General features: G+C 33.7%; 13 protein-coding genes, 1 long non-coding RNA gene and 3 pseudogenes across 16 annotated transcripts; 7 read left to right on the plus strand and 10 right to left on the minus strand.

Moving 5' to 3' along the window:
* Nucleotides 1-4,121: 4,121 nt before the first annotated feature.
* LOC128160708 (uncharacterized) lies at nt 4,122-6,786 on the minus strand. The gene is made up of 3 exons (XM_052824062.1): nt 6,747-6,786; nt 6,200-6,568; nt 4,122-4,279 (listed from the first exon to the last, which is right to left on the minus strand). Exons 1-3 carry the CDS (start codon nt 6,784-6,786, stop codon nt 4,122-4,124), a joined length of 567 nt encoding a protein of 188 aa, XP_052680022.1.
* Nucleotides 6,787-43,490: 36,704 nt separating this feature from the next.
* Nucleotides 43,491-52,054, minus strand: LOC128159410 (uncharacterized). Its single transcript, XM_052822491.1, has 4 exons — nt 52,024-52,054; nt 44,143-44,523; nt 44,016-44,045; nt 43,491-43,573 (listed from the first exon to the last, which is right to left on the minus strand). Exons 1-4 carry the CDS (start codon nt 52,052-52,054, stop codon nt 43,491-43,493), a joined length of 525 nt encoding a protein of 174 aa, XP_052678451.1.
* Nucleotides 52,055-67,337: 15,283 nt separating this feature from the next.
* On the plus strand, nt 67,338-72,015 carry LOC128160709 (uncharacterized; annotated as a pseudogene).
* Nucleotides 72,016-73,827: 1,812 nt separating this feature from the next.
* Nucleotides 73,828-77,331, minus strand: LOC128159405 (uncharacterized). Its single transcript, XM_052822487.1, has 4 exons — nt 77,286-77,331; nt 76,663-77,043; nt 76,456-76,527; nt 73,828-74,054 (listed from the first exon to the last, which is right to left on the minus strand). Exons 1-4 carry the CDS (start codon nt 77,329-77,331, stop codon nt 73,828-73,830), a joined length of 726 nt encoding a protein of 241 aa, XP_052678447.1.
* A 38,392-nt stretch (nt 77,332-115,723) lies between these two features.
* On the plus strand, nt 115,724-116,730 carry LOC128160710 (uncharacterized). Its single transcript, XM_052824063.1, has 2 exons — nt 115,724-115,979; nt 116,237-116,730. The coding sequence occupies exons 1-2, from the start codon at nt 115,724-115,726 to the stop codon at nt 116,728-116,730; spliced, it is 750 nt and encodes a 249-aa protein (XP_052680023.1).
* Nucleotides 116,731-118,020: 1,290 nt separating this feature from the next.
* On the plus strand, nt 118,021-118,536 carry LOC128160711 (E3 ubiquitin-protein ligase XIAP-like). The gene has a single exon (XM_052824064.1). The coding sequence runs from the start codon at nt 118,021-118,023 to the stop codon at nt 118,534-118,536; it is 516 nt and encodes a 171-aa protein (XP_052680024.1).
* A 16,121-nt stretch (nt 118,537-134,657) lies between these two features.
* Nucleotides 134,658-138,103, minus strand: LOC128160712 (uncharacterized). The gene is made up of 3 exons (XM_052824065.1): nt 137,614-138,103; nt 134,823-136,737; nt 134,658-134,688 (listed from the first exon to the last, which is right to left on the minus strand). The coding sequence occupies exons 1-3, from the start codon at nt 138,101-138,103 to the stop codon at nt 134,658-134,660; spliced, it is 2,436 nt and encodes an 811-aa protein (XP_052680025.1).
* Nucleotides 138,104-217,811: 79,708 nt separating this feature from the next.
* On the plus strand, nt 217,812-394,878 carry LOC128159408 (uncharacterized). The gene is made up of 5 exons (XM_052822489.1): nt 217,812-217,905; nt 391,137-391,529; nt 391,809-391,829; nt 391,940-391,984; nt 394,523-394,878. The coding sequence occupies exons 1-5, from the start codon at nt 217,866-217,868 to the stop codon at nt 394,609-394,611; spliced, it is 588 nt and encodes a 195-aa protein (XP_052678449.1). The 5' UTR covers nt 217,812-217,865; the 3' UTR covers nt 394,612-394,878.
* Nucleotides 220,116-225,142, plus strand: LOC128159414 (uncharacterized). Its single transcript, XR_008240141.1, has 3 exons — nt 220,116-220,128; nt 220,424-220,456; nt 224,623-225,142. It is a non-coding gene; the product is annotated as an uncharacterized LOC128159414 (long non-coding RNA).
* Nucleotides 238,079-242,374, minus strand: LOC128159404 (uncharacterized). Its single transcript, XM_052822486.1, has 3 exons — nt 242,335-242,374; nt 241,593-241,964; nt 238,079-240,291 (listed from the first exon to the last, which is right to left on the minus strand). The coding sequence occupies exons 1-3, from the start codon at nt 242,372-242,374 to the stop codon at nt 239,990-239,992; spliced, it is 714 nt and encodes a 237-aa protein (XP_052678446.1). The 3' UTR covers nt 238,079-239,989.
* LOC128159412 (uncharacterized) lies at nt 318,130-351,061 on the minus strand (annotated as a pseudogene).
* On the plus strand, nt 322,735-337,917 carry LOC128159402 (uncharacterized). Of its 3 annotated transcripts, XM_052822485.1 has the most exons (12): nt 325,769-326,100; nt 327,367-327,406; nt 327,646-327,681; nt 328,066-328,171; nt 328,486-328,559; nt 329,349-332,952; nt 333,231-333,357; nt 333,598-333,724; nt 334,453-334,571; nt 335,102-335,297; nt 335,815-335,934; nt 336,368-337,917. In XM_052822485.1, the coding sequence occupies exons 1-12, from the start codon at nt 326,077-326,079 to the stop codon at nt 336,613-336,615; spliced, it is 4,821 nt and encodes a 1,606-aa protein (XP_052678445.1). In that variant the 5' UTR covers nt 325,769-326,076; the 3' UTR covers nt 336,616-337,917. The 3 variants fall into 3 exon arrangements, with proteins under 3 accessions (XP_052678443.1, XP_052678444.1, XP_052678445.1); XM_052822483.1 differs by lacking the exons at nt 325,769-326,100; nt 328,486-328,559 and adding an exon at nt 322,735-323,158; XM_052822484.1 differs by lacking the exons at nt 325,769-326,100; nt 328,486-328,559 and adding an exon at nt 323,541-324,579.
* LOC128159411 (uncharacterized) lies at nt 342,342-342,918 on the plus strand. Its single transcript, XM_052822493.1, has 2 exons — nt 342,342-342,558; nt 342,737-342,918. The coding sequence occupies exons 1-2, from the start codon at nt 342,342-342,344 to the stop codon at nt 342,916-342,918; spliced, it is 399 nt and encodes a 132-aa protein (XP_052678453.1).
* On the minus strand, nt 342,708-347,572 carry LOC128159403 (uncharacterized; annotated as a pseudogene).
* Nucleotides 372,024-376,564, minus strand: LOC128159413 (uncharacterized). Its single transcript, XM_052822494.1, has 4 exons — nt 376,474-376,564; nt 375,882-376,262; nt 374,578-374,646; nt 372,024-372,344 (listed from the first exon to the last, which is right to left on the minus strand). The coding sequence occupies exons 1-4, from the start codon at nt 376,517-376,519 to the stop codon at nt 372,112-372,114; spliced, it is 729 nt and encodes a 242-aa protein (XP_052678454.1). The 5' UTR covers nt 376,520-376,564; the 3' UTR covers nt 372,024-372,111.
* A 9,231-nt stretch (nt 394,879-404,109) lies between the features above and the next one.
* LOC128159406 (uncharacterized) lies at nt 404,110-409,953 on the minus strand. The gene is made up of 4 exons (XM_052822488.1): nt 409,879-409,953; nt 407,865-407,959; nt 407,329-407,694; nt 404,110-404,570 (listed from the first exon to the last, which is right to left on the minus strand). The coding sequence occupies exons 2-4, from the start codon at nt 407,902-407,904 to the stop codon at nt 404,308-404,310; spliced, it is 669 nt and encodes a 222-aa protein (XP_052678448.1). The 5' UTR covers nt 407,905-407,959; nt 409,879-409,953; the 3' UTR covers nt 404,110-404,307.
* Nucleotides 409,954-429,470: 19,517 nt separating this feature from the next.
* LOC128160714 (uncharacterized) lies at nt 429,471-458,652 on the minus strand. Its single transcript, XM_052824066.1, has 4 exons — nt 458,469-458,652; nt 430,237-430,484; nt 429,992-430,021; nt 429,471-429,568 (listed from the first exon to the last, which is right to left on the minus strand). Exons 1-4 carry the CDS (start codon nt 458,650-458,652, stop codon nt 429,542-429,544), a joined length of 489 nt encoding a protein of 162 aa, XP_052680026.1. The 3' UTR covers nt 429,471-429,541.
* Nucleotides 458,653-462,868: the final 4,216 nt, after the last annotated feature.

Genomic DNA, 462,868 nt, shown 5'->3' on the forward strand with positions numbered 1-462,868 from the left:
ATTTTGTGTAGCTTTCCAAGTGCAACAGATATAAATCTAAAACTCTAAAGAGAAAAATAAGCCAATTAACCATTTTATTACAATAAATTGTCAATATATATCAAGTTCTGTTATAATTTGTATTTTTTTAGATTTGGCATTTTTACCCAACAAACTGAACTGTATGGCTGTATAAGTTAGAACTTAAGGCTATAATAACTTTGTAATATTTTCAGCTAGTCCACTATTTTGTTTATAACAGGTGTTGACTTCCGCCTTTTCATCAACAGAACACGTTTGATTTCATATTCAGATATTTTTGCGTTTTGGAGACATTGTTATCGACACTAATAACCATATATATATTTCTGTGACAACATACATTCGTTTTTGTGGTTTTAATAATGGAATCTACTCACACGTGTTCTAAGAACACACTTGATTATTAAATATTAACAAACCGTTCTTAACAATCTTTGCTGTTACAATCGATGAGAAAGAAATCTAATTTAATGAGTTTTGTAACCAGCACCTAAGATAAGATACCTATTAAAACAAAAGATAACTTAAAATCATTTATGTTTTGTTTCTAGCTCTTACTACATTCATTGGTAAACATATATGTTCTAAAGAAACTAAATCGATTTCAAAACTTAATACCATTTAAAAATATAACCTGTTCTAGACAAACCAAAAACAAAATTTGTGTATTTCAATTTTATATAAAGTCGTGCTTATTAAACTATGGATACAAATACATCTTAAATGTTTCGAAATTAATTGCAGTCTACAAATGCATTTTTTCCTGTATTTATACGACTTTGAAATTTTTTTTAGAAAAGCTCACTTTTTAGTTAGTATATATAAATATAAAAGTGGAACCAATTTCATTTTGATTTTAAATTTTATTTTAACCGGAAATTTACGACACTCGAACACTACACAAAACTTGACTAATGAGGAAAATGATATTTTGTATAAATTGTTATAAATTCATGTTAAGTGGTTATAAATATATTTTTGATTTTAATTTATGAAATATATTCTAATTTTTATATAGGAAGACATAAATGGGATCTCAAGCACAATTATGATGATAAAATGAGGTATATTATGGAATGCTAAGATTCAAGTATAAGTCTCAACATCGAAAATGGTTTAAACATATCGTTAATACTGGTAATAAAGTATTTTTTCTTTCTATTCGTAATAAAATTTGCATCAAATAAAAATATGAGAAAACACGTATCTTTTTGTGGTAACACACACTCCTCAGAACGATTAGATACCTAACGGGTCTTTTCCTATTGTTAGAAAAAAATGTAAATTTAAAAAGACATTATTAGGAAGTCCAAAAATTAACATGTTTGATAGAGAATACAACACTGTTATTTTAAAGTGGGAGGGTATGGCGAATTGCGATTGGGAGGGTATGGCGAATTGCGCATGCAATTATTGATAAGACCACCGCGTCAAAACACCCAGTTTTGTAGGTAATATCGTTTTTGTTTTATTTTAATGTGAAATACTCATTTCAGATGCAAGTTCAGTTTTAATGTTTCCAAACCATGGATGACACTTATGACTCTGCCAGAGTAAACATTATTTGGAGTTTGTCACAAAGAATGTGACCTTGATTAAATGACCAAAGATTGATTTAACTTAGTTTTCTTTATTCTTTTTATCATTTAAAATTTTAAGTGCATTTGTTTTATTGATTGGTCGAAAAAAGAACATTGAAAGTTTAGCCGGATCTGCTTCTTTTTACTGCTCTGATTTAAACGCAAATTATAGAATGCCAATTTACACTATACAAATTAAACACTGTTAACAAAATGATATGATCTGCTTTTTTATTGTCAGCAAATCATAGATATATGTAATTAAAAATGTACCATAAGGCTTGACAGATGAACAGTACACGTTAACTAGATCTCGAAACAAAAAATTTAATATGTTCTCTAGACTTAGTTAGCTATAATCAACATCATAATTGAGGTTGAAAATCCAGGAAACCTAATATTAATTCTTGAATACACTGTCGGGATAGCACTGCTGGTCATATTTTTAACGATGAGAAGGTTTAGTTTAAAGTAAATCCACCCTCCTGTGACGTCATACATTTTACATAAACCATGAATTCATTAAAATTCTTGCAAGTAGATTTGTAATTTCTATGTTATCATAGGTGCACATCAAAAACTCAAATCATTGTTTACTTGGAGATATTTAATAAGCGTTTCCCATCCTTATATTCGACATAATTCAATAATGACAAAGGGAAATAACTCTGTTCTACTTTTCTCTAAGTGATATATCTAAATGCTATAATTTTTCTAATGTAAACAATTTTTTCTTTTTTTTGTAATTAATTTTAGTTTTCTGGCATAGTAAGTAATAAAATTTAAATAGACAAACAAGTATCCATCCACTCATATTTAATTTTTAAACAAAAAAGTGTGATTTTCAGATGATAATTTCAGGCCTTTGTTTTTTATTACCTTACATCTTAAATAGTATGGATACATATATATTTTATTTATTTTTTGATGAAATTCAAGTCCAATCAGTTAAAAAAAAGTTAAGTTTTTAACTTTGAACCCATGATTTTATAGGTACGGAGTTACCTTAACACACTTTAATTAGTCTAAATAATCGGCCATCACAATAAAGCTCTCGCAGTTACAGATTCCTCTCCTTCAGCGTGTTCACATTGTAAGCTGCACATATATAACATTTAGGTACCACACTGGCAATAAAATAACCACACCATTCGCGAAAGTCGCACAGACATACCCTTCTTTGTCGACATATCAACTTTTCTTCGTCCACGACCGTGCGTGTTTCCTTGCATTATGTTTAAGCCAAGTTGCATATTCCACCGGTCAAACTCACTATTACCAATTTTACCGAATCTTGGTGCATAGTGAAGAATAACATAAGCCATAGCATGTATTTCTTCTTTTCAATTTCAGCAGTTTTGACAACTATAGTTTCATTTCATGTTTAATCCATTTGATTCAGCTTGGTACCCTTGCATCCAATAGAGGCGCATCCATGGGAAATGTAGTTGCTGTTATTGTTTTGTATTACTTGCGTTACTATGCGTTAATTAAAAGAAAAATAACGAATTCTACTTCTAAATTACAAACAGACGCCCTAGAACATACGATGATTGCATTGTTGTCATAACAACCAAATGTAACATTTCTATATAAAACAGCTTGGTCTAATAGCATCAAATAATTATCTGTACAAATCAATTATCAATCAAAGTTAAAGACTTTTACCTATTTACACCAGCAATATGAATCTTATCTTTTAAAAGATTATATAAGTAAAAAATAACCACATCATGTAAATGTTTAGAAAGGAAACCTTTTGTTTTCGTCCCCTGATAGCTAGGGTTTATTTACCCCGTATTTTATTAATCTATCGTTTAAAAATATACACATGTTTATTTTGATCTGCCGAAACATTTTTAAATTTTCTTTATATATAGCGAATGTGAAAGCCGCAAAACAATCATACTCGCCTCGCCGCTAGGGGCGAACCTTGATGAGGGGCTAAAAAATACCGCACCCTTAATTCTGACGAATCAGCTTAAAGAATGTTGAATGTCATGGCCAACCAGAACAAACAACAAACAAACAAAAACAAAAAACAAAAATGAAAAAAAAACATACAAAAAGCGGACTACAAACTGACTGAGATTAACAAAAAAAAAACCAAAAAAAAACCATGCCTTGAAATACTCGTATTTTGTAGGGGAAGAGAAGGTATTAATATCTTTTTGTAAAAGTAATACCACCAAACCCGTTGTTAATATCTCCACTAGAATTTGTAAACACCGATAGTGTTAAATAAGGGAATTACTCGGACACTTTTTTCATTGAAAAAATATTCGCAAATGACTAATTGATAAAGTTAAAGATCAATTTGCTACAAACTTTAATAAAAATATAAATTTATTACAAAAGGAACGTAGATTATGTGCTAAAATTTAATTTTGAAAACGATCTTATCCAATGAATCTTCAATTCGTTGCAGACCTATACAAAGGTATTTCACGGATAATAACAAATGCAAAGATACACGAAATAAAGGACCCTATAGGAATCATAACTGCTTTTTATGTTTTTTTAAACCTTTGAAATATTATGATCCGAAGGGCCATCTGTTACATTACTTATGAAAGTCCCTCCTGTTATATTACTTTTAGAAGTTCCTTCTGGTACAAACTGTTCCGTGGAGAAAGCTGTTGTGAAGTCAGGGGTAGCAATCGTTGTTTCACGAAGCCCTAACAACAAACAAAAGAACATTGAGATATTATCCATAATATTATTTTTTTTCATTATTAGTATCAAACATAAAATGATTAATTTGTGCTAGTCAATATATATTTATTTAGATAAGGAGTTTATCAAATAATTTTGCATGCACAGGTGCTTAAGAACAGGACCATCCCTCCTCCTCCTCCTCCATCCCCCACCACCAAGTATCTAGACCCCGGTGACTTAACTCAATATTTTCTTTAAATTATCCTTTTATATAAGACAGATGGGATATTGTTTTTTCAAAATGTTTTAAGTAATTGTGTGCAATTACATTAGATTATAAATATGTCATAAAAGGATAATTTAAAGAAAAAAATAAGTAAAGTCCTAGTGTCTAGATACTTGGGGTGGGGGATGGAGGGGGGGGGGGGTCAGTTATGTCCTCAATGCTCCGGGGTTTGCATGTGGATTTAGAATTTATACTAGTCTTACCAAATCACACATTGTTTGATCACGATATTTCAGTCAGTCCTGAAAACATTATTGTGACAGAATTTCCTTGTTTTGGTAGTCTTACTATAGATATTTAGATATAAGTAAGATATAAGTGGAATAACTTTTTTCGTGCATGGGTGTGTTGAAGCTACAATTGTTACTCTATGGTTATGAAATAGTATACACCTTATTTCTGGATATGAGAACATTAGAAAGTGTATTTTCACCCGAGACAATAACTGTAGTTGCTGTCAAGGGGGGACATTTTAATTGCTATTGTTCGAATAGTCAGAAAAGTGTTTTATAATACTGAAGGAAACTTTTTTTCTCTGCAATGTCATCTTAGCTAGCCCTAGAGTTTTCGATCCACTTTGCTCATCATAAACCCTTGGCGGATTTCATTACGAAAACTCGGTGACAAGCTCCGTTTTATGATCTGGCTGCAGCGAGTATCTGATCCAATCGCAGTGCATATAAATATAAACTTTAAAAGAAAACACATGTGTGATATTTGGTAAAAAAAAATTGGCTCTTTTAACAAGTTGAGACACAAGTTGTCGAGTACACTGCCCCACCAACGATGGTCTAACAAGATTGCCTTAAAAACCTATATATTTTACTGGGAATGTACATAGTTCGACAAACTTGTCAAGGCTCGCGTGATAGCATGGGAAGTAAACATGTAAACATGTAGAAGTTGCCTATCCCGTTAGTATATACGTTCCTGCTTATGGTTATTGATTTTAAAGGTTCAATGAGCTGCGTTCTATTAAATTTCTTTGGTCTGCAATATACCTGGTTTTATGGCATGAAAGCTTTCATGTAAATCGGCGAATTGTTCACTCCCGGTACAGGTCCTTACAAAACACTATGAAAAAAACATCCCATGCTTACCCTAGGTTAAAACTTAATTCGTATTTAATAACATCGATAATTATATGTTCCAACATTCGGTTGTCAACATGTTTTCCAGTTGTATTAATATTCCATGGTGTGTATCTAACTCGTTGTTTAATACGATTAAAATGTAAATATGCAAGGGCCGCAACTCATGTTGCTCGCTTGAGAGCGCCACCACTTCACCGAGTTTTCGTAATGAAATCTGCCAAGGGTTTATGAGGAGCAAAGTCGAAGATGCTGCAATGTAGGATTGTTGCTATTTTAGATAGAGTTATTAGACTTTGAATTTTAACGTATCTACTACAATTCATATAACATCAAAGGTTTTCCGAGACTCAAAGCGAGGGAAATTGAACGCTACTGATGAAAAATGTTGATGACTATTCACTTTTGTAAATAGCATGGGAGTTCGTTCACGGAAAACGTCTTATATATGAAAAAAAGTTGGTTTGCCGTAATTTTACAAAGAAAAAATACAGACAGATGTATAATAAAAATCAATATTTATGCGAAATTTGGATTAAAAACTTTAAATAATTTCTTCGTACCTGTGAAGTTTACAGTCTGAGAAGAACTATTAACCAATCCGTTTTTCAAGTCTAGAGCGTAAACAGAGCACTGATACGACCCCAAGTCCTCTGGATATCTGACCACTGTCTTTGGAATCTTCAAATGTAGATACGATGACGTGTTATTGCTAATTGACGCGTTGATTTTTACCCCCGTTGTATTTTCCAACGCTGTGTCTTCCCATGTGACTCCGTTTTTGTTTATGATCACAATTCTTTTGTTTGTTCTAATCAGTTGAATATTCAAAATGCGTTTAAGGGAGGTGCCATCAACGATACACCTGATGTCTATATCTGATTTATCAGTCTTAACAAGGGGTTCAACCTTTATATATATGGAACCAAAAGCTGCAGAAAAAAGAAATTACGTTTCCTTTTTTTTCTTTGTTTGAAATTAAAAAAAATATTAAGTGTTTTCAATTAATGAGACAAGTTTGTTTGCTTTCGGGTTACTTCGATCAAAATATCATTGTATGTTTGCTTAATTTGTTTGTAGAACACAAATGATAATTAAATATTAACACACCTTCCTTAACAAGCAGTATCCATACATAGAGCGAAATCATTGCTATTACAATCGATGAGAAAGGTCTCTTATTTGATTATTATGGTACTCAGCACCTAAAACATGATTCATATTCAAGCAATAAGTAATACAATATCATTTTCATTGTTTGAAGCAAGATCAACATAAGGCTTACTTCATATATATATATATATATATATATATATATATATATATATATATATATATATATATATATATATATATATATATATATATATATATATATATTTGTGAAAATATAATTTATGATGTTATACCGTATATCAGGTTGATTTGGCGTCAAGTTTTTTTTCCGCGATCCAGAACCTTGAACGGTATATAAAATTTACGCAAATCAAATTTTCACTATTTCAAAGTCATAGTGAAAATATAATTCAAAATTGTTCAAACCTGTGAAGTAAGAGGGTAAAAGTATCTAAATTGACAATCTTTATACAGAAAAATTCGGACAATTAAACAATTTACACGATTCCCTTAATGTTAAATAATTACTGATAATTATTTTCAGAGTCATTCTTTATTTCTTTAAGCTTTGCAGCTCATCAGATTTTACAAATTAAACATATTAAAGTACAGAAGTGGGTATTTTACAGGAGACCCTATTACATTGTACATACATAAATATGAAAAATTTACATAAGTAAATGCGAAAAAATAAATAAAAAAGAACAACATCTAACCTTAATTACATATATCGTTTCTTAATTTCATACTATAATAAATGTATTTGCCGAGGTTACACATATCTTTTAAATTTTCGTTATTAAACAATTGCAACAGCTTGAAAATCGATGGTTTCTCATAAAAATACTTTTTAATGTATTTTTGACGGTATTCAATATATACTGGACACACTAAAATAAAATGGAATTCATCTTCAACATAATTTTTTACATGAATAGCAGTTCCTTTGGGCTCTGTGTGTATTATTGTACCTTCCAGTTTCGATAGCTAAACGATGAGAGGACAATCTTAATTTTGATATACAATGTTGAAATTTTACAGGAATTGACTTTCTAAGGTAATATTGAAGATAAAATCCATCCACTAAATATTTATAAAAATGACATTTCTGCGAATTTTCTATTTTACCAAAAATATCTTGTTTAGCCAAGTCTGCGATTCGTTGATTTATGAATTTTAGAGTTAGTGAATCAATTGTTTGTTTATTCCAAACTTCATTGAACCCAATTTCATTTACATCAGAAGCCCAATTTTTATGTCCATGTAATTCGCAGTTAATGTACATTTCTTCGTAACACTTTTGTATAATACAATTATTACTACATAACACATCCTTCCAAAATTTTAAAATTGAACAAAACCTTTCTGTAATAAGAGGTATTCTACCTAACTTTGCATACACAGCAGCATTAAATGAAGACCTTTTCACACCCAGGGTTTGCTTACAAAAATAAAGTTGCAGTTTTTCAACATTGTTACCTTTATGAGAGCCCCAAATTTCTGAAGCATAATTAATTATGCCACCAACATAACAATCAAAAAGCGATAATAATGTTTCATGAGTCATAACAGTCATAGATAAATATATCATGTACCGTTACATATACAAATGTACCAGTAGCTCAGGCATAATTAGACATTAGTTAAGGCAAGAAAAGCGACCGTTTTAATGAGCTTGTCGATGGATTATTAGATAAACTACGAGGCTTCAAGCTCAAGTTCTTTATTCCAAGAGACAAATGTCTCATAGGTTATACATATGAACATATACATATTAAATAAACAGTAAGAAAAACAAAGTGTACATAATCAATTTGGATAATTCACATGAAGAGTTCGTTGCTTGTTTGCATAATATAAATATTAACCTAAATACACATGTCAGTTCTTTAGTATTAGAGGTAGATAATAACTGTATAATTTTATAGACACTTGGCTTTCGGGAGTAGTATTTTTTAATATACTTTTCTCTTAAACTACGAAGTGATGGACAAATAAGTAAAAAACGGAACTCATCTTCAATTACATTTAAGTTGCAAGATTCACATTTTCGACAATCACGTGTTAAATTATCATACCTCCCTGTTTCAATCTTTAAGTCATGTGAGAACAACCGTAAGCGTGTAATTAATTTACGATATTTTACATACCTGTTATATGGCGCTTGTCTTCCGATCCCGCAAATTCTACCTCTAAACTTACTGAACACAGTATTTTTACATACCTGTTTACATCATAAGGAAAGAGAGAACTACATTATAACAACAAAACTTTGTATCAAATGTTTCGTGATTCCAAAATCGTCGCGAAGAAAGCGGAAATTGGATACAAACGGAAAAAACCTGATATACGGTATTGTTATAAATAAAGTCATCATCAAAAATAGATACTATTTACAAATACAGCCTGCCTTATGCACGACCAAAACAAAATCTCTGTATTTTAATTATATTTGAAAAAAAATTATTTCATTATAATTTTTGCAATTAAAGGGGCATGGTCACGATTTTGGTCAAAAATTATTTTTTTTTTTATTTCAATGTTTACAATTCTTCAGTAAGGCATTTTTGATTAAGCAACCACAATTTGAGTGTTACTCGTTGAGTTATAAGCAAGCTACAGAGCTTACAATTCTTTGCTATGTAAACAAAGCTTTTGTTTACATTTTGAATGTTGAAGAAAAAATTCCAGTTTGAGACCTAAAATGAATGAGCTAAACGTTGGGAACTGTATATGTATGCATAAAATGAATAAGAACATAGACAAATCAGCTTGAAAATGATTTTTAGTACCATATTGAATTTATGTAAAAACAGACAGGGCACGCGCTTTGCTTATATGCCAAAGAATTGTGAGCCCCATGCGCGGATCTAGAGGGGGGGTCGGGGGGGTCCCGACCCCCCCTGGAAAATGAAAATTTATTAAATTTACATAGTAAAATTATCGCGAAAATATGCCTCGGACACCCCCTGGCAAACACAATTATCCTTCGGACCCCCCCTGGAAAAATTTTCTGGATCCGCGCATGGTGAGCCCTGTATCTTGCTTATAACTATGAACTGACTCTCTTTTATTTGATCATTACAAATGCATTCCTAAGGCATTATAAAAACAGAAAAATAGAACTTGACCAATATCGTGACTATGACCCTCTAACGTTTTTAAATATGTTATAATTTGTATTCATTTTTTGGTCAAATATTAAGCTTATAAATAAGTCTTACTTTCAAGTTGGATGTCCTCAAATTTAAAAGCTTCCACTTGTGTGTCCGTCTATACGGACATGTGTGTTGGGACTAATTGTATTTTAATATTAACAGTTTATATCAACCGGTAATTTACAACACTCGTGAACCTCACAGAGTTGAGTATGTAAAGTCACGTGGTTAGAAGTCAAGTATCAACCGGGACTTTTACCTAGAGCCTCTGGCTTACCATGCCAGCGCTTTAATCTCTGAGCTTTTGAGATTTTATATATTGACTGACAGTAACACACCTGTTAACCTGGTTACATACTCCCCCTCGTTGTAGAAATTCGTCTCGAATTTACGAGTGGTATTGTAAGAGTAAAGAAAATGTAGTTCAGCATGTTCCTAGGGAGTGACTTTGGGATTTATATGTCGGGCGTCATATGTAATAAAAGTCAAGTCTCAAACCAGAAAAATATTGTATGTATAAAATATTATAGATGTTCATACATGTAGTGGTTAAAATTTTATTTGAAAATTCAGTTTAAATGCAAGCTAGAATACAATGTTGATCAAGAATTTACTTGTGTTAACATGAAACCTTATTGGCAAATGATGAAAGAGAGAGAGAGAGAGAGAGAGAGAGAGAGAGAGAGAGAGAGAATTCCAGACCGTTAATTACCTCGTTCTTTTCAAAATTGTTTTATCTATGTTTCCGACCAACCTTTCCAAAAACATTTGACAAAAAAACAATTTGTTGATAAGTTTCAAAATAACACTAGATTTATTGTCTTTGTTGCTCAAAGGTTCATATTAAGTTTTACATGCAGACACATCTCCATGCTTGCAGATGAAAAATGGCATATGTTCATGTAAATAATGTGTTACATTTTGTTGATAAATAATTTTTCTGCATACATGTACAGTTTGCCTGCATGCCAGGACTATATACATGAACTATCGTGCTCTGTCTTACTCCAGGAGACGTAAAATTTCCTCCACCGGCATTTCGAGCATACTCCAAATAGTACTCAGTGGAGAACGTACTCCAAAACTTTTATAATCTCGGTTTTCAGAGTCGAACTCAGTGGAACACATACTCGGAGCACGGAGTTCGAGTTGGAGTACGAGTATGAAAAACGTTTTATAACCTCGGGGTCTGGTCTCACATGACAGTGTTTTAGGAAAATGATTTCGAACCTTTTGTAAAATAGATCACCATCCATGTAACCGTTGGATGAGATTCCAAATAACTAGTCCTTTGGTGTACCTAAAACATGTTTTTGTAATAAGTGAACTTACTACCCTGTGTGGTAAGTTCCCTTTATCGAAGAAGAATGCACATATGGTGGCAAGCGAGATAACTCTCTCAACTATAATAATCCTGCTTCACCCAATCCTTGCGCACATCCGCATGTCAAAAGTAGCATCTTCCCCTTTTTCATCAAGACACCAAGAAATCATTTTGACGCAAACGTCAAATGGGCCGCAAAAATATAATTGTTGTATAAATCATCACTACAAAGAAAATAACGAGTTGGTTGTACTAATATATATTTTAATGGTAGATTTTAATTTTAATTACTATATTTTCAGCAACTCGTTTTTAACATTTTACTTTTATTCAGAAGAGAGTACGATAATTTTTTCTCCAAAATGGAATTATAAATCTTCTATACACTACAGTTTAAAAAGATAATCATTGTTATTTCAAAAGAATTAAAGAAAATAAATCAGGTTAGCTAAAATTTTCAGGTCAATACAAATTTTCAGTTTTTTCATATTTTTGCGTAAAAAAATGATATGGATGTCATTTCATGAAAATTTTCAACCACAAAGCACATGGGAATATAATAAATTCACACACAAGGTTATTTTCTTTGATGCAGCACATAGAAATTCAAATAAATCATTTATATAAAAGTTCATGTCATTCAGGTCTTTACTATTTCAGGTCTTTAGTATGTCCTGTATCAGAGGCGGATCCAGCAATTTGGAAAAGGGGGGGGGGGGGTTCCATTAAATGAAAATCAATAAGTGCAAAATTCATTATTTGTCAATAAACAAAGACTTTTTGAACGTTTTTCGGGCGTATACAACTGTATTTAATAAACATTTATCTCATCACTATCTATTTCACATCTAATTCAACATCAGAGTGCACTGTATATTATTGAGCGTTTTGCCGTTTTGGTTTAGGTCAGGAAGATTTGCATAATATCTAGCTTTAAGAAACCCAAGTTTCCAGCAATGAGAAAGTGCGTCTATGCTTGATAGAAAAGAGACACTTAGAAACAAAAAACTCAGACTAATAACGACAAACTATTTAAAAAAATGGATATTTTGGTAATTTTTTTTATGTCTTTGATGTTTTAAATTCTGGACTATTTATCGATTTTGATTTCTTAATATCGATTGCCTTCTTAAATAAAGGTCTAAATGATAGGATATGACAAAAGAAAAGGGATAATTCATCTGCTGGAAAAATGGTACGTGTGTAATACAATGGTTAAACCAATTGTCGTCCCAGGGAAGTTGATGTGACCTCTGTAATGGGTGCGCTACATCATCCGGACTAGTACAGATGCGATCAAATGCGATTTAAAAAAGTTTTTAAAAAGTTGTGCATTTTCATAATGGTTTACATAAAAACCCTTTACACGGTATTTTTTAATTTCCGATTCTTGGAAACAAAACAAAAAAGGCTTCCTTTTGTGTTTCATTTGGGTATGGTTTCATTTGGGTATGAAGGTGGCTAGCATTCCAGAAAAATAGCATAATTCGCCTAAGCGGGTCATGACCTTTCTTTGTATTTTTCGTATGACGAAGTAATAATCATCTATTATAATTATTTAACTTTATTAACTAAACAGTACATTTGAAAGCGGCTTTTTAAAGTAAAACGTCGTTTTACTCGATAGCTTGTCATTTCAAAACTGTATGAACTATCATCGATTTAAAAAAAAAAAGAAATAGAGTAGAAAATACATTGTAGATGTTATTATAAATCTGTGATACTGCTTAATTTTATGTATTTTTCTTTAGTGTTCCACATGTTTACTCAGTGTAGTAAACACCAGATGAGGAAGGGGAGTACAATGTACTTTATTTCGATAAAAAATCGATAGAGTTTTTTCATATGCGAACAAAATTATGGGACGTAGTACGAAATTCTTTAGATAAACAATTTTAAAGCATTTATTTGAGATAATTACAGTATTTCTATTATAAATGGGGAAAACTGCGTTTAAATAGGCATTTAAACGTTTTCAAAAACACTCATATGTCCCAGAGAAAGGAGGGGGGGGGGGGGGGGGGTTTCGACCCGCCAATGCGTATACCGATCCCAATACAATGGAAAACTCCGAAATTTTCCGAATAGATTATAGTCTCGATAAAAACACGTCTATGACCAAGCAAAACAAAAAATATGTAATATTTTTAAAAGGCATATTTCTACATGCAATTTTACTTATAATTGATAAAAATGAGCATACTATTAATTCATGAAAAAAAATATCCCGCAGAAACGCAGTTACAATATTTAAATGTGTATCAAATAACGGACCGCCTCCTGGCGGCCCGTAACAAAGGGAACGGCAGTGCCAAGCACCCAGAGACAATTTTTCATAGGATCCGTATATTATAATTTGGTATTGTCTGTTTCATTTAAGCAAATCGTAAGTATGTATTGAAGCAAATTTATATTATTCATTTTAATTTCATCTGGTTTATTTCTTTCTTTAATGTATGAACTTTGTTTACTAATTGATATTAACTCCTCATCTCTGACCTAAATTGTATTTGTTATGAAACATAGTGAGGAGTTATTTTAAAGAGAGGAGTTAATTTTGTTATTAGGAGTGAATTATGCACGTGATTGAAGAGTTATTTTAGAGACGTTATATATAAAGGGAGACTGGCTTAAGTTCAGCGCGGGTGGTATCATCTAGCAGAGTAGTAGGTTAGCAATTCAAAGTCGAATTGCACAAGTTTTGAATGAATTGGATGTATGTAATTGATGTGGTTATAAATATGTTTCTTGGATTATTACCTTTATTAAAATTGTGAGCTCAACGCAAACTTATTCTTTAAAAAGGAGAAAGAAAATGAGGATTTGAAAATGAAATGGCATGCTCGGGAAAAACGTTGAGAAAATAAAAACGCTACAGTATTATGGTGGTTCGCTTAGACGGATTGGGCGTCTAAATCTTACCCCAAAGCATCCGTGGCGTTGGATGTTTGTAACATCCCACATGTTTATGAAGGACGCCATGATACACGGCATCCAATTAGAAGCCAGTCGCATCTCACGGGCGCACCAATAGTTAACATCACACTTTTAATCGTTTTATAAAATATTCAAGTCAAGTTAACATTTTATAATATTATATAATCTGTATCAACGAGTTTATCACTATTACATGTATCAGTCTAGTACTAACTCATTTTTACTGTCTCGTTTAACTTTATCTGGCTTTATTGAATCACATGTCTATTTATAGAACACCCTGATATTCGCATGATTTATAAGTCCACTATAATGCACTTCTAATCCCAAAGGGTCAGCATGTTGAGAGCCGCGAAGTCCTGGACCAGCAAGGCAAAATCGCCTTATATGCGGTCCAGAGCAGGCCCCTCCACCAGCGCCGCCGTTGCTGCCGGGGTCCAACAAGGCCCCCCCCCTTCCCGGTCAAGTACCTACTGTCATCCCTCCCCAGACGGCACCTTTGGACCAAGCCACCAACATCCCAGCTTCTCTAGACCTAGGTACGGATGTATTTCCAACAAATCCCGCACCATTGTGTCATAGCGTCACTGACACCTTAGGCTCTCACTTGCCAGTAAATATCAGGCAAGCTATTTATAGCAATGAATTCATTCACCTACACAAGCTTTTGCCTACCAAAGCTAACGAAGAGCCTCAGCAACAATTGGCGTTAGTTAATGGGGAAATAGTCATTAAGCCGAAACATAAGGAAGCTAAGATCACCAATGTTGAAACTTGGACCAATGCATACCTCATCTTTACCAGTGTATTTCTGGCCAAATTCCCTGACCAAACCCAACAGCTCCTTAAATAAATAAACATTGTCCGTACTGCAGCTTCTAAGTCCTCCAGCAGCAGGTGTTTGGATTACGACATCCGGTTTAGGCTAAAGCGCTCTCGCAACCCGTTACTCCCTTGGGACACTGTAGACGCAGTACTCTGGCTGTTGTATGTGGTCCAGTCCCCACAAACCCAAGCATCCCACTCAGAGGTCTCTTAAATGCTTTGACTACAATTACAAGGGAACTTGCCTAAGACCTTATTGTTCATACCAGCACAGTTGCATTAAGTACAGTAACCCCCATCCAGCTCAATCTTGTAAATATTCGCCCCAGCTATCAAACTCACCCTACCGTTACGAAAAATCCAGACCCAACCCAAAACCACTACTTGCCCCTGTACGTCAGCGAAGGGCACAACACAATTTTCGTCCCAGACCTGTGGGACCTAGCGCCTACACCGGTTAAACCTGGTGTATTGCAAGACATGTTAAAACTATATCCTGATCGTTACATAGCTAGGGAACTTATTCAGGGATTTAATTTTTGCTTTAGCATTCATTACACAGGCATTAGATCCTCAATTATTTAAAAAACATGTTATCTGCCGATTCCCACGCAGACCAGTTACACAAAAAAATATTTTAAGAAGTTCAGTTGGGTCGTATTGCGGGCCCTTTCAAAAATATTCCGATTTCAAACCTTCGCTGCAGTCCAATCGAGGTAGTACCAAAAAAACCAAGGGGGTTGGCGAATGATTTGCAACTTGTCCGCACCACAGGGCCAACGTGTCAATGATTTCATCAACCCTGAACAATTGTCGGTTCAGTACACGTCATTTGACGATACAACTGCAATGATTAGCAAATTAGGCCGTGGTGCCTTGCTGGGCAAAAAAGACATAGCTATGTAGCAACCTCTAATGATACACAATCCACTAATGATATAATGTTGCATTAGTGGTCAGGATGTTGACCACTAATGATATAATTTTATCATTAACGAAGTACCTTACCGTCCGCTAATGATATAATTTCAGATTTATATCATTAGCGGTCGAAAATCGTAACATCTAATGATATGAAAAAAAATGTGAAATAAGTACTACCTTGACCACTAATGATATACATTTGCACACATTTTCAATTGCATTAGAAGATGGATTTGCAACCTTTAATGATATAATATGATATAATTTAAGGTAGTCCATCCATAACTAAGGTAAATATAACATTTTTGATTGATCTATCCTACATCAAATACATATTTTGAAGCTATTATGAGGCTGACGTAAACCAAACTTGGGTGTGTGTATGTAGTCAATTAAATGAATTTTTTACACTTAAAACTTTTTTAAAGAGTTGTCTGCCCTTTAGAAAAATAAAAAAAAATCATTTTCTGAAAATATGTATGGTAAACTGTGAATTATTTTATCATATTCGAAAGCATGGAAAGCTTTTGCAACTTTTTACCAAAAGAAATGTGAGAAAATTACTTGCACTAGAGAAATATTTTTAAAAATGCATTTTTCCCAGAGACTTCAATGTTAACTTCAACACATGATAAATTTATTAAAATTAATTTTGTTTAAAGATTTCAAAGGTGAAACTTTATTATTTAATAAACTCCTTAAAATCACACTAAGATTTTAGTGATTAAACTTGCAATCTATTAGATATGAAATATGATAGTTATGGATGGACTACCTTAATACTGGTTGTAATGCGGCATTTGATTGGATAGAAAATATTAGTTACTCTGGATAACCTGGTTTGCACCTCCCAAGACACGTCACAATGCACCAACGTCAAAAACGTACTAATCCGCTTGACGTTACGTTTGAATTTTGAACAGATTAATATCATTTTTAAAAATAAACGCTCTTAATGTGTACAGTAAGTTACAGAAAATTAAATTATAAGGAGTAAACTCAATGTCTACCCAAGTTATACTCGTATAACCTAGATTTGAGCAATTTACGCTATTTTATAATCGACTTGAGTATACCTAGCTGCACTCTATTCTTACAAAGGCAAAATATCAAGGAAAAAGTGACGACATTTGCACTTGCAAACACAATCTACTTAAGTGATGTCATAGATGGACATGTCATGGACAATGGTGACTAATGTTGAGTCTAATATGTTTGACAACCTCTGTATAATGTTTGATAAGGCATCGGGGGGGGGGGGGGGGCAGTTATCTGATCATATATATAATCATTTATTGTAAAATACATCATTCTGACATTGCCCCTGACATTTTTCCGTTTTACTTGACATAAAATAATCGCATACAGACATAATACGTAAAACTTATGACTTCGTCTGTTTACTTCAAAAAATTCTTCTAGTTGATGAAAAATTAAAAGAAAAGCAATTTTATAAAATTAAAAAATTTATTGTATAACTTCGAAAATTGAGACCAAATGTCGTGAAATTTATACCCGGGGCCGTTTTTCCACAGCTTGAAAAATATATTTCAAACCTCTTATGACAACACGTTGAAATTTGACCTTGTTGAAAATTGACTCCGACTTCAAAATTTTAAACTGTCTTTGAAGAGAATTGTAACTTGCGGTCTTACTGTACATGTATGTACTTTAAAGTTTCAGTTTCAAAACTATAACTCTTTCATACTGTCCGCTATATTTGCCGACTTATGTGATTTGACATTTCAAAGGTTGATTTTTCCGACTTCAATCATTCAATTTTTCATTAGATTGAAAACGTGGTATGTAGCAACCTCTAATGATGCACCGTCCACTAATCATATAATGTTGCATTAGTGGTCAGGATGTTGACCACTAATGATATAATTTTATCCCGGGTCAATTTTTAACCCGGGTCAATATTCTTTGTTACACTGACATGATCACTATTGTTTTAAGTAGTTGTAATTCAACCAACTTTAATTGATATTCTTTGTTGTTCTTATCTATAATTAATAAACCCACATATTCAACTTAACAACAGATTAGTGATTCAGTTGTACTGCAGACCACAATAGCAAAAAGTCTTATCAATTGGACCTTTTTATGTTGACGTAATCCCTCTAAAAGTTTTACAATAATTTTTTAATTTCGTAAAATTGCTTTTCTTCAAATTTTTCCTCTACTAAAAGTATCTAGCACAACTCATGTTTGTTTAATGATGATCAATTTGGATTTTGAAGTAAACAAACGAAGTCATCAGCTGTATGTATTTTGTCTGTATGCGGCTATTTCATCTCAAGTAAAACGGCAAAATGTCAGGGGCAATGTCAGAATGGTGTATATTACAATAACGGACTATATATATGATTAAATAACTTGAACTCCCCCCCCCCCCCCAATTTAACCAATTCTTATGTTGTATCGAATCAATATCAAATCTTTATCCAACATTATACAGAGGTTATCTAACATATTAGACTCATCATTAGTCACCAATGTCCATCTATGACGTCACTTAAGTAAATTTTGTTTGCAAATGTAAATGTCGTAATTTTCCTTAATATTTTGCCTTTGTTAGTATAGAGCGCAGGTATATTATATCATATCATGATATATCATTAAAGGTTGCAAATCAATCCTCTAATGCAATTGAAAATGTGTGCAAATGTATATCATTAGTGGTCAAGGTAGTACTTATTTCACATTTTTTCCCATATCATTAGAGGTTACGATTTTTGACCGCTAATGATATAAATCTGAAATTATATCATTAGCAGACGGTTAGGTACTTCGTTAATGATAAAATTATATCATTAGTGGTCAACATCCTGACCACTAATGCAACATTATATCATTAGTGGACTGTGTATCATTAGAGGTTGCTACATAGCTAATGCATTCCGACTACTTCCAATTTACCCCCGAAGACTTCCCATTATTAGGCTTTCATTTTAAACACAATTTCTACATAGATAAATGTTTGCCTTTCGATTGCTCCATTGCATGTGCAACCTTCGAAAAATTTTCCACATCATTGCATTGGATTATCCAAACTACAGCAAATGTGGATACAATGGTCCACTACCTCGATGGTTTTTTGTTTGCAGGCCCGGCAAATAACAATACCTGCCTCCACGTAATGAATACATTCGATCAAGTATGCCAACAATTGGGGGTACCTATTTCGCACGAGAAGTCCGAGGGCCCTACTACTAGCATTACATTTTTAGGCCTTGGCATCGACACCATCAGCCAGTCAATATTTGTGACCCCTGAGAAAGTGAAAGCCCTCAGGTTTTGTTATCTAGTTCCATTTCTAAACATAAAATCACCCTTAAACAAATGCAGTCGTTAGCGGGGTCTTTAGCTTTCATAACTAAAGCCATTCCAGCAGGCAGGGCTTTTTGCAGGAGAATGTATAGTAGTTTATCTCAGGCAGTTAAACCGTATCATTAAATCAGAGTAACAAAAACTCTAAAGCAAGATATGGAGGTTTGGCTTGAATTTCTAGCAAATTTCAATGGCTCAACCCCATTGTCAGACCCCGTTTGGTCAGATCAAGATACCCTACTTATGGCATCCGATAGCTCAGGCCCCTCGGGTTGTAATGTCATCTTTGGTAGTCATTGGGCCTACATACAGTGGCCCAGCACTGGTCATCAGACATAAGAAGAAAATAACCTACCTCGAGCTCATTCCCGTAGTTTTAGCTATATTCACAAGGGGTCATTCACTTAAATCTAAAAAGCTTATTCCGAACATTGACAACCAAGCAGTGGTCCATATTCTAAATCAAAAGTCATCAAAATCCAAAAGGGTCATGTATCTTCTTAGACCCATGCTGATTAGGATTATGCAATTGAATATTCAGATCAAATGTGTTCATGTACCTGGCTGCACAAATAACATACCCGATGCCATATCTCGTTTCCAGTGGCGCAAATTTAGGCAGTTGGCCCCCCATGCTGACCAATATCCTTGTCCAGTACCCAGGGAGTTTTACAACATCTTAAACCCAAAGTACAGGAACTGCTTCAAAACTCTATCTCCAACAATACCCAAACAACATATGATAAAGGCATCAATTCCTTCCTTCAGTTCCAATCTCAACACAATTTGCCCAAATTGTGCCCCCCCCCCCCCTTGATCATATTATTAAGTATATAGCATTCTTGTCATGTAAGGGCACATCTTACGCAACAGCTAGATCTTACTTAGCAGGAATCAGTTTCAACTTTAAGATTAATAGCTATCATGACCCTTGCTCATTTTTCATTGTAAAGAAATTGCTGTCGGGTTTCCGTCGTATGTCTCTGTCAAGAGACTCTAGATGCCCCATAACCCACTCAATCCTTATTAACATTTTAACATTTTAAACGCTCTGCCGCATGTGTGTGCCAATACATTTTAAGAAAAAATGTTTGCATCAGCCTTCTCTTTAGCTTTTTTTTGCTATATTGCGTGTGGGTAAGATAACACAAGCAAATCGTAGTCAAAACAATGCTCTTACCATCCATAACACTTTGTTCTCAAGTAATTCAATTAAATTAATTCTGGCAAAAACCAAAACTGACCAGAATGGTGCAGGTACAACGTCATAACCCTTTCTGATGACAATCACTTGTTATTCAACAACTTTGAATCTTATTTGAATGCTAGACCAAAATACCCAGGTTAGCTCTTGTGTCACATTGATGGCTCCCCTCTAACTTACTACCAATTCAACCAAGTTCTCAAAAGGGCCTTGGCATTTCTCAACATAGTCACTTCAGTTTTCAAATCCTACTCATTCAGAATTGGTGCTGCAACCCATATATACTTGCAGGGCATCCCAGAGAACATAATCAAATCTAAGGGTAGATGGCGTTTAGACGCATTTAAATCTTATATTCGCCCGCAATCTGTTTACCTGTAAGCATCTAAATCTTACTAAATGTAAGCTAAGCTTGCAGGTTTGCGGACAGTATGGATCGTTGACTCTTCAATCACCTCCAGGGCACAGAAATACTCTAATTCCACTTGTGGGGAAAAATTGGACCTTCAACACATTAATGTCATATGGGCTGGCCGCAGCGGTTTAAAGTGGGAAGACTTGGAGCTTTACTTGAACAATTTATTACATAGGTTTAATGGTAACGCCCCTCACGCACTGGTTATCCACTGTGGGGGGAACAGTATTGACCTACAATCACTTAAAAAATTACAGATCGAAATGAAATCATTACTCCGCAAAATTACATTTATGCCCAATACCTTACTTAAATGGTCGGATATTCTGCCACATCAATCCTGGCGGCATATGATATATAACATTGCTCCTGAAAACGGTAGACAGCGCATTAATTGCTCCCTTGGGTCATTTGTGCGCCGTGTACTACAGGGCGCATTGATTATGCACCCTGATATTAAGTCAGACCAAACAAAACTCTGTTGTGACGGGGTACACCTGTCTAACATAGGCAACTCACTGTCCATAAACTCCATAAAAGCTGCTTTAACTATATTTTTGTCGTCCAACTCCAGAAAATATCCCAATCCTGTCTAGCTTTGTACTTGTCATGGCTCAAACCTCACCATTCGTAGCGTCCTTGATCCCCCCCCCCCCCCCTCCACCCTCACAACCCCCCCCCCCCCCCCCCCCAACTATTGTCCTGCAGTTAGCCCTGTTGTTTGCATCCTTAGTCTTGTATCAACGATTGCAGTTGATCAGGAATTTTTTTACATTGTTGCTAATGTTGTCTTGTGGCAACATTTGCAATCGCTGGTCTCAATGCTTGTACTCAGCGATCCATATGGCAGAATTGCTATACAAACCATCGCTGGTTAACTGCTGTCCTCCTTCCAGGGTTACCAGCAATTTATGGCTCATTGACATTGAATTAAACTGTTGGCTGCCAAATGCCAGTTGAGGATCGGCGCCATCCATTGTTTTGACATTTGCATTGTAATCTCTGAATTGCTTGTATATTTTGTGTAATCTGTTATCAACTGTGTTTAATTAACTGTGCTTAATTTTGTAATAATTATATCATACTTATTAATAATGAAGCCAATGCATGACAGTACAGCCATCTTCTGTGTATTCTATCAAGATAATAATTTTAAGACAAAAACATGGATTTTTTAATGCTTTTTCTTCAAACGTAAAAGGATTACTTATTTTTTCAGTAGTTAGTATTGTATGTATTATAATTTTATGGACAATTCATTGGTTGCTTTTTACTGTTCTCTTCAGATAAAGTTATTTCTTAATCAATTCTGGTTTGCTTTTGGTTCTTTGATTATTTACTTAAAGTACACACCCCCTATATAAGGCCGAGAGCACTATTCATGCTTCACCGCATTCAAGTATTTCATTCACCCGAACACGTTACCTTGGACGAAAAGACGTGTAGAAACACTTTGGGAACAAAAATAATATGACAACCACTTCACTGACGAAACAAGACAGACTGAAATCCAGCCACAGATACTTAAAAAATCCTTGATAAGTGTAGACCGTTTTTCTGTGTATATTATAATATCGCACATGCGCAATCTGCACACTCTGGCAGATCGAGCAATGCCATTGATCGCATGGATTTTAGAAACGGAGCGTTTTTGCAGGAGCGGATGGAAACGATGTAACGTTAATATTTTCTTGGATTGACTATCATTTAGCTACTGTGTTGGATGTACTGCCGCCGGAGTTTTAAAAAAGATGCAGACGTTATGCATTCTGTATGAACGACACACGTATTCAATGTGCATGCGAAGTAAGGCAGCACTATCTGTGCAAAATATTACGGATACCTTGGAAATTCTTTCAAAGAATAAATATATTTTGTATTTTATAGATTGTTGTTTCCTTTATTATTTATTACATTTTACTACATGTACATTGTGCAAATCATGCATTTAGAAGTCCGTGCAACCTGAACGCCTCGATCAGAAAGCAACCGACCGTAACTTTCTCAACCGGTTTATATACCCGAGTGACAGTAGAGGAGCTATATCGAAACTAATATGGCGACCAAATACTTTTATGAATTTAAGCATTGTTTGCATTTCAGTACCGTCACCATCTCTGTAAATTCTCATGGGAAACTGTCCTTGTAAATAACGAAGGTTGGAAGCACTCTTTCACTTGCAGAGATGCATATGTTTGCAGTTATACGAGATTGTGGTTGAGACACTTCGTGTATAGACGTAGCTAATGATGTTTTCAAGCTATAATGATTTTCACAGCCTGTTCCGTCAACCTTGAAAATTTGACGAGTTATATTAGTATATTACCTTTAGTCAAAATAAATTGTAAAAACATTTGAATTATGTACTAAAACAACTTTTATTAAATCATTCATCCGCTCTATCTTGACCCGTGTGAAGGTAGTGGTCTGATATATCTATACTCCTATATTTAAATAATAGACTGGAATATGCAAAAATAAATATTTCACAAAACAGAAAATATATTTTGTTAGTTACGATTTTAATCACAATGATTCACAATATAAACTATGATAAATAATCAATAAAAACTCTTGAACATGTTGCTGGTTCAGCCTTTTGATCAACAGCTTAGCGCATCGATTGTAAACATAACTTTCTGCAAGGGGGTGAAAAGATGACGAATTTCTACAAAATTGATATGTGGTGAAAAACAAAATTTTAAAGATATAAATTTTAGATCCCGGCAAATTTTTTAACACGCAATTGCGAGCTTATTATCTATACTACTATATTAAGATAATAGACTCGAATTTTTGGCCTTTAATACCGAGAAATTGGAAGAATACTGTCTTTTGTTTTATATATTTTAAACATCATTGGTACTTGAAGATGACCAATTTGTTTTTATTTTTTCTCAGTTAAGCTTCGCTAATTAATAATCAACGAAAATTCCTCAAAAAATCCCGAAAGTCACCTGGATTTTTTGGATTTTACAATCTTGCGCTTGCGCAATACATTCACGATAACGGGATCTTTAGTCTATGTTTCCACAATATCACATCTGCATGAATAAACTCAGAAATGCTATTACAAATACGGGTAAATTTTCATTGGACTTTTGCTATATTTTCTGTTCATATATATTCATGATTTTTTATGAGAGAAAGTATAAAATAACAAATACACATTTCAACTAAGTACTTACTTTTGTCTTCGTGATGATAAAAAATAGTTTTTTGATTACATGCAAAAAAGTTACATTATAATTGTTAGGAGAGTGAAGATAGAATATGTTTTATCGTAAAAATGAATAATGTCAAATTCATCACTGACAGATGAATTTGACTGTTATTTTCAAGGCAACTTCATTTACTTTCCGAAAATCGTTCTGGGACAATTCTGCAATTTTCTGCTACATTACGGGTATAAGGGAGGCATTCTAACTGTGGTGAGGGCCTTTCCCGAGACACAGATTATTCAAACTAAGGAAAGTGTAGTGAAATTAATAGCATTATTTTAGGCTTATAGCTTTGTTATATAAAGGTCAATAATAATTAAGGTGTGTCAATGTACCTATTTCGTAAATGTCCGATTTGCAATGTCAACCAGTGCACCCACGGGTCAAAGTCTAGTACAAAATAAAGTATTTAATGTTTTATGCCTGGAAGGTCAAGCAAAAAGCTTTTTATTGAATTTATTATTTGTTTATTTAAGTCAAGTAACTTGCAAATTTGTTAGTGTTATGAGCATCCTGTTCCATACTGTTTACTAGACTTTGACCCGTGCGTGCACGGGTTGACATTGCATATCGGACATTTACGAAATAGGTACATAGACACACCTTATTATTGACATTTACATAACAAAACTATAATTTAAGCCTGCAACAATGCTATTTATTTCACCACACTTTCCTTAGTTTGAATAATCTGTGTGTCGGGAAAGGTCCTCACCACAGTTAGAATGCCTCCCTTACACCCGTAATGTAGTAGAAAATTGCCGAATCGCCCCGGAACGATTTTGGAGAAAGTTCATGAAGTTGCCTTGAAAATAACAGTCAAATTCATCACAACAAACCTTTTTGAGACTGCAAATACCTTTCAACTAAAAATTTTAATCCATAAAATGGAAGAATTCAACACCTTTTCACAAACGTACACGTATTTTCTTTGTAAAACTGGGGTCCGTAGGATATATTCATTTTTACGACATAACATATTCTATCTTCACTCTCCTAACAAATATACTGTAACTTTTTTTTGCATGTAATCAAATATTTTTTGTCATCACGAAGACAAAAGTTAGTACTTAGTTGAAATGTATAATTGATATTTTATACTTTCTCTCATAAGAAATCATTAATATATATGAACAGAATATATAGCAAAAGTCCAATGAAAATTTACCCCTATTTGTACGATAATTTCTAATTTTATTCATGCAGATGTGATATTGTGGAAACATAAACAAAAGATCCCGTTATCGTGAATGTATTGCGCAAGCGCAAGATTGTAAAATCCAAACAATCCAGGTGATTTCCGGGATTTTTAGAGGAATTTTCGTTGATTAATTATTAGCGAAGCTTAACTGAAAAAAAATAGAAACAAATTGGTAATCTTCAAGTACCAATGATGTTTAAAATATATAAAACAAAAGACAGTATTCTTCCGATTTCTCGGTATTAAAGACCAAAAATTCGAGTCTATTATTTTAATATAGTAGTATAGATTGATTAAAACAGCAGTAGTTTTTATAACTTTGGTCTATTTATGATTTATATTACAAAGGAAAACGATGGCCTTACCAACACCCCTGCGAATGTTATTGTCATTTATATTTTAAACCACGTGATTTTATTTGACCCTTTCAGTTTCGCAGTAAAAATCATGCCCCATGTTTATTGTCTATTTCATAGAATCTAGGTACTTGTAGTCAAATATAAAATCTAGAGGTTTATTGATTTTAAACTTTATCTTCATTAATTGTTGGATAAAATGTATTCGAGAAATAAATACAACAATACAAAAAAATAGTTTTTGTCTGCCGTTGCAACAATTAACATGCTTGTAAAGATCCCCCCTAAGGATTAATTATTGATCCGCACCTGACCTACATGTAGTAATAGCATCAATTATAGTGAAACAGACTTTACTAATTTATGCAGAATGTTCCTTGAAAATGGCTCGGTATACTAAGTTTTTATGCAAAAGAGATACCAATTATTTTTCCGCTCGAAAATCACAGGAACTGAACAAATCTCGGTGAAGTCTCGTGAACTTTCATTCGAGCACCTCTGGATTTATTACATACTTAGCAACGATAAAGAGAACATTCCGAACACATTCGCAGGGGTGAACTAAATGAAATTTTTTCCAACAAGTTGAAGTAGACATACATGGCAGTTGCACTATTTTGCCGTCCCATAACTGCCACGGTCAATGGAATCTAATGTTTGCATTGTGATACTTAACGCACTTTTAAAAATAAGTATAAATCACAAACTCTGGAATTAAATTTCTTATTTGTTGCTAATATAGGGATTTGTTAACACTAGTGAATCTAATTTACCGTCTTTGAGAACGGGGATGGGGTGATGATTAACTAAAGATACAGGTCAATTACAAGTACATGTACATCATTTAACTGATTTTTAAAATTTTTATAAATAATCTGTAAGTGTTTCAACATAAACCATATAATTGTCAAATTCAATTCAAATAAATCACTTTATTACAAAAAAAAGTAATATTGACAAACACTAAATTATTATGAATTTAAAATAAGCACTGGGGTGTGTGGTTTTTTTCTCGCACTGATGTTCTAAAAGATCATATTGTGTTTGATAAACATAACTAACGTATCCTTTATGACACGTCATGTTTATTTATAAGCAGGGATGGGTCAATTACAATGGAAAGTAATTAATTAAATTACAATTACTTGCTTAAATTCTTGAATTAAATTACCATTACAATTACAAGAGTGTTCAAATGTATTTAATTAAATTACAATTACTTTGCAGATGTAATTAATTAAATTACATTTTCATCAAAATTTACTAAAACCATGATTTATATACAACACATTAACATTTAAGGAGGTATATATATAATATGAATAAAATTTCCTCATAATCAAGATAATTTCACTGTTTGAGAATTTGCTAACTATTCTGATAATTAGTTGCAATTTTTGGAAAGAAAAAATATAAATTTAGTTTTATTGTTTATTTTAAAACGCAGGTACTGGTAGTCACCATATGGAGGTGTCCCTACACCCTTATATTCAATAAACATTTAAAAGTCATATCCCTTAACCTACACCTACCATGTCAACTAAAATATTTCTTGCATGCAAAACTATTATATGAAAACCTTCTCCTTTGCATTTTTATACACTATTATTTTTCTTTGTAATTACAATGCCAAAGTACAGGTTAATCTCGGGTAGAGGGCAGACTTTAATTGTTATCAAAACACAATTTACACTTGTTGTTTTCTACCTAATTATCAAAATGTTAGCAATAAAGGAACACACCCTGTGGACATGTTAGGCATCAAAAACTTAAACCCAATTGTAGCCATGCATTTTAGCTCTGTGTTTTAGGCTATCAATTACAAAGCATGACTTGATAGTTTATATAATTTCGATAACACTGATTTTGTTTGTAAATTAAACAGTGATTTTTTAAACTAACTCAATGATATCTGACACACTAATTATTCTAATAAGAAGCGAAATTAGTATTTTCTTTTTAAAAGAGATCAAAAGAATCATCATATACATGTACTTAATTAAATTTTGGAAACTTATCATTAAATATTGAATCACTGAAAAAATCCATTTTGAAAAATATTTAGTATCATAATGATATATATAATAACAGTTTAATGCTTTTAAACTACTCTTCGAACTTGACCGAATGTACCATTGTGTGGGGGGAAATGGGCAGTGGACAGCTTATTATTTTTATGTCCATCAGTGTGTAATTGAAAGTACATTAATGTAATTGAAAGTAATTGGAATTACATGCCTTTTTTGAAAGTAATTAATTAAATTACCATTACATGTAATTGAAAATGTGGCCAATTACACATTTCTTCCAATTACATCAAAATTTGTAATTAATTACACTCAATTACCATTACAAATTACCATTACCCCATCCCTGTTTATAAGCACATGCAATTGAAGTCAGTTGAAATATGCTATGCATTGATATTGGTTCAATATATATATATATAAATTGTACTGACTACCATCAATGAAGAGGCAACTTGTTTTTAATGCACATCTTTATTCAATCACTGAAAAGCTAGTACGATGATTTAAGACATGATGTGACGTGACTTGATGTGATTAAAAAGAAATACAAAAACATACAAAAGCTTTGATGCTATGGATAAACAAACAAATCACACTCAGCATATGACAAATATCACTTTAGTTAATACATGTATATCCATGTATTCTTGTAAACAATATTTTCACTTAAATCTGGTAAATCAGCAAATATAACGAAACTCGTACTTCTTGCAAATCACATAATTCAAATGAATGACCATATATGTTATCCTATGGTTGAGTGCACAAACACATTGCATGCAAACAATGATTCCGATATTATCATACAATAGAAACATGCTACGATGATACTTGTATCTTAAATTCATATACACATTCTTGGATATATTACTCGTGCCAACATTCTAACATGTTACTAAAAATACTAATTCACAGTTGAACACTTTTGTTTATACATTTATACCTATCGTTTATACACACATGTCTGCACAAAACAATACACAAGCAGATTTCGTGTTAAACTTACCAACTTAGAAGTTTTTTCTCGTAGAATCATGCATAGTAAACATGGTAAATGGTGTTCAGCACAGGGACTAGAAGAAAATCTAAACAGCTCGTGCACCCGCGAAAAATTCTAATAACAAAGCCAAATCTGGGAATCCGGAATATTCCAAAATTCAAACTCAATCCGGAAAAAATTAGTGTAATTGAAAACTCGGAAATTTTTTTTAAAGAATGTTAAATTGACTATAACATAAATCATTTTTTCTTTTCTGGCAAAGCCAGAAACAAAAGGGAAAAGGCAGTTGCTAACGGTGAAGATTTTGTCATTTTTGGATAAATCAAATCGCTCGTGTTGTCTTTCATGTGTAAATTGCTAAACTACATAAGTTTGCTATGTATGCCTCCACCCAAAAACAACCATCGAAAGGAGTACCTTTATGTATATTCTTATGGAATATTCTTCATTCACTTTGTGATTTTCTAATTTTCAAGCCCCTGAAATTTTATGCATGTGACATTACATTTGGTCTATGAACTGCTGTACATTTTTTCACCTTCATCATTTCCGTGTAAGTGGAAAAGCCCCGTCTGCATAGTATATAATGTAGTTCACAAGCACATTTTTTGGAGCCTACTGAGACTTTTCACTGGAAATCCTTTTAATTCTTGTCTGTATCTCAATGCCGCACCCGGATGTTGTACGTTTAGCAGCATTTGTCACAGAGTTGTAATTCTTTGCCTCTTTGATAGCATTATTTTACTCTGTATTTGAATAATTTTTGCTTTTCTTTATTTTGTTAATATAAATGAACATTATTTGCTTAAAAACCTTGTTTAAAAAATAAAAACAGAATTTTGCCTTTAGTTCTTAGTATTCGCAATTGATAACTCTTTCAGCTAATAAAATTGAGCAAAATTTGTTCATTGAGAGGAGTTTTTCCCAGTTCCATAAAAGGTGAATTATTTGATTCATTCCGGTTGGAGAATAAATGGCAACATGTCTAGATATTGAATGGAGTGATGATCATTTTCGCTTGTAGGTATATAAGAAGTTTTATGGCACGCACAGTTGCCAATTTCGTGTATCAATGCATAAATTTGAAATACTAAGGATTTGTAAGACGTGTGTGTAGTTAAAGGACTTCATTGTACCTCCAATGTTGGCTATTTCTTGAATTTTGAAGGCTAGATTTCTCATGTGGCGACTTCGTGAGTTTACAAAATTGACGTTATTGACGTTTTTATACTATACAGGGTAATTATGCCAGTCCTTAGGTGGCATTTTTGCAACCGTTTAAGCTGCACGCAATGCAAAAAAATCGAATATGCCATATGATAGGCCATTGTTTAAGGCCTTTACAGCCACCATTGTTGTCAATTTATCTCACTTGTCAGTTGAGATAATTACCTTTAAAAATAAGATTACTACAGGAAAAAAAATTTCCATCGAAAAAAAAAAATTCCTATAGAGTATTTGGAATTTTCTACCAGAATATTATATTGCCTGAAGAAGTTTTTCTTCCAAAAGGATTTGAATAATACTCCTTTGGGATTTTAAAAGCAAACAGGAAATCTTAATCTTTCATATGATAACTACCTGTGTGAAACAAATTTCAGGAAATACTTTTCTCCTGTATGATTTTTAGAAAATCCTGTAGCATTTTCAGTATCTTCTGTAGGAAAACTATTTTCCTATTGGGATTATTATTTTCATATATATGGGATTAAGTTTTAGCTCACCTGAGATGAAAGGTCAAGTGAGCTTTTCTGACCACTTTTTGTCTGGCGTCCGTCTGTCAGTCCGTCCGTCTGTCTGTAAACTTATCACATTTTCGAATTCTACTCCAGAACCCCTGAGCCAATTTCAACCCAACTTAGTGCAAAGCATAATTGGGTTAAGGGAATTCAAGTTTGCAAAATGAAGGGCCACACTCTTATTAAAGGGGAGATAATTAGGATTTATTGAGAATTTGCTGATTTTTTTTAAAAATCTTCTTCTCATAAACCATTTGGCCAGAAAAGCTGAAACTCGTGTAGAAGCATCCTCAGATAGTGTGGATTCAAGTTTGTTCAAATCATGGTCCCGGGGGGTAAGGTGGCGCCACTATGGGGGGGGGGGGTTCGAATTTTTACATAGAATATATATAGAATAAATCATAAAAAATCTTCTCAGAAACCAATCAGCCATGAAAACTGAAACTTGAGTGGAAGCATCCCCATGTAATGTAAATTTTAGGTTGTGAAAATCATGACCCCCAGGGGTAGGATGGGGGCACAATGGTGGGTTGACCTTTTACATAGGAATATATAGTGTAAATATTTTAAAATCTTCTCAAAATCATTTGGCCAGGAAAACCGAAACTGATGCGTAAACATCCTCAGATTGTGTAGATTCAAGTTTGTTCAAATCATGGTCCCCGGGGGTACGGTGGGGCCGTAATGTGGGGGTCGAAGTTTTACATAGAGTTAATCTTTAAAATCTTCTCAGAAACTAATCAGCGAGAAAAGCTGAAATTTGTTCGGAAGCATCCTTATATAGTATAGATACAAATGTGTGAAAATCATGACCCTCGGGGGTAGCATAGGGTTGAGCCAAAATGGGGGGGGGGGGGGGTTGAACTTTTACATAGAAATAAATCTTTTAAGATCATCTTCTCGAAAACTAGGAGAGTGTGGATGCATCCTCAGGTAGGGCAGATTCAAGTCTGTTCGAAGCATGAACCACAGGGGTAGGATTGGGTCACAACATGGTGGGGGGGGGGGGGCAAAAATATACAGGGGAACATAGATAGAAATTTTAACAAAATATCTTTTCTAAAAACCACTTGCCTAAAAAGCTGTAACTTTACTGAAAGCAACCCCAGATAATGTAGCTTTAAATTCTTTCAAATAAAACTCTTGAGGATTAGGGTTGGGCCACAGTTGGATTCCAATTTTATAATTGTTTGATGTAGGTTTATATCCCATATATAAACAATTGTTAAGGATCTTTTTGGGAACTGCAATGCTCAACAGGTGATATAGATATAAAATCATCCTATTAGAAAAGGGACTTGATATAAACATAAGAATATCAAGGGTAAAAAAATGGACTTTTATTTATACGGGGTCTACATGTAAACTACATTGTCCAGATAGTTTCCATGACTCTGATAATCTGTGTTTATTATATCTATTGTTGCTCAGGTGAGCGATGTGACCCATTGACCTCTTCTTTAAGGTAAATATATCACCTGTCCGATGCGACACACAAAAAATAAGAGTACATGGCTTTATACTCTATAGAAAATGGTCTATTATTTTATATTTTATATGTAACGATTTCTACGAAACTGCGTCTTATGGGCAGGATTACGATTTTTGTCAAAAATTATTTTTTTTTCGATTTTATTGTTTACAATGCTTCAGTAAGACATATTTAATAAGCAACCTAAATTTGAGGGTCATTTGTTGAGTAATAAGCGAGTTACAGATCTTACAATTCTTTGCCATGTAAACAAAGCTTTTGTTTACATTTTGCACATTGAAGTTGAAATTCCCTAAAATTAATGTGCTAACCGTTTAGAACTGTTTATTTTCGCTTAGAATAAATAAAAGGATAGACAAATTAGCCTATGTAAATAAATCCAAAGCACTAGCCTTGTTTACAGGACAATAAATTGTGAGACCCATCTTGCTTATAACTCAACGACTGACTCCCAAACTTTATCTGTTCATTAAAAATGCATTCCTAAAGCATTGCAAATAATAAAAACAGAAAAAAAATTGACCAAAACCGTGATGATGCCCCATTAAGGTGGTATGGGACACTTCCATGTTGTTCCTTTCCCGTGATTGTCACCAAAAAGCGAATTTTTAAGTTCTGAGTTAGAATCCCGCTGGGGGTTTTACAATTTTTAAACACTCCTAATATTTTTAATAGCGATTTTTTTTAATAAATATTGTAAAATCTAAACCGATGAAGGAATTTTAATTATAATGTACTTTAATTTATATCAATATCGGCAGATGTCCCATACCACTTTATGCAAAAATGCCATCTTGGCACTGACATAATTATCCAGCACTGTGTTTATTGTTCTATTAATTCCCTGAAAATTTAAAATCCCCCTGCTAAAATAGGGTGACATCTCTTTTACCCTTATTTCGCCTCTCCTATCCACTCTTTTCCCTCTCTCTCTCTCTCTCTCTCTCTCTCTCTCTCTCTCTCTCTCTCTCTCTCTCTTGCTTCAAAAATAAATGAACATCATTTAAAATTAATGTATGAATGAAAATTAAAATATTTCAAGAGTGTTGCAAACAATAAAACTTAAGTTTTTACACAATTCAGTTTTTATTTCTTATCAATATTTTTCTTTTTTTGGGGGGGGGGGGGGATTTCAAGTAACAACGCTCAATTATGGTTTTTGTTTGTGTAAACCCAAATATTACAATGTAACTAAACTTGAACATTCTTTTTACAAATGTGGCTTTAATGTTTCTTTCACAAACTTTACTTCAAACATCCTATCAAAAGGATCCAGTTCTCAATAATTTGCATTTTAATTTTTACCGCTCAATCCCCTCCCCTGCATGGTGGGGGGGGGGGGGGGGGGGTTGCACAAAAACTTGTTTACAATTTATCTTTACGTCAATTTATTTAAAATTTAAAACCAAAATGATTGTTCGGCGATTCTCATTTTTTGTTGTTGTAAAAACAGAACATTATAAATGTGCAAAAGCCATTTTTTAATGTCAATGATGAAAAGTAATATAACTAGAGCCGAGCTCGTTGCAAAGCAACGAGTAGGTCTTCGGTCGCAACTTCGTGTCGCGAAAGGATTGTCCATCAGTCTGATTAAAACCACCTCCTTCTTACCTTGTCAGAGCCTGACAGACCCTGTATTGATAAAAGGTAATCTTTACACGACCATTTTTTCTTACCAATTAGAGCTTTAGAAAAGTGATTGGAACTCCTCAAATGGAGACAAACAAATTAATTCATGCCTGTTTTCTGTGTAACCTCTAGACTGAGTATTGAAAAGTTGCACCACTCATTAAACAAATAAAAGTATATAATCGGTAATTAGAAGTATATTTAGATTGTATGCAAATGTGGAGGTCAAGTGGAAATGATCTGTTATTGATTCAGGTCTATCAGACCCTGACGAGTGTAAGGGGAAGGGTTTTAATGAGACTGGATAACAATATGATAATAATAAGTTCAAAAAATCCAAAACGAGACTCAATTTCAAAGTATTATTTTTATACCAGGCAAGTTCTTCGTTTAATTTACTTCACATTTAGGACAAGAAATCAAATTGACGCAAGCGTCAAATGGGCCGCAAAAATATAATTGTTGAATGAATCATTGGTTGTTAACATAAAAACACACCACAAAGAAGGAAATAAGAGTTGGTTGTACTAATCTTTATGGTAAATTTTAATATACTTTCAGCAACTTGTTTTGAAGAGTTTAACATTTTACTATTATCATAAAGAATTGATTTCGTTACTGTAAGCATTTCTAACGGAAATTGTATGATCATTGCCATAGTATGAAGTAATGGAGAACACATTGCATGATTTGTACATTACTCTGATACAAAGTTCAACTCATCATATTTCTCTTAGAGAATATGTATTTCAAACCATTTTGGTTTTTTCGTTGTTGCATTGTATTGAATGAAAACTTAATGCATTAGTTTAACATATGATTTTAAGGGACCTCATAATAAAATAAAAATGGATTAGTTCAAATTCCAGTCAATTCAAATTTTCAGTTCTGTCATATTCTTGCGTAAATAATTGATATAAAATTAAATGTCATTTCATTATATTTTCTACAACATTTTACATGGAAATATAGTAAATACACACGCAAAGTCATTTTATTTGACACGGCACATAGAAATTCAAAAATATCATTTATATAAAATTTAATGACATTCAGGTCTTTAGTATTTCAGGTCTTTAGTATGTCCCGCATACCGATCCTGATGCATTGTTTTGAAAAGAATGAAGAACTCCGAAATTTTCCGAATAGATTATAGTCTCGATAAAAACGCGCCAAATACGACAATCTACTAAGTATGACCTACTTTTCATTTACGAGTAAAACAAAAAATACGTGATATTTTCTAAAAGGCATAAAACATATTTCTACATGCAAATTTACTTTAAATTCATAAAAATAAGCATAGTATTAATTCTATTAAAAAAGAACTATCCCGCAGAAATGCAGTAACAATATTTAAATGTGTATCAAATAACGGACCGCCTTCCGGCGGCCCGTAATAACTTTAAAAAGAACATCATATATGTACATGTATATAATTAATTTAATTATAATAAAAGTGTGTGTGTGGCGGTTGGGGGGGGATGCCACAAAAATCAATTTTCTAAACGTTAACTTAAGGGAAATTTTGGTTGCGAGATAAGGGGCGGGGGCAGCGCTCCCACTGGACCATCTAAAAGGTACTGTTAGCAAGCTCACAAATGATACCCCCGCTAAGAAAAAAAATCATTTTTCACGTATTTCTCTATTAGAAAATAATTGATGCTTCTTTTTCTTATAGTGAGTCAGACAAGACAGGGTATATTTACAGGTCACAAGCAATTTTTATGTCAAACTTTAGCTTTTACTCATTTCCATTAATACAAGATATGACACAGACATGAATTAAGCATTTCTAATATGACTTTGAACTTGCGCAACTGTCCCTGGATCAAGCTCATGACAAATCATCGGTCATAAGGAATCTTTTATTTATATGAAATAGAAACTCCCAATATTTCTCCTTAAACGACTTAGGGACAAATCATTATACACTCTCAGGTCATAAGCAATCTTTGTGTGAAGTAAGAAATTCAAAAGTGGACCGGAAACAAAATTTGCACTATTCCTGCCAGTGACCTTGTCCTTTGTCCTAATGACCTTGGGTTAAGATCATGACGCTTCGTCGGGTAATAAGTAATATTTTTATAAAGTAAGAACTTCCAATGTTTCTCCATCAGAAAGATATAGACCGGACACGAATTTTGCACAGACAGACGGACGGACAGACAAGGTGATTTTTATTTTACCCCTCCCCCCAATTAATTTTCGTGGGGTATAAAAATCCTTTTCGCCCGTTTTGTGCGGCACAAAAACGACCTATATTTTTTATTTATTTCTATCATATCACATATAAATATTCATGTAAATGTATGATTTGTATGCACATTTGAGTTCTTCTCATAATCGTCATCGGAAAGGATAGGAAACCATTGGGTTCCTATGATGTCTTTTCATTGGCATTTGTCAATTTGCATCGCTAAATGATTTCCAAGTGGTAAGGTATCAAAGCTTTTGAGAATTTAGATACTGAATTTCTATAGATCTAAATTTTAGGTTAAGAAAAAGAACACTTTTTATATAGCGAATCAAAATCTAAAATAACTTTATGTACTCGTACACATAAATAAGAAGATGTAGCGAATGCCATAAAGACTTTATTTCTTTTGTTCTTGACTTTTTCAGAGTTAACAAGCTACATTTTGACAAGCCATATTTAAAATAAAATATTCAGCTGAGTTTTAAGTCAATTGATTTGCATTACAACCTCATACTACACAACTTTAATGATTTTTTTTTATCAATGTGCATATAACAGTTAGTATAATCCCCAAGAACACATATCTATTGCAATTAAGTGCATACATTTTTGAGAGGCAAACAAGTCGCTATACAAGTTGCTGTCCTTTAAAAAAGGACTACAATGCGTGGACCATTTGCATGTGTTTCCAACGAAACGTAAAAGCCTTAAGATTATCAGAGATTCCACCGACTCTAGCCCTCAGCTTTTAACCACTAAATTTGTACGTTGTATTACGTATACATGTATGTATAGCCCTGACTTTTTATCTCAGAATTTAAAGGATTCATACTTCTAAAATAATTATGATCTATCTATGAATAAAGTTTGCGTGTATAGTATCAGGCATTCGGTGCATGAATTCGACTATTTGCGCGCACATTACGATTCGCACTACTTTGTTAACTATGCAGTGACAGCTTTGTGTAAATTAAAAATTTCATACTTTGATGCATTTATCTTGAGATTTAAACTTTTATACAGTGACATAATTATTTAATCATACTTAAATGCTTAAAAAATTCAATCTGGAAGTACTCTAGCCTCGCCTACTATAAAAGTAAAGTTAAGTTACATGTGTATTTGGAAAACAACAACACATTGCAAATTATGCTATTTGATGCATGGTGTAATTTCGGCATAACATTAACTTATTTCATAATACTGATAGTTCATATCACATGCCAATCATTTCTTTATAAGGAATACTTTGTTTCTGTACTGTTTACCGACAACTTTACAATTACAGCGCCTTTGAACTTATGTGTGCATATGGCACGGAATCCCGATCCAGATTCAGATAAACGTGTGCTAGCCTAATTCCCTGAGCTACCCATTACGCACAGGAACCAGGCTAGCTCATTCGCAGGCATCCGGTTTAACCTCGCTTATATATTTTCAGGGACCTCAGGGTCCACGCAATTATAGTCTGCAAGTCAATTGAAGTATGGTCTTTAAAAGAAATAACATTCTGTTAACACTTGCAGTACTCTGATTATTTCTATGACGACCGACTTCATTGCATAATGTAGTCGTATATCATTACTTCTAATCCTGAGAACAAATTTTATATAAAACTTTTAACTTATAATATCAGAGACATAAATAACTTATTAAGTTATTTATGTCTCTGATAATAATATTGATATATTTTATTCTGTTCATAACTATAGAAGTTTAGCGTGTCCAACAGGTTAAATATTCTCAGATTACGATAATTATCACACCTTTAATATGACGATGATTGACATCCAATATCTATACTACTATATTAAAATAATAGACTCGAAATTTTGGGCTTTAATACCGAGAAATCAGAAGAGTACTGTCTTATGTTTTATATACTTTAAACCTCATTGGTATTTGATGATTACCAATTTGCTTTTATTTTTTCTCAGTCAAGCTTCGCTGATTAATAATCAACGAAAATTCCTCTAAAAACTCCGGAAATCATCTGGATTTTTTTATTTTACAATCTTGCGCATGTGCATTACATTCACCCTAAACCACGGGAGGCTCTTAAGGTTATGTTTCCACATTATTACATTTGCATGGATAATCTAAAAAACGATAATAAAATACGTGTAAATTTTCACTGAAAATTTGCTATATATTCTATTCATCAAAGAAATACGGGAGATAACGCTAAAATTAGTTTGCTAAAAAAACTAAAGTTTAAAGCTAATCGCAAAACTCTTTCACTTATGTATATCTCGTTTATTCGACCACAGTTGGAATATGCGTCAGTAGTATGGGAGGGTGTCACGCTTTTGATTCTGAGAAACTAGAGAAACTACAATTGCAAGCAGCCCGAATTGTTACTGGGCTAACTATTTTTGCTTCTAGAGAATCTTTGTGTTTTGAAACGGGCTGGGAACTACTTAATGCAAGACGCAAAATTCAAAGGTTAAATATAATGTATAAAATCCATAATAACTTAGTACCTGAATATCTGTTAGACATTGTACCGGATATGCGATGTAATGCATCTGCTTATTATACGAGAAACTCACAAAACTACAATATACCCGTGTGTAGACTGCAAATTTATAAATCATCATTTGTTCCAACTGTGGTCAATGAATGGAAATCCTTACCCAGGATATCAGAGATTCGAGTTCATTATCCTTATTTAAAAACAAAATTTCCAATTCTCTAGCAGTAGCTCCTCCTTATTTCAGTTATGGTAAAAGACGTACTAATATTTTACACACAAGACTCCGTCAAAATTGTGCGCTAAACATAGATCTTTATAGAGGCAATATTCTGAGCTCATGTGCGCTAAAGCGACACGAGATTTTCGGTCGCACGTGGAGCGGATTGAATTAGCGTAGACTGTCCGAATAAACACACGGGTGGGAAAGTGACACACTTGAGGAGTACACATGTTAAGTAGTCACCAAAAATTTATGTCCGCCACATTTTGAAAAAAATAAAGCCCTTGCACTGTGATCACGTAAACGATAAAATCTAAACAAAACTTGTTTAAAAACTCATGTGAACATTCTTAAAATAATCACTGAATCCCTCAATCCGGACAATTCTTTTATCGTGGCAGCCTCTATCGCATGTGTTAATTCGATATTTGATTTTTTACCCTGCCTTGAACGCTTGGAGAGTGTTTTATTTTCTAAATTCTGCTTCCAATTTTGATCTCTCTCTCTCTCTCTTCTCTCTCTCATTTTTGTGCAACCCTATGAAAACGTCAACTACTTTCTACGATATCTGTAAAACCTCTCAGCAGTATTTAGCGGAAATATTCGTGGGTAAATAAAAAAAAATTAAGTTGAAACACATGTCAATCTTACATGTACCGGTCAAAATCTCGAATAAACAAATAGTTTAGATCGTACATAATATCAATAAACATGCACGTGTGATAACGTACATGTAGAACATGAAGCTACCGCAGATCACTTGTCAACTCGCGTAGGATCTCCTTGGCTATGTGCGAGGGGTGATCATCATTTTAAGGTTTAATCTTTGTGGGTTTTCGTTTTTTATCTAAAACATTATTAGTATAATTTTTAGAACTTTTTAGACTTAAAAATTCACCATTGATTTACGTCTGACGATGTTTCTGATTTGGAATAATATCGCTTTTATCAATTTTTAGAACGACTCCTAAATTTATTATTTTCTATATGTTTAATTAAATAAATTGAAATGAACAAACTTTTAGAACATAAAATAAAAACAGTTCTTGTATATACCTCAAACAAGTATATCATGTTATTAGATAACCGCTGAACTCTAGGTAGTGCGGCCGCGACCGATCTCCTCGGCCGCGGATGAAGGATCGGATAACTTACGTAAAGGTAAACCACACATAGAGAGCTCAGAACCTATGAATGTTTAAAATGTTTGCAGTATGGTAACTAAACTTTAATAAATATAAGTTCCCCCCCCCCCCTTAAATCCCACAGTTGATCTATCTGTCTGATACTGCTTCAGTTTGAGAATCGCATTGCTTTTATAAATTAACAGAGTGATTTCTTATTTGAAACACTATCGTTAAATTCAAACTAAGAAGTGTAAGCTTTAATGTGTAGTCAATATTAAAACGATTCTGTGTTGGTGGCTAAATAAAATCACATCTGACAGACGCGACTCTTGTGTATTAGATACCCGCTGACCGCTAAATAGTCCAGCTGCGGGCGAGGGATGAGTTACGTACGTAATGACGCACACAAATAAGAATTGAGGTCAATTTTAAATGCTTGCAGCAAAATGACCCAAATCTATTTCATGGAAGTTATTTTTTTTTTTAAATCCACTTTATGTATATCACTAGATAAGAAAAGGAACGTTTATATTTACTCGTTTTATGTATATCACTAGATAAGAAAAGGAACGTTTATATTTACTCGTTTTTGTTTTTCTTAACGGTTGTCCATTATAAGAACTAAAAAGAGGTGACTCCAAAAAACGGCTGTAAGGAAAACATGTACACGTATACTTTTAAGACACTTTTTCTAATGAATAAAGTATCCCGTATATGCTGGTACACTTCCAGCTGTTAATTTATGTCCGATATACGCGCGTAGACTATTCACTTACTTGCCAAATGAAAACAGGTACATGTTAACAAAACAAGCTTTTTACACTCATATTATGCATTACCGGTACAAACTAATTTTGTAACGACATTGATAACACCATAATAAACAACTTTTCTATCGACAGCTTTAACAAAATATTAACCATTTTTGAGTTATAAAGCGAAGACTTTTAAGGGCTCTAGACCCCTAATGTAAAGGGCCAGCCTTTTCTCAATGTCAAATGAAAGCCCTTGATATTTTGCACATATTTTGTTCTGTATATGTTCAGAGAAAATTTTAAACTAAAGAGCTACGAGACAAAAACACAACCAAAAATCAGCATTTTGAAGCCCAAAATTCATATTAATTTTTTGAAACTTTAAAGGCGGAAAATTGTAAAAATAAAACTCGGAGGACAACGTTCAAAGTATCTATTTTCAAGATTTGTGACTTTGTAACACATGCTATGGGCGGTTTCAGATCCGTTGCGTGCACAGGAATGCCTATATTTTCTTGAAAAAGGGGGATAACTCGGTACCGGAAGTGTTGTTTTCAACAATTTTCCTTAGATATTGAGAAATAGTAACTACCAATAAGCCCTGAAAATGTGAACTTTAAAGGACAACAAACAAGCAAGATATTCAAGTTTTAAAAACGTCTAGAAGAAAAAAAAAAGAATAAAAAGAATTATCAACAGAATCAGTACCTTAAAAACATAAATATCATTAAAAACCATAGTATTGACTAGATATACAACTTACTAGATTTTGAAGTGTTTGTCAAGAAATTGGGAATTTTCTGACTACCCATAGTAAAACATAAAAAAAATATATTGAAAAATCAGGCATACAATGAAATGAGATACACGCAAATACATATAATAGGAAGACATATAAAATAACGGAATAAAGGTAAAGATGAAAGGTTTTTTTTTTTTGCAATATTTCACCAGCAAGTGGAGTGTAGCTTTCTCTTCTAGTAAATAGATCAATATAGTGATAATTCGATCTAAAAGAGACACGCTGATTGGTTAAATCTTTATAGATTTAGGGCAGGCTTAAAAACTTAAAAAATGACTAAAAAATAATACAAACTATTATATAACATCTGACGTCAATCTGGGAGACACAATGATTGTAAACTATAACATGTAATAAAAATAAATACACTCAGCACCATTGAACATAATGGTAACTGTGGAATTGTTTCAACAGTTCATGTTTGAGACTCTAAATTCTTTTTTTTTACAAATGAAAGGGTATTTTTATGTATTTTAATATATTTGTATTTATGAACTTTGTTCCCCACTGTGCACTCTCTACACGAAATCGAGGTTTCGAAAAAAATCAATATACAATATATAAGAAGCTTATTGTTAAGCTTCGGTTTTAACTGGCTGTATGACAAATATATTTGAGAATATATCTAACAACAAGAGGCCCAGGGGCCACATTGCTCACCTGAGCGACAATTGGCTTAACTCTGATCAAATTCGCATAATAGTATCAAAATATATTGACAACTGAGTACAGTAGATCTTGCTCAAAAAAAAAATTGCCGATTTCCATCCACATATTTTTATGGTAAATATCAAGCCCGTTTTGTTGTAACTGTAAGAATATTTTTCGCTATTCCTTTATAACCCCACTCCCCCACTTTATGGCTACACTTTTTACTAGGGAATTATGGTTTGATCAAATTGTAATCTGCACAACCCATGCTTTCACACAAGTTACTGCTTTTTGGACTAAAACGTTTTCCAGAATATTTTTAAAGATTTTTTCTATATGATCCTATGTAAAAATCCACCTCTCCATTGTGTCCCCGTCCAACCCCCAGGGTCCACGATTTTAACAAACTTGAATCTGCACTATCTGAGAATGCTTCCACACAAGTTTAAGCTTTCCTGGCCAAATGGTTTTTAAGAAGAGGATTTTTAAAGATTGTCTCGATATAATCTTATGTAAAAATCTATCTCTCCATTATAGCCCCAACCTTTCCCCAGGGACCATGATTTAAACAAACTTGAACCTACACTATATGAAGATGCTTTCACACAAGTTTTAAGCTTTCCTGGACAAATAGTTTTTAAGAAGAAGATTTTTCAAGAGTTTCTCTATACATCCTTATGTAAAAACCCATCCCTCCATTGTGGCCCCGCCCTACCCCTGGGGACCATGGTTTGAACAAACTTGAATCTACACTACCTAAGGATGCTTTCACACAAGTGTAAGCTTTTCTGGCCAAAACTTTTTTTGAGGAAGAGATTTTTAAAGATTTTCTCTATAATTCTCATGTTAAAATCCATTCCCCCATTGTGGCCTAACTCTAACCCCTGGGACCATGATTTGAACAAACTTGAATCTACACTACCTGAGGATGCTTTCATACAAGTTACAGCTTTTCTGGTATAATAATTTTTTTTAGAAGATTTCGGAAAAATACCAGCAAATTTTCAATAATTCTAAATTATCTCCCCTTTAAAGAGTATTTGAACAAACTTGAATTCCCTTTACCATGTGATGCTTTGTTCCAAGTTTGGTTGAAATCTGCCCAGTGGTTCTGGAAAAGAAAATGCATATGTTGAAAGTTTACAACAACGACAACGCCGCCAACACCAACGCCAATGATGACAGACAATTGGCAGATTTTGATTAAAAAAGCTCACTTGAGCTTTCAGCTCAGGTGAGCTAACAAGAGTCTATGCCGTTTAAACTTTTCGAGATTATTTTACCGCTAAAAAGGACCTGGTCCTTCAAAGAATTTACTTACAGAACCTTTCATATAAAGTGGATTTGTGTTTATTTCAATTTTGATTTATTGACATTGATTACTGTAAAGAAGTTAAAAATGTTTAAATGTGTAGAAAAATGTTTAGAAAACGACAGAGAGATGCTTCACAAAAATTATCAGTAAAACTAACTTGAACTTTCAGTTTAAATCAGCTGAAATGATCAATTTGAAAAAAACATCAATTTGAAAACATAATACTGGTAGGTTTTGAAATTGAAATAAAATTTGGAAAAGGTGATAATAAATATAAGAATTATTATTTCATACATGAATCTAAGAGAATAATGGAAAGAACATGACACAATACACAGTTACACAAACTGCCGATAGCAAAAACGTTTATTCTAAACATTTTTTTTATTCAGCATGTCTGAACTTCAATATGAAATCATTCGTATCAGTGCAATTTTCATAAAGAAGAAAATGGATCCTTTCACAAACATTGCATGACTACGCAAAGCTAAAAAAAGAAATAAAGTTAACTATTAATTGATAATTAGAACCGAGGAAGGGGATGGGGTTAAACATTACTTAGATTGCCATCATGAAACAAGTACCTATACTAAAGCATATGCCAACGGTTTTTAATAAAAATAGATCTTTTAGCTTATCAAAATATACTGAAACTGTTCAAAGTTTCACTGATTACAAATTATAATTCATATATCCATAGAGGCGTTATTGAAAATATTTTCATTTTCATGAACATGCTTCTTTTAGTCACATTATTTGTTTATTTATATAAACATATACAGTCATAAAAGCACGTGCAGTTGAGATTGAGATTTAATGAATTGAATAAAAACCATGTGGAATCTCATTACATGTACGTGTAAAAATAATAATAAAAATTTCAAGATCAAAAATGTATAAACTGAATCTAGCAATGTACTTACATGTACCACATTTTTTTTGTTTTCTTTCAGAAGATCCTTTATAAAGATTCAAGAGAAGGATTTTGTTATACCAAACATTTTACACATGTATTAGCAAATTGAATTACAGACAGATTAGATACAAAATCAATACCTGTAATATTTAGATTTACTATATTTGAAACCCTTTGAATCAAGGGATTTTCGTTTCCAGTGGCAAGCACGGCGCACTCATAGGATCCCTCATCTATTGTTGAATTGACATCGCAAGCCATTACCTTTACATCTAGGTATGACGAGAGGATATTTATAATGGACGCATTTATTTTGCTTCGAGTCTGTAACTCTGTATCTTGCCAAGAAACACCATCATCTGATATTGATACTATATTCGCATCGGACCTCTTCAACTGGATAATATCAATGCTCTCAATAGAGGTCCCATTAACTCTACAACTGATGTCAATGTCAGTTCTTCCATAATCAATCAATGTGTTTTGTACCTGGATCGATATATAGGCTTGCGCTGCAAAAGAAGTTTTGAATATATATATATATATATATATATATATATATATATATATATATATATATATATATATATATATATATATATATATATATATATATATATATATTATCTTGAATAAAATTGGATATTGATCTTTTCTTTTTTTAATTTTGTTTTTCCCATAACTGATCTTTTTAGAATAGAAAAACCTGAACCAGTTTTAAACATTTGAAATGTTATAAGTTTTTATAAATTGTTACATTTGTACTACTCGGGCCTCAAGGAGATATTCGGTTTAAAGGAAATGTAGTATGGAATCTTGATTGTGTCAACCATAACCTCTTGATTTATATCGGGTCCCAAGAAAGGTTAAAAACAAGAGACCAGGCCCTGGGGCCATAAAAGTTAGACGAGCTCATTTTTGATCTCAGTCTCAATTTTACATAGGAATACATAAGGCAAAAGTGAGATTGAGATCAAAAGGTAAACTCGTCTAACTTTATGGCCCCGGGGCCCTGGGCCACATTGCTCACTTGAGCAACAAAAGCTCTAACTGATCAGAAAAAAATGAACTATATTTACAGTATCGATTACAAAATATCAAAACAACTTTGTGAAGTATACAATGTATATCGTTTACAAAGATTTTTCTCCACATATTATTAGATTAAACATAGAAGTTCTTTTGACATTTTAGTTTCAAAGATTTTTAAAGTTTTTTCTCTATTCCAATTTAAAAGTTCATCCTCCGTCCTACCCTGTCCTCATTGTAGCCCTTCTCTTCCCCATCGGATCATGTCTTAAACAAACTTGAATCTACATTACTTGAGGATGTTTAATTTCACGCGAGTAACAGATTTTCCCGCCAAATGGTTTATGACAATAAGATTTTTTTTTTAAAGATTTCTCTCTAAATATATTTCTATGTAAAAATTCTACCCCCATTGTGGCACCATCCTATCCCTAAATCTACGATAAGCAGATAGTCTCTCTTGCTTGTCGGAGATTATCGGACACAACTGAGCGTCTGGTTAAACGAGACTTAGTTAAATATTGCTTGGATCCATACAATTTTGGAGAAATATTTTCATTACAGGCCTAATACATAGTTTGATGGATTTAATTTTTTTTTTTAATTTAAACAACATGATTAATATATATGGTGTTTCCCGGACATCTTGAAATTGCCGGAAAGGCCCGAAAGTTCATATCATAAAAATGTGCGTAATTCAAATATGGATAAAAAAAACTACTTGTCATGCAAAATTATATTTAAATGTTAGATAAAAAATAGAGAGGTTTAGCAGACCAACGGGTACGCGTACTTGTACGTGTAGGTTACAAGTTAGAACTAGAACCAGCTTACATTCCTTTTCTTGTTTAGCAGTTTTAACGTGTACCTGTACATGTAAATGATTTAATGTAATTCTAAATATCCTCTCCTACTAAGCTGAGAATTTTAGTCACAGTCAAAAATTGAGAATTATGCATGTGTTAATTTTATTATACATCATTGTTTACATATGTGTAATTTTGTATTTATCACAGATGAATAAAATAACAGAGCCATTGCATTTTTTGAAGGAAGAGATACGTGTATTAAAACTCCACTAACACATCAAATTCTAATATATCTGTATACGCATTAAAAATTCAGGCTTAAGAAAAATAAACATATTTGTTAAAATAAATTGCCAACAAGGAAACAGAAGCTACACGTTTGACCTTTCAAGTACTTTACAATTTACACGTAAGTTCATTCGGGTACTTATGTGTGGAAATTCGTCATTACACAAACTAATTAACCTAGTGCACATATTTTCTACACTTACACGTACGCGTTGGTTTGCTAACCCTCTATAATTATCAATAAAATCAACTCCCGTCAGAACTTCAATACTTTGATTCACAGGGGCCAAGCCCGTTTTATAATTAATTTCAATGTTACATATTTATGGTTACATTGAACTTAATGTAAAAACGGGCTTGGTATCTGTGCTTGAATATTTGTTTTATCTCATCCGAAATGGAATTCCTCCGTCTTACTTTGATTTACAATTAAAATCATAATATCTAAACTGAAATTAAAAATGAAAGTAGTTGTTTGATTAATATCACAATCTCACTTGCAATGTTTATTTCAATAACATTTTTTAGACATTACCTCACGGTGTTTGAATAAAAAGGGTGAAAGCAAAATAATACTCTGCATGGCACAGGCATTTCTTTATTTATCGGCAAATGTTTTCATAATAAGTATAGATATATTTATTCAAACATCTACAAAATAGAGGGAACAAAACTGTTTCAGGTTTTTATTTATGAAACAGCAATTAGATCTTTTTATCCTTATACAGAGTTGTGTATTTCAAGAGATTGATTTTACAAAGCTATCATCAATAACCCAGGCATCGACATCTTATTAAGTGATAAATAAATTAGATATCTGGATAACCAAGACTTCATTAAAAATAGCACAAACCCACGTACAGACGTATGTTCGTTTGTAATCAATCATTTTAAAAGGGAAAGGGTAACATTATTATATATAGCTTAGAGTTTACTTATCGTGTATACTTTATTACTATGTTATAAGCATTCATATACATCACACCTAGCTGCTTTCGGCCGGTGTAACGTAGAATAATGACACCCGTAGAATAATGACCGGAGGTCATTTCTCGACGTAGAAAAATGACCCCCCGGTCATTATTCTACGCAGAAATATGACCCCGGTCATTATTCTACGTAGAAAAATGACCCTTTTGCCTGAAGAATAAGTGTCCTTTCATAAAAATGAGCACACTCTACATGAAGAAAAGTGAACCCTGTAGAATAATGACCCCCTTAGAATTAAAGTTTTTCAGTATAATTTTTTTTATTACATGTATTTGTGAAATAGTCTTTACAATATTGTAATTTTTACTGCAGTTTACAGAAAATAATTAAAATTATAATTCATATTCAAATAAACTTAAAGTAAAAAGAAGGTGTATATCTAACAAAATACTGACGAATATAGGGGTATGGTTGTCATCGTAACGGGTTACATGTAAATATCTTATTATTTCGAGTGACAACACATTATAATTATTTTGAGATACAAGACACTATAAAACAAAATTCTGTTTATTGGCGATAAAGGAGTAGACTCGATATTGTTCATGAATTACATTTTATACTTACATTGACGATATCCCCCACTACAAACTACTAGGTATGCAAGTGCATCACCAAGAATTAAAAATGAAACCAAAATTTTGAAAAGTTTACTCCATTGTTAGGCATTATAACCATGGTGAAGTTAGCAGCCACTTACAGCAGCCATTCAAGCAGGAAAATCGTCAAAGTACTGAGAGTTCTCGAACAGAAAATTTATTTTACTTTATCATCGGCATTAGAATAAGTTTATGATTAATACATCAATAGTTTGTGGGAACATTGACAACGACGTAAAGCAGTAAAGATCGTGTGATCAAGATCCAGGGAGACATTAACCCCTCGGAATTACCTGGTGGTACCCGTACAGCCCAAATTGGGGACCAAGAAATAATAGCCTTATAGGTTTCCTGCACTGCCCTGTAATTTGTTTGATGTACACTATAGAGAAAAGGGAAATAACGGCCCACCATTCGGCACAATATCGTTGTGAAGAGTTAAAAAAAACCCAAAGTTTCTAGTGAGCTAAATGGACACATTTAGATATGATAGAAACCTCAGACCCTTGTTATTATATTAAGAAACTTCCTCTACTTGACACGTGTGTTTCTAAGATCAAAATCAAGGGGGATATAAACCTTCAAAATGAGCCATTAACCCCTTATCGACGCTTTTAGAAACAATCACTTACTATATTCGATCAGTGTTTATTATCTATCTAAGATTTACTATAGTCAGGTACTCTGTTCAGAATATCAATGCATATTTATTACATGTACATTTTCGTAGAAAGAAACAAACCTAACGTAAAATGTTTTTTAAAGGGAATTAAACACGATTTTATATCAATTTGTTTTATTTTATAGATATGAAATGGTTTATTTGCACATTTTAAATGATTACCCAAAATTTAAATGTTATATTTTAAGTTATAAAAGAAATACACAGGTAAGAATTCATTGTTATGTACACAAAGCTCGAGTCTTATATTTGTTTACAAAAAATGTAAAGTATTGAATTACCATTGTTTTTGGCTTAATATCTCGTATGTAACTTGTTTAATGTGTTTATAAAATATATTATCAATAAAAGAGAGCAATATTTGATTGAAACTTATAACAATAAAACATATATGTAAACAATAAGAAGACTCGAGCTTTGTTTACAAAACAAGGAATACCAAACTCTGTATCTTGCTTATAACTCGTTATCTTACTTTCAAATTTTGATAAAGCATTAAAAATACCCACATTAACCATTCTAAATATTAAAAATGGGGGGGGGGGGGGTCTTTAAATTTTGAGCTCAAATCGTGTCCAAGTCCCTTTAAGGTGTAATATCCCTCCGCTATAAATTTTACCATTTATATATATTTTGTTTATCAAAGTCAATACTAAGAGATTCCAATGAAAGAAAGTTAAAGAGATTAAGCGCTGCTTGATTTCTTCATAATTGACAATGGGTGTAATCATGAAATTAAGAAAATTAGACAAAGTGATTAAAAAACCAAAACATTATAATCGCAGCATAAAATTAAAAACATTAAATGCCTATGAAAATAATATTTAGTTATATGCAATGTCAAATCATCTTACAAAACATAGTGAACCGCTGCTTTTTAGTTCAGAAGAGCACTTCGTTGTTTAGGTTTGTGAAAAAAAATGCTTCAAACAGCAAGAGTTATTTTCTTTATCATGAACTATTTAAGGTTTTACATACAGGTTTTACATACAGTATATAATAAATTACAACAGTGTTTAATTTTTCATAAAAGGTTTTCTATTTTTCTATTTTTAAATTTGGATAAGGTAATAGTAAATTGATCCATATGTTTTAGAATGAAAACAATTCAAACCAAAGCTTTTTGTTATATATAACACATAAAGGGGATCAAATGAATGATCCTCTAGTATAATCTCAATATATATATATATATATATATATATATATATATATATATATATATATATATATATATATATATATATATATATATATATATATATATATATATATATATATATATATATATTTATATATATATATATTATCTTGAATAAAATTGGATATTGATCTTTTCTTTTTTTAATTTTGTTTTTCCCATAACTGATCTTTTTAGAATAGAAAAACCTGAACCAGTTTTAAACATTTGAAATGTTATAAGTTTCAAATAATGATGACAGAATCTAGAGTTTGCAATTGTACTAGTATGTTTTTCCCAATCTCATTCATTTACCTTTGTGAACGATCGATTAAGAGAGAAAAAAGAATTTTCCATCTAAAGATTATCTGGCCTAAACCATCAAACAAGTATTGTTGATGGACTGCACTAGTCTATAAAATTAAGGTATATTTGAAAAAATAACAATGCATTTGAGGATGGGAGAAGGGGCTGTTATAGATATTACCTCATAAAATTTGATCAATATGATTAGTTTAAGGTTCTTGTACTTTTTGGTAAAACATTCCTAACTTGCCCCCCCCCCCCCCACCCCAAAATGTTGGGGTTCAGTTCGTTCCGTTCAAATTTTATCTTTTAATAATTGAAATAAAACAAATGTCGCATTCAAGTATAAAATGGGGCCCAGTACGTACCGCCTCTCTGTTGCCTGTTGCCTTAATAATTATGAGCTATCAGAAACAAAAAGACTAAAAGTTTCGACAGAAGTTATCTCTCTTATCAGAGGGACATTATACCTGAAAAAATCTTTCCCCCCAATATTTTTCGAAAAAAAAAAAAAAAAAAAAAAAATATATATATATATATATATATATATATATATATATATATATATATATATATATATATATATATATATATATATATATATATATATATATATATATATATATATATATTCTCTTTGTTCGACAATTCATTCACCAATGAATATTGCTTATATTATAACAACAATTATTCTTACATGATTGCTGTTCGTTAATTATCACACAATTTAATTCCTCAATGTTTATAAATTTGTTTTTCATTTGTTTTCTTTTTAAATAACGGAATGGCTTTTCAACAGTAGAGCACCTGCAAGGATTTCTAAACACACGTGCAGACCTGGCAATTTGTTGCCGATGCAATTGTAAAATCGCAATATATAAAGTTAAGCAAGCTGCGAATATATTTTGTATATGAAATATCGTCTTTAAATAATAAAGCTATAATATGTTGTTAAGAAATATTCATGGTGAAGAATCAAGTATAGTTCAGCAGATTTCAACACAAGTGCAGCGTTATTTCCCTCCATATGTCGACGAGAGAAGGGACGTAACTGTTAACAATCAATTTGTGGCAATGTAAATGTGTTTGTGTGCGTGTTTGCTACGGATATGAACAACTATATACAGCAATTACTTTACAAGTTCGGTGTTTATAACTTCAAAATCAACTGAACAGAGTGAAAATACCAGTAATTTCAAAGTCAGATGCCTTGTCTGATACTGGGTAACCAATTATTATTCTTGTTTTCAGCGGAGGTCATTTTCACGGGTGTCATTTTTCTTCACGTTGAACATGAAGAAAAATGACTCATTGGTCTTTTTTCTTCGGAAAAATGCAATTATTCTACAGGGAGGGGGGTCATTATTCTACGACGAAAAATGATCCCCGGTCATTATTCTACGGGGGTCATTATTCTTCATCACACCGGCACTCTGTTGTTTTTAAGAGCTCGAAATGAATACAAAATGGCTGCACATGTTATCACAGTGCACAGCTTGATGCCGACTAACGTTTACTTCTCAATGTTTTAACAAATCATTCATGTAACAATATTTACATCTACATGTACCAAGTACTATTCCCTCTATTTCTTACGGAAACTTATATTTAATTCATAGCTCTATAGAAACAGCCAGGTTGAAGTCTACACGCCCCGTTTATTGATTGGTCGAAATCTACAACGGCTGAAACTGACAAGAAAGTGACAGGACCAAACTTGACACGTCCAGTTTATCGATTGGTCGAGACCTACAACTACCTAGAAAAAATCACGGACTGCACGAAATAATCATGACGACGTCAGACTCTCAGTCTCACAGGAGACAATTTGGCTGTTTCTTTTAGGTAACGTACTAACGTACAATAACAGTAATTTAGTGAATTTTACTTACTTTTCATAATCAATTGATAAATTGGCTAAAAAAAGATGTTAATATAAACAATAAAATGCCTTCTTTGATGAATCATTCGGGTAATAAAGGTAGCGATCATTGCAGATAGAAATTACATAACCCGCTAACGCGGGTTATCTATTTTTTCTGCAATGTCGCTACCTTCATATCCCGAGTGAATCACCAAAGAAAGCATTTTATTGTTTAATTAATGACACCAAGATCACAATAACATATCATTGCTTATAATGAGCAAATATCCGAAGAGTATTGCCATGCTATCCCCCCATAAGGATGACGTTCATGTATTGTATCCTCCATCAACGAATTTTGTCATTACTTCAACAAGATGCCCATAAGCCTTTCAGGGTTACATACATAATAAAATATTTACATTTTCTTACAGTGTCTTTTCCTGTGATAACACTACGTATCGATTTTGTAACATAAAACCCATAACTTCAAATGACGTATAATTAAGGTGCCAGCGGGGTTTGCTTATTTATAATTAACACTACTGGCTCTAAAAACCGTTTAATCGTTTATCGTTTAAAAAGTTGTCTCTCCTCCACATATGTTACATTAAAGTTTTAAAATTCAGATAATTTAAAACTATCTATAAATTGTAATTCATAGTTTTAAATTCTCTTAATTTTAAAACTTTAATGTAACATATATGATTTTTAAGATTTCTTAAAATATTTTATGCATATTGATGATTTCTGTTAAGTTCGTGAGAGTTATCTTTCCTGCGGTATTGTCAAAGTTATACAGTATCTTCATATATGGACACAAAATCAACGTCACCGGAGGTAACCAATGAATTTATTCCGCGGTAAAATCTTGGGAGCGTCATTTTAATAGCGTGGGTTCTCACTTCTTTCAGGACGCCGATAGCTAAGCATTGAAAATTTTCAAAGCGATCTATAAACCACCTCCACCTCTCCACCTTCCTTTTTTATGAACATGTTTATAAAAACGAAAAATTCTTGTGTATTTTCTTTTTTCTTTATTAAGCATGGCGCTTTCAGACCACAAGGATTATGTTTTTCATAAATTATCTAATCAATCACATCATTGATTACATCAGTAATGGGAGTTATGGATTATTTTAGTTGTAAAATATTATGGGTAAAGAATTAAATATTCATAATTTTATGATTAATTTTATGAACTTATTACTTATTGTTATATAATCATCTATTGTCATTTTCCTGATTATTTCAAACCAAATGTGGTTAACAATAAAGTCACAAAAGTGGCAGAGTGCAACATACCTATTTGTTATGTGATGTTTTACTGTACAAAGATGAAGGGCTCAGGTGGCTCAATTTCGAGCGGATAGAGGTTAATTATTTCATGAGCGAGAAATAATGCTATATGCAGTAACGGTCTATTTTGAAAAATATCAATTATGGATAAATACTAATATTTATTTGACAATATTGATTAAATGAAATTCATTGAAAAAAAAAACCAACTAGATATTTAGTTACTAAAACATTGATTTTGAAATATATAAAAATAGTTTCCCCTTTTTATTGAATAAGTTGCTATATTTTGTATGATAATTGGATTCCGAGTTTTTAGATAAATACATGCGTGGATCGGAGGATTGGGGGGGGGGGGGGGGGAGGTCAGAGGATAATTTAATTCTTTTTAAACTTACATAGTACAACAATCCAAAATATGTCTAAGCTCCCCCAGAAAACAAGTATCCCTGCCCTTTCCTTGGAAAGAATTCTGACCGCACATGTAATTATATATGAACTTAAAGAAATAGAAGCCTATTTTCTCTCTTGTAAGCAATAGGAAAGAATCAAAACAAATCCAGATTTTGGTCGCAAATAAAGTAAATATTCAATTCATTGTTTAAACATAATAACTTATCAAACATACTAGGTACAGTGGGTTACAGTGGTGTACAGTATTTGTCAGTACCCTGTACAGTGGTGTACAGTGGGGTACAGTGCTTGTCAGTGCCCCGTACAGTTGTGTACAGTGAGGTACAGTGCTGGTCAGCGGGTAGGTACTGTGCTGTCCAGTGGAGTACAGTGGAGTACAGTGGCTCTGTACAGTGGGGTACAGTGGGATACAGTGTGGTACAGTAGCTCTGTACAGTGGGTGTACAGTGGATTTACAGTAGGGTACAGTGGTTATACAGTAGATGTCAGACAATGTCAGTCAATTTTTGGGAATATCAGTGGATTTTGAATTCAGTAGTGCAGGTTACGTGGAGGGGAGGGCTTTGATGTTTACGAGCCCGACAATGAATTATAGTAAAGGTATTTTCAGTAGGGCCCCGAATCACTGAAGAACAAATAATATCTCATTTCCACGGAGTAGGGTGTGGTTTACCAATTGCAGTGACCCTGAAAATTTCATCCCCAAGTTAGGTACCTTTGATGTTTTCGAGCACAATGTTTACAATCATGATGATACATAATGAGCAGAAAAACCCGCATCCAAGCACGTGTTGTCGTGTGCATGTAATCACAAAAGGAACACGATATTGCTCTTAGGGGGTGTATATAATAGGGTCCATTAACAATGAATTGGTTTATTTATAGACTTAGTTAGAGGACAAGGTTTTTCTTTCTTTAACATTTTATTCAATAATTAGCAAACTTAATTTGACAGCAGTGGGTTACTCCTCTTTACCTGAATGCAAGCAATAATTACACCATTAATCCAATGCTTTTTATAAATACACGCATAATATATTACGTGTTGTTGCAGAGCAAATCAAGACACACATATATTTTACTCTAGCTTAATATATATAACCACTGTATGCTACATCTCAGTCAGAAACAGAAAGTAAAAACACCACGCTATAGAACAATACAAATAGAAAAACGGGGACATATGCTTATTATCATGCTGGATGTAATAGCGATGTGATAAGGGTAATAGGGTTCAGATATAATCTCCTTGTTAAAGGCTTTAAATGCATGGCATTCACAATAAAATATTTACATTTTCTTACAGTGTCTTTACCTGTGATAACACTACGTATCGATTTTGTAACATAAAACCCATAACTTCAAATGACGTATAATTAAGGCGCCAGCGGGGTTTGCTTATTTATATTTAAGGGCAAGTTGTATCCCATTATCTGAGTAACATCCGTTGTATTTCAATTTAATTCAATGGTTAATTGACATCACCATGTTGGCATACAGTCAAATGAAATCAAATAACTATAACAGAAAGGCTACAGCATGCAAGACAGTTTCATACAATACTTCATAGTCCCTGGAACTGTTTTCTCTGCACAAAACATTTATTCAAGTAGATACATAGACGTTTTGTAGTATTATAATGGATTTTCAATTTCTTTTATGGGATCAATACCACAGTGCAATTTATCATTGAAAATATCACAATAATGAACGAAAATTGTCATTCACAGGACAGTAAAGTACAAAAGGTTTTTAATTTTTGACTTATAATTTACAAGCATAGAATAAACGTTTTTCCTTTGGGATAATTGGTTTACAATATCTACCCGTTTCAATGAATAGTAAATGTGCTCTTATTCTTAATCTTGTAAGCTGGGATCTTTCATGCTCTTTCAAGGGAAACTTTAAGAAATCTTGCAACTTGTACTCGTTAGTATTTAAAATTTTACTGTAAAAATGAAGTTTTCCTGAGTTAGAGGATGAGATTGTGTTCAATTGCTCAAAGATCATATCAACAATTTTTTTTAACTTAAACCTCAAATCCTTATGGGAAATATCTAAAGATGTTAAGTTTAGTTTTTGTTGGAGATTAAAAATCTTGTTTTGCCATGAAGTATAACTCTTTTTTGAAGCGAATGAATTGATCGGAAATAGTAAGTAAAATTAACTAAAGTAACTAATTTGTTTATGTACATCAATACAATATATAAAAGAACTAGCCAACATTTTCGCTCTAAATATAAACAATAAAATGCTTCTTTAATGATTCATGCGAGGTAAATAAAGTAGGTCACTTTGACCTTGATATTAGGATATACAAATATTATGTTTCCTCAATTATATCGCAAAATGTGATCTTGTATTTCTAGCGGAAAAGAATTTGAAGCATATATATAGTATTGGCTTTGGGGTCACGGTATGAATAAATACGTTACCAGAGAATACTTCTATAGAATATAATTACAAATGTAGCATTGGAATTCATCTGAAAAAGTTGTTATATCCTTTTCGTCATATATTTTTACCCCTTCTAGGTCCATAAAATTCGCCAAATGGTTGCACACTTTGAACATTTTATAATTGTACGCTTTCTGAGGATGCTTGCATAGTAATATAAAAAATTAGCATTTTATTTTTAACACTCTCTTTATATATTTCTGTGTTGGTATTTGAACCCGAACGATTTGTAGACAGAAATTTTCACAAAATATTACATCTGCTCTAATTTGAAATATCAAATTAAAAAGACAGACTGAAATCTAAGCACATATTTTTAAAAACCCTCGAATATTGTGGAACATTTCTCTGTGTCGCACTTTTATATATCACTGCACATGTGCAAAAAATACACTCTTTAGAAAACTGTTACGCTACTACACATCTTTTCAACGTTGTTTCCTGCTCTTAGGAACATGATCTATCTTAGGTATGCGATAAAGTACAACTCATAGCATAATGTTATCATTATGTTATGGAGTGCAACTTCCGTGTAAAACGGAAACAAGTAGATGATAATATTTAATATTAAAGCTGAAATGTTTTGTGAGGGGTTTTGTGTTATTACAACTTTTAACATCTTCTTCATTTTCAACTGAATTATTGAATTATAGTTATTCTTGTTTGATACATATCAAACTCGTAGCTCGTTTCTTATTCATTTATTTATTTGATTTGTGTGTGTGTAGGGGGGGGGGGGTGAGTATATTTAGATTTTTAGCACTTCAGTGAATTCTGTTTACAAACTCTTCATTTAAAAAAAAAAAGCTACATGTACGTGAATGCTATTTGAGTCCCCTTTCTTAGCATTGCTTAATCGGTATTACATGGGTTAGCTTATAATACGTTGCACATGCCTACAGTCTTTGTGTGTAAATATGTTTCCCTCATGGTAATGTTAATAACTAATAATTAGATTCTCTCCTTTGATGATTTTATTAAGCAATTTTTTACTCTTGAACTGTTGCTGCAATATCTCTTTGTATTTCAGTGTATATGTTGTGTTAGTATGTATAAAAATACATTTGTTTTTACATTCATTCAATTGATATTGGAAATAATTATTAAGATACATAAACATTGTTTTCTACACCCAGTGCAGTAAAGCTCATGATGTTATTGCTCATATATTAACACGTAATTACTTACACATGATACATATAAAATGTAATGACTCAAATGCACATTGTGCTTAGAACTCTAGCCTCAAACAGTGTTCAGTGGCATTTGTTGTTTTTCATTCAATCTTTTTTATCATCTTCTTTCTACTTTTAAAACCGGCAAGTTAGTGTAGGACATTTTTGAATCACAATATTTTTTCTCAGACGTCTGCGTCAATTTTCACCGCCAATTCAAATGTTTTGACTACAACAGGTGTAATTGACGTAAGCTGTATATGTCCAAACTTGTCAGGTAATGTTCCACGGTCTTACATGTATTTCTGTTGATTTAAATATCCCAAAACTACAACAATTGAAAATTGAAAAAAAGCTTTAATAATATTTAATATCATTTAAGGAGCAGTTAAAAATAAGTGAAAGTAAATGATATATCTACATTTCGACTTTCTTTCTTAATAATTTTCACAGATCGACATGAATTCTGATATTAATATATTTTTACATATTGATGACAAACCTGGCTACGTTGGTCCATTGAACAATTTTGATATTATTATGCTTCAATATTAATGTTTTTTTTATTTCATGATAATGTATTCCCTGTAAACTTAATATTTTAAAAATAATTATTACGACACACTAACATCTCTATTTCTGCACATGATGCAATATTGCATGCGATGTAAAACATGTGGTGTAATTGCTCATTACCTATCACGTCATTACAATGTACCAGCACATGATACTTATATATACGTAAAACAATGTTTTTTTCACACAATGCATACAACGTCATATATGGTGTTCATTTGTCTTTGCTGCATGTCATTCGATCAGTTTCACACTCAATATTTAATAGTTAAATCCAGAAGATTTCATTGAAACTGTTAAGAAACTAATAATGCGCAATCTTTTTGACCTTTTAGGATTTAAGAATATATTCAATACAAGTATACATTTATACTTTTGTGCAAAGTTGATAATTTGTCAAATTTTGCATTTCACTCTATGAGAAAAACAAAATAGAATTTAAAGTCCATGTTTCAAAAGCGCTATTTGCAAAAAAAACTTGACTTACTATCCCTGATAGACAGAGGGTTCATTGAATCAATCCATCGATTTTTATCGAGTTCTCATCTCACACATCATTATAGAATTCTTAACTGGGGATTTTCCAGTAATTGAGGTAAATGTGAGGAGTATTTTTAGTAGTTTAAGGCCTCAAATCTCTCAAACAAGAGATGGCACCATCCCTATTAAACAAACAATACAGTGTATATTTAAACATTCTGAAATAAGGGTAGGCAAAATAAATAATCAGTTTAAAATTTCTAAATTTCTTTGCAAGGTGACTTACAAATTTGAATTGCCCATTTGTATTGTTCGTTAAAATTAGTAAAATTCACTCGAAACCAATAATATGGATTGTATAATAAATATTGGTGTTGAGTGTTCATAGTTTTATTTATATTTTGTAGGATATATTGATACCACTAAAGGTAGGAGATATTCTGATATCTTAATGTGCATTTTCCTGTCTTATATATCTCTCTTTCTCTCTCTCTCTTTCTCTCTCTCTCTCTCTCTCTCTCTCATTTTATTATATTTATTTGTTTTGCAGCTCCTGATTTGTCGACAATAACAGTTCCAAGCTCAACAAACCCAGGTAAGAGGATAACACCAGTGACAACATAGAGATTTGGTCTGAACATTCCGCGCAGTTTATCCAATTAAAGAGTAATTCCCTTTTTCCTTTTCTTTGCATATTCTAGCGGCACGTGAAAATATCATACCCGAAAGATTTTTTGAAAATAAAACTGACAAACAAAAAATGAAAACAATTTCTTGGAGAAGTTAAGGCTAAATGTATTGGACAACACTGAATATAATATCCTAGTTAACAGTTAAAACAACAATATTATTGTAATTGCAGCAACACCTGTATCTACTCCCTCCTCATCCTCAGGTAAAACGGCATATCAAAGTGTAATCTTGCTGCCAGTGTATTTAATAATTTTATTTATATAATACCATACTGTTTAGCGTACAATATAACACCATATCGTACAGTGCACAATATAAAATACCATGCCGCACACATCTAGTTTATCTATCTAAATTACATTTACTCTGCACTGAAGAACGTTCCATGCTTTGCCGAATTGGCTTGTTTAAAAACTTCACAAGTAAATCATGATTACAGCGCGGGTGGAACATTGAACAGCAGGAGTTACCTCACGTTGGCCTCCATGTTGTGGTTCAAACTGCCTTGCAATTGATACCTTCATTATTCAACCAACTTTGACTTGCCAAACTGGGCAATTTGACGCAAATATAGTAGCACAATTCTTTATGACATATATATATAATTATATATATTTATTATGCTGTTCTAATTTGCCCATTTACATTTCTGCCATACATGTTTAACTGTGGTTGCTATAAAAGGAAAATTCACTTCTTTTACTCACAAGATGTCGACCAAAGAAAATAACTCGTAGGGAATGAGAACAATCTATACCATCTGACAACGATATGCTGAAATATAATTAGAACTACAAAAAATAATTAAACTTAATTTTGAGATAAAACATCACAAATCCGATAATTTTATGTAAAAATTATTGAATGGCCGCTGTTAATCGAAAATTAATCAAAATTGAATAAACATTTCTGGAAAGAAAAAGATAAATTGAAAGGGCGAACCAGTCGACTTGGAGGTCTTTTCAGAAACGCGCCATTTTATATAGAGATTTTTTCTTGTAATTACGAGATAATTGACTCAACTGATTCTCTTAATAACGAGAACATTTTTAATCCTTTCTTTTACTTTTATTTCAAAGCATACGGTTTAAACTTAAATTTGTCAATAGAAAGTTGACTTTTTATCAGTTATTTCAAGCAAAACTGTTATCTTCCGATACTTACATAGAATATTTGCAGCAAAAGTTAGATAAATGCTGTGTTACTATTTTACTTGTTATTAGAGGGGTTTAATAGGAATATTGTAACATTTTTACATGTATATGCTTTATTAATAAGTTGTATCATCTTCAAAACATGGTATGAAAATATTGTATTATGAACTTTGCTAAAGCTATTATTTAGAAGACAGTAATAAAGTAGAAGGCACACTATTTTACATATTAGAGATTAAAATAAAAACGTGTGAATTTTAGTCATGCACTTCAACAATTAAAATTAATCACAGAAACCATTGAAAGTTGGACAGGTTAAATTCCGATTTTTTAATTTGTCCACTTATTTTTTATTAAGTACTAATTAGTGCAGTTTTTTTTTAAGGATAAACAGGGAAATATTGTCAAATGTGAATTTTACAGCCTTGCAATAATCTATGTCTAAAAATATTTGTTTTCCGATTACCATCGTTTCTACATCCTTGTATGCCATCTGTGAACAAGTGTCAAACCAGGAAGGAAATACGAATTTGTGTCATTCAATCCTAGAACGGATGTAGACATTTTATGCATATCCAAAATAAAAGCTTTTTTCCCATAATTCTACACATCTGATGAAAAATATGTTAACTGTACTTATAAATTATTTTTTAAAGTTTAAGTAAGAATTAGCGTATGCGATAATATGAAAGCATTGTATAAGTGTTTTAGAATCTAAACAAAATGTTTTTGTAGAAAAATTATATTATAATCTCTTAAAATATATATATGAAAAAATTGTCTTATCTCATGCTATCGAACATCGACGATTATTAATGGATATTGAAAACCTATTATAAACAATATGAAAGGGAAGGGAATATTCTTTTTGTTTTTTTTTAAATACATGCAAAGCTGTGAGTAAATCTACAACAAATTCCGCCAGTCTGTGCAAATTATTGAATATGTATAGTGAACTGAGCATCAACACATAAACAATTTTTTTCTTCTAACATTATAAAGTTTCTTTCTGTATTTGTTACAGGTTGTGAGCTGTCCAGGGGAAGTATACTGCTGATGTTTCTGACTATTCTTGGATGTACAGTGATGCGAAGATTTTGAGTTTATTTTTAAAAGATAAAAAAATGAAACGAGATCCAAAACACATCAAATTTAACCCATTTCATTTTATTTTTCATAGCCTTTAAATTACAAATGCAACTATGATACACCTTTAGTACTTATTGTGGTATATTATAATCCCTTGAGGAATTCATGTATATAAATTTGGTTTTGATTTATAAATCGCTAATTAAAATTTATTTTACATATATATCAAGTTTGTCTAATTCATTCATATGAAAACAGATATTTAGTTTTTAAAGGCATCGATAAGTTGATTTTTTGTGATGAGTGGAATATCTGAATATGTTCTCTGAATATGTTCACCAAATACTGCATTGTCTGTCTGTCGTGAACAAATAAAATCCTCAATTTACTTTGATGTTTTTAAAATAGATATGGTCGTCGTTTTCCTTCTCTAATTGTATCGATTGATCAAAGCTTTGCATTTGGTTTTAAGTTTTCGATTTTATACACAAACAGACACTGGATATCAGATTCATGTTGTAAATTTGTAAGTTTTTGAAGTTTGTTTCCCTTCATATTAATGATCCCAACTAGAATGGGATATATATAAGTAACCCTTTTTCAACTTTTCACCAGTCACGTAGGTCACGTGGTAAAAACCATGAAAACATACATGTTTGTTATTGTGCAATTTATAAACAAATGTGAGTGTAGTCGTAAATAAAAATGAAAACTAGAACAGAGGAAATGCATGGTCAGGGATCATTGTTGCTCTGTAAAAAACTACAAAGGTACATTTACATTTCCAAACTGACCCCTCTAGTCTGTAGTTTTGTTTGGAAAAAATGTGCTGAGTTCTGGATGCCCTAGAAAGAGACAAAGTTAACATCAAAATTTTCATATGACAGCTAGAGTTTAAACTACTTGGAAAGGTTTTACATATATTCTCAAACATACTTTTTCTTGACATTTGAATAGTTTTTTTCTTATTGATAAACACACTGTACCTGTACATTTCCCTACAGCCTCATATCTTCAAAGTGGTAAAACATCGTTAGTAAAATATGCATGACTGAAATCATTTTCCTATAAATACTATACTGATTCGCATTTTGAATCAAGAATTGTCGTTCCACGTCCTATGCTGCAAGAACGACCATTCGATTAATGATATATGTCTTTTATAACAAATTAGAAAGATATAAAGTAAAATATTAATTGAACTACAACAATATGCAACAATCAATTTTAAAAATCTAAATGATATGAAAAAACCATTAGCATTTATACAAAACAGGAAACTATTACATAAGCACATAATTATAGAGTTAAACGTAATATTTATCATGACAATATGATAACATCTTTCATTGTCTTTAATCTTAAATACCACTCAGGAAATGTGCACTATGGAAAAGTGGTCGATTTAAAAATAGTGTAAGCTTTTTGTCTTTTCGAGAACTTGAATGGAAAAATAATATAATGACGCACTTTAGTTCATGAAAACTATATTCATCGTCATGCAAAAATGAAACAGCATCAATAATAAATGTACATAAAACAAACTTTAAGAGGCCGATCAAGCAAAGTTCAGGCAGGGCTTTGCACATGCTATGTCTTGGATTTCATTCAATTTTTTGGTAACACTGCATTTTAACGTGATTGTAATAGATGTGCAAGAAAAAGTTCATAGTATGCCTAACTAGGCAGAAAAATGTCTATATTTGAATTTGAAACATGTTGAGTGCAAAAATGTCACAAGGGTTGTAAAAATGGTTGGACGTTTGAGAATTGTAAAACTTTTTCATTTTATAAAAAACTTTTTAACAAATGTATTACATAGTTAAAACACCCTTTATACTTGAATTTAAACTGCTTTTAAAGTATAAATATATTTCAATCAAAAATATATGGCTTATCAAAGTTGGTGCATATATTAAAAAAATTCTGGTATTTTAATGTAAATTTGAAATTTCAATAAAATCCAATACATTTTCATGAAAGGACAAAATGAGGCATCTTTATAAACCTGAGTAATGAAATTTTGAGAAACAAAAATAAAAGCATCAGTCTTGTAGAAGCAGTTGCACAAAATTACAAAGTTTTAACATTAAAAATCAAGTTTTTCCATGCATAACATGTATAAAGACAGTGAGTGACAAAGTTAATGTCACAAATATTGACTATATTTTTTAAAAAATTATTTAACAGAATTGTTCTTCATGTATATTTTTTCTAGGCAATATGACTTTGTGAAAGTAAATTAAGTATGAATTTTACCAATTCATGAAACTAAGAAACGAATAACAATTTTGGTGTTTTTTTGTTTGTTTTTTTTTCTTTTTTTGGGGGGGGGGGGTAGAATCTTCTTTCAAAACTGTTCTGGATACTCCAATGTTTGGAGCAATTTTGAAACAACAGGGAAGAATCCAAAAATTGAAAATAAAACCATTATTATAAATTGAATTTTGATACTAGTATTATTTCTTAGATATATTGCGATGGTAGGGAATAATCCAGCTTCTCTACAGCAGCAATAAACTCAAACTTTAAAAGCTATTTATTACTTCTGTTATTTTTTTTAATTAAGTTTTGGATATACTTTGTTTTGATTTTTGTTTGTTTTTTTTTTTAAATTAAGTTAGATAAATTTAAAGCATAAAGTATATTTCATAGAACGAGTTTTTAAGGTGTATGGGACATCTGTTGATAATAGGGTGGATTAAAGTACATTATAATTGAAATAATTTCGCCCGTTAGAATTTTTACATTTTACAATATTTCACCAAAAAATTCGTTTCAAAAAGTTTTGGAAAGGCAACAATTTTAAAATCTCCATCGGTATTCGAAATTATGATTTGTAAATTCGTAGTAAACCAGCTAAGCTGTTAGGTGACGATGATAGGAATGGAACTACATTGTATTTATAAACATTACACTTTATTTACTATTTTTTTCATATATAGTACGTCACAACATGGAGATGTCACATACCACCTTAAAGGGAATTGGACACGATTTGACTTAAAATTTTCAAATTGTATTTTCCCATTTTCAATGTTTATACTGATAAATATAGAAGTTTACAATGCTATGTCAAAATTTGAAAGTCAAATATCAAGATATAACCAAGATACAGAGTTTATAGTTCTTTGTTTTGTAAACAAAGCTAGAAAATGTCATTTTTTACAAATGTGTTGTATTGGTGTAAGTTTCAATCAAATTTATCTTTCTTTTGTTGGAAATAATATTCATGAAGATATTGAATTAGTTTAAATTGTTTTTTGCATGTCATTTTGTCTACGAAATGGTAATTCTCTACATTACATTTTTGTAAACAACTATAAGACTTGAGCTTTGTTTACATAACAGCCTATTCTTACCTCTCTATCTCGCTTGTAAGTTGACTTTATCATTCAATATTTTGGTCAATCATTTAAAATGCACCAGTTGACCATTTTATTCATAAAAAATAAAAATAAAATTTTTGAATCGTGTCCAAGTCCCTTTAATTGGGGTTTGATTAAGTGATGGAAAAAGTTTTATTTTAACTTTTTAGATCTAGTATGACTAGAAAAAATAAAAACATAATTATATATTTCTTATAACATTTACTAATAAAGTTTAAGATACGGTGCTAAAACTTTTTAATAATTTTACTGTAAGTTGATTCAGTTCTTGATTTGTTTCAAAATCAGTTTTATCCATCCAATGTCATTATAAGTTCAATTTAATGCAAATTATCATAAACCTATTGTAAGGATGTGTGTACGAATTTTGAAGAACGTAAGGTTATCATACCTGCTCTGTTTATTTGTAAAAACTGTTTGGTATTAATTTTGAAATTTCTGTCTTTTGTATACTGTTCAATGGAGAACGATGCTGTGAAAGCGTGGGCCGGAATTGTTGTTTTGTGACGCCCTAAGGAAACAAAAGAGTGTTAGATGTATATAAAACTGATCTGTAACTATCAGTTTGAACAAAAATGTCACTAAATACGACCGAAAGCATCATTTGTCAAATAAAGCATCACATATTGTAATTGTGGTTGTTTTAGAACTAAAACAAAAGGATACAAAAACAGTTTAGCTCAATTCCTTGTGTTCGAGATGGTATCTTGATATCAGCCTAAAGATATCAAAGGCTAAAGTGCTTTGAAATTATGCAACACCAAATACAATTCTGAATTAAAAAAGGTATCATTATAGTTTGAGCTTTTAAAAGCCAAAAACTGTCTACATAGTTTCCTAGAGTATTTTTAGTACTTAAGGTGGGTCCCTACTCAATTGAAGTCATCAATGATAGTTCAGTATACACTGTATTAAAATATGTATTTATCGTAATTGGAGAATTACAGAAATATTGTATAGACTTTGAGTTAATAATATTGAATCAGCAAGTTTAGAAGTACTATACGCTTCGAAATAATCGTTGCATTCAGTAGTTACTACATGTACATGTACTGTTCACACAGTTTAAAAAAATACTAGTTTTGTTAAATGGGTATACCTTAAAGATTAGACTTTTACTAGTTTTCAAAACGTAACAATTAATTCACTTTAAAACGTTCGAAGAAAAATTGATCCGTGACATATCCTCAAGATCAAGTTGTTTGAGCAAACTGGGGGTATACACGTTCTTAAAATTGTACATGTAGAAAGAAAATAATTATTAAAAACCCTATTTTGTGTAGCTATCCAAGTGCAACAGACATGAATCTAAAAATACAAAGAGAAAATTAAGCCAATTAATTATTTTATTACAATAAATAGTCAATATATTTCAAGTTCTGTTATCATTTGTATATTTTTTTTAATTTGTTATTTTTACCCAATAAAGTGAACTGCATGGCATATCGTGTTTAAGTTAAAACTTTAGTATATAATAACTGTAATATTTTCAGCTAGTCCACTATTTTGTTTATTACAGCTGTTGACTTCCGCCTTATCATCAACAGAACACAACCCAAAGCTGATGTTTGATATCGTATTCAGAAATTTACGCGTTTCGGTGACATTAATATCGACACTAATAAATGTTTCTGTGGCGACATGCATTCGTTCTTGTGGTTTTAATAATGGAATATATTCACACATGTTAAGAACACACTTGATAATTACATACTAACAAACTTTTCTTAACAATCTTTGCTGTTACAATTGATGAGAAAGACATTTGATTTAATGATTTTTGTAACCAGCACCTAAAACAAGGTACTTATTTTAGCAGAAGATAACTTAATATCATTTAGTTTTTGTTTCTAGCTCTTACTATATATATTTATTGGTAAACATAAATATCCTGATAAAACTAAATCCATTTCAAAACCAAATACCATTAAAAAATATAACTTGTTCTAAACAAACCAAAAACGAAATCTTTGTATTTCAATCTTATATAAGGTCGTGCTAATTAAACTATGGATACAAATATCAACAACAATCCGAAAAATCTGGGGTAAACTCAATTGCAACCGAACATGTTCAGTGTTCATGATATCCAGCAATGGTCCAGGTCTCGAATCACAACAAGGGGTCATGCTAGGAACATTGTTTCTAACCATATGAGAGTTAGATGGAAATTAGTCACCAAAAACAGCAAAACAAACGAATGCGTTAATTTCATATGATAAAAACATTATATTGGGCGAACATTTACAAATATGGCTCAGTGTATTTTTGAAGTTTTCAAATGATTTCACATTTTTATATATAGCAAAACTCGAATATAACGAACACGGATATAGCGAATTTACGGCTATAACGAATTATTATTCATGTCCCGGCAAATTTCTTATATAAACCTATAGAAAATTGAGGTATATAACGAACACGGCTATAACGAATTTACGGCTATTACGAAATAATTTTAAACCCCAGCTGGCAAAATTTTAAAGTATTTTATCATTTTTATAACGAATTTTTTCCATTTCAAAATTCATTAAAGAAACATGCAATTTTAAGATGCATCTATAAAATACTCAAATTCAAATAGTATACAGAATTTTTTTTAAAAATTGAAATTAAATGGTTATATTGACATTTTTTGTAAACGATAGTAATACTAATTTTATAACTTACAATAGTTTAAAAAACTGTTAGCCGGAAAAACCCTTAATCATTTTATAACAAATTCGCTATAATATTTTTTACGAATTCGTTATGAACGTATAGCGAATTGCGGCTATAACGAAGTTTTTTCTATGGTCCCCTGAAATTCGTTATAAACGAGTTTTGCTGTAGTTTCTTGTACATTATAAAACATCACATGCAATGGCTATTGAAAACTGGGATAGTTTGATGTTTTATTGGACAAACAATACAGTGTATATTTTACATTGCACATTCCTAAATTACCTTTGTCAAAATAATTAAACAGTTTAAAATTTCAAAATTTCTTTGCGAGGTGACTTACACAAAGCAATGGCCCACGTATAAAGATACCAGTCTAGGTTATTTCTACATTGTTGATATATGTAAATATCAGATTAAGTCAAAAGTTTTATTGGAATTAAATTACCGTAAATTGCTTCAACCATTTTTCTGAGGGTTTTTTTTATCTTTAGCCTCTGCGCAAGTTTTTCAAATCGAGATTGCGAACACCACAGTGGAGTATGGGTCAACAGATGTCAGCATTTCTTGTGTGGTGACGAACGGATCTTCGCTCAGTAGGGTGTTCGCCATCTCCCTTAAAAAGTCCGATACTTCAGTTGTGTCTATAACCACAACTCCAAGCGAAGGCATTTTATGGCAAGACATGTCCATGCAGAACTGTAATGGCGTCACAGCCAATGGATCCTTAAGTGACGTCAGCAAAGCGCACCTTCATCTTTAGATTCCGAGTTCCTCGGTCTTTTACCCTGATGATAAAGGTACTTACCAGTGCACCATGTCAGGGTTAGATCTGATGAATACTTCGGTAACCGAAGATTCGAAATCAGTGTTTCTTAATATTACAGGTAAGATTCCTTGGCTTAGGACTTGGTTATCCTTGAAAAATGTTATATATTGGTAAAAACTCTCTCTATTTATAGATAAAAATATTATTACACTGAATGCCAAAAATGTATAACAAAGAAAGTAGAACCAATCAAAATACTGTGTGATTTATCACTATTAAAAAAATTTCCATTCTATTGTTCGTTAAAACTAGCAAAATTCACTCGAAACCGATAATATGCTTTGATTTAAAAGTGAATTGTATAATAATTGTTGACGTTGTGTGTTTTATTTATTTTTTTTTTTTGTAGGATATATTAATACCACAAAAGGTAGGAGATATTCTGACATCTTAATGTGCATTTTCCTGTCTTACATCTCTTTCTTTCTTTCTTTCTTTCTTTCTTTCTTTCTTTTTATTATATTTATTTGATTTCAGCTCCTGATTTGTCGACAATAACAGTAAATAGTAAGCTCAACAAACCCAAGTAAGGGGATAACATCAGTGACAACATAGTGATTTGGTCTGAACATTCCGTGCAGTTTATTCGATTAACGAGTACTCTCCCTTTTCCATTCCCTTTGCATATTCTAGCGGCACGTGAAAATATCATACCCGAAAGGTTTTTTGAAAATTAAACTGAAAAATAAAAACTAAGACAATTTCTTAGAGAATTTTAGGTTTAAAGTATTGGCTAACACTGAATATGAATAATTCAATGCATTGGCTAACACTGAATATACCATCCTTATTTAACAGTTATAGCAGCGATATTATTATAATTGCAGCAACACCTGTATCTTCTTTGCCTCATCCTCAGTTAAAAAGGCATATGAAAGTGCAATTTTGCTGCCAGTGTACATATATAATACCATACTGTTCAGCGTACAATATCATACCATATCGTACTGTGCACAATTTGAAATAACAAACCGCACACATCTAGTTTATCTATCTAAATTACATTTACCCTGCACTGATGAACGTTCTATGCTTTGCCAAATTGGTTTTTTTAAAAAACTTCCCAAGTAAATCATGATAACAGCGTGGAGCATTGAATAGACAACTCATTTTTAAATTTCAAAAGAAAATTTTCAGGATAGCAATTTTAGCAGGAGTTATCTTCCGTTGGCGTCTATGTTGTAGTTCAAGGTCGCACTACAGTATTAAATTTTACTATATATTCTTACCAAAATTGCACAACTTAACATACTGATTAAAAATTCAAAACGAACTTCTGGAAAAAACCCTCTTGACATCTTTTCAAACAACGCTTCATTTACAATTTTCTAGCAAAATACACACGTTCATCCAGCAAGGCGTGAGACTTTGTTTACCTCGAAGTTACACATGTACTTTAAAATCAAGCCCGGGCCTTTTCACACTACTCCGGAAACAACATGCATCATAAATTCAAATGACCTCGCATTATTACAAAACTGGGATAGCTAGACCTCTTACACATTGTTTTTCATCTCATTAATAATCAGCCCCTGTCTCGTGCGGAAACGCCCCAATTTCAAAGGAAAAATCGGGAATTATTTTGCCTCAGCCATGTTTTGACGTGAACCTTCTGTTAAATACTGTTAGGACACCTGCAAACTGCCTTGATACCTTCATTATTCAACCAATTTTAACTTGCCAAACTGGGCAATTTGACGCAGTTACAGTAGCATTTTTCTTTATGACATACCTTATGCTTCTTTTACCATACATTTTATTATGCTGTTATGATTTGCCCATTTACATTTCTGCCATACTTGTTTAACTATGGTTGTTTACAAAAAAAAAAAGAAAATTCACTGCTTTTACTCACAAGATGGCGGCCAAGGGAAATAACTCGTAGGGAATGAGATCAATCTTTACCATTTCACAACGATGTGCTGAAATATAATTAGATCTACAAAAAATTATTTAACATATTTTTGAAATAAAACATATCATATCTGTTTTATTATATTCAACTTCATTGATAACGCAATTCTACGTTATATTACATTCATCTATAAAATGTACCAAATGACTGTAGTAAAGTAGATTTATAATCTGCAAGTCTTATTTGGCGTATGGTGCGTTATTGATGTTCGGTATTTATATATGTTTGTACATATATGTAGTATTACGTGAATTGTTTTCTTTATTACTGACAGCATAAGTAGTAAAAAGGATTCGTTGATCCATAGTCAAATGTACGAAAGACGAATAAGACCGCATAAAAAATAGTTTGTATCGTAATTATAAAAAAAATCTCGTTATTACGAGTTAATTATCTTGTTATTACGAGGAAAGATCTCGTAATTATGAGTTAATTATCTCGTTATTACGAGAAAGTTATATCGTAATAACGAGAACAAATCTCGTAATAATGCGTTAATCATCGTTATTTCGAGAAAAGATCTCGATATTACGAATTAATAATCTCGTAAAAACTTGAAATTACGAGATAATTAATTCATAATAACGAGATATTTTCTCGTAATAACGAGAAAAGATCTCGTTATTACGAGATCTGTTCTTATTATAAGTAAATATTTTCTCTTTATAACGAGATCTTTTCTAGTAATAACGACATCTTTTCTTGTTATAACGATATAATTAACTTGTTAGAACGAGATCTTTCTCGAAATAACGAGATAATTAACTCGTAATAACGAAGGTTGTACTCGTTACTCGTTTACGAGATCTTTTCTTGTAATTACGAGATAAATAATTCGTAATAACGAGATCTTTTCTCGTTATTACGAGATAAAAATATTTTTCATGTGGCCATATTTCGTCTTTCGTTCGAATGAGTAAGCATTATGCTATTACAAATTCAAATGTTAAATATATTTTTTAAAATAACTTTTAATTCTATTTACTTTAATTTCCAAGCATACGGTTTTAACTTAAATTTGTAAATAGAAAATGGACTGTTTATCAGTTATTTAAAGCAAAACTGTTATCTACCGATGCTTTCATAGAATATTTGCAGCAAAAGTTAGATAGATATTCTATTACTATTTATCAGGTTTTAGAGGGTAACATAGGGATATTGTGTAAAATTTTTACATGGATATGCTTTATTAATAAGTTGTAACATCTTCATAACATGGTATGAAAACATTGTATAATGAACTTTGCTAAAACTTATTCAGAAAACAGTAATAAAGTAGAAGGCACACTATTTTACATATTAGAGATTAAAAATTAAAACGCGTGAATATTGGTCATGCACTTCAACAATTAAATTAATTATAGAAACCATTGAAATTTGGAATGGTTAAATCCCGATTTTTTAATTTGCACACTCATTTTATTAAGTACTAATGAGTGCAGGGTTTTTTTAAAATGATAAACAGGGAAATATATTGTCATTGTACAGCCTAGCAATAATCTATGTCTATGTTGTTTTCAAATTACCATCGTTTCTACGTCCTTGTATGCCATCTGTGAACAAGTGTCAAACCAGGAAACAAATACGAATATGCGTCATTCAATCCCAATACAGATGTAGAAATTTTATATCCAAAATAAAGGCTTTTTTCCCATAATTCTATTCATCTGATGCATAACTGTACTTATAAATTATTTTAAAAATTTAAGTAAAATCTAGTGTATGCGATAATATATACATGTAAGCAATGTATACGTGTTTTAGAATCTAAACAAAATGTTTTCTGAAGAAAAATGAAATTATAATCTCTTAAAATATATATAAATTTTTTTGTCTTATATCATGCTATCGGACATCGACGATTATTGATTGATATAAAAACATATAATAAACAATATGAAGGGGGAGCGGATACTCTTTTTTTTTTAAATACACGCAAAGCTGTGAGTAAATCTACTACACATTTCGTCAGTCTATGCGAATAATTGAATATGTAGAGTGCATTGAGCATCAACACATAAACAAGATTTTTCTTCTAACATTATATATTTGTTACAGGTTGTGAGTTGTCCAGGGGAAGTAAACTGCTGATGTTTCTGATTATTCTTGGATGTACAGTGATGCGACGATTTTGAGTTTAGTTTTAAAAATAAAAAATAAAACGAGATCGAAAGCACATCTAATGAATTTTTTTTATTCCAATTCATATTTTATAGATTTTAAGTAACAAATGCAACTCTTGGAAATTTCGTAAGCAAAACTTTTTATATTATAATTAGTTCTGTAGAACATATATCTTGAGTTTTGATTAAAATATTTTATTTTAAAATTATATCAAACCGTTAATCGGCCTATATATAAAAAAAATCTTTCTTTCCTAACCCGCTTATACGTTACACACGGTGAAATCCCGGATCAAAAGCTTAATCTTTTGAGGTTTATAAATATTGTAATTATCTCATTTATGCAAAAAAAAAAAACCCAAAACAAGAAGTAATGATAACAAAACTTTTTTGAATTACATGCATACTATATTAACTTGAATTAAGCAATAAAACATCAATAACTATTGCTTATTGAATGGCTTTCTAGTTGGATTATAATCTCATAATACTCAAAGAATAATTACTTATATTTATATAATATTCAGCAACTGTACTAATAAGTGCTAGAATGTTAATTATGCAAACTCCACGTGAACCCTACCAAAACGTGATTTGAATTTATTGGACTGTAAGGTTCTATTGTATAGCATTTTGTTTAAAAAACCCAAACATTGCAGTCTATATCGTCCGCTATTCTCTTGCATCCTTCTCTAGCGAGCGAGGATAAAGTGCATTGCTACCGCATGAACTATTTATACTTTTTTGTCACATGACTCGCGTTCTATTCGAACACGTAATAGAAACAGTGCATAACAAAGTTATAATGTTTTTTAAAAGAAACTAAGACATGAATGAGCTTAAATTTTTCAAAATTTATTTTTATCCTTTATAATGGCTATAATTGTGAATTTGGATGTTTTGAGTACTTAGTCAAAATTGAAAGAAAGTCTAAAATTTAAGTTACCAGCGAGCTACAGTGGTTAGAATTCTGTGTTTTGTAAATTAAGCTCGAGTCCTGTTATAGTTTACACATGTATTGGTATAAGTTTCAATCCAATGTTGCTTTTTGCTGTTGATTAAATTATTTTTTAACACATTAAATCAGTTTATCTTGTTTGCCACAACTTATTTTGTCAAAGAAATGGTTATTACTTTACATTACATTGTGATTAAAAAATATAAGACTCGAGTTTTGTTTACATATAAAGGACTTTTTTCTCTGTATATCGCTGGTAACTTGATTTGTAACATTTAGATTTTGGTAAATCATTAAAAAACACACAAGTAAACCCTTTCATAAATAAATATTAAAAATAAAATTATCTTCTCAAATCGCGTCTAGGTCCCCGTAACTGATATTATCTTTTTTAACTTTACTTAAAACAAATTATGTATTTTTAATGCATATGAAAAATTAAAAAAAATATAAGATCTGAAATGTGACGTATAAAACAAATTAAATATCTGATTTATTAGCCTTAAACGGTTAAATCACTTCATACAATCATATTAAGTCTTATTATTAGAATCTTAAGTTACACAGTCACGTAATTGGTCTGACGTATTTTATGATCAAAATTCTTATTTTTTACATGTACTACAGCGAACGGGATTTTTTGAAAACTAAGAAAAAAAACCCATACTTTTTTCATTAAATTTTATTTCAGAAAAAAGTATCATCTGATCTTTATATATTAAAGTAGTAAATTTTCTAATTTTTTTATATATTATATGTATACAGTACAAAAACAAGATATAACGGGGGTATTCTTTGCTAGTGTAAAGATCTTTTCTTTTAATCGAAGACTAATTCAGAAATTGTCCTGTAGTTGCTGTAATATTTCAAACGATGTAAACACCATTCGTATACTTTTTCTCTGTGGTTTTAGCTGTCGATGTAGTTTTTGATACAAAATAATGTAAATGAAGCTCTCGAGCAATAATAAAAGCAAAGATACAGGATATAAAAGTGGTTATTGGAATCATTATTGTTCTGTAAAGAAGAAGGTGTTTCTTCAAAAGTGGTTTGTCTGTATTGACAAATGATTCTGTGCCGTTTTCTTGATATCCTAGATATAAAAGAAAAATTGACAATATTCTAAAATTTCACAGTACATGGCTTAATACTTTGTGATTTATACAAGATGTCTAGCTTGTTTAACTTAGGGAAAAATAGTGTTTATTCGAGGCAAAAAAACAAGAGGCCCAGGGGCCACATCGCTCACCTTAGGAACAAAAGGTATGATAAAATCAGCCTAATTGAGTCATAATAAAAATATCTGGACAATGTAGTTTAATACCTGCAGATCCTGAATAAATAAAAACCCATTTTCCCCCTGGATATTCATATGTTTATTGTCATTAGTCCCTTTTTAACAGGGTGATTTTATAATCATATCACATTTTGAGCACTGCAGTTATCAAAAAGACCCTAAACGATTGTTTATATATATATATGATATAAACCTTCATCAAACTCCGAAGTCCTTGTGAGGCCCAAGAATCGTCAAGGGGCCAAAGTCTAAACATTTTTTTAGAATCAGCAATATGTCAAAATGATTGCATATAAGTGAAAATATATATAATAACATTTCAGCTTTTTTTGAATATTCAAAATGTTTTCCTTTGTAAAATTGAATCCCCAATATGGCTCCACCCTACTCCTACTAAAATTTTGATATTACTCTATTATACTTATCTTATGTAAATGTTTGACCCCCTATTGTGGCCCCACCCCACCCTACCCTCCCGGGTCATGATTTTTACAACTTTGAATCCACACTACATGAAGATGCTTCCACACAAGTTTCAGCTTTTCTGGCTGATTAGTTTCTGAGAGGAAGATTTTTTAAGATTTATTCTAAATATTCCTTTGTTAAGGTTTGACCCCGTTTGCAGCCCCACCCTACACTCGGAGATCATGATTGTCACAACTCTGAATCTATACTACCCGAGGATGCTTCCACACATGTTTCAGATTTCCTGGTTGAGAAGATTGTTAAAGATTTACACTATATATTCTTATGTAAAAATTCGTTATTCGTTTTAACAAACAACTAAACAAAATAGAATTAAATCCCTGATTTTCATTTTAAATTATGCTGATTAAATCTTATAAAGAATTGTATTCCTTTTCACCGCAGCACTGTTAAGGCTTGCTATGAAAATATCAGCGGACTTAAACATTCATAAAACGATGCATCTATTATTACAAAATATTTATGTAAAGTTATCTTATTATGATATAAATGTGATATCGAATGAAACAGTACAGTAAATGCTTCTTTGTATGACACTTCGTGTGGTCCCCTGAATTGATGGTCACGTGATATGTGTTGACAATTACCCCAATTGGAGTCATAAACAAATTTCAATATTTCAATGGTATACCCTTTTTTGAATTTAAATTTTAAATGATAATTAAATTCTACCATTCTGGTAGATTCTGAAAAAGTGCTGCTGCTTTGTATAGAGTTCATCTTTTATTAGAATAAATATCAAAGAAATGGGCTCCGGTTGGAATTGATATGATCTTCGCTTAATATTTTACGTATTTAATAATTCATTCTGTAGATTTCATTGAAGCAGCAGCACTCTTAATAAATTTCACATTCCCTTAATTTAAATTTATGCCCTTGTAAAATGTGGATTTAGGTATGCTTCCCGATGTCAAACACATCGAAATTGTACATTAAACACTCTAAAAAAGAAATAATACTCGCTTTAAAAAATTATTACATGCCAAATCAAAACAAGCATAGTAGATAGTATTTAATGGTATAATAACTGTTTTATGATTATGATGCGTTCATTTATAAAATGCATTTTCTCATGTTAAAAAAATTGATTGATCCGCCTCTCTACACATAATATGCGTAAAAATTTACAATATGACGTCACATCGACAAGTGCACCGCGATCAGTCTGTTGTTTATATTTATCGTTGTTGGACTTATTTGTCTCCAAAGTTGCACGCATAGGTAATTTTTAATGTAGTGTAATGTTTTCGTACCCATAACAAGTGGACATTACTTTATTTATTAGCATGTTTGACGACTTTTGTGTGATGTCATAGTTAACATTTCTCGTACTTTCTGGTCGGTGCAACCACAAAGTAAACCTTAACAGTGCTGCGTCATTTTAACATTCTTTAATATAATGATACTTATTGTACTACTACGTTCTTTATAGTGCGTTTCAAAATTTATAAATATTGTGGATAAAAGTTATGGATAAAAAGTAAAAATAACTGCAAAAGTGCAATGTGATTTCATTGCAAGAAAAAAGTTTGAGTGCCAATATATGCAAAGCATACAAATATTTCACGAAGTTATTCCTTTCTTTAAACAGTCTTTACGCCCATCAATGATGACATTGTCATCGGATCATCAGATCATCAATCAATTTATGAGCAATGATGAAATCACAAAACATCCTAATAATAATGATTTTAAAGAACTAGCAGCTTACCTTTTTGACCTGTTAATTCAGTACTTTTATGGTTTGTTGTGGAATATAGATGTGTACTCGTTTCTAGAAAGCCTTCAATAAGACATAAACAACAACTGAAATGAACATTTATACAATATGAAATTTATCAATGAGTTAAAATGCAATGTTACGCTTGTGAAATCGCAATATAAAAGGTAAACAGTATTATTTTATGGGTTTAGTTACCTGTTATGTTAAGCACTATTTGCTGGGAAAGAGATCGTTTTACTTCACCATTTACAGTTGTTGCGATGAGAATGCATTGATATATTCCCATATCCCCTGGATATCTTACCACTGTTTTTGATATTTCTAAACGTAGATACGATGTCATGATATTGGTAAATGACGCATTGACTGTCACTCCCGTTTTATTTTCTAACGCTTCATCTTGCCAGGCTATTTTGGTTTTGTTAGTTACTGATACAACATTGTTTTCTGATCTCTTCAGCTGAATGACTGAAATCCCCATGAGACTAGTATCATTAACAATACAGCTGACATCTACACCTGATGTACCAAAATCCACCAATGCGGGTTTAACCTCTATTGATATTGAAGCAATTGCTAAAAAGAAAAGGTTTTAAAAATCATTTCAACGATACCTTTTGTAAAAAAAAAAGTGTTTCATACTTTCCTCATGGAGCAAGGATTTTTTTTAAACAGAGATGGGGAAAAGGGAAGATAAATAAGATTAATTAAGTTTTTTTTCTTTTTGCTTTTCCTTCAGTTGTTGGAGACTATACAACCTGTTGATATCCATGCTATATTTAGCAACATTGTTAGATGTATATTATGACAAAACGAACCATTTCTAGCAATCAAATTCCACACCAAAATCCAAACCATGGCCATATCTATCTAATAGTCGTCTTGTGTTTGTTCAATAGAACTTCAGTTTGAGGGTTGGTCGAGCAAAGACACGCCTGCAAGAAAATATATTATTTTTAAGAATTGATTTATGATTTACCTAAAAGTTAAATTATGATAATAAATACAAATAGCTGCCAATACCTTTATCATATTGAACATACCGAATATCGTGCCCTAGAATATTCAGGGAAGTTTTAATAATTTGAACTTGTTAGTAGTTTGTCATCCTCTTAATATCGTATACGCGTAACGTCCTGTTTTCACATTTTACATGCATAAAAAGTATGACTCATAGAAATTTATCATATGTCATGGTTTCCAACGGAAGACCTGATAGTGATTGTTAGGTTTTTTTCTTTTCTTCTTCTTATTACCCCCCCCCCTTTTTTGTCTCGTGAATATCTCAGAGATGTCTGGATATATTTTACTAAATTTTTTAGTGTTGATTGAAAATATAAAGGCTAAGAGGTCTTTTATAAAGTTTTCCTAAATTCACATCCGTTCCTCCGTTTCATGTCCCGCGACGAAAAGCTTGTCACCTCGAGATCTCAAAAACGGTAAAGACTTAAACATCCAAACTTTGTGGGATGATTGACCTGTGTATGTAAATTTGTTAAAACTATTTGATGTTGCTTGTCATAACTTCCGGTCGTCACCGAAAGCCTTCAAAAATAATTATTTTTACGCATTAAATTCCTTTTCCATAAAATGAATAAATAAGTATAAATCTATACATAGGTTATCTATGTAATGTTATAACAACAAAAAAATTATATTTCCGGTGAGATATCTCAATTATCTCAGGTAGCTTTTTTAAAACTAAATTTAAACCCACGAGATCTCAGACACTATAAGTGACCATAGCACGAAACTTTTATGGATGATAGACATTTCATTGAAGATGTGTTTAATTGGTTTTATTTGGTCTTCCATCACTTCTGATCCACACAGGAAGAGTTCAAACAAATCAAGCTGTTTATCGGTTAAACTTTTTTCCTTTGATATTTGTAGTTAGCTCTATGAACAATAATGTAGAAAAGGCAAGTATACAAAACATATTTAATACAATTTACATTGAGCACTTCCGTTTTTCAGTTTCCTGTCCGAGACAAAAAAAAAAACTTTTTCGACGAGATATCAAAAATGGTACCGGCTTGAACAACTAAACTCTGTGGGATGATAGACCTATGTATGTACATGTGTAAACACTATTTTGTTTTATCCGGCGTAACTTCTGGTCGTCACAGGAAGTGCACCCAATTTTGATTTTTTTCGGTTTTTTAGCATGGAAGTAACATTTTAGCTATAGAAATACAAAACGTCATAGTAGAAAAAACCCACAAAAGTTCTACTTCCGGTGAGACATCTCAAATATCTGAGGTAGCCTTCTTTTTAAAAACATACATGTAGTACCCACAAGATCTTAGAAACTGAGAGATCAAGACAAAAACATATGGATAATGTTCGTTTAATAGAACATATGTTTAACGGATTTCATTTGGTAGTACATCACTTCCAGTTCAAACTCAAAGCGTTCAAGCAATAGCAGTTTTTTTTTTGTTTTGTTTTGTTTTTTTGTTTTTTTTACATTTTACTCAATGCGATTAACAGTAACGTACCGTAGGTGAATGTACTAAAATATCTACTTTCAATTTTTTTAATCACCTCCGTTTGTTAACTTCCGGTTCCGAGACAAAAAACCTTTTCTCAACGAGATATTACATGTATAACTAAAAAAAAACTTGAACATCCAAACTTTGAGGAAAGACAAAACAATGTATGAAGATATGTTTACCATGTTATGTTCCGGCATAACTTCCGGTCGTCACAAAAAGTACACAAAAATTGACATTTTGATTTTTTGTTTTGTTTATATCTTGGGAATTCCTGTAGAGTATATATTAAATCCATTTTCTGTTTAAAAGAGAAATGGATTTTTGTGAAGATTAATACAAAAGAAAAGGAAGACCTTTTTGTTGCTATACAAACAAGAGTATAGTTTATTCTATTACCCTTAGCGTGAGACGAAATGTTACATGAGCGTAAAAAATGCGCGGACGGCTCGCCTCAGAATTCACGTCATTTCTATATAAAAGAAAAAAATAATGAATTAAATATTGCATATTTGGGAGGGTAACAGTTGAATGTGTGGGAAGGTAACAGTTGAATGTGTCAATTTCAACTGTTACCCTCCTAAAAGGCACTATTTATATAATGTCGGTCAATACGAAATGTTTCTGATTTGTGAACTTATTATTATTAAACTTTCATTTTACATAGTTCAGATCGCCTAAAAAACGACTATCCTGTTGGTTCTAGTGGAAACTGTTACCCTCTATCCAAATATATTAACCAATCGCTTAACCTTATAAAAAAAAAGAGGCCCAAGCATGGGTCACAAAAAAACCTTTGTTTAACTTTAATCGCTTAACTTTATAAAAAAAAAAGAGGCCCAAGCATGGGTCACATCGCTCACCTGAACAACGTATTCTTATGTTAGCATATCCATTGTTCTTTGCCACTGGAAGCCCATACGGAGGAGTTGCAATCATTACTCTATACTCGCAATTGCTCTGTCTTTATGTGCAATTGACCCATAGACTTTCAGGTAGCGAATTCTCAACAGTTATAATTTGATTTTTAATCATATATATACAGTGAATTTTTCTAATAAAAAAAATATGTGGTGTTTAATATGAATTATCTAAAGTTTAAAATTAATACGAGGTATTCATATTTAGTTTAAATCAATTACAAATGTTATTTATTATCGTATAATAAAAATGTGCCTAAATAAAACGAAAGTGTTGATTTTTATATTTTCATGAACAAAATTCAATGTATAAGGAAAGATAACTCTTCCGAACTATACCATGATTTATGTACCTAACTGTTGGCGTACTATGACGTCATAAAGGTGTGACGTTATATACTTTTCAATGACGTTATAGATTTAAACCACTATACGATACATCATCCGGCTCCGATTTCATAAAAAAAAACTTAAGTCAAATCTCTTTTGACTTTTTTCTCAAATTTGAGAAAAAATAAAATCTCTGCATTTCACAAAAAAATCTTAGCTGAGTCAAGAATTTCCATTGTCACAAGTGGTCCCATATAACTTTCCCTGTTTTTTTTATTTATTCTTAATAAAAACAATCGTCTGCTTATGTTTTCAACAGAGGAAATTCGGACTAATTTAAGAAGAGTCATAAAATGTTAATCAGTCATGAAATGTACACTTTGTTATGCTAAGTATAGATGACATATTTATATGATCCTATATATTATATAGCAAACAAAAGACCACATTAAATACATTATGGTTACCTTAAAATCATTGGAAAGTAGAATCACTGCACAGTTATTTCATTAAACACAAACAAATGAATTAGTTCACTTTGTTTACATTTTTGTCAAGGGAAATAACTCCGCCAAAATTATTATTTTTTAATGAAAAAAATATTTATCAAACCTGCATGAAATATTGCTTATACGCTGATTATTGAGTGGAATAGAACAAAGAAATGAACATTACAGACAATATAATACTGAATTAATGATGTTAATGACATATTCATATTTGAGATTTGACTTAAGTTTGCTATGGGGGTAACTTAAGTTTTTTCTCAAATTGAGTAAAAAACATGACTAAGGTTTTTTTTTTGGTGAAATGCAGAGATTTAAGTGTTCTCAAATTTGAGAAAAAACTCAAATATTTGAGAGAAAAATTCAGACTTAAGTCTGAGATTTGGCTTAAGTTTTATATTGTGAAATCGGAGCCTGATCATGTGTTTTTCTCCAAGTTCCTAAAATTGATGTACAGCGCTATAGCAAAAGTATTCGCGGCTCGATTGGGAAAAGAGCGATAACTATACGAAAAGTTAGAGTTATTCGTTCATTTTTTTACTGAGTTATCTTTAGGTAGGAAGTGACGTTATCTGATAATTACCGTCGTCTGCATCCTGCTTTGTGATTGTAAACATACGGAGTTTAACAATGGATCAAAAATCTGGTGAACTTACCAATGAGTTTAAAAATCTAATCGTATCTTTGAAAATTGAAAATCACAAAACTTGTGAAATTGTTCGGCTGTTGAATATTAGTGAATCTACCGTTCGATCTGTTTGGAATAAGTATACCAAAAGAGGAAGTGTGGAAAGTTGTCACACAGCGATGAAAACTGGACTATGCATGCGGTCAAAAGTAACAGGTACAGGACCTTCAATGACATTAAACTGGATTTTAACGAGGGGAAACATCGTACAGAAACTGTCCATAAATGTACAGTCCATAGATTTCTCAAAGAACAGGGATATAAACAAAAAGTTGTGCGAAAACGTATGGTTGTTCGTGAAGTGAACCGAAAAAAGCAATTATCTTGGTGTTTAGAGAAACGACGATGAACAGTAGACCAACATTGGAACAAAGTAATATTTTCTTACGAAAGCCAAACTGTTATTGGTGAAAATCACAGAGTTTATGTCTGGAGGAAGTCAAACCAAGCGTATCTACCTCAGTGCATGTGTCCCCCTCGTAAGCGTCGAGTTGCAGTTATGGTGTGGGGATGCATAACTTATGATGGTGTTGGGATTTTGTGTCTTGTTGATGGCAACATATCTGCTCTAAAATATATTGATATACTCGACGAACACTTGTGGCCAGTTATAGCGAGGCATTTTTCTGATAAACCTTACCTTTTCCAAGATGACAATGCACCCGTGCACAGAGCCAGGATTACTTGTGAATATAAGGTTAATAACAACATTCCTTCCATCCCATGGCCGGCACAGTCCCCGGACATTAATATAATTGAAAACACTTCATTGAAAATAAAGCGCTCACTCCAAAGCATGGCCAGAGACATAACTACCCAGGATGAACTTTTTAATGTTATACTTGACATTTGGCAAAACATCGCCCCTGAATACGTTCAAAACCTGTACCTATCAATTTCCCATCGGATCCAAGCTGTTTTAAGATCCAAAGGTCATCTCTCGAAATATTGAGAAAAGTAAGTCAGTTTTGCATACCTTTTAAATAGTTTTATATTTTGAAGTGCGTCCTTGTTTACGACCGCCATTTTGAAAAATCGCGAATACCTTTGCTATAGCGCTGTATTTAAAACATATCTTGTATTAACATTTTAAAGGAATAACTGTTATAACATATCATTGATTTTGTTAACAAATCTATGTGAGGATAAAAAAACTACATTACAGTCTGAACGTTTATTTTTGATAAATTAGCTAAATGTCAAGATTTAGGCTAATGCAGGGTATTTGCGAGTGGTAAAATGCAAATATAAGTAATAAACAACGATTATTTAGTGAACATGGCGTTATGAATAGCAACTTCTCTGCTGGCATATTTTCCATGATGGCATGTTCACTAAATAACGTTGTTTATTTCTTAAGTAAATTCTATTTCATAGAATATGCTTTTTATATTTTAAACTTTGAACCCGTTTCATGGGCCCAAGTATTGGTCCGGGGTTGGCTTTAACAATTTAGAATCTACACAATTTAAGGATGTTTGCATAGTCATCTCACAAACTGTAGCAATGTAGTTCCTGAGAATAAGATTTTTAAACATTTCCCCCATATATATCTATGTTAAACTTTGAACCTCTCTTCGTGTCTCAGGATAAAACCAGGGATAACGATTTTTACAATTAAGAATCAACAATAGCCGAGAATGAATTCAAAGTATTATCCCAAACTGTTGCATTGTAGTTCTTGAGAAGATTTTAAATCATTTTTCTATAATGTTAAGCTTTGAGCTCCGCCGGGAGCGCCAGTTTTGATCAGGGGATCACGGTTTTTACAATTTAGAATCTTCATTATATATACAAGTTTTTTTTTCTTTTTTTTTTAAATATTGGCATTTCTGGTGCAGTGGTTCTTTAAAAGAATATTTTAAAACACTTTTCCTATGCATTTCTATATTAAGTTTTGAGCCCCGCCTGGGGCTTAAGTTTTGGTCCGGAAGTCACGATTTTTACAATTTAGAATCTTCACTATACATACAAGCTTTAGTAAAAAATTTTGGCATTTCTGGTGCAGTGGTTCTTAAAAAGGAAAATTTTAAACATCTTTCCTATGTATTTCTATGTTAAACTTTGAGCCCCGTTTGCGGCCTCAGTTTTGGTCCGGGTGTCACGATTTTTACAACTTAAAATCTTCACTTTATATACAAACTTTTGTGTACATTATTGGCATTTCTTGAGCAATGGTTTTTGAGAAGAAGAATTTTAAAAACACACACCAAAAATTTCTGTTTCGCAATTATCTCCGTTTAAAGCAATATGAGCTGTATTTTTCATGTTGAGTTTTTTTTTTACTAAAATGTTCTTTTCTACTAAAATTACAAAAAAATCATGGTTTTTAAATTTCTGTTATTTTTGTGGAAAAGGCCGTTAAGAAGCCTTATTTGGAGCAAAATTGAATTATTTTCGCCCTGTACAAAAATTAATTAGCTATATATTCCTTAGAAGAGAAATATTTCCTTTGACAAAAATTAATGATTTTTCCAAACCTTATTTATCATGCAAGTTTAAGTTATATGCTGACTTATCATACTAGCAGGTTTTTGCAGCAAAATATAATTCTAAAAAAAATACAACTTATATTGCTTTAAAAAGGGTTTAGCACATATTAACGATTTAGAATCCCCTTCCTATAAGAATTCTTTGTACAAAGTTTGGTTAAAATTGGCTCAGTGGTTTTTATATGAATTTAACAATGTGAAAAAATTACAGACGGACAGACAGACAAACGGCCAAAGGACATCGAATGATTAGAAAAGCTCACTAGAACCATCGGTTCAGATTAGCTATAAAACAAAAATATGTGCGCTTATTTTATCGGTTCTAATTTAAAAAAGGCATACTATTGAGTGCGGTAACGATTGCATGTTGTATGGTTATTAATTAATCGCTACAATTCGTTTTATTAGGAATAAAATAATAAATGCTTGCCGATCAAATCAATTTTTATTTGATTTATGACTGCATCAAAAAATAAAATAAAATACTTTTATTAAAAATAAAGATTTGATCGGCAAGTATTTATTTTTTTCTAATAAAACGAAGTGTATCGCTTCAACCCTCTCGGTTAACAATTACATATTTGTATTTGACCTCTACATATCGTTTTGTATGGCATAGTTCGTAGTTTCCACATGTTAAACTAAGTCTTGTAACTTGCATTGATAGTAGAGTGATAAGATTGCCGCGTATATAACTGTTAATTGTGATTTTACGTCTTGATGATGATAGCCACATGACTGTTCAAAATAATTCAAACATGCCAACACGCATTTTCAGAAGTTTCAATTTGACTAAAATGGATACTTAAGTTAAACATTGAAATAGAGTAAACACGGCTAAGATAAAAAGTTTATTCAGGACTATTGTGGTATATTGTTGAATGCATGAATGCAGCACGGAATCCCTGCTGATTATTTCATCAGTCATCGAATTTATTTTGACACATCCAACCTTCCCCTTCATTATTTTGATTTGCCCAACTAGTTTTACTACTACATGTATCGAATATAATATGACAGTTCAGTGTTACTGGCTGTACGGTTTAAGGTATCCGATCCATAATAGCCCAGATTCAATGAATTTGGAGGCAATCAGATATGTGTGGGATTAATACTCAGTATACTTGGACAAAATTTCATGTTTAAGTAGCAGTATGCAAGAGCAGAATGTGTCATTATAAATGACCATTTCCTGTTCTTGAAGAGTTGCCCCCCTTGGCTTGAAATCTATAAAAACAATTTTTAAAAATCTTAAATTCATTTGCATTAGTTTTTGTAATCCTAATGATTAAATGCATCTTTCACAAAAGCATTCATTGATATTCTTGGCAATTGCTTTTTTATTTGAAAAAAAGCGCTTGTCTCCATAGACCTTAATGCAATCTTCACTCATCAATTACTGCTTAATTAATAATATTTTTTGAAAATTTCTCGCAAGTAATCCTTTTCTACTCTTCAATGCTTTGAATTTGAATTCACATCAGGCTATTTACATGATGGATATTCAAGGTTAGAAAATTAAGGTCTTAATATGGATTGGGTACCTTAAGTTTTTTTTATCAGGTTAACACTGCCACCATAAGAATCAACTCTTCTCGTCATGGCTGCCTGATCTTTGACGAATAAGTACTTTGCTTACAGCGAATATTTCAGTTTATCAGTAATGCTCTCATATACTTTCAATTATTTATACCACGTGTTAAAGTATAATTGGACAATAGCGAATAATATTTTTCCAGGTTAAAAGGTTCTCCAAGGGTTTACCTTGAGTGATGTATAATTTGCTTAAATATGAAACAGCCAATAAATAAATCAATTCATAAATCTCACTCATTTAGTTCTTTTTCTTATTAAATCACTATCACCTGTCTCCTCTGTAAACAATGTTTGTCTTTAATGATATAACTTTTATACAAATGTATACTTTACTAGCAAACAAGTACATAAACTTTATACATACAATGTACATTATTCAACATTCGCGAAAAGTGGTAACTCTGCTTTAAAAAAATGTAAAGAAAAAAAAGAATGAACAAAAGAAAACAAAAGTAATATCATAAAAAGACAAATCTAACGTATTCGTCAATGAAAATAACTGTTTTCAAAATTGTTCAGTTTTTTTTTTAATAGCAGCCTATTTTTCATTATACTATATTCTTAAAAGACTGAAATGGTTAGGGATTTTATTTTGCATAAACGATATGAACATATATAGAATTACATATTAAATAATAAAATTTATAACGCTACTTGAACACATGTAACAGTGTTATAAAATTTCTCATACAAAAATCACAACAATCGAAAGTTTTAATGTAAAAGTTCTATTCAAAAGTTGAAATTGAAAAATCTGATGTAGTTTTTAAGGCGTCAAACTAATGCTCGGCAGCCTTCTAGCGATCGTCTGGATTGGCAATCGTCCAAAAATTCATGCTCTGCACCGCCTTTTAAATGCGCATAAGAAATAAGTTCCGTAAAGTATTAAACGTATTACAAGATTTTTATTCCATTTATTCAACTAAAATGTGTACAAAAAACCCAACTTTGCCTCCCTGGTTATTGACAACTCATTGTGTGCCAATCCCTGTTCATATCGAACGCACCTTATTTTTTTCCCCATAATTCTTTGCAACGTGCTTGGCCGACCCTAACAATAGGCGCTAAGATATACCCGGCCGAGCTGTCCAGCGATTAAGACGTGATTAGTGTTAGAAGGGGGTATCGTGGTAGAAGCCTGTGTGGCATGTTTTAGTTTCACAAGTTCAGCATTTGACGCACACACGGATAGCTGACCGTGTGTCATTTTGTTGATGTTGAAAAGATGATGATGCGATGGTGATGTCGATGATGATGGTCATGTCGATGATGATGGTGTAGAAGATGTCGTTCATGGTCGATGACGATGTGATGGTGATGTTGATGACGACGATGATGTTATGGTGATGTCAATGACTATGATTATGATGATGGTCATGTCGATGATGATGAAGTAGATGATTATGGTGATGACGATGATGTCTATTATGATTATGGTATTGTAGGCGATAATGTTGACGATAGTGTCGACGATTATGATGATGATTATGGTGATGATGATGATTGTGGTGACGAAACTACTCTAGGTGTGGTTGTCCGTAGTTGGTCCAGGATTACAGCCCCGGAGATTCGGACACTCTTCTTATATATTTTTGGTCATTTGTAAATTCATCATATTTTTTTTCTAGTTGTGTGAAAGGTGTGTGAGTGTTTGTGTGGTTTAGTGTTTATATTTCTATCTTTTCTTTCTTTCTCTTTTTTTTTTGTTAATAAATTTTGCTAAATTTAAGGTGTCTTGTTGTTGTTTGGAGTAGCCTCCGCTCATCCCGTTACAATTGGTGGCAGCGGTGGGATGAGTTGACTCCTCCAGATACTACAAGTTATCTTTATTAGTGAACAGTTAACAAGGTTTATTTTATTTTCATTTATTGATCTTTTTTGTAGTACATGTAAGAGCAAGTGTAGGTCGTTGTCTCCTTTCCCCTTGGTGATTACATTACGTTAGACAGATTGTTTTGATAAAGGTTAAGAAGTTAGTCCCTTTATGAGATAATTTTGAGGTAAGTTGGTCTGTCAGTCAATACACCATGTCTACTGTCAAGGAGATGCTGAAGCTACTGGAAGTGGGGACCAAGAAGGGGATGAAGGATGAAGACCTTCAACAATTCGTGAAGGACGAACAGGCCAGAATACGGGACGAATGTGAGAAACATAAAGTCGAGAGACAGGAGGAGAGAGAGCGCAACTTAAAACTACAGATGGAGAAAGAGCGCGCCGCAAGAAAAACATGATGAGCGAGAGCACGCCCGATTGATAAAAGAAAAGAGACATCAGCAAAAACTAGAAGAACTGGAACTTGATCACAAACTGCAATTCAAGACATGGCGCGATACGCGGACCAGTTTGCTGAGGCCAGAACAGTTACATCCTCTTCACTTACGCAAAAACCGCTCTTTGACAGACGACAGCAGTCCGATAGACAACCGCCGTACAAAGATTCCGTGCAACAAAACAATCTGGAAATGCAGTGAAGTGTTATGAGTGCGGACGACAAGGACATAAAGCCTTTAACTGCAACTTCCGCAAAAGTCCGAATAACAGGCCGTTTAATTCGAGCGAGAAACAAGAAACAACACTAAAACATACTTACCATAGTGATTTTCAAGGTGGGTCGTACAATAATGAGAACCATGGATATCCAGGACGTGGTAGAGGTCGCCAAGGAGCCGCGAGTGTCGTCGAGAAACATGGAAACTTACCGTGTGTTGGTGATTCGGTTGCTTTCTGTGAAACGGAAATGCCAGTTGTGAAGGGATGTGTTGGCAATAAACTAGTGACTGTGCTTAGAGACACAGTTTGTAGTGGTACCGTTATTCGAAGAGAAATGGTAAACGATGATCAACTAACAGGGACATCTCAACGATGCAAGTTAGCAGACGGTCGTATTATTGATTCAGATGTGGCTCGAATTGATGTCGATACTCCTTACTTTACCGGAAGTGTTGATGCTTGGTGCTTTGATTCGCCTTCGTACGATCTTATTCTTTGTAATATTCGTGGAGTAAGGAAACCACATGAACCAAATCTTGCCTGGATTCATTCCGATGAAAACATCGCAGCTGTTGAAACACGTGCGCAACTGAAAAAGAAACAGTCTCCATACAAACCATTGAAAGTACCGGAAGCAATACGGGATGTATCGCCGGAGGATATCTTACAAGAACAACGAAACGACGAGACACTGAAAAAGTTATGGAGCTTAGCTGAGAGTGGACAGCTTAAACATTTCAGTGATGGCGGATTTTCAAAAATGTGTGAACGGAAGCAAATGTTGTTCAGAGAATTTTGCAGTCCCAAAGTGTCCAATGGAAAACTTTTCCGACAGTTAATCGTTCCCCGGAAATACAGAACTATCGTTATGAAGATAGCACATGAAACGCTGATGGGTGGTCATCGGGATCAAAGAAAACAACCGACAAAGTAGTGTCCAAATTTTACTGGCCAGGAATTCAGTCAGACATTAGACGGTTTTGCAGATCATGTGACGTGTGTCAGCGGACTATTCCAAAAGGAAAAGTACCTGCAGTACCGTTAGGACAAATGCCGCTAATTACAGAAGCGTTTCAACGAGTAGCAGTTGATCTTATAGGCCCTCTCCAACCAGTTACCGACAAAGGGAATCGTTACATTCTGACGCTTGTCGATTACGCAACCCGTTATCCCGAGGCTATTCCACGTCCTGGAATTGAGACAGAGCAAGTAGCGGAGGCACTGGTAGACATCTTTAGTAGGTTAGGAGTTCCGGTCGAGATGCTAACAGATCAAGGATCGCAATTCACATCGGACGTAATGAAAGAAGTGAGCCGTCTGTTGTCATTTAAACGGATTACTACTACTCCGTGTCACCCCATGTGTAATGAACTCGTCGAGAAGTTCAATGGTACGTTGAAACAGATGCTCAAGAGGATGTGTGCTGAGCGACCAAGAGACTGGGATAAGTACATCAACCCATTATTCTTTGCATACCGTGAAGTACCACAGGAGAGCCTTAGTTTTTCGCCGTTTGATCTTCTCTATGGACGTACTGTTCGTGGTCCGATGACAATTCTTAAAGAACTTTGGACAAAGGAAATTCCTGACGAGGACGTTAAGACAACGTGTCAATACGTACTTGACTTACGCACACGATTGGAAGAAAGATGTGACATAGCTCGCCAAAACTTGGAGAAAGCTTCAAAACGTCAGCGCAAGTACTACAACAGGAAAACGCAAGGTCGCCGTATGAAAGAGGGAGACAAAGTACTGGTTCTTCTACCGACAAAGTCAAACAAACTCCTCATGCAATGGAAGGGACCTTACAGTGTAATACAGAAGATAGGACAGATGGACTACAAGATCGATATGGGAGGCAAGCTGAAAACTTTCCACGCAAATCTTCTTAAGAAGTATGTTGAACGAGATACATTGAACTGTGGTGTTTTGTCAACATGTGCAATTTCACTCATAAACTTTAGTGACCTAGATGATGATGAACAACAGGATTCTATTCTGATGCCACCTGTTACTCAAACCGAAACAGCAAAGGACATAAAGTTTGCAGACAGAATAACACCAGATCAGTTGGAAACTGCTAAATCACTGTGTGATTCGTTCTCAGATGTATTTACGGATAAACCTGGAATGATCCACTTAGTGGAGCGTAAGATTGTTGTGACATCGTCTGAACCTGTGCGTGTGAAACCATATCCAATTCCGATCAGTACAGAGAAAACAATTAAAGAAGAAGTTCAGAAAATGCTACAGTTGAATGTGATTGAGCCATCATCTTCCCCTTATTCAGCTCCAGTTGTCATAGCTCGGAAGAAAGATTGAACAAACCAATTTTGCATTGATTATAGACGACTGAACTGTGCTACGGTATTTGATGCGGAACCAATGCCCAGTCCAGAAAGCATATTTTCAAAAATGACCGGAAAAAAGTTTTTGTCAAAGATAGACTTAAGCAAACGATACTGGCAAGTACCGATGGCTGACGAAAGTAAGCCGCTTACAGCCTTTCCCACACCATCCGGACTGTACCAATTCAGGACAATGCCGTTTGGTCTTGTGAACGCGCCGGCAACATTTAGTCGTATGATGAGAAAACTACTTCAAGGTATGAACGGCGTAGAGAACTCTATCGATGATGTCATTGTTTTTACAGATACCTTTGAAGAACATCTACACATACTGAAGACTGTGTTCGAACGACTCAGAGATGCGGGACTTACGGCCAGACCGACGAAATGTTTCATCGGAATTGACAAGATTGACTGTTTGGGACATATGGTGGGCAACCAGTGTCTAGAACCAGAACAGGACAAGAATGATGCAGTCAGAAATGCGCCAATACCACAAACCAAGAAACAGGTTCGTGCCTTCCTAGGCTTGGCAGGATTCTACAGAAAGTTTATTCCGAATTTCTCTGCGATAGCCATTCCACTTTCTGATCTTACGAAGAAGGGCCAACCAAATAAAGTTATTTGGACTGAAAGTCAGCAACGAGCTGCTGATACATTGAAACACATGTTATCAGAAAGGCCAATATTGAAGTTGCCAGAGTTTAATGAAACCTTTATTTTACGCACGGACGCTGCAGATGATGGGATAGGTGCTGTGCTGTTACAGATGGCGGATGACGAGAAACTACCCGTAGCGTACGCCAGTAGGAAACTTCAACCAAGAGAAAAAGCATACGCTGTTATCGAGAAGGAGTGTTTGGCGGTAGTGTGGGGAATACAGAAGTTCCACCAGTACCTTTATGGACGCGAGTTTCTACTTGAAACTGATCACCAACCCCTGACCAACCTCAGCAAAGCAAAGACAGAGAACTCCAGACTGATGCGTTGGGCTTTGCAGCTTCAGCCATACCGCTTTAGGATCATTGCGATCAAAGGAAGCGACAATGTGAGTGCGGATTACCTGAGTAGTCAGTGAGATGTATAGTAGACAGTACAGGTATGTATATAGGTTTTATTGTAAATACGTGAGAATTTTCAAAATTCAGTGATTGTTTATTTGAAATTGCAGGACAATTTTTAAGGGGGGAGGTGTGTGACAATTCCTGTTCATATCGAACGCACCCAATTTTTTTCCCATAATTCTTTGCAACGTGCTTGGCCGACCCTAACAATAGGCGCTAAGATATACCCGGCCGAGCTGTCCAGCGATTAAGACGTGCTTAGTGTTAGAAGGGGGTATCGTGGTAGAAGCCTGTGTGGCATGTTTTAGTTTCACAAGTTCAGCATTTGACGCGCACACGGATAGCTGACCGTGTGTCATATTGTTGATGTTGAGAAGATGATGATGCGATGGTGATGTCGATGATGATGGTCATGTCGATGATGATGGGGTAGATGATGTCGTTCATGGTCGATGACGATGTGATGGTGATGTTGATGACGACGATGATGTTATGGTGATGTCGACGACTACGATGATGATGATGGTCATGTCGATGATGATGAAGTAGATGATTATGGTGATGACGATGATGTCTATTATGATTATGGTGTTGTAGACGATGATGTTGACGATAGTGTCAACGATTATGATGATGATTATGGTGATGCTGATGATTGTGGTGACGAAACTACTCTAGTTGTGGTTGTCCGTAGTTGGTCCAGGATTACAGCCCCGGAGATTCGGACACTCTTCTAATATATTTTTGGTCATTTGTATATTCATCATATTTTTTTTCTAGTTGTGTGAAAAGTGTGTGAGTGTTTGTGTGGTTTAGTGTTTATATTTCTATCTTTTCTTTCTTTCTCTTATTTTTTTTGTTAATAAATTTTGCTAAATTTAAGGTGTCTTGTTGTTTGGAGTAGCCTCCGCTCATCCCGTTACACATTGCATAAGTATAAATTTGCTTAATCAAGAAATGGCGGATAAATACAATCAGGCCTAAGTGTAAAGATTCACTAGATATTATTGAAGTTTATCGCCTACATTTTAATTGGAGACCATGTAAAATTATTTGTTATCGCGCACGGTCTCCAAAATTAATGTAAGCGATAAACGTATCTAGTGATTTGGTTGCAAAATATAAACTCGATAATGCAGTTGGTTGGGTTGAGCAATTTAGATAGCACGTGTTGTGGATTTGTTTGCGAACAACCATACCATAGGAAATCTTGTTTCAAACGGGAATTGAAATAAAAAAATGTATGTTTTATTATTATAATTAGAGACACACTGTTAATGTATTCAAATTATGAACCTGTGAGAATTGTTCCAAGACTGTTTAAAGCAGAAAGAAAATAATTTTTTTTGGATAACTTTGAAATTTCGACGATTTTTGTAACTATGATGAGTTATTGTATTATAAAACACCACTACTTATTTTATAAGAAACCTACTGATTTTTGTTTTTAAAGCAGCACAAAACATAATTCATATAGTACTTTTCTATTCTAAGTCTAACATTATTTGATACGACTATAAGTAGAGAAATTCAAATTATTGATATCATTCTATATGAAAAAAAGGTCAGTTCGACGCCTCTGTGGCCGTTCCGGCCTTTGATTTATTTTAATTTAAAACCACCATGAACTGATACTATGTCCACTCCATGTGATATAGACTAAGTGTTCCAATTAGTAATTGAGGTTGGAATAACCTTATTATTTTTTTTTATTATAATTATAAGACCTTCGAACAATTTTTCGGTAGATAAAAGGGGTTAAAAACATAAGGGTAAATATGGATTAGAAAGTCTTGTTACGAAATTTATGTCTCACATCCCAATACACATTCCCTGTTGCAATAAATATCCACATAAACCATATCAAAAGTGGATTTCTGTTTTATACATCGTATGGTGATAATTCATGTATTCTTTGTTTACAATTACCAAGTCATTGTTGAAAATATGGGCGAGAAATCACCCCGAATTTCCTAGACGGCATTGTCGGTCAATTGTTTCATCCTTTGTGCATCGTAATGCATTGTTGATTTTGTGCTTTCCAGTCACAAATTCCAATGATTGATTTGTTGATTTGATGCCAAAAATAACGAGCTCAGCTGTTTGCACTGGCAGTTGGTTTGATCTGCCACGGCAGATCAGACGATATTATCCACTGCGGGACACAAACCACGCTTCAGTTTGATTCTGCACTTCTGCAGATCTGCCACGGCAGGGCAAGCTCTGCCCCTGACTCAGAATTCTGGGAATGGCAGTGATTAATTCTATTTATCGTTAATCGGATAGGTGATGAAATTGTATTGTTTAATCAATGAATTTATTATGCTAAGGTTTATAGGCAATATATTAGATGGGAGGATTATTATAGGGAATGGACTTCCGCACGGTTTTGCGGGATATAGAAACTTATTCATTAAGGGTTTTGATGCATTAGACTATTTATAATATTTGATTACCATCCCGTCAATTTTGGAAACTCACTGATTCTAATCCCATCAAGTTGGGAATTCATAGATTTTATATATACACTCCCAGAGTCATGGGGCTATCGTTATTTAATAGATTAGAAATATCTTTATTTCATTAAAATCCTGACTGAGTTTTCTTTGGTGCCAAAACACAGATTTGGGAGACCCACAAGTTACCTTTCGCAACATTGGTGTCAGAAGTGGGATATTGTTTTTATTCCCAATATATCTGATTGGACAAAGAAGATAAAATCAAAATAACATATTTTAGTAGTAATGTTTTAAATTTTTGTGTGAAAATGTCCCGGGAGGAAAGTTGGTAGATTCCGGTATAATCCTCAATCCAAGATCAGTAGAGATAATAAAGATGCATCTCAAGAAGGGGGGGGGGTGACTTCAGAATGTTTTGTTCCCCCGATTTTTCATCAGCTCCCCCAATTTTTGAAAATGTAAATGAATTAATGTTAAGAGCTATTGAAACAATGAATAGGGATGTGGTTTGCATGAAACAAGATTTGGTTGAAGAATTATCCCACATGAGGGAAACGTTACGAAGTTTACAAGAGAGAATTGGGATGCTTGAAAACACTGTTAATGTAAATTCTCAGTCAGAGTTTGGGAGACATACAGAACATGTAAATACCAGACATTCGCCATTTGTAGAGACAGGGGAACGTTTCCACTGTGAAAGAGTCCCATACGCCCCAGTTCAAAGGGTCACTAGAGACGAGAATAGTTGTCAAAATATGATGTTCAATCAAAAGCCCACAATATCTCTAAAACCTCAAACATATGATGGGTCTAAATATTTCTCTCAATTCAAAATACTTGTTGATTTACATGGGCCGGATAATTGTACCAAATCCCTTTATCTAGCCAGAAGTCTCACTGGGATTGCTAGAGCAATATTAGGAGAGCTACGTGAAACTCAAATAAGGGACTCTGATTCCCTAGTCAGAGTTCTCAGCATGCGCTATGGGTCAGTAGAAAGATAAGAAATGTTCAGTGCAAAACTGAAAAATAGAGTAATGGGAACCAACCAATCTCTGTCAGAACTATCCCAGAGGGTATTAAAAAGTTAGTCCGTCGAGAATATCCTTCAGATACCCAAACTTGTTGAACATTTTGGCACTTGATCATTTCATAGATGCCCTCCCAGACCCTAACATGCGGTTACGGCTCAGGGAATCCCGGGTGAGAGATACAGGGGAGGCAGAAATTATGGCCATAAGATTGGAAACGTGCAAAATGACCGATGCCCAGAGGCAATGACCTAAAAACGTTATTTCTACTAATGCCCCAAAGGATGAAAATAAAGAAATACTATCTGTCCTAAAAGACATTCAGGGTACCCTAAGTCAAACAAATCAGAATTCCCAAAGTTTTGGTAGACTTTCACAAATGCAGACGCGGGGGTGTTAAGGAAGCATATGGAATCTGAGTTACATGCAATTCCGTGAAATCACAATTCTTATTTATTATGTACATATTTAAATATCTAAGCAACGAAACGTAGACCAAAAACAAATAAGAAATACCGAAGACAATTTTTTTCCAGAAATTAGTTTGTATTACGTAGATTTACACATTGATGACGTCATGACTAAAAGTTGAATGTCGTGTGAATTTGATCGGAAAGCATTGTAAACATATTCAAAATATAACTATTCTAAGAACTCTAATAAAGTATTGTGGTGTGATTTATTGAGAATTGAACATAAGAATACTGGGTGAGATGTTAGTTAAGGTCTTCCGTTTCCAACGGAAGACCTTATAGTTTTCGTACGATTTCTTATTATTATTAAGGTCTTCCGTTTCCAACGGAAGACCTTATGTTTTTCGTTCGGTTTCTTTTTCCCTATTATTATTTTTCTTTTTTTTTTCTTACAAATTTTGTGCACACGATTGCTTAGAAACGACTCGACCGATTTTCATGAAACTTTTAGATATAAAAGATAAGGATCGGAACCTTATAGGTTTTTTAATATATTGATGACGTCACTTCCGTTTTCGAGATATTGACGTTTTAGCGATTTTTAGAGGGGTGGCTTGTTCCTCTAACTTCTCCTAAACTATAAAAGATATTGAGTTCAAACTTTCAGGGATAGTAGACAAAAGAGTGCAGATTTGCAATTTTATTTTCATTTTGATCTTGATTGAAAGGCGCCGAAGCTCGCCTGGACCCGAATATTGAGTTTTTAAAAAATGTCGTATTTTTTCTGGTTTTCTTTGTTTATTTTTTTCTGAAAAATATTTTGTTAAAACATGTAATGTAAAAAAAGTTTATATTTACAGGACCTTTCATTTGATATCAAGAAAAAGGGGCTGGCCCCTCAAATAAGGGGACCAAAGGGCTCTTAAGTCTTTAATCTATAGCCGTTTACTGAGAGATATTTTGTGAAAGGTTATAGAAGCAAATATGTTTATCTCACAGTTATGTATCCAAGCAATTTAATGATTTTATCATGTGTCACGTGATTAAGGGTTTTTAGGGGCCAAAAGTCCAAAATTTTGATCACCCATATCTCAGAAAGGAAAAATATTTTGAAATGCGGTACAGAAGAAAAGTTGTTCAAAATCATGTTCTCAACAAAATGCAACCTTCAAAATGTTGTCAAACGGCCCCTATAAGGAGAAAATGGATCGGCCCCAAAAACATTCTTTCTCATATATCTCCCGAACGGTATCGGGTTTCTAAACACTTGTTGAACAAAACTTGTTTAGAATTATATGACCTTTCATATGTTATCAAGAAAAAGGGGCTGTCCCTTTAAATTAGGGAACCAAAGGACTCTAAATTCTTTAATCTGTACCCCTTTACTGAGAGATATTTTGTGAAAGGTTATAGAAGCAAATATGTTTATCTCACAGTTATGTATCCAAGCAATGTAATGATTTTATTATGTGTTACGTAATTAAGGGTTTTTAGCGGCCTAAAGTCCAAAATTTAAATCACCCATATCTCAGAAAGAGAAATATTTTGAAATGCAATACAAAAAAAAAGTTGCTCAAAATAATGTACTTAACAAATATGCAACCTTCAAAATTTCTTTAAACGGCCCATATAAGGGGATAAGGGATCGGCCCCATAAACCTTCTTTCTCATATATCTCTAGAACGGTAACGAATTTTTACACACTTGTTGACAAAATGTTAAATGACCTTTCATTTGATTCCAAGAAAATTGGGCCGGCCCTTTAAATTAGGGGATCAAAGGGCTCTAAAAATTTATTTATAGCCCTTTTTGAGAGCCATCTTGTGAAAGGTTATTAAAGCTAGATTAGGTATAATACGTTTATATATCCTAACAATATAATGATTTGCTCTTGCGTTACCCAATTAGGGTTTTAAGGGACCAGATGTAAACAAGTTTAATCTTTTCAATCTTAATTGGAAGAAATGCAAGTATTTTAAAAAGCAATGTAATAGAACTTATAAAAAGCGATACATTAAAGCAATAGTACTTCACTTCTTTTTCCATATCATGTTTTGTTGTCGAAAATCAAAGTCGATGATGTCATATTTTCTTCTAAAAATCGGACGGAAGACCTCCTCGTTGCTCTCAACGAGATCGTGTTCAATTTAATGTTCTTAACAATATGCAACCTTCAAAATGTTGTCAAAAATTATTATTTTTTTCCACAAATTTTGTGCACGCGATTTCTCAAAAACTATTCGACCGATTTCAATTATTTTTTCACAGAAGATGGGACTTGATGTAAACTTCATACCTTCCAGAGATTTTTCCTGTCAGCACTTCTGGTACCGATTTATCGGCCATTTTGCACATTTTCACGACCTTTTTTGTGCAGAGCTGATCTCAGAAACTATCAGAGATATGACTATGAAATTTTCAGGATAGGTAGTCTATAGTTTGAAGTTGTGCACTATTATGTTGTTTTACGCCAGTGGCGCCATTTCTTGGAGCTCGCCTGGGCTCGAAAATTGAGTACGAATTTTCATTCAAAATTTTCATACGTTTTCATCTGTATCTTTTTATCAGTTGATATTTTGTTAAAACATATATAACAAAAGTAGTAGATGATTAAACGTTCTTTCCAACAACATCAAGAAAAAGGGGCTGGCCCCTTAAATTAAGGGCCAAGACACTCGTAAACTCTATTACAAATAACTTAAAATCGATCAAAATTTTGTAAGCAATATAGAAGCAAAGTTGTTGATTGTAGCAATATTTATCAGGTAAAATCATTTTCACACCCATTTATGACGTAATTAGGGATTTTGATGCAATATATCTAGAGAAGGAGACATATTTTGATAGGCAATGTAGAAAAGAAAATGTTCGCATTGATGATTCTAATCGATTCCACTTATCAAAACTCTAAAGTCTGTCCCTATTTAGGATCTAGAGGGCTGGCCCCTAAAATATTCAATCATTTGTATCTCAAAAATGAACAACAATTTTAGATGGGTGTAAGAACAAAAAATGTTAGTATTCATGAGACCTTTCGATTGAACTCAAGAAAAAGGGGCTGGCCCCTTAAATTAGGGGCCAAGACACTCGTAAACTATATTACAGATAACTTGAAAACAATCAAGATTTCAAATATCTTTGGTACCTAGCCTTTTTACAAAATTGATACCAGAGAGATTTTAGTCACTGTAAGTGATTGAGACACAAACTTTTATAAATGATAGACAATCGATTGAAGATATATTTAACGGGTTTTCTTTTGTCAACCGTCACTTCCGGTACTCAACAGAAGAGTTCAAACAATTCATTTTTTTCACAAGTTTAACTGATTATCTTTGGTGTTTCATCTTCCATGATTAACAGTGGTGTACACTAAACAAATGTATTAAAAAAACCTAGCTTTTATTTTCATAAACCTCTATTGTTCGTCCGTTTTCTGTCTCGAGACAAAAAACCTAGATTCACCAAGATCGCAGATTTGGCAAAGAATATCGATATTTCATCGTATCATATGAAAACAAAATCGGACGGAAGACCTACTCGTTACTCGTAACGAGATCTAGTTTTATCAATCATTCGCTAAAAGGTATGTAATTTTGCTTTTATTTCTCGGCCAGGCTTTCCTCTGTCGTTGTTTACGATATAAAAATCCGACTAGAACAACACTACCCCTTATATATTGAACTTGAAATTTTATATGTATCGATAATTTGATCAATGCTTAAATTAAAAAGTGCTGCTAGAATCCCATGTTGTGTGTTGTTTTGATGCAATTTGCCGTTTTCCGCGCAAACTTTATAAAAGAAGGTTTTACGAAAACCGGATGAATATCTTAATAAGGAAAAACATACATGTAGGATTCTAGCAGCGGTTTTGATTAAACTGAGGTGTTTTGTCTTCCCTTGGTATGTTTATTTTATTTTGGAAACCGCTGGATAGTGTTGTTCTATCTCATTTTATATTAAGGGATATACGTAAGCTATTTATAGTTGTCACGTGATAATGCAACAATGTGGCAGTAATGTACTATCCGATTTTATTGCACTGACATATATTTTAAAGGATAATACTAAGTTCTTGATCTTATTCAAAATAATTATTTAGTTTCACGATTTTGAATATAACAGTCAAAATAAGACGCTAAATTGCCCCATATGGTTCCTTAACACCCCTGCGGAGAAATCCCAGTTTCAGAAATTGTGACAATTGGAGAGGTTTTCAAAATAGGTATAATGGGGGAAATAATCAGTTCAGAAACCATAATAAGGGAATCCCTCAGCGGAAAAAACCATACGTTTAGTGATGGCTATTACCCTCTAAACAGAGACCAGTCAAACGGTCAAACGTCGAGTTTAAGGGGCGAAAGTCGGCGTCCAATGGGAACAAGCTTCAGAAACAGTCAATAAAGAAAACTAAAGGGGAAGATCCGGAATCAAGAGATAAGAAAACAGAGTTAACAAATGAAAGTATTGAGAAGAGTAAAAATAATCCCATCCCTACACATCCTAAGTCAGATCCCAAGAGCATAATAGTGGGGGATGTAAAACAAGGCAATGAAGGAATTTTTATAATAGGGAAGACTGGGAATGCAAATACCGGGTACAACAATTTTAGTGGATACCGGATCAAGTGTAACAATTATAGGCCCCAAATTATTAAGAGAAGTAGATTTAGAAAATAAATCAGATTTAGTTATAACTGAAAGTAGTCTAGGATTGAAATCAGCTAAGGGATATGACATCCCAGTGGTGGGAGAGTGTACACTCACACTTTTTTTTTTTGGAAATTTAGAATATTTCCACAATGTAGGCATAGAGGAAATTGATAATAGTTATATATTAGGAGTTAACTTTATGTCAAAGTTTCCTTGTAGTATTTCCATGAAGCAAAGATCATTTAGGATAAAGGGAGTAGAGATCCCTTATTTAAGTGACAAATCAGAGAATAAGGAATGTAGCAGAATTGTTTTATCAGACGATCTAGTTGTTCCTCCCAATTGTGAATTTGTAGGACCCGCTAGAGTAGAGAGTCCTAATTTACATAAAGGGCCACCTATTGTTGAACCAGTATAGAAACTTATGGAGAAGAAAAATGTACTTGTGATGAAGTCATTATTTAAGGTGTCAAGGGAGAATATTCCATTACAATTTTTGAATTTTAGTAGTGAGAGTTTCAAACTTTGTAAAGGAAGTGTGGTAGCTACAATTGAAAGAGTTGAAGACGTAGATGACGAAAATGCTGATACAGAAGTAGTGAGGTCGGTGTGTTACAGAGATGAAGGGGATCTCTCGGTTCTACCAGATTATTTAGAACAGATGGTTGACAAGGTTTATGAGAGCATAAGTGTTGAAGAGAAGCAAAAATTAGCAAAAAAAAACTTTTTGAAAGAATATCAATAAAATTGTCCATGTTCATCATCAGATATGGGAAAGACGGAGATAAACATTTCATCAATACGGGTAATTCAAGACCTATTAAACAATCCCCTAGGCGTATTCCCTTAGCCACAATAGCCGAAGTGAGAAGGGAGATAAATGGTATGTTAGAAAGGGAAGTTACTGAGACATCAGACAGTCCATGGAGTTTTTCCATAGTTCTTGTTCAGAAAAAGGATGGAACAATCCGGTTCTGTATAGACTATAGAAAAATGAATGATGTCAATGTTAAGGATAGTTATCCTATACCAAAAATTCATACTACGTTAAATGCGTTGTCTGGAGCTAAATGGTTCTCCACTATAGATTTAAAGAGTTGGTATATATTGGCAGGTAGGGATAAAACCTGATGATAAGCCCAAAACTTTTTTTTTATCCTAAGGGGTGGTCATAGGCAATTTTTGAAATTGACATTCGGCTTGTGTAATACCGGAGTCACTTTTGAGAGCAAAATTGAGACAGTATTATCCAACCTCTCCTGGAAGGTCTGTTTGGTATATTTAGATGACATTATTATTTTGTCCAGAACTTTTGATGAACATTTAGAGAATCTGACACAAGTTTTTGAGAGGTTAAACGGTGCTTCAAAAATGAACCCAACAAAACGTATTCTTTTACAAAGAAAGGTATCCTTTTTAGAAGATACTGTTAGTGAGGAAGAGATAATAGTAGCTATTGACCTTTCAAAAACAGAGGCAATTGAGCACGAGCCAATATATAGAAGTTATACGGAGGTACTCAGTCTTCTAGGTCCTTGCTCGTACTATTGGAACCTTAAAGATAAAGCTACATCATTGTATAACTTGATGGAGAAAAACATTGAATTTGCGTGGAATGAAGATTATAATAAATTCAGGAGAGCCTTGATAAGTACTCCCTTCAGCATACCCCAAGGAGGACAAGTTGTCTACCCTAGATACAGACCAGTCCTTTGAATGTGGATTTCAACTGGATCAAGACTTTGTGTGAGGAAGTATCTGAGTTAGTGAATCCGTTTAATATATATTTTTTAAATTCCCAGGACTGAAATATTCGTTAAGTACTACCAGGAAGTGTCCGTCATCAGGAACAGTTGAGGATGAATCGATCAAGGAGTTGAACTACACTGCAAGTGAAGTGAAACAATGGTTATTTGATATTACGTGTTTATTTTTACATGTGATACTATTTGTATATGTATTGACATTGATGATCTGTTTTAAATGTATTGATATGTAAAAACAAGTATTATTACCTTTTCTTAAGCTAGGTGAGAAATTCACTTGAGATCAGATGGTTGATTTTATTCGAGGTCGAATGCTTTTCACAAGAGGGAGTTGTGTTACGAAATTTATTTCCCAATACACATTCCCTGTTGCAATAAAAGTCCGCATAAACCATATCAAGAAGTGAATTTCTGTTTAATACATAGTACGATGATAATTTACTGTTTTAAGATGTTTTATTATGTATTCTTTGTTTACATTTTCCAAGTCATTGTTGAAAATATCGGCGAGAAATCACCCCGAAATTCCTCGTCGGCATTGTCGGTCAATTGTTTCATCCTATGTACATCGTAATGCATTGTTGATTTTATGTTTTACAGTCACAAATTCAAATGATTGATTTGTTATACGATTGATAATGAAATTTCCTTGTTACAGCTTTTATTTGTGTGATTTAGTTCTCTGTTGTAAACTGATTTGCTCAAATACTGGCGGGTAGTTGCATGTTGACATCATGACGTCACAAATATCGATCCCGATGCCGATAAATAACGAGCTGTTTGCACCGGCAGTTGGTTTGATCTGCCACGGCAGATCAGACGATATTATCCACTGCTGGACACAAGCCACGCTTCAGTTTGAATCTGCACTTCTGCAGATCTGCCACGGCAGGGCAAGCTCTGCCTATGACTCCCAGTTCTGGGAATAGCAGTAATTAATTCTATTTATCGTTAATCGAGATAAGCTGATGAAATTATATTGTTTAATCAATCATTTTTTATGCTTTATAGGCTTATATAGGTTTATAGGCAATATATAATATGGGAGGATTATTATAGGAAAAGAACTACCGCACGGTTTAGCCGGATAAAGAACTTTATTTTTTAGGGTTTTGATGCATAACACTATTTATAATATTTGATTACCATTTCTTCATTGATTTTATACATACACCCCCAGAGGCTTGGGACTATCGTTATTTAATTGATTGGAAATATCTTTATTTTATTAAAATCCTGACTGAGTTTTCTTTTCTACACAGATTTGGGAGACCCACAAGTTTCGTTTTGCAACAGCCTTTTAACACAATTCCTATCAATCGACAATGATTTTAAGTCTTTTAAAATAGCTGTTACAATGCTAGTTTATTGCATCACAAATTTTTCAGTTAGATTCAATATGTTCTAAAAACTCTAAAGCTCACAAGATTTCAATCATCATATAAAACATCTTGCATAACCTTTATTTCTTTTTTCATAAAATGTGGCAATAACAAATAGTGTCCAAACGTAAAATACTAATCAGGAGGAAAGCAAACACGGACCTCTTCAAAAATAAGAGGCAGGATCGGGTGCCATGGAGGAGTGTGCATCCTCTGCTGACCGGTCCGCCATGTAATATAAACGGGAAAACAGAAAAATCTGTAGTCATAATCAGTGATTGATTATGGCCTTGAATAAAAATAGGATTATTTAAATGGTTTGATATCTACTGTTATATTAGAATTAAAACACACTAGAATGTAATGGTATTTGTTGTTTTTTTAATTGGAGAATAAGTAAAAGATTTTATATAACAAGTTAAAGATATACGAGGGTTGTCCCAAAATAATGTAGACAGGACACATAATTTATAATCTGTTCATTGCAATATCATTAGACTTCTATGTTTTCTTCAATTACCCTTTGGCAAACAATGCTGAAAAGTTCAAATTTGTACTTTATTTGTTTCTCGAGAAAATGAATAATTAGTAACAAGTTTTGTCAGGCGGCACAATGTGCGACGTCGAAAATTTCCAGTTTTACGTTGTTGCTAAACCATCCACATCGTTTACGATAACACTTACGTTTTATTTCCGAAAATGTCTTAGAAAACATATTATCTTTGAACATGTACCCTGAGTGCACATTGAACATAAATTTCTAGTTTTTTTTTGTTTTATTAATTTTTCTAAGTACAAACGATCTGTCGGCTCCAAACTTGCCCTGTTTTACTTGTTGTCTAACGTCCGTCTTGCGGAAATGTGTCGTTCAACATTTTGACGTCCATTGATATCGTTCGGAGTTTCTTTTTGCTATTTATTATCACCATACTTGTTCAAATATTTTCTATATTGTTTAACTACTTATTCACAAAACGCATTTCTCATCGATTTTGTTAATTTCATTTACTTCCAAAGCCGCATAGGATTTATTTCATGGTCTTTACAAAGTTGTATCAGTTACTGCTGCGCCGCCTTACACGCTGACATCGTCTTTTTATTACGAGTTAACTTTTCAACTTGTCACAAAACGCACTATAAAATATTTTAAAGTTTTGTTATAGCCAAAACATTTTTTGAGTAAATAATACAATTATTATCAAATATCAATGTATGTTTTATTTGATTTTTTTCATTCAAATGGTACTTTTCCTCGCAATTTTCATTTCATTATGTTGATTTTAACTTTTTGTTTTTGACATTGCGCCGCATGTCGAATTTCTGATCTAACATGCTTTCATTTCACTAATTTAATCTCAAAAAATATTTGATTTTAAAACATTATTTGAATGCAAATTTCTTAAACCCTTTGTGGCACAAATTTCACAACTCTCGTAATTTTTTTTCTAAGAACTATCGCTTTCTTTCAACATACATTCAAGCACAAAACTCTCTACGAAATCAATTTCTGTAAAATATTTTCTCTATTGATAGCATTATATATATATATATATATATATATATATATATATATATATATATATATATATATATATATATATATATATATATATATATCCATGGTTTATTTGATCTCGTAAACATTTGAGAAATGTATTAAAATTCTTAAGATCCACAATGTTCATACCCCTTGGGGAGTAGTAATGTGTTAAAAGAGACCTTTTTACTTTTTATGTTAATCCAACGTCCGAAAAATATTGACTGGCTAGGAATAATATCTAAAGAACATTTCCTCTATTTCAAATAATCGCCTCTGATTTTTTGATTCGTAAATGATGACGTAAATAACTCTTCGCGAATCCAAAATAAGGTGACGTCATAATAGACAGTCAGTCAAGGCAAGTAAACAACGGATGCGCAATGCGACGGTTTGCTATCATAACGGATATAACGATTTGCGAATTACTGTGAAATAATTTAATTCTGTTTGTAACGTGCTTTCTGATTGGCTAAAACAAAATTATATCGTATAAAGAATGTTGCCTATATACAGGCTTTCAATCACAACACGGTTTTTAACAAAAGCAGAACTGAAAGTTTAGTCATTATAATCGTTTGACACCATATCACATATTTTCAACTCGCAGCAACAACGGAAGATCTACTCATGGCTTTTCCACGAGCTCTGCTCTAGTTTTCGTTAACTAATTAATTAATACTTTACTATCAATAAATCTATTTGTGTCTCTAGAGAGTTCAAAAACTGTTGGTTTTTTTTTTGTTTCAAATGATTAATAGTTGCATAACTCTTATGATCGTAAACCTCTTATTTACATTATATTTAATGAATGAACAAGCAATGGAAGATAATTCCTCGATGATGAAACAAGGAAAGATAAATCTATCCTGTTACAACTCCCCTCCCTGAACTCTTTTGAAACGATTTCACATTATCTTAACTTTAATAGACAGCTTCCGTCGTTCTCTTCTTTAAATTTGTGAATTAATCATTTCTTTCATTGAAATTTCCGGACAGAATAAAAATACATTATACATACATTAACACTGAATGACCATTTTGGACACAAACCTGATTTAAAAACCCTATACACTTACTATATGAATGTGTTGGCTCCGCTAATCCTTACACTTACAATCCTTAGACATGAAATCTAAAATTTTAATATATGGCTTTTTTCTTTCTTTATACTAGACTTTGACCCGTTCGTGCACGAATTTATATTGCATATGAGTAGTATAAGCCGTCTCGCTGGGGAGTTCAACCGAGTGCACTTTTTATGCAAATGAGGTGTTGAACTCCCCCAGCGGGGACGGCTGGTAGTCCAGCTTCTGGGGTCTCAAGCTAATAATGCTATAGTGAGCTAATAATGTTAAGCTATAGTAAGCATAATTTTATGGCAGTTTTTATTGAGTAAACTATTTTTCTGGTAAAAACACGTCCGATCTCTATGAAGTCACCGAGAATTATGACGTTATAACGTTATGCGCCTTTCTAGAAAATTCTGAGGATGACGTAACGTCATTGTTCTTAACGTTCTAAATAGCATGCGACGTTATAGAATGTTCTAGACAGTTCTTAACGTTTATTATGTACGTTATTCTCTTATCATTTGAATCAAGTGCATCATGCCGCTCACATCGCTTAAAGAAAATCTTCTACCCCAACAGCGCCGCTTGAAAGAATATCAGTTGAAGCAGAAACGGATTCGACTTTTGAAAAGAAATGAAGAACTTCTCCGACATTTGCGCTTATATAGAAAAAACCTACAGCGACTACGGGAATTAGCTAAAAAAGAAGAGAAGTATTATCAGATCAAGTTGGATCGCGGACAACACTCTAGGAAATTCAAAGTGCAGGAGAATGTATACAATGTGAATTTCAAACCTTTACCCGAGAAAGACCATTCTCCTTTTGTCCAGAATGTATTGGATGACATGTTGAACGAAGTCAAGAGTGAAATGAACTGCCGTCCGAACGACTATTTGCTGTTGAGCATACGACACCCTTCGTTGGACTCAAACATATGGTATGAATTTACCCAAAGAAAGCATCTCGGCGCCCGAGGGATACTAGAAAAAATTAAAGGTGTGCAGCAATCCAAGAGAGATTTCACCAAGACCGACGGAGCTATACAATTTGAATTTTTTCATGTACAGTATCCCGAAGGAAGTGGCGGAAATAAGAAAAAACATCTGCTCGTCAACAAAGAGAATTTCAAAAAGGGTAAAAAATCCATTGTGAGTATTCAAAATACGGATTCTTTGTGTTTACCGCGAGCAATCGTGGTAGCTCGATTTCACAGTAAAAAGCCTCAGGATCCCGTTGCTCTGGAAGTTTGGGAAAAACAATGGAATCGCCTAAGAAGGGGAGACCGCAAATGCCTCGACCAGAAAAAACAGGCTCGAGAGCTCATGGAACTTGCCGGATGTGATCCCGAGTTACCCTGTGGCCCTATAGAATGGAGGAAGTTACAGGAGGTATTGTGCCCTGAATTACGACTAAAGATCTTTCAATTTGAAAATAACATGCGCGCACTGAAATTGAAGCCAATTTACAAGGGTCAGGGAGACGGGAAATGTCTGAACGTATTGCTAGATCGAGGGCATTACGATACCATACTTTCCATGCCCGGAGTCAGCGAACATCCGTATTACTGTGATTATTGTGATGTTGGATACAGCCACATCCACATCGAAGAGCATCGTACCAAGTGCCCTCATCGCTGCTCGTTTTGTTTGGGCGACACTCCCTGTACCCCCGAAGGCATAAGCATCGAATGTTCCGTGTGTCACGGATTTTTTAAGAGTATGGAGTGTTACCAGAGACATTTACAATCTACCAGCTCTAAGACCAACACTTCAGTATGTCATTTGATGGATCGATGCCCGCACTGTCAGACCTGGATGACCAACAAATTATTAGCTAACCACAAGTGCAAAGGACAAAAACAATGTAAGATCTGTAAGAAAATTGTAGAGAGCGATCACCAGTATTACGTGCAAAAGAAGCCCGAGAAGAAAAAGGATGAATTACAGCTGTATATTTATTTCGATTTCGAGTGCACTCAAGAGCACGGAATTCATTCCCCTAACTTGTGTGTGGCTCATCGGGTGAGTCAACATTGTGACCATGTACCTGTGGATGAACCCTGTACGCACTGTCAGAGTTTAGGCCCCCGTCAACAAGTGTTTGAAGGACCTGATACTCTGAAGGAGTTCATAGATTGGCTTTTACAATCTGAAAGCAAAGAGAACAGTTAGTGCACGACGGGGCCATCGTCATTGCACACAATTTTAAGGGATACGATGGACAATTTATCTTGAACTATATCGTTCACAAAGCATGCATCAAACCGTCGGTCATCATGAATGGAAGTAAGATCTTGTCCATGAACATTTGTGACATAAAATTCATTGACTCCTACAACTACTTGCCTTTTGCACTCGCAAAGATGCCCTCTGCATTCGGGTTTCAAGAACTGAAAAAAAGGTATTTCCCACATTTTTTCAACACGGAGCAGAATCAGGATTACGTGGGAGTCTATCCACCCCCCGCTTACTACAACCCAGACGACATGAGCACCACGGGGCGTAATGATTTTTATGCTTGGTACGAACAGCAACGAGGAAATGTGTTTAACTTCGGAGAAGAGTTCCTGGCCTATTGTATCTCGGATGTAGACATTTTAAGGCGGTGCTATGCAAAGTTTAGAGCCACCATACAGTCTCAGATTCACGTTAATCCCTTTCAGGAAGCTCTCACTTTTGCCAGCACTGCCAATTTAGCTTACCGCCGGAGTTTCATGCCAGATCAAACCATTGCCATCATTCCCAATCTGGGTTACCATCCTGCTCGCCAGTATTTACATCAAAGCCTGCCATTGGTTAGCCTGGATGGGTCGTCGATGTTCTATACGACATGCTAAAAACGGAGGTGAGGTTCGACTGGAAAATTACACTGTGGATGGTTACGATGAGAACACGCAGACAGTGTATGAATTCCATGGATGCTATTGGCATGGCTGTCCCACCTGTTATCAAGATCGAGCCACAGATATTCATCCTCACCACCCAGACAGGACTTACGCTACGGTCTACGAACAGACCCTCCGCCGAGAACAAGTGTTAAGGGACAAAGGATATACGGTCGTTAGTATATGGGAACACGAATTTGACAGTCAATTAAAAAACCAAGAGGAGTTACGGAACTTTGTACAAGAATTAGACTTTCAAGACCCCTTGAATCCCAGGGACAGCTTGTATGGAGGCCGCACCAATGCCATATGTTTGTTCTGTACAGAGGGAGATATGCGCTATGTGGATGTTTGTTCTCTGTATCCTTACGTGCTAAAGTACCGACCTTTTTTCTGTGGGACACCCCGAAATCCTAACTGATAATTTCGGAGACTTGAGAGCCTATTTTGGATTGATTAAATGCCGTGTTTTACCCCCATGCGGTCTCTATTATCCCGTCTTGCCTTATCGTTCCGGAAGAAAATTACTATTTCCCCTATGTCGGACATGTGCCGAACAACGACAGAGTCTGGAACCGGACTACTAATGTTTGCATTCTGAATCTGAACGCTGTCTCACGGGAACCTGGGTAAGCACTGAACTCCATAAAGCGATGAACATGGGGTATCGAATTGAGCGCATTTACGAAATCTGGCATTTTCCTCAAACTAGTGACACCTTGTTCAAAGCCTACATAGACACCTTTTTGAAAATAAAACAAGAAGCTTCAGGATTTCACCCCGAATGTGAGAGTGAAGAGGAAAAACGGAGCTACATTCATGACATTTTTGAAAGAGAAGGTATCATGTTAGATCCCTCTCAAATCGAGAAAAACCCCGTCAAAAGAACGATTGCCAAACTGTTTTTGAACTGTCTGTAGGGGTAAATTCGCTCAGAGAATTCAACTACCCAAATCTCGTTATTTGACCGAAGAAGAAGAATTACAACAGTTGTTACAGGACTGCATTCTAGAGGTCAAAGGGATAGAACTCTTGGAAAACTTGGAAAACCTTTTTCAGAGTCTTGTATCAAATAAATTGCATGATTTTCTTGAAATCTTGTCATTCTTGTCATTCTTTAAGATGTATTCCTACGATACACTAGCCCCTTTTCAATTAAAACACGAGTTTAATATGGTAGTAGCAGGCCCTTCCAAGTCGGGGAAAACTGAATTTGTTAAAAAACTAGTTGAAAATACTCATTGGATTAGCCCATACCCCGAGCAAATCGTTTGGTGTTATAGAGAATGGCAACCGGCTTACGAATCTTTACAAGACAGAGTCAAATTTATACGCAATATTCCAGAGGACGATGATAAATTAGTGGCGGATCTCAATACTCGACACCTTTTAATATTTGATGATATGATGGGAGGCAAAGCGATTCAGTCAATAGTTGATTGGTTTACACGGAAAGCTCATCATAGGAATACCAGTGTCATTTACATTACTCAGAATGTATTTAATCGAGCAGCTCAGCATCGCACTATCAGTTTAAATGCTCATTATTTAGTGTTGTTTAAAAATCCCCGAGACAAATCTCAAATTGTGGTGCTGAGTAGACAATTAGACATGCCTCATTTAATGTCTGCCTATCAAGACGCCACTCGCCAACCCCACGGATACCTCATTGTGGATTTAAGCCCTCAGACTTCGGATGAATTACGCTTGAGGAGTCAATTGTTTGAGACTCTGACAGTGTACATGGCTAGAGTATAAATACAAGAGTTTGTCTAACCTCCGATTCAGTTGAAATCATGACTGGAAAGAAGTGGGTATGTACCTTAAGGCGCTTACAACATGAACGGGATCCAGAGAAACGAACAGAAATCATCGAGTTGGGGCGAAAAGCCTTAATGAAATGGTTTTTGGCTGGAGCTAAAAATTTATTGAAAGGAGTCATTCCTATCAATAAGCAGACCCAACGTTTTATCGATAAACATCGAGAGGATTTAAGTGTCATTGCTAATAAAAAAGTCAATGATGATAACAGGATTAAAGCCATTCTGAAAGGGGGTGGGGCTGGATTTATTGGAGGAGTCATTATTCGACATTTATAGAAAAGAGTATAAAAACCCTCACAGACTAAATCTAGATATCATTTTAAACAAAGATGGGTACAAGCCAGAAGAAAAAGAGCAAATTGTGCTGTTGTAAATCTCGACTGAAACCTCATTTGCCTATATTGCAGTTATTATCGACGCCACATTATTCACCAAAGTTGAAGAAAGAGGTGTTAAAGCACTGTTCTAATGACTGTATCTATAAAATTTGTGAAATAGTTTACAACCTCTTAAAAGGCAATGTTCTACTGAACTCCTCTCAGAAGAAAAAACTTGCTCCTCAGAAACAAATCTTGAGGAGCCTGGTTCAACCGCAGTCCATACAGAAACGCAGAAGAACTTTAATACTGAATCAAAAAGGGGGCGTTTTCCCAGTGATTCCCATGCTCCTCAGTTTACTCCTTTGAAATCATGAGTCGCAAGATGGTATTAGTTCCGGAAGCCATGTTACTGGAATTGAAAGGAAAATTACCTAAATCTCCTGAATTTCAAGCCACCATTGGATTAGGACACCAGTAAGATCAGATTCAAGGGAGAGAAGATTTGAACTCTGAAGAAAAAGTGGGTCTCTATGGGCATCAATTACACCGATATCGGAATTATTTACAACAAGCCCGTGATCAGGGTAAGGAAAGGACATTTACACAACCATTACCTAAAACACAGAAAAATAAAGAGGCAGTCGAAGATGTTGAGGTTGCAGCTGCTCCTGTTGCTAATGCTGCAGACCCAGGTTCCTCAGAACTGGAAAAACAAGTGATAAAAAGTGTTAGCAACAAAATGCAAAAGAAAGCAGGACTTCGCTTAGATCATCTCAAGAAAACAAAAGTCTTGAAATGGAATTCCGATGGAGAAATCAGATACCGAGGAAAACTCATACCCCAATCTAATATCGTTGATCTAGTAACTAATACAATGAAAACTAGATCTCGCAAAGGAATCAGTCCTCCTATTGGAACCGACCAATTTCCTCAAGCCTTAAAAGAAACCAATGCTCCAACAGATTACCTACCGAATCCAGACATTATAAAAGCCATGCAGAGACCAGGAAAAATCAGTACCCCTAAGCCCATTCCAGCTGACAAAGAGTCTGATAATAATGATGACGATACGGGGTTTCAGGAACTTTCGACTTTTAGCACACCTCAAGCTTCTCCTTTCCTTCTAACTCCGAAGACAACCAGAAAAAGAGACAATATCCTCCTCGATTGGAATATATTAAAAAAGAAATGAAGAAAAAGAAAAAGGTTTTACAAACCATTTTACAAGAGATTTATTACAATCCTAAGACTGGATATGGAGGATTACAATCTTTATACCGACAAGTGCGTGCAAGGGGACATCCAATATCTGTTGCTGAGATTAGAAAATGGTTGAAAGAGCAAGAGACTTATACTTTTCATAAACCCATTCACCGCAAATTCAAGCGACAACAAACAAGAGTAACAGGTATCGATGAGCAATGGCAATTAGATTTGGCAGATGTATCCCAATTAAAGAAAGAGAACGATGGTTAAACCTTTTACTGTGTGCTATCGATGTACTCTCTAAATATGCTTGGGTGGCGCCTTTAAAGCAGAAAACTGGAAAAGAAATGATTCGCGGATTACAACAGATGAAGGGCGACAACCCGTTCGCATTCAGTCGGACCAAGGGAGGGAATTCACAAACAAGGAATTTCTGCGCGCTTTTAAATTTATTCATTTCTTCACCACTCGCAATGCAGAAACAAAAGCAAGTATCGTTGAGCGTTTTCAACGTACCCTAAAAGCTCGCATGTGGAGATATTTCACTCGTCATAAAACTCGAAGATATCTGGACATTTTACCAGATCTGGTATATGCCTACAATCACTCGTATCATCGCAGTATAAAAAGAGCTCCAGCTGACGTGAATGCCTCCAATGTCCTACAAGTGTGGAAAACTCTGTATCAAAAAAACTCCTCTACACCCTTCTTTTCCCCTAAATTTCACAAAAAAAGTGCGCATCAGTAAAGCAAAGCGAACTTTTGAAAAGGGATATCTACCTAACTGGACCCGGGAATTGTTTACCATATCTCATCGAGTCCAGGGGGCTGTTCCTTAAAGATATAAGGTACAGGACTATCACGGAGAAGAATTAGAAGGAACTTTTTACGAGTCTGAATTAAAAAAAGTCATTAAAGAAGACGACGTCTATGAAGTAGAGGAAATTCTAGACTATAAAAAGCGTCGCATAGGGAAAAAAGTCATTACATATATCAAAGTGCGCTGGAAAGGATATCCCCCTAGCTTTGACTCATGGATTCCCCAAACAGATCTTTTACTCCCCAAATGAGTGATCATTGGAAAATGTTTGGAGAAAAAATTCCTAGAGCTGAAATCGTGTATTTCGCTCAACTTTTGATCTGCTTGACATTAACTATCGCTTGTATCATCATGTTAGCTCTACACGATTCGAATCGAGAATATTAGATGATTTGTCTCAGTTCTACCGTGGGCTATATCATGCCAAGTCCCACTCTTCCACTCAAAAGCAGCACTAAATCAGAAAATGCATGAGTAAAGATGTCACGTGATCGTGAGTTCTTTATTAAAGACGTGCAGCTTGAGGTTTTGACTTATTATCAGATCAATCGATAATCAAGCTACATGGTTAATAGAGAGAGAGGATGAATCCCATACAGTACCGTTGGAAAATCATAGATTCTAAGGGAGCCCCTAGGGAAAACCTTAAAGCAGCATGGCTGTCTAGTAAGCTGGAATGTTTGCGTGCTTTCATGCAAAAACCTCGCATTCCTCAGGGAGAGGAAAAAATCTACTTGTACAAAAGGATTCAGATTCCTGACAGGAAAAAATATTTCCGTATGATCGGTAAAAGAAAATATCAACAATTCCGCGGGAAAGTCAAATGTCAATGGAATGTGTATCACCCATCTAGAGACCAGGAACCAGCATGGACTCTGATTGAGGGAGACTGGACAGATGATTTGGAAAAGTGTTCAAAAGACTTTCGCAACACCATCGGTGAATATTATTTGGAATTTTGTGTACCCTACGAGTATGTGTACATGCGGAGACCCTTTCCAATTCGAGTCAAAAGGAGCAGATCTCACAGTGTATGACAATATTCATTCATGTTTGTTGTTATTGTTCAAATAAAAAATAAGAGTATATAAAAGAGTGTTTTTTATGTATAAGACTCATTTGATTTTAAGACATGGCTCAGAATACAGGGTTTTACATGACGCTACCCAGTGATGTGTCTATGTCTACTTTTCCCGAGAATACTGTGGCTCATTATAAAACATTATTACCCCAAACCATGGACTTCACTGATGGTGAATGGGAAGTAGGTCTCACTGAAATGATGTATCCTAATACACTCCAAAACATAGACCCAAAGGAAGCTCATTTCTATATCTTAATTCCTACTCATCTCGATGTAGAACCCGAAGATCCTGATATATATCGAGCGGGGCGATTTACGATTGAAAAAATAGGTCGAGAGAAACTCATTGAATGTCCCATGCTAGTCGATTGGGACAAAGGCTTTTGGAAAATATCAATAGATAGAAATAGCGAGGGTAATCACTACCGAGTAAAATTCCGAAGGGGTCCTTACCCCGATCCTCAGTCATTAATAGAGGAAATCAACGAAGGACTTAGACGCTGTCTGGAAAAGGCCTGGAAAAGAGTTCCTGATGAGGAGACTGAAGATGTCGGGAACATGAAACTAGAATATCGCCAAACATTTTCCCGTACCGAATTTCAATTAAACGGAAAGGATTTATCCACTTTACTCTTCAGTATAAGTTTACCCCTTACTTTAGCTTATAAGCTGGGGTTTGGAGATGAACTCAAATGGAAGTTTGGTAATAGATATATGAGCCTGTGGATCAATGTCACTCACATGGCAGTTCATACCCCAGATATGCACGAGAACTTAAAACAAATGTATGTGTATTGCGATATCGTCGAACCCCAAGTGGTGGGGTCAAATGTTTTGAAGTTGCTTAGAGTTGTGCCCCGTGAAGGAGAGAAAGTCCGGGAACAGACGAGATGGGAGCCTATTAGAGCTGAATATTTGAAACTGAGTAAAAAACATTTCGATACGATAGACAAACACATCCAGACTCCATTAGGGACTGTCATGCCCTTTTTAAATGGAAAATCTATTCTGAAACTTCATTTCAGAAAAGTGTACTAAAGGAGATGGATATCTACAGTCTCACTTTTACAATCATTGTAGGAGTAAAGACCTGTATCACCTGTTGTTTAGAATGTCTCCATCTATGCATTCAACGCTCTTAGTTTAACTATGAATCAAGATAGAGAGAGCCTCTATATAAAGACCAGTCATCCCTGAAGAAACCTCATTGATCTACACCATGCAGTATCCTTGGGGTATATTGCGTCAACAAGGACACGGGCTAGGGGGTCTACTAAGGTTGGCGGCTCCTGTCATGAAAAATGTCATATCGGGTCTATTAGGCGGAGTATCTGGAGGAGGAGGAACTTCGTCCCCTCCATATTACCCCTCTTCACGCAACTATTATCCTCCGCCTCCTCCCCCTCCTAGCTATGAGTATCACCAGAAAGAAGCTCACTGCCACGCCGACGCAGCCGTCGAACGCACTCTAGACCACAGGAAGGAAAAGGATTTTTTACAAATTTACTGAAATCAACGGCTAAACAAGCATTAACTGCAGCAGCTAAAACTGGGCTCGATGTGTTAGAAAATACAATATCCTTCAAGGATGCGTTAAAAACGCATGGGGGACAAGTCATCAAAAATACAACTTCACCCATATTATCTCAAGGGGGAACAAAGTCCCGCCCCCCTGCCAAACCAAAACTCCTAGCCCGGGGTGGCCCTCGGATCAAGAGACCACTAGAAACAGGTAGTGGTGAAAGACCTCCTAAGAAAAAGAAGAAGAAAGCTAGACCTTTAGATATTTTTGACTGAGAGGGTATATAAGGAGGTGTAGAGGATCATGGCAGATCATTACCATTGGATTCTTTTGATCAGTCACACTTACCAAGATGATGCATAGAGAGTCTTGTGCCTATGGGATGGACAGTTTAGAACTGTTTCAAACCTCACCTACGAATATTACTTTAGAAGATTCGAAATGGATGGAATATTACCCGATATCCAGTACCCTCCAATCGGACACGGCGCCCATTGAATTTGAAATCAAGGGTCAAGGAGATGAATACATTGATCTCTCACAAACTTATCTCCAAATGGTGTGTAAATTCACCAAAGACGACGGGACTAATTTGACGGGAGTCAATAGTACTTCGACTCCCGTTAATAACATCTTACATTCATTGTTTACGGAAATCGATGTGAGTCTCAATAAGAAAATCATAACCCCGGGAACGGACACCTATCCCCACAAAGCCTACTTTGAGAAATTACTATCTTATGAACCCAGAACATTAAGGACTCAGATGAAAGCCTGTAGTTTGTGGGTCAAAGACACCGCTGGACACATGAATGATCTCAAATATGCCGCCGCCACTCAAGCAAAAATACTTTTGATGTCGCAGATAATGAGGTGAACATCGATGCGGCACAGCTAGCCTTGACCTATCCCAATGAGTCCCAGAATGACGGATTGAGAGAACGCCACAAGGCCATAAACGATAGCAAAAAGATTGTGTTGATGGATCGTTTACACATAGATTTGTTTCAACAGGAAAAATTTCTGCCTAATGGGGTTGATGTTCGCCTCCGATTTAATAGAGCGAAACCCCAATTCTACATGATGACAGCCGCCTTGAGTAGTGGTAAAGTTTCTATTCAAAGTATCGTGATGTGGGTGAGAAAAATCAAACCTACCCCTGCCATACAGAATGCCATCAATCAGCGCTTGAATACAGAGACAGTCAAATATCCGCTAAGAAGAGTAGAAGTGAAAACCTTCACCATTGCCACGGGGTCCCAATCAAAAATCACCGATCATCTGTTTCAAGGACAAATGCCTAAACGTGTTCTCATAGGCTTTTTAGAAAATGCCGCTTTCAACGGAGACGCTACTTAAAACCCTTTTGATTTTAAACATGAGAACATTAAGAAATTAGAAATAAGTATCAACGGAGAAACCATGACCACTCGCCTCTTTGAACCGGATTTTGCAAACGATCAGTACCTGAGATCTTACTTGAGTCTGTATCAAGGGCTAGGAAAATTAGGAGGAGACTGGGCCCCTGACATTACCCTGGAAGAGTATAAAAACGGGTACACGCTCTGGTGTGTGGATTTCACAAAAGATCAAGAGGCGCAACTGGAGAAATTTCATCTCATTGAAACGGGAAACTTGAGAATAGAAGTTCAATTTTCCAACAACTTAGCTCACACTGTAAATTGTGTGGTCTATGCCGAATTCGACAATCTGCTGGAAATCAACAAACAGAGAGAAGTCAACATTGATTACTAAAAAAATGGATTCCCGTCAGTTATGAGACGTGTTATCACGAGATTTGGGAAGATCCTTTGTAGGAGTGTACCCCCGAGATTTACTACCGAATCAACTAAGACCTTATGAAAAAGCCATTGTAGTCAATACAGATTCTCAAGATCAACCCGGGACGCATTGGGTGTGCTTATATTGGAACGGAGCTCATGTGGAATATTTCGATTCTTACGGATTACCTCCCCTGCACCATGAAATTAGACAGTTCATTTCTAGACACTCTAGACATTGGACTTACAATCACAATTGTTATCAGGATTATTCTACGGATGTCTGTGGACAATATTGTGTGTATTTTTTACACCAACGCCATCGAGGACACAGACGAGCTCTAGATTGGTTGTTTCCATTCCCAAGAACGTCGAGGTTATCTCCCCTTCAAAGAGATCATTATGTAGCTGAATGGTTTAGAGAGACTTATCGCAAACCTAAAAGAAATCAAGGACAAACTTGCAAATGTTTCTGGCAAAATATGTATTAATTTTTGTTATTGTTGCTGTTGTTCATTCTACATTAAAAATGTTTTAAAAAAAATCTGTCTTGTTTATTTTGTTTTAAAAAAGATATTATGAGAGTTCTTTAATGCATAATACTATTCTAAAATGCACGTGCTTTAATTCTATTTTTCAGAACCTCAGTCAATTGCTAGAATATTCTATTCTAGAAAATGAGGCACGTGCCTCACTTCTATTAAGAATTATCTAGAATCTCAGCCACTCTTACAATATATATATATATATATATATATATATATATATATATATATATATATATATATATATATATATATATATATATATAGCTTGTAACATTCATTTTGTGTCAGTTTTACAACCATTGAATGCTAGAGATATCATGATGACTTCGACCGTAGACAGTGTGATCAATGCTCTAGAGATGGATTCCTGTCCCGATCCTCCGCGGACTGACAATGCAAGAATTGCAGGTGGTTTTTCTGCAGCGGATTCCTTTCCCAATCGTGCGCGGAGTGACAATACAAGAATTGCCGGTACTGCTGGTTTTGCCATGGGTTATCCAACTGTTCTACAGAATAAGGACTCGCCATTCTACTCACTTTTTGATGCGAGACCCATACCCCCGCCACCTACAATGCCACATTTTTGGCAATATCCGGAGTACCGAACCTTTGCCTCTAGGTATGCAACGTTTAAAAACTGGCCAAAATACTTGAAGGGACCCAGCAAAACAGACATGGCGCGAGCAGGATTCATCTACACCCAGTATGGCGATAGAGTGACCTGTTTTTGTTGTGGAATGACATTGAGTGAAAGGGAACCAGTGGACGACGCGTATCGAGAACATCTACGCTGGTCCAAATCTTGTCATTTTGCTCAAATGGTGGGCAGCATGTAAGTGTGAAGAGAAAAAAAACTTTGGTAAATGTAAAACTTGTACATCAAAGGACAGCTCTTATTTGTATTTTATCAACACTGATTGTTAATAACATGCACTAGGATTCTGTGCTTATTGTTAATGTGTTTCATAAAAAAATGTTTATTGTTACAGTGATTATTGTTTAAATAAATAAAATTGTAAACAAAAAATATTTTTCTTGTATTTAAAAAAATAATAATTTATCTAAACAATGATATTATTTCTAAAAAAAAAAATAAATAAGAAAAAGAAAAAAGCTACCTATTAAAAAAAATTATATTATTTTAAAAAATATAGTGTTGAATTGTTTAATTTTTAAAAAAAAATGAATAATTGATCTTATGAATTTATATTATCTTTAAAAAAATAAAATAAATAAGAAAAAATTGTCTATTCAAAAATTATGTCATTTGAAAAAGATAAAGTTTAATTTTTTTTAAAAAGCATATAAAAAAGTTATTGTAAATTTATAAATGAATAATTAATTTTTTTTAAAACAAATACTCTATTTAAAAAATATATGATAAAAGGGTGAACTGGTGTTAAAAGTTGAATGTAATAGAGGCATCTTTTCTGAAGATGTGGGTGGCCCTGAAAAGGGCCGTTGGGTTTATAAGCTGCTTGTCTACAGGTAGAGAAAGGCAGGGCATCTGTTTTCTCCGGGATCCCCCCTTAGCATCTCCAGCAGGCAACTACATCATGCCGTCCTCTGCTGACAGTTCTTGCAGGCTGCTATGGAATGGCGGAACCTCTGCTTACACCGCTCACATTTTGGAAGGATGCTCCCCTCTTGGCTGTAGGCCCAGTCCGGCAAGTCCATGGAACAAACGTGATAGGACGATGCTTCCTGTGGACCAGGGGGTGAAGGGGCCCGATATCTTAACGCTGGGGGTGCCGACGGCTGGGGGCGGCTCTCTACTCTCTCTGGGGGCGCCCTCAGCTGGAGTCGTCGCCTGCGACGAGGGGCTGGCGGTGGCGAGGGTGCTGGCGGTGGCGAGGGAGCTGGTGATGCAATTGGCGCTGGTCTCCTCCTCCGCCGTTGCTTCGCCCTGTCCATATAAATATCATAGGGCTGAACTGCCGCTAATGGTTCTCTGTGAATCTCTGTCCAGTTACCACCCTGAAACATCTCGCCAATTGCAAATATTCTTATCCGTGTTCCGGGAAGAACCGGTAAAACCGTCATGTTGTGTTCGCTCATGATGAAGTGATCAATGCAGACGATCGATTTCAGAGTGTGCGGGAGTATTTAACTCGATCTCTGGAAGGGTTCCATTCCATGGTGGGATGTACTTTAGTTTTACCGCCTGTATATTCAAGATAACAGGGGTAATATACTCCATAAACTACAAGTAAACAAATCCACACGTTAGATACGGTCAAAATATCCATTGTTTTGTTGAATTATCTCCCCTTTCCATGCATTTCATGTAATACACATCCTCAATTGTACACAAAACAACTTGCATCACCCTCACAGTTTGATAATAGATCCTTCGAAAGTGGGTAGGTATCTAAAAGTCACCCTCATTGGCCCGGGGGTGTCGTGGGATAGATAAAAAACTACCTCCCATTTGATATGTTGACATTTGGATCAAAAGAACGCCGAATGTTTACATGTGTCACGTGACTGAATAGAGGCGGGGATTAGATCAGTCAAAAAAGTCGCTTTTGGTCATGTGACTCAGATAAGGAACTGTGACTGGCTCTTTAAAAAAAGTCGCTTTTGTTTTGGCATAGGGCCAACCCCTTTCCTATCGATCTACACAGTTGATATGCTATTATGACGTCATATTTGTTCACTTCTCTGTACGGAGAGAATACACTGTGCTTTTGATATGCCGCTATATAACTGAAGGCTATAAAACAGTGTGTTATTGATGAGCATAAAAAATAAATACAAATTCTATTATCTTACAACAGATTTATTAACCATAGATACAACATTAACTTCAAATAGCATTTGGGTAAGAACAATTACAAAGTACAGAACAGCGTTATGATACATACAACTCAATGTTTTTGTTGTTTCACATAGATCCATAACAGTTTTCTTATTTTCTGTACGGTCCTTGCACGGTCAAGGGCCTCAAACATTCATGGATTTCTTCGGTCCTCGGGAGGTAAATCATATATTTGATTCCGTGTGAAATCAAAAGTCACTCGTTTTCTCCCCGATTTCCTTTCAGAGTTTGCTGTAATTTCATCCAGCCGAATTGAATGGCTGTCACCCGCATTGACTCGATCCATTGATGTAGGCGATGACATTCTATCCACTTCTGTTTTCCTAGAGAGGTGAGCTGTAACTTGGGAAATTCCTGCCGATTTTCCTCATAAGAAATCCCAGTCAATTTAGGTAGAAATTGCTTTTTCACTTCCTCAGACAGGTAATGAATGACCATCAATCTCCCAGGGTTAATGTCGTTCATCTGAGCTAATGCTACAATCACATTCCTATAAAAATCCACACTGGTAATCTCTTTCTGCGTCCGGTCTGAAATTACAGCAATATTACTCTTGTATTTTTCCTCCCAACCCTCGGTCTGTAAAGAAGAGTTAACAAAATCCAAACCGTTGAAAGGTGAGTCTAGATCGGATAAAATCATTCTCAGAACATCGGCCATGATATATTGCTGATGTTGGTCACCGGCTTCTGAATTTTATCGTTCAGAGATAATAAATAACAAAAAACTGACAATGGTTTCTTATTTATATAGGTAAAAAACGTAGATATTCTAGAATATTCTATTTAAGTGCTAGATGGTGAGTCTCATGCCTCAGTTCTAGAATTTTCTAGAAAGTAAAAAATACCTCATAAATTCTCGTGCCTCAGTAAAGAATTTTCTAGAACTGCACGAGCTCCTCAAATCGATTTTAGAATTTTCTCGAACGTTCATTTCCTATAAAAAGTAGATCACCGCTTTCATTCCATCAGTCTTGTTCAGACATTGGATTCGAAATGGCACAGAAACAATTAGATCTCTTAGAGATTACAGACCCTGTCTCGGGCCAGATGAATTACAGTTATCCGACTACCGTCAGAGAATCTGTGATTAATCTACCAGAAACTCAGGATGTGACTGGACTTCTAATGGGAATGTACGAGGAAGAAAAACCAGCTAGTAAAGAAGATATCTCTCTACTTATGCCCACTTTGGACGGAATTCTCAACAATCTGATATCCATCACCAATGAAATGAGTGAAACCAGACAAAATATCACCAAAGATCTAGAGACTCTAAACACAGAAGTAAGTGAAATCAGAATTGAGACCAGGAATAAGACAGCTGATAAAAAAGCAACACCGCCGACCAGGAAAACAAATCCCTGTTATATCTGTAAAGAACTAGGACATTGGGCCCCTGAATGCCCACAAAAGCAGGATCCAGCCAAAAAAGACCAAGATCCACAAACGCAGAATTCAACTAAAAAAAGCAAAGACAAAGATCCGTGCTATATTTGTCATAACCTGGGACACTGGGCTTCCGAATGCCCTGACAAAGAAAATAATCCACCAGGCGGTAACAAGAAAAAAACATCAAACCCCAAGAAACAGAGTCTGAAAAGAGAAAATGCCATCCCAAGCAGTGAACCTCCTAAGAAAAAGGCAAAGCCGGCTCTCCCCAAGAAAAAGTGACTGTAATATGACATTATTTGTGCCATTGAACTGATGCATTGTTATTTCATACTTGTCTTATATGCGTTTCTCAATAAATTAATGTTTACTCTTTACTTTTTTTATGATTTCATACAGCAGGAAGAAAAATTTATGAGAACTCCTAGCCTCATAATTCTCGGTGACTTCATGGAGATCGGACGTGTTTTTACCAGAAGAATAGTTTACTCAATAAAAACTGCCATAAAATTATGCTTACTATAGCTTAACATTATTAGCTCACTATAGCATTATTAGCTTAAGTCCCCAGAAGCTGGACTACCAGCCGTCCCCGCTGGGGGAGTTCAACACCTCATTTGCATAAAAAGTGCACTCGGTTGAACTCCCCAGCGAGACGGCTTATACTACTCATATGATATTAGACATTTACGAAATCGATACATCGACACAGCGTATTTTTGACATTTACATAACCCAGCTTTAAGCCTACGATCAGGCACGTAGCATCCCCCCCCCCCCCCCACTTTTTTTTTTTTAGCAGCAACACAATTTTCTACACTTTATATATAAAAAATTAAGTTATTATGAATCTGGCCGACACGTTTTTGGGACTACGTAAAGAATTGGAATTAAAAAAAGGAAATGAGGCCTAAATTGAAGTTATGATTATACTCCCCCCCTCCCTGACCCTCGGATTAGATTTTTGTAGGCCTTTTTTTCTTATTTGGCTTGGCAAGATATTTTGGATGAGTCTGTCCCTTTTCGAATACGATATTACGTACCTGACAATAATGCTATCAATTTCACTACAGCCTGCTTATAGTTAGAATAATCTAACTGTGTATCGCAACAGACCTTCACCACAGTTAACAGGCATACCCGTTATGTAGCAGAACACTGCAGAATCTCTCCCAAACTATTTGGGAGACAAAATTATGTAGTTACATTGATAATGACAGTCAACTTATTCATAACAAACCATTTTGAGTCCGTAAATATCTTTCATCTCAAAATTTGTTTCATATTATCGAATAATTCAACACTTTTACTCGTTTCTTTACACACCAATTGAAAACTTTCTGATTTTTCTTAGTAAATGCACTGTGTAAGAATTATCTCCCCTATATTCTTTGATGAACAGAATATCATTCGCAACTTCTTGGGCCTTTCCAGCAGGCTCATACAAGATGGAGTCGCTTCCCATTAAAATAAGTATCGGCTAGACAGCCTTATAAGTCGCTTCTGTGTTATATTTTAGGGTATATCATTTACTTTAATGAAGTCTAGCTTACATTTCAACAGATCGTAAAATGTGTTGTGTTTATATCAAGTTTTATAAAAAGGGGGGTTGTCAAGGACGCCTAGGTAATACATTCGTGGTGTTTTTTCGAGCCTGCCGGAAAGGCCCGAGAAGCTGCGATTGACAATATATAGCTTTCCAATGAAAATTAACACGTGTTTGTATTATCGTTTCTAAGTTTATCCACGCAAATGTGATATTGTGGAAACATAAACTGAGAAGCCTTCCGATATTTACCGTGAACCTAATTCGCATGCGCATGATTGTAAAATCCAAAAATTCAGATGATTACCGGATTTTTTTGAGGAACTTTCCTTGATTATTAATTAGCAAAGCTTGATTAAGAAAAAAACAAAACAAATTGGTTTTCTTCAAGTACTAATGATGTTTAAAATATCTATAAGAAAAGACAGTACTCTTCCGATTTATCGATATTAAAGCCCACAAATTCGAGTTTATTTTTTTAATATAGTAGTATATATGCAGTCAGTATTTATTCAGTATCAGCAGAAGTGAAAAAAAACCGATTTTTAAAAAATTTAATGCATAAGCACTATTAATATGAATATTTTGGTCCCGCTCTAGAGTCAGAACCCCGACATGACTATAATTTGGTTGCGGGCTTCCTTGCCTACAAAATTTTGTATTCAGGTTTCCCTGGAGAAGATACTTTTAAACATTATATGCATTCATTTCGGCCCATCTTAGAGTCAAAACCATTCTCCAAGGGACATAAAATTTACAACTGTAGCAGAGGTCTTCCTTGTTAAAATGATAAAGTCAGTTTTTCTTACAGAAGTGTGAAAGTAGAGAAGACGGTTTTTAAACATTATATGTGTTAACACTATATGGCCATATGCCCCCCCCCCCCCCCCCACGGCCTGAACTCCTGACCCAAGGGCCATTAATTTCACAATTTAGGTAGAGGATATCGTGGATATCATAACCATGCATTCAGTTTTTCCACATGTGTGCACGTGGGAGTAAAAAAGAAGATTTTCTTATATTTGAAACATTTTCAAACTATGGCCATATTTGCCTCGTCATAAGGCCTAAACTCTGTCTCAGAGGTCTTGTATTTCAAAAATAAGGTAGAAGATTTCATGGACATCATAACCATGTAATTGGTTTTAGCAAATATATATGAGAGTAGAGAAGACGATTTTCTAAGATTTTAAACCTTTTATTTTGTACCATATGGCCATATTGACCATTCCCTAGAGCCTAAACCCCTGACTAATGGGAGTAGCGAAGAGGATTTTAGAAATTTTGCTTTTCTGCATATTTGACACCGCCTGTGGTGCCCAACTAGTGGTAGAGCCATAAATTTCACGATTTAGATTTCTCTTACTGAAACAAATGTCGGAATCAAGATCATTTATCCCATTGTGTTTACTGGAGCTGAGTAAAAAGCGCTTCCGGTTTATCACTCCTTTTCGATCCTCGTCGATCACGTGGGTTGTGATACTAGTAGAATATAAGCGGCTACAACGGAGGTTGTTAGGCAGTTGCAGTCTGACGCTGAAGATGTTCACTTCGTAATAGGTGAGGACAAACCCTTGGTATTAGAAAAAGTCTTATTTGCCAGAATAAGGCTTTGGAGACTTGATTTTGGTTATTGTATTAGCTTGTGATAACTGTTAGGGTTAATAGAAAACGGCGCGCGCTCCATAATAGAGTGGGGTATTGTAAATATTATTGATTTAAATATTTGATCGAGAAATTTATAGTTTATTTTCATATTTTTTAAATTGCTCGGGCAGAGCAGCCGAATATCTGAACCCAGACACGTAACATTACCATAGAGATGCTTCACGCAAATTGAGACCAAAGCCGTCAAATTTATACTCGGGATCATTTTCAACGGTATGAAAACATTTTTCTTAACTCTGATGACCTTGACATGTTGAAAATTGATCCTGTTGAGAATTGACCCCAACATCAGAGTTTTAATCTGAACTGGAACTTACTCTACATAAAAATGTAAAATCATGCACATCTTTGAAAGTTTCAGTTTAAAAAATTTCATACTTTCCGATACATATGCGGACGTGGCTGACTTCTTTCAGGTTGATATGCCGATTAATCATTTGAATTTGAGACTTAAAATATAATATCCATTAATTATTACAATACTATGTAAATGAAGCTAAGAAGATGACCGTTTGCTTCGGAATGGAACAGGCGAGTCGGGCTAGAATACGTTTTGACATAGAATTGATTTTCATTACCTCGTGTGAAGTTTAAACTTGTCTTTATCTCTGATAAATATATCTAACAAATATATTGGTGTTGTCGTTACTTCTAAGGCAATTCAACATAGCTCTATTCGACAGCCAACCTGACGTTGTATATTTTTCTAATAATTGAAAATATATAACCTCTTTACTGTTTTATTGGGATGGATATATATATATATATATATATATATATATATATATATATATATATATATATATATATATATATATATATATATATATATATATGTATATATATATATATATATATTTATCCAAAGTCTCTTTTTCAATGAATAATAAACAACTTTTAAAACACTGTTTCAAAATATTTCGACCGTGTTACCGGGCTTCATCAGTCGGTGTTTATTGTCTATAGCAACACAACGTAGAACATATACTATGACGTCACAATGTGAATACAGTCTGGCAAGTGACGTCATACAACAACTAAAATCACAAAAAAACAATTTTAGTTTTTACAACAAACAATATATTCAAACAGAAGGAACTGCTATTGGATCCAAACTTGGCAGAAACTATGCGTGTATATATATGGGGGATTGGGTACGTATTCTTTTGGAACAGTGTAACGTACAACCTCTTTTTTATGTTAGATATATCGATGACATATTTGGAATCTGGTCAGGGACAGAAGCCGATCTCCTACATTTCCATAAAATGGCAAATGGTATACACCCAAATATTCAGCTTGATCTACGCTTTTCTAAAACTAGCATAGAGTTCCTAGATGTAAATATTTCTATTGAAAAAGGATTTCTTTCTACCGACCTGTACAGTAAACCCACTGACAAACACATGTACCTAAATAAAAAATCCAGCCATCCTGAATCTACAAAAAAATCTATACCATTTGGACTGGGTATCCGTGCGCGCCGAATCTGCTCAACAGATGAGGGATATTTCAAACAACGGGAGAAAATTAAAACTTATTTACACAAATGTGGATATTCCAACAAGGAGGTCGAGGATCAGCTGGCGAAGGTGGATAAATTCAACCGCTCGGATTTATTGAACTACAGAAAAAATAACAAAAAAGTGTAACCGTGTTCCGTTTGTGTTAAACTATTCCAGAGGACTACCAAATATTCATCAAATATTAAAGAAACGTCAAAAAATTCTCGAAAATTCCGACCGCCTTAAACTTGCGTTTCATAACACACCTATAGTGGCATTCAGGAGAGACAAAAACTTGAAAGACATATTGGTCCATAAGAAACATAATAACCTCTTTTTTAAAAAACAACACTTATGCGAGCCGTGTGGTGTAAAAAAAAATGTGTTATGTGTAAATATATTATTTTTTCTGGCCAATTTCAAGATTCTAAGGGCAAAACGTATCAGGTTAAAAATCATATCGATTGCAAGTCAAGTAATGTTGTTTATGGGGTGTTTTGTAAAAAGTGTAACAAAATTGTATATGTTGGGGAAACGGGGGTGACTTTATATCAAAGACATGTTTTAAATTTGTCACTGATCAGGAGAGAAACTAACGACCCTGTAGCAATGCATTTTTATACTGACGAACATACAGTTGAGGATTATTCTGTAATAGGTATCGAAAAATTGTACAAAGATGAAACTTACAGAAAATTCAGAGAAAATTTGTGGAAGAAAAAATTAAATACTTATATGCCTTTTGGTATCAACAAAAGGGAACATTATTGTCTTTAGACTACATTATTACTAGTTTGTATAGACATTTCCTTTATTTTATGTCCCGTTATCTATACATTTTTCATATATTACTTGTTTATGTACTAATTACGGCTATCAATGTGCTTTCTATAGACTCTCACCTATATTTCATATGTTTTTGGCGCAATATTGTTGTATGACGTCACTTGCCAGACTGTATTCACATTGTGACGTCATAGTATATGTTCTACGTTGTGTTGCTATAGACAATAAACACCGACTGATGAAGACCGGTAACACGGTCGAAATATTTTGAAACAGTGTTTTAAAAGTTTTTTATTATATTTATATATATAATTTAATTCTGGTTGTAACACGCTTTCTGATTGGTTGAAAAATTTGTTTTATATCGTATAAAGAATGCTGCCTACGTCATAGTAAGACAAACGTCAAAAACGTATCAATCCGCCTGACGTTACGATTGAATTTTGTATAATTTGATGTCATTTTATAGATCAAATGACCGTTTTAATCAATAATTGATAGCAAATAAATTAAATTATAAGGAATGAATTCAATATTTATTAGTTTTATACGATATGAAATGGTTTGGAACAGTTTACGCTTTTTTATAAACCGCTTCGCGGTTTATAAAGCGTAAACTGCCCCAAACCATTTTATATCGTATAAAACTAAAAAATATTGAATTCATTCCTTATATATATATATATATATATATATATATATATATATATATATATATATATATATATATATATATATATATATATATATATAACCTAACGTTTTGATCCGGTGTTTATACGTTATCTAGTTTTTATATATTATTTAGTTTGTAGTTTAGTGCTAGTTTCTTCTTTCTTATGTATTTTTTTTATTTTGTTGTCCTGAAGAAGGGACGGGTTGTCCCGAAAATTTGACAATTTTACTTGATTGGTTGAAAAATTTGTTTTATATCGTATAAAGAATGCTGCCTACGTCATAGTAAGACAAACGTCAAAAACGTATCAATCCGCCTGACGTTACGATTGAATTTTGTATAATTTGATGTCATTTTATAGATCAAATGACCGTTTTAATCAATAATTGATAGCAAATAAATTAAATTATAAGGAATGAATTCAATATTTATTAGTTTTATACGATATGAAATGGTTTGGAACAGTTTACGCTTTTTTATAAACCGCTTCGCGGTTTATAAAGCGTAAACTGCCCCAAACCATTTTATATCGTATAAAACTAAAAAATATTGAATTCATTCCTTATATATATATATATATATATATATATATATATATATATATATATATATATATATATATATATATATATATATATATATATATATATATATAACACCTAACGTTTTGATCCGGTGTTTATACATTATCTAGTTTTTATATATTATTTAGTTTGTAGTTTAGTGCTAGTTTCTTCTTTCTTATGTATTTGTATTTGAAGAAGGGACGGGTTGTCCCGAAAATTTGACAATTTTACTTTATTGTTCGTGTCGTTGGTTATTTTTAGTGGTTTTTTATATCTCATCTTATAACCGTGTATCTTTTGATCCGACACTTTAGAAATAAATAAAAGAAAAAAGCAACACTAAATGCAAAACATAAGCGCTTTCATTGTTAAAAGCCTTCAGACGTTTTACAGTCGTTAAAACTATGACGTAATTACGTTACCTAGTGATAACGTCAACAATAATACTATGACGTCATAATGCTTATTGAAGGAAACAATCATAGAATAAAGTTATATTATACAAATATTGACTGGGGTTGAGGGCAACATTGATTATATTAGCCCCCGAGGGACGAAATATTCATATTTTCGTCCCAAGGGGGCTAATATAATCAATGTTGCCCGAGAACACAGTCAACATTTGTTTTGTTATATGAAGAAACAAACCAAAATTTAAGAAAGTAATTGAAAACAGATCGCCGTAATTTTCTCAGCTCAACAAAGAAATCACGAATTCAATTTTGTGCAAAGTTCATTTCCAAAATATTCTCAGCATCAAACGGTCATTGGTGATATTCCGCCGACCGTAAGAATTAAAATACAGATGTTCTACCTGATTTTACTTCACAGTTATTCGCAAATCCTTATATCCGTTATGATAGCAAACCGTCGCATTGCGCGTCCGTTGTTTACTTGCCTTGACTGACTGTCTATTATGACGTCACCTTGTTTTGGAGTCGCGAAGAGTTATTTACGTCATCGTTTACGAATCAACAAATCAGAGGCGATTATTTGAAATAGAGGGAATGATCTCTAGATATTATTCCTAGCCGGTCAATATCAAAAAAATATTGACCGGTCAATATTTTTCGGACGAGCTAATATTACAGTTATTGACTATTTGTCTATATAGAGTTATTTAATGAGAATATACTACTGAATATAACAAAGCGTAATATACTATAGCATTGAATCATGATTTTTTTAAGTATACACTCTCATAACTGCAGCGGTGTGTGCATACGAATTGAGTAACGCGCGTTAGCGCGTTATGAAAATTTGTATGCACACACCGCTGCAGTTATGAGAGTGTATACTTCAAAAAATCATGATTTAATGCTTATATTTACATTTTTTTAACTTTTTGCCTTGTCTGCAAATGTGATTCATACCTTAAATTCCTATATTATCCTAAGGGTAAGTTCATATTAATGGAAGAGCCACAGTAACAGCCACAAGCGTGAACTTTGATTTTCGCTTGTGACGTTGCAGTTTACAGCGTTCAACGTGTGTGACGTCATAATAAAACTCGTCAATTTGACCTTTGACTACTTGTTGCATTTAGAGGCATTTAAACATCACGGAATTTAATGGAAAAACACAGTAGAATGTAAATATAGTCAAACAAAATCAAAGACGATGAAACAGTCTATATCAAACTATTTAACGAAGGTCTTAGTTACTTTATAAAATGTTTTTCTTTTTCCCTTCGTTCAATTGCATCGTCAGTATTAAGTTTATAAAACGGAAAAACTGAAAATTGTCCGTGGCCACAAATATCAAGATGTTCAATAAGTTTAATGTTTCTGTACTCGGGTTGATTGACGTGTTGTTTGTGTATACGAATACGGGTGCGTAAGGTTGTTCCAGTTTCTACTATATAAAATTCGTTGCATCCGCTACACGTAATGTTGTATATAACATTTTTAGAGGCACAAGACATGTTCGCATTAACAATAAAGTCCTTGTCCCCGAACTTGAACGATTTCCTGACTTTAATATATTGGCAAGTTCCACAGCGGAGATCGTTACACTTGCTGACAGAATAAGATTGACGTGAAAAGAAGACTTGCAAAGTATCCTTCGGAGATTCCTTGGTTGTCTTTTACTGTTGGTAAAGTTGTATTTTTTCAGCACTTCGGACATTTTTTCATCAGTTTGTAGAATGTTGTTAAGTTGACGTACGACTGGAATAATATTAATATCATTCGGATTATGCGTAGTTACGAGTGGTAATATCTTTAAATCAGAGGTGTTATTTTCAGGAGGATTAATAAGATTTTCCCTGTTCAGTGCTTAGGCCTTTTTGATACCATCGTCTATGATTCCTACTGGAGAACATTGTTTTATTAGGCTTGCTTTCAATTCATATAAACGTTCGTTTCTTTTTTCGTTGTCGCTAACTATGGTACATACACGCCTTGCTAAGTTGTATGGAATTGCGCGTTTAGTATGGCCCGGATGGCAAGAACTGAAATGAAGGTACTGATGGGTATCTGTTGGTTTGTAATACATGTCGGTGGTTATATACTCCTATTTGAAAAGGTAATTTGAAATCTCCTGATGGACTATCATTTTCCGATGGGATAATAATTTTTAAAGGTAAATATCTAACCTGTCAGGTGAAACACACTAAAAACAAAAGTGGTTATACACTCTCTAGACAATGGTCTATATATCATTTGATATACATGGATTTTTCCGAAACTGCATTTTAAGCGGGTGCAAAAATGCCACCTTGGCACCGGAATAATTATCCTGCCCAGCACAGTGTTAAATATATATATATATATATATATATATATATATATATATATATATATATATATATATGACGCCAGGTACCTGTGCTTAATTTGAAAAAGTCAGAAAAATTCCCTGACAAAATAATAAATGAATGGTTGTAATAATTTTATCCTTTATAAACACACACACACACACACACACACACACACACACACACACACACACACACACATACATATATATATATATATATATATATATATATATATATATATATATATATATATATATATATATATATATATATATAGCATTTACATATTTACACATGCTTTTAATTTTTTTTTACGACTTAACAATAAATTTTTATGAACTTGCCAAATTAACCTTATTGGAGCTTCGTCCAATTATCTGCATATGCAAAGTCATAGTTATTTTTAAATATGCAATTCCATTATTTAACTGTAAATTAGAAACACAGACAACTAACGTAATATATTTTCTCAAAATAAGAAACGTATATTACTCTCTACAGCGAAAATGTTAACAATTCAGAAATGTAGGTTTGCATCTAAATATACAATCGGAGGATGTATGATCTAATCAAATTAATGATATATATGAAAAGGCATGTAAATAATTGAATATGTTAAGATTACCCATGCATACAATTGATAGATAAGCACTTGTTAAAATTAGGCTTTTATCATGGTGATTTTTCATATAAAAACATTTTTAAATTGTTTTCCCATGTTTATAGTTATATAAGAGCTCCCAAGCGTTTTCTTTTTATTCTTTTAAGCTATACTGTTTAAACCTATTTAGTAGTATACAGTTATATATACTTATTATATAATTCCCCTTTATTTACTGTAAACAGTTCTTTTCAAATGGGCTGGATCCTAAAAATCTCATTCTTATGATTGTATCCCTGAAAGTATGAATGAATGTGAAAGGTTTGTTAATGCAGGTGTGAGTGAACATGTCTACCAACAATATGTCTTACAATCATAAATGGTAAATGTTCAGATAATTATTTAATATTCAAGTTTCTCCTGTCTCATATACACATACTATCAATAATATTCTGTAAACTTGTAATACTATATTCTTATTGCCATAGTTGATTTCTTCTTGACTTTGTATGTTTGAAAGTGTAAACATAGGCTATGTCTGTTATCCAATTCAATAATTTGAACATAAAGTTTAATAATAAAAAAAAAAAAACGTTTCAATTAAATTAATAATGTAGGTGCCTGTGATAGGAAGGTCAACCATCTACTCCAACACTGTTGTATGATCTTCTACTACATATTTCTATTCAAAAAATGCGATTTGCCAATTTATTGACGTAAACAATACACCCACCCAGAAATTTTACAATGAACAATATCAAAGTTTTAATTTACTTGGTGAATGTAAAACTCAAATTAAACACTATGACTGTCGCCGGGTGGCGTTGCGGCTCCAAAATAATAACGTCCAATAGGTTTACGTAGCTTTTATTCAGGTGATAATTTACAGATAAATTTCCAATTCTTCAACAGACTTGAGATGAAGGTACAAAAAGGGATCTGAAATATAAATGAAATGATAAATACACAGATAACATTGTTTTACTCATAGTTGCATTTTACTGCACATTACTCTACTCAATACATTTTCCTGTATTTACACTTACATTTTGCACATTTTGCTGTACATAACTTTACTACTTCACTACATATACTTTACTTTACTCAATCACTAGACTCGTACACGTACTTCACTTTCATATACTTGTGAACTACATAAATACATTTATTTTACGGCAACTACTACGCGCCTTACTCTGAAATACATACAACATATGTTTACATCACAACAATACACATACTTTTACTTAATAGTTTCCGTATGAGCAAATACTCATTATCACACATTACTTCGAAATACTTCCAAATTACTCACGGAAAATATAAAGCAAGATTATCTGGCCATTTTAGGAATAAATACGGCATTAAATCCGTTTCATTAAAATAAAAACAAACTTACCCAGAATAGTTGGACTCTGGTCAGAAATACTTATACATTACATGTAGGATGAAATGAGGGAGCTGGTAGAAAACGTCCGCTCTCTCCAATTGCTACGCCCAGACTGAATTCTTAAATGCACGGGATTAGAACCCGCCTAGTAAAACCGTCCGAGTGAACTTTAAACTATGGAAAGCAACTCTAACAATAAATAAGTAACATTATAAACGTAGCACAAAATGTATGGAAAGTAATTATGGACGTAAATTGTGACATACCTCCCCCCTTTAATAAAAAAAAAAATATATATATTTTTTTATACACAACAATTTATGTACATGAACTATGTTTTTACGTATTTTTTTTTTTAAATAAAAAACAAGATAAAACTGTTCATTTCCTCATTTTATTTACACTGAAACACTCACTTCTACTCTTACTCACGTCTGACGACTTAAATAGTCCGCTCCAACATTGTCTTTTCCTCTAATTGCAATAATGCGGAATCGATATGTAGCGCATCAATCTAGAATTCACTAACTTTGTTTTGTTCAGATACATGAGAGGGTAATGATCAGTCTCTAAGATGAACTCTTTTCCATAAAGATATCTATGAAACTTTTGCACTGACCATATGATGCCCAGACATTCCTTCTCGATGGTTGAGTAATGTTCCTCACTTGTCTTGATTTTGCGACTAGCGTAAGCCACTGGGAGTTTGAGATCACCTTCTTCCTGTAGAAGCACTGCTCCGAGTCCTCTATCCGATGCGTCTGTCTGCACTATAAAAACCTTAGAAAGATCTGGCAATTTCAAAATCGGAGATGTGGTAATTGAGGATTTTAAAGTTTGAAAAGCTAGTTCTTGAGCTTCCGTCTACTGAAGTTTGCTTGGTGAGAACTTCCGGGTGAGATCTGTTAAAGGAAGTGCAATTTGAGCAAAATTCGGAATAAATTTTCTATAGAAATTTACCAATCCTAGAAAAGACCGTAACTGTTTTTTCGTTGCAGGATGATTTGCCTCTCGAATAGCTTTGACTTTGTCGGGATGAGGGTGCAGTTTATTGTCTCCCACTATATGTCCTAAACATTCCAGCTTTGGGTACGCCAATGAACACTTTGTTGGCCTTGCTGTGAGATTTGCTGAACGTAGACGCTGTAACACCTCAGAAAGCACAGACATGTGATGATCAAAAGTATCAGTAAAGATCAAAATATCATCGATGAAATTGTCCACATTTGATACATTTTGCAACACATCACGCATGAGACGACAAAAAGTTGCTGGTGCTGTGACCAACCCAAAAGGCATTTTAGTGAACTGGAAAAGACCTAAAGGAGTCTGAAAAGCTCTCAAAGGACGGGCAGAATGAGTCAATGGAACCTGCCAATACCCCTTAGACAAATCTAACCGAGAAAAATACTTATGACCTGATAGTTTAGCAAACATTGCATCGACATCTGGCATTGGTTCAGCGTCAAACACAGTGATACGATTGAGAGCCCTAAAATCAACACAAAAGCGATAAGTGTAGTCTTTCTTGACCACAAGGACTATTGGGGATGAATAGGGACTATCTGAAGGTTCTATGACCCCAAATTCTAGCATCTTGCTCACCTCATCTTTAACAGTGTCCATCATAGCGAACGGGATTTGTCTTGGACTTACTCTTACAGGTCTATCTGTTGTCGACCATATCTCATGTTCGAGTACATGCGTATGCCCTGGTACGTCTGACAAAACATCACTATACCTGTACAGAAGTTCTTTCATTTTCTGCTTTTCCTCTCTACTAAGCTCTGGATTTACATCTACATCAACGTGTGTTTCTCGAGACTGAACTTCCAAGAAATCTGTTTCTTGACTACACTCAACATCTGAGTCATCAATCTGTTCTGAATCTACAACTGACATAACACAATCCACAACTGGTTCACATCTTTCTACATATTTCTTCAACATGTTTGCATGATATGTCTTTACTTTGCCCTTTACTTCTAACTGATAGTCTACTTTACCTAATCTTTTCACTATTTGGTATGGACCTTGCCACTGCATTAGGAGCTTGTTACTATCAGATGGCAAAAGAACCAAAACTTTCTCACCTGGTTTCATATTCCGCACTCTAGCCTTCTTGTCAAAGTACACTTTATGTCTATGTGTTGCTTTCTTCAGATTCTCCTGCGCTAACTCCCATGTTGATTCTAACCGCTCTCGGAGATCTAAAACGTATTGGTATGTAGACTTTACCTGCTGATCTTGGATTTCTTTTGTCCACAATTCTTTCAGAATTGTCATTGGTCCCCGAACAGTACGGCCATACAATAACTCAAAGGGAGCAAACCCGAGGCTTTCTTGGGGAACCTCACGATATGCAAAAAGCACAGTGGGTAAATATTTATCCCAATCTTTAGGTCTATCTATACACATACGCTTCAGCATTTGTTTGAGTGTACCGTTGAAACGTTCCACTAGCCCGTTACACATAGGGTGATATGGCGTAGTGGTCAGCTGTTTCAATGAAATGAGCCTACTAACCTCTTTCATAAGCCCTGAAGTAAACTGACTTCCCATGTCTGTCAAGATTTCCTCTGGTGTGCCTGTATAAGAAAACATTTCGAGAAGAGATTCAGCTACCCGCTCGGTATCTATTCCAGGAAGAGCCTTGGCTTGTGGAAACCTTGTAGCGTAATCTACTAACGTTAAAATAAAGCGATTACCTTTATCAGTAGGAGGATGTAATGGACCCACAATGTCGACTGCAACTCTTTTGAAAGGTACATCTATCAAAGGCATGCTATCTAACGGAACTTTACTCACCTTTCCTTTTGACACTGTCCTTTGACAGGTATCACAAGATTGACAGAACCGTTTGATCTCGGACTGCATACCTGGCCAAAAGAATTCTGACAAAATTCTAGAAATCGTTCTCTGTATTGCTAAGTGCCCTGACATAATTGATTCATGAGCCAACTTCATTACAATATGGCGAAACTTTGCAGGAACAATGAGCTGACAATAGGTTTTACCTCTATCTTTTTCTAATCCTTCATATTCACGGTATAGTAAACCTTTCCTTTCAATCCATTTTACTTTACCATCACGTGATGTTCGACCTTCTCTTGCATACTGACGTGCTGTTTCTAGCGAAGGATCTGCTTGTTGTTCTCGCAGTATGTCCTCAGGACCGATTTCCTCTTTGACGATTTCAGGAACCTTGAGTGGTGGGTATGCTTTCTGTTTGTCTTTTACCTGCTTTCGCGTCTCCACAGTAGACACAGTGTTTGGTTTCCATTCTGGATCTGGATCATGTGGTTTTCTTGCATTATCTACTTCACCTATGATCAAATCAAATACAGGGTTATCCATACACCAAACTTCATATTCACCAGATGCATAAGGAGAATCAATAATAACTTTTGCCACTGGGACCACTATCCTTGTACTATCTGCTAGAATACAAGTTTCTTGTTTACCTGTAAAGTGGTCATCTCTAACAAGACTTTTCCGTACTACAATGTTCCGACAACCAGAATCTCTAAGTAACGTTACTGGTTGACCATCAACGTAACCCGCTGAGAGTGGCATTGGTTTTTTCACAGAGTGACAAGCAGATGTTAAGACAGGTGTTATGTCACTTACTTGAGTATAAATTGATGGACTTTGGGTGTAGATAAGAGCAGCGCAATTCTTTGCAGTAGCTTGACAAGTGGCTTGTTTGTCTTGGTCGTCCTGCGCATATACTGATGCACTAGAATTTCTGTTTCTGAATTTGCATTGTGGTGCTATATGACCGTGTTTATTACTTATTGGAACAAACCTTGACTTCTGTGGTTGTTGAAGGTTTACTTCAGCTGGTTTCTCTGGTATTTTGTTTACTTCAGCTGGTTTCCGAATGACTTTTGATCATAGGTTTATAGCACTTGTATTCCTTGCTTCCCTGAACTGATCGGCCAGTGTACACATCTCATCAGCTGTCTTTGGAACGTTCTGCTTAAGAAAGACTGACAATTCAAAATTACATACATGTAAAATTTGATCACGAAGCATAAGATCAACTAGAGATTCAAAAGTACAATCGATTTTCGACATTTCGATCCAACGAGTTAAATACGAAGACAGTCTAACTGTGAACTGAGAAAATGTTTCCCCAACTTCAGGTCTGCATGAATGAAATTTCCGCTTGAAACCATCTTCAGTCATATCGTACCTACGAAGTAAAGCTGCTTTGAGCTCATCGTAATCACTGACTTTTGCTGTAGACATGAGAGCATAGACATCCAAAGCTCGTCCTTTTAACAGAGCACTTAAATGTGTAGACCACAACGATTTTTCCCAACCCATAGCGGTAGCATATCTCTCAAACCTTCTCAAATAGCTATCGATCTCATCTTTATTCTCTTCGAATGGAGGAATTTTGGGAAGATTGGGCTTAACCATTGCGTCAACAGCCTTACCTCTAGCAGTTCTCTCTGTCATTTCTAACTCGTGTTCCTCTTCTAACTCCTTCATTTTCATTTCGTAGTACAAACGTTCCATCATAAGTTGATGTTCTCTTTCATCTTTTTCCTTTTGACGTATTTCTGCTCTCTCTTCTCTCTGAAATTTCTGTTGATCACTAACATATTTTTTCAACCCATCATCTTTGTAACCTAACCTTTCACCTGCAGCTATTAACTCTTGTACTGAATCCATATTAGACATTTTGTAAGACACAAATACTTTACTAACACATTGGTTTGGACACAAATACTCCAGTACTTCTATGTAATCTACTAACTTTTTATTTCTACCACTTTTTTCAGAAATTGACTTTTCAGAATGGGCGACACAATTGTACTTTGTTTTATTTACTTTAATACAATTACCCTGACCAGTTTCCACACACTTCTGACACCATTTGTCGCCGGGTGGCGTTGCGGCTCCAAAATAATAACGTCCAATAGGTTTACGTAGCTTTTATTCAGGTGATAATTTACAGATAAATTTCCAATTCTTCAACAGACTTGAGATTAAGGTACAAAAAGGGATCTGAAATATAAATGAAATGATAAATACACAGATAACATTATTTTACTCATAGTTGCATTTTACTGCACATTACTCTACTCAATACATTTTCCTGTATTTACACTTACATTTTGCTGTACATAACTTTACTACTTCACTACATATACTTTACTTTACTCAATCACTAGACTCGTACACGTACTTCACTTTCATATACTTGTGTACTACATAAATACATTTATTTTACGGCAACTACTACGCGCCTTACTCTGAAATACATACAACATATGTTTACATCACAACAATACACATACTTTTACTTAATAGTTTCCGTATGAGCAAATACTCATTATCACACATTACTTCAAAATACTTCCAAATTACTCACGGAAAATATAAAGCAAGATTATCTGGCCATTTTAGGAATAAATACGGCATTAAATCCGTTTCATTAAAATAAAAACAAACTTACCCAGAATAGTTGGACTCTGGTCAGAAATACTTATACATTACATGTAGGATGAAATGAGGGAGCTGGTAGAAAACGTCCGCTCTCTCCAATTGCTACGCCCAGACTGAATTCTTAAATGCACGGGATTAGAACCCGCCTAGTAAAACCGTCCGAGTGAACTTTAAACTATGGAAAGCAACTCTAACAATAAATAAGTAACATTATAAACGTAGCACAAAATGTATGGAAAGTAATTATGGACGTAAATTGTGACAATGACGTATTGTAATTTTTTGTTTTAATTTATATTTGTACACTTCTCCAGCGAGTTTATAAAAAGGAGTTTTACTGGATTTAATAGTTTAACGTGTAACCATGTATACAAATATTCTTAAAAGACATATAATTTTTTTTAATTTATAGATATCACACAAAACAGCAATTATACGCGAAAAGTTTATTATAAATAAAATAGTTATTACATATTAAAAGGAATACTATGTAAATTCAAAAAATAATCATTTTTACCCACCCCCTCCCCTGTTGAAACATGTATATCTAAAGAATAAATTTGTAAAAATTGATAATTTTTAATTAAATAAACTCAAGTTATAAATACTGATTCGTTAATTTTTACTTTTTTGCTGTTGAATTTTGAACCGGTTTCATGATCAAAATCCCACGATACGGGTCAATTTTCAACGGATTAGGGTCTTTATTCAACACCCTTGGTTTAATATTCAACGTGGAAAAATGACCCCCGGGTCAACGTTTAACCCGGGTCAAAATTCGTCGTTACACCGGCGTCTGGATTTCAAGAAGATGTTAAAAATGTTAAATTGTTCACGCACAACGCACGACAAGGGACAAAAATAGATAGCAATAATTAGCAAACTAAAAATTGACAATTTTTTTAACTAATCAAAACAATTGTTGTCTTAGATGAAGTATTCTTTTTTAATACTGTGAAGCTTGAGTAAGCAAGATACAAGGTTTGACATTTTCTTAAGCCATGTTTTTGTTTACAGATGTGGTTTATTGATATAACTTTATAACAAGTGAAAAGCTGTCAATGTGACAGCATTCCCGGTTTTCTTTTATGTGAACTGTATACATAATCCATGTCAACCCTGAATTGATAAACACTACCTACCATATCCAGTGAAATTGAGTACCCTATATGCAATAGTTTGCCAAAAAATGTCCCAAGTTCAAAAGCTGGTGTTTTTTCATTAATAATCAGAAATCAAAACCATAGCGATATGCACACCTCTAATATATGTACAATTGATCTGCAATAGAACAACTTATCTTCAAAACTGTAGAAAGAGTTATCCGTACAATGAGGGTACCCTTTTGGCAGCCGCCAGCCGGCCTTTTTCACCATTATAATAACCTGATTTTTCCGCTGGAAAACCATGTCGCTTTCTTCTGTTTATAATAATTAGGTCTTTACACCACAGTGTAAAGGCCTATTGATATTGTTCTGTTTCTTTTTATTAGGTCTTTACACCACAGTGTAAAGGCCTATTGATATTGTTCTGTTTCTTTTTATTCTTATTATTTTTCTTCCGTAAGCGAAGTGAAATTTTTGTTTTGCGACTTATCGAAACACTCTCATTCACGCCGTACTTCTTTCGGAAAATTATGAGGGCATTTGACCCTGCGTCTTGAAAACACCTTGCGTTTCGTTACTATTGACCCGTGCACGTAAAAGTTTGTTATCGCTACTCCTCGGAAGCCTTGCAACTTGCATGTTCGAAACCTTCACGGATGGTGTCGGCCTGAAGGGTAGTTGCAGATCTCCGAAAGACGAAAGGTTTCGCAGTATCCTCTTAGAACGACTGTCTCTCAATTTTTTTTATTTTTACGAAAAACCAAAAAAATTGACACAACTCAAGGTAGAGCCACGAAACCACTTGCGATGGCTTCGACAACAATTTTGGCTGCAGCAAAGGTCAAGGTCAAAGGTCAAGGTCAACTAGGATCGGTAAAGTGTCAAATTGCAGAAGTGTGTGATCTTCAGGCGCTGGCCTATCCCATTAAAGTTGACCTTGACCTTTGATCTTGACCTTTGACCTTGACCTCTGGCAATAAAGAACCATTCGACACGAACTCCAAGATTATATCTTGTGCGACTTGTCCGTAAACCCCCTTTTTCACTTTTTGGGGTAACGGATGACCTTGACCTTCGACGTAAAAACAATTTGTGCCAAAATGCTCGGTTTAGCATGCGTACTCAGATTTTGGCTAAATTGATGATCTCGCGTCTTCTTTATTAGGTCTTTACACCACAGTGTAAAGGCCTATTGATATTGTTCTGTTTCTTTTTATTAGGTCTTTCCACCTTTCAGGTGAAAGACCTCTTGTTTTCTTTATGTTTTTAGGTCTTTCCACCTTTCAGGTGAAAGACCTCTTGTTTTCTTTATGTTTTTAGGTCTTTCCACCTTTCAGGTGAAAGACCTTTTGTTTTTCTTATGTTTTTTATTATTATTTTTCTCCTCTATTTTCCACGGGAAAACTTTTTTATTTCAAGAGAAATTGAAACAAATTTTTCTTTATGTGATTGAACATTAAAAGTTATGATACCAAATGACCCTGTGTCTAATGACCCCAAGAACTTAAAAAGTTATTGCCCTTGTATACGAAAAGCTTGTTATCGCTACTCCTCTGAAACCATAAGAGATAGAGACTTGGAACTTTTACCAATGTCTTCAGTACACTTAGAGGGTTCTTCAATCTACTAATACCGAAAGGATCCGAGACCCCCTTCTATCAGTTATTGCCCCTGAAAGTATTTACATTTCCATAAAATCACTCCCAACTTTTTTATTACTTATCATAGAGATTTCAAACCACTTGGGATGGAAGTGTCTACCTTGGCCGAACAAAATGACATCAAGGTCAAAGGTCAAGGTCATTTGGAAATCTCCTAATTAAAGAGTTTTTAGATCACTTTTGTTTAGGATGGTAGAGAAAAACATTTCATGGATGTAGTAGGACATCTTAAGACATTTCAAAATATAACCCTTTGACCCTTACCATGTAACAATTATAGAGTTATTGCCCCTATTGTACAAATTGCTTGTTATCGCCACTCCTCATTAACCGTTAGAGATAGAGACTTGAAACTTTTACTAATGTATTCAGTATACTTAGACGCTTCTTCAATCTATTCATACCGACAGGGTCCGAAGTCCCTTTCTAGCAGTTATTGCCCCTGAAAGTTTCGAACATTCAATAAAAAACACAAATAACTTTTGAATCAATAATCATAGATACATCGGACCACATGGTATTGAAGCGTCTACCTTGTCAGATGAAAATGACATAAAGGTCAAAGGTCAAGGTCAAGCAATAAAAAATTGCAAGCTTAATCGTTTGACACTTTTAAATGAAGAAACGCAGAAAAAATACTTTATTCTATTGAAGCAATCTTATTTCAAACCTTAAAAAAAATGAGGTGGAAAGACCTCTAATTGTTCGAGAACAATTAGTCTACTAGTTTCTTCTTCTTCTTCTTTTTTTCTATTTAGCTCGGGGTGACTTTTTTATTATTAGAGTTATCCAAACAATGTAAACTTTATGTAATTGCACATTAAAAGTTATGGTACCAATTGACCCTGTGTCAAAGAACTCCCAGAACTTGCAGAGTTATTGCCCTTTGAGAAGGAAATGCTTGTTATCGCTACTCCTCTGAAACCATAAGAGATAGAGATTGGGAACTTTTACCAATGTCTTCATTACACTTAGAGGGTTCTTCAATCTATTCATACCAAAAGGATCTGAGGCCCCCTTATAGCAGTTATTGCCCCTGAAAGTATTGAAACTTCCATAAAATCATTTCCAACTTAACTTTTTTACTATCTATCATAGAGAGTTCGGACCACTTGGAATAGAAGCGTCTACCTTGGCCGAACAAAATGACATAAAGGTCAAAGGTCAACGTCATTTGGAAGTCTGTTGATTGATGAAATTTCATATTATTTGAAATACAGAATTATAGTAAGGGTTTCAATAGCTTGCTGGATTGCGCAATAAGGTATTAAATTGGGTCAGCCAGGTATCACATTAAGGTGCCTCACTACACCTTGAAATAGTTTTTCAAATCAGCAGAAAATTACTTGATTATGATAGAAAGCATGATTGATAAGAAGGATATATGTCAAATAGGCGAAAAAATGTGCAATTTTAGATAAAAAATGATATTTTCAAAAATTTCATTCAGTAAACATTAACAAAAGCCCCAGGTGGATTCGAACTCATGACCTGCCTTTCAGAAGCCTGATACTTTAACCACTGCGCTATAACGATATACATCTGAAGCGATTGATATAAACAGTTTAACAAAACATTTAAATCGCCATCTTGTGACGTAGTGTCTTAAAAAGTATAAGTCTCGGTGTAGTGAAGTACCTTAAGTCCTGTGGTTACTCAAGTGGAACTTGTTTTTACAGTCAACCCATTCATTTTGTACAAAGACAGCTAGCCTCTAGAACACTCTCTTCTATTGTTAGGTTTACTGTTTATATGTTGTGTAAAGAATATTCACTTGGCTCAGTTTTGTTCATAGTAAGTTGAAAAAAATTCAGAAAAGTAATTTAATAAATCTTTACGTTATATACAACATGGAATTCCTTAAGAAATGGCTTGATAATAATCTTTAAAAACCATTTATCAATTAATGGCTTCGTGGTTTTCCCATTTTATAGTACAACATGTATCATAGGTATAATAATGTTTTGTATACCTTATTGAGCAATCTAGCAATTCATTAAAAATAGTAGGTGGAAAGACCTCTAATTGTTCTCGAACAATTAGCCTACTAGTTTCTTCTTCTTCTTCTTCTTCTTCTTTTTTTCTATTTAGCTCGGGGTGACTTTTTTATTATTAGAGTTATCCAAACAATGTAAACTTTACGTAATTGCACATTAAAAGTTATGGTACCAATTGACCCTGTGTCAAAGAACTCCCAGAACTTGCAGAGTTATTGCCCTTTGAGAAGGAAATGCTTGTTATCGCTACTCCTCTGAAACCATAAGAGATAGAGATTGGGAACTTTTACCAATGTCTTCATTACACTTAGAGGGTTCTTCAATCTATTCATACCAAAAGGATCTGAGCCCCCCTTGTAGTAGTTATTGCCCCTGAAAGTATTTAAATTTCCATAAAATCACTTCCAACTTTTTTATTATTTATCATAGAGACTTCGGACCACTTGGGATGGAAGCGTCTACCTTGGCCAAACAAAATGACATAAAGGTCAAAGATCAAGGTCATTTGAGAAGCTGTTAATTAATGAGTTTTTATATCTCTTTTGTTTAGGGTGGTGGAGAAAAACTTTTTTATGGATGTAGTAGGACATCCTAAGCCATTTTAAAATATAGCCCCTTGGCTCATACCTTTGAATAATTACAGGGTTATAGCCCCTTTTGTACGAAATGCTTGTTATCGCTACTCCTCTAAAACCATAAGAGATAGAAATATGGAACTTTTACCATTGTCTTCAGTACACTTAGAGGGTTCTTCAATCTATTCATACCGAAAGGATCTGAGGCCCCCTTATAGCAGTTATTGCCCATGAAAGTATGGAAACTTCCATTAAATCATTTCCAACTTTTTTACTATCTATCATAGAGAGTTCGGACCACTTGGAATAGAAGCGTTTACCTTGGCCGAACAAAATGACATAAAGGTCAAAGGTCAACGTCATTTGGAAGTCTGTTAATTGATGAAATTTCATATTATTTGAAATACAGAAATATAGTAAGGGTTTCAATAGCTTGCTGGATTGCGCAATAAGGTATTAAATTGGGTCAGCCAGGTATCACATTAAGTCCTGTGGTTACTCAAGTGGAACTTGTTTTTACAGTCAACCCATTCATTTTGTACAAAGACAGCTAGCCTCTAGAACACTCTCTTCTATTGTTAGGTTTACTGTTTATATGATTGTGTAAAGAATATTCACTTGGCTCAGTTTTGTTCATAGTATGTGGAAAAAAATTCAGAAAAGTAATTTAATAAATCTTTACGATATATACAACATGGAATTCTTAAAGAAATGGCTTGATAATAATCTTTAAAAACCATTTATCAATTAATGGCTTCGTGGTTTTCCCATTTTATAGTACAACATGTATCATAGGTATAATAATGTTTTGTATACCTTATTGAGCAATCTAGCAATTCATTAAAAATATTAGGTGGAAAGACCTCTAATTGTTCTCGAACAATTAGCCTACTAGTTCTTATTATTTTTCTTCCGTAAGCGAAGTGAAATTTTTGTTTCGCGACTTATCGAAACGCTATCATGCACGTCTTACTGCTTTCGGAAAATGATGAGGGCATTTGACCCTGCGTCTTTAAAACACCACACGTCTCGTAACTATTGACGCGCGCTCGTAAAAGTTTGTTATCGCTACTCCTCTGAAGCCGCGACACTTGCAAGTTGCAAACCTTCGCGGACGATGTCGGTCAGAAGTGTAGTTGCATCTCGCCGAAAGACAGAAGGTTTCGCAGTCTCCTCTTAGAACGACTGCCTCTCAAATTTTTTAATTTTCATGAAAAAAAAAAAAAATGTAACGACTAAAGGTAGAGCCGCGAAACCACTTGCGATGGCTTCCAGGAACTTTTTGGCTGCACCAAAGGTCAAGGTCAAAGGTCAAGGTCATCTGAAAATCTGTGTATTCATGAGTTTTCGTATCTCTTTTGTTTAGGGTGATATAGAGAAATTTGATCAAGGAATTGTAGTAGGACGTCTTAAGACATTTCAAAATGTAGCCCTTCAGCTCCCACCTTGTAATAGTTAGCGAGTTATTGCCCCTTTTGTACGAAACGCTTGTTATCGCTACTCCTCTGAAACCATAACAGGTAGAGACTTGTAACTTTTACCAATGTCTTCAGCACACTTAGAAGTTTCTTCAATCTATGGATCCCAAAAGGGTCCAACGTCCCCTTCTGGCAGTAATTCCCCTTTGAATTTCATTGATTTCACTTTCAAATACAAAATAACCCCCCCCCCCCCTTTTTTATTTTTAGGTTTGACCTTGACCTTTGACCTGACCTTGACCTTTGACCTGACCTTTGTCCTTAAGGACTGATGCGATACAAGTATATCAAACATATACATTTCAGATTCATTTATATGTGTAATTAGCTCTTTAAAAAACACACCCCCCTTTATATTTAGGTTTGACCTTTGACCTTGACCTTTGACCTGACCTTGACCTTGACCTCTTAGAACTCATGAGTAATAAGTGTATGCAACATATATATCGGATTCAGTTTTATGAACAATTTGCCCCCCCCCCCCTTCTTTTATACAAGGATTGAATTCTTTTATGAACATGACCCTCGATGTTTGAACTTGAAATTCAATATTCCTTTTTAAAATAAAACCTAAAAAAGTGTTACAACCGTTTGTCAGAATTTTTTGAAAAGGTGAAACACTGTCTGCCATTTGACTCCAGACCGCGTTTTAGACTACGCCTCCAAAAAAAAATTCCAGCTCCAGTAAAACTCTGTAGAACTCGGCGAAAATTCATGGGACTGTTACTCACACCTGAATCTAATTGCCTGTCAAATTTCAAACGAAATGAACCCTATTGAAGAAAGTTATCTACCTCAGCGGCATCGAACCCTCATCCCGAGAAACGAAATTTCAACGCTTCGATATTTGTATCTAATAAATTCACGCTCAAATTTCACTGAAAATCTGTGTTTACATTTCTATCGGCAACCTGTGACGACTTGTGTTGAAGTGCAACGAAATATAACTCTTCCTTCCCAGACCCCGATTTTAGATGAATTTAATTTACATTTTCTTTCAGTTTGTTTATTTTCCCGACTTGGCTGAAATACATGACTGGCCTTAATTCAGTTCCGATTTTCCGTACTTGTAATCCACGAATGCATGACAGTTAATAGATTTCTAAGCACGTGCATTTCAAACCACAAGGAGAATTCGCATCAGCTGAGTTCCAACAAATGTTCCCACACCTTCAAATACCCGCTGGCGACCAGAGTTTGACCTGGCCTGTTGATTTCTTAGTCAACGCTATCCGGCCACATTGTTTACAAGCGGCACTGATTTTTATTAATAAACTGGTGAACAAATACTGCCCTCCCAACCAATCGCTAAGCCCCTATCTAATCTAAAGGTTCCTCAGCGTTGGGTATCAATTTTAGATGGACAGAAGAACGCTTCATCTCTTCTTTCTATCATCATCCAAATTCACTACACAACTTAACAAACTTTACCTCCGATTAGATAACAAGCGATATAGCGTAGTGGAAACACTCTCGCCTAGGAATCTAAGGGCACTCGGATCGATACCACTGTGCGGAACCCATTTATTTTTTTTTTTCCTTCAAATTTACAGATGTCCCGCAAATGATTTGAACAAAACAAGAGGGCAAATGAATGGTGTAAAGACCTCCTAATTGTTCCATGAACAATTAGTCTACTAGTTATTATATTATTTATAAACACAGTGAGTCAGTTTAACTTGTTTTCCATGATTCATTTTGTAAAAGAAATAATGATTATTTAATACCTCACATACATGTATTTGTAAACAAAAATCTAGCTTTGTTTACATATCCACAAATTCTTGCCTTTGTATCTTTTTTGTAACTTAACTTCTAACGCAAAAATTTTGAACAATTATTGCAAATGTGCAAGTAAACTATTTTATTCATTAATTGTTTTTATAAAAAAGATCTAAATCATGTCAAAGTCCCTTTAAAACAACGATTTGGGTGAGCCATAACAAAGTGTCATCTGTAGACTATGATATACAGCAAGTATTCCTTTTACCTCAATTTCCTTATTTTTTAAAAAAAAGGGGTGGGGCAGGCAACCTCCAACCCCTCTCCAATGCTATGTGTCTTTGAAATGCCCATTCTATCTTTGTTTTTCTTTCTAAGAATTCAGATGAATTCTGCGCATACCTGAACAAGGAATATATATGGAGCAAATGTTCTTCTCTAAAACTTCTTTGTATGTCAAATTGTACAAAAAAGGCGCTGTAAAATGAAGGCAATGAAATTTATGTTTAAAATGTGTATCCGTTTGATAACCTGACTTGTAAATAAAAAAAATATCAACAAAACACCATAACATTGTGCCAAAAGCCAATGAGGACCAGTAAATCTGGAATGTGATGTAAAGTCACTCTATGTAGGACATTAGATCACAGACAAAGCGAGTATTTTCCCGTATGAATCTACCTTTTATGTAACCAGACTATACATTTGAAACAATAAACTCAAAAATACATTTGATTCTAAGACTTAAGCAACCAGATATAAATTTGCAGGAAATATTTAAAAGGGTTATTGCGCCAATTTTTGTAGAACCTTTTTGAAACTGTCTTGGTTTGTCACCTTTTGACAAAATTGAATTTACTTCAAGCCTTTGAGAGATGAGTCTCTATTTTTTTTAAATATCTAGATATCACTAACAACATATTTTTTTTAATCATTTTAATACCATTTACATTCTTAAGCTTTTAAAACCGTGCCAGGGAGACTGAGCTTTTTTTTTTCCTTAAGCATGGAAAACAGAACACATGTATTAGAATGAAAATGCCATTTACATGTATTTAGAAAATGACGAAAAAATATACACAAAACAAGGGGTCATTCATATACATGCTACTATAGTAATAATACATGTGGTGCTTAATGCAATCATGACCCCCTATTTTACACATATATGAAAAAATAAATACCTACACAAAACACTAGAGGGGAACATGACTAGAACAAGTATGCAACACATGTACACAAAATACATAATTATCTTTTTTATACCAAGATCATTAAGCTACTCGTGATAAGATCTCTGTATGCAATTTTGAGTCAAAACGTTATACCTCTAACAGATGTAAACAAAAACAAAAATGTAAAACGCCCTAGTTAAAATATTACGTATCGAGAAGAAGGTTTAATATGATATTTTCTTTGACAATAAAGGCACTTGCATGCAAAATACTTGCGCATAGGACAAACCAGTCACAGGTCACTTCTATACAAATGCTGTTATGAAATAATCAAGAAATATTAACAAATTCGCCATCCAAAAATAGGAATAAAGTCTTCTTGACTTAGCACGACAATGCACATGGTGTCAAAAAGCAATACAGCCACAGGTTACTTCTATAAAAAGCATTTTTTTTTAAACTTAAGAGATATTTTAAAAAAAAGGTCGTCACCCAAAACGGGTACGAAGCATGCATTGTGAAAGAGTAATTGAGACTGAATATGTTACTGTAATATAACCCCCCCCCCCCCCCGGTGTTCCAAAGATTTAGTACCGTGCAACTTCTTTCTGTTCACCAAACTTTTAAACTCCGCCTATATGAAAAAAAATATACAAATCTCGAAATATCACAGAGTCTGCATTTTTTTTTAAAAATTATGAAAAGAAGTAGATTGGTTTTCATAAGTGTATCCAGAACAAACCTGAGTACTTTTTTCGTGTTTGTTTTTTGGTGAATAAAAATCTTATTCTCTTTATATATAATATAAAAAAATTTAAACATTAACATTATATGAACAAAAATACATTATATCCTACCCCCGTAACGTTATGTCAAAAGTTTGGCTTTAATATCTTATGGGATCATGCATAGGAAAAAATCTTATAAATGAAACAAACGAGAATACTAGGTATGAATAATTGAATGATAATACGCCAAAAAATGCATGTTTTTATAATACTTGCATTCCTTAAAAATTTAAATGTAAGGTTTCTTTTGTGTCATATTCTTTTTTTGTCATTTTAACATATTCGTAACAATGTTGTACACTCTTATCCTTTCCAATACTGATGGTTTATAGTCCTTAAAATCAAACCTAGTAAAAGTATCTCTTTTAGAAATCATTTGGAATTCATGGTTTAGAGAGAATCATGCAAAACATATATTTGTATTATATTTAATAAGAAACCAAATTGAATGTAATTTGCATGTCATTGCTATTTCCATAACTTGTTAGCATCATCCCCATCGAAATTTAATCCAGTGCTGTAAATGATATGACTATCAGCATCAATAAATATTCTGAATTTTTTTCCAACGGAGCGTGACTAGATGAACCTACAACTAAACAAATTAGAAGTAAATGGTATGTGTAGTGGGTTACAAATTTGAAAATTTTTATTAATTGTTAAATAAAAATTCAAATAATGGCTAGCTCAATTTGTATTGCTATAAATATATTAACTATAATATATAATGACGTCCTCTTACGAATTTGTTCGGGTAGGCGGCTACAACTCCATACATGATACTTGAAATAATTCATATTTGTTGCATTTTTAGCTCATCTGAGCTGAAAGCTCAGGTGAGCTATTCTGATTACATTTTGTCTATATCGTCCATCTGTCTGTTCGTATGTCTGTCTGTCTGTAAACGTTTCAAATGTTCAACATCTTCTAAAGAATTGTGCCAATTTCAAACAAACTTGGCACAAACCAACCTTAGGCTAAGGGGATTCAAAGTTCTGAAAATTAAGGATCACACCCTTTTGCAAAGGGAGATAATTAGGAATTATTTTCGTTCTTCTCACAAACCATTAGGCCAGGACACCTTAAACGTTTGTGGAAGCATCCTCGGGTAGTGTAGATTCAAAGTTGCGAAAATCATGACCCTCAGGGTGGGGTGGGGCCACATTGGAGGGGGGGGGGCGATATTTTTACATAGGAATATTTAGGGTAAATCTTTAAATATCTTCTTCTCAGAAAGCAATCTAATCCCGAGGGTAAATTCAAGGTTGTTAAAATTATAATTCTCGAAGGTAGGATGGAGCCATTATGGGGGGTTGTGAATTTTTACATAGGAATATATAGAGTAAATCTTTAAAAATCTTCTTCTCAAGAACCATTCGGCCAGGAAAGCTGAAAATTGTGTGAAAGTTCGGTGGGGCCACAATGGGGGTCGACTTTTTACAGATGAATATATAGAGTAAATCTTTAAAAAATCTTCTTCTCAAGAACCATTTGAGCGGGAAAGCTAAAACTTGCTTGGAAGCAGCGTCAAATCATGATCCCGGGGGGGGGGGGGGGGGATGGGATCACAAGGGTGGGGGAGACAAATTTTTACATAGGAATTTATAGAATAATATCTTTTTAAAAAAAACCTTTCCCTATAAAAGCTGTTACTTTAGTGAAAGCAACTTCATATAGTTTAGATTCAAATTTGTTCAAATCACAATCTGTAGGAGTAGTGTGAGCCACATTGGGGATTCAGTTGTACAAAGGAAAACAATTTGATTAATCACAAAAACTGAAATGTTATCATACATGCTTTTACTTATATGCTAGCATTTTTATATATTGCCGAATCTTTAAAATTGTTTAAACTTTGGACCCTGGACGATTATTTGGCCTCACAAGCGGTTCAGAGTATGATGTAGATTTATATCCTTTATATAAATAATTGTTAAGGATCCCTTTTAGAATTGCAATGCTGAATATGATATGACCATAAATTCATCCTGTTAGAAAAGGGACTTGATTATAAATATAAGAATATCCCGGGGGAAACAGATTTTTTGTATAGAATCTACATGTATTATACCTAATTGTCAAGATTATTTGTATTATGACTCCATGAAGCTGATTTTATTATGCCTATTGTTGCTCAGGTGAGTGATGTGGCCCGTGGGCCCCTTGTTTATCTATTTGTAAACTTAAAACACCAGCATTAACGTATCAAGTTAATATGCATTAGATATGTTTAACTCTCATATTTAAACAAAACATCTTGAATTGGTTTACCATAATAAGCTGATCTTAATCGATTTTCTTGGGCAGCCAAGAATAATTCAGGAGTGGACCTTATAGTATATACTTTAATTAAAAAATAAATAACATGCTAAATATTATTTTTTCATGTTCATACATTTTTAGGGTTAGGTTAGACAAAAGGATCAGAAAAGACAACATTTTTTTGAACCAATGTAATTTCCAAATGCCAGTCTGTCTTTAAAATTCATGTCTCAACAAAATAACTAGTCATACTTAAACACAAACGAAAATTATTTAATTTCATATTGCCCTACTTTATACAATGTTTTGTAATTTATACAATTTATTACCTAAAGGTAGTTTTTTATTCAAAACAAAACAATTTTGCCACAATTAAACCAAAATGAAAAAATTATAAAAAAAAATGCGCAGTTTTTAAGTTTTAATCGCATTGTAGCCTACTCTTTTAAACGTCTAGTCACAGGCGCTTGTTTCATACAGGAGATCTATTAACTATACACAATAACACAATAACAAATGTAGGTCAGCGATTCAACCCACAATATCTTTATATTTCGTATATCGCGACAGGAACACATGTAATGCTTACAAAACCCCCCCTCTAGCACCCCTTACTTTCATTCTTACCTCACTCCCTCGAGAACCCTGACAATGACCCTAATAATCCATGGTTTACCACTCAGTAAAAAAGTGCAGCTCTAAACTGCTCAGAACTTCCGGTTTAGAGATCGCGATTTGTTACACACGATCTCAATGGCTCATGATTCTCTCGTACGTTTTCCATTCATTAGAATAAAAAGAAGATAAATACATTTAGCGCTAAATTCGAAATTGGTATATTTCTGACATTTCACACGTGCTGTTTATTTTTTATTTTTTTTAATTTTTTTTGTGCAAAAATAACAACTTTTTATGAGAATTAAAATGAATTCCTAAAGTATAATTCAATTTAAATCAAATTATTATCATTAGTATCAAATAAAAAATGCAGGACTGGAATAAAATATCATGTTTCAAATTCCATCATGTGACATAAGTCATCTCACAGGTTTTCGGTCTTTTTTCTTCCCATTTCAGAAATTTAATATTATTTTTGTGTGAGTATTGTGATATTGGTTAACTAACGTTAGTGTGTTCTCTAATATATGTTGAATGAATTTCGGATTGTCCATCATGCTTATCAGCTCTTGTGCCTGGTTGCTGAACTTTTCCCGAAGAGTTTCGAAGTCAAGATCGAAACCGTCCGAAATATCTTTAATATGGCTCTCCTAACATTCCTAAAGTATAATTCAATTTAAATCAAATTATTATCATTAGTATCAAATAAAAAATGCAGGACTGGAATAAAATATCATGTTTCAGATTTCATCATGTGACATAAGTCATCTCACAGGTTTTCGGTCTGTTTTTCTTCCCATTTCAAAAATTTAATATTATTTTTGTGTGAGTATTGTGATATTGGTTAACTAACGTTAGTGTGTTCTCTAATATATGTTGAATGTATTTCGGATTGTCCATCATGCTTATCAGCTCTTGTGCCTGGTTGCTGAACTTTTTCCGAAGAGTTTCGAAGTCAAGATCGAAACCGTCCGAAATATCTTTAACATGGCTCTCATTTTCATTTGTTTGTTTTCAATTTTTTTGTTCGAATTCTTCTTTAATCGCTGTTTTGATCTCTAGTATATTTTTTTCTTTGATTTATTGAAGCAATGATTTTTTTAACGTCCGTTATAATTTCTTCTTTAATATCTTTTATCATTTCTTCTAAGATCGAAGTTATCATTACTTTCATTTCTGACTTTTTAACAATGTTTTCTCTAATATCGGACAGGCTTTCGTGAATAGATTTCAAGTCGAAAAAATACCGGGCACACCTGAAGAGGCCCCCAATGGGGAATCAATGTCCGAGCTGTCCGCTCTCTTCTGTTTTTTCGGTGCTGTTTTATCTTAAACTAACGCATTTCTAATAAAGTCTGAAACCTTCTGAAGACAATTCCACAAGTTTCTTCTCTGGCGTTTGGAGGAATTTTCTGGTTGTTTTTTCTCTGTTCTTTTATCGGTCTTTTGTTTGTCCGCCATTTGAACGAGTACTCACGAACAGGTAAGCAAAGTTGAATCCAGAAATTACGAAAATCCTCGTAGAACAACAATTGATCACAATAAACAGAGCTAATGAAAGGCAAAGGTTACACCCAATTTGCAAATATAACCAAAACCAGCTTAAACGTCAGAATTAGAACATAATTCAAAAAAATATTGCGGAGCTTCTTCTACCGTGTACTACTCCATTACGTGACCGAAACGTTGCTTCCAACAAATCTCTGTTAGACAAGGATCCGGAATTCTACCTGACATGATGACCTGGATGAAAAATGAAGCCATTTGTAAGAATATTCCTACATCAAGATTTTATGGTGGCATCATTCTTGATTCTTGATGTCAATCCAAGATGATCTCCATATTCTCTACACAAAACAAGGATCACAGATCCATGCCCTTGCTGACAGTGATAATGTCAAATGCATGAAAATGCTAAATTCAGGATGTGTAAGTGAAAGTCTAGCAAATCATGTACAGCAATACCTTTTTAATGGCTTATCAGGATTTCGTTGGCCTTTTGCTAATTTTCCAAACCGACAGGCTGACCCCGCAGAAATATTTGTGTATAGGTGCTCTTACAAAATGTGAATTCTCACCTATATACTGCTGTATGAACGGTTCCTAAAATAATAGAGCTTTTTTAAATATGCATTTTGAAGGTGATCCAATATCTTAAAAAATGATTGCTTTAAGTTAATTAACCTCACTTGTTTTAGCACCACAGCGTTTTAAGTAGTGGCTTTTTACAATCCTATCAACGCCTCCTCACAGTCAATGGGAAGTATGTCATTTGGTAAATGTAGGCTGATGCCTTTACTTGGTATCAGCTGAATGCATAAAAAACTCATCCCAGGCTTACTAATGAACATAATTTCCGAAATGAACCACAAAAGATGAGAAATAAGCTTACTTACGAATGTCTAAATGATGATATGATGAACCTCATGATACAGTTGTCTCCAACTTTACTATCAGCTGTGCAGGAGGAGGCACAAAAGTCTCCTGACAATGGAAACGCGAAAGGATTTAGATTACTTCTTTCATGGCTTTATGTCGCTTGAGAATATATATATTGACAAGATACAGGTGGGTCTCGTTCCTAGTCGTGTAAATAGTGACATTATTGAAAACATATTTTGCCAGCAGAAAGCCCTATATCATGGTGCTAACACCAATCCAAATTACAATGAATGCAGAAAAGGTATTACTAGTATCATTTTAGGACAAACCACCATTTCACAACAATCAAATGCAAGGCTGAAGGAACCAGCAAAATATTTTGCATTAGACGAACTAAACAATAACCAATGACAGCAAAATAAATAAAATCTTACTGATTGCATTGTCTGTAAAAACATTTACTTTTAAACATCTTGTGTTATCAGCAAATGAATATGTTGAAAATCTTATTTCAATTTTAGAAAACACGTATTGCAATTTACCTGAAATATCTTTTTTCCCACCAATAAACCGGAATTCATTCTTCTTCACCAATGGATCCATTGATTCAATTTATTAAAACCCGGATCATGTCTAAATATTCACAAAATACATGTAAATTATTATCATTTTTTTCAGGGTATCATTATTGACAAGTAGATTAAAAAAATGTACAAATGTATGCTTAAAAAAAAAATCTTGTAGAATTATAGTTTAAACATAGCTTTCTTTAAAATATGCAGTTTGATCATTAAACAGTTGATACATGCATTAGCAATTCATTTTTATGCTATTTTGTATTAAGAAAGGAAGCTGATTCTCACCTGACATTCTGCACAGTACCAATCAAAACTGTCTACATTTTCCCACTGATTATCTGTCAGATCTGCACAAACAGGATCATATCATCTATCACATATATCACACGAAATCCAATGTTTACCCTCTAGAACACCTTCTTGCATTGTGGTCATATTATATGGTCTGATTGCTCTGTGCTTTCCTTGGATTAAACAGCAGATTTTTTTTACAATTTTTTTTTGGAAGCTACTTTTCGTGTAGATTTAGATTTTCTTTTCTTTGTCATCTTTTACTTCATTAATGTCTGACTGGTGCTTGGTAACTCCGAGGCCTTCTCCTTCCTTGTTTCTTTGAGTCCTGAGGTTTTTGTTTCCTCCTTACTAATGCACTTATGATTAGCTGCCTTTGAGACCACTTTTTTCGCAATCTTTTTGATTTTTCTTTTCCAAATTTTAAAGGATGGTTTTCCGGAATTCATTGTTAGTTATATTTAGGAATCTTGAGACTAGATCGTGATAGAGTCCTCTTCTGTCGCACCTGTTGATTTGAAATTCTCAAAAATCTTGTCAAAAATAATGCATGATTAGTAATCCTCAAATATCGCTTTCCTTCCAATATAAACCTCAACAAGGTTCTTATATTTCTCAGAGACTGAAAATTTATACACTTCTGAATAATACTTTGTCCAACTCTTGGAACTTGTTTTCAAATGCTCATCGTCAGATGAATGCACCATCTTATATATGTCCATAATGTCATTGTAATTGATTCTCAAACGAAGCCTTCGCAAGAGGGAGATCTACTTATTCACTATACGGTTTTTCAATTTCTTCTTTTTCTTCCTGACTAAATCAGACATTTCATGTTCATTATCAACAAAGCTTATTTTCTCACAACATTGTTGATCATGTTTGGAATCTCCAATCCAATTGTTTCATAGATCTGCAATCTGTAGCATTGTAAATTGTCACTTAAATCAAAAGACACAAAAGTGTGGTAAAATTCATATAAACTGGTCTCGTGTTTTAGCACTGACCTTGGATTAAAGTTTATGAGGCGTAGATTTTTCTTCATGGTTGTCCTCCCTATCTCAACTCCCAATAAACCTTGGCTGAAGATATTGTCCCCATCCACTTCTATCCTTTCTAGGGTGATGCCTTGAGCCTTGTGAATTGTAATTCCAAATGCTAACGATATAGGGATTTGAATTCGTGTAGCAACTCTTGTCCTCTTGAAGTACAATATACTGTGAATGTTTCGGGATTTAACTTTACATTTTACGATAAGCTATCAAAATAAACAGTAACAGTAGTTTTTAGAAAAACCCGTAACTTTTCCTCTAAGTCCATTTACTAACTGATGACTTAAATTCCTCAGTAGTAATACTGGGCAATTTAGTTTCAGGTACAATACCTCTGGCACAGACAGGATATTTAAATATTTCTTATCACCGCTGTCTTTGGCCACAAAATTGGAAGCATCACTTGCAAATCAAATAATTGGGTTGCATTATAAACATTACAATCAAATTTCTTTGGACAAAGGCGAACAGGGTGTGGTCCGGGGGGTAAAGGTCTTTTCATTCTCTGTAGAAGTGACAAGGAACTCTCGCTTACAGTTCCTTTAAATACTTCATTTATGCAGTAAAGAAAGTCCATTTCACTCTGCCTTCTCACCTCATGCAAAAAAATGCAATGTTTGAAAGTATTTCTGGATATGTTAGAATTAAATTGAATTGAAACAATACTCTCCGTTATCACCCTTTAATGGATCAGGCACTGGTGACGATTGGAAAAAATCACCTATTGCTATCACTTGCAGTGAACCAAAATAAGTTTTTTTGTTTCATATTTTTCTAAAAAGGTATAATAAAGTCATATTCAAAAATGTTCATACTTAACGTTTAAATTTAATCGTCAATCAGCACATCAGTGTACAAAATGGCTTGTCACTTTTAAGAACTTTGATCATAAAATAGTTTTTCTGGCGAAAACTGTCCGTCCCCAATACCGCTCGCACTGTGAAGTGTTGTTCCTCCTATGTTTAAGGCTGCAATGCCAGTTGTAGCTGTTAGAGCATATCTGCATATTATGGCCTTTCTTGGCCTTTTCAATAGCAAATACCTGTTTTTCAGACAGCATGCTTGTTAGCATAGAATCAGTTGTCTTTGTTTTGGTTCGTTTTCTTATTTTCAATTACTAAAGAGCTTAAGCCAATGAGATCGCGTGTAACAAACCGCGATCGCCAAACCGGAAGTTCTGAGCAGTTTAGAGCTGCACTTTTTTCTGAGTGGTAAACCATGGATTATTAGGGTCATTGTCAGGGTTTTCGAGGGGGGTGAGGTAAGAATGAAAGTAAGGGGTGCTAGAAATGTGTTTCCGCGGAGCATTGAATGTGTTGCTGTCGCGATATACGGATTATGAATAAAGATATTGAGGGTTGAATCGGTGACCAACATTTTTATCTAAAAAAACATGGAGACATTGTCTTATAGTAAATAGGCCTCCTGTTTGAAAAAAGCGCCTGTGCGTCTAGTCTTAAAAAGTCGAAGATGAATAATTATTGCAGTTTAGAACATATGTGATCATTGATACATAAAATCGGTAATATCTGCTTTAATATCGACCCCCTTTACTTTCTCGGATTTAATCTTCTGTGAATTATAATGTTATTAGGCGAAAAATAAAATAATAAATATACGAGTATTTCAAACGATCAATGTATACTTACCACATTTATTTGTCGTTTCATCAACAAAACCTGCGAATAAATTCAAAAGTTAAAATGAATTATCTTACCAATTGTTTTAGTTTGAAAATTGTCGTTACGCATTAATGCTTTAGCGATAAATGACACAATTGATAGATGGTTTTACAAAAAACAAATGTTCTATGTTTTTCATGTCAAACAAACTTTCCTTTCCATTGTTACGTAATCGTAAACTTTTTTGTACAAAACCAAAATATTGACACAAATTTTAAAGTACTTTGGTGGTTGGCAAGGTCAGATTTGTCCCAAACATCGATCATATATAACTATGCATTGAGAGTCGTTTTTTTGTAACATCAACTGTCAAAACATTTGATTTGGAATCAGAAATTGATTTCAGAGGGTTCTTTTTACATGATTAGAACTTCTCATACTGAAATTTTTAACAACTGAAATATATCTTGAAAAAATTATGTCAAATGTAGAAACCTTACCCGCTATACTCAAAGAGATCTGTTTAGAACTATTATTGTGCTCAGAAAAATCTTTTTTAATGGCACTGAGGTCACAATAATATGTTGCCTCGTCTGTTAGCTCAACATTACAAGCAATAATCTTCAAATGCAGGTATGAAAGGTTGACATTTTCTATGGTGGCATATATCTCGCTTCGGTTCTGTAGAATCTTATCTTGCCAAAAAATACCATATCTTGTAATTGACACAATGCTTTTATTGGATTTCTTCAGTTGAATTCCTTCGGTGCTGCTGAGTGATGTTCCATTGACAATACAATGAATGTCGATGTCTGTGCTTCCATATTTTATAACATCGTCTGTAACTTTGATCGATATCGTGGCAAGGGCTGCAATAGAAAATAATATAATAATATATATATATATATAATTATATATATATATATATAAGAGGCACTAGCAAACCAACAACACTCGTTATCTAAAGTGTCGGATCAAAAGATACACGGTTATAATATGAGATATAAAAAAGCACTAAAAATAACCAACGACACGAACAATAAATAAATTATAGTCAAATTTTCGGGACAACCCATCCTTTCTTCAGGACAACAAAATACAAGAGGCCCATGGGCCACATCGCTCACCCGAGGAACAATAGGAATGATAAAATCAGCTTAATGGAGTCATAATACAAACAATCTGGACAATGTACAATACATGTAGATCCTGTATAAATAAAATCCATTTCCCCCCCTGGATATTCTTAATATGTTTATAATCATTAGTCCCTTTTCTAACAGGATGATTTTATAGTCATAACACATGCTGAGTATTGCAGTCCTCAAAAAGATCCTTTACAGTTGTTTATGTATGGGATATTAAGTTACATCAAACTCTGAACCTTCTTGTGAGGCCGAAGAATTGTCCTGGAGCCAAAGTCTTAACAATTATAAAGAATAATCTGGCTGATTAGTTTCTGAGAAGAAGATTTTTAAATATTTACTATATATATTCCTATGTAAAACTTTAACACCCCCCCCCTTAATGTGACCTCACCCTACCCCCAGGGATCATGTTTTCACAACTTTGAATCTACACTACCTGAGGATACTTTCACACAAGTTTCAGCTTTCCTGGATGATTAGTTTCTGAGAAGAAGATTTTTAAAGATTTACTCTATATATTCCTATGTAAAACTTCGACCCCCCATTGTGCCCCATCCTACCCCCAGGGATCATGATTTTCACAACTTTAAATCTACACTGCCTGAGGATGCTTCCACACAAGTTTCAGCATTCCTGGCTGATTAGTTTCTGAGAAGAAGATTTTTAAAGATTTACTATATATTCCAATGTAAAACTTTGACACCCCCCAATGTGGCCTCACCCTACCCCCAGAGATCATGATTTTCACAACTTTGAATCTACACTGCCTTAGGATCCTTCCACACAAGTTCAGCTTTCCTGGCTGATTAGTTTCTGAGAAGAAGAATTTTAAAGATTTACTCTATATATTCCTATGTAATACTTCGACCCCCCATTGTGCCCCACCCTACCCCCGGGGTCAAGATTTTCACAACTTTGAATCTGCACTACCTGAGGATGCTTCCACATAAGTTTCAGCTTTCCTGGCTGATTAGTTTCTGAGAAGACGATTTTAAAGATATACTCTATACATGTATATTCCTATGTAAAACTTCGACCCCCCCCCCTCCCATTGTGGCATCACTCTACCCCTGGGGGTCATGATTTCCACAACTTTGAATCTACACTACCTGAGGATATTCCACACAAGTTTCACAAGTTTCAGCTTTCCGGGCTGATTAGTTTCTGAGAAGAAGATTTTTAAAGATTTACTCTATATATTCCTTTGTAAAACTTCGACCCCCATTGTGGCCCCACCTTACCCCCGGGGGTAATGATTTTCACCACTTTGAATCTACACTACCTGAAGATGCTTCCACGCAAGTTTCAGCTTTCCTGGCTGATTAGTTTCTGAGAAGAAGATTTTTAAAGATTTACTCTATATATTCTTATGTAAAAGTTCGACCCCCATTGTGGCCCCACCTTACTCCCGGGGGTAATGATTTTCACAACTTTAAATCTATACTGCCTGAGGATGCTTCCACACAAGTTTCAGCATTCCTGGCTGATTAGTTTCTGAAAAGAAGATTTTTAAAGATTTACTCTATATATTCCTATGTAAAACTTCGACCCCCCCCCCCCAATGTGGCCTCACCCTACCCCCAGGGATCATGATTTTCAAAACTTTGAATCTACACTGCCTTAGGATACTTCCACACAAGTTCAGCTTTCCTGGCTGATTAGTTTCTGAGAAGAAGAATTTTAAAGATTTACTCTATATATTCCTATGTAATACTTCGACCCCCCATCGTGCCCCACCCTACCCCCGGGGTCAAGATTTTCACAACTTTGAATCTGCACTACCTGAGGATGCTTCCACATAAGTTTCAGCTTTCCTGGCTGATTAGTTTCTGAGAAGACGATTTTAAAGATATACTCTATACATGTATATTCCTATGTAAAACTTCGACCCCCCCCCCCCCATTGTGGCATCACTCTACCCCTGGGGGTCATAATTTCCACAACTTTGAATCTACACTACCTGAGGATATTCCACACAAGTTTCAGCTTTCCGGGCTGATTAGTTTCTGAGAAGAAGATTTTTAAAGATTTACTCTATATATTCCTTTGTAAAACTTCGACCCCCATTGTGGCCCCACCTTACCCCCGGGGGTAATGATTTTCACCACTTTGAATCTACTCTACCTGAAGATGCTTCCACGCAAGTTTCAGCTTTCCTGGCTGATTAGTTTCTGAGAAGAAGATTTTTAAAGATTTACTCTATATATTCTTATGTAAAAGTTCGACCCCCATTGTGGCCCCACCTTACCCCCAGGGGTAATGATTTTCACAACTTTGAATCTACACTACCTGAAGATGCTTCCACGCAAGTTTCAGCTTTCCTGGCTGATTAGTTTCTGAGAAGAAGATTTTTAAAGATTTACTCTATATATTCCTATGTAAAACTTCGACCCCCCCCCCCCCCCATTGTGGCCCCACCTTTCCCCTGGGGGTCATGATTTTCACAACTTTGAATCTACACTACCTGAGGATGCTTCCACATAAGTTTCAGCTTTCCTGGCTGATTAGTTTCTGAGAAGAAGATTTTTAAAGATTTTCTCTATATATTCCTATGTAAAACTTCGACCCCCATTGTGGCCCCACCCTATCCCCAGGGATCATGCATTTCACAACTTTGAATCTACACTACCTGATGATGCTTCCACACAAGTTTCAGCTTTCCTGGCTGATCAGTTTCTGAGAAGAAGATTTTTAAAGATTTAATCTATATATTCCTATGTAAAACTTTGACCCCCCCCCCATTGTGGCCCCACCCTACCCCCGGGGGTCATGATTTTCACAACTTTGAATCTACACTGCCTTAGGATACTTCCACACAAGTTTCAGCTTTCCTGGCTTTCTGGTTCTTTAGAAGAAGATTTTTGAAAATTTCTCAAAATTGTTCATTAATTTCTAATTATCTCCCCTTGAAAACGAGTGTGGCCCTTAATTTTCACAACTTTGAATCTCCTGTGCCTAAGGATGATTTGTGCCAAGGTTGGTTGAAATTGGCCCAGTAGTTCTTGAGAAGATGTTGAAAATTTGAAAAGTTTACGGACAGACGGACAGACAGACAGACAGACGGACAGACGGACGACAGACAAAATGTGATCAGAATAGCTCACTTGAGCTTTCAGCTCAGGTGAGCTACAAAACTACATAAGAAACAAGAAAAACATCTACAAAACTAGCACTAAAATACAAACTAAATAATATATAAAAACTAGATAATGTATAAACACCGGATCAAAACGTGGCAGCTACATCTTTGTATTTAAGATTTCGAGCCCGAGAAAGAATAATCCCGTCCGATGCAGCGGACGATCTGTGCAGAAGTGCTGAAAGATAACGCGAACGAATTAACTTGCTAATTGGTGGTTGCTGTTAATTAAGTTGTACTAGTAAGATAATTCGTAGTGAAAGTTTGTAAGGACGATTGGCCGTGTAAAAGACCACACAAATAATCATGAATGTAAAAATTAATGGAAACTAAATAAAGAAAATAAAATGGATAGAGAACAATTAAAAATAAAAAAACCGATTAAGGAACGAGCTAATAATTGGAATATTTAACATGATTAATAGTTTGTACATGGACCAAAAGGATGAAGATGGTGATATTGCTACGAAAACAAATCAGTACTTAGTTGATGTTCATTTTGGTGAAGTCCCTTAATTTGTTCATGCCGTCAGGGCGGAATGACTTCAGTCTATGCATCCAAATTTTTTCTTTATTTTTTCTCTCCGCATCTGTCCAGTTAGGGTTGTGATCAATGACCAAAACCATCATGTCCTACCATTTGTGACCATCTAAGTTAAAATGTTCCCCGACGGGTTCTTTAATTTTCTTAGTTTTGATGGTGGAACGATGATTATTGAGGCGCCTGCGGAGGTCTCCTGTTTCCCCTACGTATTGTTTCTGACAAAATTTACAATTGATGAGATATATACAATTGTTAGTACGAAAAGAAGTATTTGCGAAAAGTTTGTAAGTACGGCCAGTAATGGGGCTAGAGAAGTCGTCTGCATCAGGAGGTGGTTGCACAACAGACATCTGGTGTCAGAACAAGTTTTAAAGCCACCATTAGGTAGAGGGTTCTTTAGTTTGGCTCTTACCGCCATGTCCTTAAGGTTTCTAGGGCGCTTGAAAGCTGCCATCGGTTTTTTTATATTGCTATTTTTATCATTGCTGTAAAGGATTGGCAGGTTCTTGTTAAGGATTGCATTTAGGCCCCAAAGGACAGAGTGGTAAGTAGTGTCAAATGGGACCTTGTTGTCTTCGTTTTTGGGTTTATATTTCAAAAAGGATAAACGATCCTCTTTAGCTAAATCATCAATTGCATTCTGTACACAGTGCGAGCTGTAGCCCCTGGCACATAAGTGGGATTTTAGGAGTTGACTTTGCTCAGAGTATAGTTCTTGAGTTGAACAAATACGTCTGACTCTGGTGGCTAGGCCTTTTGGTATGCCTCTAAACGTATGAGGTGGATGGCAGCTAGACGTCATCAAATAGAGGTGGGAATCTGTAGGTTTAGTATGAAGATTAAAATCGAGTTTACCATCGACTAAAGTTGACGTAGTGTCAAGTAACGTATTGTTGAATGAGGAAATTTCAGTCGTAAATTTGATAGTATGATGGAAAGAATTGACAAAAGTAATAAAATCATTGAGGTTGTTTCTGCTGTCAACCCACTTCATTTCGATGTCGTCTAAGAAGCACAACCAACTAAGAGGTTTGAAGGGTGACTGTATTAGTAGGTTGCACTCTAGATTACCCATGAATATATTGGCATAAGATGGTGCCATTTTGGTGCCCATAGCAGTGCCACTGACTTGAAGGTAGTGTTCTCCATTGGACATAAAATTATTGAATTTTAGAACATGCTCTAGTAGCTTGGTGAGAGATTCAGTTGAAGGGATCTGAACCTCTCTAGCGTCCCATACCTCTTTACAGGCTGCAATACCTTCGTCATGCGGAATGTTGGTGTAAAGGGACATCCATCGTCACGAGAATAGTATTATCTGGAAGATTTGAAGACGGTGTTTTGTTAAGATAATCCGTTGTATCTTTAAGATATGACGGTAAATTTTCAACATGTGGACGGAGATGAAGGTCGATGAATTCTGAAATATTTTCAGTGGGATGTCCAATGGCACTTACTATGGGACGTCCTGGCATTCCAGGTTTGTGAATTTTTGGAAGAACATAAAATTGACCGGGCTTACAGTTGATAGGAAGAAGGGTAGAATAAACATTGTAACCAATTTCATTATTTTCAAACATAGTATCTAATGTTTTGGTAATAGTATTTGAGAAGTCATCTGTAGGATCAGTCACTACTGAATTCAAAATCCACTGATATTCCCAAATATTGACTGACATTGTCTGACATCCACTGTACATTGACTGTACCTCACTGTACATTTCACTGACTTCCACTGAACCCCACTGCACCCCACTGTACATTTCTACTGAACAGCACTGTATCCCACTGTACAGTCCTACTGACTTCCACTGTACCCAACTGTACGCCACTGTACAGGGCACTGACCAGCACTGTACCCCACTGTACGGCACTGTTCTATTAATTTGAGAAAAAAAATCAGATTTTTAAATCTTCAGTATATTTTTTTTCTTCGATATTTATCTTTATTATGCTGTATATAGCATTATCATTATGTATACAGATAACTTGACAGAAGAATGCAACAGGTCGTTGAATTTATTTAATACGTTTTCTTTATTAATAAATGTCTATTGTAATTGAATGTTACGATCATAAAATTATGATAATTTCCCTAGCTAAGGTGAAAGTATTGAATTTTACATGTTGAATCTGATTATTAAAAAAAGTATATGTCATTATGTTCATTCTGCCAGTCATTGAAAATAACCCCCCCCCCCCCCCCCCCACCAGCAAGGTTACATAATCATTTCTTATTGATAATATTTGACAAGCCCCCCTTTAAATGATCGGGTTGTTAATTCTCTGTGTCTCATAAGCTGTGTTTTAGCCACTAAAAACAGTCAATTAAACACAGAATCCACAAAATATATCCATGCTTTTTTTTTGCTTTTTTTTTTTGTACACATGTCCAAATATCATGACTGCCCGCTTGACAACACAGGTACATGTACATTTTGAAGATAAAATATTTAAATATACATTGCAAATGTCGGGTTTTAATTTTACAAAATAACACCTACTGCAGAATACATTATAAACATAATCAGTGACATATTTAGCGGTAATTAACTGTATCATTCATTTCAGCAAGAAATAAAAGGAAGGATTTAAATCAAGGAAGGTTGTAACATGTTGTAATACGCGTAGCTGTACAGATTTCTTAATATATAATTTACTTTTAATTGTTAAAGAAAAAGATATATAAAATGCCCTACGCTACACACTTTTTTTGTATAATGAGAGAGAAAGAGAGAGAGAGAGAGAGAGAGAGAGAGAGAGAGAGAGATTACAGGTATATCACTTTCTGACAATATTGTATTGGTGTCATTTGTAAGCGTAGAAAAGTTCACAATAAAATCCATTTTGGAAGTGGCGGTTGTGATGCCGTAAGGGGATTTTAACGTGCTTATACCTTTCTGACTCGGGGCCTCAAGTTTTAGCACTAGAAAATTCATGAGAGAGAGAGAGAGAGAGAGAGAGAGAGAGAAAGAGAGAGAGAGAGAGATTCATTTATCAGAAATAGAACAGAATAATAAGAAATTGATTGTCTATTAATCTGCTTCTTTTACATATCGATTTTTTTTTCTTTAAGTCTTACGTTTATTTTTGCCAACCAACTCCGTGGTTTTAGAAAAATATCTGCAAACTTTAAGTCGAAAAATGAAATGTAATTATATGGATAATATCACCAACCCCCCCCCCCCCTTTTCTTCCCGAATCCACTTGATACCCCTTGCAGTACTGTGTTATGTCGAAACGATTCATGTTAAGCAATCGGTTATAAAAATTATTGCATTTTTTTTTAATTTTGACCTCGATATGTAATCACTATTAAATAGATATAATAAATCCCACTTTTGTGCAAACATTACATGAAACTAGTCCTACATGTAAGTAAATTATAATAATCTTTTAAGACAGATTTTAAATGATTATGATCCCAATGATTTTTTTTAATCAAAAGTGAAAATTCAGATTTTTTGTTTTAGCAGTGTATTTCCCCGACGTTTACATCTATTTATTCCTAGGCCCCAACACATAAACGTTTTCGTGCAACAAGTTCCAATTGAGTGTATAATCAGTAAATACAGCTTTAATAGCTCATAAGTTTTTTTTTAAAAAGAAAATCGTGTATGCATGATTTGGGCTGCATGCTCATTCATCGCCGTGATATTTATTAGCTCATATACATTCAACAAGATTCAAAAATAAATTGCGTGTTTTCAAATACTGAATAATAAAACTATTTTCTCATTTATCCGACCCTTACACAATTCACTTATTACGGAAAGAGAACATAAACACGTTTGCCTATTAATTAAGGTGTCGCTTATAATTGAAGAGATGCTAAAATTAAATTGTGATGCAGCAAAAATATTGCGCGGGGGGGGGGGGGGGGGGGCTCATGTATGCCATCCTGACTTTGGAGGAGAATAGTTACAACATGAGAGAGAGGGAAAGGAGGGAGGGAGGGAAGGAGGGGGTATATTTTTTCTTATTAAAAATTTTACTACATGTATATCATGGCAACATTCTTAGCTGTGCAAGAGAAGATACATGTAGATGTATTACATGTGTTGATAATAAACAGTGTTCAAATTCAAAAGTATTAAATTAAAAGTACCGTAATAGGGTGAAATATTATTTGAACACTGTTCGTTATCACCATATTTCATTTTTAATTTAACACAATACTTATTTTGATATCAGCGACTGGTTGGGGGGAGGGGGGGGCGGGGGGGGGGGGGGGGGTGAGGATCTATAAATGTTTTACATGTTTAATATCCGACTTGATTTAAATGATAAAAAAAACGCATATAAAATGATTAATATAAAGAGTATTTCGTTTATTCATACATGTCATGTTTTTAAAAAATATATTTCAAATGGATTTAATACTCTAAAGACCACAAATACCCTAATAAGGGAATTACATAATATCTTGAACAAGGTGTCAGACTGACAATTTACAAGGCTGAATATTGGGACATTCACACCTTTTGATCTACTAAAAGTATGTATACTATACACAGATACTGACTCGCTGATCTTCCTGTGAGGTAAAACTTCAAAGACATTTTAAAATCCAGACCAGTTGTCTTCTCTCTTTTGAAAAAAAAAGTCAGTATGTTGAGCAATATGGTGGGATTTTTTTATCGTTAAAAAAGTTGTCCCTCCTCTACATACGAGGGTCAATCAAAAAATACGAAGACAATGTGGCTGTCTATCATATATTTTTCATGAAAGTCATACGTAACAGATTAATCTGTGCATCAACACTTATGTTATTGATATGTGAAGTTTTAGTCCATTTGATGAATTGTTATTTTTGTTACCTCTTTTTAAAAACAACACGTTTTGTCACCACGGCGCACGGTAACGTTCAAAACATGACGTCAAGATTAAACACGCACAGTTTATAGATATACCTCATCTTTATATCACGCTTAGTCTCTTGTGCCTTTCTCCTTACAATTTAAAATGGCACTGAACCACTTAACATCTTATTTACACACATTTGTTCGAAAATAGTAATTTAGTTCTTCAAAGATTTTATTTTCTAACTGTGTATCTCTTAGTTTACAGTAAGGATAACCCTGAACGTCGGTTGACGTTACTTATTTTTGGACCAAATATTTAGATATTCTTCTCTCTTTCGGACTGTTTCATATTCCAAATACAATAACCACAACCCCCACAAAATTTTTTTTTTACAGTTAAACACAAACCTGCAAATAATTGTTTACTTATTTTTTGCACCATTGAGCATTTTCACAGCTTGTATCGGCTTTTTCCTGAGTTAAATCCATTTTGTTTGTACTTCTCGTTGCGCCGTGACGTCCGGCGACGTCGATGTTTTCAGTCTATTCTTAAGAGGACTATCTGTCTTTAGTTACTAATATCTATTCGACAAAACAGTATATCCCGTCATTATTTGGAACATAGAATACCATGACTATACTTAATTTGAGGTTTCAATATTATTTGGTTTTAAGCCCAATTTACAGAGATATTACTTTCAACATTATATAGTTTATTGATAACATAACACAAATTTTGACCGTGCGCCATGACATCATTTTTGCAGGATTAGATTCTAAATAATTCTTAGAAATAGAGTAGTTTATTAACTTTTTTTCTTGCAAATTGTTAAAAACTATTGCTTAATTATGTCTACCAAATTTAGTGATGATATGACGTTAAGTAACATAGCTATGACAAAAGTCTTCGTATTTCTTGATTGACCCTCGTATATGTTACATTAAAGTTATAAAATTCAGATAATTTAAAACTATCTATAAATTGTAATTCGTAGTTTTAAATTCTCTTAATTTTAAAACTTTAATGTAACATATATACTAATATTTATTTGACAATATTGATTAAATGAAATCCATTGTAAAAAAAATCAACTAGATATTTAGTTACTAAAACATTGATTTCGAAATATATAAAAATATTTTCCCCTTTTTATTGAATAAGTTGCTATATTTTGTATGATAATTGGATTCCGAGTTTTTAGATAAATACATGCGTGGATCGGAGGATTCGGGGGGGGGGGGGGGGGGTCAGAGGATAATTTTATTCTTTTTTAAACTTACATAGTACAACTATCCAAAATATGTCTAAGCTCCCCCAGAAAACAAGTATCCCTGCCCTTTCCCTGGAAAGATTTCTCACCGCGCATGTAATTATATATGAACTTAAAGAAATAGAAGCCCATTTTCTCTCTTGTAAGCAATAGGAAAGAATCAAAACAAATCCAGATTTTGGTCTCAAATAAAGTAAATATTCAATTCATTGTTTAAACATGATAACTTATAAAAACATACTAGGTACAGTGGGTAACAGTGGTGTACAGTATTTGTCAGTACCCTGCACAGTGGGGTACAGTGCTGGTCAGTGCCTCGTATAGTGGGGTACAGTGAGGTACAGTGCTGGTCAGTGGGTAGGTACTGTGCTGTCCAGTGGAGTACAGTTGCTATGTACAGTGGGGTACAGTGGGATACAGTGTCGTACAGTAGCTCTGTACAGTGGGTGTACAGTGGATTTACAGTAGGGTACAGTGGTTATACAGGAGATGTCAGACAATGTCAGTCAATTTTTGGGAATATCAGTGGATTTTGAATTCAGTAGTGAGTGTTCAGCTTTTGGTAAAAACGTTCATCTGACAATTGTCTGTATGCTTCTGCAAGATATTTGTCTTGATCCATCACAACAATTGTTGACCCTTTATCTGTTTTTTAATGACGATGTCTTCCCGGTTCTTTAGAGTTTGTAACGTTGATCTTTCCTCTTTATTTAGATTATCCGGGTGTCTGTGTTGTTTGGAAAGGAGTTTCTCGATGTCTAACTCGACAGCTTCTATATATGACTCTAAGGCTCCGCATTTGCCAGGGGCTGGTTCCCAGTTGCTCTTAGGTCTATATAGTTTATGGTTTTCAAGGTCTTGTAAAGAAGTTTGGGACTTGTCACCTACATCAGAACTGGAGTCTTTTCTAGAGAAATGTTCTTTCAGTCTACATGTAAGTCTACGGAAAAAAGCCCTAGTGTCCTCTCTTACAGCTCTTTCGTTTACTTCCCGGGGTGTAGGGCAAAGGTTGAGGCCTTTGCAAAGTAGTGATGTTTCGGATTCGGTAAGAGATACACTAGAAACGTTAAGTACAGGACAAACCTTAGCGTTAGAATTATCCCCGTCTGTTGTTGGAACTGTTTTCCGTACAAAGCGTCTACAACGGGGTGCTTGTAAAAAAAGCTACACCTTAAATACAAAGATGTAGCTGCCACGTTTTGATCCGGTGTTTATACATTACCTAGTTTTTATATATTATTTAGTTTGTAGTTGATTGCTAGTTTTGTAGATGTTTTTCTTCTTTCTTATGTAGTTTTTATTTTGTTGTCCTGAAGAAGGGACGGGTTGTCCCGAAAATTTGACAATATTTTATTTATTGTTCGTGTCGTTTGTTATTTTTAGTGCTTTTATATATATATATATATATATATATATATATATATATATATATATATATATATATATATATATATATATATATAATACATTTAAAAACAAGTGACGTTGGAATTTTAACGTCACTTGTTTTTAAATGTATTGTGAAACGAATGAAATGAAGAACAATTGGGTAAAAATTGGGTATTTCCAGAATAAAGTTAAACGATTATATGATTGCATGCGTAACAGATAGTATCAAATTCAAAATATCGTGTAGTACTTCTCCCATCTCTTTACATCTTACTAAATTTCTTACAGTAGTGAAGGAGAAACTTCAATAGTACTGTACAACAATCTACTCCAAAACTGGTGTGAATCAGATGTGGATACTCATAAACTCTTAAGAATTATTAGAAAGTTGTAGGTCACAAAATCCTACTAAAACCGATAGCATCAAAATGTACGATTTTTCAACGCTTTATACAACTATTCCCCATGACAAATTAAGATCTAGGCTTTTTGAAATAATCGACAATTGTTTCTTTAATAAAAATAAAAATGCCTTTCTTGTCATTGGAAATCTAAAAAAATATTTTGTTCTGACTGCACAAACAAGTACTCTGAAGTTGACATTAAAAAGATGCTTAAGTTTCTGATAGACAACATTTGTGTAGGTTTTGGAAATCAAGTCTTCAAGTCCGGTGAACTTGAAGTAAAAGAAACCACTGAGTCTGTGTCATCGATATCTGTTTCATATTTGGATATTTTACTTGAAATGGACATTGATTGTAACATAACATCAAAGCTTTAAGAAAAACGCGATGACTTCAATTTTTCTATAGTCAACTTTCCTTACTTATGTTGCAATATACCTTCATCACCAGGATATGGTGTTTTTGTCTCTCAGTTAATTCGATACATAAGCGCATGCTCTCCGTATGAACAGTTTTTAAGGCGAGGCAAGCTACTGACAAACAAGTTGATAAAACAGGACTATCAACAGTCTCGTTTGAAGTCATCTTTTCGTAAGTTCTATGGTCGATACAACAACCTTGTCAGCAAATACAATCTTCCACATGATCGCATGCTGACTGACGTTTTTCATACTAATTGTTAGACCATATTTGATCACCTAATTACAGCTGCATAGTATTTTAGTGGTGTAAAACAATTTTTTCAGATGATTTTATTTCGCAAGCTGTAAATCCTTAACCGTTCTCTTTCTAAAAAAACTCTAAAAATCAAAACTATATACACAAAGACGGGCTTTTTTAAATAAAAAAAACCTGCTATCATTTTTTTTTACGTATTTTGAAGTTTAAAATGCAAAATGCCTCCGCTAGTACCATACATACATGTACACATTACCGGTACCGTTCTATAAAAAATTATTTCTTGATTTAAAAAAAAAAAACATGGTGACTTAAACGTTTTCAACAATTAATTTTTCCTATGCACAGTTACTTGAAGAACATTGCAATTCGTACTTGCGAATTCGTTTAAAATCGTATAAGTTTGACAAGTTTGTAGAGTCTGCATGAATGTTACATTTTGTAAAATATCACATTTCTACCAAACTCTTACAAATAAAAACAGCCATGAATTTTTATACTGTAAATTTTATAAGGTTTAAATATTTTCACAGATCAATGATTAAAATGCAGAAGCTCTTCTGTCCTAGATAAATAGAATAATTCTTATTTGAAAACAAATCTTGACAAATGAGTAACACCTATCAAAAATGACTATGTACGGATTTATGCATTGTTGCCCCCAAAATCAAATTTTTATAAAAAGCTTTAAAAAAAAGGTGAAAGATGGTTAAACTAATAATTGAAAATAAGGGTGTTAAAGGTTTTCACCACAGTGACGTCATACTGTAGAAATGAAGCCATTAAGATAACCTTAGTTTAATAAATTGATGTTTTTAAGCAAAATATGGGTTTTCCAATGATTTTTCGACTGAGAAACATCGAGCGCAGGCTTTCTCAAGTACTATTTTTCAGTATAATGTGTATAACTATCTAAAGAAAAACATAAATTATGTTAAAATTGTACTTGAGCAGACCTGCGCTCTATACTTCCGAATGCAAAATATAAAGCAAAAATGAGAATACTTCATTTGTTTCCAAATTTCCGGGAATTAGGTCATTAAGGTGACGTCATAGATAAGCAGAGCAAATGAGCAATGATTACTAAAATCAAGATTAAAGTGATAGGCATCTACTAAACAATGATTTATGAAGATTTGATTTTTATACGATACTATTTAAAAATTGGTTGAAATCGGTGGCAGATATTAGACCATACCGCACATCGATCGTCCTTTATTCTTAGAGTTACGTGTAAAAACTTATATATATAGAAGGATTATCCAAGTATTTATTGCTTTCACAAAAACTTGTTTAAAATATAATAACAAAAACTATTCAATTCAACTATTTATCAGCAATTTAGAATATTTCAGTACGAAGGCCACGTTAAACAAAAACTAATTCAATGTTAACGCCTATAGAACATAATTTTAATCGGATGTTTTTAGTTTAGAGAGATTCAAGTAGTCAAATATCCAATTTGTTTTATCTTATACTAACTTCTTTCCTATATATCACTAACAAAACCTTAATATTTTAATGATGTCGTGTAAGATAATTAAGACTCTTAGAGCATGGTGATTGTGTAATTTGCGTTTCTTTAGTTATATTTAAACTAAATATTGTATAATATTGAAAATGTCCAGTGTTTGCAAAAGGCTATATTTGAGGCCAAATCGTATATTAAGTGCGCTATACCTCTCTTAAACTTTTAGTATTTGATTTCTATACGAAATGATAAAAGTTATTACACCCAGCTTATTAAGATAAATATTAAGGTTTACATGTACAAACTTTGATTAGCATCTAGCCTTTTTATTTAAAAAAATAAAACATTCATATCAATATCTTGGTATCACAGCACTATGTATCTCTGAAGATTAGAAAAAGGAACCCAGTTTCTTGCAACACAACATCTGTTTCCGATCTATGAGCGCTGTAGTTAAACATTGAGATCACATAGTATATAGGGCAGCCTGTACGGAAGTCCGTTTGTGACACATTATATTATGATGAACAGCAAAATTAATCCATAAAAGAATCGGATAAGATAAAACCAAGTTTATAAAAAAAAGCAGATATGATATAATTCGTTATTGGGTGATACATGTACGTGCGTGTTTTTTTGTAATAATTAACATCTGATAGTAAACAACAAGCACACACATTACACTCGCTGACTATTAGTGAGTACAGCCTGTTTCTTCGTGATAAACCCGCGGCACTGCAAGATAACTCTTCCAGAAATAGAAGAAAGATTTTCGACGAAAATAACACATTTTCGCTTGTTTCCGTGTGGACCATTAGGATCACATTTAAAATCTGTCTGAGCAAATCTTAATCTAGAAATTTTCAAGTCCCTTGGAGAGCCACTCAAATATTTTAGTTGCCAAATATTCACCCCAAATTCTTTTTCTAATACGATTGGTGAGGGGGTTAAAAATATTATACTAAGTAGTTGCCAAATATTGACCCCCCCCCCCTCTAATTTTAAATTCCGATTAGAGAGAGGGTTCAAAATATTATGGCTCTGAAATATTGAACCCCCCCCCCCTCCCCCCCCCCTCATATTTTTTGATTCCCATTGGAGGGAGGGTCAAAATATTAGGGTTTATTTTTGGATAAAAAGCAATTTAACATAATGATATTAAACAAAATATCAATTAAGCATTTTTAGAGATGCCTAAATAAAAAGTATACATAAGCAAAATACAAACACATCTTCGCAGAAACAAAGCACAGAGCACATTTTATATTAAATTTTGTGCGAAAGAAAACATCAACTTAAAACAGTTTTACACATTTAATCATTAACATTACATGATCCAGAATACTGAACAAAATTTCTAAATTATCATTGATTTTTAGGTTCAGGTTAGATTAAAGTTCTCCTGCGAGCGAGCATAAACATACACCTTATAATTATTTGATGAATGACTCAACATGGACGTTCATGGAAATCATTGAATTCCAATAAAATCGTTTATGCCATCTATGGAATATCATATCAGCATCACAAAATCCTATAAAAAAATTGACTGTCATCAAACAATTTTTAATGTTGAATCACTTGACAAAAAGACGCATGATTTAAAACAAAACATATATATGCGAAAATATATAAATATAATGAATGAGTGCTTTGATAATCGAGCATTAATTCACACTAGGTATGTCATTTTTACTCGGTTGGCTTAGTCGATTAATCGGGGACTTTAGTCGAGCGGTAGTCGAGTACTCGTTCATTTTTCAAATCTAACAATGCTACTGTCACATACATCTTATCTTAAACTAAGACATTTAAAATCCTATGACGATATGTACTAAACGTATTTGTTTCAAAAAATAAATTGAAAAGTATTTTATCTAAATATTCGTTAGCAAATGTCCCTTTTTCTTATGACGCTTGCCCATAATCAAGCTCCATATCATCTAAGGGGACTAAAATGTGACCTGTTTCATATTACGTAATTGTTCGTGCCTTATCAAGAATCAAAGATTAATGATAATGAACACAAACGCCTTGAGATAATTGTTGATATGATGAAATATTTTAGTATATATACAAAACAAATCGTTCTCTTCAAGTACATGTCTGCCTCAGTTATTCAAAAGAAATCAAATAATAGCCGCTTATAAAAAATATACACCAGACACAGTCGTAATAGAGTGTAACTTACAGATCAAACATGCCGAGAAAGGAAGCTGTTATTTTCATTCGTATCCCAAAAACTGCAGTGTAAATAAACAATGAATGTTTTGAATTTTATTCACATTAATACACGAAATCGACCAAGAAAATTTAAGTCGATGATCGGTGTGATCGAACGATAATCGAGTTCTCGTTTACATTCCTAATTCACACTATTTCGTTTCAATGCTAAGAAATAAAAACAAACTGCATAAAGAAGATGGGGGAATAAAATGTCCATTCGGCTTATTCGTGAAATACAATTTTGAATTTATTGTTTTTTCCAATTAAATTTTTTTCAAATATGGTTGTTAATAGTTGACAATAACTAATTGCGTATCTAAAAACCTGATTATTTATGAGCAAAAACTAATTGTTAACATTTGTTTTCTAATAGACGTGATAAAATTGTTTAATACCTCTTAAATTGCCCCCCCCCCTCTCCCCCCCCCCCCCAAAAAAAAAATATTTACATTCCACATATTTGTTAACATGTACAGTGTAAAAAAAAAGCTACATACACTGCAAGTTATTACGCTGTAACACACACACACACACACACACACACACACACACACACACACACACACACACACACACACACACACACAATTCTGAAGGGCTAAAGTGACGAGTTTTATTATGACGTCACAAACGTTGGATGCTGAAAAATGCAACGTCACAAGCGAAAATCAAATCATGCTTGTGGCTCGTCCATTTATATGAACTTTTCTTATGATAAAATAGGATTTTAAAGGTATAAATAACATTTGCACACATGGCAAGAAGTTAAAAGAATTTAATATAAGCTTTGTGAATCATTATTTTCTAAAAGATAAAGTAACATAACTGAAGAGAGAGAGAGAGAGAGAGAGAGAGAGAGAGAGAGAGAGAGAGAGAGAGAGAGAGAAGAGAGAGAGAAGCAGGGAGGGAGGGAGTTCGCGCCTGAGATCTACATGTAGTTATTAGATAACAACTAGAGGCGAACTTGTTGCAAGCAACGAGGAGGTCTTCCGTTTCAGCTTCAAGTCAAGAAAGGATTGTCAATTTATTAGTTTTAATAAAACCCTCCCCTTTCTCCTTACACTTGTTAGGGTCTTACAGATATTGATAGGAGGTCATTTTCACACTTCCTTAACGTCTGACCAATAAGGGCTTTAGAAAATCAATTTGAAATCTTGAAAAGTGGTTTAGCCTATTTTCTATGCATTTATGTAACCCCCAGACTGCAGAGTATTGAAGAGTTAGGTCTCTCGTAAAACAAATAAAGGCATGTATGTGACAAGTTGGGGATAAATTGAGGCAAGAAAAGTATTGACAACTACTTTAAAACACTATTACGCACAGTGTATTGTACTGTACAAAGAGACATTTGTAAGCTATCGGAAAAATGAAAGCGGTTATGAATGTCTTCATGTAAGGCTTATAACTCTCATATTAGACAATATCCAAACAATACTATATTACAACTAGATTGATAATATAGTGAAGAACAACTTTTCCAGCGACATCATTATCGTTGCATGTATTGCTTTTTAGTTATACAGCAAACACTTTCCGGGCACGTAGATCCCTTATTTAAGGGGCCAGTCCATGTCTACTGGTCGCAAATGAAAGCCCTTTAATTTATGCACAACTATTGTTCTATATGCATTTAGAAAATATTTCAAACTAAAAAGTAACGAAGCAAAAACATGAGTAAAAAATAGCAATTTTAAATAAAATATAGATTTCAATTATATAGTTCAAATGGTACAATTGGCAAAAAACTAAAATACAAAAATCAGAGGACAACATTCAAAGTGTCAATTTTAAAGATTTCTAACTTTAGATTATTTGCTACGGACCATTTCGGACCCTTTGTCCAGAAAAGAATGTCCTTAAAAATTGTAAAAAGGGGAATAACTCCAACCCGGACATTACGATTTCTTTTTCTGACTTAAAAACTAAAACTAAATAAATCTGAAAATTTAAATGAAATCGAATGACAAACATAAAAGTTATTAAGGTTTAAAAAACGTCTAGAAGAATAACAATAATGAAGAAAAGCCATTAGAATCAGTACAAGGTCTTCCGTTGGAACGGAAGACCTTTATAGTAAAACAGACCATACTATTTTATGTTATGCTAAATTTCTGTCATAAATTTCATGATATACTACGTTTTGACACATTACAGACACCCATTTTTTTTTAAAGCACGTGGTTGTACACCAAAACCATCGACGATATTTATGATTTAATCAACTAAATCAATGTTTATCTTATTAGCCACGTGAAGACTGGTTGAACAAGAACAACAACTCTGTTCTGGATATTTAGAAAACTGTTAGATGTTGACATGAAAATAATCTTCTAATAGATTTCATGTTTTAACATTTATCAGAGTAAGATATAATATGAAAAACGATCAATACTTACGTATTTCGAAAGTATAATCTAAACACTCATACTTCCGCTCGAAATTTCACACGAAAAGTCTCCTGAACTTTCATTCGAGCAACTCTGTATTATTTAAAAACTTTGCAACGATAAGAAAAACATTCCATACACATTCGCAGGGGTGTTCAGAGATATTTTATTATCTTTCAAATATGAAGAAACCCCACAAACTAACAACAAATTCAACAATATTTTCAATGTTGCTTATGCCATTTGCTGTTAGTCACAGAGAATGTATTAATCATATGTTTTAATCCCTTTGCTCTATCATATCACATTATTCTAACTCATTTAAACCCCCTTTTTTGTTAATATCTAAATACATACATTTTTTTATTTATATATCGATAGCCTCTTTATATAAAAAAAATGCTTATTTTTACGCACTTAAGTATATTTTATTTTAATTGTTTTCTAATGTGTACGTTGACTTTTTTTTTTACACAGAGGTGTTTTTTTCTTTTCATAATTTTTTATGTATGATACTAGCAGGCCTCCATAGAACGGAAATATTTGTACTTTGAACATTGTTAATGGATGATAAAATGAAAGTTTTATATAAAAAGAACCTTGACTAATTAGAGATGGAGAGCTTGAGACTCAAAATGCCATTCATTGATACTGACACATGTACTAATCTTCAGCAATAACGAAAGAAGCCACGTGTGATAGGGAACAATATGGCGGTCAGCCTTTCGTATATCGGTTTTCACATGATCGATTATTTTATGCTATGACTCAACGATTATATATTCATATTACATACCACAGCTGGTCATCAGGAAACATACTAGCAGCATCATATTTCTGACTTCACACAGAACCGAATTTAAGAAGACGTTTGTTAATCCTAAACCTCAACACTTCCTCTAGATGTGCATGTTGATGCAGCAAGCGGTTACTCCTCATAATATAGCATCAGCAATTACTCGCTGTATTTACTCTATCCAGCTCTTATATGTTCTTGCGATGTTGTAATAGTCATGCTGTACTTAATATACTTGTAAGGCTTTCCTGTCAACATACTTTAAAACAAAGACTCGTTTTAACTGTTATTTTGTAATAATGTCGTGCGATTTTATTTTTCATTTTCTGAAAATTTAAATTGATATGTATATAACAGTAACAATATCAGGCTTTTTTATTTCAAAATATTAAAACCATTTACTGCCTGTCTACTTTTTCTTTTTTAGTTCATAACTGTTACATTCGTACCTTTATTAAAGTATACACATCGCTTAACAGATAATGACCCCCCCCCCCCCGAAAAAAAAAATAAAAATAATAAAATTTAAAAAAAATGACTTCTTATAGGATATCTGACTCGTCGCCATATAAGTTACTGCGCTGGTGATCATTTTCTTTAACACTGGTATGAAAATATTCATCAATCCAATTAACAAACTACAACGATTTTTACTTAAATACTACTTAACATTCGTTAAGAAAATTAATCTAAAATTAATAAATAGGAAAGAAACGTCTGGAGATATATTTTCATGCAGAAAATGTTTCCACGAAAAATGATAAGATAATCCATCTTATAAAAAAATACTTATGTTCAACATTTTGTTTTATATTTTTTATGCACGCAAACTTTTAACACGTAGTTGAAGCATACTTTGTAGACCCCTTTTTATACTTCATCTGAAAACTTATATTGCAGAATTTGATCGAATTTCAGCGTAAATTGTGCAAATATATAGCAAAAAATATTTTGGCCAAAGTTTTAGGCAACAATTTTACCTTTTCATCCCTCTTTAAAAAAAATAACTATATCACTGTTCCCCATGTCTAATCACACGTGTTTCAATGACATACTGAGGAAACATATAGAAACATATACAAAAATGTTCTCCCTTCAGTAGTTTCACCGCTTTAATTGAAAATAAGCAGCATCTCGCGCTCTATGAAAAGCCAACTGAAGGTTTGGTTTTTTTTAAAATTATTTAGACCAAGGTGTACAGTTAGAACGAAATTCATTCATATATTTGTGTGGGATGTTACAAACCAACAAGACACGTTTTGAAGTCAGACGGAATGATTGAAAGACTGAACAGAGCTGTGAAAGATCATTAGTATATCTATGTTATGTAATTTTAGCTAGATTAAATTGGCGAACGAGTTGTGTTTGCATATATAATAACATTGTACATGATTAAATTGGAAATGCTTCGTACAGGATGGTTTTAAGATAAGAAATGCGATTTCCAGTGAGAGCTGGGCGGAAAATGATTATCGTATATATCTACATCTTCCGCATATGTACAATGAAAAAAGTTATAGGGGAGCTATCCGGGATATAAACCAAAAGAATTCACAAAGTCTCGTCTCCATCTCGGTGATCTCGCGTCTTTACTGACAAAAATCCAGCTGATGTTGCGAAATTATATTCATATACAGTACAGCAACTACCACAACTCTAGAGCGTTTGATAACTGGACCCCAATAGTTGAAAAAATTCTTCGGATATGATCAAAACGGTTATTTGAACGGTAGATATGGGGGTGGGGGTCATCGCAAAAGGTTGTTTCTTTATGTCTATTACGGTACAATGTAAGTAATAATTGGTAATGGATTATCATCGTTACCAAATATCATCAGTTTTGATTAAAACAAATATGATTATATTCATATAGCTGGAATGTTTACTGGAGGAACTTAATCGCCGAAGTGGGGTGTGACCTAATTTTTGATCAATTGAGAGATTTCATTCATCCTGAAAAGTGTACATAACTCGCATGTCTTACTAATTGTTAATTAAACAATTACTAGCCAAGTGTGTGTGTGTGTGTGTGCGTGCGTGCGTGCGGGCGTGCGTGCGTGCGTGCGTGCGTGCATGTGTGTGTGTGTGGGGGGGGGGGTGGGTGTGGGTGGGGGGGGGTGTGTAAGTGTGTGTGTGTGTGTGTGTTTATGCAATAGATTTTCCAACACATTCCATCGAGCGTATAATATATGTAGTTGTTACAAAACAAATGTCAAAAACTTCATTTGACCTCCTCCTCGTGGATCTATACAATTGGATGCATTCATTTAAGCCATCGGATTAAGATCATAGCCGTTGCCTGAATGGTAAAGGAGGACTACGCGCCACAATATGTCTCATTCAAAGTTTTAACGCTCCTATTAGTGGACGAATCAAAATTACGATTGGCATCATGAAAATAATGCAGAGCACACCGTGTCTGCACATCACAAGCATGTAGGATCGGGGGGGGGGGGGGGGGTCTCCAACTCAGTTAATTTGGAGCAGGCACCATTTTTCTTTACTTTACATATAAAAAGTTGAAAAATCATAGATTCCCCTCTCCTTCCATTTTTTTTTCGGGGCATGTTATAAATAAAACTGAAAATAAGAAATTCTAAGTGAGCTTGCATGAAAGGATTCTGCAACACCTTGCAGCAGCTTGCCCATAACATTTTGCCCTGGCCACGCTTTCAGATTTGTGTGCACGGTTTGCGTCGAGTTTAGACCAGTTCCCCAAAACTGATCATATACTGAGTGCGCAAACACTTTTTCATCTGTAAACACTTGCGTAATTTTCTTTTTCATTTCAGATATTTGTTTCACTTTTTCTATCACAATTTCTTCCATAACCTTAGGCGCGTCCTGATGCCAGGAAGTGGATGGTAGGACGGAGTTTCCGATTTGTTTACATTCCAACGCAGATTTCGCTGCTCGAATCCTCTCCGCCGCCAAAAGGTCTCCCGCTCGAACAGCCTTCGTAAGCTGAAAAGCTTGTTCAGCTGATTCAAAAGATTCGCCAAAGACCATAAGCTCGCATGGGAAGAAATTTGAAAGCACATTTTCTTTACCATCAAAAGCTTCAACTTCATTAGAGTTATCTTCGATGTATTGCGGACATAGATTGGAGCCGGGCTTGTGTCCAGTTTCCTTACAAGCGGAACAACGCGGAATATTCTGGCATAGCCTGAAAGAGTGCCCAGTTTCCCAGCAGTTGGTACAGGTACTAGGTGGTTTTTCGACATTTTGTCCGCGATGGAAGATCTTACATTTTGAGAGCTGCGCAGTAACTGAATCGAGGCAAGGCCTTGTTTTGTTCAAGTGGTTCTATATACAGAAATCTGTTGCCATTTAATACTTTGGTCATTTTATTGGATGTAGGATTTCTAATTTTTTCGTATTTGATATCGCTCTTAGGATGTACTCCTAATTTTTTAAGCATGTCATGTATGGCCGAATCGTCCACAGAGAGTGGAACGCCGCATATAGTTACTTTAAGGACCGGATCTTCTGGATACAATTACAATTACAATCAAGTTACAATTAGGATTTTCTTTCATGATTCTGAGAATTTATTTCTTTTTTATTGCTTGTCAATGTTGTTTAGATGAAGCTGCCCCAAAACACATTTAAAAACAATGTTACGTGCTTGAATATCCTTTCATATTTGCTATGGTTAGAAATAATAAAATTGCTTTTCAGTTAATTTTGCTTATGAAATCCACAAATTTAATTCAAAAATTTGTTTTATCTAAAACTTTCAATGTTATAATTACATGCAATTATTTGATATATGTACATTCTTAAAATAATTGGAATTAATAAAATAATTTAATTTTCAGTGACATACATGTACATGCACTAGATCGAAGACAAGACTAAAATTTCTTCTTAAATCTGCATGTCCCGCGGTCCCTTAATGAATTTATGATCAGCAGCGAAAATTAAAATTAATTTCTTCTACATGTAAAATAGCTTACATGTAAATGTATGCTTCCATTGAATAATTTTGTTTAGTCAGGCAAGCTTTTTGGAAAGCTATTACTTGTATAATATTACTGTTATCATTACAAAAAGTTTTTCATACATCATAGCGTTCGTTATTACATCTTAAAGTAACAAGAAGCGATAAAAAAAATTAAGCTGTAATACCGGTGTTTGCAAGGTTTATATAGGTTTGAAATTGAATGCAGAATGTGTATTTTGTATTAAAATTGATTAATGCATATTATAGATTTGTCCTTGTATTTCCCAGCGACGGTTCCGGTGACTTGATTAGTGGTTTCTCATTAGGTGCCCCGCGTCCAATCCTGGTAATAACGATGTCTTTTTCTCTTTTAAATTATCTGAAAATTAAGAATTTGCATTAATTTACGTTTTAATAGTTGAATAGAAATTAAAGGATTTTTCTTTAAAATATTTTGTAAAACTTTATCTTTAAAAAGAAGAAATGACTTCAAAACATTTTTTTTTTGCATTTTCCTTTCCGTGCGACATATCTTCTGTGTTTTTCAAGGTTTTTAAAACGACGCGAAGCAAATTTTCGAGGGGTGTCAATTTCAACTGTTATCCTCCCAAACAGGCACTATTTATTTTGTTATACTGAATGTCTTAATTTTTAAGAAAATTTTACTGCTTTTAAATAGGAATAACGTGAATTCTACAGGGAACGGTACGCGCATAATTTTCGGGCATGTAACAATTTGTAATGTTACCCGTTGCTAAGTGCGTTGCTAACGCTGAGGGTAATAGAACGGATTATGAACTGCGTCTTAACCAATCAGATTTCAGTATAAAACTTGAAAGTATAACAAAAACATTTAGTACCCTTTGGTATGAGTAATCAAGATCATCTCGCTAATTAATGCCACGAATGGTCCACCATAAACATGACAGAAAAGAAAAACAGAGGGAAAGTCTACTATATAGTAGGGTTTCCGTGGGGTTGATCTGGCTATAAATTTATAGTCTCTCTATAGTCACTCTATAGTCAGCGTACTATTGGAAGAACTGCTATAGAGCCATTATTCCGGGGGGGGGGGGTTGCTATATACCCATTTTTCCCGGAGGAAAGTTGGCTAGAGGGAAAGGGCGCTATATAACACCGGTTTTCTAGAAAGATAAAACCAACGTCCAACTAGGACCTGAGGTTAAGGCCTTGTCACACCAAGCTGCGACCCCACGGCGTGTTCACGACGTTGTAAAATTCAGTAAATCGCCGTAGGATCGCAAGGAAAAAAGAAAAAAAAATGAACAGTTTTATTTAAAAATTTTACAAGTGGAGTCCTCACGACGTCCTTACGGCGACCGATGCGTTCTTACGGAGCTCCCACGGCATGTAACTGCGTTTCCACGGAGTTCTAATTGACGATTAACTGCGCTCTCGCTGAATCTCCGCCGCGCGCTCATGGCGTGCTAGGAGATTTTACCGCGCGTCCACGGCGTGCTCTGCGCGCTGATCATGACTGCGTGCACAAGACGTTCTTTACTTCTTGGTAGGTTAATATTAATTTGTACAATTGTATGGGAAACAAACATTAATTTACAACGAGTAAAAAAATGATTAAAAAATTGTTTTGATTTATATTTATGAAAAGGTACATTGCAATTGAAACATAGTTACTTCTAAACAATTTGTGAAGGACTAGGATTAAACTATTAGTTGTCAGGTCTACAAAAAAGATCTGTTATTACATGTAGTTGTTAGAAAACATAGAAAATATTTGAAAACATCAAAACCAAATGGCATGAATTTCATCTACGTCCATTGATAGGTTGGAATATTAGCAAATACTACTTTTTGAATAGTCATCTGCATCAAGTTTGATAATTATTTCATCGCTTGCTATTGTACAACATCCATTGTTCGAGTTTTCATGGCGTTGATGACAACGCACTAGAAACGCCGTGCGAGCGCGGTATAAACGCAGAAAAAACGTCACGAGAGCGCGATGAACGCAGCGACAGCTCTTTGGGGTCGCTGTGTGAACGCAGCCAAATTGAAAACAACTTGTTCAAACACTGTAGATGCGCAGTGAGAGCGCAGTGAGAGCGCGATAGAGACGCAGTGAGATCCCAAAGGACTCCTTGAGGTCTCCGTGCAAGCGCAATTTACTTATCACTGCGTCTACACTGCGATTAGCTGCATTCCTTGAGTGCGCCGACGGAGCTTTCATGGCGCTGTTGGAGATCTTACGGCGCTGTCACGGCGACCTCAATACGCTTCTACGGCGTGTACTTTGTGCATGTTCACAGTGCGCGCCGTCGCATGGCGTTCTTCAATGTTCAAGGCGATCCCACCGCGAAGGACAAAGATGCCGTTGCGTTCTTACGGCGCTGTTGGAGACTCTACTGCGTTCACCTTGGCGTTTTACATTATTTAAGGACGCAGCGGGATCGCCGTGAGGACGCAGCTCCGGTGTGACAGGGGTTTTACCTGCTTATTTACTATCAAACCTGTGATTGCCGTTACAAAATGAATTGCAATGAAATCGCAAAGGGAAAGTAAAAAAAATTGTACTACTGTTTTGCACGGCATTCGAACAGTCTAACTTAACTCTCAATAAAAGAAATATCAAAATATATATTTGATTGATATAATTTCAAAATTAAAAAACAAAACATAGCGTCACATTTAATGTCCAAACTGTTTACCATATTTTTTACCTGTATATATATTTTTAATCACATCAGGTGTCCATAGATTTATTTTTAGTAAGTTAAACTCACTTAACTGGTTAGGCATTTAAATACCCGTGCTAGTGTAGTCAGTTTGGGCGTAGCAGGCACCTGAGAAGGACATGCTGTCCTGTAATAGAGTTTTTCCAACAAAATATTTACATCTGAGTATTTTCTAACCAGGTTCTTCTCACTTCTAAGAATCCAGTATTCCAGTATTCCAGTATTCAGTATTCAAGGGAGTCAGCCTTCAAAAAAGTGGAACCACCATAAACATTCATCATTCAACTTGGCCCAACTTTATCTGTTATACGTGAGAATGTAAAGGAGCGTAAAACATCCCGAGATGGAAAGGTTACCTGGTTTTCTAGAAATGGGCTACTGTACAGGGAATTTAAAGATGACAAAACATACATTCAGCTGATTGTTCCATCAAAATACAGGAATACCGTTATGAGGCTAGCCCATGAATCAATCATGTCAGGACACTTGGCTACCAGTAAGACTATTAACAGAATCCTAACGGAGTTCTACTGGCCTGGAATGAAATCAGAAATAAAAAGATTCTGCCGTTCGTGTGATACATGTCAGCGGACGCTACCAAAAGGACGAGTATCCAAAGTTCCTCTAGTCAAAATGCCGTTAATAGACGTTCCATTCAAAAGAGTGGCTGTAGATATTGTGGGTCCCTTACATCCACCAACCGACAAAGGTAATAGATATATTTTGACGCTTGTTGATTATGCATCTAGTTACCCAGAAGCAATTGCATTGGCAGGAATCGACACAGAACGCGTTGCCGAAGCCTTGGTTGAGATATTTTCCCGAATAGGTGTCCCCGAAGAAATGCTCACTGATATGGGAAGCCAGTTTACGTCAGCTTTGATGAAGGAAGTAAGCAGGCTTATATCCATGAGACAAATGACCACAATCCCATACCATCCTACATGTAATGGGTTAGTCGAGCGCTTCAATGGAACTCTAAAACAGATGCTGAAAAAAATGTGTATTGACCGGGCTAAAGACTGGGACAAATATTTGCCAGCATTACTATTTGCGTATAGAGATGTTCCACAAGATAGTCTTGGGTTTTCACCATTTGATTTAGTATATGCCAGACCTGTAAGGGGGCCAATGACGATCCTGAAGGAACTCTGGACAAAGGAAATCAAGGATCCTGAAATAAAGACAACTTACCAATATGTTCTTGATTTGCGAGACAGACTGGAGTCTACGTGTGAATTAGCTCATCGAACCCTTGAGGAATCATCAGCACGATACAAGAAAAATTATGACAAGAAGACCAGAAGTCGCAGTTTGAAGGCAGGAGAAAAGGTTCTTATTTTGCTCCCGACAGATAGCAACAAACTGCTTATGCAGTGAAAAGGACCATTTGTAGTTCGCAATAAGCTTAACAGAGTTGATTATGAGATTGACGTAAATGGGAAAAGTAAGACGTTTCACATCAATCTTTTGAAACAATATGTAGAACGTGATCCAGAAGATCCTTTCAGTAGTCACCGCAGAAACTATCGATAATGAGCAACCAATTGAATATTTCAGCTTTCCAAAGAGTGAGTCATATCTCAATGTTGACACTAACACTGATCTCCAGGAGAGTCAACAAGAACGCATCCAAGAAGTTTTACGTGAGTATACAGATGTATTCACTGACATACCCGGTTCAACCAATGTATTGAACCAGGAGGTGAGAACTACAACATATAAACCTGTCAGGATTGCTCCCAGACAACTCCCATATTCAATGGTAGAGACTGTAAAAGATGAAGTTAAAAAGATGTTAGAGTTAAACATTATCGAGCCATCAGAGAGTCCTTATTCGTCTCCTATAGTTCTCGTTGTGAAGAAAGACGGATCGTATCGGTTTTGTGTTGATTTTCGTTCGTTAAACAAAATAACAGTATTCGACGCAGAGCCAATGCCAAACGTAGATGCGATGTTTTCAAAATTGGCGGGACATGCGTATTTCTCACGGCTAGATTTATCAAAAGGTTATTGGCAAGCTCCCTTATCTGTAGAATCTCGACCAAAAACAGCTTTTCAAACACCCCTTGGATTATTTCAGTTTACGAAAATGCCGTTTGGTTTAGTTACAGCACCTGCAACTTTTTGTAGATTAATGCGATTAGTTCTTCAAGATTTATCAAATGTAGAGAACTTCATTGATGACATCTTGATCTACTCCATGACGTTTGAAGATCATGTTGTATCTCTTACAGAAGTTTTGCAGCGACTTAGAGAAGCCAATTTGACAGCCAAACCGAGTAAATGTGTCATAGCTTACAGTAAATTGGAGTGCCTTGGACACATTGTTGGAGAGGAAATGGTGCAACCACATCCTTATGAAGTTCGCGCAGTGCAGGAAGCAAATCGACCAGTTACAAAGAAGCAGTTACGATCATTTCTGGGTTTGGTAAATTTTTACCGGAAATTTATTCCAAACTGTGCTCATATATCACTACCACTAACAGATCTTACTCGGAAATTTTCCCCAAACAAAATACAGTGGACAAAGTCACAAGAAATTTCATTCTAAAACCTGAAGAAAGCATTGACATCATCCCCAATTCTTAAGCTTCCGAATTTGTCAAAAGTATTTATTCTACAAACGGATGCATCAGACCGTGGACTCGGTGCTGTTCTACTTCAAGAAGATTCAGATCAAAAACAGCCTATTTCGTACATCAGTAGGAAGCTGAATAGAGCTGAAGAGAATTATTCGACAATCGAGAGGGAATGTCTTGCAATAGTGTGGGCAATTCAGAAGTTTCACAATTACTTGTATGGTCGTGAATTTATTTTAGAAACGGATCACCAACCATTGGTTTATTTAAGCAATTCCAAACTCCTGAATTCTAGACTTATGCGATGGTCATTAGCGTTACAGCCATACAGATTTCGCATTGTCTCTATCCGAGGAAAAGAGAATGTTAGTGCCGATTTCTTAAGTCGTCTCTGATTCTCAGTGAACATAGAAACCGATGCAAAGAGACTCTTGCGTAGTTGTGTTAATAAATAAAATGTATCAATTGAGTTTGTTCATTTGTTGTTTGTGTATGAAAGTGTTTGTACCTTAAATGGTTTTCTAAAGTACTCCGTACTTCTTTAAGGGGGAAGGATTGTCACATTTAATGTCCAAACTGTTTACCATAGTTTTTACCTGTATATATATTTTTAATCACATCAGGTGTCCATAGATTTATTTTTAGTACGTTAAACTCACTCAACTGGTTAGGCATTTAAATACCCGTGCTAGTGTAGTCAGTTTGGGCGTAGCAGGCACCTGAGAAGGACATGCTGTCCTGTAATAGAGTTTTTCCAACAAAATATTTACATCTGAGTATTTTCTAACCAGGTTCTTCTCACTTCTAAGATTCCAGTATTCCAGTATTGCAGTATTCAAGGGAGTCAGCCTTCAAAAAAATGGAACCACCATAAACATTCATCATTCAACAAGTCACCAACTTTGGCCTGTCTTACACGGATACACGGACGGATGGGTTTGTGAGCCCACCGAGGCCGCCATTACGGACCAGCCAATAAGTGACATACAAAAACTTAAACATAATTCTATGTAAAAAACTGAATTACAAGTATAACCAAATGTATTGAACAGTATTAAAAGTAGTTAATTATTCAACTAGTTATTCTTTCTGACAACCAGCACGGCCAATCTGTGACACATAGTAACATACATGTACCACAGCTCGTGATCAGGAAGTATCCCATTCGTATCATCTTCTTAAATAGAATCGATTTTTGAAAAAAGGAGGCAGTGAATAATGTAACAGATGCGAAATCCATTAAGATCACAACTGATGCGTAGACGAAAGCCCAGAAGGCTCATTCGAGATTCGAGATTCAAAATACAAAATACAAAATTCAAGATTCGAAATTCGAGATTCAATATATAAATGAATCAATCAAAGCAAGGATTTGAAAACCTGCATTCTAGAGGCATCAACTGTTCTATTTTACACAGAATATATAATTAGATTATGACCCGATTTCAGCAATGAATATGAGCATTTCTTGTAGCGTTTAACGTATAAAGTCATATAATATTACTATAAACTAATCAATAAAATTACATCACACCATACGTAATTTATACAAACATTATCAACATATTAAGACTCCTTTTCCTGAGTAAACAACTTATTATGAGTCTAACTTTTGGCATTGTTTTCAATATAGAAGGATGCCTGAAATATAGTTTGTTATAATTCATTCGAAAATATTTTAACCAGAAAGGAATAGACTGGCACATGGATCATATCCAAGTTCAATTTCTCTGTAGTTTCCCAATCCTCCCCCCACCCCGTCAAATTGACAATTACATTGAAATCATACAAATGTGTACTTTGTATGTAAGTTTCAATAAGCGCTGCAATGATATGTGTACTTATTTTACAACTACATAACAGTGTGTATGTGTGTGTGTGTGTGGGGGGGGGGGGGGGTGAGTGGTGCACTTTGGTACCACTATGCAATAGATATACCATATATTTTAACTGTTTTTGTTTTGTGGTGTTGTGTAAATCATATACATGTACAATTGATTGGTTCACGATCCCGGGTTAAACCTCCCGAATCGAAGTCGCGTGAGGTAACCCGGGGTCGTGAATCCCAAACAATGGTAAAATTTACACAACGCCACAAAACAGTTAAACTATGTACGAAATAACTACATGTTAACTTCTGTTTTATCTATTAAATGGTTTCTTTGATGCATTCGTATTTTATATTGACGTCGTTAAGCATTTTTCTTCACGCACAATAAAAATTTCCCATTGTGGGCTCTAATGTCGGTGTCAACAACCTTGCATTATTTTAAGAAAATGCATATGTGCAAAAAATTGTCTCGTGATTGACTCGCTGTAGTTCATTCATTTTGGACAGCTTGTACAAAGTGACAGGATAAAACTTAAAAACCTCTATAAATATTTACTTTTAATGAACATGGCGCCCTAAACCGTCTTCGAGTTTAATAATTTTCAATGTGTATCGACTTAATGAAGAAATTATACTCAGAGTACTAGTATGTGAACTGCCGTACGCGTATTGGTGAGGTAAGATGTAGAACAAAGGATATTTAAACAAGTATTCCTTTTAAAGGAATGATCGGCAATAATAATATATTGATAACTAAAAGCAATCAACAGTTCAGTTTGATGTAAAATAATTTTTAAAGTACTGTATTTTTACAAAATTTAGAATATTTTAAATCTGTACACCATAATTTCATCATTATAACCCGTCAACAAATATAATTTTAAAATAAATTTTGGGAAAGCCATTCGTAAACTCCTTGTCTAGTTTTATATTTTTAACGTAATTATTAAATGTTAATGTATCTTCTTCTTCAGAAAACTGAGTAGGGCTCTTCAAAGAGCATTAACACGTAACGTTATACAGAGAAAGAGTTGTATTAAAATAATTTAATGCGACTGAAAAACAACTTCTATTGAGGTCGCATTATAACGTAACCTACCTTGTTTATAAATCAAGCCGTCTTCCTAGCTACTATTATGCAACATCAATAGATCGAGGTCAGTTCATGGAACATCTTCTTATGATTGAGGTCAGTTCATCGAGGTCAACTGCATTACTGAATGAATATTTCGTCGAAATTCTTACGCGTGAGACAAAATGTGCCTTCTAGAATTAACAGGTCGAACTGTATTTTGTGTATTTTTGCATCTCTTAAGGTAAATGAATTGAAATAAAACTGAGTAAAATGCTATATAAATACTTAACCAAACTTCAAGTTTTTATAAGAGCTGCTTATGCAAGCGGAATGTGTGCGCACGTGGAAGCATTTGCCGGATGCCTCATCAGGACACAACAGTGATCGGCCGAAGCCGATCACAACGAAGCTGATCACAAAAATCCACTACTGAGTATAACGGCATCGCGATATTACGCCACAGGCACTGTTCAAGAACGACTCGTGAATACAAGTATTCGTTAAAACAAAGAAGTAACAAAAATATACTGATAACATTGCCTAGGATCCATTGGTTTGAGCTTTTTAAAATTTTTAGGTACACTGTACACATGTATGTATACTCATACCACCTTGAATTCTGTGTCTGTACATATTTATTTATCCCAATATACATGAAATATCAAAGATATCAAGAATAAAAAAGCTACTAACCTAAGACAACGATTTAATGAGCAAATTGGACCAAAAAAAAAATCGTTTTTTTTTAAACTTAAGAATAACTTAACGAAGACATTGCTTAGTTTGCTTTATGTTACGGTACAAGACATATTTAAGCAGGACTTATGTGGGCTCTAAGATTCCGCCTAAGTCCTACTTATGACCTTACTTAAATCAAATTCTTAGCATGCTTTATGTTACGAGCCCTAGATCACGAATTTTTTTCTGTTTTTTACATTATACTATGATTGAAGGTGATACATTTAACAGGGATTGTTGTCAAATTTGTCTGCAAGGTAAACTTGATGTAGATGTTTAATTCAAATTAATACAGAACGGTCTTGCTGAACACACACCAACAAACGCGTTTTTAAACAAAAATGGTCCCGATCCTAGCTGAATGATAGTTTTTGTTTTCCTTTTTTTATGTTGCAAATGTTTATTAATTTAAAGCATTTTTTAATTGTCAAACAAAATTTGAGTGTAAATTGTACAGAGTTCACAATTCTAGATCTTTCTTAAATATACATATATAGATCGATCGATCATGTCATACCTTTTGTTTAAATACCGACTGTTGAATAGTAATGTTTCAAAAAAATTTTAATGTCAAACACTAGAAACTGTTCATTTCTATATGTAATATTATAACAAACTATCAATAAGAATAAAAACTGCTTGAAAAAGCTTCGTAGTAAATTTGTCCAATGCATACAAAAACATTCTTTGACCAGAGGTCGGTAGGTATAAGAGCGAAGCGGGAACAACTCTGGATCATGATAGAGAATAACAAAACATGACACGGGTCTTAAAGCTGACATAAATTCATAAAAGCATTTGGTCGCCATATTAGTTTCGATCGCTCCTCTACTGCCACTGGGGTATATATACCGGTTGAGAAAGTTACGGACGGTTGCCTTTCGATCGAGGCATTCGCGTTGCACGGACTTCTAAATGCATGAACTACACAGTGTAGTAATAAAGAATAAAGAAAACAACAATCAATGAAATACAAAATATATTTATTCTTTGAAAGGATGTCCAAGGTATCCGTATTATTTTGCACAGACAGTGCTGCCTTACTTCGCATGCACATCGAACACGTGTGTCGTTCATACAGAGTGCATCTTCTTGAAAACCCCGGCGACAATACATCCAACAATGTAGCTAAATGATAGTTAATCCAAGAAAGTAACACCGTTTTCATCCGTTCCTACAAAAACGCCCCATTTCTATCGATGCGATAATTGACATTGCTCGGTCTGCCACAGTGTGTGGTTCGCGCATGTGTGATGTTATAACGGTCTACAATTATTGAGGAATTTTCGAAGTACTTGCGCCTGGAATTTCAGTCTGTCTTGTTTCGTCGTTTATTGGATATATCTTGCCAGTGCAGTGGTTGTCATATTATTTTTGTTCAAAACGCGTTTTTACAAGTCTTTTCGTCCAAGGTAACGTGTTCGGGTGTATGAAATTCCTGAGTGCGGTGAAGCATGAATAGTGCTCTCGTCCTTAAATAGGGGGTGTGTAGCGATGAGCAGAACAATAGAAATCGACAACTAATATGGCGGTAGTCGGAGATAAAAGGGAAATAATGCGTATGTATGAATTCATGTCAGCTTTAAAGGGGCATGGTCACGATTTTGGTCAAAAATTATTTTTCCGATTTTAATATTAACAATGCTTCAAATAGGCATTTTTAATAGGCAACCGAAATGTGAGTGTCATTTGGTGAGTTCTAAGCGAGTTACAGAGCTTGAAATTCTTCGGTATGTAAATAAAGCATTTGTTTTCATTTTGAACGTTGAAGTAAAATAATTCAATTTTAAATCTAAAACGAATGTGTAAAATGTTAAGAACTGTGTATCTTTGCTATATAAAATAAATAAAAAGATAGACAAATATGCCGGAAAAAGATTTTTTTCTGGTATATTGAACATATGTAAACAAAAACAGGGCACGGGCCTGACAAAGAATTGCGAGCCTTGTATCTTGCTAATAACTCTATGAATGACTCTCAATTTTTATTTCATTATTAGAAATGCATATCTAAAGCATTGTAAATATTAAACTTTAAAATAGAATTTGACCAAAATCGTGACCATGCCCCTTTAAAGGGGCATGGTCACGATTTTGGTCAAAAATTATTTTTTTAATCTTAATGTTTATAATGCTTCATCAAGGCATTTTTAATAGGCAACCAAAATTTGAGTGTCATTTGTTGAGTTATAAGCGAGTTACAGAGCTTACTATTCCTCGCTATGTAAACAAAGCTTTTGTTTACATTTTGAATGTTGAGGTGAAAACTCCAGTTTTAGACCTAAAATGAATGTGTTAATCGTTAGGAACTGTTTATTTATGTTTAAAATAAATAAAAATATAGACAAAGCATCTTGTAAAATATTTTTTTCTGGTATATTGAACCTGTGTAAACAAAAACAGGGCACGAGCCTTGTTTACATAACGAAGAATTGTGAGCCCTGTATCTTGCTTAACTCTCATCGACGGGCACCCAAATTTCATTTGATCATTAGAAACGCATTCATAAACCATTTTAGATAATAAAAACAGAAATATAAAATTTGACCAAAATCATGACCATGCCCCTTTAGCATATAATGTGAACTCATTCAAATCAATTTTGGGGCAATAGGTATTTATATCTTGGTTAAAAAATATTTACAAAGTAATCTGATTGTCAATGGATTTTATTCAATAATGTATATACAAACACAAGTTTTTTTATCATTATTCATACAAACAATAAATACATTCTGCGTGCATGTATATATATTTTCATTGCGCTAACTAATGCCAAGGAATAGATGTATTATACAATTCTACATGTTTCTCTCGCCTGGTCTGAGACTTCTAGGTGCATAAGAGGTGACTGCTTTTCCGGACTCTTGTTGCTGACTCAGAACTGCGCCCAATCCATCATCACTCGCATCGGTTTCAACAATAAATGGAGAGCTGAAGTTTGGAAAGCCTAAAACTGGAGTGCTCGTTAAACATGATTTAAACTTGTCAAAAGCATTGTCACAATCTGCATTCCATTTTTGTTTGAACGGAATTTCTTTTGTAACATTTTCTTACCTGTGACCTTTTTCTCTTGTTTAGGTAGAACAGAATGAAGAGGAGCAGCAATCTGACTAAACCCCTTAATAAATTTCCGATAGTACCCGTTTAACTCTAAAAATGAACGAAGATCTTTTTCTGTCTGAGGTGTTTTCCAGATTTTAACAGCAATTTTATCAGGGTTAACTTTGACACCGTCTTCACTGACAACATGACCTAAAAAATTCACCTCTCTGTGAAAAAATGACACTTTGACAGTTTGATTTTTAGATTGTGAGCTCTTAACCTGTCACACAAATTCAAGTCATTCTAAATGTTCATCGAAATACTGAGAAAAAATGAGAATATCATTGAGGTACAAAAGAAGAATTTCAAAATTCTTGTCACCAAACCAAGCTTCCATTAACCTTTGGAAAGTACTAGGACTATTACAAAGGTCAAAGGGCATGCGAACAAACTCATACAAACCCAAAGGACCAACTCTAAAAGCTGTTTTGTGACAGTCACACTCATCCATCTGTACCTGATAGAAACCCTGTGCCAGATCTAAAGTAGAAAACATCTTTGCTCCATGAAGTGCATTCAATACTTCTTCAAACTTTGGGATAGGAAACGCATCTTTTATCGTCTTAAGATTGAGTCGTCGATAGTCAACGCAAAGTCGTAAACTGCCGTCTCTCTTGCGCAGCAGGACAACAACAGCACCGTAGGGACTTGAGCTTGGTCGGATTATGCCTTGCTTCAGGAGTGTCTGGATGTGCGACTTCACTTCCTCGATCTGATTAGGTGGGATGCGTCTATGTGGTAATTTGATAGGGACTTCATCTGATGTAAGAATCTTATGTTTGACAGTATCAGTAAACCCTAAATCATCACTGTTATTGGTGAACATATTGGTGAGTATTTAGAATTGAAATTAGTCTTTCTTTCTCCTCAACATTTATTTTTCTCCAACATCTACTTCTACACCATGAATCTTAATCGCATTCTTTGTACTGACAACTGCTTTGACATCATGATCTTTCCCTTTTTGAATACTTACTCCGGACACATTGATCTCTTGATTCCTTACCTCTATTTCTGCAAGACAGTTCGGCTGGGTAGCAAACTCAACCTCTACATCATAAAGTATACCAAGCCTGGATTTCGGATTCAACCAAACATCTCCATCTCCTATGTTTACGACTCTGACTGGGATCTTGCCGTTCTCTACATTTGCGTAGGTATCAATCAATAGCGTGTTTTAGGAAGAGTGCCATCATTACCGTGTACTGCTTGTAACAAACCACTAAAGTTTCTAGAAATTTCGGGTGTAGTACCTATAACAACTTTTGGAATATTTATAGGCTCTTGACCTGCAACTTTGACAAAACTCAACAACATATTCGACACCGTATTAAACAACTGATCGTTATGTTCAGTGACTGAATAAATATTGCTCAACTTTTTCCTTTAAAATACGGAAGAAAATACTTCCAAGTACTCTGGGAAAATGCAACCTTTTCTGCTTACCGTATTGATCTATGGTATCCTTGACAACCAGTACACCAACATTTGGAACAGAACCATGCACAGTGTCTATCACTACCTCAAAATAACCAATGTATGATATAGGCAAGTGGTTGGCGCCAGACACTTTCATCCATTTTGTTACGTCAATCAATTTGGGTTCAAATTTTAACAGATCTCGAAAGTAAGTTTCGGTTATTGTAGATACCTGTGAACCGGTGTCAATTAGACACGAAATTGGCTTACCTTCAATCTGTACTGTTACAACAGGACATTGTCCTATAGCTCTATCTATGATTCTCCGATCGATTGAGTCTTTCGTCTCTGCTCTCTCGTCCTTTCCTACTAAAGATGGTGCTGTGACCAACCCCTGGAACTGACAGGTGACCTCCTGCCAGCGGAAGAGCCTGGGGTGATCTTCGATGAATGTGACGGTCAGACCGGTTCGAATACCGGTGCCAGATAGTCAGTTGGTAGACCACCTGACTAGAGATTCAGGGGCCCGAGTTCGAATCCCGGTCTGGTCCTTAATTATTTCTCCCATCCCGTTACATTTGGCGCCCATGTTGTGACCTGGGTATTCTCTGGCGGGTGAGAGAGATTGTCTCCAGAACTTTGCCCTACAGGCATTGCCACTCTGGAAGAGTCGAGGACAGACAACTCTTTCCTAGAAGGGGGGCAATGTGGTAGAGTCAAGTAAATGGCATTCCTACTAGCTCTGGCTAGTGGGTTAACCCTATAGCTCGATCGGTAGACTGCTTGACTGGCATGCAAGAGGACCCTGGTTCAAACCCCAACAGAGGCAATAAGTGTCTCTGTTACATTAGAATAACTGTTGTTTAATTCTCTTCTATAAAATGTTTTTGCATTTTTCCAATTTGCAGTTTCTAAAATGTCTATAAGTTGCACACCTCTAGCAAAAGCTGCTGAGGTAGAAGCACTTATTTGCTTGGTTTTTTTTTAAATCTTTTTTTTCTAGATAATATCGTGATGTGTATAACACGCAACAACTTTTGTCAGATAAAGAATTTATTTTTACTTTTTTCATATCATGACCTGATCTAGAAGTTTTTTGAAAACCAGAAATGGTAAACACCACGTATTCATCATGGTCAGACATTATTTTGATATTCAATGATATTAATTTCTGAACCCGTTGTGCTGTAGTCAAAGCTATCAGTGATGCCAATTTTATAGTCTAACTTCTCAAATCTAAATTCTCCAATGGGTAAAGAGATTTTAAATATGTCAAAACCTTACGAACATCCCATGTTGAGGTTTACGTTGGTTTAGATCTATTTTTCAAAAATACTTCTTTCATAAATCGTATCGGCAAAAGATTTTGATTGAAAGAAAAATTTCCACTGACTGAGTTGTTGCAGCGTTGTATTCATTAATAGTGTTGTATGAATAACTATTTTAGGCCAATTCTGATAGATAGATAATTAATTAACTGATTACAAGCTGGTTGGATGGTAATGCTATCCCTTTGATTACACCAAAAATTCCACTTTGCCCAAATAAAGTTGTACTTTTTATTGGTACTTTGTCTCCATGTATTTGAGATGAGCTCAATATATTTCTCTGAATGACCTCTGCTGTTGAGATTTCTCCTGATACCATACAAGCTAATAGAAACATTTGTCTTCTGTTTAGAGGATGTAACTGATTGTATTGAGCTAACCGAAGTAGACTTGGAATTACTGGCAGACGCTTTGTAATTCCTATTAACATGTTTAGTAACACTGGATACCAGGGTTGTGTTGCCCATTTTGGTACAACTATAATTGCCTTGCTCACCTGAACGTCCTCCAACTTCTGTAAAACTCCCCCAATCAAACTTGAAAAGAGGAACAATATAAGGTTTAAAATCTGACCAACTGATAAAAAATGCATCTGAAGTAAAAGCAAAAGGATCATAAAACCAGGAAATATAATTTTCTAATTGTCTATGTTGTCTAGATGCAAAAGGATCCATATCCGGATAAAAAAAATACTCTACATAATTCATCAAATACCTTTTCATTCAATTTCAATTCTGTTGAATCATTAAATGATCTAGACATGTAATCAGCAGTAACTTTATTTTTTCCCGCAATATGAACAGCAGAAATTAGTAAATTTTTATTATCACATCAAAACCAAATAATTTTAGCCTCTTCAAATAATGATAATACATAGCCACCTTGATAATTAATGTATGAGACAGCAGCCTATTGTCTCATCTAATACAAATGTGTATATTTTTTATATTTTGTCATAAACTTTGTAATGCAAATTTGATAGCCATAATTTCTAAAATATTGATATGCAAAACTGATTCTGTTTTTGACCATCTGCCACCAGTGATTTTAACATTTAGGTCTGCACCCCATCCAGCTTTTGAAGCATCTGTTTCCAAATAAATATCTACTTTTGAGCCCCGTATCCATCTCCAATTCCTGGGTGTTATATTTTCTTTCCACCAAACTATTTCGTTAAAATATATAATACTTAACAACATTTGTACATCATAAATGTTAATCTCTTTGGCCAAAACTTGAACTTTATCTATGTCTAAGTATCTATAAAATATAAAGCTCCTAGAATTATGACATGGAAGGAGGAAGTAAATAATCCTATTAATATTGCAACCTCCCTAATAAAGCATACCTTTTTGTTTAAAAGTTAGTTAAAATAAGAAATAATTTTTTCAACTTGTTCATCTGGTAGATATATCTTGAAATTGACAGAGTCTATAATATGACCCAAATAATGTGTTTCTTGAAATGGTATTTAAAGCGATTTTCTCTGTTATCAACAAATCCCAAGTTTTCCAACAAATTAATTAAATATTTTGCATCCCGTTCACATTTAACAAAATTATTAGCCTTAATTAATGAGTCATCAATATAATAAAGTGAAAATATTCCTTGCTGTCGTATAAAAGCAAAAAATAATTTCATCAATTTCGTAAAAATTCTTGGAGCTGATGCCAAACCCAAAATTTGTGCATTCCATTGATAAAGGACTCCTTTCCAAAAAATAAATTCAAATACTATCTGTCATTTTTATAAATGGGTACTGACAAATAAGCATACATGTACTTCATATCAGTACTGACAAAAAATGAGTTTCTTTTTATAGAAGAAAAAACCACATCTAAAGTCTTCATCTTAAAATGGTGATATGTAATAAATTCATTCAATTTCATCAAATTTATCACCGGTCTAAATTTGCTATTTTTCTTTTCCACTGTAAAAATATTAAAAATGAATTGATTTTGCTTCAAACTTGCTTTCACTGATTGCATTTTTTTTCAGGAGATCTATAAACTCTTGATCTATTATATCCGTTTGTTTTTCATAAAATATGATAGGAACAGGGATTTTGTTTTGAAAAAGAATTTCATCAAACTCAATTTTGTAACCTAAAATTGTATAAGAATCCATGAATCTGAAGTCATCTTCTCCCATTCTCATATATTGTTTGCTAAACCCCCAGCAACAAAATTTAAGTTAATCACATGTAATAATTCTGCTATTATCTGCTGTACCCCGTTCTGCCTTGTCCTCGGTTGTAACACGAGCCTCTTGACCGGCTTGACCTGCCGCCTCCTCGAGAGTATGGATTGAACTTGCTTGTCCTTCTTCGGAAGTTCGTTTTGCCCTTGAAGTTTTTTGATTGGATACTGCGAGGAAAACCAGGTGTTAATTGCTTGTTTATTTTTGACACATCAGAAATTTTTTTCATACGTTTTGTAATGTCAGAGGAAAAAAACGTTTTCTTTTCCACTGGAGTTGTTGCAGCACACAATTGATAAAATCTCTTATGTACAGTGGTACCAACGTTATTGTTGACAAACGACACGCACGATTCTGATACACGAACGATCACGCACGATACACGAACGATCACGCACGATACACGGACGATCACTAACTTACTGAATTTTCACGATACACGAACAAAAACGATAAAACACGCAATCGAACGATTCTACACCATTAAACACGCAAAATCAAAATTAATTTTTAAGATTAGAATTAAGAAAACGTATTGCTTTAATTTGTATCGCTTTATGTTTGTGTTTTATTGAAAAGCGGCATGTACAGTAGCTATGCACTGTTTTTTATTTTACGAGTAAACAATTTACACATCCATACAAAAAAATATGATTCATACACAAATTAATTTTTTTGTCTCCATAACGAATAATAACTTAAGTGAAAATGAAATGAAGATAATGCATCAACTATACGAAATTATTTACTTACGAGTTGACTGTTTATGTAATCCAGTTCCCTTACGTACGATTTGATTATGCGGGATAGAGGTAAATTTGTTACCTTGTTCCGATTTTACACATTGAATATTTTCATTATTTACAGTACATAATTGATTCATTTCTATTTATTCTAAATTTTAAAGCGTCTGTAAAAAATTATTTCAAACAAATGTTTACACTATGTACCAGATAGGAATGCGTATCGTATTTTCATTTGAAAGAAAAACGTTGGGGATAATCGTTTAGTTTAAAACGGGGAGGGGGTAAGCTTGACCGCTTTCATTCAATGTGTTGCTCTTGCTAATATGATTAAAATTATGTGTCAAGACACGATGGATGATGATATAGGCTGACTATAACATTATGCAAAACTAACTCGACCGAACAAAGGACTGAATGAGCTGTGGAAATACCTGATAAATGTATTTAACCACGAAAGAGAGAATGAATGTTAACAACTGTCAATATTCTTTTATAAAAAAAATTTTAAAATTCACATTGTTTTACAATAACTACTTGTCGTTGTTTTAAGAATAAATCCCGACATTCCGTAAAAAAAGTTACAAAACGAAAAAACCGCACGATCACGCACGAACACGCACGGTAAAAAACGCAAACTATTTTTCCTGATACACGCACGATCCCGCACGTTACACGAACGATCACCCACGTTACACGAACTATTTAACACGATTGGCTTGTCAACAATAACGTTGTTACCACTGTATAAATGGCCTGAGAATAAAGCGGCGCCTTACATTCAATTCGTACATAGCATTGCACGCAAGAGTAATTGCATCCAAAACACATATCTTGGTTTTTTTCATTTCAAATTCATTTGTCTTGTACATTTCGGCAACTGAAATCATGGGAACTATAGATAAATCGAAAATTCTTTGCGCATCTTGCAATGTTTTGTCTCAAAAAAATTGTTGGACATTAGGAAATAGATTATTCCAGATTTAGAGAAGAAATCTGGAATAATTTCCAAGCAATTAGTCACACGATTAATTGATACTGGCTTTTATTTTGATTTCTTTAAACAAGGTGCACGTGGACTAGTGTCACACGGTATTCCATTTAAACCAGAGTAAAGTCTGGATGCTCAATGAGGGAAAATGTTCATAAGTCCTACTTAAGCACTTCTTAGACTAATGTACCCTGTATTTAAAGTACAAGCAATTAGTCACACGTTTAATTGATACTCACAGTTAATATAAGTATAGTGTTATCATTTAAACAATAAAATGTTTTCCTTGGTATGAAGGTGATGACTTTGTAGGAAAAAATACATAACCCAATGTTTCACGTTTTTTATATTCATATCTTTTTTTTTTTTATACAAAATCATAATTTGATTGCAAAAAGTAAGAAATAAGTAATGGATAAATAACGAGATGGAAGCAATAACCCATTCATATTTCCAACTGTTCTGTAATACAATAGCATCTAGCCCATTCATATATCCAACAGTATCATAACACAATAGCCAACCAAAAACTCCTTTTATTCATGGTCTAGTGAACGTGGGAGACACATACTCATTTCATTTTGAAAACTGCCGTTGTACTGTACAAACATGGATTCTGATGAAGAAATATTTTTAACCCAACGTAAATTCAGATAGGTCCAGAGTTCGGGGGATGACACAGATACCGTTTTAAATGATATTCTTGACTTGGAGGGAGAAAGAAAAATGCAGAATTTTGACATAAAGTTGGACTTTTTTAGTGATATATCAGATGATGATTTCTGAAGAAATCTGATAGGGTTCTTAAGGAGGCCCAGTCGGACAATATTCCTGATATTCTGAAAAGCGATGAAAAGGGGGGTCAACGTTTCGCAGAACCAATTTCAGATGTTGAGCGGTAAAATATCTCTAAATCAAGATTCGCAAGAAAAACAGTCAAAATCTAGATGGGCTGTAAATCTATTCAACTCGTGGCTGGAAAATAGGCAGGATAATTACGGAAACAGGAATGACATTAGAAAAATCCAAGGAGATTTGTTGAAACTCTAAATTACTCATTGGGCGCCTTTATTACTGAAGTTTGCAAGGTAAATCGTCAGGAATATCGTGGCAACACCCTATATGAAATTATCATAGAAATTCAACATTACCTTTGTGAAAATGAAAGGTATGTGACACTGATGGATGATACAGAATTTGAAGGGATGAGAAAAATGTTGGATAAAAAAATGAAAGATTTAGCCTCGTCTTTTATTGGAATTGAAAGAAGACAATCAGAGGTTATAACAGTGGCTGATGAAGATGATATGTGGGGAAAAGGATATACTTGGCACCGATACACCAGACAAACTGAGGGACACTTTTTTTTACACTGATGGACACCACCTTGTTTCTGTTTGGACTTAATTTTTTCTCTGCGTGGAGGGGCCGAACATTATAATCTGCGATATGGAGAAAATTCGCAACTGAAACTGGGCAAAGAGAACGATTCTGGACGGGAATTCCTGGAATATACAGAGGATGTTTCAAAATGTAATTCTGGTGGCTGATCATCATAGTAGGCTGAAAAGAAAGCAAAACTAAGGCATATCAAAACCTGGAGAGACCAGACAGATGTGTTGTTTCAGTGTTCAAGAAATACGTTTCTTTAAGGTAATTTTAATTTTAAATTTGATTTACTTCTCAAGTACATGTTATGCATGTTTTTGTAATACATTGTGGAAAATTTAATGTTACTTTTTTTTTACTTTCACACAGACCAAAGAACGGAAAAACCAACGCTTTGTATTTACGCGCAAGAGCCAAACCGTCAGATGATGAATGGAATTGTGATGTCCGTGTATGAATCAACACCATTTCAAAACTAGTGAAAAATGTGTGCGCGAAAGCTGGTTTAGATGGACACTTCACAAATAATTCTTTAAGGGCAACAGCTGCTACCAGGATGTATTCCGCTGAACTCCCGGAACAGCTTATTTGCGAGAAGACCGGTCATCGCTCAGAGGCAGTCGGAGAATATAAGCGCACAAGTAATATTTAGCAACAAGAAGTGAGTGATGTAGTTCAGGGTTTAAAGAGAAAATCAGAAAGTGCTGAGGAAAGTGATACGTGTGAATCAAAATCTATTAAAATTAAAAAAGGAGATATTTCCGTTGAAATTCCTTTCTTGTGACAGTAGTCTTATTAAATATGTGTGGTGATCAGTAGTTCTAGTAATTTCATGATAATTTTGTGATTGGAAATACATGTTTCAACATTTTGTCTTTTTTATTTGTTTTATGCACTGTTGGATATTTGAATATCCAACTGTAAAACAGTTGGATATTGTAATATCCAACTGTATGACAGTGAGATATTCAGATATACAACAACTACTGATTGAATAGTTAATATATACGTTGACTCAATACAATGGATGACGTCATAGAAGTTTTTTAATATTAAATAAAACACTTTTAATGTACATCAGTGCGTTAGTGTCACATTGTGGATATAATGAAAAATCTGTTTCAAACACGACATGATTATCTTTTATTCTAATTCTCTGTTAATTGTAAACATTTTCTTCTAATTTCCCGAGGGTCGTGGACAAAGCTGAAGAGTATAAGTGTCATTTGTTTTGCTGAAGATTAGTGTCATTCATTTCATTTGTTTGAGAGAGTCGGTTTAAGTTCCGCCGACTGATTCCCGGATGTGATTAAGATGCACTGGACAATGACATTCCGTCATCAAACAATTAAATGAAGTCTATTCACTCTGGACAGTTCAGAGTTACACATATAGTGTGAAAAGTACGAGTGCATATTGTAAGAAAGCGGGGACATTACCATTAATTCTGATATTAATTATATTGGCCACTCTACATTATACAGCGCTTCAACTTTCGAAGCGGAAGTATAAGTGTTCAGATAATATTCTCAAAATACGTAAGTACTGGTCGTTTCTCATATTATATCCTACTTGGATTTATGTTAAAACATGAAAATCTTTTTAAGATGTGTGTTTTAGTTCACCATCCAGCGGTTATTAATATTAAACGATGATATTCAGAATAGAGTTATCGTTTGTGTTCAACCACGTGTTAGGTGGTTGAATTTATAAATATTGGGTTGCTTAATAAAAATCATTGCCATGCTTGATGCTTTTGGTGTGCAATACCATGTTTTTAGAAAAATAATGGATGTCTGTTTTGCATAAAACTTAGAATATCGAGCCATTTTTAAGGAACAATCTGCATAAAATTCTGCATAAAATAGTAAAATTCTGCATAAAGTAGTTTCACTATTGATGCTATTACTAGGTCAGGCGCGGATCAAAATTTAATCCTCAAAGGGAATCTTTATAAGCATGTTAATTGTTGCAACAGCAGAAAAAAATATTTTATGCATTGTGGCATTTCTTTCTAGAACACATTTTATCCACCAATTAATGAAGATAAAGTTTAAAATCAATAAACCTTTAGATTTTATATATGACTACAAGTACCTAGATTCTATGAAATAGACTATAAACACGTGCATGATTTTTACTGGGAAACTGAAAGGATAAAAAGAAATCACGTGGTCTAAAATTTAAAAGACAATAATATTTGCGGAGGTAATCAAGGCAAGACGAAAAATCTTGTTTTCGATGACGAATGTGGTCAGCGCGATGGCCGTTCACTGCTAGAAGAATGGAATCTAGAGGTCGAAAGTTCAAGCCCCGCCCGGGGCGGAGGTAGAGCTCATATATATATATATATATATATATATATATATATATATATATATATATATACATAGGGATTATTCTTTGAGTATTATGAGATGATAATTTTGGTCGGGCCGAGATCAAACCTATCATAGTGTTCAAAGAATGATTCTTTATTACTTATATTTATATAATTATGAGCCATCATAAATTAAATATTTTAATAAAGATAAGCAAACCCGCTGCATGACGCCTCAATTTGGCGTCATTTGAAGTTATGACTGATAATATATTAAAGTACAAAATTGATACGTAGTGTTATCAAAGGCAAAGACTCTGAAAAATGTCTTGCTTTGCTTTGTTTTATTCTTTTTGATATTTTTTGTATACACACCAAAACGCATCTGGTGCATCGGTGTCGGATCGCTCTTAATAATTTCTTAATAAAAAATACTTTTGGTAAACAAATTATAAATGCTGTCTTTACTAGATATGTAATAAGCTGAAACTTGTCTTATTAAACGTTATGGTTTCTGTGCATTTTTCACGCTTAATTATTAATGACGATTTAACATCCGCGGTCGGAATAGTAAATATTGAAAGTAAATTATGAATTATAATTTGTTTACTAAAACAAATTATATTTTTTGTTAATTTAGATTTCATTACCAATGTACAAACAGAATTTTTAGTAACATGTATAATTGCCTGCCTTTGCCAATGACAATTCTAGATTTGTCAAACATTAAGTTGTAATTTTTATTTGTCCCTGTCCTTTAGAAAGCAATTTAGTTGGTATTGAATGTCGTCTTTAGTTACAAACATCAACACAGAGTGTAGAGTGATCTGCATTCTAGAACGCAGTTTACAATTCAGAATGTAGAAAATCAAAGCCCTACTGAAAGAAAAAACAATTCATGTATTCATAAACATCGGGTTCGGATATATCGAAGTTTACTTCATCATTGGTCTGAAATTTTTAGGGTCACGTGCATGTACTATAAGAAAATCACTACTATTGTAATCAAAGTACTGAAAGTACTGAAAAGCGCGAAGTCGGGAAGAAAGTGTTAAAAATATATGGATTGATATGAAAATACATGTTATAATCAGTAGAACCACGAATCTCAAAAACTAGAGATGACAACACTAATTGACAGTGGTAGTGGCCTTCTATGTTTACGAGCCCGATTTTTAAAATCCCTTTTAATGAATGTATATTCAGAAGGTTACTAATTCTCAAAACCTAGAAATGACCACATCACATTTTTAGACGGAGGCTCCGCTACCGGTAGGCTTTCATGTGCCGTCGATAATGAGCTTTGTAGGTTTTAAGGACACCACCTAGCAACAAGATTTTGCAATATTGGTTTAGGTTTCATTTTTTAATATTGTTATTCAAATTCATAATCTATTTGAAATTACAAATATACAACAAATAGAACTACATGTATACTACTTGCAAGAAATAAACATCACTTCTCTCGTTAATTTTGTTTCATGCGTCAAATTCACAATCAATATGAATATGCAAGAGTTTAATGAATATTGATGCTTGGGTTCACAAGCAATGATGTGTAGTCGTATACTGGTTAATTATACTTTTCCCTGCCCGTGACATCAAATAATGAGTCAAGAATCATCTAGTGGTGGACGAAATATTGAACAATTTTGAGATATCGATTCAATGAATAAACATGGCGTGGTCCTTTGTCTCTATCATACATCGCTCTCACATTATATTAAAAGTGCCTGTTTGGAAGGGTAACAATTTAAATCGACACCCCGAGAAAACCATTGTCAACCGACGCGAAGCAAATTTTCGAGGGGTGTCAATTTCAACTGTAACTCTCCCAAACAGGCACTATTTATTTTATTATACTGAATGTCCTAATTTTAGAGAACATTTTACTGCTTTTATATACAAATGACATGGATTCTACGGCGAACCGTACGCGCATGTAACAATTCGTTGTGTTTCCCGTTGCCAAGAGTGTTGCTAACGCTGGGGGTAATAGAATGGATTATCAACTGCCTCTATACCAATCAGATCCCAGTATTTAACATGAAAGTATAATAATATCAACTAGACACGATCTCGTTGCGAGCAACGAGGAGGTCTTCCGTCCGATTTTTAGAAGAAAATATGACATCATCAACTATGATTTTTGACAAAAAAACATGATATGGAAAAAGGAGTGAAGTACTAATGCTTTATTGCATCGCTTTTTATAAGTTCTATTACATTGCTTTTTAAAATACTTGCATTTCTTCCAATGAAGATTGAAAAGATTAAACTTGTTGACATCTGGTCCCAAAAAACCCTAATTTGGTAACGCAAGAGAAAATCATTATACTTTTAGGATATATAAACGTATTATACCTAATCTAGCTTTAATAACCTTTCACAGGATGGCTCTCATTTAAGGGCTATAGATATTTTTTTTAGAGCCCTTTGATCCCCTAATTTAAGGGACCTTTCATTTAATATCAAGAAAAAGGTTTCTTGATATTAAATGAAAGGTCATTTAATTCTGAGCACATTTTGTCAACAAGTGTTTAAAAATTCGTTACCGTTCTGGAGATACATGAGAAAGAAGTTTTAAGGGGCTGATTCTTTATCTCCTTATAGGGACCGTTTACGAAAATTTGAAGGTTGCATATTGTTAAGAAAATCATTTTGAACAATTTTTTTTTGTATTGCATTTCAAAATATTTTTCCTTTCTGAGATATGGGTGATCGAAATTTTGGATTTTTGGCCCCTAAAAACCCATAATTAAGTAACACATGATAGAATCATTACATTGCTTGAATACATAACTGTGAGATAAACATATTTGCTTCTATGACCTTTCACAAAATAAGTCTCAGAAAAGGGCTACAGATTAAAAACTTATAGCCCTTTGGTCCCCTTATTTGAGGGGCCAGCCCCTTTTTTCTTGATATTAAATAACAGGTCATTTAATTCTAAACAAATTTTGTTCAACAAGTGTTTAGAAAACCGATACCGTTCTGGAGATATATGAGAAAGAAGGTTTTAGGGGCCGATCCCTTATCTCCTTATAGGGGCCGTTTAACGAAATTTTGAAGGTTGCATATTGTTTAAAACATTAATTTAAACAACTTTTCTTCTGTATTGCATTACAAAATATTTTTCCTTTCTGAGATATGGGGGACAGAAATTTTGGACTTTCGGCCCCTAAAAACCCTTCATTACGTAACACATAATAAAATCATTACATTGCTTGGATACATAACTGTGAGATAAACATATTTGCTTCTATAACCTTTTACAAAATATGTTACAGTAAAGGGCTACAGATTAAAGACTTTAGAGCCCTTTGGTCCCCTAATTTTAGGGGCCAGCCCCCTTTTCTTGATATTAAATGAAGGGATATTTAATTCTAAACAATTTTTGTTCAACAAGTGTTCAGAAAATCGTTACCGTACTGGAGATATATTAGAAAGAAGGTTTTAGGGGCCGATCCCTTATCTTCTTATAAGGGCCGTTTAACGAAAATTTGAAGGTTGCATATTGTAAAGAACATTAATTTGAACAACTTCTCCTCTGTATTGCATTTCAATATATTTTTCCTTTCTGAGATATGGGTGATCGAAATTTGGGACTTTCGGCCCCTAAAAACCCTTAATTACGTTACAAATGAGAAAATCATTACATTGCTTGGATACATTACTGTAAGATAAACACATTTGCTTTATAATATTTTACAAAATATCTCTCAGTAAAGGGCTATAGATAAAAGACTTTCGATCCCTTTGGTTCCCTAATTTAAGGGGCCAGCCCCTTTTTCTTGATATCAAATAAAAGGTCACTGAATTCTAAACACATTTTGTTCAACAAGTGTTTAGAAATCTGTTACCGTTCTGGAGATATATGAGAAAGAAGGTTTTAGGGGCCGATCACTTATCTCCTTAAAGGGGCCCTTTAACGAAATTTTGAAGGTTGCATATTGTTAAGAACATCATTTTGAACAACTTTTCTTCTATACTGCATTTCAAAATATTTTTACTTTCCGAGATATGGGTGATCGAGATTTTGGACATTCGGCCCCTAAAAACCCTTAATTACGTAACACATGGAAAAATCATTACATTGCTTGGATACATAACTGTAACATGAACATATTTGCTTCTATAACATTTCACAAAATATCGTTCAGTAAAGGGCTACAGATTAAAGACTTTCGAGCCCTTTGGTCCCTTTATTTGAGGGGCCAGCCCCTTTTTCTTGATTTCAAAAGAAAGGTCATGTAAGTAGAAACTATTTTTACATTACATGTCTTAACACAATATTTTTCAGAAAAGAGATAATTAAAAAAAACCACGAAAAATTACGACGGTTTTTCCATCTCAATTTTCGGGTCCAGGCGAGCTTCGGCGCCTTTAAAGCTAGATCAAAATGAAAATAAAATTGCAAATCTACAATCTTTCGTCTACTATTCCTGAAAGTTTGAACTCAATATCTTTTATAGTTTAGGAGAACTTAGAGGAACAAGCCACCCCTCTGAAAATCGTTTAAACGTCAGTTTCTCAAAAACGGAAGTGACGTCATCAATAAAATCAAAAACCTATAAGGTTCAGATCAGTATCTATCAGATCTGAAAGTTTCATGAAAATCGGTCAAGCCGTTTCTGAGAAATCGCGTGCACAAAATTTGTAAGAAAAAAAAAAGAAAAATAATAATAATAACTAGACACGATCTCGTTGCGAGCAACGAGGAGGTCTTCCGTACGATTTTTAGAATATGGAATGACATCGCTCTAGATCTTCGTCAACGTAACATATCTGAAAATTGAGGGGGGATCTAAGAGTTATGGATGAAAGACTATCTACCCCTTTGGGGTCCCTTATTTTAGGGATCAGCTCCTTCTTTCATTTATTTTAGTAAAAAGGTATTTTTGTGTACCGCTAATAAGTGTTTAGAAATTGGTTACCGTTCTTGAGAGAACTGGGAAAAATCGTTTTGAGATCCAGTCCGCAAACTCCTTTTTTGTGCATTGTTAAGCTCATTATTTTGAGCATATTTTGTTCAATAATGTTTTTTAAGAATGTTCCTCCATTTTGAGATAATAAGGATCAAATACAGAGCACCTTCTGTTCAATATTGCGTTTCAGACCTTTCCTCCATTTTGAGATATTGAGGATCAAAGTTTTGGACTTCTGGCCCCTTAAAATCCCTAATTACGTAATATATGAGCAAATGATTGCCATGCATAGGTAAATAAACTTATAATGAACATAATTGCTTCTTTAACGTATTACAAAATATTTCACCGTAAAAAGTAATCTTTAAAAGACTTTAGAGCCCTTTCAGTCCCTTATTTGAAGGGCCAGCCCCTTTTTCTTGATTTCATAAGAATGTTCTTGTCAATTCAAACACATTTTGTTCAACAAGTGTTTAGAAATTCTGTACCGGTCTCGAGATATCTGGAGAAGGTCTTTTTAGGGGCCGACCCTGAAACTCCTTTTAGGGACCGCAAAACAAAGAAATTAAGGTGGCATATTGTTAAGCTTAATATTTTGAGCATCTTCTGTTCAATATTGCTTTTCAGAATTTTCCTCCATTTTGAAATATTGAGGATCATAGTTCTGGACTTCTGGCCCCTTAAAATCCCTAATTATGTAATATAAGAGTAAACGATTGTCTTGTATAGGTAAATAACCTTATACTAAACATAATTGCTTCTATAATGTATCCCAAAATATTTCACCGCAAAAAGATATAATCAAAAGACTTTAGAGCCCTCTCAGCCCCTTATATGAAGGGCCAGCCCCTTTTTCTTAATGTCAAATAAAAGCTCTTGACGTTATAAAGTTTTTTTGTTCTACATGTTTTAGCAAAGTAACATCGAGAAAAGAGATATTGAAAGAAAACCACGAAAAATCACGACGCTTTTTCAACCGTAATTTTCGAGCTCGGGCGAGCTTCAGCGCTTTTGGTCACAAAAAATATATGTACCATATTTCAGATCTACAACCTTTTGTCTACAATACCTAAAAGTTTGAACTCAATATCTCAAATAGTTTAGGAGTTTATCCCCGGACAAGCCGACCCTCTGAAAATCGTTAAATTGTAAATATCTCAAAACCGGAAGTGACGTCATCATTCAAAAAAATTTCCAACAAGGTTCAGATCAATACCTATCAGATCTGAAAGTTTGACGTAAATCGGTTAAGCCGTTTCTGAGAAATCGCGTGCACAAAATCGGTAAGAAAAAAAAGAATAATAACTAGATACGATCTCGTTACGAGTAACGAGTAGGTCTTCCGTTCAATTTTTAAACGATACGATTAAAATATCAATAACATTTCTGAATTCCACCTCAAACACTCCCTTTCAGATAATGTATACGATTGTCAATATCCTTTAAAATGCATAACAAAGTGTTTTGCTTTTTCACATTTTGCATATTAAAGATTTAAGAGTTAAGTCTCCTAAAATCAATAATTACGTCATCAATGGGTGTGGCAATGCGTTTTACAAACTGATATAGTTATGATCAACAACTTTGTTTCTGTAATGCATAATAAAATCTTTATGGTTTTTAAGGTATATGAAAAAGACTTTACGAGTGGCTTGGCCCCTAATTTAAGGGTCCAGCCCCTTTTTCTTGAATTCGGTCGAAAGGTCTCACAAATTCTAACATTTTTTGTTATTACACGTATCTAAAATTGTTGATCATATTTGAGATACAAATGATTGAATATTTAAGGGGCCAGCCCTCTAGATCCTTAATGGGGACAGATATTGGTGTTTTGATTGATAGAATCGATTAGAATTATCAACGCAAGCATTTTCTCTTTTACAAAGCTTAACAAAATATGTCTCCTTCTCTAGATATATTGTCTCAAAGTTTAAGTACTTTGGCCCCTAAAAATCCCCAATTACGTAATGAATGGGCGTGGCAATGATTTTTCCTGATAGATATTGTTACGATCAACAACTTTGCTTCTATAATGCATTACGAAATCTATATCATTTTTAAGTTATCTGTAATAGAGTTAACGAGTGTCTTGGCCCATAATTTAAGGGGCCAGCCCCTTTTTCTTGAATTCAATCGAAAGGTCTTACAAATTCTAACATTTTTTGTTCTTACACGTATCCAAAATTGTTGTTCATTTTTTAGATACAAATGATTGGATATTTTAGGGGCCAGCCTTCTAGATCCCTATTGGGGACAGACATTTGTGTTTTAATTAATGGAATCGATTAGAATCATCAATGCAAACATTTTCTCTTCTACAATGCTTAACAAAATATGTCTCCTTTTCTAAATATATTGCGTCAAATTTTAAGTACTTTGGCCCCTAAAAATCCCTAATTACGTAATAAATGGGCGTGCCAATAATTTTACCTGATAGATATTGTAACGATCAACAACTTTGCTTCTATAATGCATTACAACATCTTTATCGTTTTTAAGTTATCTGTAATAGAGTTTACGAGTTTCTTGGCCCCTAATTAAAGGGGCCAGCCCCTATTTCTTGATTTCTTTGAAAATGTTTTAAGAATACTTACATTTTTTGTTCTTACACCCATCTAAAGTTGTTGATCATTTTTGAGATACAAATGTTTGAATATTTAAGGGGCCAGCCCTCTAGATCCCTAATGGGGACGGAAATTTGTGTTGTGATAAGTGGAATCGATTGAAATCATAAATTCAAACATTTTCTCTTTTACGATGTCTAACAAAATATTTTTACTTTTCTAGTTATATTGCGTCAAAGTTTAAATACTCTGGCCCATAAAAATCCCTAATTACGTAATAAATGGGCGTGGCAATGATTTTTTCTAATAGATATTGGTACGATCAACAACTTTGCTTCTATAATGCATTACAAAATCTTTATCGTTTTTAGGTTATTTATATTAGAGTTTGTAAGTGTTTTGGCCCCTAAATAAAGGGACCAGCCCCTTTTTCTTAAATTTGTTGGAAAGAAATTTTGATTATCTACCACTTTTGTTATATATGTTTTAACAAAATATTAACTGATAAAAAGATACAGATCAAAATGTATGAAGTTTTTGATGCAAAATTCGTATCCAATTTTCGAGCCTAGGCGAGCTCAAAGGAATGGCGCCACTGGCGCAAAAAAAATACGTTCTGCACATCTTCAAACTATGGTCTACCTATCCTGAAAATTTCATATTTATATCTCTTATAGTCTCTGAGTTTATGTCTGCACAAAATGGGTCGTAAAAACTTACAAAATCGGCCGTAAATCGGAACCGGAAGTGACGATTTCAAAATTTCAAAAAACTTCTAGAATTATGACCACTGGCAATCATCTGTGAAAAAATGGTCGAAATCGGCCGAATAGTTTTCGAGATATCGCGTGCACAAATTTTGTGGAAAAAAATAATAATAATAATAATAAGAAACAGTACGAAAACAATAAGGTCTTCCGTTGGAAACGGAAGACCTTAATAATAGGGAAAAAGAAACCTAAGAAAAACAATAAGGTCTTCCGTTGGAAACGGAAGACCTTAATAATAGGGAAAAAGAAACCGAACGAAAACAATAAGGTCTTCCGTTGGAAACGGAAGACCTTAATTATCCCTCACAGAGACGTATGATTTGTCTATTTATCCACCCTCCCCGCATCTATTCTATTTATATGATAAGTCAAAGCTCTGTGAAGCTTGAATATTCCCTGAGGTACTGTTAACCGTGATCATAATATAGCATGTTTTCGTTTAGTTTTATCATAAAGAAATACTACAGAAATTCGTTAAAGGGCATTGGCTAGACAGAAAACGAATAATTGTTTATATTCATAGAAAATTGGGTAATTAAGTCCCGTGATGAACCTGTCTTCGCCAGGTCAGAAATTATGAATTAAATGTTACGGCTGACCACGGTGCGTCAGAACATTGGTATGGACTTGAGCTCATGTATATATAAGGTTCGGATGTTTGAGATTCAGTGTCCGTGCGTATAAAAAGGAGGTTCGGGGAAAGCAGCTCTCCAGTAGTCATCTGGAAGCTGTCTTTTGAATCCTCTTTTTGTACAGGTAAGATCATATTAAGATACGGTTTTAATAAAAGTTAACAAAAATGATTCAGGGGGTTCAAGTAAAAAAAATAAACATAGTATTTTATTTCGAGAGTTTTCGTAATCAATGTTTATTGTTATTTATTATATATTATATTGTAGAGTTTAATCGGACTGTTATATAATTAAAATACTTTGAATAAAAGAAGTAGTCATCTCGAAGCTATCTTTTGCCTCCTTTTTTTGTACAGGGAAAAGGGCTACTCCCCAGGTAGAGGAGGAGATGATTCTTGGTTATATAACGTGGCACAGGCAGCGCCAGGTGTCTGATCAAGGACGCATAAGGTCCCGAGGATCAAATTAACTGAAATATCGTATCGAGCGAAATCATAGTACGATATAGTGGTGGAAATCCGGTTTAACGATAGTTTTACTTCACTTAAATTTTTACGATTACTTTGAATTTGATTTTTTTACTCTAATCAGTAAAGTGTTTTGGCTTGCATATCAAACCTACCATAAGGATAATGAATCAAATGGAGTAAACATCAAGTTTTACTGTTTAGTGCAAAAAAACAACAACCCAACACAGCGGTGTCACTTGAAAGGTGCATAGCCGAGCACTCAGGTCACGTGCGGTGATGCGTGAATAATCCGGCATATCTGGACAGCGTTGTAGATTTCAAAGTCATTTGGGAATTCAGCATGTTTTTTCAAGCTGTCAGATACGAGCGTTGCGCGTGAAATAAGTGTGAAATGTGAAAACTTTGAAAATGTGAAAACGTTTGACAGAATTTTTAAAAGTAAATTACGAGGGTATTACATGTGTTATCACATATATCATTCAACAATGATATTGATCTTTGTACGATTTCGTGGATGATGATACTGCTGAATATCTCTAATATCCAATACCTTAGAGGTCTACAACGTTTTAAACTTAAATTCATTTCAATAGAACCAGTGACTGACCACTGTTAAATGGTTGGTAAACTGGCTGAGAATATTGATGACAATAGAGCATAAATAAAAGTACGCACGAAACTCCACTATTCGGTAATGAGATTATTTTACTGAATTGGAAGAGATTTATGGGCCTGATGAGGTATCTTCTGAGACAAATCGTAGATGAGTATAACATCTCTGAGTGGCACAGAGTCCATCAACGATGCATCAAAATTAGCTGATCTGTGACCATAACACTCAAGGTTAATGTCTCAAAACTCAGGGAAACAATGGAAAGTAATGGCAGATGTATACACGATTTATGATACTACCAATTTGAAAGCTGTTGGCATATCGGAGGTGCATTTCATTTTTAAGCATATTTGAAAGTACGAAAGATCTCTTGCAGATTGCAAAAAACAGGGTACGAGTACAGATTGCTAAGCAATTGCCCTCTACCTTAAATGTAAATTCGTTGTTCTTGGATTAGATGCTCAAAAAAGCTGAACGCATGATTATGATATTCATGAAGCTCTCTATCTAAATTGTGAAATTCAATACTGAATGGGCAGGGCTTAAAGCTGACATGAATTCATAAATACGCATTATTTCCCTTTTATCTCCGAATAACGCCATATTAGTTGTCGATTTCTATTGTTCTGCCCATCGCTACACCCCCTATATAAGGCCGAGAGCCATCGTCATGCTTAACTGCATTCAGGAATTTCATACACCCGAACACATTACCTTGGACGAAAAGACTTTAAAAACGCGTTTTGAACAAAAATATTATGACAACCACTTAACTGGCAAGATATATCCAATAAACGACGAAACAAGACAGACTGAAATCCAGGCGCAGATACTTCAAAAATTCCTCGATTATTGTAGACCGTTTTCTTGTGTATGTTATAACATAGCACATGCGCAAACCACACACTTTGGCAGATCGAGCAATGTCAATTATCGCATGGATTTTATAAACGGGGAGTTTTTGTAGGAACGGATGGAAACGTTGTTACATTCTTGGATTTACTATCATTTAGCTACTGTGTTGGATGTAGTGTCGCCGGGGTTTTCAAGAAGATGCAGACGTTATGCACTCTGTATGAACGACACACGTGTTCGATGTGCATGCGAAGTAAGGCAGCACTGTCTGTGCAAAGTAATACGGATACCTTAGACATCCTTTCAAAGAATAAATATATCTTGTATTTCAATTATTGTTGTTTCCTTTATTCTTTATTACTACATTTTACTACAATGTGTTGTTCATGCATTTAGAAGTCATTGCAACGTGAATGCCTCGATAGGAAAGCAACCGACCGTAACATTCTCAACCGGTATAATTATATACTACTACCCCAGTGGCAGTAGAGGAGCGATCGAAACTAATATGGCGACCAAATGCTTTTATGAATTCATGTCAGCTTTAAGGACCCTTAGGTAGAGGGAATGGGGCCATATAGTTTATTGAACAAAAATATTTGTTTCTTTTTTAAGACATTTGAAATATTGGAGATAAAATAATTGTATTGTTATTATGTTATGTTCATATTGTCCTGTTATTTGATTGTAAAATTTACTGCCACTGGGACAGAAGTTAAGCCTTTTTTATTTGGAAAGACAGAAGAGGGACAAATATGGCCGAATAGTGAAAATGTATCATTCTTACGGTTAATTGCTGTTTGTCGTCCATAATCAGTTTTAACTTTATTTTGAAAACTACAAGGCAAATTGTTACTTTGCAATATTTAATAGAATATATGTTCTACTCTTATTTCCTGTGCATTTTATATTTCAGTTGAAGAAATAAATTGTGTGCATGATGTATGCATTATAAAAAAAAATCCCAAAAGGTATACACTTTTAGGCATCTTAAGGTTGGGTATAGATCATCCCAGACTCTTTCGACTCTTGACCACCCCCCCCCCCCCCATTTCATGAATATTTATTTCGAAAATTCAAATAATAAAAGCGGGTGTAACAGTCATAGTAGTTTCTACGCTAGGTTTAGACTTCAAAATAAAGCTTAAAATGCAAACATGAGACTCTGTGACATATCATTCAAAGGAATATAGATCTGGTGACCGCTAAGGCATGTGGATCTCTTTTTGTTTTTGTAAGTTGTATGTATTGATATGAATCAAAAATAGAACCAAAACCATTTTAACAAAAGCTTTGACTTTGGTTAATTGTGTCAAACACCACTGTGACGTAAGCATAGCTGACCACTCAGTTATGGCTCTTTGAAATCAACAAGATTTGTCTGGCTACGCAATCGGTGCATATTTCGCTTGAAACCGCGTCATTTTTAACTTGTTTTTACGCAAAAAATAGATAGCTACGCCCTACTGAAAGTCCAAGGTCTTGTTAAAATAGTTCTATGTACCTATAATGTCTGTTTACCTGTTTGTATGATTAAGCGTTTTTCTTCAAATAATGATACTTTTAAAGGTTAATATTTAACAAATCATATATAAGAAATATATACAATAAAAATTAACAAGAAGAAGAATTCATAATTTAAATCTGGTAGAAGATATGAGATGAAATATATTTTTTCATATGTTCATTTTTCGTACGACCCTGCTGGAAGTAATATGACTTCAATTATTAACGTAAATAGAAAAATACAAATTTTCAGTTTATTTGACGTTCTATCGATTGGGAAAAAAAAGCTTTGAACAAGCGGGATATTTCATGCAATAATTAGTAATAAATGTATGAAATTTTCCAGTCCAACAAAATCGAAAAATAAGCGACCTTTTGTATCAGTGTCACTTCCCCAATACACTTTACATGACTGTATATATTGGACAACCTTTGTACTACCCCTTATAAAAAAAAAAGACTGCTATAACTGCTTTTATGTACATAAATTTTCAAAGCGGTATAAGGAGAAACTATCATTATGCAACAGTGCAATCTTTAATTGACAGAACTGCAAGCAACTGTAAATATCACCTTAGTAAATGCGTAAACATAAACAAATGATCCTGTCCACGACAGACGGCCTGACATCATTAGTCACGTGGTACGTGGAACGGGTACTCTGATAAGGTGTTTATATTTTTCTCGGGGAAGAAGACACATTCAACAAAGATGTTTTATGCACTAGGAGCACTACTTCTGGCTAATTTAGGTAAAGTTGTTTTATAATCTCTTAGATTATAATTTTGTTTGATTTTATCTGTATGTTGTACCTGGACCAGGAGTATTTGTGATTCTTGCCGTTCTGTTGACCTATTGCGAAGTATCGTTTATTCTATATTGGGGCGAACTTATGAAAATTGCAACAGGTTCCTAAGATGCAAGCACTTTGCTTTATTAGCTTCTTATTTAACAAGTGACAACATCCATTAATAAATTAAAATGTAACTATACACATGACACTGAAAGCCATGGATTGAATATTCCGAACTTAAATTTAAAGCCTGAGTCACACTTAACAAAACTTCTAAGCGTTCACCATGATAAATATTGAAAGATGAAAGATGAATATATGAAAGCCATTGATTGAATATTCCGAACTTAAATTTAAAGCCTGAGTCACACTTAACAAAACTTCTAAGCGTTCACCATGATAAATAGAAAAAATTGAAAATAAGTAATAAAATGATATGGCATCTTCAACATTGTGTAGCTATCTTCTCAACAATAGCACATGTGAACTAAAGCAATACTGATTGAAACTACTAATACTGGTCGAATATATATTCAGCACGTCCTTCTTATCAATAGCTTTTCTTTCCAATTGACATTAAATAGTCTATAGTAATGCAAAATGCAAATTTATATAGAATTGTCCAACGACCATTAGAAAGAAACCAGAGCCGCTGGAATGTTGGTGTCTGAATTGTACTTACGACATATGTCTTTAAGTACTTTAAAAAAAAATCTACTGTTCATTTCATCCCTCGATATTGTTTAAAATATTTGGCAATCACTATTATATATATAGTGCCTGTTTGGGAGGGTAACTTTTGAAATTGACATCCCGAGACAACCATTGTCAACCGACGCGAAGCGTTGGTTGACAATGGTTTTCGAGGGGTGTCAGTTTCAACAGTTACCCTCCCAAACAGGCACTTTTTATTTTATTATACTGAATGTCTTAATTTTAAAGAGAATTTTACTGCTTTTATATAGAAATGAAGTGAATTCTACGACGAACCGTACGCGCATAATTTACGCGCATTTAACAATTCGTTGTGTTACCCGTTGCCAAGTGCGTTGCTAACGCTGAGGGTAATAGAACGGATTACCAACTGCGTCTAAACCAATCAGATTTAAGTATTTAACATGAAAGTATAATAATATAAAAAATCACTATTAAACAGTTAATACAGTGTGTATTTTCACATTCACAAATTACGGTAGTCAAAATAATTAATCAGTTTAAAATTTCTAAAATTATTACGAAATGACTTTAAAATAACGATGCCCTACATACCGGAATAACAGTCTAGTTTATTTTTTCACTATTACATGTAATATCTAAAAATGTCAGAATAAGTCGTAAATAAATTACAAGGAATTGCTTCAACCATTTTTCTAGATTTTTTTATCTTTAGACTCTGCGCAAGTTTTTCAAATCGAAATTGCAAACACCACAGTGGAGTATGGGTCAACAGACATCAGCATTTCATGTGTGGTGACGAACGGATCTTCGCTTAGTACGGTGTTCGCCATCTCCCTCAAAAAGTCTGATTCCTCAGTTGGGTCTATAACCACAACCACCAACGAAGGCATTTCATGCCAAGACACGTCCCTACAGAACCGTAATGGCATCACAGCCAATGGATCCTCAAGTGACGTCAGCAAGGCGCACCTTCATCTTTAAATTCCGAGTTTCTCGGTAGTTTACCCTGATGATGAAGGTACTTACCAGTGCACCATGTCAGGGTTAGATCTGATGAATACTCCGGTAACCGAAAATTCGGAGTCAGTGTTTCTTAATATTACAGGTAAGATTCTTGGCTTAGGACTTCGATTTCCTTGCAATATGTTATATATTGATGAAAACTATCTCTATTTATAGTGTGAACTATTATTACACTGTATGTCAAAAGATGTATAACATAGAAAATTAACGTAACCAATCAAAATTCTGTGTGTTTTATCACTAATAAAAAATCCCCAGTGTATTGATCGTTAAAATTAGTAAAATTCACTCGAAACCAATAATATGGATTATATAATAAATATTGGTGTTGAGTGTTTTTAGTTTTATATATATTTGTAGGATATATTGATACCACTAACGATAGGAGATATTCCGATATCTTAATGGGCCATTTTCATGTCTTACATCTCTCTCTCTCTCTCTCTCTCATTTTATATATATATATATCAACAAACCCAGGTAAGGGGATAACATCAGTGACAACATGGAGATTTGGTCTGAACATTCCGCGCAGTTTATTCGATAAACGAGTACTCTCCCTTTTCTTTGCATATTCTAGCGGCACGTGAAAAAATCATACCCGAAAGATTTTTTGAAAATAAAACTGATAAACAAAATATGAAAAAAAATTTCTTGGAGAAGTTTAGGTTTAATGTGTTGGCTAACACTGAATGTGAATAATTTAATGCATTGGCTTACACTGAATATGATATCCTAGTTAACAGTTAAAGCAGCAATATTATTGTGATTGCAGCAACACCTGTATCTACTCCGTCCTCATCCTCAGGTAAAAAGGCATATAAAAGTGTAATCTTGCGGCCAGTGTACATATATAATACCATACTGTTCAGCGTACAATATAATACCATATCGTACAGTGCACAATATAAAATACCATGCCCCACACATCTAGTTTATCTATCTACATTACATTTACTCTGCACTGAAGAACGTTCCATGCTTTGCCGACTTAAAAACTTCACAAGTAAATCATGATTACAGCTTGGACCATTGAACAGATAACTCATTTATTGGATCTCAAAAGATAATTTTCATGATTGCAATTTTAGCAGAAGTTACCTCCCGTTGGCTTCCATTTTGTGGTTCAAACTGCTTCATTATTCAACCATCTTCAACTTGCCAAACTGGGCAATTTGACGCAGATACATGTAGCGCTATTCTTTATGACACATATATAGGCTTGTAAAAGCTTCCCATACCTTATCTTTATTATGCTGTTCTGATTTGCCCCTTTACATTTCTGCCATACTTGTTTAACTGTGGTTGCTCAAAAAAGGGAAATTCACTGCTTTTACCCACAAGATGGCGGCCAAAGAAAATAACTCATACGGAATGGGAACTATCTAGTATATATTTTACCTTCTGAGAGCGATATGCATAAAAAACTAATTAAACTTGATTTTGAAGTAAAACATATCATATCTATGTGATTATATTTAACTTAATCGATAACGCAAAACTACGCTGTATTACATTTATCTATAAAATCTACCAAATGACTGTAGTAAAGTAGATTTATAATCTGCAGATCTTATTTGGCGTATGGTGCGTTATTGATGTTCGGTATTTAAACATGTCTGTACATGTATGTAGTAATACGTGAATTGTTTTCTTTTTTTACTGACAGCATAATAAGTAAAACGAATTCGTTGATCATTAGTCGAATCAGTATGCAACATGCTATTACGAATTCAAATGTTGAATATAGTTTTTAAAAGAACTAGTAAGGTTTTTTTTTTTACTTTGATTTCTAAGCATACGGTTTCAAGTTAAAAATGCGTTAATAGAAATGTGGCCGTTTATCAGTTATTTCAAGCAAAACTGTTATTTTCCGATGCTTTCATAGAATATTTGCAGCAAAAGTTAGATAGACACTGTTATGGAATCTGGATAGGGCCATGTAGTTCACTATCGCATCATCGCACCATCGACTTTTGAGTAGATAGTGCGATAGTGCGATGACGATGAAGCGATGGTGCGATAGCGCGATGACGATGATGCGATGGCGCGACAATGCGATGACGATGGTGCGATGGCACGATAAAGCGATAGTGCGATGATCCGATGATACGATAGCGATAACGCGATGGTGCGATAGCGATGACACGATGGTGCGATAGCGATGATGATATGCTCTATCGCGTTATAATTAGTTCTTTATCGCGTCATCGTCATCGTATTATCGTAGCATCGCTCTATCGACTTTCCATAAAAAGGATTACATTCCCAGCAGCCATTGCACAACATGGCGTTTGATGACGAAGAGATGCTAGCAAATATTATCAATAGGTAGGACTTAAGATGAAATAAATTTATAACGGTCGAAGTAACATGCAGATGTTTGTATTTGTTGATGTATAAATATAAATCCTGCAAATATATCATCAGAAAAATAACTATTAAGTAATTAACTTGTACATAATTCCCATCTAAATCTAAATCAAAGTATAATACTTTTGCAATATTATCATTCATATTATGTTCACAAGTCATTAAATATTTAATGGGAGGTAACTCTTACAATTACAATGAATATAGAGTACGCACTTTTCCCTTGATAGTCATACCAAAAAGTACTGGTTAAAAATATTAAAGACACACTCTTTATCAATTTATCTAATCAAACAGCTCACTAGTATCCTGAAATAAAATCTTATTTCGTTCAATATATAAAGCATATGTTTTTGTTAATTAATTTGAATGAGAATTATCATCCTCCCGATTGAATCCATGATTCAAATATTTATATCGTTAGCAAAAGGGTAAAGCTAATTTGTAATACCTAATTATTATTAGAGAGTCAAGTTTATCAACCTCTCATATAACATCCGTTCATATATTCACTGCCTGTCGTGTTTTCTCCTTTCAATGGCGCATGAACAAAAAGTCGATGGCGCGATGGTGTGATGACACGATGACGCGATAAAGAACTAACGATGACGCGATAGAGCATCACATCATCGCTATCGCACCATCGCGTTATCGCTATCGTATCATCGCGTCATTGCACTATCGCTTTATCGTGCCATCGCACCATCGTCATCGCATTGTCATGCCATCGCATCATCGTCATAGCTCTATCGCACTATCGCATCATCGTCATCTCACTATCGCACCATCGCACTATCTACTCAAACGGCGATGGTGCGATGATGCGATAGTGAACTTACATGGCCCTATCCGGATTCCATACACTGTAGAACAATTCATCTGGTTTTTAGAGGGTAAAATAGAGATATTGTGAAACATTTTAGGTCACCTGAGTAAACTCAGTTCGTCGTCGTGCGTTGTGTGACGTTCGTCGTGCGATAACAATTTTACACTTATAACTTCCTATTACATGTAGAAACTACAGGGCAAATTGTTACCATTTTTTGTGTGAGGCATCTCTATGGTAAGAGGAATCTAAATTATGAAAATCGTGGCTCTACCCCACTCGGGGCACCACAAGTGGGGCGAAATATGCAAAAAAAAGCCAAATTATAAAAAATCTTCTTCTCTACTCCCACAGATTTCCCATAGGAACAACCTGGTTGCATGGTCATGATTTCCATGAAACCCTCCACCACATTTGTGAAATTCATGGCCCCTTGGTCAGGGGTTCTGGCTCTAGGGTGGGGCCAATATGGCCATATAGTAAAAATGTATTAAATCTTAGAAAATCTTCTTCTCTACTCCCATATATTTTTCAAAACTAAATGCATGATTATGATGTCCATGAAGCCCTCTACCAAAATTGTGAAATTCATGACCCCCTTGTCAGAGGTTCAAGCTCTAGGGTGGGGCCAATATGGCCATATAGTAAAAATGTATGAAATCTTTAAAAATCTTCTCCTTTACTCCCAAACATGTGGGCAAAAACTGCATACATGGTTATAATGTCCACTAACTCCTCTACCTAAACTGTGAAATTCATTCCCCCTGGGTCAAGGGTTCAGAACATGGGGAAAGGGGTGGCAATATGGCAATATAGTGTTAATGCATATAATGTTTTAAAATCTTTTTCTCTATTCTCACACATCTGTATGAAAAACTGACTTCATAATTATGTTTTACTCCAGAATGAAACCCAATTTAATGAATATATGAGACTCATTGACAAGTTCGTGTATGGGTTATATGCTACTCAGGTGACCGTTAAGGCCAATTGACCTCTTGTTACACGTTATGCTTTCTTTATAAGTTGTAACATCCTCAAAACATGGTATGAAAATATTGGATAATAAACTTTGCTAAAACTATTATTTAGAAGACAGTAATAAAGTAGAAGGCACACTATTTTACATATTAGAGATTAAAATAAAAACGTCTGAATTTGAGTCATGCACTTTAACAAATGAATTAAACACAGAAACCATTGAAAGTTGGACAAGTTAAATCCCGATTTTTTAATTTGTCTACTCATTTTATTATTAAGTACTAATTAGTGCAGGGGTTTTTTTTAAGGATAAACGGGGAAATATTGTCAAATGTGCATTGTACAACCTTGCATTAACCTCTATCTAAAAATATTTGTTTTCCAATTACTATCGTTTCTACATCTTGTGAACAAGTGTCAAACCTGGAAGGAAATACGAATTTGTGTCATTCAATCCCAGAACGGATGTAGACATTTTATGCATATCCAAAATAAAAGTTTTTTTCCCCATAATTCTACACATATATGTTAATATATGTTAACTGTACTTATAAATTATTATCGGACATCGACGATGATTTATAAATATCGAAAACATATTATAAACAATATGAAAGGGAAGGGAATATTCCTTTTTTTTTTTTTTTTTGAAATACATGCAAAGCTTTGAGTAAATCTACAACAAATTCCGTCAGTCTATGCGAATTATTGAATATGTATAGTGAACTCAGCATCAACACATAAACAATTTTTTTCTTCTAACATTGTAAAATATTTTTCTGTATTTGTTACAGGTTGTGAGCTGTCCAGGGGAAGTATACTGCTGATATTTCAGACTACTCTTGGATGTACAGTGATGCGAAGATTTTGCGTTTATTTTTAAAAGATAAAAGATGAAATGAGATCCAAAACATATCAAATTTAACCCATTTCATTTTATTTTTCATAGCCTTTAAATAACAAATGCAACTATGATACACCTTTAGTACAGAGTATGTTATATTTTAATCCCTTAAGGAATTCATGTATATAAATTTGGTTTTGACTTATAAATCGATTATTAAAATTTATTTTACATATAAATCAAGTTTGTCTAATTCATATGAAAACAGATATTTAGTTTTTAAAGACATCGATAAGTTGATTTTTTGTGATGAGTGGAATATCTGAATATGTTCTCTGAATATGTTCACCAAATAATGCATTGTCTGTCTGGCGTGAACAAATAAAATCCTCAATTTACTTTGATGTTTTTTAAATAGATATGGTCGTCTTTTTCCTTCTCTAATTGTATCGATTGATCAAAGCTTTGCATTTGGTTTTAGGTTTTCGATTTTATACACAAACAGACACTGGATATCAGATTCATGTTGTAAATTTGTAAGTTTTTGAAGTTTGTTTCCCTTCATATTCATGATCCCAACTAGAATGGGATATATATAAGTAATTACACTTTTTCAACTTTTCACCAGTCACGTAGGTCACGTGGTAAAAACCATGAAAACATACATGTTTGTCATTGTCCAATTTATAAACAAATGTAAGTGTAGTCGTAAATAAAAATGAAAACTAGAACAGAATGGTCAGGGATCATTGTTGCTCTGTAAAAAACTACAAAGGTACATTTACATTTCCAAACTGACCCCTCTAGTCTGTAGTTTTGTTTGGGAAAAATGTGCTGAGTTCTGGGTGCCCTAGAAAGAGACAATGTTAACAATCAAAATGTTCATATAACAGCTAGAGTTTATACTACTTGGAAAGGTTTAACATATACACTCAAACATACTTGTTCTTGACATTTGAATAGAATTTTTTTTTCTTATTGATAAACATAATGTACCTGTACATTTTCCTACAGCGTCATATCTTAAAATTGGTAAAACATCGTTAGTAAAATGTGTATGACTGAAATCATTTTTTACATACTATACTGATTCGCATTTTGAATCAAGAATTCTCGTTCCACGTCCTATGCTGCAAGAACAGCCATTCGATTAATGATATATGTCTTTTATAACAAATTAGAAAGATATAAAATAAAATATTAATTGAACTACAGCAATATGCAACAATCAATTTTGAAAATCTAAATGAAAGGAAAAAACCATTAGCATTTATGCAAAACAGGAAACTATTAAATAAGCACATAATTATAGAGTTAAACGTAATATTTAACATGACAATATGATAACATCTTTCACGTTGTCTTTTACCTTTAATACCATTCAGGAAATATGCTCTATGGAAAAGTGGTCGATTAAGAAATACTTTCTTCAGTTTTCGTCTTTTCGAAAACTTGAATGGAAAAATAATATTATAAAGCACTTTAGTTTATGAAAACTATATTTATCTTCATGCAAAAATGAAACAGCATCAATAAAAAATGTACATGAAACAAACTTTAAGAGGCCGATCAAACAAAGATCAGGCAGGGCTTTGCACATGCTGTGTCTTGGATTTCAATAAATTTTTGTGTAACACTACATTTTAACATGATTGTAATATATGTGAAAGAAAAAGTTCATGGTATACTAACTAAGCAGAAAAATGTCTACATTTGAATTTGAAACATGTTTTGTGCAAAAAGGTCACAGAAGTTGTAAAAATGTTGTGAAGTTTGATAAGTTGTAAAACTACTTAATTCTATAAAAACTTTTTAACAATTATATTACATAGTTTAAACACACTTAATACTTTAATTTAGACTGTTTTTAAGGTATAAAATTTAATATATTTCAAACAAAAATATATGCCTAATCAAAGTTGGTGCATTTATACGACGAACTAAGTTAGTTGAGTCATTTATCCGTGTTGAGTTTTGACAATTTTGATCTGGAGGAAACTCTTAATGTGGAGTATTATGGACGCGCTAAATACAACTTTGTTGATGTTGTTTTTACTCAAGATAGTGGGCGGAGTAAAAAAAAATGTGGGGTATGTACAAATAACCCTCAGTTTTGACTATAGAAAACTCGCCAAGCTATGGTACAAAGTAGATTAAAGTACATTAAAATTGAAATACTTTCACTGGTTAGAATGTTTACATTTTACAATATTTCACCAAAATTTCGTTTCAAAAAGTTTTGGAAAGGCAAAAATTTGTAGTGAACCAGCTACGTTATTAGCACTGGTGTTAAGCCGATATGCGTACCATTTGGTACGTATATCATAAGATGGCGACGACCTCTGCAGGTTTATTTTATAGGTTGCTGCATGTAAAGACCCTGTAGCACTTCAAACACTTTTGTGTTACCCGCTGAAATACGATCTGAATAAATAAAAAGAGTTGTGTAAACTTATGAACCTGCAGAGGTCGTCGCCATCTTATGATATGCGTACCAAATGGTACGCATATCGGCTTAACACCAGTGACTAGGTGACAATGATAGGAAAGCAACTATTTATAAACATTACACTTTATTTACTATTTTTTTTTATAAATAGTACGCCACAACATGGAGATGTCACATACCACCTAATGGGGGTTTAATTAACTAATAGAAAAAGCATGATTTTAACTTTTTAGATCTAGTATGACTAGAAAAAATAAAAGCATATATATTTCTTATAATATTTACTAATAAAGTTTAAGATCTTGGTGCTAAAACTTTTTAATAATTTTACTGTAAATTGATTCTGTTCTTGATATGTTTTAAAATCAGTTTTATCCATCCAATGTCATTATAAGTTCCATTTAATGCAAATTATCATAAACCTATTGCAAGGATGTGTGTACGAAATTAAAAGAACCTAAGGTTATCATACCTGCTCTGTTTATTTGTAAAAACTGTTTGGTATTAATTTTGAAATTTCTGTCTTTTGTATACTGTTCAATGGAGAACGATGCTGTGAAACCGTGGGCCGGAATTGTTGTTTTGTGACGCCCTAACAAAACAAAAGAACGTTAAAGGTATATAAAACTGATCTGTAACTATCAGTTTGAACAAAAATGTCACAAAATACGACCGAAAGCATCATTTGTCAAATAAAGCATCACATATTGTAATTGCGGTTGTTTTAGAACTAAAACAAAAGTATATAAAAACAGTATAGCTGAATTGCTTGTGTTCGAGATGATATCTTGATATCAGCCTAAAGATATCGAAGGCGTATGTGCTTTGAAAATATGCAACACCGAATACAATTCTGAATTTTAAAAAAAAGTATCATTATAGTTTGAGGCCTTTAACAGCCAAAAACAGTCTAAATAGTTTCCTAGAGTGGGTCCCTACTCAATTGAAGTCATCATTAATAGTTCAGTATACACTTAATTAAAATATGTATTGATCGTTACTGGAGAATTACAGAATTATAATACAGACCATGAGTTAATAATATTGCATCAATAGAATATCAATAGAATATCATTATGTAATTCTCAGCGAGTTTAGAAGTACTATTGGTACTGTACGCTTCAAAATAATCGTTGTTCGTGCATTCAGTAGTTATCACATGTACTGTTCACACACTTTTAATAAAAAAAAAAACTAGTTTTGTTACATGAGTATCTCCTAAAGATAAAGACTTTTACTAGTTTTCAAAACATAACAACCAATTCACTTTAAAACGTTGGAAGAAAAATTGATCCGTGACATTTTCCCCCAAGATGAAGTTGTTTGAGCGAAATGGGGGTATACATGTTCTTTAAGATGTACATGTAGAAAGAAATTAAACATGTTAAACTCTATTTTGTGTAGCTTTCCAAGTGCAACAGATATAAGTCTAAAACTCTAAAGAGAAAAATAAGCCAATTAACCATTTTATTTTAATAAATTGTCAATATATATCAAGTTCTGTTATAATTTGTATTTTTTAAAATTTGGTATTTTTACCCAACAAACTGGTTTGGCTGTATAAGTTAGAACTTAAGTCTATAATAACTTTGTAATATTTTCAGCTAGTCCACTATTTTGTTTATAACAGGTGTTGACTTCCGCCTTTTCATCTACAGAACACATGTTTGATTTTATATTCAGACATTTCTGCGTTTTGGTGACATTGTTATCGACACTAATAACCATATATATATTTCTGTGACAACATACATTCGTTCTTGTGGTTTTAATTAGGAATCTACTCACACGTGTTCTAAGAACACACTTGATTATAAAATATTAACAAACCGTTCTTAACAATCTTTGCTGTTACAATTGATGAGAAAGAAATATAATTTAATGAGTTTTGTAACCGGCACCTAAAATAAAATGCCTATTAAAACAAAAGATAACTTAATATCATTTATTTTTTGTTTCTAGCTCTTATTACATTCATTGGTAAACATATATGCTCTGAAGAAACTAAATCAATTTCAAAACTAAATACCATTTAAAAATATAACCTGTTCTAGACAAACCAAAAACAAAATTTGTGTATTTCAATTTTATATAAAATCGTGCTTATTAAACTATGGATACAAATACATGTTAAATGTTTCGAAATTAATAGCAGTCTACAAATGGATTTTTTTCCTGTATTTATTCGACTTTGAACATTTTATTTTAGAACAGCTCACTATTTTGTTAGTATATATAAATATAAAGTGGACCAATTTCATTATGATTTTGAATTTTATTTTAACCGGAAATTTACGACACTCGAACACTACACAAAACTTGACTATCGAGGAAGATGATATTTTGTATAAATTGTTATGAATTCATGTTTAGTGGTTATAAATATATATTTTGATTTTAATTTATAAAAAATATATTTTGTTTTTTATATAGGAAGACATAAATGGGATCTCAAGCACAATTATGATGATAAAAATTCAAATTATACAAATGAGGTATATTATGGAATGCTAAGATTCAAGTATAAGTGTCAACATCGAAAATGGTTTAAACATATTGTTAATACTGGTAATAAAGTATTTTTTCTTTCTATTCCTAATAAAATTTGCATCAAATAAAAATATGAGAAAACACGTATCTTTTTTGTGGTAACACACAATCCTCAGAACGATTAGATACCTAACGGGTCTTTTCTTATTGTTAGAAAAAAATGTAAATTTAAAAAGACATTATTAGGAAGTCCAAAAATTAACATGTTTGATACAGAATACAATACTGCTATTTTAAAGTGGGAGGGTATGGCGAATTGCGCATGCAACTATTGATAAGACCACCGCGTCAAAACACCCAGTTTTGTAGGTAATATCGTTTTTGTTTTATTTTAATGTGTAATACTCATTTCAGATGCAAGTTCAGTTGTATTGTTTCCAAACTATGGATGATACTTATGACTCTGTCAAAGTAAACATTATTGGAGTTTGTCCCAAAGCTTGATTTAACTTAGTTTTCTTTATTCTTTTTATCATTTAAAATGTTCAGTGCATTTGTTTTATTGATTGGTCGAAAAAAAACCATTGACATTTTAACCGGATCAGCTTCTTTCTACTGCTCTGATTTAAACGCAAATTATAGAATACCAATTAACAATATACAAAATAAACACAGTGAACAAAATGATATGGTCTGATTTTTTATTGTCAGCAAGTCATTGAAATATTTAATAAAAAAATGTTCCTTAAGGCTTGAGAGATGCACAATACACGTTAACTAGATTTCGAAACAGAAAATCAAATATTTTCTCTAGACTTTGTTAGCTATAATCAACATTATCATTGAGGTTGGAAATCCAGGAAATATAATATTCATTCTTGAATACACTGTCGAGATAGCACTGCTGTTCATATTCTTAACGATTATAAGGTTTAGTTTAACACACTTTAATTAGTTTGAATAATCAGCCATCACGATAAGGCGTTGTGCAGTTACTGATTCCTCTCCGTTAGCGTGTTCAAGCTGTAAGCTGTAGATTAAAAAAAACATTTATGTACTACACTGGCGATAAAATTACCAACATTCGCCAAAGTCGCACATACATACCCTTCTTTGTCGACATTTCAACTTTTATTCGTCCACGAGCGTGCGTGTCTCCTTGCATTATGTTTAAGCCCAGTTGTATATTCCACCGGTCTTCTTGCTGCACAGTGAAGATTAACATAAGACATATCATGCATTTTTCCTTCTTTTCAATTTCAGCAGTGTTGTTAACTTGTTTCATTTCATGTTTAATCCATTCAGCTTGGTACCTCTGCATCCAAAAAAGGCGCATCCGTTGGAAATATTGTTTCTGTTATTGTTAGCTCACTTGAGCTGAAAGCTCAAGTAAGCTATTCTGATCACTTTTTGTCCGTCGTCCGTCTGTCCGTCCGTCCGTCTGTCCGTCCGTCTGTCCGTCTGTCTGTCCGTCTGTAAACTTTTTACATTTTGAACTTCTTCTCTAAAACCGCTTATCCAATTTCAATCAAATTTGGCACAAAGCATCCTTGTGGGAGGGCGAATATAAATTGCAGAAATAAAAGTCCGATCTGTATTCAAAGCGGAGAAAACCTTGAAACTGTAGAAAAAGGGGGGTGCATTTTTAAAAATCTTCTTCTCAAGAACTACTGATTCCAATTCAACGTAGTTTAGCATAAATTATCCTTATTGGAAGGAAAATGTAAATTGCAAAAATTAAGGTCTAATTCTGTTTCAAATCTGAGTTATTACGAAAATAATTATAAAGGAAAGGCGTGTTTCAATCAGTTTAATAGCTTCGGATTCGGCATCCGGTAAAATGGGTAGACAAGACTTGGCCTGGGCAAAACAAAAGATTGGCAGTTACTAATCTGCCAATCTCATTAAAATTTCAGGATATTTGATGGACAAGTATATTTGTATTTGCTGTAAATATTGCTGCAAAATAATGCGTATTTGGCATTGACGATTGCCGATCTGCCCCGGCTTTTATTTTGCCACGGCCCGGGTTTGCGTACCCATTTTACCAAGACTCGTATTCCATACTTCTAAAACGAGGTTCTTTGTTTAAAGCAGCCATGACATTATACGAAAAAGGGTCGATCTGACTATGATGAATTTGCTTGTTGTGCAACAGTTCGCGAATGAAGGGAAATTTTTGAAACATGCAAAATATATTGGTGCTGATTTTGTGAAGTAAATTGAGGCTAAATATTTCAATGCGTTGACAGTTTTCACACATGACGTTAATTGGTGTTAGTGTAAAGAATTTTGTCCTATTATAAATCAATGCTAATAATGGAATAACCCGACATCCCTTTCCAGTGGACTCTCCCATGCGTATATAAGTGAGAGAAGCTGAGAGTCGGTGTCATTCCTGTTTGAGCAGTGGAAGGAGAAGGTAACAGAAACACTATATTAAACTTCTGGACCCACACAATTAGATCAGTGGCCCGAATAGAGCCGAAGCTGTTCTATTGTGTGGTATTGTATATTAGAGTTGTTTGTAAAACACATTACTGACAGTTTGTCAGGGAAGATAGCAAGTGCCAGGGTTAGGGGCCCGAATAGAGCCGACCTGTCCTTGGAACTTGTCTATCTAATAGTTAAGCAGAAGTTAGGTTTTCCTCCTTCATTGCCAATCATTTGTTATTCTTGATTCAATTTTGATTTACCCAAAGTAGGGCCATTTGATATTAAATATAAATCTATGTAGTGATTGAGAAAAATTGTATGCCTTTTAATTTTGCATTGACAAGCAAAGAAGCGACTGGACTCATTCACACATTACATTATTTGGTGGCAGCGGTGGTCGTTTCTTTGTTTGATTTCTTTTTGGCTTGCCAAATTTATATTGTTTGGCATGGCATCTAACGTAAATGATTTGATTGATGATGAGATATCCTTTCTAGAGGATGAGATACATAGGCTAGAGTTTGAGTTGACAAGAGATAGGCATTCAACACCAGTAGTTGAACGGCATGTTAGTCGTGGGCAATTGGCAGACCATATGCCTCGCCAAAATGTAAGTCGTGGTCAATTGGCAGACCATATGCCTCGCCAAAGTGCGATAACCGGACTAAATGAATACCAAACGGCAATCCAAAGTGAAAGGGCTAACCGTTTGGCAGACCATGGAGGTTTGGCTAGTCATTTGGCAGGCCAGAGAAATATGGCAAACCAAGATGAACACAGATACGAAATGACACGCCAACATCAACATGAGCATACACCAAACATACACAGTCATAGACACGTGGCACGCAATAATGAAAACATGATTACAGACGATATGCAAAGAGACACGACACAAAATGTTGAATTGCCTCATAAAGCCGACCAAAAACGAAATTTTATCAAGCCTGCGACGTTTGATGGTAGTACGAACTGGAGTGATTTCAAGTCACACTTTGAGGTATGTGCAGAGTTGAATTGCTGGTGAATGATTGAAAAAGGAATGTATTTGGCAGTATCTCTTAGGGGAAATGCACAAGGTGTGTTGGGAAACCTGCCATCAAACGACCAGCGTACTTACGATGCACTGTGTACAGCCCTACAGCAAAGGTTTGCACCTACAAACTAGACAGAATTATATAGGGCTCAACTGCGGGAGGGAAAACAGAAGGCTGTAGAGTCTCTTCCAGAGTTAGGGCAGGATGTTCGTAGGCTGACAAATTTGGCATACCCAACCGCAACAGTTGATCTCAAGGAAATACTGGCTAAAGAGCAGTTCATAGATGCCTTGAGAGATTCTGACATGAGGTTGAGAATAAAACAAGCGCGGCCAGTAGATTTGAATGATGCTGTGCGCCATGCGGTTGAGTTACAAGCTTTTCAGAGTGCTGACAAAAAGATGCAGGAAAGTCAGGGATATGTCAGAGCAGCAGAAAAAGACATCAGTGAAGTCAAAGAAAGGTAACAAATACATCTTGGTAGTTGCAGACTATTATACAAAGTGGACAGAAAGCTTTGCAATCCCAAATATGGAATCCATCACAATAGCTAGAGTCATTGTGGAAGAAGTGATCTGTCGAATTGGCACACCAGCAGTTATCCATTCGGACCAAGGTCGACAGTTCGAAAGCAAGTTGTTCTCAGAAATGTGTTCTTTGTTGGGCATCAGAAAGACACATACAACACCATACCACCCCCAAGCGGATGGTATGGTGGAACGTTTCAATCGAACACTAACAACTATGCTTAGCAATTTTGTAAATGAAAACCATACAGATTGGGATGAACATTTACCGTATGTCATGATGGCATATAGGTCAACCATCCATGAAACAACTGGGTTTTTGCCAAATTCATTGATGCTTGGAAGAGAGGTTTGCACTCCCTTGGATATCATGTATGATGTACCTTCCGCTATTAAACCAGTTCCTCAAAATGAATGGGTTTGGCAATTGCAAGACAGACTTGAAAATGCACATAAAACTGTCCGAGCAAATACAGAGCAAGCTATGGTTCGCCAAAAACATTACCATGACAAGAAATTAAACTGGGGACAGTTCAAGGAAAATGATGAGGTGTATGTGTATTTTCCAAGAACGAAGTCAGGTCAGTCGCCCAAGTTTACCAGCTATTGGCGTGGACCATATAGAATCATAAAGAAAATGTCAGATGTTACATACAAAGTGAATTGTGGTCAACGTGAGTCAAATCAAGTCATACATGTTGATAGAATTAGACTGAAACGACCCCAAACGTTAGTTGGTGAAACAGCTGACTGTGTTGAAGAGCAGAAAGAGGAAACATTCCAAGATCAAACATGTAGCGACAATACAAAGGCTCAAATAGAAAATACAAATTACAAAAACGAGAGTGTTGTTGTCAGTGAACAGCAGAAATATGAAACTGAGCAACAATCTTGTAAAGAAAAAGAACTGCCTGCAAGACAGTTTCGTAGTAGAAGACCCCCTGTATGGTTAAAAGATTATGAGACTGATTATTAGATTATATACTATATGCCATACTAAATACTAGTACCTAATGTTCTTTCTTTGTCGTTTTAGATTTAAAGGCATGGCGAAGACAAAGATGACAAAGAGAAGTGGGACGAGGAAATGTCCAATGTGTTCCAGTGTTTTCCATGGTGATGTTGAGTTTTCCACCCATGTGGTAGAGTGTGCAATGAAGGAGCATTCATGTGATTTTTGCGATTTTACGTCCCAGAAAGAGTGTAATGTCAGAAGACAAATGAAGAGAGCGCACACTGGAATGACAGAAAGTCCTATTGCATTGGGCCAGAAGCTGGTTGAAACAGACGAAGTCCCGGAAAAGGCGAAGAACACTGAAAATGCCAATAATATTGTGTCAAGTGAGGACGAATCAGAAGATGAAGAATGGTTGTCACAAGACCCAAGTGATCTACTTTCAACGGAAACTACGTCCAGTAGTACAACTTGTGCCAGTGATGGAAATAAGATTAAAGAAACAGTCAATAAAGAGATATCGGATCTCATGGTGGGCCGTGTTTTCCGCAAGAAAACGACCCCTTCTCTTCCATGGAAACGTACATCAGCAGATGATGTCAGAAAACCCAACGTAGATGATTGTCAAACGAAGAAAGCGAAGATTGACGTTAGTACACAAACAGAGTTTAGAAGAGAAATTTCAGTAAAGACTGTCAGGAAGTAGAGAGAGGGCGAGGTTGACATTAAAGAAACCACGACAGAGCAATTGATCTTGTTTTAAATTTTGAATTGTCATCTTCAACACAGATAGTGTTATGAGCATTGTACTTGTTAACCACTATTAAGCAGTTTTAAAGTTTGCATTTTTTTGTGGATCACATTGAATAAAAAGAAAAGAACAAAAAAAGTTTTAAATGTTTTGTCATTCGGGACGAATGAACCCAGAGGCGTGGGTAATGTAAAGAATTTTGTCCTATTATAAATCAATGCTAATAATGAAATAACCCGACATCCCTTTCCAGTGGACTCTCCCATGCGTATATAAGTGAGAGAAGCTGAGAGTCGGTGTCATTCCTGTTTGAGCAGTGGAAGGAGAAGGTAACAGAAACACTATATTAAACTTCTGGACCCACACAATTAGATCAGTGGCCCGAATAGAGCCGAAGCTGTTCTATTGTGTGGTATTGTATATTAGAGTTGTTTGTAAAACACATTACTGACAGTTTGTCAGGGAAGATAGCAAGTGCCAGGGTTAGGGGCCCGAATAGAGCCGACCTGTCCTTGGAACTTGTCTATCTAATAGTTAAGCAGAAGTTAGGTTTTCCTCCTTCATTGCCAATCATTTGTTATTCTTGATTCACTTTTGATTTACCCAAAGTTGGGACATTTGATATTAAATATAAATCTAATTAGTGATTGAGAAAAATTGTTTGCCTTTTAATTTTGCATTGACAAGCAAAGAAGCGACTGGACTCATTTACACATTACATTAGCTTGTTCTGATTTTCGTTTCGTTTTCATTATTTATGCTTTGTAACCTGGGAACTATCGTCTTTATTTCGTGATTTTTACGTATCAAATCAAACAGAGACTTCGGTAAATCAAACAGTTAACCGTTTACCTGCGCAAATTAAGCAAAATCTGATGTATCAAAAACGTACTGAAATACAATTCATTCTATCGGTAATTCGGCATTATCTTTTGCGTAATGGTAGATTAATGCAATAGGTTTTGTTGAGATGCTTCGCATTTTCTCGAGTTTATTCAGTTTAAATAGAGTTTGATATCGCTGTCGGAAATATGTAGGTATATGTACATGTTTATATATGATTCATTTCGAAAAAATAAATTGTGTTCTTTATTTGTTATAGTGCATGTTTCTTGTGTTTAATTGTTTACAATTTCTATTTACTAACCATATTTGAATGTTAAGCTTCGAATTATAAGCAAGATACAGAGATTTGCTCACAATTCAATGTTTGTACACAGATCTTAAAAACTAAAGATTAAAAAAGTAAAAAAAATTGTCAAAATTTATTAAGAAAATTTTCAAAGTCTGTTCTTCCAGAAACAAACTTTAACAACTTATTGTATTGTAAACTTAACCTTTTTTAGCTCACCTGAGCCAAAGGCTCAAGTGAGCTTTTCTGATCACAATTTCTCCGTTGTCTGTCGTCGTCGTTGTTGTCGTTGTTGTAAACTTTTCACATTTTCATCTTCTTCTCAAGAACCACTAAACAGATTTCAACTAAATTTGGCACAAAGCACCACTAGGTGAAGGGAATTCAAGTTTGTTCAAATGAAGTGCCACGCCCTCTTTAAAGGGGAGATAATTGAGAATTATTGAAAATTTGTTGGTATTTTTTAAAAATCTTCTTCTCAAAAACTATTCGGCCTGAAAGCTTAAACTTGTGTGGAGGCATCATTAGGTAGTGTAGATTCAAGTTTGATCAAATCATGGTCCCCGGGGGTAGGGTGGGGCCACAATAGGGGGTCATGTTGTACATAGGAATATATAGAGAAAATCTTTAAAAATCTTCTTCTCAAAAACTATAGGCCAGGAAAGCTCAAATTTGAGTGGAAGCATCCTCAGATAGTGTAGATTCAAGTTTGTTCAAATCATGGTCCCCGGGGGTAGGGTGGGGCCACAATTAGGGGATCAGGTTTTATATAGGAATATATAGAGGAAATCTTTTAAAAATCTTCTTCTCAAAACTATTTGGCCAAGAAAGCTCAAATTGGCATGTAGCCATCATTAGGAAGTGTAGATTCAAGTTTGTTCAAATCATTGTCCCTGGGGGTAGGGCGGGGTCATAATGGGGGATAAATTTCTATAGATAGAGAAAATCTTTAAAAGTCTTCTTCTCAAAACTATTAGGCCAGGAAAGCCCAAATTTGAGTGGAAGCATCCCCAGATCATATAGATTCAAGTTTGTTTAAATAATAGTCCAGTGGTATGGTGAGGCCACAATGGGGGATGAATTTTTACTTAGGAATATATAGAGAAAATCTTTAAAAATCTTCTTTTTAAAGACTATTTGGCCAGAAAAGGTTTAAAATTGTATAGAGGCATCCTCCGGTAGTGTAAATTCAAGTTTGCAAAATCACAGTCCCTAGTGGTAGGGCGGGACCGTGATGGCGGTTTGAATTTTTACATAGGAATATAAAGAGAAAGTCTTTAAAAGTATTCTGGGAAAGTTTTCGGTTCAAAATTCAGTACTTAGTGTGAAAGCACAGGTTATGCAGATTTAAGTTTGATGAAACCATGATTCCCTAGAGAAAAGTGGGGCCATGAAATGGGGGGGGGGTATATAGGAATAGAGAAAAATCTTCTTACAGGTACAACAACAAAAGGGGCTTGGTATTTACCAAAAAATAAGAGGTGGATAAAAATTTGCAGACTTTCAATTTTTTTTAGCAAGATCTACTGTACTCAGTTGTCAAGATATTTTGATACTGTAATGCTAATTTGATCAGAATGAAGGCAATTGTTGCTCAGGTGAGCGATGTGGCCCCTGGGCCTCTTGTTTTGTATTACTGTTCGTTGCGTTACTATGCGTAAATTAAAAGAAATTAATGAATTATACTTCTTAATTACAAACAAAAACCCTTGAACATGATTGCATTGTTGTCATAACAATCAAATGTAACATTTCTATATAATGCAGTTTGGTCTAATAGCATCAAATAATTTTCTGTCCAAATCAATCTATACTTCTATTTTAAAATAATAGACTCGAATTTTTGGTCTCTAATACCGAAAAATCAGAAGAATACTGTCTTTTGTTTTATATATTCTAAACGTCATTGATACTAGAATATTACCAATTTGTTTTTATTTTTTCTCAGTTAAGCTTCGTTAATTAATAATCAACGAAAATTCCTCATAAAATCACGGAACTCATCTGGATTTTTTTTGGATTTTACAATCTTGCGCTTGCGCAATACATTCACGCTAACGGCATCTTTAGTTTATGTTTCCATAATATCATTTTTGCATGAATAAACTCAGAAAAGGTAATACAAATACGGATTAATTTTCATTGGAAATGTGCTTTATATTCTGTTCATATCTATTAAAGATTTCTTATGAGAGAAAGTATAAAATAACAAATATACATTTCAACTAAGTAGATGTACTTACTTTGTCTTCGTGCTGACAAAAAATATTTGATTACATGCAAAAAAAATCACATTATATTTCTTAGGAGAGTGAAGATAGAATATGTATTATCGTAAAAATGAATGATGTTCTACATGCCCAGTTTTACGATAGAATACGTTCAGTGCATTGTCTCTGTGGGAAAGAAAATACGTGTACGTTGGTGAAAAAGTGTTGAATTCTTCAATTATATGGATTAAAATTTTAAATGAAATGTATTTACAGTCTAAAAAAGGTTTATTATGATTCATTTGAATTTTCAAGGCAACTACATTAATTTTCTCCATATTCGTTCCGGAGCGATTCTGCAATTTTCTGCTACATTACGGGTATATGGAAGGCACTCTCACTGTGGTGAGGGCCTTTCCCGAGACACGGTTAGATTATTCAAACTAAGGAAAGTGTAGTGAAATTAATAGCATTATTGTGGGCTAATAGCTTTGTTATGTAAATGTCAGTAATACGATGTGTTGATGTATCTATTTCGTAAATGTCCGATATGCAATGTCAACCAGTGCACGCACGGGTCGAAGTCTAGTTATCTATAAAAGGTAAAGACTTTTACCTATTTTCACCAGCAATATGAATCTCTTATAAGATTATAAAAGTAAAAATAAATAATCTTTGTATGGGAAAACCAAAACACATCATCAGAATGCTTAGAAAGGAAACCGTTGGTTTCGTTCCCCGATTGACAGCGTTTATTCACCCTGTATCTGTGGTATAAGAATATACACAAGTTTATTTTGATTTTCCTAAACATATTTAAAACGTTCTTTATTCATAGCGATTGTCAAAGCCGCAATACAATCATACTCGCCTCGTCGCTAGGAGCGAACGTTAATAAGGAGCTAAACAATATACTGTACCCTTAATTCTGACCAAACAGATTTAAAAAATGTTGAATGTCATTAGGCCAACCAGAACAAACAAAAACAAACACAAAAAAACCCCCAAAAACAAAAATAAAAAAAACCATACAAAAAGCAGACAACAAACTGACTAAGATTAAATAAAGAAGAAAAAACATGCCTTAAAATACTGGTATTTTTTTAGGGGAAGAGAAGATATATCTTTTTGTAAATGTTATACCACCAAACCCGTTGTTAGTCTTCCCACTAGAGTTCATAAACACCGGTAGTGTTATATAAGGGAATTACTCGGAATACTTTTTTCATTGAAAAAATATTCGCAAATGACTAATTGATAAAATTAAAGATCAATTTGCTACAAACTTTAAAATTTATAAATTTACTACAAAAGGAACGTAGATTCTGTGCTAAAATTGAATTTTGAAAACAATCTTATCCAATGAATCTCCAATTCGTTGCAGACTTATACAAACGTATTTCACGGATGATAACAAATACAAAGATACACGAAAAAAGGACTTTAAAGGAGTCATAACTGCTCTATACGTTTGTAAAATCTTTGAAATATTATGATCCGAAGGGCCATCTGTTACATTACTTATGAAAGTCCCTCCAGATATATTACTTTTAAAAGTTCCTTCTTGTACAAACTGTTCCGTGGAAAAAGCTGTTGTGAAGTCACGGGTATCAATCGTTGTTTCGGGAAGCCCTAACAACAAACAAAAGAACATCGAGATATTATTCATAGTATTATTTTTTTGTCATTATTAGTATCAAACATAAAATGATTAATTTGTGCTAGTCAATATATATTTCTTAGATAAGGAGTTCGTCAAATAATTATGCATGCACATGTGACCCCCCCCCCCTTTACCATCCCCCCACAACCAAGCATCTAGACCCTCGTGACTTAACTCAATACTTTCTTTAAATAAACCTTTTTTTTATAAGACAGAGGGGATGTGATTTTTTTTTCAAAATGTTATATGTAATTATGTGCATTGAATTAAACATTAGATTATAAATATGTCATTAAAGGATAATTTAAAGAAAGAATAAGTAAAGTCCCGGGGTCTAGATACTTGGGGTGGGGGATGGAGGGGTCGGTCATATCCTCAATGCCCCGGGGTTTGCATGTGGATTTAGAATTTATTCTAGTCTTCCCAAATCACGCATTGTTTAATCACGAAATTTTAGTCAGTCATGAAAACATTATTGTGGCAGAAGTTCCTTGTTTTGGTAGTCTTACTATAGATAGTTAGATAAAAGTAAAATATATGTATGATAAGTTTTTTCGTACATGGATATGTTGAAGCTACAATTATTACTCTATGTATATGAAATATTATATACCTAATTACTGGATATGAGAACAATAGCAAGTTAATTTTCACTCGAGACAAGAACTCTAGTTGCCGTCAAGGAGGACATTAACGAATAGTCAGAAAAGTATTTTATTTTATCGAAGGAAACTATATTTCTCTGCGATGTAGGATTGTTTCTGGTTAGTTAGAGTTATTAGACTTTGAATTTTAAAGTATCTACTACAATACCTATAACATTAAAGGTTTTCCGAGACTCAAAACGCTTTTGGTTAATCGTTTTGATGACCATTCACTGTTGCAAAAGGCATGACAATTTTTTACGGCATTACACTTATATATAAAAAAAACAAGTTTACGTGCCCTAATTTTAATATAGAAAGATATGCAGACTGGTGTATAATAAACATCGATATCTTATGCGAAATTTAGATCTAAAATTATTAATAGTGTCTTCGTAATTCTGACTTTTGCAGTCTGAGAATAAATTTTAACCAATCCAATGTTTAAGTTTAGAGTGATCATATACCACTGATACGACCCCATGTCCTATGGATATCTGACAACTGTTTTTGAGATCTTCAAATGTGAATCGGATTTGTTATCATTTCTAATTGTTGCTTTGACATTTCTTATCTTTTAATCTGCTTTTTCCTATTTCTTCATATATGCACGGGTTTGTACTGACCTGTTATATTCACAATCAGAGAGTGATAGTTTACCAATCCACCGAGTGAGTCTAAAGCCAGTAGAGAGCATTGATACGACCCAAAGCTATCTGGATATCTGACTACTGTCTTTAAAATCTCCAAATGTAGATACGATGACATGACATTGGTAATTGACGCATTGACTGTTACCCCAGTTTTATTTTCCAACGCTGCATCTTCCCAGGCGACTCTGTTTTTCGTTACAGTCACAACTGTTGTGTTTGATCTAATCAGTTGAATACTGAGAATGCTAGTTAGGGTGGTACCATCAACCATACACCTGATGTCTATATCTGATTTATCAATCTTCACAACAAGGGGTTCAACCTTTATAGATATGGAACCAAATGCTGCAGAAAAAGACAGTATGTCCCCTTTTTATCTTTGTTTGAAATTACTGTGAAATCATTTAAATTCGTGGATAACTTAAAATTTAAAGGTTCGTGGGGACATAATTTTGTGTATTGTATTACCGCTACAAAGAGATAGATGACTTTATAACCAGAATTTATTAATTCGTAGAGGATGTAAATTCGTGGGTGAGAGGTACCCATGAATTCCACGAAAATTGAGTCTCCATGAAATCGAATGATTCCACAGTAAACAATAATAAGTGTTTTCGATCAATGAGCCAGTTTTCGGGTAACATCGATCAAACTATTACTGTATATTTGCTTCATTTTTTTGTAGAACACAAATGATAAATAAATATTAACACACCTTCCTTAAAAAGCAGTATCCATACATAGAGCGAAATCATTGCTGTTACAATCGATGATAAAGGTCTTATTTGATTTTTATGGTACTCAGCACCTAAAACATGACTCATATTTAAGTAATAAGTGATTCAATATCATTTTCATTCCATATAGTTTCATTGTTTATAGCAATTTCAACTTAAGACTTACTAATTCATATATATATATATATATATATATATATATATATATATATATATATATATATATATATATATATATATATATATATATATATATATATATATATATATAATAAAAAATAACAGAAAGCCGATTCAAAACTCTACCGGTTTCATTATGATCTTCAGGAAACTTCTGAAGATTATAATGAAACCGGTAGAGTTTTGAATCGGCTTTCTGTTATTTTTTATTATTTAATACTTGTGTGGATTAACTTTACTCATTTTGGATTATATATATATATATATATATATATATATATATATATATATATATATATATATATATATATATATATATATATATATATATATATATATATATATATATTAAAATATCACAATACGTTCCTGATCATGGCGCTGTTATTTTGAGAGAAAAAAAATGCATGTATCCACGAACTGTTTGGAGAACCCTTGTATACACCGTATATCAGGATTTTTCCGCGTCATGTTTTTTCCGCGAATCAGAACGGTATATGAAATTTACGCGGATCACTATTTCAAAGTTACATTTTAAATATAATTCACGATTGTTTAAACCTGTGAGGTATGAGGGGAAAATTATTCAGTTGTTGCTCTTTGAAATGAAAAATTCGGACAATGAAATCATTTACACGATTTCCTTAATGTGAAATAATTACCGATAATTATTTTCAGAGACGCAAACAGTCATAAATAAATAGATAGTGTACCGATACATATACCAGTAGCTCAGGTATAATTAGACATCCTCTTACGCAAGGAAAGCAACCGTTTTAATTAGCTTGTCAATGGATTATTAAATAAACAACGAGGCTTACAAATCTATTATCTGGCGCTTGTCCTCCGATCCCGCAATTTGTACCTCTAACTAAACAAAATAAACATACTTTTACTTATCTGTTTACTTTATCAGGCTATTACAAAAACAAAATTCTGTATCAAATTTTTCGCGATTTGAAAATCGTCGCGATCAAAGCGGAAATTGGATACACGCGGAAAAAAACTGATATATATATATATATATATATATATATATATATATATATATATATATATATATATATATATATATATATATATATATATATATATATTCAACAGTCTTCAAATATGTAATAATTTGTAATCATTTTTGGGGTTAAATTTTAAGCTTATAATTCTTACTTTCAAGTTTGATGTCCTCTCGTTTAAACTCTTCCACTTGTGTGTCCGTCTATACTGACATGTTTGCTATAGATCCATAAAATTAGAACTAATTGCGTATTGATATTTACAGTTTATATCAACCGGAAATTTACGATACTTGTTATTAATGTGTATGTAACAAGTGGTGAAAAGTCAAGTCTCAACCAGGAATTTAACCCAGGGTCTCTGGCTTACCGCGCCAGCGCTCTTACTACTGAGCTATTGAGACCAGATATATTGACCGACAGTCACACACCTGTTAATCCGGTTACATACCCCCTCCCTCTTTGTAGAAATTCGTTCTCGAATTTACGAGTGATAAAAGTTGTAAGAGTAAAGGAAATGTTGTGAACACTCCTAGGGAGTGACTGGGGGATTTGTACGTTGGGCGCTTTATGAAACAAAAGTAAAGTCTCAACCGGAAAAATGTTGTTTTGTATAAAATATTATAGATTCATGTTCAAATTGGTTAAAATGTTAATTGAAAATTCAGTTTGAATGCAAGCTGGAATACAATCATGATCAAGATTTTACCTGTGTTAATGTGACACCATAGTGGCAAATGATGTAATGGTTGAATAAAAACACAATCCCATCACCATTGGATATTTCTCAACGTTTACCGTTAATCATAAATAGTAACTCATTTTAGATATATATTTAGAGCATTCGCTTCACAAAAGATAATATGAAAAGAAATCCCTTTTATTATTTCATACAATCATAAAATTCTAAACACTGCTAATATATTTTCCTCAAAACAACTGCAAATTAAAATTAAAACTATTTTTAATGAGCCTTAACATACATGTAATAATTAATAAAAGGCACCAATTTGAAAAAGACCCTGACAAGGGGCTCGTTTCACAATTCATTCTGAGTATTAAGCAATCTTTTAAATAGAAAGTTTTCCTATGTCCATAAAATTATCCGTTTTTCTTTTCAAATTGTATTTCATTTAAAGTATGAATGAACTTTAAAAAAGATAAATCTAGCAAAATTTATATGGCAGCTGCTTATGTCATTTTAAATAAAATATAATTTATGTACATTTAAAGGCCGAACATTTTTCCGGGTGATAATTCTCAGGTGATTGCTTTTTTAATAAAGGTGTGAAAGTCTCCGGGGTTTGCAGTCTACCTGCGGTCTTTAACGCTTCTAACCTCAATATACAATATACAAATTAATGCACAGGAAATTAATAGTCAGAACTGATCTCAGTTTGAATATCTTACTGTTCTAAATGTCTATGTAAAGCATTCCTATACGAAAATGACTTTTTACATCGAGATCTGTGTCGGTCGAAATATTGTTGGTGAACAAAGATGTACAGTATATAAACTATTTTATGATATAATCACTCTTTCACTTCTCACATACTCACTTTTTTTATCCCATAATGTAATACGTGTAGTGATAAAGAGTAGGGTAGTTGTTTGTGATAATTGTGAAACTGAATGCCCAAGCAGTTAAACTAATCATTTAATGAAAAAAGAAGAAAAAAAGCATTTTAAAGAAATACTAAAGTGATGTATTATTGTACACATGTCTCATCTAGATCCGCCAGATGATTAATTAAATCATTCCATGAGACCATGCTTTTTTCAAATTCTTCAGTTTCTGGTTTCTGAATATAAATATATATACTTTTCAATCTTGTATCTTTGATTTAAATAGTGTAAAAGCCCCACAAAATGTATGCGTCTTATTTTGTTTTAAACTTGATAATATATATATTGTTTTGTATATAAGATTACAAAGTTTAGAATTCTACTCTCCCCATTTAGGGGATAAATATCAAATATTACATTAAAAACATCAATTTGAGGTTGCATTTTCTTGCATGTCGAAAAAACATGTTGTATAGTTTCAGCCATATCATTACAAAAAGTACATCAATCAGAGGTAGTAATTCTGAATTTCTTAAGATAATATCTTAACAGGAAGAATTTTATGGAGACCTCTATCTTGTAACAATTTAACAGTTGAATCGTTGGTAGTTCTAAAACATATTTAAAAACATCTTTTCACAGAGATCATTTGGCAAGTATCACAAAGCTCAGCATTCCATTTGTTGGTAGCTGTAGGTACACAACCATTGAAGGTAAACAATCTGTGAATATGCTTTGTTACTTTTTCTTTCAGAAAAAAAGAAAGATAAAATGGCATAAATGTAGTGAGTCTCTCTTCAAAGTAGACTTATCAATAGACATATATGTCAAATTTATTAATAGTGCACATATTACACTATTATATAACATTGGAATAGAAAATGGAATCTTTCAGTAAAGTTTATTCTTGATAATAAGTTTCCATTTTCATTCAAACAATCTCCAATAATTTTCACTCCTTTTATGTACCAAATCTTTGACAATCTCCAATAATTTTCACCACCTTCATATACCAATCGTTGATAAAGTTTTTATATTTGAGTTGTACCACACAGGAATATTGAAAATATTTTCGGTATTAAATGAACTTTATTTTCTTACTATTTCAGAGCAAAGAATCTAAAATGTCTTGCCAAAAACTGATAATTTTTTAACAACCACGCCTGATAGGAAATCATCACCAATGTCAATAAGTTTTTTGCAAAGTCATCACCATTGATAGTGGTTTTAGTTAATTTCTTAATCTATGAAAATTTAAGAGATGCCATAAAGTTAGTAATGTTAACCATTTTAAACTACATATTAGATAATCGAGAGTAACAATTTCTCTATTTACTTTGTCACACTTTCATTTCTAAATAAATTCAAACAGGCTCCTAATAAGAGATCAAATGGCATTTTGTTTTTGATTTGGAAATGAAATCAATAAGTGGTTTAGTTTCGATATAATAATACTTTTTACAACTGTGAGGCGACCAATAGGAGTTAAAATTCTCCTCCAATGTTGAATTGAGAAAACACTTTTGGCAATTGTTTGTTGTAATTAATTAATATATTTTATCTAAATCAAAGGAAATGCATTTCAAAGTATGTTAAAACAAATGGAGCACCAATCAAGTTTCCAAAGTAAATGATTTAAAAATTCATTAAAGTTGTTTGGCACCTATCCATCAGATTTATATTTTAGAGCTGTTTATGTTCAAACCTGAAATGTGTGCAAAAAAGTCTGAAGTATCAAGAGCTGCAAAAAGTGATTTTGGTGAACCACTAAGATAAGTAAAGTATCATCTGCATTCTAAGAAATCTTATTCATTGCCACTGACAATTTTACCTCTAATATTAAAGTTTTGTTTTTAGAGAATAGCTCAGATTTCTGCACATATCAAAAATACGAAAGAAGCTACAGGGTCCTCCTGTTTACACCCTCTTTGGATTTTGAACTGTACTGACATAACGCCACATTGTAAAACACAAGCCTTAAAATCTTTGATGAGAATGTTTATCCAATTTATAATATCATTTCTAAATCCAAAGTATTCTAAAGCTTTGTAAATAAAAGGCAATGAGACAGATTCAAAGGCTTTCTCAAAGTCAATAAGAACTAAAAGACCTGATATATTTTCGTTTTCAGTGAAATTAGACCATACATACTTCTAGTATAAATCTTCCTTTGAGAAAGCCTGATTGTGCATCAGAGTAATATAATCTAGTGTAGACTTCATTCGATAACTAATACATCCTGATATAAACTTCAAGAGAACATTCAGAAGAGTGATGGGTCTCCAGTTTTTCAAATACTTTCTTGGTTTTTCACATTTTGGTAAACATCGAATAATTCCCAATATCTGGGGAATAGAAAGCTCTTTTTCCAAAAAAAAATTAATAATAATAAAATTAATTGCATTTTAGATGCACACTTATAGATCTTTCAGAAGAATTTAAAAAATTCAACCCGAAAACAACCACAACCTGGTGATTTTTATTTTTCATATTTTTTAATAACCACATGAACTTTTTATTTAGAGATTTAAGCTTCTAACGAGCTGGATAACTAAGACATATCTACATTAATATTTTTTCAAGGTTAATCTTTATTAGATCCGAATCAGCACATGTAAATAGTTTTTCAATCTTTGATATGATTTAATATGTTTAGAACTTGACTTTGTTTAGTGTAGTTAATTTTAACAAATAATTGCATAAGAAAACCATGCCATTAATATAATATATAATAAATTAATATTGTATATATCAATAAATTAATGGATTACATATTATATTTATATATAACACATCAATATATAATATATTATTATAATATGTTAATATATTATTAATTAATATATTACATGTAATACTATATTATTGTATATAATGATTTAGAATGCAAATAAGGCATTCAATAAAAAATGTTACGATGACGATGGAGTTGTTTCCCAACTTGTGCACCTAGTTCCGATTGTCTGTATTACCAGTAAATAAAGCCTTAGGAGCTCATAAGTTTTTTAAAAAATGTAAATTTCGGAGCTGCTCCTATTTGTGTGATTTATTAAGTCACGCGAGTCACGCAAATTTAAATATGAATTGTGGAATTTCAATAACTGAATGATTAATTTTCATAAACAATTTCAATTATGTTTAACTAAACTCTGACCCGTGCGTGCACGAGTTGACATTGCACATGATATCCGATTTTTACGAAATAGATACATCGACATACCGTTTTGTTGACTTTACAAAACCATACTTTTAGCCTACAATAATGTTATTAATACACTACACTCTGCTTAATTAGAAAAATCTGTGGCACGGGACAAGCCTTCACCACAGTTAAAATGCTTCCCATATACCCTTAATGCAGCAGAAAATTGCAGAATCACTCCGCAACGATTTTAAAGAAAATTTATGAAGTTGCATTAATAATGACAGTCAAATTGTTCATACATGTAACAAACCATTTTGAGGCTGTTAATACCTTTCATCTAAAAATTAAACTCATATTATTGAAGAATTCAAGACTTTTTCATCAGATTTTTTTTTACTCTCTTCAAATTTACACACCATGTTGACATTCGTAACTCTCGTGATTTTTCATAGTATATGCACTGTGTTAGCGTTATCTCCCGTATTTTCTTTGATAAACAGAATATAAAGCAAATTTCCAATGAAAATGCTCACGTTTTAAGCTCATCTGAACTGAAAGCTCCAGTGAGCTATCCTGATCACATTACAAGGGGAAAATTTTAGGAATTATTGAACATTTTCGAGAAATTTTCAAAAATCTTCTTTTAAGAACATTTGGCCAGAAAAGCTGACAATGGTGTGGAAGCATCATCATGTAGTGTATATTCAAAGTTGTGAAACTCATGACTCCCGGAGGTAGGGTAGGGCCACATATGGGGTTGAATTTTTTTTTTACATAGGAATATATAGAGTAAATCTTTAAAAATCTTCTTCTTAGAAACTAATCAGCCAGGAAAACTGAAACTTATGTGAAAGCATCCTCAGGTAGTGTAGATTCTTAGTCGTGAAAATTATGACTTTTGTGGGTAAGTGGGGCCACAATTGGGGGTTGGAATTTTACATTGGAATATATGAAGTAATCTTTAAACTTATTCTTATTAAGAACCATTTGACAAAAAACGCTGAAACTTTATTTGAAGCATTCTTCAGGTAGTGTAGATTAAAAGTTGTGAACATCATGACCCTTGGGGGAAGGGTGGAGCCACAAAGAGGGGGCAAATTTTACATAGGAGTATATACAGTAAATCTTTAAAAATCTTCTTCTCAAGAACCATTTGGCAGGGAAAGCTGAAACTTAAGTGGAAGCATTCTCAGATAGTGTAGATTTAAAGTTGTGAAAATCATGATCCTTGGGGTGGGGCCACGAAGGGAGGGGGGGGGCAAATTTTATATGTGAATATTTTAAGTTAATCTTCAAAATCTTCTTTTCAGAAACCATTCGGTTAAGAAAGTCGCAACTTTTGTAGAAGCATTCCCAGGTAGTGTATATTTAATGTTGTGAAAATCATGACCCTTGGTAGTAGGGTTGGGCCACAATGGCGAGTTGAATTTTTACATAGGAATATAAAGAGTAAATCTCAAAAACCTATTGGCAAAGAAAACTGAAACTTCTGTGGAAGTATCTTTAGTTAGTTTAGATTATAAGTTGTTAAATCATGACCCTTGAGGATAGGGTGGGGCCACAAAGGGGGGGGGGTCAAGTTTTTACATAGGAATATATAAAGTGAATCTTCAAAACTCGGGAATCTTTTGGCAAGGAAAGGTGAAACTGTATTGGAAGCATCCTTAGATAGTGAAGATTATAAGTTGTGAAATGATGACCCTCGGTGGTAGAATGAGGTTACAATGGGTGGTTGAATTTTTACAAAGGAATTTATAGAGCAAATGTTTAAAATTTTCTTCTCACGAACTATTGAGTCAGGATAGCTGAAACTTCATATTTATTCAAATCATGACCCCTGAGGTTAGGATGGGGTCACAACCGGGAGAGGTGGACAAATTTTTACATAGGAATATAAAGAGAAATTATTTTAAATTGTTTTCTAAAAAGCATTTGCCTAGAAAAGCTTCAGAATATGTACATTCAAATTTGTTCAAATCAAAATCTTTAGGAGTCGGATGGAGCCATTTTGGGAATCCAATTGTACAAAGGAAAATCATTTTAATTATTCACAAAAACAGAAATGTTATCACATATGGTTGAACTTATATGCAGTCATTTTGACATATTGCCGATTCTTTAAAATTGTTAAGACTGTCACTTTCGAACCAGGACGATTCTTGGGTCTCACAAGGGGTTCAGAGTTTGATGTAGGTTTATATCCCATATATAAACAATTGTATTTTTTTTTTACCATTTATTGATTCCTTATAAACAAGAATATAATAACACATCAGAAAATAGCATATGGTGAAAAAAGACTTACAATATATATAAGATTTTTGTCAACTAAAAATGTACACTGTATATGTATACGAGTTAATCAGAAAAAAGGAAAAAAATCAACATGTGTTGAAAAAATATATACAATATATATCAAGTTTTTATGAAATAAAGATGCTACATGTACACCGTAAGTACATTTATACATGAATGTGTTAATCAGACAAAAAAATGAAAAAAATCCTTGCATTGATAATTTACATGTGATGTTTTTGCCCACACATAACAAAGGGTTTCACTACCATCAGTCAAAGTCTGTGTCCATGTTAGAAACCCTTGTATACAACAGAGGGACTGTTCCTCTCGGAGGGTGGGCATGTATAAATATATATATATATATATATATATATATATATATATATATATATATATATATATATATATATATATATATATATATATATATATATATATACATATATACATATAACAATTGTTTAAACTTGACTATAAACATTAAAATAGCGAAGAGGAAATGGATTTTTATTTTTAAAGTATCAACATGTATTCTTCTTACATTGTCCAGATATTTTGTATTGTGATTTCATTAAGCTGATTTTATCATGCCTATTGTTCCTCAGGTGAGCGATGTGGCCCATGAGCCTCTTGTTGTATTATCGTTTCTGAGTTTATCCATGCAAATGTGATATTGTGAAACATATAAACTAAAGAGCCTCCCGTGATTAGAGTAAATGTAATGCACATGCGCAGGATTATAAAATTCCAAAAAATCCAGAAGATTTCCGGATTTTTTTTATATGAATTTTCGTTGATTACTAATTAGCTAAGCTTGACTGAGAATTTTTTATAAAAAAATTAGAAAAATTTAATTGTGTCTCGGGACAGCCCCTCACCTTATTTAGAATGCTTTCCATATAGCATGAAGTTGCAGAATCGCTCCAAAAAGATTTCGGAGAAAATTAATGAAGTTACATTGAAAATAACAGTCACATTATTTAAAACAAACCTTTCTGAGGCTGTAAATACCTTTCATCTAAAAATTTAATTCATACAATTAAAGCAATAAACACTTTTTTACCAACTTTTTTTCTTGCTTTAAATTTACACACCATGTTGACATTCGCAACTCTCCGGATTTTTCATATTAAATGCACTGCGTTAAAATTGTCTCCCGTATTTTCTTTGCAACAGAGACAATCAATCGTTAAACAGGGTCCATAGGACATTTACCATTTTAACGAAAGAACATTCTATCAATTCTCTACTTAGAAATATAATGTAAATTTATTGCAGGGAATCAAATATTTCTTTGCCATCACGAAGATAAAAGTAAGGACTTACTTGATTTATATCTGTTATTTTATAATTTATCTCATAAGAAAACATATAAATATACATGTATATGAATAGAATATTAAGCACATTTCCAATGTTTAATTCCACGTATTTGTATTATTGTTTCTGAGTATATCCATGCAAATGTGATATTGTGGAAACATATAAACTAAAGAGCCTTCCGTGATTTAGCGTGAATGTGATGCGCACGAAATGCGTACCAAATAAATTGGTAATCGTCAAGTTCCAATATGTTTAAAAATATATATATCAAAGGACAGTACTTATCTGATTTATCGGTATTAAAGGCCGAAAATTCCTAGTGTATTATTTTAATAAAGTAATATAGATATCGAATGTTAATCCCCTTTAAAAAAAGTGAGGAAAGATATTAAAGATAATGTTGTTAAATGCTTATAAACAGAATTCCAAAGACCCTGCCAGATCACGCTATGACGATCATGTCAATCAAACTGGGTGCAATTGTATTTATCGATTGCAATGGATTCGATATTGCCTTAGTCGATATTTCTAAAAAATTGTCATATAAAACTCAATCATAAATAAGTTTAAAAATATCTATTGTTTTTTTGTCTTTTTTTTTAAGATTCTGAATTATACCAAACAAATGATTAAGATCATTTAACGTCTCACTTTTTAAAAATAAACCCTATCCATGACCTTCGATAAACAGAAAGTTGAGTACCCATATGCATTAAAGCCACTTAGATAGTTTTAATGTATAATTAAAAAAAAGTTTTGGTCCCTTTCAAGAGTAACAAGAAAGAAAAAAAAGAACAAATTCCGTAATGTTGTCAACGAGTTTTTCAACATTTTTGTTTTCGAACAATTGTTTTTTCTAGGACTGATAGTGACCTTTTTATCAATTCATAATATGTTATTTGTTTTAAAATCAATCAACGCATTCTCGAGCATCAAAGTCCTGATGGAGAGTCCGGATAGCTCATTGATTTATTTAATAAAGCGAGGAATACTTTAATCATTATTTTTCTCAATGATTCGAGCGAAATGCGCAGAATGCGTTTCCTTTTTAATAGCAACAAGAGCGGCACTTTTCTAGGAAAACGCGACAGTCCTGGCAGATGGCATCTGCATATTAGGAAGTCTCCTCATTTCGAAAACCCTGGCGGACATTACGGTACCATCTACGACAATGTTTGCAGGAAAATCATAAGTCTCTGTCTCGCACACAGGTCCTTGGTGAGGGAACCTCTCTGTTATTACAAAATGTGCCAATTATGAAATTTTCCCCACCATTTACAAGCAATCGAGTTCATCAAAGATGATTTTAAATTTTACTCTAATTCTTTATAAAGTAGGAAGCTAAGTCAATCATCAATTTGGCAAGTCGATTAAAATTTAGAATCTCAGCATGCTCAAGCAAAGAAGCAAGTCGGTAAGATATATATATATATATATATATATATATATATATATATATATATATATATATATATATATATATATATATATATATATATTATATATATATAGATATCGAATGCTAATCGATATATATATATGGAGAGAAACATTGTCATGTAAACCACACTGGAGTATGCAATATCAATGAACAGCAGAGTTATTTTTATTTTTCTTAAATTTTTATATTGATTTTTTGGTTCTGTATGTTTTTTCCAAGACTTTGACTTTTGATGAGTTTTTCCTGATCGGCTAATGGTTTGCAATTTCTGATCATCACATTATTCCTTTTGTGGCGGCACAGTATTAGATTGTGTGGAGTTCTCCTGTAAAGGGTCAGTTCAATTTCCTTTTTATAACAAATATAATAAGATTTTTCAAGAAATCTTAGTATCGTACAACAAACCTTCTTGCTCTTAATTGGCTCTTTGGAAGCCCTTCTTGCTTTTTCGGCTTGTTTTAGTTTAGCTTCCCTTAGCCTAATTATGCTCTCTCTCTCTCTCTCTCTCTCTCTCTCTCTCTCTCTCTCTCTCTCTCTCTCTCTTTGTCTTCTCTGTTTATTGTCTGATCAGTTCCTCTCTTTTTCTCTTTTTTGCAGATGAAATAAGATTGGTTGGTTCCTTAGGAGTAGGCTGATTGGCTTCTATATTTAATGGAAATATTCCAGTCTTGCCAAAAACTTGTTTGATGGCATAAGGGGAAAAAGTCTTGTCAACCGCACTTAAAAACATACGAAAGCCGAGAAGGATCATTCGAGATTCGAGATTCGAAATACGAGATTCGAAATACGAGATTCGAGATTCGAAATTCGAGATTAAATATCTAAATTAACCAATCAAATCATGGATCTGAAACCTGTATCCTAGCAACATCAAACTGTTCTAAATAAAGATCATTTGTACATGCTCTTTCCTACAAATAAATGTCTTAATAGCTCTTATATAGTGGTTATAAAATGGTTAAATTAACATTGATGAATTAACCCCACACAGTATAAACAATTAAATTAGAAATAACACTGTTGGCTTTTGCGAATCTAAGTGGTTTTGTTTGCCCTGAGAGAGAGAGAGAGAGAGACAGACAGACAGACAGACAGACAGAGAGTTTTGTAGTGTCAAATATTCAGTTTGATTTAGAATTTGAAATTGATTTGATTTGTTACAAGCATATATAGACAATAATTAAGCCTCTAAAACGAGAAAAGAGAGGAGGTAGCTAGGGTAGGGCAGACCAACTAGCAAGCTTTAATTTTAACGGTGTTAGCGCACCTGTGATTTACATCGACTCTCTCTCTCTCTCTCTCTCTCTCTCTCTCTCTCTCATCACCTAGCATTTCCTTTTCCGTGAGGGGGTTTGGGGTATTTGTGATGTCTTACATTAGCTAGCGAAAATGATAAAAAAAAAACATGAATGGTTCTTTAAATTGTGTGCGGATGTTGTACGCCAATAATCTGTTTTCAGTATATACATTTCAAGAGGGGGGGGGGGGGGGGGGGGGGGGCTATATAGTCCTAATTAAATTGTCAGTTATTCTGTCCCCACTTTGTTTTCTCTTCGTTTTTCAGGGTTTTTTTTTATTTGGCTCGGCAAATTAATATAAAACTTTCTGTGTAGCTCCATAACGATGCACTGTAGATAAATTATGAGTAGTTTTACTTTTGATAAACAGGTACATATCCGTACTTGATTTTTAATTTGACTCTTATAATCGGATTTAATATTCCAATAATTATAGGGTAGGAAAGAGAAGACGGGACTTTTTTGCGCATATCCTACTGTACCATTCATTCAACACAGGTATTAGCACTCATCGAGTTCGACTTGCTTTCCTTTTCTTTCATCCACTGGATTTAAAGCTATTAATTTTTGAAAATATTTTGAATTTATGGCCTGATTATATTTAAATGAGAGCTGCGCTTGTGCATATACTTACCCAAATGGACCAAAATATAACCAAATGAATCTAAAAATTTTGACAAAATTAGTTTTAAACGTACGACTCTTTTTCAATTCTAATCGGGTATGTCCTTTAGAAAAATCTTTATTTTAGCAAATAAAACGGCAATTGTTTCATTTTTTAAGGGGAGGGAGGTGGTGCCGGTAAAGGACATGCATTGCTTATGGCAGTTGTGCTATACTCTCATTTGTTATAATAGGTAATACTACATATTGATATAAAATGTAAGTTTCCAATTACACTGTACATAGCTTCTATCACGCATTTTGACCCGTGCGATAGTTTAAAACAATTTTCAAAGCATTTAATGTAATTCAACCGATCATTTTTGAAATTTTATTTTCTGGATCCCCGCCTGATACGTCCGCCTTCTTGTATATTAGAATTACATGTACGTTGACCATATGTACACATTAACTTAATCGGCTATGTTATGGAACGATAACATTTTTTATCAATGTTTTTGCAGGATATGTAACAAATAACAGCCTATTTGTGGGTTTTTGCACTGATTATTTGAGATAATTTGCCGCCATCTTTTATGCATTCCACACACCACTCACAGTTTCTTTATTTGGTGTTCTGTGTGTATGGCGACAAATTGGTAAATTTGCACCACTCACCCCTTGTAGCTTCATCCTGATTACATTTTATCTGGCTAAGTGTAATTTAGTAGTATATTAAATACACACATTTTTGTTTGCAGTGCTTATTTACATCTTTAGAGATTTACTTACAAAAAAAGTAAACATTTGTATGACTTATATGTAATTATTGTCAATTTTGGTGCGGTGGGGGGTAGGGGGGTAGGAAACTACAGAGAAACTTAACTTGGCTGTGAAACATATGCTTTTATTCTTTCTTGTTGATATATCAATGAATGAATTATAACAAAATATATGTACAACAATTAATTTTGAAATATTCATGCACAATCAAATAAAAGGTTTTACTGTTCTCTGCACAAGAAACCGGCAATGTGAACAAATTGGCACCCTATCATCCCTACCTTTAATTGTAGAGAGTATATAGGTATCCTTCTATATTGAAAACAATTCCAAAAGTAAGACTCATAATAAGTTGTTTACTGAGGAAAAGGGAAAAAAATTGTATTTATTAATAATTCCGTATGATGTGATAATATCTCAATGATTTGTTTATAATCATAGTACTAGTGTATCACTGTATGCATACATAAAAACGATAAGTAATGCTTATATTTATTAGTGAAACAGGACAGATTATTTATATTTAGATTATTTAGATACATGTACTAATCTTCATGCGGGGATCTAGAAAGGAGGGGGTCAGGGGATCTGGACCCCCTCCTCGGGAAAATTGGAGCTTATATTTAATTTACATAGTAAAAATTTTTAAAATTGGCCTAGGACCCCCTACAGAAAAAATTAGCTACGCTTATGAAGTTCTCTACCATAACCGCATTTTTACACAAAAGGGGTGAATAAACCCGGGTTTTAAACTATTACTGGTGGTGAAATACCTTAGGGTTCAAACGCATCAGGTGGAAATGTACCAGGGCAAACAAAATCACTTAGATCCGCGAAGCACACTGCATTATTACTAGTCTACTTACATATTCTGTGTAAAAGTAAATACAAATAATTATTTAGTAAGGTAGGGAGAAGTGAACATAGCATTTATTTGTATATAAGAGCATGTACGTATGATTTTTATTTAGAACAGTTTGATGTCGCTAGGATACATATTTTCAGATCCTTGATTTGATTGGTTAATTTAGATATTGAATCTCGAATTTCGAATCTCGAATCTCGTATTTCGAATCTCGTATTTCGAATCTCGAATCTCGAATGATCCTTCTCGGCTTTCGTAAAAACAGGTGTAAAAATCATCATTTTTTTTATAACTACCATTACTTTTCAAAGACATAAACGGATTCATAGATTCCATAATGTATGTAATTGTATGAAAACATATGCCATTGGTAAATTTATTGATGTTTTCATTTGTATTATTTTTTATTTGACAGAGCACTAACTTTGCCTTTCCAGTAATCAAATCCTTCCTGGCGTAACCAAAGCTCAATGCAAGTTCTATAATTATTTGGCTTTAAGTAGTTGAAAGAGGCAGACATTAAGAGGTTTGGTTAATATAATTATGTGTCGTGTGCGCGGAGGGAGGCCATTAAATTATATCTGTTCCTCTCTTCCCTTTCTGATAAGCATCAATGCCAAGTGACTTTCAAGGTTATCCAGAATCAAAACTGCTGGGCTGCGTTCAAGATCGGAACTGCTACGTAGGGCTTCGTAGTTGAACGGTAAACTAGCGTAGCCGCTACGTAAATATTCGTAGCCTAAATATCTTGTGCTAAGCATCAAATTCAAGATGGCCACCTTAGTTACACTTTGTAATAAACAAGAAATCTATTTATTCAGTAATATTTTGTTCATGCTTTCAGTTAAAATAAATCTTTACAAGTGTATTTCCGCTCGAAATTAATAAATCATGTTAGTGTAATACATGCAAATCGTTAGATAAATATTTTCATCTTCAAATCTGAGATCTAGCGGCTAACCTAGCGGTCCATTCAATGGATATCTACGACCTAGCCGCTAGGCTAGCTGCTCTGATCTTGAACGCATCCCTGGTCTCACATGACAGTCTTTTAGGAAAATGACTTCGAACCAATTATTATATAGATCACCATCAATATAACCATTGGATGAGGTTCCAAATAACCAGTCGTTTAGTGTACCTAAAACATGTATTTGTAATAATATTTTTAAGACAAAAACATGAATTGTTTAATGCTTATTTTTCAAACGTAAAAAAATAAATCATTTCTTCAGGAATTAGACTTGTATTTGTATTATAATTTATGGACAACCGATTGGTTGCTTTTTACTGTTCGCTTCAGTTAAAGTTATTTCTTAGTCAAGTCTGTTTGGTTTTATATTCAGTTCTTTCATTATTTACTTACGCATTGTTTGCATTCAGTAGTCACCATCTCTGCATATTCCTCCTGGGAAACTGTCCTCGTAAATAACGAAGGTTGAAATCACTTTTCCACTTGCAGAGACGCATATGTTTGCAGATATATGACTTGTTGTTGAGATACATCGTTTTTACATGTACCCGGTAACTATGTTTTCCAGCTTTTTTTGGCAAAATCATTTTCTGTATTTTCTGATTTTTAGACGTAGGAAGTCACGTGACCCCCGTCTATTAGTTTACTGTCAGCCGAAGTCTCAAACTGGAAGGCATGCGAAGAACACATGAATTTACTCTACGCGTAAGAAAATAGTGCAGAAACTTTTCATGCATCTCAGTAAATATATATTATAAAAACACGCATTAAAACATTTAAGTCCTCTATGTATAAACCAAATTTTATAAAGAAAATAAACAAATAGCTTTATTGATCAAAATATTCTTGCTCGGGTTCAATAGTTGTAGTGATTTGTGGAATGAGTAACGTAATGAGCTCATTAATCACTAGAATAGGTTAAAGGTTGAATCGAAAGTAAAGTTCCCAAACGCAATGTGCAATTTTGGAAAGTTGTGAATTTTATTTTAACAATCTATCACCTGGAAAATACCGAACTTTCATGCGTGAGCCAAGGTTAACATATGGACGGGTTATACATAACATATTAAATGGATGGTTCATTGGCTTCGAGTCTAGTATCGAAGTCTGTTGTTCATTTCTAAAGGAATTTTGTCCATAGAAAATAAAAACAAGTCTGAATTTGCCTTCTCGTTCATTGACTCTTTAGTTAATTAAACTGAATTTAAATTTTGATCAATGCATTGTAAGCAAAATCTATATAGCTTATACATTTTGGGTGACCAATAGATCAAATACAATCTTATCGATTGAAGAACCAAATTAAATGTTCATGTTCATGTTGTCCGGCTTAGTTGAAAAATATAATCATGTAATCTTTTTTTATGTTATGAGACATAAGTTTACACTTTTTTCCTATAATTTGTAACGGACAAAACCAGTCATATTCATGATTTAAAAGAATTCTTCATCAATATCTTAATGTCTCTCATCAGAAACTCAGCTGATCTTTCACCCATCGGTAAATATCTCGCACCAATATACAATTTATGAGTTCAGAGATAATGCATGGTTGTTATGTTTTAAATTTTTATTTTACCGTGTAGTAGTACATGTAAAAAAAATAGTACTTATCTCAAGTTTAAGAAGATTAAAAACGACAAGTTTTTATCGTAGATTTAAGATTTTATTTACAAATCCTTTATTGTAGCTCTTCGAAAAAATTGAAATTAAATCGCTTTCGAAATTAAGTTCAATTTTACCAAGACACGCATGAAATGTGCGCTTAATAGACGAGAGTGTATTGAAAGGACACTTTCACTGTTATACGTTATTAAATAACTCTTTATTATTTTTTTTCTGCTGGTTACTCGTATCTAAATATGAGTCTGTATATACAAGTAATCTATATCTACATATCTTTATTTGTACTGTTTGCTGTATTGTATACTTCAAACACTCAAAGGTCGTCTTTTTTTCTTCATGTGACGATTCTTTTTTGGAATGTTATTTTTGTGAAATGCTTTTCGCAAGAAAACCCTATTCTTGCATGTATTTCAAAGTTTACATATTATTTTGTGTATATGTTCTGTTTTGACTGTATTATCAATTTCTTTCCGTATTCTTACGATCAATTCAAACCGGTTTTCTTTTTATGTACTTCCACAGCATATCCGATGTATAGAGAGCTCCTGTCACCCAACTTGTCATACCAAAGCTATATTTTTGATACACGTGATTAAGGTAAACTCAACCTATATTGAGATGACAGGGGTTCATTTTCATTCTTACTCTATGAGAAATTTACACTTCTTCTGCATTATTTTTTTGCTCCTCATGTTAGGTAATATTGAAACCAACCCAGGACCAAATAACAATACTTCTTTTACGAAACCTCTTAGTATTGTACACAATAATGTATGTAGCCTCTTACCCAAGTTAGATATTATTACTGCGGAATTATCAATGTATGATATAATTACAATTAGTGAAACCCACCTTGATGATTCTATTAATAACGAAAGTATACAGATAGATGGCTTTCATCCACCTATACGTAATGATAGAATTAGATATGGTGGTGGTGTTGCAATATATATTTCTGACAAATTAAGTTATTACGAACGTACTGATTTATCAATGCAAGGGTTAGAAATTGTTTGGTCAGAAATTCAGACAAATAACAAAAAATTCCTGATAGGTACATTATACAGGCCGCCTTCTTCTTTAGTTAGTTATTGGGATTTACTCGCCCGAAACCTTAACAAAGTTCTTGATCATAATCTCCCAACATTTTTGCTGGGTGATTTTGATACCAATGTTTTTTTCAAATCAAAGTACAAGGTTCAAACAAATACTTCAACAACTCAACTTACACAATTTAATCAATACACCGACAAACTTTACAATCACAGAAGGTACATGTATTGATTTAATAGTTACAAACAACCCAGCCTTAGTTAGAAATACAACTGTATCTCCTCCATTTTGTAGTACACACTCAGTTGTAGGCATTGACTTGCATTTCTGTTCACACAAACAATATGCTTATAGGAGAGAAATTACTGACTACAACAATGCTGATTTTGATAAACTCAATAACGAGTTGAGTAATGTTGATTGGGATGTAGAAGTCTTCAATTCCACAGATATAGATAAAACATACTCAAATTTTACAAACACTTTTAAAACTATTGTAGACAAACATGTACCCAAGAAAATTGTCACAATAAGGCCACGGGATAAAGTATTTATGAATAGCACTATCAGAGTTTAAATGAGGAAGCGCAATCGTATCCACCATAAAGCTGTAAAAACCCAAAATCCTCTACACTGGGAAAGATATAGATACTTGCGTAATAAAGTTATAGATGGAATACGTGCTTCTCGACAGAAATATAATAAAAAAAATTCAGACCAAATTAATAAGTCAATTCCTCCTGGTAAATGGTGGCGAATAGTTAAATCACTTTGTAAATTAAACAACAAACACAAACCATCACCTCCATTGAAAGTCAATGGTCAGACATTATTTCATCCCATAGACAAAGCTAATGCATTTAACAATTTCTTTACAAATATTTCTACCATATCTGTGTCCCAAAACTTAGTACACAATGTACCAGACCCACCTTTACATCACATGAACACACACTATATTACTGACAATGAAGTATTGGATCAATTATAAGCTATCAATATATCTAAGCCATCAGGTCCTGACTCCATAACACCAAGAATTTTAAAACAGGTTGCACATGTTATTTGCAAACCTTTGGCTAAACTATTCAATATGTCACTAAGTAATGGTGTACTTCCCCACATATGGAAAATCGCAATGGTTACTCCTGTTTTTAAAAATAAGGGTACTCCTGATGATGTAAATAACTATAGACCCATATCAGTTACATCTGTTATATGTAAGTTATTAGAAAAAATTATAGTCAAGCATCTCAATAACTTCATTCTTGAAAATAACATTTTGTACAAATATCAATCAGGTTTCCAAAGTGGAGACTCAACCACTAATCAGCTGGTTGAAATCTACAACACTATTGTTTTCAATTTAGACAAAGGCAAAGACATAAGGTTCATATTTTGTGATATATCCAAAGCTTTTGATAGGGTTTGGCATGAGGGTATCATTCTTAAATTAAAACAGTATGGCATTTCAAGTCAAATTATTAACTGGGTAAAAAATTATCTATGGAATAGAAAACAAAAGGTAGTCTTAGATGGTTTTACATCTTCATTGGGTCCTACTAACTCTGGTGTCCCACAAGGATCAGTGTTAGGGCCATTCTTATTCCTATTGTACATTAATGATATTGCCTCTGACTTGTCCAATAATGTTCGACTATTTGCTGATGACACATCACTCTATGTTATTGTTGATCAGGATATTATGGAAGCAGCAGATTCTCTAACAAAGGATCTCGACAAGTTAGATAAATGGTCCAAAAAATGGATGGTTGATTTTAATCCTAAAAAAACTATAAACTTAAACTTTACTCGGAAAAATATTCCTCATCCTACTATTAAATTTGGTAATAATGGTCCTGATATTACAATACAAAATAATCATGTTCATTTAGAACTTAATTTCCAGTCTGATGCAAACTGGAAATTACATATACAAGGCATATATGAAAAGGCTTGTAGTAGATTAAACATGTTGCGTATGCTCAAACACACACTTTGTCGCGATGCATTAATAAAAATATATCTGTCCTTTATCCGACCTGTTTTAGAATATGGCGATGTTATTTGGGACAACTGCAATGACAGGGAATCAGATCTTTTAGAAGATGTTCAAATCACAGCAGCTAGAATTATCACAGGCTTAAGAATCAATTCCTCTAGAACAAAGTTGTATTATGAATTGGGATGGGATATGTTATCAGAAAGAAGAAAAGTGCACAAGTTAATTTTGTTTTATACGATGGTAAACCACATGGTACCTACTTACCTTGAAAATCTTTTAGAACCATGTATTCCACCTATAACCCCATATCCTTTAAGAAATCATGATGAATCTACTTACACTATCCCTCAAGCCAGAACAACATCTTATTTAAAAAGTTTCATACCATCTACAGTTAAGCTATGGAATGATCTTCCACTAGCTATTAGAAGTCTTCCAAAGTTGGCTTGCTTTTCAAATGCTATTAAGAAACATTTTTTTAAGACTCCAACAAAACTTTTTAATTTAGGGAATCGGAGGGAAAACATTATACATTGTCAACTAAGAAATAATGCCAGCAGTTTAAATGCTGACTTATTTTGTGATTTTATTCGAGAAAATTCTGTTTGTGATTATTGTGGTTTTCATACTGAAAATGCAAATCATTTTTTCTTTGAGTGCCCAAAATATAATGATGAAAGAAATTATCTCTTTCATCAAATATCTATGTTAAATCTCCAAAAACCAATTACCTTAGATCTATTACTGTATGGAGATAATGATGTTTCATATGATGAAAATGTTAAATTGTTCAAGCTTGTACATGAATACATTAAAAAATCCAGAAGATTTGTGTAAAGAAAATAATGTAATTAACACATATACTGAAAATGTAAACAAAATTATGCATATACCTATATTTATATATATATGCTGTAACCTTATTGACAAAACTTGATAATTCTGTTCTACTTTTGTTATAACCGGTTTTGTCAATTTTATCTTTTTTTTCCCTCTTTTTTTTCTTTTGTTCACTTTGCTTCACAAAAAAATCATGTATTCTTAATTGTATCATTTAACTCCACAATTCTTGTATTTTATACATATGACTACCTTGTACCTAGTGGAGAAGGCTTAAATAGGCTTTGCCTGCTGCCCAATCCTATTATGTAAATATTATTTTGCATAATAAAATATGTTCAAATCAAATCAAAGGACACAGATCCCTGAAATCACAATGTCCTACAACATTTGTTAATTTTTGATGTTAAAAGCGTTAATTTTGCTTATATTAGAAATTCAAAAAATCAAATAAATCCGAATTAATAGCTAAAATTAACAATTTACTATTATCATACAATAATTTTTCAGTAAAACTTATTACTGCCATTTGAATATTTTTTTTCCTAGACATGAAACCAACTCTCCTTCTTTAGCACTAATTAACTGATCTGGACATTTTCCTTATTTCATTTTTTGCAACCAGTCCTTTAACTGACTTATCTCTGTACATTTATCAGTTAATTTCTTTATTATTCTGTTGCTCTATTTTTAACGACATATATAACAGCCAATCAGGAAAGGTCTACCCCAAAATATGACGCGATTCCTTCGATTATGGTTTTTAATGAAAGAACGACTGTATCGTAATTCGTGTAGATGATACACGAGTTTACACAAAAAAGTAGTAAGTGGCGAACAAATTTATTTTTACCTATTAATTTTATATGAATCGCTGCAAAAAGTCGGTCTAAAAAATCAAAATGGCTATCGTGACGAACTTTTTTATTGTAATAGTACTTGGAATAATCTTATTGTAAAAAGAAATATTTCTAACATCAGGTGACTGTGTTTGTTATCTGTATACAAATATAAACTATGTTCGGTAATTCAGCAGTATGAGAGTTTTCATAAACCTTGTATAACAGATACCTTCCGACTTGTGGATTATGTCTCCCCTTTCAAAGGGGAGACATATTGTTTTTGTCGACTTTCTTAATAGGGTCTTCCGTTTCCAACGAAAGACCCTTTTGTTTTTCTTCGGTTTCTTTTAATTAATAGGGTCTTCCGTCTAAAAACCTGTTTTTCTTCAAATTTTTAAAATTCACTTCCGGTTATGAGTAATTGTCCTTTAATTGAAAATTGGGGGAGGAGGGGGGGGGGGGGGTCTTTTATCCAAAATTGATCTCGGGAACTACACAAGAAAGTCGCATGAAATTTAGCGAAATTGTAGGTTACATTTTATAGTTTTGCTGGCATGAACATTTTGGCAAAATGTGTTTAGTTTGTGGGCTATTTGCCGGTAAAGTTTAAGGTTTTGGGGGGTCTGAAATTTTGTTTCTTTTTGTATAATAACCTTTAAACTAAAAATATTTCGTTAAAACATGTAGAACAAAAGTTGTTAGAATAGCGAGAGCTTTCATTCAAAATTAAGAAAAAAGGGCTGTCCCCTATAATTAGGGGTCTGCAGAAGAGAAGTTGTTTATTTTTTCGGTGTACATTACTGTGAAACATATGAACATGCACAGGGAACAATACCACATATTTGTATAAGGAGGATTATATTCTCGTGTGAATCGTTTACGAGAAAATTCTGACAGCCACACTTCTGTCGACCATGTCGACGGATGTTTATGTTTCCATTGATCAGCCGTTGATAAGCTACGAGTAATAAAGGAGAAAAGATGGACATCAAAGTGTGTGATTTATGTGGATGTTACTGAAGAAGGTGATACGAAAGCCGAGAAGGATCATTCGAGATTCGAGATTCAAAGTACGAGATTCGAAATACGAGATTCAAGATTCGAAATTCGAGATTCAATATCTAAATTAACCAATCAAATCAAGGACCAGGTATACCAGAAGCTAATACATGTACTTTGACGCTGTTCGGATGGGTAATATTCCTTTGTAATTTACGAATTGAAATATTGACTGTTGCACTACAAGAAATAATTCACTCTCTCTCTCAATTTGATTAGTGTCTATACCTAAGAAAAAAATTTTAATATTATATTATGACTTGATATGCAAATTTTTGATTTTGTACTGCCTAAATGTTATGTCATGTATTGGGATATGTCATACTTTTTTCACTGCATGGTCAGTGTATTTTTTCCAGAAATACTATGCATATGTTAATGTAAACAAGCTATTACTAGTAGATGTATGTAAACACAGCTAATTATTTTTTTTAAATTTCAGCTCAAAACGGACTCTTGTTCCCACATGGCACCAAATGGCTTTTACCTGTTGATTCTTGTGGGTCAGCTCTTGAGATTAACCTGTCACCTTTATCCACATGCATATTCCTTGTGTTCTACAGACTTTTTACCGGTAATTCAAATGAAATCGGATAATGCATGAACAATAATGGAACTTAAAGAAAGCATCATGTCATTTTGTGGTTTGTGTTTGATAAGAAATTATGAAAAACAAAATTAAGGCTGTTTAAAGAAATTCATAATTGTTGTAAAAATTTGTTTTACAACAAAAGTATACAATTATGTTTCCTTTATTTTTTATTTTATAAAGATATTTAGTTGTGCTTACATAATTGAAAAATCCCCCCCCCCCATATCCAATTGTCTGCATCAAGATTACATGTAGGATATGTAAATGTACATTTGACTTTGAAATAACATCTGCTATGATGATTACTTTTGAAATGAACAAGAAACAACCTATTTCTACCTCTCTAAGGTATATATGCGTATATATGCATAAATAAGTAGAAAAACATGTCAAATTTGAACATTTTTCATGGAAATCAACTCTCTCTCCAGCTACCTGGGTGTGTTATTTAGGGGCAAACACTTGGTGCGGGTATTACTGTCCAATGACAGCATCTAGTTCTCATAGCTTAAATAAATCTACTGGAAAACAAACCGATTTCAATGAACAAAAACGTGGAGAGGTGACCCACTATACATTAAAAATATCATTTTGTATCCAAACATTTGAACGTTTTTAAAAAATAATACAAGTCCGTAAATTCGAGGCCAAAGTGATACATAGTATTTAAAACAGCCTACTTTGTTGTGTCTGAAATGGCTCAAAATATATTAAAAACTGAATATAGTAAGAAATTGTGCTTTTGCAAACTTGAATTAAAATACATGTATATTTGAATTGATTTAACTGGGAAAAAATAAATTCAAAATTGAATTTTATGACTTATCTTATACCTTACCCCCCCCCCCCCCCCATCTCTTTACTTCAATCAAAAAAGATCTAGTTCTCGAGATTCTAACAATTTTTAACGCTCAATCCCCTCCCCTGCTTGGGTGGGGGGGGGGGGGGGGGGGTCCACAAAAACTTGTTTACAATTTATCTTTATATCTATCTTTTTTTTAAATTTAAAACTTAAATGATTTTTCTTGGATTCTCATTGTTATTAGTAAAAAACAGAACACTATAAATGTGCAAACGACTTTTTTAATGTCAATAACGAAAAGTAAAAACACGAAAATCATTAAAAAGACAGTATTGACTAGAAATACAACTGACTAGTTTTTGAAGTGTTTGTTCATAAATTGTGCATTTTCTGACTCGATATAGTAAAACAAAAAAAAAATAAATAGAGAAAAACAATCATACGTTAAAACGCAAATAAAAAAGACATATAAAATGACGGACGAAAGGGGAAGATGAAAGGTTTTTCCAATTTTTCACCAGCAAGTGAGTGTAGTTTTCTCCTAGTAAACAGATCAATATAATGATCATTCGATCTAAAAGAGACACGCTAATCGGTTAAAACTTTATAGATCTAGAGCAGGCTTAAAAACTTAAAAATGACTTTAAAATAACACAAATTATTACATGACGTCAATCTGGAAGACACAATGATTGTAAACTATAACATGTAATAAAAATAAATATACTCATTATCATTGAACATAATGATAACTATGTAATTGTTTCAACAGTTCATGTTCTAGCCTCTATATTCTTTTTTATAAATTAAAGGGGTTGTATATGTATCTTTATATATTTTATTTATGAACTTGTATTTATGAACTTTGATCCCCCACTGTGCACTCTCTACAAGAAATCGGTTTCGAAAAAATTCAATATACAATATATAAAGAAGCTCATTGTTGAGCTTCGCTTTTAACAGGCTATTTGGCAATTTTATTTGATAATAGATCTAAAAAAGCTGTTTAAATATTTAGAGATTATTTTACTGTTAAAAAGTGGATTTGTGTTTATTTCAACTTTGATTTATTGAAATTAGTTACTGTAAAAAGCTGAAAATGTAACAAGTTAAGAAAACGACAGAGAGACGCCGCACGAAAATTATCAATAAAACTAACTTGAACTTTCAGCTAAAATCAGCTGAAATCATCAATAAAAAAAACTCAATTTGAAAACATAACACTCGTAGGCTTTGAAACTTAAATAAAATTTGGAAAAGGTGATAATAAATATAACAAGAGGCCCATGGGCCACATCGCTCACCTGAGGAACAATAGGTATGATAAAATCAGCTTAATGGAGTCATAATACAAACAATCTGGACAATGTACAATAATACATGTAGATCCTGTATAAATAAAATCCATTTTCCCCCTGGATATTCTCATGTTTATAATCATTAGTCCCGTTTCTAACAGGATGATTTTATAGTCATATCACATGTTGAGTATTGCAGTTCTCAAAAAGATCCTTAACAATTGTTTATATATGGGACATAAAGCTACATCAAACTCTGAACCTTCTTGTGAGGCCGAAGAATTGTCCTGGAGCCAAAGTCTTAACAAGCATAAAGAATCATCTGGCTGATTATATAGTTTCTGAGAAGAAGATTTTTAAAGATTTACTCTATATATTCCTATGTAAAACTTTAACAACCCCCACCAATGTGGCCCCACCCTACCCCCAGGAATCATGATTTTCACAACTTTGAATCTACACTACCTGAGGATACTTCCACACAAGTGTCAGCTTTTCTGGCTGATTAGTTTCTGAGAAGAAGATTTTTAAATATTTACTCTATAAATTCCTATGTAAAACTTCGACCCCCCCATTGTGGCCCCACCCTACCCCCAGGGATCATGATTTTTACAATCTTGAATCTACACTGCCTGAGGATGCTTCCGCACAAGTTTCAGATTTCCTGGCTGATTAGTTTCTGAGAAGAAGATTTTAAAAGATATACTTTATATATTCCTATGTAAAACTTTGACCCCCCCCATGGTGGCCCCACCCTACCCCCCCCCCCCCCCCCACCGCCCCACCCTACCCCCCCCACCCCACCCCGAGATCATGATTTTCACAGCTTTGAATTTACACTACCTGAGGATGCTTTCACACAAGTTTCAGTTTTCCTGGCTGATTAGTTTTTGAGAAGAAGATTTTTTAAGGTTTTACTCTATATATTCCTATGTAAAACTTTGACCCCCCCCCCCCCCTATTGTGGCCCCACCCTACCCCCGGGGGTCATAATTTTCACAACTTCGAATCTACACTACCTAAGGATGCTTCCACACAAGTTTCAGCGTTCCTGGCTTTATGGTTCTTGAGAAGAAAATTTTTGAAAATTTCTCAAAGTTGTTCATTAATTTTTAATTATCTCCCTTTGAAAAGTGTGGCCCTTAATTTTCACAACTTTGAATCCCCTTTGCCTAAAGTTGATTTGTGCCAAGTTTGGTTGAAATTGGCCCAGTAGTTCTTGGGAAGATGTTGAAAATGTGAAAAATTTACGGACAGACAGACAAACAGAGGGACGGACGGACAGACGGACGACAGACAAAATGTGATCAGAATAGCTCACTTGAGCTTTCAGCTCAGGTGAGCTAAAAATAAAAACCTCATATATGAATCTAAGAGAATACTCGAAAGAACACGACATGACAAAATACACAGTTACACAAACTGCCGATTGTTAAAAAGCTTGCTTTCTTTATTCTAAATACTTCAGTATGTCATACTCTGAACTTCAATATGACATCATTCGAATCAGTGCAATTTTAATAAAGAAGAAAATGGATCCTTTCACAAACATTGCATGACTACGTACAGCTGAAAGAAAATTAAAGTTAACTATTAATTGGTAATTAAAACCGAGGAAGGGGGGTTGGGTTAAAAACTACTTAAGAATGCCATCATAAAAGAAGTACCTTTACTAACAGGCACATAGTATCGTTTTTAAAAGAGACCAAAATCTTCAAAATCCTAATCCATAAAGGGGGGGGGGGGGGTAGTGGGGTGGTAGTTTATTCATAACATCAATTTCACTCCTAAATTACAATCAATTGAAATTTAGATTCAATGAATTGATTAAAACCATGTGAAATCTAATTACATTGATGTGTAAAAATAAAAATGATTTCAATATCGAATACGTATAAACTGCATCTAGAAATGAACTTACCACATTTTTCTTGTTTTCTTTCAGAAGATCCTTTATAAAGATTTAAAAGAATGATTTAGTTATAACAAACATTTTACACATGTATTGGAAAATCGAATTCCAAACAGATTTAATATAAGATCAATACCTGTAATATTTAGATTTACTATATTTGAAACCTTTGTAATCAAGGGAATTTCGTTTCCAGTGGCAACTAGGGCGCACTGATAGGATCCCTCATCTATTGTTTGATTGACATCACAAGCCATTATCTTTATCTGTAGGTATGACGGGAGGATATTTTTGATGGACGCATTTATTTTGCTTCGAGTCTTTAACTCTGTATCTTGCCAAAAAATACGGCCATTTGATATTGATACTATGTTCGTATTGTTCCTCTTCAACTGGATAACCTGAATGCTCTCAAAGGAGGTTCCGTTTACTTTACAACTGATGTATATGTCAGTTCTTCCATAATCAATCAGTGTGTTTTGAACCTGGACCGATATATAGGCTTGCGCTGCAAAAGAAGTTTTGAACTTATATAACCGCGCCAACCACTCGGCCATCTAGGCAAGACAAAAATCTTGCTTTTGATGACGAACGGAACCTAGCGCGCTGGCCGCGCACTACACAGTCGTTTGAGATACAGCTGGGCTGCAGTTAAACGACAATTTGAGAGGATCGGAACGATATACATCGCATCTATTAGATATATACAAATATAATTAGCACAAACATTGCAATAGCTCTCAAATTGACACATACCTGCCCATAGTGAATGATAGAATGATATAGATATATATAAAGCACAGGGAAATTCACTTTAATTGGAGCCCCACCTCCGCCCCGACCAAGGCTTGAACTTCACGACCTCTGCAACCCATTCTCCTAGCAGTGAGCGGCCACCGCGCTAACTACTCAGCCATCTAGGCAAGACAAAAATCTTGCTTTCGATGACGAACGGAATATATATAAATCCAGAAATAGTCACAGTGGTCGGATAAAATATAGAAAACTTAAATAAACAAGCATTCTGAGAGTATTGCATAAGCAATACACGTCCACTACCGGTTTGTGGAAATTGTGAAAACAATGCTCTGTTATGCAGAATATCGAATCCGAACTTTAAAAAATTGGAATATAAAAATTTAATTTTCTCGAAAATATGTCAACCCGACGCTACAAAAGTGTAAACTTGATCTGTTGTTTGACATTTTGAAGCTGTTCAGAAAATTTCCTATTATTCCTTAAACGCATAAAGAAAAAAAGTGTGGAAAACTGAAGTGGGACAGACAGGTGGTCGGACAGACGGACGGACGGACTGACGGACGCAGAGGAAAGCTATAGTCCGCTCCGGTGAAAACCGGTAGGGGACTAACAAGCATTCTGAGAGTATTGCATAAGCATCACAACGTCCCCTACTTGTTTGTAGAAAGGACAAGAGCGTACAAGGCCTGAGAAATCCCCCCGTACCCGGGATTTTGAAATGGCATATGAACATATAAAAAAACTTTACGTCTGAAACTGTGCATTAGTACATGTACATGTTTAATATAAAACTGCATTCTTGACAAATAAATAATAATCAATAATACATATACTTGGTACTTATCTCCTTTGTTTAATTGGATGCTTTCTAAGCATTACAGCATGATCTCATATTTGTGCTAGCTCTATTTTTATCCGACATTGTATGTACAAAACATGAATATTACGTAATTGTTGTCATAATTTAAGCATTAGATATTTTTCTCATAATCAATAAAAAAGCAAAACACGTTTTACTTAAAGGCAAATGAATTAAAAATAAAACGCCGTCTATACGATTCGAACACCCTCTTCATGGAGAAGGATGGACTACGAGCCTCTGCCTATGACAGTGAGCTACGTTGACACATTGGAGTACGGGTGAATAAATCTAACTCTTTGACAATAATAAATAAATTAAAACGTTTTTGGTGAAAATCACAAAGAACTATATATGATAAGAGTTAAATTTGGCCCCCATAATTCGCCAATTTTTAAGTGTTTTGGGTACAATAAAATGTTAACTAATTTTTTAGAAGAGTTGATATAAAATATATTTTTCATCTATTTATTTGATTTATTTGCACTCACTGGCAGTATATGACGCCAGAAGTGACGCCATTTCTTTAATTCAATCAAAATCAGCCAAAAATTGACATTTTTCTTATCTATTTACGAATAGGAAATATAGAGCGCATGCTTGAACAAGGAATATTTTTTGTCACTTATTAGTCTTGGCTAGATACATCTCTGATTAAAATATTTTATTTGTTCAACAATGCGCTCTATGTTTTCGGAAGGAAAATCTGCTTGAAAACAAGCTGTTTTACGCTAAAAATGCAAAAATGGCGGGAAAAGGTTGTCTTTACAATGTCGTATTTCTAAATTGTGGGCACTTGAACCAAAATGAATATTATGTAAACACATCACATACATATCTGTACTAAGAAAACAAAGAATGATAGTAAAATGATGAAGTTCTTTTTAGGGGGCCATTTTAGGCCCTTATCATATATAGTCCTTTGACCCATTTATGATTATGGGTCTAGACTCAATATTAATAAATTAATTATATAAATCAAAATAAACTTATTCTTTAAATAAAAGTATTTTTAGGATGGAGTCAGGACCCATTCATACCTAATTTTGCAATCAAGAACAGTGAATGATATAGGATTTAGGCAAAAAACGATGTGCAGCTTAGTTTGAAAATCAATAACTGTCGTATTTATAGAATGAAAGCACAATATTGACTTCCATCGTAAAATTTTTAATGAAAATGATGCATACAAGTCAAAAATTAATTTTCTAACTTGAATTGAAATTATTTCGTCTTCATTGCTCCGAGTGGGGGATATTCAACGCCTTGTACGCCCCTGTTCTTTGTGAAAACAATGCACTGTTATGCAGAATATCATTTCTTACTGTCTCAACAGACCAACCCGATAACGAACCCGATTGTATTAGTACTAAAAACACTGTCGATTAAATTTACAACACAATGCTTGACACTATTTTACAGAACTTATTTGTTTGTTAGAAACTATTAAAGGAATGGTTAAAGTAATGCACAATGTTATTTCTGACAACATACTTTCCCCGTTTATTTGATACACACCGAGCCCGATAACAAACCCAAACATTAAAAAATTGATCTGTAGTTTGACATTTTGAAGTTGTTCAGCAAATTTCATATTATTCCTAAAACGCATAAAGAAAAAAGTGTGGAAAACTGAAGTGGGACAGACAGACAGACAGAAGGACAGACGGACGGACGGACGGACAAACGGGCGCAGAGGAAAGCTATAGTCCCCTCCGGTGAAAACCAGTAGGGGACTAATAAAAACACAAAACCGAGTAAAACATAAGCGCTTTCATTTTCATCTTCAGATGTTTGACAGCTAACCTAGTTCTACAACTAACCTTAGGTGTAAAACATCTGAAAATGAAAATAAAAGCGCTTGTGTTTATTTAAGTAGGAAAAGGTTTCTCTAGAGGATATAACAACAGTTATTACGGCGGCCTGTACACTTCATAACATGTGCATAGAGGTGAGTTTTGAACTGCTGTCAACTTTCAAATATGTAAACTGGGATCATTCTCTTTAAACATTTTCAAAATTATTTTTTTACAGAACAATGAAGCTGACATGGACATCTGTGATTATGTTTATCCTGATGCTCCGGCTACCATGAGCCATCCATTAAAAGAAATGCACTAGCTCAGTATTTCTGGGTTAACAGCCAGTGAAATAAGAGTCATTCTCTGTAAGCATTTAAACACTTGTATAGGAGGTTCGGCACGCATAGTCACCGTTTTTTTCCAATTTTAATATGATGCATATGATCATATACCTTTCACAAAAACACCAACAGTTGGTTGCTAGGCAACTTTGTTACCATGGATACACATATCCATCATTCTTAGCACAAAATGGTCTTGATTTTTTACTGAAGAACGCACTTTTTCAACTTTAATATTTATTTCAATTAGATTAGTTTGTGATAAATCTTCATCAAACTCCCAAAGCATCACATCGTAACTATTGAATAATACATTTAGCAAATCAAAATATACGTTTTATTGTACCAAGGGCTTAAAGGTACTTGGTTAACGACTTTGTAAAAAAAAATAGAAACGAGACATTTTTACGAGTTGATGTATATCAACTCAGTATAGTCACTGCAAAGGGGTTTCCCATCACTGGGTTAAATCACATTTTCGTATTGATGGTCAGACTAATACATCAATTATCAAAATGCAATGATATGAATCATGAAAGAATGACTTCTTTTATCGGAGGTAAAATTTGTTATCATCGTATTTTAATCAACAAAAAATCATGATTTTCTTTTTTGTTAATTGATATCATTCCGCACAAGAATATAGGTTCAAGGAAAATCTTCTGACACATTTCATTTACTAAGGATACATTATTGTTGCCATCAATAAATTGTATAAAACATATCAAGTATGTTTCTTCATAACTGAAAACATTTTAATTGACTGATCAAAATGTCGCTATAATTAAATTTGACGTATGTGCATGTACATGAAACTTCAGTGATATCCGCGCTGTAATCGCTTTTATGCAGATGAGCTCAGCTCAGTGGTGGACGTTTAACGTTTTCCCCATACAAGAGTTGAAATTCAAGATCATGAATGCGTTTCATTACTTACGCTTTATCAAACGTGAAATGATTTTAGTGTGACAACACAAAGAGTTGAAGCACAAGAGTTGAAAATAATCAAGAGCTTGGGGTCCATGTGGTTTGATCTTTGATCTTTGATTTTACCCAGTCTAAAGAATGGTAGTTTATAGTTAATGGTGTGCATTTTAGACATGAGTAGAGTTTTGTCCTTTTTTTTTTTTTTTTTTGCTTTTTGGTGCAATGATTTGAATTTTATATTAGTATATTATATTCATATATCAATGTAGAATAACTTTAAATGCTATATAATAAAAAAAAACAAGACGGAAATCTACAAGCCCCGTTTATCGATTGGTCAAAAACTATGCAGCAACCTAAGAAAAATCACGGACTGCACGGAATATAATCATGAAGAGGATTTTGGTGTTTCTTTTAGCTAACGTACTGATGTACATTAACAGTAATTTTGTGAATTTTACTTACTTTTTACAATCAATTTATCAATTTGTTAAAAAGATGTAAATAAAAACAATAAAATGCGTCTTTGATGATTCATGTGGGTTATGAAGGTAGCGATCATTGCAGAAAAAATTTACATAACCCGCTAACGCGGATAATGTATTGTTTCTGTTATGTCGCCACCTTCATATCCCCCATGAATCGCCAAAGAAAGCATTTTATTGTTTAGATATAACACAGGCAACTGACGTTTTTAAAAAATCTTTTCTTTAAATGAAAAAAAAAGAATTTTTAAAGAGAAAAGTTTAAAACGTCACGTGCATGTGATTTATGAAACCCTTTAAAATCTTGTGTCCATGTTGTTTTGTAAAAATGGTTTGAAATGTAATGTAAAAATGGAACAAGGTTCTGAAAAGAAGTATAAAAATTTAAGGAATGTCAGAAAAAGAGACCATCATTTGATCATATTGACGCTTTGCTTTCATTGAAGTAAATGTGATAAATCACAGGCACATACGTTACACATTTTTTTCATGATAAAAAAATATATAGCAACCCTCTACCTAATAATAAGGTACCGGTATAGAAGGTAACTATATTTTGATTATGAGAAAGATATATAAAACATTAGTTAAATGTGGCCGAATGAATGAACTTAACATTATTTGTGTTAACGACATAACAATACAAACCACCTGTTTAAAGCTGTATGGTCTAATTATTATCCATACAAACCAATTATCTTATTTTTGTTTTGCCACAACTCACATTACCACTCGATGTCAAAGTCGTAATACAATCATCCCCACCTCGACTTCAGGGACGAATTTAAATATGAGGCGAAATAACGCGATACCCTTTTTATGACGTTTGTTTTGGGGTTTTTTTCAGTGAAATATGGCTTAATTGACCGGGAAAACTACCGCAATGTCTGTTATTATACACATACTTAGCATAACCATCGTTTAAAAGCGTACACAAAATTTGATATACAATCGGATCATGCAGCTTTAAAAGAGGTGTTGTACTGTTTTCCTGTTTTTGTATGCGTAATTTGCAGACTAAACAATTAGTAAAACACATATTTATTGCCTTTTTATGTTATGACAACTGTTTTAGTCAGTTTTGGGCAAAAACAAACCAGTTCAATATATGTTTACATTTTGACCCTCAAATGTACAAGATGGCCGAACATCCCTCTATATGATATAAAGATTATCAACAGAAGACAGCAACATTTGATGGAAATTCATACTAACAAAACACATACTAGTATGTAAACAATAACAAGACTCGGGGTTTGTTTACAAAACAAAGAAATAAAAACTCTTTATCGTGCTTCTAACTCAATATTTGACTTTTAAATTTTGGCAAGACATTAAAAATACCCAAATTAACCATTCTGAACATAAAGAAAAATGAAAAATGAAATTTAATATGTTCTGTCGAAGTCAATTTAAAGAATATTTAGATATGCTCCTCTATATACTTTAAAAAATGATCTTTCACGATTCATGATTTTTTTATCTTTGATATGTTGTGGCCTAGTACAATAAGATACCTATATACTTTTAAATTATTTATTATTTATTTCAAGTTCTGCTTCTTGAGAACAGAAAAGGGGCAATAAATGTCTGATTTCTGAAGCATCAACTCGTGTCAGTACTTTCAGTACTTTGATTGGTGATGCCCTGTAAATTCTTGCGGACAGGTTGATGCAAACCGACACCAATCCTGAACTGACTGGGTCTTCTGTTATCAGAAACAATCAAAACACGATTGGGAAGTTACCTCAAAATTGTTGTTACCATGGAAACAAAAGTGTATATTTTTCAACTTTCAAACTTCATAAAACCCTTACTATGGTTCATAAATATGTGTAAATTAAGTCCTTTTGAGAAAAAAAATATGTGAATATTTAAATATGCAATAACTGAACGCTTCTTGTAGGGCATCCGTCTCTGTCTGTCCGTCCATCTGTGAACTTTCCACATTTTAGCTTTTTCTCCAGAACCACTTAGCCAATTCTAACCAAACTTAGCACAAATCATCCAGACGTTTAGAGAGTTCAAATTTGTTAGAATAAGGGAAACACTCTCTTTAGGGTTAAATAAAGGACTAAACATCTGCTATGTTTTTAACATCTGACTTTGACATTAGTTCAAGGTCACTGCACACTTATTACATAAAAAGTTCTGTTTATGAGAAGTATGAGCCAGACAGAGCTAAAAGGAGGGTGTGTATGCTTAAAATGTTTTTAGAATAATATGATATGACCTTTATTAGATGGACAGATGTTTAGATGGATGAATGTAAAGACAAACAGATCACTAAAGGTCACATTCAGAGCACGACCCTTATTTATAATTATTAAAAATTAGGTGCCATTCTTTAAAAATCTTCTCAAAATCATTTAGCCAAAAAAGCTGAAACTTGTGTGGAAACATTCTTAGGTAGAGTAGACTCAAGTTTGTTCAAATTATGATTCCTAGGAGTAGGGTGAGCCCACAATCAGAGGGGGTGAATTTTTACCTAGGAATACAAAGAAAAAATTCAATATGTTCTTCTCGAGAAAAAATAAAGTTTGACGTTTAACATGAGAATATGCGCAGAAAATCTTAAAGATCTTTTTTAAACAAGAATTACTTTACTAACTTGTCAAGATACAGTGATTTAATTTCATATGAGTTATGGCTACAGTTGATGAGGAGAGCCATGAGGCTCTCAGGCCTCTTCTTTGCCTAATTGATTGCTAATGTAATATTTATTATATGGTAAGAAAGATCATAATGCTACATGTACATGTATTCATTTATTGCAAAAACAAACAGTTGACTTCTTCCTTGATGTTAAATTTTCATTCAAATAATATAATGATATAAGGTATCAAAAAATATTATGGTAATTATTACTCATACCGGTTATAAATAGAATTCTAATATAAATTATCATGACATCCTTTGCCATTTTCTTTTTCAATTCTTCAAGTAATTGTTGCAACATTAATAAAATCATACGTCTGTATTTTATTTAATTATAACTTTAATGAATTTAAAATCAAAGGCCTGAAGACCAAAGCGGCGCATCGCGTTGAATGTAGCTTAGCTCCAATAATGGAGCCCTCTCCCGATTTTTTTTTTGGGGAATGGTGCAAGAGTGATTCACTCCCGCAACGATTTCGTCTCAAATCGTATATAAATGACAATAACATTTGCATTTCTTACCTGAACTTAAACATTGTAGATGTCTATGGCATAAATTATTCAAAAAATCAAGTATAGTCCATATATCGGTTATTTTTCGGGTCTTTTATGTCAACAACATAAGTTGAATTTGTCCGCCATGTTGACTGACCTTGACCGGTCTTATTTTTGGACAGCCAATGATAATTCAGGCGCGGATCATGAACAGATTACTGAATATAGAAATTCCCATATTATAAACATAATTAACGCGGTAAATATGAATTATCACTTATATACCATTTTCTTAAATGATGTTTTAGTGATAGAAGGAGGTAAGATCGATTATCTACACTGACATTTACGTTATCAAGCCCATCAAAACTCCAAGCGTAAATCCATAAAATCACGCGAGAACTGTCATGGCTGCTGAAAAAGCTGATGTGTTTTATCTGGTTTTGATTTATATACGGTTAGTTTGTTCAACCTGAATTAACAAGAATAGAATTCCTGGGTCCCCCGCCGGTCAATTATTATACTTACATATATCTCTGCTGTATTCAGATGTTAATAAACTAGCAATATATTCGATGATGGGGCGGAGCGCGATATAACAGTATACAGATGGACAAACAGACGCACGTTTGTACTGAATTACAGACGGAAAGGAGTAAAACAATATGCCCCCTCCAGCTTGTCTTTGTGTGAGCATAAAACATTTGGTATAAATTTTATGAATATCTTAAAATTTGTAGGCATGAAAGCACTTTCAAGGTCAATTTTTGATATAATAATGAAGTAATTATTGTGGTAAAAGTCCCATAACTCCAACAAAAAGTATCGACCAAGGCTGATTTAGGTACTTGACCAAGGTATTCGTAGTATAAACATTTGGTATAAATTTCATGTAAATCCGTCAAAATTTGTAGGCATGAGAGCGCTTACAAGGTCAATTTTTGGATAAAACGGAGTCATTATTGTGGTCAAAGTCCCATAACTCCAACAAAACGTATCGACCAATGCTGATTTTCGCACTTGACCAAAGTATAAGTGGTATAAACATTTGGTATAAATTTAATGAAAATCCGTCAAAATTTGTAGGCATGAGAGCGCTTACAAAAAAGTGTGACGGACGGAAACACGGACGGACGGACGGAAGCCCGGCATTTCTATGTCTCCGCTCCGCGTTGCGGCAGAGGACAAAGACTCATTTTATCTAAAGGATGTCAAATATAACATCGATCTTTTCAGACTGAAGTCAGTCGCATTAAAAAATTAATTTTAATATAATTAATTTTGCACCATTACGGAGATCCTATGGAATTGTAGCCCTCTCCAGTAAACATCAGATATAAAAAAAAATCGGAGAGGGCTACATTATTGCAGCTAAGGGTAGCTAAAAACATCACTACAAGTTGTTATATATCGCCATTCTACATGTACATGGGGAAGGTGGCGCGCTTTTTCTCATTCAGTTGGACATCGTCTTATTCGTTTTATCAAGTGACAAAATACGAAATCTGTTCCTAGCTATAGGAAGACAGCCACTTACTCTCATTTTAATATACAGATTTTATATACGAAATTATTACATTTTTTTTACCAATTAACGTCACCGCTTTTAAATTGAAGAACAAACTGTTGTTATGCAAATTATCTAATCGGTTGACTGGTCCTCTGTCCCTATCGTACATTGCATTGCCAGTCTATCTCATCGCGTATTAATCTTTGTTTTGATCTTTCATTGATGTTGATGTTTTTTTATGTGTAAAGGAGATATCTGTTGTAATGATTTGTTGATATTTTTAAAACGCATACTGAATATATATCAGGAATTTTCAAATTATCTTTATTACAACTTCACAATGTATATTATACAAGTACCAGGTATGATATTATAACTACTAATTTACATGCATTATTTACAAAAATACAATTCCTGCAATTTACCAATGCAGAGAATTTTTAAATATATGTTCATCCAAATAGCAAGTTTGTATTTAAAGTTATGTTTACATTCCTAATGCATACTATTTCACTCCTTTCATTGTTTCATACCAATTAACAGTTTTCAAATTGGCTGAATTAGAATGGGTTATTTTTATAGAAATCAGCAGGAGTTATGCATGAAATACAATTTCTCAGCAGAAAAAAATATAACTTTCATCAAGTTAGCTATAAATTCATTACTTATCCCAAATGTCATAAAATTTGATGCTGATTTCAAAAGTTTATTAATTATAATTATAAATCTTAAGGTATGTGAACTTAAATAGATAATAAAAGTAAATTAAGGTAATTCCTATCATAATACAATGGACCCCACAATACATTTTAATAAACATGATTTTTAAGTGTTTTCCTGGGTAGGCCGGATTCTTTGTCATTTTTTAGTTCTCTTTAAGAAATTTGTAATTCTATTACAACAGGGGAAGTGACCCTGACTCCCGACACCCCTATAGATCAGTGTGTGTAATGGCAAATTATTTAAACTCAATTCTTTTAAGAAATTAAAAGTTAAAAGATCTGTGAATCTGATATTTCCAGTCCTATTCCTATATCCCAATGACAATTACTGGCATAAAGACCAGTTAACACAAGCCAATTTAAAACAATACCTATCAATTCAATACCTACATGCATTTTTATTCGTTGATGCGAGTATGCTTGGAAAAATAATACCCTCAGACAGTATAACAATTAGTTTGGTAACATGTTTCAACGTTCTTAATAGCTAGCAGGAAACTTATAAGAAAGTAACCAAATTCTCTACTCCAAAAATTTAAAAACTACCTCTGACTGTTGATTGTATCCCCTACATGTATGAATGCATTCTACATAAATGTACATGCAACAAACAGTTGAAATACATGTCTTTTAAAAAATGAATACATGTTCATATAAGCATATGTGAAAAGTGTTTGGTTTTAACAATCAATTTTCTAACTTTCAAATAATACATATGTGATTTTGTGTGTATTTTCCAAGCTTTTGTGGTGAGAGAGGGGATATTTTTCATATTATTACCCTTACCAAAGTAAAATTATTGCTGCAACAATGCGGCAATATTGCAGCAACACATTTTTGTTACCAGAAACCAGATTTTGAGACTAGTGAAATGTTGCCGCTAGCTGCAACAACTTCTGGTAACATTGTGGCAATACTGCTGGAGTGTTGCCGCTAGTGGCAATAACTTCTGGCAACAATCTGGCAATACTATTAGAGTTATTTTTGTAAAAAATTATATTAACATGCACCTAGAATATTGCCACTAGCGGCAACAACTTCTGGTAATATTCTGGCTTTACTCAAAATCATACTGCCAGAAATAATTTTCTGGTAACATCTACATGTATTTGATTAATTTAAATCATGAACTTATTAATTTATACATTATATATAATTCTGGCAATACTGCTAGGCATCATATTTGATTTCTACCCTTTCTCACCTAAAAATTTGCCAGAAGTATACAACAAACTTTTCTTTTTTCTCTGATTGAATATTCTTACTGAGCTTGCCAAAGCTTTACCAGAATTTAGACATAAAATTTTACACATACAGCACAAGTCTAAAACTGTCTATTATAACGTTCCCCCTACGTTCAGTCCACGTAGCACTAAGTTCATCGCTCGAGAACCAAACATTTCCCGACAGGGTATCTAGGCATTTAGCAATAAGGGGAAGGGGAAAAACATCCTTCCGGGTGACATTGTTCAGCCGGCGGTAGTCCAGGCACCATCGGACTTGTCCGTGTCCGTCCTTCTTGCGGATGAGGACTGGCGCTGAAGCCCACTCGGACATGGAGGGCTGGATCACTCCAGCGTCAAGCATCTTTTTGAGGTGCGCCTCCTCTTCGCCCGCAAAGAACACAGGAGTACGCCGCATCCTCTCCTTGACAGGCGGTGCATCTGGAGTGTCAATCTCATGCTCAAGGGCAGTGAAGTTTCCGAAATCAAACTCACTCCGGGCAAACACATCTTGGAACTCAGACAGCAGGCTAGCAAGTTGGGACCGCTCCTCATCACTAAGCTCGGAAGAGGATCTCTCAAGTAGGTCCTGCAGATGGGTGGGTACTTCAGGTGGTGTGCCCTCGGTCCCACTCTCAGCTACGCTACCCACCTCCCTCATCAAATAGGGCACCGGCGCGTAAGGCTCCGCCTCTACTGCTTCTCCAATAACACTGCCCTCCTCTAAGGACACATCCATTCCAGACGCATTAACTAAGTAAGCCAGGGAGGCCTCTCCCGCAGTGTGATACGTATGTGGCATTAGTAAGGCATCAGACAAGTCCTAAATCCTTGGAACAACCAGGTAATCTGACAGTCTTCTCTCTAGCCTAAAAGGGCACATGACTACAGAACCTGATGTCCATCCCCAGTAGCATCTGGTCCTTGAGAGGAGCAACATACAATTCAACCTGAAGTGTGCGCTGGCCCACACGAAAATCAAGTGGTCCTGCCACAAAACCCTTAAGTCGCGCTCCGTGTCCTGCCTGCAGCAAGGTAACATGCCTTTTAATAGGGGCTTTTGTTCTAGCTGGTCATAAAACATCTTCCCTAGGACACTAACCTCTGCCCCGGTATCCGCCACGGCCTCTATAGGTAACCCTTGGATCCTCAATGGAATCGAGTAACTGGTCTGTGGGCGTACCTGCCCCACCACCACACACAGGTCCTCTACCTCCCCGGCCGTCTCACTGGACTGGGGCATCCAAACTCGGCAATCTCTTCACTGAAATCCAGCACACGCTCCGGACTCCGGTCTGTTGGAGTTGAGAATCCCCTCCCCGGAACCACAGGTTCATCATCAGAAAACAGATCGAGTGACAGGGACTGCTCAAATCTCACCTTCAGCCCACTACGTACCTTCCCGCTCTTCTTGCAGGAACGGGCCTCAGCTGCTTGCTGGTCACAACTTGACTTCTACGTAGGTTGTTCCTGAACTCTATCATCTACTGGGTGCATTCCTGCCTCCGCACTTCTGTCCGGGGACACATGCGCACGGCTCCCGAAGGCCCATTCTCACTGGAGGATATATTCCTGAACCTAGGTCCTCCGCGGTTCCCCTCTGCTGGATTGGCATCTCGATTGGGTGGGGGTGTCTCTCTGCCCCACCTACCCCTCCATCTGACCTCCGCATATTATCCAAAGGGCACTCCCGGCGGGAGTGTCCCCTTTCTCCGCACCTGTAGAACAGACTTTCCCTGGGACCCCCATCCTTACTCACAGGTGATGGGGGGCTTCAGGCTTTCCTCTGGCCTCCTTCAGGGCCATCTCCAGTTGAGATACCCGTCCCCTCAAGTCCTGCACCTCTTTACTCTCCGAAAAGGCGGGGGTGTCTCTTTTCTCCCTCAGGGCTTCTTCTAGCTTAGAAACACGGCTCGCAATCTCGTTATTAGACTTCCTGTCTGTTTCCATTCCCTCTGACCAAGTGGTCTCCTCCGTCAACTCCCTCACTGTCTTATGCCCATGAGGCTTGCTGCGGCGCGAGTGTTAATAATACTGCATTCTGGCCAATGCCTCCTCAACCGTCTTTGGGCTGCCATCCAGCGCTTGCAGGCCAGCGTCAACATCTTCCGCACCATAGCATAGGTGGGGATGGCCTGGGTGTGAATGTCTGGCAACTGGGGGAAAGCTCGTGTGAATAATGTTAGCACGCGATCCGCCCACTCTCTCAAGGACTCACCACTGTTCTGCGTTGCAGATTGGAAATTCAGTTGGTGGGTGAGATCCGGAGCCGAGGTACCAAAGCGCTTGTCGAACTTCTTGAGGATGTTCTTAATCCGTGGACGGGGACAGACTTCCAGTAGGAGAATACTCGCTGGCTGCGCCCTCCAGGTAAAAGCAGAACTGGTCATGTTGCTTGGCCTTGGTTCATTGCTGGCTGCGCGAGAGCCTCACGAACTTATGTAGGAACGCCTTCCAGCTGGATTTGCAATCATACCGCAGGTCCAAGTACTTTGGCTTGCTACAGGGCGCAGGTGGCCTGTCGTCATGACTACGTAATGTGCGGCGCGAGGTAGTGGTAACAGGGTGGGACAAGGGCTGGGTAGATAATGCGAAGGGTGAGCGATGTTCCCGGGCCAGCAATCTGGGCGGCCCAGCGGGGACCTGGGTTCTCCTGTGATCAGGTGAAGGGTCCCTGGGTGGGGGGCCATGGGGTTGCTGTGGGGCATGGGCATGTATGCTAGGATTACGAAAGTGTACCCCGGTCTCCCTGGGAGAAGACTCGTACATTTGTGGGTGAACCTGAGCTCTACCTCCCCTTTCCTCTCTAAAATAATAAGGCGGGGGCGGCACCACAGGTGCAGGGGCAGGGTAACCAAGGCTGCTAGATTGAAGTACGAACAGGCCTAAGGGGGTGCCATCAGGGCTAACTACAGTTTGATAGCCCGGGAAGGGGTAGAGCGTTGTACGTGCATAGCCTGGGTCTATTTGTGACTGGTGTTATTGCCCTGAGGTGGAAGTCCCCCCACAACCTGTCCCTGGGTCGTAGAGGTCTGCGTTGTAGAGCCCTGCAACTGCAAATCAGTGAGCTGGGCCGAACTTGGAGCCACATAATTGTTCCCCGGGAGTGGATTCATCATGTCTGAGTAGGCCACCTGGTGACTGTCGCGCTGACCCCCCCCCCCCCAAGGGCTGGGCTGCGGTACCTGTGGCCCCAGCAGAAGGAGAGGGGTGGGGCTGCTGACCGAGGGTGGGTAGGGAATCAAAGACCAGGGTCTGGGGTGCCAGTACCTGGCTGGCTGAAGATACCGGCTGAGGCAAAATAACAACAGGATCCCTGGACTCAAGTGTAGCCTTAGCACTATGGCCTGTCGGGGATTTCCCAGGGGCGAGGCCACATGAGAACCGTGTGAGATTGGGTCCCCATATATATCACTGGGTGGGACAAAGTCATAATCCCCCACTGATGTGACCAAAACAGAAAAATAATGCAAAGACAAATGCAAAATACAAAAGTTTGATGCAAAAAGAACGTTGCCTAAACAAACGATGCTACTCTAAGCTCTCAGTACTATCAATCAAGTCACTAAATGGCTATAAGATCAAAAACTTTAACCACATGGTGCCCCCAAAAATGGCGGCTGCACACGTTCATTTTGAAAAAAATTGCCTCAAGAAAAAATCCTGACAGACTACGGGAAAAAAAAAATTCCTGCCAGCGAATAGGAATTCGGGCCTCAAGTTGGGCGCCAATATAGTGTTTTTACACTTATATTACAATTTGCCCCGAACTTACAGATTCATTTGCACTCTTTGTAGCTGTCGTAGAACGTGCTCTTCTATCGTCTTCCGTCAAAAGTGATCAGGTTGCAGCACAGGCTCCCGCCTGTGACGTCACAGCCCGTCATAGTAATCCAGTCGTACTCGGAATGAGTCGACAAACACTGCAACTGTTTTAGATCCATGCGCGGATCCAGAAAATTTTTCCAAGGATTTTTTTAATGTTTACTTGTATGAAAAAATAATCTAAACAACTTTATTTTAACAATTTCAAATTTAGAAAATTATAGTTCAAAAATGTATAACCATATACATTTGTAGGTAATTGCATTTTATAAAATTTACATTTATATGACATAAACAAAAAAAGAATTCATGTTTTTCTCTGAGTTAGTAGAGCATTTTAATTGTAGCTTTAATAATTAAGTTGTTTTTCTTAGAAACTGCTTAAAATATGAAAACAATTGCCAATGTGCTTATATGAAATCCATTTATTTTAGGTCTGCCCTGAGTTACACAGACCTGAAGAAAACCAGGAAAAAAGCTGTTACCTTACTGATTAAATGAATGGTGCAATTGGCAACCAATTAAAGATCGATGACGTAATTTGTTTAAGATTATGGAGAGGAACATATACACAATTGTGCTGAATTCCAATGTGGATATTGTTGTGATATTGAATTCCGATAGCTGTTTTTGCGATTGTTTGTGTGAAATCAGAATGCCCACGAAAAAAGGACATTTGCACCCCTGCGAATGTTATTGTCATTTAAATTCTAGACCACGTGGTTTTATTTGACCCTTTCAGTTTCGCAGTAAAAGTTGTGCCTCGTGTTTATAGTCTATTTTAGAGAATCTAGGTACTTGTAGTCAAATATAAATTCTAGAGGTTTATTGATTTTAAACTTTATCTTCATTAATTGGTGGATAAAATATGTTCTAGAAATAAATTTGACAATACAAAAATAGTTTTTTCTGCTGTTTCGACAATTAACATGCGTGGTAGAGATCCCCCCATAAAAATTAATTTTCAATCCGCGCCTGACCTAGTAATAACATCAATAGTGAAACAGACTATACTATTTTATGCAGAATGTTCCTTGAAAATGGCTCGATATACTAAGTTTTTATGCAAAACATTCACCTATTATTTTAAAAAAAAATGGCATTGCACACCACAAGCATCAAACATGGCTATGATTTTATTAAGCAACCCAATGTTTATATTTTCAACCACTCTACACGTGGTTAACACGAACGATAACTCTCTTCTGAATATCATCGTTTAATTTAAAAAACCGCTAGATGGTGAAATAAGACATACATCTTAAAAGATGTTGATGTTTTAACATAAATCAAAGTAGAATGTGATATGAAAAACGACCAGTACTTACGTATTTTGAGAATATTATCCGAACACTTATACTTCCGCTCGAAATTTCACAGGAACTGAACAAATCTCGGTGAAGTCTCGTGAACTTTCATTTGAGCACCTCTGGATTTATTACATACTTAGCAACGATAAAGAAAACATTCCGAACACATTCGCAGGGGTGATTTGGAATGCCTCGATCAATCGTAATATAGCAAGTGGTCATGCAGGACTTGTGAACTATATGGTTTGAGCTTTGCTTACGGTGAACAGTGAACCATATCCGTCCGTGTGCGTTGTGTATATCAAACTGCAATACGAGGGTTGTCCCAAAATAATGTAGACAGGACACATAATTTATAATCTGTTCACTGCAATTTCATTAGACTTCTATGTTTTCTTCAATGACCCTTTGGCAAACAATGCTGAAAAGTTCAAATCTGTACTTTATTTATTTCTTGAGAAAATGAATAATTAGTAACAACAAGTTTTGTCAGGCGGCGCAATGTGCGACGTTGAAAATTTCAAGTCTTACGTTGTTGCTAAACCCTCCACATCGTTCACGATAACATTTACGTTTTATTTCCGAAAATGTCTGAGAAAAAATATTATCTTTGAACATGTACTCTGCGTGCACATTCAGTTTATACCGAGCGCAGCGAGAGGCGGGCGAAGCCCGCCTCGCGAAGCGAGGATTAATGGTAACACGTATATAACTGTTTCTATTAAGAAAGAGGATTTTCTATTCGTGTCCTCTTTTTTTCAGTGCAAAATGAAAAATGAACGCAATGCAATAACAGAAATGAACATGAATTTTATTCATTTTTGTTGTTGAACACAACAAAAATTCGTGAACCCGCCATCTTTTTCACACAAACGCACATTTTACAGTACCTTTAAACCTTCATATTCCACAATAACAGTCAAAATTATTGGTGACTCCACCAACTTATTTCATCGAATATCTCACTTACAAATAAGCTTGGTGGGTCCACCAATAATAAGATATTGGCGATTCTATTTTTTTTAACAGCATCACATATCTCATTCACACAGGACCCTGGTGGTTCCACCAAAATTCAATTGTGAATTTGTCCGCATACAGTTTTGTATTTCATTCAAAGATTTGGTGAACCCACCAACAAAGCAATGATAGCAACACGTTATCAAACATTTCATTTTTAAAGAAACCTTAATTGGTGATTCCACCTAAATACAAATATGCAATAATCGTTTTGTCTTATACTTTACTGATTTTTGGTGAACTCAGACTTTCATTATCAAAATATTTGGTGGATCCACCAAAATGAAATTATAGAAATATAGAGTACAAAGTTGATGCATTCACCATATGTTTCTAAACATTCATCGATGGCACTAAATAAACAGAAACACCGCAACACATGTCAGTTTATATACAAAACAAGAAAGTTGGTGAAGCCACCAAAAAGATTGACAAAATTCAAAATACCCCTACTTGGTGGATCCACCAGATATCAAGTTATACGAATTATTAAAAAAACAGATTACAAAGTTGGTGGATTCACCAAAGAAACCCCCGGCCGGTAACAATTAGTTTATTGATGCTATTGAATACATAATTGGTGGACCCACCAATATGAATGCTATGCTCAGTTTACATAAAAGATCAGAAAGTTGGTGAATCCACCAGAAAGATCAACATATCATCATAACTCATAATTGCCTTTGGATTTACAATGCCATCAAAAAAAGGGAAAAACGTGTAGAAAGAAATTTCAAAGAATATTGAAATATCATGAAGTATTTTTGAATTACAGTAGTGAAACATCTTATTACTTGCTTTAAACAAAGGGTTTACATGTAACTTTTTCATCATCCATGGTCACGTTTTGTATTGTGTCTGCACACATTTTCTCCTTTTCATTTTTCATGGAGAGTTGACTATTTAGAAAACATTTGACATATTTCCTGCGCATGTGCGAAAAAAATGTCTCTATCTATTCACAGCATTGTTTCTTACTGTTCTTATATAGCTTAGTTTTTTCACAGATGATTTGTAGTAATCAATATGACAACTTATTGACCATTTCCAATCAGTCAAGTGGATTAAACTTCTTTCTTCAAAAATGCCGTTAAAGATATATGGGAAAAGTTTTGGTATTCCTCTTATGCTACGAATTTTGCGGCACTTAAACCATGTTTGTTTACCTCCTTTGGGTTTCCTGTTACATGTAGGAGAGTCATCCATCCTTATGTAGAATGTTTTCACTATCTAATCGTTGTTTGTAATCTTGTAGTGAAGACGACGAGAAAATTTTCTCAATTCACACATACTATTTTGCATCAGGGTGTTAATGTCATAATAAAATTCATAATCATGTTGACGTTAAGAAGTAGCTCAATGGGATCATCGAACGTTTCGGCATCATTTACTCCTCAGTTTTTTAGCCTCGTTGCTGAATCATGCATTGACATCCTCATGTACATAAGAAAATGTGCACTGAAAATACATAGTACATCTTTTTAATTAGATCTATGTTTTCTATATCAAAAGTGATTCTTTACAAATGAATAATTTTGCCAATAAAATAATGAAGTAACTGCTTACACCTTCTGTATTTTAAGTCGTGTTAAAAAATGTCCTTAAGCTATAATTTCAATTTTGCTTGATCAATACATGTAATTATTGTAAAATTAATTTTAAAAAAACTACTATCATTTTTGCAATAGTATAAATGAAAGTGAGGTAGTGGTCACGCTTTGGCGGATCCATGTCGGTGGGAGTTACCATAAAAAATATATACTAGAAATGAAATAATATTGAATTATTTAGCGAGAACTTTTTACGTGGATTAACTAACAAAAATTCATAGAAGATAATGTAGGGCGGGTTCATCAAGTTTCGGGCATATGCATTGGATCGGACAACTTAGGTTCAAAATCTATCCCTAGGGGCCCGTTTCACAAAGCATGATTTTAACTAAGTTACATGTATATTTTGTGAAAAAAAAAATTCTGAAGTCGTTTACTTATCCGTTTCACTTTTCAAGTCTTGTCTTAGGAAATTCCTAAGTTATATCTTCACTTTAAGACAGGTAAATCGATGTCTTATCAAACTTAACATGACGACTGTTTATGTTCTACTGAAATGAATTATACGCAAATTAAAGCACATTAAAGTGGAACAAAAATAACAAATTACACATATCATTAAAACCTTTTTCACTTTACTAGTTCTTCTAAACTAAAACTTTAGAAGTAAAGATATACATAATATATATCGTCAATTAATTTCTCTGGTTTAGATTTTAGATTTTTACATTATGTAGATTATCTGGTCACACCAGAATTTTTAATTTTGGAGTAAGCATATCTGTATGTGTTAACACGGGCTCTTTATAATGGACAACTATAGACAAAAAATAAATTCGATCGTAAAAATTTCAGCAGTGACCAATCTCAGTTGATTTATGCGGTCATATCCATATAATAATTAAAACTAAGAAATATATGTACATGTGGCAAAAAATAAGAAAGATACTTTGAGCAATGCATTAAATTAAAAAGAAATACCGTTTACAAAGAACATACGGGTTTATTACGTAATTTTTATCTGCGCGCTTATACATGTAAATGGAAAATTTGATACAAAATATCAGTACATGTATATGTTTTTAGACATTACACTATTTACACTCAATGTAAGCATTTGTTTCTAGGTGAATAAGGGAATGCATTTTTATATTCACTTATACAGTTTACATTCGTGTCATATTGAAAAGAATTCATACATGATCGGTACTTATTTAGAATTAACAATATGAGATGAAAGTGATTTACAATGTATCTTAATTAAGATAAGTCAACTGTGCTACGCTAAGAAAGTTTTGTGAAACTGCTATGATAAACCTCAGTAAATTCCTAAGTTATAAATTAGGCATACCTTAAGTTCTATCTAATGAATCATCTTTGGAAATCTTTGTGAAACGGGCACCAGTAGTGTGGGGGATTTTTTCTTCTTCTCGAAAACAGTCTTTTATCGGATACATTTAATTTGGGACAGTGATAAAACTCAATAGTGACATTTAAACTAGAAGAGATACGTCCCACTAATCATCCCCTTCCCCTTCTGTATTCAATGCCATAATGCATGTACAGCTGTATGTATGCGATTATGGGTTCATATTTTATACAATAGATATTGCAAAAACGGTAATATTTCCAGCTGCATCATTAAACTGCATATTGAACAGTGGAAAGCCGAAAAAGTTTGTATTTTTTCCCGTCAGATGCAACGAAAAAAAATCTAAGCAACATAAATCAACTGAATGCAATTATAAATGATCAATTTCAATTAAGTTTTTAAGCATTGTCAACTCCTCAGAATATCACACCAGTTGCTACTCATTTCATTTTTAAACCATAAGTCAAGGAAAAGAAATAAGGAAAAATTCTGACACAGTATAACGTACAAAAAAATCTTGATGAACACACAAAGCCCCTTAATGTTTATTATCTAGTTTATCAAATACATGTACTTATCATTTGGTAAACATGGATTTTATTTTACTACTTCCATCCCATAATTTACATGTTAACTGCCTGTAAATTCATTTTACTATTTATAAAAGAAGTTGTTGTTAATTGAATAATTAAGATATTTTGGGTAAATCAATAAAATCAGAATTTCAATTCAACTGCGGTCAATTTGGATACAGATGACTTTAATAATCAGAATACATAGAGACTGTCAAGAATATTTTTTCCTTAACTAATGCAAATCAGCATAAACCTAATTAATATAGTACAAACAGATTCTTTATCAGTTGTTATCAATTTTTCGATGAAAATCAAATCTTGACTAGGACACAATTTTATAATGTAAAAACTTTTACAAATAGCTGATGCATTAATTAAAATTTAGCGTTTAACTTTATACATCAAAATGTCGCAAAGTTTGATTCATAAAAAGCAATTTGAAATGAAATTTCATTGTTTTGTGTACACGTCATATTTATTTTCTGTTATAAAAAAAAATAAGCTTGGGAAACAACGTTTTTATTTACATGAGGTCACACGACCTAAACGATTATAAGAGTAACTTTAGCCATGCTGTTAAATTGGAGATTTTTCGAAGCTATATTTATACCTTATATCCAAACCTTTTTCGTATGTCACAAATTTGCAAAACATGTGAAAATTTTGTAACTTCTTGTATTATTACCAGCAATTTTCTGCGATTAAAAAAATAGGCAGTAGCATTCAAATTTGAATATAATTGTTGCGAAAAAGCGAGTATTTGATTATCGCAAAAATGACCAGATATACATTATTGTCATGATTATCCCCCAGCACAAATTTCAACAAATAACAATCGTTATGAAGTTGGTCGTCTGCATAAATAATATTATTTCTTTTCTAGTCCAGCTAATCTTAATTATTTTAATTTAAGTTTGTGACTTAAGTTAATATTAAGAAGTATCTAAATCAATGTTCAACATCAACATCAACTTGAATTTAGATGAAATAATGAGATAATGCGCAGTGTGTATCTCGGCTGAGCTGGGCAAGGCACTTAAATAACATGAATAAGGATAAGATAAAAGTCCGATATTTGTTTGGATGACAAAAATTAATTTCTCATTTCGACAGATTATTAATTTAGTTAATAGTTATTTTAGGGATTTTTTTTACTTACTTACTTTAAGGACATTGTATACTACATGCTCAGTTCTCTGTTTTGCATCAGAGCTCTGGAAAATTGTAAATTCATGTTGTTCAATTATAAATTTCATTAATACTTCAAGTGACCTTGAATTACTTAACATGTGATCATTATCTGTCATACATTATTGTAGAATATGGGATCCTCAGTGACGTTGAGTTTTATACATAAATGCAGTTTTTTGTATATAAACTTTACATAAATAGCATTTTTCTGTATGACAATACTATTTAAATGATAGAGAAAGAACAGTAGTCTACGTAAATAGAAAGAGCTATGTTCATTTAATCCATACAATGGTTTTGTCTATATCCCAAATACATGTACATGTAAAAACATATAAACAAGACACTTAATTTGTGGGGGACGGGGCATTTTAAAGTTTGATTCGAGATCCATGTTTTATGAATCAAAATATGAAAAACAAATTTTGCAAATCATATTTGCAATTCATTTCTTTCATAGATATAGACAAAGCAATCTACCGTAAAAGACACCAACATCAAAACATGTGTCATAATCTTAGAGGCAAATATATCATTATAAATACCGGTATGCATCACATTAAACTAAATGTGTGCTCTTTTCGAATTTGCGAAAATGTTCTGAATGTTCATGTATCCTGTACTAAACGTTTTTCTTAGTTTATGAAAATCAAATCTTTCTACATATACTTGTGTTTCTTTGACAGACCTTTGAAGACTACGACGAATTTATCTAGCTCGAAGTTCTGTAGCTTCATGTCCCAATATTGATGCAATATTGTGATTTTTTTAAAGGAAGACTATTAACATAATCTTTACTATATAAAAGGATATATTTATAAACGTTTAGTGTATGACAACCTACCCTCGGGTAATGCTTTTGAATGGATCCTTTCTAAGCCAGTAGATTCATTATCAGGCGCTTGAATATTAGTATTGTGTGACATCTGATTCAAACGTAGGATTATGATCACAGCAACTTCCGAGTCCAAGCGTGTAGCCTTTTACGTGGTGTTCGAGAAAATCACGGCACATAACGGAGGAGGCTTTGTAAGAGTCTTCTAAACGAAAAAAAGGAACATTAGAATAATTTGGCAGTGTCTTAACATGGTCAATGCAGACGTATTTGACAAATCGCCGAGAGAAATGCCGAGATTTCCACCAATGTTATTGAGATATTTTTCCTAAAAATGCACTGCATGAAATAGAAATTCCAAATTTAACTATAGAGTTATTTGCCAACAGGCATGAAAGGTTTTCGAAGCCTTCCGATGTTCTGACACAATCGGATTGTTCTCGGCATGACCCGCTATCCAAAAGAGAAACGTCAAAAGTAATCTTCACAATAGTCTGTTCCTTGACCCATTTTTTCAGCGTCCACTTCGTTAGTATAAATGTAGGGAATTCTTAAGATTATGTTGTTATTGGTTCAAAAAAAAGCAAAATATTCGTGACGTGAAATTTGTACTCAAAGTAGTCTATTTAACTTCAACAATTTAAAAACGTACCTTTGACTTAGGATTTTTCTCCTCTTCATCCATTATTTACATGCAGTAATCAAATACGTTGTTTGTATCTTCGAAATGCAAAGCTTGTAAACATCTGAAACAATTCTATATAGCGCGGACCGACCTGTTTATGCTAATACAAAAACGACACAGCATGGCTCCACGGCAACCGTTCTACACTAACTAGGCCGCACCTTAGACCACTCACTAAGTCTAGATTTATTTCCCAATGAACAACAGACGTGTCTTCTTTCGATATGTAACATGCTCTACGATCTATCAAAGTCTCTCTCTCTCTCTCTCTCTCTCTCTCTCTCTCTCTCTCTCTCTCTCTCTCTCTCTCTCTCTCTCTCTCTCTCATTTTATTTAAGTGTTTTGGTAAACGGAAGAGATGTTACTTTATGTCACACACTTTTATATCAGAGAGAGAGAGAGAGAGAGAGAGAGAGAGAGAGAGAGAGAGAGAGAGAGAGACGGACAGGTACATTTACATGTAGGCAAACAAACGGATAAATAGACACTATTTGTATTTTGTAAGCATACAGCCATAAGATAAGTCATGACATTTGACTCCCGGGTTTGTAAAACTTTGCAAGGCTAAAAGGGTTGTTCACATAATATTTCTTATTAATATCAAAAACTAACTCACAATGTTATACGAGGATTGTCCCAAAATTGCGTAGATAAGTAGCGTTATTCACTCAATAATGAAAATAAAAAATGAAAAGTTAAAATCAGAATAAAGAAATCAAAATCGTGACGAAAAGTACTTTCCAAAATTAAATAATAAAGAAATTAAAAAGAGGATAAAACTTGTTCATGCTCATTTTTTTCACCCATAAAAAATTGTTTCATTCCGTAGTAAAATGGCGACGTCAGCGTTTGAGGCGACGCAAAAATATCAACTTTTGTAATGATCTTTAAACAGATCTTAAGGCGATATTATATAAATAGTGCCTGTTTGGGAGGATAACAGTTGAAATTGACACCCCGAGAAAACCAATGTTAACCGACGCGAAGCGGAGGTTGACAATGGTTTTCGAGGGGTGTCAATTTCAACTGTTATCCTCCCAAACAGGCACTATTTATTTTGTTATACTGAATGTCTTAATTTTTAAGGAAATTTTACTGCTTTTATATAGGAATAACATGAATTCTACAGCGAACTGTACGCGCATAATTTTCGCGCATGTAACATTATATAAATAGTGCCTGTTTGGGAGGGTAACAGTTGAAATTGACACCCCGAGAAAACCATTGTCAACCGACGCGAAGCGGAGGTTGACAATGGTTTTCGAGGGGTTTCAATTTCAACTGTTATCCTCCCAAACAGGCACTATTTATTTTGTTATACTGAATGTCTTTTTTTTTAAATTTTTAAGAAAATTTTTCTGCTTTTATATAGGAATAACGTGAATTCTACAGCGAACCGTACGCGCATAATTTTCGCGCATGTAACATTTTTTAATGTTACCCGTTGCCAAGTGCGTTGCTAACGCTGAGGGTAATAGTAAATATTATTAACTGCGTCTTAACCAATCAGATTTCAGTATTTAACATGAAAGTATAACAATTTTTATTGTTATACTTTCATGTTTAATACTGAAATCTGATTGGTTAAGACGCAGTTAATAATATTTACTATTACCCTCAGCGTTAGCAACGCACTTGGCAACGGGTAACATTAAAAAATGTTACATGCGCGAAAATTATGCGCGTACGGTTCGCTGTAGAATTCACGTTATTCCTATATAAAAGCAGTAAAATTTTCTTAAAAATTTTAAAAAAGACATTCAGTATAACAAAATAAATAGTGCCTGTTTGGGAGGATAACAGTTGAAATTGACACCCCTCGAAAACCATTGTCAACCTCCGCTTTGCGTCGGTTGACAATGGTTTTCTCGGGGTGTCAATTTCAACTGTTACCCTCCCAAACAGGCACTATTTATATAATGTTACCCGTTGCTAAGTGCGTTGCTAACGCTGAGGGTAATAGAAAATATTATTAACTGCGTCTTAACCAATCAGATTTCAGTATTTAGCATGAAAGTATAACAAAAAAGATATAAAATTTACATAATTACTTTGAAATGAAATTTGTGATCAAATAGTCAAGCAACAAAGAAAGTCGTCATACGAGTAAGATGACATCATATGCATGGAGAAAAACCTCCAGCGATAGACAAACGTTATACAATAGTAATTGATGCAGGCATGTTTGTAAACGATACATCGTATATATGCATGAGGGGAACATGTTCAAGGAAAATGTTTTCTCTGATGTTGTTAAAAAATAAAACGAAGTATAAACCTAATAATTGTAAGGATGTAATCTCTCTCTCTCTCTCTCTCTCTCTCTCTCTCTCTCTCTCTCTCTCTCTCTCTCTCTCCCTTTAAAAACAATAAATAAGCAAAAGTACGTGCAGTATTCAGTATTGTTGATCCTTGCGGTGATTTAGAGGAACAACGATTCTTCTATATATGGAAGGTCTGTCGGCATACCTATGTCAGATGGTACCGACGATGACCAGGGAATAGGCAGAGGCTTTACGAATTAAACATGGTTTACGGTTGGATGTCTGTCATTCGTTCATAGAGTCAACACAGTCCGTGATTTTATAGAAGAAAACATTTTTATTGATTCCGGAAATATTCACTTATCTCCATTTCATTTATTTTACATACACACAAATGTGAACGTATGAACACTGTAAAATCGTTAATTATATGTAAGTATAAATATTTGTAAATGTATTTTATTTCCCTTAAATCAAGCTACAAAAGAGCAAAAACGTAGGCTAAGAAATCATTTTTTTTTAAGTCTCAATGGTTATCGCGAGAGCGCAAATCATTTTCTACATTGTAACAATTGTATTTCTTAATTGAACAGCAATAATTATTGCAATCTCCTAAATTTGATGAATGATTCAAAACAGAAATAATTTCCGTATCAAAAGGATGTCAAGATACTTGAATTTGAAGACGCCCCTTATTGGCCACTCTTTCTGAATTATAAGGCCTTACTTACTAGACAAATATCTACCTCTATGTTTTTTCTTTTTTTTATTTCACCCCAAAACTTACAGATTTTGATATGTCTATATAATGATCTTACGACATGTAGATGCCTCATTTGAATCTCTCTCTCTCTCTCTCTCTCTCTCTCTCTCTCTCTCTCTCTCTCTCTGGATGATGGTTAACCCTAACCCCAGACCGACCATGCAGACACAGGGAAATCGCTTCTGTCTTCTGCTTGGTTCCCCCCCCCCCTCCGATTTTGATGAGTGCCAATTTTGTAGTGGAGAATTTCATCAGGGAAAGTGCGATTTCTCCATTTCACGGGGAATGCCCCTGCTTGATACATGTTCATGTATCTTCCCACCGAGCGCCGGGTATTGTCATTTCGTCCGAAGGCTCTGTGGATCCGTGCTGCGAGTAAGTCATCGCTTCGAGCACCGGAGCAGACTTGCCGGACCATAGACGCAAAGCCTCTGCGGACAGGCCATTCTTCCCCTTTGGCCGCCGTATCCGTGGCGCCGGCTCGGACAAGACGAGCATCACCATAGAGCCTATGAGTCGGGCGTCAACGGGTACGTTCTGTGTTCGCTTCGGAGGCGGGCTACCGCACCCGGAGCCGGGCCCAAAACAGCACTGTCTTTGTGTTCCCGGTCCGTCCAGACTGAAGCAAACTTCCCCAGAGTCAGTATTAGGGTGAGGGTTAACTTGATTTGCTAATTCTAAAAAACTTTTTTTCAAGGTCAGGTTAAAAAAAATACATTAAGTTATTCGCATTCGCTAAATTCCTTTTCATTCAATTACAATTTATTGTACACGGGATAACAACAACCAATATTTTTATCGTAGTAAAACACATATACATGTATATACACTGATGTATCCACACGTGTAACACCTGCCCGCGCGTGAGGGATGGGGTATCTGGCTTTGGTGTGAATAAATGCAACAAGGGTTTGCAATTTACCCATTTACATGAGGCCATGAAGTCAGATGAAATATATATCCAAAGATTTTTTGTGTGTGGATATTTTGTTTTATTACTTACCGAACTTTATCATGTTTAATTATATTTCATAGAGAGAGAGAGAGAGAGAGAGAGAGAGAGAGAGAGAGAGAGAGAGAGAGAGAGAGAGAGAGAGAGAGAGAGAGAGAGAGGGAGGGGGCTCAACTTCGTTTCTATATGAGGAAGTTCAATGATGCACAGGAAACTATTTTAACGAACGGAAAATACACTAAGCTGGTGAACAAAAATTGGGTTTTCTCCGTAACTTGTCATCTTTATATTGCATGTTGTTCAAAGGGGGTTAATTTGCTACATGTGTCTGTACATGTATATTAATATTTTACAGTGGTATTTACTTTGCTTCCATAGTCTGTACTACATTTATTATCCATTTGTCATTTTTCACATGTTACATGTACATATACATGTAGTTGTTTGTTTGAAAAATTGTTGAAACTCTTAACATCAGCCGGAATCGGACAGTCGTCCGAATATCACCGATCTGAATCAAAATTTTTCTCAGATCTATGATAATTGATGAAGCGCTAATTGGATTTTACTTGGTGAATTAACATTTGGAGGACTACCATTCGATCGAGTGTCAATCGGGTTTTAGTACAACCGGATCGATCGAGTTGTACAGTGGTCCTAATTGGTGGTGGTGCATGTAATTTTATGTCGATAATCGTTCAAAATAAATCCTTCCTGCACTGGGCATTACTAGCAAATGTTAAAGAAATTCCGAACGGTTTATTGGTGCAGATATTTGTACCGGGTATACGATTCACGCCCATTCCGGTCAAGCGATTTCCCTTAACTTCAACTTACATGTACATGTATCGGGACCTAGACTAGCATCGTTTCCAACCACAATTACAGTGCATGGTAGTTTTCAGCGTCGGTGTGCTCTAGGTCGCTAAGTGTAGATGCAAATGTAATTGACGGCATTACAGCGCATGCAACTTTATTTTTATGGAGAAGAGGGATATTTTAGCAGAAACAATGTATTCTGTGCTTTATGTAAAAATGAAATCAAATGACACTGAGATTTCCAGCGACTTCCTGAAATCCTTTTGACATGTATGCCAGATTTAAAAGCAATTGCAAAAAAGTTTCGAAAATAATCCTGATCCTGATAATGAAATTCTTGCACTTGAATTGATTCCCAATGACCTTTATTTTGTAAAGGACAGTATCCACAAACAGAACTATTAAAAAAGTGAATGTTTCCACAGCAGCAAAGAGTACCGAGGATATGATTCACAGCAATTTACAAAAGAGAAGAAAAATTTATGATTAAGAGGCCCCGTCTCCATCATTAACAGGAACGTAGCATCGTTTTTAAAAGTGGGGGGGGGGGGGGGGGGGACAGACTCATCCAAAAAATCTTGACAAGCACCACCCCAAAAAAAAAAACGGAAGGAAAAAAGAAAAAAAGACACCTTTCCATAATCATTTAAATCCCAATCCGTGGATTTTACTGTTCATTTCCTTATTTTCAATTTTATTTTTTACTTGGTCCAAAAATTCTATTTTTTATATGTAAATTTAAGAAAAAATCATTGATGCGACAAAACCGCCCCCCCCCCCCCCGATACTACGTCCCTGCATTAAAACTAGATGATATCCCGCACAAGCTCGAATATTACATGTATCACTTACACATTAATATGATGAAATGCTTTATATCTAAATTTCTTGAATATTTAGTTAATTTTATACATATCGTGTCCAATTTTGTGTTAATAACTTTCTTAAACCTATTCCTTAAAATTAAAATAAAATTAACGCAATTGCAAAATGAAAAGTTATAGGAGAGGATAGGGTTGACAAATCTAAACTCATGATTTATGTAATGTACGTGGCCATAATTCTTTTTATGCAGCTGACTGAAAAAAAATATTTTTTTTATATCAAACCAGTAAGTGGGTATATATTTTGTGCATTGTATCTCAAAATTTTGTGATTTATGTCCCTTTTATTTTTATCATTCACCCAAATAAGAATTTCAAATAAAATACTGTTTTGAAAAAAAAATTTAGGATGGGGGGGTCACCCCCTCCCCCATCATCTTCCCCGTTTTGTGCATAAATAATTTATCCATATGCATAAAGACGTACATGTATCTACACCATTTGTTTATTGTTTACAAATTATGCATAAGGTGGACAATCAATCCGTCGCGCGGTACATATCTTCATAGCGGGGGGGGGGGGGGGTAGATACTGTCCCTGAATCTTTCTACTTTCCCACTTGAACAGTGAGCGCACCCTGAGCGAACGGTTTAGCGCACACTGAACGGAATTTGGTGAACGCTAATTAACGATGAGCTAACGCAGAGCGCAAGCGGAGCGGAAAGTGAGCGGTGAACGCACGATGAGCGATATGTCCATAGGCGTCGGAACCGGGGGGGGGGGGGGCTAGGGGGGGGGGGGCTTAGCCCCCCTCCCCCCACTTTTTTTTTCAAATTTATACCTAAACATAGCATGATAGAGGGTTCAGCCCCCCACTTTTTCTCGCAGGAAAGATTATTGTTCCAAAATTTACCTTGAAAGATTGAGAATTCAGAAGCATACTAGCCCCCCCCCCCCTATCCCCCCCCCCCCCCCCCCCCCCACGGACTAGGATTACAATGATTTTGGGAATTACTTTTTTCTCAATATTTCTGAGGATTAGTCTAGCCCCCCCCCCCCCCCCCCACTTTCAATTTGCTTCCGACGCCAGTGATGTAAACGCTTTGTAAACGCAAGAGAAACGATATATTTGGAGTGCCTCGGAGATTTTCTTTACATTGTATTTCGTCGGTAATAAGGACAAAATTATGGTGTTCCGATGGGGCCACATCGACCTTCGCACTTTCGCCTATATATGGCGAAGATGCGAGAGTGCGAAGCTGCGTAGGCGAAAGTGCGAAGGTGCGATGGCAAGGGAGCGAAAGTGCGAAGATGCGATTGCGAAGCGCAAAGATGCGAAGGCGAGAATGCGAAGTTGCAAAGGCGAAGGAGCGATACTACAATCGCTCTTCGCCTTCGCAACTTCGAACTCTCGCCTTCGCGTCTTCGCACTTTCGCCCTCGCCTTTTTATCATTGTGGAGCTCACTATCGTATAAAGACAATTTTAGCTCTATAAAATGTCATCTGAGGCAAAAGACGAACTTTTTAGAATTTATTTTCAACAACCTCTGCATTTTACTGTGTCTCGCATGCACAAAGACCGTTTCTTTCATTTTGGAGTTCCGAATGAAAATTGACTGAACGATAAGTGAACGCTGAACGAACGGTGAACGCTTTGTGAACGCACAATGAACGAACTATGAGAGCTTAGTGAACGGTGAGCGCGAACGGAGCGGAGCGGAGAGCGCAAGTGAACGCACATTGAGCGCACTTTGAGCGCACAGTGAACACACGAAAAAAATGGGAAAGTAGAACGTTTCAGGGTTTGTAACAAGGACAATTTTTTGATCATATCTAAATTTGCATGTCTGCAAAAGGTGGGTGGAGGTTCCAAGCGCTAGTTTCAGTAAATTTACTCTGTTATTGTATTCAAATTAAATTCATTCTTCCCAATCCACGCATGACTTGTGCTACATACATTGAGTACAAAATCCGTTTTCTAAATTTTAAGAAGATTCCCTGTCTAATATTTACATGTACATGTAGATCTAAGTAAGCTTTTGCAATTTCCATTTTATGAAAAAAAACTTATTTGCGGCAAATTATATCTGATCGAAAATAACATTTATAGATCCAAATAATCATATGGTGTGATAAAACAATACACGCAATTTAAATTTGATATAAACATGATAAGTATTATGACATGTATTCATATATACATGTATTTGCATGTACACACCATTGTCTACATTTACCTGGATAAGAAATGCAAGAAACAAATATAATTTTAAAATATCAGATCATGTGAAGAATTGAAAGTTTATACACTATGCAGAGACCATTCCTATTTTTCTGCTTTGAAAACCCCTATCTATCCCTATACACTGTATATGATTTAGTATACATAAGACAGCTTCGGTTTACTTCTAAGTTTCGTCTTAGGGTGGTCATAAGATATGTCTTAAGACATCCTACATCTAGGACATGTCGTAATATAGATTATAAGATACTTTCATGAACATTGCCACTGCAGCTGGGTTTTTTTTGTTTTTGTTTTTTTGGCTATTGGCAAAATGTCTAAATTAATAAGTATAGATAAATGATCAGCACGTTATACAGTAGTTAACTAGCAGCGAAAGAAACAAAATTATGTGAACTCTCTCTCTCTCTCTCTCTCTCTCTCTCTCTCTCTCTCTCTCTCTCAATATTCAGGCGCGAATTCAGGATTTTTGGTTTTAAAAAGGGAAATACACATGTACATGTATGTGAAAAATGTGCATGAAGATAGAACTAAACATTTGGGGTGGCAACGGTAGGAGAAAGCGTTGTATACTATACTGGTATATTCCTATATTCCCGAGGATGGTTGGGGGGGGGGGGGGGGGGTCTAATTCAATACTACATACTGTTCATGTATGTACTCCTTATATCTCTGCAAGCTCGGATGAATTGGGAGGGGGAGGGGACATACCACTAAAACAACCCTCTATATTATTCTATAAAACTGCATTGTCTTTTGGAGTCCAGACTGCACTTTTTAATGCAGTGCATTCTGTATTATAAACTTATCGCGTACTTGCATATTTCTTATTACATATGAGGTGGGTCAGTCACGTTTTGTCCGCCGTCACATTATGTTCGCCGTTGCCTTTTTTTCTAAAAAAAAAAAATCGTCACGTTATGTCCACCGGTGGACATACGTATACATGTAACTCTGAAAAATACAGTGGCGGCGGACAGAACGCGTTCGTATGTGCGAATTTTTATTAAAAGCATCAGAAACAATTCTGTTTTTTGCGTGGGGAAAAGATTATGCATCCGTTTAATGCATATCTTAAAAATTAATCCAAATGAATGATTTATTCTCAGATTTGATATTTTACTCAAACTGTTGGATTTGATGCGACGGCGAATAAATAAAAAAGAAATAAGTACATCATTCATGTACATAAAGTATCAGAAGTTGTCCTAGGAATTTATAGACAAATATTCAGCAGCACATGGACCTACATGTAAGATGCGTCATACCCGCCTCTCGAAAAGTTCTTATATAGCTTCATAAACATTCTTGTGGGTGCTCAGTCAGTTCATCTCAATCGTATTTTTGTAAGGTACATACTTTTTTTTAATAATTGCTTCTAAGTTTTGACAATTATTCAACTGAAAAGATATATATTTATATTCATTGAGTTATAAGTCACTTTCCAGGAGCATGTTTCATTAGAACATCGCAACGTAATGTAAATTACGTAAAATTCAGCAATATCTGAGAATTTCAGAATAATTCCGTGCTAGAAGCTCAGCAAAGAGGGAGGTCTTTCATTAAATAATTACAAACACCTGTAAGATCACTTTCTTGGTCGGCACAGCGGGAGGCTACATTCTGTTGAATTCGCTAGGTCTTCATACCAGCGGGAGGATAAACATTGCTGACCTTGTGCAGGACAAGAGGAACCGCGTTTTGTGTCTCCTTATCTCAATTCAAAATATCCTCTATATCCTAGCGACCTTATTTTGTGTGTTTACAATTTGAAAAATATTATATGACCTAAATCCACCCTGAAGTTTTTTTCTAAAGTGCTAAGAATACTTAGTATATATTTTGGTTATATACATGCATATGTTTTCTTAGTGGCTTTTTTCAGCAATGTGACATGAGTGTCTCAACAAAAAGCGAAGGAACGCTTAAATATTGCTAACTGATTAATTCAAATAAATACAAAAAAAGTTGATTTAAACAGTACCCTTCAAAATTAAACATGTCTCTTTGTTATGATACTTTGTACTCAAAATAGATGAACAATCCGATTGATATGAAAGAACCCATTCCAGTTACCAGACACTTAATTCATGATAAGCTTTTAAAGCAATTTATGTACGATATGATGACTATGTCCCCCAAACTCTTCATCATCAAACAATAAGTAAATTCAGACACCCCCATCCTCAGTTTTTTTTTCTCTTTGATGCATTCAACTCTTTCTGTTTGATAAGTTTTCATTTGAACCGTAACGAAATGTAATTTAACGAAACGAAAACTATTTTAAAAAATCGGGCCCGCCTGTGAAGCGGAGAAATCGAACTTATCCGATGAATTCTCTGCTTCAAAATCAGCATTCGGTGTCGTAATTGGGGCGGCCAACAGTAGACAGGGGCGGCTTTCCTGAGTCTGTATGTAAGGTCATGATAATTATAGTTAACCCTTCCCCGAGAGAGAGAGAGAGAGAGAGAGAGAGAGAGAGAGAGAGAGAGAGAGAGAGAGAGAGAGAGAGAGAGAGAGAGAGAGAGAGAGAGAGAGAGAGAGAGAGAGAGAGAGAGAGAGAGAGAATTCTCTGCTCTGGGATGTCATAAAATTCCCACATAGACACATGTTAAAGTCAGCAAGATCGGCGAGAGAGATAAAGAAAGGAACAAAAAGTTCATAGATAATTTGCACAGAGAGAGAGAGAGAGAGAGAGAGAGAGAGAGAGAGAGAGAGAGAGAGAGAGAGAGTATTGAATTTTCTGTTTATTCTAGGAGAAGAGTGTTTAGAAAATGTATGACAATTAATTGTTTGTAACGATTTAATTTTAGATTAAGATTAACAAGTTTCCCTTTAAGGTTACATGTAGTTTATCATTATGAATAGAATGCTGTATTATGGACTAGCGTGGTTCATAAAAGTAAGTCGGAAAAACTTGTAAAACAGGAACCAATGATCGCATAATTGAAAAATATTGCGCTTATTTTTAGCACTATTCAACAAATAAATACAGTTAAATGTAGCTAGATATAGTATTCTATTTATTTTGAATTTGAAATGCACGGCACAGTCAACAAATAACGGTTGCATAAAGACTTCCTGCTGTGCCTTCCTCTGAAACATTATACCATCAACCAATAGAAGGCTGGGTGAATGGGTCATTCACAGGACAGTTTACAGTACGAATGATCAACATTCTATAATAGGACATACGGATTAACAACAACGGAATTTTGAATTACCACGAAATAAAATGATTCATCTGTTTGAATAATGACCGTAATATTGGATATTGTGTGTAAAAGAGAAGAAAAGAATTATACATATAGATGCCGATGGTTGGATACATGAAGAAAGAAAAAAAGAAATAAAGACAACAAATGAAGTCGGCCTAGTTATGGTAAGTAATACAGTACATCAACATGAGTACTTGGAATTTTTGTGAATAAGTTACTTAACCGTGTCCACAATTAACTGTAGAAAAAGTGCGAAGTTATGGCGATGGCTAAAGTTATGGAAGTACATAAACATTACAAATGCAACAGCTATATCTGTATCATTGACCTAGCCTTTATAAAAGTACCTTGTAGCTAAGGCACGTAGCATCGGGGGTGAGGGTGGAGTAGGGATAAGGGTGGCAGCACCCCTCCCCCCCCCCTGCTTTTGCGCAGTAAACATTTTTTTAAATCTACATATAAAGAGGAAAATTAAAATGGAGTTGTCTCCCCCTTTTTGGGAGAATGTAAAAAATTAATTGAAAGGAAGTTGATATTATATAGATATGCTATGTTCTGACCTCCCCCCCCCCCCTTCCCACGGATTAGGATTTTTATGATTTTGAAAGTTCCTTTTTTTGCTTGTCAAGATTTTTTGGTTGAGTTTGCCCCCACACACTTTCAATAACGATGATACGTACCTGTAGCTGCTGTCATAAATATTAAGTGTTTTTGATTTTAATTGTTCTAAATGTAAGTCTTCAACACGCGCAAAATAAATACTAGACCTATAGATGACATACTAATGTCTCAAAACCACCTTTCTTCAAAGAGAAAAGAACGAGAAGGTGCAAAGGAAGGTGCACTAGTCTATCCCTTCGCCTGACGTAATAAATGGGTTGGGTTGGATATATATATGATATCAAAAAATATATTCAGCGATATGCTCTCCTTGATAATTTCCTTAAACATAATTGAATGATTTCAGCATCTGAATGTCACTTGCAGGATCCAACACGTTATCAAAGAGGAGATAAAAGTTTCAATGAATATGAAAATTAATTCTAAAAACTAGATTTATGTACAAATTAAATTCACTGACCATATGCAAAGTGGTGAACAATGGAAAAAATATGTAGGGATTTCCATTGAAAAAGAATAGTTAATCACTAGTGTAAGTATATACATAGCTATTTTTTTCTATAGTTTCAGTGCAGTGAAATTTAATTATAATATGCCTAAAAAATATTTTCTCATTTACAAAAATAATCAGGAAAAATGATGGGAAAATACCTAAGGAGACAAGAATGATCAATCAAACTAAATCATTATATTTTAACCACTCTGTTCGCTTAGCCAAAATAACTTACATGTAAGTGAAGTATTGTAATTTGTTCACACGTATAAATGACGACACTTGATCTGCACGCGAATTTAGCTTACTTTTTTCAGAGGTCGATTAACGGTTTTTAGAGATATTACGAGGCCTTTAGAGCAAAAACTTGTCTAGAGATATCGATGGTACTAATCATATCCACAGACCTTGTGAAAGTAAGCTTAAGATTAATGAGTTCAAAAATTAGCTTTAGCTATTAAGCCACGTGAATTGCAACTTTTCAGCACGTAAACAACTATGACTATCATTACTAAAAGAGAAGACCCAGAGACGACAAATTCATTCAAAGACAGCAATAAATAAGTAGGATTTTGCATGAATTGAATCGTGTTGCTATATTAACATGGAGACCCATATTATGATAAAACCTTTGCAGTACAAACATTTTTCTACCCATTTCACGTCCAAAAAAACAAATAACCGTTATAATTCGGAAAATGTGTAAAATTGATCGATGGAATTTTCATTCTCCGTGTGCGCCCAGATTCCCGCCGAATGTACATCTTAAGCGCCCACTTTCTTTAACAGATTTTAAATTAACATAGGCGCAGATATGATTTTGTTCTGTCACCTGATGCACTCAATAGGCCAATATGGTCATGCAGTGTTAATATACACGTAAAATGGTTGAAACTCTTCTTCTTTTTCTCTACTGAAACTGAATGAATTTTAAGAAAGACTATAAAGTCCAAAATTATGAATTCAACAACCACAGGGTAGGGTTTCTTATCGCAGGGTGTGGCTAGAATTCGCGTTATCGGATTTAGGAATTGTTTCTGCAATTTTCGCAACCTTCATATAATCTGTATGAATCATCAAAGTAAGCATACCCTCGTTTCTGTTTGTATAAACATCATTCTTTTAACAAATTGATCAAATGATTGTCAAAAGTAATTAAAAACTATTTAAATTACAATTTAATATACATCAGTAAGATGCATATGTATATATGATTTTTTCGTGCAGTCCGTGATTTTTCCTATGTCACTGTAGGTTTTGACCAATTGATAAGAGGGTTGAGTAGATTTCAGTTATGTGAGTGTCTACATAGCTATATGTTTCATAAAGGATGACTGCACTTGGCGCCGGGTTTTGGCCCCTTTTGGTCGCTTCTGTTGCGTTTATTTCTTAACCTAGTTCCACCTCTGTTAAAATTGTTAAAGAGTCTAGTCAATTTCCAACATGACAGTGATACATTAAGCTTTTTCTATGTTTTTCTCCTTATAACTTTCAAAGAAAAGAGATTTTTTGCTTATATGCCCTTGATCAAACATACGATTGATATTAATATCCATGAGAGGTGGAGCTGACTATCAGAATGGTACTAAAATTAGACTATCATGAATAACAATGCCATGTATAAAATTCATGTGATCACTCTTTCACCATAACCCTATCTATTCTATAAGGTACAAGTATACTATTTAATATGGTTTCAACAATTAGACCACGCCTATGTAAGTACATGAGTCTTTAAAAGGAATTAGACACAATTTTAGATGAAAATTTTATTTTTGATTTGTATACATAAAATAGTTATCTTGTGTATTTTGAACGATTTACCCAGATTTGAATGTTAGAAGTCATGTTACAAGCGAGAGACAGAGGGAAAAAATCGTTGTTATGTAAACAAATGCTTACAAATAATGTGAAGTAAAGAAATTACAATTTCTTTGAAAAAATAACTTGTGGAAACAAGATTAACTCATTCAATTGACTCATAAATAATTTTACCAACACCAAAAAGTAACATTAGATTGAAACATATCATTATAACACATATTTAAACAATAAAAAGGCTCAAGCTTTGTTAACAAAACATTTTTACCTCTGTAACTCGCTTGTAACTTGATATTGGACTTTCAAATTTTGACAAAGTATTAAAAACACCCATACTGATTATTTTAGACATTAAATATGACAAATTATATTTTGAGAAATTTGAGCTTAAATCGTGTCCAAGTCCCTTTTAATCAATGCTTGACAACTTAACGTTCCTGAAAATATTGTCCTAGTAAGCACACAGAATGCTATCTTTCACGTCATGTGATAGAATTTTGTATTAACAAAGCTACTTGAGGTGAGAAATCACGTAATGATTTATATAATATACAACATGCATCAACCCTTGGTTACAACGGGGAAAGCGGAAGTAAGAAGAAGCAGTTTTTTCTCATTTAAACCATGAGCGCATGTTTGTTTATTAATCTCCCTTTGACATAACTTTGATGATGCAAATATAAAACTACTGTTAAACGTAAAACAATAGACAAACATGCGCTGATTTTGTATGAAGTCAGTGTAAAAGTGGGTGTCCTTATTATTGTATGGATATTCAAGAAATCGTGATGACCCCCGCCTATAAAACAAATTCGTACTTGTTAACACATACTTTTATTTAACGCCATTACGTAAAGTTGCAGTTTAGATGTTGACCATTTCTGCAATTGAAAAAAAAATTCTTGTTTTAAAAGTTTCTTTTCTCGCAAATATCGCATGTCCTTAAGTGCAGTCATCCTTTCTGTTAAAATTTGAGGTAATCATACTCGGTGGGTGTAAATATATAGAAAATTAACAATTCCCTACCCCAAAACACTGCATAATATGTTATAAAAAGATTTTTGGACTTAAATGCCAGATATTTTCATAAATATACATATATGGTTGTTTGTATTTCTATTAAAGTGTAAGAATGAATACTGAAAACTTAAGCTATGTTGTCTAAAATTCAATAAACTGAATACAAGATGCAGAGGAAGTACATGTACGCAGAAAAAGAATATCACTGTGGTATAATCTGTATAATTTGATTACAATGTAACATTAGGTAGAGAACTGTGCAGTGATAAGTTGCAATATCTTTTTGTTTGAATAAGTGACATCGCCAAGTAGAATAGCCAGGCGTTAGATGACAAGTTGCCTTGTCAGTTGCAAGGTCTGTTGACGTTAAAATAACCACGAGGCAAACGGAATATTTGTATGTATTGAATGAAAGCTTTTTCGTTTGTCTAAGAGGCACTCGGTAGCTGCCATTATTACGTAATTCTTTCTCGCATTTCATATAAAACTCGGGTGAAGCGGGTACGGACTGAGACGCCTGGTCATGGTCTAATAAAATACAATGTGCTAAGGAAGAGCCGAATTCTGTTCTTAGATATGTTGATACGAGAAGTAATGCAAATTAAGTGAAATATGAAGCATTATACCATTTTTATTTTCAATTAATCCAGTACAATTGCTCTCCAGCCCCTGGATAATTGGAGGGGTTGTTTAGTTGAAATATGTATTTTATAGCCATCTTCATGAAGCAATACCTATGTAAAACTATCTTTCCAGCAAACAAATTAGGAAATATTATTTACAATCATGAGAGACTAGCACTTTTTAAAACATTTATTGATTACATATTGATTATTATTTATTGTCATTATTAATATACGAAACTGAAACTGAGTACCTAGTTTTCTTTATGCAATTTTGTTCGTTTTATCAACATTTTATTGATTATTTCAACGCATGACCTCTACATTGACTTTATGTTATTATATTTTTTTTCATTTTCACTGTACCTGAGCTGACAAAATCAAGTAAAATCATATGTGAAAGTTTATCATATAAAGTTGAAAATTTCTTTTCATTTTCATAATTATCCAGTAAAGTAATTAGTTTTGTACTTTTTTACGGATCGCTGTGTTGGTTTACACATAAAAACCTTGTGGCACCACCTCCATCTAGAAGCCTGAGGAGGAAAGACACACTATGCGTATGTCGATAATTCGAGAACTCTTTAAAACATGACCAGAGAGTAGTATCGGTGATTTTCTAAGGGATAATAATCAACGAATTATTGAAATGATGAGTAGTGACGGGGACTAGTTTATTTACAACACCGACCATCGGTGGAAATCCTCATAAGTTGCACCTAGGAGTTAGTGATTATAATTTTTGCTTTTATCTTTTATAATATAATTCTTTTCTGTCATTGATAATCCCGTTAAAAAGGAAAACGTATTTTGACCCACAGAAAGAGGAGACTCCGACAAATCTATATTTTTATTTGACTGATAAACAAAGTGTTTTTGAGGGATTTTTTTGTGTGTGCATGCACCAGCTATGTAATCTATTTTTGGTTAATAAGTCATGGTAGATCCACAAAGTATGTAAATCTAAAGTGAAAGTGCTTGTTTTTGGTGAGTCCAACAAGGTAAATTCATTCCACTAGTCTGCATCAGCGAAAACTAAAAATATGTTAATGTGATCTTTCTGGTGGATTCACCAACTTTCTTGTCTTGTATAGAAACTAAAATGTTGATCTCTTTTGGTTGCCAAGCCTGCTCTATTTAACACAGCGATTTATTAACAGATTCTAATCTTTTAAAAATTCTTGGTGAGTCCACCAATCTGGAACTCTAGTTACATTTCACATTTCGCACAATTTTATATTGGTGGATCCACCAAGTATTGAAATAGCGACAGCATTTTTCAATTTGGACAAGTTCCTAAAATTTGTTCAGTGTAGTATTTATATATTGACATATTATTGACATTTTAGAAAATTTTACCTCTTTGACTATTGGTGGAATCACCAAACAATGTTTGCAAAATTGCGTATTTTTAGGCATTCGAAAGTTTTTGTTTTTGTCAAATGTTTTATCATTGCTTTGTGGGTGGGTTCACCAATTCTTTGAATGAAATACAAAACTGTATGCAGACAAATTCACAATTGATTTTTGGTGGAACCACCAGGGGCTTGTGCGAATGAGATATTTTATGCTTTTCAAAATAGTAGAATCGCCAATATCTTATTATTGGTGGACCCACCAAGTTTATTTGAAATTGAGATAGTCGATGAATAAAATTGGTGGAATCACCAGGGTCCTGTGTATTTGACATATTTGATGCTGTTTTAAATAACAGAATCGTCATTATCTTATTATTGGTGGACCCACCAAGTTTTTCGTAAGTGAAACAATCGATGAATGAAATTGGTGGAATCACAAATATTATGACTGTCATTGTGGAATATGAAGGTTTAAAGGTACTGTAAAATGTGCTTTTGTGTAAAAAAGATGGTGGGTTCACCAATTTATGTTGTGTTCAACGACCAAAATGAAAAAAATTAATGTTCATTTCTGTTTTTGCATTGTGTTCATTTTTCATTTTGCGCTGAAAAAAAGAGGACACGAATAGAAAATCCTCTTTCTTAATAGAAACAGTTATATATAAGAAAATCAGTGAAAAATGAAAGTTGAATCAGGGGTACTAAGGCCAAAAAAAATTTCTTCCAGCCATGGGCGCCGCCATCTTGGCAGCCATTTTGTTTTTAAAAAGTTAGTTCGATCATTGATTGATCAGTACTTATCGATGTTTGTTGCCCCTAAACTCGATTAAATAAGTTCCTATGTTTCAATAGAAGGTAATTCGAATTAAAAGAAATTAAACCAGATAATTTTCAATAGTGCTTCATTCAAGAAACACGACATGTTCTATGTATGTGTTATCAAATTATCAGATGGAAAATAAAAACATTAAGGTCAAGGAACAGATCTTTTAGATGCCGAATAAAGTATTTAATTTTATTACAGCAGCATTCATATGAATTAAATTGATAAACAATGAAAGAAGAAATAAAAAAAATAGTTCGGAATAACGTTACTCTCTTCGGCTATTTCCGAAGACAAAACTTGAACGTTTTACGTCTGAAATATGACGTCACAATGTAGACTGAGCACGCGACGTTTAGTAAAACTTTGGCTAATGATTTGAGTAGGCAACCAGGCGGATCCTACTGTGTGCGTTTCAAAAAAATTTTATTCTACAAAAATCAAACTGCACTGTGTTAAATCTGCGCTCGGTCCAACGGTCACACCGTTTACATATTAGTAAAGATGATTAAATAAAATTTGCGCTTTTGTTTATACCGAGCGCAGCGAGAGGCGGGCGAAGCCCGCCTCGCGAAGCGAGGATTAATGGTAACACGTATATATAAGAAAATCAGTGAAAAATGAAAGTTGAATCAGGGGTACTAAGGCCAAAAAAAATTTCTTCCAGCCCTGGGCGCCGCCATCTTGGCAGCCATTTTGTTTTTAAAAAGTTAGTTCGATCATTGATTGATCAGTACTTATCGAAGTTTGTTGCCCCTAAACTCGATTAAATAAGTTCCAGTGTTTCAATAGAAGGTAATTCGAATTAAAAGAAATTAAAATGGAAACCAGATAATTTTCAATAGTACTTCAATCAAGAAACACGACATGTTCTATGTATGTGTTATCAAATTATCAGATGGAAAATAAAAACATTAAGGTCAAGGAACTGATTTTTTAGATACCGAATAAAGTATTTAATTTTATTACAGCGGCATTCATATGAATTAAATTGATAAACAATGAAAGAAGAAATAAAAAATAGTTCGGAATAACGTTACTCTCTTCGGCTATTTCCGAAGACAAAACTTGAACGTTTTACGTCTGAAATATGACGTCACAATGTAGACTGAGCACGCGACGTTTAGTTAAACCTTGGCTAATGATTTGAGTAGGCAACCAGGCGCATCCTACTGTGTGCGTTTCAAATAAATTTTCGCTCGCTACGCTCACGAAGCTCACTGGTAGGATTTGTGCCTGTTTCTCATTTATTTTCCAGAAATTGATAAAATCGCCGACTCCTGTGGTTAAATCTGCGCTCGGTCCAACGGTCACACCGTTTACATATTATCTCTAGTTTTGTTGTGTTTTTAAATATTTTCTAAGTACAAACGATCTGTCGGCTCCAAACTTGCCCTGTATTACTTGTGTCTAACGTCCGTCTTACCGAAATGTGTCGTTCAACATTTTGACGTCCATTGATATCGTTCGGGGTTTTTTTTTCACTTATTGTCATCATACTTGTTCAAATATTTTCAATGTTGTTTAACTACTTATTCACAAAACGCATTTCTCATCGATTTTGTTAATATCATTTACTTCCAAAGCCGCTTCGGATTTATTTTATGGTCTTTACAATATTGTATCAGTTATTGCTGCGCCGCCATAAACGTTGACAACGTCATTTTATTACGCAGCACAGTTAAGGCTGTCAATAAACTCCGTTCAGACAAAAAGTACGGGAAATGTGCATTATGACATCACAGTATATTACAAACCTCGAAAGTACTTATTAATCTATTTATTAGTAAAATTAACTTATACTAATCTTTTAATTAAAAACAACAAATGCTATTACTTACAATTTTGATGTCCGTTATATCGTACATACTGAAAAATAAGCGAGATGTCGTTCTCGCTGAACTACAAAATATGACGTCATATGCTTCAAAATGACGCATTGAGTTAAATCATTGAAGGCTATCGTGCAGTTTTATAGCGAAGAAAAATAAATGTCATACATTAACGGAAAAGTATAAATGAATATTTTGTTTAAAATTATTATTAGTAGAATGCTACCTATATAGTCTTATTTTCATTTTGTTAAAAGTATGCATCGTATAAAGAAGCCACTTCGGTTTTGTATAAAATATCGTATATCTAAAATCTGAGTATCTAAATAAATCACTTAATTGCAAGGGCATACACTTACCTGATCCCGACAAACTTTTACATGTGAATTTGAAATATGCTATGTAACTTAAAAACTTCTACGATCCTTGTAAAATCTTACAAATTAATTATTTTTTAATGAAATTAACCCTGTGACCTTCAAAATTATTCAACATATGCATTATAAATTACGGTTTCTACTAACAAATATTCTAATCCTAAAAAGTTCGCACCGTTTTTCAAAATCTACGATATAACATCAAGTTATTTCATAATTCAGTTGTGAATTTTGACATGATTATGCCCTTGCAATATTGAATTTTTTAAATGACCTCAAAACCACAAATACATCTGCTTGTACCATGCAACTGCCATATCACGTGACCACTATGAACATAAAATATTGTACTGTTATATATATATTTTAGAAATATATTGCATTTGAGTGACTGTTATTGATTTTAAAAAGGACATGCCAGTTTAACTAAAGTATACATGTTTTCATCACAAAACTTTGCCCATATTTTTACTGACCGCCTTAACTGTACTGCGTACCAGTTAACTTTTCAACTTGTCACAAAACACGCTATAAAATATTTAAAAGTTTTGTTATAGCCAAAACATTTTCTGAGTAAATAAAAGGATTATTATCAAATATCAGTGTATGTTTTATCTAAAAAAAAATTTCATTCGAAAAGTACTTTTCCGCCCAATTTTCAATTCATGATTTTAACTTTTTGTTTTTGACATTGCGCCGCATGTCGAATTTCTTATCTAACATGCTTTCATTTCACTAATTTTATATCAAACAATATTTAATTTTAAAACATTATTTGAATGCAAATTTCTTGAACCCTTTGTGGCACAAATTTCATCTTCCTTTGTCTTCGATTAACTGAATAACGCCACTTGTCTACGCTATTTTGGGACAACCCTCGTACATGTTTATCTGCAGCAACAAATCGTCACTGATCGGCTGAGTACTTTAAGTCAAGTTTCATCATGATTTGTTCATCATATTTGTGTTTATTGTATTTATAAAACATAAAATGTGTCAAATTTAAAGATTATTAATTTTAACTGGTGTCCTTTAAAAGCATGTTGAAATTCCAGTTTCAGATCTCTAATATTACACATGTATACATTATATTTTAAATTCAACACTTATTTTGTGCATATTATGTTGAATAAAATAATTTTTTCACTTCTTTAATATTGTGTAATAACAAACTGTCTTTTTTCATTTTTGAAAAGACCGAATCTAATGCAAAATGTTTGTCTTGTTGTAACCTTTTTTGCATCTGTTAAATAAATAAAACTGTTATGGCAATTAAAGACTTGATTTTTTTTCATTTTGATTGTAGATTAATATAATATACATGATTGCTTTACTGTATACATTTAACATTTATAAATATTGCATATATTGTACCATTGATGCCAGAGCACAGAAAATGCATTGAACCAATATTTCTGCAATGTCATTTTTCTTATGCAAATGTATTGACAGAAAGGTGTTGCAGCAACATTTTTGCCGTAACACTTTTCTGGCAATATTGCTGCAATCTCAAGTATTGCCAGAAAGCTGTTGTCGCAACAATGTGTTGCAGCAAAACTTTTGCGGCAACATCTTTCTGGCAATATTGCCGCAATCTCATTTGCATACGAAAAACGTTACAGCAGCAACAATGCCGCAATGTTTTGCCAGAATGTTGCTGCAATAATGCCAGAATGTGTTGCCAGAAGGTCAATATTTAGGTTAGGGTAATAGAATAGTTACCAAAATATGTATGGTAATAGCTGTATCTTTGCACATATTTGTTTTTGGCTTACAGCTTTAATTAGTTTGGTTTTCTTGTGTGTATATATTGATTTCTTGTTTGTTTTCATGCAGGGATTGAAAGTACTAAAAGGGGAAACAACTCATATATTTTAGATTGAAAGCAACATTAATAACACATGCATGTAAAATAAGTTCCAGTGGTATTGTAATCAATATAACTGGTATTTTTATTTGTAATTTATGATTTTTCTTAGTAATTCATATGCATAACAAACCTGAAGTGACAAAGATCTATTAAATCCAACTGCACTACATTAACATGATAAGGCATTGGATGGAATTTAATCGATCAAAAAAATTTAAATAATACAGAGGTTCATGTTAGATGTGTAGTGACAATATCTATGGGTCATAACAAAAATAAGTATAAAATCTTCAAGATTTTGGGAAAAAAACCACTTTGTTGACATGCGGTTTCAACACTCCTCTTTTTGAACTCTCGGCACAAAAGAGTTTTAAATTGCAAAGGGAGATAATTCATTTTCCAAAAATGTAAACATTTTTGAACTTATTATTTCACAACAATTAAAAAAGCTTCCCCATCACCTTTTTACAATTTTAGATAGTTGAAGGATTTATGATTTTAATTCTATGCTTGTTAAACGTTGAGCTTGCTGCAATTTTTTTTATATAATACTGCAGTAAAAATGGCTTATTTTGATAAAAAATTAAGTTTGGGTCGAGTTTCCATGGAAACTGGTCAGTATATAGACAATTTAGCATGTGCATTTTAGATAGTTTAATAAGGTCTACATTCTGAATTTTTTTTGGCAAAATCCGTTTCTATGCGTGCCTAAAAAGGTTAAATGCTTACAGAGAATGGCTCTTAAATTTTACAAGAGAAATAAAACAACATGTTTTTTAAGTTTAAAACAATCTTACTTTTTATTACAATGTTATTAAATTGAATGTGCAACACTAAACAAGTACAAATTAATTAACAAGATTTCCATATATCCTTCACTAAAGAACATAAACTGATACCCTGATAATAATCTTAAACTTTGAAATATCAAAATAAGACATTCAGGCTAAGGTGGTATGTGACACTTCCATACTGTGATGTAGTGTTTATCGAAATAAACAATAAGATCAAGTGTAATTTTATAAACAGTGTCTTTCTCGAAATAGAACACTAAGCGTAACGCAGTTGGTTAGAGGATTTGCTTTAAAACTCTAAGTCATAAGTTCGAATCCAGGTGGGGTCATTAAACCTTTTTGCCTTTCCAAAAATTATCAAGACATATTTTTTTTGCTAAATATTGTAAAATTTGAAAATTCTAAACCGTTGAAAGCATTTTTATTTTAATGTACTTTAATCCACATTAATATCGACAAATGTCCCATACCACCTTAAGGACGTTGTTTACTCAGGGTTGGAGTTCTCAAATTCGGATTGCTACATGTATAAAGTTCAATGGCATGAGTAAAATTTGTTTTAAACACTAAAAGTATTCATGAAATGAATTACTATTGACAAACCATTCAATATTTTAAATATATTATGGAATTAGGCTCAAACAAAGTTGGACTTTTAGCAAAACAGAGGAAACTCGGACTAAAATTTTCAGATTTTGTTTTTCACTGAAATATTTTAGGTGGTAATGTAATATTCAAAGTTCAGATTTTATTTGTTAGTCAGCATAATTTTGCATATTTTTTGTTGGTTTTATCTCACTTTTTCGTTTAGATATTCGAATGGCACACACTACAAAAATATTGAAAAATGCTTAAAATGATAAAAGAGATCATATCTCAAAATTTTGATTATTGACCTTATATAACTTTTATGCCTGCTGAGTAAGGTCAATATACATAGTTTAATGCTATAAATGTTTTAGTATTATCATCATTCATTTTTTTTTAAAATTAAATCAAAAAAGGGTAGGAATTTGAAAACTGATAGAGGAAATTCGAACTGGAATATTCATAAATATTGTGAATGAAAACTTGTTGCTTTGTGTCTGTTTAGTGTCACTGCCATTCATAAACTGTATTTCTTTTTTAAAAGAGTTAAGCAATTTGTATTTTTTTCACAATTAAGAAAATTTTAATCATACTGTAAAATTTTTAGGAACTTTAAATTTTTGTAAAATATTCAATGGCCATTATCTCAAAAAGTAGGTCATTGACCTACTTTTTTGAAAGTGAAAAATAGCACTCCCATGATAGGTCTTTAACACACCAAAGATGGTTTTTCATTATCATCACTGGAATTTTTTTTTCATTCTGGGTAAACGTATACCTTAAGGAAATACAAAATAACATCTATCTATCTATCTATCAAACAGAGAAACCAACCTCTCCATTATTTCAAGCTTTCTTTCATTCATTCTTACCTGCTCCACTTGAAACCTTCGCCTATCATCACTCACCTCCGTCAACAACTAAAACTACTTATCTTCTCTCTTCCGCTTGCTCGCTTTCTTCTCTCTCTCACCCCTTGCTTTGACAATTTCACACCACTTCTCTCTATCATCTTTCTCACCACAAACAACATTCACACCATTTCCCACACCTACAGACACTGTCTTTAGAGGGGTTATTTTGGGGTCATCCCCCATAACTTCCGTCATTTCAGAATGGAATTCCACAGACCTCCGCTTTTCACCTGATTTTCTGTTGGCATCTTCAACAGCTCTATACTTTGCGGTTAGCTTGTTAAATTTGGATTGGCATTGGAACCAATCACCAGTAAAGTTGTGGGTCTCCTTTAGTTTAACTGATATTTCTTTCCATAATGCCTTGTGAGTCTTTTTTTAAGCAAATTCTGAATCCATCTCACCTCTCAGACTAATCAAGCCTTTTGTTAGACAATTCGTCCAAGTCTGTTTTGTGTCTAAAATTAGAGTTCTGTGTCTAAAATTAGATTTTTATAGAATCTCTAAATATTAGGTAGGAATAATTAAATAAAATTTGTAGTAAAGATATAGATAGTATATTCTGTAACTCTATAAGGTCCTTATTATGTGAATATGGTCCTGTATAAAATTTTCTCCAGATATTCTAATGTTTAACATTGTGCCCCTTATTTAAGAAGATTATTTTAAAGTCATATTACACATTGCTTACAAGCATTGCAGTAATCAAATAGATCTTAACAACTGTATATTATATATAAACTTATAAAACATTGAAGCCCATGCTGGACCCAAGAATTGTCAAGGGACCCTAGTCTAAACAATTGCGAAACAACAATATGTCAAAATGCTTGCATACAAGTATTCATAATTCCATAATACATGTAACATTTGAGATTTTGAGAATATTCTTTAAAAAAATCCTATGTAAAACTCAAATTACCACCCTAAATTTAAAAAGTAACTTGAATTCCCTTTAGCTATTGATATGTTTTGTACCACGCTTGGTTGAAAGTGGCCACACGGTTCTGTATACGAAGTCAAAATATTACAGACACAGGCACGTAGCATCAGGGGGGGGGCCAGGGGGGGCCTGGCCCCCCACTTTTTCTTGCAGCAACAAATTTTTTAAAATTTACATATAAAGAAATGAATTATAATGGAGTTGGCCCCCCCACTTTTTTGGAAGGTAGTAAAAAATTGATATGAAAATAAGGAAATGAGTAGTCAAATTGGAGTTACCCCCCCCCCCCCCCCCCCCCCCCCCCCCCCACGGATTAGGATTTTGAAGATTTTTTTTTGCTTGTCAAGATTTTTTGGATGGGTCTGGCCCCCCCACTTTCAAAAACGATGCTACGTGCCTGAGACAGACACATGCTAGACAAAAAGTGATCATAAAAGCTCACTTAAGGTCAAGATCTAGTAAATGATTCCAAAGTGTCTTTTTGGTGCTAGAACCATTATGACGTCATAATTGATTTTAAGAATCTTTTTCCCGTACTTTACGGCTTTAAAGGAATAGACCCTTTTAATAATATATGCAGACATGCGCAGAAGAACTTCCGAATGAATAAAGCACCGGAGCTGGAGTGCAGTTCAAGGAAAACATGCCCCCTTTTAATGCTGTTCGTTATGAACCGATATCAAACAATATTCAACTTCCGAAGGTATCGTTCACTTCCGTCTATATATTCATGATCACAAGAAGAAGACCAGGGGATCAAAGTATCCAAAATTTCAAGGGCCTAGATAAGTTCGTGAAACATTTGGACGCTGGTGATGTCCAGGATATATGTTTAGCCCAAGTAAGTTTATATTTTCATACATCAAAAACAATCTCCGAAGCCCTAAAACTTCCATTAACTATATATACACGTATTCTCCACACTGATTTGGCAAGTAACAAAAATATTTTTTTTTAATATCAGACCAAGGTGGAAAAGAATTGCTAATATATATATATATATATATATATATATATATATATATATATATATATATATATATATATATATATATATATATATATATATATATATATATATATATATATATTGCATATAAATATAGTGATTACAAGTAAGTTTTAAAATGCCATCAAAACATAATCCTGTCTTCCGTCATTCCCCCCCCCCCCCCCCCAAAAAAAAAAAAATCAAAGGCCTGAAGGGCCACAATAGCGCCGAGTTAAAGGGTACCTGCAGTGCCGGTCAATTTTTGATATAATGAAGATCTATGTGTAAAATCATCATCTTGAAAATTTTACAGCGATCGCATAAGTAGTTTTCGAGATATTTGGGGAAAACCCGATTTCACACCTGAACGAGTTTTGAATCAAGCCGATTTGGCGCGAGATGAACTGTGACGTCAGGGGGTCAACGCGACTGTATGAGAAACAGGAATATCGTATGAAAACTGTTGTTTTCTTGCATTGTTTTATCGATATATGAACATTTTTTTCTGTTGTTTTATTTCCTTATCAACCCTGGATGACTAAATATACTGTTGTTTGAGTTTAAACTCGTTTTTTATCGAACAAAAATGCCGAATTCGGAAAATTGTTTGCTTCATGAATTTAGTCAAATGTGTAAAATATTTTGCATATAAATGCACAGCATATGTAGCAAAATGGCAATTAATCAAACTTTTGTTTTAAGAAACATATTTTGTTGATATTGTCATTCTTTCGAATGATTTTTCCGTGACATTATTAACTGATTAATAATATTGATAATACATATTTCGTAAAAGGAAACGCAGGGTCTATTCCTCGTATAAGGCATAAAATTACAAATGATTTCGCCCGATGATTCAGGAATAATGATATAGGACTAATAACAATCAAGATAGTAACACGGGATTATAAACGGATCAAGGCGAAAGTCCAAGATGGCCGCATGATTAAGTCTGTCTCGTATTCTTTTAAAAATAAGTTAATTTGAAAAGTAAAAACCTAAATAATTTTTTAAACAAGGGAAAAGCTGTCAATGTGACAGCAATCCGGGTTTTCTTTTTATATGCAAACTGTATACATAATCCATGTCAACCCATATCCAGTGAAATGGAGTACCCCATATGCAATATTTTGCCAAAAAAGACTTAGTTCAAAAGCGGGTTTTTTTTTCATAAATAATCAGAAATAAAAATCCTAAAAATATGCACACCTCTGATACATGTACAATTAATCTGCAAAAGAACAAGTTTTTATCTATAAAACTGTAGGAATAGTTATCCGCAGGCACGTAGCATCAGGGGGGGCCAGGGGGGGCCTGCCCCCCCCCCCCCCACTTTTTCTCGCAGCAACAAATTTTTTAAAATTTACATGTAAAAAATTTATTCATCATGGAATTGTAGGAGTGAGATTGAAGTTATATACTACGCCAGCTCCCCCCCCCCCCCCCCCCCCCCCCCCCCCACGGATTAGGATTTTGAATATTTTGGAAAACTTTACATTTTTTTTTTTTTTTTTTTTTTTTTTTTTTTTGCTTGTCAAGATTTTCTGGTTGAGTCTGGCCCCCCCCCACTTTCAAAAACGATGCTACGTGCCTGATCCGTACAATGAGGTTACCCTATATGCAATATTTTGCTACAAATTACAAATTCATTACAAATTTGCTCACCTAATTCTTAAAAAGTTTTGAATTTTAATTGAAAATTTAAGTTTAAAAATATCTTAGGAGTTTAACATTATTTTTTAGATTTTTTTTCTCTATTAATATGGAAATAAATATTAAAATTATGATTGTGTTTAATTTTGTACATTGTATACTGCTGATAACCACTCTGTCTATTATTATCAATTTCATCTAAAATTTACAAGGGTCCAAATGACACGGGCCGAAAAGATCAGGGGTAGATAAAAGAAAGCACCCATTCACGTTGTTTACAAAGTGAAAGTATTTCCCTAGTTGGTTTAACTTGGTTGTAGATGTACTTATCGCCCGATTAGGAAGTTTTGTTTCTACAAGATCAAACATTTGTGCATTGTCAATTTTCGATATGGATACAAAATAATCTATTTTGTAGGCTGGTTTATTTCATAACCAAATTGAGTATGTAAGCCCAGTTATCGCATGTGTCTCGGTGCTAGTGTATTCATCCGCTGAAACAGAGACATATTGTTTTCAATAAAATGTGAACAATTTCAAAGACGGCAACCATTTCTGCAAACTTGTTTTGTTGACGTACAGTTCTGCTCGAAATTAGAGTATGTCATCTATTTTTCTTCAAACACATAAGAAAACTTTGCACTCATTTGAGTTGTTTGGCTCCTAAAAATGTTAACTTCCGGACGTACGATCCCTAGATGGCTTTCGAGCTTCGCTCGACGCCATAAAAATATTAATTATTTTATTTGTTTACACTGACAGTATTATCCGATTATTCTTAACAAACAGATTGATGGTTCAACAGTGTACATAAAAGCATACTGTTTAGCCTCCATGAAAAAACAGCGTTATCAAGTTTTTTTAGCTCACCTGAGCTGAAAGCTCAAGTGAGCTATTCTGATCACATTTTGTCCGTCGTCCGTCTGTCCGTCCGTCTGTCTGTCCGGGTTTACGAGAGCTACATTGTGGGGATGAATACAAGTTCAAACATACATTGTGGGGAAAATTAGAATTGTGGGGATATCCCCACAAGGCGGAGTGTCTTTAAATGAATTGTGGGGATGATTGTTCTTCAGTGACAAAGACATCCCCAGAGTGAATTGTCCGATGTCCATAGTCAACTTTGTCTTTATTGAAAAATGTCTGTAGTACAAGAGTTCCTTCCCCCTTGACCGTGAAATAGTTGATTTCGGATCTCTTCGGATTTTTTTCGGAGAGCCTCTAGACGTTAGGTATTGTCAATCGGATTACTTTGCCACTTCCGTCGTGTGACGTAATTTTTTGCGCATGCTCATTTTGATGTAACATGGCATGGTGGAAACCGTGAAACGTAGAAGGTGAGTGTGCTGGTAGAAAAGATAAAAAAAACACCTGTATTTCATCTTTGAGTTTATATACATTGATAACCACCTAATTCTTACTAAACTTAGACATTTGTTATTACATATACAGTTTAAAAATAGAAACGGGAAAGTTTCGTAGGACGTTCATGGTTGGATCAGAGGAATCTCGGATTAATTGACGCGTCAAGTTGGTTGTGCTTTTCGATGCCACGAAAGCTTGAAATAATAAGCTAACATACATTTACTACTATTTTCTAATATGCATTAGTATTACTTATTATCGTGAGGGGTCATTTTCGTTGTGTTAGAAGCATGGACCCAGGAGAGACATACAAATTTGTGACGGGTAACTACAATTACCGAACTGCCCCCCCCCCCCCCCCCCCAATATACCGAAATGCCCATTGAAAACACCGAAATGCCCTTTAAATGTTCATTTGTTATTCTTTATGTTTCCGGCAATGAATATGACTATATATGAAATAATTACGTTTTTCACATGTAAACACATTTGAGTGAAGAACAATATATACGGTGAATTGTTCAAGAAAAAATATATAATCAAACCTATTGTTTTGGTTTAGTGTTTTTACAAGAAAATGATTAATAAAAGATAAATTTAACAAAATTTTAAAGGAAAAAAAAATGTATAATAACATTAAAGAAATGGAAGAATTATTGTCCTAGGATTTCATTTGTCCTCTTTAACCATGGGCACTATCTAATATTTCTCATATTTTGGAATGTAATGAGTTACAAAGTTGTATATTAGGTGTCCTGAAATACATCTTTAATGATTGAAAATTGAGAATTTTTTAATGGCATTTCGGTGTTTTCATCGGGCATTTCGGTAAATCGCGGGCATTTTGGTAATTCTATATACCTAGTTGTGACTTCCACAAAATAAAAAAAATTGTATGCATTACTACTTAACATTCGCCAACCACGAAATCAAGTCCTAATATAAACGTCAAACTGTTGTTTTAAAAAAGTCATAATTGGAATCTACAACGTATAGATACAGATGTACAGAAAGCAATATTTTATCATCCCTAAACCTCGAGAATTTAACCCGCGAGAATATGTGATTTTACAGTAGGGTCATAAATACAGCAAATAAGTTCTTTGTCAGTGAATTAAAAATAGGTATGAATTGTTTAATTGATTTTATAATAAGAATTAACAGTTTTAATCAAAAAAAATTTTTTTGCCAAATATTTTAAATTTTTTTTTCAGGGGAAATATGGAAAAGTTTGAGTTTCTGTCTATTTTTGTTTACTTTTTATTGAATTTAGTATTGCGTGTCGCTTGTGTTTTCTTCAAGTTCCCTGTCCTATTTTACACTTCCCTGGTTATTGACATCCTTTTACTGTTTTGTTTTGGAGTTTACGTGTCAATTTTGTACTGCCAAAGGGGTAAGAATTTTAAGATTGGTCCATCTTAAAATGATGTTTTCTTGTCCTTTCCTGACTCGGGGTGAAATTACTGGGTGGTAGGTAGGTGAGAAAATCTTTTTTCCAAAAAAATTTGACTTATTTGATGACGGGATAAAAGAATTAAAAAGAAAAAAATATGTCCTGGAATGTAATAAAAAATTAAATAGGGCCATTTTTGGTTACCGGTAGTCGATTTGGAAAGGGCAACAAAACATTTTTTGTAAGATAACCATATAGGCATACAACTAATATGAAATCTTAGATAAAAGCATATACCGGGTACATGAATATTACAGGATTCCTTTTCTTATTACTGCTAAACTCTAGCTCTGTGACTGATGAAATTCTGAGAGAGAGCTACAGGATACAAGTTTTGTAAAAACCTCGATTTATGGCCACCGTGTTTTAGTCACTTGCTTCAAGTTTTATTTCTTCTATTAAATGATTTCTCACATGTTCTCATTTCATCCCCTGTACATGTAGCATTTGAAATTTTAGCTGTTTGCAGGAGCAATCTTGGTGTAACAACACATCTATAGTTTTGAAGAATATTCAGGCCTAAAATAAAAAAAAAATGGTTTGTTTGCAGTTGCCTATCAACCCACTAAAAATGCGCCCGACTCAAACTTTTTTACAGCCATTATTTGATTGTTTTTGGTTTTTTTTTTAAAGTTTCAAATTTTTAGGATGTTCAAACTTTTTTGTCTATTTTCAAAATTTTTGTTTCTGTCAATAAGTGGCATAAAGTAAGTAGAGCTTTATTTACCTACAATAATCCTATAATCCAATAAATCTCTGATTTGTAATAAGGTTGGCCTCATGTATGAATAAAGTTATTTGATTTATTGAAATTCTATTTTAATCCCATAAACAGGAAGTAATCAATCACATGTGAAAAACATTCAAGATGGAGGACTGTGATTTGCCATGTGCAGTTATTCTATTTCATTCTGATCTTGATTTCTCTCAAGCATGTGCATTTTGCTCTGACATGGATATAGATGTTTTAGAAACTGAAATATATGGTTATAGTTGTTTAGTATTTTTTTTACAAATGGAATTTAGTGCAGTTTTGTTTTTTTGCAACCTCAGTGGTTTTTCTGTTCATAAGTATATTCAGCAGTAAAAAAAAAAAAAAAAAAGGAAATTAGTAGATGTTAAGGTAAGAATTTTATTTTTTGTTTGGTATTTCTTTTGGAAATTAATTTAAATTCAGTATTTCAAATGAGGCATTCAACAGTAATCCTAGATTGACTGCCCAGGCCCACTCTGTTAGTCATTTTATCCTCGTAATGACAGACTGACATGAAACACTTGGCAGACTCTGAATGACACAGATTTTTATAGGGAGAGAAATGGAGGTTTTGCTGTTAATGATATTAGTGACAAGTATCATAATTATGATGATCTTAGGTATTGGTATCATTTTCCTTTTTATCTTCTTTCGAAAGTGGACAAGTTTTTTCAGAAGGTGGAATGATATTATTCAGTAATGAAGAGGTACATATCTTGTATATAATTTAAGATAATTAAGACTTTATTTTGTGCGTGTTAATTGAAAAGTAATCAAATAATTTATTTTTATGTTGATTGTAATTGTTTAACATATGTTTTACTAGAAAAACTTTGATAACTTGTGTATTTATATGCTCAGAAGGCTAGTCGATAAAAAATCCCAACAAAAACAGTCATAATCTGATAATGAAAACAGATTTTAACCCAAAATGAATAGACCCAGAAAGGCAGACAGTTTGGCCCCACAATAAAAGACATTCAATTCCCAAAGTGACAGACAACATAATTGATCTAATAAAAGAATATAAGGCCAAAAAGAGTAGACGCAGAAAGACAGACAGTTTGGCCCCATAATAAAAGACATTAAATTCCCAAAGTGACTGACAACATAGTAGATCTAATATAAGAAATATAAGGCCAAAAAGGGTAGACCCAGAAAGACAGACAGTTTGGCCCCATAGTAAAAGACATTCAATTCCCAAAGTGACAGACAACATAAAAGATCTAATAAAAGGAATAGAAGGCCAAAAAGGGTAGACACAGAAAGACAGACAGTTTGGCCCCATAATAAAAGACATTCAATTCCCAAAGTGACAGACAACATAATAGATCTAATATAAGAAATATAAGGCCAAAAAAGGGTAGACCCAGAAAAACAGACAGTTTGGCCCCACAATAAAGGACATTCAATTCCTAAAGTGACAGACAAAACAAAAAGGAAAACTTAGATTAAATAAAAGGAATGTAAAACAAAATAAAAAAGATCCATAAGGACGGATAGTTGGACCTCCAAATAAAAGATTTAATTCCAATTTGACAGTCATAGTCAACAGTACATAGGAAAACTAAACAACATAAGCCCACATAAGCTGACAGACCAAAAACCCCCACTGTGGCAGACAGAATAAGCCCACAATGGCTTTGACAATAATCCCCATACTGATAGACAAAAAACCCCACTGTATCAGACAGAATAAGCCCACAATGGCTTTGACTATAATCCCCATACTGATAGACAAAAAACCCCACTGTGTCAGACAGAATAAGCCCACAATGGCTTTGACTATAATCCCCATACTGATAGACAAAAAAACCCACTGTGTCAGACAGAATAAGCCCACAATGGCTTTGACAATAATGCCCATGGATAAAATTAATCATTTTAATGTATTAAATAAGAAACATCTGTAACCATTTTAGTGTTATTATTAAGAAAAATGATTTAAATGTAATTTCTTTGTTCTTTTCAAGAATCTGAAGATGCCAGCTCAAACAAGGAAGAGGAAGAAAGGTAAACAGTCTTAGTTAACATGGGTAAACTTGGTTAATTAAAAATTAATAGCAAAGTGTGTTTTTTATTATAATCGTGTATGAAAAAAATTAAATATTAATTTGGCCACCCCCTATGGAGTATTTAGGATGATGCAAATACTTATTTGAGTAGAAATACCTTGCAAACAAATTTTCCCATGGTTTGATGCAACATTTTAGATAGTGTATAATAAATGCATTTTTTAAAATTTATTTTAGAAAGTAGAAAGACTGAAGAAGTTACTTATGTAAAAGGTAAGTGTTGAATATTATAAAATATTGATATGTCCCCATATTCTAGTGCTGTAAGCTATCAGTTAGTCATTTTTCGAGTGACAGAAAGACAAAACAAATTTAACTGAAGGGATTTTAGCAAGACTAAATTTTAAAATACAAAAATCAAGTTTTACTTCCAACTTTTAACATGCATATCCTAAAAATTGTTTTGAATATTATGTTTCTACGCGAGTTCTCTTCTACCTGTTATTCAGCAAAAGCACCACAAAGTATTAGATTTAGTAATGAGAAAACAACCATGTTCTTTATTAGGCAGAAAAATTCAAAGATACTTATTAATGATGTGGTGACCTTTTCTCTTGGATGATCACGATGGCTGAAGTATCTTTATTTATTTAACAGGCCAAATTGTATACTGTTACTGGAAGGGAATATGGTGGCCAGGTGCTGTGCAGAGTGTTTTGAAAAACGATGTGTACCAAATTTCCTTTTGGAAAGAGGAGGAAAGGTAAGGAATAATTTGATTTAAAAGGATATAGATTTTTTTCATTTAAAATGTTTTATATGAAGGTCTGTGATTTATAAAAAGGAATTTATTGTAAGCAAGATACTAGTATATGATTTTAAGTACCAGTAAATCTGATCTATAATTATGTTAAGGTGTACAAAAATTTACTTTGTGTTGAAAATTCACTGCATCAGTAAGACTTTAACAAACTTCATATCTTTGTTAAATAGTTATACTCCTTCATGTACAAAAAAAGTTTTTGCAAATGTGTATACTTAGCACACAATATATGTAATTGTTTTTCACATCTGTAGGATTACATGTAACAGCCACAATCTCCGTAATTTTCAATGTGACACAGACACAGACTTGATTGCTTCAAGTTTAAGTAAATAAGTTTGGTTTAAATTAGTTCCTTTTGTTCAGAATGTTTTTTCATTTAATCTTAAGTCCAAGAAATGGATATTTTTCTAAGATACTTGTTCATCAGTCAAACATAAGTTATTCCTACTTATGAAATAATCACTGATGAATATTTATTTGTTTTTCTTTTATAAGTACTACTATCCCAGAAGAAAAAAATTCCACATCCATATAAAAAATGTTGAATTGTTAACATTAACCAGACTGTTTTTGTTTTCTACTAATGCATGCTATGAGAAGAAGGGCAGGGTTGGACAGTTAAACTTCTAAAATGTGACAGAATTAAATTATTACATCATGTGGTGTATTATAAATGTTCAAGACTATATAACCAAACAATTTTATTTATTTTTTAGGAATCGGGCAACTTAAATTTATGTGTTTTCAAACATGAATCATGTCTTGGCAATGTGTTTCATTAAATTGATAATTCGTACAAATTTGTCCTACCATGTTCCTATAAGATGCAGCGAAACAACTGTCCAATACTCCCAAAGAATGATAGATGAATGAAATTACTAGCGTGAAACAAAGCAATAAGAGTTGTTAATAACAGATAATTTATGATTTACTGGTTCTAAAACTGCAGAAAAATGTTTAACATTAATGAAAGCTCAGGATTCTGCAACCCTTGTATTTTCTTAAAGTATTTTTACTAAACTTTGCAAATGAACAAACTTAATTTTACTAGTTAAAAATACAAGTACTCGCATATTGTAATGCAAGAAATTGAATGCATCATTACTAATTTCAGAAAAAATAAAGAGGCAGGCTGATCTGAAAAATAAATACATGGAAGATGTAGAATATGCTAAATCTTTGAGTAAAAACAAACCGGCACCATCCCATACCTTGAGTTCACAGAGCCCTTCAGCTTGTGAAGAGGTACCTACCACAAGTGATAAGCCGGAACAAGAGAGGACACCACCCCACACCTTGAGTTCACAGAGCCCTTCAGCTTCATGTGAAGAGAAGCCTACCACTAGTGATAAGCCGGAAGAAGAGAGGGTACCACCTCACACCTTGAGTTTACTGAGCGGTCCAGCTTCATGTGAAGAGGTGCATACCACAAATGTTCAGCCGGAACAAGAGAGGTTACCACCCCACACCTTGAGTTTGCAGAACCCTCCAGCTTCATGTGAAGAGAAGCCTACCACAAGTTATAAGCCGGAACAAGAGAGGGTACCACCCAATACCTTGACTTTACAGAGCCCTTCAGCTTCATGTGAAGAGAAGCCTACCACAAGTGATAAGCCAGAACAAGAGAGGGCACCACCCTACACCTTGAGTTTACAGAACCCTCCAGCTTCATGTGAAGAGGTGCCTACCACACGTGATAAGCCGGAACAAGAGAGAACACCTACCCACACCTTTAGTTCACAGAACCCTCCAGCTTCATTCGAAGAGGAGCCTACCACTAGTGATAAGCCAGAACAAGAGAGGGCACCACCCCATACCTTGAGTTCACAGAGCCCTTCAGCTTCATGTGAAGAGAAGCCTATTACAAGTGATAAGCCAGGACAAGAGAGGGCACTATCCCATACCTTGAGTTCACAGAGCCCTTCAGCTTCATTCGAAGAGGAGCCTACCACTAGTGATAAGCCAGAACAAGAGAGGGCACCACCCCATACCTTGAGTTCACAGAGCCCTTCAGCTTCATGTGAAGAGAAGCCTATTACAAGTGATAAGCCAGAACAAGAGAGGGCACCACCCCATACCTTGACTTTACAGAGCAGTCCAGCTTCATGTGAAGAGGTGCCTACCATAAGTTATAAGCCGCAACAAGAGAAAACACCACCTTACACCTTAAGTTTACAGAGCGGTCCAGCTTCATGTGAAGAAGTGCCTTTCACAAGTGTTCAGCTGGAACAAGAGAGGGCACCACCCTACACCTTGAGTTTGCAGAGCAGTCCAGCTTCATGTGAAGAGGTGCCTACCACAAGTGATAAGCCAGAACAAGAGAGGTTACCACCCCATTCCTTGAGTTTACAGAGCGGTCCAGCTTCATGTGTAGAGAAGCCTATCACAAGTGATAAGCCGGGACAAGAGAGGGCACCACCCCATACCTTGAGATCACAGAGTCCTTCAGCTTCATGTGAAGAGGAGCCTACCACTAGTGATAAGCCAGGACAAGAGAGAGCACCACCCCTTACCTTGAGTTTACAGAGCAGTCCAGCTTCACATGAAGAGGTGCCTACCACTAGTGATAAGCCGGAACAAGAGAGGGTACCACCCCATACCTTGAGTTTACAGAGCGGTCCAGCTTCATGTGAAGAGGTGCCTACCACAAATGTTCAGCCAGAACAAGAGAGGTTACCACCCCATACCTTGACTTTACAGAGCGGTCCAGCTTCATGTGAAGAGGTGCCTTCCACAAATGTTCAGCCAGAACAAGAGAGGTTACCACCCCATACCTTGACTTTGCAGAGCGGTCCAGCTTCATGTGAAGAGGTGCCTACCACAAGTGATAGGCCGGAACAAGAGAGGTTACCACCCAACACATTGAGTTTACAGAGTGGTCCAGCTTCATGTGAAGAGGTGCCTACCACAAGTGATAGGCCAGAACAAGAGAGGTTACCACCCCACACCTTGAGTTTGCAGAACCCTCCAGCTTCATGTGAAGAGGAGCCTACCACTAGTGATAAGCCAGAACAAGAGAGGGCACCACCCCTTACCTTGAGTTTACAGAATCCTCTAGCTTTATGTGAAGACAATACCATTACTGGTGAACAGTCCCTTGAGTCTTTATTACCAACTTCATCTACTTTCTCTGCTAGAGATGAAAAGTTACTTAAAGACCTCATGGAATACATTAATTTTAGCAGTGATGAGGATGATGATTGGATTGATGAAATGGATTTGGATTCAGAGTTTATTCCTTCAGAGTCAGAGGAAGAAGAGAGTACTTCTGATGAGGATATATCATCCTCCACCTGTGTTAAAGGTGTTAAGAGAAAGAGTTTTGAAGATGATGTGCTTATTTCATCTACAACAAATAAGGGCATTGACCAGGATCTTGTAGAGAATTCTGACAGTGATGTGTCTGACGAGATCCCTTACCTTCCACCATTAGGTCTATTATGTAACCCACAGTCCACTGAAAGTGATGCATCTTCTTTGGAGTCTGATAGTGACATAGACATTGTTGAGGAGGAAATTATCAGAGATATTACTTATCCCTCAATCTTTATTAGAAAAATCATCACTTCAAAAACAACAAAATCTGGAAAATTCAAAAAATCTGACCGTGTTTATAATACTAGACACTTCTGCCCATTTTGTTACAAGTCAGTATCACATTTAATACAACATTTGAATTCAAAAGCACATAGTAAGGAGCCAGAAGTAGTTAATCTCAAAACCCTAATTGGTAAAGAACGCCAGAGGAATATCTCAATGTTGAGAAATAAAGGTGATCATCTGCAAAATGAAAAAGCAATATCAAAGAAACGAGGGGAGATAGTTCTTGCAAGAAGAATAGGATCGAATGAAAAACTCAACATTTCAAACTATGGCCCATGTCCTTTATGCTTGGAGTGGCTTAAGCTAGATGTTTTATACAGACACCAAAAGAAATGCTGCGGCTTATCAGCTGATTCAGGTCAACCGAGCTCATTTATCTCCAAGGGTAACATCATGGTACAGAGTGCAATGATTGCTGGGAGGCTTAAAGAAACTGCATGTAAAGCACTTGTTAATGAAGTTTTCCCTATTATGCAAGATGATAAAATTGGGCATGAAGCTAAAAATGACAGTCTGATTGTTGCACTTGGGAATCACTGGCATAAACGGAATGTAGGAAACAAATTAATGCGTAAACATTATGTATCAGCAGTAATGAGACTAACAAGTCGTCTCCTGATTGAAATTAGAAAGTTAACTGAATCAGAGCAAAGATTGGAGTTTTACCTGCAACCAAAATATTTTTCAGAGGTAGCACATGCAGCTTTGAAAGTAGCTAAACAGGATGATGACAACGATGACAATTTACAGGCCCCTTCAAATGCCATTAAACTGGGTTATCATTTGAAGAGATTGTGTAACTTGAAACTGGGCTTAGCAATTAGACATGGAAATGATGACCAAAGAAGAGCATCTAAAAACTTTTTGAAGCTTATGGAGTTAGAATGGTGTTCAAAACTTGCTAGAGTCAATCTCGAAGAAAGAAGAAGAAATAAGAAAGTTGAACTTCCTCTACCTTCAGATGTGAAAAAGCTTGCAGATTACTTGAAGGTTGAAATAGAATCATTCGACAAAGGAAACCTCACTTATGAGAATTTCAAAAAGGGGTCGACACTGACTGAGGCAGTACTTATTACCTATAACCGACGGCGTCCAGGGGAAATTCAAGCAATGAGGTATTTTTAAGGCTATTAATCAAATTTATAAATGTACAATTATAATACAATATGGATATACTCCTTGAATTTAGGTGAAAATATTATGTTTTGATAGACATTATCTTCATATCAGTATTTTTAAGCTTCACATGGGAATAGAAGTCCTTGTTACTTTTCTAGAGGTCAGATTGCTGGAAAGGATGTGTAACTGGTTCCCTTGCTTTTCTGGAGGGATATGATATTAATATTTTTTGTAATATTATTAAATTGTGTTGACATAATCATTGATTTTACAGGTTGGTTGATTACCACAACAGGAAGACTGGAATAGATCCTGGTGTTGGAGAAGAAATAGTGAAATCACTGTCAGAATTTGAAAGAAAACTTGTAGAAGAACAAGATGTGATTGAAATAAGGGGAAAGGTTAGCAACTTTTACATGCATATGTAAGCTGTAACTGAATTTTTTTTAGCATTTAAAAGTATATTGTGTATAAAACAATTATTTTGTGTATGTGTTTTTAATTTTTGCTGTTAATTGTACTGTTGTAGCTGTAGACACATACATGTACATTAAGACATCATTCTTTTGGAAGTAAATGCACTTAAAATATGTATCATGCAATCTTGTGCATTTAATTTTGATCTTTTTATTTTCTAACAGTGTGGAAAATGTGTACCAGTGATCATTCCTAAGCATGTACGGGGGATTCTGGCACATCTATGTAATCAACGTGTAAGAGCAGCTGCAGGAATACCAAGCTCAAGTGTCCATATCTTTGCAACAAACAGTGAGTTTTAACAAATTACAGTTGATCTGGCTTTATCTATATATTTTCAATTGATCTGGTATTCTCTTTATATAATTTGTATACTACACAATTACAGACCTGTTTATTCTTATGATTTTCAGTGTATTTTGTACTGATTTTAAGTCCAAAATACATCTCATGGTTTGCTGAAGTGAAAATAAAGAAATCTGTTTTGATTTTAACAGCTAGTTTTCATTATGATCCGTCTCTGTTTGACACTTTCTGATCGCTAAAACAAGAGATAGTTTTCAAACACTTAAGTGATGTCAGGTGGCCAAAATGCAGTGGTTTAAAAAGATGAGAAATGTAGTTGTTCTTTAGTGATATATAAAAAATCGATGTAAATTGTAATCTTTCTTGCAAATGCCAAATCTTGCTGACAAATCTAATAAAAAATACTGAGAGACAGCAATACAGGTAAACAGGTCTGTAATTATCATAACCTCATTTCAACTAGAAACTAAAGGAGTTAAATTTTAGTATTCAAAATATAACTTTGCATTATGAAAAAAATTGTGGCAAAGATGGGGAAAAGAGTTTTGGGGAAAGATGCCTTAAATTTGCTTTCAATCTCTACTGCAGATGACAGTTAATGCTTTTGATTCTGTTATAATTGTCAAAGAAAAAAAAATGGAAACAAAATACTGAAACATTCATTCCTGATTATGCCATCATTGAAATTGATGAAAAATAAATATTGTTTGTAGGGGCAGGTGTTTTTAGGGGATATGATTCTGTACAATTTGTGACACAGAATGCTGATCTTCAATTTCCGGAACGCATAAGAGGAACAAACATGAGACGTCTCATGGCAACTTTATGCCAGGTAAGTTTAGTTTTTATCCTTTTAAACATACAGTGAAATTTAACTTTTGTTTAAACGCCCTACTTAAACCATGTTTTGTGCTAAAGACTGTAAACCCCTTCCCTGCAGTCCCGCATTTTAATGCATATGCCATTTCCTATTTCTAATGCGAAATCACGCATATACTGTTTCCTGCAATCACACATTTTCACGCACTTTAAAAAGTTCATTTAATCTTCACTTTATTGCCAAAGTCCTTTTATTTTATACCTAATAAAATCTAATAAAAGAAGAAAATTTATTTTCTTATTGAAATGTTACGTCATAATATTATTTACACTAAACTTAGAGAAACTTGTACCAGGCTATAAAGTGCTTGTGGGGAAACAGTAACGTCATATTCTATTACGTGACATTAAATGTATGTTGCATAACAATTCAAGTTGTAAAGAGTTAAACTTAAGTCTCAGAATTGTATACCGCTCTGCAATTATAATCAGTTTCTCTCTTGTAAAGGTTTAAATACAGATTTTAAGTATCTTTTTCTTTAGGCCTTGGATGTGACACCACAGCAGCAAAAGTGGATCATCGATCACATGGGCCATACTCTAGATGTGCACAACATTCACTATAGATGTACATCAGATATCATAGAGAGATCAGACATTGCAAAATTATTAATGCTCATGGACAGGAAGCAGGTTGGATATTTCAAAAATAAAAGATTGGAAGAAATTAGCTTGGAAGGTAAGTGCTTAGCAAATGTTTTATATTATTCATAAAACTATAAAAAATTATCCCATACATGTAGTCAAATGAATACCAACTATACATAAAACATATTTCTTATTTCATTATTGCTAACTCTTATTAAATAAGGAATCATTCTTTGAGTATTATGAGGTGATAATTTGGTCGGGGCGTGATCAAATCCAATAAAGCCCGAAGGGCTTTATGTTAGATTTGATCACACCCCGACCGAAATTATCATCTCATAATATTCAAAGAATGATTCCTTATTACTTATATTTATATAATTTTAAGCCATCGTACCATTATACATTTAAATGATAGATTAGCAAACACCGCTGGCGCCTCGATTTGGCGTCATTTGTATTATGGGTTATATAGTACAAAATCGATATGTAGTGTTATCACAGGCGAAGACACTGGAAAATGTAAATATAATAGGATAATGTTCAAAATGATATGACCAAACATTTTTATTTAATAAATGCAATAAAATCATTCTTTTTAATCATAGAATTAATTGAAGAACCAGACGAAACAAATGATGTTGATGAGAATGATGACAGATTCTTGGACAGAGATGAAGTGTTCATCCCAAACCTGTTAGAAGATGAAGAGGAAGAAATTCTAGTCAGTAAGTAATATGAATCCATGGTGAGAAATATTTGGCCAAAAAATTATTTTTTTTTATTAATACAGTAGTTGTTTTTCAAGACTGGTACAAATTTGGAAGAATTTGAAAAAAAAAAATTTATTAGTTGAATGAATTTAGCCAACCATCATATAATTCATCTTAAAAAGCAGCATAAATAATGTGAGATTTCAACAATCTTTGAAAGGGGGACTTTTTTTTTTTTATATGTTTTCAATCTTGTGGGGTGGGGTGGGGGGTAGTATTACTTTAACATTTACAAATTTATTTCACATGTGCTTTATCAGATAACTGTTAATCCCATTGGTCTCACGATTTTCTTGCTGGTAATCACTGTATGCAAATTGTTTTCCATCAATATCTTTTTCTTATACACTGTTCTGTGAAATGGTAATGATTGAAGTATTTCTTACAGAGACAAGCAAGAAGAAAAAGGCCAGTTTTACGAGGAAGAAATGGACAGTAGCAGAAGAAGAAGAAATAAAGAAGAGGTTTGCAGGTTTTCTTGCCCAGGACAAGTGTCCTAGGCAAAAAGACGTTGAGAAAGTGATGGCCCAAAGCAAGAAATATGGGGGTCTACTGCATACAAGACCAAGGGACAACATTAAGAAGAAAGTCAGTTGTATGCTGGTTAAAGCTAGAAAAAATAATAATGATTTGTAATGACATAATTGAATCATTCCGAAAAATGCCTCATATTGCAAGTGAATAGAGTTTTAAGAGCTATTATATACTAATATACTAAGATACTTAAAACTTATTTGTTTTTTTTGTTACCAAAAGTTAAGGTCATTGTATATTCATTTTTCAAGGGTTGTATTAGATTTTTTGTAAAAACGAAAGAAGTCTATCTAGACTTTAATTGACAAAAATAACTGGAAGTTACAATTCAATATTAGCATTAAAAAATCGATAATAAAGTCCCCATTATTTCAAGTACATGTAAAATGCGAAACATAGTTAGTTTGATATGTTTTGTTAAATTAATGATCAATTGTTTTGACCCACCTTTTAGTATGATCACCTACAAGTACAAACTAACTTTCGCTAATATTAGAAATAGAGAAAGTCCACTTTTCCTTTCAATTCAACATGGATGAAAATATAGTGAATATTTTTTTTTCACTTTTTGTTGACCAGTTGACTACTTGATTTTTTACTTTTGCTCACTGATTCCTGAAGTTAGTAGCACTGGTGATGATTATTGCACATCCTGTTCATTACATATTTTTGCTGTGTAGGTTTTGTACATGTACAAAAGCATCATTTCTGAAAGATGGTATTATTAAATGTGAAAGTGATGTTTATCACAAGTTTTAAAATATTTCATCTTAACTTTTTGTCTTGCACTTTCTTTTGTCAGATAATTGAATTTTTTCAATTGTCTATATTTAGAATAATACAACGAAAACTTGGTTTAAGGTAATTCAAGGAAATACCCTTACATAAGGGCTTTAAAAATAGATTTTTTTTTAAGAATTAGGCTGTGGAATAGTTGATAGAAAGCAGTGCAGTATTGCCACATGTACACTTTTTTTCATGTGTTCATGACTTTCCTTTTCATGTGCTCTCTTAAAAAGATGTTACATTATCTGCTGTCACCACTTGAAACATGTTCAATTTATGCTACATTTATTGATGTTTTGGGAAGAAAATTTTGTTTATAGATTAGAACGAGAGTACACAAATATTTTATTCAATAATTGGTTTAAATATTAAAGATGTGAATAATGGTTGAAAAGAGTATTTACTAAAAAAAAACCTGTGGTCTTTGTAGACCTTGATAATGTAACCCTTTAAATATTTTATTTTTTAACCAAAGAACAGTTTTTCTGTAATAATGATTAATGTTCAATGTGCTTTCATCAAAGGCATGAGAAAGTGTTAAGCTCATTGTGTTACATGTATGCTTGCATGCATTATTTGTAGAGATATACATTTAACTATTAAATTATGTGAAAATTATGTATTGTTGTGTGTCAAATATGTGGCTGACATATTCTTTTCATCTAAAGGATAGAGGGACAATAAATAGGAGACTTAACATGGAGTCAATTTCCATTGCTGTTAACTTCTTCATGGACATATAGTAGGATAAATAATACGAAAAAAATCACTGTTTTGCACAAAGTCGAAATATACCAATTTAAAAGAAGAATATAAAAAGGGAGAATTCATAGTGAAGTGTATTGCACTGGTGTTGGATCAGTTTTTTCTACATATTGAAATCAAAGAAAATAACTTGATGGAGTAACACTTAGAACTAGAACTATCAAAGTCTGCAAGCATAGTACTGTTATACTTGAATCATGTGATTCTCACCCACTGTGGTTTGGAGCCAGAATGGTTACCCAAAATCTGAGTAAATAAACAAAATACTGATTTTGAATGAAAACTGTAGATCACAAGGTTACTGAAGTTGCAAAATGAACATCCATTCTTTCCATTGTCAGTACTAAGGGGACTTGGCAACCCCCTTTTTTGCAAAGTTAGACTTGCATGTAATTACCAGGAAGTAGCTTGTTTGTGTTAGTTTAACCCCCTCCCCCCACATTCATTCAATTTGCTTCCGACGCACATGCTATTGATATTTGCTACATTTTAAAGGAAAGTTACGAAATCACATTAGCGTCAAAAGCAAATTAAATGTAAGGGGTGTGGGGAGGGGTGACTGTCGAAGGGAAAAAAATATTCAAACCTGAAAGAAACTTGTCAAGCTAAAGAAAAAAAGATGAAACTATGTCTATTGTACAACAACGAAAATCCTATTGGGGGAGGGGGGGTCGGAACTTCTTTCAGTACAAAATTTTTCTTTCATACACTACCAATTACACTTCCTCGACTTCACTGCAACGTGCCTGTTGAAAGAGGAGTGGGGGGGGGGGGGGCTAAACCTACACCCCAATGTTGGATACCTAAATGATGTCTATTTTGCAAAAACATGGGGGGGTGGCTAAGCCTCCCTTAGCACCCACAGTTCTGACGCCTATGAATCTAATTAACTTGATAGTTTCATTTAAATTCCCCATAGTACAGACACAACGACGGACATTTCATTTGTACCTATGAATGTGGTACCCACTGTGAACAGACAAGAAATTTTCATAATGACTAATTGTACCAACAGAAAAATTAATACCCATACTGATTTTTTGTACCAATCATTCATTCCCCACAAAGTACAGACACCAAAAATCACACAATGTACCTTACGTTGGTACGCCCGTCTGTCCGTCCGTCCGTCTGTCCGTCTGTAAACCTTTTACATTTTGAACTTCTTCTCTAAAACTGCTTATCCAATTTCAACCAAATTTGGCACAAAGCATCCTTATGGGAGGGCGAATATAAATTTCAGAAACAAAAGTCCGATCTGTATTCAAAGCGGAGAAAACTTTGAAACTGTAGAAAAAGGGGGGTGCATTTTTAAAAATCTTCTTCTCAAGAACTACCGAGTTCAATTCAACGTAGTTTAGCATAAATCATCCTTATGGGAAGGAAAATATAAATTGCAAAAATTAAGTGCTAATTCTGTTTCAAATCTGTTTGAGTTATTACGAAAATAATAATAAAGGAAAGGCGTGTCTATTAGTTTAATAGCTTCGGGCTCGGCATACGGTAAAATGGGTAAGCAAGACTTGGCCTGAGCAAAACAAAAGATTGGCAGGTATTAATCTGCCAATCTTATTAAAATTTCGGGATATTTGATGGACCAGTATATTTTGTATTCGCTGTAAATATTGCTGCAAAATAATGCGTATTTGGAATTGACGATTGCCGATCTGCCCCGGCTTTTATTTTGCAACGGACCGGGTTTGCATACCCATTTTACGAAGACTCGTATTCCATACTTCTAAAACGAGGTTCTTTGTTTAAAGTCAGCCATGACATTATACGAAAAAGGGTCGATCTGACTATGATGAATTTGCTTGCTATGCAACAGTTCGCGTATGAAGGGAAATTTTTAAAACATGCAAAATATATTGATGCCGATTTTCTGAAGTAAATTAAGGCGAAATATTTCAATGCGTTGACAGTTTTCACACATGACGTTGGTGTATTTAGCTTGTTCTGATTTTCGTTTCGTTTTCATTATCTATGCTTTGTAACCTGGGAACTATCGTCTGTATTTCGTGATTTTTACGTATCAAATCAAACATAGACTTCGGTAAATCAAACTGTTAACCTGTTAACTGTTTACCTGCGCAAATTAAGCAAAATCTGATGTAGGGGTACTGAAATACAATTCATTCTATCGGTAATTCGGCATTATCTTTTGCGTAATGGTAGATTAATGCAATAGGTTTTGTTGAGATGCTCGGCATTTTCTCGGGTTTATTCAGTTTAAACAGAGTTATGTAGGCATATACACGTATATATATGATTCATTTTGAAAAAATAAATTCTGTTCTTTATTTGTTATAGTGCATGTTTCTTGTGTTTAATTGTTTACAATTTCTATTTACTAACCATATTTGAGTGTTAAGCTTCGAATTATAAGCAAGATACAGAGATTTGCTCACAATTCTATGTTTGTACACAGATCTTAAAAACTATAGATTAAAAAAGTAAAACAATTCTCAATATTTATTACGAAAATTTTCAGTCTGTTCTTCCAGAAACCAACTTATTGAATTGTAAAATTACCCTTTTAACTCACCTGAGGGTGGGGCCACAGTGGGGGGGGGGGGGGGGTCGAAGTTTAACAAGTGAATATATAGAGTAAATCTTTAAAAATCTTCTTCTCAGAAACTAATCGGCCAGGAAAGCTGAAACTTGTGTGGAAGCATCCTCAGGTAGTGTAGATTCAAAGTTGTGAAAATCATGACCCCCGGGGGTAGGTTGGGGCCACAATGGGGGATCAAAGTTTTACATAGGAATATATACAGTAAATCTTTAAAAATCTTCTTCTCAGAAACTAATCAGCCAACAAAGCTGACACTTGTGTGGATGCATTCTCAAGTAGTGTAAATTCAAAGTTGTGAAAATCATGACCCTCGGGGGTAGGGTGGGGCCACAATGGGGGATCGAAGTTTAACATAGGAATATATACAGTAAATCTTTAAAAATCTTTTTCTCAGATACTAATTCGCCGGCAAAGCTGGAACTTGTGTGGAAGCATCCTCAGGTAGTGTAGATTCAAAGTTGTGAAAATAATAACCCCTGGGGGTAGGTTGGGGCCACAATGGGAGGTTGAAGTTTAGCATATGATTATATAGAGTAAATCTTCAAAAATCTTCTTCTCAGAAACCAGCCAGGAAAGCTGAAACTTGTGTGGAAGCATCCTCAGGTAGTGTAGATTCAAATTTGTGAAAATCATGACCCCTGGGGGTAGGTTTGGGCCACAATGGGAGGTCGATGTTTTACATAGGAATAAACAGAGTAAATCTTTAAAAATCTTCTTCTCAGAAACTAATCAGCCAGGAAAGCTGAAACTTGTGTGAAAGCATCCTCAGGTAGTGTAGATTCAAAGTTGTGAAAATAATGATCCCCAGGGGTAGGGTGGGGCCACAATGGGGGGGGGGGGGGGTCAAAGTTTAACAAAGGAATATATAGGGTAAATCTTTAAAAATCTTCTCAGAAACTAATCAGCCAGATGATTCTTTATAATTGACATTTGTTAAGACTTTGGCCCAAGGACAATTCTTTGGCCTTACGAGAAGGTTCAGAGTTGATGTACGTTTATATCTTATATATAAACTATTGTTAGGGATCTTTTTGAGAACTGCAATACTCAACATATGATATGACTATAAAATCATCCTGTTAGAAAAGGGACTAATGATTATAAACATAAGAATATCCAGGGGAAAATGGATTTTATTTATACAGGATCTACATGTATTATTGTACATTGTCAAGATAGTTTGTATTATGACTCCATTGAGCTGATTTTATCATACCTATTATTCCTCAGGTGAGCGATGTGGCCCATGGGCCTCTTGTTGTGCATTAGCCTACTCATGCTGATGGCAAAAACAGAGTGGACTTCGCCTACTGCCAATGCCCCATAGGGTAAATTGTTTTTTTAGTTTATATCTTAAAAAAAGCTAGCATTGTGAAACTTGATACTTCATACATACTTGAGGATTTACTATTTTTGTGAAGTGAATATTGTTCTCTGCATACTGTTTAAAAACATAGTTATTGTGGTTGAATGCATGTTAGATAAATAGCATTTTTTATTTTGATAGTTATGTAGCTCATCAAAATTGCTTGTCCCTGGCACTTCACTTTAAGCCTGTTTTACTTTCTACAGATTAGCTCAAGCATGCAGTCATATTGGCGGTCTGCTTTTTTCTATATCCAATGTGCAATCCTCATAAAAAACTTTGGTGCAAACGAACCAGAGCTGCATATCGTCACTTTGCCAGTGGAATATTCCACGAACAATGAACCAGAAGCCAACGCCTATTAGCACCCTGAACCTGTCAAGGCCGAAGGTAGTGGCGAGCAGTGAAACCGATGTCAATGTAGCTATGTTGTCATCACCATCACATGGTTCAGCAATGGCAAGGTTTGACCCAAGACATTATGATGACAGACACCACAGCCTCACATGGTCACTGGATCAACTAAGGAAGCTTAAAGCTAGTTTTCCCCTTAAAGGTTTATTTGAAAACTTGCTTATTATACATTTAAAAGCAATTTCTCCTTTAAAGAAAACAAATTCATTTGTAAGTGCAATGTCCTCTGAAATGAAACAGATTCTTTAAATTTATTGTTAACTTGTGAATTTCAATCAATATATGCACAAATTTAATTGCTGCCTTTAATTGCTGTCTAGGAATGGCTCATCTCTGGAACATCCCAGACACTGGTGTCCCAAGTGTAGTGGAGAATGAAGTAGAGGTGACTACAGCTGTACACCCACTGCATCTGAAAATGGAAATGATGGTGTTTTCAGATGGGAACTGTAAGTTGAAAGTGTGTTCAATCATATATAACAAAGACCTAAACATAGATTAATTGCATGACCAAATAAAAAAGATAAAGCACTCAAGTGTACAAATGTGACATATATTTTGAGTTTATGATAATCAATAATACATGCACAGTACAAGCATTGCACAGTATATTTTTCTTATTTAAACTACGGAATCTGTATAATATAACAAAAAATATTTCTTGTTGCTTGTATTAAAAATACTTTCAATACAACCCTGTCTTTTTTCCCTTCCAACAATGGTAAGCTATAAACAATACAATAATATAAACAATCTATATTTCAAAAAATGCATTTAATGCAAACAATCATGAATTCTTAAAAAGCTCGACAAGAACATTTTTTGTAACTTGTCGGTGCCACCACCTATGATAGACCAGGAGTTAGAGAGCTATATCGAGAAACACACAAGAGCACACAGACTTAGTGACCTCTGGAAAAAGCTTCATCTCGGAAGGATTACTAGTTCCATATTTGGTGATGTTCTTCAATCAGGAGACAAACCAACATCCCTTATCCAACAGATTTTATATGGATCGAATCTAGACAAGTAATTAAATTTTCCTCACTGTCCAAGTAGCACAATACAACACAATACTGACATTGTTTATTTCAAAAATAGAACAAAAAACTTAGTGAATGTTGATATTAGAAACTAATTTCTATGATTTTAGGTACTCTTAGCTACCTCTGGCAGTCCAGTGGGGAGTTGACCACGAGATGGATGCTAAGGAAGACTACTTACAGATCAGAAGAGCTATTCAAATGGAAACTGATGTACAAAAGTCTGGTCCTACTGTATGTTCAACACATTCTTTTCTAGGGGCTTCCAGTGATGGAAGAGTGATTGATAATGAAAGCACTGGCCTGCTAGAAATTAAATGTCCCTACTCCATCTCAGGACAAAATGTAACATTTTTGGGAATATCAGATATTATGTCAATAAACTCAAAACAGTTTTGTCTCGAAGTTGGTGAATTGGGGCCTACATTGAAAAAATCGCATAAGTACTACTGTAAACGTGGTTATATTGACGAGTTCAAAATTTGACAATTTTTTAGTAAGAGACAATTGGCGAGTTTTAATTTTGACAAATTTTTCAATAAGATTAAGAGTTATCTATCTTTGATTTCTTATAATGCCAGGGTTAGAGTTATCTTTCTTGCGAACTCTTTTACAAGCGTTGGTATTAATAAAATTTAACTTTGATTGAAAAAAAGTCTGTACAGATTTGATGGAATAACATTGTTCTTTGTATTTTGTTTTTATTCATTATACGATATTGCCTGAGGTAATAAAGTAGGTCAAACACGGCATGATAATTACGCACGCAAAGTTATTATAGAATGTTGTGACGATTGAGTGATAATTGCATTTAAAACATGCTTGTTTAGATTTTATGGGCTTTTAAAATGCTAATTACATGTTTTTATAGATATTTACATAAATGAATCATAAATTTTGATCTAGTCCTAACGGGATAATGCCGATAAAAAATTCTGGTATTAATACGCTATATATATGATGTGAAGTTTGGCGAGTGGGAATTTTGACGAGAAAATAAAAATCGCCAACAGTCAAAATTAACACATCGTCAAAATTTCCACGTTTACAGTATGCACAGGTTCAAGGTGAGATGGCCATCATCGGACTCCCCTGGGTGGACTTTGTAGTATGGACAGCGGCAAAGTCAGACAATATTTTCATTAAGAGGATTTACTTCCATGAACAATATGTAACAAATATGCTACCAAAATTAGTAGAATTTTACATGAGGCATATTTATCCACTACTAGTGTTGTGAAAATTACAGAAAGTATATACATTATATGTAATTCAATCCGAAATAACTAAATGTATGATTGTATGTAATGTAAATATATGAGATTGATAAATATGTATAAATTTTTATCACTTACTCAGGAATCTTCTGAAGTTGGCTTTTTTCCATCAACTAGTGGCAAATCCAAATTTGTCAACCAACAACAAACTTGAAATATTTTATTGATGAGAGGCACAATGCTAAGGGGGACCACTCCTTCCATAACGTGGAAATTCTCAACTCGTCCAATGCTCCTCTCTACATGTATGCGAAGCTGTGCTATTTCTTGGGTCCTGTAGACATCGTCAGTAGAAAACTGATTCGCATTACCTGAAATGAATTGAAGTTTCAAAATTACGTTTAATTGAAACAATTCTCTGAACCAAAACTTGAGTCTTGCGTTGTATATACAGTTGTTTCAGTTGGTTAAAGCTATCAAATATTTATTCAAATAAATCAAATATGTTAATAAAATTTAAATATTATTAAGCACATACAATCTTATTTACTGCACCTGGTTAGAATAAAAGAAAACTAGGAAATAAAAATATGTTGTACCATTTATAGTAACTAGGAAGTTATGAACAAGTTCAAACTTCAAACAATAAACATAAACAATTCAAAATATTACCGTACAAATTAATTTGAAATTCAGAGTTCAAATGCCATTTCAAAAACATTAAACAAAAACAATTTTAACTGTTTTTAAACATCATAACTAGAAAGTTCACATCTGACTGAGTCACATGACATACAACTTCAGTGTTTCACCACTACCTTTCAATTCAAGAAAATGAGCAAGTCAACATTTGCACAATGTAGTCTTCTTTTTTAATTAAATATTTCCCCTGCTATACTAATTGGATCTTGATTTGCGGCATCTGCCTCGTCCATGAGGCTTGCACATGGCGTGCCATTTTGTTTAAACCTATTTCGTATTGATGTTTGAAAAAAAAAGGTCAAATCGTACGAAGAATTTTCTTAAATTACGGTTTTTTAATTTTTTTTTAAACAATCGATTATGAAAATCTGAATCGATCATCGACATCGGGAGACATTTAGCGACCGACTTTCGATTGTCGGCGATAATCGGCCCATCACTAGGTGAAGATCATAGAAAATGAGGCAGAACTTATTTGAAATCTTTCTGCAATATCCTGGATGAAAAGTCCTACTTTCAATCTCATTAGAACTGCAAAGAATTGGTCAATGGGGCTAAGATATGAGGAAGACATCACTGGCAGTAGTTTGGCCCTGTCCTCTCCAGTAGGTCATTCTTGAGCATTTAGGTGCAAGGTAGCTGTAATAAATAAAGATGTTTAAATTTCTCACCGACAGATGAGATAAAAAAACCTACATGTAATTCAATTTTAATTATCAAATTTAATTCAACAATTATAAATTTAATACATGTAGAAGCACATTTTTAATAAGTATAGCAGAGTAAAAAATATTAAGTCATTGATCATATGACCAATCGATACTTGTAGTTGGGTACTCAATATTACCAGCATTTGACATTCGATCTACATTAAATTAATACAATCAGTTTAATTGATGTTGCATGCAGATTTTTAAAAATTATTCCTACTTGAACAGCCACAAAAAGATGGCAAATGACGGTAATCCTGTGTAGAACTTTGTCATTCCATCATTGTCTTTGATGCGTTCCACACCCCATTTGTGCCTGCCAAGTTCCTCCCTTAGTCGACTTATCTCTTGTGTCAGCTCCCTGTTTTCGAGGAGGAGGGGGTCATCTTCACACTGCATGCCTATAATTATGTATATTATTTTAGTACTTATATCATTTTACATAAATATTAAATTTTAACCTCACAAAAAATCAATGTCAACTGATAACCATAATTGAGTTTTTAAGGTTATGTCAATTTGTTGTTACAATTGCATAGATTGGTAATGTCTAATTATATAGGCCAGTCTCACCTGAATCACGTGAGATGAATGTTATCATCATCTGTTGTATCTGTTGTGATAGCACATAGATCTTCATTGTTGTCATCTGAAGCCTCTTCTGCTCTGCAGTATGAGCCATGGGCGAGCAGTGAGAATTGAAGACTTGCTGTCTCCCTCTCCTTCAATATCACCTCTTCTTCATGTTTTTTCTAGTTGGGAAATAATTTTTTTAAACATTTTGTTATGTGACTATGATAAAAATATTTTTAATGCATAACACAAAAATTAATTTTAATCATTTCATTTATATATATAAATATAATTACCAGACACTGAGAAAATACTTTTGTGATTTGGATAAATATAATTATATATTCCTGTAATGCTTAATTTTTAATTATCTATAGAATTAGAAAACCATGCATGTATGCTTTGATAGAATTTGGCCATAGGCCCTACATGATTATTAATATGCATGCATGCATATGGAAAAATAGACATACATATAAAACATAGTATAAGCTTTATATTGTATACATACCTTTGTAGATTCACGATCTAATCGCCTCTTTTCTCGTCTTAAATCCTCTTCGGATCTAGTCACTTTGTATTGAAACAATGTAGGGCCGTAGTTGTCATCACTGGGGTCTTCTCTGTGCCACCCGTGTAGAAAGTGATCGGAACAGATCCATGAGTGATCGCCTGGTTCCCACTTATCTCTATTGACGGCTTTGACCCACACCCTTTGTTTTCTCTTGTCTTTGACCATACCACACCGGAAAGCGAAAGAAACTTACCCCCCTTGATCTCGCGTCAGCATTAAAGACATTACGGCACTTGTAAACACAACAAGTTGTCATCATTTCCGTCGAGTTGCTACGTACGCTGTATCCACTCGGAAGCGTATATGCGCATGCGCCATTACTGCGGGACAGATACATTAAAAGGGTTTATTATGTATAAAATTAAACAATTTCTTGACATTCTATGTTAAATCATGGGAAAAGTAATCCCGATACCTTTATCCAATTTGACATCATTTTAAAGAAGAGGTCAAGAGCTTGTTTAATTCCTTTTTTGGGGAGACTGTAGGCCTTCTAGATATATTTTATTAGTCAAAAATGGACAAAACTCCAAAAATTTGTTCCTCAGTTCCTTCATATTTCATTGAAAATGATGGTTTTAAACATGATTTTTCATTGTGCTTACCAAAAATTTTAGCCCCGGTACACCCTATCAAACAGATCTATTGTTATGAAGCATCATTGAAAGAATTTATATCTTAAATTTTATGAACCTGTAGGCACCTTTCATTTTTTAGATCTTGACCATAAGCTTTTAGCTCAGTTGACCTCAAAAACGTACCTGGCAAAGGTGTGGGGTATGAATATTCTGTGAAGCCATCTTGAAATTCCTTTTGTTCATCTATAAATAAAAACATTATAAGCTTTAAAAGTTTGTTGTTTTAAAAATATGTTTTGCATTTCAAACATTTATTTGCACCTCTCTTATTTTTGTTACTTAGAAATTAATTTATTGTTATATCAATATATGTATAAAATACATATTTTTTATTATAGTGTGTGTGTGACCAGTTCTCACCAAGTACCACTTCTGACCAGTGAATTATATTTTTGTATCTAATGAAATGTGTTGAAAAAAGACATAACAATGCACTGGCCAGAAATGGTACTCAGTAAGAACTGGTCGCATGCCAGAATAGTCTAATGCAGTCTACATTAGAATTCAAAATAAAGGACTGTGTGCGGTATGGTCAAATATCTGCCCCCAATTTTAACCAATTTTTAAATAGTATCGTATAAAAACCAAATCTTCATAAATCATTGTTTAGTAGATGCCTATCACTTTAATCTTGATTTTAGTGACCATTGCTCATTCGCTGTTTATCTATGACGTCACCTAAATGACCTAATTCCTGCAAATTTGCAAAAGAATGAAAATATTGTCATTTTTGCTTTATATTTTGCATTCGGAAGTATAGAGCGCAGGTCTGCTCAAGTACGATTTAAACATATGTTTTTCTATATTACTGTTCTTCTCCTAACACTAAAAAATTTTATGAAATCATGTCTTCAGTCGATTATATCACATTAAGAAAACTGTGTTTCTTTATTTCAAAAATTAATCATATTGTTCGTTCACCCCACTTACTTTCTTGAACTTTACAACTATATTGTATATATGTAAATATGTTTGTTCTTCTTATGTACCTCTTGTACCATTACATGGTGTTGAGTGAAAATAAACTGAACTGAACCTTCAGATAATTATACACATTATATTAAAAAATGGTACTTGAGCAAGCCTGCACTCTATGTTTCCCAGTCGAAAAACGATCAGACAACACCCGTATTTTGCTACAAAACATCAATTTATCAAAATAAGGCAAACTTTATGACGTCATTTCTACATTATGACGTCACTGTGGTGTTAACCTTGTACACCCTTATTTTCAGGATGATTTTAACTATCTTCCACACTATTTTTAAAGCTCTTTATAAACTTTAATTTTGGGGATAAAAAATGCATAAAACCGCACATAGTCCTTTCCCTGGTAAAAAAAAACCAGTCTGGGCCAATATCAAGAATCATTTAACAAATTTAAAGAAGTATGCACCGATTGCGTAGTCTTAGCTCGAAAGCCAGACAAATCTTGTTGATTTCAGAGAGCCGTGGTTGAGTGGCCAACAATGAAATAGACAGGCCTATGTCACACTGCTGTTTGACACAACTACCCATAGTCCAAGCTCTTGTTAAAATTGTTCCATATGTTGAGTTACTGGTCGACTGACAAAAAGCTCCCTGGGCATGTTGTGGTTCTTCTTCCCTGAAAATATCATGATAGGTTTGAACATTTTACATTCTTGGAATAAGTTGGTATCTTTAGACTTATTTAACACCTGGTCTACTGGCACTTTACCAGTTACCGGCTATAATTTTATGTTTTCTTTTGTGTTTCCTTATTTCTTGATATATTTGAATAAAACTTGACATACTTTGAATGGTGAACTCCTTATTTATCAATCTGTTAGATTATGTATTGAACAGCATACGTTTTAACATGTTAAAACGTATGCTGTTCAATACATAATTGTGCAATCAGGCGTTCAACTGCCCCATGAATCCTTCAGAATTTAGTGAATTCCTATGGTTAAGAAATTTAATATGTATTGATTTTATATGTCAAATCAAAGAAGGGATATAGGCTAATAACGTATCACAAAGTCGTGAAAGAGGTCATGTTCTATCTGAAACTTATTACGTCACTTTTCCCACAGCTGAAAGTGCAAAGATGTAAATAAGCGGTAAACAATGATCGTGAAAGCTCATGTTTAAAACATATATCAGGAAAGTTTTCAAGCAAACTTACTTTTCTTTATTCGAAACAGACCACTGAATTAAAAATCTCGGATAGTCGCATGCTATAAACACGGACTCTCAGTTTAGCTGATAATTGGTCTTAACCGATAACTGGTACAGTACCATTAGACATTCCCTCAATAATTCAAAGTATTTTAAACTACTGTATATGTTCTGTAACTAGTTGATGAAGAAAATATATCAAACATAGGCATCAGACCACCTCCCATCCCCCATGCAAATAAATTTATCTCAGATAGGCCGGCCTACAATATTTGGAGGAAAAAAATTCCGGATCCACATACACGTTCATGAATTGTTTATTTTTCAACTTATGTTAGCATATTTTAAAATCAGTACTAAAATTTGTGATTTAGGACCCTTTAGGACATATTTTGTTTGAATAGGCTGATCAGTTATACCAGAGACATAGGTGTTGGAATCGGGGGGCTAGGGGGGGGGGGCTTAGCCCCCCCCCCCCTTTTTTTGCAAAGCTAGACCTAACCATTAGACACATAGCAGAAAAGAGGGATAAGCCCCCCACTTTTTTTGCAGAAAACTGTTACGTAATTGTTACGTAATAAACGTTTGAAGTATTGAGAAGTTGGAGTCAAAGGCATACTTGCACCCCCTCCCCCTCCCCCCACGGATTAGGATTTTCATGATTTGGAGAAAAAAATGTTATGGCCGGACAGATTTTTTGTTTTGGAAGTATAGGATTACTACCCCCCCCCCCTCCCCCACGGATTAGGATTTTCATGATTTTGGGAATTAAGTTCTTTTCCTCTCAATAATTATGAGGATGAGTCTAGCCCCCCCCCCTCCCCCTTTCAATTTGCTTCCGACGCCAGTGAGATAAATCTCTGGTTATACGATAGAAAATAATGTAGTGTTACCTGTACACTGTGGTCATATTATCCATTAGGATAAGAGGCTGTACGGGAGAGTTAGTATTGCATTTATGCTGGTTGAAATGGTTCATAGAAAAAAAATGAATTACACGACGGACAGTGATAAAGTTCCAGGGAAGCCATCATTAGATAAGAAACGACAGGTGATATGACGCAATGAACAGTCAAAATGACGTAAAACAGCGGGAATACCTACCAAGCGTTTCAATTTTTGAAACAAACATTCTGACCATGTGTAGACAAAATTAGGGTTAACGTTATATAGGCTACTACACAACAAAAAGTTCAAAATTCTTCAAAAAATATAGAAATGCAACTGATACTTATCTTGAATTTTGGTTGTAAGTGGTCTCCATGCGACCAGGTTATTGCAATTATCCAGGAATTCAAGGTTGTAAAACAAATTTGAGCAAATTAATCCCCGATTTTTTATTGTGAAAACATCTTCCTAAATAGATGCCATATTGTCGGCAACAGAAAATTGCGTGGCCGCAATTGCTCGCCGGCGACGCGCGTTCCAGCAATCGGCGATGAAGGCAACACCGGCAAATCCGGCGATGTCGGTTAACGCCGAGGTAAACGCAGTAGAGTCTCATACAGCGCCGTAACAACGTACCGGCATCTTCGTCGGTCGCGGTGGGATCGCCTTAAATTGAACATTTTAGAACGCCATGCGACGGCGCGCACTTTGAACATGCACAAAGTACGCGCTCTGGCTCTGCGATCTGATAAACACGCCGTAGAAGCGTAGTGTTTAGAAGTAGTTATGATTCAATTACAATGTGCCTTTTCATAAAATCAAAACAAGTTTTTAATCATGTATTTACTAGTTGTAAATTCTTGCTTGTTTCCCATACAATTGAACAAATTAATATTAACCTACCAAGAAGTAAAGAACAACATAGGTGTAAGATCCGTGCTGTATGGGGGTTGGGGTGCTGCAAGAGCTAGCTCAAAATATCAGTTTCTCCAATTTTAAACCTCTGTGATTCTAATTGTAAACCTTTGTTCCACAAATATAGCAGCATCTAAGAACCTTTTGGCCTCAATCAGAGATTTTCCTGCGTGCACACAAAATTATTATAAATGAAGGCCCGGTGCTCCAAGATGTCCATTGACGTCAACGTTTTTGACTCGTTTTCAAGAGTTGTTCGTCCAAATTCGGCAACAAACGTATCATGCGAATCTTGCACTCACAATCGACCTTGTCCGCGAACTTTTCTAACCCTCGTACATGGATAAAAACAAAGAAAACAAAATCTAGCAATTAAAAAAACTTACTCTACTAAAGGAACTATAAACAGAACAACTACATTTTAAACAGTTTTAAATCACAGTCCGATTGAAGGCTTGCACAGAAGGCATTCGGCATCAGAACATGTTTTAAACCACCATTTGGCAACGGGTTGTCTAATCTCGCCCTCACTACCATGTCCTTTAAGGTGGTATGGGACACCCCCATGTTGTGACGTATTGTTTATCGAAATAAACAATAAAATTAAGTGCAGTTATATACGTAGTTTCTTTCCCAATATTGTCATCTAACAGCGTAGCGCAGTGAGTTAGATGGTTTACTGCGAATCTGTAAGTCATGAGTTCGAATCCCGCTGTGGGTTTTACAATTTTTACCTTTCAAAAAAAATTTAAAAGCTATTTTTTAGCTCACCGAGACGAAGTCAAGGAGAGCTTATGCTATACCCTCGGCGTCGGCGTCGGCGGTGGCGTCGGCGTCGGCGTCCGGACCTGGTTAAAGTTTTTGTTGCAGGTCCTGTATCTAAGCTATTACTTGTCCTATCTTCACCAAACTTGCATGGATGATGCATCTGGACCTACCTATGAACTTGAAGACTTGGATGCTGAATCTGGGTCCTAAATTTCAGATGCTGGAGGAGGTTAATGTTGTTGGACCAGGTTAAAGTTTTTGTTGCAGGTGCCCTTTGATAGCAGTATCTTAGTTACTGCTGGTCTGTACTTCACCAAACTTGCATGGATGGTGTGCCTTATGATACTGATGCACCAGACAGGCTTGAGTGCTGAATCTGAGCTATAGGTTTCGGATGCTGGAGGAGGTTAAGGTTTTTGGAGCAGGTTAAAGTTTTTGTTGCGGGTACCCATTGATAGCAATATCTAAGTTACTACTGGTCCTAACTTCACCAAACTTGTATGGATGATGCGTCTTATGATACTGATGCACCTGACAAGCTTGAATGCTGAATCTGAGCAATAGGTTTCGGATGCTGGAAGAGGTTAAGGTTTTTAGAGCTGGTTAAAGTTTTTGTTGCAGGTGCCCTCTGATGATTAATCTTAGTTACTACTGGTCCTAACTTCACCAAACTTGTATGGATGGTGTGTCTTATGATACTGATGCACCTGACAAGCTTGAATGCTGAATCTGAGCGATAGGTTTCGGATGCTGGAAGAGGTTAAGGTTTTTAGAGCTGGTTAAGTTTTTGTTGCAGGTGCCCTCTGATGATTATATCTTAGTTACTACTGGTCCTAACTTCACCAAACTTGTATGGATGGTGTGTCTTATGATACTGATGCACTTGACAGGCTTGAATGCATAGTCTGGTTTCGGATGCTGGATAAATTTAAGTTTTTAGGAACAGGTCACATGTTTAATAGATGATAGTACTATTTCAAACTTGCATAGTTGATTTAACTGTAATATGAATGAATCGCAGAGGTAGCTTCAGATGCAGAGCTTGATCTCCATTATCAAGGATGCTAAAAAATAAATCTTAGTTATTACTGGTCGTAACTTCACCAAACTTGAATGGATGGTGTGTTTTATGATACAGATGCACCTGACAGGCATGGATGCTGAATCTGAGCCATAGGTTGCGGATGCTGGAGGAAGTTAAGGTTTTAATTGCTAGTGCCCTCTGATGATGATATCTTAGTTATTACTGGTCCAAACTTCACCAAAATTGCATGGATGATGCGTCTTATGATACAAATGCACCTGATGGGCTTGAATGCTGAATCTGAGCCATAGGTTTCGGATGCTGGATGAGGTTTAGTTTTTTGGAACAGGTCACATGTTTTATAGATGATAGCTTGCATAGTTGATTTAACTTTATTATAAATTAAATGCAGAGGTTGCTTCAGAAGCAGAGCCTGATCTCCGTTATCAAGGATGCTAAAGAAATCTCCTACCTCAATCAAACCACCTCGATAGATAGATGTGTTTGTTGATAAATGATATAACATGATTCCTATGATAAAGTATTGTATGATATGAAACAATATTGTTTGATATGATACAATATGATATCATATGTTATATTGTAAAAAGTTATACGATACGATATGATATTGTATCAATTTTTTTGATATTTTATGATATGATCATGTATCATGATATTGTTATGTATAGTATTGTATATTATGATACAATATTGTATAATATTATATTGTATTTTTAATTTATTATTTTTATCACATGATTCAATTACATAAGATATTGCAAAATATTATATTGTATCCTATGATACAATATTGTATATTCTATAATATTGTATCATACAATATTGTATAATATGATATTGGTTTCAGTAATATAGAATTATATCACATGAAATTGTATTATATGATATTGTAATATTATATTATATTGTATTATACGATATTGTATGATATGATATTGGTTTATATGATATATTATCATATCACATGAAATTGTATTATATTATATTGTAATATATTTTATTGTGTCATATGATGCAATACGTATAATATAATAATGTATTTTATAATATTTTACCATATCACATAATATTGTATCATTTGATAAGATACAATGTTGGAATCAAATTATATTGTATTATATGATATAATATCATATAATGTATTAAATATGTTTCAGTGTCATTCAATACAATATCATTCTATATTATACAATATAATATCATGTTTCAGTGTTATGATGTATTATGTAATATGATATTGTAATATGATACTATATTGTATTATATTTTATGATATTGTATTTTGTGATCAAATACAATAAGGTATAACACAATACAATGTCATATCATACGTTACAATATCAAATCTCATTATTGTTTATTACGGTATTTTATTTATTATATGATATATATTATATTAGAAATATGACATGATGCAATATTTAATTTTATATCATTGTATTGATTAACATATGAACATATGATTATCATAAAAAAATTTATCAGATGATATACGATATTTTGTCAAAACAGAATCCATGAATATCCAAGATCATAAAGTATGATTTTCATATAAAATGATAAAGGTGGTCTTATGAAGGTGATGTCTCATAAGGGTGATGCTCCGTCTCGGTGAGCTTAGTAATCTATGATTACCTATGTTTTTGGTTAGATATTGAAAAATTTGAAAATTCTAAACCGGTGAAAGTATTTCAATTATAATGTACTTTAATCCACATTATTATCGACAGATGTCCTATACCACCTTAATTAAGTTACTCGGCCGTTTAAACGCAGCCATTGGCGTATCCTTGAAAAGGTCGGCTTTCTTTTGTAAGTGTGAAGAACAGTTTATTTCTAAGGATAATCTAAGGTTCTAAGGGTGGGGTGATACGCAGTGATAAGTGGAACGTGATTTTTTTTCTTTGTTATGCAATAGGGTTTTAATGTCTTTTGTAGCATTCTCATCAGTTCTGTTTAAAGTTTCTGTAGTAGTGTTAGTTGTAGTGCTATATTGTGTTTTCTTTGTTTTTACCAATGTGATTTATTTCTTTTGTCCTAAAAAAGGGACTGGTAGTCCCGATAATTCGACACTTTCAATTGTTCTTGTCGTTAGCCATTTGTAGTGCTTTATATATTCAGTTTACCGGCTTAGTATCTATATATTAGATCCGACACTCTAAAGAAGCATAGTGTTGTTAGTTTTATTCAGTTATATATATTCAGCTATATATATCTGCAAACTTCAAAAATGTAAGTAGTAGACAGAATTAGCCCTGGGGCCATAAAAGTTAGACGAGCTCACTTTTGATCTCAGTCTCACTTTTATAAAAGGAATACAAAATGCAGAAGTAAGATTGAGATCAAAAGTAAACTCGTATAACTTTTATGGCCCCGGGGCCTGGGGCTACATTGGAGCGCTCACTTGCGCAACAAAAGCTCTATTTGATCAGAAAAGATTTAGAGTATCTTTACAGTATCAAGTACAAAATATATAGACAACTTTGTAAAGTATATTTCGTTTACAAAGATTTTTCTCCACATATTATTAAGTTAAACATAGAAGTTCTTTTGACATTTTAGTTTCAAAGAATAAGATTTTTAAAAATTCATCCTCAGTCCCATCCTCTCCTCATTGTAGCCCTACCCTACTCCCTCGGATCATGTTTTTAACAAACTAGCTGAATCTACACTATTTGTTGATGTTTAATTTCACGCGAGTAACAGATTTCCCGCCAAATGGTTTATGACAACAATATTTTTTAAAAAGATTTCTCTCTAAATATTTCCATTTAAAAATTCTACCCCCATTGTGGCACCATCCTACCCCTATGAGTTCATGATTTAAACAGTTAGTGGGAGCATAGGTAGAGCATCCAGGCCACTTGCGCTGAGGCTTGATTTATCCTGCATGTCGGGCCAGCACTGTTGATTTCAAAGTAAGTGTCTTTAGAGTATTGCGCGTCAAAAAAGTTTTAATAATTTTTTGCATGGAATCAGCATTTTTGCCATCACAAAGGCAAAAAGTAAGAACTTAGTTAATATGCATAGGTGTCGGAACGGGGGGGGGGGGGGGGGGGGCTTAGCCCTTAGCCACAGTTTTTTTTTCAAAGCTAGACCTAACCATTAGACACATAGCAGAATAGAGGGATAAGCCCCCCCCCCCCCCCTTTTTTTGCAGGAAACATAATTGTTCCGTAATATACGTTTGTAATATTGAGAAGTTGGAGTCAAAGGCATACTAGCCCCCCCCCCCCCCCCCCCCCCCCCCCCAACGGATTAGGATTTTCATGATTTTGGGAATTTAGTTCTTTTCAATATTTATGAGGATCAGTCTAGCCCCCCCTTTCAATTTGCTTCCGACGCCAGTGATATGTATATTTGTTTTTTTTAAATTTCTCTCATAAGATATCATAAATATATTATATGAACAGAATATATCATAATAGCAAATTACCAATGAAAATTTACACATATTTGTATTATCGTTTTTGAGTTTATTCATGCAAATATGATATTGCGGAAATCCCGTAGGCGTGAATGTATTGCGCACGCGCAAGATTGTAAAAACCAAGAAATCCAGATGATTTCCGGAATTTTTTTTAGGACTTTTCGTTGATTATCAATAAGCGAAGCTTAAGTGAGAAAAAATAAAAACAAATTGGTAATCTTCAAGTATCAATGATGTTTAAAATATATATAGAATAAAAGACAGTACTCTTCCGATTTATCGGTATTAAAGGCCAAAAATTCGAGTCTATTATTTTAATATAGTACTAGTATAGATAGATAATAAGCTCGCAATTGCGTGTTAAAGATTTTGCCGGAATTCAAAATTTATATCTTTAAAATTTTGTTATCACCATATGTCTATTTTGTAGAAATTCGTCATCTTTTCACCCGCTTGCAGAAAGTTACGCTGAAATGTTTACAATCAATGCTCTAAGCTGTTGAACAAAAGGCCGAACCAGAAACATGTTCTAGAGGTTTTTTTAGCTAACCTGAGGCAAAGGCTTAAGTGAGCTTTTCTGATCACAATTTGTCCGTTGTCTGTCGTTGGCGTCGTTGGCGTCGTCGTCGTCGGCGTCTTTGTTGTAAACTGTTCATATTTTCATCTTCTTCTCAAGACCCGCTTGGCAGATTTCAACCAAATTTGGTACAAAGTACCACTAGGTGAAGGGGATTCAAGTTTGTTCAAATGAAGGGCCACGCCCTCTTTAAAAAGGAGATAATTGAGAATTATTGAAAATTTGTTGGTATTTTTCAATAATCTTCTTCCTCAGGTAGTGTAGATTCAAGTTTGTGCAAATCATGGTCCCCGGGGGTAGGGTGGGCCACAATAGGGGGATCAAGTTTTACATAGGAATATATAGAGAAAATCTTTAAAAATCTTTTTCTCAAAAACAACTAGGCCAGGAAAGCTCAAATTTGAGTGGAGCCATCCTCAGGTAGCGTAGATTTAAATTTGTTCAAATCATGGTCCCTGGGGGTATGGTGGGGCCACAATTGGGGGATCAAGTTTTGCATAAGAATATATAGAGAAAATCTTTAAAAATCTTCCTCTCAAAAACTATTGGACCAGAAAAGCTCAAATTAGAGTGGAAGCATCCTCAGGTAGTGTAGATTCAAGTTTGTCCAAATCATAGTCCCTGGGGGAAGGGTGGGGCCATGATTGGGGATAAACGTTTATACATAAATATATAGCGAAAATCTTTAAAAATCTTCTTTTTAAAGACTGTTAGGCCAGAAAAGCTCAAATTAGAGTGGAAGCATCCTCAGGTAGTGCAGATTCAAATTTGTTCAAATCATAGTTCTTGGTGGTGTGGTTGGGCCACAATGGGGGAATAGATTTTTACATAGGATTATAAAGAGACATTTTTTAAAATTCTTCCTATAAAAAACAATTGGGCCAGAAAAGCTCATATTAAAATTGAAGGATCCTCAGGTAGTGTAGATTCAAGTTAGTCCAAACCATGGTCCCCGGGTGTAGGGCGGGGCCACAATAGGGGATCAAGTTTTACATAGGAATATATGGAGAAAATCTTTAAAAATCTTTTTCTCAAAAACAACTAGGCCAGGAAAGCTCAAATTTGAGTGGAGCCATCCTCAGGTAGCGTAGATTTAAATTTGTTCAAATCATGGTCCCTGGGGGTATGGTGGGGCCACAATTGGGGGATCAAGTTTTGCATAAGAATATATAGAGAAAATCTTTAAAAATCTTCCTCTCAAAAACTATTGGACCAGAAAAGCTCAAATTAGAGTGGAAGCATCCTCAGGTAGTGTAGATTCAAGTTTGTCAAAATCATAGTCCCTGGGGGAAGGGTGGGGCCATGATTGGGGATAAACGTTTATACAGGAATATATAGCGAAAATCTTTTAAAATCTTCTTTTTAAAGACTGTTAGGCCAGAAAAGCTCAAATTAGAGTGGAAGCATCCTCAGGTAGTGCAGATTCAAATTTGTTCAAATCATAGTTCTTGGTGGTGTGGTGGGGCCACAATGGGGGAATAGATTTTTACATAGGATTATAAAGAGACATTTTTTAAAATTCTTCCTATAAAAAACAATTGGGCCAGAAAAGCTCATATTAAAATTGAAGGATCCTCAGGTAGTGTAGATTCAAGTTAGTCCAAACCATGGTCCCCGGGTGTAGGGCGGGGCCACAATAGGGGATCAAGTTTTACATAGGAATATATGGAGAGAATCTTTAAAAATCTTCTTCTCGAAAACTATCAGGCCAGTAAAGCTCAAATTAAAATGGCAGCATCCTCAGGTAGTGTAGATTCAGATTTGTTCAAATCATGGTCCCTGGGGGTAGGTGGGGCCACAATTGGGGGATCAAGTTTTACATAAGAATATATAGAGAAAATCTTTAAAAATCTTCTCAAAAACTATTGGGCCAGAAAAGCTCAAATATGAATGGGAGCATCCTCAGATAGTGTAGATTCAAGTTTGTTCAAATCATGGTCCCCGGGGGTAGAGTGGGGCGACGATAGGGGGATAAATTTTCATACAGGAATATATAGAGAAAAATCGTCTTCTCAAAAACTATAAAGTCAGAAAAGCACAAATTAGAGTGGAAGCATCCTCAGGTAGTGCATATTCAAATTTGTTCAAATCATAGTCCCTGGTGGTATGGTGGGGCTACAAGGGGGGAATGGATTTTTACATAGGATTATATAGAGAAATTTTTTAAAAATCTTCCTATCAAAAACAATTAGGCCAGAAAAGCTCAAATTAAAATAGAAGATTCCTCAGGTAGTGTAGATTCAAGTTTGTTTAAATAATAGTCCAAGGGTAGGGTGAGGCCACAATGGGGGATGAATTTTTTACATATATAGAGAAAATCTTTAAAAATCTTCTTTTTAAAGACTGTTTGGCCAGAAAAGCCTAAACTTATGTAGAGGCATTCTCGGGTAGGGTAAATTCAAGTTTGCAAAATCTCAGTCCCTAGCGGTAGGGTGGGGAGTGATTGCGGTTTGAATTTTTACATATGAATTTATAGAGAAAATCTTTAAAAATATTCCGGGAAAGTTATCGGTCCAAAACTCAGTACTTAGTATGAGGGCACAGATTATGCAGATTTAATATTGATGAAACCATGATTCCCTAGAGAACAGTGGGGCCACGAAATGGGAGGGGGGGGGGGGGGGAAATAGGAAAATAGAGAAAAATCTTCTTACAGGTACAACAACAAAAGGGGCTTTGTATTTTACCAAAAAAAGAGGTGGATAGAAATTGACAGATTTTCCTTATTTTTTTACCAAGATCTACTGTACTTAGTTGTCAAGATATTTTGATACTGTAATGCTTATTTGATCAGAATTAAGGCAATTGTTGCTCAGGTGAGCGATGTGGCCCCTGGGCCTCTTGTTTGATTATTTATCATAGTTTATATTGTGAATCATTGTGATTAAAATCGTAACTAACAAAATATTTTTTTCTGTTATGAAAAAATATCTATTATATAAGCAAAGTAGTTTCTATTTCGTAGTATTTAGTATTGCAAACTCTTAATTGATAATCCAAACCTTCTATACCTTAAAATTTGAGGAAAATAATCACCGATTTTTGGGAGTTGATTTTAATCAACTCTCCTAAGCAGTTACTCTGGCAAATCGGAAGTGAAACTGTGTTTAGACCTAAGCACAAATCATCGCCGTTGACAGACTTAATACTCGGAAATAATCGATAAATTCGATGTGATGTATTTTGAAGCATCGTTTTTCAAGAACACTTATTTACAAGTACAAAATAACATACCATAGCTTATAATGAGCAAGTATCCAAAGAGTATCACCATGCTATTCCAGCACAAGGACGAAGTTAATGAATCTTCCATCTACGAATTATGTCATTACATCAACAAAATGCCCATAAGCCTTTAAAGGTCACCTGAGTACAACAGCCGTTAAATTGATATACCAGAGACACCCCTGCGAATGTGTTCGGACTGTTTTTATCGTTGCTAAGTATATAATAAATCGAGAGGTTCTCGAATGAAAGTTCACGAGACTTCACCAAGATTTGTTCAGTTCCTGTGAAATTTCGAGCGGAAGTATATGTGTTCGGATAATACTCTCAAAATACTTAAATTCTGGTCGTTTTCATACCATATCCTACTTTGATTTATGTTAAAACATGAAAATCTTTTAAGATGTATGTTTTTTTCACCATCTAGCGGTTATTTGAATTAAACGATGATATTCAGAACAGAGTTATCGTTCGTGTTCAACCACGTGTAGAGTGGTTGAAAATATAAGCATTGTGCTGCTTAAAAAATCATAACCATGTTTGATGCTTGTTGTGTGCAATATCATGTTTTTAAAAAAAATAATGAGTGTCTGTTTTGCATAAGAACTTAGTATATCGAGACATTTTCAAGGAACATTCTGCATAAAATAGTATATTCTGTTTCACTTTTGATGCTTTTACTAGTTCAGGCGCGGATCGAAAATAAACCCTTAGGGGGATCTCTACTAAGCATGTTAAATGTTGCAACAGCAGAAAAAACTATTTTTTTTATTGTCACTTTTATTTCTAGAACACATCTTATTCACCAATTAATGAAGATAACTTTTAAAATCAATATAATAAACCTCTAGATATTATATTTGATTACAAGTACCTACATGTAGATTCTATGAAATAGGCTATAAACAAGAGGCATGATTTTTACTGCGAAACTGAAAGGGTCAAATAAAAACACGTGGTCTAAAATTAAATGACAATAACATTCGCAGGGGTGAGAGAGCATTTAGTTAAAAGCATGAGTTATTGTGATTGGCTTCAGTCGATCTCAGTTGTGTCCATATGTATGAGGCATCACGCATTTTGCTTTATTTACTATACAATGGTAGGATCAAGTAAATTATTAATACAGTTACATACATGTATAATAAAATATTGACATTTTCTTAAGGTGTCTTTACCTGTCTTTGTGATAACACTACGTATCGATTTGGTACTATTGAACCCATAACTTCAAATGACGTGTAATTGAGGCGCCAGCGGGGTTTTCTGATTTATATTTAAGGGCGAGTTTAGCCCTTTGTTTGAGTAACATCCGTTGTAAGTACCATAAAAAAGGAAGGAATTTGCTCGTGACGTAGAAGGTCATGGAAGCAATTGCAATAGGCGCTTCCGCCTAAAAATCACGAACGGCACGGAATACCCCTGGTAATCATGATGATGTCAGACCCAAAGTCCCATTGAAGACGCGGACGACCTGGCTAGTTCTTTTATATAATGTATTGATGTACATAAACAATTTAGTTACTTTAGTTAATTTTGCTTACTTTTTCCGATCAATTCATTTACTTTTTTGCTGTAAATATAAACAATAAAATGCTTCTTTGATGATTCATGCGAGGTAAATAAAGTAGGTCACTTTGACCTTGATATTAGGATATAAAAATATTTTGTTTCCTCAATTATACCGCAAAATTTGATGTTTTATTTCTAGAGGAAAATAATTTTTAGCACATTAGTTGAATTAACCCCCCCCCCTCCCCCCCGCCCTCCGATGTTCAAGTATTGGCCGGAATGTTACGGTTTGAAAAATTTTTATACGTTATCTGAGAATGCTTCTATAGAATATAATTACAAATGTAGCGTTGGAATTCTTCAAAAAAAATGTTGTTATATCCTTTTCGTCATATATTTTTACCCCCTTTAGGTCCATAAAATTCGCCCAATGGACTCACACTTTAAACAATTTAAAATTCTAGGCTATCTGATAATGCTTGCGTAGTAATCTGAAAAAATTAGCATTTTATTTTTTAACACTCTCTTTATACATTTCTGTGTTGAAATTTGAACCCGAAAGATTTGTAGACAGAAATTTTCACAAAATATTACAATTTCTGCTCTATTTAGGAATATCCAATGAAAAACTAAAGACATACTGAAATCTAGGCACATATTTTCAAAACCCTTGAATACTGTGGAACATTTCTCTGTGTCTCACTTTTATATCACTGCACATGTGCAAAAAATACACTCTTTAGAAAACTGTTACGCTACTTCACATTTATTCAACTTTGTTTCCTGCTCTTAGGAACAGGATTCTATCTTGGGTATGCGATAAAGTACTAACAACTCATAACACAATGTTATCATTACGTTATGGAGTGCAACTTCCATGTAAAACGGAAACAAGTAAATGTGTGTTTAAAATGCTGATACTTAAGACTAAAGCTGAAATGTTTTGTGAGGGGTTTTGTGTTAATACAACTTTTAACATCTTCTTCATTTTTAACCAAATTATTGAATTATAGTTACTCCTGTTTGATACATATCGAACTCGTTGCTCGTTTCTTATTTATTTATTTATTTGATTTGTGTGTGTGGGGGGGGGGGGGGTGTGAGTATTTTTAGATTTTTAGCACTTCAGTGAATTCTGTTTACAAACTCTTCATTTTAAAAAAAAATAAAGCTACCTTAATGCTATTTGAGTCCCGTTTCTTCGCATTGCTTAATCGGTATTACATGGGTTACCTTATAATACGTTGCACATGCCTACATTTTTGTGTCTAAATATGTTTCCCTTATAGAAATGTTAATGACTAATAATTAGACTCTTTCATAGATGATTTTATTAAACGATTTTTTACTCTTGGACTGTTGCTGCAATATCTCTTTGTATTTCAGTGTAAATGTTGTGTTAGTATGTATAAACATACATTGTTTTTACATTCATTCAATTGATATTGGAAATAATTATTAAGATACATAAACATTGTTTTCTGCACCCAGTGCAGTAAAGCAAATGATGTTATTGCTCATTTCTTAACACGTAATTACTTACACATGATGCATATAAAATGTAATGACTCAAATGCACATTGTGCCTAGAACTCTAGCCTCAAACAGTGTTCAGAGGCATTTGCTGTTTTTCATTCAATTTTGTTTATCATTTTCTTTCTACTTTTAAAACCGGCAAGTTAGTTTAGGCCCTTTTTGAATCACAATATTTTTTCTCAGACGTCCGCGTCAATTTTCACCGTCATTTCAAATGTTTTGACTGCAACAGGTAAAATTGACGTAAGCCTTATATTTCCAATCTTGCCAGGTAATGTTCCGCTATCTTACGTGTATTTCTGTTGATTTAACTATCCCAAAACTACGTACAACAGCCTTGAAAATTAAAAAAAGCTGTAATAATATTTAATATCATTTAAGGAGCAGTTAAAAATCAATGAAAGTAAATGATATATCTACATTTTGACTTTCTTTCTTAATAATTTTCACAGATCGACATGAATTCTGATATTAATATATTTTGACATATTGATGACAAACCTGGCAACGTTGGTCCATTGAACATTTTTGATGTTATTATGCTTCAATATTAATGTTTTTTTTATTTCATTATAATGTATCTCCTGTAAACCTTATATTTTAAAAATTATTATTACGACACACTAACATCTCTTTTTCTGCACATGATGCAATATTGCATATGATGTAAAACATGTGGTGTAATTGCTCATTACTTAACACGTCATTACCAGCACATAATACTCATATGTACGTAAAACAATGTTTTTTTTCACACAATGCATACAACGTCAGATATGGTGTTCATTTGTCTTTGCTGCATGTCATTCGATCAGTTTCATACTTAATATTTTATAGTTAAATCCAGAGGGTTTCATTGAAACTGTTAAGAAATTAATAATGCGCAATCTTTTTGACTTTTTAGGATATAAGAATATATTCAATACAAGTATACATTTGTACTTTTGTGCAAAGTTGATAATTTGTCAAATTTTGCATTTCACTTCATGAGAAAAACAAAATAGAATTTAAAGTTTATGTTTTAAAAGCGCTATTTGCAAAAAAAAAAAATTGACTTACTATCCCTGATAGACAGAGGGTTCATTGAATCAAACCAACGATTTTTATCAATTCCTCATCTCTTAAATCATTATAGAGTTCTTAACTGGGGATTTTCCAGTAATTGAGGTAAACGTGAGGAGTATTTCTAGTAGTTTAAGGCCTCAAATCTCTCTCAAAAAAGGAATGGTACCATCCCTATTAAACAAACAATACTGTAACAGTATATATTTAAACATTCTCAAATAAGGGTAGTCCAAATAAGTAATCAGTTTAAAATTTCTAAAGGACTATGTGCGGTATGGTCAAATATCTGCCCCCGATTTCAACCAATTTTTAAATAGTATCGTATAAAAGTGAAATCTTCACAAATCATTGTAAAGAGGATGCCTATAACTTTAATCTTGATTTTAGTCATCATTGCTCTCTCGCTGTTTATCTATGACGTCACTTAAATGACCTAATTCCCGCAAATTTGCAAACAAATGAAGATATTCTCATTTTTGCTCTATATTTTGCATTCGGAAGTATAGAGCGCAGGTCTGCTCAAGTACGATTTTAACATATGTTTTTCTTCAGATAGTTATACATATCATACTAAAAAATGGTACTTGAGCAAGCCTGCGCTCGATATTTCCCAGTCGAAAAACCATCGGAAAACACCCATATTTTGCTACAAAACATCAATTTATCAAAATAATGCAAAATTCATGACGTCATTTCTACATTATGACGTCACTGTGGTGATAACCTTTAACACCTTTATTTCCAATATGATTTTAACTATCTTTCACCTTATTTTAAAGCTCTCTCTGAAACTTTGATTTTGGGGGGCAAAAAATTGCATAAAACCGCACTTAGTCCTTTCTTTGCAAGGTGACTTACAAAAAGGAATTGCCCATTTACCGAGGTATCCGTCTAGGTTATTTTTACATTGTTGATATCTGAAAATGTCAGAATAAGTCGAAAATTTTATTGGAACTGAATTACAGAGAATTGCTTCAACCATTTTACGGTTTTTTAATCTTTAGTCTCTGCGCAAGTTTTTCAAATCGAAATTGCGAACACCACAGTGAGTATGGGTCAACAGACATCAGCATTTCTTGTGTGGTGACGAACAGATATTTGCTTAGTACGGGGTTTGCTATCTCCCTTAAAAAGTCTGATTCTACAGTTGTATCCATAACTACAACCCCAAACGAAGGCATTTCATGGTAAGACACATCCATGCAGAACCGTAATGGCGTCACAGCCAATGGATCCTTCAGTGATGTCAGCAAGGCACACCTTCATCTTTACATTCCGAGTTCCTCGGTCGTTTACCCTGATGATGAAGGTACTTACCATTGCACCATGTCAGGGTTAGATCTGATGAACACTCCGGTAACCGAAGATTCGGAGTCAGTGTTTCTTAATATTACAAATAAGAGTCTTGGCTTAGTAAAATTCACTCGAAACCAATAATATGGATTGTATAATGAATATTGGTGTTGAGTGTTTTTAGTTTTATTCATATTCTGTAAGATATATTGATACCACTTAAGGTAGGAGATATTCTGTGCCATTTTCCTGTCTTACATCTCTCTCTCTCTCATTCTCTCTCTCTCTCTCTCTCTCTCTCTCTCTCTCTCTCTCTCTCTCTCTCTCTCTCTCTCTCTCTTTCTTATTTTGTTGTATTTATTTGTTTTGCAGCTCCTGATTTGTCGACAATAACAGTTCCAAGCTCAACAAACCCAGGTAAGGAAATAACACCAGTGACAACATGGAGATTTGGTCTGAACATTCCGCGCAGTTTATTCAATAAAAGAGTAATCTCCCTTTTCCCTTTCCTTTGCATATTCTAGCGGCACGTTAAAAAATCATACCCAAAAGATTTTTTGAAAAAAAAACTGACAAACAAAAAAAATGAAAGAATTTCTTGGAGAAGTTTAGGTTTAATGTATTGGCCAACACTGAATATAATATCCTAGTTAAAAGTTAAAACAGCAATATTATTGTAATTGCAGCAACACCTGTATCTACTCCGTCCTCATCCTCAGGTAAAACGGCATATCAAAGTGTAATCTTGCTGCCAGTGTACATAATTAATACCATATTGTTTAGCGTACAATATAATACCATATCATACAGTGCACAATATTAAATACCATGCCGCAAACATCTAGTTTATCTATCTAAATTACATGTACTCTGCACTGAAGAACGTTCCATGCTTTGCCGAATTGGCTTTGTTGCGTTATTGATGTTCGGTATGTTTGTACATGTATGTAGTAATACGTGAATTGTTTTCTTTTTTGACTGACAGCATAATAAGTAAAACGTTTTTGTTGATCATTAGTCGAATCAGTATGCAACATGCTATTACGAATTCAAATGTTGAATATAGTTTTTAAAAGAACTTGTAAGGTTTTTTTTTTACTTTGATTTCTAAACATACGGTTTAAAGTTAAAAATGCGTTAATAGAAATGTGACCGTTTATCAGTTATTTCAGTATATTATTTTCCGATGCTTTCATAGAATATTTGCAGCAAAAGTTAGATAGACACTGTAGAACAAGTTATCTGGTTTTTAGAGGGTAAAATAGGGATATTGTGAAACATTTTTAGGTCGCCTGAGTAAACTCAGTTCGTCGTCGTGCGTCATGCGACGTTCGTCGTGCGTTAACAATTTTACACTTTTAACTTTTTCTTAGAAACTACAGGGCAAATTGTTACCATTTTAATTGTGAGGCATCTCTATGGTAAGAGTAATCTAAATTATGAAAATCGTGGCTCTACCACCCCCGGGGCACCACAAGTGGGGCCAAATATGCAAAAAAAAGGGCAAATCTTCTTCTCTACTCCCACAGATGTGAGGAAAAAACTTGTTGCATTATGATTTCCATGAAAACCTCCACCACATTTGTGAAATTCATGGCCCCTGGGTTAGGGGTTCTGGCTCTAGGGTGGGGCCAATATGGCCATATAGTAAAAATGTATTAAGTCCAAGAAAATCTTCTTCTCTACTCCCATATATATTTTTTAAAAACTAAATGCATGATTATGATGTCCATGAAGCCCTCTACCAAAATTGTGAAGTTCATGACCCTGTGTCAGAGGTTCAGGCTCTAGGGTAGGGCCAATATAGCCATATAGTAAAAATGTATAAACTCTTTAAAAATATTCTTTTTTACTCCCAAACATATGGGCAAAAACTGCATACATGGTTATGATGTCCACTAACTCCTCTACATAAATTGTGAAATGCATGACCCCTGAGTCAGGGGTTCAGAACATGGGGGTGGGGGGGGGGTGGGGGAGGGTGGCAATATGGCAATATAGTGTTAATGCATATAATGTTTTAAAATCTTCTTCTCTATTCTCTGTATGAAAAACTGACTTCATAATTATGTTTTACTCCAGAATGAAACCCAATTAAATAAATATATGAGACTCCTCGACAACTTTGTGTATGGGTTATATGCTACTCAGGTGACCGTTAAGGCCAATTGGCCTCTTTTTACATGTTATGCTTTATCTATAAGTTGTAACATCCTCAAAGGTTCAGGCTCTAGGGTGGGTATGAAAATATTGTATAATGAACTTTGCTAAAACTATTATTTAGATGACAGTAATAAAGTAGAAGGCGCACTATTCTACATATTAGAGATTAAAATAAAAACGTGTGAATTTTAGTCATGCACTTTAACAAATGAATTAATCACAGAAACCATTGAAAGTTGGACAAGTTAAATCACGATTTTTTTAATTTGTCCACTCATTTTAGTTTTAAGTACTAATTAGTGCAAGGGTTTTTTTTAAGGATAAACGGGGAAATATTGTCAAATGTGCATTGTACAGCCTTGCATTAATCTCTATCTAAAAATTTTGTTTTCCAATTACTATCGTTTCTACATCTTGTTAACAAGTGTCAAAGCAGGAAGGAAATACGAATTCGTGTCATTCAATCCCAGAACGGATGTAGACATTTTATGCATATCCAAAATAAAAGCTTTTTCCCCATAATTCTACACATCTGATGCAATATATGTTAATTGACTGTACTTATGAATTATTATCGGACATCGACGATTATTAATGAATATTGAAAACATTATAAATAATATGAAAGGGAAGCTGTGAGTAAATCTACAACAAATTCCGTCAGTCTATGCGAATTATTGAATATGTATAGTGAACTGAGCATCAACACATAAACAAATTTTTTCCTCTAACATTGAAAAATATCTTTCTGTATTTGTTACAGGTCGTAAGCTGTCCAGGGGAAGTATACTGCTGATAATTCTGACTATTCTTGGATGTACAATCATGCAAAGATATTGAGTTTATTTTTAAAGATATAAATAAAATGAGACCAAAAGCACATCAAATGCAAAATTTATATTCCACTTTGTCTTTCGAAGACTTGAAATAATAACTTGGACTTCGAAATAAAAAACATGTTATATTATAATCTGCTGTGTAGTTCATGTATCTTGAGTCTTGATTTTAAAATTTCTTATTTTTAAAAAGTTCTCAGATCAAGTTTGTCTTTTTCAAATTATTATAGTAAAATAAATAAAATGTTTAACATTAATTTTACTTCTTGATTTTTAGTAAAGACTTTTGAGTCAGCTTAAGCTGTTTACGAATGGTAAAATTTTACCGTAGTAGTGTGTTTATAGCGTGAAAAACTACAAATCTTCAATCAACCTTTTTATCGAACCCAGAGTCAAAATTGCATACTGTTACAAATCCAACAAAATGTAGTTGATGGTTTTTATAGTACCGTCGATAATGGGCATATATTTTTATAATTGACTAAAAAGAAGAGTGAAATATTTGGTACTTTCGATTAATTCAAAGATGTACCTGAAAAACCAGTGCATTTTTAACCGGGTTTTCCAACGGAAAAATCTTGTTATTAAAATAGTCAAAAAAGTCGGGCGGGCGGCTGCCAAAGGGATACCCTCATTGTACGGATAACTCCTCCTAGTGCATATCAATTGTACATACATCAGAGGTGTGCATATTGCTAGGATTTTGTTTTCTGATGATTTGTGAAAAAAATTCTAGCTTTTGAACTTTCATATAGGGTACACTATTGCACTGGATACGGTAGGTAGTGTTTATCAATTCAGGGTTGGCATGGATTATGGATTATGGATACAGTTCACATAATTATAAGAAAACCCGGTTTGCTCTCTCATCGACAGCTTTTCACTTGTCAAAATTGGTTTTAAAAAGCCTACTAATCATCATCAATGTACTGTTGGAGACATATAATTAAGTTGTTTTATATTCTTCCTCACTTCTTCTTGACCGAATATACTAAAAAAAACAAAAACAACAAACAAACTGCTGAATAAAAAAGCAACAAGTAGGTAGCGGCGCTTCTTTTATTACAAATATAACATATTACATTATATATATAAATACACAGCATTATAATCATCCTATTCACTGCAGTCCACATTGTTCTAATAATAGAGCTAAGACTGTTACGCTACCGCATGAACAAATAATACATTCCGACCTCGATATTCAAAATCTAAAACCATGCCGCTCATAACTATAATTTTTAAATTGACGTTAGTTATGTTATATTAAAACTTATTCTCTTTTGAGAAGTGGACAGGTATAGCCTACATCCACTTCTCTTCGCGAGCCCTCATATTTTGATTCTGGAAAACGTGTAAATGTCGGAACCAAGGACGGTTTACACTTCGACCGATGTTTCGACTCCAGTTTCCCTGAATTTTCGTAACATACAGTGTACCTTCTATTTCTACATTTTTAACATGAATACATCCATATATCACAAACAAATCACCACTAACCCGCTGTCATATCATTTTCTCAACTTCTACATTCCGGGTTTAAATTATGAGCTCACTCAGTATCACTCACTATAGGTGGTCTAAAAAGTAGAAAATTTAGAGTCGGAAAAACGGAAAATATTGTTCCGATTGTAGACTTTAGATTAAAGGTATTTTGCTTATAATTTACAGAGGTATATAGAATGGTTTTACAATTTAAGACAAATTAACAAAATTCATGCGATAAAATAAGTAACTTTGTCACATATAACAATGAAAACTCTTTATTTTAATCTTTCTTGTATGCTATTTTAATCAATATTCGTTTTAACGTTTAAAAACAGATGTAGAGCAAAATTTGTCACCATAAGAGATTGTTAAAAGGGAAGAAATACCACTTTGTAGTTTTGTGACTCAGTACTTGTTTGTACATTGTAAGATTAAGTGGATCCAGTTACGTTTTCGACTTTATTGTCTTAAATAAGTTTCCAATTTTTATCCAAAACATAAACATTTAAACTGCGCTGACCTAGATAAACAATGAGATACACAAAATTTAAACCCGGGATGTAGAAGTTGAGAAAATGATTTAACAGCGGGTTAGTGTTGTTTTTTTATGATATATGGATGCAATAATGTTTAAAATGTAGAAATAATAGGTCTGTTACGAAAATTCAGGGAAACTGGAGTCGAAACATCGGTCGAAGCGTAAACCGTATTTGGTTCCGACATTTGCACGTTTAACAGAATCAAAATATGAGGGCTTGCGAAGAGAAGGGGATATAAGATATGCCTGTCCACTTCTCAAATGAGAATAATTAAAACGACGAACACTTACGCATTCTTAATCTTTTACATGGCTCTCCAGATTCTTTATTTTAAAAATGATGTATGCAAACTTCAACTCAAATACCTTTAAGTGTAAACATTAAAATGGTAAGACCTTTTGGTAACAACATTATAAATTACAACACTTAATACGAATACGAATTTGGGAGAAATGAGTTTAACGTTTAAGGTTAAATTAGATCAATGTCAAAGTATAGCTTATACATTGTAATTAAGTCTTACTATAACAGCATGTAGTCACGCATGTTATTATTCTTGCTGAAGTAGTCACATGTAGTCAATGTTGCAAATTGCTACAGCGAGAGATATTCTTTCCAGATTAAAAAGAACATTTCAATTTACTTTTTATGAAAAAAAAGTATCAATTAATCTACATAGAAACTTTGCATTTTGAGATAAAATGTCTGGCTTAATGTTTGGTAAATACAGCTTGTAGGTAATCTATAATGTTAAGCATTTTTATATTAATCGAAGACTAATTAAGAAATTGTCCAGTTGTTTTTGTCATTTCTTCAAACAATGTAAACTCCATTGGTATACTTTTTCTCTGTTCGTTCATTTGTCGCTGTAGCCTTTGTTACAACATAATGTAAACAAAGCTCACGAACAATTAGTAAAGCAAAAATGCATGAAATAAATGTTGCTACAGGAATCATTATTTTTCTGTAAAGAATTAGAAATGATTCACTTTCATTTTGAAGTGATAAGTTATTCTTTTGTGATTCTGTGCTGAATTCTAGATAGCTTGGAATGAAACAAAAACAAAATGTAAAAATTATATGTCCCATGATTCTTAATCCACTTTGTGATTTTGACAATATTTTTATTTTATTGTAGATAAGGAGAAATTTTATGTTATGCGAGGTAACACTAAATGATAGTTTTAACTGTAATTGAGTTTTAGAAATACACGTAATGTATACACCATGATTTTGTAACAAATACATGGGTTTTGTTTGTTTCATTCAAGTGTGAAGGAAGAAAATTCCCAAAATAATACATTTTCCTCGTTATGTTTTTCCAGCACATTGCCACCTTCATATAACACAGGCGCATGTTTCATACAGTAAGCTTATTTACTATAAAACAACCCAATTTATCCATCTATTAGAAGACCAAAAAGTAGGATATTGATTTTAGCATCCGATATCTTTATTTCTAATTTGTATACCCCAACGGTAACAGAGTAACACATGTAATGATTGGCGGACACCCCCTTCTCATAGCATCTCCTTGTTTACTTTTTTTTACCCATCTCAAAACCTTGATATTCGACCTAAGCTAGATTGCATGGTTCACCACACAAGTTTAAAGTGTATCTGTAAACTGCTAATAGTTTAATATTTAGCGATTTGAACATTTTAAAATGAAAAGTATTGGGCAAGTATATTAATTTTTAATATACTTTATTTCAACTAAAATGCCTAGGTGTAAAATATCATTTAAAGCAACAATTGTTTTTATCATGAGCAAAACTTGTTTGACCCACTGATGTCGACTAACTTCCAAATATTCCGGGCATACTTCACTTGAGATTTTTTTTCCATAACATATATTTTCTTTTAATTCAACAGTAAAATCATTAAATTGTAGATAATGGATTCATTGGATAATTGCACGTGACACGTGACAGGCTTAAAAGAAATAAAAGTCCCACTATATGCAATCCTTAAGTAAAAATGATTTTCTTTAAATCATCATTTAATTACTGTATAGAAATTCCTAAAAACATGTGCATGGTATTTTTAGATAACCCGTATTTTCCACTACAACTGAAAATCTCCATAAACGTCAATTACTCCCTATCTCTTATTGGTAGAAGAGGACATCTAGAGATATGTTTATAAAAGTACATCTAAATCGGAATGTAATCACCAGGTTTTTTTTATTGTACAATATTTGACAAATAATTTTTTTTTTTTTTTGTAAAACTCCAAGATAGTTACGAACTCATTATTTGTTCAACTCATAATTCAAATTAGTTGCTAACATTAAACCTATTGCGCTGCACAGTTAAATATCAAAAGTGTTACAGGAAAAAATTAAATTAAATTTTAAAGTTGTTTAGTTTTGAGAAAGTACGTCACAACGTGTCCTTCGTGAAGTAACTATAATTTTAATGAACCTTAAAGTTGTATAGGGCAAAATAATTAAAAGTGTTCTACTTATTAATACTAATATGCATTATTTAACAACAATGTACTAGTCTTGTGTGTAGAATAACATGACGATCAGAAAAATTATGCAGTTAAAAAAAACGAGGTACATCACAGTCTCTTTCGATCGATGCAAATACAAAAGTAAGCGATAAACAACTAAATAAAATGCAATTGAGTTGTTAAATTCTAAACCAAGCTAAAGTTTTCAAATAAAATTCCTATATTCATGCGCTTCTAAGCATTCCTTTTTGTCAATTAGGTATAAATATAATAGTTGAATATAAACTTTTAACTAGGATGTTCAAATACAAGGACAAGTTTTAATAGTGCCAATGTATTTATGTTACATTGTATATTTATTGTCATACAAAATTATAAGGAAATATAATCTTTGTTTTCAAAAATGTGTTTACTAATACCATGATAAATTGAAAATCTAAATCTTAAATAGAAGTATAATTACAAAAAAAAAACACGAAACACATTTTAATCATTTATCGTGTTGTAAAATAAAAAAAAAATTGGACTTTTGGAGATCTTATACATTTATGATGTTTGCGATTCATAACTGCTATTGAAAGGGGTCATATGTATTGATCAAACATATAATAATAATAAAGTGCTGATTAATATAACTTGATATATGTTTTTTTCTCTCCAAAAACAGTCTTCGCGCCCATCAACTGGAACACTTTCACAGAATTTGTTTTATTATAAAATTCTGTATTCTTTATTAAAGATACAGGGAATGGCGATATCGATAGGACAAAAATATTCCTAATCATATTTCATTAGGGCTTTAAAGAACTATAATGATACCTTTTTGAATTGATACTTTAGTACTGTAATGGTTTGTTGAGAATAGTTTGGTTGTCCTATCCGGTAACCCTTCGAAAAGACAACAACAAACATTCTAAATTCTGAAAGAACTAAAAAACACAAAGCCTGGAAGAAAGTGTTCAAGTACATGCATGTTACGAAGTTTATTAAAATACAATACGGAATTTGATTTGTTCATTATTTATTGCCCCCGAAAACAAAGTTGTTGTTGGGTTAGAGGGGTATATAGGAATCATCTTGTTTGTCTGTCTGTCTCTATGCAATCGTGTCCGGTCCATATCTTTCTTATGGAGAAACATTGAAAGTTCTTGCTTCCGAGAAGAATTGCTTATGACCTGAGAGTGTTTCATGATTTTGACGCAAGGTCATTTTGGCAAGTTCAAGGTCACTGGAAGGAAAAGTGCTTGTTTTAGTGTAGAAGTGCTACGTAGTACATACCTCTTTTATAAGAGGTAGTCAATAAATATGGACAAAAGATAGTTATATTTATTTAAATATATCGCTGAATTTCTTCATCGTATTGTTTTAACCTCTAACAACTTGTGAATTATAACAATGAACTCTGAAATACACAGTGGCAAATAACGATATATACCCTCAAAAAAAGTTTTGACGAAAGTAAGATAACACTGATCGTATTACAGATATGACTTGCATGGGTGCCACTATTTCTTTTAAATTTCAAATAATTTTTCCCCACTTCAGCTCCTGTAGCCCAAAGATGGACATAAACCTCGTTACACTTCAGGCTTGACTGGTCGCCCACCCTCAAATAATGGAAGTTCTGCCCTTCCAGTGTACATGCATCGAAGGTCGTTAAGTGTATTCTGGAGAACTCATAACCTCCTGCAGAACACGTACCCTTGAGAAATTTATATTTTCGAGTTATCCAGCATGCAAGTTTGTTTATATTTTAAAGTTTTCTAAAAGAACACAAATATTACATGGTTACGACCTTTCCTGGTCACAAGTATTCGTCAGTACATGTAGGTGTTCAGGAAACGCAAAAACAAAAGTGGAAGTAGGTTTAGAAATGAGGTGACAACATGTTTAACGCTTTAATTAACATTGAAAAATTGCAATTGCGTTCTGCGATACATTTTTAAAATAAAAATTAAATATTAACCCATAAAGATAAAATATCAAAGGGCAACAATTTACAGGGTTTTTGTTTTGGCATTAAGGTTTTTTAAAATTAATTTTCGTCTAAAATGAAGATCAGGATGATCACAAAGAGCAAGAGCAAAGTTATCTAAGTTGAAAGTTATCATAGTTTTTTATACTTGTTATGTTCAGCATTATGGACTGGGAATCGCATCGATCTACTCCACCATTTGAATTTACGACGCTGAGAATACATTGATATGATCCCATTTCCTCTGGGTATCTGACCGCTGAACTCGGAATCTCCAAATGCAGATACGATGACATGACATTGCTAATTGACGCATTGACTGTTACCCCGGTTTTCTTTTCTAACTCTTTATCTTGCCAGAATGATGATGCGACTTTCGTTACTGATACAACGTTGCTTTCGGACCTCTTCAGCTGAATGCTTGAAATACCAATGATATTGGTACCATTAACGATACAGCTGATATTTACACCTGATTTTCCATATTCAATCAATGCAGACTCAACCTTTATTGATATGGAACCAATTACTGAAAGTACAAATACAAGGTTTTCAGAATGAGTTTTTATCTAGAGATCAAGAAAGTATCGAATGATTAGAATGTAAAAAAAAAAAGAAAAAACAACAACGTATATTTCAAACAATTCAGTATTTCAGGGTTTTTTTTTTCGAGAAATTAAAAATCGAACAACCATAAGACTGTTATGTTTTTAACAAGTGTCTTATAAGATATTACAAACCAGTTCTAGCGATCAAATTCCACACGAATATAAAAACAATAGCCATACCAATCTGTTCGCCGATTGGTAAATGTTCATGAAATACAACGCCTGGAAACTAAATTAAAAAATACGAAAAGAAATCGTATCTTATAAAATGATATTATTTTTTAAACATGATATCACTAATTTATCTTTCTGTATGTTTTGTTTTTGATGGAATTACAATGGAATTGCACATGATGACCTTTTTTTGAATGACTATATATATCGATCTCTGTGATCTATGAATAAAGATTAGGGAACCTTTCCAAATTGCAAAGGTAAAATGTATGGTACTTTTCATTACCAAAAAGTGGTTTATAGTCTGAACAATGAAATCTAAAAAATATTTAAATTGATTATAAATAGTTATCGCTAAAATAAGATATCAATAGAAACTCACTAGAAGGTGATATCAATGCCAGGTAAAATTGGATAGTGCCGATGAATTTATATGATAAAAAAATATAAGGAAATCATTCCGCGATTCTCCAGAATTTATTTCCCTATAGAGTGATCAAAGCAATATTTACAAAACAATTTTGATTTGAAGTGTATCGTTTGTTAATTATTTCTCAGAGTTTAAGACTTTTAGACACATGCAATGTATGATAAATAAATGTATTTTGATCTTTTTAAAAATTCAATTGGGTTCTTATTACCTTGAAATATTCTTTATGCCCATCAATAAGGACATTTTATCATATGATATTTTTTTTCTATTCAGTATGTTCCAGTAATAGTGATGGTAAGAACATTATACTGACAATATTTAATCATAATGAAATAATTAAAAAATTAATCCCGCAAGTTTTCCTTAAAGAATCAGTACAGCTGAAAACACATGCGTGAATAACTTTAACCATTATATCGTTAGGAAATAAGAAATAACGTTGACTGTAATACTTGAAATACATATATTTACATTTTCCAGTGTCTTTGCCTGTGATAACACTACGTATCGATTTTGAACTATATAACTCATAATACAAATGACGCCAAATTGAGGCCCCAGCGCGGTTTGCTTATTTATATAAGGAAAAATGGAATCATTCTTTGAGTATTATGAGGTGATAATTTTGGTCGGGGCGTGATCAAATCCAATAAAGCCCGAATGGCTTTATGATCACGCCCCGACCGAAATTATCACCTCATAATATTCAAAGAATGATTCCTTATTACTTATATTTATATAATTTTAGGCCATCGTACGATTAAATATTTAAATATAAATAAACAAACCCCGCTAGCGCCTCAATTTGGCGTCATTTGTATTATGAGTTATATATTACAAAATCGATACGTAGTGTTATCACAGGCAAAGACACTGGATAATGTAAATATATCTAAATATTTAATCGGACGATGGCTTAAAATTATATTGATATAAGTAATAAGGAATCATTATTTGAATATTATGAGGTGATAATGTCGGTCGTGGCGTGATCAAATCTATCATTGATCACGCCCCGACCGAAATTATCACCTCATAATATTCAAAGAATGATTCCTTATTACTTATATTTATATAATTTTAAGCCATCGTCCGATTAAATATTCTTTATATACATGTAAATCCCTTTCACATACCTTATAAACGTAATTATGAGCTTCTGGAAATTGAAAGGTCGTACAAACCGGAATAATCTTATGTAGTTTATTTGTATCACGTGGACTTTGACAGTAATTGACACGTGATGAAAACTACAAGATCTTCGTCCAACTACAGTCATCATGCCATACGAGGTTTAAGGAACACTCCTCTCTAAACGGAACACATCATTACTTTCTCGATAATTTATTAATTGTTTTCCAATTTCGGTTCATTTTAAAATGAACAGACGTAAATATGTCAAATAATCCCTAAAGGGGCTTCGCTTACAAAAATGAATTTAGGTTGTAGCGGCTCCTATGATAAACACGCAAAATACATGCTTACAAAATAATAATTGTGGTTATTTTAAAAACTTTGAATAATTTCTCCCTGGGAAAAGTAGAAAACAAACATGTCCAGGAGAATCTTCGCGAGCCCTGCATGTGTTTTGTTTACAGCATGCGTAATAGTATAGAAGGCTGAACCCCGTAACAAGTTGCGATGTAAATATGTATGAGTTATACGTAATTTTTAATTTTAATAAAATAATTTGATTTTTTTTCATTGAGAACTTTGTAATATTTTGAAAGTTTATACATTTATGTACAAAATCACCAAACCCGATCGGATAACTTTTGTTCAAGTCGGCTTTTTGATAAGATGCGTCGTACTGTCTAGATTATAATAATTAAAACTATTTTAACGAATTCGATTTCATTGAAATCATTCAAAAGCGTGCTTATCCCTTCATTATATTACCGAAACAGTTTTTTAAGTGGTTGTCTCCTGTTCCTTTCCTCTCTGTTCTTTATAAGTTAAACTTGATTGTTATTAAATAAGTTCTAAATACATATAACTGTTGCTTGGATTACCTCCCGATTCGTTAAAACATATTATCGATACTGCTTGGCGCTTTTTTCCAATTCTAAACGTAATGTAAAAAAAAAATTCCGATATGCAATATGAAGCTTTAAATTATTTAATGATTTTCTAATGTTGTTTTAGACACTCGTCTTAATAAAAAAAACCGAAAATGGGGAATACACGATTTTAGATTTGAAGGGAATACGGGCCCTTGACTAGCTGGCTGGACAGAGACATCTCGGTCGTTATGGCAATAAAGACCTAGCTTCCGGTTGTTGTTTCACCTAATAGATAGATAGATGGATAGATGGATAGATAGATAAAGTTATCTCCTGATAAGTCAATGTCCATAACTCCATAATCTATAATTATTTATTAAATTTTCTCTTTAATGCATGCCTATAATTAACGTTCATGTTGCTACTCATGTATCTCTACATTGTACGTTATGTCTGTTTATGATAACAAATTCATAGTTATTGTAATGCATTTCAACAACGCTCGTGTATTTCTTTTGCTAACCTTTAACACGTAATATTAAAATACATGGTCAATTTACAATGTTTGTAAGCTTTGAAAACGCTTAGAAAAATATGGAGTTTTTCTATCAAATTTCTACTACAATATTTACAAAAATAGCTTCCATAATTCATTTTCATTAAAATGAATATTCTTTCAGTTCTTATGGAACATGTAATTCTAGGCAAAAAAGTTTGTCATTGCAGACGCTTAAAAGTGTTCGCTTATTTAAACTCCATGAAACAAAATTTGACTTGTATTTCTATGTTAATCTACATAAGCATTCGTGTTTATTTTACTTGAACCAATTTCCTTGTTTCTTTGAAATAATTACGTGGACTCGAAATAACAAATATAAATTTTATGGATCGATTTTCCCGTGAATGACAAAAGCTGTAGCAATTTTCAGTGTATCTCTTGATAATGATCACAGACAAAACATACCTCAAACAACAAAGCCAACACATACACTAGGCAAAATTGCTAACGCACCACTTACTATTTCTTTGATTATTTTAGATCTGAACGCAACAAAGATTGATTAGTATACTACTTTAACAATTTATTATAATACAGAAAATGAAACATCATTTGTTGCAAACTTATTGACCAGCTGCTTTGAGTACTGTTTATGAAACAATGGTACCCCCACCCTCCATCATGTGATTCAGATATCAATATAGGGTGTGGCCTCCATCTGCTCGGATAAATGCGATGTGTATGTCTTGTCGCCTAGTATTTACTCGGCACTTTGGAATTCTTGCTCGGTCCCTCCCACTTCCTGTTTGTACAAATTTTCGGTACAACCTTGCAATTGACGTGTGGTGCCTTTTAAACACTATGGCTACCTAAACAGACACTGTTTTTATTTGATAGCATGCTGCATCATGTTTTAGCCAATATCACCGGTAATCGTTAAATTATTAACATTTTATTCTAACCTATTTTAAGGAGCACCCAGCGGAGACCATACCAACTGCCCTGCCACGCTCTTCTCTGTGGTCAAACGCGCCATACCCCGTCGGTTTTTTTGTGAGATTTTAGTAATGCATGCATCAATAATAAGATCGCAAAAAAGAAATTAGGGATTTATTTTTCCAAAAGAAGTGTGAGCACGATTTGAGCATTTCTAAAGAACAGTTACGCTTCGGTTAACATTGCATGCATTTATCCGTTTAGGCATTAAAATGTCTTACTTATAATTAAGGTCATCTATTTAAACATTTAATACATCTTAAGAAATTTTTAGGGTGTAAATATCATTTTATTTTCAAATGGTGCGTTTGAAATTTTGTCTAGTGTATTATATATTTTTTAAATATAATATGACTAGAATATACATTGAAACAAATACTTTACATGAGTTCTCATAAAAAAAATTACATATAAAATATACATAGCAAACAGGCATAAACAATAAAGAATAACCAATCAAGTAAAGGAGAAACTGCAAGAGTACTAGTACTGTGCAACATTATATTCAAGAAGCGGTGTAAATCAGATGTGGATACCTAGGAATTCCTAACCATAAAATGCAGATTTTTATAATGAATACCTGAACTGATGTAAAATGTCTTTCTTAGATACATGTACGACATCGCCATTTTGTTGTTTTAACATCAGTCAACTTGGCGCAGTGAATTAAATGGGTTTTGTACGCTTCAATTCCCAAATCTAAAGGTTTATCATACTAAACATTAAAAATAACAGGAAAATAATATCACTTTGAAATCCCTCTGAAGTTTATGGGTGAGATATCAGTGGAATCATGGATTGAATGTAACCTGCGTGTCTTTAATTGATGATAATTGTTTGCAACTCAATCGGCATCATCCTAATTGAAATCAATTCAGAACCGCATTTACTCAAGGAATTAACATCAATAAAAAACGAGATCCTGTGGCAAACGGATCGTCACTGGATGAACCTACACGTAAATAAAATTAAGATATAATGGTTTGTCTAGCGAAGTTGACAAATAGAGTTAACAATTAAGGCAATTGCTTTTTGCAACGCAGTTCGTTATTGGCGATTCAAAAATGAACTGCATTTTAGAACACAATTTGCAATTTAAAATGTATTATTCATATATGGGTCCTGAAAATTTCAGGGTCATCCACTAGAGGTAAACTGCTTTTTGGTGCTGATATATATTATGAGATGAAAAACATTATCCACAAGTCAAATTTTATATTCAGATATTTTCCACAAGTGTGATACATCATTTTAAAGCTTGGAGAAAGTATTAAAAGAAAATGACATTTTAGGATGTTTTGGTCATATATTGTTACTAAAAATAGACTGAAAAAGTAGTGCTTATGTTATTGTTTGTGACCATTTCTTGGGAATACTATTAATTTTAATTATTGGCATATATACAAAATAAATTATTATCAAAAATCAAAATAAGTACAATAGGATTGTAATGCACACTTTCTTTAATCATACTATTTTGATTTTTTTTGGATATCCAAATCCCTTTATTATTCCGCACCTCGGATTCAAACGTATTCCTCCGCCAACGTCCCGTTGACAAAAATGACGTCAAAACGTCAACGAATAAACATTTGTAATTCCGATATAAACAGTTCAAATTATTGCAATAACTTTGCTTGTGATTAAATTGGACAAATTAAAATCCATTTACATATTTTAATTAGTTACTAGTTACTAGACACAAAAATGCATTATCTGTAAAACAATAGTAAGCGTTTTGCACAAACTAATCTTTATAAATTATTTTACAAATCAAATATGAACAAAAAAAGCGATCAATGTAATTAATATTTTCATACATGATTTGCAGGTGATCAATTTAAACATATTTTAGAACTTTCAGCAGATTAGACACAAGTTCCATGTGAGTCAGTCGGTGTCTTTTTCCATTGCTGCCTATTCTAGAAAATGAATAAATTTTTTTGTCTAGATCAGTCTGCTTTAAAACATTTTTCTTGTAGCGACGTTGTGCTTTTAAAGCGTTACATTTGTCTGATGTACGATTCAGCTCTTTCAGTTTCAGTTTGCACTCTCGGGGTGATTTCCACAAGCCATAGTTAACAATGTCATCAATTTGTTCTTTCAGCTGCATTGATTTTCGTTTTTTCTCCTTTTTTCAGCTCTTCATCGGCTGAATAGAACCCTTTCATCAATAACTGATCTCCTTGCTTCTGAAATAAGAACTTCGGTATTTTCACTGTTTCTCATTATCCATGTGGAGGTTTTGTTCATTAAGAAGAGAGTGTACGCCTCGATAGCAAGGGTTGATATGTTTGGTTTTGATTTCAGGATTTAGTCCATGTAGGCAAAACGTCGCTCAGAATAAGAGTTGTGTTTGTCCACACTCTTGGTAGCTTGTGGGAGTTCCTCTGTGAATGATTCATATCTACCATTTGGCAAATGATCTTTGTAGACATGAAGCTCTACTTTTCGAATTGATGGTAACAGGACTCTGAGAATGATTTCCACGTCAGTGTGTCAGTGTCCCTGTTCTCAAGAAGATTCCACAGGGGCGTTGTAACCATCTTTGATATCAAACCCAACGCTTTCAGTCCAGCAACATAAAAGGAGACATGAAGATCCGATAGAACAGATTTTAAAAGTCTTTTGTTTTCCGTATCTGATTTATCCAGAAACGAAATAATGTGGGGATGTACAAAGTATAGACAGGCAGCATTTTGAAACACAATATTGAATATATGGCCTTTGAAAGGTTGAAGAGGAAGTGACTTCATTCTATTTTTAGTTAGAAAAGGCTGCATGTATGTTCGGAAGGCTTCATAACACCCACATTTTTCATCCCCTCTTCTAGCAAAAGCTTTGTACGCACTTTTGATTAAACGGAAACAACCAGATTCATCTCTCTTAGAGAACGTTTTGTCAAATACTGGAGGATTTCCTGCAAAATTCCCTACCTCTGCTTCATATAATCCTTTCTGTGCAGCATTTGCCATATGAACAAGACCATGAAGACCACAGAAGAAATTGTTAAGTCTACTGACTGTTTCTTTCTCTTCATCATCCATGGTGTTGTAATCTGCTCGTATCTGTGGCAACACCTCCTCTCTGTAACTTTTTAAGAGCTCATTGAACTTTAACTCAGTTGCAGCACGATCACTCATAGTATTTTGAATGTTACATAAAATCTCGTTTCCAGCACTCTGAGGATGAGTTTCTTTTCTGGTGTCAGCAATATCCTGCAAAATCTCTTTGAAAGTATCCAGTGTGTTCTGTGCTGATTTTGTAGCCATTTCACGAAGTCCTAGAGCAAAGTAATTACCTTCTTCATCACGAACAGAAAATCCCCCGTACTTGATGCCAACTTTGGATGTTTCGTCAGTGTGTTTAGTAGTGTTTATCTTTTCAGGTAGTTCATCTTGTAGTTGTTTAACAAGACAGAGTCGTTGAATGTTCATATTGGCCACAGTAGAAGGAGATGGAAGTCGATCAGTTTCCAGCCAGCTTTAAACATGCTTCTATGGTTGGTCCTAAAAAAATGTGAAAGAAATTAAATGTATATCCAGTACATGTGTGTCTTGCTTAATGATAAAGAAAATCAGGATTATGTACCCGTGGTAGTTCTATATCCTTATCCTTATGAAAATGAGATACTTACCAATTTGCGTTGAAGGAACATTGTTTTCGAGAAGAGAGTACACACATAAATAGAGTTCTGGGGTGAATGCTTTTTCTTTCTTGTCAAATAGATGGATGACTCTCTTGTAGCTGTTCGATGGGATAAGCGATCTCTGATCATCCTTTTCCTTTAATGCAGTTCGGTGATTGTCGTTCTTTGTTGATCATTGTCAGCCTGCAGTTCATAAATAAGTTGTTGATAATCTTCTTTTGTTGTGTCAGTTGTTGTCTCCAGTTTTGTACATATGGTTTTCCAGTAATCCTCTCTACGTTTAGTGCGTTTGACTGTTTTGTTTGATGACAAGAAGTTTTTCTTGTACAACTCGGTTTTTCCTTCATATGTTTTCAGACTTTATGATCAGCATTTGCAAGTTAGATATAGTTTCAAATAACTCGGACTTTAATGTAATTTTTCCTGAATTAGATTCTGGTTTTCCATAAAAACAGAGTTTGATATGGATATGGCAGTTGACGTAGCATCACCGCTAGAGTTAATCACACATGTAGCTTCTGGCAATTTGGACTTTGCTGTTTATGATAATGTGGGTAGAGCAAACTCTGTTTCCAACAATTCCTTAAACTTTCTGCTGCCGTCAGTTTTAGATTTGTTCTTACGAAGCTTTTCATATTCTGACCATAATCGACCAATAGCCACCTTAGTTGATGTCGGATTACAATTTTCAGACTGTGTTACTATCCACTCGGCAGTTTTGGATGTCCCATGTGATATTTTAGAGCTAATAACATCATAACTCCGAATCATTTGGGTAGAGCAAGACATCTGACGAAGAGTGTTTTAATTAAAAAGCGATAAGCAGTATCCAGCAAGTTCTGAAATAAAAATTAATCAATCGTAAATAGATATCTCTTGGATGTTGGTAACTGTGAAAATTTAATACCGGTATATTATCAGATTTACAAATCATGTTACATGGAACCACGATATTTAAATATATAACTACTTAGTTTTTGCTGGCTTTGCTTTCAGAGTTTAAAAAATGAGTGTAAATATTTTCCCATTAAATGGAATATATAAATGTTTTTAATCAATTACATGTAATAACTTTTACAACAATCGATCAGAAAAAAAATCATCCATGTGTGTTATTTTTTTTCAAAACTTTCATATCGCATAATGTATTATGTTTGGTGTATCTATGTATGTGCTTCAGTGTGCATGCATGCGTGCACGCACGTGTGCATATGTACATGTGTGGTTTAACTTTTGTGTAACTTGATTTAATCAAAGAAATTATACTACAAAAGTAAATATACAAATGAGTATTGTGTCCTTTACTATTATTTTGCCTATACCCGTGCTTGTACGGAAAGTATCCTCTACAAAAAGCATAGATACAGGTGCCTGTACGTAGTAATATGATTTTCTAAACCTAGGTACATATTTTATAATAGTGTTTGTATCCATTAGTTTGTCACAAATTATGGAAACGAGCATCGAGAAATGAATATACATAACACTGTATATATTCAAATTCAGTTAATATTTTGAATCATGATTACTTCCAGCATAATGCAATGAATGCTACTTATGCAAGTGTAAACAAAATGTAGTGCTTTAAAAAAATGTTTATACTCGATGTGCTCATACTCAGAACTTTGCAAGAGAAATTGAAAAAAAAATCAAGCACTTTAGATAAATGTAATTAATATTCATAATTCTTATACTTAAAGAAAAAATATGTGTCATTTTATGATTCTTTGGGAAATCAATTAATCGACCGCAAAAAGTTTTGTATCACCACTTGGCCATTAAACACGCATTTTATTCAACACACTAATTGCAAGTTTTTATATACGTAGCTATGAATAATTAATTGTTTTAATGATGTAGTGACAGGTATTACTGGGACTCTTTTCAATTTGCAGTTGTGTAATTTGCGTTTCTGTAAATATGATTTAATAAATATTCTATAACATTGAAAATGTCTATATTATACAGATTAGAAGTATTCGTAAATTAATTATTTACATGGTTTTATATAATGACTCTGAAAGCTGGTGTTTTCATAAATCTTAAGTACTAGAAAGAACCTGATCTTTATAGATAGATAGATATTAATTTAATTTTTCAAAATATATAATTGTATTTGAAAAGATAAACACTATTTTTCAAATAATATATTTGAATGATGTTTATTCTGCATGCGTGTTAAACCTATTTTTATATTATTAGTATATTATCAGTCTACAATACAAACTACAATTTTCATTTAATTTTTCGTTGTTAAATGTTTAATTTTTTTCTTTAAAATATTTTAATAATAACATGGCCTTAAATACAGTTATTGGACAAAAGTATTCGTCGCTGGCGTCAAAATGCCTTTGATATTGTAAATTCGTCGCGGCTATTTTTTGTATCGTGCTATTTATAGAAACCACGTCGGGTTTGGAATTTCTTCTCATAAATACGTCATAGTTTCTAGATAACGTCAGAGTTTAAAATTTTTGTCGGCTGTCAAAATTTTCTATAAACAAAGCTCGGGAAAATGCCCCCTCGTAAATTAGAGGAAATTCCGGTGGCTGTGAGAATGAAAGTTGTAGAAGCTTATAAGACAGAGAAGAATAGGGCAGAAATTAGGAGGTTGTTTGGAATATCCAGGACTAATATGTTTTACGGTGCGACCGTTGGGCGAGCACAGCATGTGTTCAAACAATGTATTCTAATTAGCTTTGCAAGATTTTGAGAGGAATTTCAGCATATTTACAATTACTTTAGTTAGAGTTATTTCCCCTTATGGTGACGTCAAAGTTCACGTTGGTTAAGTGTCGTCTGACTTTGTAAATTAAAACTCCCCTGAGAAATAAAAGTACGCAAAGTATACTGTTTTATTTACTTAAAAAGCTTGATGTTCTTAAAATTACACATTTTTATGTACTTGATTCTCACGAGAACGTGAGGTTGGAAACCATTGGTACTATGAATTGTGGGTCAAAATTTACTGACGCCATCTATCGGATCAATGTGTAAACCTTTGTGACGTCACTCGATTATCTTTGATTGAGAGTGTACTGAGGTGAACTTTAGAGGTACCATTGACTGTTTGTCGTATAGCTTAGTATTTGTTATTGTTTTTATTGTTTTGCTGATTTTCGTGAGATGTGTAGTGGTGAAAATTGCCATGATTACAGGGAACTACTGGGACGAATAAAACATGCATTACTGGTCCGATTTACTGACGCCAAAAAAATCCGTTGAATGAATGTGCAACTAGTCCGAATTTTCTATTCACACATGCCTTGCCGGTAGAGCTCGCTTCGCGCCGGCGAGCTGCGCTCGCTACTATTGGTAGTATTTTAAAAAAAGAACTGTGAACGCTAACGCCCGTTTCCCGCCTACATTTTACATCCAAATATTTCGGAATTTCTGTCAGATATTAAAAAACTAAGTTTTCTACTAAAAAGTATAATCAAATTCTAATCAATTAATATCAAAATAAAATTTGTAATCAAATTAATTATCTTTAAACAAAAGTTTTGCTAACGCAGGGTCTTAAAAAAATTTCATTGAAATCGGTCTCTATGAGTGAGGAAATTTTTTTAGCGGCCAATATGTGCATAAAAACTTAATTATAACATATTTACGATATATATTAAGGTAAAATTACATTTTAATTCATATCTCTTGATTATTTTTCGAAAATTTACAAAGCAAAATTCTTTTTTTGGAATGTATTTCGGTCTGTAGACATATGTTCCGCCCCGTGAACAACAAACCCTTTGGTAAAAATATGCTAAATAACAATAATTAAATCCCCTCAAAAGGAATTTTTGTTTCACGGGGGGGGGGGGGGGGATGTTTTAAAAAACATTTCCGTTTTCCGTTATTTTCTATTATGAAATGAGCTATTTTAACCCAAAATACAAAGTTATCTCTCTTTGTTTGACCAAATCATTTATATTTAATGAAAATATACATAAATGTTTACATTATAATAAAACATAACTTTGATTAGACAACTTTCAAAAAATGACTTTTAGTTAGGCGGCTAGACAATGCTATCGTTCGCAGTCCTTTGAAGTTCATGGAAGTGTGTAAAACAGGCATCGATCTGGGCGGAAGCCGAAGTTCACCGTGCGCGATGAAGTCCAACTTTTAAGAATCATGAAAAGTAACAGGAGAGGGACACTGGATATAACAAATGAAATAAATAATGCAAAAGATTCTACTTTTTGTTCAAAGACTGTCAGGAGAAAATTATTTAAAATGGGATATAATAGACGGTTGCAGAAAAAGAAAATGGTCGTCAGAGTATGTACACTGTAACAGGAAAAAACGCGTTTCTTGGTGCAGAGAAAGAAAAAACTTGACTGTTGATGATCACTGGAAGGACTGGATATTTAGTGATGAATGTCAAGTAGAAATAGGCAATAACAACCGCGTATATATCTGGCGAAAGACGGACGAAGTTGACAACCCCCATCTCGTATGCCCGCCATCGAAGAGCAAACTGTCTGTTATGATCTGGGGTTGTATTTGTTATGAAGGTGTTGGAACATTGACCAGTGTTAACGGTAATATTAACTCTAAAAAATATATTGAATTAGAAAACAATTTGTGGCCCGTTATTGTTCGACATTTTCCTCATGGAAATGTTGTGTTTCAAGATGACAATGCCCCCGTTCATAGATCCTGATATTAATATCATTGAAAATATTTGGTTAAAACTTAAAAGACACCTGCAGTGTACAAGTAACACCATCGATTCTAAAGATTAGCTGATCGCGGAAGTGACACGTTTCTGGCAAAACCTATCGGTAGATTATATTTGCCAGCTGTATGACACAATTCCAACCCGTCTACAAGAAGTAATTAAAATGAAGGGCAATCTCACAAAATATTAAGGTAAGACAACGAATATTAAAATCAGGAGAAAAGTTTTTATTGAGTAGTTAATGTAAACAAGTCGCCGCCATTTTGACGTCACCGACGAATACTTTTGTCCAATGACTGTATATGTTGCAATAAAACAAGTTCCAGTAATACAGATTATAAAATCTATGAATGCATAGCTAATGAGGAGTTGAAAATAACAGTGAAAATGTGGATATTATTCTACATTTCCTCGTAAGGTGCCCCATATTTGAACCTGCTAGAGTTGTTCCCCGTAATATATCCGTGGTAACAGTAAACAAACTTCATCCGTGATTTTCTCTGTCCATAGACGTCAAATTTCAGTTACAGCCAAAAATATGTATCTTGTTATTTTCAAAGGCGTTCGTTAGCGCGGATGTTTACTAAAGAAGTATAGGTATTAGTTTGAAGAGGAGTTAATATCAATTTCATAAAATGCTGTAACAGATATGCAACCTAGCTGTCCGAGAAAATGGTGAATTTTTTTTTTTTATCAAAAATTACTTTCTTTCTGTAGTCTTTTATCATGGCAGTATAAACACTTTTCGTGCGTTGATTGGTATCATTTTGTTCTGCAAGTTCTCCAGCGTCTGTTTGTAACAAAGAACAGTCTCATGCACCGTTATTGTCCTGGTAACGGCCGAATAAAACAACGCGACTTTTACTACCTGTTATATTTCAGGCGAAGCTTTCGCAAACAAGCGCGATATTCTTTTCATTTTAATTTAATTTTAGACGAGGTTTTATGAAATTTAATACATACACTAAGTATTTTAAGGTAAATCATTTCACATATATTTTTGTTCTATGATTATTGAGTGAATACAAGCTTATGAATTTGCTGTTTGAAAACAGTTAATTTTGTATAGAGTCACATAGCGTTACGTTATGACATGACTGTGTTTGTGGATGCCCCGATTTATATAGTTTCCAACGACCATTAGAAAGAAATCAGAGCCGCTAGAATGTTGGTGTCTGAAATGTTCTTACGGCATAAGTCTTAAAGTACTTTAAAAAAAAATCTACTGTTCATTTCATCCTCGATATTGCCATTGATTGAATATTCCGAACTTCTGTAAATTTAAAGCCTGGGTCACACTTAAACAAAACTTCTAAGCGTTGACCCTGATAAACAGATTATTTAAAAATTAGTAATAAAATGATATGACATCTTCAAAATTGTGTAGCTGACTTCTCAACAATAGCACATGTGAACTAAAGCAATACTGATTGAAACTACTAATACTGGTCGAACCTCGAAACAGTATATTTAGCACGTGCTTCTTATCAATAGCATTTTTTCCTACTGACATTAAATAGTGTATAGTACTCTATTAGTTCAAATGAAAAAAATTCCTATTTATATAGAATTGTCCAACGAACATTAGAAAGAAACCAGAGCCGCTGGAATGTTGGTGTCTGAATTGTTCTTACCACATATGCCTTTAAGTACTTTTTAAAAAAACAAATACTGTTCATTTCATCCTCGAATGTGTTTAAAATATTAAGCAATCACTATAAAAAGTTATTTTAGCATACAAGTGTATCAATAGTTCCACCGAGAACCAACAGCAATTCGAAAGCTCTGGGTAGGGGGGACTCAACCGAACCAGAAGTATTCATGATATTCACCAATGGTCCAGGTCTTGGGTCACAACCAGGGGTCATGATAAGAACTTTGTTTTTAACCACATGAAAGTTAGTTGAAAATCAGCCACCAAAACAGCAAGCCAAACTAGTGTGTTAATTTCATAGGATCAATACATTTTATTGGGTGAACAATTAAATCTGTGGTTCGGTGTATATTTAACTGTTCTAATGATTTCACATTTTCTTTTCATAGTTTCGTGTACATTATAAAATATCACGCAAAATGACAATAGCAAACTGGAATAGTTTGATATTTAATTATACAAACAATACAGTGTATATTTACACATTCTCAAATTACGGTAGTCAAAATAATTAATCAGTTTAAAATTTCTAAATTGCTTTGCGAGGTGACTTACAAATAGCAATGACCCACTTACAGAGATATCAGTCTAGGTTATTTTTACGTTGTTGATATTTGAAAATGTCAGAATAAGTCGAAAATTTTATTGGAACCTAATTACAGGGAATTGCTTCAACCATTTTTCTGGGTTTTTTTTTTATCTTTAGCCTCTGCACAAGTTTTTCAAATCGAGATTGCGAACACCACAGTGGAGTATGGGTCAACAGATATCAGCATTTCTTGTGTGGTGACGAACGGATCTACGCTTGGTACAGTGTTCGCCATCTCCCTTAAAAAGTCCGATGCTTCAGCTGTATCCATAACCACATCATCCAACGAAGGCATTTCATGGCAAGACACGTCCTTGAAGAACCGTAATGGCGTCACAGCCAATGGATCCTTAAGTGACGTCAGCAAGGCGCACCTTCATCTTTACATTCCGAGTTCCTCGGTCGTTTACCCTGAAGATGAAGGTACTTACCAGTGCACCATGTCAGGGTTAGATCTGATGAATACACCGGTAACCGAAGATTCGGAGTCAGTGTTTCTTAATATTACAGGTAAAAGTCTTGGCTTAGGACTTCGATTTCCTTGCAATATGTTATATATTGGTGAAAATTATCTCTATTTGTAGTGTGAACTATTATTACACTGTATGTCAAAATATGTATAACATAGAAAATTAATGTAACCAATCAAAATTCTGTGTGATTTATCACTAATAAAAAATCCCCATTGTACTGTTCGTTAACATTAGTAAAATTCACTCGAAACCAATAATATGGATTGTATAATAAATATTGGTGTTGAGTGTTTCTAGTTTTATTCATATATTGTAGGATATATTGATACCACTAAAGGTAGGAGATATTCTGACATCTTTAATGTGCCATTTTCCTGTTTTACATATCTCTCTCTCTCTCTCTCTCTCTCTCTCTCTCTCATTTTATTATATTTATTTGTTTTGCAGCTCCTGATTTGTCGACAATAACAGTTCCAAGCTCAACAAACCCAGGTAAGAGGATAACCCCAGTGACAACATAGAGATTTGGTCTGAACATTCCGCGCAGTTTATTCAATAAACAAGTAATTTCCCTTTTCCCTTTTCTTTGCATATTCTAGCGGCACGTGAAAATATCATACCCGAAAGATTTTTTGAAAATAAAACTGACAAACAAAAAATGAAAACAATTTCTTGGAGAATTTTAGGTTTAATGTATTGGCCAACACTGAATATAATATCCTAGTTAACAGTTAAAAAAGCAATATTATTGTAATTGCAGCAACACCTGTATCTACTCCGTCCTCATCCTCAGGTAAAACGGCATATCAAAGTGTAATCTTGCTGCCAGTGTACTTAATAATTTTATTTACATAATACCATACTGTTTAGCGTACAATATAATACCCTATCGTACAGTGCAGAATATAAAATACCTTGCTGCACACATCTAGTTTATCTATCTAAATTACATTTACTCTGCACTGAAGAACGTTCCATGCTTTGCCGAATTGGCTTTCTTAAAAACTTCACAAGTAAATCATGATTACAGCGTGGACCATTGAACAGATAACTCATTTATTGGATCTCAAAAGATAATTTTCATGATTGCAATTTTAGCAGAAGTTACCTCCCGTTGGCTTCCATGTTATGGTTCAAACTGCCTTGATACCTTCATTATTCAACCAACTTCAACTTGCCAAACTGGGCAATTTGACGCAGATACATGTAACACAATTCTTTATGACATAAATATAGGCTTGTAAAAGCTTCCTATACCTTATATTTGTTATACTGTTCTGATTTGCCCCTTTACATTTCTGCCATACTTGTTTAACTGTGGTTGCTCAAAAAAAGGAACATTCACTGCTTTTACTCACAAGATGTCGACCAAGGAAAATAACAGGTAGGGAATGAGAACAATCTATACTAGTTGACAACGATATGCTGAAATATTATTAGAACTACAAAAACTTATTAATCTTAATTTTGAGATAAAACATCACAAATCCGATAATTTTATGTAAAAATTAATGAATGGCCGCTGTTAATCGAAAATTATTAATCAAAATTGAATGTACATTTCTGGAAAGAAAAAGATAAACTGAAAGGGTTAACCAGTCGACTTGGAGGCCTTTTCAGAAACGCGCTATTTTATATAGAGATTTTTTCTTGTAATTACGAGATATTTGACTCAATTGATTCTCTTAATAACGAGAAGATTAACTTGTAATAACGAGAAAAGATCTCGTTAATACGAGATCTTTTCTCTTAATTAGGAGATAATCAACTCGTAATAATGAGATTTTTTCTAGTAATTACGAGATAAAAACATTTTTTTATGTGGCCCTATTCGTTTTTCGTACGAATAAGTATGCAACATGCTATTACGAATTCAAATGTTGAATATTGGTTTTAAAATAACTTTAAATTCTTTTTTTTACTTTTATTTCAAAGCATACGGTTTTAACTCAAATTTGTCAATAGAAAGTTGACTGTTTATCAGTTATTTCAAGCAAAACTGTTATCTTCCGATGCTTACATAGAATATTTGCAGCAAAAATTAGATAAATGCTGTGTATTTTTCTGGTTTTTAGAGGGGTTTAATTGGAATATTGTAACATTTTTACATGTATATGCTTTATTAATAAGTTGTATCATCTTTAAAACATGGTATGAAAATATTGTATAATGAACTTTTCTAAAACTATTACTTAGAAGACAGTAATAAAGTAGAAGGCACACTATTTTACATATTAGAGATTAAAATAATAACGTGTGAATTTTAGTCATGCACTTCAACAATTAAAATTAATCACATGATATAAAACCATTGAAAGTTGGACAGGTTAAATTCCGATTTTTTAATTTGTCCACTTTATTATTAAGTACTAATTAATGCAGGGTTTTTCTAAAGGATAAACAGGGAAATATTATCAAATGTGAATTGTACAGCCTTGCAATAATCTATGTCTAAAAATATTTGTTTTCCAATTACCATCGTTTCTACATCCTTGTATGACACCTGTGAACAAGTGTCAAACCAGGAAGGAAATACGAATTTGTGTTATTCAATCCCAGAACGGATGTAGACATTTTATGCATATCCAAAATAAAAGCTTTTTTCCCATAAATCTACACATCTGATGAAAAATATGTTAACTGTACTTATAAATTATTTTTTAAAGTTTAAGTAAGAATTAGCGTATGCGATAATATGAAAGCATTGTATAAGTGTTTTAGAATCTAAACAAAATGTTTTTGTAGAACAATTATATTATAATCTCTTAAAATATATATATGAAAAATTTGTTTTATCTCATGCTATCGAACATCGACGACTATTAATGGATGTCGAAAACATATTTTAAACAATATGAAAGGGAAGGGAATATTCTTTTTTTTTTAAATACATGCAAAGCTGTGAGTAAATCTACAACAAATTCCGTCAGTCCATGCGAATTATTGAATATGTATAGTGAACTGAGCATCAACACATAAACAATATTTTTTTTTCTAACATTATAAAATTTCTTTCTGTATTTGTTACAGGTTGTGAGCTGTCCAGGGGAAGTATACTGCTGATAATTCTGACTATTCTTGGATGTACAGTGATGCGAAGATTTGGAGTTAAAAGATAAAAAATGAAATGAGATCCAAAACACATCAAATTTAACCCATTTCATTTTATTTTTCATAGCCCCTTAATTACAAATGCAACTATGATATACCGTTTGTACAGATTATGTTATATTATAATCTCTTGAGTAATTCATGTATATAGATTTGGTTTTGATTGATAAATCTCTGATTAAAATTTATTTTACATATACATCAAGTTTGTCTAATGCATATGAACACGAATATTTAGTTTTTAAAGACATCGATAAGTTGATTTTTTGTGACGACTGTAATACTGTAAATTCCTAATTAAACGCGAGGAATTAATATCCGCGTAAAATCGCGAGAAGCCCGTCTCGCGAATTCTAAAATCTCGCTTTTAATTTTCGGACAAATGTAAACTACATGAAACTATGATAAAATTTCGGCATTCGCGATTTTATGTTCTCGCGATTTGATGGAAAATCGTTGAATCGCGGAATTAAGTACTCGCGTAAAATAAGGAATCTACAGTATCTGAATATGTTCTCTGAATATGTTCACCAAATACTGCATTGTCTGTCTGGTGTGAACAAATAAAATCCTCAATTTACTTTGATGTTATTTAAATAGATATGGTCGTCGTTTCCCTTCTCTAATTGTATCGATTGATTGAAGCTTTGCATTTGGTTTTAAGACAAGTTTTCGATTTTATACACAGACACTCGATATCAGATACATGTTGTAAATTTGTAAGTTTTTGAAGTTTGTTTCTCTTCATATCCATGATCCCAACTAGAATGGGATATATATAAGTAATCCTTTTTTAAACTTTTCACCAGTCACGTAGTAAAAACCATGAAAACATACATGTTTGTTATTGTGCAATTTATAAACAAATGTAAGTGGAATCGTGAATAAAAATGAAAACTAGAACAGAGGAAATGCATGGTCAGGGATCATTGTTGCTCTGTAAAAATCTAGAAAGGTACATTTACATTTCCAAACTGACCCTCTAGTCTGTAGTTTTGTTTGGGAAAAAATGTGCGAAATTCTGGATGCCCTATACAGAGACAAAGTTAACATATCAAAATTTTCATATAACAGCTAGAGTTTATGCTACTTGAAAAGGTTAAACATATACACTCAAACATGCTTTTTCTTGACATTAGAAAAGTGTTTTTTCTTCTTATTGATACACATACTGTACCTGTACATTTCACTACAGTCTCATATATTCAAATTGGTAAAACATCTTCAGTAAAATGTGTATGACTGAAATCATTTTCTTGTATACTATACTGATTCGCATTTTGAATCAAGAATTGTCGTTCCACGTCCTATGCTGCAAGAATGGTCATTCGATTAAATGGCTTCTATGACGCCACAGACATTGTTGAAAAATCATTGCATCTTTGGAATTCAAACTATTATCCAACTATGTTGTTTATATGACTGCTTTTTAAAAACGAATTGAATAAAAACTTGACAGATAATGTATTTTCATATTTTGAAAAAATCGACAAATTACTGATATATGCCTTTTATAACAAATTAGAAAGATATAAAATAAAATAATAATTGATCTACAACAATATACAACAATCAATTTTATAAATCTAAATGATATGAAAAAAAACCATTAGCATTTATACAAAACAGGAAATTATTACATAAGTACATAACTATAGAGTTAGACGTAATATTTATCATGACTATATGATTAAATCTTTCACGTTTTCTAATACCATTCAGGAAATACGCACTATGCAAAAGTGGTCCATTTAGAAATACTTTTTTAAGTGTTTCGTCTTTTGGAGAACTTGAATGGAAAAATTATATAATGAAGCACTTTTGTTTATGAAAACTATATTCATCTTCACGCAAAAATGAAACAGCATCAATAAAAATGTTCATTAAACAAACTTTAAGAGGCCGTTCAAGCAAAGTTCAGGCAGGGCTTTTCACATGCTATGACTTGCAACTGGATTTCAATAAATTTTTATGTAACACTACATTTTAACATGATTGTTATATATGTGAAAGAAAAAGTTCATAGTATGCCTAACTAGGCAGAAAAATGTCTATATTTGAATTTGAAACATGTTTAGTACAAAAAGGTCAAAGAAGTTGTAAAACTGTTGTGAAGTTTGATAAGTTGTAAAACTAATTATATAAAAACTTTTTAACTGTTATATTACATAGTTGAAACAAACTTATAAAACTTCAATTTAGACTGCTTTTAAAGTATATAAATATATTTCAAACAAAAATATATGCCTTATCAAAGTTGGTGCATATATTAAAAAAAAATCTAGTATTTTAATGTAAATTTGAAATTTCAATAAAATCCAATACATTTTCATTAAAGGACAAAATTAGGCATCATTATAAACCTGAGTAATGAAATTTTGAGAAACAAAAATAAATTCAGTGGAAAAAGCATCGGTCTCGTAGAAGCAGTTGCACAAAATTATCCGTTTTTAACATTGGAAATCAAGTTTTTTCATGCTTAACATGTATAAAGACAGTGAGTGACAAAGTTCATGTCACAAATATTGACTATATTTTTAAAAAAATTATTTAACAGAGAATTGTTTTTCATGTATATTTTTTCTAAGCAATATAACTTTATGAAAGTAAAATAAGTATAACCAGCTTACCAATTTATGAAACAAAGAAACAAATAACAATTGTTGTGTTTTCTTCTTTTTTTTGTTGGGGGGGGGGGGGTATGAATCTTCTTTCAAAATTGCTCTGCATACTCCAATGTTTAGAGCAACTTTAAAACCACAGGGGAAAAGCCCAAAATTGAAAATAAAACCATTATCATAAAGTGAATTTTGATACTAGTATTAGTTCTTAGATATATAGCGATGGTAGGGTATGATCCAGCTTCTTTACATCAGCAATAAACTCAAACTTTAAAAGCTATATATTTCTAAAGTGTGTTTTTTTGTATTTTTTTTAATTTGATTTGATTTTGTCTCTTTTATGTTTTGTTTGTTTATTTTTTGGATACACTTTGTTTTGATTTTTGTTTGTTTTTTTGATTAAGTTTAATAAATTTAAAGCATTAAATATTGTTCATAGAACGAGTTTTTAAGATGGTATGTGACATCTGTTGATAAATGGGTGGATTAAAGTACATTATAATTGAAATACTTTCACCGGTTAGAATTTTTAAATTTTACAATGTTTCACAAAACAATTCGATTCAAAAAGTTTTGGACAGGTGAAAATTTTAAAATCGCCATCGGTAATTGAAATTATGATTTACAAATTCGTAGTGAACCAGCTATGCTGTAAGGTTACAATGATAGGAAAAAAAACTATTTATAAATATTACACTTTTTTATCATTTTTTTATAAATAGTACGTCACAACATGGAGGTGTCACATAACACCTTAATGGGGGTTTGATTAAGTGAAGAAAGATTATTATTCAAAATATTTAGATGTAGTATGACTAGAAAAAACCCATTTATTTCTTATAACATTTACTAATAAAGTTTAAGATCACGTTGCTTAAGCTTTTTGATAATTTTACTGAAAATTAATTCTGTTCTTGATATGTTTTAAAATCAGTTTTATCCATCCAATGTCATTAAAAGTTCCATTTGATGCAAATTATCATTAACCTATTTTAGAGCAATATGAGCTGCAATTTTCATGCTGACAATTTTTTTAAAGAAAAATTTATTTTCTACTAAAATGACAAAAATTATCATGGTTTTTGAATTTCTGTTAGCCTTATTTTGTGGTAAAAGCCGTTAAGAAGCCTAATGGAAGCAAAAATGAATTATTGTCGTCCTGTACAAAAACTGATCTGCTATATATTCCTTAGAAGAGAAATCTTTCTACTAACAAAAACTAATGATTATTTTTAAATATTATTTATCACAAAAGTTTAAGTTTCATGCAGACTTAGCACACTGGCAGGTTTTTGAAGCAAAATAACATTCTAAAAAATACAGCTCATATTGCTTTAAGGCTTTGTGTACGAAATAAAAAGAACGTAAGGTTAGCATACCTGCTCTGTTTATTTGTAAAAACTGTTTGGTATTGATTTTGAAATTCCTGTCTTTTATATACTGTTCAATGGAGAACGATGCTGTAAAACCATGGTCTAAAATCTTTGTTTTGTGACGCCCTAACAAAACAAAACAGCATTAGATGTATTTAAAACTGATTTGTATCTATCAGTTTAAACTATCAAAGTACTCAAAGTACTGGAAAGCGCCAAGCCAGCCTCAATGCTACTTTTTTTTCAAATCATTGTTAATTGTTAATATTTTTAAATCATAATTATACAGAAAGTAAAAGAAAAAACAGTTTCATGAAAATGCATCATATGTATGAGATCCTGACCATACCATCTCAATCAATTTGAAGAGAGTAGTTTTTAATGTACATGTAAATGAACTGAATAGTCAGCCCACGGACTTACTAATTAAGTTGGGATGAAAATTCGATTGCACTTGTGTACATTGGAATGATGGGAAGGAAATAGACAGTCTTCGTTTAAGAAATTCGAAGTTATGAAACTGACTGTCCTTGGGTTCCGGAGTCCGCATGTAACCTTTCTCGAATTTGAGAGGATATGTGGTTTAAAATTCAGAGAGCAATCTTTGCAATTTTGAAAGTCTAATTATAAATAACTAAAGTTGGTGTGCATTCATACATTGTAACGCTGCACGACTGTCTCCTACCCTACAGTTATAAAAGTAAAGCGTGCAACCTCAATGTACACCCGCATAATATTATTGTTCTGGACATTATATATCTTGTATTTTTATAGGTTGTATATTCATTTTTGATCTAAAATTAATTTTCTGCTGGCTGACTTTATTTCCTTTTTTAAATGTTAACCTTGTTCATATATACAGTGTACGGCAAGTTTTGAATACACTTGCTCAGTGAGTGAAAACAAGACTAACCGTACCTTTTCACGAATTAAGACCGTAAGATATGACTAAATGTCATTGAATTTAAAATCGACAAATTGCACGAGAAAATCAAGACATGAATCAAAAGATCAAAGTTACACGACAAATATTTTTTTAAAAAAATATCAAGTTGATAAATTTGTCGGCCTTTGAGGGTCTCAAAATTTTTCTATGTAGACTTTAAATATAGCAACAAGACAAGGGGCGCATGCTTTGGCACTGTGAGATCCGCACCACTGGCCATCCTTTGTTTACATCGCACAGCGGTCACTCAACATGCATCTAATTATAGTAGCATGGAATGTCCCGTGGCACGTTAAGTTGTGTAATCGCCAATGCACCCTCAGACTTCAATGATATTGTGAAAGTTTGCCATTTGTTCTGATCTTGATTAAATAAACCCACAACTCTACGTTCTTTTGCAAAACCTGGGATCTTAATAGAAACTTAAGGATACCATGATCTTGCTATTTTTAGAATTCGATCGTCGGTCACCATGATCACTAGGTGGCGCTTATAAAAAGATCATGAGATTTGGTGCATCCCTAATAAGCGCATGCGCTTAGCGCATAAAAATGTCACAAAATACGGCCGAAAGCATCATTTGTCAAATAAAGCATCACATTTTGTAATTGCAGTTGTTTTAGAACTAAAACAAAATGATACAAAAACAGTATAGCTAAATTCCTTGTGTTCGAGATGATATCTTGATATCAGCCAAAAGATATCGAAGGCTTATCTGCTTTGAAAATATGCAACACCGAATGCAATTCTGAATTAAAAAAGGTATCATTGTAGTTTGAGGCTTTTAACAGCCAAAGACTGTCTAAATAGTTTCCTAAAGTATTTTTAGTACTTAAGGTGGGTCCCTACTCAATTGAAGTCATTGTTGATAGTTCAGTACGTTATACACTTAATTAAAATATGTATTTATCGTTACTGGAGGATTACAGAATTATAATACAGACCATGAGTTAATAATATTGCATCAGTAGAAGATTATTATGTAATTCTCAGCGAGTTTAGAAGTACTATAAGTACTATACGCTTCAAATAATCGTTGTTCGTGCATTCAGTAGGTATCACATGAACTGTTCACACTCTTTTAATAAAAATACTAGTTTTGTTAATAAGTTATTCCTAAAGATAAAGACTTTTACTAGTTTTCAAAACAGAACAACCAATTGACCTTAAAACGTTCGAAGAAAAATTGATCTGTGACATTTTCCCCCAAGATCAAGTTGTTTGAGCTAAATGGGGGTATACATGTTCTATAAGATGTACATGAAGAAAGAAAATAAGCATGTTAAACCCTATTTTGTGTAGCTTTCCAACTGTAACAGATATGAATCTAAAACTCTAAAGAGAAAAATAAGCCAATTAACCATTTTATTTTAATAAATTGCCAATATATATCAACTTCTGTTATAATTTGTATTTTTTTTAAATTTGGTATTTATACCCAACAAACTTAACTGTTTGGCTGTATAAGTTAGAACTTAAGTCTATAATAACTTTGTAATATTTTCAGCTAGTCCACTATTTTGTTTATAACAGGTGTTGACTTCCGCCTTTTCATCAACAGAACACATGTTTGATTTCATATTCAGACATTTCTGCCTTTTGGTGACATTGTTATCGACACTAATAACCATATATATATTTCTGTGACAACATACATTCGTTCTTGTGGTTTTAATTAGGAATCTACTCACACGTGTTCTAAGAACACACTTGATTATTAAATACTAACAAACCGTTCTTAACAATCTTTGCTGTTATAATTGATGGGAAAGACATCTAATTTAATGAGTTTTGTAATCAGCACCTAAAATAAGATACCTATTAAAACAAAAGATAACTTGATATCATTTATTTTTTGTTTCTAGCTTTTACTACATTCATTGGTAAACATATATGTTCTGAAGAAACTAAATCAATTTCAAAACTAAATACCATTTAAAATATATTCTTGTTCTAAACAAACCAAAAACAAAATTTGTGTATTTCAATTTTATATAAAGTCGTGCTTATCAAACTATGGATACAAATACATGTTAAATGTTTTGAAATTAATAGCAGTCTACAAAAGCATTTTTTCCTGTATTTATACGACTTTGAACATTTTTTTTTTAAAAAGCTCACTTTTTAATTAGTTTATATAAATATAAAAGTGGAACCAATTTCATTATGATTATAAATTTTATTTTAACCGGAAATTTACGAAACTCGAACACTTCACAAAACTTGACTATTGAGGAAGATGATATTTTGTATAAATCGCGTGTTATAAATTCATGTTTAGTGGTTATAAATATATATTTTGATTTCAATTTATGAAATATATTTTGATTTTTATATAGGAAGACATAAATGGGATCTCAAGCACAATTATGAAGATAAAAATTCAAATTATACAAATGAGGTATATAATGGAATGCTAAGATTCAAGTATAAGTCTCAACATCGAAATTGTTTAAACATATCGTTAATACTGGTAATAAAGTATTTTTTCTTTCTATTCCTAATAAAATTTGCATCAAATAAAAATATGAGAAAAGACGTATTTTTTTGTGGTAACACACAATCCTCAGAACGATTAGGTACCTAACGGGTCTTTTCTTATTGTTAGAAAAAAATGTAAATTTAAAAAGACATTATTAAGAAGTCCAAAAATTTACAAGTTTGATACAGAATACAAAACTCTTATTTTAAAGTAGCAGGGTATGGCGAATTGCGCATGCAACTATTGATTGGACCACCGCGTCAAAACACCCAGTTTTGTAGGTAATATAGTTTTTGTTTTATTTTAATGTGTAATACTCATTTCAGATGCAAGGTCAGTTGTAATGTTTTTTTTAAAACCATGGATGACATTTATGACTCTGTCAGAGTAAACATTATTTGGAATTGGTCACAAAAAATGTGACCTTCATTAAATGAGCAAAGGTTGATTTAACTAAGTTTTCTTTATTTTTTTTATCATTTAAAATGTTCAGTGCATATGTTTTATTGATTGGTCGAAAAAAAAAAACATTGAAATTTTAACCGGATCTGCTTCTTTCTACTGCTCTGATTTAAGCGCAAATTATAGAATGTCAATTTGCAATATACAAATAAAACACTGTTAACAAAATGATATGATCTGCTTTTTTATTGTCAGCAAATCATAGAAATCATAGAAATATTAATTCAAAAATGTACCCTAAGGCTTGACAGATGAACAGTACACGTTAACTATAGATCTCGAAACAGAAAATCAAATATTTTCTCTAGACTTCGTTAGCTATAATCAACATTATCAATGAGGTTGGAAATCCAGAAAATATAATATGTCTTCTTGAAACCACTGCTGCTCATATTCTTAACGATAAGAAGGTTTAGTTTAACACAGTTTAATTAGTTTAATTAATTGGCCATCACAATAAAGCGTCGTGCTGTTACTGATTCCTCTCCTTCAGCGTGTTCAAATTGTAAGCTGCACATATATAACATTTAGGTACCATACTGGCAATAAAATTACCACAATATTCGCGAAAGTCGCACATACATGTACATACCCTTCTTTGTCGACCTATCAACTTTTATTCGTCCACGACCGTGCGTGTCTCCTTGCATTATGTTTAACACCAGTTGCATATTCCACCGGTCAAACTCGCTAATACCAGTTTGACCGAATATTGCTGCACAGTGAAGAATACCATAAGACATATCATGTATTTTTCCTTCTTTTCAATTTCAGCAGTTAGATAAATAGTTTCATTTCATGTTTAATCTATTTGATTCAGCTTGGTTCCTCTGCCACAAATAAAGGCGCATCTATTGCGAATGTTGTTCGTGTTATTATTTCATATTACTATACGTTGCGTAACTATGTGTTAATTAAAAGAAAAATATTGACTTCTACTTCTAAATCACAAACAGAAACCCTAGAACATACGATGATTGCATTGTTGTCATAACAACTAAATGTAACATTTCTATATAAAGCGGTTCGGACTAAAAGCATCAAATAATTTTCTGTCCAAATCAATTATTTATGAAAGTAAAAGACTTTTACCTACTTACACTAGCAATATGGATCTCCTAGAGGATTATATAAATAAAAAAAATTAACAGTTTATAGGAAAAAAAATGTAAATATGTTTAGAGAGGAAACCATTAAGTTTCGTCCCCCGATTGGTAGGGTTTATTCATCCCACATTTTATTCATTTATTGTATAAAAATATACAAAGGTTTATTTTAATTTGCCTAAACATTTATTAAACTTACTTTATTCAATCGAATGTCATAAAATCATAACCGCCTCGACGCTAAGGGCGAACCTTGATAAGGTGCAAAATAATGCAGTACCCTTAACTCTGACCAAGCAGCTTTAAAGAATGTTTAATGTCATAAGGCCGACCAGAACAAACAAAAAACAAATAAAATAAATGAAAAAAACCACACAAGACTACAAACTAACTAAGATAAACGAAAAAAAGACCATGCCATGAAATACTGGTATTTTTTTTTTTTGGGGGGGGGGGGGGGGTGGGGGGAAGATATTTCTTTTTGTAAAACTAATACCATCGAATCCGTTGTTAGTCTTTACACTAGAATTCCTGAACACTTTAAATATGGTAGTAACTCGGGACACTTTTTATATCAAAAAAAATATTCCTACATGTAAATAATTCCTAAAGTTAAAGATCAATTTGCTACAAACTTTAAAAATATAAGGTAAAAACAAATGTACGTATATTATGCTATAATCGATTTTGATAACAATCTTATCCAACGAATCTTCAGTTCGATGCAGACCTATATAGACGTATTTCACGGATGATAACAAATGCAAAGATGCACGAAATAAAGGACCCTATAGAAATCATAATTGCTCTATATGTTTCTAAAACCTTTGAAATATCATGATCCAAAGTGCCATTTGTTACATTACTTTCAAAAGTCCCCTCTGTTATATTACTTTTGAAAGTTCCTTCTGTTACTAACTGTTCCGTGGAGAAAGATGTTGTGAAGTCACGGGTAGCAATCGTTGTTTCATGAAGCCCTAACAACAAACAAATGAACATTGACATATTATTCATAGTATTGGTTTTTGTCATTATTAATATCAAACATAAAATGATTAATTGTGCTAGTCAATATATATTCTTTTGATAAGGAGTTAGTCAAATAATTATGCATGCACAGGTGCTTGATGACAGGACCGACTGCCCCCCCCCCCCCCACTCCCTCTATCCCCAACCACCAAGTATCTAGATCCCTGTGACTTAACTCAATATTTTCTTTAAATTATCCTTTTATATAAGACAGATGGGATATTATTTTTTTCAAAACGTTTAAGTTATTTTGTGCAATTACATTAGATTATAAATATATCATAAAAGGATAACTTAAAGAAAAAAATAAATAAAGTCCTGGTGTCTAGATACTTGGGGTGGGAGATGGAAGGGGGGGGGGGGGTCGGTCATGTCCTCAATGCCCCGGGGCTTGCATGTGGTTTTAGAATTTATACCAGTCTTTCCAAATCACACATTGTTTGATCACGATATTTTAGTCAGTCCTGAAAACAGTATTGTGACAGAAGTTCCTTGTTTTGGTAGTCTTACTATAGATTTATAGATATATATAGATTTAGGTGGATTAACCTTTTCCGTACATGGGTATGTTGAAGCTACAATTGTTACTCTTTGTATATGATATAGTATATACCTAATTACTGGATATGAGAACATTAGCAAGTGAATTTTCACTCACAACAATGAAGAACTCTAGTTGCTGTCTAGGGGGACATTTAAATTGCTATTGTTCGAACAGTCAGAAAAGTATTTTATAATACTGAAGGAAACTTTTTTTCTCTGCAGTGTCATCTTCGCTAGCCCAAGGGTTTTCGGTCCACTTTGCTCCACATAAACCCTTGGCGGATTTCATTACGAAAACTCAGTGACAAGCTCCGTTTTATGATCTGGCTGCAGCGAGTAGCTGATCCAATCGCAGTGCATGTAAATATAAACTTTAAAAGAAAACACATGTGTGATCTTTGGTAAAACATTCGGTGCTTTAAACATGTTGATGCACAAGTTGCCGAGTACAGTGCCTTATAAACGATGATTTAACCAGATTGCTTTAAAAACCTATATATTTTACTGGGAATGAACATAGTTCTAAAAACTTGTCAAGGCAAGCTTGTGATAGCATGGGAAGTAAACATGGCGAATGTAGAAGTTGCCTATCCCGTTTGTATGTATATACGATCCTGCTTATGGTTATTGCTTTTAAAGGTTCAATGAGCTGCGTTTTATTTAATTTCTTTGGTCCGCAATATTCACGACAACGATACCTGGTTTTAGGGCATGAAAGCTTTCATATAAATCGGCGACTTTTTCACTCCCAGTACAGGTCCTTACAAAATACTCTGAATAAAACATCCCGTGCTTTCCCTAGGTTATAACTAAATTCGTATTTAACGAGGCCGAGTACAGAACGAGTACGCACGCTTTCGCGCAGAGTTTCATTTGTATTGTGACGTCATCTTTTTGCTTTGTTGACGCCATGGCGTGATAGTTTCAACTGCAGATATTCAGCGAAATTGGTTGAAAATATCTCGTTTGATGTGTAAAATTGATATTATATTGTGGAATGAACATAAATGTCTCGAAGTATAAGCTATATTTGGGCTCGGGTCGAAAACGTGAAGAGGGTTCAGCAAGCCTAACCCTCTGTCACGTTTTCTTAACACGCCTAAATATCGCTTAATTCGTTTATTTCAAGACATTAACAATGTATCTTATATTAATGACCCTTAATATGTGATGTTATATATTTATTTATTACTTAAATATGTCGTAATGTTTTAATAACACAATAAAGATCACCATTTCCGTCTTTGTCAAATAAGAAATAGCCATTATCTGACAAACTTGGAAATTGGGCGTACAAAAAATAACTTTGATAAGACCCCTGGAACAAACCAGGAGGTAAAAGGTGTTTTTCATTTGACAATTTGATGCCTTTTAGCAATAACTTTAATATGTAGACCAAAAAAAGAAATCCCTAGGGCAGAAGTTTAAAAAAAGTGCAAATTTGGTACATTTCAAGCAAAATCACTAGAAAATCCCATAGGGTCCTATGTTAAAAATTAACAAACTTTGAGATGACCCCTTAAACAAACGGTGTGGTAAATGTCTTATTTTTTTATCTTAAAATAATAATTATATCACTAGAAATTTTTGTAAAAAATTTCATTGAAAAATCTAGGGCAGAAAAAATTAGACCCGGCCTCGTTAATAACATCGTTAATTATGTTTCAATATTCAGTAGTCAAAATGTTTTCAAGTTTCATTAATGCCATGATGTGTATATAACTCGTTGTTTAATTCGATTAAAATGTAAATATGCAAGGGGCGCAACTCATCTTGCTCGCTAGAGAGCGCCACCACTTCACCGAATTTTCGGTGAAATATGCCAAGGGCTTATGGGGAGCAAAGTCGAAGATGCTGCAATGTAGGATTGTTGCTGGTTCAGTTTGGGTTATTAGACTTTGAATTTTAACGCATCTACCACAATTCATATAACATCAAAGGTTTTCCGAGACTCAAAGCGAGGAAAATTCAACGCTACTGGTGAAAAATTTCGATGATTATTCATTGTTGTAAATAGCATGAGATTTCGTTCACGGAAAACGTCTTATATATAAAAAAAAGTTTGTTTGCCCTAATTTTACAAAAAAAAAAAAAATAGTGACTGATGTATTCTAAAAATCGATAGTTATGCGAAACTTGGATTAAAAAAAACTGTCTTCGTACCTGTTAAGTTTACAGTCTTAGAAAAACTTGTCACAAATCCTTTGCCTTCAGCGTAAACAGAGCATTGATACGACCCCATGTCCTCTGGATACCTGACCACTGTCTTTGAAATCTTCAAATGCAGATATGACGACGTGTTATTGCTAATTGACGCGTTGATTTTAACCCCAGTTGTATTTCCCAACGCTGTGTCTACCCAGGTGACTTCGGGTTTTTTTATGATCACAATTACTTTGTTTGATCTAATCAGCTGCATACTGAAAATACGTTTTAGGGTGGTGCCATCAACGATACACCTGACGTCTATATCTGATTTACCAATCTTTACAACAAGGGGTTCAACCTTTATAGATATGGAACCAAAAGCTGCAGAAAAAAATACGTTTCCTTTTTATCTTTGTTTGAAATTAAATAATGTTAAGTGTTTTCAATCAATGAGACAAGTTTGTTTGCTTTCGGGTTACTTCGATCAAAATATCATTGTATGTTTGCTTTATTTTTTCATAGAACACTAATGATAATTAATATAAACACACCTTCCTTAACCAGCAGTATCCAAACACAAAGCGAAATCATTGCTATTACAGTCGATGAGAAAGGTATCTTATTTTATTATTATGGTACTCAGCACCTACAACATGATTCATATTCTAGCAAAAAGTAATACAATATCATATATATATATATATATATATATATATATATATATATATATATATATATATATATATATATATATATATATATATATATATATATATATATATATATATATATATATATATATATGGGTGAAAACATAATTTATGATGTCATATCGTATATCAGGTTTTTGTCATGTTTTTTCCCGCGATGCAGAACCTTGAACAGTATATATAACATTTACGCGAATCAAATTTTCACTATTTCAAAGTCTTAGCTATAGTGAAAATATAATTCAAAATTAAACCTGTGAAGTAAGAGGGTAAAAGTATCTAAATTACAAATCTTTATACTGAAAAATTTGGACAATTAAACAATTTACACGATTCCCTTATCGTTAAATAATTACCGATAATTATTTTGAGAGTCATAGCCGTCATACATGTAGATAAATAGATCATGTACCGTTACATATACATGTACCAGTAGCTCAGGTATAATTAGACATCGGTTTACGCAAGAAAAGCGACCGTTTTAATGAGTTTGTCAATGGATTATTAAATAAACTACGAGGCTTCAAGTACAAGTTCTTTATTCCAAGAGACAAATGTCTCATAGGTTATACATATGAACATATGCATATTAAATAAACAGTAAGAAAACAAAGTGTATATAATCGATTTGGATAATTCACATGAAGAGTTCGTTGCTTGTTTGCATAATATAAATAGTTACCTTAATTACACCTGTCAGTTCTTTAGTATTAGAGGTATATAATAACCGTATAATTTTATAGACACTTGTCTTTCGGGAGTAGTATTTTTTTAATATACTTATCTCTTAAACTACGAAGTGATGGACAAATAAGTAAAAAACGGAACTCATCTTCAATTACATTTAAGTTGCAAGATTCACATTTTCGACTATCACGTGTTAAATTATCATACCTCCCTGTTTCAATCTTTAAGTCATGTGAGACCAACCGTAAGCGTGTAATTAATTTACGATATTTTACATACCTGTTATCTGGCGCCTGTCTTCCGATCCCGCAATTTCTATCTCTAAACTTACTGAACACAGTATTTTTACATACCTGTTTACATCATAAGGAAAGAGAGAACTACATTATAACAACAAAACTTTGTAGCAAATGTTTCGTGATTTTTGAAAATCGTCGCGAAAGCAAAAATTGGATACAAACGGAAAAACCCTGATATACGGTATTGTTATAATCATCATCAAAAATAGATACTTTTTACAAATACAGCCTGCCTTATGCACGACCAAAACAAAGTCTCTGTATTTTATTTATATTTGGAAAAAAAATATTTCATTATAATTTTTTAAATTAAAGGGGCATGGTCACGATTTTGGTAAAAAAATATTTTAATTTCAATGTTTACAATTCTTCAGTAAGGCATTTTTAATAAACAACCACAATTTGAGTGTTACTCGTTGAGTTATAAGCAAGCTACAGAGCTTACAATTCTTTGCTATGTAAACAAAGCTTTTCTTTACATTTTGAATGTTGAAGAAAAAAATCCAGTTTGAGACCTAAAATGAATGAGCTAAACGTTAGGAACTGTATATGTATGCATAAAATGAATAAGAACATAGACAACTCAGCTTGAAAATGATTTTTAGTACCATATTGAATTTATGTAAAAACAGACAGGGCACGCGCTTTGTTTATATGTCAAAGAATTGTGAGCCCTGTATCTTGCTTGTAACTATGAACTGACTCTCTTTTATTTGATCATTAGATATGCATTCCTAAGGCATTATAAAAACAGAAAAATAGAACTTGACCAATATCGTGACTATGACCCTCTAACGTCTTTAAATATGTTATAATTTGTATTCATTTTTTGGTCAAATATTAAGCTTAAGCTTATAAATAAGTCTTACTTTCATTTGGATGTCCTCAAATTTAAAAGCTTCCACTTGTGTGTCCGTCTTTACTGACATGTGTGTTGCAGTCAGGCAAATTTGGGACTAATTGTATTTTAATATTAACAATTTATATCAACCGGTAATTTACAACACTCGTGAACCTCACAGAGTTGAGTATGTACATATGTAAAGTCACGTGGTTAGAAGTCAAGTATCAACCGGGACTTTTACCTAGAGCCTCTGGCTTACCATGCCAGCGCTTTAATCTCTGAGCTTTTGAGATTTTATATATTGACTGACAGTCACACACCTGTTAACCTGGTTACATACTCCCCTTCGTTGTAGAAATTCGTCCTCGAATTTACGAGTGGTATTGTAAGAGTAAAGAAAAATTTAATGTAGTTCAGCATGTTCCTAGGGAGTGACTTTGGGATTTATATGTCGGGCGTCATATGTAATAAAAGTCAAGTCTCAAACCAGAAAAATGTTGTATGTATAAAATATTATAGATGTTCATACATGTAGTGGTTAAAATTTTATTTGAAAATTCAGTTTAAATGCAAGCTAGAATACAATGTTGATCAAGAATTTACTTGTGTTAACATGAAACCTTATTGGCAAATGATGAGAGAGAGAGAGAGAGAGAGAGAGAGAGAGAGAGAGAGAGAGAGAGAGAGAGAGAGAGAGAGAGATCCAGACCGTTAATTACCTCGTTCTTTTCAAAATTGTTTTTTTCTCTATGTTCCCGACCAACCTTACCAAAAACATTTGACATAAAAACAATTTGTTGATAAGTTTCAAAATAACACTAGATTTATTGTCTTTGTTGCTCAAAAGTTCATATTAAGTTTTACATGCAGACACATCTCCATGCTTGCAGATGAAAAATGGCATATGTTCATGTAAATAATGTGTTACATTTTGCTGATAAATAATTTACAGTTTGCCTACATGCCAGGACTATTTACATGAACTATCGTGCTCTGTCTTACTCCAGGAGACGAAAATTTCCTCCAGCGGCATTTCGAGCATATTCCAAATACATTTGTAGTACTCAGTGGATAACGTACTCCAAAACTTTTATAATCTCGGTTTTCAGAGTCGTACTCAGTGGAACACATACTCGGAGCACGGAGTTCGAGTTGGAGTACGGATATGAAAAACGTTTTATAACCTCGGGGTCTGGCCCCGAGGTTATAAAACTTTTTCCATACTCATATTCAACTCGTACTCCGTACTCCGAGTATGTGCTCCACTGCGTACGACTCTAAAAACCGAGGTTATAAAAGTTTTGGAGTACGTTCTCCGCTGAGTACTATTTGGGGTATGCTCCAAAAGCCGATCGATGAAATTTTACGTCTCCGGAGAAAGACAGAGAACGGTAATTCATGTTAATAGTCCTGGCATGTAGGCAAACTGTACATGTATTCAGATTGATTATTTATCAACAAAATGTAACACATTATTTACATGTACATATTACATTCTTCATCTGCAAGCATGGAGATGTGTCTGCATCTATAACTTCTGAATTTTTGAGCAACAAAGACGATAAATCCAGTGTAATTGGTAAAATTATCAACAAATTGTGTTTATGTCAAATCTCTCTCTCTCTCTCTCTCTCTCTCTCTCTCTCTCTCTCATGAGACCCAGATAGTGATTCATGCATGTGATGATTAAGTATAATTATGTTGTAAGGAACGATATGAATATAAAAGAAAGAAGTAAGAATTTACAAGGATATGAAGAGAGTATTTCAACATAAAATTTAGTTCGATATATCATGGCTTTTTAACGATTTTGATATTTTATATGCCAGGAAAAGGTCAGAAACCACGCCAATACAAAACTGGAAAGTCACTGCCCCCAAGTGGATACCTCTTAAGATATTCAGTGAGCAGTTCCTGTATTAGGAAAAACAGGGAAGAGTTTAATTAAAAAATACAACGCATACTTGGGAAAATCACAAAAATACTGTGAAGATCCGTTTATTTTCACACTCAGAAAGTATACACTAAGGAAATTATATGGGTATTCCATTTAATTGCAACATACTATATTTGCCTAAATTCTTGTGAGAAAAAAAACATCTAATATCTTGAAGGGGTGGGGTGGGGGTTGGGGTTGGAATTGCATCAATGAACATATGCCAAAAGCCAAGGACACACGTAAAGTTTCTCATTTCAATATTTTAGGGACTGTGCACGAGATTTTAAGAAAATTCACTTATTGAAATATTTTTGAAATTTCCAATATGAGGACCACGTTAAACCGAAACAACGTGTTCAATGAAACTGTGTACTAAAGTTGCTGTAACCCTTTTTGTGGGGGTTTTATTGATGGTTCAAGTTTTTCTCACTTAGTCAAGGCTTGAAAATGTGTGTTTAGAATTTATACATACACGTACTGTGTCATTTTTAATCTTAAGTAACGTCATTTGATATTTTTGAGCAAGCATTTTCCTATTCATCTTTAGAATTCGAAATACATGTGTTAATTTTGATGCATTTGACATAAATATTTGGTTACTTTATTTAAATAGTTACTTGCTAATGAAATAAAACAACTTAAGAGATGAATATTCCCACAGCTAAGCTATATAGAGAAAAATCTCTCACATGAAAATGCGAAGAAGCTATCTTATCACAAGTAGTACATGTATTTTCAATCGATTGCATAGAATAACAATAATCCCCTTCATATATATATATATATATATATATATATATATATATATATATATATATATATATATATATATATATATATATATATATATATATATATATATATATATATATATATATCTCACATAAATTCTAGCTTCTATCATGCGGGTTATGATTAATTAAAGTCTTATTTTTTTTTTTACATAGACAAGCTTTTAATTAACTGAAAATTACCCGAATTCTCAAGCAGAATTTATACGTCGATCATACTTAATGTTTTTGTAGAAAGATACTAATATAATACTTAAGACTATGGGGTCACCGGGACCCACCATCCTTATATTCGAGCGTTTATAATCAAATGTTAAAGCCAGACAATGCATTTCACCTTACGTATACTTAGACATGTCTATGCTCTCGGTGTTTTAATTTGAAATAAATAATAAAGATCGTAAGGTAGGTGATGTTCCATGGTAAAATTTCTTTGATATTCAAATAGACGTTTGAGATATTTCTTCTCGTGATTACCGGTATACTTAAAGTAATAAAATTATTTACAATTTTTAAAGGTTTGTAGATTTAAGACCTACAGTCATCAAATCCCTCTGTCTTGTAGAAATCCAAGAAACATATCCTTTAATTTTTTTTCTCTTTCGAATGACTGTAAATTAATCAGTTTAAAAATAAAGTTCAATGGGACAATGTAAATTAATGAAGTTTTAATAAAAGATAACTATATATACCAGCTTATATTATAATAACAATTGAAGAGTCGTTAAAACACTAGTTAGTATAACCAATTACTTAAAGGTGGGTATATGGGTGACTAGTCATATTTGAACACAAGGACAGCGTAACCAAAATGTTTTTTTCTGGGGTTTTTTAGTTACACCATTGAACACACGCGTTTTCTTCATATTGCACCATTAATTGAAATCAGTCTAATGTAGAGAAATTCCCCAAGTTAAAAAAAGAAGATAATTAAAACTCGCAAGTTGTACATTTTCTTTGCCAGAAGGAAGGGGGGGGGGGGCGCCGGGTGCGACCTCCTTTACTCCGCCACTGATTTACCGCTTATTCTATAAAATGTTTCCCTTTCCAAGTTTTGTGGCATGCAACATAAATGATAATTGATTAATCATTAAGTAATAGAAAGTGTTAGACTTTTATGCATCCCCCATCCTTTGTAATGTTTAGAACTAACCTACATCTTCACTATAATCAAAAAGGGACCCAGCAAGTACATCTGATTGAAATTGATTAATAACGATACATGTACATTGATTTCTTTGTTATAAATGATGGGGTGAATGGGTCGTATTTGACTAAAAACAGAATTCTTAAAAAGTCGAGCAATTCAACGATAGTATTTTGTACGATTTACATGTATATGTACATAGATTAATGAAGCAAACTATCTAAAAGTTATTTTGATAATCTTTGTTGCAGTTCGCCCTTACTATTAAATTCACCTCCATTATATCTACATGTAGAATGACATATATATGTTATTAATAAAATACTAAAAACTTTCCATTTTAATTCATATACATGTATATATGATTAAATTATAGCATATAATACAGTAACGTTACAATATGAACAATATTATATGTTTGCACTGCGTTTTATTTAGATTAAATGACTTGAGTACGACTTTGAGAAAGCTTCAAAGCTTACTCAGAAAATCGCTGTTTTGTACTCAGCTGGAGTACGAGTATTAGTATGAAAAAAGTTTTAATACCTCGATACCTTGAGTACGAGTATGATTTGGAGCACGGAGTACGATTTGGAGTACGAGATCGTACTCAAGAAAGTTTTATAACCTCGGGGCCTGGTCTCACATGACAGTGTTTTAGGAAAATGACTTCACACCTCTTGTAAAATAGATCACCATCCATGTAACCGTTGGATGAGATTCCAAATAACTAGTCCTTTGGTGTACCTAAAACATGTTTTTGTAATAAGTGAACTTACTACCCTGTGTGGTAAGTTCCCTTTATCGAAGAAGAATGCACATATGGTGGCAAGCGAGATAACTCTCTCAACTATAATAATCCTGCTTCACCCAATCCTTGCGCACATGCGCATGTCAAAAGTAGCATCTTCCTCTTTTTCATCAATACAACAAGAAATCATATTGACGTAAGCGTCAAATGGGCCGCAACAATATAATCCTTGTATGAATCATCACTACAAAGAAAGTAACGAGTTGGTTGTACTATATATATTTTAATGGTAGATTTTGATTTTAATTACTATATTTTCAGCATGTTTCGGTAGGGATGTGTTCCTAACGAATATTCAATAAAGGAGCGGAGTTCATACTGCATGAAGGTTTATTCTATATTTTCAAAACGCAGTGTCAAGACGCAATATTCTGACAATGATAATTCAACACACGCACGTTCTCGAATTCTCATCACCTTGCACCTCGCATTCCTTCATATACGTGAAACTGTAATGAATAAAGAATATAACTACTACCGTGCATTAATATAAACGTTACTGAATTATATAATAATAATATTTCATTTTAATATATCGATATATCTCTACATACCTCCTTGCGCCCACTTATAAACAAGGGAACACATACATGTTTCTTTCGCACTCGCACGATCGAAAAATCTCCGACACAAAAGAGTTACAAACACTCGTACATATAATTATTCGTGAAACAACTTTAACCGTAACATGGCTCCTCAAATTTAGGAATACTAAATTTAACTCAATTATATCAAATATCAAAATTCTTGACTTGCGCACAATAACAATAATCATTCATAATGCAAAAGTTAAATACAAAGCATATAAATTATCGCAAAGTATCGCAATTGTCTTTAGCACAATTTATATATAGAACGACACAGTTAATTAGGCTCCTCGATGGGGAATTCCTCGGTCACGTGTAATAACACTAACTTATGGATTGGTCTTTCAAGGTAAGTCACAGGATCTTGCCGTTTGCCGTATTTATCTAAAGAAGAACTGGCTATCACAAGTTTGACTTTCCGTACATGTCCATCATTGTCAGTGTAGCACTCGTGAATACGGCCAAGGCGCCACTGGTTTCTTGGTAAGTTTTCATCCTTGATCAACACTACATCACCTACTGTCATATCGCGTTTTGACGATGTCCATTTACCTCTCGTCTGGAGTGTGTTCAAGAATTCCTTCCGCCAACGGATCCAAAATTCGTTAGTTAGGTACTGTACTCTTCTCCATCTTTTGCGCGAATACAAGTCTTCTCTCTGGAATTGTCCTGGGGGTGGTAAATTGATTTTGGATTTCATAGTCAACAGATGATTGGGAGTCAATGGTTCTAATGAATTGGGATCATGAATGTTTGCTACGGTAAGAGGTCGGCTATTTACAATAGCAGCAGCTTCACACATAAAGGTTCTTAGCATTTCATCATCGAGATAAGATCCACAATGTTCCATTAATGAGGAAAGCACATTTCTCACGGATCGTATCTGTCTTTCCCAGACTCCTCCCATATGACTTGCAGAGGGAACATTCATTTTAAATGTAATGAAATCACATCCTTCGCTGGTTAAGTATCTTTGTAGTTGTTGGTCATCAAGTTCCTTAACTGCATCTCGAAGCTCATTTTCTGCTCTAACAAAATTAGTTCCTCGATCACATCTAAGCTGTCAAATTGGGTCTCTAATGGAAAATAAAGCGGCGCAATGAGTTGATGAAAGAGCTAGTGTCTAATGAGCATGCAGTATCTAGGTGAACAGCTCGACATGCCATACATTTAAAAAGAACGCCATAACGCTTCAACTCTTTACGCCCTCCTTGATGTACCAAGGTCCGAAGAAATCAACTGCACTGTAAGTAAACGGAGCCTCATCTGTCAATCTATCAGCTGGAAGATCACTCATCTTTTGCACTTGAGTACAAGCTCGCAGCCTACGACATTTCACACATTTCGAAATATGTGAGTAGACAGCAGAGCTACAACCAATTATCCAATATCCATTGGCTCTTATTTCGTTAGTTGTCATACCACGTCCTTGGTGTCGAATTCTTTCATGAAAGTGACGTATCAATAAATTGGTAATGTTAGACGTTCTTGGTATAATTATAGGATGTTTCAATTTTATGTTGAAATTTCCTCTATGTACACGCCCTCCTACTCTAAGTACACCACTATCATCTAAGAATGGGTCGAGGCGGTTAATTGGAGAGTTGAACTTCAGTTGATTCCTTTTACTTCCAGGGATGTGAGAATTTTCACATTGGTCCTCTTGAAGAGTTTCTATTTCTTCCTTGAAGAATTTTTTCTGTAGTTGGATAATGACTTTAATTTCCGCATGATATAATTCAGTAACTGAGAGTTCATTCTGAGAAAAGGAGTCTTTTCTGTCTGGCAGGCTACTTGCTTTTGTCTTGATTCTGTTCTGTGTACAATTAATAAATCTAAGACACCATGCAATCACACGCTTTAAATGGTTTCAATCTGAAAAACGATTCAAATAGTCTAATAAACTGCTGTCATACAAAGTTGTTTCTGTTTTCAATGTTTGACATTGTTTCACTTCCGGATCATCATCAGGAATATTAGGATGAGTCACATCACAGTTCTTGAAAGGGTTTGTAGTCCACAGGAAATTAGGTCCAGAAAGCCATCTACAATTGTTCACAAGTTCGTCTGCAGATGCACCACGAGAAGCGATGTCCGCTGGATTATCACTGGAAATAACATAATTCCATTGGTATGGTTCACTGACATCACGAATTTGCTGAACTCGATTGGCAACGAACGCATGAAATCTTAGAGAGTTGTTAGCAATATAACCAAGAACCACACTACTGTCGGTCCAAAACCACTCTGTCATGTTAGTGTATTCTAGCTCATTTCGCAATAATAAGTTCATTCTCACTGACACCACGGCTGCAGTGAGTGCAAGTCTTGGTATAGTTATTGACTTTAGAGGAGTAACTCGAGACTTTGCCATCAGTAATTAACAATGGATATTGTCTTGATCATCAACTAAACGAATGTAAGAACATTGACCGTATCCCATGGTACTGGCATCGGAAAAATGATGCAATTCTGCTGTAATGACTTTTCCAAAATCCTTTGGTTACAAAGACCACAGGATTTTCCTGTCCTGGGAGTCGTGAATGTAGCGAAAGTTCTTCCTTTGTCAGCAAAAGATGAATATCTGTTCCTGTTGGGTTTCTTTGAATGAGTAAAGGAATTTGCCGTTTCACTTTGTCCACGCTGCACTTGCTCAGATTTAACTGCTTGAATTGAAATCACGGGATCACAGGCAATTTTAGCTTCTTTGGATATGAATTCCATGAAGTCCTTGAAAGGAGGATTCTGGTAGGATTCTTCTTTTTTCTGCACTACAATGCGGCCCCATCTGACAACTATCCAGTCCGGTAGTCTGCTCAACATTTTCTGGTTTTCTCTGCTATCGTTCAAGACATCTAGGTTTCCAATGCTTCTCATAGCAGTATAACACTGTCTCAAAAAGTCGGAAAATTTCTGAAGACCAGGGCCATCTCTTGACGTAATTTTTGGCCATTTGTCAAGTTTATCTCTGAACGCACTACTTATAATGAAAGGATCTCCATAACGTTGATCTAACAATGATTTGGCTTCCTCAAAGGAATCACTAGTAGTTATAAGGAAATAGTTTTCGATTACATCCTTTACTGGTCCACCAATGTACTTTTTCAAGTAGTGAATCCTTTCTGTAACTGGAATTTGCCTTTGCTCTATTAACGCTTGAAAAGCAACCTTCCATCCGGGATACTTGAGAGGGTCTACATAGAATATATTGGGCTCGGGGGGAGGAAGTTTACTGAGGCTCATCTGTTGTGCTAATGAATTAGCTAAACTCAATAGTCCCTGTTCCAAGTTTGGTGATCTATATGTAGATTCAGTTGGAGCTAATTGTTCATTCACAGAGGTGTTTACATTGGTCGTCCTTGGAATATTCATATGAGTTTGTGCTATTGATGATGCGGCGGGTCGTTGATACTGATGACTCCAAACTAACGATGTACTCTCAGATGAGGTAGTTACTGCTGGTTCTGATGGCCGAGGTATGAATGCATCGACATTAGGATTCAATGTAGAAATTGTAGGATTTGACGAAATGACATTTTCCCTGCGTACAAATTGAGCTGGAACACTTGGTGGTAATGTAACACTTGTTGTAGAACTTGTATTGCTTACTGATTGTTCAATAAATGATTCAGAATTCAAATGTGACTTCACTTGTGTAGCACTGACATCAGTGTAGAAATGTGGTTCGAATGAATGAACAATTTGAGGAGCTTCGGAATTTAATTCATTAAATTCAAGTGTGTTAGGAATGTCAGTTAATGAAATTGGTGAAATCACTTCAGATTTTATGATCTTCATATCTTTAAGTACTGATGCATTGTCAGTCCCATCAATTTCATCCAATGTTTCTAGTTTGGCTCGTGCTATTTCAATAGCCTTTAGCGTTTTTATTTTCTCCAGGTCTGCACTGGTTTTAGCTTCAATGTCGATAAACTTTAGTTTAGCTTTCAGAGCAGCTGCTTCCATTAAGGTCTCAACTGAGCTACTAGACAAGTGACTTGAATGACTAGAACATCGACTAGAGTGACGACTTGAATGAGAATGACGACTGGATCGAGAATGATGACTAGAACGAGAATGACGACTGGAACGAGAATGACTAAGTTGTGATCCAATGGATAATCTAGTGTTGATTTCACATGCTTCTTGTTCCTTTTCAGAAATATTGTCACAAACTGTTCTTATTAGAGAATGGTGTTCCAATTCAAAAAGGTCTGGTCTATCAGAACACTCTTTGTGAAAGTTATGGAAGACTTCACAGGAATCTTCATTCACATCAATAAGGTTGAAAACAGCTTCTAAGTCACCCATCAAATCTTCAAGTATTCCTCTTTCAAATTTAATCACTTCAAGGTCTGTTTTATCGGTAATCAGAATTCGGAGTCTATTACACTGCTTTCTCCATTTGTTAAGACACAAGTTGAATTCATACTTAAGATTTTCAATTTTCAACAACTGACCTTTTACTGTCAATTTACTGTAACGTGAAGGATATGTATGCACAGTTTCTTCCTCCTCAGTATCTGTAATTTCAGTATCTTCACCTTCACTTGTAGATTGTTTGTCTTCTTCTACAGTTTCTTTAGCACACTCCGGTTGTTTGTCTTCTTCCAGAGTTTCCTCAGCACACTCCGTTTTACTCGTAATGCCTTCGGTGTCCGCCATTTTAAATATGAACTGTTAACACAAGGGTTGGAGTTTCACTGTTTCGGTAGGGATGTGTTCCTAACGAATATTCAATAAAGGAGCGGAGTTCATACTGCATGAAGGTTTATTCTAAATTTTCAAAACGCAGTGTCAAGACGCAATATTTTGACAATGATAATTCAACACACGCACGTTCTCGAATTCTCATCACCTTGCACCTCGCATTCCTTCATATACCTGAAACTGTAATTAAATAAAGAATATAACTACTACTGTGCATTATAATAAACGTTACTGAATTATATAATAATAATATTTCATTTTAATATATCTTTTATAGATTGTTTTGAGCTATTTCTGCACAAACATACTCTTTATTTTATGATTTTCACAGCCTGTTTCGTCAACTTTGAAAATTTGACGAGGTATATTAGTATATTACATTTATTCAAAATAAATTGTAAAAACATTTTAATTATGTACTAAAACAACATAAACTTTTATTAAATCATTCATCCGCTCTATCTTGACCCGTGTGAAAGTAAAGGTCTGATATATATATACTCCTATATTAAAATAATAGACTGGAATATGCAAAAATAAATATTTTACAAAACAGAAAAAATATTTTGTTAGTTACGATTTTAATCACAATGATTCACAATATACACTATGATAAATAATCAATAAAAACTCTTGAACATGTTGCTGGTTCAGCCTTTTGATCAACAGCTTCGCACATCGATTGTAAACATAACTTTCTGCAAGGGAGTGAAAAGATAACGAATTTCTACAGAATTGATACGTGGTGAAAAACAAAATTTTAAAGATATAAATTTTGGATTCCGGCAAAAATTTTAACACGCAATTGCGAGCTTATTATCTATACTACTATAATAAGATAATAGACTCTAATGTTTGGCCGAGAAATTGGAAGAATACTGTCTTTTGTTTTATATATTTTAAACATCATTAGTACTTGAAGATTACCAATTTGTTTTATTTTTTCTCAGTTAAGCTTTGCTAATTAATAATCAACGAAAATTCCTCAAAAAATCCCGAAAATCACCTGGATTTTTTTGGATTTTACAATCTTGCGCTTGCGCAATACATTCACGTTAACGGGATCTTTATGTTTCCACAATATCACATCTGCATGAATAAACTCAGAAATGATAATACAAATACGAGTAAATTTTCATTGGACTTTTGCTATATATTCTGTTCATATATATTAATGATTTCTTATGAGAGAAAGTATAAAATAACAAATACACATTTCAACTAAGTACTTCCTTTTGTCTCGAATTCGTGATGATAAAAAATAGCTATTTGATTACATGCGAAAAAGTTACATTATAATTGTTAGGAGAGTAAAGATAGAATATGTTTTATCGTAAAAATGAAAAATGGTCTACGGACCCAGTTATACAAAGAAAATACGTGTAGGTTGGTGAAAAGGTGTTGAATTCTTCCATTCTATGGATTAAAATTTTTAGTTGAAAGGTATTTGCAGTCTCAAAAAGGTTTGTTGTGATGAATTTGACTGTTATTTTCAAGGCAACTTCATTTACTTTCCCAAATCGTTCTGGGGCAATTCTGCAATGTTTTCTGCTACATTACGGGTATAAGGGAGGCATTCTAAATGTGGCGAGTGCCTTTCCCGAGACACAGATTATTCAAACTAAGGAAAGTGTAGTGAAATTAATAGCATTTTTTTAGGCTTATAGCTTTGTTATGTAAATGTCAATAATAATTAAGTTGTGTCAATGTACCTATTTCGCAAATGTCCGATATGCAATGTCAACCAGTGCACCCACGGGTCAAAGTCTAGTACATATTAAAATATTTAACGTTTTATGCCTGGAAGTTCAAGCAGAAAGCTTTTTATTAAATTTATTATTTGTTTATTAAAGTCAAGTAATTTGCAAATTTGTTCGTGTTATGAGCATTCTGTTCCATACTGTTTATTGATTAAAACAGCAGTAGTTTTTATAACTTTGGTTTAAGGAAAACGATGGTCTTACATACACCCCTGCGAATGTTATTGTCATTTAAATTTTAAACCACGTGATTTTATTTGACCCTTTCAGTTTCGCAGTAAAAATCATGCCCCATGTTTATAGTCTATTTCAAAGAATCTAGGTACTTGTAGTCAAATATAAAATCTAGAGGTTTATTGGTTTTAAACTTTATCTTCATTAATTGTTGGAAAAAATGTATTCTAGAAATAAAAGCAACAAAAATAGTTTTTGCCTGCCGTTGCAACAATTAACATGCTTGTAAAGATTTCCCCTAAGGATTAATTTTCGATCCGCGCCTGACCTACATGTAGTAATAGCATCAATAGTGAAACAGACTTTACTATTTTATGCAGAACGTTCCTTGAAAATGGCTCGGTATACTAAGTTTTTATGCAAAAGAGATACCAATTATTTTTCCGCTCGAAATTTCACCCGAACTAAACAAATCTCGGTGAAGTCTCGTGAAATTTCATTCGAGCACCTCTGGAGTTATTACATACTTAGCAACGATAAAGAAAACATTCCGAACACATTCGCAGGGGTGACCTAAATGACATTTTTTCCAACAATTGGAAGTGGACATACATGACAGTTGCACTATTTTGCCGTCCCATATCTGCCACAGTCAATGGAATCTAATGTTTGCATTGTGATACTTAACGCACTTTAAAAGTATAAATCACACACTCTTGAATTAAATTTCTAATTTGTTGCTAGTATAGGGATTTGTTAACTACAGTGAATCTAATTTACCGTCTTTGAGAACGGGGATGGGGTGGTGATTAACTAAAGATACAGGTCAAATACAGGTACATCATTTAACTGATTTTTAAATTTTTTATAAATAATCTGTAAGTGTTTCAACATACACCATATAATTGTCAAATTCAATTCAAATAGATCACTTTATTATAAAAAAAGAAAAGTAATATTGACAAACACTAAATTATTATGTATTTAAAATAAGCACTGGTGTGTGTGGTTTTTTTCTCGCACTGATGTTCTAAAAGATCATATTGTGTTTGATAAACATAACTAACGTATCCTTTATGACACATCATGTTTATTTATAAGCAGGGATGGGGTCAATTACAATGGAAAGTAATTAATTAAATTACAATTACTTGCTTAAATTCTTGAATTAAATTACCATTACCATTACAAGAGTGTTCAAATGTATTTAATTAAGTTACAATTACTTTGCAGATGTAATTAATTAAATTACAAATTACATTTTCATCAAAATTGATTAAACCATGATATATATATACAACACATAAACATTTAAGGAGGTATATATATAATATGAATAAAATTTCCTCATAATCAGAATAATTTCACTGTTTGAGAATTTGCTAACAATTCTGATAATTAGTTACAATTTTTGGAAATAAAAAATATAAATTTAGTTTTATTGTTTATTTTAAAACGCAGGTACTGGTAGTCACAATATGGAGGTGTCCCATACACCCTGGTATTCAATAAACATTTAAAAGTCATATCCCTTAACCTACACCTACCATGTCAACTAAAGTATTTCTTGCATGCAAAACTATTATATGAAAACCTTCTCCTTTGCATTTTTATACACTATTATTTTTCTTTGTAAATACAATGCCAAAGTACAGGTTAATCTCGGGTACATGGCAGTCTTTAATTGTTATCAAAACACAATTCACACTTGTTGTTTTCTACCTAATTATCAAAATGTTAGCAATAAGGGAACACACCCTGTGGACATGTTAGGCATCAAAAACTTAAACCCATTTAATCCATGCTTTCTAGCTCTGTGTTTTTTAGGCTATCAATTACAAAGCATGACTTGATAGTTTATATAATTTCGATAACACTGATTTTGTTTGTAAATTAAACAGTGATTTTTTAAACTAATTCAATGATATTTGACACACTAATTGTTTTAATAAGAAGGGAAATTAGTATTTTTTTTTTTAAAAAAAGAGATCCAACAAATCATCAAATACATGTACTTAATTAAATTTTGGAAACTTATCATTTAATATTGAATCACTGAAAAAATCCATTTTGAAAGATATTTAGTATCATAATGATATATGTAATAACAGTTTAATGCTTTTTTGCACCCGTTTAAGCTGCACGTAATAAAAAAAAATCAAATATGCCATATGATAGGCCATTGTTTAAGGCCTTTACAGCCATCTTTGTTGTCAATTTATCTCATTTGTCAGTTGAAATAATTACTTTTAAAAATAAGATTACTACAGGAAAAAAAATTTCCATCGAAAAATCAATTTTCCTATAGAGGATTTGGGATTTTCTACCGGAATATTGTATTTCCTGAAGAAGTTTTTCTTCCAATAGGATTTGAATAATACTCCTTTGGGATTTTAAAAGCAAACAGGAAATCTTAATCTTTCATATGATAACTACCTGTGTGAAACAAATTTCTGCAGGAAATACTTTTCTCCTGTGGGATTTTTAGAAAATACTGTAAGATTTTCAGTATCATCCGTAGGAAAATTATTTTCCTATGGGAATTATTATTTTCATATATATGGGATTAAGTTTTAGCTCACCTGAGATGAAAGCTCAAGTAAGCTTTCCTGATCACTTTTTGTCTGGCGTCCGTCTGAAGATTGCATTATTTTGATTAATTGATGTTTTGTAGCAAAATATGGGTGTTTTCCGAATGTTTTTCGACTGGGAAACATCGAGCGCAGGCTTGCTCAAGTACTATTTTTTAGTATAATATGTAAGAAAAACATATGAAGAAAAACATATGTTAAAATCGCACTTAAGCAGACCTGCGCTCTATACTGCCGAATGCAAAATATAGAGCAAAAATGAGAATATCTTCATTTGTTTGCAAATTTGCGGGAATAAGGTCATTAAGGTGACGTCATAGATGAACAACGAGTGAGCAAGTATGACTAAAATCAAGAATAACCTTATAGGCATCCTCTATACAATCATTTGTGAAGATTTGATTTTTTACGATATCATACTATTTAAGAATTGGTTGAAATCGGGGGCAGATATTTGACCATACCGCACGTAGTCCTTTGTAAAAATCATGACCCTTGGGGATTGCATAGGGTTGAGCCAAAATGGGGGGGGGGGGGGGTTGAACTTTTACATAGAAATATAAAGTGTAAATCTTTTAAGATAATCTTCTCCAAAACTAACCAGCCAGGAGAGCTGAAACTTGTGTGGAAGCATCCTCAGGTAGGGCAGATTCAAGTCTGTTCAAAGCATGAACCACAGGGGTAGGATTGGGTCACAACATGGTTTGGGGGGGGGGGGGGTCAAAAATATACATGGGAACATAGATAGACATTTTTTTAAAATATCTTTTCTAAAAACCACTTGCCTAAAAAGCTGTAAGTTTACTGAAAACAACCCCAGATAATGAAGATTTAATTTTTTTTCAAATAAAACTCTTGATGATTAGGGTTGGCCCACAATTGGATTCCAATTTTATAATTGTTCGATGTAGGTTTATATCTCATATATAAACAATTGTTTAGGATCTTTCTGGGAACTGCAATGCTCGACAACAGGTGATATAAATATGAAATCATCCTATTAGAAAAGGGACTTGATATAAACATAAGAATATCAATGGTAAAAATAATGGACTTTTATTTATACGGGGTCTACATGTAAACTACATTGTCCAGATAGTTTCTGTGACTCTGATAATCTGTGTTTATCATATCTATTGTTCCTCAAGTGAGCGATGTGACCCATTGACCTCTTGTTTACGGTAAATAGCTCACCTTTCCGATGCGACACACTAAAAATAAGAGTACATGGCTTTATACTCTATAGAAAATGGTCTGTTATTTTATATGTAAGGATTTCTACGAAACTGCATCTTAAAGGGGCATGATCACGATTTTTGTCAAAAATTATTTTTTCGATTTTATTGTTTACAATGCTTCAGTAAGGCATATTTAATAAGCAACCTTAATTTGAGGGTCATTTGTTGAGTAATAAGCGAGTTACAGGTCTTACAATTCTTTGTCATGTAAACAAAGCTTTTGTTTACATTTTGCACATTGAAGTTGAAATTCCCTAAAATTAATGTGCTAACCGTTTAGAACTGTTTATTTTTGCTTAAAATAAATAAGAAGATAGACAAATCAGCCTATGTAAATAAAAACAAAGCACTAGCCTTGTTTACAGGACAAAAAATTGTGAGACCTGTATCTTGCTTATAACTCAACGACTGACTCCCAAACTTCATCATTCTGTTCATTAAAAAATGCATTCCTAAAGCATTGCAAATAATAAAAACAGAAAAAAAATTGACAAAAACCGTGATGATGCCCCATTAAGGTGGTATGGGACACTTCTATGTTGTTCCTTTCCCGTGATTGTCACCTAAAAGCGAATTTTTAAGTTATGAGTTAGAATCCCGCTGGGGGTTTTTACAATTTTTAAACACTCCAAATATTTTTAAAAGCGATTTTTTTATAAATATTGTAAAAATCTAAACCGATGAAGGAATTTTAATTTTAATGTACTTTAATTTATATCAATATCGGCAGATGTCCCATACCACTTTATGCAAAAATGCCATCTTGGCACTGACATAATTATCCAGCACTGTGTTTATTGTTCTAATAATTCCCTAAAAATTTAAAATCCCCCTGCTCAAATAGGGTGACATCTCTTTTACCCTTATTTCGCCTCTCCTATCCATTCTTTTCCTTCTCTCTCTCTCTTTCTCTCTCTATTGCTTCAAAAATAAATGAACATTATTTAGAATTAATGTATGAATGAAAATTAAAATATTTCAAAAGAGTTGCAAACAATAAAACAAGTTTTTACACAATTCAGTTTTTATTTCTTATCAATAATTTTCTTTTTTTTTGGGGGGGGGGGTTTCGAGTAACAACGCTCAATTATGGTTTTTGTGTAAACCCAAATATTACAATGTAACTAAACTTGAACATTCTTCTTACAAATGTGGCTTTAATGTTTCTTTCACAAACTTTACTTGAATCATCCTATCAAAAAGATCCAGTTCTCAATAATTTGTATTTTAATTTTTACCGCTCAATCCCCTCCCCTGTATGGGTGGAGGGGGGGGTTGCACAAAAACTTGTTTACAATTTATCTTAGTGTCAATTTTTTTAAAATTTAAAACCAAAATAATTGTTCGGGGATTCTCATTTTTATTAATAAAAACAGAACATTATACATGTGCAAAAGCCATTTTTTAATGTCAATGACGAAAAGTAATATATAAACATAAATATCATTAAAAACCATAGTACTGACTAGAAATACAACTTACTTGATTTTGAAGTGTTTTTCAAGAAATTGGGCATTTTCTGACTACCCATAGTAAAACATAAAAAAAATATATTGAAAAATCAGACATACATTGAAATGAGATACACGCAAATACATATAAAAGGAAGACATATAAAATAACGGAAGAAAGGTAAAGATGAAAGGGTTGTTGTTTTTTTTGCAATATTTCACCAGCAAGTGGAGTGTAGCTTTCTCTTCTAGTAAACAGATCAATATAATGATAATTCGATCTAAAAGAGACACGGTGATTGGTTAAATCTTTATAGATTTAGGGGAGGCTTAAAAACTTTAAAAAAATAACTAAAAATAATACAAACTATTATATAGCATCTGACGTCAATCTGGGAGACACAATGATTGTAAACTATAACATGTAATAAAAATAAATATACTCATTATCATTTAACATAATGATAACTATGTAATTGTTTCAACAGTTCATGTTCTAGCCTCTGTATTCTTTTTTACAAATGAAAGGGTATTTTTATGTATTTTAATATCTTTGTATTTATGAACTTTGATCCCCACTGTGCACTCTCTACACGAAATTTAATCGGGGTTTCGAAAAAAATCAATATACAATATATAAGAAGCTTATTGTTTAGCTTTGCTTTTAACTGGCTGTTTCACAAATATATTTGAGAATATATCTAACAACAGGAGGCCCAGGGGCCACATTGCTCACCTGAGCGACAATTGGCTTAACTCTGATCAAATTCGCATAACAGTATCAATATATATTGACAACTAAGTACAGTAGATCTTGCTCAAAAAAAAATCTGCCGAATTCTATCCACATATTTTTGTGGTAAATATCAAGCCCGTTTTGTTGTAACTGTAAGAATATTTTTCGCTATTGCTTTATAACCCCATCCCCCACTTTATGGCCCCACTTTTTACTAGGGAATTATAGTTTGATCAAATTGTAATCTGCACAACCCATGATTTCACACAAGTTACTGCTTTTTGGACTAAAACGTTTTCCAGAATATTTTTAAAGATTTTTTCTATATGATCCTATGTAAAAATCCACCTCTCCATTGTGTCCCCGTCCAACCCCCAGGGACCACGATTTTAACAAACTTGAATCTACACTATCTGAAGATGCTTCCACACAAGTTTAAGCTCTCCTGGCCAAATGGTTTTTAAGAAGAGGATTTTTAAAGATTGTCTCAATATAATCTTATGTAAAAATCTATCTCTTCATTGTAGCCCCAACCTTCCCCCAGGGACCATGATTTAAACAAACTTGAACCTACACTATATGAGGATGCTTCCACATAAGTTAAAGCTATTCTGGACAAATCGTTTTTAAGGAGAAGATTTTTCAAGAGTTTCTCTATACATCCTTATGTAAAATCCATCCCTCCACTGTGGCCCCGCCCTACCCCTGGGGACCTTGAATCTACACTACCTGAGGATGCTTTCACACAGGTTTAAGCTTTTCCGGCCAAAACGTTTTTTGAGGAAGAGATTTTTAAAGATTTTTTCTATAATTCTTATGTAAAATTCCATTCCCCCATTGTGGCCCCACTCTAACCCCTGGGACCATGATTTGAACAAACTTGAATCTACACTACCTGAGGATGCTTTCTTACAAGTTACAGCTTTTCTGGTCTAATAATTTTTTTAGAAGATTTATGAAAAATACCAACAAATTTTCAATAATTCTAATTATCTCCCCTTTAAAGAGTATTTGAACAAACTTGAATTCCCTTTACCCTGTGATGCTTTGTGCCAAGTTTGGTTGAAATCTGCCCAGTGGTTCTGGAAAAGAAAATGCATATGTGGAAAGTTTACAACAACGACAACGCTGCCAACACCAACGCCAATGACGACACACAATGGACAGATTTTGATTAGAAAAGCTCACTTGAGCTTTCAGCTCAGGTGAGCTAAAAAGAGTCTATGCCGTTTAAACTTTTCGAGATTATTTTACCGTTAAAAAATGCCTAGTCCTTCAAAGAATTTACTTACAGAACCTTTCATATAAAGTGGATTTGTGTTTATTTCAATTTTGATTTATTGACATTGGTTACTGTAAAGAAGTTTAAAATGTTTAAATGTTCAGAAAAATGTTTAGAAAACGAAAGAGAGACGCTTCACAAAAATTATCAGTAAAACTAACTTGAACTTTCACTTTAATCAGCTGAAATGATCAATTTGAGAAAAACATCAATTTGAAAACATAATACTGGTAGGCTTTGAAAATGAAATAAAATTTGAAAAGGTGATAATAATACAAATATGATTATCTCATACATGAATCTAAGAGAATAATGGAAAGAACTTGACACAATACACAGTTACACAAACTGCCGATAGCAAAAAAGTTTGCTTTCTTTATTCTAATTTTTTTTTCAGCATGTCATACTCTGAACTTCAATATGAAATCATTCGTATCAGTGCAACTTTCATAAAGAAGAAAATGGATCCTTTCACAAACATTGCATGACTACGCAAAGCTAAAAGAGAAATAAAGTTAACTATTAATTGGTAATTAAAACCGAGGAAGGGGATGGGGTTAAAAATTACTTAGAATGCCATCATGAAACAAGTACCTATTCTAAAGCATATGCCAACGGTTGTTAATAAAAATAGATCTTTTAGCTTATCAAATATATTGAAACTGTTCAAATTACAAATTATAATTCATATAATCCAAAGAGGCGTTATTGAAAATATTCTTCATTTTCATGAACATGCTTCTTTTAGTCACATTATTTGTTCATTTATATAAACATATACAGTCATAAAAGCACGTGCAGTTGAGATTGAGATTTAATGAATTGAATAAAACCATGTAGAATCTCATTACATGTACGTGTAAAAATGAAAAAAAAAATCAAGATCGAAAATGTATAAACTGAATCTAGCAATGTACTTACCACATTTTTTTTGTTTTCTTTCAGAAGATCCTTTATAAAGATTCAAGAGAAGTATTTTGTTATACCAAACATTTTACACATGTATTAGCAAATCGAATTACAGACAGATTAGGTACAAAATCAATACCTGTAATATTTAGATTTACTATATTTGAAACCCTTAAGGGATTTTCGTTTGCAGTGGCAAGCAAGACGCACTGATAGGATCCCTCATCTTTTGTTTGATTGACATCGCAAGCCATTACCATTACATCTAGGTGTGACGAGAGGATATTTAAGATGGACGCATCTATTTTGCTTCGAGTCTGTAACTCTGTATCTTGCCAAGAAATACCATCATCTGATATTGATACTATATTCGTATCGGACCTCTTCAACTGGATAATATCAATGCTCTCAATAGAGGTCCCATCAACTCTACAACTGATGTCAATGTCAGTTCTTCCATAATCAATCAATGTGTTTTGTACCTGGATCGATATATCGTCTTGCGCTGCAAAAGAAGTTTTGAACGGTTAAAAGGAAATGTAGTATGGAATCTTGATTGTGTCAACCATGACCTCTTGATTTATATCGGGTCCCAAGAAAGGTTAAAACAAGAGACCAGGCCCTGGGGCCATACAAGTTAGACGAGCTCACTTTTGATCTCAGTCTCAATTTTACAAAAGGAATACATAAGGCAAAAGTGAGATTGATATCAAAAGGTAAACTCGTCTAATTTTATGGCCCCGGGGCCTGGGGCCACATTGCTCACTTGAGCAACAAAAGCTCTAACTGATCAGAAACAAATGAACTATCTTTACAGTATCGATTACAAAATATTTAGACAACTTTGTTAAGTTTACAATGTATATCGTTTACAAAGATTTTTCTCCACATATTATTAGGTTAAACATAGAAGTTCTTTTAATATTTTAGTTTCAAAGAATATGATTTTTAAAGTTTTTCCTCTATTCCAATTTAAAAATTCATCCTCCGTCCTACCCTGTCCTCATTGTAGCCCTACTCTTCCCCATCGGATCATGTCTTAAACAAACTTGAATCTACATTACTTGAGGATGTTTAATTTCACGCGAGTAACAGATTTTCCCGCCAAAAGGTTTATGACGATAAGATTTTTTTTTAAGATTTCTCTCTAAATATTTCTATGTAAAAATTCTACCCCCATTGTGCACCATCCTACCCCTATGAGTTTATGATTCAAACAAAGTTAGTGGGTGCATAGGTAGAGCACCCATGCGGTGATGCTTGATTAATCCTGCATGTCTGGCCAGCGCTGTCGATTTCAAAGTAAGTTCGGAAGTCAGTGTGTTTTTACAAGCTGATAAGAGTATTGCGTGTCAAAAAAGTTGAAAAACATTTGACAGAATGTACATGTTTACTTTAAGATGTGAATTACGGGGGTATTACAAGATCTTTTTTTCATGAATTAGCTTTGAAGAGACATTAAAGCTAATTATCCTCATCTTGGTTATTTCCCATTTTAAACACAGTTAGATAAAAGAATAGAAGTCGTGCATGTACTGAAAGATTGAATTTTAAACTCTAACTAGACTTTGACCCGTGCGAATACGGATTGACATTGCATATCGTACATTTACGAAAAAGACACTGCATTGTTGACATTTACATTACAAGGCTATAAGCCTACAATAATGCTATTAATTTCACTACACTTTCCTTTGTTAGAATAATCTGTGTCTCGGGAAAGGCTCTCAGTTAAAATGCCCCCTCTTTACCCGTAATGTAGCAGAAAATTGCAGATTCGCTCCGAAACGATTTTGGAGAAAATTAATGAAGTTGCATTGAAAATAACAGTCAAATTAATCATAATAACCCTTTTTAAGACTGTAAATACTTTTCATCTAAAAATTTAATCCATATAATGGAAGAATTCAACACTTTTTCACCAACGTAAACGTACATGTATTTTCTTTACTACAGAGACAATACACGGAATGCATGCTTTCGTTAAACCGGGTCCGTAGGACATTTATCATTTTAGCGATAAAACATTCTATCTTCACTCCTAAGAAATATAATGTGAATTTTTTGCATGAAATCAACCATTTTTTGCCATCACGAAGGCAAAAGATGTAAGTACTAAGTTGATATGTATATTTGTTATTTTAAAATTTCTCTCATAAGATATCATAAATATATTATATGAACAGAATATATAGCAAATTTCCAATGAAATTAAATACACGTATTTGTATTATCGTTTCTGAGTTTATTCATGCAAATATGATATTGTGGAAATCCCGTTAGCGTGAAGGTATTGCGCACCCGCAAGATTGTAAAAACCAAAAAATCCAGATGATTTCCGGAATTGTTTGAGGAATTTTCGTTGATTATTAATAAGTGAAGCTTAAGTGAGAAACAAGAGATGTTTTTGAAACACTTATACCCCCTCCCTTGGAAACATCCTCAAGGAAAATGAATGTAAACTGCAACTATTTGGAATTTTTCTAAGTCCATGGGACATAACTCTGTCAAACATTGCTCTATCATACCCAAAATCAAATTGCCCTCGATATTATTTAGATAAACCTGTATACTAAATTTCATATCAATATGTGCACCCTCTGCAAAGAAAATGAGTGGAAATTGCAAATTACTGGAATTATTCTATGTCCAAGAGCCATAACTCTGTCAAAAATTGCTTGATCGTACCCATTATCAAACTTGACCTAGATGATATCATGATAAACCTGTATACCAAATTTCATTTCAATATATTCATCCTCTGCGAAGAAAATGAGCGGAAACAGCAAATAACAGGGATTTTTCTACGTCCAAGGGGCATAACTCTGTCGAAAAATGCTCGATCGTACCCAATATCAAACTTGACCTAGATATTATCATGATAAACCTGTATAACAAATTTCATTTCAATATGTTCATCCTCTGCGAAGAAAATGAGCGGAAACTGCAAATAACTGGAATTTTTCTACGTCCAAGGGCAATAACTCTTTTGAAAATTGCTCGATCGTATTCATTATGGAACTTGACCTAGGTATTATCATGATTAACCTGTATACCAAATTTCATTTCAATATGTTCATCCTCTGTGAAGAAAATAATTGGAAACTGTTGGTGGACCGACCGACCGACAGACCGACGGACAGCAGCAAAGCAATATACCCTCCCTTTTAAAAATTTTGTTTTTCACCACATATCAATTCTGTAGAAATTCGTCATCTTTTCAGCCTTTTGCAGAAAGTTATGTTTACAATCGATGTGCTAAGCTGTTGATCAAAAGGCTGAACCAGCAACATGTTCAAGAGTTTTTATTGATTTTTTATCATAGTTTATTTTGTGAATCATTGTGATTAAAATCGTAACTAACAAAATAGTTTTTCTGTTTTGTAAAATATTTATTTTTGCATATTCCATAAAAGAGCACAAATATTTACGCATAATAATATTATAATATGATATTATTAATAATATAATAAAAATAACATAATATAATTATAATATATAAGTTTCTATCCTGAAGTATTTAGTATTGCAAACTCTTAATTGATAATCCAAACCTTCTATACCTTAAAATTTGAGGGAAAAAATCATCGATTTTTGGGAGTTGATTTTAATCAACTCTCCTATGCAGTTACTCTGGCAAATCGGAAGTGAAACTGTATTTAGACCTAAGCACAAATCATCGCCGTTGACAGACTTAATTCTCAAAAATAATCGATAAATTCGAAGTGATGTAATCTGAAGCATTGTTTTTCAAGGAAACTAATTTACAAGTACTTTTAAAATAGTCGATTTAAACAATATGAATAATGAAGATAATTTTTGTGGTCGTGTGTGTTCCTACGCCAGAGCTCAATATACTCTCCTTCAACCAGACGCTCGGCTGTCTCCGTAAATCTACGACAAGCAGAGAGACTCTCTTGCTTGTCGGAGATTATCGGACACAACTGAGCGTCTGGTTAAACGAAACTTAGTTAAATATTGCTTGGATCCATACAATTTTGGAGAAATATTTTCATTACAGGCCTGATAGATTTGATGGATTTAGTTCTTTCTTTGAATATTAAACAACATGATTGATATATATGGTGTTTTACTGGAAATCTTAAAATTGTCGGAAAGGCCCGAAAGTTCATATTATAAAAATGTGCGTAATTCAAATATGGATAAAAAAACTACTTTTCATGCAAAATTATATTTAAATGTTAGATAAAAAATAGAGAGGTTTAGCAGACCAACGGGTACGCGTACTTGTACGTGTAGGTTACAAGTTAGAACTACGCAAACCAGCTTACATTCCTTTTCTTGTTTAGCAGTTGTAACGTGTAGCTGTACGTGTAAATGTTTTAATGTAATTCTAAATATCCTCTCCTACTAAGCTGAGAATTTTAGTCACAGTCAAAAATTGAGAATTCTGCATGTGTTAAATTTAATATACATCATTGTTTACATACATGTATGTATATTTTTATTTATCACAGATGAATAAAATAACCAAAGGGCCCCGAATGCTAACAAAAACTGGCTGCTCTAGGGATGATTAAAACGTCTTATTTTTTTTGAAAAAATAGAATTGGTAGTTTAAAAACCTAGAAAATCAAACAAATTGTCATTCTAGATTTTCAAAGATATTGTAAAAACTGGCATCTCAAAGTTAATAGTGATAAAACAAAAATTGTCATTTTTAATAAAGGTAGATCACGTGTAGATTATTCATTTAAGTATGGAGACATTAGTTTAGAAATTGTAGATAATTTTAAATACCTTGGAGTACATTTTTGTAAAAATGGATCATTTAATCTCAATGTGAAAGAACTTTGTGAAAAAGCTACTAGAGCTATGTATAGTGTAATAGCCAAATGTAGAAAACACAATATGTCAATCGATTGTAAATTAGATATGTTTGACAAAATTGTGAAACCTATCTTACTATATGGATGTGAAGTTTGGGGATTTGGTAATATAGCACTTGTTGAAAAGTTACATCTGAAATTTTGTAAACATATCTTAAATCTAAAGTCTTCAACACCAAATTATATGGTTTATGGGGAACTTGGACGATACCCACTAATAATTAATGTTAAAGTCCGCATGATAGCATTTTGGAGTAAACTTGTCTTTTCACAAAATAATAAAGTTGCGTCAAAACTACAATATGCAATGGGTAAAATGAACAGACCCTGGTTTAAATTTATTGTTAAAATATTGAATGATTGTGGTCTATCTATTATTTTGTATCAACAAAATGTAAATATCCAGTGGCTTAAGAAAACAGTTTTTCATATACTTCTAGACCAATTCAAGCAGTCATGGAATAGTGAAATGTATAATTCATCAAAAGGTATTAACTATAGAATTTTTAAAACTACATTATCTTTGGAAAAATACTTATTAGATCTGCCATACAAATATCAGAAATATTTTTGTATGTTTAGAACAAGTTATGCTAAATTGCCTATAGAACAAGGTAGATGGTATGATATACCTCGTGAAAACCGTATATGTACCATATTTAACTGTATTGAGATAGGAGATGAATTTCATTATTTATTTCATTGTACAGATGTAACAATTAAAGATAAGAGATTTTTATACATACCTTCATACTTCTACACACAACCAAATGTTTACAAATTTCAACAACTCTTTAATACTAGTAATAAAAAATTGTTGATTAATCTGTGTAAATTCATTAAAGTTATAATTGAGAGAGTTAGCTCTCTAGGTTAATTGTTTATCATACTTTTTTCCCTTTTTCATTTTTTTTTCACTTTTGTATTGTCCCTCCAATGCATGCAATGTATATACTATATGTATTATTGTTCAAAATTTTTTGTGATTTTTCTCAACACTGTAATTTATGCAGTTCAGAGAATAAAGAAATTGTCATTGTCAGATACAATAACTCTTTAAATTAAACAGATAATTATCATCAAAACAATTATAATCGGTCGCGGCGTTTCCGAGGTTAGTAAACTATATTAAATGCATGATTAATCAAGATAATTAAGTAATTAAGACTGAAAATGATGGAAATGAGACTATATTTCAACAAACAATGATAAATAATCATATCCAATCATTTAATTTATTTCAAAAAAGTTATAGATTAGTTATGCGCGATCGAAGATATGGGTGAATTTTTCATTTTAAAAATTAATCTTACGTAATACAAGTAAACAGTTATGAACATTTGACATAAATATGACAAATAAACGTTCAGAAATGTTCTGGAAAGTTTAAAATCAATTTTTGTCGTGTTTTTGGCCAATTTTAGAAATTTATTTAGAACTAAGGGGCATAACTCATATGTTGTTTACATTAGAAACGCAATTTTACCGCAATGCATGATGGAGCCAAAGACTCCGTTTTGGGAGTTAACTCCGTTTTGGGAGTCCCGTCTAGACTGATAACAGAGCCATTGCATGTTTTGAAGGAAGAGATATGTGTATTAAAACTCCACTAACATATCAAATTCTAATGAAAATTTATGTTTGTTGATATCAGTATTCGCATTAAAAATTCAGGCTTAAGAAAAATAAGCATATTAGTTAAAATAAATTGCCAACAGGGAAACAGAAGCTAAAAGTTTGACCTTTCAAGTACTTTGCAATTTACACGTAAGTTCATTCGGGTACTTACGTGTGGAAATTCGTCATTAAACAAACTAATTAAAGTAGTGTACATATTTTCCTTTCTACACGTACACGTACCCGTTGGTTTGCTAACCCTCTATAATTATCAATAAAATCAACTCCCGTCAGAACTTCAATACTTTGATTCACAGGGGCCAAGCCCGTTTTATAATTAATTTCAATGTAACATATTTATGGTTACATTGAAATTAATGTTAAAACGGGCTTGGTCCCTGTGCTTTGATTATTTGTTTAATCTCATCCGAAATAATTTCTCTGTCCTACTTTGATTTACAATTAAAATCATAATATCTAAACTGAAACTGAAAATGAAAGTAGTTGTTTGATTAACGTCACAATCTCACTTGCAATATTTATATTAATCACATTTTTCAGACATTACCTCACACGTGTTTGAATAAAAAGGGTGAAAGCAAAATAATACTCTGCATGGCGCTGGGATTTCTTTTTATCGGCAAATGTTTTCATAATAAGTATAGATATATCTATTCAAACATCTACAAAATAGAGGGAAAAAACTTTTCAGGTTTTTATTCATGAAACAAAAAGTAGATCTTTTAATCCTTATACAGAGTTGTGAATTTCAAGAGATTGATTTTACAAAGCTATCATCGATAACCCAGGCATCGACATCTTATTAAGTGATAAATAAATTAGATATCTGGATAACTAAGACTTCATTTAAAATGGCACAAACCCACGTACAGACGTATGTTCGTTTGTAATCAATCATTTTAAAAGGGAAAGGGTAACATTATTATATATAGTTTACAGTTTACTTATCGTGTATACTTTATTACTACAGTGAGGTTGCCATTAACGAATCGTCTCCATTAACGAATCACTTTCCGATAAACAATATTTTATTTTTCTGTTAAGGTTCAAAACTTAACTTAACAAATCCTGTCATGTAGAGTTATTCTTGTTTTAATTATTTATCATGAAATTATTAAATGTTATTTTGTTTATGTCATAATTTCTAAACAAACATGAACAAGCTTTTTGAGGACGAAGACAAAAAGCATGCTTGCAGCTGACTACTTTCACTTTTGGGTTGAGCTCTGATGTGAACGGCTCACTGTATGTAAGCATATTTGGTACAGATGTTTAATAAAATTATCTGTCTACAAGCACTGAAAGCGTCAAGTAATTTCTTAATCAGAGAAACATTATATTAGCTATAATGGGTTCCAATAACAAATCACCGAGATGCGGGGATCATGGAGGGATCATGTCAAAATTAATTGATACGGCTACGATTATTTGCACATCTGCTTCAATTAAAAAAACCCAGAAACCACAATATAAAAGATGTTAAAACACATCTCTTTCCCATTTTCTAGAACATTTTCCCATTCGATCATGATTTTAACCATATTTTGGTTTCCCCAATTCCCTGTATTAATAGGGATATTCATTGATTTAAAAATCCAGGCCTTACAAATTAAAGTTATTCGTATTCGGTGACATTTAGTACGTTTATTTCCTAAAAATATAATTTTCCTTGAACATGGATCCAGTTTGCAGATTCACTATACATTTTTAATTTTGTTTTATAAATATTGCATAAGTACAAACGATCGCTGATTCCATACATGCACAGGTCATGGGAAATATTTATTTTCCTTGAACACTTACCCAGCTCGCACATTTAGTCATTCACTATACATTTCTAAATTTGTTTTAAAATATTTTATAGTACAAATGATCGCCGATTCAAAACGTCTGTCTTCCCGGCATGTGTTCTTCCATTTCTATCGGTGGAGGTTTCTTTTTTTTCATTTTTTTTGCTGGATGTCAATACTGGGTCCTGTTTTTTGGTTGCTTAACAATACAATCACTAAACACATTTCTAGGCAATTTTGTGTATTTTATTTTTTTGTTTACTGTAAAATCGCCCTAGGATATGCTTCTAGATCTTTACCTTTTTTATTATTAGTTACCGTTGTGTATCAGTTCAAACTTCAACTTTTCTAACGTACGTGTTAAAAAATCTTTTAAAAAATCGCGTTGGCTAATTTTTTTTTCATAAATTAAAAAAAAAATGCAGAAATGTAATTTTTTTTTTTTTTAATTTTTATTCGATGAGTTATTTTCCTCGCGATATTCTTCAAGTTTATTAATTATTACTAATATATGCTTAATATTCTAATTTTTTAAGTGTCGTTGCGCCGCATGAAAAATCTATGATGTAGTATATGAATGTTTTAAAAACCCAATCTGATACAGTATTTAATTAATATCGACACATAATTTCAATGCAAATATTTTAAACCCGTTGCGACACAAACTTCATCATTCTAATCATTCATCATTGTGTTCTATATGAACTGAATAACGGCACTTGTCTATGCAATTTTGGGGAAACTCTCGTATATCGGTTTTTTCTCATATTTCTTTGTAATTTCATGAAAAGATGTTCATGTACATGCATCTCATAAAATTAACAATATCGATTACTTACAATGGCTAAACAGTAAAAACTAAATGATTTTTAATAAATTGGTGGATCAGAGTTTACAAATCATGCAGTCATTTTTTTACCATTAAATTCATTGTTATTTTTTCATGAATTGACGGGTTCAATAGAATGCACACTTCACTCAAATTGAAAAAAAATATTAGCCTTTCCATTTTTCTTATTTATGCTTTAAAGCATATTAAAACTTAAAAAAAATATTTCGACATTGTCCCTAACAAAAAATACTCAGCTGTATATCACGTGATTCGGTAATGGAGAAAATGATCTGCTAAAGGAGAAAACATCGTTCATCAAAGTACAGCGATAATTTTTCTTTAATCATTGGTTGTTGGGAAAGAAATATATGATGTTGTTTTTAAGAGCTCGAAATTAATACAAAATGGCTGCACATGTTACCACACTGCACAGCTTGATTTACTTGTCGATGTTTTAACAAATCAATCATTTAACATTAATGACACCAAGATCAAAATAACATACCATAACTTATAATGAGCAAGTATCCAAAGTGTATCGCCATGCTATTCCACCACATGGATGAAGTTCATTTATCCACCATCAACGAATTTTGTCATCACATCAACAAAATGCACGTCAGCCTTTCAAGGTCACGTGAGTACAACAGCCGTTAGATAAAAGCAGGAGTTATCGTGATTGGCTTCGGTCGATCACAGTTGTGTCTATACAAGCTTATAAAAAGATTGGTGAGCTAGCGCTGTAGCAATCATAAAACACAGAAGCAGATTTCTAAAACATTGGTTTAAATTTCTGAATCGATTAATTAATAAAAGGAAGGCACAGTGGTGTACTGGAATTGTGCTGGAGTAGGGTCTCAATTTAAAATTGTGAATCTAGAGTGGGCTACACATCGGCAATGGCATAGCTCATTTGCTGTGCCTTAATCATTATATATCTACTGTAATTTCAATTTCGAGGTGAAATTTTTTAGGAACCATTGGTACTGCTTTGTAGCAATCGTATCTTATCGGGCCTTTCCGGCAAGCTCGGAAAACATATCCGAAGTTGTCTTCCGAGCTTGAAGGAATTTAAGATAAAGCTAGCTACATGTTATTTATTATAATATTGAAAATAACTTAGCATTATAAGACCGAAGCTACTGTTGCTTTTTGACATTAACGATAAAACACAAAACTTCACGTGAATATGATAAAACGAAATTCAAATGGTACAGTTTATCTACAGTAGTACGTACAGTATTCCCAGAATCCCCTACTATGGAGTCGAGCATGCGTATTCCAGTGAAAAAGACTAACGTAGTTGCTAGCGCTCGAGAGCGCTAGCAATCACACATTTTGCTTTATTTACTATACAATGGTATGTTCATGTAAATCTTTAATTGCACGTAGATTTCCTAAAAAGTAATTTTAATGAGTTTGCCTGGATATAAAATCATTAATACGGTTACATACATAATAAAATATGTACATTTTCTTACAGTGTCTTTACCTGTGATAACACTACGTATCGATTTTGTAACATAAAACCCATAACTTCAAATGACGTATATTTAACGCGCCAGCCGGGTTTGCTTATTTATATTTTAGTTGCGAGTTGCATCCCATTGTTTGAGTAACATCCGTTGTATTTCAATTCAATTCAATGGTTTATTGACATCACCATGTTGGCATACCGTCAAATGAAATCAAATAACTATAACAGAAAGGCTACAGCATGCAAGACAGTTTTATACAATACTTCATAGTCCCTGGAACTGTTTTCTCTGCATAAAACATGTATCCAAGAAGATACATAGACGTTTTGTAGTATTATAATGGATTTACAATTTCTTTTATGGGATCAATACCTCAGTACAATTTATCATTGAAAATATCACAATAATGAAATCGAAGATTGTCATACACAGGACAGTAAAGTACAAAAGATTTTTCATTTTTGACTTATAATTTACAAGCATAGAATAAACGTTTTTCCTTTGGGATAATTGGTTTACAAAAAAATGTACACTTAATCAAGGAAAACTTTAAATAATCTTGCAACTTGTACTCGTTAGTATTTAATATTTTACTAAAAATGAAGTTTTCCTGAGTTAGAGGATGAGATTTTGTTCAATTGCTCAAAGATCATATCAACAAAAAAATTATTTAACTTAAACCTCAAATTCTTATGGGAAATATCTAAAGATGTTAAGTTAAGTTTTTGTTGGAGATTAAAAATCTTGTTTTGCCATGAAGTATAACTCTTTTTCGAAGCTAATAAATTGATCGGAAATAGTAAGTAAAATTAACTAAAGTAACTAAATTGTTTATGTACATCAATACAATATATAAGAGAATCAGACAACTTTTTCGCTGTAAATATAAACAATAAAATGCTTTTTTGATGATTCATGCGAGGTAAATAAAGTAGGTCACTTTGACCTTGATATTAAGATATAAAAATATTATGTTTCCTCAATTATATCGCAAAATGTGATCTTGAATTTTTAGAGGAAAAGAATTTGAAGCATATTAGTCTAACTTTAACTCCCCCCCCCCCCCTGATGCCCAAGTATTGGCTTTGGGGTCACGGTTTGAATAAATACGTTATCTGAGAATACTTTTATAGAATATAATTACAAATGTAGCAATGGAATTCTTCTGAAAAAGTTGTTATATCCTTTTCGTCATATAATTTTACCCCTTCTAGGTCCATAAAATTCGCCAAATGGACTCACACTTTGAACAATTTATAAATATAGGCTATCTGAGGATGCTTGCATAGTAATATAAAAAATTAGCATTTTATTTTTTTTAACACTCTCTTTATATATTTCTGTGTTAAAATTTGAACCCGAAAGATTTGTAGACAGGAGTTTTCACAAAATATTACAACTTTTGCTCTAATTAGGAATATCCAATTAAAAAAACAGACTGAAATCTAAGCACATATTTTTAAAAACCTTCGAATATTGTGGAACATTTCTCTGTGTTGCACTTTTATATCACTGCACATGTGCAAAAAAGACACTCTTTAGAAAACTGTCACGCTACTTCACATCTATCCAACGTCGTTTCCTGCTCTTAGGAACAGGCCTCTATCTTGGGTATGCGATAAAGTACAACTATTAGCATAATGTTATCATTATGTTATGGAGTGCAACTTCCATGTAAAACGGAAATATGTAAATGTGTCTTTAAGATGGTGATATTTAAGTATAGCTGCAATTTTTTGCAAGGGGTTTTATGTTATTATAACTTTTACTTTCATTTTTAACTGAATTAAAAGTTATTCTTGTTTGATACATATCAAATTCGTTCCTATTTTTTTTTTGGGGGGGGGGGGGGCGGGGGGGCGGGGGGGGGGGGGGGTTTAGATTACTTACATTCATTCAATTGACATTGGAAATAAATTTTTAAGATACATAAACATTTTTTGGATCCAGTGCAGTAAAGCAATTAAGTAATTACTTACACATGATGCATATAAAATGTAATGACTCAAATGCACATTGTGCATATCTATAGAACTCTAGCCTCAAACAGTGTTCAGTGGCTTTTGTTGTTTTTCATTTAATCTTTTTTATCATCTGCTTTCTACTTTTAAAACCATCAAGTTAGTTTAGGACCTTTTAAAATAACAATATATTACTTGCTTCTGAAGTTTTTTTGGGGTTTTTTTCTGTAATTTGGAATTAAAATTTAAATGCAACAAAACTGAGTTATATTATGAGTTTATTTATGTTAAACATCCAAAACATTCAGGATTTGCAAATGACAATTAACTCGAAATAGTCAAACAAGTGAAAGAACAGCCAAACGGTTTTCATAATTATATATTGATTAATTAGGGTCTTCCAATCTGCTTCCAAAGAAAAACCTCCTAGTGATTGTACTGTTTTTTCTTCTTTGTTATTTTTTCCCCTTTTATGTCGGCAGAATTTCCCAGAGATGGCTTAATAGATTTTCATGAAATTTTCAAGAATAATAGAAAATGAAATTACCCCGAGGTTTATTTTTTCAGTTTTTGAAAACTAATTTCCGGTCGTCTGTTTCCTGTCCAGAAAAAAACTCGTCTCAATGAGATTTAAGAAACAGTAAAGAGTTTAACGACCAGACTTAACGGGGTGATAAACATCTGTATGTAGACGTGTTTTAACTATTTCGTTCAATTCGGTTGTCGCAGGAAGTAGTCCCAAATTTATTTTGTTTTCCATATCATTAATTTACATGGAATGAATATCCTAGTATAATGATGAAATATGTCATCTATGTTATGTAAAAAAAAAAGATCCCATTAAACAGTTATACCTGCACCAAGTGTTTGCCCCTGAATAACAATCTCTTGTACCATTTCTAGTAAAAAAAAAAAAAAAAGGGGTCATATGCACTTTCTGGTTCTTTTAAAAATTATAATTTTATGGAGGATGAGATACCATCACATAATGAGCGGCCCTTCATATACAATTTGGAGTTAACTGAACTGTTTGCATGTGAATTTCATATTTATCACTTATTTTAACATTTTCGTGTCATAAAAAGTATAGTATACAAGTACATGTATATAATTATTACAAACAAAATTAAACTATGCCCCCTTTTTGCCGGTTTTCGGCGCTAGATTTGCTTTTGTGTGCCAACATCGTGTGCCGAATTCAGAGAAACGGTCGAGGTGGAAGTCCCGATCCCCTCCCCCTCCTTTGTACTTTGTTTGCTATCAATTGTTTAGGATCTTTATACTATATACGATTACAGCCTTTTGATGAGGTCAGTACATGGTTTTACAGAACTTATGAAAGTATATCGACCGAGGACGAAGTTCGAGGTTGATATACTCTCATCAGGTCTATAGAATTGGCCAGACAAGCAGCTGAAAATGTCTTTCGATCGCTATAACTTATAAAGCAAGTGGTGGATTGAAAATACACTTCTTATAACTACATGTACAGTTTCAATGCATTTTTTTTTATCAGACGTCCGCGTCAATTTGTCACCTCCAATTCAAATGTTTTGATTGTAACAGGTGTAATTGACGTAAGCTGTATACATGTATTTCAAAACTTGCCAGGTAATGTTCCGCGGTCTTATACATGTATCTACATGTATTTCTGTTAAATTAACTATCCCAAAACTACGACAGCTTTGAAAATTGAAAAAAGCTTTAATGATATTTTGTACATTTAAGGAGCAATTAAAAATCAGTGAAAGTAAATTAAATATCTGCATTTCGACTTTCTTTCTTTAAATTTTCACAGATCGACATAAATTCTAATATTTATATACTTTTATATATTGATGACAAACCTGGCAAAGTTGGTCCATTGAAAATTTTCGATATTATTATGCTTCAATATCAATATTATTTATTTCATGATAATGTAAACTTGGTATTTAAAAAAAAGATGATTAAGACACACTCACATCTCTATTTCTGCACTTGATGCAATATTGCATACGTTGTAAAACATGTGGTATTATTGCTCATTACTTAACACGTCATTACCAACACATGATACTTATATGTACATAAAACAATGTTTTTTCACACAATACATACAACGTCAGATATGGTGTCTTTGCTGCATGTCATTCGATCAGTTTCATACTCATAATTTTATAGTTAAATCTAGAAAGTTTCCTTCAAACTGTTAGGAAACAAAATAATGCGCAATCTTTATGACTCTTTAGGATTTTAGAAATATATATGCAATACATGTATACACTATTGTACTTTTGTGCAAAATTAATAATTCATCAAAGTTTGCATTTCACTCCATGAGAAAAGCAGAATAGAAAAGTCTGTTTCAAAAGCGCTATTTGCAAATAAACTTGACTTAATATCCCTGATAGACAGAGTAGAAGCCGAACGATTTTTATCGATTCCTCATCTCATACTTAGAATTTTTAACTGGAATTCCCAGTAATTAAGGTAAATGTGAGAGGTATTTCTAGTACTTTAAGGCCTCTAATCTCTCAAACAAGAGATGGTACCATCCCTATTTTTCACAGTAATCGGTTGAACACTAGTAGACGATTGTTTAGATATCAATGGTTTTTTGAATAATTCCAGAGTAGGGGTCTTCGATGTTTCCAAGACCGATGTTTAAAATTCCCTTATAATATACAAAGTATTTTCCAAAGGACCCGGAATATCAAAATCTAGAGATGAACAAATTACCAATTCTCCGCGGTACTTGAAGGTGACCCTTAAAATGTCAGGTCCCGGGTTACGTGGAGGGGAGGGCTTTGAAGTTTACGAGCCCGACAAGGTATTTTAGTAAGTGTATTTTCAGTAGGGCCCCTAATCACAGAAGACCAAATATCTTATTTTCAACGGAATAGGGTGTGGTTTACTAATTGTAGTGACCCTGAACATTTCAGCCCCAGGTTAGGTACCTTTGATGTTTTCGAGCACAATGTTTACAATCATAATGATGCATAATGAGCGGAAAAAAACCCGCGTTTAAGCACGTGTACTCGTGTGCATGTAATCACTAGAGGAACGTGAAATTGCTCTTAAAGATTGTATAATAGGGTCCTTTACAATGAATTGGTTTATTTATAAACTAGTTAGAGGACAAGGTTTTTCTTTCGATAGATATTATTCAATTAGCAAACTTAGACAGCAGTGGGTTACTCCTCTTTCCATGAATGCAATCAATAATTACACCATTAATTCAATGCTTTTATCAATACACGTACTATGTAAACGGTATGACAGTTGGACCGAGCGCAGATTTATCACAGTGCAGATTGAATTTTGCAGAACAAATTTTATTTGAAACGCGCTCAGTAGGATCCGCCTGGTTGCCTACTCAAATCATTCGCTAAAGTTTGACTAAACGTCACGTGCTCAGTCTACATCATGACGTCATGTTTCAGACCTTAAACGTGTACACACGTTTTGTCTTCGGAATTATAGCCGAAGAGAGTTACGTTATTCCGAACTTTTTTATTTATTCTTTTATTCATTGTGTATCAATTTAATTCATATAAATGCCGCGGCAATAAAATTAAATACTTTATTCAGTATCTCAAAGATCAGTTCCTTGATGTTAATGGTGTTATTTTCAAATAACTAGTCCTGTTTCTTGATTGAAGCACTATTGAAACTTATTTGGTGTCCTTTTTTATTTCTTTTAATTCAAATTACCTTCTATTGAAACACGGTTTAGGGGCAATAAACATCGATAAATACAAGTCAATCAATGATCGAACTAACTTTTAAAAAACAAAATGACTGCCAATATGGCAATAACAAGTCAGAGAGAGAGAGAGAGAGAGAGAGAGAGAGAGAGAGAGAAATTCAAATACAAGAACCTGTAAACAAATTTTCATTCTGGTATGTAAATAAATATTGTTTAAACCCTGAAATATTTCATATTCGTGAGCCAAGGGTTTCTGATCCGCGCCGTTCCTGCAGATCACAAACCCTTGGCTAGCAAAGGTAGGGATATTTATTGCTAGCGCTCTCGAGCGCTAGCAACTACGTTAGTCTTTTTCACTGGAATACGCATGCTCGACTCCATAGTAGGGGATTCTGGGAATACTGTACTACTGTAGATAAACTAGCTGTACCATATGAATTTCGTTTTATCATTTTCACATGAAGTTTTGTGTTTTATTGTACGTGTCAAAAAGTAACAGTAGCTTATGTCTTATTATGCAAAGTTATTTTCATATTATTATAAATAGCTAGCTTTATCTTCAATTTCTTCAAGAAAACATATCCGAAGTTGTTTTCCGAGCTTGACGGAAAGGCCCGAGAAGATACGATTGCTACAAAACAGTACCAATGGTTCTTGAAAATTTTCACTTCGAAATTGAAATAACAATAGATACATAATGATTAAGGCACAGTCAATGAGCTATGCCTTGCCTCTAGATTCACAGTTTTAAATTGAGACCCCACTCCAGTACAATTCCAGTACACCACTATGCCTTCCTATTTAATTAATCAATTCAGAAATATAAACCAATGTTTTAGAAATCTGCCTCTGTGTTTTAGGATGGCTACAGCGCGAATATTTCACTTGTATGGACAGATTTTAAGATTATTTTTTGTTCCTTAACTTCACTAAAATTTGCCATCCAAACACTGAATTATTAAACATTCAATGATTGATTTGTGCATGAAAACTAGAAAATTGAGATAGTACCCTAGCTAATTCACATCATAAGGTGCAAATGATGTCCTTCATGTATATTGTACATACCGGGTGTATTATTTAATCTGAGTTTGTCTGACAAATGTTTTACATTAAGTTTGCAATGCATACTCATGATTGTGAATTGCATTTATTTTTTATGGCAGATTAGGGGTAATTTGAACATTTATTGTATTTTTTTATCATATACGAATGGTTTACACATTTGGGGGGGGGTGTGAATTAGAATGGGGAAATATTTTACAATTAATGTGTCTGTCAAAGATTAGGATGTCTACAAAATTAAGTTTTGATTATCTGTTGTTTTATATTGAATTAGTTATTGGTCGTAACTTAATTCTTAAGGTCTTCCGTTTCCAACGGAAGACCTTATTGTTTTCGTTCTGTTTCTTTTTCTTCGCTATTTTTCTTTTTTTCCAACAAATTTTGTGCACGCGATTTCTCAAAAACGACTCAGCCAATTTTCATTAAACTTTCAGATATGATAGATACTGATCTAAACTTTATACGTATTTTTTTTTTGATGACGTAATTTCCGTTTTTGAGATATTGACGTTCTAGCGATTTTCAGAGGGTCGGCTTGTCCTGGGGTCTTCTCCTTAACGATTGAAGATATTGAGTTCAAACTTTCAGGGATTGTAGTCGAAAGATTGTAGATGTGTCTTTAGGCATTCATTTTTGTCTGACTCAAAAGGTGTTTAAGGATATGTGAACCTGACAAAAACAAGTTCATTGCGCAACGCGAACTGTCGTCTGGCGATGAGCTGTCGTATTTCTACATCGACGGTTTATTTGCTTAATTTAAGATTTAAAACAGTGATATAAAATGTGTAAGTTTATGAATTTGCATAAAATATCATTTTTTATCAACATTTACATCAAAAGGTTTTACTTTTTTAATCATTTACAAACTTAAAGTTTACGACATACTTGCGTCGATTTCCGGTAATTTAATTCCCAAATCTCGATGTAAACAACAAGTCGGAATGACAAAAACTGATGGATATTATTAGTGTATGACGAATATTGCGAACACAAAATGATGTCGGGTGTCATAAAAAGGGAATGGATAAAAAGGACGAGACCATACACCAGTTCCCTGTGATCTAAACCTGCCATTTGCAAGCAGTAAGCATGGTAGGTGTCTTATCATGACATGTGCTATTAAGTATTATGTTCACATTACAGATTATTATGCTCGTATATTATCCACGTGAAAACAATATCGCCTAGCCTATATGCAGAATAGCTACACAATAATCCTAATTTGTTCAAACATAAAAATTATTCATTGTTAATGCAGTCAGTGTTTGTAATCAAAATAATCACAATTTTAGTTCGAATTTTCTTAAATGAAATTAACCATCTGATGATAAATGGTAAGGTTAACCGCATAGAGGGCCCTGAGTTTACTCTAGCATATGACAAGCTTATTTACCAACATTTACTCACAAAATATTTTTAGTGTACACTTTCATGCACATTAGCTTGAACAGTATATTTGTAAGGAATAGGTTATATGTTTGTATTGATGATTTTTTTTAGCACATATAGTTCATAACATGAGGAATTAATCTTTTAATCACTATCAATAACTGATAATGTTGATTCTCTGTACTGTGAAAACATTTGAACAGCTGACTGATATTCACCTTTATTGAACTGTAAAAATCAAAGATCATGGTTTATCGGTTGATAGAATTGCTCACATCATATTTAGATTTCATGTGCTGGGTTCATTATTGTTACAAATTCTTATTTTTTCCCCATTATTTTCAAATCATTAAAACGCTGCTTATTTAATTTTCAAGATTAGAATAAAATGTTGACAAGTTTCACCTGATATCAAATTTTTATATAACATAATCCATTTATATAAGGTTCTGTCTGTCTATGTTGCATACACTTTCATAATATGCCTATATGAATTTTATTTTTCTACATGTAGCTTCTTAAAATCATCCTTTCATATAAGTCCTTCTTATATGTTATAAGTAATAGTACCAGTAATATCAGTTGTTTATTTTTAATACAGACTTTTCAAACCTCCAAGAGATGAGAACATCACTGGTATGTGTTAACGAGGTCATTCCTAATACAAGACACAATGCGGAAAAATATAAGACTAATGTAAAGAACAGAAACCATGAGTGATGAAGAGAATAGCTGATAATCAGATTATTGTCTCTGTTATGTTCATCCTGATAAAGCCTTTCCCGATTGATGCCCTGGATCATTTATTTGGTAATTTAAGGATGACAATATTTATTTCAACATTTATGATATAATATTAAGACAATTAGTAAGCAGCACAACATCATCCTGAAATATGAAACTGGACCAAACCAGTGATAATCTACCATTTATGATTTATTACATTTACTTAGATTTGAAAACCATTTCTGAAACTCCAAAAGTCATGAATAATTTGGACATATAATGCATACAATTAAGAATTAGTATTGTAAAAGAATATTATGATAATGAATATGCTATAAGAAATACAATTGATAGATATCAAAAGGTGTTTATACTGACCAAGTGCAGTAATGAAGTTTGTAATGGCTATATACTGTTCATGTGGAGAAACTGGTTTTTAAAATATATGTCTTATGTTTATAATTATGTTTAATTTGATGATTGCATAGTATATCAAATAATCATTTCTGTCTATTAGTGTCTGTCTGTCCATCCATTTATCTGTCTGAAGTCTGTTTTATTTTATAACCCTGATGAGGTTACTGATGTAGATCAAGTTGAGATCATCATTATGACACTTATATACAACAAGCCTCACAGAAAATATCAGTCCTCTTAAATTACAGAGTTTTTGAATGAGTTATGAATGTATGGTTGAGTAAAATTTTTATTTTAAATATTTTTTGAAATGATTTTTGTGAATAAGAATATTTTTGTTATAACTTATCCTCATCTATATTTTTATCATTTTTGCATGAAAAAAAATATACATATCCTAGCTAGGCCACACCAATATAAAATCTTGCTTGTCGGACATTAAGTGGAAAAGGGTACAAGCGGGCTAGCGATAATATAATAAAATTATTATTTTTTGTAGCCGAAATTTTTAGGCGGTCCATAATGATATGATTTGTAAAGTTTTATTTAAAAACGAGCATGCAGGATCCGATGAAAAAGAAATTTAATTGGTGTGGCCTTCCACATTTTCTATATTTTAGTTCAAATTGAGGCTGAACCATTGTAATATATTACCCTGCATAATCATTCTGATAAAGTCTAAATCATACATTATAAATAACATCAAGACCAATATGGGGACCAAGGAAGGGTTCAAAGTTCAAAGGAATTATAGGATTGCATACAATCATGTATATACATAAGGACAAATCATAAATCATTTCAGAATCTGCAGTGTTGTTTAGTCCAATCAGATAATATGATTTAAAGAATTATCATGATTAAGTATCAAATTTCATTTTATATTTGTAATCATTTGAAAGATTCTCCTATTTTCCGACACCCATTTTAATGCAATACCTTGCAAATCAGACAAAACTTTTAAAGATTGATAGAGGAAATTCAAATTAATTACAATCAGTATATGATTTTTATGAAACCTGTGATTTATTTGGTTTGATTGAATTTTAAATCTTTCAACAAAGGCTTAATAAAGATTGTGTGTATTAAAGTTTTCATGCATGTTTTTCTTTTTTGTGTACAGAGACTAGAGTTTCTTGATTATATCAGATGCAAAACTATGACACTCTGTTAATTAACATTAAAATAAACTCTTTAGGAAGTGAAAAAATTGTTAAATTAAAGAATTATTTTCTCTTTATATGATTGGTTTTTAGAAATACAACCATATATGGCAGTGTTGACTTTCATGAAATGCGCAGAGTGATTTTTTGTAAAAGTCAGATCAGAGGAAATTCGGATTTTCAGCCTTTTTAATTCAATTAGTTGTAGTATTTACAACACAACTCCATTAATTTTGTTCTACAAGAACTTATGCAGGTTCACAGTATAACTTGTTGAAAGAAATTGCCATTTAAAACTGAATTATACTTCTTTTTTTAACAGCATGTAGGGTTTGTAGCATCTATTTCAATAGAGGTCAGAGGAAATTCAGACGTTATTATCTTTTTTTCTAATTCACCAACATGCCAATTATTGATTACTAATTTTTTGCTATTTATCATTTCTTCAAAATTACATTAAAAAAATAATAGTGTAATTATAGGAAATAGTATTTTTTGCAATTTTTCTAGCTCTGGTCACGTCAAAAAATGTCACTTTTTTAGTGGTCAGAGGAAATTCAAACTAAAATAGCGGATTAAATAAAAGGAATTATTATAATCCATTTTCAGATAAATAGAGTATTTTATTAACCTTTTTAATATTTTGGTGAGAAAAATTTTCTAGTTAATTGTAAATATGTCTTTTATGACATTTTTAATTTGCATTTAAGTTTTTTTTCTCGTTCTAATTTTTTGAACATGGGTAAGTTTGAAGCTCGTTGCCATGGAAACGAACTCACGAACATATGCTTAAAATGTCTCTTTTGACAAAAACAAATCCATTAGAGTCTGTTTAAACAATTCTTTCAATTATTCAATTAGTTCCATGTCAGGTTCTCATATCCTTAAGCTCGCCTGGACCCGGAAATTGAGATTAAAAAACGTCATTATTTGTTCTGGTTTTCTTTATTTATCTCTTTTCTAAAAAATATTTTGATAAAACATGTTATGTACAATGTGTTAAGAATTAAATGACCTTTCATTTGATATCAAGAAAAAGGGGCTGGCCCCTCAAATTAGGGAACAAAGGGACTCTTAAGTATTTCATCTGTAACCCTTTACTGAGAGATATTATGTGAAAGGTTATAGAAGCAAATATGTTCATTTTACAATTATGTATCCAAGCAACGTAATGATTTCATCATGTGTTACGTAATTAGGGGGTTTCAGGGGCCAAAAGTCCAAAATTTTGATCACCCATATCGCAGAAAGGAAAAATATTTTGAAATGCAGTATAAAAGAAAAGATGCCCAAAACGATATACTAAATAATATGCAATCTTCAAAATTTGGTTAAACTGCCCCTATAAGGAGATAGGGGATCGGCCCCTAAAACCTTCTTTCCCATTTATCTCAAAAACGGTAACGATTTCTAAACACTTGTTGAACAAAATGTGTTCAGATTTAAAAGACCTTTTATTTGATTTCAAGAAAAAGGGGCTTGCACCTCCAATTAGAGGACGTAAGGGCTCTAATTTTTTTTATCTGTAGCCTTTCACTGAGGGATATTTAGTGAAAGGTTATAGATGCAAATATGTTTTTTTTTACAATTATATATCCAAGCAATGTTATGATTTCATAATGTGTCACGTAATTAGAGGTTTTTAGGGGCCAAAAGTCCAAAATTTTGATTACCCATATCTCAGAAAGGAAAAATATTTTGAAATGCAGTATAGAAGAAAAGATGCCCAAAATGATATACTTAACAACATGCAACCTTCAAAATTTGGTTCAGCGGCTCCAATAAGGGATAAGTGACCGGCCCCTTAAACTTTTTTTCTCAGATATCTGAAGAATGGTGACGAATTTCTAAACACTAAACACCTGTTGAACAAAATGTCTTTTAAAAAGAATGAAATAACCTTTCATTTAATAGCAAGAAGAAGGGGCTGGTCTCTCAAACTAGGTCTAAATGTTTTCAACCAAAACTCTTACAACTGAAACAAAATAGTATCTGGCCCTTAAAATGTAGACCCTGTTCTTCTATTCTAACTCATGATTAGCTATTTAATAGCAAAATCAAGATAGAACATATACATCTCAAATTCTATTAATAATCAGACGGAAGACCTCCTCGTTGCTCGCAACGAGATCGTGTCTAGTTTTTATTATTATTTTGATAATTAATTTGAATTTTGGGTACGAAATGACCTGGGTATGAGTATGTTAGGCTACGATTTGAGATGAAACGTATAAAACGAAATTTCAAATTGAAAGTTGGAGAAAAATCGTCTTTGGTGTTTTCAAAAAGTCATTAGAAAGCAAATTTAATTCAAATACATGACGTTATTTTAAAAACAATGAATTTAAACTGCTTCACTGTTGAAACACGTTTTTTGTCAAATACGATGTCCTGAAATTCATTTGATCAGATCTTATGCAACTGTTGAAAGTTGTAGGAAACGAAAATTTGTTTTCTTAATTAGGAATTAATTTTTCTAGAACACACTAGGTAAGTTTGAATGTATTTATCACTCATTAAACAAAGCTGATAAATTATCACCAAACGTGAAGTTAGTACGAGATTCAAATTTAACATGGATGCCGGGGATGTCACTGCGCGTGAAGTTATTCTCTTTTCCTCCATCTTGGAAAAGTTTTTCAACTTCATAGCTATAGAGTGTAATTTCTATTTTTAGACATATATACACGTGTTGTCTATAGGGAGAGCTTCGCTCTCACGGGTCCTTCGAGCCCGTGAGAGGGCTTCGCCCTCTATTAAAACAATAATGAGGGTTACATGTCAAAAATCTGATGTTAGTGTGATTTTCAAAATTTAAAAAGTCAGCTATTATCTGGCATTGCTGAACTACATAAACACAAAAATTGGGTTTGTTCTGTGATTTTAGTCTTCTCTGTTCCTCTCAATTAATGTATCTGGGGTCAGTAAATGTGGTGTTGTTTAAAACCACATGCACGATAAGACATGTGTTTAATTGTGTACACCTGCTGTCAATATTAAACTTAATCATCTCTACATTGGAATTAGTGTATGCATGCCTCCCTTTGGTTATCCTAATTAGGTCAAAGGGATATTACATAGATTATTTTGTTGCTTTTTATGATTGCTTTGTCAGGGCCATGTGATTGTCCTACTCAATAACTCTCGTGCACAATCGTATGGCGATTATTGATCATTTCATGACAAAGATACAATGTCCTTTGTTTTTAAAAAAAAAAAAGTTTAGTAATCTTATAATAATTGTAAGGTAAATTTTGCTTCCTCTGAACTAATTAAATACTTTAAAACAAGATATAAAAGGTACAACATACTCACAGTAGTTTGTTATGGATTTTTATTAGTACTGCAAATACTTGACACTCGTTGTGGTCAACACATACGGTTAACTTTTTCTAATCAGTTTGACATTTTTCCTGAACTTTACAAAACAACCAGGATTCTTTGTTTTTATATCAAATAGTCTGTATTAATTTTGAGACACACTGTATAAAACTCTGTACGAGCTAACCATTGGCTTTTCCGAAAGCTCCTGCAAAAACCCCATTTTAGCACCCACCCACCCAGCCCCCATTTTTATTAGCTACTTCAAACTTAAATATTGATATCTTTTTTTTTCAACATACATTCGTGCTTTTGGTTTCTTTCTCGTTTTTCTTTTCTTATATTTTGACAGGTCATTGAGTAACAAATCGAGAGCACACTGGAAATCCGCTAGAAGACCAGAAAAACAGCCAGACAGGATGACAAGCAGCTCGGTGTCATCTGGACTCGTGTTCAACAGTTTATCTTTTTTCAATAGACTTTCATCTTTTGGGCTTGTAAATGTAACTTTTTCTTGTCGCATCACATTTTTAGGGGGGATGGGGACTGGGGAGTCCGCAGTGGTATGTGTTGTCACTTCTTGCTCCAAAACCTGGGTGTCTCCCCCCACTTGCTTTCAAAGCTGGGGATTTATTTTATAAATTAAATCATTCAATATGGTTTATAAAAGGCAAAGTTATTACAGTTAACTGTGCCTTTTGGTTACAATGTAAAATTGGTTTTTTTTGTATAGTGGGGCCTACACTGGGTATAGGTGGGGCTACATCCACCTCACTCCAGTGAGGGGATGCTACAGGCTGGTGCATGTAATAATTGGTTGATAAAGTATAGCCTTTGTCATGCAAAGTTCTAAACCAGGTAGCACTGCAGGAGACAGGGTGAGAAGGGCAGGTCCCACTACCCTCCTTAGAACGCTGGGGATCGTTCAGGTTCGGGCACTGATGATTCATACTCGGGCCCACAGTGTGTCCCTACATGGGTAGTTACACTGGTACACTGGTCGGCTCCCCAGTTACCCCACAAAAAATCATTATGCGGCCAACATCCACCAATTGTTTGTAATAGAGGAGTAATAAATATTTCTCATACTATTTATTGTTAAGTTCTATTTCATAATTCCTGAATGTTGCCAGGCTCTGTGTCTTCCAATCAAATATAATGTATAGTGCTGTTTTAGCTTGGTGAATTCAATTATAATTAATCAGCGTTTAAACATTGCTTGCTTAGTAGAAAAAACAATTTCAGTCAAGTACATAGCTCTTCGTGGTGGTTAATTTAGTACGCTGTAACCCTTAAACCGAACTCTCTTTATTTAAACAACATTGAACTGTATACACAGACACAGACTTGGTGTTAATTCAGGCTGCAATTATGTATTGCATCATTTTGATTAAAGATGCATAACTTAGTTGATTCTAAGAGAAATTTACTTGTGAAATCGTATATAGAAAACTGATCCTATCGTTTAGAGATTTAATAAAAACTTGTTTAAAAACTATCTAAAATAAGATAAACTATATCTATTATTATTTCACTTCATCTATTTATTATAAATTTGCTGAATGATCGATTTTTATACTAAATGTATATTATTATCCTTGAGATAAAGAGCTCTGACAAAAGACATTGAAAAATATTTAAATTTAAACCTTATTCAAATCTTAACCTTAAATATTTGATTTCTTTACTCGGTATACTATAGGTTGTTGCTCCCATTAAATTTAAGGTAGATCCCAAGGGTTATTTAGGTATCCAGCCCTCATATATATAAGAAAGATCGAGAATAAAAAAGAAAGATAAAGTATTTCCTGTTGAGCTTTACAGCATATCCTTTTCTAAGGTCACACGTGTTTCCGACCTCTGAGAACAGTACTAGTACACAACATATGCTTATGAGTCAGTTCACAAAGAATATAGGTTGCACACTACTATTAATTTTTAGATTTTTTACTCCATATTCTTACCAAAATTGCGCTAATTTAGACAAGGGCAGCGAGTTTAATACAAACCTCTGGGAAAATCTCTATTTACACTTTTTAAAACAATAGTTTTTAAACAATTTAGTAACAAAAAACACAGCCATCCACAAAGGCACGAGAGTTTGGTTACATCGAAGTTACACATGTGCTTAAAAATCATATCCAATCCCCCCCCCCTCCCCGGCCGATACAACTAACATCAAAAATTTACTTGACCTCATTTTATTTTTTACAAAAGTGGGTAAATCAGGCATTTTACATGTTGTTTTTTCATCTAATAAAAATACAGTCCCTGTCGCTGGCGGAAACCCCTAAAAACGAAGGGAATTTGGGAATTATTTTGCCTCAGCCATTTTTTGACGTGAACCTTTGAGAAAATACTGTTCAGAAAGGACAGCATGATACGTAGGTTTGTTAGTCTGTCACATAAGATATACAAGGAAAATGCTCGATTAAAAACTCATATGATTAATTGATAAATTATGTGAAAAAATTATACGAAAAAAATGAATCCTCAGTAGTTAAATATCTATACTTATAAATTAAGACTTTTGGCCAATAAACTAAAAATACCAGCACCAACGTAACTGCTTACACCTTTGGTATTTCAACACGTGATATGTGATGTCCGTAAGCTATAGTCAAATCTTACCTGGTAAGTAATTAGTGTAAAATTAATCAAAAACGTACTTTCATTTTCGATAAACCAGCTCGAAATAGCAAAAATGTGAGTAAGGTGGTGGACACGCTTTGGCGGATCCAATTCAGGGAGTGGTTTGCATCAAAGTATATGCTTGCAATGAAATAATATTGCATGATTACGTAACCAGTGAATATATATTTATTAAAAACTTACCTGGATTACACATAGAAGTTAAGATTTGACAAATGTTCAATAAAAGATCGAATAAGGCAATTCGTTTCTTAAGTGAGCGATTTTAGTTTTGAAAGATAGAAGCTAGCGAAGCGCGACCTCTAGCGAACTGTCCAGAACGGGGTAACCAAGAACGCGGTTTGACTAATTAACGTCATGGCGAAAAGTGTAGGACGGGCCCGGGTTCACCATGCATCGCGGGCAGATATTCATTCCTTCGATGAGACATCTCTGGTTAAAACAAAAAGTTAATAAATAAAATGTAAAAAAAAAATTATGCGATTTTACTTTTGATCGAAAGAATTTATTATCCAGAACGGGTGGCCAGGAACGCGGTTTGTCTAATTTACAGAACGGCGGAAAATGTAGGGTGAAATACTTTGGATATGACAACTTTGGTTCAAAATATGCAAATTAATTTGCATACACTAGCGGTTTTTTTTCTTCAATTTTATACAATTTAATACCACGACAGATTGACAGTTAACTTTATATATTTATTTGTAAACAAAAAACCGTCATTTATTAAGCGTGGAAGTTAAATGTGGGGGGGGGGGCACCCTTCTTAATTTTTTTGTTTTCGAATTAGTCTTTAATCTGAACTTCACGTTTGGGACAGGGATAAAAAAATTAGTGAAATTTGACCTAAAGAACAAAAGTTAAACTCCCTAAATACCCACTCAGTGGTTTAAAAAAATTGTAATCATTTTCCACCAAGCTGCAACAAAAAGAATTAAGGCTATGTTTATGTATGTATCATCCAATTCAGTTTAAATTTGTCCTCTCTTTTCTAAATATCCAGCTATGCAGTTTGTTTTATTTTTATTTCAATTATAAAGAATAGGGGGGTTAGGAATACAATACAGAGAAAAATCGGACACAATATATACGAAAAAAATATGATTCAACATTATAGCATTATGGCATTCATCCGTTGATCCCCGCGCTTGCGCGGGTTATCATCTAGTTGAATCTAAAAAAAACATCAACGGAAACTAATTTATAAATATTACTCCTACAAAGGCATCCGTACTCGTTGCAGCAGCAGCAGCTGCTGCCTGTTCATGCATGGGTATTGATCTTGCACATCATTATCAGATTGTAAACAGTTGGGGTTTCTATGTCATGAGTCTTGTCTTTTGTTTATAAATATTCAACATACATTGTTTACTGACACGTGTACTAATTAAGCAAAAACGTTAGGAGTTCCACGTATGATAAAAAAAAAATGCTTGCCTCCCATCATCAAGTCGGTCTTCAAATCGATTTGTGTACATGAGACATGGACTCAAGATTCATATTACAATGTACGTACCATAGCTATTCATCAGGAAACATACTGCCAGTATCAATCCTCTGACTTGACACGGAATTGAGTCTAGGATGGTGTTTGTTTTCATTGTGATTATCCTAAAGCTCAGCCATTCCTCGATCTGTATGTCGGAGTGATCGCGCAGCTTCACTATCTTCCTCTTCACTTTGTTTCTATTTTTAGACATATAAGTGAGTCGATCACAGTTTCAACTGGTTAAGCAATTTTGTACAGTTTTTTTTTCATTTTGTTTTGTTGTTGGTTTTTATTTTTTTTTAAAGGGGGGGGGGGTTATAATATCTGAATTTAACAAAAATATCAACGACAAAGACTAAACCTCTTTAAAAATAATCAACATCCAGATTAATAATATAAATATTTCATAATTATTTCATTATTTTAATCATTATTTTAACCGTCAGATTATTAGTTATGGCCATTTATCCTATAGTATATATATAGTTATCTTTCTTACAATCATTAATAATAATTAGTTTACTCTTATCACTTATCCTCTTCCTATTTGGCTATTCCTCCGCAAGATTTTAAAAACTCTTTCAATGCTGAAATTACTTGCCAATGTTTACTGTTCATACAGGCAATCGCTTATTTTGTGACTAAATGTGAGATTAAAAAACAACCAATTTTTTTCAGTGGTTATGTTTTCCGACTTAATAATATACAGTTGGTGACCCTAAATTGTCAGGTCCCCGGTAGGGGGTTTAGATGTTTACGCGCCAAAGTTTTAAATCACTTAATTTTCCAGCAGGGCTCTGAATCACAAAAATTGGAAATGACCAAATTTCATTTTTCTACCGAGCATAGCGTGGTTTACCACTTGTAGCCAGGTGACCATGAATAATACAGTCACAGAGTAGGGGCTTTTGATGTTTCCGTGTAATCAATGATCATGCATAATGAGCCGAAAAAAACCCAAATCCTAGTATGTGTGCATGTTATCACGAGAGAGACGTGAAATTGCTTTTGAAATTGAGAGGTGAGATTGCTTTATAGGGCATTTTAAAATAAATTGGTTTATTTATAGACGAGCTAGAGGACAAATTTTCCTTCCTCTATGTAGCAGCCAGTTAGCAAAACAAGGCAACACAGGGTTACTCCTCCTTACTTAGATTATTCGATGTCTGTATTACCTACAGACTTGTGTATTTTGGGTTACTTCTCTTTACTTAGATATTACACTGTCAATTCAATGCCTGTATAAAGTAGAGAGTTTTTGGATAGAAATACGTACATAAAAAATCTTAACTTATTTTTAAATCAAAAATACTGACATTTTAGAATTTCTTATTTGCACATTTTGATGCGGAGAGAATCAAAATGCAGAGACATCATGCAATATAACTTTACATAGCTATATATAGTATCAACACTGTATTTCATTTACCAGTCAGAAGCATAGAGTGAAAACACCACGCTATGGAAAAATAAAAATAGGACATAAAGGTAGACCTATGTTTGATATGATAATAATAATAATAGTGATGTGATAATGGTAATCGGGTGAAAACATTATCCCCTCGTTTTGAAAAGGCTTTCAATGACGCTCTGTTAAAAGAGTGGTGAAGTCTTTTCAGCTGTGTAAATTTGTCCATGCTTTATTTAAAGTATTTTGAGGATAACCATGCAATAAAACTTATGTTGGTGTGATTTTCAGAGTTTAAAAACGTATTATATGGCATTGTAGAACAGCATGAAAAACAAAAATTGTCGGGTTGTTTTCGGTGTTGTTAGTCTCCTCTGTGCATTTCAGTTAATGTGTCTGCAGTCAATATGTGTGGTTTAATACCGCACTCCAGATAAGGCATATGAGTTTAATTACGTACACCTGCTTTCAATATAACCTTGATCCTGGCTACATTGGATTTAACGTGTGCAAACCTCCCTTTGGTTATCATATTTAGGTCAGTGAGATATCATATAGAATATTTTGTTGCATTATATGATTGTTTATGTGGTTTTCATATTCAATAACTAAAGTGTAAAATCAAATGGCGATTGATGATCATTTCATGACAGAGATACAATGTACTTTAATGTACAAAATTACTCATAATTAAAACACGATATACTTCATTCTTTTGCATGACGCCAGTAACATCCACTTCTCGAATTTTCAGCTCAAAAGCATTTTTGTTACATAGTTAATAAAAGCTGCATGTTTGTTTTTAGCAACAGAAAATCCATAAATTATAATAAATGGGTTTCATATTGCTAAGCGCAATAAGATTAAACTCGTACCAATCTAATTAAAATTAGATCCTTCACGCTCTCGTATTTGTTACCTCACAGCGACATATCAAATACGAGAGCGTGAAACTCATACCATAGTTTGTTGTGTGTTTTGTATAGGCACTGTAATTTCTTGACACTCGTTGCGGTCAACACATACACTTAACGTTTTCTGGTTAAAAATAATTATATCCCTCAATTTTGATGCGTTTTACATAGCAAAATATTTCACCAATTAGATTACAAACATATACAGGGAAACTGTCCACATGTGTTAAACATATATTTTCAATTATATTTTACACGGATAAAACACATAAAAAGAGCACACATATATAAAGTGTTTAATTTCACACATGTTAAACATGTGTTTAAAATGTGCTAAGTGTGTGTGAAATTAAACACATATTTTACACATGTGGACATTTTCACTGTATATCCTTGAGAATAACTATACTTTACTCAGAGTTGTCGTTCCCTCTACGCTCCCAATCAAGAAACTTGTTCAAAGTGTTGACGATTAGCAAATGTATTTGAAATCAATTTAATCATTTAGTTCACTTAAAATTCTAACTGAATTTAAATTGTTCATTTCAATTTCTTTATACGTTTGAACAATCACATAATCATAATATTAAAGAATTATAATATTTAAAAATACTATGAAATTTAAATTTTATCAGTTTTACCACGATAACAATTTCGCGGAGGTAAAAATCAAATAATGATCACACGCTGTATTTTTGACAGTTGTTTGAGTGTTTTGAAAAAGTAGTTTCTGCACGCTCGCGTTTCCAGGACCCCGACTTTTTATACAAATCATTAGCATAGATGACCCCTGCGGTATTTTTAACTTTCCAGTTAAGTGTTCGCCCATTAATGTTCTCCGTTAAGCTGATTGAAATTGTACACCGCTCCATTGCGAATACTACGGCTGGAACATTACAGCTCAACATGACCTAAATTCATTTTTAAGTCAAATTCGTCGACTACTGATACAATGACAATGGAAAAAGGTACGATTTCAAAATAGGAACAACGTTAAACATTTGAACGTGCATTACAAAAAAGGCATCCATGATTTTTACAAAAACAAAAATACAAAAATTGCAATGTTTTAAACATTTTGTTTTAAAGCAAATACACATTAAGGTAAGGTATCTTTGGAGAATAGTTGACCCATTAATGTGCTGCAAATGAACTGCTAATGATATGCCTCAGCCTAATTGCATTGCAGTGTAATATCTTTAGAACATCTGCAATGGTATCCACTCAAGCTGATCGCTGATACTATTATGCAGTAGAAGCATTTCATTGTAACACCCGTAAGACACGTGACAGCTATATGCGTCCTGACCTTTAAATCATTGTAATCATTCAAGATTGCCAAAAGAATTTTAATTCGAACAAAGGATTTTGAATAAAGAGATGCATGTCTCAAATAATTCGATGGTAGGCTAGATAAAACAATAAATTGGGGTTTAACATTTCAAATATTGCTACATTGTGTGCACTTATTTAACGTCAGAGAATTAAAATGGTGATAAAATGTCCATATATCCCTCTATTTTGGACATTACTTTTTACTTTCGCAAATATTTACTTTTTGCAGCCTAAAGGTAAGTGATATCTCCTGACCGACCGATCTTCCCAATTAAAACATTATCTACTTAGTACAAAGTTCCAATCGCAGTGCATTATATGTATGCTTTTGTGATCATAAATTATCTTGTGAAAAATGCTGCTTGTCAATTTATAAAGATATGCCTCTTTTTTTGGTAAATTATGTAAAAATACCATATTGTTGAGTTTCCTAAGCATAATCTTACATATACGAGGGCTGTTCGGGTGTACTGTGTTTTATTATAGGACAGTGCGACAATTAACTCTTTGAACTATTTCGTGGATGATGATACTCCTGAATATCTCTAGTACTCAATATTTTTCAGGTCCACAACGTACCTTAAATTCATTTCAATAGAACCAGTGGTTCACCACTGTTAAATGGTTGGGAAACTGGCTGAGAATATTGATGATTTTAGAGCATAAATAAAAGTACGCACGAAACTCTGCTATTCGGAAATGAGAATTTTTTACTGAATTGGAAGAGGTTTATGGGCCTGATGAGGTATCTTCTGAGACAAATCGTAGAT

This window comes from Crassostrea angulata, chromosome 8 (assembly GCF_025612915.1).
Source record: "Crassostrea angulata isolate pt1a10 chromosome 8, ASM2561291v2, whole genome shotgun sequence".
NCBI lineage: Eukaryota > Metazoa > Mollusca > Bivalvia > Ostreida > Ostreidae > Magallana > Magallana angulata.

Excerpts from the sequence above, each read along its gene's own strand:
- LOC128159402 (XM_052822485.1), top strand. The coding sequence starts at position 326,077 with ATGATATTATTCAGTAATGAAGAG. Across the intron at positions 327,407-327,645 it reads AACAAGGAAGAGGAAGAAAG|AAAGTAGAAAGACTGAAGAA; the intron begins GTAAACAGTCTT and ends AATTTATTTTAG. Across the intron at positions 335,935-336,367 it reads AGAGGAAGAAATTCTAGTCA|AGACAAGCAAGAAGAAAAAG; the intron begins GTAAGTAATATG and ends TATTTCTTACAG.
- LOC128159405 (XM_052822487.1), bottom strand. The coding sequence starts at position 77,331 with ATGGCCATGGTTTGGATTTTGGTGTGGAATTTGATTGCTAGAAATG. Across the intron at positions 77,044-77,285 it reads GAATTTGATTGCTAGAAATG|CAATTGCTTCAATATCAATA; the intron begins GTTCGTTTTGTC and ends TTTTCTTTTTAG. Across the intron at positions 74,055-76,455 it reads TGAATTAACAGGTCAAAAAG|GATATCAAGAAAACGGCACA; the intron begins GTAAGCTGCTAG and ends TTTTATATCTAG.
- LOC128160708 (XM_052824062.1), bottom strand. The coding sequence starts at position 6,786 with ATGATTTCGCTCTATGTATGGATACTGCTTGTTAAGGAAG. Across the intron at positions 6,569-6,746 it reads GATACTGCTTGTTAAGGAAG|CTTTTGGTTCCATATATATA; the intron begins GTGTGTTAATAT and ends TTTTTTCTGCAG. Across the intron at positions 4,280-6,199 it reads TCAGACTGTAAACTTCACAG|GGCTTCGTGAAACAACGATT; the intron begins GTACGAAGAAAT and ends GTTTGTTGTTAG.
- LOC128159404 (XM_052822486.1), bottom strand. The coding sequence starts at position 242,374 with ATGATTTCGCTCTATGTATGGATACTGCTTTTTAAGGAAG. Across the intron at positions 241,965-242,334 it reads GATACTGCTTTTTAAGGAAG|CATTTGGTTCCATATCTATA; the intron begins GTGTGTTAATAT and ends CTTTTTCTGCAG. Across the intron at positions 240,292-241,592 it reads TCTGATTGTGAATATAACAG|GGCTTCCCGAAACAACGATT; the intron begins GTCAGTACAAAC and ends GTTTGTTGTTAG.
- LOC128160711 (XM_052824064.1), top strand. The coding sequence starts at position 118,021 with ATGACTTCGACCGTAGACAGTGTGATCAATGCTCTAGAGATGGATTCC.
- LOC128160712 (XM_052824065.1), bottom strand. The coding sequence starts at position 138,103 with ATGTCTAATATGGATTCAGTACAAGAGTTAATAGCTGCAGGTGAAAGG. Across the intron at positions 136,738-137,613 it reads GCTCAAAGCAGCTTTACTTC|GTGAAGTAGATAATGCAAGA; the intron begins GTAGGTACGATA and ends ATTTGATCATAG. Across the intron at positions 134,689-134,822 it reads GCTAAACTATCAGGTCATAA|CACCAGCAACTTTTTGTCGT; the intron begins GTATTTTTCTCG and ends GGTTGGTCACAG.
- LOC128160714 (XM_052824066.1), bottom strand. The coding sequence starts at position 458,652 with ATGTCTAAAAATAGAAACAAAGTGAAGAGGAAGATAGTGAAGCTGCGC. Across the intron at positions 430,022-430,236 it reads CGTCACACCTAGATGTAATG|GATCTTCTGAAAGAAAACAA; the intron begins GTAATGGCTTGC and ends ATCTTTATAAAG. Across the intron at positions 429,569-429,991 it reads AAGAAAACAAAAAAAATGTG|CTTTGCGTAGTCATGCAATG; the intron begins GTAAGTACATTG and ends TTTCTCTTTTAG.
- LOC128159408 (XM_052822489.1), top strand. The coding sequence starts at position 217,866 with ATGTTTTATGCACTAGGAGCACTACTTCTGGCTAATTTAG. Across the intron at positions 217,906-391,136 it reads ACTACTTCTGGCTAATTTAG|CCTCTGCACAAGTTTTTCAA; the intron begins GTAAAGTTGTTT and ends TTTTATCTTTAG. Across the intron at positions 391,830-391,939 it reads ATATATTGATACCACTAAAG|CTCCTGATTTGTCGACAATA; the intron begins GTAGGAGATATT and ends TTTGTTTTGCAG.
- LOC128159410 (XM_052822491.1), bottom strand. The coding sequence starts at position 52,054 with ATGGCAATACTCTTCGGATATTTGCTCATTA. Across the intron at positions 44,524-52,023 it reads CTTCGGATATTTGCTCATTA|CTTTTGCAGCGCAAGCCTAT; the intron begins TAAGCAATGATA and ends TATTCAAAACTT. Across the intron at positions 43,574-44,015 it reads AAGAAAACAAAAAAAATGTG|CTTTGCGTAGTCATGCAATG; the intron begins GTACATGTAAGT and ends TTCTTTTTTTAG.
- LOC128159411 (XM_052822493.1), top strand. The coding sequence starts at position 342,342 with ATGAACCAGAAGCCAACGCCTATTAGCACCCTGAACCTGTCAAGGCCG. Across the intron at positions 342,559-342,736 it reads AGCTAGTTTTCCCCTTAAAG|GAATGGCTCATCTCTGGAAC; the intron begins GTTTATTTGAAA and ends ATTGCTGTCTAG.
- LOC128160710 (XM_052824063.1), top strand. The coding sequence starts at position 115,724 with ATGATGCATAGAGAGTCTTGTGCCTATGGGATGGACAGTTTAGAACTG. Across the intron at positions 115,980-116,236 it reads TAATTTGACGGGAGTCAATA|ATAATGAGGTGAACATCGAT; the intron begins GTACTTCGACTC and ends TTGATGTCGCAG.
- LOC128159413 (XM_052822494.1), bottom strand. The coding sequence starts at position 376,519 with ATGGCTATTGTTTTTATATTCGTGTGGAATTTGATCGCTAGAACTG. Across the intron at positions 374,647-375,881 it reads CATAATGCTGAACATAACAA|GGTTACCGGATAGGACAACC; the intron begins GTATAAAAAACT and ends GTCTTTTCGAAG. Across the intron at positions 372,345-374,577 it reads TAAAGTATCAATTCAAAAAG|GCTATCTAGAATTCAGCACA; the intron begins GTATCATTATAG and ends GTTTCATTCCAA.
- LOC128159406 (XM_052822488.1), bottom strand. The coding sequence starts at position 407,904 with ATGATTTCGCTTTGTGTTTGGATACTGCTGGTTAAGGAAG. Across the intron at positions 407,695-407,864 it reads GATACTGCTGGTTAAGGAAG|CTTTTGGTTCCATATCTATA; the intron begins GTGTGTTTATAT and ends TTTTTTCTGCAG. Across the intron at positions 404,571-407,328 it reads TAAGACTGTAAACTTAACAG|GGCTTCATGAAACAACGATT; the intron begins GTACGAAGACAG and ends GTTTGTTGTTAG.